This window comes from Dendropsophus ebraccatus, chromosome 1 (assembly GCF_027789765.1).
Source record: "Dendropsophus ebraccatus isolate aDenEbr1 chromosome 1, aDenEbr1.pat, whole genome shotgun sequence".
NCBI lineage: Eukaryota > Metazoa > Chordata > Amphibia > Anura > Hylidae > Dendropsophus > Dendropsophus ebraccatus.
Genome location: NC_091454.1, coordinates 114,538,230 through 115,081,392, shown reverse-complemented (window position 1 = coordinate 115,081,392; position 543,163 = coordinate 114,538,230). Strand labels below are relative to the sequence as shown.

At 41.0% G+C, this 543,163-nt stretch overlaps 1 protein-coding gene and 1 long non-coding RNA gene across 4 annotated transcripts; one reads left to right on the top strand and one right to left on the bottom strand.

The window, feature by feature from the left end:
• The first annotated feature begins 111,555 nt into the window (after window positions 1-111,555).
• On the top strand, window positions 111,556-519,544 carry TBC1D22A (TBC1 domain family member 22A). Of its 2 annotated transcripts, XM_069976977.1 has the most exons (13): window positions 111,560-111,766; window positions 117,722-117,778; window positions 129,055-129,395; window positions 139,891-140,061; window positions 176,728-176,798; window positions 196,661-196,789; window positions 201,859-201,921; window positions 219,102-219,216; window positions 255,919-256,031; window positions 299,911-299,986; window positions 358,855-358,982; window positions 437,135-437,230; window positions 519,000-519,544. In XM_069976977.1, the coding sequence occupies exons 1-13, from the start codon at window positions 111,705-111,707 to the stop codon at window positions 519,126-519,128; spliced, it is 1,551 nt and encodes a 516-aa protein (XP_069833078.1). In that variant the 5' UTR covers window positions 111,560-111,704; the 3' UTR covers window positions 519,129-519,544. The 2 variants fall into 2 exon arrangements, with proteins under 2 accessions (XP_069833087.1, XP_069833078.1); XM_069976986.1 differs by lacking the exons at window positions 358,855-358,982; window positions 437,135-437,230; window positions 519,000-519,544 and adding an exon at window positions 312,347-312,480 and having other exon boundaries at window positions 111,556-111,766.
• LOC138797166 (uncharacterized) lies at window positions 118,472-165,885 on the bottom strand. Of its 2 annotated transcripts, none has more exons than XR_011363896.1 (3): window positions 165,806-165,885; window positions 127,400-127,454; window positions 118,472-118,650 (listed from the first exon to the last, which is right to left on the bottom strand). It is a non-coding gene; the product is annotated as an uncharacterized lncRNA (long non-coding RNA). The 2 variants fall into 2 exon arrangements; XR_011363897.1 differs by lacking the exon at window positions 165,806-165,885 and adding an exon at window positions 127,821-127,893.
• Window positions 519,545-543,163: the final 23,619 nt, after the last annotated feature.

The following is a 543,163-nucleotide window of genomic DNA, read 5'->3' as shown; positions in this document are numbered from 1 at the left end:
TCCACTACCTGGTCCCTAGTCCTTGTTCCTGGTTCCTGCTCCCCTGTCACTTCATTGCTCCTGTGTTCAGCCTGTCACCTGCGGTTACGCCTACAGACCTCTGCCAGCACCATCTCCTGCCTTCTGCTCCTGCCACGCCTCGCCTGCCGTCACTAGCAACCAAGCCAGGGGTAGCGACCTGGGGGTCGCCTGCCGCAGCAAGTCCATCCCGCCTTGCGGTGGGCTCTGGTGAAAACCAGTGGCCCCTTAGACTCCGCTCCCTGGTGAGGTTAGTGCCATCGCTGGTGACGGTCCAGTGGATCCACTACTCCAGGCGTTACACATTTTTGCAGATGACGCATTAGTTTTACATTTTGAATATTTGTGAACACAGAATTACATTTGAGAACTTAAGTATTAACTTTTTCCTACCTCTGGGAATAATGTCACATAAGACATTTTTCTACATTAGGATATTCTATAAAACAGGTCACCCTTGCAGAATTAAAATTTATGAATCTGAGTTGAAGTAATTTATAATGTAGAGATGATTCATTGTAGTATCACTGTCTGTAATTGTCTGCTTTCCAACACTTCATATTGGTCTTCTGCAGTTCCTAAAGGGAATCTAAGAGCATTGCAATGTATAATATGCATGTAGGCATGGACAGCAACGTGAGCTGCCACTGGCTAAATCAGAGACGAATAAGGTAACCCCTTAAAGACCAAACTTATTTTCATTTTTGCATTTTCATTTTTTTCTCCTTACAGACAGAGGGAGCGGGAACATAATATAAAGAATCAATACTTACCGCCCTGATGTTCCAGGAGGGCAGTTTCACAGTCTCCCCGACTGCTGGGGACGGGCTACAGTGACTGCAGTGGTGTACAGTCCCCACTTGTGCAGGCATTCCCGAGCCGGTTCATAATTGGTTGCTTTGGGCAACTATTCTACTGTTCCACTGCACAAGGTTCCATAAATCTCCCCAGTTTTGTCAAGGAGTGACTTTTAGCACCATAAAAGTACACCTTGCCAACTAGAGAACGTAAGCATACCTCTATGCTTTTCTTTGAAAAATAATTCAGGAAGATCTTTTCAGTTTATGGCACAAGGTTATTAAACATACTATACCTTTTATTTCCACGCTCTAGTCAATGACATTAGCCCTTCGATTAGGGGCTCAGTGGGGTCTAAACACACTGTGATCTCTGACTTTATTGTGGCTGTACTCAATCTATAATAGATGAGAAAAATCTATTACAAATGTTTGAGAAGAAAATGTTATTATTTATTAATGGCCTTTCCTTTGATCTCTCACTATTGAGACACGAAGAATGCTAGTGTCTTGACAAAGCTGATTTACCCTACGGTTCCAATACTAAATGCACTAATGCTGCAATATGAGTTCATAAATTAAGCAATCATTATTCAGTGTTTGATTAAATGTTCCAGTATTTCTGGCTTTGCTGTTGTTTATTACAGCAGCCCATAGACATTAGAGATGTTCAGTGGCATTTACCAAAAATCTAATGTCTTTGCAGCTGCCCAACAGCTTATGTCATGGGAAAAATTTACTAAAAGTTGTTCTGTCCAATTCCATTGTACCAGGAGTTTGGCAGCCGCTTCCCACAAGTCTCTAAGCTGACCATTTCAGGGTGTGTATGTTACCCACTTGTACAGTATGTCATACTTTACATCTGGATAAGACACAGTTTCTAGTATTTGAGGCAGATTTCTTTCTATACCGAACTGGGAAATGACTGGACTGTTAATATAGCAAACAGCACAAGTATGATGACATAGCATTTTCCACTGTAAAGTGATATTTGACTTTTATATTTGAGTCACACAGGTGTTTCTCTCTTTGTGTTAACCTTTCACTTGTACAATGAATATTGTATTACCAGCATGCTGACCTGTACAGTTAAATAGATAATCTGTTACATATCTGTAATTTACTGCTTTTAAAAAGGGAAATAGCCATTTTATATTGTCAACATTAGTTCTCACTGTTCTCATAATTTTACAATTAATGGCACACTCGCTAATTTTCATACCATAAAATCAGAATCAGAAAAGTCTTATATACACGTCTAAAACATTAAAAAGTCAAAAAAGACAAAAAAGAAAGTCCATAACCATATAAAAACATACCATACTATTTTGCACAACTTCATGTTTTTATATGGTTATGGACTTTCTTTTTTGTCTTTTTAATGTTTTAGACGTGTATATAAGACTTTTCTGATTGTGATTTTATGGTATGAAAATTAGCGAGTGTGCCATTAATTGTGACATTATGATTAAATTGTTTGTTTATTTGAAGAATAGGACTGTTGTGGTCTAGAGGACTAAATATTATATCCACTATAGAATATCTGACAGATTTTTACAGCCAAAGCCAGAAATGGATTTGAAAAGAGGAGAGATCTCAGTCTTTCCTTTATGACTTCTTCTCTGTTTATAGTCCATTCCTGGCTTTGGTCTGCTCTGTCAGATATCTGTCACATATCTGTTGGTGTAATAGGGCCCTAAGATAGAAAAGTATGCACATCCCAATGTAAAATTGTAGTATACTTTATTGAACTAGCAGACTAAAAACAAACTGTATACAGAATGTGAAAACATCCTGACGAGGTACACCTCACCCCTGATGAAGTCAGGTTCATACTGATGGAATGTATGGGGCAGGGTTGTGCAAGAGCTGTTCTTCCTCCGGTTACTGCTTTTTATTGCTATATAATTAAGTGTATATCTATATCTGCACTTTATGCATTATGGTCAATATGTATTTATGATTTGTTATTTATAATTCCAGTGCGTATAGCATGGTGCACACTTCCTCTGTGACTTTACTATGTGATATTGAGGGGAGGAGGTCGGGGGAGGCAATACGTTGCATGTAAGCATGTCCTTGGCTAGTGCGGTAAGGTGATATTGTGTCCCTCCTCAGGCCTTTTTACATTCTGTATACAGTTTTCAGTCTGCTAGTTTAATAAAATATATAACAATCTTACATTGGGATTTGCATACCCTTTTCTAGTTTAAGCTTTTTTTTTTTTTGTTATGATTATACGAATTATATAAGATAGTGGTATTCCTTGCAATTTATCTAGCCAGTGTGCACCTCCAATATAAGGTGGATTTAAAAAAATATTTGGCAAATACAATGGAACCAGCATCTGGTAGTAAACCCTTATAAAAGAGAGAGCGAGCATATGCACTAGCTTCCTATATTAGTTATTGTTTTATCCTCGCATCACATGTAAGTTGAATCTCAAAGTAGCTTACTGATTAGTTTCACTCGACAAATGGGGGGGGGCTGTTTTGTCCCTATCAACCAATCAGAGCTGAGCTTTCATTTTAACACAATCCATTAAGAAATTAAATCTGAGCTGAGATTGTTTGTTGTGGGCAACAGGATACAGGCCACACACAAGAAACAAGCCATAGTCTGTAATAAAAAGAGGTCAATACTTTAGTATTCACAAAATAGTGCAGACAAGTGTGGTCAATAGTCGTCCAGAGGTTAATACACTTGTCAGTAATAAAGGCTTATATAAAAAGCGATCATTGCTATCCGTCATTGACTGTGAGTACCCAGCTGCTGATAGCAACCGCTCCTCATGTCTATGAAGCGAGCTGAGGAGCTGAGCTCACCTCATAGATGTGAGGACCAGTTGATATCATCAGCTGGGTACTCACAGTCAGTGACACCAATGATCGCATCTAAAGCAATTGTTGAGTTTAAGTGTGTGAGTTACAGGAGAGGCACCTGTCATTGACCTGTCATCTAAACCCCTGCAATGTGGGGATCCCGATTGGTTTCACTGACAGCTGGTGGTCTCATACTTACAGATGAATGATATGTTTACCCGGGTATCCGGGACATCTGTCTGAGCGGGCTCCTCTTATGCCCCTGGTAATTACCACCATACTGTTACTGAATAAAATCCTAAAAATCAGATATTAGTATATTTAATACCAGAAAAAAACAGGGGGGCTATACCACTGAATCAAGCAATTAATACAGAAGGGGTATAACATTTAAAACTTAATTTTTAATATACACATTCTAAAATTTTATCCCCACAATACACAAAAACAACAACAAAGTGGCACCTGGCCACTACACGCCAAACCCTCTTATACAGTCACAGAGGCTCCAACTATAATAGTCTTGTCTCACCAGTCATATGTTCTCGGCCATGACAGATTTCCTCTCATAGTGAATGAGTGGTGGTAGGAGAGATACAACGTCCAGGTAATAGGGACCCTCTGACCTTGTTATGCCCTAATGGAAAAACTACCCCTACTCGCACAGGGACCAGCGAAGCACTCGCCCTAATAAGGGCGACCTCTGCCCTGATCTACCTCTTTGCTGGAGTCCCTACTACTACCCTACCTAGTGTGTTGGCCCCCCACCCTCCGAAGCGTTTCTGCCGGGTGTGCCGGGGTCCTCAAGGAGGTGAGGCACACTAAACACTTTAGGTGACTATTTGGGACAAAAGTGTGAATAAATCAAAATAACAAAGAGAAGGGTGGCAATGGTGTGGTAACCATGCCCACCTGGGTCCAAAGTGACAACCCTGCAGTGGCAAAGGGTTGTCTACCTGGTGTCTGGAGTGACTACCAGCGCCTGTGGGAGCTGTGGCTACCTCATAAATAATAAATAGAATCCTATACTACACTAAGACACACTTCCCCCACAAAGTGATAATATCAGCTGTACAGAAGCCTATAAATGATGACAATGACTCACAGTATCTCCTCTGATCACATTTGTTCATTTTTCTTTTTCTTTTCCAATGTGGCCTGGGTTATAACTATCCTCTGCAGAATCTTCCAAAGAAGCATATTAGTTTTCTTACTCTAGCACATATATTAGGCCTCCTCTATGCCCCCATATAGTATATAGGTAACCCTGTGCCCCGTCTAGTTTTTAGGCCTTTTAAGTGCCCCCATATAGTAGTTAGGTCCTCCCTTAGCCCCATATATTAGCTGCCCTCTGTCCCTCAAAATAGTAGTAAGCCCCCCATGCATTCATATAATAAAGCAATTAGGTCCTCTCTGTGCCTCAATAAAGTAGTTAGGTCACTCTGTGCAACCTTATAGGAGTTAGGTTCCCCTCTGTGTATCCATATAGTCTATGTCTATCCCCCCAGATGGTAGTATCCCGCATGTAGACATCACCCATGTAGGTAATCCTCCTGTAGGTAGCCCTCCTATTAAGTAACCCTACCCTATTTGTAGTCCCCTGGGCCCTGGTAGTCAGTTCTCTCCCGGAAATAGTATCCCCATATTGATAATCCCCCCCTACAGGTAGTTATTCTCCCCGTCTCAGTAATATATATAAAAAAAAAACTCTATACTCTCCTGACTCCCATGCAGTATACTAGCATCTCACTCTCCCCGCTCTGCCAGGAGCACTCAAATGACATTACTCAAGCTCTGAAGTTCAGGGAAGAGAGTGCCTTTTGGGGCCAGAGGCATCAAGTTGCCTGTCACCTCAACAGTGATTAGCAGGACAGGGAGCTAATAGCTCCTCGCTCCATCAGTGCTCTGTATTTAACTATAAGGGCTCATTAGGAGTATTATACAGGGGACAAAGAAGGGTAAATCTACAAAAACTGAATGCCAACAATCTTCTACCTTTCTATGAATCATGGGGAAAACTTGATATTTTATTTTAGCACAAGGCTGCAACATAATATGAAAAAGACTTTCTAGATGCAAATGTAGCTTTAAAAGCACACATTTTGTCATCTTTCCCAGTTAGCTATTAAAAGGTATCAACAACTAAGTACTCTAAATCTGTTATCACTTCTGTCCACTAACTTTAGGCCCAAGTACATGGGAAAAATAGTAACACTGATTAGCCGATGAACGAGCAAGCACTGGTTTGTCAGATGATCTGGTCATTTTGACCCATCAAAAAATCACTGTCCGGCAGCTGGTTGCAGCGAGGGGCTGCATGATCCTGCAATTGTTCATGCATTCCTCCCTGCATGATTACTGAGCCATGTTCTAGGCTCTGTAAATGATTGCTGGTCTACGAGATTGGCACACATTTACACAGTCACCGGGCCATGTAATGGCGCCTTAACACTGTAGCCAGAAGTGTTTTCTTATGACAACCCCTATAATACAAAAGCATAAACTATACTGTGACAGTGACAATTGTGTGGCTGAGAGAAATCAGCTAGTTCCATCTTTGCGTAGGCTACATGAATGTTGAATTACATTGTTCTTTAACTAAATGACATAATAATGCCTCATTTATGAACAATACAGTTTGTTGAAAGATTAGGAATTGTTTAGTGTGACAGCCCTGTAGATGTAACTTATGTTTTTTTTTCCATCTTACAGTGTGTAACTAGTGAAATCTAATGTTTTCTTACACATCATGCTTTCCACTAAAGCAGTAACTCTGAGTTTCTCTAAGCTATATGCTCAATAGGCAAACTCAAGCCAACCAGATACCTACAAGGATTTAATCAGTAACAATTTCATACACAATTGTTAAGCTGACAGCATATTATACTGTGATACTGATACTGTACCTATTGATACTGTGCTGCTCCTATTATACTTACAGATGCCATCAGCTCCATGTCAGGGTTGGCTGCTTTCCTATTTCTCACTGCTTAGCCACAAAAATCCAAGATGTTAGAAGGATTAAACTTGGGGAATACTGTAAATATGTTGATGTGCTGTGAGATCAATTACTTATTCCAAAGAATGATATTCTGTATAAACTGCATTTACAATTGTGAGTATTTAGCAACATGGCGCTGGGGAACTCCAGTCTTGTGCATTAAAATGGGTTGTCCAGCATAATAATGATATTTATTTGTATAGCGCTAACAGAGTCCTTAGCGCTTAAAATGATATCTAGATATGCTGCTGGGGCTTACCTGTCCCAAGTGTCAGATATACATGTACACATTTAGCAAGTACTCTATACCAGTAAAACATTTTTTCTTTATTAAAAATCCATAAAAATCACAAATGACAAATAATGGTAATATGTTTGACGACTAATTTGTTTCCCGACACTCCCACCGTGTTTATTAAATTTTATCTCCTTAAGGCACCTTGACATAGTGGTAAGTCATGGTGTGCACTGTATTAGTGCACCATGTTGTACAGGCAATTCTGTGGACTCAGAAGCTGAGCGCATGGAATCAGTGAAAGGCGCAGGCTGTCAATCACAGCTGCAGCTGCTGGAATGGGTGCTGTTCAGTACTGATCATGGCATCTATAGGGTTCACAGAGGAAGGGAGCTCCCTCCTGTTACCCATCAAGACCCCCGCAAGTGGTTTGGGTCTGCCAGCTATGGAAGCCTATGAGATCCAGCCAGTGTCAGTGTAATACTGACACCATTAAGAACATAGCAGTACTGATGTACTGCTACTGTTGTTTTTTTACAGGGTTTAACAATTTATGACATTTCCACAGGATAGATGACAAGTGATTGGTGGGGGTCTAACCACTGTGACCCTGGCATCCTAATTGATCGTGAAGATATGGGTACTGAGTCCCCTTTGTGAATGGAGCAGCAGCATATGGGATCATGACTTCATTCACACATTATGGGACTGCTCAAGATAGCTCGGCACTTTATTCTGCTATAATATCCTCTATCCTCTTCACATGCCTAGGACTAGAATGGAGTGGCAGTGCTTATGAACAAAAAACACTTTATTCATACATGGGTACTCAGGACCCCCATACTTATGTGTTATCGGTGGGGTTCCAGTAGTCAGATGCCCATTAAACACTTATCACCTATCCTGTGGATTTGTAAAACAATAAAAAAGCAGTAAAAAAATAGTATAAATCTCAAAATAGGCCTAAATTATAAGCTTATAACCACATATGCGCTTCTACTGTACTCACATGACACTGTGCAACACATTTTTGGGTTCTTATTCCCTGTGTTCTATGTAAAAATTAAAATATATAAGCTAAAACCTCAGCCCACCATCTCCCTATATGACATTTTTTGGGGAGCATAGGTTCCCAAAGGGGGTCTTTTTTGGGGGGTGGGACTTGTTATGATTTAGCATTTCACTTCTTTTGCAAACCCAACATGGTGCTTTAAAAATACCCTAGTAAAAGGCCAACAAAATCCACAGGGAGGTCCGTAATTTTTTAGGCCAAGCAGCACACCAGGGCCACACATGGGATATTTCTAAAAGTTGTGGATTCCAGTTAAAAAAATTATATATTTTAATACTTTTTTTTAGAACTTTTCTGGTACCTGCTGTGTTACAAAAGATAGGATTAAAATGTATAATTACCCAAAAAAATAAAATATAAAAAAGTTTACTTTTTTTTTTACTCTTCACCTGAATTGAAGAGTAAAAAATTGTCTAAAGGGATCATAAAGGGGTGCAGTTTTTTTTAAATAGGGCGTAAATGTTAATTATTTGATAATTTACGTGCCATCACTATCTTTTATCAAAAATAAAAAAAACTTTTTTTCCCAGATTTATGCTACATTTTGGAGTTTTTTCTACAAAGATCACTAAAGATATCAATCATTTTTCCATTACTAATATAAAATAAAATGGGGCTCAAAAAATAATCTCAGAATCATTTGGTTAAGTTAAAGCATTGCAAACTTATTGGCACATAAAGTGAGACAGGTCCCATTTGAAAAATGTGGCCAAAATTAGCCAGATCCATGAGGAAGAATATGTATTATCAATATTGATTGCTGGTCAAGTTTGGTCTTGCTCTTGCAAGTTAAGCCTTTATTGGGTTCAGCACTGCAAACTAACTGTGTGTGCATTTCTTGCTGAGCTATCTCCTCCAGCAAAGAGGTCACCATCAGGCCCCTTGTTTAGCCATCACAAGTTCATAGTGTTAACAACTCTCCACCTCTTCTGCACTCTTCTTTCAGAGGTTTAAATTGATGGTGGTGAGTTCCTTATCTTATCATACATACCTTGGGTGATAAAATGCCTTGATAATAATGTCAACCAAGTTGCCATCATAAAGGAGCCAATAATACAACTAGTAATGATCTAGTAATAGAGTATCCAATTATATTCTAACATAACATTTAAAAATGCTGCAATACAGCCTATTTATTATTTGACATTCAACTACAGTATAAAGCATCCAGAGTGCATTTTAGTGACAGTTTTGAGATAAATGGCTGATTTTAAAAGGCTTTCAGTTCATTTAACATAATATAAAGTATTTTCACATTTAAAAAAAACAACAAAAAAAACCAAAACATTTCATATGGATATTTAAGTGTCATTAACAGAATTTAAACCTTTAGATTGTCGATTGGAAAAGGAATGTCAGAGTTGATCATAGCTCTGGATTTATTTTTGTTTCCAGGATGAAAACAGAGAGGCTTAAAAGGTAAGTATTTCCATGTCATATGTATTTGTGTGTTTAGAAAGTAAGGGTTCCAGAACATAGTAGCAAAGTTTCCAGTCATTTCATTTACTTTAAATTGGTAAGCAAACAACATTTCCTTAGACAAGTGCACATTCATCATGTTTTCATTTACCCAGCAATGATGAAAGGCACATGATTTGTTTGCTCACATTATCTGATCAGGTCCTTTTGTACTTGTTTATTGTATTATCTTACATTTATAAGCCCAAAAAATATTCAATCCAAACTTTCACATATTTGGCCTTCAATCTAGATATTTACCGTACTACTTCTATGTTACATTTTTGCTCTCATGGAAAAGCTTCCTAAAGCTATGTGCACACAGATTTTTGGCTGCACTTTCAGGCTGAAGAATATGCATTTTACAGGCAGAAAAAAATCTTAAAGTGATAGTCACCCCCTTACTCTATATGCTGGTCTCCACACATTTCACAAGCTTAGATGTAGCACATTTAGGACAGCTTCACACAGGACAGATCGCAGTAGAAATCTTGCTGCGAGTTTTGCAGTGAGATCCACTGCAATCCAAAGTCCTGGCAATTCCTTGTAAAGAAGAAGTTCTGCCCAGGGTTATTACTAATGGTGAAGAGGGTGGGGAGGAGGGACGGAGAGGATAGGGCAAGGTTAGGGCATAGATACTCTAGGCCACGCCAATTTGTCACAGGACTGCAAGTTTAAAAGTTGTTTTTAGGACAATAACTGCATCACCTGCCGAACGGACCCCAGGACAAATCTTAGATTAAAAGCAGCTATCTGAAGGTACAAGTGGTTTGGGGTGGGCAGATTGAGGGTACAGAGTCGCTTTAACCCACAAGCTGCCGGTGCATACATCACTCGTCCTCAATCTGGCTTGCTGCACGGGATGGGTGATGTACGTGCCAGCAGCGTGTTGGTTAGGGGGACGCGTGATTTATGTATTCAGAAAGAACTGACAGGACCTTGGATCATAAAGTATCTCGCTGGAAAACTCACAGCGAGATTTCTGCTGCGATCCGTCCTGTGTGAAGCTGCCCTTAAATTATATCTGTAGAAAACTTGTCTGTGTCTTCTTTCTGATCTAAAATCGCTTCATTTTGTCAGTTGACACCAAAGTGGGGCTTCTATATAAATAGGATAGGGGGCCCAACAGCCGTGAAGCCCCAACTAGGTGCCACTGTCCATCAATAAAATCAAAGAGACTCTGTCAGCAGGTTTATGCAGCCCTATGTAAGGGTAGCATAAAGTAGTTACAGAGAAACTGATTTAAGACAGCATAAACCTAGTTACAGATTCCCTTAAAAGCGTAACTGTCACGTTTTTTTTATTGCAGAAATCAGTAGTATAAGCGATTTTAAGAAACTCTGTAATAGGTTTCATCAGCCAAAAAAGCCTCCTTCTGTACTCAAGAAGCAATCTCCCAGCCTCCCCCCCTGACTTCTTATCTGTGCATTATCAGGCAAACACGTCTTCATTACAGAGAAGCCAGTGAAGACGGGTTCTGCTCTCTCCATTGTAAGCCTATGAAGGGGGGAGGGGCTGAGGGAGCAGGAAGAGGTGACATGAAGGTCAGCTGTTTGTAGACTCTCTGGGCACCTAAACCACAGGATTCTGGGGTCAGAAAGGTCAGTGCTTATCTATGAACTTACTGAGAGAAGATTGCAAGGTGTTGTGCTTTGCAGGACTGCTCCGTGCTCAGTCCCTCCTAACAGCCCCTCCCCTCTCCATAGACACAAAATGGACAGAGAAATCCTGCTTCATTTGATGTGAGGGGGGAGGCTGGGAGATTGCTTTTTCAGTCCAGAAGGAAACTCTTTTAGTACATAAAACCTATTACAGAGTTTCTTAAAATCGCTTGTACTGTTGATATTTAATGTTTTCAGAAAAATGGCCCTGAAATGACAGTTACGCTTTAAGCAATTTTAGAGCATAAAGAAGACACAGACAAGTGATATACATGTATATATTGAATGTGCAGCATCTAAGCTTGTGGATGGTGTGGAGACTGCACAAAGAGTAAGGGGGAGGGGGTGACAATACATCTTTAAATCTGTTGTGCTTTTGGACCATTTTATATTTGTTAGTTTTTTATTGACATTTTTGGTCTCCAGCTAAAGCTATGAGGCTCTTTGCTAAGCAGGCTTTTTGGGACATTTACATTCTGTAAACATCCCAATGTTCACACAACATTTTTTGGAACAAAAAAACAGCAGTATTTTAATAATTACTGCCATAAATAAAGAACACTATCAACTTTTTTGCCTCAAAAAACATGTGAACATACCCTTAAACGGCCCAAAAGCAGTCCTTTGCATTTAATTTTATGTGAATAAAAACTACAAACATAAAATTAAACTGGATGTGAGCTAACAGATGTCTTAACATTTATTCAGTTGAATTCAGTGATCAACTGAATTTTACAAAATCTATATGTGCACTCTGCCATGCAACCAATCACAGCGCAGGTTTTATTTTACCTGGGCATTTACCATTAAGATATAAAACCTAAGTTGTGATTGGTTGCTGTAGGAAAAAACAGACAGACTATACAGCAATTCCCGGTTGTGCAATTCACAGGTATGAGTGATGCTGTTGTAGGACCAGGCATGGTGATTCCAGGTCTCACGAGTGGGAATTGACTTTTAGCTTAATTTGCCTTTGTTGCCTAAAAATGGATCCAATAAAATCTGTGCTAAATATGTAAAATGTCACTCTGGGCATTCTGAGTCCCGTTGTATGCCCAAACAACAGCTTATAACCACTTATGACGATCGTGGATGCTTATTCGCCTGTATTCTTTGTAAAAATTAGAAAATAGAAACTGAATTATCATTTTACATTTTTATGACCTAATCCTAATAAATTCTTTGAACATATTTTGGAGTCAAAAGCCCACTACACCCTATATAAATTATTTGTAGGAAACTTATGGTTTCCAAAATGTCCTTTATGGGAAAGGGTTTGTTAGGTTTTAGAACTTTAACTCTTTTGCAAGCCCAATATTTTTCTTAAAAAACACTCTAATATAAATAGAAGTCTCAAAATTCACAGGGCGCTCTTAACTGAGAAGTCCGGACATTTAGAAGATCGTCGGCAGAAAAACATAGAAGATTGTTGGCAGAAAAAGACTACTAGTCCATCATTTTTATCTTTTGGCAGCCGGCAGGGGCAGGAGGGAAGTTAGTACAGAACTATAACTTCTCAACATGCCTGCTTGGCTACACCAGCTCCGGAACCCCCGCTGAAAGGCATTTTCCCCCAAGTCCTGATGATGGTGGAGGAGGAAAAGGCCTTCAAGCAGAGGTTCCAGAGCAAGCATGGCCCTTAAAATGAAGGATTGTGGTCAAGAAATGGAGCAGCTACTGTACCTGCAAGGATGTGAGCTGACATGGTTCGTTGGCAGCCAGGAGGGCTTGTGACACATGGAATATTTCTAAAAAGTACAGATTCAGGGTAATAAGTGGTACGGGAGCGGCATGTCATCGGAAGTTTTCAAGGCGCTAACAGTGGTGCAGAGAGGGCGGCCCGCGAACAGGCAGTGGCAGCGGAGCGGGACAGGTATACATTAGTGACATTTCCCCCTGCAGCCCCATTAGCATGGTTAAGTTTTCGTTTTTCCCGGACAACCCCTTTAATTATCATTTTTTCACCAGACAACCACCTCACAGCCCTAGATCATCAGGAATACCTACTGTATATCAACCTCTTCACTACCCCAGACAACCATGGAGTCTGACAATAACCCCTTTATTCCACTAGAACACAATAAATATTTACACTAACCCCTTTTACTGCTATCGACCAGCAGGTATACTGACATTAAAGCAAACCTGGTACCAGTGGTTGGGGGGGTTACAGATTCACTTTAAACCTTTCCCTGTTTTAGATCACCAGGGATGCTGCCACTACCACTACTGCTATAGACCGCTAAGGGTCCTATTCCACGGTACGATTATCGTTCGCATAATCGTTAACAATAAACGATCCAAAAGACCGCTATTGTGAAAGACCTGAAATCGTTCACCCATTTACATGGAACGATAATTGTTACTTATGATCGTTCTTGCGGTCGCCTTGTAGTCGCTATTGCGTTCGTCACTACTGCGAACAACGTCTTATTTAATGCGAATGATTTGTGAACAAGCAACGATAAAAATTGGTCCAGGTCTTATTAAACGATCAACGATTTCTTGTTCAGTCGTTAATCATTAACGGCTATTCAACCGAACGATTATCGCTTAGATTCGAACGACTTAACGATAATCTGAACAATAATCGTCCCGTGGAATAGGGCCCTAAGGATAGAAACATTAACCCTTTTACTGCTCTAGAGCCATAGGCCAACATGTATGCTTCATTGTACTAAACAGGAATTTATATACTGTTAGTATTGATGCTTTGCGGCCCTGTATGCTGTTTTATTAGGGCTCTGTGTTTCCTAGCTTAGAGGGAACGGTAACTAGGTCCGTAATTGCTCTGCTCACTAGCTACAATGTCCTACTGTAAGGAATGTTGGTCACTGATTATGGAACACTAAAAATACATATAATACACTACAAATGTGTGAAATTCCTCATGTTTACCGTTGTTACAGTAGATTTATTGTGACTTATAGTAATCATATAACTTAATCATACTTTGTAGACTGGTAAATTGTAACTTTTCTACTAAGAAATAGGCAGTACATATGTTGTTAGTGTAAAATTATAATTGTATAACTAGCTAAATAAGCAACATCTCAGCTTGGAACCAGATGATCAACTTCTCTAAGTAATAATAAATGTTGATTTTCATAAAACACTAGTTCAGCTTTAGTAACTTGAAACTTAAAAACATCAATAGGCCTTGAATGTCTTTATTACTTATATGTGGACATTTTCATTACATGGGACAAAGTCCATCTACAGTATGTACAAATGTGATCAAGTACAAGTCCTGTAAAAACATAGCCTGTGAAAGCAGAACTTGACGTCTGGTTACAGAGTAATTTTTAAAGAACTTCTAGGCAAATTTCTGTATGAATGGTATAAAGAATATTTAGTTAGCGCTCTAATTATTAACCCCTTAAGGACCGGGGCAATTTTTTGCGTTTTCGTTTTTTCCTCCTTGTGCATAAAAGGCCATAGCACTTGCATTTTTCCACCTAGAAACCCACATGAGCCCTTATTTTTTGCGCCACTAAATGTACTTTGCAATGACAGGCTGAATTTTTGCATAAAGTACACTGCAAAAGCAGGAAAAAATTCAATGTGTGGTGAAATTGAAAAACAAAACCCACATTTTGTGTATTTAGTGGATATGTGTTTTTACCCCGTTTGCCCTGGGGTAAAACTCACTTGTTATATATGTTCCACAAGTTGTTACGATTAAAACGATATATAACATGTATAACTTTTATATTATGTGATGGCCTGTAAAAAATTAAAACCATTGTTCACAAATAAATGTTCCTTAAAATCGCTCCATTCCCAGGCTTATAGCACTTTTATCCTTTGGTCTATGGGGCTGTGTGAGGTGTCATTTTTTGCGCCATGATGTTTACTTTCTATCGGTACCTTGATTGCGCATATATGACTTTTTGATTGCTTTTTATTAACATTTTTCTGGATTTGATGGAAAATGCGCAATTTTGCACTTTGGGATTTTTTTGCGCTTACGCCGTTTACCGTACGAGATCAGGAATGTGATTAATTAATAGTTCGGGCGATTACGCACACGGCGATAGCAAACATGTTTGTTTGTTTATTTATTTATTTATTTACTTTTATTTATAACCTGGGAAAAGGGGGGTGATTCTGACTTTTATTAGGGGAGGGGGCTTTTTATTAATAACAACACTTTTTTTTTAACTTTTACACTTATACTAGAAGCCCCCCTGGGGACTTCTAGTATAAGAGCACTGATCTCTCATAGAGATCTCTGCAGCATAGATATGCTGCAGAGATCCATGAGATAGGCACTCGTTTACTTCCGGCTGCTGCAGCCGGAAGTAAACGAGTGCCGAGTCGGGGACGGCACCATCTTGGAGCGGTCCCCAGCCGGCTTTAGTAACGGAGATAGCTCCTCCGGTACAACGTCCCGAAGGAGCGATCTACCCACTAGACACCCGTGATGGCGCTGCAAACGGTAATTGGATGCAGCTGTCAACTTTCAGCTGCATCTGATTACTGTATTAGCGGGCACAGTGATCGGACCGTGCCTGCTAATACCTGCGGTCCCGGGCTACAAGCGGCACCCGGGACCGCCGCGGTTCAGAGCGCGGCCCCGCTCTGAACGTTGTTAAGGACCGCAGGCCGTAAATATACGCCCGCGGTTGTTAAGGGGTTAAGCAATGAAAACAAAACAAATGTTGATCCACCAAGGGCAATGACACATGTTTGAACATAACAGAAAAAATGTGGCATAACTCATCTAATGTCTCCTTACGGAAGAAGTGTACCCTAAAATGGCACACGTTTAAGAAAGCCCTGGTATCACCCTTAAAGGGTTGTGTAGCATAAACTGAAAATCTACTATAATGCTGTCTGTCACTGTTATCATTTTGACATCTGCTGTTGTGCTGTGCTGGAAATAGCTGCTCAGCATAGGTTGCATTACACTATGCTGAGCAGCCATTTCTGGTGAGAGTGGCATGTCAGCAGAATGCGATAGGTAAGTATACCGCACTATTGTGTGTAGAATAGTACATTTTCAGTTTATGCCAGACAACCTATTTGACCCCCGCAAGAAGATTTGAACTTTTATATCTGGGTTCACACTATGTTTTTGCAATCCGTTTTGGAATTAGTTTTTTGCCAAAAACGGATGAAAAATGGATGGGAAAAACGGATGCATGTGTATGCATCCATTTTGATCCGTTTTTCCATTGATTTTCATTATATAAAAAGGGATCTGTTTTTTTTAACAGACACAAAAATGAGGTCGACTACGTTTTTGTGTTTTTGTGTACATTAAAAAAATATCCGTTTTGATCTGTTTGGTTTTTTTTTTATAATGGTATTCAAAGGAAAAACGTATTGCAAAAACGTAGTGTGAAGCCAGCCTTAGCGCTGTATCCCCACTTTGTGGTCTCCAGCGTAGTCACCAGTTCCTCAGCCGGCAACTGGACAAGATGATGTAGCCAGAACTCCAGAGCCAGAGCCAGTAAACAGGAACAGGATAGTATCAAAACTCCTAAGCAAGGTAACAGAAGGAATAAAAAAAAGTGTAGTCAGAAGTAGGCTAAGTTCTGTATCTGGGTTTAGAGCAACAAGAAACAATTTGTACTCTTTGGGGGAATGTGTGTAATTCGTTTTGCACCGTTATTTTGGCGAAAAAGGTGTTTTTTTTACATGGCATATATGCATTTATTAAACCGTTTGCACTATTTTTGAGCAGTTTATGCCGGCTTTCTTTTTTTTTTCAAAATTTTTGCTTGGAGGGAACATGGTTGGGATATGGTTTATATACATAACTTTTTTAGCCAGATTTATCATGTGCAATTTTTTATTTTGCGCAAAAAATATTGCACAGCAGTACTACAGTATTCTAGCTTGTTAGCCTTTTTTTAGCCAAAAAGAAAAATGCAAATATTGAGCAATATCCATCAAGGCTCTAATGATAATTCTTGTGCATTGGACAAGAGGTGTTTTGCATAGCGCATTAAAAGTAGGCTAGCGCGAAAAAGAAAAATGTGTTAATGATACATACCCCCCTTTATGTTGGCCTGGTAGAAGGATTGCTAAATCCAATAAGTCATGGCACTCCTCACTTTGACAAGGAAAAAAGTGTATATTTTATTAATTTAGGCTACGTTCACACTACCCTAAATCAAGCAGAATTCCAAATCCCATCTGCCTATGTTAGCTATAGCCTGTCTATGGGAGAGCAAGTGCGCCTCCGCTGCGACCTCTCTCTCCTTAAAGAAGCTCTCCGACGTGGAATTTCAACTGATTTACTCAGTGTTAACATACCCTAATACAGATAATACCCTTCTCAAGTGTAATCAGGCTGGGGAACAGACTCGACATGATGCCATCAGAATATTCCTGAAACTTCATACCCCAGCCAAATTAAAAGCAGATCAAAACATTGGGGGTGATTTTTTAAAGGGTATAAAATATAGACTGGTGTAAACTGCCCACATCAACAAATCATAGCATCATTTTACCAGAGCTGAACTGAGCTGTGATTGGTTGCTGTGGGCAGTTTACACCAGTCTATATTTTACACACTGATAAATCTGGGCCATTGTGTATACCTACATTGGCTGCACTGAAAATGATTGCTAACATTGTGTTTGGATGAATATTTCAATATGTTGCTTAAATAAAAATACAGTGGTCCCTCAACATATGAAAATAATTGGTTCCAGGACGACCATTTTATGTTAAAACCATTGTATGTTAAAACCATTGTATGTTAAAACCATTGTATGTTAAGAGCAAAGTTCTATGGAAAACTGGTAATTGGTAGAGATGAGAATGAGAAAAAAAAAAAAGATTTAAAGGAAAATAAGCAGCTAGCTAATATGGATAAAGCAAATCCTTACATTCAACAGTCAGAAAGAGCGACTGAAGACTTTAATTACTATCTAAGTAGAAGATGGGAGCATTTACACAGTCCTGTACAGATCACACAGGATCCCAGAAATATAAAATGAAGCTGCCCTCAGCTGCTGCAAAAAGCAATAGCTCAAGCAGGCCCAGGTAAAGAGCAGTACAGGACACGTAGTATCACACTAAACTCTGGAGAGCAAGACTAATTTTTAGGATGTTAACTCCGCCTAGGGCAGGTTAGAAGAGGGATCCAGAGGTAGGGGCAGATAGACACCCCCAACCTAGCTATCCCTAACATCCCCACATATACGGTGCTATTATCCCCTTTCCTTGTGGACAGGTGTAGGGACGTCCATCATAGGTTCCCTTTACCTTGTCTAATTTTTGTACACTTGGATAATTTATGCTATAAGACCAGACCACTGGCTTCGGCATCTGTAAGACCAGTGACTTGGCTGGCAACTAGGTTTTTATGGTGTATTTTTTGTTTGTTGGTGTAGGTGTACACTATCAGTTTTGTGATTATATGGTGACATTTTTAATTTATAATAAAAGTTAAGTTTTATGATCCCCTAGGTAGTGATTTTTTGATTGAATACTGAAGAGGATAGTTACCGTAATTTGCAGTAGACTACTAGACAGCCAACCAGTGCATGCATTTCAGTAATACTGGGGTTTTACTAGTAAAATGGCCAGTTTCATTAGTTGACCATCTAGTTATTCACATGTGCCGCAGGTCCTGACTGACTGTAGCATTGTATGTTGGTCTTAAGTTACCATGCTCCAGAAAGGACCATTGTATGTTGAAAATATTGTATCACTATACTGTATACTGTACTTTTTATGTAAGTATGGAATGCCATGAATTAATTGTTAAATTGGATATAGCAGTCCTTCCATAAGACCACCTGTGTAGGCTGTGTTTATGTAAAGAGAGAAGGCAGCGAGCTGTACAAGGTGGAGGAGAATTAGAGACTCCTCAGCATCAGTCAGCACCAGAGGGAAAAGTTTCTTAATTGTCTTTAGAAAGGGATATCAGTCCAGGAATGAAGCTGAGCTAATATATGTCGGCTAGTGATGGCACATCCTAAAATCAGTAATTTCATATCAAGCATGCATGAAAAAAGGCTGAAACTAGGATCTGATTGCCAACTGCATAACAGGTAGTCCAAAAATTAATTAGTTCTGCATCCCCTAAAACTAAGAGTACCTTTTAATTCAACATAACAACTCACATGTAAAATCTCATGTCATATATACTATGTGGCTACCCACTGAGTAAGTAACATCCACCGTTTTTCATGGAAAGATGCTCACCACCTTTTTTGCGGCAGTGGAAAAATTATATTTTTAGCATTCGCTTTCCTTCTATCCAAGCCATGCTTGATATACTGTGTAAGCATCAACATCCTTGAAATTCTGGAAACAAATAGAAGGAAGAAAAATAGTTCATGCCACTTCTCTGCTCAAACAAAATAAATTTAAAAACCATGGCATGCTGAATCTTGGCCCAACCCAAGGTTACAGCTGTCCCTGGCTTCTGCATCATAGAAAACTAAATTGAAATATTTTTTTAATTAAGAATTTTTAGGTGTCCATAGACTTGTATGTATACCTATACCTATTAAGAAATACTTTCTTCAGCTAACTGTGAGCAACAGAGCAAAGTGATGCCTGGGTATCACCAGACTGACCAAGAGGATGCCAGTGCCTCACCATCTGTGGTGGAAATCTATACAAAAATAAAAACTATTGCTCAGTCTACCCTTCATTTGTATAATAAACTCTGTATAACATTGTAACAAGTACAAAATGAGTCAGTTATGTTTGTAAACCTTTGTTGTTGCATTTTACCATAACATGTATGATAGAACCCCAAAAATATTATTTATGAAGATATAAATAGGTGAAATCGTAAAAAAGAATGCAATATGGTAACTTTTGAGGGGTTCCTGTGTCTACATAATGCACTATATGGTAAAAGCGACATGATACCATTATTCTATAGGTTAGTCCGAACACAACCATATGCAGGTTCAGGCTATGTTCACACTACGTATATGTCCGACCGCATATTTTCCGCGGCCGGACATATACGTATGAAACTCCGGCCGGGACTTTACGCAAGTTGCGGCCGGATACGTTTGGAACGCAAACTTACGCCCGTAGTGTATTATGCTTCCTGAGCGCTCTTCATAGTGATCTGACAGCGGTCTTTTACTTGGAAATCTTCGCCTAGCCCCGGACACCCCACAGAACCTTTTGGATCGGCACAAAAAGCTTTCAAAATGAAGAAATCACCACTACGTACGGGACCGCATGTAACGCTACGGGCGTAAGTTACGGCATTTCCGTCCCGAAATAATGGTCTGGTTCATTTTTTACGGCGCCACATACGATCCGGGCGTAAGTTCATACGTAGTGTGAACTGTGCGGCCGTAGATCGTATACTTTACATTGTACGCAAACTACGTAAGTTTCCGGCCGCTTATTCACGGAACGCGCTACGGCCGGAAACTTACGTAGTGTGAACCCAGCCTCACACAGATTTACTAATGTTATATATATTTTTTTTATTAAATCCTTTTTTTTTGGAATTATTTATTAATAAAATGGGCCTATTGTGACGCTTATAACGGTTTTAGTTTTTCACCTACAGGGCTGTGTGGGGTGTAATTTTTTGCGCCATGATCTCTAGTTTTAATTAATACCATATTTGTGTAGCTCGGACGTTTTGATAACTTTTTAATACATTTTTTAATCTATTATGTAACAAAAAAACTGTAATTTTGGCGCTTTTTTCCCTCTTTTCGTTTACACCGTTCGCACTGACGATTGTTATACTTTAATAGATTGGACAATTACACACACTACGGTATATAAAAAGTTTAGTTATTTATTTATTTTTATATGTTTTATTTATATAATGGGAAAGGGGGGTGATTTTAACTTTTATTGGGGGAGGGGCTTTGGGGTATTTATAAAAGCATTTTTACTTTTTTTTTTTTTACAAAAGTCCCTGGGGGACTTTTACCTGCAATCATTAGATTGCAGACACTGTACAATGCTATGCCATAGGCATAGCATTATTTAGTGTAATAGGCGTTCTGCTCATTGAGCCTGCCTGTGGCAGACTCAATAAGCAGAAAGCCGGTCAGACCGCACGGAGGAAGGTAAGAGACCTCCGGCCATCCGATACAGCGATCAGGACCCCCGCAGACACACGATAGGTAAGTGACAGGGGACTGCCCCTATCACTTACACTTAAATGCCGCGGTCGCAGCGTTTAAGGGCTTAATGACACGCTGCAGCGCGATCACTGCAGCCTGTCATTAACGGTGAGGGCTGGGCTGTTTACTGCAGCCAGCCCCCACCTCCTATTAAGCGCGCTCCATTCTGGAACACCCTTCATAGCACAGGATGTTCCGGTACGCCCAGGGTCGTCTGGGGTACGTCCTAGGTTGCCTAGGGGTTAAAGGAAGCCATGTCCCAGTCTCAGAGTTAATACGGCCTATTAGGCCAAGAGAGAATCTAACCATGTTCACACCAGTGAAATGCAAACATGAGAACAACTAGCAAGAACATACTTTCTGCTGCAGCGGCCAAAACCAGTAGCTCAAAACCAAGGGTTTATCAGGTACAGTCATGAGTCATGACACACTTTTTTTTTTGTTTATAGCAAAAAAAAAAGGTTGCCCTTTTTGGGGGGCGTAAAATACTGACAAAGAAAATAAGTGTGCACATAGCCTAAGTGTGCTGCAAGGAGCCAGATTGTTTTGCTAATAAACATTATGTATACTTTTACTGCTAAGGCCTTACTGTTGGTAATGAGATTCCTGTCTTTATGGCTGCCCTTCCTTATTTGTAAGATATACCCCTTTGGTCTTGATGCTAGAGGAACATCCAAACAGGTTGTGAATTAAAATGATATATGTACTGAATGTGATATGACCACATTTTGTGTTCAGGGGAATCTCAAATCTGCATAAACCAGAGACATTCTGCTTGAAACCACTATATTAAAAGTCAAACGTAAGCTAAATTTTCACCTAAATGTGTGCGTTTAGCTGCTAGACGCCTTTTCTGTAACTTGATAAATAGCCCCCAAAGTGTCATAATATTTTGCATTATGAATTCACAAGCAGCTCCCGCTCAGCTGCTATATATGACTGGAAATCAGGTGGCAGGCAGTCTCGCGGCTGCACAAGGGACTTTCTCCTGAATACTAAACAACAAGCTATCTCTAAACCCTGCTCAGCCTCACAGGAGCTAGAAAGCACTCAATGATTTTGCTCTGCTTCTTTTAAAATTCTTCATTTCTCCAAAGAATTTAACATTACACAGCCTTGAATATTTGTGAGAAACAATGTGCCATAAATTTGTCTCTTTTAGCAAACTCAGGAATTGATATTACATGCTGTGATAATATTACATCTTCTCAGTTTGTCACTAGAGAAATTAAAGAATTTAAGAAACTATGACTATCTAAATGTTTTGAAATCCATCTCACAAAATCTCCTGTGGCTTTATATCCATATTCCAAATACTTCTTTCTTTTAACATGAATTTCCAGCCTAAAGCAAATGTCAACATCTAACAATGGAAGAATCTAATTATTAATATATAAACAGAGCAGGCGAGAGGATAATGGATGATTAAAAGCAGTTTGGGGTAGGGAAATCTTTAGGGCGAATATACGTCAACGGCAGTGGAGCTTACATAGGTCTGACCGCCATTTTTCTCTTTGATTGATTTTGCCATCCTATACAGCGGAAACTGGAAGTTGCTATTTTGGAACACGATGTAGCCTCTGTGAACTATGGTTAAAGATTCAACTGACAGATGCTTAACTGTATCCTAAGGCTTTGTACACTGTCAGCCAAACTTACTTTCATGTTCTTTTGGACAAAATACTGTACTTCTGAGTAAAATCCTTATTTTTATTCAGCCATGTGAGAAAACAAAGGACAAGAATAGATTGGATTTAGATGAAAGATTGAACTGTAAATCTGAATGCAGCAATATCTAAGGAAATTCCCATTCTAGCTGGACCTAGAGTAGGGAAGTATGGCATAGTTAAACAAAAATAGCAGGAGATTATTTTTATTACATTCATTATTTAATTAATTTAGGAACTTACTGTAACAGTAGGGATGTCCAATGGTAAAGTGACCAGACTCCTTACTGGTCAGTCATTAGCTTTGTAGCTCTGACATCACATCCAAAATTCCTGCCTAAATGTACAGTTACATTAAAGAGGTACTCCGGCCATTTAAATTTTTTCTTTTTTTGGACACGCGCATATATGTGGTATGGTGTTGCTGTCCCTTTAACCATATGACTTCCTCCACATTCAGAAGTTTTTCATGTTTTTATTTCATGTATATTCTTTATTCAGCGACTGCATGTCGATGTTTTTTTTTTAGCATAGATCTCATGTAGGTGTTACAAAGAGACATATTAATCTGCAGCAGCAAGATGTGATGTTATAGTAAATGTGACAGTATTTTTTTAATACAATATAAAGTATCCTGGCAAGTAAATGAGTCAGCAACACCCACAGTGCCACAGTTGGCCTCGCCCCTCCATGACGTCATTGGCACATAGGCCCCTCAACGCATTGGTATGGACCGAGCTAGAGGAGGCGGGGCCTAGACCTTTAGGCAAGCCTGTTCCAATGGTCGATGAGGGGGCGAGGCCTATGTGACTATGGTGTCATGGAGGGGCGAGGCCAACTTTTGCACTTTGGGCGGAGCTAAGTGGCGCTGTTGCCATGAAGCCCCGCCCACTTACGCAGTTGATAACAGATCACTTTTTACTTGAACAAGCACCATGACGTATGATATAAAATAAGGTATGAAAACTGCTAAATTTACCTTTTACACCTGTGTAGAGAAGTCAGAATGCAAAAAGGGGTTGACAGTGTCACTTTAAGAACTGAGCCAATTTTCAATTTTATTCTCTCTTCTTTTCCTCGTGTTAAAAAGGCTATAGCACTTAGCATTTTTTCACCTACAGACCCACGCGAGCCCTTTTTTTTGCACCACTAATTGCAGTTTGCATAAATTATGCTGTAGAAGGGGGGGGGGGGGGTTGGAATTATTGGCGCAGTGAAATATTGGGGGGGGGGTTTAAAACGTACGGGGCAACTTGTATATATTGTATGTATGTATTATAACTTTTTATTTTACTTGACAGTTTTTAAGAAATTAAACCCTTTTTTATTTTTCTCTATTCCTATCCTTATAACGCTTTTACCCTTTGGACTATAGGGCTGTGTGAGGTGTCATTTTTTGGCGCCATGATCTGTAATAACAGCCATGGTTAACTATTTAGCTGCCAAGCCTGTAACAATAACTAACAGCTAATGCTTACATGCCTGCGCTCCCTCCGAGGCACTCCTGCTCGAAGCTCCGCCAATGAGTGCGCTGTCCTGCCACAGCCTCTGATTGGCTGAGTGGGTCATCAGTAAGCGGGGACACAGAGACTCAAGCAGTAGCGCACTGGGGTGAACACCAGCGGGTAAGTATCGTCTGTTTATTATTTTTACCAACACGGCAGATAAATAGTTAAACATGGCTGTTACTACTTTCTTGCTGCAGAATGAAAATCCGCTGCAGAAATGGAGGGCCATAGACTAAAAAGGTACTGGTGAAAATCGCAGCTTGAAATCTACTGCAAATTCACTAAAGGGGTTTTCCGATTAAAACTTACTTGTCCTCTATCCAAAGGATAGGGGACAAATATGAGATTGCGGGGGTCCCACCTCTTTGCCCTTGGTGCTGCCGTTCGGCTCATGACTTGCAGCTCCATTCAGTCTCTATAGAGCCACCAGATAAAGCCAAGCACAGCAATTAACTCTTTTCAGCAGCTCAATAGAGAATGAATAAAGTCTTACAAAAATTATGACCATAGATACTTCAAAATTTCTAAATATTATTCACTGAGGGAATATATAAAAAATACCTTTTATTTAAATCTATTAAACCAGGCCTTACACACAAGCTTCACTTAAATAAACACATAACCCCATATAAACAATATATTAACCCTAATAAGAGAAAATATATATCCACTCTCTTACCCTCTTCTGGGTGTAGATAGCAGACACTGGGGCATGAGGATGGCTTTAGTCATCTTTAAGATTTCTTTTCTTTTTCCTCGATGATGTAATCTGGAGCATGGATACTGTTCTGGAGCTCCAGCTGAAGATAGAGCATAGGTACATAGCACAAAATTGTGTCTACCAGAGAGAGCTCCTGCCCCAAAAAGGTCAACTTTACCACTCTGGCCCTTCTCAATGCCTTAATATATTCTATAACAAAACAGTGGTTGACAAAACTAAGATTTTCAACTCCCTGGGAGATGGAGCGGTAAGGTTTAATCTGAAAACCCCTTTAAACATGTTTGACATAAAACCAGACAAGTGGGCTTCTATGCTCTCCAATGCCAGGGCTGAATTATATTCCCAGTCCGGCCCTGATGGTACGGCAACTCTTATTAATGTCATCACCAAATAATGGTCAGTAAAATTGAATTCGGTATAGTTACATCAAGTGACTTACAGGTAACATCTTCTTTGAGTAGTATTTCACCTCTTGTTTTGCCCCCAATGTCCCTCTTAGTGCCACCCACATAGTAACAGTGTACCCCTTTGTGCCGTACAAAGTAGTAGGTAAGAATTCATAATTTCTGGATGCATTTGTGTGCATCTGTTTTGATAATTTATTTTCATTTGCTGCCAATATTAAAAAAAAAAAAAAACAGATAAAAAATGATCATAGTTACAAAGTTGATATGGTTGAAAAAAGAAACGTCCATCAAGTTCAACAAAGGAGGGGATGGATACAGGGAAGGGGTGATAGGTTCTATACATATGCATTTATGTTATTTTGGTCTAAGAACTTGTCTAGCCCTGTTTTGAAGCCCTCTACTGTTTTTGCTGTGACCAGATCCTGTGGTAGACTATTCCACAGATTCACAGTTCTCATGGTAAAGAAAGCTTGTCACCTCCGGAGATTGAACCTTTTTTTCAGTGCCCCCTTGTCCTTTGAGGGGGTTTTACCTGGAACATCTTTTCCCCATATTTCTTGTAGGGGCCATTTATATATTTAAATAAATTAATCAGGTCTCCCCTTAAACGTCTCTTCTCCACACTAAACACTTTTAATTCTTTTAATCTTTCCTCATAACTAAGATGCTCCATTCCCCTTGTTAGTTTAGTTGCCCGTTCCAGTTCCTGCTGGCCTTAGAAGCCGCTGACTGACATTGTGTGCTGTTCTGTAGTCTATTATCTACAAGTACCCCCAGATCCAGGGCCGCACTGGGACTTAAAATCAGCCCTGGCACTCAAACCTCAGCAGCCCACATATAACATATCTTCCTTAATATATTTCCAGCGGAAGTGTCACCTCCTGCCCCCGCCCCCTTCCTGCTCTGACTGAATGACATACATGGCGGTGCTGTGACACTTCAGCTGGTAATGAAAATAATTATTATAAATGTAGTCATGAAGTGCTATTACATCCAGTGACTCACGTGAGGTGTCTTCTGTCAGCAGTTGATTCCCAAATCAGATCCCTCCATAACAATGTGACTAATCTGTAGGACCCAGAAATAATGCTCAAGTAATGTCAAATAATAATGCTCCCTTCCTCAGTAGCAATGCCCCATGTACTCAGTAATAATGCCACCTGTAGCCAGATATAGTACCTTCTGTAGTGTTAAACAATGCCCCCTGGAGCCATTAAAGAGGACCTGTCACCCCCCGTGCCGGGGTGACAGGCTCCCGACCCCCCGTTACAGCCCCCTATACTCACCTGAGGTGGGCTGTAGCAGACGTGCCTGTGCGCGGCACGTCTGCTACACAAAAGGGAATTTTAAGGGGGCAGAGCGGTCCCTAAGTGCTAGCCACGCATGGGGGGTGGGGGCTGTCTGGGGACTTTGCAGAGCAGCTGAGTGAATAGCACGGCCGGCCGCGCTGTTCACAACAGCTGCAGAGGGCCACCGGTGTAAGTATCCAGTGGAACCAGCGGCCCACGGACTGGTAATCCTGGCGGCCCAGCGTAACTCCCCCTAGGACATATGATGCATGTGGGTTATTAGTTCCCAGGTGCATAACTTTACATTTATCCACATTGAACCTCATTTGCCAAGTGGACGCCCAAACACTCAGTGAGTCTAAGTCAGCCCGTAACATCTGCACATCCTCCATAGACTGTACTGTACTACAAAGCTTGGTGTCATCTGCAAAGATAGAAACATTGCTGTTAATTCCATCCTCAATATCATTAATAAACATGTTAAACAGAAGGGGGCCCAGTACTGACCCTTGGGGTACACCACTTATTACCGGGGACCATTCGAAGTAGGAATCATTGACCACCACTCTCTGGGTACGATTATTAAAGGAGAACTCCAAGTAGAGGTTAAAAAAATGAAACTTCTGCAGAAGCATATAACAATACTTACCTATCTTTTCCAGTTTTGAAACTACCAAAAATCCATTTGTTTTGGGGGGTTTAGTTCTGTTTTGTGTTTCTGCACTTTCAGGTTTATTAGTTGTACACAGTACTACAGGTTCCAGAGTGCAATGCTTTCCCTCAGCTGTTTATCACAGTCCTTCACCCTGCCCATTCCCTGCCCAAAGCTGTTGCAGAACATCTAGGCTGTGTTTACACATTGCAGTTTCATTGTGTTAATGAATTATTTGCAGTAATTTGATTTCATTGTGGTCCCACCCACACAGCACGCTGTATTCTCTACCTGTAACACCACACAGCACGCTGTATTCTCTACCTGTAACACCACACAGCACGCTGTATTCTCTACCTGTGACACCACACAGCACGCTGTATTCTCTACCTGTAACACCACACAGCACGCTGTATTCTCTACCTGTAACACCACACAGCCGCTGTATTCTCTACCTGTAACACCACACAGCACGCTGTATTCTCTACCTGTAACACCACACAGCCGCTGTATTCTCTACTTGTAACACCACACAGCACGCTGTATTCTCTACCTGTAACACCACACAGCACGCTGTATTCTCTACCTGTAACACCAAACAGCACGCTGTATTCTCTACCTGTAACACCACACAGCACGCTGTATTCTCTACCTGTAACACCACACAGCACGCTGTATTCTCTACCTGTAACACCACACAGCCGCTGTATTCTCTACCTGTAACACCACACAGCACGCTGTATTCTCTACCTGTAACACCACACAGCACGCTGTATTCTCTACCTGTAACACCACACAGCACGCTGTATTCTCTACCTGTAACACCAAACAGCACGCTGTATTCTCTACCTGTAACACCACACAGCACGCTGTATTCTCTACCTGTAACACCACACAGCGCGCTGTATTCTCTACCTGTAACACCACACAGCACACTGTATTCTCTACCTGTAAAACCACACAGCACACTATTCTCTACCTGTAACACCACACAGCACGCTGTATTCTCTACCTGTAACACCACACTGTATTCTCTACCTGTAAAACCACACAGCACACTATTCTCTACCTGTAACACCACACAGCACGCTGTATTCTCTACCTGTAACACCACACAGCCGCTGTATTCTCTACCTGTAACACCACACTATCCTCTACCTGTAACACCACACAGCGCGCTGTATTCTCTACCTGTAACACCACACAGTACACTGTATTCTCTACCTGTAACACCACACAGCACTCTGTATTCTCTACCTGTAACACCACACAGCGCGCTGTATTCTCTACCTGTAACACCACACAGTACACTGTATTCTCTACCTGTAACACCACACAGCACACTGTATTCTCTACCTGTAAAACCACACAGCACACTATTCTCTACCTGTAACACCACACAGCACGCTGTATTCTCTACCTGTAACACCACACAGCCGCTGTATTCTCTACCTGTAACACCACACTATCCTCTACCTGTAACACCACACAGCACGCTGTATTCTCTACCTGTAACACCACACAGCACACTGTATTCTCTGCCTGTATCACCACACAGCACGCTGTATTCTCTACCTGTAACACCACACAGCGCACTGTATTCTCTACCTGTAACACCACACAGCACGCTGTATTCTCTACCTGTAACACCACACAGCACGCTGTATTCTCTACCTGTAACACCACACAGCTCTGTATTCTCTACCTGTAACACCACACAGCCGCTGTATTCTCTACCTGTAACACCACACAGCGCACTGTATTCTCTACCTGTAACACCACACATCACGCTGTATTCTCTACCTGTAACACCACACAGCATGCTGTATTCTCTACCTGTAACACCACACAGCCGCTGTATTCTCTACCTGTAACACCACACTATCCTCTACCTGTAACACCACTCAGTACACTGTATTCTCTACCTGTAACACCACACAGCACACTGTATTCTCTACCTGTAACACCACACAGCACGCTGTATTCTCTACCTGTAACACCACTCAGTACACTGTATTCTCTACCTGTAACACCACACAGCACGCTGTATTCTCTACCTGTAACACCACATAGCACGCTGTATTCTCTACCTGTAACACCACACAACACGAACTGTGTCAAACGCTTTTGAAAAATCCAGGTACACGATATCCACAGCCGTGCCCCCAAACGCACCCCCCTTTTTTTTTTAGCTTACACAAAAATTTGGTTGAATGCTCACCCAACCGCTTTTCTAAAATGAGTGACAGGGCAGGGCACTAGAGTAAATGTGAATACAGTAAATGTGGACAGCACCAAAGGCTGTCCATCATCAACGATAAAATCCCAGTTTGTCATGGTGTTACCATTAGCTGCAAGTGTTGGTTTACATTTGTACTTTTTTTTAGTAAGACAAGTGTGGGGGGGGGGTGCTGGGTAACAAGTCACATTTCTACATAGCAGTACAGTTTGTACTCCTAGGCAGTGCCTTGTCTTTGTTATACATTGTCACTAACAGCTGGCAGAGGATGACCAGCAGATAGTTCCTCATCATGATGTGACTGGTCTTTATTTACAAAGAAATACCCATACTATTTCTTGTGGAAAAATAAGCAATGTAGTTGTCACAGTCTGTGTGTCCTCTTAGGTCTACAAGAAGCACAATGCTTGCGCATTATCAAGAATGCCTGATTCCCGCCTCATTGAGCAGATAAAACAGCAGACTTTCATGGTGCTGTTGAAATGTTCATATATTTATGGCTCATTATAAGAATCTGATGTCCTGCTGTTCTTTTTTTTCTGAAAGCCGAGAGTATAATAAATTATTCCTATTTGCAACGCTGTATATCATGTGGAGATGCGAGTACATAGTGCTAGAACAGAAAATAGATCTGTTTAATTAATCTTTCAACTAAGTATAACAATATTTTTTACATAGTGTTTACAATATACCCAGCTGTATGCAAAATGACTCTGGCACAATGCTGACAATGGGATGTAAACAAAACAAATGAGTTCTAACTCTATGTACTGGTATATATTTACAGTATATATCATCCTATTCAAGACATAGCCTGCATCACAGCAAGAACAAATAATCCAAGATATGTTTCATGTGTTGTGAATTCTGTTTCAGCAGAATGCTGCATTATGTATTACCTTGTGTGTAAGATCTATATCTAGCCTCTTTCTTCTCCAGCACTGATAGCACTTGAAAGGTAAAATAAGTGTACCGGTTAATCTATGATGTTTTATATCTGGGCTGCAATTGCTGATCTAAAAACAAATGATAGAAACAGTAGTTAGTTGCTCAGTGTATCTGTACAAATATATGTGTCTCTTTGATTTATTCTGCTGCAGGAAATGTAAAGTGTGGCTCCAGGATCCCTTCCAAGTACCTAGATACAGTGGTATGGTCAGGGGTCTATGGCACTTTTCTGTTGTCCTCGCTGTCCCCTTTCACGCCGCTCCATATAAGACAGAAATAGGAATGAGTGACTGCTAGCTTTATTTGCTTCTACCAGCAGAGTACAGCATAACTCATCTGTACATTGCAAAAGACTCTGTGTTTGGCAGGAATCAAAAGATTAGTGGACTGTGAATATTGTGTGGGCGTTAAAATCCTTTATCTGCGAAAAGTGAGACTCTAATGGTACTGCTTGATGCTTTGTTGTTACAATATTGCCCTATGTGGGCTCTATATAGACAACAGGGCACTGTTTGAAAGGGAAGTGTGTAACACTCCCTGGGAATTATTGGCATTATATAGCACAGTCCCATTTTCAACTATATTAGTGCAATTTTACATTACATTATGTTCACACGACGTAATATTTAAGTAAAGAATGGACGTTGATTGCAATGGAATCAGCGTCCTTTCTTTACTGCAGGGGCAGCATTGCATTAAAGTCACACAGTTCACACAGCTTTATGTTAACGACCGTTCTTTAAAACAGGTGTTAAAATAATGTACCTGCCTATTATTTCTGGACGCTATTTAGTAAAAAGTGTCTGGAAATAATAGCTGTTCACACAATGTAAAGTCGGCCGGGGGCCGCACATTACATTCACGTGTATGGCTAGTTGATTTGCGGGCACATCTGATGTGCCCGCAAATCAAAAGTAACAAAAGAACGTTCCTGCAGTGGATACAGAGGTATCAGCTGCAGGAACATCCTGTATGCAGCCTGGAGGTCGGCAGTTTAACGGCGTCCATTGCTATGCAACAGACGCTGTTAAACAAAGTGTGAACATAGCCTATAGTTTAAGTTTGCACTTCTTGGTCAATATTCATACATCATGAAGTTAGAAACATTTTGCAATAGGGGGCATGGATTTATCATCAAAATATAATAAAAAAATATATATTAAAATATAATAATAATAATAATTATATATATATATATATATATATATATATATATATATATCACTATTTTTTATTTGATCAATTTGCAATAATAGCATACATACTATTTGTGCTATAATTCACATCTTTTAAATGTGGTTTAGGGTTTAAGGGATGTGGCCAACACTTGTCCTGGAGATTTGTTCTGGAGAAAATAGCTGCAGCGATGGGGACTGGGTGCGATTTCTGAATCTGCCCTGTCTGCGGGAGTCAGGAGTGTGTCAGTTCTCTGCACTGTGGGAACACAGGCCAATCGTGTGGCTTGACTCTCCTGCAGATAATTATAGAGGAATATTTAAAGAGGTATCCCGGAAATCTCTTAAAAAAATTCAAGAGAAGCATATAGGTGCGCTGCTCTTGACAATTTTACTGCTTGCCTACGCTACTTCTAGCCCCGGATTTAAACTATTATATGCCATTCCATAACATACAGTCTGTGCACGGACCATATATACAGAACGTGTGAATGTAGCCTGCGTTGGGAGCTTGTCTCATGCAGTCAGATGGAAACGGCAATGGCCAGGGGAGTAAACCACATGCTTTTTTTCCAGCTTTTTACAGCGTTTTACAGATCTGTGGAGTGGGTCAAATTTTAGACATGTCTCTGGGACATGACAAAAATATTTTCTAATGACAGGGAGACTCTAATATTTCAGCACAGATTGGCTAAGTTTCTTGCTGTGCAGCACTCACAGAATGTAAAAGAGACAGACTGCAGGCTCCCTCTCCTAAAATAATGTGTGGCAGAATCCCAAACAAAGTCCCTATTATCATTGAAATTGAAGCTGCAAAGAAAGGTTCCTATACTGTTTGGATCATTTAACAATAGTCAATTGGTCCATAGACAAACAATTATAAATAATAATATGAAAGCAATTCAGCACGCTTAGTTATTGACTGACTTAGTTACGTGACTGAATGAAAAATAGTTACCACCTCCAAATGTTTAGCGGAATGAAACGAAAACAACTAATGATCAATAACAATTTTAAAAGGTTTTTATAGATCTTTCACAACCACTTTATTACCATAGATGTAACTATTATCATTAGAAATTGTCAGCTTTCTTAACTTCTTTTTTTTGCTATCAATGTATTGCCTTCAGATTCAGCATCTGCCTACCAAAACAACATGTAGATTGCATTTTCATCTAGTTTATAAAAAAAAAAAAAACTTTAAAGGGCTTTCTGGGACTTAACTGAAAGTATAAAAAAACAATTACATGTATGCTCCAGGTATATTAGAAGTTAGAAGTGCTCCAGCTATATTACAGGTCTCTTCAGTATGTTTCCATGACCTGAAATGGTTCGCTATATTATATGGGACAATAATAGTTACGATATTAATTACGATAATTTGTATGCATGAGTATACAAACTATGATCAATGTATACTTATAAAGATTTTATGGTCAGCTGAAAAGATGCAATCTACATCACGCAGATTTTAGCCAGTCCTTTAAACATTGCTTGTATACACACAGAAAGATTATTGAATAAGTTCAAATGATATAAATATTTTTAACACGATAACCTTTACATGTAATAGGAAGGACCCTCATTACATGGCTCGATCAGTAATGTAAATGAGCACAGATATGCTAGATCGGTTCAATAATCACACAGCAAGGGCCACACAAACATGATTATTGATGTTTGTGCAGCCCTTGCTTCAAAGGTGTAAAAAAATAAAGTTTATAGATACCTGTCCATGATCTCCAGTCTTATCCTCACTTCTGCCCGCTGACTGCAGCCACCAGTGGCCGGTCTCTGAAGATATAGGCCGCTTAGCCAATCAGTGGCTGCACCAGTGTTCCGTCTTGGCTAGTGATTGCCTGAGCAGCCTGTTACTACAAAGACGGGCTCTGAAGTTCCACCAGTGGCTGCGGACAGTCAATGATGTTAAAAATAAACCCATTTTACTACTTCTGGAAGTAAAGACGGTATATGAAAGATAATGTGTGTCTCCTTGAGCTAACAACTATTTAATCCTTGGAGGACCGGGCCAATTTCAATTTTTGCGTTTTTGTTTTTCCCTTCTTGTGCTTAAAAGGACATAGCACTTTTCACCTAGAAACCCACATGAGCCCTTATTTTTTGCGCCACTAATTGTACTTTGCAATGCCAGGCTGAATTTGTTTAATAAAGTACACTGCAAAATTAGAAAAAAATTCAAAGTGTGGTGAAATTGTAAAAAAAAACAACACACATTTCTTTTATTTGGGTTGTTTTAGTTTTTACGCCATTCGCCCTGGGGTAAAACTCACTTGTTATATATGTTCCTCAAGTCGTTGCGATTATAACGATATGTAACATGTATAACTTTCATTGTTGAAAAAATAGGAATTTCGGTCTCCAGCTTCTTAAAAATATTCAAACTTTATTCTGACATCACATCTAAAATCCAACAGTTAAAAACACGCCGACGCGTTGCAAGGTAAACACCTCTTAATCATGGCTAAATAAGTTCAGTTACACACTAGAATAAATACCTTGTGTATGCAGTGACGCCCCTCCGGACGGAACTCCCACTACTGTGGGTAACACCTGTTCAACACCAACCCCGTGACTTGTCTGCCTGAAGAAAACGTGAACTGGATCAGTAGACATAAAATAAATCATTTCTATAGTTTAAGCCATTTGGAAATCTTGTATTAAATTTTAAAATCCAGTAAGCTTCACGTTTTCTCAGTAGACTTTCCCAATCACCCCCTCTATTTGGTTTATTAACTCGTTCTAGAGCACTAATTTGTAGGGTTTCTACACTGCCGTAGTGGTAGTCTATGAAGTGTTTGGAGAAACCTGATACGGAACTCCGTGGATTGTCAGAAATGCCCTTTCTTATATCACCTAAGTGTTCACTTATACGGATTTTAAGTTTTCTGATGCTCGAGCCTATATATTGTAACCTGCATTCTGTACATTGGGCAACGTAAACCGTATGTGTAGTGGAACAATTCAGAAATGATCTTATTATATGTCTAATGCCCGTACTGTACGATATGACAACCGATTGTTTTTCCACAAACGCACACATGCCGCATCGTGGTTGTGCGCACCTGAAAAAACCTGTAGTAGAAAGCCAGTTGTGTTCAGTATTATGTTTGTTTTCCGAGGTCAGGACACTGGGAGACAGAAGATTTCCTATAGTCCTGCCTCTCCGGGCTACGCACCTCACTCCTGAGGTGAGTACCTGTTCACATTTGTGATCTTGGTAGAGCATGGTTAAATATTTTTGTACGATGTTACATATGTCCTTATATTGAGGGCTGTATGTGGTGGAGAAGGTGAGGGGATGTTTTATTCTATTGTTGTTATTCCGTGTCCCCTCTACATTAGACTCTTCACCACCGTGAGCTCTATCCCTCAGATGGAATGTTCTATTCTGTTTTTCCGCTATTCTCTTAGCTCGTTCTATTACTTCATTTTTGTAACCTCTCGCTTTTAACCTCGCTGTCAGATCTTGTATTCCTCTACTGTAACTTTCAGTAGTTGAACAGTTACGACGTGTCCTAATAAACTCCCCTATAGGGAGATTGCCTGTTACATGTGGGGGATGACTACTTTTTGCATGCAGTAAACCATTCCCTGAACTAGGCTTGCGATATAAACTGGTGTGAATGATGCCATCCACCCAGCTGAGGGTAAGATCCAGAAAAGAAATAGACTCCAAATTAAATTCAAAAGTGAATTTGAGATTTAGTGTGTTGGCATTGATATAGCACAGGAAATCCTGTGCCTGTGTTTCTGTGCCTTGCCATACCAGGAGGAGGTCGTCAATGTACCTCCCGTACCACCCAATAACTCCCAGATATGGGTTGTGGGCGCTATGGAGGACGACCTCCTCCCAGTATGCCATATAGATGTTGGCCCAAGAAGGAGAGAAGCTAGCCCCCATCGGACAACCTACTAACTGTAAATAAAAAGTGTCCAAAAACTGAAAAAAATTATTTGATAATAGAAATTGTGTTATCTCCAATATGTAATCTTGCAAAGTTACATTATAATTACTATATTTACGGAGATCAAATTTCAGAGCTTGTAGGGCTTTGTCATGAGGTATGCTAGGGTACAGGGCTACCACATCACATGATAGCCATGTTCCCCCAACAAACCGGGGTAGCTTTTCTATATTAGCGGCCAAACTTTTGCTGTCTCTAATATAGCCTATTGTTCTCTTGGCTAATGGCTGCAACAAATTATCAAGCCACATACATAACCGTTCTTGCAACGAGCCAATTCCAGAGACAATCGGATGAAAAGGTGGAGGAAAAATATTTTTATGTACCTTTGGCAAAGCGTGAAACACCGGGACCACTGGAAATTCAGGCAATAGGTAGTCCCGCTGTTTCACACTTAAAATACCCAACTCTACTCCCGTGTCCAGAATATTTATCAGTGATGTTCTCACCCCACTGGTAGGGTTGCTCCGCAATATCCTGTAGGTAGAAGTGTCCTCCAGGATATTCAGAACCTCCCGAACATATAGTGTTCTATCCAGAACTACTACTGAACCCCCCTTATCGGACTTACGAATAACTATATTAGGGTTCTCGTGTAGCTCTTTCAACGCTTGTCTTTCCCCTGGTTTTAAATTATCCCTGGTGCTATTCCTGTTTAAACCATTGTTTAGAAGGGTAAGTTCGGCCTCCACTTTCTGCTGAAAGATATCCATGATCGGGGCCCTAGAATTTAATGGATAGAAGCCCGGATTAGGGATATCCATCCTATTGGTTGTAGTGTGTATTTGTCCTGTATCCCCATAGTTAACACTCTGTAGATCTAGATCTAGCAATAACTTTCATTGTATTTGATGGCCTGTAAAAAATTCAAACCATTGTTAACAAATATATGTTCCTTAAAATCTCTGTATTCCCACCTTTATCCTTTGGTCTATGGGGCTGTGTGAGGAGTCATTTTTTTGCGCCATGATGTGTTCTTTCTATCGGTACGTTGATTGCGCATATGCGACTTTTTGATCGCTTTTTATTACAATTTTTCTGGATTTGATGCGACCAAAAATGCGCAATTTTGGACTTTGTTTTTTTTTGCGCTTACGCCATTTACCGTGCGAGATCAGAAATGTGATTAATTAATAGTTCAGGCGATTACGCACTCGGCGATATCAAAGATGTCGCCTAGGGGTTAAAAGTGTCAGTAGTTTGGAACCTAAATCGCAGATGTAAGATTCCTTTTGAGTAGTGTTGAGTGAACTTGACCAAAGTTTGGGCAAGTTTCAGTAAGTTCAGCCATTGTTAAGTAAGAAATACCCTGTAAAGTTAAGGCCCGATGCACTGACTAAGTGAGTACTAATCTGCTGGATTGGCGCTTGCTTACAGAGCCAATTGCACAGTTTAATAATAATGTGACCAGGGCTGCATGGGCACCCTTATCAATACCCATGCAGCCATTGGTTTAACCCCTAGATGACCCTGCACTCATAGCAGGTGGGGGCCAGCTGTAGTCAGCAGCCGGGCCCTCACCGTTAATGACAGGCTGCACCGATCGCACTGCAACCTGTCATTAACCCCTGAAGCGCGATCAAGGCTTTAAATGTAAATGTGACTGTGGGGGTCCCAATCGCCTTCACGGACCTCCGGAGGTCTCTTACCTTCCTCCGTGGAGTCCGATCTGCGCTCTTTTCATTGAGTCTGCCACAGGCAGGCTGAATGAGCAGAATGCCTATGGCATAGCATTGATCAGTGTATGCAGTCTAATGATTGCAATGAAAAAGTTTTTAAAAATACCCCAAAGCCCCTTCCCCCCCAAAAAATTTAAATCACCCCCTATCTCATTTTATAAATAAAACATATAAAAAATATTAAATAAATAAACAAATTATATACCGTAGCGTGCATAATTGTCCTATCTATTACAACATAACAAGCTTCATCGCAAACGGGTGAAACGAAGAGAGGGGGGGAAAAGCCAGGATTGCCGATTTTTTTGTTACATTATACATAAAAAATTTTTATAAATAGTGATCAAAATGTACGATCTACACAAATATGGTATTAATAAAAACTAGAGACCATGGCGCAAGAAATAACACCCCATACAGCCCCGTAGGTGGAAAACTAAAAAACGTTATAAGAGTCACAATAGGGCCATTTTTATTAATAATTAATTGCAAAAAAAAAAAAAAAGGATTTCTGTAAATCTGTAAATCTGCATATGGTGGTGTTCGGACTGACCTATAGAGTAATGGTATCATGTCACTTTTACCATATAGTGCACTACATAGACACAGGAACCCCCCAAAAGTTTGCATTCTTTTTGCATTGCATTCTTTTTTCCAATTTCACCAATTTATATTTTCCTAAATAATATTTTTGGGTTCCATCATAAATGTAATGGTAGAATGAAAGAACACCTATTCCTGGAAAAAAAACAAGGCCTTAGATGGCCCTGTAGATAGAAAAATGAAAGTGCTAGAGCTCTTAGAAGGGGAGGGAAAATGAAAACGCAAAAATGAAAATTGACACGGTCCACTGGGTCATTTTGGGCTTGGTCCTCAAAGGGTTAAAGGGGCTTTCCAGCGTCAGTATATAGAAAATAACAATGTTTTTTGTACCTCTCCATGCTCCACACAACGATGCATGGCCGGCGGGTGATGATGTTTAAACATGTGGAAAGACTACTATTAGCCAATCAGCATACCATTGCTCACTCCTCTGATCATTGTCATTATTACAAGGGACAATATCTGCCTAATTCAGCAGATAATCTCTTCATGTAATCAGGGCCGGGACAAGGAGTTTTGGTGCCCTAGGCAGAGAAGACAAATGGCACCCCCCCCCTCAAAAAAATTATTATATATCTACATATATACACATTTTTAAACACATTTAATACAGGACAATCATAAATTAATGTTATTAACATAAATAGTGTATAGCCCCCACACAGTTTCCCTTACATAGTATAGCTAGTCCCCACATAGTGTATAGCCCCCCGTGTTGACCTTACATATATATATATATATATATATATATATATATATATATATATACAGTATAACCCTCCTGGCTGGATCTCCGGTCTGTAGTTGTCTTTGCACTGGAAGTTTAGTCAGTGTGCAGGCTGTCTGATCCGGAAGCAGCTTACTACACTTGTTCTGCACTTCTCCCCTGTGATATCATGTGATATTGGTCAGAAGCTTAGCTGCAGGTCCAGAACCAAGCAGAAGAGAGGAGTGCAGGTGCCTGCCGCTGCTAGGCTGGAGCTTGTAAGTAAGGATGTTTTACATGCAGAAAATCATACATACTACCATCATACTGTTTCCGAACAAAGTCCATTATACAGAGATCAACATTATATAAACACAAAATAATATCGCCACACAAGGACCGCATATCACTTCCCCATAGTGACTAAATATTACCACTACACAACAGAAAAATAATACTGCCACATCTTGAACATACTACCACTGCTTAATGACTGAACAATACCAGTACTGCTACAAAAAAAAAAACATTGTGCAGAGTCCAGCATTCTCCCCCCCCCCCCCCACACACACACACACACAAACACACAGTGACAGTATAGTGATCAGGGTGCAGTTACATACAGTGACTCGCAAGTGACGTCTTCTCTTGTCAGATTCATTCACTTTCTCTTTTCTGCTCCATTCGGTCCAGGCCATCATGAAGACTTCTGTTAGCCATGACTTGTCCCTTCGGCATCTATCAGACAAACATTTTAGGCTCCACAACTTACCAACACTCTCCTCACCCCTATACAATACCTCATCCATGGTGCCCCAACATGAACAGTTCCCCCTATCTGACATCCACACAGTAACTAGCTCCTTTTTTCCTCCATGCTGTAAGAATTTCCCTTTTGCCCGGACACTTAATGAAATTCCTTCTGCACCTCCACACTATTATAGCCCCCCCCCCTCTGTTTCCCTATGTAATCATAATCCCTGCATCCTGTGCCCCCATGTAGTTATGATACCCATCCTGTGCCCAGTGGTAGTCATAGTTCCCCCATCCTGTGCCCCCATGTAGTCATAATGCCCATCCTGTGCCCAGTGGTAGTTATAACCCCCTATCATGTGCCCAGTGATAGTCATAACCCCCCTATCCTGTGTCCCCATGTAGACATAATACCCCCTGTAGCCCCCCTCCTCTGCCCTCAAAATCCTCCATCCTGTATCCCCATGTAGACATAATCCCTGTGTAGTTCCCCTGCAGCCCCCCTCCTTTGTCCTCATAATTCCCTGTAGTCCCCCTGCTGTGTGCCCCTCCTGTGTGCTCATAATCCCCCTTCTTTGTCCCCCTCCTGTGTCCCCCATCTCCCAGATAAGTAAAAAAAACAAGCCAGCTACTCACCTCACCAATCACTCCCATGCTGCTGTTGCTTCTTGGATGCTTCCTGCTTCAGGCTGCTCACAGATCTCATGGAGCATCTTGACCTGGAAGACATTACTGGCTGCTGCAGATCCCTTCTAGATCGTAGGCCTAATGCAGCCTACCATCTAAAAGTGAATGGCACAGAGGAGAGAGCTGATGTCTCCCTGTTCTGGGCCACCTGTCAGCTGTGTCTGCGCCCTTATAAGGACACAGACATAGCTGACAGCAGCAGCACCCGTACAGTGCAGGAGCAGGGAGTCTGGCATTAGACTGGAGTCCCTGCCTTCTGCACGCATATTCCATCGGGGAGGTAGGCTATAGGACGCCACGGAATATGCATACAGGAGCAGAGACATCACTCTCTGCTCCTATAGCAAATGTCCATGCATTTAGTATAATGTATTGACACTCGCTGTGCGGGGCGGCATGGGGGGGGGGGGTTTGCGCCATGCAAAAATTGCTCCCCCTGTCATTAACCACAAAATGGAGCCCTAGGCCATTACGTACCTATACCTACCCTTTGTACTGGCCCTGCATGTAATAGGGACTTTAGTGCCAGCCAGGCAAGTCTTTAATTTTTTTATTTCTTTGTATGGTGTTGCTAAAGTTTATGTTGAAGTTTGTAAATAAAAAATAAAGTTGAACTTTTTAACCTTAAAGTAGGTTCTGGACTAAGTGATTGTATGCTACTCCCTAATGAAGATAAGACACACATTTTGCACAATATTTGGGCTGGAAAAAAAACCCTGCACAAATAACATTGAAAAACAGTTTTTTTTTCTACAATTTTCTCATTTTTGTGTAAATTGTTAGAAACATTTTATCTCTGCCTATTATCCCCTACATTTTTCTCAATACAAGTCATGTGAGTCCAGTTTTTCTATTGAAGCATTGGGGGGGGGGGGGGGGGGGGGCAGAAAAGATGCCAATACGCATATACAGACATGACATTTTTTTCTGGCGATTTTACCTCCCTATAGAATTCTTTGGGTAAAAACATCAACATTTCTGTACAAAAACACAGATTGCAGGCCCTACTGCAAACAAAACTGCAAATGCACTGGAAAACTGTCCTGATAAAACACCACAGCAAAAAAATGCCCTGTGGATATTGGCTTTATTTTTCTTGATTTACTCTTAGCTAACATCTGGCCACAAAGTTTTTGAGTCCTCAAAAATGCCATGCCCCAATGTTGGCATTTTAGGTGCTTTTTTTCTGAAATTTGCCTATTCTGGAACTAGCATATTACTTGCCATTTGGAGGTGCTATCAGCTAGTCCTCCTGCAATTACAATGAGACTTTTGCCAAATCTCTGGTCATATGGTTATGTTATCCAATTTTCCTGCTTCCAACTCATCAGCTTCAAGAACTTGCTGCCTACTATATTCCATGTTGTGAAATGTCTCTCACAGGATAATCAATGTTATTGATGTTATTAATATCACCTGTCAGTGGTTTTAATGTTATGGCTAATCAGTATGATCCTGATACCTATGAAAGCCATTTCAGTGCATTTAAATAATATCAACAAAACAGTGGTGCATAACTTACTAACATTACTTTATAATGAGCCCACAGCTTGGCAACTTTAATCCTCAAATGATTAATTTTGCAGCAGCCCTTCTTGCATTTCCATTTGCTGGTTCCCATGACTGCAGAACAGAAGCCCTTAGTGATGAGAAAATTGTTACACTCAGAGTTAATGTAAGGCTTTAAAAGCAATATTTATTGCGCTAATCAACATCAAGAATGCCTATTCAGCAAAAAGGGGAAAAAAATGTCAGGTCCCAAAGACAGATAGATATTTACCTACCTGACAGACTGATAACCTAACAATCTGCTCGGAATATTAACTGCTTCAATATTTGCAGGACGTTGCCCCATGAATTTCGCTGGGCTATTTATCAAATTGCTGACTGAAACTGGGGTAAATCATAGCAAAGAAATGGCAAACAATATATCAGGAGGAAAATACCATTGCTCACAAAGAAATCAATTTTCTATGATTAATCTGATCGTTGTCTATTGCTCTAGTTTTGCAGCTGGGGAGCAGTAAACAAGACTTTTGCTATAAAACATCGTCAGGAAGGCATTGACTATGTTTGTGAAGAAATGTATGCCAATGTTTAGGATTTCTATGCAAATTACCTTCTACAATATGTCCTCAATTAAAGATGTTTTATTGTGTGTGAGCTTCTTTATACACTTTATATTTCACTTGATAGGATATATATATAGGATATTACTAAACGTGGTTCTTAGATCCCATCAGTGTGTCCTAAGTTCTTCAATATATAGTGATTCAGAGCAAAAGAATACTTAAAGGAGAAATCTGGTGAAAATTTTTATTAAAGTATTTTATTGCCCCCAAAAAAGTTATACATATCACCAATATACACTTCTTACGGGAAATGCTTATAAAGTGCTTTTTTCCCTGCACTTACTACTGCATCAAGGCTTCACTTCCTGGATAACATAGTGATGTCACTTCCTGGATAAAATGGTGATGTCATGACCCTACTACCAGAGCTGTGCGGGCTGTGGTTGCAGGAGAGGATGATGGCAGAGGGATGCTCAGTGTCCCTCCAGTGCCCTGTGTCCCTCAGTGTCCCTCTGCCATCATCCACACATGATCTCGGTAGTGACAGCCTACTGTCCCTTCTTAGTTAGTGATTGGCTGAACAGACTTGTCTTGAAAGTAATGTTGGCTACAGGCAGCAGAGGTCATCGGCGACTGCATCAGGAGACCGAGGGAGCGCAGAGAGGTAAGCATAAAATGTTTTTTATGTTTTCTTATATGGCAGCAATATGTAAAAAATGTGCTAGCACCGGATAACCCCTTTAAGTTTCTTCAAAAATATATAGAGCCTTCATTTTTTTCTTTGTATTTACATATACAAAGAAGGAGACTTGCTACAAATGCCCCTTTTATGTCCACCAAGTGCTCACCTCTCTGTTCCTAAGAACCAAGCGTCTTGACACAGTCCGAAAGAGGATAGTCAATGTGGTAATGAGGAAGAGTTCAGGGATGTCTGTTTGCAGCATATAAACAACAGCAGAGGTCCACTGAAGTCACTTCGTTCGCATATAACTAGCGCTGGCACGGCACAGTTCAGATGTTCACATATCAAGGAAGATGATGTGAGTCATAGTAAAATAAGAACATTTAATGATTGGATAATGCGTTTCAAGGTATTCTTCTTCGTCAGATCAGTGATGTCTGTTTGGAAAGGGGGGGGGGGCGGTGAGGTTGTAGGTACTATAAGTCTCAAGAGTCTCTAACCCAGCATTCCCCAACCGGGGTTCTTCCAGCACCCCAGTGTGCCGTGGGGATCATGGTGGGAATTGTGACACTGAATGTGTGACACTTGTGGCACCTTCTAGAGATACACTGATCACTTTGATGTTCCGCCCGCTCACTAGGTGAGCAGGCAAAACATTCCATTAAACAGAATGTAGGAGCAGGAACTGTCAGCGTCCTGCTCCTACATTCAATCCCATAGGCCGCCAACACTTTATGCCTCAGGGCACTAAAAAGGAAAAGTGTATCACTTTCTAGCAACAAAATACTGTAGCACTCCCTGGACAGTTTGACAGGGCAGAGGGCAGAGTATGGCTTTATGTTAGTATGTCATTCTGGGCATTTAGTGAATATATCATTTGAGCTCTTTATAATTCTTTTTTTATAAAGTACATTAACCCCTTGGCACAACATATAAGATGAGTGTAAGGTCTGTATTAAACGGCCTGAGCTACATTGGCATAGCAACTTTCTGCCTTCAATTTTACCATAATTTACGTATGCTTACAGGCATTAATCACAGTGGAAATCTACACCAGCCCAGAGCTGCCATATATTTCTGATTTAGATATAGCCCTCTGTATTTTGACAATGTCTCACACTAACTAGGACTTAACACTGTATACAATACATACTGTAAGTGCTTCCTAGTGCATTGTTGGCATGTCATTGCTTTCCAAGACAGATCTGTTTAGCATTCATCAACGGGCTCTAATCCACTATAGTTTTTAGATGCATGCATGAATGTGTTATCTATTAGAGCGCATCTCTCTCCTAGGAACCTGTTAGGTACCGTATACCCCCCTTGAGTATAGACAGCTCTGTGGCTCAGGGAATTGTTGCTTTACCAAGAGGGAACTGGTTGTCATAAGTAAATGCTTGTATTCATGGATGTTTATGCAGGGCTGGGACAGAGCTTTTTGATGCCCTAGACAGATAAGACAAATGGTTAGGTGCTTTATTATAGATAGGTGCCCCAAAGCATGTAATTAGGTGCTTCCTGGTAGTTAGGTTATTCACAGCATGAAGTTAAATGGCTATGGTAGATTGGTGTCCTCTTATAACTTTAACAGGGAACTTTTAGCAGGTCAAATAATTCTAACTTGCTAATAGACCCCTATTGCGCACGGGGCAATGAGGAAAAAGGCATTTAGTCTGCTCCTTCTAATGATAATCAAGTGTGATGGCTAGCGCAATGGGGCAAGGTAGTGCTAACGGTGCTCCAGACTGAGGATTACACTGCTAACAGCATGGAAACGGCATCAAGGAGAAAGGTAAGAGACATACCTTCCTCTTCTGCACCCTGTGGGGGTAGTAGATTTGTCTAACCCGCCGATAGCGCTCCTGTAACTTCCAGCACTCTAGCAACGTCTTCCTCAGCTGGGACGTAGCCCCGACCCTCCAGGATTGTGCTCCGGCTTCATAATAAGCGCTCTGCGGAAGTACACTCCAAGTCTTCTAGTTAGCACTCCCAGATGGGTGATGTCTTGGAGACTCAACAGCATCCCCAGCAACACAAGGGACCATGGGTCAGCGCCACCCAGTGGGGGTTTTGAATGTTGCAATTATGCTACAAGATTCTGTATGAATGGCAGGTCTTCCTGCCAATCTAGTGTTTTATCAGCATGAGTGCTTGGTGAAGATCAGGGGGCCAGTTCAATCAAGTTCTGGACCGGACCCCTGACCTCATACATACATCCCCTGGTTTTTATAGTGTTTTCTATATCCTTCTGCTTTGTTATCTGACTACTATCTGGATCCTAATTTTGTACTTTGCAGCATGCTTGGTTTGACCCGGCTTGTCCAATTCCCTATATTTGTAAGTTCGTCTTGGCTGTGTTTTGTGTTTTCCACATTTCGTAAGTGACCTGTCCTGCAGTTGCTCGCAGTCACCTAGAGCTGTCAGAGGTAAGTAGGCAGGGACAGTGGGCAGGGATGAGTTCAGGGTTCACTGTCTGTGTCCACCCTGTCCTTTCCTTGACTATACTCTACCTGCGGTATTGTAACATGTCCTTGTCAAAGTTCATTCTATGTGTGTGTGAATTCGGCTGGAAGAATTAGTCAATGCCTGGTCTCTCTCTGACCTTATTTACACTCCAGGGAGCTGCCAGGGAGCCAATACCTGGCTTCATGCCTTCTCCTATTCCCCTTCTCTGGTGCTTGTGGGGTTAATCCTTCAGGTGTTGCTAGCTGCTCCTGAGGCTTGCTCCATTCTCATTACAGGGGAGGGCTCCCTGGCTGCTATTGGTGTCTAATACTGCTGTCGAACTCCTTGCTCCTATCAGGGGCTGAGGCGGGAGTTCTGGCAGCATTTAAGCTTGTGTTTTACACCCTGTAGTTGCCAGTGTATGTTTGATCTACATCTACACCAGCGTTATCTTATTGTACTACTTGTTTTTTTTAATCTTGGACCTGGCCTCTACCTTTTCCTTCTGTACTGCGTTACTTCTTGTGCTTGACCTTAGGCCGGACTCTGTTTACCCTTTGTTTCCTGGTTTGGATTTTGACGTTACCTCCTGTTGCTGATTTGGACTGTCTGACCTGTTTACTATTTTACATGTCTAGGTGTTCTGTCTTCCGCCCCGTGTCCCTAGTTGGGCTAGGGACTGCCACCCAATTCCTGCCCTAGGGTTAGGCTAGGGAGGCAAATAGGCGGGACCAGGGGTTGCACGTTGAGAGAAGGGACTGCCATCTTCCTGGACCCTAGGACTCCCTGACAGTCCCCTGGTAAACAAGAGTCTAATACCCTGTTTCCCTGAAAATAAGACAGTGTCTTATATTAATTTTTGCCCCCAAAGATGGGCTAGGTCTAATTTATAGGGGATGTGGAAGAATTCACAATTTATGGAGACGGTATTGCAGCTTCCGGCCACCAGGGGGAGCTTATCACAGCAGACTTGCACAGCAGGGACAAAGTGTACGGTATGCAGGCTTCCGGCCACCAGGGCAAGCCCAGCACAGCAAGTCTTGCCTGCACAATTACAGCTGCTCTGCAAAACACGGTGAATGTAGCGGACAACAGTGGCAAGCTTAAACAAAAACTTTGCTAGGTCCTACTTTCAGGGGAGGCCTTATATTTAGCAATTCAGCAAAACCTCTACTGGGTTTTATTTTTAGGAGATGTCTTATATTTGAGGAAACACAGTACTATTTAGATAGATGCCCCCGGTATGTAGTTAGGTATCCTACATAAACTAGGTACCCAAGTTAGATAGGTGCCCGACAGTATGTAGGAAGGTATACTTAGACAAATATTTGTCCATTGCTGATAGATACCCCAGGTAGGTTCCCCACAGTAGGTACATAGATGTCCGACATTACATAGGTGCTTCCTGGTAGGTGTGACCTCCATAAACAAAATAATTTATGAAACTTACCTTCTCTCTACTTCGAAACCAATATGGTCACTTCTTACCAACTGATGTGCAGGAATGACATTATCATGAGGTAACAACAGAACACACAAGTCCTGAGCTGCTTCCTGAGCCAAAGCCTTGAGAGCAACACAGGCACAACAATGAATACTTATGTCCCTTATCCTGACCCAAGCTCCCAAGAGTAGTCAGTGAGTGATTCCGGGTGGGTTGGAATAAGTGCCACAGTGTTAACACCTGACAGGTCACTGTCCAATACTTTTATATTGCAAGGTTGGTGCGAATAAGCAGATATGGTGCTGCAAGGGCAACAGAGCGTGGCACTGCACCAAACGTTTACAAAACAAAAAATATTTTTCCCCCATTAAAGTTGCAGACCCTCCTGCATGTATAGGGTTGGCATCCATGTATCTACCTACCATTTGTCCTGGCCCTGTCTATATGTCTGTTTGACATATTTCTTTGTCCTGTGTATGCCCCTCTATATATTTGAACTTAACCTCTGATGCAAATGTGGACAAGCCTAACATGTATACTGCTCCTCAAACTCTAAAGTGCTTGGGAATATTTTTGTGCTGTATATCTACACATCAGAGGTGCATTGTCTATGAATCAAGGTGAAAACCTTCCCTGACTTGAGGGTGCAGCTAGATATATAGTTTATACTTTCTATTTCCTTTCCCCAATTTAGGAATTAGGGACACTATTTAACTTTCAGCCTCAGGCAGTGGAGCAAGGATTATCCATGATGCCTTCAGGACTCATAGAGAAACCCTTCACACTCAACCTATACAGAATGATTGAAAGAACTGTCAATTAGACTGTGTGGGCTAAAGAAGAAGAACTCACAATATGTCTGTGGGGCATGGCAAGATTTAAATAGTTTCTTGCATGGAAGTTTTGAATCAATAGCAATCCATGAAACCTGAACTATTATCAGTTTGTTTTTTTAATCATGCAGCAGATGTTAGACATTTCCTGCATTTTCATGGAATTTTTTTTAATTTGAAAGTTATAATTGAAACATGAGTCCCAGTGTGCATTTATGTTTATTTACTCTCTAAATGTATTTTTAACAAAATATATTGTTTTGTGCATACAATTGGCAATTACTTTATGTTTAGTACATGCTAACTTTGAATTCATCCATCAAACTAGAAGTATTGTCAACAAAGTTCTACTTCTCCTTTTTGAATATGCTTTGTTTGTATCAATTTATCAAATATCCTGCTCACTCTTAGCCTTGTTTGTCACTTTTGATTTAGTAGCTCTCAAGCAGAGGTTTTGGGGAGGAGTTATAGAATGTCAAATTATGGTTATATAAATCAAACTCTTTGAGAGTGAAATTAAGGAAAAAATCTAAGAGGCAAGCATTTATAACATTTTAAATAGAGTGTAGCTGATTGAATTTACAAAAATGTATATAATATCTAGTGCAGAAATAGCAATATTGTCAAACTGAAAACAGCTGGTCCATGACAAGGCTTCTTAGGGCTGACCTGTCAAGGGCTCTTTGAAAAGTTATGAAAAACACTTGATATAGAAGATTGTTTATGATTAATAAAGTTCAGGCCTCAAAGAATGCCATTATAAAAGCTTACAAAACGAAACAAAATGTCCTTAAAAAAACAAACAAATTTGCTTTGATTTCTTTGTATTATCCATGGCAGGACTGGTCCTGGCATATCATCTTACCCTACATTTTACCCTACTGTTTAGGCGTCAGCAGGGTTAATTTTTGCTGGAGTAATGGCTAATCCCAGGATTTTGTTGTACCTGATTTTAGGTAATACCTTAGTCTATTTAAAAATGTATTCCAGGAATAATTTACTTTTCCCCTATCTATAGGGAGTATGACCTCTGTACCCCCGCCGATCTCCATATCGGGCCCTCAGCTTCTATATTATGAATAGAGCCGGGAGTACAGCGCATGACCCACGTCTCTTTTTATTCCTATGAAGCGATGGAAAGAGTTGAGTATGTCAGAAGAGCGGCTCTATTCATAATACAGAAGCCAGGGGCCTGATACAGAGATCGACAGAGGATACAGAGGTTGGACCCCCGCGATCTCCTACTTTTCCCCTTTTTTCTGGAATACCTCTTTAAGACTCCAGCTACTAGCCTTACAGTAGGTGCTGCCAATAATGATTGTGTAGGTTATTTGCTGCTGTGTGCTGTGTCTGTCCAGTCTTTGTAGGTTTAAGTATTGGATTTTAGATGTTTCCCTGTTGTATTGCAGAATTCTGCCTATTTATGTTTCTGGTTCTGTTGTTGTCAGATTTTTCCGTCAGTCTTTGTTGTTCTCTTGTGTGTTTTTGTATGCACATTTAAGCCTTCCTTTGGGTATCTGAGTACTGGATCCATTATTAGGACCCAGCAAATGTGACCAGTAAAGTATGATTCTGCATTCAATCAATCCATGTTGCTTACAGTTTCATGAAACCAGAATATTTATGTCAGGTGTAGATAGGAATAGTGTGGCCCTACTCTCACTCACATCCCTGGTCCCTACCTACAAATGCACAAAACACAATTAAAAGGAACCCTTCACCATGAAAATGCTACCTATGTTATCAGCATGATGTTATAGAGCAGAGTAAGCTGAGTGAATTAATATATATTTATGGTTAAAAATTTAGTTTAACTTGTAATTTATGAATTTATGCAGTCCAGTCCATTGAGTAACACTTTCCACTGGACTCCTTGTTTCATCCTGCACCTGATGAAGCGGTCGGTCCGGCCTGGAAACGTGTTGTGCTGTATCCTTGTTTTATTTTTTTTAATATGCTTTTTAAATTAAAGTTTTTTTTATAAGCTATATACTCAAGCATTCTATGGGAGTTGGCCGTGTCTGTTGACACCCTCAAAACAACCCTTGACAAAATGGCACCCCTCACACCTCAATCAGCAAAACGCAGACGACCACAACCTTGGCAGACACCTTCAACTCGTTTTCTTAGACGGTGTTCTAGGTGTGCTGAACGTTCGTGGAGGAAGTCTAAAACTGATGCAAACCTCCTACATTACAAATTTGTGCTTAGAAGCTACTACTCCGCTATTCATTCTGCTAAACAATCTTACTTTACCTCTCTCATCTCTTCTCTATCCCATAACCCAAAACGTCTCTTTGATACCCTCAACTCCCTCCTCAAACCCAAAGTTCAGACACCCGTAACTAATCTCTGTGCTGAAGATTTAGCATCCTACTTCAAGGAAAAGAAAGATACTATCCGTCAGGAGATCACCTCCCAGTCCCAAAGAAGTGTTGATCCCATTCCCTCTTGTATTTCCTCCTCTTCCCTCTCAGTATTTGAACCTGTAACAGAGGAGGAAGTCTCCAGACTCCTCTCCTCCTCTCGTCCCACCACCTGCCCTAGTGACCCTATTCCCTCACACCTTGTCCAATCTCTCCTGTTGTCACTACTTACCTTACTAAAATCTTTAACCTCTCCCTCTCCTCTGGCATCTTCCCCTCGGCTTTCAAACACTCCATTATCACTCCATTACTGAAAAAACCCTCTCTAGACCCATCCTGTGCAGCCAACAATCGACCTGTATCTTATCTTCCTTTTATCTCCAAACTGTTAGAACGTCTGATCTATTCCCGCCTAACCTGCTACCTCTCTGACAACTGTCTCTTGACCCCCTTCAGTCCGGTTTCCGTCCTCACCACTCTACCGAAATTGCTCTTACTAAAGTCTCTAACGATCTCCTCACCGCCAAATCTAAAGGTAACCATTCTCTGCTCATTCTCCTGGATCTATCTGCAGCTTTTGACACTGTAGACCACCAGCTCCTCCTCTGCACGCTCCGCTCTATCGGCCTCAAGGACTCTGCTCTTTCCTGGTTTTCCTCCTATCTCTCTGACAGCTCCTTTAGTGTATCACTTTCTGGCTCCACGTCATCTTCTCTCCCCCTTACAATCAGGGTTCCCCAGGGATCAGTCCTGGGCCCTCTCCTTTTCTCACTTTACACTTTACCCATCGGACAAATCATCAGCAAGTTTGGTTTTCAGTACCATCTCTATGCTGATGATACCCAGCTGTATACCTCCTCCCGTGATATCACCCCCGCACTTTTACAGAACACCAGTAACTGTCTGTCTGCCATCTCTAACGCTATGTCCTCCCTATTCCTAAAACTAAACCTTGCTAAGACTGAGCTGCTTGTATTCCCTCCCTCTGCTAACCACCCTCCACCTGACATCTCCATCTCTGTCTATGGTGCAACCATAACCCCTACTCAGCAAGCCCGCTGCCTTGGGTTATGTTTGATACTAAACATAAATATTGTCATAAACTATGAAGATCCACTATTAAAACATACCTTTTATTGATTAAATTAAATAAACATGCAATATTGTGAGGTTAAAAGTTAATGGTGCAGCCTATATCCACTCATCCACATTAGTCTATTTGGGTGCTGATAGAGACTATATCCAATGTACATCAAGAGTGAAACACTCAGTTGCATGTTCCCATCTAGTAAGTATCAGGTATCCCTATAATCGATCCTGCTACTAAGAGTGTCCATGGGAATGGTATTCCACACTCTCAGCTTAGTAAAACACTGTGTGTAGCTGTCGATGTTTAGTGACCTACTATACGGTAGTAGTCAGTCTAAGGTAATGAGGATAAAGTCCTCTTGTATACCATAGAGTCTAGTTACATAAGTATGATTCTGTATGGGGGTATTCCAGACACTTATTATTCATGCAGAGTGTATTGAAAAGACAAAAGGATATAAATCTCTCCAAAAAGCGATATTAAAGAGGGAAACCCTCATTGTACTGATGGCTCAGCCTTAAGTGGTTGTCTCTGATAGAGTTACATTCCACCAATATTTCAGAATAATACCGCTAGGTTAATAACTGCACTGATTGAAAATATCAGCGAGTCTGACTGCGATCGGCACAGCGGCCGCCTGTGCTCAATGGCGCTATCAGCTCGCTACTAGGATGGATCGGCTACACCATATTATTAAAACATACACACACCCACCACCACCCCAATGTTTCACCACTGTAGCGTGGCTTTATCAAGGGGACATATACTATAGTGACGTTCCGGCGATCCGTAGGAACTTATAAAGGATTGGTGAATTGCACACTTAATTGAGGGCGCCTCCTCAGAGATTCAAATCTAGCCTATAGCTGAGCTAATATGTAAATGTACCAATCATCGCACATATCGGGAATAGTGGGAGGATGCGCTGGGAAAAACGTCTCTCCTCCTATGACGTAGCTCCGACGCATGTCAGTGGACTTAGAGATAATTCATCGCTTTATGCTCTTACTGCGCATATAACAAGACTTAGTATTTTGTGGCGATGATGTGGTTAGTGCGCATGTATCAAGACTTAGTTTTTCAGAGATATTGTAATCACTGCGCATGTATTAGGACTTAGTTTTTCCGTTGATATTATGATAACTGCGCATGTACTAAGACTCATAGTTTTTTGAAAAACAACATATTGACTGCGCAAGAATAGAGACTTAGCTTCTTCGTCATCATACTGGTCAATGTGCATAAATCAAGACTTAATACTTTTAGGTACTCGTATATAAATTAGGCACAGTGTCTATATTTTTAGTATGCTTCGTACTTTAAAGCACTACTATTTAGATTATGCATAGTGAAAACAGACAGTTTTAGGCTAGTATATTAGTTGTATATGAAACTCTGGGCTGTATTTATTTCTCAATAGAAAATCGAGAATCTACAGTGCGGGAGGATGTTACATGTTCACCATCGGATCTTCCTAAGGTAAGTAGATTAATTATTCAGGATAGAAAATTTTTAATTGACAAAATGAAAATACGTTCATTATTTTGGTACAAGATACGTCACTATAGAACTTGTATGAGTATTATCGCTACTAAGTAATATAAACTATATACATATATATATTTCAGAAGTAGTCTTTGCGTATCAAATGTCAGAGGAGAAGAATCCTAGTTGGTTCAATCTTTATATAATACATGTGTATTGATAGAACATATAGAGTTATCTATTCAAATAGATGGTGTAAATGTGAAACCCTCATTGAGACCTTTAGGGTGCAAGGTATTAAGTCTATTAATCCATTTTGCTTCTTCTTTCAGTTATCACCTCGGGGACCCAATGTGAGTTTACGAAGACCACAGAAAGTGATGCATTTTGCATCATTTTTATGGTAGTCTTTTATATGTCTGGCCACTGCAGTTTCTGTACCTGTCCTAATGTTGCTCAGGTGGGAGCCAATTCTATGTTTGAATTCTTGGATGGTTTTCCCGACATATATTTTGGGGCATGTGCATATAGCTACGTAGATAAGCCCCTTGGTTTCACAGTTCAATGCATCAAACAGTTTAATTGTTCTTCCATCTGCCGGATTAATGAATTCAGTTTGTCTCGGGATGTACCTACAGTAAACGCAGTGGCCGCATGGTGTTGTTCCTTTAACCGTTAGGAGTCTCCCGGGGGTAATAGAGGGTGTACTCAGGTGGCTATGTACAAGAATATCTTTCAAATTTCTCCCTCTACGGTAAGTGATATTAGAAAAGTCATTTAACACGTCATCGAGATCTTTATCATTTCTTAAAACCGTCCAGTACTTTTTAATGATCTTTACCACCTCTGGGGCACAGTTATCAAAGGTGCCGATGCACCTGATAATTTTCTTATTACTCCCCTGTACATTGGTCATTGGGCGGGAATTATCCATTAGATCAATTCTTGGAGTTGTTTTTGCCCTCTTATAGGCTTTATTAAGAATGGGTCTCGGGTAACCTCTCGCTCGGAATCTAGATTTCAGGTTCGTGCATTCTTCTTCGAACCTGATGTCGTCAGAGCAATTTCTTCGTGCTCTTAAATACTGACCAATGGGGATTCCAGATTTAGGAGATCTCGGATGGCAACTTTTCCAATGCAATAAGTTGTTTGTGGCGGTCTCCTTCCTGAAGATGTTCGTCTGGATGTTATTATGCCCATCGATATAGATTTCTAGATCTAGAAAGTTAATTTTCCTGCCTCCAACTTCACATGAGAATTTCATCCCTATTTCATTTTGATTCAGACGGTCTACAAAGTCCATCAGGAGGGATAGACTACCCTTCCAAAAAATTAAAATGTCGTCTATGTAACGACCCCAAAAAGAAATGTGTTTGGTGAAGGGGCCGTTACTGTCAGAAAAAACGATTAAATCCTCCCACCACCCTAAAAATAAATTAGCAAATGATGGTGCACACAAGTATAATGGGAGTGTGATAACGAAAGGTCTGAGTATCCTGTCCACATAGACACTGCAGCCTTCCGTTAAATTATTATTACCAGAAACAATTGGACGGCCAGGTATGGGTTTGACTTTTTTATGAACTTTTGGAAGTGTGTAGAAGGTGGCCATGGTAGGATTATTGTCAAAAAGAACTTTATATTCCTCGCTCGTAATCAGATTGTCCTTCTTAGCGTCTGTCAAAAGGGATTTCAATTCACATAAATACATTGCAGTAGGGTCTCTCCTAAGTACTTCATATGTCTGGCGGTCATCTAGAATTCTCATCGTCATAGATACATAATCTTTTCTGTCCATCAGAACGATGTTGCCCCCCTTGTCTGAACTCTAAATAACAAGTTCACTGTTTTTCTTTAGTTCATTTACTGCATCCCATTCGGTATTTGTCAGATTTTTTGGGGTACGTTGTTTTTTCTTATGTTTACCCAAATTTGCCAAATCCAGACTCACCATATTGACAAATGTTTCAATATTATGATATAATGCGATGGTCGGTGTATATTGGCTTTTCGGTTTCAAATCAGTGAAGGGTGCGGAGACAGGTGGGGGTCCAATTCTGTTTTCCTGTTCAAGTGTTTCTAAGACCCTTATTGCTTCTTGTTCTCTTTTCTGAATCACAGATGGATTTCTAGATCTAATCAAATGGTATTTGTGTAGAATTAATTTTCTAGCAAATAAATTAATGTCCTTTACCCAATTAATTCATCAAAATCAGGAGTGGGGGCAAAAGTCAGTCCTTTCTTCAGAATTTCCATCTGTGATTCATTGAGTATAGTTGATGACAGATTTATAATCTGTAACTCATTGGTTAGTTGCCCCTTTTCAGTCCTAAAAAAATCTGAGGGATATTTGGTGTCATAGAAGTTGTATTCGTTGTCTGAATGGGATTGTGAAATGAATTTTCGGTTGACATCGTCTGTAGTGGTGTGGTTGTTTCTTGTGAGTTGTAAACAGGCATAGATAAAGAGGACGCCTGTAAGGTAGGTGATTGTAAAGTATCGCATATCTGAGTCCTATGTTTTGGCTGTACTGCTTTAGTGACTGGTTGGTACTGTTTTGGGTAGCTTTTACGTTTAACCCCTCCTTTACTGGAGGTTTCTGATTCAGATATATCGGACTCCGAATAATCGATGTCTCTCGGTCTCGTTTTGTTTCTTTGTTGTGGTTTAGATGGTAATTTTTTGAGATTATAGATATTAGATAGGATTAGTAGTTGTGAATTGAGTACACCTGGTATGCTCCTTATCATAGTAATGCTATTAAATAATGCAGAGAGGCTGTGGAGCTGCTAGTGATGCTATTAAATGCTGCTGTGAAGCTGTTATGTGTGAACACAACTTTTAAAGCTGCTTGTTATGTACATATAAGGTCTCATGTCTTGCATTGATACTGCTATTTGATGTGGGAATGAAACTGGAGGTGCGGTATGTGAACACGGCCTTAGAATTGCTAGTTGTATATAAGTACACTGAGGAGTCTGTCCTTGATCTATGCAGTGGTTGTTGGCCTTTTTAGCCTGGCACAAGCTTATTATCATTATTATCTCAGATATCGCCGGAATCTGGCGACAGAACTTCCAAGGAGAAGGAAACTTTGAGTAGATCAGTCACTTAACATGCAGATCCTGCGGGATTCCACCTCCAGTTGGCAGTGGAAATAGTTGATTGTGTTGGGTGGAGTAGGCTGATGCTTCTTTAGACCATGGTTAATGGGGTTGAAAGAGGACTGGAGTCAATCGGGTTTAACCTTGGGAAACCCTACTGTGCTGAAGTGAAAACACCTATGAGACAGATAACAATTGCCCCATCACAGGGAGAAATTGCCTTCCTGACTCCAATAGCAATCAACACACATCCTAGAATCACTGCGCTATCAAATGTAATATAACTTGTAATATATTTATAGTGAAGCATCCAGACCTTCCTTACTTATTTATTGAGACAGCCATAACAACATCATGTGGCAGAGAGTTCCATAGTATCACTGCTCTTTAAGTAAAGAATCCGCGTATGTGCTGATGGTGAAATCTTCTTTTCTCTGGATGTAGAGGATGCCCCCTTGTCATGGTTACAAGGCTAGAAGTAAAAAGAGCAGTACAAAGATCTCTGTACTGTCCATTCATATATTTGTACATTGTGATCAAATTGCCTCTAAGACGTCTCTTTTTCTAAACTAACCCCAAGCTTGATAACCCACCCATTCCCTTAATGCCCTTGGTCGCACTCCTCTGCACCTGCTCTAGTTCAGATGTGTCCTTCCTGTATACCGGTGCCCAAAACTGTACAACTGTACCGTGTGTGGTCTAACCAATGAGTTAAGAGGTAGAACTATGTTCTCACCTTTAGCATCTCAACCTCTTTTGATGCATACCATTAATTTATTACCCTCGGCAACTGCTGGCTGGGACTGATCACTATAGATGAATTTACTGTCCACCTGCTTTTCGGAAGCAGGTTTACCCAGTTTTATTATTCAACACATAACGGTGCTTATTATTTCTATGGCCCAAATGCATAACCTTGCATTTAGTCACATTAAACTTCATTTGCATTTATCTGCCCAAGCCTCTAGCTTCTCCAGAGCTCTCTGTAATATTATATTATCCTCCTCTGTCGTAATAACTTTACAAAGTTTTCTGTCATCTACAAAAAATCTACTCTGTAGCCCCTCTACAAGGTCATTAATAAACATATTAAAAATAAATTAACCCAATAATGGGACCTGTGGTACCTTACCTTTAACTGTGACCCAATTAGAGTATGTTTTATCAATGACCACCCTGTTTTCTATCACTCAACCAGTTACTTACCAATTTGCATATATTTCCCCTATTCCCAGCATCCTCTTTTTATAGACCAACCTTTCAAGCGGCGCAGTATCAAATGCCTTTGAAAAGTCCAGGTCCAGTCTATAACTGACCTCCTCATAGATGTCAATCAGATTAGTCTGACAGGACCGATCCCTCATAAACCCATGCGGGTGCTATGTTATAGGATTATTTTCTTTAAGATACTTTATTATAACATTTCTTACAAACCCTTAAATACTTTACCCACATTAGATGTTAGACTTACAGGCTTATAGTTTCCAGAATCACTCTTTGATCCCTTCTTGAATATTGGTACCACATTAGCAAAGTGCCAGTCTTCTGGAACAATCCCTGTCATTACACAATCTTTAAATATTAGAAATAGGGGTTTATCTAACACAATATTTCCTGCAAGACTCTGGGATGGATGCCTTTTGGGCCCGGTGATTTATGAATCTTAATGTTTTACGGCAACGCCGTACTTGTTGTGTTAGGTGGGTGAAATTTATGTGAGAATTTACATCACCCCTTGTCATGTCATATGTTGTAGGATTCTCCTCTGTGAATACAGTAGAGGAAAGAATAGATCTGTAGGACAGCCACACGGTCATCTGCCCTTACCTACCTTCAGCATCGGATGTGGCTATTGAATCCAATACCTGATATGTTAGAGCAAAAGTCCTTTCTGCTGTTGTCCCCCCCACTATGGACTTCTAGTTTAGTCCTCCAGGGGTGCTGTCATAGGGCGTCTGGGTAAAACCAGAATTACTTACAGTAATTTCGTTTCCGTAAGCCCATGACAGCACCCCTCTGTTATTCCCCCCCCCCTTACTATTTTTTTCTTTTTTAACATGTATTTAATTTTATATCTAACCAACTCCGCTGGAGTACTATTACAGAACTGAGGTGTGGAGAGGTGTGTCAGACTTTTATCTTCTCAGGTTTCCTGTCCTGAGGTGGGAGGTCCTCTCCAGGGGTGCTGTCATGGGCTTACGGAAACACAATTACCGTAAGTAATTCTGGTTTCACCCGAGCTGCACCAGTTCTATGGAATGCATTACCCAAGACTGTCAGGCTCACCTCCAATACACAAAGCTTCAAACGTGCCCTCAAAACACATCTGTTCAAGCAGGCTTACCAGGTTCCCTAATTTTGACTGATACCCTCAACCCCCCCCCCACACACACACACACACACACCTCCACCACACACACACACATACACACATACATACACACACGCCTAGCATTTAAGCAATTAGACCTGTGCATGCAGGCACTGGCTGGTGACAGGTTCACCCACCCTTACCTGCACTGCCTTATTTATGAAGATGGCCGTACCATAAGAACAATGAAGCACTTTGCCCCTCTGCCATTTTGTCTCGCACCCCCTCCTGATGTAAGCTGTGTGATGTGTGTAAGCTGATGCATGCGTGCAGGGACCTCACTCCTCATGTATGGATAACTATATGTATATCTCTGTAATGTCTATTTTTTGTCTATGTATGTACCCCCAGAATTGTAAAGTGCTGCGGAATCTGTTTGCGCTATATAAATAAAAAATTATTATTATTATTATTATTAAAACCTAGATAGGGGCAGAATACAAAATCAGAAACTAACAGAGTAGTCAAAACAATCAGATGGCACAAGCAAGGTCACAAAAAAGGCAAATAATCAGGGTTCTGGGAAATCTGAGTACACAGAAGAAACACTAGTGAGATACCACACTGCAGATCTGATGCCTAGCCTAATCAGCGTCTCCACTCACTGATTAGTCCGGTGATGAGGTAAATTTCTAAAAATTTAGCTTACAAAAAAAAAAAAACACTGCTTTGTGTCGTATCTGTGATTTGTTGTTTTTCTTCACATCCATTACACAGGTCAACAAAAAAAATAAAAATTGCTGGTGTCCAAAATATTTTAATGAGTTTGGGGTATTTTTGGGGTGCTGATTCTGAATATGCTATCAGTTTTGCCAGATTGGCTCAAGTTTTTTTTCATGTCTTGTTCATTTTTGAAGATTACTTTCTAAAACTAGTTAAAATAAACTAAAATCAACATTTACTTTGTAAAATTTATTGTATTCATGACAATAGCAATAAAGTTAATGCGTGTGTAGCAAATTACGTCTTTTTTTTTTTACACATTTCACGAAAATTCTCAAAAACTTGAGCCAATCTGGCAAAACTGATGACATATTCAGAATCAGCACCCCAAAGTTACCCTAAATTCGTTGAAATATCTTTGGCCCCAAAAATGCTGTTGACCTGTGTTATGTGTGGTGGTTGCATGATATTTTGCCAATGCTTGTAATACATTATAAATTGGGGAAGTGATTAAAACTAGGGAAGATTAAATCTCACTTTAATCTACCAATTAGTAAAAGTAAAACACAGATAGCTTTGTACAATGTGTAAGAAGAAGTGTTAATTGACTAAAACAGGAAAGCAGTCATTAAGCTAAAGAAGATTGGGAAGATTCCAGACACAATCGTCACTGACCTGCATGGAGATACGCATCGCGGGTAACAAACCTATGTATAGCTGGGGCATGAATTGAGTTGCTCCCGGACGGATCCTTTGTCTTGCGAGTTAACCTTAGACGCTGTAAGGCATATACATGCTTATTATTTTGCTTTGAGGAATATGACTATAACTTTACTCTACTAGCCTCTAACTGTCAGCAGTCTTTATATGACGGACTGTATTAAACCCACTATACTGATAAACTATTTGGACACTTTGAACTAAACCCAGTGGTTCTGTCCATGATCAGATGTTTTTGGATGGACTCATAGTTTACTTTTTTCTATCTGTATACTATATGTCTTATGGCCGGGATACTTTGTATGTATATTTTCCTCTACTTTTTCCCTTTTCTACTCTGTCAAATTCAATTTTACCACTAAAAGAGACATGAAGGGATTATAGAGCTGTATGTGAGTAATAGGACCCTTAGAGGGTCAAGTTCCCATGTGGTGCCTCTCTTTTTAAGAGCAGTAAAACCCACTAGCCAAGAAGGGTTAAATAGGAGCCTTAAGGAGCAACCAACCTAAGGCACATAAAGTAGTAAAGAATTTACTCCACGTGCATTTTCCTGATTTTTAGATGGTGGGATTGCTTTGTTATCTGTGGTGTATTGTAGAGTCCAGGCATTTAAGGCCATGAAGAATATTATAGTAAGTATGGCAAAAAATAAAAATAAAAAACCTTAAATTGGCTTCTGCCACATTATTAAGAGTTTTAGACAGGTTTTTCCAGTATCCAACATGGCCTAAAATGTTAAAATATGTGCCAAAGAGACAAAAAATTGTTGGTCTAAAGATCCACCAGATTTATTAACCCCTTGTCGCAAAATGATGTTCCAGGAACGTCATGTACAGCAAGTGGTTCCTGAAACATGAAGTTTCTGGAACGTCATGTTGTCCCTGCCTCCCCCCATTGTCCATAGTGGCGATCGGGTAGCAGGAGGAGGCTGCCTCACACAGCCTCTTCCTGCTGCCCCTGCTCAGAGGGGAGCTGCGCTCCCCCAGGCAGTTGACCCCATAGGCGCAGTGTCTATGGGGCATCCGGAGGGAGATCCGCTCCCTTCAACCCACCTTCACCAGCCCCCCCCCCCCCCGAGGTGGCGAGCGATCGCACAGCTCTGGGGGGTTACCATAGCAACCCAGACACTGCCCCATTTGTCTGGGCTGCTATGGTATATACCTGATATATCTGATCCTGTGAATGAGCTGACAGCTCATTCACTCTATAATACATTACAGCACAGATCATGTGCTGTAATGTATTATAAAAGTACCTGTAAAAGTTACAATTTAAACACACACACACACAAACACACATAATTAAATAAATGCCTGAAGTGATTGACCCCAAATTTGGCACATAGGTACAGGTAAAAGTTTTTGTATAGGTTGTGACTATGTTGGAAGTATACAGCACTAGCTGACTGTTGTTCTCTGTTGTCTGCCATTGAAACTTTATGACCTTTATAGGCATCTAAACAACAGGACCGTTTGACTGCAAATATTCATAAAGGTCTTATGTAATGAAGGATTCTGAAATAAAAAGTGTGTAACTGCTGGGGTATTTAGGACCAATATGAATTTCCCTGTAAACAAAAATAGGGCATAGGTTGGTCTCCTGGACACCTTTGGAACAAATCTGATAAACACACAAAAATGCAGACACTTTATACTAGGGCATTATTTCACACTTTTCTAGTACTATAATAAAAACCAAATCTAGATTATTGTATTAATCATGCACATTAATTTGACTAGCCCCATAGAGATGACAGGTTTAGTCATAGAACCAGATATTTTGTTGTCATGCTTTGCTATATTCAAAATATTGGCTAAAACTAAGATAAGCAGGGTGAGTGGTGAGGTGGACTTATGTACTTAGGACATGTATGGGTAATGTGCAATATTTTCTTGACTGTATTTATCTTTTGACTTTCCACTGTGAATTTATTATTTTGTCCGTTATATGCCCAGTGCCCAGTACATATGAATGTGGAATACCAGTTAGCATTTATTTACTTATAAGGGTTTGTCTTACCATGTAATGTAATTTACTTCCTTCCACCCTATGTTGGGGATATGAATTAGCTTCTAGCTCTTACTATGTGTATTTTAGTGAAATTTTTTCATTTGCAATATATCTAAATAAAAGACATTATTTTTTGTAAATCTCGGTCTTGCATTTTCTCTATTTTTGGTGTTTGTTTAAGATAAGCAGATAATTAAATAAATCTGTACCCATTAATAGATGTATTATTGTACCCATGTATATCTGTACCCATGTATAGATGTATTAGTAAGAATATTACTAAGAAAGTAAGCCAAAATCTGCTAAATTGGTGCTTGCTTACAGAGCCTATTAAATGGCTCGATGATCATGGGAAAAGTGCTGCACAGACATCATTAGTGATGTCCGTGCAGCCTTTGTTTTAAGGGGGTACTCTAGTGTCGGTATAAAAAAAAAAAAAAAAAAAGATGTTATGCTTACCTCTCCATGCTCCCCTTGTTTCCTCCTGCCACCTCTCTGCGTCCCCCGACCACCATTACCGCCCAAGATAGACCCGTTTCTGCAGTGACAGCCTGCTCAGCCAATCAGTGGCTGAGGTGGGACAGCACCCCGGTCAGTGACTGGCTGAGCAGGCTGTCACTGCAGAGGTGGGTTTGTCTGTGGCGGCTGTGGTCAGCAGAGGATCCAGAGACACAGACAGAGCATGGAGCATGGAGAGGGAAGCATAACATCTTTATTATTTTCTATATACCCACGCCAGTGTACAATTTTAACCAGTCATCAGCTTTGCATCAGCTATTACATGGAGCGATGTGTGACTAATGATTTTTAAACATATTAATGATTAGCCAATGATCAAACAGTTTTTCACTTCTCAACTGATTGTTGCCTTTATTACACAGTGCTATTTCTGTAGTGTCCCATTACATGTCTTCGTTATCTTCACACACCAAGGTTTAAGTGTTTCTGTCAGGTGTCACAGCTAGGTTATGTAGCTGCAGTGCCCTACTCCAACCACTAGGTGTCTCACTCCCCCTGTGCACAGCTGCAGTTATGTAGGAAGGTTTAGCCCGCTTCACACACTCTGAGGACTTCCTTTCTGAGTTCAGTTACTTGTGGTCTATGTAAGAAAAAGTAAACACCTGTTTTCAGCTGTTTAACCAACCCTGGGGTAACCAGAGTTACAGGAGTAATTCCATTGCCTATGCCGTGGATTTCCTTACTTGAGGGCAGTCAGACTCTTTGAGAAGGAGAGGAAAAGAAAAAGGATGATCCACAGTAGAGAACAGATGCAAGTATGCCGCTTTCTACTGATTACGCTCGACTACGTAGGAAAGTTTCTACTAGTTTCTATTACCAGAAACTACTAGGAAGGTTTCTACTAGTCACCATTAACTTTTTTTTATTTATTTATTTGTAGATCTGTGCATCTGTGTTAGCCTTCACTGTCGATGTGCATCATTGAGCCTTGGAGGTGCACATGTCCGCATGGCTGATTCACCAGTTGTTCCACTTTTGGTAGGTAATAAACACTGCATACAGGGAACACCCCCCAAGACTTGATATTTTAGAGGTGCTAATCATCTAGCCATCCCAATTAGGTCCTTGTTAAAATTGCTCACGCTTGCTCATTTTCCTGCTTGCAGCACATTAACGTCAAGAACTGACTGTTAATGTGCTGTATAATTCAACCCTTGACATTGCCACAAGATAATCAATGATATTCACTTTACCTGTCAGTGGTTTCATTGTTATGGCTGATCGGTGTATACTGCAATCCTGTGGGCTAGGCGGCTAAATATAGGAAGACTAATAATATACTATGTCCAGCAAGCGAACTAATATCTTGGCCTGCTAAGACAAAAGAAGATAAAGAGAGGCTGTGTTTAATCTTGATGTTCCATAATACAATTTCATACCCAAAGGGAGATTTGAAAAGTTACATAAGGGAGTGTATTTCATGAGAGAGACAAGTAGCGTGTAGCCAAACTTTCCCCTTGGGAATTATCTGCTATGAAAAAGTCTTTCGTCTTTGACATTGGCATTTCTGCACTACAATGAAACACATTTTTTTTCTATTCCCCAAGCTGGTTGCCGGGATACCTTGCTCTTTTGTGAGATTTTAGCTGAAAGAACTACTGCCGCAACTTAGCAACTTGCTTTTAACTAATTAGATATTGCTCGAGTAAGTTATAACTCTCCTTCTGTCCACTGAAATGTATCTTTTTGAGCTCATAAAAGGTGACATATTAAATTATATCCCAGCAATCTGTCACTCTCCTCTTCCGCCTTAGGCTTATTCTGGAGCTGCTCAGCTGCTTTGTGCCAAATTAGAAGACTATACTTTAACAAAGTCTAAAGCATACTGAAAAGACAAATGTGTATGTATTCTTCAGCTTTTATGTTAGCTCTCTGCAATTTTAGACACATATACCAGAGGCTTTTGCTTCACTACTGCAAAGTCTTTAATGCTAGAAAATCCCACTTATTGATCCACTCTGCATATGTATTGAGTCTGCTAACTTTAAGTTATGTGTAAGGCCAAATCCGTGCTCCTGGGATGCACTATAAATCTCATGAATATGCACTGAGGGGTCTTACATTTTCTTCTGAAAGTCTGGATGTTGTATTAATATATTTTACATACAAAAAAAAAACTAAGTAAGGCCTTTTGATTCATGTTCAGTATACACACCATGCCTGCCATCAATCCATGTCAGAAAGATGCAGTGGGATTCTGATAATGGGGTAGCTGACAACATGTTACCTGGTCCATAAGTGAAGGTCCTTATTCCAAACCATAATATGTATATGAATGCAAATTTCAATTGCTTTTTCTTGGAGTTACATTCTGCTGTACTTTCAGGACATATCCACTAAATAGCGTTCCTTTTGGTACATTTGGAAGATCTGTAATATCCAACTATTGTCAGAAAAACCCTGGAACCTTGGAAAAAAACATTTTGTGCAAAAAAGTACGTTGGGTATGGTTTGGGTTGCCTATGTTGAGCAGATTGTTACTTGCTAAGGGTTAGGACCTCATATGTGCCACCTTGATACACCAGATCTGCCGAGGAGCGGTGAAATGCTCTTAGTAGTTCAGTTCTGTCCGAATAATCCAAGTAACAGACAATTACTTGTCACTGTCTTACATGTTGCTCATCTCACCGCACCCCTCATGTCAAGGCGTAAACGGTGCACCCGTTCCACTTTACATTTACGACTTAGTCCCAGTATACTAAGAATGGTTGACTCATACAGTATCTTTCTGCGCACTGTTTCTGGAACACCCACGATTCTCAAGTTGTTCCGTCTTCCAGATCATGCAGCTTGTTCCAGAGCTTGCGATTCTCTCCCACCAGCTCTCTAATTGTGGATAACCATGAGATCATATTCTCCTCCAATGTGCATATATACGTGACTCTGCTTCCTCTATGTGCCGGCCATGTTGTGTAACCTCTGCCTGAATCTGCTGCACATGGAGGAGACTGTGGAAACCAGCGTCTCTTCAATGTCTAGAACTAGCTTTTTAGTCACTTCTATGGCTAGTTTATTGCAGTCCAACTTTTACCTGGTCCCGGTCTTCATAAGAGTAATTAGTGGTGGAGCAGGTAGGGGAACTTTCCTGTGACTCATGTGCAGTGGCGTCCTCCACCATGTGCCCACGGGAGGCAGCTCCTTTCCCGACTTGCTGAGAGCTTTCCTGTGGGTTTTGGGGCCCATAGTTTGTACAAAGGGGTCCATCAAGTTAGCTTAAAGTGACTGTACCACCAGGCCCAGGCAAAAGCACTGGAGGAGGGCCGACCCACCCTTAGTGGGAGGAAACCCTAGCCCCTTTATGATAGGGTTCCATTGATTCTAATGGAGTCACGTCATGGAGGGGCTGGGGTTTCTTCCCACTAAGGGTGGGTCGGCCCGCGTCCGGTGCTTCAGCCTGGGCCTGGTGGTACAGTCACTTTAAGCAATTGGCAAAAGCTGTTCATCCTCAGAGTCTGTTGTGTGGGTGTTTAAGAGCTATAAGCATGTTCTCATGCAGAGCTGCTGTCCTAAACATCCCTACTGCATGGCGCAGTTACTGTAAGTGTCTGTCCTATTGTTGAAAGCTTGTTGTCCAGGTTACGGATCACCACTCTGCTCTAAAAGCAGAGGTAAGAGTAATAAAAAGTGTATATAAACTGTATATTATATCTAAATATGTATTATCTATCTATCCATCACCTACACAACAAGCTGTGACCAATGGGAGTAAAAGAGCAGGCATATCAGGAAAAAATTATGTAGTTGCAAAAAAATATTTAACTTGACAAGCCCTACAAGTTTAATTATATTTGCTGAGATGGAAACACTGATTTTCCATTTTATAATGTGGGGGAATAAGTAATGTGTGCAAAGTACATTAGGGTAACATAAAGTGCTGCTCTCATGACTAAGGATCTGTTATACTAAAGCTAAAATCCCTGCCATTAGCACATAAAATGGCGGTTGAAACACCTAAAATGGCGGCTGGAGCACACAACATGTCCGCCACATCATCTAAGATGGCGGACTATCTTCTAAGATGGCTGCCGCACTATAAAATGGCGCCAAACCAAGGTGTCATGGCTGCCGCAGTACAAAATGGCGGTCTATTGAGACAGTTCACTTCACCTCATATATCCTTTGTTTCACCCATACTTATTGTGTAATATTTTGGATACAGTAATATCTGCACGTTGTCACATGTGGCATATTCTGGGATGAGAAACGTGGCTTGGATATCTGCCCGAACATTCCTGGCCAGAATGTTTGGGTTGATTTCGAGTTATCTAAGTAATGCCTTACAGATGTGTGAACACGTCTGTAACTGCCTACTTTTAATGACGCAGAAAGGGGTATATAAATGGATACACGCCACCAAGTCCTTGTTAACCTTTGAGTCGGCAGTATAAGGGACGCCTGTGCTGCCTGATGTTTACCTGTTGCGGGCTTGATGACGTAATTCCTGATGATCCCCCTTTCGGAACCTCATCAATGATGTGTAACAGTGTGGTAAGTGCTTTATTATATTTTTAATAAACTATATTTAACTATTGCTGATTTGTCTGACTCTCTTTTCATGTTCTATAACGGAATCCAAAGAACCTAAGCTCTAAGCAAAACAACTGCCCACAGCAACCAATTACTGCTCAGCTTTCTGCTCTAGTAAAACGAAAGCTGAGCTGTGATTGGTTGCTGTGGGCAGTTTACACCAGGTGTATATTTACACCCTTTGATGAATTTCCCCCTATGTGTATACACTCCGGACAGGATTCCCTTCATTGTCAATGCAAAGTATCTTTTGAATAAATCACAGCCGTAGTTGCAAAATGCAACAACGGCTGTGATTAATTCAAAAATACGTTGTGTGAACGTGGCCTTTTTTTTTTTCTTACAAAGTGTGTAGGTAGTGAAGTGTAGGCTTTTAAATTTAACACTGGAAAAAATCATTTAAAAAACATAAAGGAAAAGACACATAAAATAACAAATATAAAAAAAAAAAGAGAAAACAGAAATGCCTGCTTCTGCCTTCATTATTGAAAATAGCAGATATCTTTACTGGATCACTGTGTTAGTAGACACTGATAATTAAATACCAGGCACCCATGCTGTTCATGTATGTTAAATATTGTTTAATTGGTTTTGGTGTCTGTTTAGCAACATTAAAGTTGGGTTCATACTGAGGAATTCTCGCGGATAATATCCGTGGAATTCCGCTGTCTGTCCGCGTGCACGGCTGCGCGCCTTTCCGCTGGCTCCATAGACACCATTCTATGGGCCGGCGTATACTTCTTTCGGCGGATAGCGGAATACACCGGCCCATAGAATGGTGTCTATGGAGCCCGCGGAAAGGCGCGCGGACAGACAGCGGAATTCCGTGGACATTATCCGTGGGAATTCCTCAGTATGAACCCACCCTAAGATGGCATTGAAAACGCAAATATGAGCATTTGGAGTAGTAGCTTACATGTATTTTATTATCATTACTTCTCCATAAATTCCTCTAGTCTTTAAATCAAATAAGAAATTACTATGTTTTATGTATACACAATAGTGGAGATAAAACAGTTTTAACTAAGAGCCGTATTACATGGCCCTACCCTGTACTGTAAGGGTATGTTCACACAGAATGCGGAGGAATCCCGCCATGCTCAGTGTCCCGCTGTGAGTGAATGAGAGGGCGCACGCTCCTCCCCTGACACCGCTCTCTGCTCAAAGAAGTGACATGTCACTTCGAGCAGAGAGCGGTGTCAGGGGAGGAGCGTGCGGCTGCAGAGGAGCGCGCTCTCTAATAGATGGGCTATGGGACACTGAGACAGACGGGATTCCGCTGCGGAATTACGCCTGTTTTACTCTAAGGGATCGCCAGTCTGATAGTCATGCATCGCTATCACACATAGAGATTTGCAGTCAGCAGCTGATGTTTTTTAATCCTGCTGAAGGGCAATGATCAGACGATCAGTTCCTCGCCTGAGCGTTGTCTTTATTACACTGGGCAGTATATGCCTGAATCGGCCTGATTGGGCAGATAATCACCCTGTGTAAGAGGGCCTTAGACTAATGTGGGCATTCACCTTCAATAACTGTTGGCTGAACAATAATTTGGCTGACAGTTTTCTCATCTGTTCTCCTCATGGCTGAACGTTCCTGTGTTCTCTATAAGTAAGGAAGGGGTAAGCCACAGGCAGACAGCTCTGGTGGCAGCTTATCTCTCTGAGAACTGCTTAATGGAATTTCACTGACCTACCCCTATTTCCACCAACTTCATCTTTCGGTGGAGTCTCAGGAGAGCCTCATACAATTTATAGTAATGCCCAAACCCACTAGTGTCACTGGCTGACATAAGTTTGGAGAGTGCAATATGGTCTAAAATGTGAAATTGTATATGATAACAGTACTTATTTATATATTGCTGACTGTACTGTGCAGACCACATGTATTTTATCCCAATTATGGGGTTCACTGGTACACGGATTTGTCGTGTTTTTTATCTTTATGCTATGTTTGCGCACAGTATTTTTGCGTAGTATTTTGGTGAAAACACTCCTTTGTTCACACAGTGTTTAAATTTAGTGGATGTCCATCATTTAATGGCAAATAACGGCCATTATTTCAAAACAGACGTTGTTTTAAAATTGCGGCAATTATTTGCTATTAAATGAAGGACATCCACTAAATTTAAACACTGTGTGAACAAAGGAGTGTTTTTAATCCACTCCTGGTTTTGGTAGAAAAATACGGACCAAAATATTACGCAAAAATACTGTGTGGAAACATAGCCTAAAGATACACTAGCCCTAAATGAGAATAAATACACAGTGGGTCAAAGTGTAAATAAATGAAATGACCTCAGATAACCCAATATATTTATAACATCATTCTGAAATAGGTTGTCTAAGGACATAGAAAAACAGCACTGTGTAATTATGTACTGTGATTTGTTTATTGATATGTACTATAAATCCCATTTTTACAAGATGTCACCTTTGTAAAATTTAGTGACAGAAATATGTCTATTGCTTGTTTTACCCCCACAATATTGACTTAGGCTGACAGTAAAGCGTAAGGAATATGATGGATATGGACAACATTATTCTACACACTGTTATAAATGAGGTCGGGAAACTTCCATAAATACCATTTTGGTCAACAGAATGGAATGACAGCCCTAACAAAGTCAGAGTAATAAGACTACCAGTATTTATGAGTAAAATATCAAGATAAATGGATGTTATAAAGAAGGATTTTCAAAGAAAGAATCTGTTTTTACTCTGCACATGCATTTGATATGGGGTTTACTTTTACTGTTAGCTGCTAAGAATAATCCAGAGATTTTGTTCTCACTGTCTTCCAGTTTTGCTTGAATCTTCCACAACTTCCCATACTGTTCTGTACTTTCTTTAGAATAAATCTCCCATATACAAGACAATATACTTGTCTGCATATGGAACCTAAGAAATTTAGCTTAATGTAGGTAGACAGTAAAGTCAGCGCCAGATAACCCGGAGCCTGGTGAGGCTGGGCCCGCCACTCATCGCGGGCACGGGTGGAGGTAAGTTTGTACTTGTTATCAATGCCCCTCCCCCCACCTCTGCTGGCTGCTGGATTTTAAAAATGTCCGAACTTCTCCTTTAATTAGGTTTTCTATTATATTTCAGGGACTATTATTGTAGTGTAATGTATTATCCCTGCCAGCATTATTTTAACAGCCAAAATCCTGTGATGGTTGCACTGTACACCCATGCGGGGCTATAAGGCTGCCTTTTTTACAGCGTAAGGACTATAGTAAATGCTGGAAAAACATGTAAAGGAAGTCACTAAGGGGTTTTATACTGTACTTTAAGATGTAAAAATTACAAAATGCATTTATGCATTATGAAATATAAAACATAATTTTTCCTGGTGGAATTAACAGGAAAAAATAACATATACCTATACTGAAAAATCAGTCACACACAAGTGTAAAGAAAAAAAAGGCAGCACAGAACTCTTCTTTGAGGTTCTACAAAGCCATAATACATCGTATACGCTCCGCCAGGGATCCTGTGCGGCGCCGAAAAGAACTGACATGGCAGTTTTCTGTGGCCGCAATTCAATGAATTGCAGCCGTAGGAAACCCTGTCAGTTCACACAATGAAGCGAGCGGCTCAGGCCGCTTGCTTCACTGTGTGCTATGGGAAGCTCTGATGTGGACGCGCGCTGATGCGCCCCCATCAGAGCTCTGCGGCCTGAAAGATCATCCAGGTCATGGAACGGCCGGTCTAATACGTTGTATGAACATAGCCTAAATCTCAGTGAGCCGGCGCGCATGCCCTAGAAGGCAGGGACGTGCATCGGCACAGAGGAGACAGGACAGGAGTGGGGGAATTTAAGGTTTCTGTGGTGCCGAAGTGACAGTGGCCTCCTGCATGTGGGCTCCAGCGTCCGCTGGAGCCTGAGTGGGGAGGTAAGCGGTGCGGCAGCCCAGAGAACGGGATGCTGCCATGGCAGTGACATGATAATTATAAGTCAACGCCATCTACATTTAAGAGGAGCAAAGTGAAGATGGGTTTGCTGAGTCCATTATAACCTACGAAGGGGGCCAAAAGGGATGAGTGAGCAGAAAGAGGAGACAAACAGCCCTGCAGTTTGGAGATTGTCTGGACACATAAAATGCTGTATTCATAGGCCAGACTGCTTAATGCTTGACTTGGAATTTTGAGAGGTAAGATTGCAGGATGATGTGTTGTGCAGGGCTGCCTTTCTCCTCTCTGTGCTCACTCATCCCCCTCGCCTCTCCAAATCCATGATAGACACAGAAAAGCCGCATCTTCTGAAGTGAGAGGGGAGCAGGGGCGTAGCTAGGATTCACGGGGCCCCATAGAAAAAAACTATAAGGGCCCCCCTCCTCTATATCTGCTTTACTGCTGGTGCACTGATGACCCCTGACTTCTGCAAATTTTACTACTTAATTGCAGCAGCTGAAGAACAGAGGTCAGGGGTTATCAGTGCAGTGAAACAGAGATCCCTTTGTCTTCTGCATGTTAACCCTTTTTTTGTGTTGCAGCCTGTAAGTAAACATTGGGTCACTTACACACTGCAGTACATAAAGGGTTAAGCAGAAGGACATAGAACAGCTCTTACCTTTTTCACCAGGCCCCCCTCCTGCAGTGCCCCGTAGCAGCTGCATACCCTGCCTCTATGGTAGGTACGCCACTGGAGGGGAGGTAGGAAAACAGGAAACTTTTGCTCAAAATCACTTTTACTATTGATACTTATTGATTTCTTTAAAGTGAAATTTAAACAACAGTTACAGTTAACAATAGGCCATTTTCTTGTTAAAAGCAAATCAAAAGTGAAACCTTACATGTTTTAAATCTGACGGAAAACAGAAAAATACAAAATGTGTATGTTCTCCAGCTCTCTGGCTCTTTCCTCCATTATGTCTGTTAAGAGCATGCTGCCTTCTGCTGAAATATGCAGCAAGTGCTGCAACCTCACTGATTGTGTAACAGTCTGCAGTGAAATTAAATGTTCTGCAACAACTTTGGGCAGGGAACTGGCAGAAGTGCTGGGAAAGGAGAGTAGGCAGGGTGGGAGGATTGTGATAAACAGCTGAGAGAAAACAATGCATTCTGGAAGTTGTAGTACTGAGCAACGGCTTAACCAGGAAACACAACCATGAAATACAGAACAAAGATGTCCAAAACAAATGGATATAATGGTGAGTTCAGAATAGGGGCAGACAGGTAAGCATTGGTATCTGTTTTTGCGGCATGTATATCTTTTTAAATTGTTGTTGGATTACCCTAACAATATGAAATGTAAATTAATCTACAATGAATGTATTAGGACAGACTTATACAGTGTAGTGATGTACATAGAATCATAGTGATAGGTGACTTGAAAAGAGTTACCCAGCATTCAAAAAGCATGCCCGCTTTCTGGAAAAAACTGTGCTTGACGTTGCAACTTAGTTCCACTGAGGTGTGTAGAGCAAAATTGTAATATCACATACAACGTGGGGACAATTTAAAAAAAAAAAGAAAACAGGTATATTCTCCTAATTCTGGATAACCCCTTTAATTATAATCCAGACTGCAATTACAATATGAAGATATTATTGAATAAAAATAGGGAAAGCTAAAAATAAGGAAAGAGAATGTAAATGTGCCAGAAACAATGGATATAAGAGGCTACCGTAGAAGAAAAGTAGTGAAAAAGCAAGCATCAAAAGGAATGGCAGATTAATGGTGTGTTCACACCTACAGGATCTGCAGCTGATTTTCTGCAGCAAATTTCATTTAAATAACTGAACACAGCATCAAATCTGCTGCAGATCCTGTAGGTGTGAACGCACCCATAGGCTAGGTTCACACTATGTAACTGTGCGGCTGTATTTTTTATGCGGCTGTAAATGTGCGGATGAAACTACGGCCGTGGGAAAAAATAGACATGCGGCTCAAAACATACGGTCATTTACTTGGAAATCTGGTTCAACTAAAAATAACAAATAAAATCTTAAGAAAGTGATGCAAACACCTCTGGATGCATCTGGGAAAGCAGGGAACACAGTTTACATGAATTGCTATTACCGGGGTTTGCGATCCTCTGCACTAATGCCGATGTCTCTCATTGTTAATCTATTAAAATAATAAAACACATTTTCGTTGTAATAAAGTGCCTTTCGTTGTTCACTAATTAAATTTAAACTAATCCATCATTTTGCAATTAAATATACTGTTAAAATAAATAGATATATAAATAAATGTATATTTATATATATATTTATTTTTTAACAGTATATTTAATTGCACAATGATGGATTCGTTAGAATTAAATTATTGACCAACGAAACTGAATTTATTTAATCGAAAATGTGTTTTCTTAATTAAATATTAATTAGTACAGGAAGCTCCATAAGCCGTTAATTCATATTGCCGGCAAAAGAGCATTCTGTCCTAATCATCACTTTACTTTAATGAAAACATCAAATGTTTCTTCTAATTATGTTATCACAATAGCATTATTAGGAGAAACATTTAGAATTATATGTGCGCTCAGCTGATTGGCTGATCGGCTGAGCGCACATATAATGAGCCGGTCAGCAGCACAGTGACTTCATTGTGCTTCGGACCAGCGAAGAGGACACATCGGGGTGAGTATAGAGCTCTCCCCACCCCCTCCCCAGCACTGCACCCCTCCCAGCAAGGAAGGGGGGGGTCAGTTAACCCCTTCCTTGCTGGGATGGGTGCAGTCTGACATCAGTCTGGCCCCCAAGGGGTTAAGGGGGATGCAATACATCCTCCCTTAACCCCTTGGGGGCCAGACTGTAAGCAGCGATCTGTAAAGATGCTGCATACTGTAAGGTGCACAACACCGCTCACAATGATGGGTGTTGTGCTCCTGTTTGTGTGTTTTTTGTGTGTTCCTCCCTTTTTGTTTTTCAGATATCGGTATCCTGTGGATTACGTCGGATTCCGTGGACTACGTCGATGACCAGCGTTTTTTTAATGTTTTTTTTTTTAATAAAATGGTCAATGAGGGGTGTGGGGGTGTTTTTATTTGAATAAAAATTTTTTTTAACTTGTGTCTTGTCTTTATTTCTTTACTTTATAGACTTAGTAGTGGAAGCCGTCTAATAGACGGAATCCATTACTAAGTTGGGGCCTAGTGTTAGCCGGTATAAAATGGTTAACACTAACCCCCTATTATTACCCCAGTACCCAATGCCACCAGGGGTACTGGGAAGAGCCGGGTGCCAGTGGTCCCGGAGCGTCAAAATTGGCGCTCCTGGACCGGGCGGCAGCAGGCTGGTAAGATTTAGGCTGGGGAGGGCCTAAACCAATGGCTCTTCCCACCCTGGTGTTACCAGGCTGCTGTCGTTTGGTTTTTAACCCGGCTGGTTATAAAAATAGGGGGGACCCTATGCGTGTTTTTTTTTTAAATAAATAAATAATTTAAAAAAAACGCATAGGGTCCTCCCTATTTTTATAACCAGCCGGGTTAAAAACCAAACGACAGCAGCCTGGTAACACCAGGGTGGGAAGAGCCATTGGTTTAGGCCCTCCCCAGCCTAAATCTTACCAGCCTGCTGCCGCCCGATCCAGGAGCGCCAATTTTGACGCTCCGGGACCACTGGCACCCGGCTCTTCCCAGTACCCCTGGTGGCATTGGGTACTGGGGTAATAATAGGGGGTTAGTGTTAGCCATTTTATACCGGCTAACACTAGGCCCCAACTTAGTAATGGATTCCGTCTATTAGACGGCTTCCACTACTAAGTCTATAAAGTAAAGAAATAAAGACAAGACACAAGTTAAAAATTTTTTTTATTCAAATAAAAACACCCCCACACCCCTCATTGACCATTTTATTAAAAAAAAAACATTAAAAAAACGCTGGTCATCGACGTAGTCCACGTAATCCGACGTAATCCACAGGATACCGATATCTGAAAAACAAAAAGGGAGAAACACACAAAAAACACACAAACAGGAGCACAACACCCATCATTGTGAGCGGTGTTGTGCACCTTACAGTATGCAGCATCTTTACAGATCACTGCTTACAGTCTGGCCCCCAAGGGGTTAAGGGAGGATGTATTGCATCCCCCTTAACCCCTTGGGGGCCAGACTGATGTCAGACTGCACCCATCCCAGCAAGGAAGGGGTTAACTGACCCCCCCTTCCTTGCTGGGAGGGGGGCAGTGCTGGGGAGGGGGTGGGGAGAGCTCTATACTCACCCCGATGTGTCCTCTTCGCTTGTCCGCAGCACAATGAAGTCACTGTGCTGCTGACCGGCTCATTATATGTGCGCTCAGCCGATCAGCCAATCAGCTGAGCGCACATATAATTCTAAATGTTTCTCCTAATAATGCTATTGTGATAACATAATTAGAAGAAACATTTGGGGCCACATGTATCATCCGGCGAACGGATGATTTTTGGCGGAAAGTGCCGATTTGCGTATTATTTTATACGCAAATGGCCGATTTGCGAATAAAATAATCGCAAATCGGCACTTTCCGCCGAGTACGCCAGGGGGCGGAAAGGGGGCGGAAAGTAGGCGGGAAGTGGGCGGAACGGAGGGCGCGGACTCAAAGTCCGCGCGATTTATCATCCGTTCCGCCCAAATGTACGCCGAAAACCTACTCCAGTCCTCAGCTGGCGTAGGTTTTCGGCGGTGCGCACCGGCGCGCACAGGATTTATGTACAGGCAGTCCGCCTCTACATAAATCCCCGTACCGCCGGAGCTGCGGGGGCATTTTTAAGTCCGGCGTAAAAAACGCCGGACTTAATAAATGCCTCCCTTGATGTTTTCATTAAAGTAAAGTGATGATTAGGACAGAATGCTCTTTTGCCGGCAATATGAATTAACGGCTTATGGAGCTTCCTGTACTAATTAATATTTAATTAAGAAAACACATTTTCGATTAAATAAATTCGGTTTCGTTGGTCAATAATTTAATTCTAACGAATCCATCATTGTGCAATTAAATATACTGTCGAAAAATAAATATATATATAAATATACATTTATTTATATATCTATTTATTTTAACAGTATATTTAATTGCAAAATGATGGATTAGTTTAAATTTAATTAGTGAACAACGAAAGGCACTTTATTACAACGAAAATGTGTTTTATTATTTTAATAGATTAACCATGAGAGACATCGGCATTAGTGCAGAGGATCGCAAACCCCGGTAATAGCGATTCATGTAAACTGTGTTCCCTGCTTTCCCAGATGCATCCAGAGGTGTTTCCATCACTTTCTTAAGATTTTATTTGTTATTTTTAGTTGAACCAGATTTCCAAGTAAATGACCGTATGTTTTGAGCCGCATGTCTATTTTTTCCCACGGCCGGAGTTTCATCCGCACATTTACAGCCGCATAAAAAATACAGCCGCACAGTTACATAGTGTGAACCTAGCCCCCACGTGTAAGTGTATCACAGTGGAAATATGGAAATTATAAGATCAGTTGGCAGTAAAATAAAAGGCAACAAAAGGTAGTTTAATCATAAATGACATGAAAATCTCTCCCAAATTAAGAAGACCAAAGGCAATATTTGATATATAGTGAAGGGCTTAATATGGAGAGGAATGTAGATTCAGAATATGAGAGTAAAAGGTAATTACCATATTGCTTCTCCTAAGAGGGGACATGGGGAGCAGGATTTGCTAGTTTGTCTGTTACCAGCAGGGCTTCAGATTTATCGGTGAAATCCACGGCTGATCCATGCAGACCCGAACTTTCAGATCAGCCGTGGATTACCCCCGCAGCCAGGGTCAGCAGTAGGTGTGCGACTGCAGGGTGGCCTGGTCCCACAGGAAGCTGCTGCAGCCCAGTCCCAGGCAGCCTCTCATCGGTGTCCCTGTGTACTGCCGCCCCTGCTCACTGCCAACTGCTCCGCTCATACTGCCGGGCTGCGCCTTCAGGCGTGACGTCACCCGGCAGTCTTCCTGTAATTGGGTGCATGCACTTCGGCCATCCATTGCGGCGCTCTGCTCATGACCTGCCTCCATCCCAGTATGCAGCTATGGGAGGGAAGAACAGGGTGCCGGCTCAGCAATCGAGGTGGATGACGGGATAACTAAAGGGAGAGGTATACGGTATGGGGGCTAGCTGCAGGGGGGAAATATACAGTATGGGAAGAACAACTACAGGGGGGAGGTATACAGTTTGGTGGTCATTGATGGAACATATTCAGATTGGGTTTTAGTTACTAGTGGGGTACCACAGGGGTCAGTGTTGGGTCCACCTCTTTTTAATATTTTTATTAATGATCTTGTAGAGGATAATATCATATTACAGAGGGATTTGGAGAAGCTAGGGGCTTGGGTGGTGAAATGGCAAATTAAGTTTAATGTGGATAAATGTAAGGTTATGCATTTAGGTCATAGAAATAATAAGTACAGTTATGTGCTAAATAATAAAACACTGGGTAAAACTACTTCCAAAAGGACCTGGGGGTATTGGTGGACAGTAAACACAACTTTAGTGATCAGTGCCAGGCAGCAGCTGTCAAGGCTAATAAAATAATGGGATGGATCAAAAGAGGTATAGATGCTAAGGATCCAGATCTAAGTTCCAGATCCCCTGGCCAGAGCGACCTTTAGCTGTGCGTACGCACGCACTGCTAAAGGAAACCGGCAGCCAGGGCAGAGACACAGAGGCTTCCTGTGCAGGCGGCCTCTGTATGACAGGTGGCTGCCTGCATCGGAAGCCAGAAGAGGACGGGACTCACCAAGAAGAGGAACTGGAAGCTGCAGGGGGAGGGGTGAGTATCTGGTGGGGGATTCCTGCACAGAGGGAGCCCCGATATGTCCCGATAATCCCGCCCCCCAGTGATAAGCCCCGCCCCCGTGCCAAAGCTTACATGTCATCCAGCTTTCCCAGCATCCTGTATGTCAGTGTAATGGAGGTCACCCAGTATCCTGTATGTCAGTGTAATGGAGGTCACCCAGCTTTCCCAGTATCTTGTATGTCAGTGTAATGGATGTCACCAGCTTTCCCAGCATCCTGTATGTCAGTGTAATGGAGGTCACTCAGCTCTCCTAGCATCCTGTATGTCAGTGTAATGGAGGTCTCCCAGCTCTCCTAGCATCCTGTATGTCAGTGTAATGGAGGTCACCCAGCTTTCCCAGTATCTTGTATGTCAGTGTATAATGGAGGTCACCAGCTTTCCCAGCATCCTGTATGTCAGTGTAATGGAGGTCACCCAGCTCTCCCAGTATCCTGTATGTCAGTGTAATGGAGGTCACCCAGCTTTCCTAGGATCCTGTATGTCAGTGTAATGGAGGTCACCCAGCCCTCCCAGCATCCTGAATGTCAGTGTATAATGGAGGTCACCAGCTTTCCCAGCATACAGTTTGGGACCTTATAAGTGGGAAAAGGGGAAGTTGCTGGAAATGTGCGGAGCCTAAGATGTCTGTCTGGCAGGTCCTAAAGAGATGAATTATAGCTGCAAGAAACAGTCAATGAGGCCAGGGCCGGATGGAGAGGAAAAGGGACCCGTCAGATCAAAGAATATGTCACCTGTGAGTCCCTGTATAATGATTTTGTATTCAGTGGAACATTATTTGGCAGGGGTGGAACACTGTTCTATGCCGCAATACACAGACTGCTTCTTTCTAATAACCCGAATCTTGATAAAAGCCCCCCTACCTTCCCCTGGGCTAAACTGAGTGAGGGGGGGGGGGGGGTCTTTTATCAAGATCCGCCCTGTTGCCAAAATGACCTAGAAACTGCCCTGGATCCAGAATCCAAAATATTTAATGATTCACCACCCAGCCCAGTTCCGATATTCCAAGAATAAAGGATTCTTTTCTGTATAACTAAACAATATGAACCAGGCACCTTTTTCTTAGGCTATAATGAATGCAGAAAGCTGCAAAGTTGCTTTGACATTCAACTATTAAGCATATTTTGTCTTACATTTATAAGAGATATAAATCTATTCTACGATATCTATTGTATTCGCACAACATATATTATTTCTATTTGCGTACTATATAAATTATGCCTAACTACTACTTTTTGTCAACTTTTGTGTTTATAACAAGTATTTTAGATTATAATTTCTTTATTTACATTTTTTCCCACTTAAATATGGTTTGGAACTTCCCTTCGTGTAAAATATGTGGATGCAGAAAAAAGTCTCATTGAAATGAAGCATGCCAGGCTCATTTCATGCTATGCTATATAGGCAGTGAAATGAAAATTGTTTTTTTTATGAGGCACTAGTTCTCAATTTCTGTTGATGAAACTTGAAAATTGAAACTTCAGAGTATGGCAAGATATTATTATTTTCTTCATACTATGGTGCTCCTTCCATCAAAGTAGCGAGAATGTTAGATACGGGTAAAGACCATTTTCTGGGCAAACAAGCTGACAGTTCTTTTCCATGAGTAGGGACAACCGATTCTTAATACTCTAACCAACCAATAGAAATTGTTCAATCGGTTTACCAAAACACTGTTAAAACATTATATATTCAACAGGAAATATTTTTGAAGCATCTATAAAAAAAGGAATACGATCACAAGAGCAGTGCATACGTACCGTGCGCACTGCTCTGTGATCCTGTGTCTTATCCCTGGGCTAACAGGTAGGTGGAAAGGACTGCAGGTAAGGGTGACAATATTATTTTCATGTTCAGAGATCAATATGTCTGGGAAGATAAAGCAAGGCATTGTCTAAACAAGATGCATAAAGGTTGATTGCTACATCCCATAGGAAACCATATGAAAAAATATATATCCCTAGGTCCATAATTAATTAATTGCCCCCCACCCACCCAGATGCCCTTTTGTGGTAGGCCAGGAATCAGTAATGGGGCAAATTGGTGCCCAGTTAGCATCTGTGGATGTAATAAACCTCTATTTTTGCATACAATGCTTTTTAGGCGATATATCAATTTTTACTCAGCACTGGAAATTATTCTTCATGTATCAACTTCATTTGTAAAGCTTTGGAATTTGTTTTGAATTCAAATATTTGCACTTTGGGGACATGTGGTACAGTCAGTGTATAGGTGTGGTCACTCTGCCAATTTGTTTCTGAGCATTTTGCAGGGAAAATATATCAACTTCAGTGCAAATCTGTTTGTTCACGAAACACTGGTCAAATATAGAACTTATAAGTATATAATACGCATCCAAAAAAACAAAAATGTGGGAAGTGCCTAAAACTTAGCTTTTATTCTGGTTGTTTAAGAAACACTTATTAATAGTGTCCCCATACCAAAACTAACTGGTTAGGTATTTCACCAAACACTGGAGAAGATAAATTAATTACATTAGGGCTCAAAGGAACTGTTGGGCAAGGTGAAGTGGTGACACTGAAATATACACTGTAAATGCCAATGAATGAAGCAACTTGAATTATGGTGAGTGCTTGAATTGTATTGTACATTATGAATGAGCTTGTGATAACCCTGTTAAACAGTATCTTTAAACTACCCATAAAATAACCTAATTTGTACATGGACATTTAATAATGAATCAATGTCATGTTAGAAAATTGGTAATTTGTCATGTTTAAATGAATCATCCAAAACTGACATCTGTAGTGTTAAGCCATATGGATGTAAAAGATGAGGACCTCCTAGCAAAGACCTATGGAAAAATCAGAAAGTATAAGAACAAAGGGGAGATTTATCAAACTGGTGTAAAGTAGAATTGTATTAGTTGCCCCTAGAAACCAATTAGATTCCACCTTTTCTCAACTATTGCAGTACTGCAGTTTAGTATAACAGTGTACAGAGATAGCAATAGCAAAATGTGTTTTAGAAAAATAAAATTAAAAGTGTAAAAAAATTACAATTTTCCAATAAAGCTCTTACTTATCCCCCCCCAAAAAACAAAACAAAAAAAAAAATACATAATAGGTACAAATAAAACATATTATTTATTAATTCCCCCCCCCCCCCAAAAAAAAAGGGTCAGAATTGTTATTTTTTTGGTCACCATGCCTCCACAAAAGTAGAACAAAAATGTTCAAAAATTCCTGTGAAATGCACAAATAGTGCCAATGACAACTACAGCTCATCTAGGAAAAAACAAGCCCTCACACAGCCAACAACAAAAACCCTATGGCTTGCAGAATAATACTTTAAGGCTATGTTCACACACTATATAACAACAGCCATTGCTTAGCAACAGCCGTTATACTGGCTAAACACTGTTTGTATGTTTTAACATGTATTTCCAAACAGCCCATTCAGGTTGTGTCTGAAAATCAATTAAGCATTGATTTCTGTATCCATGTGTGCACAAAAGATTAATATGGGCGCTGTTTGTGGAACAGCGGCCGCTATTAATTGACATGACTTTTTTTTTTGTTCACGGCCGCACAGAACAACGCCCATTGTCATTGCAGCATGTGCATGGAAAAGGCGGCATTGTGTGAACATAGCCTAAAGTTTATTTTTTAGTCCGGGTTCACACTAAGAATAACACCGGCCAATTTGTTACTCATGATCATCCCGGTCGGTACTGTAGTGTGCCCGCATCCCAATTCACAGCTGCACATAATGGAGTGTGCGGCCAGAGACGCACGCTTCATTGTGTGAACTAACAGGTTCTCATTGAATAGCGGCCGCAGAAAACTTACATGTCAGTTTTTCCATTTATTCAAATAGAATGTATGTTTTGTATAAATTTATGCAAAACATACGTTGTGTGAACAAAGCCTTATTGTGCAAAATAAGTAAAGCATAAAAAATGTATAAAATTGGGTATTGTCATAATGACCCGCAGAATAAATGTAACAAATTATTTATACCACATAGTGAAAGCTTTAATAAAATAAAAAATAATGACATAACTATTTTTTCATTTCGCCATCCCAAAATTTAATAAAATCAGACTGAATGTAAATTGCAAACTTGCTTTATATCACATCTACTGTTGATTTAGATTTTAAAAGTTATAACGAAAGTGACACTTTAAGTCACTTTTATGGAGATATACTAAAGGTTCTAAAGGTGTGGTCATTTACTGTCTCAATGCCAAATGCATCCCAAAAAATAAACTCTTCCAGAAATTAATGTTAGTCAAAGGGCACACTACACATCAAATTTAGTGTTAAATTTGCAACATTCCCATGTGACACGTTCTGTTAATAGTTCTGTTTAGTAAATCTTGCCAATTGAATTCAATTGAATTGAATAATCAAGACTGAAAGCTTTTTATACTATATTCGGCTAGTCTTCCAAATATACTTTAGTGAATATTTGCATTTTGTTCAGCCAACAAATAGTTTTAATACATAAAAAGTCATTTCTTAAATGTTAATTAAATTAGACAAATCTAAGTTTAAATACACTCACCAAAAGATAATTGTGGCAAGGTTACTATGCCCTTAATAATGTTTAAGCCCGGGAACATAAAATAGCTGATCTTAACTAAAAACTCTGCAGAGCAAGTAGACTGTATTATGCAGAAAATGCATCTAGCAGGGTGCTGTTAATTACTTATTAAAAAAAGATAAACTATTGCATTTACCATGTTGTAAATGTATGTAATAGATTTCATGAACTCATAAAGTCCACAGACTGCGGAAAAACATAAATAAGCAAGCGAAATGCAAGCCAAAAAGACGACCTTAAAATGTAAAATTGTAGTGTTGACATTCTGCTCGTAGACTAAATTTGAATATTTCTCCTAGTTTGGCATTCAAATGAACTCTGCAACATAAATTAGCAGGAAGTGCCAAGATTTCAGAAATAAAACATAAAATCTACTGCACAGAACAAAATAGGTAAGCAAACTGTAGCCTGTAGCTTTTCATTAAACCTTGCAGGAAAAAAAATTAGATTCAGACCATTAACATTGTATATTGCTATAAATCAGTATATCTAATTAACTGTCTTATTGCCTTTCACTTCAGCATTCATTAACCTGGTATGAAATCAAGATCACACTCAAATTTTTCTGGAGTAAATCCACTCACTGCTGTGTCTTCATTTGGAAGGAAAACAATGAACTTTTTGTTGGGACTGGTGAATTATTTGGTCACTCGTGAGTGATAATTATTTGAAACATTAATTGCATGTAGGGGATTTGGTGCATCATGAGGGAAACACAACTTTAGGCTACGTTCACACTACGTAAGTTTCCGGCCGTAGCGCGTTCCGTGAATAAGCGGCCGGAAACTTACGTAGTTTGCGTACAATGGAAAGTATACGATCTACGGGCGCACAGTTCACACTACGTACGAACTGACGCCCGGATCGTATGCGGCGCCGTAAAAAATGAACCAGACCATTGTTTCCGGACGGAAATGCTGTAACTTACGCCCGTAGCGTAACATGCGGTCCCGTACGTAGTGGTGATTTCTTTATTTTGCCAGCTTTTTGTTCCGATCCAAAAGGTTCTGTGGGGTGTCCGGGGCTAGGCGAAGATTTCCAAGTAAAAGACCGCTGTCAGATCGCTACGAAGAGCGCTCGGGAAGCGTAAGTACGCTACGGGCGTAAGTTCACGGTCCGTACGTATCCGGCCGCAACTTGCGTAAAGTCCCGGCCGGAGTTTCATACGTATATGTCCGGCCGCGAAAAATATGCGGCCGGACATATACGTAGTGTGAACCTAGCCTTAAAGCGTAACTGTCATTTCAGGGTCATTTTTCTGCAAACAATATCTATAGTACAAGCGATTTTAAGAAACTCTGTTATAGGTTTTATTTATCAAAAGAGTTTTCTTCTGTACTGAAAAAGCTGTTTTCCTAGCTCCCCCCCCCCACTTCAGAAGAAGCAGGATTTCTCTGTCCATTATGTGTCAATGGAAAGGGGAGGAGCTGAGAGGAGTGAGTGAGCACGGAGCAGTCCTGCACAGCACAGCACCCTGCAATCTTCTCTCAGCAAGTTCCTATATAAGCACTGACCTTTCTGACCCCTGAATCCAGCGTTTTAGGTGCCCAGACAGTCTCCAAACAGCTGACCTTCATGTCTCCTCTTCCTGCTCCCTCATCTCCCTCCCCCCTTCATAGGGAGCAGTCCTGCACAGCACAGCACCCTGCAATCTTCTCTCAGCAAGTTCCTATATAAGCACTGACCTTTCTGACCCCTGAATCCAGTGTTTTAGGTGCCCAGACAGTCTCCAAACAGCTGACCTTCATGTCTCCTCTTCCTGCTCCCTCATCTCCCTCGGCCCCTCCCCCCCTATAGGGATATAATGGAGACAGCAGACCCCATCTTCACCGGCTTCTCTGTAATGAAGACGGCTTTTCCTGATAATGTACAGATAAGAAATGAGGGGGGGGGGAGGCTGGGAGATTGCTTTTTGAGTACAGAAAGAGGCCTTTTTGCCTAATAAAACCTATTATAGGGTTTCTTAAAATCGCTTATATTTCTGATTTCTGCAAAAAAAAAAAATACAGTTATGCATTAAAACATACATTTGCACATAGCAGTATTTTATAAAAATGTAGTATCAATATTTGTAAAAAAAAAAATAGAATTGGGTCCAAAATATGGAAAAGATGAAAATGTTTTCATTATTTCTGTGTTGCCATTCCACAAAATAATGACCCAAGTACTGATATGAGTAAGTGGCCTAAAGCACAATGATAACTTACACGTAACCCAAAATTTAAGACTGGACCACCTTCATTGTCAGCTTAAAGGGGTTATCCAACGCTACAAAAACATGGCAACTTTCCCCCTACTGTTGTCTCCAGTTTGAGTGGGGTTTTGAAACTCAGTTCCATTGAAGTAAATGGAGCTTAATTGCAAACTGCACCTGAACTGGAGACAACAGTAGGGGGAAAAGTGGCCATGTTTTTGTAGCGCTGGATAACCCCTTTAAAGTGTCACTGTCATTATAATTTTCATAGTCTAAATCAACAGTAGATGTGATATAAAGCAAGTTTGCAATTTACATTCATTTTTTTTTTAAAGTTATGGAAAACATGGCACTTCCTGTTCTCTGACTTTTTTTTTCTCAAAAAACAGAAAACTCAGAAAACAGGAAGTCATGTGTATCCCAGGCCATCTGAGTGCTTACAGAGAAGGCAGTCATGTGATTGATGCACACATTGAGCTGTAACCCTCTGTACTGGCCAGAATTCCTGGGTTTAGTCAGTTTTTTTCCACCAGTCAGAAAATCTGCGTTCAGGAGACTGGACCTGGATTTCTGGTAAGTTCAGCTTTGTTTTACAGCATGAGAACAACAAAAAAAATAAATGTATATAGCAAACTTGCTTTATATCACATCTACTGTCGATTTAGATTTTAAAAGTTATAACGACAGTAACTATTTAAGGCCACTTTGACATGGCAATATTGTGGTCATTATTTATGTTGCTAAAACACAGAAGATGAGTAAATCTCAGTGATGTTTTCTTTGGTAAGGCTCCACTTCTAGTTTCTGCTTACCAGAAAAAAAACTAACTAGAATAGAGAAAGTGGATTTTAGATTATTTGGGATTCAAATGATCTGCTATGTCACTAAAAGAAAACTGTATTAGACGTTCCAAGGGGAAATATCTGGGGAAAAAATTTTTAAATCACATCAAGACTATGACAGATATAAACATCAGAATTGTTCATATTCAGGACTGAACCCTCACCCACAATGTGCAGTTTATAATTATGGTTTCTTTTTATGTAAGAAAAAGGAGCCTTTGGGCCCCCTCAGGCCCCAGTGGCTGGGGCAACTGTTAGTTCTGCTTCTACTACTGCTGACACATGTCATGTTGAAAAAATGATGACAGATTTTCAATAAGTTTAGTTACAGAGCTTACACACTTACAGTTGCGCACTATGATAATGTTGACAGTAAAATTATTTAAAAGTTCATATTTAAGACTCGACTCTCAGCCACAATGTGCACTTTCTAATTTTGGCTTCTATTTATATAAGAAAAGTGCCTTTGGGCCCCCTCAGGCCCCAATGCCTGGAGTAAATGTTAGCTCTGCTTCTACTACTGCTGACAGATGTGATAGAAAAAAGTGACACTTACAGGAGCAGACCATGATAATGTTGACAAGAAAACTATTTAAATGGATTAAAACCACTGACAGGTAAAAGGGTTAACACTGATTATCTTGTGACAATGGTGCCTGGCAATGTGTACAATATCTTAAGCTACAAGTGAACAGTCTGTTAATAAAGTTATTGTTTTAAAATAGGGAAAAATAGGCAACTGTGCAATTTATGAAGCAAACTGTGATTGCTAGATGACTGGGTCAGAGACTCTTCAAAATTACAGGTCTTATGGGATGTTCTTCTAATGCAGTTGTTGGTGCCTACATGCATTTAGATTAACTGTGTAGCACCTTGTCATCTCAGGTGGGCTAACTGAGTTTGATCAAAGTTTGCACTAAGAACCTTACATTGAGATGTATTATAAAGTAAGTATACCATAACACAACTTAGAATAATAAGAAAACGTACATTTCTTTATATAGCTGCAGTATTCTGCTATATCTCTGTGTGTTTGCTTTTGCATTGCAGTTACAGTAGATTTGCCCCTGACTATTTATTTCAATTTGTTAGAAGATTTAAACTAACCTTGTCCTTTGTATTGTGCATGGGGAGACAAAGGGACCTAACTATACTATATTGGATCACAGAGAGGAATAACTACTGTAGGAGTCAGAGGGGTCTAATTACTATATGGAGAGTCAAAGGGGCTTAAAGTGTCACTGTCGTTATAACTTTCAAAATCTAAATCAATATCAGATGTGAAATAAAGCAAGTTTGCAATTTACATTTAATTTTTTTAAGTTATCATGGAAAACACACTTCCTGTTTTCTGACTTTTTTTTCTCAAAAAACAGGAAACAGCCAGAAAACAGGAAGTCCTAGGCCATCTGAGCGCTCACAGAGAGAAGGCAGTCATGTGATTGATGGACACATTGAGCCGGGGCTCTCTGTACTGGCCGGAATTCCTGTGCCTTCCGGAGACCTGACCTGGATTTCTGGTAAGTACAGCTTTGTTTTACAGCATGATAACAAAAAAAATTTATGAATGTATATAGCAAACTTGCTTTAATTTTAATGTTGATTTAGATTTTAAAAGTTATAATGACCGTGACACTTTAACTATTATATGGGGGACAAAAAGGGTCCCCTGCCCTGTCAGTTGGTCTTGTGACACAAGAGACCGCTCTCTCCACCTCAGTTCCAGCACTTGAGCACCTCTTGCAAGCAAAAAAAATAAATAAATGAGATGCCATCGAACTCTGTGGAAGCCAGGTGAGTATGGATGTCTGTTTTGTTTTATTATGGAGGGGTGCTACTTACTGGTGGGTTACTTACTACCAGGGCCCAGGGGGCTAACAACCTACAGAGGGTAATAGCTACCTGTAGAATACCTACATTGAGGGATGACTACAATGGGGATTCTACCTACTATATATATGCACAGAGGGGGCCAACTACCATGTGCGTGCACAAGGGGACTAACTATTATATGGGGGCACAGAAGGGCTTAACTACTATTGTGACTGCACAGAGGGGGTCTTTTTTTAACCCCTCTTGTGCTGCCCCGCTTCAGACAGCAGGTGGTAGTGCCTTTATGACTTAAAACTTAATGAATACATCATCCTTTTAGGAGACATCGAGGAGTTATGGCAGGAATATAAATAAGAACATGGAGTAGTCACAGTATGAAGGTTATTAGTAATACCTTACTTGACTAAAAGGAGAGTAGAGGAAGTTTGGCTAAGACCATTTAAAAATCCATTCCAGACTGTCCCACAGGGTTGGACTTTGTTGAGCTGTCCAAAATCTCATTGGTTCTTTTGCCAATCTATTTATTAAGTGGTCATCTTTATGTTATCCCATTGAATATTTTTTTTTACAGTGTTGCATTTATGTATGTTTTATTAAGTCATCTTTTCTTGCAACTTTAAGCACTGTACTTTTTGCATATTAACCCCTTCCTGTTCAGAGCAGGGCTGCTCGGCAACCTCGCTCTGAACCGCCACAATGCCGAGTGTAATTAATAGCCCGAGACCGTGGCTATTAGCGGGCGTGGTCCGATCGCTGCGCCCGCTAATGAGTGGTTTAGATGCAGCTGTCATGGCTCAACTTTTATGGACTGTGATTGGTTACTATCTATCAGAGACAAAAATGTGTCAGATTTTTGTGTCAGACAGATCAATAAATCAGAGGCATTGTGTACTTTTGAGTAAAAACTTAATTCTTGGATGGTGGGGTGGAAGCAACATCATCACATCACACCTCAAAATGATCCAATATACTTAAAAAGGCTGAACAGCAGGGTGTATGTGAAGGGGGGTGGGGTGACTTATTTAAAAGTACCATATTTTTCGCTTTATAAGACGCACCCCTGATTTGGACCACTGAAAACAGGAAAAAAATATTTTATGCTAATTAAATTTCCCTGGTGGTCTAAAGTAATGAAGAGGATAATGCAGTGAAGGGGTCAAAGTGTATTCAAATGACAGTGCCTTGTACCTACACATATACAGCTGCTGCATGCACAACACACACATTCAGCTCTGCTACACCATACACTCTTAGCTCAGCTACACATTTAGCTCTGCTACACCATACACTCTCAGCTCAGCTACACACTCAGCTCGGCTACACATTCAGCTCTGCTACACCATACACTCTCAGCTCAGCTGTATCACACACACTCAGCTGAACAAACATCCACAAGCACAAGCACACACAATGTTATATCAACACACACACAGGGTAACACACACACACACACACAGGGTAACACACATACCTCTGCTGCTCTGTACTTAGACACAACCATTTAGTGTAGGACCTGCGGGAATGTGAGTTGAAGGACCTTTGCTGATGTCACAGTCATGTGATTAGTCACATGACTGTGACATCACTGAAGGTCTTTCAGCTTCCGAAGGTCCTTCAGCAGGTTGCCGTGTATATCCCCTTCCGATTTCTCTCCTGCTGGGCACTGATCTCACTGATCAGTACCGACAGGAGAAGGGAGAGGACTGCACAGCTGATGCAGCCTTCCGGACCATTAGGGAAGGAGTCAGGGTGGTCTGACAGTGTCGGGCTGCACTGTCTCCTGTATATAAGACACAGACACTTTTTAGCAAGATATTTTCTTGCTAAAAAGTGTGTATTATAAAGCGAAAAATATGGTACATCATGCACTGTGGACAATAAGAGAGTGAGTCAACCATTAGATTCCAAGCATTAGGTCCACTAGACTTAAATAAATAGAATGATGTCAATGCGTTTATTAAATAATTTATTATTTATCAAAGATTTAGGCATCTTAATAGGAGTGCAAAAGTGCCCCCTCCTTGCTGGGGCAGATACAGTGGGATCTCCATGTGTGTGGGAAGGGGGGGGGGGTTGTGGTGGTGCTGTCTTTGTGAGTATATGTGTGTCTCTGAGTGATGTGATTTGCTGGCCACTTACTGGCTGCTGCTACCTCCATAGCTATGGACAGTCCCAGTATGTTGTGGCAAGCCCCGCCTCAAGTGATGGTAAGCCCGGCCCCCTGTTTCCCCTCTCACCTCAGGATCCCAACAGGGGGTGGTCTTACCATCACGGGGGGTGTCTTGCCACTGTCCATAGCTATGGAGGTAGCAGCAGCAGGTAAGCGAACACAACACACACACATTTATACACACACAGACAGATAGGGCCACTACAACCCCACCCCATAGAGATCCCACTGCATCTGCTCCAGCAAGGAAGGGGAGCATTTAACCCCTTTCCTTGCTGGTGCAAGTGCACTGCCAGAACAGTCTGGTCCCCAGGGAGTTAAGGCCCTGGGAGCCAGACTGTAAGAGCCATATTACACCGAGCGATAATCGGGCTATTATGACTCCGTGTAACAGACACAACGATCAGCTGATGAAGCGATCATCAGCCACCAACAGGCCATCGCTACGTGTAATAGCTATGTGTAATAGTGATGTGCAGCCGACAGCTGATGATTGCCCAAACAGTTAATACTTTACCTCCCGGGCTTCTCCTGCGGCTTCAAAAGGCCTGTCAGCTTAGAAGTCCACTCTGAAGCTGCAGCACCTGGTGCTGGAACGCATACAGAGCACAGGAGAAGACCGTGCAGCCTTTGCTAAACAATTTTCAGGCTGTGTAATAGGCCCAGCAAACGAGCGCCAATCTAGCAGATCACTTGATCACTTTTTATTACATTTTTTCTGGATTTGATGTGACAAACTTAGCAGTTTTTCACTTTGGTGGGTTTTTGTGCTTATGCCGTTTACCGAGCAAGATTAGGAATATGATAATTTAATAGTTTAGGCGATTACGCATGCGGTGATACCAAATATGTTTATTTACTTATTTATTTATAAAATGGGGAAAGAGGGTTATTTAAATTTTTATTAGGAGATGGGATTTTTTTATTAATGAAAAAACTTTATTTATTTTTTTTACACAGTAAGTAGAAGTCCCCCTGGGGGACTTCTATATACACAGCACTGATCTCTCATAGAGATCAATGTTGTGTACTGTATGCTGTATTACTCTGGTCTGCTGCAGACCAGATATGTCAATTACCCAGCCGGGATCAGCGCCATTCCGATGCTGCTCGGCTGGCTAAGTTGACCGGATCGCCCCTCCATGAATGAATTGGGGCGATCTGCCCACTAAACCACCATGGATGGGTGAAAATAGCTATTTAAATGCAACTGTCAGCTTTGACAGCTGCATCTTAATGGCTCATTAGTAGGTGCGGCTATTGGACAGTGACAGTTAACTGCCGTGGTTGCGGTCACCGCGCGATCCCTCTCTCATCTCCCCTACCAGATCCAGGGCACACAGTTACGTTCTGGGTCGTGATGGGGTTAATGCTGAGTTTTATACTGACATTAAAAAGAGAATTCAAGTAGTTTAAAAAGATATATTGAAACTTAAAGTGTACCTGTCATGACTCAGCTGCAGCAGTACACAGGGGCCTGCAAAGAAGCGCACATGGGCACTGGCCAATCAGCATTTATCTTCACTGGGTGAGTCTGTGCAGAGCAGAGGGTCGACTGACATCATTTCCTGTATTTGGTCTCTTTTCTACTGTAACTAAAGGCCAATTAGCATTATGGAGCCTTGGCAGCAGTTTTTCAGTAAGAGAGACAGCTATTGGACAAAATTACAGTATTGTTTTTCATATAGAAAACAGGCAGTGACATAAACTAAGTGATTTGCAAAGAAATTAGTGTATCACCTCTCCTGCTGATTTAACACATTTAAAAAAAAAAAAAAAAAAAAAAGATAAAATAAATAAATATATATACATGCATATCTCTCAAGAAAACCCCTGGGTAAAGATGAAAATCAAAATCACATATAGTATATACTGTACATATAGTTGCTGGGTTAGTTTATGTATATAGATGGTATAGATGCTTACTGAAGCTGTGCCATGTTTTACACTTATTGCATCCCCTACGTGACTATGATTTCAGCTAATATGATTTTCTTTCCATAACAGTTTGTTTGACATATTATAGCATCTTTGTTTTCTTTAGGACAAGCTGTTTTGGACTCTCAAGAAACTGTGTTCTCTGAATTATTTATAAGAAAATCTTGGTTTGTGTGTTGTAATGTATTGAAAAATTCAGCTGGCTGTGTTGGTTCAGGAGAAAAGTGGATTACAAACAGCTGTTTTATATTTTTTTCAGCACCCAGACTCATTTTAATATATGCCACAATTTCTGGTTGTTGGTTCAGTTCTGTTTACTCCAAAGGCGCATACTTGATAAAGGTCAAATAAATGTTGGTTAAAAAACCTGAGATGCTAAAATAATGGTTTATACGTATGATCTACGATTTATTTTACTAAGTTTCTTACAAAAATATTGGATAGGCGTCATTGCAAGTTTATAGCTGTTTTTGTGAAATATTCCATTTCACTAATATGTAAATGAAGCAATCTGGTGCACTGAGGGTGGGACTACAGGTGTACCTCCCGCTGCCTTCTTATGAATATTGCCATTCATCACTGCAGAGCGCTGGATGAATATTTATAGGAAGAACAGACAGGCGGGTGGATTGGTGCACTGCGAACTGAAGCAATGAACGACCCAATTTACTTCTTACTTATCGAAACAATTTACATAAATAGTGCTGAGGATGAAGGTAAGAAAGCTACCTTCATTCTCAGTGTCCCAAGCCCTAGGGGAACATACCAGCAGGTTAGATTCTTTTAAGCTGTTATTAGTTTCCCTTGCCATGAGTATTTTTAGACTCCAGTAATGCCTCTGGAATTGTATATGGTAACATATTCACATCAAAAGACTGAAAACTTACATTTTGGAAGAAGAAAGAAGCAAGATACTATACATATAATAGCAAATCTTAACATACGCCAATTAGGTTTCAGACACCAATACTTTGTCCAAATGAAAAGAAGACATGATGTTGTGGTTATAGCCACAGATATGAACTTAGCCAGAAATTTAGGTTTAGCATCAAGGCATAAAGAATTAAAAGTATAAAGAAGGGCAAAAGTACAAAATACCTAAAACAGCAAAAGATATACAGTATAGTTTTTAACCTATGTAAAATAGACACTGGTTTAAACTGACCAATCTGTCCATATTTTATCTTTATAAAGTTAATGTATCTTAGGTCGCTCTAGTAGTTATGGCCTTTACATTTTAATGTTTTTGTTAGTTTTAACATTGCTACTTGGAATGTAAAACTGGCATTCAGAAATCTGTAAGTAAAAATAAGTATATAATTCATAGAGGACTTCTATAGCGATTGGCTGGCCTCTAAGCGGCTGGTTTTAACCAATAACCTTTTCTTACATGTCATTGGTGTATGTCAGAAAAGTTTTTAAGGTGCATATATCCATTAAAGGGAACCAATCACGCTAAAATTGGCCATAAAGCTAGGAAAACGTGCTGGTACATCACCCAGCACGCTTCCCAAACATCCCCCTGTAGCCTGCGTCCCCTGTACATACAGACTGCAAAGTTAGTTTAATAACCTCCCGCGCTCTATGTAAATTATCAGCCAAGTAGTCACGGTGGGCGGGTGGCTCTTTATCTAGTCACGGTCCTGGGCAGGTTCCGGCGCTGTAATCAGGCCCCCCCCCCCCAGTGATGTCAGCATGCGGCGCTTTGATGCGCTTTCGACGCATGATTACAGCGCCGGAACCTGCCCGGGACCGTGACTAGATAACAGCCACACGCTCACCGTGACAACTTGGCTGATAATTTACATAGAGCGCGGGAGGCTATTAAACTAACTTTGCAGTCTGTATGTACAGGGGACGCAGGCTACAGGGGGATGTTTGGGAAGCTTAAAAAAGTTAAGGAAGTTTCCTTAGCTTTATGGCCAATTTTAGCGTGATTGGTTCCCTTTAAAGACTGTGACTTCTTCCTAAACTGGAAAATATACATGCAAATGTAAAGTATATTTTGTGTTTCTACTTTCAATATAAATGCACATCTACTGAATAACTGTGGTTTGCAAATAATGATATGTTTAGCAATACATTTTTCCATCATAATTTTGCCCTAACAACTTTAAATTTTTGCAAGTTAACTCACATCAGCTTCTTTCAAGCACTTTAAAATACTTAAATTGTCTATCCAGGCAATGGTCAAATCTGACACTTCTGACTACAAAACCACTTATTACTAAAAAGTTATACATGTAAGGAAATAGGGAGTTTAAACAGAAACAACCCATCTGCGCTTAGCAATGTCTGCATAATGTGCAGGCATAATGAAATTACTAATGGGTTTTCATATGCAATGTGCCTAGTTTCAAAAAAAGCCTTAACTTTCCCAATTTAAAAAATAAGGCTGAAATGACTGCCTTAGGGTGTCTCATTATGACTCCTGCTCCCTCATTCTAATGAATTTCTCATATGTAATGAATATTTAATCTTAATTTAGATACTAATTGTAAAGAGAGCCACTGAGGTAAAAAACTTTGGCAACGTAATAAACATTATAGGAAAATGATTCGTTATCTACTTGCATAATGTTTAAAACCATTCATAAATCAAATTAATAAAATCAGTTATATTTGCAAATTATCCTACTCAAATTACTTATCCAAGTGGTCCTCTGAGGATATGAAAGCTATGATGCAAAATTTTACACACTTTACACAATTGCTGCACCAGAGTAATCTAAAATCAATCATAATAGCTATAAAGTACAAACTTAGAGGTAAACAATGCTGCACTGCAATAACATGTAGTATATTACTTTTATGAGCATTTAAAGTCTAATAATAAATTATACTGTATACAGGTATATGCATGACCTTCTCTGTATGCTGCAGTCTTGACAAGGTAGGCAGGAATAAGAGGTCTACATTATTGCCATATACGGCATCACTGATTACCTCACCTGTAGCAGCCGTACGAACGTGAAATGACCAGTAACCTTAGGCTACATTCCCACGTCTGTTTTTCTATCTGCAATTGTGGGCACGCAATTGTGGACAGAACATAAGACCAATGTTATTCTATGGCCCCGTTCACACGTCCAAATGTATGTACAACGCCACGACCTGCTGTAAAGTGGACTTCAATTTGGAGCAGGGATTTTTTATGCTAATGATGTGCCAATGTAGTGTTCTGTGAAGCACGGGCATGTCACTGTAGCCTTAGGGTATAAACCCACACACCGTATACACAGCGTATTTACTGCTGCGATACGCAGCGAATACGCAGCAAAAACGCAACAAATACGCAGCAAAAACGCAGCAGATTAGATCTAAATAACTGAACTCAGCATTAAATCTTCACCATCAAACTGCTGCGTATTTGCTGCGTATTTGTTGCGTATACGGTGTGTGGGTTTGTACCCTTACAGTGTATACCTTGCTGATCAGGGGCTCCTGACATTTTCCTCATTTCATAGTTCCTGGGTACTTGATTTTTTGTGTGGCTATTTAAAGCGACTCTGTACCCACAATCTGACCCCCACAAACCGCTTGTAACTTCGGATAGCTGCTTTTAATCCAAGATCTGTCCTGAGGTCCGTTTGGCAGGTGATGCAGTTATTGTCCTAAAAAACTTTTAAACTGGCAGCCCCATGCCCAATGGCCGGGGCTTAGATTGTGTATGCATTAGGCTGGCACAACCTCTCTGTCCCTCTTCCCCACCCTATTCATCATTAGGAATGCACCAGGCAGGTATCCTCCTATTCCTCACCTGTGTCAGCAAGGCACATGGGCTGGATCGTTAAGGCACCTGTGCAATGTTCATACAGGAGAAAATGTTCCAGTGGCATTCCTAATGATGAAGAGGGTGGGGAGGAAGAACAAAGGGGTGGCGCCAAGTTAGGGCACAGATACTCTAAGCCCCGGCCGTTGGGCATGGGGCTGCAAGTTTAACCCCTTAAGGACAGAGCCAATTTCGATTTTTGCGTTTTCGTTTTTTCCTCCTTGTGCTTAAAAGGCCATAGCACTTGCATTTTTCCACCTAGAAACCCGCATGAGCCCTTATTTTTTGCGTCACTAATTGTACTTTGCAATGACAGTCTGAATTTTTGCATAAAGTACACTGCGAAACCAGAAAAAAATTCAAAGTGTGGTGAAATTGAAAAAAAAAAAACGCATTTTGTTTATTTGGGGGAAATGTGTTTTTACGCCATTTGCCCTGGGGTAAAACTGACTTGTTATGCATGTTCCTCAAGTCGTTACGATTAAAACGATATGTAACATGTATAACTTATATTGTATCTGATGGCCTGTAAAAAATTCAAATCATTGTCAACAAATATACATCACTTAAAATCGCTCCATTCCCAGGCTTATAGCGCTTTTATCCTTTGGTCTATGGGGCTGTGTGAGGTGTCAGTTTTTGCGCCATGGTGTGTTCTTTCTATTGGTACCTTGATTGCGCATATGCGACTTTTTGATCGCTTTTTATTACAATTTTTCTGAATTTGATGCGACCACTTTTGCACTTTGGGATTTTTTTGCGCTGACGCAGTTTACCGTGCGAGATCAGGAATGTGATTAATTAATAGTTCAGGCGATTACGCACACGGTAATAGCAAACATGTTTATTTATTTATTTATTTGTTTACTTTTATTAATAACCTGGGAAAAGGGGGGTGATTCAGACTTTTATTAGGGGAGGGGGCTTTTTACTATTAACAACACTTTTTTTTTTAATTTTACACTTATACTAGAAGCCCCCCTAGGGGACTTCTAGTATAAGTGCTTTGATCTCTCATAGAGATCTCTGCAGCATAGATATGCTGCAGAGATCCATGAGATAGGCACTCGTTTACTTCCGGCTGCTGCAGCCGGAAGTAAACGAGTGCCGAGCCGGGGACAGCGCCATCTTGGAGCGGTCCCCGGCCGGCCTCAGAAACGGAGATAACATCCCGGAGGAGCGATCTCCCCACTAGACACCAGGGATGACACTGCGTCCGGTAATCGGATGCAGCTGTCAACTTTGACAGCTGGATCTGATTACTGTATTAGCGGGCACGGCCCGTGCCCGCTAATACCTGCGGTCCTGGGCTACAAGCGGCACCCGGGACCGCCGCGGTTCAGAGCGTGGCCGCCGCGTGGCCCCGCTCTGAACGTCCCTAACGACATCAGGCCGTAAATATACGCCCTATGTCGTTAAGGGGTTAAAAGTTGTTTTTTAGGACAATAACTGCATCACCTGCCAAACGGACCACAGGACAGATCTTGGATTAAAAGCAGCTATCTGAAGATACAAGTGGTTTGGGGGGGTCAGATTGTGGGTACAGAGTCGCCTTAAATTATTAGTCGGCTGAAAAAGTAAACAGGAATGTGAGGTTGACTATAATAAAGTTAATAGGAGTACTGATTTTGCTGATTGGTCCCGGCTTGCGGTGCTGAGTTTGGCCCATGTAAAAGGGCCCCTATACCCTAAGCCAACAAAACTTTTGACATGTCTGACATGAAGAATGGTGGAGTGCAACACCATCCATAGTGCATACAATTCAACCTTTATTTACATAATCTGGTACAGAGGTGCAAAGTTTCAACCCTATAGGTCTTTATTACACATCTTGCTTGAAAAACCCATAGGATCGAAATGTCCTACCTCTGCACCCGGTCATGTAAATGAGATTGGATTGCATGCACTATGGATGCTGTTGGACTTGTTCTTCAAGTCTATCTCTCAGCTGCTATAGGATTGTGAGCCTACCAGCGGGCATCCACACATGCAGCTGTTTGTGAGCCTGTTTGGACCTATTTCCTTGGTGCTGTTGGACCATTTAATGTCATGTTATGTCTGTCTGACATGTCAGAAGTTTATAAGGACACTTTAAAGGGATTTATTGGTCAAGAATTATTTACAGAATGTCATAACCTTAGGATAGGTTATCAATAACAGATTATTTAGCTTCAACCCCCTGATCAGCTATTAGCCAAAACGATGACATCAAGCAGAGTAGGAAGCAGATGGCTCAGAGGCCTTTTTGGGTTGCTGTGACTCAACCCTCATTTACTTCACCAGCAGCTGAAGTCCAGTAATCCAGCTCGGCCACTATATAATGTACTGTTCTGTTTTCTTCTTGCTATGCTTCACTGTGTAATTATAGGATATGTTAACGGGGTACTCCGGGCTTAGCAGTACTTTTAGCCTGTGGCCGGGGAGGGGGTGGATATAGAAGGTGCCGGTCACTTACCTCCCCGGTTCCATCGCCGGGTCCCGGATTGTGCTGCCCCGTTCTCCCGTCCCGTGGCCGCTTCCTGGTCTGAGCTGCGGCTTAAGACGTGAGGTCTCAAGGCAGCTCAGCCATCCAGCGGTCCTAGCGGAGTCCCGGCCCGGCCGCTGAATATCCCCTACCTCCCCGGCCACAGACTAAAAGTACTGCTAGCCCGGAAAAACCCCTTTAACAATAAATTCTGCCCAGAAAACCCCCTTAATTTATATATTTTTTTTTTCTTGAGAAAAAAAAGTATCTCCATCTCAGTTACCAAAATCGGCGCCAAGGATGAAGGTAGGAAAATTACCTTCTTTCTCAGCATCTCCAGGTTGGAGTCTTGTTTCTCAGCAGGTTGGAGTCTTCTTATATTATGAATCTTACTCTGTTTTATTATAGGTCAGGCTGGGTTCACACACAGTATATTTCAGGCAGTATTTGGTACTCATTTCAACCAAAACCAGGAATTGATTGAAAACACAGAAAGGCTATGATCACATAATGTTGAAATTGAGTGGATGGCCGTAATTTAATGGCAAATATCCTATTGAAACTAAGGGATTGTTCCACCCTGCAAAAACTACTGCCGTTGTTGCCATCGGCAACGGCTGTAGTTTTACGTAGTGTGAACATAGCCTAAGTCTGTAAGTAAATGGGACAATGATTAGTAATCATAAGCTTTTTGCAGAGTTTTATACACCACTCCCAAAGATTAACAATACCAGATCTACTTCATTTTTACAACCTGAACAGCCAGTTTGATATAATGTGTACTTTGAAAATCACAGCTTTAGCACGATTGCATCATAGAGTATTATGATCTACTTTTGGAGGTGTGACAAATTTGCTGTCATTTTTTGTAAAATAGTAGTGTTATTCAATTTGTCTGTATGATCTTTTGAGTTGCTATAAATTCAGTGTTACTTAGTGAAAACAAGTACATAAAAATCACATTTTTTGTTTTACTATCTGTGTACAAATTCCATGAAAAAATAAGCATGTGAAATTGAGATATATTATTTTTATGAATGCAAACTGCAGATTTCTTAGTTTGTTAGGCTGGATAAATACAGCATGGTATGGTGCAGTGCTTGAGGCATATTTATTGTGCCAAAACCAAAAGTGTATCCCAAAGAGGGATAAAGCATAAAAAATATATATTTGGGTTACTAGATTGTCTGACTTTCACTGGATCTTTTGTTCCTTTTGTTTGTTTAGGTACGATTTGTCCAAAATTAGATGACAAAATTGATTTGGATTCCGTAGGTCCTTGCTTCTCTACACTGAGCTCTGAGTATTACATTGTATGCTCGGCGGCAAATATAGAGTGCAAAAATGATGCATATAGCATTGGCACTTATGGTGTGTTTACAAAGAGAGACTAGCTGACATATTTTTGAAGCCAAAGTCAGGAATGACTTTGAGAAGAGAAATCTCAGTCTTTCCTTTATGACCTGTTCTATGTTTATAGTCTGTTCCTGGGTTTGGCTTCATAAATCAGTCAAATAATCTGTCTGTGTAAATGCATCATTACTCTGGAGCAATCACTGCACAAAGTAGCTTGGCATATAGCATCGCTACTTACAGGACAAGGAATGCAATTTTTTACAAGATTACCTGCTCCTGCATGTAGCTTCTGTGGGCCCTTGGTATCAACATTCTTGTAGGTACTGAGCAGCTCGGCATTGTCAGGAGAGGCAAAATAGCATACACAAACAAGGACAGTGAGCCCTGACTAGTCCCGCCCACTGTCCCTGCCTACTTGCCTCAATGGCCCTAAACGGCCGGGGACAACCACAAAAGCGTTCCCTACTCTTAATATGTGGAACACAAAACACTGACAGACAAACAAACACAATAAGAGAAGTAAGACAAACCAGGTCAGCAACAGTTGAGCGGCGCAGTACAAAAACAATAAGCAGGTGGATAGTCAGGGTACGACGCAAAAGATCAGGGCTGACGGAAATATGCAAAGTCGAGGCAGGCGATAGAAGTCAGAAACACAGAGAACAGAGAGAAGGGATAGGGAGCTGAGCAGGCGAGTAAACTCTAACAGTCAGCAGGGAAAAGAGGAGTCTGCTGCTATTTACCCAGAATCAGAGACTGGGTCCAGCAGATGATTGGACCAGCTCTGATCCCAGCACCAAGCTCAGCTGAGCAGATCTAGCAGTGCAGTAACCCCTGCACTGCCAGAAATCTGACAGGCAAGGCGGGTAAGGCTGGTAAAGCAGGACACAATTCAGAAAGAGAAAAACAGAAACTAAGCGCTTCCTCAACCGCCCGGCACAGACCTAGAAGCGCAAAGTCACAATTCTAACAGGCATACATTGTATACCTAAATGCACAATTACATTCGTTGGCCAGACTCAGAGCATACACTTGGCATTGTTGTTTATCTTTAGACATCACCCATTTTCCAGCATCTTTGACAGGAGTTCCTTCTTCTCTTCATTACAATTGGCACAACTGGTACAACTGACAAAAACAGAGTCAGGGTCTCTTTAATAGTTTCAGCATTTGCCTATTTTTATAATATATGTAATTTGGTTAAAAATCATGGCAAAATGTGCTATTTAACAGCATTTGTGTATTTTGCTGCAAAATAGCAGGAAAATTGCAGCAAAAATGCAATCCCGGCCCTATTCTTTCAATGGCAGACAAAATTGCAGCAGGGATAACGGGACTCCCCGTCAACCCCCCGGAGAATATACTCTACCTGATTCCGGCTCCGGCTTGCTTCGGCGGTTCCCGCTGTCTTCAGCAAGCCGGGATCAGGTAAAGTATATGCTTGCTCCAGCCGCCGCCCACAGCCCCGGCAGCCCGATTGCCCCCCCCCCGCAGCACCGATCTGGGGGGCTGCGAGGAGGTAGGGCGGCCGGGTCTGCAGGGGGGCGATTGGGGCTGCGAGGAGGTAGGGCGGCCGGGGCTATGGGGGGCCAATTTGGGCTGCGAGGGGGTGATCAGGCGGCCGGGGCTGTGGAGGAGCAATCGGGCGGCTGGGGCTGCGGGGATGGGAGGTGGTAGGGCAGCCGGGGCTGCGGGGGGGGGGGGCGATCGGAGCTGCGGGGGGGAGGGGGTGATCAGGTGGTCGGGGCTGCGGTGGAGGGAGGAGATAGGGCGGCCGGGGCTGCGGGGGGGGGGGGGGTGGGGGTTGCAATCGGGGCTGCAGGGGGGGGTGATCAGGCGCCCGGGCCGCTGGAGCGAGCATATACTTTACCTGATTCCGGCTCCGGCTTGCTGAAGACACCGGGAACCGCCGAAGCAAGCCGGAGCCGGGATCAGGTAAAGTATATGCTCCGGCAGCCGGGGGGTTAACGGGGTGGGCTGGGGACGGACTCGCTGCGGATCCGGCAAGTGGGTTGGTACCCTAAATGTGGGAAGATCATGTCAAGCTAATTGATTATGTCACAAAAGTGGTGGATGAAGGAAGGTTCTGTGGATATTGCCTATGTGGACTTTCAGAAAAGGCTTTGATAACATTCCCTGTAGAGAGCTAGATAGAGAAGATAGTAAAGATAGGACTTAACCCTACATAGTTGTGTCTATAGAATGACTGTATCAGGACAAAATGCACAAAACATTCTATATGATGCAAACCCTTTTTTCATTCAATGCTCAGAAATGTTCAATGGCCCAATAATGAATGGAGCACTGCCCATGCGAGTAATGCTGCGTTTATAGAGAACGATAATCGTTTGAATTTTCGCAATAACGATCGCATTTGAGCGATAATCGTACCGTGTAAACACATCAAACGATCAAGCAACGAGCGAGAAATCGTTTATTTTGATCTTTCAACATGTTCTCAAATTGTCGTTCGATGAAAATTCACAGATCGCTTAGTGTAAACAGTCTTTTACCAATTTACCCCATGTAAAAGATGGGCTTAAGCGATCTTAAAAACTATCGCAATAATGATTTTTCTTATGAAATTTTCAAACGATTTATTCGTCTAAACGCTGATCGTTATAAAAACCAAATCGTTGCTTCAAAATCATTAAACAATCGATTAGGCGAATTATCACTCACACATTATTATCGTGTAAACGTAGCATAAGGCTTTAACCCCTTAGTGACCCATGACGTATCTGATACGTCACGGTGCCGCAATCTGCAGCCGGGCAGTGCCTCTATTAGCCGGCGTGGGTCCCGTTGCCGCACCGGCTAATTAAGCCCTTCAATGCAGCTGTCAAACCTGACAGCTGCATTGAAGTGCTTTCCTTCGTGCATCCCTGGTGTCTAGTGGCACGGATCTCCCCCCCGCGATGCGATCGTGGGGGGGAGATCCGTTCTTCTGCCCTTGCCGGGCCTCAGCGTCGGAATGACGCTGATCCCGGCTCGGCAATAGATTGCTGTGGCCTGCAGCAGGCCATAGCAATCTATGACCGATTTAATGGATCTTTGCTGTGTATATACACAGCATTGATCTCTATGAGAGATCAGTGCTATGTATATACAAGCCCCCCAGGGGGGCTTCTAGTGTATGTAAAAAAAAAAAGTAAAAAAGTGTTTTTATTAATAAAAAAATCCCCTCCCCTAATAAAAGTCCAAATCACCCCCCTTTTCCCATTTTATAAATATAAATTAATAAATAAATAAATTAATAAACATATTTAGTATCACCGCACACGTAATCGCCTGAACTATTAATTAATCACATTCCTGATCTCACACGGTAAACGGCGTAAGCGCAAAAAAATCCCAAAGTGCAAAATTGCGCATTTTTGGTCGCATCAAATCCAGAAAAAATGTAATAAAAAGCGATCAAAAAGTCGTATATGCGCAATCAAGGTACCGGTAGAAAGAACGCATCATGGCGCAAAAACTGACACCTCACACAGCCCCATAGACCAAAGGATAAAAGCGCTATAAGCCTGGGAATGGAGCGATTTTAAGTGACATATATTTGTTAACAATGGTTTGAATTTTTTACAGGCCATCAGATACAATATAAGTTATACATGTTATATATCGTTGTAATCGTAACGACTTGAGGAACATGCATAACAAGTCAGTTTTACCATAGGGCGAACGGCATAAATGCAAAACTCCCCGAAAGCAAAACAAATTTGTTTTTTTTTCAATTTGACAGCGCAAATGATTTTTTTCCGGTTTCACAACATATTTTATGGAAAAATTATGCCTGTAATTGCAAAGTACAATTGGTTTAGCAAAAAATAAGCGCTCATATAAGTCTCTAGGTGAAAAAATGCAAGCGCTATGAACTTTTAAACATAAAATGGAAAAAGCAAAAGCGCAAAAACGAAAATTGGCTTTGACCTTAAGGGGTTAATTATCCCCGTCACAATTTTCTACCTGTTCTCATGATTGGTTAGGGGCCTATTGGTTGGACTCTGCTGATCAGAGGATAACATGCTGAATTGGGAACACCCCTTTAAAATTAATTGACTTAGGAAATGCTACATTTACACAGAAAGATTATCGTTCGAATTTTCGCAATAACGATTGCATTTGAGCAATATTGGTTCCGTGTAAACACAGACAACAATCAAGCGACAAGCGAAAAATCGTTCATTTTGATCTTTCAACTTGTTCTCAAATCGTCGTTCATCGTTCACTAAAAATTCGCAGATTGATTCGTGTAAACAGTCTTTCAAAGATTCACCCTATGTAAAAGATGGGCTTAAGCAATCTTAATAACGATCGCAATAATGATTTTTCCTACAAATTTTCTAACAATTTTTCTAACGATTTATTCGTCTAAACGCTGATCGTTATAAAAACCAAATTGTTGCTTCAAAATCGTTAAACAATTGATTGGGCGAATTATCACTCTGTGTAAACGCAGCAAAAGGCAGCTTCATGTCTGATGGGGCCTGTTATTTCATGAAAAATTTGTTAGAGATTGATTCCAAGTGTTGAAGTTGCAGTTCCCATGTTAGAGACGTCAGAGTCCTTTTGTTGGTGCAATATACAGTACCTCATGTAGCAAGGATATGAGGTGTCCTTTTGTCAAGGGACATTATGGATTTGCTGATTTTTTTATATATTTTAAGTGATCAATACTTCATATCTACACAAATACGGTATTAATAACTAGGGATCAGATGATGCCCCATAAAACCCTGTAGGTAAAAAAATAAAAGTGTTATAAGAGTCACAATAGGGCCATTTTAATCCTACCTATTTGCAAAAAAAGTTTTTGTCAGGGACAGTCAGTCAGATAGAGGACAGGAAAGACAGTGAGCCCTTAACGGGACCCCACCACTGTCCTTACTTGCTTCAAGACAGTCCTAAACAACTGCGGGCAACCACAGTGACGATCTCCATATTACTGAAGTGAATACACACAACGAAGACAGACAGACAACACAATAAGCCAAAGTGAACGGATCAGGTTGATAACAGCGGACAGCAAAGGTACAAAATCGGATAACAGTTGGATGGTCAGAGTCAAGGACGGGCAACTGAAAGAACAATAGAATGAATCAAGCAGAGGTAAAGGACAGTTAGGAACAATAAGAAAAGGCTTAGCCTAGACAAACTAATAGCCAGCGACTTGCTGCTGACCACACAGACTATTTATGAGATGAAGGAGTCCGGTCCAGATTCCCATTGGACCGGTGCTCAGATAGCAAACACCATAAGTGGCAGAGGCACCTGTCTGTCAAGGGAACACAAGACTGCTTAGCTGCAGGAATCAGCTAGAGGCTAAGTGGCAAGGCGGGTGTGGCTGAACAGATAAAACTGAGCCCTGTTCACACCAGGTTCAGTACCTTCTGCGCTGCACGCCACTAACAGAGGAGCGCAAAGGCACATTCCTGACAGTCTTACTGTTAAAAAAAACAGTAAAACATTAGAAAAGCTATATAAACTGCATATCGCTGTATTTAGACTGACCTATAGAACAAAGATAGCATGTCAGTTTTACCATAAAGTGCAATATGTAAACACAGACACCCCCTCCTCACACACAAAATTTACAGAGTTGTATTTTTTAGCCCAATTTAACCCCATAAATAATATTTTAGGGGTTTTGCCATATTTTTATGCTAGATTCAAAGGCGCCATTACAAAGTACACTTATTTCTGGAAAAAAAAGCCCCTACATGGCCCTGTAGAAGGAAAAATAAAAGAGTTATAGCTCTTAAAAGGAGTAGAGGAAGAAGTAACAATTCAAATCTGAAAATTGTCGGGGACCCTAAGGTCATTTTGGGCTCTGTCCTTAAGGGGTTAAGTGTTAATCTTCTGGTATAAATGCAGCAGCAATGACATGGCGAATGAGAAGTTGTTTGCATGTCGTTACACTACAAAGTAAGTCAGCATTTAGGTATTTAAACCCTTAACAACCCATGACGTATCTCATACATCATGGTGCCATTAGGGGAGTTCAGAGAGGGGCCGCGCTGCAAAATTGCACATTTTTGGTCGCACCAAATCCAGAAAAATTGTTATAAAAAGTGATCAAAAAGTCGCCTATACGCAAACAAGGTCACACAACCTCACAAAGCCACATAGACCAAAGGATAACAGCCCTATAAGCATGGTCATAGAGCAATTTTAAGGAACATTTAGGGGAAATTTATGAATTTATGAAAGGGTGTATTTATACACCTGGTGTAAACTGCCCACAGCAACAAATCACAGCTCAGCTTTCAACTCTAGTAACATATAAGATGGGCTGTGATTGGTTGGTGTGGGCAATTTAAACCAGGTGTAACCAAAGCTGTCAAATAAAATAAAAGTTACATATCGTTGTAATCGTAACAACTTGAGTAACATATATAACATGTTAGTTTTACCATTGGGCAAATGGCGTAAACACAAAGAAAACCCAAATAAAAAAAAAATAATAAGTTTTCAATTTCACCACACATATACATTTTTTTTACAGTTTCGCAGCATGTTTTTATACAAAAATTAAGTCTTTCATTGCAAAGTACAATTAGTGGTGCAAAAAATAAGGGCCAAAGTGGGTCTGTAGATTAAAAAATACAAGCACTTTGGCCTTTTAAACACGAGGAGGAAAAAACGAAAGTGCAAGAATGAAAATTGGCTCAGACCTTAAGGGGTTAAAAATATTGTTATTTTTTTCAGTTACTTTTGAGCCTGTGAAAATGTACTATGTAAAAACTGTAATTTTTAATTGGTTAATGTAATACAGTATTTTTGTTAAAGCCCTAAAATTAAAACTGGAGGCCTACCGTTGGGTGTGCCCAAAAATCAATTAGCCATTCACTTTAATGCAATGTACGGCCAATACTGCACATTGCATTGTGTGAACAGCTGATGTTTCCGGACGTTTAGTGAACAGCGTCCGGAAATAATTGACAGGCACATTATTCTAATGCCTGTTTTAAAGAACGGGCGTTAGAATAACAATGTGTTAACACAGCGGGCAGCATTGCATTGACTTGACTTAGTGTGTAAATTTATATATTTTTTTTTTTAGTTCAGTTCATATACAATGCTTTCACTTCCCTCTTCTTTTTTATAAGCTGCACTGTATGTTTTATCAGCCTCTGTCAAATCGTGAAGAGGAACTCTAAAAGTCAGTGAGATCAATGATGCTGAAAAGGCAGCTGACAGTGTGGATGGTGCTCCCAACAAGTACAAGTACATTACATTTCCAACATTTTCATCCACCTTCTTGATGATTTTTTGGTTGAACACAGCATGGTATATAGGTTTGTTCAGGTGCCAATTTGCGAGCGCTGACTGAACGTACAGTATGCATGGAAATGAAAAATAAAATGATTTTAGATGTGTGCAGATCGGTGAGGTTAGTGGCAAAAGATATTAAAAAGAAATCTAAATATTTCAATGGTATACTGAAAGTTAGCAGCAACTTTATATTCCACATACATGTTATGTTTTTAAAAAAAAGATAGTAAGACTGTGTTTATTCTACTGCAATTGGAAATTCCATATGGAATGCTTACTAATAATCCAGAATTTGGCCTCAAAATGTGCAAGCTGTAAAATGTGCCAAACGTAAAAAAAATATGAGGTGGCACACAGGAGATATCTTAAAGTGCCTAATAAACTTAGATTTGGGTTTACAGGTATTTGGACAGTAAGGCTGGGTTCACACAGTATTTTTCAGTCAGTATTTGGTCAGTATTTTTGCAACCTCAACCAGGAGTGGATTGAAGACACAGAAAGGCTCTGTTCAAACAATGATGAAATTGAGCGGATGGCCGCCATATAACAGTAAATAACTGCCATTATTTCAATATAACAGCCGTTGTTTTGAAATAACAGCAAATATTTGCTGTTAAATGGCGGCCATCCATAGTCTTGAAGGGGTATCCCATTTTGGTGCTATTACTGCTGATTCACCCCCACTTCATGAAAAAAAAAAGATCTAAATGCAGTACACTCTAACATGATGCTCCTTCCTGGCCCACACCTTCTGAGAAGGTTCACCTCTCTTCAATGGTATGACAGCTCTGCTCCCTCAGCCAGCTGTCAGCTCCCTACACTGGCTTTCTAGCCGCAACTACACCTTCCCCCCAAAAATCAGCTCCCGGCTGTGGCTCGCTCCCACGCTGCGGCTGCACTCTGCAGCTGTCAGCTCCCCCCGACAGTGACTCCCTTATGCACACAATCCTGTCACTCCCGACACTGCAACTGTCCCCCCCAATTAGCTGCCAGATCCCTACTTTCCTGTCCTGTGGCCGCTTCAGCCCCCTCCATCTGTCAGCTTGAGCCAGCTCTCTCCGTCTCCGTCCGGGAGTCGCTCATGCTGCCTACCTCCAACACCTCCCCTGGTTCTGACCCAACACAACTCCGACCCCTCCTCCCAAATCAGCTCCCAGTTCTGTCTCTCTCTCATGCTGCCCGCACTCTGCAACATAATCAGCTCTGCTACATCATGTGGGTATCAGCTCTGCTACATCTTGTTTGTATCAGCTCTGCTCATTCTGTGGAGATGTACTGCAAGTGTCTGTCCGACAGGGAGATACTCATAGTAGAATATATACTGGGTGATGCGATGCACATCAGTGAAATAGACAGTCCTGTGTATACTGTACAATAGTAATGACAGCAGTGGGCAGGAAAAAAAGATAAGGGGTGGGTGTAAATGGACCAAACAGGGAGAAGTACTGCATGATGGGAAATGTAGTTTCCTGGCCAGCGCAATCTTGGATATAGAAGGCTTTTTAGAAAAACTTGTAACCCAGGAACAGCAGCAGCAAGAAAGACAGGAGACGGCACACAATACTCAGGGAGACATGGTGAGTAAGACCAGTCAGATTTGGGAGCATTTTATTTTTTTATGCACTTCACATAATTCCGTAGACTGCTCATATTAGCAGTATAGTGGAGATAAGGGGGCACATTGCACAAGCTGCTGGGCGCTTCTGTCCCTTCTTTCTAACGATCGGCAGGTTCTCAGCACTTGGACCCCCATGATACACATTTCTAACAGAAGTTTTTAAAAATGATAGTTATTTTTAAGTAGCTAAATATTCTACCTTTGTGAAACATACCTCAAACTAATTCAATATTTTTTAATGGTGCGTTCACACATACAGGATCTGCAGCTGATTTTCTGCAGCAGATTTCAGTTAAATAACTGAACACAGCATCAGATTTGATGCTGTGTTCAGTTATTTAACTGAAATCTGCTGCAGAAAGTCAGCTGCAGATCCTGTATGTGTGAACGCACCCTAATAGGTTATTTTTGTACATAACTTCATAAAATGTATATATTTTTTACATTTATATATGCATTTCTATTGGTGGCAGCAGTGAAAAGTGACTCAACCCCTTCACCAATGTTTGTGTAGGACATTCTAAGGGTCCTATTCCACAAAGCAATTTTTTGATGATTAACGATAAACAATCTCAAACGACCACTATAGTGAATGACCTGAAATTGTTCACCCAATTACATGGAACGATGATCATTCTTGCTGTCGTTGCTACTGTGAGCGACATCTTATTACATCGAATGATGTATGACCAACAATTTCTCGTTGGTCGTTTAATCGTTGTCTGCTATTACACAAAAAGATTATTGTTCAATTGTACACGATCTAACAATTTTTCAAATGATAATTGTCCCGTGGAATAGGGCCCTAAGCCCTGCAGTTCCTGACCCCCGTTCTGATCTAGCACCTCTGAAAAGCGCTTTGCAGAGCAAGGTCCCCATCCCCCTTATCAGTGGGGGGGCTGACTACTAGAAACCCACCAATTCTGAGAATGACAGAGCATCCTGACTGCACCATGTGATTACTGAAGATGGCCCAGTACTGAGCTTGGGATCAGATGGTATAGTCTAGTGTGATGGTTACAAAGTTACATGATATTTTGGGGTCAGTGGCATTATACATTTTTTTTTCTTTTTCTTTTACAAATAGATATGTTTCATAACGGATAATGCATATGCTAAAGGAGAAGTCCACCAAAATTTTTTATTAAAGTATTGTATTGCCTCCCAAAAGTTATATACAAATCCCCAACATACACTTTTTACAGGAAATGTTTATAAAGTGCTTTTTTCCCTGCACTTACTACTGCATCAAGGCTTCACTTCCTGGATAAAATGGTGATGTCACGACTGCTGGAGAGGATAATGGCTGGGTATGCTCAGTGTCCCTCCAGACAAATTTTCTCCAGACTTCTCCTTTAACCCCTAGGCAACCCTGGACGTACCCGTACGTCCAGGGCCGCCTACGCGCGTTTAGAGTGGGGCCGCGCGGCGGCCGCCCTCTAAACCGCCGCGGTTCCGGGTGCCACTCGTAGCCCGGGACCGCGGCTATTAGCTGGCACGGTCCGATCGCCGTGCCCGCTTATACAGTAATCGGATCCGATTACTTACTGCAGCACTTCCCTGGTGTCTAGTGGGGAGGATCGCTCCTCTGGGACGTTGTCCCGGAGAAGCGATCCACATATCTTACTCCGTCCGGAGTCAGCGCCGTAATAGCGCTGATCCCGGCTCGGCACTTGATTGATTGTTTCCGGCTGCTGCAGCCGGAAGCAATGTGCCTATCTCATCGATCTATGCTGCATATCTATGCAGCATATATCTTAATGAGAGATCAGTGTACTTATACTAGAAGTCCCCCTGGGAAGCTTCTAGTATAAGTGTAAAAGTAAAAATAAAGGTGATAAATAACCCCCCCCCCCCCCCCCCCCCCCGCCTAATAAAAGTCAGAATCACCCCCCTTTTCCCATGTTACAAATAAAATTAAACAAATAAATAAATAAACAAACATGTTTGGTATCGCCGTGTGCGTAATCATCCCTGAACTATTAATTAATGACATTCCTGATCTCGCACGGTAAACGGCATAAGCGCAAAAAAATCCCAAAGTGCAAAATTGCACATTTTTGCTCAGATCAAATATAGAAAAATTGTAATAAAAAGCGATCAAAAAGTCACATATGCGCAATCAATGTACTGATAGAAAGAACACTTCATGGCGCAAAAAATGACACCTGACACAGCCCCATAGACCAAAGGATAAAAGCGCTATAAGCCTAGGAATGGAGCGATTTTTAGGAACATATATTTGTTAACAATGGTTTGAATTTTTTACAGGCCATCAGATACAATGAAAGTCATACATGTTACATATCGTTGTAATCGTAACGACTTGAGGAACATGCATAACAAGTTTTACCCCAGGGCAAATGGCGTAAAAACAAATACCCCCCACATAAACAAAATGCGTTTTTTTATTTTCACCACACTTTGAATTTTTTCCTGGTTTCGCAGTGTACTTTATGAAAAAACTCAGCCTGTCATTGCAAAGTACAATTAGTGACGCAAAAAATAAGGGCCCATGTCGGTTTCTAGGTGAAAATTGCAAGTGCTATGGCCTTTTAACCCCTTAATGACATAAGGCGTATATTTACGCCCTGATGCCGTTAAGGACGTTCAGAGTGGGGCTGCGCGGCGACCTCGCTCTGAACCGCGGCGGTCCCGGGTGCCGCTTGTAGCCCCGGACCGCAGGTATTAGCGGGCACGGTCCGATCGCCGTGCCCGCTAATACAGTAATCAGATGCAGCTGTCAAACATGACAGCTGCATCCGATTACCGGACACAGCGTCATCCCTGGTGTCTAGTGGAGAGATCGCTCCTAGTATAAGTGTAAAAGTAAAAGAAAAAAGTATTGTTATTAGTAAAAAGCCCCCTCCCCTAATAAAAGTCTGAATCACCCCCCTTTTCTCAGGTTATACATAAAAGTAAATAAATAAATAAACAAACATGTTTGCTATCGCCGCGTGCGTAATCGCCCGAACTATTAATCACATTCCTGATCTCGCACGGTAAACTGCATCAGCACAAAAAAATCCCAAAGTGCAAAATTGCGCATTTTTGGTCGCATCAAATCCAGAAAAATTGTAATAAAAAGCGATCAAAAAGTCGTATATGCGCAATCAAGGTACTGATAGAAAGATCACATCATGGCGCAAAAAATTACACCTGACACAGCCCCATAGACCAAAGGATAAAACCGCTATAAGCCTGGGAACGGAGAGGTTTTAAGTGACGTATATTTGTTGACAATGGTTTGAATTTTTTACAGGCCATCAGATACAATATAAGTTATACATGTTATATATCGTTTTAATCGTAACGACTTGAGGAACATATATAACAAGTCAGTTCTACCCCAGGGCGAATGGCATAAAAACACATTTCCCCCAAATAAACAAAATGCGTTTTTTTTACAATTTCACATTTATTTTTTTTCTGGATTCGCAGTGTTCTTTATGCAAAAATTCAGCCTGTCATTGCAAAGTACAATTAGTGATGCAAAAAATAAGGGCTCATGTGGGTTTCTAAGTGGAAAAATGCAAGTGCTATGACCTTTTAAGCACAAGGAGGAAAAAACGAAAACGCAAAAATCGAAATTGGCTCTGTCCTTAAGGGGTTAAGCACAAGGAGGAAAAAACGGAAAACGCAAAAATTGAAATTGGCCCCATTCTGTAAGGGTTAAACAGATACTAAAAACTGATGCTGCTGTATGGCATACAATGTCAATACAATTTATTTACACTACAAGTTTTTTTGGGTGAATTTGATGGTGCTGAATACTATAATATGTACACAGGGATATATAGATAGATAGATAGATAGATAGATAGATAGATAGATAGATAGATAGATAGAGAGACATATATATGTTTATAGTTAACGTATATGACAAAGTCTGTTAGGAAAGCAATCTCACTCAGTTCTCCATTCCTCTGTATTCCTATAAGACGAGGATAACTATTTAGCAATACGTAGTGCTCTCTCCGTGGATGTGATCCCTTACAACTAACAACATGGCGCCTCGTCCTATGGCTCAGCCGTTGGCTATGCCTCATCTCCCTCCAGCTGTAGTACAACTACAATTCCCATCATCAGATCGCTTCCATCGCTCTCCCGGGTGATAGTTCTGCATCGGCTGGGCGGCCGCGGGATTTAGAGCAGAGAACGCATCACACGACAATTTGCGGACTGCATAACGTCACAATAAATACATGGACCTTTAAGTGCTGGCAAAACTTTGTTGACTTCCGTAGTGCTAAGTATCGGCACTTATGATTGGTCAGCCATCATCCGCACGTCAAGACGTCCAATGGCGATGCCGTTTGTTGCTGGTTCAAACATGGCGGCACCCATTCACAGTGGATAGGTTTTTCCCCGTACAATAAATCAACCGGTCGCGGTTCGTCTTGTAATCCCTGTGAGCCGGTAATGTGGGGAGAAAATGGCGAGCGATACAGGGAGAAAGCAGTTCTGGAAGAGGAACGTCGCTAAAATGCCGGGAAGGTGCGTATGTGCGATGACATGTCAGTGTGTAGGGCTGCCCGGCTGTAGTGTTGGCATTCTATGACACCCCTTCACTGCCAGCAGCTGGGGGTCATTCGCGTGTGGCTGGTACCGGCGGCTCCTGCAAGCAGCGAGCGGAGGGGACTGGGGACTAGGCTGTGTGTACAGAGCAGGAAGCGGCCACTATGTACACGGGGATGTGGGATGGATCTCACACCTAATGCTCCTGGTACACATGTATGAACGAGGTGTATTACAGCTGTGTGCAGGAGCATGATATGTACGATGACATCCATTGCCTGATCCCTGGATGGTAGCCAGTCCTATGACAGCCCTCATACTGATGGTGTGCTTGGGATCTGCTAAACTCTGCCAATAGGGTCCACTCCATCAGGGGTGTCAAACTGCGGCCCTCCAGCTATAGCAAAACTACAATTCCCATCATGCCTGGACAGCCAAAGCTTTAGCTTTGGCTGTCCAGGCATGATGGGAATTGTAGTTTTGCAACAGCTGAAGGGCCTGAGTTTAACACCCCTCCCTAATATACAGAACTACAACTCCCATCATGCCCTGATAGCTGCAGGCCTGACATAGCCATAGGTAGTAGGTATCCGTCTGAGGACTCTCTAAAATAGAGACAGAGATGCTGAGAGGAACAATATTTTACTTACTTTATGTTCAGCCATTCTGATGTACAGGAGAACAGGTGCCATTCTGTGCCCTCTGCCCAGCGGCCACTGATTGGCAGCTTTCTGTCTGTAGCAAAACAGCTATCAATCAGTAGCTGGTGGGCGGAGATGGTGGCACAGCATGGCATCCATTCTCCTGAATATTGGAAGAACAGCTGCACAGAATTTAAAGGGAAACTTGACAGCAGAGAGATGCATTTATCTGTGCTCCCAGCTTTCCGTTACCTATTACATGAGCATTGTATAGTCCTCTTTAGGGCTGCTCTGTGTTTTGAAAGGCGGGTCACATTGATATCCCACACAGCCGAAGATGAGTGGGTTGTCAGTGATTCTGGAAGGCGGTGGGGGGCAGTCTGAAGACAAAGGTGGTTAGAGAGTGGGCATTACCGGTGTCACAGACCTGCCTCTGTGACACTGTCAGCACGAAGTAAAGATATCTTTTTTTTACCAAGACGCTGGATCACAGAGCAAAGCTAAAAGTAGCTACAGGATGCTCACTCAGCAAGTAACTGGAAACAGGCAGCACAGATATATGCATATCCATGCTCTCGGTTTCCCTTTCAGTAAAACATTGAGGAAGATCCATCAAGCAATCCTAGAGTAAGATTCTCCTTGTTGCCCATAGCAGCAAATCAGAGTTTAGCTTATTTCTCATATTCTTTTAAAATGAAAGCTAAGCTGTGATTGGTTGAATTGTTCTATTCGGCACACACCTACTGACAGTTTTATTCAAAGTGGCACTATCAGCAGGTTCTGCCCAGTGAACCTGCTGATATGCCCCAGCAGCTCTGTACTTTATATAAATCGATTGCCGTTAATAATTCCTTTCTTCTCCTCCGCATTCTGTCCATATTCCCTAATTGCCCCTATGCTGGTGACCTTAGGATCATTTGGGGCATCTCCCAGCTGCCGGGAGCAACACCTCGGCCCGCCCAGCCTGCCCCCTACCAGCCCGCCCACTATGCATATTCATAAATACATAGTGAGGCCTCTATTTACTGCGCTTGCGAAGGGAAGACGTCCCATCAACACCGGCTCAGTCCGCCCTCTCCCTTGCCCCCTCTTGTGCTGCTCACTATGAATATATGAATATATATTGTGGGCAGCCCGGAGAATCCCCCTTGGCCCGTCCAGCATGCCTCCTTGCATGCTGCCCAGCCCTCATAAATCTTTAGAGCCTCCGCACTGTTGGGACATTTTTAAGCCTGGCACAAAAAATTCTAGACCAAATAAGTGTCCCCCATAGTGATTACATCTTTGAAGGAATGTACTGACACTGACACCTCGCTTTATCGGTACAGTCTTGCAAAGATGTAAACACTTCAGGTGCTCCCACATCGTAATGAGACATAATGCCGGGACGTCTGTGATTCCACCGTGCCGTCACCTAGCCCACATCTTACGTGATTCACAGAATGTGTGCATGTGGCCTAAGGTTTCTTGTATTGTAGAGTAGACGGCACTTCTGCGGTGGTGGTGCTTGTGGTGGGATGGCTTCACAAACATAGTAGATAAGAAAATCCCGGCACTCACCTGTTGAAGTTATGCTTGTTTATTTATTTGTAAAACATAATAAAGTATAGAAGGACACGTTTCGGCATAAAGCCTTTATCAGCTCCAGCTGAGCAGATGAAGGCTATATGCTGAAACGCGTCCTCCTATACTTTATTATGTTTTGCAAATAAATAAACAAGCATAACTTCAATAGGCGAGTGCTGGGATTTTCTTATCTACTGTGGCCTAAGGTGGCACTATATATGTAATACATTTTTTGTATTGTAAAGATCTACAGTGGAAGGGCAGTGCTGCCTCTAGCTGTAATATGCAGAAAGGCTGCTTCAGCACAACACTTTTAAATACTACGTGTTGCAATTCCATTAACTGTTAAGGTAAACTTGGCACAGAATCTTGGGTTATTGGCACCACAGCTCTTTGGCACCACAATACACAGTGAGTGGAGTTTGTCTCTGTTCATTGTGTAGCAGTGGCAACGTGTCACTGCGGTTCAGCTCCTGTTCACTTGACTATGTTGCTGAGCTGCAGTTACAAATCACCATCTTATGGATATCTTATCAGTAATCTTGTCAAACCTGCTATAAGGGTGCCTTCACATGTACCATATCGCAGCGGATTTCATGCTGCGAGTTCTGCAGCGAAATCCGCTGCGGTACTGTGTGCTGTCATTCCCTATGGCACTACATTCTTGCAGTGGATTTTCATTCAGTGTGGGCACTTCACACTGTCTGTTTAGGGCTGTAAACAGGGGGCATGATATTGGAGATGGGAACATTCCCTTCTGCCTAAATGTTGGCGCTTGTCGTCTCTCTTTGCCAGGATGTGAGCATGCACGCTCTCCCCTGCTCCTGAGCTTCTCTTCCGAATGAAAGCTGTATACAACAGTAATTGTGAAGAGATGTTTAGGAGCAGGGGAGAGCAGAGAAAAAAGACAGTGGCCTCCTCCTGTCCCTGTTCGACATGTGTTACTGCAGCTTCCGTAATAGTGCTGCCACAGCAGCTGCCAGCAGAGCCCAAATTAAAGGTTTGGGGTTTTTTTGGCAAAAATCTGTAGTCCAGGCGATTTTAAGAAACTTTGTAATTGGATATATTAGGCAAATATGCCATTATCTGCATTCAAAAAGCCTTTTCCCAGCCCCCCCTCCTTCCTCTCTCTCATTCACTGCTCATTATCAGGAAATCTCTACTCTTTTACATCAGTCAAGCCCTTTCTCTTCCATGGAGAGGAGAAGAGGGAGATTAGTCAGCAGCAGAGAGCAGAGAACAAAGGATTACTAAGCGGGACCTGTGTGAAAGCCGGTATTCAGAGTTTAGAGAGGTCAGTGCTGACTTCAGCGTAGATAGCCTTGTGATGTAGCTTAATTAACTCTTTGTTGTCCTGTTTTGGTGCCTCATCTCCCTCAACCCCTCCCCTCTCCATAAGAGAACCATCAAGACAGGGGGGAGAGCTTTAAACTGCTTTTTCATGATAAATATGCATTTTTTTGTCTAATAAACCCAATTACATAGTTTCTTGCAATCGCCTGTACTATTGATTTTTGCAAAAATAATTTAAACAGTGACACTTTAACCCCTTAAGGACAGAGCCTGAAATGACCTTAAGGACCAGGCCAATTGTCACTTTTGCGTTTTTGTTTTTATTTCCTCGCCTTCTAAGACCCATAACTCTTTAATTTTTCCACCTACTGGGCCATGTGAGGTCTTGTTTTTTTCAGGAACAGGTGTACTTTGTAATGGCATCTTTCAATCTGCCAAAAATGAATGACTGAACCCCCAAAAATTTTCCTTTATTCTATAAGTCGGTCTGAACATGGTGATATGCATGTTTACTAGGTTTTCTAACTCTTTACTATTTTTATTAGCAGTAAAACTTTTTTTTTGCAAATAGGTGTATTTAAAATGGCCCTATTGTGAGCTTATAGCGCTTTTATTTTTTCACCTATGGGGTGGTTTGGGGCATAAATTTTTGCGCCATGATTTCTAGTTTTTATTAGTAACATTTTTTTCTAGATTGCTTTTTATAAGCAAATAATTTTTTTTCTTTACATAAAATGTAATTTTTAAAAAGCAATCCCTGTGTTTTTTACCACTTTTTGTTCATGCTGTTCATCGTGCAGGAACAATATTGTTTTATTTTAATAGATCGGACGATTACGCACGCTACGGTTTAATATATGTTAATTAACTATCATTTTTATGTGTTTTATGTATAAAATGGGAAGGGGGGGGTGATTTCACTTTCATTGGGGGAGGGGCTATGGGGCATTTTTTAAAACTTTTATTGATATTTTTTTCTTTACATTTTTTAATCCCCTTAGGGGACTTATACATTAATACATTAGATTTCATACACTGATCACTGCTATGCCATAGCATAGCAGGGATCAGTGTTATTTGTGATCTTATAGAGCCTGCCTGGGGCCTGTGACAGACTGCACAGAGGTAAGAAGTATACCCTAGTCAGTCAGGCAGTGCGATCGGGACCCCCACAGACACGCTGCGGGGTCCTGATCGGTAAGTGACAGGAGTAACGGCGCAATCGCAGCGTTTAAGGGCTTAGTGGCGGGTGGCTGCTAGATTGCGGTCGCCCGCCATTGAGGGTGAGGGCCTGGCTGCAGATAGCAGCCAATTCTCACCCGCTATGGGGCGAGCTCAGCTCCATAGCCCGGGACTGCGGCAGGGCGTACATTTACGTCCTCCTGCCTTAAGGCCTAAGGCAGTTGGGGCGTAAATGTACTCCTTTAGTCCTTAAGGGGTTAAGGAGGGGGAAGGGGGCCGGGTTATCTGGGAGATTGCCCAGGGCCCCAGAACAATACTACAACTAGTAATAACTACACCCACATTACTACAATCTGCCAATTTTGCACAAAACTGTTTCTATCCAAGTGTCGGTTTGAGCCATGTTTGGCAGGTTTCATATTTTAATAGTTTCAATGCTCCACGTTTTTAGTATGTCTTCTTATTGGTAGTGAATGAAAAAACGATTTTTTAAGTTCAGAGGCTGACTGGGTTCCATTTTTAAGAAAGCTGGCAGTTTGTTATAATGTTATAATGTATCTACCATCTTTACTATGTAGGGTTCCAATATGTATTTAAAAAACAGTAGCCTGAAGCACGCATTTACTCGGGTGAGTGTTGTGGTTTTTTTAAATAGCTGATCATCTGTTTCCCATGAGTCGAATTTCAAAGTCGAATCCAAAATATTGCTTACCTATCTTGAAGACAGGCTTTCAATGTTAAAGATTTATTCAGAGTTAAAATAACTTATTCCCTGTGAAAGGGTATGTGTCAGATCTCCAGAATGGAGCCTCAAGTATTTGTCATGTTTGGCAGCTCTATAGACAGTAAATGGAGTGGCAAAGCTATTCCAGACTAAGGCCCTAATCACACGTCCGCAACTGCGTGCAGAAAATAGGATCAATGTATTTCAAGGGCCCCCTTCACAATTGCAGATGAAAAATAGCAGAGTGAAAAATATCATGTGAATAGGCCCTAAGGCCCTGTTCTAAAGATTACAGTGGTATCCCAGCAGTCAGACCCCTGGTGATTGGACAAAGTTTATACCCTATCCCATAGTTCCAGGAGGAGTTGTTTTTTACTCAGAATACCCTTTTAAAAGTCCCCTTTGTATGGGCAGAATGCTAGGTCTTGTGTAAAGGAAACTGTTTTTAAGGCAAGCCTTATTGTTGTTGTTTTTTTTAATTCTGAATTTTTGTGACATCTTTGTTTTTATGTTTTTCCTACATATCAGTATTCAGCATGTGTATGGAGCACAACATCCACCTTTTGATCCACTGCTGCATGGAACGTAAGTAGATTTTTTTTTTCTTCTTAGTCCTTTCATCTTCTCCTCTATTAAAAATAGAATAAAAGGCAATGGGCAAGCTTTTAGCACTGTTCTTATGTATTACGGACAGTTGACCCACTTGTTTGTTTTGTTTTCCATTTGTTTTCTTGCTGTCGATGTAATATTAGAAAAACAAAAAAACTATGGTACAGTTTGGAATGAAGAATCTCTTAGGTTTTCTGCTTACTCTTTGTAGAGGATGTTATTGATCTGTAGAATGCTACAGTATTGTCATGAAATGTGTTAACTGTATAGAAATAAAAGTCCAGTGTCTGAAGCATGCATTTTAGATGATAAAAGCAATGTTCTCTAATTTTTGTTGATTTTATTTTTAAATATGCATTTAGTTACATGGCAGAAATGCACATAAGATTCATATATTGATCCTAAAAGCTTTCTTTAAAAGTGCTATAGGAGGAGCCACAGAGTTGGTAGCACATGAATACAGTAGCTATTGACCCTTTCCCAGCCCCACAAATTTTGATTTTCCATAGCAACCTCCTTCATGACAGAACCATCCATTGGAGTATGCTCCACTTGTCTCTGTGGAACAAGACCCAGAGAGAGATTTAAAAGGCCCTTCCCCAATGCCCCCCCCCCGTGTCCCTACAGAGAGCACACAGACTTTCCTTGTGGGAAACATCTTACCTGGGTCTTGCTGTTTCAGTTGTTTTACAGGCGACGAAAAACATGCCACATTTAAAAAGGTTTCACAAAGGGTTAGCATCCTTAGCATTTCCTCCGTTCAGCTATGAACCAGCCCCAAAGTTCTGATTTGTTGGGTCTAGGGCAGGGATCTTGAATCTCTTGGAGCTGTTGTCTCAGTTTCTTCCCTGGAGGAAGAAGGAGGATTTTACTCAGACCTATTCCATTTAAAAAAAAAAAAAAACTACTCCTTTACGACAATCATCAACTTAATGTGACACTGTCACCCCCTTTTTGCATTGTGACTTCTCTACACAGGTGTAAAGGGTAAATTTTGCAGTTTTCATACCTTATTTTATATTATACTTCATGGTGCTTGTTCCAGTAAAAAGTGATCTTTTATCAACTGCAGATTGTGCTATCTGGGCGGGGCTTCATGGGCGAAGCGCCACTTAGTCCCGCCTACATCACCACCGTAGGTCCGCCACCTTGACATCATTAGCGCACCATCAGCAACCATTGCTATGGGCCGACCTAGAGGGGATGGGACCTAGACCTTTAGGCTGGCCATTGAGGGGGTGGGGCCTATGCGCTGATGACGTCACAAGGTTTTGGGCCTACGGCGGCAATGTGGGTGGGGCTAAGTGGCGCTTTGGCCATGAAGCCCTGCCCAGGTAGCATATTTTGCAGATGATAACATCACTTTTTACTGGAACAAGTACAATGACGTTTGATATAAAATAAGGTATGATAACTACAAAATTTACGTTCTTCTTCCTCCTCCCTGTCCTCTTCACCATTAGGCCCTGTCCCCACTGAGCAAAACTAGCAGAATTCCACGGCGGAATTGTCCGCTGCGGAATGCCGTTAGCCTCCCGCTCGTAATGGGAGTCTATTAGAGTCGTGCGCTCCTACCCTGTCCGCGCTAAAGAATGAACATGTTCATCCTTCAGCGCGGACAGGGCAGGAGCGCATGCCTCCCATAGACTCCCATTATGAGCGGGAGGCTAACGGCATTCCGCAGTGGGAACGGGGCCTTAGGAATGCCACTGGCAGGAATTCTCCTATTCATCACCTGTCTGATGACTGCACATGTGCTGGATCGATAAGGCGCCTGTGCAGTGTTCAGACATGTGCTGAATAGGAAGAAGCCTGCCCAGGGCATTCCTAGTGGGGATGAGGGGGGGAAGGAGGGACGTAGGGGCGGTTCAAGCCTAGGGCACAAACACTCCAGGCCACGCCAGTTTGACACAAAGCTGCGAGTTTAAAAGTTGTTTTTTTAGGACAATAACTGCATCAGTTGCTGAACGGACCCCAGGACAGATCTTGGATTAAAAGCAGCTATCTGAAGGTACAGTTGCTTTAAGGAAACATAGGGTTTTTCACCCCGATTTCGCAGCGGAAAAACTAAGTGTGTTATTACAAAGTGCAATTGGTGTGGCAAACAATAAGACCCTATATGGGTCTTTAGGGGGAAATTGACAACCAAGGAGATGTGCGGGCTGCTATGCACTCCTCCTGGCTGTCTCTTGGGATAAATTAGCTTTTGACATGTCCTCAGAAAAACTGCACTCCAAATGACAGTAATGCTTTAAACTATTTCTCTGGTCATCGGTGAAGGGTCCTACTATAGTGATAGAAAAACAGCTCTGGTAATACAAAATTTGAAGTGAAGGTTCTCAGTTAAAAGAACAGTGATCCCTTTCTCCACCCTTTCTTAATTATACAGTACATTTCCATGTCTTGTCGAGACATAGTCTACGAGAAAATGCCCGACAGTGGCTATTTCTGGGTGATGCCTTTTCACACCTGTCAATTTCAGCTATTTGTTGTCATGATCATCATGTGCTGTCAATTTGAATTACTTGTTTCTGTTTCGTGAAATGTTTGAAAAGGGAAATCTGATTTATATTAACGGCTATTAAATATTTTATGAAAGGGATTGAAAATGTTAGACACCTCGTTGTAAGTGTGAGTGATTTTTATCTCTTAGGAATTGAATATGTGCTGAAGAAACGGCTGCTAAATACATTCTGAATAATAATCTCGTGGTGTCACGGTCATTTTTCATTTTTTTTTTTTTTTATCTTACCACAGTATGTGATCTTGTTAGATATTGAAAATACACTACCCGTCAGCAACATACTCAAGGTGGCTTTGGTATACCACTTTTATGATCATTAAAGGTGACCTGTCGCCATGAATATGTGTTTACTTGGTTCAGCTGAAGATTTATTTTTTTGAATCATAATGATGAATAAGATGTACAGGGCAATTAAATGTGGTGACATTGACAGTGTAATAAAGTAGTGTAAGGAAGTTATACACCGTCATTATTGTACAGTCATACATTATGAGCAGCTAATATTCACTGTAATCAGTGTGTGCAGCACGAGCAGCAGTGAGGACCAGGTATCTGATGCCGTACTGACTGCAGTGCATCCCACAGCTGATATAAGATGCTTGAGGGAGGATCCATACAGTGAACACTGTGTGAGGTCTCAAAGGAGGTCTTTTGGGTTCAAGTCTGAGGTATTAGGAAGCCAGGGTAGTACTTGGAAGTCTTGGTCATGCTCCTCCAACCAATGTCTGACATTTATAGCCATTTGACATATATCAATGTCTTGCTGAAAAATCCCATCCTCCCCAGGGAAGACAGTGAGCTTGTATGTGTGTATGTGATCTTCAAGGATGGATTCCTACCCAAATCAGTTGAGATCCACGTGATGATTGGGCCCAGAGAATGCCACTAAAGCATTCCTCAAACCATAATGCTGCCATCACCATGTTGTTGTTTTTTTTCAGCAATGGCAGCAGGATGTTTGTTCTTTGATGTTTCTTACCTGACATGCCAACCTCCAATTTCCATTTTGCCACATAAACTGAGGCCTTTTCTGCTGATGTGTCTTTGGTGCAGTGACAATCTGTTTGCTTCTGATCCATATACAGAGTAGGGTTCACCAAACTCTTTTGCCAACTACTTCATTTTAGAAGTGAGCCACACTACTGCAATGGTCCATAATGTTAAATAAATAAATAAATGAGATTTTATCTGGCCATGTTGCCCAGCCCTAGTTAAGCCAGATTTCATTTTAATTCTCCTTCAAGTGTTAGGTTCTTATAAGGTCTTTTAGTGACTCTTACCATTTATTGTTTCTGTTTTGGAAACATTTCTTATAATGTGCAGTTATGTCGTATATATTAAAAAGTCCAGACAATTCTCATCCTGTACATAGTTTCCAAAACATTAACACATCACTATTCATTGTAAAGTATCCAGTGGAGCAATAAGTGGTTTGAGTACCCATGTGTGTACAAACGGCATGAAGTTCAATTAGCTTTACAACTCCCTCCAGGTTATTGATTAGAAACCAAAAAATGTAACTCTGTAGAAATGTTAAATTGTCGCCACTTTTATCCAAGTAACAAAGCTTCTATTGACTGGAGTAAAATGTGAACTAGTGGTATGGATTCTGGGACACTCTATGAAGTGGAGGCTAATGTGACTAAAATTGGTAGAGTCTGTGGTGCTTGCATACAGAGTTTGTATACTAAGTGCGTTATTTGGATGATATTGATTTGAGCGTAGATTATATAGACATGTCTACTGGAGTGGAGATTGATTTACATTTTTCCTTGTTTATGCATCTTTTTCACTGGATTACTTTTAAAATAGGAATATGACAAACTGTATTTGCTAATGATTTTTCTATCATTCAATGTTTTTTTTTTTTTTTTTAATCTTTGCTTGTCCCCTCTCTTTCTCAGATATCAGCGACTGAAGCCGTGCGCGCGCGCCGCAGAGAGGAGTCCAACGCCCATAGAGAACGACGGTTCTATTCATTCTCTATGGGCATAGGACTCAACTCGGCGGCGCACGGCTTCGGTCGCTGATATCTTTGTCCCGGTACCGGCTCCAGGAACGGGACTTGTCGGAAAGGGTAAGTATCCGGGCGCTACATCAGGGTGTCGGGCGGGTTTTGTGCCCGTGTCCCCGGTGACAGGTTCCCTATAACAAACATAACTTTTGGCCACTAGGTGCCTTATTTCTCTGCAGTCTGCTGTCCATTTCCTGTTAGGGGGAAGTCTGATGCTCGGAACAGATACAGTAAGGCAAAGCAGTAGGGGGATGCTTACCATGTGCAGGGGAGAAAAAGGCTATGTATCAGCAAGCTTAGCCACTCTGCCTGCTAAAGGTGATCTACACTGTTCCTCAAAGGTAAATCAATGCTTCCCTCTAATCCCTCAACACCCATTAAGCTCAGGACTGTTTCCCTTTATGTAAATACCTGTGTACCTACTGCAGTCTAAAAATTGAAATATGCAAAACAAGAGTCCGTGGAGCCTCGGTTGCAAGTCTGAAAACATGGGATAGCCAGATATCTCTAGCCTGTTGCCACGGGGTGCCTCCATGATGGGGAGAGCACCACACCACCCTGATAGATAGCCCCTTAAGTCCCACTCGGTTGCGAGTATTGGAACATAAATACTGAAACTGGCTGGCCCCTTTTTGTCAATGTCTAACTCAAGGTGCGAGTATTGCGGTCATCACAGGGTCACAGCAGCTCAGAGGATGTCAGGAGAGGAGGGTGTTAATCCTATAGGAGAGGACACAGCAGCACAGAGGATGTCAGGAGAGGAGAGTGCTGATCTATAGGGGAGGTCACAGCAGCACAGAGGATGTCAGGAGAGGAGGGTGCTGATCTATAGGAGAGGTCCGAGCAGCACAGAGGATGTCAGGAGAGGAGGGCGCTGATTTTATAGCTGAGGTCGCAGGGTCCCAGCAGCACAGAGGATGTCAGGAGAGGAGATGGTCCCCCTTTGCCTTCCCTTATAGATGGTCCCCCTCTTCCCTTTGCCTTCCCTTATAGATGGTCCCCCTCTTCCCTTTGCCCCCCCTTATAGATGGTCCCCCTCTGCCTCCCCTTATAGATGGTCCCCCTCTGCCTCCCCTTATAGATGGTCCCCCTCTGCCTCCCCTTATAGTTGGTCCACCTCTGCCCTCCCTTATAGATGGTCCCCCTCTGCCCCCCCTTATAGATGGTCCCCCTCTTCCCTCTGCCCCCCGTGCAGATAACACACTAAAAAACAAAAAACAGAAAACAACTTACCTGCCATCCGTTCCCCCGTCGAGCCTCACGCATCCTGGTCCCCTGGCTGTCTCCGGCTGATGCGCGGCTGCCGGGGATGTCCCGTCCTATCCCCGGCAGCGCGCGCATCAGAGAGCTCCCTGTGCCCCCGGAGCTCTCTGGCGCGCGCTGCCGGGGATAGGACGGGACACCCCCAGCAGCCTCGCATCAGCCGTGCAGTGGCGGATTATAATGTGGGCGGCGTGGCATGGGCCCCCCCCCCCCGGAGCCTCGGGCGGCTGCCCAAACCGCCCATATTATAATCCACCACTGATCTATCTCCTATCTATCCCCAGTCACTGAGTGGCTGCTGGGGTCAGGCATAGGTCGGCACCTCCATGTTCCCCCGGGCACCGCTCTCTCTCTCCTGCACAGGAATCCTCTGCCCCTGTCACTCAGTGATGTAGCACATATACCTGTGTCCCGGACTGAGCGTCACACATGGCTGCTTCCAGCACTGACAAAACATAACTGGGCTCCGAGGATTCCTGTGCGGGGACAGTGTGCGGTGGCCAGTGAAGCATGGAGGTGCCGACCCATACCTGACCCCAACTGTATATGCAGGAGAGAGGGGGCAGGGCTCACCGCGCAGCTTCCAGAGAAGCTAGAAGTGAGCCTCCCGGCAGCAGAAGCGCAAAGCACACACTGGAGGGGACGCTGCCATCTGTGTGCAGCCTGTCACATCTCCAGCCTTCCTCTTCAGCCCCCTGCAGCAGGATCTTCCCTCCCTTGCCCTGCAGCAGTATATGTGCGTCCTGGCTGGGATCGGGAGATAAATCGGAGCATCAGCTTTCCAGCCTTCACCTCTCCACCCGGGACCCCTCTCTCTCCCTGCCCCAGAGCATGCGGCCGCCGGGTGGGGGGGGGGGGGGGGGAAATACCGCAGATACCGTCCTGGCAGAGTTGAGGTTGGTTAAACAACGCCAGTGACGGTATCGGTATTTTTGCGGTATACCGCCCAGCCCTAGAACATACCCTTACACAGTACAGTTTTGTGGTGCACTTTTGAAATCAAAATTACATGCGAGTTATAATGAATTAGATAAAATAAAGAACAGGTCCTACTTTGTATTTTTAATTTTTTAATCCACTTCAGCTATGAATTATATAAATAAAAAGCATCATATTCTCGTTTATCTAATTCATAAAGATCCACATAGGACTTTGGCTTCCAAGCTTCACTGTGTAAGAGCACCATCAGTTGTTCTTATTGTTTGGCGCATAAGAGTGATATTTCATGATTTCTAAGGAGATCCAACCACAAGTAAGGATACTCGGCTTGTGTATTGTGTAAAAATTTGGAAAAAATTCCTAATAAAAATTTTAATAAAAAAAAAACTTTGTAGGCTTTTTCAGTACAGCCTAACCCATTAAAAAGAACCAATCACCTTTCAGGGAGTGAGGCCAGGTCCAAGGTCCATGTTAAAATTTTCTTTCAAGGATGTGAGGCATTATGTACCAAAACCCAAAAGGTGTTTGGAGTCCACCAAAAGGCATATATTCCTATGTATGTGTTAGTTGTAAGGAAGCGAGGAAATTAGAAACCTGTTATAGTTTCTGTGTTGAGGAAGCAAGGTCTGAGGTGTGGAAAGCCAGCAACAGGTCTTAATACCAAGAGTACCCAACAATTAAAAATACATCTCATGTGGTTACTTAAAAATAATTGGAAAAATCAAGGCTCTTTCAGCAGTTTTAGGAATTATTTTCTGCTCATAAAAGGAAACGAAAATATTTTACTGCTTTTCTTACCAGGGGCCGAACATGACCTTTGCTTTAACTTTAAATGCTTTCACAGTTGATTTGTACTGCTAAACTCATCAAAGATTGTAACATTCTTAAATGAGTAAATCTGAAACCAATTTAACATTACATTTTTTGGGGGTTTGGAAGTTTGGTTATCTTTTATTTAGAAAGTCACATTATTACATCTGTGCACCACAATCAAAACATTGCGTTATTGGAAGGAGAAAGTATGAAAGTATGAGAAATTCTCATTCTCACATTGTCAGGAAAAAGAACATTGTAATTGTAATACAATTTTATTTCCCATTCACTTGCAGAGACAGTGTTCAGTGAAAATTACATTAACAGAATTTGTATAGTTGACCAACAATATGTACATGATAGTGAATTATAAGTAATTCTGCTGTTCAAAGTGTGTATCTAGAGGGCACTAAGGTAGCTAGATAAATTGGTTATGGAATTGCATTGTTACAATTCTACTGCAAGCTGGGGTGATGCAAAACTAGAGGTTGCCAGCATAAAGAAAATCAAATACGTATCCTGCATTTTCCCATATTGTCTCGACAAACTTTTGTACCACAACTCCAGTCCTCAAAGGCCAGCAGCAGGTCATACTTTGAGGATTTCCTTAACATTTCACAGGTGATATAATTATAGTCAGTGCATCATGTATTGCCACAGGTGTTCTTTGCATAAGGTATCCTCAAAACATGACCTGTTGGTGGGCCTTGAGAACTGGAGTTGAAGAGCACTGCTCTAATCCATCAGCAACCTTGACTTGTGGTGTTGGCCAGAGTTAAGGACCTATTACACGGGCTGTTATCATAGTAATTTTTTTCAACCTGTTGAAAGACAAGGATCCGCTGACATCATGCTTGTCGGCTGATCGTTGCCTTTTAGCATTAGCTATTACACCAAGTGATTATCGGATGAAAATTGTCCGAGTACGCCTGGTAAACGGTTAGTGTAATAGTGGTATTACACGGGCCGAGCAGGGCCTGATAGTACCTGTAAACGAGCGCCGATCTGCTAGATCATCGCTCGTTTACTGGGCCTATTACACAGCCCGATAATTGTTTAACAAGAGCTGCAAGGACATCGTTACCGATGTCTTTGCAGCCCTTGCTAAACTGGCATACATTACCCATCCACGTTCCAGGGCTGCTCCTGCAGTCCGTTTCTCCCCGGGTCCTGCGCGCTCTAACTTCACAGCGGCCTGTCAGCTGATATGCCACTCAGCCAATCACAGGCGGGGACCGCTGCGGCCTGTGATTGGCTGAGCGGCCTATCAGCTGACAGGCCGCTGTGAAGCTAGAGCGCGCACGGGACCCCGGGAGAAGCAGACAGCAGGAGCAGCCCTGGAACGTGGATGGGTAATGTATATCGTCAGTCGCCGTCCGCGCACCGCTATTACACGCAGCGGTGCGCAGTCGGGCCCGACAAAAATAGGTTCTAACGTATATCAACGATCAGCCGATGATCGTTGTCATCAGCTGATCGTTGCATTTATTACACAGAGCGATAATTGGCCGAATCGGGCCAATTCGGCCGATTATCTTTCCGTGTAATAGTACCCTAACAGGGCCTTTTAGGGTATAAACCCACACACCGTATAAGCAGCATATTTACTGCTGCGATACACAGCAAATACGCAGCAGATTAGATCTAAATAACTGAACATAGCATCAAATCTGTACCAACAAATCTGCTGCGTATTTGTTGCGTATCTGCTGTGTATATGCTGTGTGGGTTTGTACCCTTAGAGTGTTTTTATAGGATGTGTTTGTATGCAGTGCAGATAAGGGTTTTTGCATGAATACAACCAACATCCATGTTAATGAGCATAGATCTTATTGAGAAGTGCCCTTCGCTGGAAACCCTACTCTGTAAACCTGCCTGGACCTAGTGTGCCATCCAGAATCCATTGCTTCTCTTCTAGATAGGTCATAAAATAATTTCAGTTTGGCATATCCCTTTTAACTTACAAGTTGCTGTGCATTTAAAAACGAGAAGTTTAAATACATACATAAATTGTAAAAACAGGTTTCAAAACAATAGAGCTTACTGAGTGACGGGCAGATACAGAAGGAAAAACAGCCTTGTCTGCGATGGCTTACAGTCTGTGAGGTAAAGGGAAAAAATTATTAGGATATCATTATAAATAACATTTGGCATGTTATCTGGCAATTCATATATTATTGATCGCAGATACAGCTAGGGAGATAGCATGGCAGCAGCATGATCCACTCCCTGGCGGCTTGCTAGTCTGTGAGGCTAAAGTGTCAGAATTAGCGAGCAGCTGTGGAGTGGATTGCACTGCTGCCTATCTCTCTCCCCAGTTGTATCTTTGCTATGCAGAGGGTCTCTTCACTGAGGTTCTTTATGGTTTTTAATTACCACCTTTCGGGTATGTAACTAAGACTCCCTTGGACGACTGCTCTGTGACCTAAGTCTCAATGGTCCTTGATCTCAGGACCATTTTGTACCTGGTTGAACACTGAAGAAACACTAAGGCTGCATGAACACGTCTTGTAAATTATGACGTTGATACATCATCCTGGCAGTGGGGAAACTCTTTGAATCACCGCGGCACTATCACTGCAGCTGCATGGCTCTGTCACTACAGTAGCACGACAATTCAAAGAGTTTCCCTGCTTTCGGCATGACAACAATCCATGACAGCGCTTCCCTGTTCATACGGACCGTAATTTACGTGTGCATGCAGCCAGAGACTGGAGTCCATGTCCAATTAAATCTGATGCTGAAACTTTGCATGCAGTTTTTCCTTAAAAAAACAAACAACCAACCCTAGGCTCAACTCACCTGTTCAGGGATTTTTCACTTATGCATATAGGCCCACTATTTTACTCTGCGATCTGTAAACTGTGGTCCCGAACTGTATTTGTAGTGCATTTGCAAAATAGTTGAACTGGTAAAAAAATAAATAAATAAATAGCTTAGATTTTTGTTTAGGGTCCTATTTCACGGGCCGGGCAGGGCCCGATCATCGATGTAAACGAGCGCCGATCTGCGCTCGTTTACAGGGCCTATTCCACGGCCCGACAATCATTAGCGAGGGCTGCAGGGACATCATTACCAATGTCCTTGCAGCATATATTACCTAGCAGGGCTTCTTCTCCGCTCCGTCTTCCTCCCCGGGTCCCACGGCGCAGCATCAACTCCGGAGCCGCCTGACTGAGCTGTCAGACCGCTCAGCCAATCTCTGGCCGTGGCGGTCCCGGCCTGTGATTGGCTGAGCGGTCTGACAGCTCAGTCAGGCCGCACCAAAGCTGATGCTGCGCCGTGGGACCCGGGGAGGAAGACGGAGCGGAGGAAAAGCCCTGCTAGGTAATGTAAGCTGCTTCTCAAATCGTCGGTCGCCTGCCGCGCATCGCTATTCCACAAAGCGATGCGCATTGGGTGACCGATGATTTTAGGTTTGGGCCTAAATAAACGATCAGCCGATGACACTATCATCGGCTGATCGTTTTCTCTATTCCACCGAGCGATAATCGGGCGAATCGGGCCGATTATCGCTCCGTGGAATAGGCCCCTTAGATTTGATCTGTGTTTTTCACAGACATCACTCATGTGCAGATCTGCAATCACAGACAACTGTGCGGGATGTGTGAATAAGGCCTTAGTGCTGCAGTGTTTATTTATGGCAGTTATTTTGGCAGTTCCAGTAGTAGTCACTGTTCCCTTCTTTGTTTTTCATAGTTTAAGTAAAACTGTTCAGAAGACGCCAACGACACCAGTGAAATTGAAAAAAGTCACTACTTTCCAGGAATTTGAAAGCAACACAAGTGATGCCTGGGATGTTGGAGAGGACGATGATGAACTTTTGGCAATGGCAGCGGAAAATTTAAATACTGAAGTGGTTATGGAAACTGCAAACAAAGTGATTCAAAACCATACGAAATTACAAGAACAGAACAAATTCCAAGAGACCCAACCATTGGAAGACAAACCCGTGAAACTTGAAGACCTGCCTTGCTATATTAACAGCGACAGTAAAATAGTAAAATCAGCCAGTGAAAGTCAGATTCCTAATCCGCCTGGTATGTACATTTTTTTGTATTTCTGTGTTTTTAAGAGGTGCCTTGGACCGATTAACACTGGAGAATGTGCAAAGCCTTTGTATTGCTTTGCAGCTATTGTCCCTGTGCTAATAGATGTTGTTACACAGATGGCTTGATTTATCATTTACAATTGTTAAGGTTGGTTAAAATAATCACTGGTACCGCTAGCATCTCCTGTTAACTCTGCATATATGCTTTACGTTACATTCTCCTTGCTAAAAAGACAAAACAATTGTTTTGGATTCTGTTAGGTATACAATGATGAATATTCTCCACCTAATAAAACTAGCAATGACATTTGATATAAACAATGTTGATGAACCTGAAAGCTTCTTCAGCTTTGAGCAATGTAATAGATTTCATGTTCTGGGGTAATAACAGTTTAAAGTCCATTTCATGCACTAATTACTCGCTAGCACCAAGGTAATATAATAGTTCTGTACCACAGACTATAATTACAGACAACTTTTAAAACCACAAGTCTCTAAGGATCACAGCAGAAAAACAAAGCACTTACTGCATTGCATTAAATACTTTCTGTTCTTTGAATGCAGTGGAATGTAACTTGTTATCTAGAAATTAAAGGGGTTGGATGAGATTTAAAAAACACGTCTGCTTTCTTTCCAAAAACCGACCATCACCATAAACTCTTTCTTCTGGTTTTATAGTTTGGCTGTGTTTGGCTCAAACATATATGAGGAAATGTATCATTGTTCTTGCTCTTCTATTTTTGTTCATTAATAATCTCGTTTTGCGCTTGTTTTTTTTTTGTTCCACTGTATTTATGTAGTAAAATTTGCGTGCTAATAGTAGTGTGTGCGTGTGATTTATTATTTATTTATTTATTTAACTGAATGTGTTTTTGAGACTGTTTCATTAGAGAGAGACTCCTTTTACACATCTGTAATCCTGTTTGTAATTGCACTGACCCATTGATTGAAATGGATGATCCATGCTGCAACTATGGACCGCATAATGGCTAGCATGTTTTTTTTTTATTTTTATTCTTGGTGCACGGATCATGACCCCAACACACATCCGTAACAGCTATGGATGTTTATATGTGAACCATAGAAATTATAGGGTCCACGATTCAAAGAGTACTAATTCATTGTTGCCCAGAAAACTTTAAGGCTAGATTTACACGTAAAGGATCCACGTTGGATTTCATGCTGCAAAATCCACTGCAGATCCATTGCCTGTTAATTTCTATGAGAATACATACTCGCAGCAGGATTGACATCCTGCTGCGAGTATGTAAGTGACAGCCCCATTAGCCCCCCGCCGACCAGAGCATACATTACCTGCTCCAGCTTGCTTCGGGGGGTTCCGGCTGGACATCCCACTCAGCCAATCAGTGTGCTGCCCCGCACATAGACATAATCGTACAAGAATTGGTTCCCACAGCATCATATGAGAGTCCTTAACAGACCTGTAGTGGCCAGGTTGTGTAGGTAGGGTGAATGCTGTGGGCAAGTAGACTTTAAGAGAAAAGTCCAGCAGCATCCTTTGATGATGAATTATCCATGCTTAACAAGCAGTCTTGAGAAAAACCATGACCGAACTAAACTTTTGACTGTGACATGTCAAAAGTTTTTTCTAATGACAGGTACTATTTAAGGCTGTATTTCCTCACGTGTGTTAGAAATGCGTTTCAAAGGCTGTAAAAACCATGCCCCTGATCTCTGCCTGGCTTTAGGGCAAAAGCGCAGTACATGGTTTCCATGGTGTTTGGATAGCATTCCCAATGCAAATGTAGAAATCTGACCCCACATTACCCCTACTGGATTCATAAAGAGACGCACGCCTCTTAGTGAGACCGGCCTGACCTGCACCTGCCCTGCTGTAGGCACAGAAATCTAAACAGATTTCTGCCATGATTTAATCGAAAATCATGGTATGTCATGTGTGGGAGGAGGCCACCCCCCCCCCCTCTATGCCCACCTGTCAGGCAAGTGGGGAATATGGCTGTTGTATGCCAGGGAGGAGTGGCAAATCCACTGCGGATCCAGTGTCAGTTCATCCCTATGAAAATACATACCCACAGCAGGATTGACATCCCGCTGCGGTTATGTAAGTTAACCCACCACCGGTCAGAGCATACATTACCTGCTGCCAGCTCCGGCTTGCTTTGGGGGTTCTTGGCTGTACGTCCTGCTCAGCCAATCAGTGGTTGTGGTGGGGCAGCACACTGATTGGCTGAGCGGGACGAGCAGACACTGGGAACCCCCGAAGCAAGCTGGAGCGAAGAAGGTGATGTATGCTTACGTACACGCAGCGAGATGTCAATGTATGTATTCTAATTGGGATAAACTGGCACTGGATCTGCAGAGAATTTTCATGTGAATTCGCAGCAAGACATTCGCTGCGGATCCGGTGTGTGTGAAGGCACCCTTAGAATTTAAAGCTTTAAATAAAGTTAAATGACATAATGTTGCTATGGCAGCTTTATTTATTTTTTTATTTTTTTTATAAGTGGCAAATACATAAATAGATATATCACAGTGGGGAGCACATAGTAAAGTGGTTCTGTTCCTTAAAGCCTTTTACTGGCAGCTTTGTATTTTCAGAGAACATGTACAAATTATGTGTCTAAAATGTTATTTTTCACTGTGGTTAATATTTTTTTTTTTTTTTTTTTTTTTAAAGCTGAAGATGTTGAGCAGACTTGAACCTTATTTTCTGGTATACTCCTTTATAGGAATTTACCACCATAACTTTGACGGTATATTTGTTGAATCACCCCCACCCCCATCCAATTGTGTAATGTGGGGAGGATTAAGCTAAGGATAAGATACTTGATTAACCCTCCTGGCCTCGACAGCCAGCCAGGGACACGGCGGAGGGGGGGGGGGGGGGCTGCCCAGGTGATCGCTAGATCTTTCCGGCATCCCATAGAGGATTTGGGCGGTCTGCTGCCGCCGCTCCTGTTCCACAGAGCAATGGCAGCAGATCGTTGCTATCATTGTCGTTTGTCTTTCAACATGTTAAGAGACAAAACAACCGCAAAGATCAGACATCATTCATGTTGGCTGATCCTTGCCCTCCTATTACACAGAGCGATTATTGGCCGTAATAGGGACTTAAGTGTTTACCTACCTGGCTTTTATGTAAAAATCTGTTTAGCCTAGGGAAAAACCTAAAAAAAAAAAAATACTTGCAGGTTCTGTACATGCGTCAATCAGGCAGGATACCTCTGGCCACCAATTCGGTGAGTGGGCAGTGCGCGCATGCAAGATGTGCCATTATAATTTAATGAATGCACAATCGGTGAAAAGTATTTTCCAAACCTTTTAGGACTGTTTTTTATTCTTGTACATGGGCCAACTGTTATTAAACCAGAAGTCCACCTTCATTTTATTTTGCCACGTGACACTGAAAGTTATGACTACTACACCATAGAATTTAGCTCCATATTCTATCTCACCGCACATAAGAACCAAATTCAGGATATAGAATATCATTACATATTAACAGGATCCAGGCCCCAGTACCATACAGCTGCCAGCACAGCTCTCTGTGCTCGGCAGACTCTGGTGGGGCGGCTGTTTCAAAATAGTGATCTTTAATCCTCTGTCCCGGTGCCTGTTAACTAGGAATGGGGGCAGAGCCGCAGTGGCATGAAGTCATCCTGTTTCTGCCCTCTTCCAAGCCACTCACGCTTCATTGCCATCTTAAGCACTGGCCTTTACATGAAGTTCCCTCCGTTAAGGCTGCCAATCAAGCGTGAGTGGCTGGAAAGGGGATAAAGTCAGCAACTACATGCCACCACTGCTCTGTCATATATACTGTATACAGTGGTGCCTTGGATTACGAGCATATATTGTTCTGGGACTGTGCTTGTAATCCAAATCCACTCTTAAACCAAAGCAAATTTGGAGTACCATTTGATTTTTTTTGTCACTGGTCTCCCTGAGCTCAGCGACAGTTTTGTTGGTCTATTTTTCATTGCCCCTGTTAGCCAGAATCCTACTCGACACTGATGAGGGGCAACTATTCCGAAACGATTGTCTGTGGATGGATGCCTGCCTTGGTAAGCCCTTGTCATGTTGCAATACTCGCCACAGAGTTAGACTTTGACGTAAAAGGGGCCACCCTGGTATTTCCCTATTTATGTTCCATTACTCGCAACCGAGTGGGACTTAAGGGGCTACGTATCAGGGTGGTTTGGTAATCTCCCCACTGGGAGTCACCCCCTTGGCAATAGACTTTCCTCCCCTGGAGGGATATCTGGCTATTCCCGTGTTTTGAGACTCGTAACTGAGGCTCCATGGACCCTTCTTTTGCATATTTAAATTTATAGGGGGCAATGCATCAGTGGAGACTCTTCAGTGAGTACTCAATTTGATTTTTTTTGTCGCTGGTCTCCCTGAGCTCAGCGATTGCTGTGTTTTGCGAAGCAAATTTTACCATAAGAAATAATTCAAATGCGGACAATTGGTTCCACGCCCCAGAAATAATGATTATTTTTTTTAATGCTGAATAACATGTAAAACAAATGAAACAAACATTTAGAAACAGCTGAATATGTCACATTATAAGTTACTGTACAGTAAAAGAAAGGATGTGAAACACAAGGGCGGACAGAGACTGCCGGGAGCATGAAGGAATGAGCAGTACATAAGTGGGCACATAAATGTAGCACTTTTTCCGGAAGAGAGTGGTTACAGCTTACAGTGCTGTAGATCCCGCTATTCAGACCATGTCCCTCCCCCACTACCCTCCCACCCAGTACAGGGAGCTCTTAAACCAAAGCAATGCTCTTAAACCAAGTTACAATTTTGAAAAACTTTGAGCTCTTCTTGAAAAGTGCTCTCCATCCATTACTCTTAAACCAAGTTACCACTGTGTATGGGTGTATATATATATATATATATATATATATATATATGCAGCACAGTAGACAGGTACATAGTGGGTGCCAGCAGTCAGAACTCCAAAATGGTGTGTGTGTGTGTGTGTATTTATGTATATATAATGCCATTCTCTTATGTGGCTGTGGGAATCATCTGATGGCCACAAACAATAGCTGAGGCAAGGACAAATGACACTCATATGCTTAAGTTAATGGTGTGCACTCCTTTATTTTAAGGCCTGTATTGCCCTAGTTTAGAGAATTTTCATTGCAGGAGATGAATAAGCAAAAACATTTGAAAGTTGAGGATGCACATTTGGTAGCGCAGACAAGTTTAAAAAAAAAATAATATATATATATATATATATATATACTCACCGGCCACTCACTTTATTAGGTACACCATGCTAGTAACGGGTTGGACCCCCTTTTGCCTTCAGAACTACCTCAATTCTTCGTGGCATAGATTCAACAAGGTGCTGGAAGGAATCCCTTAGAGATTTTTGTCCATATTGACACAGTTGCCGCAGATTTGTCGGCTGCACATCCATGATGCGTATCTCCCGTTCCACCACATCCCAAAGATGCTCTTTTGGATTGAGATCTGGTGACTGTGGAGGCCATTTGAGTACAGTGAACTCATTGTCATGTTCAAGAAACCAGTCTGAGATGATTCTAGCTTTATGAAATGGCGCATTATCCTGATGAAAGTAGCCATCGGATCTTGGGTACATTGTGGTCATAAAGGGATGGACATGGTCAGCAACAATACTCAGGTTGGCTGTGGCGTTGCAACGATGCTCAATTGGTACCAAGGGGCCCAAAGAGTGCCAAGAAAAATATTCCCCACACCATGACACCACCACCACCAGCCTGAACCGTTGATACAAGGCAGGATGGATCCATGCTTTCATGTTGTTGACGCCAAATTCAGACCCTACCATCCGAATGTCGCAGCAGAAATCGAGACTCGTCAGACCAGGCAACGTTTTTCCAATTTCGATGAGCTTGTGCAAATTGTAGCCTCAGTTTCCTGTTCTTAGCTGAAAGGAGTGGCACCTGTGGTCTTCTGCTGCTGTAGCCCATCTGTCTCAAAGTTCGACGTACTGTGCGTTCAGAGATGCTCTTCTGCCTACTTTGGTTGTAACGGTTGGCTATTTGAGTCACTGTTGCCTTTCTATCAGCTCGAACCAGTCTGCCCATTCTCCTCTGACCTCTGGCATCAACAAGGCATTTCCGCCCACAGAACTGCCGCTCACTGGATGTTTTTTCTTTTTCGGACCATTCTCTGTAAACCCTAGAGATGGTTGTGCGTGAAAATCCCAGTAGATCAGCAGTTTCTGAAATACTCAGACCAGCCCTTCTGGCACCAACAACCATGCCACGTTCAAAGGCACTCAAATCACCTTTCTTCCCCATACTGATGCTTGATTTGAACTGCAGGAGATTGCCTTGACCATGTCTACATGCCTAAATGCACTGAGTTGCCGCCATGTGATTGGCTGATTAGAAATTAAGTGGTAACGTGCAGTTGGACAGGTGTACCTAATAAAGTGGCCGGTGAGTGTAATATATAACGTCCAAAAAAGTAGAAGTGACACATACATGCTCATGAATACAAGAAAACTGTGAGTATGGTACTAGTGAGTGTAGTTAAGGTAACCACTTGTGTGCTGTGGGTCATGACACACACCCACAGTTTGGATTGAACTGTATTACTCAACTGTTCTTTTACAGTGGGTGAGATAAGTATTTAAAGTGACTCTGTAAACACAATCTGACCCCTCCAAACCGTTTGTACCTTCAGATAGCTGCTTTTAATCCAAGATCTGTTCTAGGGTTAGTTCAGCAGGTGATGCAGTTATTGTCCTTAAAAAACAACTTTTAAACTTTCAGCCCTGTGCCAAACTGGCATGGCCTAGAATGACTATGCATTAGACTGGCACACCCTCTCTGTCCCTCCACTCCGCCCTCCTCATAATTAGGAATGCCCCAGGTAGATTGTTTCCTATTCATCACCTGTGTAAGCACGGCACATGGGCTGAATCATTAAGGCACCTGTGTAGTTTTCTCTGCAGAGGAATATGAAAAATCCTGCCAGTGGCATTCCTAATGATGAGGAGGAGGGATGGAGGGGTGGTGCAAAGTTAGGGCACAGATACTGTAGGCCACAGCCGTTTGACAAAGGGCTGCAAGTTTAAAAGTTGTTTCTTTAGGATAATAACTGCATCACCTGCCGAACGGACCCCAGGACAGATCTTGGATTAAAAGCAGCTATCTGACAGTACAAGTGGTTTGGCGGGACAGATTGTGATGCGACCAAAAATGCGCTATTTTGCTTTTTGGGTTTTATTTGCGCTGACGCCGTTTACCGTGTGAGATCAGCGTGTGAGATCGCTCCTCCGGGACAACGTCCCGCCACTAGACACCAGACACCAGGGAAGCACTGGATCCGGTAATAGGATGCAGCTGTGATCTTTGACAGCTGCATCTGATTACCTTATTAGCGGGCACGGCGATCGGACCATGCCCGCTAATAGCCGCGGCCCCGGGCTACATGAGGCACCCGGGACTGCAGCGGTTCAGAGCGGGGTCACCAGCACCCGCGCGAGGACGTACAGTTACGGGTTAAGAAGCTCCTCCTATTCTGCACTCATTATCTGTATTATTTGCACCTGTTTCATTGTAAGGACAGGTGTTTTATACGAGTTCACACCTCTCCACCATGGCCAGGACCAAACAGCTGTTTAGGGACACCAGGGACATAAAGTGTTACTGTCGTTATAACTTTGAAAATCTAAACCAAAAGTGGAAGTGTTATAAAGCAAGTTTGCAGTTTACATTTATGATTTTATTTTATTGTTTTTTATTTATCATGAAGGACATGGCACTTCCTGTTTTCTGGCTCTTTGAGAAAAAACAAAACAGACAGTCCTGTGTTTCCTATGCCATCATAGGTTATACAGAAGAAGGTAATCATGTAATTGATGGGTACATTGAGCCGTGACTCTCTGTACTGGCCGGAATTCCTGTGTCTAGTCTGTTTTTTTTTTTTCAACCAGCACAAGTCAGAAAATCTGCCTTCAGGAAACTGGACCTGGATTTCTAGTAAATTAGCTTTATTTTACAGCATGATAACTAGTAAACAAAAAATGTATACAGCAAACTTGCTTTATTTCACATCTAGTGTTGATTTACATTTTAAAAGTTATAATGACAGGTACACTTTAAGGCTATGTTCCCACACAGTATTTTCACTCAGTGTTTTGGTCAGTGTTTTGCAAGCAAAACCAGGAGTAGTAGTGCCATTAAAGGGATACTCCGGGCCTGGGGTATTTTTGTGGATCGCCGGGGAGGGGGTGGAAATTTAAGCTGGAGGTCCCTTACTTTCCCGGTTCCAGCGCCGGTGCTGGGATCGCGCCGCCCGGTACTCCTGTCCCGCGGCCACTTCCTGGTCAGAGCTGCTGCATGAGACGTGATGTCTCTAAATGAGACGTGATGTCGCTAAATGGCAGAGCTGCCTTGAGACGTCACGTCTCATGCGGTCGCTCTGACCAGGAAGCGGCTGCAGGATGGGAGTACCGGGCGGTGCGATCCGGGCATCGGCACTGGAACGAGGGAGGTAAGTGACCTCCGGCTTTAATTTCCACCCCCTCCCCGGCGATCCTCAAAAATACCCCCCCCCCCAGGCCCGGAGTGCCCCTTTAAATGGTGGCCATCCACTAAATTTACACAGTGTTTGAACATATCCTTTCTGTGTTTTTAATTCACTCTTGGTTTTGGTTGAAAAATACTATGTGGGAACATAGCCTAAGGATGATTCTAGAAAAGATCTGGAAGCATTCCAGAAACTCATGGGGGCACCTGGTCAATGACCTGAAAACAGCTGGAACCACAGTCTCTAAGATTACCTTTAGTAACACAGTATGCCACCGTGGATTAAAGCGCCTCTGTACCCACAATCTGCCTCCCCAAACTGCTTGTACCTTCGGATAGCTGCTTTTAATCCAAAATCTGTCCTGGGATCCGTTCGCTAGATGATTCAGTTATAGTCATAAAAAACAACTTTTGAACTTGCAGTCCTGTGTCAAATTAGCCTTGCCTAGAGTGTGTATGCACTAGGATTGCAATGCCCAGTGTTTATACAGGTGATGAATTAGAGAAATTGTTCTAGGGGCATTCTTAATGATGACGAGGGCGGTGAGGAGGGACGGAGAGGTGTCACAATCCTAGGGCATGGGTTCTCTAGCCCGCGTCAATTTGACACAGGGCTGCAAGTTTAACAGTTATCTTTTTGGGACAATAACTGCATCACCTGCCGAACGGATCTTAGGGCAGATCTTGGATTAAAAGCAGCTATTGGAAGGTCCAATCGGTTTGGGGAGTATACTCCCTGTGGCTCGTGACTGAAAGCAGCCTGGGACCACATGTATTAGCTATTTAAATGCAGCGGTCAAAGCTGACAGCTGCATTTAACCTGCCTTTGTCCACCATCCCTGCTCTTTAGTGGGGGAATCGATTCCCGCCACTGCCCCTTCCGCGATGCAATTGCGTATGGCGACCCCTTTATCTGACCTGACTCGCCCTCAACATCGCACTGACAGTGATCCCGGCTCGGAAATCAGCTCGGTAGATGCACTTCTCTCCCTCCCTGCTCGGTGCCCTCCAAACGTACTGGTTAAACACATTTATGTGTTTAACCAGTACACATTTGTGTATTCAACCTGATGAAGCTCTAGTGAGAGCGAAAGCGCTCGTTGATCTGTGACGCTGCCTGCTGATTCCACCTTCCCCCTCCCCTGCTAATAAAAGCATTGTTTTACCTCCTACGGTCAGTGCTACAGCTGTCTCCTTCAGTATTCACATTTATGGATTACTTTGGGGAGCAAGGACACTTGCTCCCCAAAGTATTTCATAAATGTATTCAATCAAAAACCTACTGTCTATTACATTTACATACATTGTAATTCCAATGGAGTGTCCAGCAGGGGCGCACTATATATAGAAGTCAATGGTACTCATTGACTTCTATATATAGTGCGCCCCCTGCTGGACACTCCATTGTAAGTACACCCCCAGTTCGTGACGTCACGGTATTTCAGAGAATCTGAAGTCTCCCTGATATACTGCTATTTCCCTTCATTTAGTACATGTGCATTTCCCATAATTAATGTACATTAGAAATTTGTCTAACTTTCCATAAGTAATAACATATCAAAAAATACTTTTGGCCGGACTTCTCCTTTAATGTTTTAAATATATACTCTCTCCTTGTTCTTATTTTAGGATTGCCCAATAGTTTACACAGATTCTTCTTATGCAAGCTTCCTATTGTGGACACTTGAGATTTAATAGTAGTGAATAGTTTCTATAATCTGATATGGACATTGAGCATATCACTTATTTCATTTATTAGCATTTTTTATGATTTTACTATGAAGCAATAAAAGTAAATGTTATACTTTTCTGTGTGCTGGAAAAATAAGAATTTTTTCATGTGACTGTTTAATGCATGTTGTACTGTGAATTATCTTTTATGTGATATATCTGTAGCCAAGTGTCCTTCGTCATGTCCACCTTTGATTGACAAAGTATAATTTTCGATATTTGGTGTTACAGGTGAGAAGCATTACTTGCAGAGACAGCAGTCCGTACCTCACCAGCCATCTGCAGCACCCATGGGCAAGTCAATTGACCCGGTCTCTTTGAACACTGCTGGGTTATCAGAGAGAGAAGCTTTCCGTCTAGAAAAGTTTAAACAGCTTCTTGCAGGCCCAAATACTGACCTTGGTAAGTACAATACAAATCTGTTTTATATGTGGACATAGCAACCAAAAAAATTATGGTTCATATTGCTTTGTGATGTGTTTGACAAACAGTTTTCGTAATCCCATTATGAAGAATTCCTTAAATGGGTATTCAACCCTATTTTTTTTTTTACATTATGTAATAGCCCCCCCCATAGCTTTACATATTGGTCAAAGCAAGTAATTATGTATTTTGCGTTCTTTTGGTGCTTTTTCTGCCGTCTCATCCCCTCTGTAAAAAAATTTGCTAAAAGGAGTCCAATCCAACCTGCTTCTTTGGCCTGGCCCCCACCTTTGGAGTTGGGATCATGTGTCATCTCTCTCTTCAGTGGGCTGGGTTAGCAAATAAAATCCTGCCCACTGAAGTGACGGAGGACATGTGTGCCTCCAGTAAGTAATGTGTTTTTTTTTACTATATGTTCTCCATCTCTGCTGCCCCCGCCTTCTCTCTTTCCCTTCCTCTCCTTTCCACTGACCGCTTTGTGTCTCCCTCTGCCTTCCCCCATCCCTTCCTCTCCTTCTGCAGGTGATCACTGTGTGGCTCTCCATCTCTGTGCCCTGTACATTTTCCCCCTCCCCACGCTGCCATTGCTGCTGTTTACTCTGTGGCTCTCAGTCTCCGTTACTGCGTGACACCATTGCCACTTTGAAACTATTAGAAGCATGTGTTATCTCTCCTTTTGCATATCCCGGTTTCTTCCCTTATGGGCTTCCCCTACTTTCCCACAGAGTAGTACTAACAGCCTTTTCAGGTGTTTGAGGTCTCAGAGCATCCACAGGGTAAGTGATCCTTTTGACAGGTCAGTAGGACAAATGCTCTTCTGGCAGATTCTGGCTTCCTGTTGCTCTTTTCCGCCTTTACAAATGTTTCAATACCATCAGATATGCAGCTATAGCTCCTCTCTGGCTAAAGATTTTGCATTAGTGGAGGAAGATAGCTCTTTTTACTCCCTTATTGGCACCTTTGATCAATACAATAGGGTTGACATCTACTATTTGCAAAAATCTCACTTTCTCAAAAAACATTTTCTCATCTTTATTTGCTTCCTTTATTTGCTGTCATCCGAAATAAACAATGAAGGGAGATGAATCTTCACCTAATTCATAGAGCTACCCTGGCCTTAAATCTGACTCTCAGAGACACCCCTGCTCACTATCTTAGGAGCTGCCCCTAATGTGAGTTAGCGAGAGCTGATTTATTTCATTGTATTTGGCAATGTTCTTACATTTAAACCATCATTAAAGGAGAAGTCCGGCAACATTTTTTATTAAAGTATTGTATTGCCCCCAAGATCACCAATATTCACTTATTACAGAAAATGCTTATAAAGTGCTTTTTTCCCTGCACTTACTACTGCATCAAGGCTTCACTTCCTGGATAAAATGGTGATGTCACGACTCGACTCCCAGAGCTGTGCGGGCTGTTGCTGCTGAAGGGAATGATGACAGGGGGATGCTCAGTGTCCCCCCAGTGCCCTTTGCCCTTAGTGTCCCTCTGCCATCATCCTCTCCAGCAGCCACAGCCCGCACAGCTCTGGGAGTCTGGTCGTGACATCGCCATTTTATCCAGGAAGTGAAGCCTTGATGCAGTAGTAAGTGCAGGGAAAAATCACTGTATGTGCATTTCCTGTAATAAGTGTATATTAGTGATTTGTATAACTTTTGGGGGCAATACAACACTTTGATAAAAAATTTTGCTGGACTTTTCCTTTAACTACTTCTGGACCGGGCTAATTTTAGTTTTTGCGATTTTTGTTTTTTCCTCCACGTGTTTAAAAGGCCATAGCGCTTGCTTTTTTTCACATACAGACCCACATGAGCCCTTATTTTTTGCACCACTATCTGTGCTTTGCAATGGCAGGCTTAATTTTTGCATAAAGTACACTGCAAAACCAGAAAAAAAATTTATGTGGGATGAAATAAAAACAAAAAAAACACATCTTTTTAATTTGGGGAGGTTTTGTGTTTACGCACTTTGTCCTAGGGTAAAACTGACTTGTTATGCATGTTCCTCAAGTTGTTACGATTACAAAGATATGTAATTTGTGTAACTTTTGTTTTATTTGATGGCTTTTAAAAAAAATTAAAACTTAAAAAAAAAAAATGCCCCTTAAAATCGCTCTATTACCATGCTTATAGCGCTTTTATCCTTTGGTCTATGGGGCTGTGTGATGTGTCATTTTTTGCGCCATGATCTGTACTTTCCATCAGTCTTTCTATTGGTACCTTAATTGCGCATATGCGACTTTTTGATCGCTTTTATTAAAATTTTTCTGGATTTGATGCGACAAAAAAATGCACAATTTTGCACTTTTAATTTTTTTTGCGCTTACACCATTTACCTTGAGAGATCAGGAATGAAATAAATTAATGGTTCGGGTGACTAGGCATGCGGCGATAGCAAACATGTTTGTTTATTTGTTAATTTATATTTATCTATAAAATGGGGAAAGGGTGTTATTTAAACTTTTATTAGGGGAGGGTGTTTTTTATTTATAAAAATAAAAAAAAAATCCTCCGGGACTTCTAGTATGACTGCTCTGATCTCTCATTGAGATCTATGCAGTATAGATATACTGGTGGGGGGGTTACCCTTAGGACCCCTCCAAAGGCCTTTTACTTTCTCATGATGTGCATTTGCCACTCCTAGCCTTGAAGACATTGCCAGAATTGAGGATCACTTATTGCATTCGGTTAGGCAATTACTAATGACAAAATTCTTAAGTAAACGACTTGGTATTATTCTCAAGATCTTAGTGCTTCTCTAGATAATCTTAAAGTGGTATGAGATGACATCCCTGGCTGGCTGGAATGGCAACCATGGTCCCCTTTACTGGATAGAGATCTTCCAATGATTGCTGCCAAATTTTCTGTTGTCTTTTTGTTACAGCTTCGCTTCTGAACGTCTTTACTGCTCACTGGACTACTCCATCGTGACCTGTGGTATCTCTCTCTCGGGATACTAATTTTCACTTGGAACTCGCTAATGAGTCATAGCTGTGGACTCAAGGCTCATAAATGTCCTTTCTCCTCCATTTTCTTTCTTAGGTTCCCCCCACTGCACCATGCTGGGATTACTTATTATCGACAGGCATGTGTATTTTCACTCTGCTGCAGTCTGTTCATGTAGCTGTAAAATACTATCGTCTTTTACTCTGTATTGTATCATTCTACCCTGGGGAGCATCGAATATGGTTCTTATTTGGCAAACTTTGCTGTTTGTATTTTAATACCTTTTAAAACGAATGAAAACTTTTGTGTAAAAAAAAAAAAAAAAAAAGTTAGCTATCTTTTTTCAGAGCGGTATTATCAGTTATTGACATGTATTGAATCTATGACCAATCAAAACAAAGTTGGAAATAAAACATCAAATCATTTTTTTGCAAAAAAGGATTTTTAAGTAAAGACACAGTTACTTTATAATCAGCTTTTTTCCAAAATGTGTAGATCAATAAAAATAGTTCTTAAGTTACTTGAATGTGTATGAAATATTTGCAGAACCTTTTTCAAAGCGAATCTTTTTTTGATTACCTTATTATAATTTATAGTATTTCCGAAAGCTCTTGACATTAAAATTCCTTCTGACTGATGGAAAGTTTTTCTTCTTTTTTGGATTCTTTTGAATTAAAATATAGCATATACAAGCGATTAGAACTAGTGGTCTATTGAAATGCGCAGAGCCGTCAGGCGCTCATAATGAGTTGAATTGTTAAGGAGAATCCACATTTAAATGTGAAAGAACATCTTGCTTTCACTGTATTGAGATATATGGAAAATGTAAGCTTCAAGATACACTCTTAAAATTATGACTAAAGAAAGCTTATAGGTGACTTACTTTTTGGATTGAAGTATTGTAAGTAAGCTATATATTATTGTAATGTTAGCATTTCTATCCCTGATTTCTAAATTGAATGCAAGATTGCAGCAAAGCATTGCTGGAAAACTACAATTACTTTTGAAAACTCATTCTAACAAATGTTTGTGTAGGTTTGGTTACCCACTAACCTCTAACATTCCATCGTTGTCTTATCATTTTTGGTTTACTTAACTGGCACAGAAAAGACGAAATACCACAATCCACTTTGTAAGAATATGAGGAGTAATGTATGCTATTAGTTGTGTAGGATAAAATATTATTTTGAGTCCTCTGCACCTAGCCTTTAAGTTGACAGGCTTTTTAAAGCATTGGCCAACATTCACATTTTTTAAATTTTTGAGGTCTGTCCTGTTCCTCTTTTCAAACAACTTGGTGATTTGAGAAAATGAGCATTTCTGTTGACTAGCAGTGTTATATGGCAACCTAATAGCTTTCTTATGCAGGCAATGTTTCCTATAGTGGCGGCTAATTACAGGGCTGCTTATCAGCAAACACCGATACAGATTGACTGCAGCCTAGAATATTCACAACATAAACAAGACATTTGCATGAAAATTGGACAGCATGCCAAGTCCCAAAGGGTAATATGGAAACAACAGCCAAACAAGTATTACATTAGACCAAATCGGACAACTTTTAATAACAAGTACTAGCCAAAGCAAAAGAACCTCCTGCAGTTACCAAACTCCTGGCATTACCATTGCCAGTTTTTAACTACCCTTTTGCCTTGCTTTCCTTATGTTGCAATGCTTACACCGACTGTACACTCAGTAGAGTGAAATTTAAATACAGGTAGGGTACATCTTTAAATGAAGTAGAGCTGCCTCTTTTCTTATGCTAGCCTAATTTATTCAACACCAGGTCAGGAAAGTTTAACCACACCAACACCTATTCAGAAAATGCAGCAATGTGAAACACACAATAGCCTTGAAGTAATGACCAAATTAACCTCAATCAAAACACAATTCAAATTGCACAGACATAAACAGTAATAAATTCAGTTAAAATAATAACTTGCTGCAAATATTTACTAAAAAAGGCTTAAGAAAAGATGACAGATCCTCTTCTTTCCAGTGTGCGTATATATTCTAATTTACAGGAGATAATAAAGGAACACTTGGGGTATGTTAACTGCAGATGTTGCTGCCCTTCGAGAGAACATAGTAAACTGCCTATTCTTACCTTTCCGTTCTCCCCTATTGTTTTCAGATGTCTTCTTCCGGTCCCATGCTGAACAACCCTGCCTTAACTTCCGGGATGGACCTGTCTCTGCAGTGGTAGCATGCTCAGCCAATCATTGGACGAGGCTCGGTTCCATCTCATTTACTGATTGGCTGAGTGGGCTGTCACTACCGAGATTAGTCTATCTCGGAATTGAAGGTGGGATCGTTCACCTGGGACCCGAAGATGAAAAAGTACACTGCGGGAGAGTGGAAAGGAAAAAATAGTAAAGGTTTAGTTTGAGCAGAATACCCCTTTAAACTTTGCCGTTTTTAACTCACGTACATTAGAGATGAGCGAACCAGACGGATTTCTGGTTCGTATGAATCAGAATCTCGGCGGCTGACTCCCGCTGTCTGTCCCTCCGTGCAGCAGGTGGATACATTGTAAGGAACGCCTGGAAAACTGGGAAACAGCCATTGGCATGTATCCACCCGCTGCACAGAGGGAACAGACAGGGGGAGTCAGCCGCCGAGATTTCTGATTCATACGAACCAGAAATCCGGCTGGTTCGCTCATCTCTAACGTACATATACGCTTGGTTCTGCTAACGGGCAGCAATCCAGGATGTAAGTGTATGTCAAAAACAAAGACAACACTAAAGCATATCTGTTATTCATACTTGTGAGGTATTTCTCTTAGAGCTTGGCCAGTGGATTGAATACTTTAAAACCAAGAGAATTTGATGCCAGAGGAAATGGAGGCGGTACTCAAGCTAATATTAGCAAGCTAAGGTTGCGGAGGGTCCGAATAATAATCAAGAGAACAATTTCTTTTAAAAATCTAATTAGTGCAAGTTCCTAAGCTGACTATTCCAGATGTGAATACATTAATATGACCTACCAATGGTCTTACTGTTTCCCATTTTTGAAGGTGTCAGAATTAATTCTGTATTACTAATTATGCTACACAGATTAGGCAACGGAGACAGGCTTGCCGTGTGTGCTGTCAGAAACTATAAATTAGCTTGTTCTGATGGACATTAAAAATGACCGCACTGATATGTTAAAATGAGATAATTTAAGTAAAGCTAATTAATGTTCCTACCATACAAGTCATGCAGCTATAGCTACTTTTACCCAGCACTACTTTAAGCTCTTACACATGATGCTTTGTGTCGTGTTGTGAAACTCACAAGGGAATTAACAGTTACAGTCAAATGCACTTTGTGATAGTATCAAATGAAGCCTGACTTATATCTTAAGACAGATAGACTTCAAATATTTATTGCTTAGAAATGTAGCAATTAGACTGGATAAAGTAATCCATATGTGATGCATTGGACAGTCCCCCGTACCCCTGAACAGATATACATTTAGACGTTTCAAAAAGCACACACTTTTATACCTGTATCATTGTTCCACCCAGTCTTTAAAGTGTGCATGGTGTAAGAGCATATTTCTCCATGTCTGTTCTATCTTTCAATCAGTTGTGTAATGTTCTGTAAAATTAAATAGTTGTATTTAATTGCTACTTGTCCCTAGCTTTAATGAACTATAGCTTTAGAACTGGCTAATGCAGTTGGACACAGTGAACCACAGAATTGTCTATTTTTATACTGTTACTAAATGCAGTGATTTAGAACCCTTTAGGCTATAGCGGAGCAGGTTGAGAAGATTAGTTAAGGTGCTTTGATAAGGCTTGGCATCATTTGAGGCTTTTCTGCAGTTTTAGCTTGTAGCCAGCATTCAAAGGCTTTGTTACATGTGTGAAGAGTCCTAGTTTAAACATTTGAGTGCTGAGGGATAAGGTGGACTGAGAGCTGCTGTCTTGTGTTGGTGATCATATGGTTTTGAAGTTCTCCTCAGTGGTTTGAACCTTTTTATTGCTTTAGCACATGGTAAATGTTTTCCGCCACGGTTGTATGGAGTTATTTCCTGATAAAAAATGGAATAAACAGGTTTTTTTTCCCCTTTACTTTTCTGATGCTAGAAATACAAAGCAAAATGACTTGAGTATTCTTGCTGCTGGTTAACTAAAAGATATGAGAAGGTTGGTGTGTTCAGCCAAAGTGCCTGGCATAATGTGAAAAAGAAAAGAATATGTTTTGTTAAGGCAAAATAGCTCTACACATTACTAATGTAAGGTCATGTAGCTTTCCAAGTGTACTGGGCCTGTTTTAAGATTCTATTACTTCCTATCACAGTACTTATTCCTTATAACAATAGTGACTATTGGACTCTATGTATATTAAGCAATTTTAAATAACATTCTTAAATGAGACAAGAAATTGGCAATCAGTTGTACAGGAATTCTTCTGTTACAATTGAATTAGGGTGTGTTTACACAGACAGATTTATCTGACACATTTATTAGTTAGCTTACTTTGCAGCAAAATGATGGCACGTTTTTGGTGCTCGGCGCTGTATTAGGCCGCACACCCTTTTGACACATCCATGTTACTGTTTTCCGTTCCCCTTCTCTCACACCTGATTTTCCACGATTTACGCCTGGTAGCCAAAGTGAAAACTGTAGATTTTGGTCACAACTAGGGATGGTCCGAACCTGCTTCGGTTCGGGTTCGTACGAACCTGAACTCTCTGTAATGATTCCCGATGTCTGCCCACTCCGTGGAGAGGGTGGATACAGCGGGAGGACCGCCTGGAAAACTGGGATACAGCCATAACCATAGGCTGTATCCCAGTTTTCCAGGCGGTCCTCCCGCTGTATCCACCCGCTGCACGGAGTGGGCAGACAGCGGGAATCTGATGCTAAACCGAAGCAGGTTCGGACCATCCCTAGTCACAACACATGCAGAAAAATTTGTCTCAAATAGACCCATAGACAAAAATAAGTGTTATAAGGGTCATGATAGAGCAATTTTTAACACATTCACCACACATATTTTCTTCCATTTTGCAGCATATTTTATAGGGAAAAACACAAGTATGTGATTACAAAATACTATTGCTGTAGCAAAGAGTAAGGGCTCATTGGGGCCTGTAGGTGAACAAATACAACTGCTATGGTCTTTTAAACACAAGGAGAAAAAAACTGAAGTGCATCAAGAAAATTGTCCTCCTCCTTAGGAAGTTAAAGTAACTGTTGCAGATCACATCTGGCCCCTTTTTAGGTGTGTAATGTGGACTTTTAGGTGTGTTGAGCGGACTTTCAAAGATGATCAGTTTTGGCAGTTTCACGTGGCTAGAGAACTTGGATGCCACCCTGGGGCTGACAGAAAAATATGGATACAGCCTATGGGTATATCCATGTTTTCCCAGCCAGGAGTCAAATGCCGAGCATTTAGGTTTGGCGAACATTGCTAAACCCAGTTTGGCAAGTCAGCTCAACAATAAGTGAGGGCATATCGTTTTTTGTTCTTTTAAATATATTTGATGCCAATTATCATAATTAAAGGAGAAGTCCGGCGAAAATTTTTATTAAAGTATTGTATTGCCTCTAAAAGTTATACAAATCACCAATATACACTTATTATGGGAAATGCACATAATGTGCTTTTTTCCCTGCACTTACTACAGCATCAAAGCTTCACTTCCTGAATAACATGGTGATGTCACAACCCGACTCCCAGAGCTGTGCGGGCTGTGGCTGCTGGAGAGGATGATGGCAAGGGGACACTGAGGGACACAGGGCACTGGAGGGACACTGAGCATCCCCCTGCCATCATCCTCTCCAGCAGCCACAGCCCGCACAGCTCTGGGAGTCAGGTTGTAACATCACCATGTTATCCAGGAAGTGAAGCCTTGGCAGGATACGTTCTACAACCTTCAGTATTCCATGGCACTCACCACGCTATGTCTGGTCATCTGTGTGATGTAAAACAGCCACAGGCCTTGTTTGCTGTGTTTGTATTCTGTGTATTTTCCCGCAGTGAAGCAATATAAGAAGTTGTTTATGGCTTTGGTTAATGCTGAGGACCACTTCTACAATGTGGGGCGTTCGATACCACTGTTCCACTGAGTACAACCAACTTGTAGTACATTCTCATTATATCCAGGACATTGAAGTGGTTCTTACAGTGTGGACTGGACACATTTGCTATGTATCTTGAAGAAGGGATTGTTTGCATGCCTAATATATCTGCTGCTGACAGTTTCACCTCATGTGTCAGTGATTTGAATGTTATGGCTGATCATGTTTTTTATGAGCCTTTCACTGTATACGGCATTTTGATTATGAGTGTAAGATGCTTATCAGCCATAAAAAACAGGCGCTGCTCTTGACATTTTTCAAAAGTTTATAACTCTTACATATAGGAAGTATAAAAAGAAATCAAATGTTTTTTTTATGTATTTAAAATGGTATCCAATGAAGCAATATTGTGTTTCTTTTTCTGTGTAATCTTCATGACTTCCATAATAAAAAAACGGATCAAAACACCTTTTTTTTTTTTTTTTTTTTGCGTACACAAAAACCTGTCAACCACGTTTTATCATGTTTTGATCTGTTTTTGTTCCTTTTTTATGATGGAAGTCAATAGAAAAACGTATAAGAATGAATGTAAATAAATACATAAATTGACTGCAAATACACAGTGTGAACCCCGCCTAAATATTCCCTGTCACTTCTGTTTTACAGATGAACTGGGGCAGACTTGAGGGGAAGTGTTTGATTCTGCGCTTCATGGGGGTAGGAACTTGGAAAAGGGCACCTCTAGATTATCTCCACAATAGTATCAGACAGCCAGAATTGATCACTTGCAGATGGTATCTCAAAGCATGGCTCCAGAAGAGGTATGAGTCGGAGCAAGTAGAGATCAGAAGGGAACATAAAATAACACAGTCTTTTGCTTAAAGGAGAAGTCCAGCATGGGGCAAAAAAATATTCCCAGCTGGGGGTGAAGGAACAGAAAAAAAGTTATATTCCCCCATCCCTGTGCATCCCCTCCCCACTGGAATAATGAATGAATGAATAATATAATCCATTACCCAAATATTATTTTTTCTTTTCCTACTGTCTTCTCTTTATGGATGTTGGCAGTTTTATGGTTTAGCTAACGCATTTGTTTCTAATTCCCCATTAAAGGGGTATTCCAATTGTATACAAAAATTCTTTTACTGCTGTAAAAAAAAAAAAAAAAAAAAGCGCTCCTGTTTCACAACACTTCTGTCAGCAACCACTACAAAATCCCACCTCAGCTGGGCTTCTGCATTCACTACTATGATGAGCTGCTGGGGGAGGGGTGAGAACATAATAAAGAAGCTCTACTTACCCATCCCCATGCCTCTGCAGTGCCACATAACAGGCTCACTGACCGCCACTGAGCTCCAGTTTCTTTCCTGTGAGAAAGTGTGACAGACGGAATTTTAAGCAGCGTCCGTGGTGCAGGCACCGCTTGAAATTTCACCCCTTTTGCTCAGTGCGAACATGTCCTTGGTGTCTACTTGTCTTTGATTTTGACCCAGCCTACTGACACATATATGTAACCTGTATGCGTCACGGATGGGTAAGGCTACATAATCAGTAGTGCTTACGTCTTTATGTTCCCTTGTTACTGAGTATTTTGTTGAGAATATTTATTTTTTATTTGAAGTCTGGAAGTCATGGCTGTTTTCCAGCCGAGTTTTATATGTACATATGAATAGTGCCTAGTAAATGATTAGCAGCTCCCAGATGAGTGATCAGAATATGAAATCAAATTTGCTTACTACTATACATAAAACATTTGTTAACATTCCGCAGCCTTTTGTCTTCAGCTTCAAGACCCTATTGTACCAAGGAAGACTAGAATGTGTGTGTAAATGGAAATTATTAATTAGTATTCTTTATTTACCAAGGTCATACAGACTCCTTTGCCAGCCTTCCTAAGCTATTTCTATTCACAGCTGATGGGGGAGCTGCTGTTCTATTCAGTTCCATTTTCCAAGGAATTCTTTTAGGCTTGTGCTGCTAAATTGCTCAAGAAATTTGCTATAAGAACATAAAGCTAAATCTAGTTTATCGTTTCCATCGTTTAATTGTTCATGCAAGCCATCTCCTCATGTAGCGATTTACAGTAATCTTACTGAAATAACAATTTTGTGCCAAAGGATGAATAATGAATGTGATGAAAGTGTTGAGCTCCTTAAAATTTCTTTGCTAGAAATGTTTTGTACTTCTCCAGGAACACTTGTGTGATGGGTAAGACTGTGTGCAGAGCTATACAGTGAATGTTAAATCGTTACCAGTGCAGGTATTCGTATTTGTCTGTCTCAATTTCTCCTACAAATAGTACTATGGTTACATATGAGTAATAGGGGTATCTTATTTAAGAAAACTAATTTTTTATGATCGTTGGTGTAGATTTTAGGGAGGCAAGGAAGTGGACTATTGATCATTTTTGTGATTTAAGAGGGAAAAAAAAAGATGATTGAGAGGTTTAGTGTAGGCTAGGATGATGGTTTTATAATATCTCTACAGCTATAGCTGTAGTGTAATCCACACATGACGGATATGGCTGCAACCTGACTTTTGAAATGCACAATGTTGGCAGTCTTTCCTTTTAAAGCCCCAATCATAGAAGCATATGCCACAGAAATCTCTGTTTTAAACCTTGGCCCAGTATGGTTTTAGCCATGCCTCCAAAGACAAACCAATGTCCCTGAATTATCCCCAAAAGCTGCACTCCACACTGTGGTACCCATACAGGCTTTGGAAGCAAAGAGTAGTTTCAGCATGGTTTTCTTTCTTTGCCAATTTGAGATCAGCACTGACTAAGTCTTTTAGATCAGTGATTCCTAATTGAGGTTTGGAAGTCACATGTGGCTATGATAATATGCTTTGCATTATTGCAGTCATATACTAAAGTGTTTCCATCCTCCTCTTTCCTTTTTAGGACTCCAATTTCTCATGAAAATTCAACACAATACCACAACATATTATCAAATCACTGAAAAGACTTAAAGCAGTTCTCAAAACCTCTTTATTTGACCACCTGCTGTGCACCAGCAATAATAAGTGTCCTGATGCGTGGCTTTGTTCCAGTTCTGCGGCACCGTTCAAGTCCTGCATGTGTTCATGTCACTGTTCCTGTAACCCCTCTTCTGTCCCCTGTTGATTGAAAAACGGAAGTCACGCTCTCTTATGTATTCTCTATGGGAGAGTGTGAGTTCTGGCCTTCAATCAACAGGAGACAGAAGTCACACTCTCTTATGTATTCTCTATGGAAGAGCAGGACTTCTGGCCTTCAATCAGTAGGAGACAGAAGAGGGGTCGCAGGAGCAGTGACGTGAACACACGCAGGATTTGAACGGTGCCACAGGACTGGAACAAAGTCACGCTGCGGGACACCGATCATGGCTGGGGAGTATGCGCACTAGCGCACAGCGGGTGTTTAAATAAAGAAAGATTAACTGCTACATTAAAGGAAATCTGTCACTATGTTAATGCCACCTTTAAATGAGGGCAGCATAAACTAGTGGCAGAAATGCTGAACAGATCGGTGTATTACTTACATCATTCTGGGGATAGGATTCTTGCCACACCCCTCCCCCCGCCTTGACTGCTTATATGCAACATGGATAACTGCCAGTCAACAGCTGGTGGGCGGAGTTTTCTGCTTCTCATGAATATCCAGGACTACTAGGCTCATGCACCTAATGAAGACTACTTATTGTCCATGTTGTTATTCAGGAGGATTTCTCTGGATCCGCTGCACAGAACAGTGTAAGTGATACATCAGTCTGTTCAGCTTCTATGTTACTAGTTTTCGCTACCCTGAGATAGGACACCATAAACCTATTTACAGAGTCTCTTTAATTCACATAACTGTGTGTCCACACATAGGCTAAGGGCCAGTTCACATGGAGCAAAAGCGGCATGTCAACTCTTTGAGCGGAGAGCAGAGGCGCACAAGCCCTCCCATAGACACACTGTGTGAGAATGAGGCAGGCACAATTACTCCGGGTGAACTAGCCCTATCAAAATGCATACACTTAGTGACAGACTATCACAAAATCATGTTGTTGTGAAAAGGTAGTAATCTCACACCATATGCTATATTGAGTACATATAATTGCAGGGCTCCAGACTAAAAAATTTACCTGGGAGCCATTGGCTCCTAACCTGAAAAATTTAGGCGCCAAATAGAATATTTGGTCGCCAACATTTTAAACCATGTAAAATTAATGTTATGTTAAATGGGACTTACTGTGTGCAGAGGCCACGGCAGCATCCTCCTTTAGATCCTTTCTTTTCTTAGTTTGAAAACGTTCAACATGGAAACTTGCAACTTGACAACCATATACAGTCTGACTCAGTACTTCAGCTTAACTTGGCTAGCCTTTTAATGAGGCTTACTCTTCTGAACTTGAACTTAAAAGCTTGCAACAGTCTATACATACTGAGCTAGACTTATGACTGCAGCCATAGTGACCCCCCACAAGATGTGTATATAGATAGATATATCTCTCACCTAGTGACTAATGCAAGTGACACCCTACAATACAGACACCTGGGGGGCCCTGATAATAATAATTGTGCATATATCTATCTCCCAGTGTCTGCAGCCAGTTTGCCCTACACTTATATCACCCAGTGCAGCCATAGTTACCCCCTGGCTCTCTACCCTGACGTGCTGACACTTGATGCTGCAGGGAGGCCATGCTGACATCTGTAGTCCCCCGCAGCTCTGCGCCCTTACCGAGCTCTCCAGTAGTGAGGTCCGAGTCGGGTCCTCCAGGTCCCCCTCTATACGTGTGCTTAATGTCCCGCTTAGCGCTTGGTGCAGCCTTCACGCTAATTGGTTCTTCTTTAATTGCGTCATGAGTTTGGGTAGAAACGCGATTGGCTAAAGAATATGGGCGTAGCTAATGTCTCCTGGGCCCTGGTGCGAGAGGTCAACTTGGGCCCCCCCCTTTCACGACCAAGTGATGCTACTGGTAGGTGTATGTGTGTGTATGTGTGTATATATATATAATATATATATATACACACTCCAAGACATATATTACCAATAACACCAGCATATAGGAAGTGAAAATATTATCACCGCCATACTGTTACTGTATACTGAGACCAATATTGCCTATAATACAAGTATACAAGGGGCAAATATTAACGCCACACCACAACCACTACCATCACCACCACATTGTTACTGACCAAAACCAGTATACTGAGACCAATAAAACACAGTACCGGATAACAAGTAACAAATATTACCACCACATACTGACTAACACCGACACATACTGACTAACACCACCTCTGCTACTGAATAAGATCCACTGTACACAGATCACTATCACCTCATACACTCATATAGAGGTGGAAGCAGCTCCACACAGGTTGTATACACCATATAAATTACAGCGCCGATATATCAGGTGACTCACAGGGGACGTCTTCTCTGATCGGAGTTCTTTCCTTTTCATCTTCTTCTCCATCTGTCCTGGGCCGTTATGAGAACTTCTCCGAGCCACGAATCCACAGAATCTGCCAGACAGACATATTAGTCTCCTCACACTGACACCATGCTCATCTCTCTACACACTGCACATCTGTACTGTCCCCTTTACACCCTCATTTGGTGGGTAGCCCTGACTCTATGTGACCCCCTTATAGTACATATAGATGGCCCCCACTGCATGTTGCACCCCCCCTTCCCTTATAGATGGCCCCCTCCCCTTATAGATGACCCCCTCCCCTTATAGATGACCCCCTCTACCCCTATTATAGATGCCCCCTCTCCCCCCCCATTATAGATGCCCCCCTCCCCTTATAGATGACCCCCTCTACCCCATTATAGATGCCCCCTCTCTCCCCCCCATTATAGATGCCCCCCTCCCCTTATAGATGGCCCCCACTCCCCCCCTTGAAGATGGCCCCCTCTTCTCCCCCCCTTATAGATGCCCCCCTCCCCTTATAGATGGCCCCCACTCCCCCCCTTGAAGATGGCCCCCTCTTCTCCCCCCTTATAGATACCCCCTCCCCTTATAGATGGCCCCCTCTCCCCCCCTTGAAGATGGCCCCTCTTCTCCCCCCATTATAGATGCCCCCCCCTTCTCTTCCCCCCATTATAGATGCCCCCCTTTCCTCTATGCTAAGTAGTATTTAAAAAAAACAAACACACAAACTCACCTGACAACCCACTCCCCCGGCGATCCTCTTCTTCTTCAGGCGCTGTCCCAGGCTGATGCGCGGCTGCCGGGGGTGTCCCATCCTATCCCTGGCAGCGCGGCGCATCAGTGAGCTCCCTGTACGCCAGGGCTGGGACTTCTGACACAGGAAGCGTCTCTGACGTGCGCTTCCTGTGCCGGAAGTCAGGGCCCCAGGCAGTTCACTGATGCGCCGCGCTGCCGGGGATAGGATGGGACACCCCCTGGCAGCCGCGCATCAGCCGGGGGCCCGGACGAGCACGCTCTTGTGACCGCAAGCAAATCAATGCTTGCGGTCACAAGAGTAATTTAAGGGGGGAGCAGTGCAGTGGCCTCGCGGGCCCCCCCTCGTAGCGGGCCGGGTCGCAGCGGCGACCGCTGTGACCCTGGTAGCTACGCCACTGGAGCCAAGGTTGTGTCAGAGGTCAGGGAAGCGCGCGGGAAGGCAGCAGCGCAGCTCATTGTCCTTAAAGAGACAGCGCGCCGCCGCCGGGGCCAGTCGCAAATGGCGCCCAGATTAATAAAGCTGGGCGCCATTTGCAATATGTCAGTCGCATTGGCGACCATTTTGGTCGCCATCTGGAGCCCTGTAATTGTATGTGTGCAAAATGTGGCTGTGGCTCCCAAGCTTCAAAATGTTGAGTATCTCTGCTTAGGCAGAAGGAATTGATAGATTGCTTTCATGTAGTTATATAGGTTGCGTTCTATATTAATATTAGAGAAACTGGACTGTTTTTGTTGAAGTCTTTGCATATTGAAAAATAGGTTGTAGAATTAGGTGCTACATATAAGACATGTGGCATCCATACCACATGGTCACTGCCTTGGTGGTGGATTTTTGGATTAATTTTTTGTATGGCTATGTTCACACACTGTCAAAATGGATGGATACTCTTATTGGACAGCCTTCATTTGATAGCAGTTGTAGAAATAATGCATGTTATAAAATACCAGCCGTTAAATGACAGACATCCAATAAAATGTCTGTCATTTTGGTAGTGTGTGGATATAGCCATACAGTGGACCAGTTGAGTTGGTCCATGTTTACACTTAAGCCATTTACCGGGAAATATAAAACCTAAAACACACAGCTTTTTGTGGCAGTTTTTGTTCTTTTTTTATTTTTTTATTTAAGGCAAAGCAAGAGGTGTATTTAATATGAATAGAAAATATAAATGCAAGTCAAGTAACTAAGACTCACACTGCAGTCTAGTTAACGTATATGTAAAAAAGAAAACAAATGTGTTGCTGTATGGCATACTGCACAATTTGTTTCTCACTGATCTATATTATATAAAAAAAACTGCATTGAAATGGTGTTTGGTAAAAAGTGGTTGACCACATGTTTCTGTATGTTAAAATTAGACGTACAGAAACAGTGAAATGCGTGGAAAACGCAGTATGAACCTAGTCTAATACTACACTCATTTGCTTATTTTCCTCAGTATGTGCTGCTTGTTTTGTTTGTTCTGCTGTACTTACAAAAAGTGTGGGGTAATTTCAAATGAAACCAACAACAGATTAGATTACTCTGTTATGTATCTCTATTTTCATGATGAAAGGCAGATCATTGCACTGCCCCCGGTTCACCAAACCACCTCATTTGTATTTAATAAAGTTAAAGGGGACTTTATCAGCAGGTCAGACGAATCTAACCTGCTGATGGCCCCCTATACATATCTTCCCGGACACTGAGGAGGAAGGTATGTGTCGGCCCTGGTCCTGCTCTGTTATTCGCGGTAAACTCCACTTCAGAGCACTGTTAGGAGCATTAATCAATGGAACAGGTGGGTGGGATGAATTGGCAGTGCTCCTAACACAGTGCACCAGAGCGGAGTTTACCCCGAAAAACAGTGAGTGACCAGCGCTTAAAGGAGACCTGTCACCCCCCGCGCCGGAGTGACATTCTCCCGACCCCCAGCTAGATCCCCTTATAGTTACCTCATGTCGCCGAGTCCCGCTGCCAGAGCCGGTCCGGGGGCGGAGATATCCCGGTGAGAAGCCGGCGCGCTGTGGAGATGGGTCCAGCGCCCATAGAGAATGAATGGAGCTGTGCGCGCGCTGCAGAGATGAGTCTGGCTCCATTCATTCTCTATGGGCGCTGGACCCATCTCCACAGCGCGCGCGCCGGCTTCTCACCAGGATATCTCCGTCCCGGGACCGGCTCCGGCAGCGGGACTCAGCGACATGAGGTAACTATAAGGGGATCTAGCTGGGGGTCAAGAGCCTGTCACCCCGGCGCGGGGGGTGACAAGTCCTCTTTAAGAGGTATGTAAGACACATGCCTTTCTCTTCAATGCCCCCTGCGCTATAGGGATTATAGGGGCTTAGCTGGTGCTGAGAATTGAGACACCTAGTGGCAAAGACTATGGGGCTTTTTTTGTGGTTCTGCGGTTCCACACTAAGAAATCTGCGCTGAGAATTTCCCATGGAGTCCGTCGCTCTTGGCCATGCACATCTCCGCCCTTGCTGTAGACTCCATTCTATGCACAGGCGGATTCTGCTGTCTGCCAATAGAATGGAATTCTTTCTGCGGATGGTGGAATTCACCTAGAATCAAATCTATGGGTTGGGGCGGAGATGTGTGCGGGGTAGAGCGACAGACTCCATGGGAACTTCTCAGCAAAGATTCCTCTGTGTGAACTCCCCCATAAGAAGTAATTTTTATTAATAGAGTAATACACAGATATGTTAGTAATTGTTTGACAGTGGCCATTTTAATCCATTATACTACTTTTTCCAACCATTGGATTGATAGCATTCGATATTAAATCCAATATCCTTTTTAGTTTAGAAGGACTCTCTAATCTCCACCTCTGACAGTCTACTGACCTTTTCAGTGCAAAAGATACAGAATCAGAAAGATCACCTTTGTGGACTATGTGGTATCATCAAATCTCTATTATGAGGTGCCACTTAAATTTACTTTCTGAACAACCAACATAGGTCATTTGACATTTTACAAATCTGGTGCATTCTATCACATGCCTTATCAGGTAAGCATAAAATGTAATTTTATATTTTATCCCCTTTAGCCACATGTTCTGCTTCTTTGGTTGATGGACAGACCTGCAGCAAAGACCTCACTTCCCTCAACATCTAAAAAAAAATCCATGACAGTCTAAACATTTTTGTCCAGGTTTTGAACTAAACTAGGGGGGATTAAGCATTAACCGCAAGGTAGGAATCTTTCCTCAAAAACTGCATCTTTAATTCACACACAGCATTTTCTTCAGTCTTTTGGTCAGTATTTTTTTTAACCAAAACCAGAATTGGGTTTTGGTTGTCGCCTTTCACTTTAAGGCCATGTTCCCACGTAGTAAGACACCGGCTGTTCTGTGACCTGGCCAGGTCACAGAATGGCCGGTGTCAGAGAAGATCATCCCGGCCGTTACTGCAGTCCCGGACGAATAATCCTCACTGTAGCTGAATTCAGATGTGGGCGCATCGGTGTGAGCCCGCATTAGAATTCCCTGCTGTACACAATGGAGCGTGCGGCCGGAGCACTGACAGGTTTTCTGTGGCCTCTATTCAATAAATAGTGGCCGCAGAAAACTGACATGTCAGTTTTTTGCTGTGCCGCTAGGGATTCCGGCTGGAGTGTATACTATGTGTGTACACTCTGGCCGGGATTCCATAGAAGGCAGCAATACACAAGTTCCGTAGTAATCATGGCCGTTGTTGCAAATCGGCAACAACGGCCGTAATTATTACGTAACTTACATAGTGTGAACATAGCCTAATTCTGTACAAATCACTTTACTGCTGCCTCCTGCTTACCACCACAATGAGAGTCTCAGCTTAGTTTTAGTGTCCAGACTGAAAACTGCATTATCTTATAATATAGATAATAAAATGGAAAAGTAGAAAAAAGTCACCAGGAATTATTTGAAAAAATATTTGACATATACCTTGCTTTAAACAATAGGCCATTTTCTGATAACATTCTGATAGCTATATATGTCTTTTATTAAATGAAATGAAGTTTTCTTTGGTTACAAAGGTGCCCAAGGTGTTGTTGCCTGGATACAGCACTTGTACATAAATCCAATGTTCCTGTGAGCTGGCAGAGGATTACTTAAGACAAGCGTGAGAGACGTTGGTCTAAATAAATCCCTTCCGTAGTGTCTAGGTTTATTCTGTTAGTTGAGTGTGGTGGGGACTGATGAAGTATGATGACTGCTCTGCTTGTTGATGTAAATGTAGAGTAGCTGCAGTTTCAACGGTGAATCATTATTTAATTTTTTTACATATTTAGGATGTTGCTCTTCAGTTGCATAGATGGATATGTTGCCATGTTTCCCTTTCCTACTCACGGTGCCTTTTAGGAATAAAGTTTTACAATCTTGAATAACAATGAGGATTGTTTTAGTGGTGGTTGATTTTTCTAATTTCTTGTCTTTTTAGTTTATTAGTTATTGATATGCCATTTTCCAGTTTAAGTGATCTTTTATATACAAAGGGTAAAAAAAAACAACATTTAGAATCATTTGCTGAGCTGGAAAATGAACATCCTTAGTATTTTATCTATTTCACTTTTTTGTTTGAAACAATGAATTGGTTTTTCACACAAAAGAAAGCTTTCCTTAATTAAATCCCACACAGTATTGGCTGCCTAATCAATTCTATTGAAGAAAGCAGAGTGTGTAATTAGACCTTCTGAAGTGTTTTAAGAGAATTGACAGTGGTTCTTGTCTAGTTTTTGTTGTTGGTAGAGATAGGAAAGCTTTTCTTTAAATCTGGTGGTCACCTTTAAGGGACTTTTGCACAGAGTGATTAGTGCGTAAACAATCCTGATGTTCAGCTGGCATTTCCAGTGTAAACTTTTGCAACAATTGCTCGATCACTGAAAATTGTCTAATTTTTCAGAGAGCAAATATTTTATGACCTGCACGTGGTACATGAGGCAATATGGTTTGGCCAAATTATATACTAACTTCTGATGTTGTTCACAGAGCTTGTTCACACTTGTGTTGCTTGGCGTCCACTTTTTCCACCGGTGGCGCCTGCGGGGTTCGGGGGGGGCCCTTTAGGGTCTGGTCCTGTGACAATGGGGTTTCAGGGCCATTCCGTGGCCCCCCTTCTCTGCTTGCGCACGTTTTGCAGGGATTGTGGTCGCTGACCGGCACAGTGATGTTTTTTGGTTAGGGACTCGTGTGTATCAGAAGACCTGCACGTGGTACATGAGGCAATATGGTTTGGCCAAATTATATACTAACTTCTGATGTTGGTTTTAAATGTAGCTGAATAAGCTTTTGTGTCAGCCATGGGTACGATGTGCAGCCATTTCTGTCTTTTTGGCTTGTGCATACTAAACATATATATGAATGTGGAGGAAGAAGGTGACATGGCAAATATGGGATGCACTGTGATATCCAAAATAATACAATATATGCATGGATTACACATTCTTGTGTAACTAACTCTGATAAATATGCATGGTCGGCTTGTACAGTAATTCTGTTCTTATCATCAGCTATATTTAAATTAATAAAAAAAATATTGTCGTCTTTAGGTTCCTTTTATGATCTCTTGCTCAAATACCTTCCAATGTGAGGGATGAACCTAATTATAGTCTATGAACTATAAGTTTAGTTTGTGACAAATCTACTTGAATTTACTTTTAATTTCCTTCATTACTGTCCAAAGATTTTTGAAAACTGTGTTTCTTCAGTCAGTAGGGCTCCTTACATAGCCATGTTATGGAACCTAATAAGGAACCTGACTCCATATCCATGCACATAGTAATATAATTGATTAAAAACTGCACGCTTATAGGAAACAAGAGAACCAGTGACATACTCATTAGTTGAGTATGCCATTTATTTAGCTATAAAGAAATGTTCTATTAGAATAACTGTTCCATCTTCCTATAGTGTGTTCAAATACACAAATGCTTTTGACAATTTCAAATACCAATGATGAAAAGCTACGTCGTCTTCCAGAGTTATATGTTAGCACAGTTTGGTGAAGTCAAAGACACTTCCATCATCTGCTTGCTTCCACTGAAATCAATAAACTACATCAGAACCCAGGGAACAAAACAAGTAGGTTTCATAGTTGGTTTTGATGTGTACAGGCTTTGAAACAAATTAAACAAGCTGTAGCATGTGGTTTGTGCAAAGAAATTAGATTAACCCATTCATTACAAGAACACCAAAGACAAGCGCCTCAATTTATATGTGATGTTTCAGTCTTCAAGGAGTTGAGTCCAAACTATCTATTTTAAGACATACCTGGCCTGAAATTGTGTGATAAGTTAATAGGTGTTGGGATATGTCTAGGAGTATTACAGGATGTCTTATTTGTTGTGCCCTCGGTGCTAAGAATATTAAGCCAACTTTCGCCTGAGTTGTATGGGGTGATGTAACATATAATAGCAAAAGAGAGGTTTGCCTCTAGCTGTCACCTTATTAAAAATAACACAGCCACACTCTATGTTTAGTAAAGTGGAGGAACATTGGATAGGCACAATTGGAAGAGTGATAAACTGTGGTGCCAATTATGAACTTCGTGAGCTCTTAAACACTTATTGGGCTTGTGGGGGGGGGGGGGGGGAATCTACGCCCCCCCTTGCCATGTGGGAATAAAGGGAGCACGGCATTGCAACTAAAGGGATGTATTCTCCTCAGAATCAAAATTTATTACAATTTGTGGCAGGCAGAAATTAAAACTAAAATGCTCCGAATGTATGCTGTCTTCAGATGCAGGCATGCACCTCTTGATAAATATGACAGTGTTTAGTGGGGGGAATACTAATCTTTGCTAACCTAAAAAGTAGTTCCAGTTACCTTATGATTATTTCACTCTAAGCTTGTTCTGCACATCCCGTATCATACGCCATACTACTTGACAGAGTCTACACCTAAAAACCCTCCCACTTGTCCATATAAGAGTGTCTAACCTCTACATCCGGGGACACATTAATATCCCGTATATATCTGATATGAGACCTTTAGTAGAGACCCCTACCTGGCAGAGTCTTTTAAAGGTAGTTGGGAGTCAAGACTGAGGTAAATTGAAATAGAGTGGACATGTAATAACTAAGGTAGTGGTATTGTGCTTGTGGAGGCAAGTTATAGTCAGGGCAGAGAAGGGTTTAAAGCGACTCTGGATCCACAATCTGACCCCCCACCCCCAAACCGCTTGTACCTGCTTTTATCCAAGATCTGTCCTGGGGTCTGTTCGGCAGGTGATGCAGTTATTGTCCTAAAAAACAACGTTTAAACTTGCAGCCCTGTCCCCAACGGTCGTGGCCTAGAATGACTATGCATTAGGCTGGCACACCCTCTCTGTCCCTCCTCCCCGCCCTCCTCATCATTAGGAATACTCCAGGCAGATTTTCTCCTATTCCTCACCTGTGTAAGCACGGCACATGGGCTGGATCGTTAAGGTTCCTGTGTAGTGTTCCCTGCAGAGAAATAGGAAATATCCTGCCAGTGGCATTCCTAATGATGAAGAGGGTGGGGAGGAGGGAAGGAGGGGTGGTGCAAGGTTAGGGCACGGATACTCTAGGCCACGGCCGTTCGGCACAGGGCTGCAAGTTTAAAAGTTGTTTTTTAAGACAATAACTGCATCACCTGCCGAACAGACCCCCGGACAGATCTTAGAGTAAAGTGAAAGAGTTTATTACTAGACCATGGGTTAGCCATCTGACCAGCAAGGCTGTCTGGAATGGAATGCCATAGTTTTAATATCAACTCCAAATAATTAATTAATGTAAACTGTTAGTGCACCACAATATCAGTAATGTACAATTTACCAGTAACTAGTGTAAAGTTTGCTTATTTTCTTTCATGTTAAACTTTAATTTATAAAGATTATTAATGTTCTGCAGTCTCGACACGAAGATAAAACCTTATTGTGCTATCTTCATGCCAGTCAACTGAGTAACAGAGCAACTTTGCATCTGTGCGAGAAATCATTCCCACATGGCTTATACTGAAAGCTTCACCAAATGGCAGAGCAGTTCAGTAAAGAATACAGAGACGACATTGTGCCAACTGCTAGAATGTGTGCCAAAAAAGCCTTATTAGTGGAAATAGTTTTAAGATCATGGTCACAAAGGGAAATGAAGCTCCGGATTCTTGCAAGATAGCTTGCAATGAGAATTGAGCAGGTACTTTAGTTTTACATGCATTTAAGGATGTAATACCTCTTTTAATGCAACTTGCCTAATGGAGCAATGTTATTGGAAAATAGTCAGAACCAATGTAGAGGTCACTGCAAGTTCATCCTAGGCTCATTGTCATTATTTAGCAATTGTCTTTTAGGGTGGTACATGAACAGTGTGTGCACATGTCTTTTTAATTGATTGATTCATTTAACTCCCTTATTTATACTGCACCAATATAATCTGAAGCACACTATACAGAAAAACACAAGCTGAGATGGGTTCCTGTGGGAAAAACAGTGTGGGTTTCAGGGTGTTGAACAAATTGGGGCTGGTGTGTCATATTTCATGTTTTCCAAAGAGCTCCTGGATGCTGAACAATGTCAATGATAAAATGTTCTATGAGCAGTTATGTTACTGTTATGTGTCATATCTTTACCCTTAGACAACCGAGGACGTACCTGTACACCATGGCTGCCTGTCACCATACAACCCTGGGCAGACAGGTACGTCCTGGGCGGAACGTGCTTCATAGAAAGTGGGGGCTGGCTGCATTCAGTAGCCGGGCCCTCACTGTTAATGACAGGCTGCAGCAATCACGCAGCAGCCTGTCATTAACCCCTTAAAAGACGCAACTCCTGTCACTTACCAATCAGGACTCCCGCAATGTAACTGCGAGGGTCCTGATCGGTGTGTTGGACCGCCAGAGGTCTCTTACCTTCCTCCGTGCGATCCGATCAGTGCTCTGCTCATTGAGTCTGCCAATGAGTCTTTTTCCTCCCAAAAGTGAGTGCGTCTTACAAAGTGAAGATGAGTGCCAGCACGGGAGAGAAGGGGGGAGGGGACGCGCTTTATTCTCACCGCTGTCTCTGTGTCTGCCTGTTGCAGGGGCTGACAGCGGGGAGGAAAACTGCGAGCACAGGAGGGAAGAGGGGCCATTACACTCACCATTGTGGACTGTCTCTCCCCTGTCTGTGTCAGTCTGATGCCGGGGGGTGGAGGGGCAGACTCGGTGCTGACAGCACCGCCTCCTCCTCCTCCTTCAGTTATCCAGGCACTTCCTGTTCTGCTCTGGTCAGTGGTCTCTTGGCTGGAGCAAGCCAGGGGACATATTGTAATCAAGGGGGCGGGGAGGAGGACTTCAAGCACAGGAGAGGAGGAGAGGGGGGCTAGGAGGCGAGGAGGAGAACTTCAAGCACGGGAGGGGAGGATAACTGCAACTGCTATAGTCTCATTGAAACAGCGCTTGTGGGCAGGACTACAATTCCCATCATGCCTGGCCAGCCTTTTTCTGTCCAGGCATGATGGGAATTGTAGTTTTGCAACAGCTAGGAGTCCTAAGGTACCCCATCCCTACTGTAACTGTGAACAATGAACAGCCAAAATCCCTGCCTCCCCAATTATTCAAAATCTTTGTCTCCATCAAACCCAGGTAACACACAACACACTGTTGGTGGTGAACAGGGACCACAAGGTCATCAACATGAATGAGTGGTAATCTCTCATTAAGTGATTCTGTGAAGTGACAGTTTTACACATTCACGTAAATGTGGGGTTTCGCCACTTTAGCGTAAGCCCACATACATGTACGAGAATGTGTTAAACTGTCATTGCACAGAATCACTCAGTGACAGATTACCACTCATTCATGTTCATGCCACTTTTTGGTTCAAAATATTTTTTTTTTTCTATTTCGTATTCCGGCGGATAGCGGAATACGTCGGCCCATAGAATGGTGTCTATGGAGCCAGCGGAAAGGCGCGCGGACACACAGCGGAATATTATCCACGAGAATTCCTCAGTATGAACCCACCCTAACACCAACACCAAGGGCAACAGTGGCCAATGCCTAGCACTCTCCTTGTTATCTCCAACAAGGCCCACTAGTCCCTTGTTGAGTTTAGATGCTCTCTGGACCATGCAAGATGATGACACCTGTGTCTGGTTGTGTGGTCAGGTACCCTTGCAGGTCGTGTACCACGCAGACAATGCTGATGTAAACAGTTTTGAATGGTCTGACTTTACACTTGGGTGCCTCTCACCTACCTTAAATTTGCCTGGAATTGTTTGGAATTCATCATCCAGTTCTGCAGGGCATTGTTCACAATAAAGCCATCATCTGTGTGGCATGCGGCCAAAGGAAGTCCACTTCTATGCCTGTGAGATGAGCATGCTCGAGTCCATCTGAACCCGAACTTTCGGCATTTGGTTAGCGGTGGCTGCTGAAGTTGGATAAAGCCCTAAGACTATGTGGAAAACATGGATATAGTCATTGGCTGTATCCATGTTTTCCAGACAACCTTAGAGCTTTATCCAAGTTCAGCAGCCCCAGCTAATCAAATACCGAACGTTCGGGTTCGGGTAGACTCGAACCCGAACCCGGTTCGCTCATCTCTACCTGTGACTCTTCCAGTCTCCGCATCTCTGTTGCAACCTGCTGATGACACTCTGTCACACTCTAAGCTCAATGGCGACTTACGTCTGAGAACATCCTGTTTGAAGCCTTGCAGTGGTGAGGTACTGTTGATCAATTGTTAGGTGTTGTCTTGGTCTCCTCCTGTCAAAATGTAAACAGCCTGATGAGACTGACTAATTCAAGCAGAAAGTTGATCGGGCAATTAGTGGATCAAACAAATGTGGTTAATATTGCCATTAAGTTCCTTGGTAGAGAACAGCTAGTTGTATAAAAAATGTACTGAGACACTGAACAGTTGGTCGTGTGCATTCAAAAGTTTAGAGACAAAGGGCCCTATTACATGGAACGATTATCGTCTGTATCCGTCTGTATTTGGCCGATATTGGCCATGCTTGTCAGCATGGTGCCTTTTTGTAATTTGTCGGTGGAGTGGAATATGCACAATCTCAGGTCTCCTACTGTATTGAAGTGTCAAAGAGGAGTTGTTTGAATTAATCAATGCTGCCCGGTCTCCTGCTCGCTCAGCTGTCAGCCAGTGTCTCTGATTGCAGATCAGTCCTCTGCAGGCAGGTTATGTCTAAAAGAAACACTCAAATATAGTTGAATCTCTAAACCCAATTGTATTGGAGCTTTGGTCTAGGGGTAACTCTCCTGTCTACAGACCTACTTATTTGGATAGTGGATGGCCACTATTTAATGGCAGATAATTGCTATTTTAAAACAACACCCATTGTCTTGAAAAAAAATGGCCAATATTTGCCATTAACCTCTTAAGGACATAGGACGTATGCGTACGTCATATGTCCTCACTTGCACTTCGAAGCGGGGCCGCGCGGCGGCCCCGCTTTGAAGTGCCGCGATCCCGGGTGCCGCGAGTAGCTCGGGACCGCTGCTATTAGCGGGCATGGTCTGATCGCCGTGCCCGCTAATTAGCTAATCGGAGGCAGCTGTCAAAGTTGACAGCTGCCTCCGATTACCGGAGGCAACGTTTCCCTGGGGTCTAGTGGGGGAGATCGCTCCTCCGGGACCTTGTCCCGGAGGAGCGATCTCCGTTACTGATGCCGGCCGGGGACGCGTCCAAGATGGCGCCGTCCTCGGCTCGGCACTCGTTCGTTTTCGGCTGCAGCAGCCGAAAGCAAACGAGTGCCGATCTCATGGATCTCTGCAGCATATCTATGCTGCAGAGATCTCAATGAGAGATCCAAGTGTATATACTAGAAGTCCCCCAGGGGGGCTTCTAGTATATGTGTAAAAAAAAAAAAAAAAAGTGTTGTTAATAGTAAAAACCCTAATAAAAGTCTGAATCACCCCCCTTTTCCCAGGTTTTAAATAAAAGTAAACAAATAAATAAATAAACATGTTTGCTATCGCCGCGTGCGTAATCGCCCGAACTATTAATTAATCACATTCCTGATCTCGTATGGTAAACGGCGTCAGCGCAAAAAAATCCCAAAGTGCAAAATTGCGCATTTTTGGTCGCATCAAATCCAGAAAAAATGTAATATAAAGCGATCAAAAAGTCGTATATGCGCAATCAAGGTACCGATAGAAAGATCACATCATGGTGCAAAAAATGACACCTCGCACAGCCCCATAGACCAAAGGATAAAAGTGCTATAAGCCTGGGAATGGAGCGATTTTTAAGGAACGTATATTGGTTAACAACGGTTTGAATTTTTTACAGGCCATCAGATACAATATAAGTTATACATGTTATATATCGTTTTAATCGTAACGACTTGAGGAACATGCATAACAAGTCAGTTTTACCCCAGGGCGAATGGCGTAAAAACACATTTCCCCCAAATAAAAGAAATGCGGTTTTTTTTTCTATTTCACCACACTTTGAATTTTTTTCTGGTTTCGCAGTGTACTTTATGCAAAAATTCAGCCTGTAATTGCAAAGTACAATTAGTGACGCAAAAAATAAGGGGTCATGTGGGTTTCTAGGTGGAAAAATGCAAGTGCTATGACCTTTTAAACACAAGGAGGAAAAACCGAAAACGTAAAAACGAAAATGGGCCATGTCCTTAAAGGGTTAAATCATGGCCATTAGCTTACTTTCAATAGTGTCTGAACTTAGCCTTTCTGTGTTTTCAATCCACTATTTGTTTTGGTTGCAAAATACTGACCAAAAACCTGAGCAACAATACTGTGTGTGAATATAGCCTTAAAAATTATATAGACCTATATTTAATTCCCATCAGGGGATTTGAACTAAAGGATGAACTGTTGGTGGTCTCTAGAGATGAGCGGACTTTTCGGATTTCTGGTTCGTGAGAATCAGAACAATCGGCGTCGGATTCCCGCTGTCTGCTCGCTCCCTGCAGCGGGTGGATAGCTCCTAAGGAACGCCTGGAAAACTGTGATACAGCCAATGCCAATGGCTGTATCCCAGTTTTCCAGGTGTTCCTTAGGAGGTATCCACCCGCTGTACGGAGCGAGCAGACAGCGGGAATCTGACGCCAATCGTTCTGGTTCTCACGAACCGGAAATCCGAAAAGTCCGCTCATCTCTAGTGGTCTCTAGACAGGTGAGTTACCCATAGACCACAGCTTCAACACATTTGGGTTCAGAGATTCAACTATATTTGAGTGTTTCTTTCAGACATAAACTGCCTACAGAGGACAGATCTGCAATCAGAAACACTGGCTGACAGCTGAGCGAGCAGAAGGCCAGGCAGCATTAATTATTCATGAAGAGGAGGAAGGAGTGGTGAGGTGTGCCAGAGTATGGCACAAACAACTCCTCTTTGACTCTTTACAGTAGGAGACCTGAGATTGTGTATAATCTACTGCATGGACAAGTTACCAAAAGGCACTAGGCTTACAAGGGGACTGCTAGCTGCAGCACACTGTCAGCACTTTAGGTAGGGCCCAGGTGCTGAAAGATTCTCTTCAAGTTCACCTGTAATGTTTAGAGTACATATTGGGCTTCTCCTGAAATCTCACTCACAAGCCAAATTTCCCTAACTTTTCGTGAGTAGTGCGTGCCCCTCTGTCTTTTTAGTTAAAGAAATTCTATTTCTAGATAGGTCTATTTCTGCCCATTTTTTCTCTTGTAATAACTTTTTACTTAGGAACATTCTGACTTAATAATCAAAGACAATTGAGTTTGATTTTTCCAACCGTGTGATTAATATAGCATTAGAGGTTATCATGGATAGTTTAATTAAACTAGAAGAACAAGATTCATTGTCTAATTTTTGTAGCTGACAGCACAGGGGAGGGATCACAAGTGTGAGCTGAACAGATATGGCCACTAATAAATGAGCTAGAACTTCCTGTATTCTCTGAATAGTATAGTTGATTGTGACATTTTAAAACAATGTCATGTTTTATTCTAAAACATTTACAAAGCTACATTGTACAGTGCACTATGTTTGTTATAAGATAGGCGCATGGTTTGTTAAAATCATAAAAGCTGAAATAGCTAAGTAGTACTATATATTATTATTCCCCAGTCATTGCTCACCCACCTGAATACTGATAGAATTTCTTTCTATGGCTCAGTCTAGCCTATTTTTATCTTGTTCTCAGCCTTTATTGAAGTATGAAAGAGAATAGGAAGAGGAAAAGCTGGGATAAGTTTCATTGAGCCTTTTCTCGTTTTTATTTCATAACATGAAACCAAATGCTCACTTACCTGTTTTTAATCCTTGCAATGTTAAAGAGGTATTCCTTTCTAAAGTTTTGTAATATACCTTTATTAGAAGAATTTTTTTTTTTCATGTTTCAATTGATTGGCAGCATTAAGTGGCCAGTCTGCTGCCGTCAGTGGCTGTGTTGGAAACTACCGGGCTTTGGAAGCCAAGGTCCCACCACAGTTACATGTTGCTAAAGCATTTGCACCAGCTCTAGTTATACAGTGCACTGAGCGCGACACCAGTAACCGGAACACCGGGAACCTGGCAAGCAAGGAGGAGAGCGGCAAGGTAATATATTACCTGGGCAGGGTCAGGTTAAGTGGGACGGGGCTTTACATACTTGCAGAAGAATGAAAACTCCGCTGCAAGTATGTAAATCCATAACAAATCACAGGATTGCAGCGGATTTCTCTTGGGAACTCAGATCGTGAAATCCACTATGGATCCTGCTTGTTTAAAGCTACCCCTAGGCTCTATTTGCAGATAACCTGTTCTACAGCATATACCTATTTCTTGACCCAGTTATTTTCCAGTTACTACTTTTTCTTGGCAGTTACTAATTGTACTGCCGTATAATTGAAATCTGTGCATATTGTAAACGGTTTCATTTTGCTCTCCAACAAATAGTATTGAAGCCTATGAGACATAGAGCTGCCTGTGAAGTCTCTAGTTTATTAGCTTTCCTAAAGAAAAAAGTGACCAGATCCACCAGATTTCTACTCATATTCACTAGCTTACATAGCCAGCCAAATAATCTGGGGAATAACATAACAGGAATATTAGAATTTAAGATGAATACAGCTAAGATTACATTCTGATTCATATATTTATGAGAACATAGCTGTAACACTAGTATGTAATTCCCTTGTTTCACCTGAATGCTACTGGTATACATGAGAAAAATGTCACAAAAGATATTTCAGCTTATTGTGAAGGATGTTCTACTACTTACTATGTTTTATGCTGGCGTTACACTTTTATATCCTGTAAATAAAATGTACACTAGCATAATCACAGACTACATTTGGTCTATTGACTCTGTAGCTACACAACAACTTTTTATGTTCTGATCTGTTATGTTTTGCAATGCGGGCCCTTAGTTTTTAAATTTGGCTGTATGTAACTTTTTTGACTTTTGGCGTTTTTTGGGTCAGCGCTTTTACCCGAATATGGACTTCGCTGCTGAAGTCTGTGGTCAGGTCAAAATACCAACCTGAATGCACTCACTCCAGAAAGGAAGGAGTTAAGTGACCCCTTCCTTGCAGGAGCCAGACACAGCACACACAGTTTTCTGTGTGCTGGCGGATTGGGGTTGGCAGAATGTCACAATCTGGGCCCTTGGGGAATTTAACCCCCTGTGGGCCAGACTGTGGTCTGTTTGGGGGTGGGGTGGGGGAATGGTTAACTTATCCCCAGTCTTCTTCCTGTCTTATTCAATCAGTGGCTGAGCTGGGACACTACTTCAGCCACTGATTGGCTTGTTAATCATCATCTCAGCCAATCAGCAGCTGCAGTGATTTCGCAGCTGAAGCTGCTGATTAGCTGTTGACACATTTGAAAAGCCGAAGCCCAGCACACCTTTAGCTCAGTGTGCCAGTCTCTGCTGAAGAATGAAGACATCGGTGATAATTTTCAACACTGTGGCCCCCATTGGGTTAAGTATGGATGCCATGCATCCTCACTTAACCCCTTTTGTGCAAGATTGTAAGCAGTATCGTCCAAGATTCTGCTTTCTTTAAGGTACAGAACACCTGTCAAAATGATGGGTGTTTTTAATTAAAAAATAACACCCCACACCCCTTGCCAGATGCTGCTTACAATCTGGCACACAAGGAGTTAAAAAAGTATGCATGGAATTCACACTTAAACCTTTAGGTGCAGATTGATCTCACACTGTACCCATCCCAGCAAGGAAGTGAGTTGAATACCCCCTGTAACGTGGCACAATCAGGCCCACATAGGGTTAAATTATCCCCTGGGGACCAGACTGTGGTGCTTTCCTCACATAAAAGCAGTAGTAAAAACCGCCGTATGCATAGACTATGGTGTTTTTTTAGTGGAGCAGAAGACTTCCATTAATGTCTATGGGAGAATAACACTACAGTTTGCAGAAAAAAATGCCAAACCCTTAGCCTTCTGCATTTTGATAAAACTGCCACAGACCCAGAAGGAGGAAATAAAAATGCCAAATAAAAAAACGCCATGTGTGTAAGGCATATTATAAACTTCCGTTGACTTCCAGCTAACATTACAAAAGCAAACGTTGTGGCGTTTAAAAATAAGTAAATAAGGCAATGTGTAACCAGCCTTAAGAAAAACAAAAATACAATTACAGTCACTAGATAATTCCTCTTTATTCTCCACTACTTGTTTTGGCTTCAAAAATTGCAACGGCAACTACAGTACATGAAAACTGTGTATGTGAAAGCACCCTCAGTAAGGAAGGTCATCAGAAACACGGCATTTACTGGCTGTCTCCACGAAGGAAAGAAATTTTAATTGTTAGAGCATCAGTGATTTATCTTCATAAAGGTTGTTCAACATATCCAGCAAGTAAGCATTGCATATACACAGCAGTTTGCTCCAAATTCATTCAGTGATTGATTTGGAAAGTATGTCCTTGATGTGGCTGAAGTCATATCATTTTCTCCTGACCTTGCTTTAAAACCACATGTAAAAAAAAAAAGATAAAGTACCATTCTAGCTTTTAGCCATTATCTTATTCAGAAAATGTTTGAGTATAAGGTAAGATGTCTTTAAACCTAGTCATATATATTCATGGTGGTATTTTGTATATTTTTTTAAGTATGCAGAAAAAAATCTGAAGTATTAAAAAGGATTACACTGTAGTGGAACAGGGTGAATTTTCTTTATATAGAGATAAATGGTGTTTAGCCTTTTTCACGGTCTATTACACACCTTTCTTTGTTTAATGTAGTGTGTCGAAAGCCATGAATATTGATGTGAAATATAGTTTTATAGAATGATAATCAGATGGGCTGTCCAGTCTCTGATGCTGACATATTTATAACATTATGTCTTGCTGCATACCTATCAGAATACCTTTTGATTGGCCCAAAAGACATCTGTACGCAAACTTTCTTGATTGACAGATAAAATATGCTAAATATACTTGAAATATTTTCAAACCTTAGATTCAGTGTTCTCTCTAAGGAAACTTGTTAAAGCACAGTTCTAATAGGATTAGTAAGTGGCCATCCCTTTCTTCGAGGAATTACATTTTGGAAGTGTCACTGTCATTTTAGAAAATTGTAATAGTCACAAAAGTCTCCATTGATGGAGGGGATGTCTGGATGGTGGGACCCCCAGTGATCGTTAGAGCCAGCGGGGAGAAGTGCTTTGTGCTGTTTCTCCCTGATGTCTCACATTCACAAAAGACTTCCTGTATAGTTTTTTATTGAGTACATCTTCAATGAGTGCAAAACAATGGGGATAAAAAGTACTGAGCCACTAATTTCTTCCTTTTGGATCTAAAGATTGTTAAGGGTCTTGGCACCCAGACCCCCAACATTGAAAACTTTTCAATGTTCTCTATGATCACAATGATCAACATGATTTCAATGTTCATCTCTATGATCACAGATTCTTTACTGCATTTATGACTGCTTCACTTCCAATGTGCATTACCATCAGCTAATTGTTTCTGTAGTTATTATATATATATTTATGAGCATTTTTAAGGGGTTTTCTGGGATAATATGATATTTTACTATGGGGCTGCGGGGGACATGTCAATGACATATATTTACCCATCCTGTTTAGCTGCTGGGTTTGAGGCCGCTCTCTGCCACTGTCAGTAATTTCAAAACATCTGGTGATGCACCGTTTCCACCAGAAATGGAAGTTCAGTGTAGACAGTATAGTCACCGACATTACATTAGTAATTTTCATAACTTTTGTTGTGCAAAAAACATATCTTAAGATTATTTTGCTCGGACTTCCCATTTCAGGAAAATATCCACAATGTGTTTGTACGCCAGCCTTACCATTTGTATTGGTTGTGATAGTCCTAAAATTCTTTACAGTCATCCTTTAGAACTTATAACATTTTGGCCACTTTCAGAATGGCTGAGCTTTGCAAACTGTGCTTCCCTATCTAAAGACAGTAGAAGCTAGTGACAGATTGTCTCCATGCACAGGTGTAAATAATATGTCCCACAATAATTGTTTTTAGCCAGAATATCTAGCACAGTGCAGTTGTCCACTCAAGGATGTGCAGATGGTAAGTAGGAGCATGGGCTTCCTCTGCCCACCAGCTAATGCTTTGACAACTTAATGCCCTTTTACACTAAACGATTATCGGCCGTATTCGGCCTTTATGGCCTATATTCGTTCTGTGTATTAGAGAGCAACGATCAGCCGACATAACCGATGTTGAAAGACAAACGACTCATATAGCAGCAATTTTCTGTTGTCGCTCCGTGCAATAGGAGGGGCGGTAGCAGAGCGCCGCTTCCCTCTCTGGTCTGCCTGGACGATCTAGCGATCACCCGGGCAGCCCCCCCCTGCACTTACCCGCTAGCTGCCACTGTGTGTAGTAGTGGCGACGGGGCGTGACACAAAGAGCAAACAAGCTTGACAGCACTCGTTTGCTTCTCAAGTCGCCCCGTGTAATAGGGGTTTTACTGTCTATATTCTGTATTGGCAACCAGTGGTGGGCTAGTGGTGATGAACTTATGCCACTGTGTTTTATGCTAATCTATACTTAGATAAGGTTTAACCCTTTAACCCTGCTGTATAATAATGCAAAAGATATTCAAGTAAAACACTAGTTAGTTAAAAATCCAGACCTTATTAGGCCCGGTCAAAAATGACCAAAACATTATATGTGTATAGTAGAACCGAACAGAACAGCAGGGTTAAAAGGGTTGTCCTGGTGTATCGCTAAAGTTTGCTAGGCTGGGCTAAAAAGTAAGTGCCCACTTAGCCAGTCACTGGCCATAATGTTGACTAACCTCGGCTAGTGATTGGCTTTAAGGAATTTTAAAAAAACATAAATACTAATGTAGTAGAACTAAATTTAACAACATGAAGGTAAGAAAACTTACCTTCATTCTCTGCACCCCCTATCAACAGGTTAGGGTCTCTTTTCCCTTTAAATGTAAGTGTGTGTATTGTGTGTGTCACACAGTCTGGGCATAATTGCACTGGAAAACATAGGGGGAGATTTATCAAACATGGTGTAAAGTGAATCTGGCCCAGTTGCCCCGAGCAACCAATCAGATTCCACTTTTCATTCCTCACAGACTCTTTGGAAAATGAAAAGTGAAATCTGATTGGTTGAAACTGAGCCAGTTTCACTTTACACCTTGTTCGATAAATCTCCCCCATTATGTTCAGCATGAATGCCTTGTGAATGAAGATGCCCTGCTCCTTTAACCAACAAAGGCCTTTTTTATTTGTATCAATGAAAGGAGACCCACATGAGTTATGTACTAAAAGTTCTCTGCTACTTTTCGTCTTGGAGTACAAAGTATGTTTGCTATAAACAGTATAGTAAAGTTAGTAGCAGAAGTTATTTTCTTGTGGATGGTATTTTGAAGGTTGAATGCTATTTATATTTTGCACTTTCAGTGTGGTTAATGCTCTATGAACAGCTCTGGCACAATTTATTCTTGTGCTGCGGAAATTGTCATTTAGTAGCGGCAGCATGGGAACAGGGACTGACTGACTTGTTTATTGTAACATTAGAGTGAACTTGAACCTGTGTTCCCTGGTTCAAAACCCATGAGGCGCTGACTAGAGCTGCTCTATCTTTACAATACACCAAAGAAGGGCATATTATTGGGCTATTGTAAAATTTGCCGCCAAACGAAATGCCTGTATAGTTTGTTATTTTACAACATAATGTTCCTTCTTCTTAAGGACTTAAATTCTTGGGGTTAGATAATACGTTTGTTGTCAATGACGAGGACTCATAAGTAATGTAAATATTTTCTGCTGTTAATATAAAGGATTTTTCTATGGGCATGCAGGTGAACATAATAAGAGCTCCAGCTCGGGAAGGAGACGCTTCCACCATAAATAAAAGCGATTTACACAATGCTCTGTAAAATATGTGCACAGTATATAGCAGCTGTGGAAATATAAATAATTCCTGCAAAACCATTTAGAATATAGCAGAGGATAGGACTTTTTTCTATTTAGTGCTAAACAGCCTTTCTAGCATATTGAGCACAGTCATTTTCCTTCTACATCCATCTTACAGAACTTTCATGATATTTACAGTCTTTCTAAACTCTTTACAGAGATAGGATTGCAAATATTTTCTTTCGTAATTGAAGCAATTTTATGTATCTTTGGGCTGTTGTATAAGGATCTTTGTACTTTCGAAATATGTTTGCGGGAAATGAAACCCGTGCATGGAAAATAAGCTTTGCATTGTCATAAACACTTTAGGCTTGGGGTATAAACAGCAGGTAGAATGGTTATTTAAGAGCTAAAGCTGCTCTTAATGTAGTGTTTGCATTATGTATGATTAATGTTAGATTGCTTTACCGCTTCTATCCAGCCAGTGGACTATATTGTATCTGTATAGTTTTGCAATTTTGCAAAAACTTGGTGTTTTTTTTTTTGCACCTAGCAAGATCAGGAATGAGATATATTAATAGTTTGGGCGATTACGCACACAGTGATACCAAATATCTTTATTTTAGTTTTTTATTCCCCCTAGGAAACTATGATCAATACCATGATTTCTTATAGGGAGCAATGCAGTACATAGCTACTGCATTGATCCGTGGAACCCTCACTCGATTGCTTCAGGCTGCTAAAGACATTTAAACACCATATAAATGGTGTGAGTGTGTGTGTACAGTATATATATATATATATATATATATATATATATATATATATATATATATATATATATATTATAAAATATGTTTATTTCATGCATTATTTCTTCATGGTTTACAAGTAGGGATGAGTGAGCTTGCCTGGTTGAGTTTGATGCTTAGGGGGAGTACCTCTTGCTGCTCAGGATGAAAAAAGCTTGTTGAAAGGCTGCTCAGGCTTGTTACCTTTAATGTATGTGCACACTACAGAATTCTCACGGATAACAACCCGCGGATTCTGCTGCTCACCCAGCATGCTCTCGCCTGTCCCATAGACTCCATTCTATGCTCAGGCGGATTCCGCTGTCCACTCAAAGAATTTACAAGTATCATTTTTTCCTTTATGACCTGTTCCCTGTTTATAATCTGTTCCTGGCTTTGGCTTCAACAATCTGTCAGATAAATCTCTCTGTGTAAACACACCATAATAGAACTCAATAAATATCTAGATAATTATCATGCTTTCTGTTTTCTCACAGATGAGCTGAGGAAGTTAAGTTGGTCCGGAATTCCGAAACCTGTCAGATCCATAACCTGGAAGCTGCTTTCTGTAAGTGAATCCTTAGCTGCTATCAGAACCCTTTGTGTATCCATGCAAGACCTTTTTTATGATGACAGAATCTTTTATTTTCATTATTCTTGAGCTTGATTTTGATTTTTTTCTTTTTTAGATAAATTAGTTTATTAGGGGAGATGCTGCAGGAAATGTTGGCGATGTGGAGAAAAATGTATTAGTTGTCAGATTTCATCCTCTTTAATATTAATGGTTTTAACTAGTGTCTGTTATATCTGCCAGTTTCAACAGCTGTAGAATTCTGGATGGATTCACTTTGACTGCTCACTCTAGAGAATGTTAAAGAGACTTTATCACTGGATCTCCATGCACTTAACCTCTGTTTAACATTCTGAGCGGTGCATATGAGTGTTTAGCGCTGCTGCTTTTTTTTCCTCCCTCTCTTAGATAGATGCTTTAGACAGCTATCCTTTTTTGACATAACATCAAGTGCGAAAACAAAGTGTTTACATCAGATCGAGTTTATTTTCCAGTGTTTAAATACTTTTTTTTTCCTCATGCCAATGACAGCTAATATGTTTGCAGTTTTGTGGATTTTTATTTAAAATTTTAACTGTTTTAAATAGGAATTTTTACAAGCAAAAAACGGTTGGCTCAATATTTGGGTGTTTTTTGAGAGACTGTTCACCTCACTATTGTCAGGCAGCTGAATACTGTGGTCTATTAGTCTCAGTATACAATCATTTAAAAGGGTTAGCCACTTTATAGTAAAATTGTTCAGTGTACAGTATTAGTAAGTGTACTCACTGTATATACTGACAGCAGCTCCCTGTGTACCTCATAGAGCTAACATCACACTCCCCTCCTCCAGGCTGTGCTGTCCTGCTCTGTGGTGAGGCTGTCGATAAGATGGCCAATATGGAGGAGCATGTTACCATGCCCAGCCCCCATTGTTCTCCATTGGCAAATACAGGCTCAGTGTTGGATACTGGGGATGGGGCATGGTCACATACTTCTCCATGCTCAACCATTTTATGGACAGACTCACCACAGAGCAGGACAGCACTGCCTGGAGGAGGGGAGTTTGATTTTAGCTCTATGAGGTACAGAGGGAGCTTTTGATATTTACAGTAAATGTAGTGATTAGATGTGAGTTGACATTAATAAACATGTTTAGTAAACTTGTTAGTATGCATCAGATAATACCATTGTTAAAGTTCTTCATAAAGTTAGACAAAATTGTGATGTGTATAGCTTTGGAATCGGCACGTTTGATTTAATAAACATAACCATAACTGGTCGCTGTTTTTTTCCCCCAAAGTTAAAATTTGTTGTACAGTGTAATCCTATGGTGTAATAGCGCATGTTAAAAGATCACGATCAGCCGACATGCACAGTGTTGGCTATTCATGGTCTTTCAACATGTTGAAGTGGCCTGATCATGACAGCAATTGTCTGCTGTCTGGAGCAGCGGCAGCAGACTGCTGCTGACTTCAATGGACAGACCCTCCCACTTCTCCCTGCCTGCTTTCTGTGCATGTAATAGCACAGGCAGGGAGATGCGAACAACAGGGAACTCACTTGCCTCTCAATATCATGCCATTTAATACAGCCTTTAGATTTTGGAAATCATAATGACAGTAAATACTCTGGCTAGGACAATAACAATATGTATTCATCTTCCCTGACTTGGTCCAATCCCGCTATCCCACTATAGTGTTAGTTCCCCTGTACTGGAGGGGAACTTTAAACTTACGTAGGGTAGTAAAGGGAGGTGAAAGAGTTTCAAATATTGAATATAGATTAGATATTAAATAGATAATTTTAATCAAGTTTTTCCAGAATTTTTTTTTTTTACCTGGCAACTTCTTTTCATTAGCTTTTTTTTCAAATGTATAGCAATAGAAGTATAGGCTCAGATTAAGGCTTTAGATTGTGTATAAAATAAAGTACTGTAGTATAAACTACCCATAGCAACCAATGACAGCTCAACTTTCATTTTACTGTAAGCTGAACCTGATTTCCATTCTACACACCTTATTAAATTGAAGCCATAGTATTTAACTTGAATGCAGAAGTCTTTAACATTTGCAATGATCTTGTCAAAGTATACATGTCATGACAATATAGAATGCTCTATGCACAATACATTTAACCAGTATTATTCCAGAAGCATTGCTGCCTTTAGCATTAATATAGATAAAGGGCTTAGGATGTGTTCAAGTCCTTGTGTGAGCACACTAGAAATATTATGCCAGGTAGTTTCCAGAATAAGATGCACTCAGCATGTGTAGAGTGGTTTAATACATAGTTTTAATGGTTGAAGAAAAGCCTTACCTAAGAAATATGTATTTGTTAATGTTCAATACCGTTGCATTGAAGCTTTTATGGTGAGTATAATCAAAGTAATGGGTTACTGATCATTATTAAATGAAGTCATGTGTCAATGTTGAGATATTTAAAATTTTATGACGGAATGCTTATGCAGGTTTTAGTCTGTCCTTAAGTTTATGAGCTACAAGGTTTTCTTGCACTCACTGTGATCTTTTGCTTGTCCAGAAAGCATGAAAGGAGTTGTAATTTAAATGATAGCACATAAAATGACAAGCACTTATTCAAATTAAATCAGCAGCCAGCTAAGGTTTAGAATGGTATTATTAAGGGGGGTGTCATGGATCGCTTACTGCAACAGTTTTGATCCCTTAAAATGTTACAAAATGTCAGAAAAGGACAATTTTATCTGTGAGAGAAAAAAAAAATGTATTTCGCATTAAGTGATTTCTGTATGAGAGTAAAGGAATCAAATCTGCACTTAGGCATGCTAGCTATAAACTTTAAAATCATTTTTTGTACCCCTTTACCAAAGTAATAGAAAATCAGGGACACACTGGTCTATATTTTACACATTTTATCAAATTCCCATAGGCAAATAAAAAGTGGGAGACTGTTTTAAACAAATAAAAATTTTGTATAATAATAAGGATATCTAGCTTTACATTGGTTGTCCGGTGAAGTAATATTAAAAGTAGTTGTGAGGGAACCCGATTTATAAAAAAAAAGAACTGCAGTACTCGCCATAGTTGCCCCCCCCCCCCTCCCACTTCTGTGATCTCTACTTCCTGCTCCTCATTTTAAAAACAGGAAATGCATGCATGCAGTTAGGGGACATTGCCTTGTGCTAAGGCTGTGACCAGAAATGAGGGAATCAGTGGAGGAAGACGTGAGTACAGTTGGAATGGCAATGGCTGTGAGGTAAGTATGTTTTTATCTCTCTTCTACTATGGGCCAGACATATGCAGGAGTAGCTGGCCGAGGAGTAGCTATACTGTACAACAGGAACAGAAGCATGAGAAAAGCATAAAGGACCAAAGAAACTACTAACTACCTAACTACTAGTCAGCAGCCAGGCTACTGATCCCCACTTACTGCCTCTCTATGGCATTACCTACATTAGAAGAATAGAAGCTAAAAGTTGATCAGATGTATAGGATGGAGGAACTTTCACAATGGGAGATAAACACATATTCTAATTTTTATATGGTGCCCCTGGGCAGCCTACAGAGGCTTTTAGGCACATAGGACCATGCTGTGATTCTCAACCTTTAATACAGCGGGAGGGACCACTGTTTCATAATAGTAGGACTGGGAATAGGGAATAGTCCCTTCTGTTCATCCAGTAGTGGTACAGTACCAGCCGGATGATCTTTAGCGCCCCAGAGTTCTGATGCAGGCGCATCTGTGCGCGTCCGCATCAGAACTCCCCACAGCACACTATGGAGCGTGCAGCCGGAGCCGCTCGCTCCATAGTGTGCACTGACAGGGTTTTCTAGTGACCGCAGAAAACTGACATGTCAGTTTTCTATGGCACCGTGAGGGATCAAGCCGGGATCCCATAGAAGACTAAGCAACATATCTTCTCGTAAAAAAAAAGTCAGTCCGTGGTTGCCGATTGCAACAATGGCTGTACTTTTACGAAAAGGTACGTTGTGTGAACATAGTCTTAGCTTGTTTTGCACCTGACACCTATACATCTGTATAGCTTTATTTATCTTGGTAACATAACTGAGCTGAAATATGAATATTTATTGTCCTTATTTATATTTAACATAAAACTTATCTTACTCTGTATTGGCGTCTGTAAAATACATACCATCTGTGCAGTTATCGGATTATGAAACAGTTATAGTGTAGAAGTAGAGGTGCTAAAAAACTTTTATTCTAGAGATTGTTAATGTTTGCTTTTCTTTTATTACAAATATCATTTTGAGATTTAAGTTAAAAGACAAAATATAAAGCTTCTGTTCCTAGGATCTGTATAATAGGATCGTTTGTAATGCACAAGCTCTAGCCTTTATTGCCATGTTATAGATACCCTTATCCTTTGTTTCGTTTAATGTCTTGAATAAGCCATGTGGTATTTTATGGAAGGAGGTCTTGAGAAACCAGCTTTTCCTTAAAAAATAGCAGCTGTATTGTACTACTAGAAGAAATATCAGCCTTCTTGGTTACCTTGGTAAGAACTACTTAGTGTTTACTGCTCCATGCCAGGTGGTTTTGCCTTGTAGTTCAAAACTTTCAGGCAGCGATGTGTTTATTGCATTTGAATGTTTTAAGAGGACCTGGAGCCAATCCCAAAAAATGAGACATTGCTATAATTAAAGGGGAACTATCAGCAGGTTAGACAAATGGCTGAGGAGGAAGGTATGTCTTTTACCTTCCTCTGTGCTGTTCCCGTGCAGTTAGTAGTTAAATTCACTGCCTGCCACACAGCCCTGCCCCCATCACGCTAAGCCAGCCCGCTCCTTCTAATCATAATCAATGGAGAAGGCAGGCCGCTTCGGCATGATGGGGCGGGACAGTGCTCCTAATAGTGCTTTGGGCCCTGGATTTAACTACTAACAGCATGGGAACGGCGCTGAGGAGGAAAGTAAGAGACATACCTTCCTCTCCGGTGCCACGTGCGCATTAGGGGGCTATTGGCATTCCTCTGCTGATCGTTCCCCTTCAAATAGCTGAGGGTGCCTTGACTACACACCTTTTTACAGTTTATTGATATGCCATCTGATTCCCTAGATATGTGGGTTTTAATTTGATAAATTAATAGATTAAAGTCAACTTAATTTTAGTAATGGGTGGTGAGTATGTTCATACAGTCACGGTGTATGAACGTTTTACATTAGAGGGGAAGTCCATCGCTAAACATTTATTTACAAAATAACACATATTACAAAGATACACAGCTTTGTAATGTGTGTTATGTAAGTGAATGCCCCCCTTCTTCGTGTTCCCCCCCACCCCGGAAGTGTGGTGCATTATACTCACCGCATTACTGTCGACCCCCGGCCGCTATCTTGGGACAATGACGACATCTTCGGAAGGCCGGCCAAACCGCTCCAGCAGTCCCTCATGCCGCCCCCCCCCCTCTGCCGCATCATCAGCTGCTCAGCCGCAATTGGCTGAGCACAGTTATTCTCAGCCAATCGCAGCTGATGACGCGGCAAAGGGGGGCTGGCATGAGGGACGGATGGAGCGGTTTGGCCGGCCTCCCGAAGATGACGACGTCGACACAAGATGGCGGCCGGGGGTCGACATTAATGCGGTGAGTAAAATGCACCACACTTCTGAGATGGGGGGAACACATAGCACACATTACAAAGTTGTTATTTTGTGAATAAATGTTTAGCGACGCACTACCCCTTTAAGGGACCTGTATGCCTATCACCGCCAGTGTAATCTGGACTGTAATCTGTAGTCATGTGCAGTTGTGCTGACTCCTTCATATAGGGTGGAAATCTGCATGTTTTTCGCAGGTAAAAGCCTCAACTGAATACTTAGCAGGGTGCAGAAGTTTTCAAAATGGAAATGGAAAATTATTTTAAAATATGCAGCAAGCTTTTTCTTTGCCAGAGCTGCCAAAGTGGGCCGTTAGCCCTCATTTACTACATTATGCTTGGTATTTTTGTTCCATCTTCCCTGACGGAATGTTTTGCCCTACTGCTGGTTATTATCCACATCTTTGCTGGGGCTGTTTGTAATTTATTTGGAAAATTTAATAAAACTCAGAATTAAAAAAAAATGCAGCAAGCTATCTTTGTGCATCATGAATTTCAACACTTTAAAGGGGTTGGCCATTTTTTAGTAAAATATTTCAGTGTACAGTATTAGTAAGTGTACTCACAGCATTTACTGACAGCAGCTCCCTGTCTGCCTCATACAGCTAAAATCAGACTCCCCTCCTCCAAGCTGTGCTGCCCTGCTCTGTGGTGAGTCTGTCCATAAATGGCCGACATGGAGGAGCATGTGACCATGCCCCGCCCCCCAGTGTCCAACATAGACATATACAGACTCAGTGGTGGACACTTGGGGGGGGGGGGGGGGCGCAGGGCATGGTCACATGCTCCTCCATGTTGGCCATTTATGGACAGACTCACCACAGAGCAGGGCAGCACAGCCTGGAGGAGGGGAGTCTGATTTTAGCTCTATGAGGTACACAGGGAGCGGCTATCAGTAAATAATGTGAGTACACTTAATATTACTGTATACAGAACAGTTTCACTATAAAGTTGCCAACACAGGGCCGGGACAAGGAATTTTGGTGCCCTGTAGACTGTACACTGTGGGGGCAGCCAGGACCATGTATACTGTGCCCCTTGAATGTAACAGGACCATGTATACTGTACCCCTTGAATGTAACAGGGTCGTGTACACTGTACCCCCTGAATATAACAGGGTCGTGTATACTGTACCCCCTGAATGTAACAGGACCGTGTATACTGTACCCCCTGAATGTAACACACCGTGCCACCTGAATTTAGTAGTGTCACACATGGCATCCTGAGAATATATTTGTCACACACCAGGCTCCTCGGGTATATTGATGGCACACTTAGTGCTATAGGTATAACAGGAATATACAGCGCTACAGACTTAACAAACAGAGAAAATTATGCAGCACAGGAGCCACTATATACTGATTCTGCCACATACACCTACCCTAACCCTGACAGTCACAGCGTCATATACACATCATATACTGATCCTACCACATACGCCTCCCCAATACCATGACAGCAACAGTCACAGCGCCATATAATGATCCTGCCACATACGCCCCCCGTCACAGTGCCATATACTGATCGTGCCACATACGCCTCCCCTATACCATGACAGCAACAGTCACAGCGCCAGATACATATTATATACTGACATGACCCAGTACAAGGATCCAATATAATAAGGAGGCAAAGCATTGGTGTAATGAGGATTAGCCTGTACATAATCAAAAGCTTATAAGTGTTGACCAACCTGTGGCTCCCGAGCTGTGGCAGGACTACAACTCCCATCATGCCCTGACTTTTGTAGTTTTGGAGCAGCTGGTGACCCTCAGGTTGGGGAACAAAGGCTTATGGGAAGTGCTGTGAATAGAGGAGCAGTGCAGGCATATGGGGCAGTGTTATATGGTTTTTAAAGGGATTGAAAATGCGCCCCCTGCAACTTACCACTAGATGGTGCCCTAGGCCATCGCCTACCCTGGCCTACCCTTTGACCCGACCCTGGGCCAACCCCTTTGAATTTAGCAAGTATTAAATCTCAAGGATCCAAATGGGGTAGCACTCATTATGGTATCAATGCATCTTTGTATTTATGGAGACCCAGACCTCCAGATTAGCAGAGGATCCTGCCGTTGATCCGATAGTGGCCTGTCGTGACAGGTACACTTTAATAACCTTTGACATTATCTATGTAATAATTTTACTCTTTTTCCAGTGTGGGCATTTGTCATCTTTTCAGGATGCAGGCTGTTGTCATATTAAAGTTACCAGGACATATATCAGACAGCAGAAGTTTATACAAATATGTGCGCTGATTCAAGTAGTGTAAATGTACTTGAAACCAGTGCTAATGATTTATTATGAGGCTTTCACACAGGGTGCCATTCTCTAATTTGGAGCTGTAAAGGTCACATGACAATGTAATGAACGGACTCATCGCATATTAGCGCTTCTACCTGTCTGGTGTTATTTATTCTGGAAGTAGTTTTATGCAGCAAACATCTGTTCAACATTTTTAAAGGCTAATTAAGTTGAACATTGAAACAATGTGCCTTAAGTTTCCTCAGTTAGAGTAAATACAAAAAAGCGTTAGTGTATTTGATGCATCCACTTTCTTAGTGAGATGTTGTCTCTTATTGGAGCTCTGCTGCTCTTTATATGAGCCGTGGAGAATGTTCCTTTACAATCTAAACGAGGCAAACTCATAATAAATGACTGCTTCTTAATGCCTAAATAGGAACGCATTGATGTCTGCTTTCTGCAGTATTGCAGAACAATTATTCTCTTAAGAAAATATTGTCTCAAAAAAGATACGTGAACGGAATATGCATCATACCGTCTGGAGAACCCATATCTGCATGCTGCTTGAGCAAACATTTCCTCCTATCTAACTTTTTTTTTTTTTATACCTCTTGCACAATTAATTATGAAGAGATACAAAGCTTGACTGGTTAAGGCATTTAGCCTACCGCTTTCATATTCAAGCCAAACATTTTAACATGTTCCATAAAGTACAAGAGCTGCAACTGTGTGTTGCCTACAAAGTGCTTTTGCTCAATGAAATAGAAAGAACCTTGCAGTTATTGTAATAAAACATGCTGAGCGCCTCTAAATTTTGTATTCTTAAATGGTTAATAATGTAAAGTGCCTGAATAGAAAATGAAAAATTTACACATTCTGCCTGCCGACTGAAAACCCATCAGTTACCAACACTTCTCGTTTTTTTTTTCTGTTTGCTGTTCGGAGTGACAACTGCTTCAGAGATTTGTGTCTTTTAGTTTAGCGTTTTCTTGTTTGGCAGCTTTCACTTAAGCTGCATTCTCTAGCCATATGCTGTCAGTGATCCTTCAACATGGCGTGCCAGATACAAATACTGTATATGTGTGTTGAGTAATTTCTAAGTTTGTTGTCATGCATGCATAGAGTCAAAGTTATTGCAGCCTCGCATGTCTGCTTACTTTACTTTCTTTAGTTAGTACGACTATGGGTAAGGTAGGTGGGGAAGTTTCCTGCAAGCATTCTAAGGAATACATTTTCAGCCCTTTTTGTTGTAAAGGATTATATATCGCTGCTATTTTTTTTACCTTAATAGATTGTCGCCGGTGTTGCAGTACTTTTTTTTAAATTGCTGCCCGGTTCCTACGCCCACCCTGGAGCACTGGAAGAAGGCCTCTAGCCCCCAGTGTGACGAAACTCCCTCCCCTCTGTGAAGCGGCTCTAATAGAATTAGAATCAATGGAGCCGCGTCACAGAGGGGATATCGCCACACTTAAAAATACAGCCCTGAGTACATAAGTACTGCAGTGTAGTATCAGTGATCAGAGATTGCACCCTTTAACTGACAACCGAATGATGATATATCTGTTATTCCCACCACACGACAAACTAGTCGTGACCATTTGAGAGAGCCACATATACCTTAGAATGACGCAAGTGACAGGTATGGCCAACTAAAGTCCAAAATGTATTGGGAACTTTAGTCCCCTTCTGGAGAAAAAAAAATAAATAGAAAAAAAACACCTATTTAATAAAGCACTTTATTATTCCCAGAAAGTCAAAAAACAAACCTAAATGTAGCTTGACAAAGGGGAGGTTCTCCCCCAAACATTGCTTCATGCTGCCTAGCATCGCTTCAGCTCCCCTGAAGTGAGCAATGTACAGCCGATAAACGGCATAACTGTCTTTGCACTTGGAATACAGTTGCAATTCTTTGAACGGCAAGTTTGTGTCCAGAATTTATTAAATGGTATGCGTGGGGGTGGGTATTCCAGCTTGCAGCTTTTCAGGATATACAAAAATAAATACATTTTCAGAAATCTTGGAGGATATGTAACAGGTACCATGTGTCTTCTTGACCTACTGTAACTATCTAACAGCTTCAGTCATTTGGAATGGTAATTACAGCTAACAGATTCCCTTAGTCCTGCACCAGTGTTGCCTGTCAACAATCAATTCAGAATGAAAAGTGATAGTTAAAGCTTTCATCAAATTATTTGATTTTATTATTGTTATTATTATTATTATTATTATTATTATTCTTTCAGGACATTGAACCTTTAAGTCTATGGGCTGTAACGTACATAAACATTCTTGGATAGAATATTCTAGTCTGCAGTTGTTATAGTGAAACATTTATTTTTTAATAATTTAGAGTCTTGTAAGCAATGTTAGTCACTTTGTGAAACTTTTATATAAGGTAAAGTCGATAGTGAATAAATTCCCTAATATATACATAAATGAGTCAAATTGTAATTTTATTTCAATTTTTAAAGCACCTCCATCTAATATGGAACATTCTTAGTATCAAATAGAGCATGTTTATTGAAAAGGTCATATAGATGTAACAACTTGAGACATATTCAAAAGATTATGTCATGTAGAAAGAAAGCATACAAAGTAGGTTACAGAAAACCCTTTGATATTGGAAAGCTAGTACAGATTAGAAATAATGTTATGATAAGGTCAGAGATCCCAGGAGTAGAGGTAAGCGAGGTAATGGCAGTCTGTGTAATGGTCACAGAGACAGAGAAGATTATAGGACATAGGAGGACAGCCAAGTAGCCCAAAGCTTAATAAAATGTTCCATAGCATTCAGTTTTTTACATAGCATAGGAGTGTTGACAGGAGAGATGACTACTGGAATAATAAAATATCTGTTTTCTAGTTAATAGCTATGTGGATATGGGCAGCCAATAGAAGACATTGAGATAGTTTAAAGGGAATCTGTCAGGTTAGGTTTGTACCATGTACAGAGCTGCAGATAAATGATAGCTGAAGTGGCACAAAAGTGGTACAGAGCCACAGCATGCTGCACCCCCTCCCCCCTTGACTAGTGATGAGCGAGTACTAAAATGCTCGGGTGCTCGTTACTCAAGATGAATATCTCCCGATACTCGAGTGCTCACTTTGGGTAACGAACCCCATTGAAGTCAATGGGAAACTTGAGCATTTTTGCAGGGGACCCAAGTTCGGTAGAGGGAAGGTCGTGTGAAAACCTGTCAACCTCAGAAAATGATGGAAACACAACAGAAATGGACAGGAAACAACAGGGGCAGCATGAGACTCCACAGACTCTTGTGGAGACTCTTGATTGAGTACTTCATTGGAGTTTTTTTTCACTGTTCTTCTTGAGTTCAGTGATTACTGTGTTTTGTTGACAGCATGTATGGATGCCTCTGAGGCTGCCAAATGGCACCATTATGCCTAATTCTTGTCAACAGCCTGGTTAAAACAGAGGTAGGTATATGAACCACCCAGGGAACCATTAAAACAGAGGTAGCATATGAACCAACCTTAAAATTTAGCCTGACACAGCATTGCGGTGAGAACACAGGGAACCACTTAAACAGAGGTAGCATATCAACCACCCCAAAATTTAGCCTGACACAGCATGGCGGTGTGGAAAGAGTGACCAAGGTAGAAGTGGTAGCCAGTAAGCCTTCCAAAAAATTAAACCAGGCACAGAATGGCAGTGAGGACACAGAGAACCATTAAAAGTAAGTGAGGAAGCAAGTGAGCCTCCCAAAAAATTGGAGTGAGGCCAGGGGCTGGGATTTATAGTGGACACGAACCTAGGTGCTGACAGCTAACTGGCTAGGCCAACTGTCAGTCACCATCAAGGGTACACCTGATGCCAATCGACCAGGGTGGTGAGGCCCTGGCCACGGCTACACACAAAAAAAGATAAAACAGTTGGCTGATTGCCGGGGACGCGATCAGTGGGCCCCCGGCAACCAGTCCCGCTCCTCCCCAGACGTAGTGACGTCAGAGCATGGCAGTGAGGACACAGAGAACCATTAGAAGTGAGTGAGGAAGCAAGTGAGCCTCCCAAGTGAGCCTTGTTAGGCCAGACACAGCATGGCGGAAGAAGACTTGGCTGTTGGCTGAGAATTGAAGGAGGAGGAGGATATTTATTCACTCTCATACTGTGTTCCTCGGCAGGAATGAGAGTGGAAAAGTTCTGTTTGTACCGAGGGTCCAGGAGGGTGAACACACAGTAATCGTTGTTGTAAAAAAAATAAAAAAAAGTTAACCTGAGGGTCACGGGGAAAGACACCCTAATATTAGGTCAGCCATGTGCGCCAGGGTCCCAACACGCAAGAACTCCCTCTCCTCAATAGGCTCAATTTCCTCCTCCTCCTTCTCCAATTCCTCCTCTTCAGGCCATACACGCTCAACAACTAAGGATTGAGCATGGGTACCCTCTTCAGTGGCGGCACCAGTCTGCTCCTCTTCCTCCTCTTCTTCATCCTCCTCATCCTCTACTCCGTGGTGAGAAACTTACGTCAGGGTGGCCTAGCTATCTAGCAGCAGATGTTGTTCACTCGTCTCCTGAGACGAAGGCAAAGTCTCAGACTTCAGGCTGAGCAGAGAGGTTTGAACCAGACACAGCAGCGATCACCGCTGACCATCTGTATTGACTCCTCAAAGGGGCCCAGTACCCCAGGTTTTCACAGGTCGTGTGAAAACCTGTCAACCTTAGAAAATGATGGAAACACTACGGAAATGGACAGGAAATAGCAGGGGCAGCATGCATGGATGCCTCTGAGGCTGCCTATTCGCACTATTACGCCAAATTATGGGCAACAGTATGGCAGTGATCACACAGTGAAGGTTTAAAACAGAGGTAGCATATAAACCACCCCAAAATTTAGCCTGGCACAACATGGCAGTGAGAACACAGGGAACCATTCAAACGGAGGTAGCATATGATGAACCACCAAAAAACCTTGCCTGACACAATTTAGCAAAATCCAAAGATGGTAGAAGGTACTAGTGAAAGGACATTAGAGGACACCCGTAAGATGACATCCACAGAAAATATGGTTCGAAATTCACAAGACAAGGATGCTAAATTGGATTTGACTTTGAATTTGACTGTAGTAGTTGGGGTAACATTCCCTACACCATGTGACTCCCTACTTCTCCCTCCACCGTTGTTTCGACTTTGAATTTGACTGTAGCAGTTGGGGTAACATTCCCTGAATACTGTGACTCCCCACTTCTCCCCCCCACCGCTGTTTCGACTTTGAATTTGACTGTAGCAGTTGGGGTAACATTTCCTGCATCATGTAACTCACCAACTCTCCCCCTAAATTTTTTTTTATTTTGACTTTGACTGTAGCAGTTGGAGTAACATTCCCTGCATCATGTGACACACCACCTCTCCCCCCACCACTGTTTTGATTTTAAATTTGACTTTGACTGTAGCAGTTGGAGTTCCCTGCATCATGTGATGTTCATGGAGTATGGCTGTCTTAGCACAATACTCAACATAACTGCAGAACTGATGTGGCTCAGGCATCCTGGTTTTAATTCCTTGAGGATCTGGCAATTGTCTCATGCAAAGGGATCATCACTTGAGGTCCTACCTTACTAATTATGTGCTGCCCAACAACTAGAATTGTCATTTGTTTCTTTAGTTTAAGCAAGGTCTGATTTTTTTTTTTTATCCTTTTTCCTCTTTTGTTTTGTTATCATTTTATGCCAGCAGACATGACTAATATCTATGGGGAAGATTACACCAAGGATAGCTAAAAGAATCTCCTGTATGCAAATATATAGAGTAAAGTAGGAACAAACTGTGTTCTGTAAATTAACTTAATTTGTCATGTTCTGATCATAATTGCATAGGGAACAATTGATTTTAACAGGTTACGCAATTTTATACCCATGGATGCATCGATTACTTTAAAGGGAACCTGTCACCATGGACACGAGCCCGCCCGACCCCCCTCAGTGCATCCCCGGAAACTTACCCTTTCCGTCATGTTCTGCTCCTGGAGTCGGTCCCGGGACGAAGATATCAGCGCCCGAAGCGGGGCACGTGTGCTGCAGAGATGAGTCTGATGCCCATAGAGAATGACTGCTCCATTCATTCTCTTTGGGCATCGGACTAATCTCAGGTAATTTGCATACAGCGTGCGCACGGCTTCGAGCGCTGATATATTCGTTCCAGGACCGGCTTCAGGAGCGGGACTTGCCGGAAAGGGTAAGTATCCGGGGGCTGCACCAGGGGGTCGGACAGGCTCTGTGCCCGCGTCTCCGGTGACAGGTTTCTTTTAAAGGATACAAACTCATTAATAAGTGTTTATACTACTGGAGTACCCTATTTCTGCATTGTATAAAACATTGTATATTGATGTAAAGACCACACTTCAATTTTATTTAGGCTTAGAACATAGTATAAATTAAAGCTGAAAATCTTAAAAAGGAAAACCTTTACAAAAGAAAACAATAGGTGATCTAGGTCTCCCTGACACAGAACTATAAAATTGTGCTTTTTATTTGCTATTCTTGATTGACTTATTAATAATGGGGGGTCTCTAGGGTTCGGACCTAGAAATCATTAAAGTCTTGGAGGACTACCTTCATCTGCTATGGCATCCCACCAACTCAGACATTAAATTCTTTACTAATTTACTGCTGAAAGGCACATTACCATCTTAGAGCAAAATATATAAATTCATGATCCAAATCTCTCACTCCCTAAACTTTGTCTCCAGCAGCTCATAGTAATCGAGCTCTGATCTCATAGATCAATGCAGTACATATGTACCGCTTTGATCTCTATGAGAGATCAGTACAGTTATCATAGACTTGCCCCGCACGGTAAACGGCATAATCACAAAGAATACCAAAACGCAAAATTGCTGATTTTTGGTCACTTCAAACCCAGAAAACTTGTAAGAAAAATCTATAAAAAGTTCAGATCATGGTGCAAAATGACACATTACACAGGCTTATAGACTAAAAAATAAAAGCGTTATAAGGATGGTAATAGAGCAGTTTTAAGAACATTTAGGGGGATATTTACTAACAAATCTAAAAACACAATTTTGTCAAAGATGTTTTGGCATAATTTCCAATCTAATGTGTTTAGTCAAATTTATGTAAATTGTCTAAAAGCATAGTAATGTCTCTTAAAAATAATGGTCTTTTAGTTAGTCTTATAAATTCACCTGGTTTGGAGCAGACGTAGCGATGCGCCAATATATGCAACTTTTTAAAAAATTGTGCAGATAATAAATTTAGCTAAAAAAGAATTCTGGCGCACTTTCGATCTAATTAACAACAAAAAATCTAATTCAAAAAGTCGCATCTAATTTGGATAGTCTTGTCTAAAAAAGCTTAATAAATTCATATTAGATTTATTTTGAGCGCAAACTAGATATATTAGACTAAAAACAGGCGCAATTAGTTTGATAAATGTCCCCCTTAGTTAAAAATAAATAAAATAAAATATTTAATAGTCGTCAGATAAAGTAAAAGTTGTATAAATTGCCTATCATTGTAATCGTACTGACTTGAGGAACATTGAAAACATGTCAGTTTTACCATAGGGTGAACGGTGTAAACACGAATCCTCAAAATTAAGAAAATTGTGGGGTTTTTTTCCGAATTTCACCCCACAATTCCCCCCCCGGTTTTGCTGCATATTTTATAGAAAAAAGAATTCTATCATTGCAAAGTATAATTGGTGTCGCAAAAAATAAGGGCTCATATGGGTCTGTAGGTTAAAAAAATGCAAGTGTTATGGCCTTTTAAACACGAGAAGGAAAAAACAAAAGCTCGAAAATTAAACTTGGCTCTGTCCTTAAGGAGTTATCTAGCAATGGCAAGGGCTTAAATTCACTGCTCAAGCACTCTAAATTAAGCATGTAGTTCACAGGTAGATATCCTTTGCGTCCAATATACTTACTAGGAACTGATTCGTATCGTCTAAGGGTGGGTCCACACTGAGGAATCTGAGCTGAGAAGGCAAAATGTGACCCTACTCTTAAAGCGACTCTGTACCCACAATCTGACCCCCCCCCCCCCCAAACCACTTGTACCTTCAGCTGCTTTTAATCTAAGACCTGTCCTGCAGGTAATGCAGTTATTCTCCTAAAAACAACTTTTAATCCTGCAGCGCTGTGTCTAACGGCCGGGGCTTACATTTGTATATGCTTTAGGCTGGAACCACCTCAGTCCTTCCTCCCCACCCTCCTCATCATTAAGAATGATCCAGGAACATTTACTGCTGTTTGAGCTTTGCACAGGTATCTTAACGATCCAGCCCATGTTCATTATGCACACAGGTGGAAAATAGGAAGCAATCTGCCTAGGGTGGGCGGGGAGGAGGGACAGAGAGGTTGTGCCAGCCTAATGCATATACAAATGTAAGCCCCAGCCGTTAGACAAAGCGCTGCAGGATTAAAAGTTGTTTTTAGGACAATAACTGCATAACCTGCCGAACGGACCCCAGGACAGATCCTGGATTAAAAGCAGCTATCTGAAGCTACAAGCAGTTTGGGGGGGGGTCAGATTGTGGGTACAGAGTCGCTTTAAGCATTAAAGTTATCCCAATATATTTACAGCCCTAGCACTTGGGATGGCAATAGCCTTTCGGGATACCATAGCTTTCTCTTTGTAGCATGTTCAGCTGGATACAGGGGGCAGATGCATTTTTATAATATGTTCTCTGATTAAAGGGGTGCTCCGGCGGGAGGGCACTTTTTGGGGGGGACCGAGGAGGAGGTGGCTGAAATAAAAGACGTCCACTTACCTCCCCGGTTCCAGCGGGGGGGCCCGCATCACGGCGCTCCGGTCCCCGGTTCCCAGCCGCTTCCGGGTGTCTGACGCGGGCCCGAGACGTGACGTCTCAGGTCCGCTCAGCCACTCAGTGAAGGAGGCGGGATCCGTTTGAAGTCCGCTCGGATCCGGCTCCTTCACTGATTGGCTGAGCGGCCCTGAGACGTAGCGTCTCGGGCGGCGTCAGACACCCGGAAGCGGCCGGGAACCGGGCACCGGAGCGCCGTGATGCGGGACCCACCGCTGGAACCGGGGAGGTAAGTGGACGTCTTTTATTTCAGCCACCTCCTCCCCGGTCCCTTAAAAAAAGTGCCCCCACGCTGGAGCACCCCTTTAACGTTGTTTATATCCTTATAGGATTGTATGGTCCGAACAAAAAGCAGTGTTTTAAAAGTCCACCTTAAGAAAGGCCAGTAGGCTGGCCAAAGGTTGTTTCATTGCAGTTGGTGACTTAAACTGTACACAGTAGCCTTCTATGGATTTCATTTTTGGTTCTCCTGCTGCAGAACCTATGAGTGCATACTCTATAATAACTAAATTAGGCTTTTTTTTTAATGTGTGGCGCGTATGTCATCCAGCAGAAAAGGACTTCACCTTTTATCCTTTCCTTCATAAAATCTATATGAGAATCGACCATTTCTTAGTAGATAAAAACACATTACCTCTTGTGGAGCATACCAAGATTAGAACCATATAATCTAGTTAAGGAGAACTATCACCATCATCTCTTCCCATTATGGAGGCTGAACAACTGTATACTCCAGCATTCCTATTACCTTTCCAAAATTACCACTTAAATTAAGGACTATTTTTGCCTGAATGGCACTCTTGCCATTTCCAATAGTACCCCGTGGTGGGCCTTAACCTGAATAAATATGATATGGCTCTTAAACGTTTAAAGTTATCATATTATTGTCAGGGAAATAGGGTGAAGTCCCTTCTGCCGAGACAATACAAAGGGCAGCTAAAGCATGAATACTGTTCTTATTGGGTGGGCATGGTGCCAGAATATTTGACCCTCGGGGCATAAATGTAAGTCTCTTAAGGCTAATAAGTCGCCAGGCTTTCATAGCCTGCAGTTGGATACCTTCTCTATTGCTCTCTTTGGGCACAGAGAAGGCGTTTGACCATGTACATCTGGGTTATTTGCAGACCGTGCTGGAGTATTTGGGGTTCTAGACTAATAGAGGCAATAATGGCCCTCTTTAGCTAGAGTCTTTAAAGCTGGCACCTTATCTACATCATTTAACATAACCAATGGCACCTTTCAGGGGTGTTCGTTGTAGCCCCATTTTTCCACACATTTTCCATTTGGACTCTTGTCATGCTTTTACTGAACTCAACTGAATTAGCAAGAACTCTACCAGGACTCCTAGCTTTAGCAGATATCCCCGACCCAGTGAAGGGTATTTTGTAGAAGTGCATTTTATACCTTGCTTTTAACAATAAAGTTGTATGCAGATTGTATATCCATCCACTTTTTTCTTATGGTTGAAGAGGGATTATTTGCATTTATATTATCAACATTTACCAGTGTCTGCTTTAATATGCCTTAATCTTCACTGAACCTTATTTTACTGTTAACAGTTCTTTTAAATAACCATTCCCAGATGAATGCTTTTGAGGAGTCCCAATTCATCTGGGGAGAACCAGATTCATTCTGTTAATAGAATTCTTTAATTTCATTTTGTTTAGTTTCCCACTTAGGGATTAAGACATTGTGGATTAATTTTAAAGTGCCCTTTAAATACTTTGTCTCCAGAAGCCAATTGAATTAAAAGTGGTGAGTGATCAGAGTCCCCTCTAGTCTCATACAATATATTCATAATGAAAGGTAACAAATATATCAATTCAATAAGATTTCTCCAAATGTCTCAACCGTCATATATCACTCCCTCCGTAAACTAGACTAGACTAGAGGAATAATTCCGTTTTTGTTTTTACCCTTTACATTTTTTCTTTTTTGAGTCAAGTTTTCATTCGTTACATTGTTGAAAAAAATATAGGGATATTCACTCTTATAATAAATGGCTGTAATTTCAAGAGGACAGCTAGGCAGCAAGGTGACAAAATAAAAAAACCTTCCCCATGTAAGACAATCTACAGAATATCACCGTGTTCAAGCATACTCCTTCCCTTATGAGTTTAAATACTACAGATTCCCTAACTATTTCCCGATTGCCAAACATTTAATTTATTTGCTTGTGCATTCTTCCTCCTCACCTTCTAGGGTATGGGCGGGAGGTGGTGGGGCATGGTTTTGGGTGGGTTGAAGAAACTGGGAAACAGGACAAGTGTTCATCACAAAAACTACTGGGAAATGTAGTCTGATACCAGAGTAGGGGGAAGAGGGAAAGCAAGAGATAGGGAGCAGGCAGAAAACTACTTCATTACAACTACTGTAAAACCACATAAAGAGTGTTGGTGTAAGGGGGAGCATAGGTAGGGACTTTGCATTGTAATTTTTGTTTGGAAGTTTTTTTTTGTTTTTTTAACAAGGCTACTCAAAGTTCTCCTTTAAAGGGAACCTGTCACCCCCCGTGCCGGGGTGACAGGCTCCCGACCCCCCGTTAGAGCCCCCTATACTCACCTAGTCCTGCCGAGTCCCGCTTCTGGAGGTGGTCGGGTGATGAAGATCTCAGCCGCTGCAGCCCGCGCTGAGAGATGAGTCCAACACCCATAGAGAATGACAGGAGAGTCCAGCGCTCCGTCATTCTCTATGAGCGTTGGACTCATCTCTCATCTCTGCAGCGGCTGAGATCTTCATCACCCGATCACCTCCAGAAAGGTTCCCTTTAATCTCTCTCTGAGCAAACAATCCCCACCCCCAGTGCAATTCGATCGTGGTGGGTAATTGGGTGAGTGAGCCATCATATTTACCTGACGGAGCCTCAGCAACGCTCTGATGCTGTCTGTGACTTGGCAATTGAGCACAGAAAACATTGATCAATGCTGTTCATAGGTAAAAAAAAACACAAACATCCCGAAATAAAATATTAAATCTCTATTATCACGTGATCACTTAAATTGCTATTACCACATGCAGAATCACCTCAACTTATAAATTAAAAAAAGTACAGCTCATGGTACAAAAAAAAAAAAAAAAAGCATCAAATAGCCCCAAAGAATATAAGTGTTAGAAAAGAATATAAGTGTTAGATCATAATAGAGCAATTTTAAACACATTTACGGAAAAAAAACCTTTGTAATTTTTTAAAAGCTTCTGGTTTCTAAACTACATCATTCATTCATTTGTTTTCTTTTATGTGCAAGGGCTATCTTCCAGCAAATGTGGAAAGAAGGGATGGTACGCTAAAAAGAAAGCAGAAGGAATATTTTGCCTTCATAGAGCAATACTACAACTCCAGGAATGATGAAACAAATCAAAGCACATATAGACAGGTAAGTAATGATTGTTACTCAGAAGTTTGCTATATTATCGGAAGTATAAATAAAATGGCATACGTAGTACATGCAACCACCTTTTCCAAGAAACTATATATTTCTTGGTATGTTAAAGCGCAACTATAATTTCAGTAGCCAAAAAATGAAATTCCTCAAATAAAAAGCCCTCGTGTTACCTTTTAAAAAGAGTCCTAAACTGCGTTGATAGCATGTGCGCTCGCTGAGATATACCTATTTGTTTGGCTCAGAGGAATAAATGAATTTTTCTTCTGGCTGCATGAAAGTGGGCATGGCCTATCCCTCATCTCTCTGGCTGGCTCCCTCCAGTCACTGACCAGCACCTTAGCAGATGTATCACACATAGCAGGATCAGATACAGCCCCAGCATACAGTATCACAATGTAAGATTAGATACAGAGCCCCAGCAGATGGTATCACACACAGTGGGATTAGATACAGTCATCTGCTTTCATAACACTGTAGGATAATGTCAGCCAGACAGGGGCAGGACCTGTTGCAGACATCTGACAGTGAATGTTATATGTACTATGGAAGGACTACAGCTGTGTTGTGCTGGGACTTGTAGTCCTCCCCTCAGTGACTCACCCACTCTCCCTCATGCAGTACATTGGAGTGATGGTGGCACTGGAAACACTTGTCTCTCCATCCAGCTCTTCCCTGCTGCTCCTCACACACAACACCCTCAGCTCTGCTTAGTCACCTCTGTGAGGGGAGGGGGGAGAACGTGCTGCTAGGAGGTGAGGGGAGGGGGGGAGGAGGTTTTGTTTATGTGTGTGTCAGGGCTGTTATCTGATCCTCCTGTCAGAGTCGGTACACTCAGGATCTGCAGTGAGGGGGCGTGTCCAGCAGGAATGCAGAAATAAGTCAGAGCCAGACAGAGCTGTAAGGGCATAGTCAGCCTTATGTATTTAAAAAACTGTTCATTTTAGGTTATTAATGTGTATTGCAAAAAGTCTTATCATGACCTAAGCTAACTAAAACTGAATGGTCAAAATATTTTATAGTTGCGCTTTAAGTTAAAGCATTTGGGATATATAGAATATGATTTGCTGCAAATAATTAAGAATTCCTTTAGTCTCTCCTGAGACGCAAAGTGTGTCTAACAGCACATGCTCTGAAAGAGACAAAGTGGCAGTGTCTTGACTGTTGCTGACAGAACCTTAAATATCCATGTGTTAGGTTCTGTATAGACTATGTTCACCAAGAGATTTACTGTCAACATGTGCACATTGCAATTAATAATATTGCAAAATGTTTTTTGTTTTTTTGCAGTGGCTCAAAGTATGGGAAAGTGTAGTCTGATGGGCTCTCCTATACAGTGGGAAAATTGGTGTGCTGATGTATTCTAGCCTGACAAAACCTTGGGGCATTGTTTTTATCTCCTTTTAGGTGAATGGGAGCCTATGGATGGGAGCCTATGGATATGTTTAACATATATACATGGAACTTTTTTCCAGTGTATGCCTTTTTTAATTCATTCATGTTTTTTAATTTAATGCTGGGGCTGCACAGAAAATAGTAAACAATCCCCCAGCATCCTTTTGTCATGTCTTCGGGTCCCCCGCAAAATATCTGGCCACTATCCTCCATGATGGACTTGTTTCATCAGTAACCATTCAGGCAATCACTGACTAAAGTGGGACAACACAGTGGCCAGTAAATGGCTGAGTGGGCTATGACTGCTGAGACAAGTCTGTCTTAAAAGCAGCCAGAATGTTAAGTGGGGGAGCCAAAGCTATCCCTGGCATCTACTTAAAGGGGTATTCCACTCAAGAGCTAAAAAACAAAATGCTCCCAAACCTAGCTGGGCTTATTCACCAAATCCCCCTGAGTAATTTGAGACTCACCCCTTTTATCTAGCTGCCACTGTTCCTAAGCTACAGCTTTTTCTAAAAGCCATTCTATATCCAAGATGACGCCAGTCAGGAAACTACATTTCCCAGCATGCATTACACCTCAGAGTGAACTGTCAAGTATCTCCCCATGACTGGCTCAATCTGCTTCTGTTTTACACTGTAAACAAAATATCTATCAATCTGTCTGTTATGCACAGCCACTCTTATGGTGTGTCAGTGTGGAGTATTGTGAGTTCTTTGAGATTCTGAGGGGATTTTGGGTGTGTGTGTGGGGGACTTGGGCCAGAAGTGTGTCCTCTCTATAACACACCTCATGAAGTTAAGCAGGCTCCATTATAGTGCAGTTGAACAGGATTTATTTAGGTATATACAGTAAACTTCAACAGAAAGAATCAGTGGTGACAGCAATGAATTTCTAGTACCCACATAGTCTGGCTGCTTCTCAGCTTACAGGTATCTGAGTTTCACCAGTCCTATCCTGTAAGCCATCTAATTCCCACTGAGCTAAATTCTCTCCCCTTGTGACAATCTAGCTCCTGAGCTGTGATCACTGGCTGCTGTTTTAACATAAATCTGTCCTCCTCTGTCACTAACTAAACGGAGGGACGCTGGAAAAGTGGCAGAAGGTGGTTTTCTCAGATGAATCTTCAGTTGAATTACACCACAGCCAGTGCAAATAGTGCAGGAGACCTACTGGAGCCGGTATGGATCCAAGATACACCCAGAAAACAGTTAAGTCTTGTGGTGGAAAGATTATGGTCTGGGTTTACATTAAGTATGGCGTCTGCAAAACATTTGCAAGGTGGAAGGCAATATCAATAGCCTAAAATATCAAGAAGTATTAGCTACCTCTTACATTCCCAATCATAAAGGGGTCAAAATTTGCAGCAGAATCGTGCTCCATCTCTTACATCAATCTCTACATCAAAGTTCCTCAAGGCAAAGAAGATCAAGGTGCTCCAGAACTGGCCAGACCAGTCACCAGACATGAAGATCATTGAGATTGTTTGGGGTAGGATGAAAGAGGAATCTTGGAAGACAAAACCAAAGCTATTTCTGATGACTTCATAAATAATTTGTAACAATCATTGTCGAAACACATGGATGCAGTCCATCAAGCTCATGGAAGTCACACAAAATATTAGGCCCCGTTCCCACTGAGCAAAGGTAGCGGAATTCCGCGACGGAATTGTCCGCCGCGGAATGCCGTTAGCCTCCCGCTCATAATGGGAGTCTATGGGAGGCGCTCGCTCCTGCGCTGTCCGCGCTGAAGAATGAAAATGTTCATTCTTCAGCGCGTATAGAGCAGGAGCGCGCGCCTCCCATAGACTCCCATTATGAGCGGGAGGCTAACGGCATTCCGCGGCGGACAATTCCGTTGCGGAATTCCGCTACCTTTGCTCAGTGGGAACGGGGCCTTAAATATGGCTCTAGTAGCACCACAACGTCATTCACTAATATTTTGAAACATATCTTTGTATTTGAAGTGAATTATTTGATTTTCACATTACTTTCAGTGGGCGACAAAGTTTTTGTCTTGCCAAAATCTGTCCTTTCGGTGTTCATTAAATGATCAATATTTCATCAGTGAAGCAAATTTATTTTCGTTAAAAAAGAAACAAAACAAAACAAAAAACCTCATTTGGGGGGGGGGGGGGGGGGGGGTTCAGCTTTCAGCTTTCTATAACCAATGGATGAATTTTAAGTCATGTTATAAGCTTTGGTTTCAACAACATGGGTAAGCGACAGAACTTCTGTCAGGGACTGTAGTTTTATTTACCCTATACTGCTTTGGAGGCTGTCACTGTTCTGTTGCCTCCCTGCCCCTTGGCCAGGTGCTCACTGACTGGTATGATGTTAGCGGTGGGCGGGTAAGAGATGAGGTGTTACAGCTTGCCTGGCAACAGAAAAGACTGAGTTCATGTGACTTTTGTCTCAGCAGGGAGGGGGAGGACAGAGGAGAGGAGACCATGTGAACCAGGAAGTGGGGATTTTCTGCAGCTCCAGGGTGTAAGTCAGGATGTGCTGCAGACAAACAGTCCTATTCATGTAATAGACACTTATTGCAAACAAGCTTAGATTATGTGTTGGGATTGAACAGGGTTAAATTTTATTAAGTGGAGCACCCCTTTAACATGAGCTTGTCATAACGTTTTATAATTTATCCACAATACAGCTGCCATTATAGACTATGGGAAGAAGTATATGTAGAAAGCTTTCTGACGCTACCTTTTAGACTTTACGTTCCCTACAAGCCTTAAATCATGATGTGGAAATACTGTAAGCCAGGATTAGAAAAATCTATCTTCTTTCTTTCAGAAACGGCACCGCTCTGGTCCTAAGCTTAGTTTGTGGGTGGCATTGCATCTCAGTTCAGTTTAAAAGAATAGTTGAGTTGTAGTACTACACCCAACCTGAGAACTGTGAAGCTGTTTTTGGAATCAGGTATTTTTCTTATTGCAGATGGCTCAGCCACTGCTAATCAAATGCTGCACTCTCGGCTTCAGATGAGTTTAGCATGCTCGAGTTGCACTCATCTCTAATATTTGCATCTAAGTATAGACACTAAGGGGCGGGGATGCGGGAGATATATTTCTTTAGTAAATAAGTCAGTTAGGTAGAGGTTTTAATGTAATATATTAAAGGAATCTTGAACAGGAACATTGTAGGTTTTCTGCATGTTTCTCTATTTTTTTCCCTGAATAGTAACTATTTTAGTAGTAGCTATTTTAAATAGTATCATTAGAACATGACATTACAAATAGACTTTTTTGCAACAACAAAAGCCCTTTTATATATGTAAACCTATATGCTAATTGCAGCTCATAAATGATAAAATTCAAGCAATTGAGCCCATTATTATATCCCGTAACTAATGTAGTCATAAGCTGGGTTTACTGTTTCAATTTAAGTATCTTATTCAAAGGACTCCACTTGCCCTTCAAATATTTCTCATCTGTTAGACTCTAGTCAACAGAGGACTTGTAAATATGCAAATATATTACAGCAATATAAATGGAAAGCATGGACATGTCTTGTTGTCTAAATGAATTGTTAATGCAGTGTGCAGTTGAGGGCTTAGTAATGAAACTAAATTGTTAAAGAGAAAGTGCTTATGAAATTTGAAGCATATGTGTTTGAATGCTGGAGCTATTACAATTTAAAATCTGCTGTTTATTCTGCTTGCAGATTCAGATAGATATTCCAAGAATGAGTCCTGAGACATTGATTCTTCAGCCGGTAGTTACAGAGGTGAGTTCTGTAAACTTTCTCTTCTTAACCCTACCACTTTTCATTTTTGCATTTTTTTTTTTTAAATCTTTACTCCTTGCCATAACTATAACATTACTCTATCTGCAGACTCATATGAGGTCTTGTTTTTTACAGGACCATTGCACATTATAAAATGATATAAATCTAAAAAAATGTTTGGGTTGGGATTTGGGCTGGTTCTCTTTACACTGTCTGCCATGTGGTAAAAATGGCACGCTATCTACAATGTTCAGGTCAGTACAATTACATCCATACCAAAACACACCTCCTTACACTATGCAGGTGTATGCTGCCATGGCTGAAATAAAGGTACAAAAATAGGAAAGTGCAACAGATGACTGCAAATGCTAATAGTCGTGGTTACCATAGATATTTAATATTGCAAAACTGCTACAGAAAAAAATATTAAATAAATTAGGTGCTTAGCATATCATTTGATCAAATAGTGTGTACTATCCCACCACGTTAAGGTGACCTCTCCTGGTCTAATACCATTTTTCTCTGAAAATAAAGCCTCACTTTATTTTGCAAGCCCTAGTTAAAGTCAGCTGACCCGATCCCTTGCACTGGGTGGGTGAATATCAGCCAATTAGTGCCAGACGTGTTATACTCCGCCCTACCTGCTAAACACATGCTGCAGGGGAGGCAGGAGTGGTAAGAAGATGCACAGTAGGGGACATTAATTATGGGTAGACAAAACGTAAGTGGGCCAACTATAGAGAAAGGGGGAGGGGAGACATAAAGTATGGGAACTGCCTGCAGAGAGGGGATGTATACTGTATGGGGGAACAACTACAAGAGGGAGTTGTATACGGCATGGTGGAACTACAGAGTTGGGAGGAAGGTAAACAGTATGGGCGGGCTTACTGAAAAGGGGGCATGTATGCAGTATGGAGGAAAACTACAGAGAGGAGAGGGAGGTATACAGTATGGGGACTAAAAGTGAATGTACCAGTAGTACATAGCTTTTTTTTTTGTTTTTTGCATGAACAGATCATCACTTTTTTTTTTTTTTTTTTTGAACCGCTGCCTTGTTCCTATACACGGCGCCGGTCTATTACCGAGCACAGGCTGGGCATGAAGCCCTAGAGGCAGGCCTGCCAACCAACCCCCAGTGTGACAAAACCCTGTCCCCTCTGTGACCAGCGCCAGTCTGTTTATGTAAAAAACAGCAATGTACTAGGGGTACAATCACTATAATGCAGAGGCATAAGAGAAACACATCGCTGATCTTAGGGAGACCAGCCAAATGACAACACCGCCGGCTGCTAGTGAAAGTGCTCAAAGCAGTGAAGTCCTAGGTGCATTGCCCGCTGGGAAACATGAATATGCAAAAAAAAAAATAGCCCATGGAGCGTCATCAAAGAGTCTCAAAACACAGGACTAGCCAGATATCCCTCCGGGAAGGACCCAGCTAAGGGGTGGCTCCTGTATGGAAACCACCAAAACCACCATATTAAGTGGCCCTATAAGTCAATGTAATGACAAGGGAAACACCAAGGCCAGGTAACCATCCACATACAGCTGTTTCGGGGGTGTTGCCCTTCATCAGTGTGGATCAGGATTCTGGCTAGGTGGGAGCAATGTCTAGTAGAGCCATAAGAGAAACACATCCTGATCTCAGGGAGACCAGCCAAACGACAACACTGCCGGCTGCTAGTGAACGCGCTCAATGCACTGAAGTCCTAGGTGCATTGTCCCCTGGGAAACATGAATATGCAAAAGAAGAGCCTGTGGAGCCTCATCAAAAAGTCTCGAAACACAGGACTAGCCAGATATCCTTCCGGGAAGGACCCAGCCAAGGGGTGGCTCCTGTAAGGAAACCACCAAAACCAAGGTTACAGGAGCCACCCCTTGGCTGGGTCCTTCCCGGAGGGATATCTGGCTAGTCCTGTGTTTTGAGACTCTTTGATGAGGCTCCACGGGCTCTTTTTTTGTATAATGCAGAGGGGCTTGTATACATTTTGGGTGAAGAACTACAGTACAAAAGGGAAAGGGAGGTAATACGTTATGGAGCCTTATCTACAGGGGAACTTACAGTATAGGAGTTTAACAACATTGGGACATACACTATGGCAGCTAACTACTGTGGCGCCACAGTGTAAGCGCATTCTCTTACCCCCAAAATAAGTCCTAGTCCATTTTTCAGAGAAAAAAATTTAATATCCTATTTTTTGGAGAGAGACTATATTACGCCTACACACTGGGCATACAAAATCTAACTAATCTGTGTTAAAATCACCCATGATGTAGGATGGTTGGAGTGCACAAGCCAGATAAAGGCGGCAGCACTCATAACAATGTGCAGGTGCATGCTGCCATGGCTAAAATAGGCACAAAAACAGGAAAATGCTATGGCACGCTGCTAATGCGGAGACATGTGTTTATTATAGATCCCCAATTCATGTAGCTTTTAATTTAAAATAGGACCCTTGGCCGTATGGCCTGGAGCTGCCGGATATAAGGAAAACTTGATTCCCATGCCCTCTCTATACATCAACAACTACACTTTGATGTAACTGAAAGCTGTAGGGCAGGTAGGAGTTAGTCCAGGTGGTTTTATTTAACTTGTACAAGAAGGGTAGATGAATTTGATAAAAGCACCTATCCCCTTATTCTTAGTGCATTTCCTTACAGTTTAAATAGCCATTATATTGTCTGTCCCTATCATGTTTATTCCTTTGTGCTGTCCAGAATAAGTGACTACATAGCTTGATGTCTATTTAGTATATGCATCGATTAGATATAATGTTTAAACGACCTGATCAATATTGTTAAGGCCCTCCTCATGCCACCAAATTAACTCTGGCCAGTCGAAGCATGAGCAATGTAAAGCTTCTACGGGTGTCATGTGGAGTCTTGCACCAAGACATTAGTAGGTCCCCTAAAGTTCTCTGAGCTACAAGGTGCCACCTCCATGGATTGCAATTATTTGTGTAGCACATCCCATTCCTGACAACTTTTTGCTTTGTGGCAGGGCACATTATCCTGGTGAAAGAGGTCACTGCCATTAGCAAATACCATTCTTATAAAGAAACTAGAAAATATACCCGGCGCTGTCTAGGTATAAAATGGCAGTGTGTTAATTAGATTTGTTCCAAGAGTGCCCAGGAGGCCAATCTATGCCCCCTTTTTTGTTTAAGGAGAAATCTCCAGGAGCCCTATATGGCCCTAAATACTCCCAACAGTTCTGCACTGCTTATGTAAATTGTAGCTTATGCACATTAGAATTAAACTAAAAACTTTAAACATCCTAAATACCTAAAAGCAAAACTGAGATGTCATATGATGAGACTGTATACAGAGCCTGGTTATATACAACATTGGCAGTTTTATATACAGCCTGGTTATAATAACATTGGCAGTGTAACATACAGCCTGGTTATATACAACATTGGCAGTGTTATACAGAGCCTGGTTATATACAACATTGACAGTGTTATATACAGTCTGGTTATATACAACATTGGCAGTGTTATTGCCAGGTGCATTGACATAAAGATTTTTACCTGATACAACTCTGGAACAGCAACATACAATTGTTCATGTGGAAAACATGCAGAATCCAGATTTATGCTACCACCTGCAGTGATTGGCCTTGGGCCTTGTTTATTGTCATTGCAAATGGTGCTTAACAGGAAACTGCAATCGTCTAAAAGATATTGTTTCTTCGGAGTTAATCAGTGGAATTCGTGTATACCTGTAGTGTATAGTTGAAAGGGTTCTGTATATCTAAAGTGTATAGTTTTTAGGGGTCCTGTATACCTGTAGTGTATAGTTGGGGTGGAGTGGCTTTATCCCTGTAGTGTACAATTGAGGGGGGTCCTGTATACCAGTAGTGTAAAGTTGGGGGGTTGTATACCTGTACTGTATAGTTTGGGAGTCCTGTATACCTGTAGTGTGTAGTTGGTGAAGGTACTATTTACCTGTAGTATATAGTTGGTGGAGGTCCTGTATAACTGTAGTTTATAGTTTGAGCCTCCTGGATACCTGTATTTTATAGTTTGGGGTTCCTGTATACCTGTAGTGTATAGTTTGGGGTCCTGTATACCTGTAGTGTATAGTTTGAGGGGCCCTGTATACCTGAAGTGTATAGCTTGGGAATCCTGTGTACCTGTAGTATATAGTTGGCGAAGGTGCTGCATACCTGTAGTGTAGAGTTGGGGGACCCTGTATACCTGTTGTGTATAGTTTGGGGATACTGTATACCTGTAGTATATAATTGGTGAATGTGTTGTATACCTGTAGTGTAGTGTAGAGTGTGTGTGTGTGGCGGGGGGGGGGGGGTGCCCGTATACCTGCACTGTATAGTTTGGGGGTCCTTTTATACCTGTAGTATATTGTTGGTAAAGGTGCTGTATACTTGTAGTGGAGAGTTGGGGAGTTCAGTATACCTGTAGTGTATAATTGGTGGAGGTGTAGTGTATAGTTTGGGGATCCTGTGTACCTGTAGTATATAGTGGGTGAAGGTGTTGTATACCTGTAGTGTAGAGTGGGGGTCCTGTATACCTGTAGTATATAGTTGGTGAAGGTCCTGTATACATGTAGTATATAGTTTGTGGGGTCCTGTATACCTGTAGTGTATAGTTTTTGGGGTCCTGTATACCTGTAGTGTATAGTTTTTTGGGTCCTGTATTCCTGTAGTGTATAGTTTTTTGGGTCCTGTATACCTGTAGTGTATATTTTTGGGGGTCATGTATACCTGTAGTATACACTTTGGGGGTCATGTATACCTGTAGTGTATAGTTTGGGTGGTCCTGTATACCTGTAGTGTATAGTTGGTGGGGGTCCTGTGTACCTATAGTGTATTGTTTAGGGTCTGGTATACTTGTAGTGTCCTGTATACCTGTACTGTTTAGTTGGAGTAAGGGGTCTACCATATATTTTTGTGGATCTGTTCTCAAGCAGTTGGCCCTAGCAACCAATCAGATTTCAGCTCCCTGTGAAAATGAAAGTAATTATCTTATTAGTTGCTAAGACTTCCAACTACCATTACTGCTGGGGAGCTGCAACACTAATTATGTCACCTGTGTGTGCAGTGCGGAGATTTTCCCATTCCTTTTTATGGGGTGCTCTTCCCTGCATAGCGGGGTCTACAGCAATGTACTCTGACCCAGGAAGTCTCCCTCACCTTCCAAATCATAGCAGATCCACTTCAGGCTGGGGCTTGCATCAGGGGACAGGACTGTGGAGGTAATCTCTGCATAGCTGTAACCCCTCTCTTCCCAGACAGAGAGCTGCTATACTGTGCCCATATCTGCCCTGCTCATTCCTTCCTGCCTCCTGCAGTCTCTGTCAGCCCTGGTGTTTCCCATCTTCTCCATTACTGTACAGTAACTTATAATATGACATAGTCAGCTGTTTCTAAATGTTTGTTTCATTTGTTTTACATGTTATTCAGAATAATAAATCATTATTTTTGGGGTGTGGAACCAATTGTCTGCATTTCCATGATTTCTTATGGGAAAATTTGCTTTGGTTTAAGAGTGGATTTGGATTACAAGCACAGTCCCGGAACGAATTATGCTAGTAATCCAAGGCACCACTATATATATAAATATATATATATATATATATATATATATATATATATATATATATATATATATATATATATATATATATATATAAATATATTATGCATTGAAAATCTTTACAAGTAGTCCCCCTTGTTGATTTATAAATAAATCACAAAAAAATAAATAAATATAATGCTGGCATTATTTGGTTAAGGTCCATTTGTTTTCTTGCATGTTGTAGAGCTTAGCCGTTTAGTAGCAAATGTTTCAGATTTCATGTACAGTAACCACAGCGACGATTAGGTCCAGTAACAGTGACAATAATCGGGTACTTTAACAGGGATAATGAGCAGGGTAGAAAGGGGTTAATTTAATTTTTTTTTTTCTTCTTTTACAATGTGTCATAGGACTGTTCTGTACTCCTGTCTTTAACACAAGACACAAAAAAGACAAGATCAGGGCTGGAAGGACTTGACAGGACAAGACCCCCCCCCCCTACACACACACATTGAATTCTGCAATTGGCCTATCTGTAACAACAGACCAATCACAGTGATCCTCAGCTGACTTTAGCAGTGATTGGCTCCCGGCTGGTTGCTAGGACATGGTACAAGTTGCTGACTGCATTTTTAACTGTCACTGCTTGAATTCACACAGTGACAGTTCCACTCATTCACGTACAGTGAGCCTCTGATATACATGTATGCGAAATGGCAGCAGTCCAGAGCTGAAATCCATACCCCTGGTAACATTGCCAGAGCTTGGACGAACCATCCAGATGCATCACAAGTGCCATCTTCTGTTTCCGTGGCACAGGCGCTGTGAGGTTATGTAAAGAGACAACAACATCACTGCCTCATTGCGCTTAACATCCATGAGACGAAAGGCTGCGCTTGCAGTACATGATGGTTGTCCTCTTCACGAACAATGTTACAAGACAGAAGTGGATCTCAGCACTGGACTCCATCATGGAGAGGGTTAAATGGCCTGTTGTCATCTTCAGATGTAGCTAACAAATTCAACTTTGCTTTATAAGACACACAAACTTCCCCCATTACTCCCACGTTGTGAATTTTGAGAAATTTTTTTTTGATGTAGGATGTAGGGCACATATTAGATTCTCTGTGCCCAGGGGCGGTCTTGGCATTTCTGGGGCCCCAAGCAAAGTTATGTCTGGGCCCCCCCTCGACACGCACTCCACAACAATAGACTGCTGTGTGCTGCCCCCAGTCGTATATACCCCTTGTGTGCTTCCCCCAGTAGTGTATAGACACCTGTGTGTTCCCCTAGTTATATATAGCCCCCTGTGTGCTCCACCAAAAGTATATAGACCCCCTCTGTGCTGTCCCAGTTGTATATAAACCCCCTGTGTGCTGCCCCCAGTCGTATATACCCTGGTTGCTGCCCCCAGTTACATATACCCCCTGTGTGCTCCCCCACTAGTATATAGACCCCCTGTGTGCTCCCCCACTGGTATATAGCTCCCCTGTGTGCTCCATCAGTGGTATATAGCCCCACTTTGTGCTCCCCCACTTGCATATAGACCTCCTGTGTGCTCCCCCACTTGGATAAAGACCCCTGTGTGCTCCTCCAGTAGTATATAAACCCCCTGTGTGGTTCCCCCAGTAGTATATAGACCCCCTTGTGTGCTCCACCAGTATTATATAGATCCCTGTGTGCTCCCCCAGTAGTATATAGACCACTGTGTGCTCCTCCAGCAGTATATAGACCCCTTGTGTGCTGCCCCCAGTTATATATAGACCCCCTGTGTGCTCCCCCAGTTATATATAGACCCCCTGTGTGCTCCCCGTTATACATAGACCCCCTGTGTGCTGCCCCCAGTAGTATATAGACCCCCTGTGTGCCCCACCAGTAGTATATAGACCTCTGTGTGCTTCTCCAGTAGTATATAGACCCCCTGTGTGCTGCCTCAGCACTATATAGACCCCCTGTGTGCCCCACCAGTAGTATATAGACTCCTGTGTGTTCCCCCAGTAGTATATAGACCCCCTGTGTGCCCCACCAGTAGTATATAGACCCCTGTGTGTTCCCCCAGTAGTATATAGACCCCCTGTGTGCCCCACCAGTAGTATATAGACCCCTGTGTGCTACCCCAGTAGTATATAGATCCCCTGTGTGCTACCCCAATAGTATATAGACCCCCTGTGTGCTCCCCCAGTAGTATATAGACCCCCTGTGTGCTGCCTCAGCACTATATAGACCCCCTGTGTGCCCCACCAGTAGTATATAGACTCCTGTGTGTTCCCCCAGTAGTATATAGACCCCCTGTGTGCCCCACCAGTAGTATATAGACCCCTGTGTGTTCCCCCAGTAGTATATAGACCCCCTGTGTGCCCCACCAGTAGTATATAGACCCCTGTGTGCTACCCCAGTAGTATATAGACCCCCTGTGTGCTACCCCAATAGTATATAGCCCCCCTGTGTGCTCCCCCAGTTGTATATATACCCCATTCTGCTGCACCAAGTAGTATATAGACCCCCTGTGTGCTAACCCAAGTAGTATATAGACCCCTCTGTGAAGCCCCAGTAGTCTATAGCCCCCTTCTGTGCTCCCCCAGTTATATATAGCCCCCCTGTCTCTTCCCCGTTATATAGCCCCACTGTGTACTCCCCCCATTTATATAGACCCCCCCTGTGTGCTCCCCCAGTTACACAGGCCCCTGTGTGCTCCCCCTCCCATATAGTATATAACACAATAAAACGATTATACTCACCTGGGTCCGGGCGTCGCCTCTTCTCTTCACTCTTGTGGCCGCAAGGGTTTTCCCTGCGGTCACAAGAGGCTGCGCTTCCCTTGTCCTGGTGCAGATGCTCCAGTGATGTCACTGGAGCACCGACACCACAAGGACAGAGCGGACACTTCCTGCGGCCACAAGAGTGACTGACAGGAAGGGAGCCAATGGCTCCCGCCCTGTCAGTGCTGCTGCTACATGTAACTGTGAGTGCTCATTACGAGTGCTCATAGTTACAGTTCAGATCACAGCAGCGAGCGGGGCAGCGGCCCTGTCTAGCAGTCTTGAGCACAAGAGAAGAGCGGGGCATGGGGGCCCCCTGGATGTTGGGGGCCCCAAGCGATTGCTTGGGGTGCTTGGCGCCAAAGACCGCTACTGTCTGTGCCTAAAGTCCTCTGATCTGTATGGCCAGTTTTAGTATGCCCATTGAAATGGACGTTGAGTCCCATATTATAATTCTACATTAAGATTTAATGGGAAGTCTACATAATATAATGTATAAAGCATATACAGTACATGCCGTTACATTTGTATGAAAAAACGGCAGGACCACCTAGGTGTTGGAGGTAATCTGCAGGTCAGTATAGGAATTGTCAGTATCTATTAATAATCTTGAATTCTAATGTTCTGCCAGGTTTGATATTTTTCACCTCTTGGTCGTCCACTTTGATAGAAACCGCCTAGAATGTTAATAGATGCACAAAGCAAATAATTATCCGCAGTCACACTTCACACAAGAGAGCACTTATTCCAAATTTTTCTCACCGCATAGTAAGATACATTTTATTTATTTCCCTTTGTGATTGACAGATACATCAGCTTTTGTCATGGTTGATCAAAAGCCTAACCAATCTTTTTATTGAAATGTGCGTGTATTATATTATCAAATATTTCTTGTGGTAGAGAAATAATGGGCTTTTTTCATACATAATAGACCAGGATAAGTTCTTCTTGTTACAGACTATTATTTTTGTCATTAATACTGCATCTAATCTGTTATTTATACCAGAAGAGACAAATGAGCCCTTTTATTTATGTCCTCTTACTGGAATGCCGTTTACTGAAAAAAAACTAAATGTTAGATGGTAAATGGTTATCAATATTTATTTCAGGTACAGCCCAGTAATAACTTACTATACAATCGAATGCCATAATGTAAATGGGGTGACTACTAATATATTTCTTTCTTTAAGGGGAACTCCAGGTAGAGGTAAAAAAAATGAAACTTCTGCAGAAGCATATAACAATACTTACCTATCTATCCCAGTTTTGAAACTAACAAAAATCCATTTGTTTTGGTGGGGTTTGTTCTGTTTTGTGCTTCTATATTTCCTGGTTGAGCAGATGTACTCAGGACTACAGGTTCCAGAATGCATTGCTTTCCCTCAGCTGTTCATCACAATCCCCCACCCTGCCCATTCCCCGCCCAAAGCTGTTGCAGAACATCTAGGCTGTTTTCACACGTTGCAGTTTCATTGTGTTACTGAATTATTTGCAGTACTTTATCATTTCATTGTGGTCCCAACCGCACAGCACGCTATATTCTCTGCCTGTAATGCTGATATTGGAATAAAGCTAAGAACTTTTTAAATAATTTTTTCCCCCTTTCCACACACATATTATGATCAAGCATCTTTGATCTTTGAAGTTGATTCCCACAAAAAGGACTTTATCCGATATTATCTTACATGGGATATACTGTTTATGCCTTGTTTTTTGTGCAGGTGGGATTGGCAGTGCTGACTCTAATCCTCTCTGCTGTTCAGCATTATCTATTGTGTTACTGCATCATTTTTGTGCAAATACTGCAGTACTGCAATGACATTCCAACAAGTGTGAACACAGCCCTAATTTCTCTGCGAAAGTTGAAACACCTGCTGAGATGAGCAGACTGAGACTAGCAGACACACAATGTGAGACAGAGGCATGGAAGATTTGTCTCCTAAGGGGGGATAGCAGAAAGAGCAGGAGACAATGTGGATTGGCACAGGGGCCATTTTTCTTCACTTCCTGGATTTCTATCAGCTACCAGTGTGGCAGAACTGTACAGATACAGTAATACATTGTATAGACACATCTATATAACTTTTAATGTACTTTTAATAGAAAACAATTTTTTCTTATCCGGAGTTTCCCTTTAAGGGTACCTATTATTTAACCCCTTCGGGATCAGGCTAATTTTCATTTTTTTTCCTCTCCGGTTTTAAAAGGCCATAGTGCTTGCATTTTTTCACCTACAGACCCACATAAGCCCTTATTTTTTGTGACACCAGTCGTACTTTTCAACAATGGCAGACTTAATTTTTCCATAAAGTATGCTATGAAACCAGAAAAAATTATTTGAGCAGTGAAAGTGAAAGGAAAAAAAAAAAAGAATTTGTTTTCATTTTGGGAGATTCCGTGTTTATGCCATTTGTCCTGAAGTAAAACTGACATGTTATCTATGTTCCTCAAGTCAGTACGATTATAACGATATGTAATTTTATATAACTTTTATTTTATTTGATGGCTTTTAAAAAAATATTCTGGATTTGATGTTCACTGTGCAACATCAGGAATGTGATAATTTAATAGTTCGGGCGATTATGATCGTGGTGATTCCAAATATGTTAATTTATTTGTTGTTTTTTATAAAATGGGAAAGTTGGGGTGATTTTAAACTTTTATTAGGAGAAGGGATTTTTTTTATTAATAAAAAACTTTTTTTTTTTTTTTACTTTTAATCCCCCTGGGGGACCTCTATATACGCAGCACTGATCTCTCATAGAGGTCAATGCTGTTTATAATACACTTCTCTGCTGATCATTGTCTTTATAACATATCTGCAATATCTGCCCAAATCAGCTTAATTGGGCTGATAATTGCCCCGTGTAATATGACCTTTAGGGTGCGTGCAAGACAATTCCTATGGGCGGATGGCGGAATCTGCCTGTGCATAGCAAGCAGTCTATGGCACTGGAGGAGATGCGTACGGGCAGGAGTGGGGGCAAGCGGTGGAATCCATGGCAGGTTATCCACGCAGATTCGGTAGTGTGCTTGCACCTTTACTCTTGAGTCTCCTCTTAACAGATGATGTTGAAGTGTAACCAGTACTTGATCTCTGTGAAGCATTTATGTAGGATCTAATCTGAGGTGCTATAATTTGTTTTTTTTGAGGCTGGAAACTCTCATGATCTTTTGTTCTGCAGCAGAGGTAACCCATCGTCTTCCTTTTATTAAGCAGTCCTAATGAGAGCCAGTTTCATTATATCATTTGATGGTTTTCATAATAAAGACTATTAACTGCCCACAATTTATTAAGTTGTCATATTTTTTTGTGTTTTTTGTTTATGCATTTTAGGTTTAACAGTTATCAACACGGATAATGTAAAGTTCAGAGCATGTTATCAGTATACTATATCACTGATGGATGTTTCGGTCAGAACAAGACTTTTATCAACAGGGTATACTATGTACATGAAACGATAGGTAGACTGTTCTAACCTGCTTAGGGGATGATGATGGTGGCTGGAGAGTGGGGAAGGTGCATGTTGGGAGCATTGTGTGCGGGTGAAACCACACCAGCATGTAATGTTCAATAGCTGTTGGACATTGGATGTGTAATACCACACACTGATGAAAAGAGTGGCGCAGTTTAGAAGAAAGCAGCATTTTTTTTTCTTTTTTAATCCTGCATAAACTCTTTAAGGTAGGGATTTTATTTTATTTTTTATAACATATCACTGGTTTAAAAATGTTAAAAAAACATAAAATATGCATGCAAGGCTTAGTCAGGTATTTTGCAGAAAGACTGATATGTTGCACTCATTCTTCCGGAGCTTGAAACCTTGTGACCATTCAAATGTAATTACGTCTGCATTGCCTCGTGTTCTGTAAATCTTACTGAATTCATGTACCACAGACTGGCTTAATGGGAAATCACATTCTTATTAAATGTATCTAACCTTTTCCCAGACATGCCAATTTGTCTTTGCCTCTATCTACCCTGTTCCTTTTTTTTTCAGCTAGTAGTGCGGCACTTTTTATGTAACATAAGCTTTAGAAGTGAAATGGATTTTTCTCTCTGTTCTGTGTTAAACTTCACTGCTTTGTCCAACTCAGTGGAGCTTGCTGACTATTCGGATGACCTTTGGGTTGCCCTGAGTGTAAAAAAGATATTTTATGTTAAGGCGTCTTTGTTAAATGCTATCTTTCACTCTTTATATCAATCACAGGCACATTGAATGTATTTGAAACATCACATTTCTCTTATGTTTGCTGTCCTCTGAACTCTACACTTGTCCTCCTTTCTCTAGTCCTACTTTCTCATCCTAAAGTCTGCCATCCTTTCCTGCACTAAATTTCTTATCTGTTCAGGACTGTGAAGCAAACAGTAAGTGAGCAGTGCCATAGATAAGTGAACTTTCATTTGGAATTCTTGCTGCAGCCCATTACTTGCAGTGATATTGGGGAAAGCAATTAATCATTTAGGCTGTAATTATATTTACCTGCCAACACGTGTATAAATACTTCTTTTATCTATTTGTATCTTAACCTTAATGTACATAATGCTTCTGAGCGATAATTGCTGGCATAAAATAATGATGAGATACATATGGCGAGAGGTGATTAAGTTTTAAGTATTAAACATTCATTAATATTAGAGAAAGTAATATGTTTTGGAAAGATGCCAAACAAGTTTTCAGCTACGCATTTACAAAATAACAACTTGTGCCAACTTCTCTTATTTTTTTTTACACAAATGTTAAGCTGTTGGACACATTTCTATTTTTGATCACAGCATGTTCGTCTTTGAATTTTGAGTATTTATTAAAATACCTATTTTAGAATGCAAACAAGACTTTTCCTCTCCTTATTGGATTAAATATATAGATTTTCAAAATCCATTAAAATAGAGTAAAAATAGTATTTTACAGTAGAAAAAACTTCTTTACTCAGATGTGAGAGCAATAAAGAAAATTGCCACTACATTCTCGCAGGGGCATTAAAATCCGCTGCAAGAATGCAGGACTATAGGCTCTAATGGTAATGAGTATTGCAGCGTGAAATCTGCTGCGAACTTGTTATGTGTAAATCTACCCTAAAGGGGTTTTCCGATATCAGTATAGCTCATCAGTCAGTGGTGAGTGGGGTTCCCACCTCGGGCACCCCCCTGCCAATCAGCTGTTAAGTGGCCACACTAGACGGTGAACAAGTCAGAAGCAGTTTTTCTCCGTTCACTGTAGTAATCTGTTAGTGCAACTAATCTACCATTAGGCTATGTTCACACTACCTAAAAGTACGGCTGTTGTTTCCATCGGCAACAACGGCCATACTTTGTGCGGTGTGTAACATAGCCTATCTTCTATGTGATTCCGGCCGGAGCGCATACACATCGTATATGATGGGTGGGTGTTGACACTCTATAGAATGGGTCAGCCAAAAAATGTGCTTTGGCATCACCAAAGTTCATCCTGGCACCATATCACCCGTGTGGACAATGATTTATAAAAACTATTTGGCGAAAATATTTTTCTTTCAAATCAACTGGTGCCAAAAAGTTATATAGTGGTGCCTTGTATTACGAGCATAATTTGTTCCAGGACCGGGCTTGTAATCCAAATCACTCTAAAACCAAAGCAAATTTTCCCATAAGGAATCATTGAAATGCAGACAAATGGTTCCACACCCCATAATATAATGATTTTTTATTCTGAATAACAGGTAATTTAGAAAGCTGGATATGTCATATTATAAGTTACTGTAGAGTAAAGCCAAGCAGCATGTGGTTTATAATGTATAGTAAGTGCATAAGATTGAAAAAAATAGCAGCAGTTTGTAGAAACAGGATGTAGATGCAGATTCCCATAATACAGGAACGGAGTACAACAGGCTAGAATAGAGAAGCAGGGCTGCTGCCAGAGGTCTGAGTGGTCACATCACTGCAATGGGGAAGGGGGGGGGTGTTCAGCAGAGTGTGAGTGCAGGCACATTATAGCAGCAGTGTGTATAGCTGAGTATGAGTGCAGGCATATTATAGCAGCAGTGTGTATAGCTGAGTGTGAGTGCAGGCACATTATAGCAGGAATGGAGAGAATGGGAAACACAAGGGTTGACAGACTGCAGGAGCATGAAGAAATGAGCAGGGCAGATGTGGGCACAGTATAGCAGCACTCTCTGTCCGGGGATAGAGGAGTTACAGCTATGGAGAGATTACCTCCACAGTCCTGTCCCCTGATGCAAGCCTCAGCCTGAAGTGGATCTGCTATGATTTGGAAGGTGAGGGGAACTTAGACCCCACTATGCAGACCATGCCTCACTCCCCCTCCCACCCAAGTTAAAATTTTGAAGAACTGTGAGCTCTTGCAAAACGCTCTCAATCCAAGTTATTCCTAAACCAAGGTACCACTATAAAGATTTTTAATTTCTTTTAAAACGTCTATTTAAAAATCTTAAGTCATCTGACACAATGTTCTGTGCTGATTTTTCTGTCCAAGACAGAAACTGTCCAGAGCAGGAGAGGTTTTCTATTTGGATTTGCTACTATTCTGGACAGTTCCTCTCTTGGACAGAGATGTCAGCAGAGAGCACTGTAATAGAAAAAGGTAACAGCATCCAGGCGTAGTAAAGTACAAAAAAAGCAAATGCTTTATTCCATCATGGCAACATTACAGCAGCAGCAGAGAGCACTGTGTCAGACTGAAAAGAAAGCACCATTTCCTTCAGGACATACAGCAGCTAAAAATGACTGGGTAGACTGGAGATTTTTAGATATAAGTAGATCACAAATCAATATTACTTTCTATAACCACTTGATTTGAAAGGGAAAAAAAACGCTGAATAACCCCTTAAATTACAAACTATTTGTCCAGTTTGTTAGTGGATCAGCGTCATACTAATCAGTCATTCCAAACAGAAAACAGTGCAACAGTGGTTCATTACAGTATCATTCATATATAAAATACCCCTGCAAGTCAGGGGACACTTTCAAATATGTAATACAGAAAGAAACTGTTATCTTGTTTTCACACACCACAGAAAACTAGACATAAAAAAACATAAATATAGTTTTATGAATAATGCATAGAAATATGCAGTTTATTTTGAAATCGTTGTGACTTAGCATATTTAGCTCAATATTACATTTGAAGGTGAGAAATCATTTTAGATGCCCATTATAGTTCTTCAAGTGGAAAAAAATAAGTTAAATGATAAAGCTTGAGTGTTGTCTGAGCTCTGGCTGAACTGCACTGTCAGTTTATGTAGAACATAGTCTGAGTCTGCACTGTGGGGTTTATACTTATTATGCAATTTGACTTTTATTCTACTCAGTATGTGCAAAATATATCTACAAGAAACCTGTTACTTTCCACCATTCTGTACAGTTTTGCAGAACAGTTTCCTTCAATATTTTATTTAAAGTTTACCAAAACATTATACCAATAATGACAACAGTTGTTCTACTTTTTTTTAAAAAATAAAGCAGGTTTTTTTGCTTGGTTTTGAATTACTGATAATGCTTACAGTTGAATAGTACCTCTAGTGATCTTATGTTCACCTCGGTGTGTTCCTTCCTAACTTCCTAATCCAGAATTACCCCCCCCCCCCCCAACTTATTTATTTGCTGGTTACATACTCTATTAATTTCAATAATAACAGGAAAAAATGCAGTGTGAGAGGGGCAAAGCAGAAGGTGTAATATGAACTAGAGGGCTTGTAAAAAGGGGCAGCTGTACTAAATCTGTAACATGTCAGACTATAAAAAAACAGCTTGCTATGGCAGTATTAAGAAGAAAGAGAGGTCTGTAATGACTAAACATTAAAAGATGAGAAGATAGCGACCTCCGGTATGAGGCACTGTAGAGGCAGCATGCTTCTTTTTAGGGAGTCTATACAAGGAGAAACTACCTGTTCAGGTCCACAACAAAAGAGCACCTACCTAGACAACCATTTCTTTGCTTTGTAATGGCAGGGGTCAGGAATTTTAAAACTGCTGTCTGCTGATGGTTTCTTTTCCTTTTGAAGAAAATCTTGGTCTGTCTAAAAATCACCAGTCCATGTTTTAAGACTCTTTTAGGTAAGCCAATAGGTCAGTGTGTCAGAAGCATGTCAAAAGTTTTGATTGGTCAGGGTCCAAGTGTTCAGACCTCAACTAATCAGGAGGACGAGGCTGTTATGTGATCTGGGTGGCCACATAATGCAAGTCTCTAAGGCGTCCAGGTCAGATGGACACAGTGGGGAGAGGGACACTTAAAGGAGAAGTCCAGGCCAAACCTATTTTAAATTATATTTTAGCCCAACAAAAATTATACAAGTTCTCAATATACAATAATTAGGGGTAATGCGTGTATAGTGCAGGGTGAGCTCTGGTGCGGAATGGGAGAGAGACCACCAGGTTAGTGTGACATGTGAATCATCATCCCGGTGGTCCATCTCCCCTCCCTGCACCAGAACTGTCATTATCTGGTAAAGGGATACAAGGGGCAGCGTTGAGTCGGGCACATGAGGAGTGCAGCACCTATAGTAATTAAGGACCTCTTTGCCCCTATATGGTTTTAAGATTCCCCCCCGCCGCTCTCACATGATAGGTATGCTCTGAGCCATTATATATTAATAAGGTCCCTATTTAGTATAGGCACCTTTGTGCAGTCCCCATATAGCGTCAAGCCCATCTGTGCCCACAACCATTTGAGTAGCCTAAAAGTGTTATTGTTGAAACATTAAATATTAGAATGTGGTTAGTGTCAAGCTATAGCCTGGCGCAGCAGTGTGCTTTACTCCCTGGTCTACCAGAAGATCTGACACATAGACTCTAATGAAGCATATATGTCTGACAACTATTTTTTTGACATTATTGCTTTAAGTTATTTATGTCTAAATAAAGTAGTTGGTCTTTTATATTTTTCAGATCTTTGAAAGGATTTTATTTATCTGGGCAATTCGACATCCAGCCAGTGGATATGTTCAAGGGATAAACGACCTTGTCACACCCTTCTTTGTTGTATTTATGGGGGACCATGTTGGTAAGTTACTTCAGGAACACAACTGTTTTTGTCTTTTTTTACAAGTTCAATACTCGGCCAAGATAATGGTATAAAATCCTTTCTCATCTTCATAATAATTTGAACACTAATGTCAGAAATGATGATGCATCGTCACTGTAGCCAGGTATTGGTTATCGTGATCATGTCAAGTATTTATCAGTACTGTGTATATGTAAAGTGAAAAAAAAAAAAAGAAAAATGAAAAAAATGTCATGTTACGGCAAAGTGATACATTGTACCTTTTATATATTGGTCTGTGCTTCTGTAATGTAAAAACATGCTTTTATTCTCTAGTGCAGAGTGTCAGAGGCTTTCCCAGTGCTGGGTGCTGTGATGTCTCCTGGCTCCCTCGCCCATCCCTGTCGCTGCTCGATCGACAGTCAGCTAGAAACTCAGCCTGTAGTAAACTAAATAATAAACTTTAGTCCAAATGGCCGAAAAGAAGGAACCTATTCTTTTGCCTGCCTTCATAAATCTTTTCTACGCTTTTATATCTCAAACCATTGGAACTTACACACTCTATTACACATTGTGACAGGAGAATTTTTAGAGGACAGAATTAAATATATGAAACTAAAGATTTTATAATTGCTGAGCTTTAGTTTTATACATTACCATCTTATATTGGTGATTGTCTTCCTATAAGGGGATAAAAGTAATGTGGTTAGGATATACATGATGTAGCATCCTTTGGATGCAAGTACTTTTTAGGTCCCAATATAAACTATTAATAAAAATTTCAAATATGGAATAGTAAATAATAACATAAGATGTTTTAATACCACATTACACTCCTATATATATATATATATATATATATATATATATATATATATATATAAAACATCCAGTGTGAAGTGCACTCTGATCAGACCGGTGAAAAGGGTGCCAGCAACCGAATCCACGTCTCCCCATAAATACTCCCAAGAACTCTGCAGCACAATCGTATAGTGAAAAATCCCAAAACACATTTTGGATTTTTCACTATATGGATGTGCTGCAGAGTTCTTTGAGTGTGTGTGTGTGTGTGTATATATATATATATATATATATATATGACTCTATATACTGTACACACTGTGTATGTGTCTCGCATATGCATCTTGGGTGCTTTGGTGCAGGATAAGACATATCAATATTTTAGTAAATTCCTCTATTCTAGTGGATATAATTCCATCATCATACATCCATTCTATTGCAAGTATTTCACATGGATAAAGCGGCAGCGCGGAGAAACTGGTGCCATGGTCCTTTTTTCTTGAATCTTGGCCTGGTCTCCTCGTACGGCGCTGTTCTATTCCTGGGCACTGGCCCGGGCTGAGGCAGTGGAGGCGGGCCGCCCCCAGCTTAATGTTGAAAGTAGAGATGAGCGAACCTCGAGCATGCTCGAGTCGATCCGAGCCCGAACTTTCGGCATTTGATTAGCGGTGGCTGCTGAAGTTGGATAAAGCCCTAAGGCTATGTGGAAAACATGGATATAGTCATTGGCTGTATCCATGTTTTCCAGACAACCTTAGAGCTTTATCCAACTTCAGTAGCCCCCACTAATCAAATGCCGATCGTTCGGGTTCGGATGGACTCGAACCCGAACCCGGTTCGCACATCTCTAGTTGAAAGCTGTCAGTCAAGCTGGGACATGGATGTGAAGTTAAAACACTCAGAACTTCAGGACATTGGGAAGTGCATCATGGCACTTTTCACCAGTGAAGAAAAGCCTTTTTCTACTTACTGGTAACACAGACAGATATATGAAAGGTACCATATATCTCTTTGCTCTTACAGCTATCTAACAGTGTCAGCACTTTAAAGTGAATCTGTCAGCTGTGATTCCATTTCAAAGTATGCTAACAATGAAAGGTTTGAAGGTACTTTCTATATAATTTTTTTAATACATTACCATTAAAGCAGCATGGCAAATTGTCTTGAATTAATGGCGACAGCAAATATTCCTGTATTTGCATATGCATCTCTTATGTAGATGTATGTAACTAACTTCCCTAGTTACAGTCTAAGTAAAAACTCCATGAAGTCTGATCCTACAGTCATCCTCGCATTCAGTTGTCATCATCTATGTTGTTTGTAGGTTAACAAGACAATGACAGAGAAAGTAGAGCAATAATATGGGTTCTCTTTGTTCTGTGAACGTGAATACCTATAGATCTACATAGGAGCTGTAAACAGCAAACAGTATGGGATTTTGTGCTGTTTTTTAATTTTTTTTTTTTAATTTAGATGCTTTAAAGCAATAAAAATGATTGTAATTGTATGTATACCTTTTATACTTAGTAGCACACTGGGTTCTAGCGGCAGTCATTTCTAAGTGATTCTATACTTTTAACACTGCGTATGTTTTATGAATTATTTTTTTGTATAAAAATGATTCTGCATGTAAAAGCCAGGCTCAATGTGTATGTCCTGTAGTGATATCACTATATTTATTTTCTTAAATCTGCTTGCTCATTTCAACATTGTCATTTAGGGGTACCCCGGAGGGGAAAAAAAAATGTTTTAAATAAATTGGTGCCAGAAAATTATACAGATTTGTAACCTCTATTTAAAACACTCAAACATTCTGATATTTATCAGCTACTGTATGCCCTGCAGGAAGTTGTGTATTCTTTCCAGTCTGACATGATGCTCTCTCTGTGTCAGGAACTATCCAGAGAAGTTTGCTATGGGGATTTGCTGCTGCGCTGGACAGTTCATGACATGGACAGAGGTGTCAGCAGAGAGCAATTGTGTCAGACTGGAAAGAAAGCACCACTCCCTGCAGGGTATACAGCAGCTGATAAATACTTGAAGGCTTGAGTATTTGTTTAAATACAAGTCATTTATCAATCTGTATAACTTCCTGACACCAGTTGATTTAGTTATTTTTTCTGTGGAGTACCCCTTTAAGCTATCCACATTATGAAAGTATCAGATAGCTAATTGCTAGCCAATCTTCCCTTTTTAGGAAACAAGTAGCTTCATGTATATACGGATGATGTAAGGCACAGCTGCTGTTTTTCCCATAAAGTTTATGTTGTCTAGTGATAAATAGGAATTCCCAAGGACGCTTCCGCCAAAGTTTATGCTGGGAGGTATAGAAAATGCCTTTGTGGTTGCCCATTTCACCTTTCCCTGACTTGGGATGATTACACTGTGTGGTAATGTCATGTTTAGTGTTAATAGAAAAGGGCAAGCTGCCCTTGAGTTTGGATTTGCATGGAAACACCTTTTTTCTTTGTTTCCAATTCCTGTTTCATTGGCGGTCTATTCATTGCTAAGCAACTAATGAGAACTACTGCTGCTTACTCCCTAATCATCTCTTAAGTAGGGTAGAGGCCTACTCCTGAGAGTGCTTGCAGTTTTTGCCTTTTACTCCCTCATTTGACAGATAATGAAAATGTTCTTAATGATCCTAGAGCAGTTGGATCTCTGTTGGAAGACTTTAGAGTTGTTAATTGAAATAAGAAGTTCAGCTGAGATGTGATTAGAGAATTGATATTCCATGTTAAATAGACCATTTAATTAATGTGGTAAATAAGTTTGTCTTAACTACTTTGCCAGCAACTTGCATTGTAGGACCCAAGTGACTGTTAATGCAGTAGCATCTGTGTCAAGATCATAGGTGAACACAAATACGTATTTATCTTCTCACCAAATACAAGAGGGATTTCTTTACACTGTTTAATAATTCGTAGTCTTTTCTCCTTTTTTTTCATTCTGGACCATCTACATCCTGAGTACATTGATCACTTAGTGTACTTTGACCCTATCTGTGATTGTAACACCTTTAATTTGTATTGTATTTATGGTTAATGGTATCAGTTTATAGTATAGTTGCAGAAAATGGATTTTAATTGGTTTACATTTGTTTGCGAGGCAACTGATGACCCTGTATAAATACTGCTCAAAAATAAAGGGAGCACTAAAAGACCTTATCCTAGATCCCAATGAATGAAATATTCTGTCTGCTAATCTTTATAGATTACATAATGGAATGTGTTGGGAACAATAAAACATAAAAATGATCAATGCAAATCATAATTAATATCCCATGGAGGTCTGGATTTAGAATAATACTTAAAATCAAAGTGAAAAATCCAATTACAGGCTGATCCAACTTCAGTGGAAATGCCTCAAGACATGGAAATAAGGCTCAGTAGTGTGTTTAGTCTCTACATGCCTGTATGATCTCCCTACAACACCCAGGCATGCTCCTGATAAGGCGGTGGATGGTCTCCTGAGGGATCTCCTCCCAGACCTGGACTAAACCATCAGTCATCTCCTGAACAGTCTGTGGTGCTACATGGCGTTGGTGGATGTAACATGACATAATGTCCCAGTTGGGCTCAATTGGATACCGGGCTGAGAAACGGGCGGGCCAGTCCATAGCATCAATGCCTTCATCATGCTAGAACTACTGCCACACTTCAGCCACATAAAGCCTAGCATTATCATGCATCAGAAGGAACCCAGGGGCCACTGCATCTGGTCTCGCAAGGGGTGTGAGGACCGCATCCCGGTACCTATGGCAGTCAGGCTACCTCTGGCGAGCACATGGAGGGCTGTGTGGCCCTCCAAGGAAATGCCTCTCTACACCATTACTGACCCACTGCCAAACCGGTCATGCTGAAGGATGTTGCAGACAGCAGAAAGTTCTCCATGGCGTCTCCAGACTCTGTCATAGGTAAGGCGCCCTTGCACCTGTGGGTTGTTGTTGCACCTCTTGTTTTTTGTCTGTACTTAAACCACAAGCAGCGTGCAACCTGCAGTGTGAACAGAGTCAGAGATGTGCTGCCAAAATTTCCCTTTTTTTTGGTTGAATGTGGGGGTGTGGCTACCTCCTTTTGGCCTGCCCAGTTGTAGGCTTATTCAGCCCAGGAGAGGCCATTGCTAGTGTGAAAATGCTAGAGTAGGGACCGTGTCTCTGAGGACGCCTTAACGTGGCGACATGGTATGCTCCGATCAAATAGTTTGCTAAGATCCACACTTTTCTAAAAAAATAAATAAATTATATTTTAAATTTTAATATCTACAAAGCAGGTGTTTGCCGTGTTTACGCTGGGAGGAGTATATACGGCAGGCCCTTGCACCTGTGGGTTGCCATTGCACCTTTTGTTTTTTGTCTAGACTCTGTCATGTCTCTCACATGTGTTCAGTGTAAATCTGCTCTCATCCGTGAGGAGCACAGGACGCCAATGTCAAATTTGCCAATCTTGGTGTTCCCTGGCAAATGCCAGTTACCTTTACAATGTTGGGCTGTAAGATTTTTTGGATGTCTGCCCTCATGAAGTCTGTTTCTGACAGTTTGAGCAGGGATATGGATATTAGTGGCCTGCTGGAGATCATTTTTCAGGGCTTTGGAACTGCTTCTGTTCCTTCTTGAACAAAGGAGGAGGCATTATTCCTGCTGCTGGTTTGTTGCTCTCCTATGGCCCCCTCCATGTTTCCTGGTGTACTGGCCTGTCTCCTGGTATCTGCTCCATACCCTTGAAAACAAGCGCTCTATATATATATATATATATATATATATATATATATATACAGCTCACAGGTTATGCAGAGTACTGTGATCTAGATGTCGAGGTGGAGATAGGGCCACAGCTCTTTGTCTGTCAGTGTGCTCTGCAGGGGTGATTAATAGGCCACTTATCATGCCCTTTAAATTTAATGTGGGATAGGAATTTTTTATTCGCCTCCCTAGACACCTAACGTGACAAATTTTGGATCAGTCGGTCTGGGTGTTCAGATGCTGGGCAGGCTGTTATAATTGCTGATAACAGAGAGCAGTGAGAGCAAGTGAACAAACCTCCCAACCCCCCCCCCCCCCCCTTCACACACACACACACACACACACTCACACACACATATATATATATATATATATATATATATATATATATTTATTTTTATTTTTTTTTTATTACATTTAAAATGCACAGTTACAAATTATTATTCACAACAGAATTTCAATATATTTTATAATTTGTAAAGAACTGAAAAGCAACAACATCTCAAAAGTCACATATTAACATAGGACACTTCCTTTAGGGCCCTTTGACAATTTTAAAATCTTTGCATCCACTGAACCTTTCAAGGTGTTAGATATTTTCTGCTTTAATTTTCTTGCACGATGTCAAAATAGGCTCCCAGAGCTCCTGTTTTGGTGTGATTTTTCTCCCACCCTCATATTTCTTGCTTGTGGATACTCCAAGGGTTCTTAATAGCGTTGAGGACATGGGAGGATTGTGGCCATACCATGAATTTCTCTCTTTTTGATACCCATAGCAGCCATTGATGATGCTTTATCATGCATGAAGATAAATTTGCTATTTAAGGCTCTGCTCCTTTTTTTTTGTACCTTGTAAGAAAGTGGTTAGTCAGAAACCCTATATACTTTGCATTTTCACACCTTCAGGGACCCTAAAGGGGCCCACCAGCTCTCTCTCCATGATTTTTGCCAAAACACATCTCTGCCACCTCCTTGTTGACTTTACTGCGTTGTTGAGACGTGGTGGCTCGGTACTCCTCATTAAACAAGACTGTAAATTAAACTTTATGTATGTCAGAGCCCACTGCAACCATTTCTGCTTGTGAGCACTGGTTATCGGTGGCCAGATATTAGATGCACAACTGCAAGCTTCTGGAGTGTCCTACACCTTTAGGTACACGGGACTCCAGAGACACCAGCAACTTTGAATTCCTGTTTGCTGCTTTTTATAGGCATTTTAGCAGTCGCTCTTTTACCTGATACATTTTTCTGGCAGAAACCTTCCTAGTTATGTCTTTATTAGAGATGAGCGAACCTCGAGCATGGCTGCTGAAGTTGGATAAAGCCCTAAGGCTATGTGGGAAACATGGATATAGTCATTGGCTGTATCCTTGTTTTCCAGACAACCTCAGAGCTTTATCCAAGTTCAGCAGCCCCAGCTAATCAAATGCCGAACGTTCGGGTTCAAATCAACTCGAACCCGAACCCGGTTCGCTCATCTCTAGTCTTTATTTATGGGCAACAAAAAGAATCTTGGGATAAAACAGCTTGATAAATCAGCCCCAAACTGTTTGGTATTTGGATGCTTACAAAGACACAAATTTAATATAGCGGTCTATTGTGATGGCATCATAATGCAAGAACATGTTAAATTGTAATGGTTAAATGGCATACAAGTCTAAGAGAAATGGTGTATGGGATTGTTGTTTTTTACAACCATGTCTTACTATGGCTGTTTATTAGACTGAAATCCCCTTAGATGTGCTACAGAAGTTGGCATTTGGGGGTTTAGCCTTATGAAAGAACAGATTGGTCTATTTGCCAACCACGGTGAAATGCCCCTCGGGCACCAGTTTTGAAACTTCCCCATAAAGATTGAGTTATATCTTGTATAACATTTTACATTGCAAAATATTGAAATTTAGGTAAACTTAAAGTGCTTATTTCTTATGGAGTCTGGGGCCAAAGATTCAATTAATAAAAGCACAAACAATATGCTTCTGGTCTCGCATTGTTAACAATAAAAGTAAAAAAAACTCCACAAAACCCTGTCTTAAATGCTGTGTCTGAATCCAGCCCTAGATCTCCAGAGAGAGCAGATGCCTCTTATTCCTCTGAATATAACATTTCTGCTAAGTAATATAAATACTGTATAATGTCTAGAGTTTATTTGCCCACAACTTTGTGATTAGCATACTTAGCGGATAAACTGACCGTCACAATAGGACAGCAAACTAAATTTATTCTCCCTTGTTGTCATAAATGGCGCAACAGTTCTATTCTTCTGAATGATGCAATTAAAAACATATTTGTAAGATTGATAAAGAGTTCATTACTGTAATGTTAATTAGTCAGAGTGTCCTGGTATTAAAATTCAACTTGTTCCTGTTCCTCTGTGCAAGGACAATAGCTTTTGGAAACAACCTTGGCTACAAGTATTTACAGGCTTGGTAGATAAATGCTTCAGGCTCTCTTTCTCTCTTGCCGATGTCAGATAATTTTCAATTTGTGATATTGTTTGTTTAAACTCAGACATATGGTCTTCTGTCTAATGTGTTTGCTTTAAAGCTGGGCATGATTTTTAGCTTATGAAATGAATAGATTTCAGCATTCACTTAATTATTGTTTCATTTTGACACATGATCTTATGAACGCTCTGAATTCTAAGTAGCAAATTAAATGGCTCCAGTCACTGCATCTTCTATTCCCATTATCTTTTAAATTAAGCTGTAAGTAACATTCTTATTTGTGGTAAAACCAGCACATTATTATAATTGTATAGCTGTTTTATAACTTTTCACAGTTAATCTAAAGGACCCATCGTAAGATTTAGACTTTCAATTTGCAATCTATTAACATGTTGGCATAATCTTGAATATGAAATCTAGTAAAAGGCTGCTATTACTATAATACTGAAGTACTGATACAGCACACAAGGTACATATCTTCCTTGTTGTTTCATTGCCTCCTGATCTAAGGCTGTGTTTCCATATATGCTTTCAGAATGCATTCCAAACCCAGTAGAAACCACACTCCTATTTCTTTTGGGTGGTAAATAGGGCCATGTTTCCACTGTGTACTGAACATATTCTGAACACATAGGGGGAGATTTATCTAACATGGTGTAAAGTGAAAAACTCTTAGTTGCCCCTAGCAACCAATTAGATTCCACCTTTCATTCTTTACAGACTCTTTGGAGAATGAAAAGTGGAATCTGATTGGTTGCTAGGGGCAACTGAGCCAGTTTCATTTTACACCATGTTTGATAAATCTCCCCCATAGAGTATGTTGAAATTTGGTCTTTCACCTTTAATAACTGACGGCTGAATGATCCCCTCTGGCCTCCCAATACACAGGAGTGTTTGTCACAGCTGAGCGATCCTGTGTTCTCTATGTGGAGACAATGGTTAAGCCACACCCAAAAAGCTCTTACTGCAGCTTACCTCTGACAGAACCAAAGGGTGTGGTGGTGATTTTCTGTTACTCCTGACCCCCATCTCCACCAAAATATTAATGGGAGTCAGGTGTTGAACACCCAGTAGGGATTCACCTAACTTTTTGTCCCCAAAAATATTTTTATATGTGCCCTTTCATACACACATTTGCCAGTAGTCCTTAGTTCTATTTTCTTCCATACAACATACAAGTAACAATCATATAGTAACACTATAACTAAATTTATATTACAAGTATTACTAGTTTCAAATTATTATCTCATTTGTAAAACTCATAGTTTGTAACCAAACTTTTCCATAGAGGTTCTGTACGGAGCAGTAGACCCACCCCTTGTGGGCGTTTTTTTTACCGTATCTTTTCATAGTGAACCGCCTCTGTATGGACAGGCCCTCAGGTCCACCCTCCATCATCACCCTTCCTTGCTAGGGCAAGCACCAGATCCGGTACTTAACGTTTTCTGTGTGCTGGGTCGCTGAGGGGTGGGGGCTTGCGGAGGGTAGAACTGACAGTCTGGTCCCCAGGGGGTTAACTTAACCTTCTGTTGGCCAGAATGAGCTCAGTTTGGGGGGGGGGGGGGGCAAGGGGGTTGCAGTCTGGTCCCCAGGGGGTTAAATTAACCAATTGGCCATGATTAAGGGGAGGGTTCAACACGTCAACGTGTGTTTTAATTGCTGTTACCACTTTTAAAGATGTTGGAAAATACAACTTAGAATTGTTAAGGAGCTGTAGACTTCACATTTCACATATTGATTAAATTAACCCCCTGTGGGTCAGAATGTGTTCTGTTGGGGGGGAGGGTTTAACTTGCTCTCATGTCTTCTCCTGGTGTTTTCTTCATCAGCCAAGCAGCGGCTTAAGTGGGTCTCTGCTGCAGCCGCTGATTGGCTGAGCTGAGACTATGCAAGTTCCCTTGGCCCCTCCCACCTTCTTACAGACCACAGTCTTGGCCACAGGGAGTCGACTGTGACTTTTCTGCCACAAAAAACACCATACACATAGGCCACTTTTTTAGTGGAGCAGAAGACTTCCATTGAACATGTTTTGTTTTGGAAAAACTGCCCCAGAGCATCAAACACATGAGAGGAGAGGACCCCCCCCCAAAAAAAAAATAAAAAAAATAAATAAATAATAATTTTTTTTTAAGGCAGTGTGAAGCCAGCATTATTTGTATAGCGCACACAGATTCCGCAGCATTTTACCTATCTGTATGTTTTTTTGCATTAGCGATACTTCTTAAACTTTGTTTTACATACATGTGGATCTAATCCTTAGCCCTTATAGGTTGTTCTGGACTGGTTTGCACTCTTGGGATATCACCCTGTACAGAGCTAAATCTTTTTGTTGTCATGTCTACTATAGACTGCATATGGTTAATTTGATGGATAATTTATATAGCTAGATATATTTAAGAAATAATCATGCTCCGTTACTATGATATATCAGCGGCTTAAGTGGGTCCCTGCTGCAGCTTAATTTTTTTTTTTTTTAATTTAGATTGCCACTGAGTTATTTGCAAGCATGTGGTTATGGTAACCTATAGCATATAGCCAAATGTCTCATGAAATCTCAGTCATGCTTTAACAGTTGCTACCATTTGACTTTTGATCTTATTGTGATCATAGCAACTTATTTACATCATCGCAATCTGTACCATATGCATCTTGATATTTACCCTTGTGTGGGACTCCTGGCAGATGGAGTTGGAGGGCCAGGTTTGTTCAAACAGCTATTGTTGTTATGATCTCTATGTATGTCTACTTTCTGTACTAGTACATTGTATAGCAAGATACCAGCCCATTCTGGGCTGGGGTTTTTGGGTAATATATTATTCATTCCTAGTGATTTACAGCACTATATACAGTACATTTGTTTAAGCAGGTATGTACATATATGCATGTATTCTCTCACTTGTTAAGGCGCCAATCCTGCTGTGTTAGGCTGGGTGAACTGGCAGCATGGTATATTGTTGGACGAAAATTGTACTCCTGTATATGAAGAATTGTATACCTATATGTGACATTTTCACTTATTTTTTGGTAGAACTTTTAGACAATTATATGCTAATTAAAGTTAGGTTTTAATTGGGCTTTAATTAGCTTTGCACATTTTTTTTAGTGTTAAGGTATAAATAAATTTCCATCATACAGAATGACCTTAACCCCACAAAGTAATTATTCCAGGCCACTATTTTTTTTTCTTTTGTGCCTTATTTTTGAGTTTCTCAAGAATAAATTAAAGGGTATCTGTAGCAATTCTAAATAAAACTGTCTTGCAGAGGAAAGAAAATAAAATAGCTATATTAAGAATTAAAGGGAGGAATCATTTTTACTCTGCAGCATTTAAAGAGATGAATATTTGCTGTAGGCATCGGGAATCAAAGGGTCGTGAAAGGGTTAAAAGTCCTGGAGGACACACACAATATTTGCCTCATAATACGGCAGGATTTAAAACCCTCTTTAAAAAGTTAAGTGTGCTTGTTTTTCAACTTAATGATGAGCTTATGTAAATATATTTGCACAATATTATTGCCATGAGGGTATTGCATTCTGATATATGTAATTGCAGTGGCAAGGACATAAACTAAAAGAGCACACAGCAGTTTTAAACAAACAAGATCCTGCATGGCTTTAAATTTGTTTTGTTCAAATAAATCTGGAAAAGTCAGAGAATTTTATCTAATGTTAATGGGAATTCCATAATATGTTTTAGCATGCAGATTGAAGTGCTCCAGGAGTCATAATTAGTGTAACATTGGCAAGGGAAGCAAATGCTCAGGGTCTTTAGGGACCTAGAGGAGCAATAATGCATACAATTTACTATTAGATGGATCTCAGTGATGCAGTTCTTCTTTAGCTAGTTCCAATTATCAGCCTGTAAATTAAAGTTTGAATGACAGTAAGGGAAAGAAAAACTATCACAGTTGTTATGTTGATAAATTGGAGTCCTATAAAGCAGTTGTACTCACTTCCCTTGTTAGCATTCAATTTAAATGTGATTTTTTTTTTCTCCTTCAGACTTTCTTAATATGCTTAAAATGAATTGCTTTCTTACGTTCATATCTTTCTTTCCAAAGCGTACTCACCGCACTTACTGACAGTAGTTACCTATGTGCCCTGTAGTTCCGATTACAGATGCCCCTCTTCTAGGATGTGCCCGTCCTGCTCTGTATGCTGAGCGGAAATGCTATCCATATGATGGATGAGCGTTGAGAAGCATATGAGCTTACTCCTCAGTCAGTGTCCTCCACTCAGCCTCTATATGCCTATGGTGGACTCTGATGAAGGAGTTTGATCATGTGCTCATCTATGCTCAGCCATATTCTTGACAGAATGACCACAGAGCAGAAAAGCACAGCTTGGAGGAAGCATATGTCATTATAGACAGTGAGTACAGTTACTAATACTGTACACTGCACTATTTTACTATAAAGTGGCCAGCTGCTTTAAAATAAACATATGCATATGATATGCATTTCCATAGGTTAAGGGAATAGTTTATTGGATTTCTGTGACAATGTTTGGAAGCCAAATATGCAAAACAGGAGTCCGTGGAGCCTCGATTGCGAGTCTCAAAACTCGGGATAGCCAGATATCTCTAGCCTGCTGCCACGGGGTGCCTTCATGATAGGGAGAGCACCACACCACCCTGATAAATAGCCCCTTAAGTCCCACTCGGTTGCGAGTATTGGAACAGAAATAGGGAAACACCAGGGTGGCCCCTTTTTGTCAATGTCTAACTCAAGGTGCGAGTATTGCGATCATGACAAGGGCTTGCCAAGGCAGGCTTCCATCCACAGACAGCCGTTTCGGGGGTTTTGCCCCTCGTCAGTGTGGAGTAGGATTCTGGCTAGTTGGGGCAATAGCAAATCGACAAACAAAACACAGTTATCACTGAACTCAAGGAGAACAGTGAAAAAAAATTCCAAGAGTCTCCACTGATGCCCCCAAAAATTTAAATATGCAAAACAGGAGTCCGTGGAGCCTCGGTTGTGAGTCTCAAAACAAGGGATAGCCAGATATCTCTAGCCTGTTGCCACTGGGTGCCTCCATGATGGGGAGAGGACCACACCACCCTGATAAATAGCCCCTTAACCTCTTAACGACGCATGACGGGTATACCCGTCATGCGGCCGTTATGAGTAAACAGAGAGGGCTCCCGGCGTGAGCCCTCTCTGCAGCGCGCGGTCCCCGGTTGCTATGTGCAGCCAGGGACCGCGTGTATTAGCCGCCGCGACCGGCTAATTATTCAAATGCCGCTGTCAAAGCTGACAGCTGCATTTGAATAGCAGCTGTGCCCCCTCTCCCTGGTGTCCAGTGGGGGATCTCCCCCCCGCGATGCGATCGTGGAGGGGAGATCCGTTCTAATGAGCCGGCCGGGGCTCAGCGTCGGAATGACGCTGATCCCGGCTCAGCAATCTATTCAGATAGTCTGCAGCAGACCATTATAATAGAGCACCGATCTGATGGATCATTGCTCTATTATATACACAGGATTGATCTCAATGGGAGATCAGTTCTGTGTATATAGAAGTCCCCCAGGGGGCTTCATATTACTGTAAGGGAAAGTTAAAAAAAGTGTTTTTATTAATAAAAAATCCCCTCCACTAATAAAAGTCTGAATCACCCCCCTTTTCCCATTTTACAAATAAAAATAAATAAATAAATAAACATGTTTCCTATCGCCACGTGCGTAATCGCCCGAACTATTAATTAATCACATTCCTGATCTCGCACGGTAAACGGTGTAAGCGCAAAAAAATCCCAAAGTGCAAAATTGCGCATTTTTGGTCGCATCAAATCCAGAAAAAATGTAATATAAAGCGATCAAAAAGTCGCATATGCGCAATCAAGGTACCGATAGAAAGAACACATCATGGCGCAAAAAATGACACCTGACACAGCCCCATAGACCAAAGGATAAAAGCGCTATAAGCCTGGGAATAGAGCGGTTTTAAGGAACGTATATTTGTTAACAATGGTTTTAATTTTTTACAGGCCATCAGATACAATAAAAGTTATACATGTTACATATCGTTTTAATCGTAATGACTTGAGGAACATATATAACAACTAAGTTTTTCCATAGGAAACTCGGCGTAAAAATGAAGCCTCCCCAAAGAAAAATAATTGCGTTTTTTTTCAATTTCACTGCGCATATAATTTTTTTCTGGTTTCGCAGCATATTTTATGGAAAAATTCAGCCTGTCATTGCGAAGTACAATTAGTGACGCAAAAAATAAGGGCTCATGTGGGTCTGTAGGTGTAAAATGCAAGTGCTATGGCCTTTTAAGCACATGGAGGAAAAAACGAAAACGCAAAAACGAAAGTTAGCAGGGTCCTTAAAGGGTTAAGTCCCACTCAGTTGCGAGTATTGGAACACAAATAGGGAAACACCAGGGTGGCCCCTTTTTGTCAATGTCTAACTCAAGTTGTGAGTATTGCGATCATGACAAGGGCTTGCCAAGGCAGGCTTCGATCCACAGACAGCTGTTTGGAAGCCATGTTCATTTTATTCTTTCAAGATATATTTAATAAAAAAGCAGCGCCTTTCGAAAGCATTAGGGTTATTTTCTCAAGTGTTCTAGTACAAATGTTGACTGACCATCTTTAAAGTGACTCTGTACCCACAATCTGATCCCCCCAAACCACTTGTACCTTTGGATAGCTGCTTTTAATCCAAGATCTGTCCTGGGGTCTGTTCGGCAGGTGATGCAGGTATTGTCCTAAAAAACAACTTTTAAACTTGCAGAACTGTGCCCAACGGCCATGGCTTGGAGTATATGTGCCCTAACTTTGCACCTCCCCTCCGTTGCTCCCCCCCACCATCTTTCCTATTCCTCTGCAGTGAAAACTACAGAGGTGCCTTTATGACCCAGCCCATGTGCCGTGCTCACACAGGTGATGAATAGGAGACAATCTACCTGGAGCATTCCTAATGATGAGGAGGGGGGGGAGGAACGACGGAGAGGGTCTGCCAGCCTAATGCATACACACTCTAGGCCACGGCCATTGGGCACAGGGCTGCAAGTTTAAAAAAAATACAAATATACATCAATATTAGAAAAATATACAGAAACCAGTATTAGAAAGAGACAGACAGTATACACACTATCTGACATTCTCAATCATTTTGTTTAACCCATTTGGGGTTTAACTACACAGTTAGAAAATCCAATAAGATTCCCGATTAATGAGATGAAATCTATTAACACTATTTTTAGGTATCTGTGCTAAAATTGTAAGTTTAAAAGAATCTGGTTTGTGCCCATGTTTAAAAAAATAATGTTTTGATATTTTTTTTGAGAAATGCAATTTTTAAGTTTGCCCTATGTTTGTTCATACAGGACCTTTCAGTCTGCACAGTGTGGCCCATGTATTGCAACCACCGATCCTCAGTATTGGCTTCTCATTAACAAAGCCAATCTGACCAATAATCATCAGTATAGATTATCTGCCAGTAAGTGCTTATTCCCACATTCCGTGAAACGTAGCACTGACAAGGCCATGTTTAAGGAAAAGGAAGCGAGCGGGCGGGCTAGATGAGAGAAGGTGGAGGGTGGAAGGAGGAGGCGTGGCTGAGCTGAGAGGAGGAAGAAGGAGGGGGAGTAATCATGGCTGCCTACAGTGGCTGATGGGGAGAGAGGGGAGGTGTGTGCCCTCTGTTTAAAGAGGCCACAGGGAGAGAGGGGAGGGTATCCCAGCTGTTTACAGAAGCCACAGGGAGAGAGGGGAGGGTATCCCAGCTGTTCACAGAAGCCACAGGGAGAGAGGGAAGAGGAGTCCTCGCTGCTTACAGAGGATAGGAAGAAAGCAGAGGGCTGGCAGAGTGCACTGCCCAGATTTACCTCTTCCCTGACACTGGCAGCTTATACTAGTAATGTACTGTAATAGATTAGTGTTTTAATCCTGATACCGGTGATGTAATAGAATGGTATATACTGCTGATACCAGTGATGTAATACAATGGTGTAAACAATGGATACCAGTGATGTAATGGTGTATAGAGCTCTTGATACTAGTGATGTAATACAATAGTGTATACAGCTGATACCAGTGATGTAATGGTGTATAGAGCTCCTGATACTAGTGCTGTAACAGAATTGTGTACAGAGCTGATACCAGTGATAGAATAGTATGGTGTATTCAGCTGATACTGTACTTATGTTATTCTGTATTCAGTTCCAAGAATAGTTTTAGGGCTGGGCAATACTTCTTGTATGTAGGGAAGCATTGTGATTTGCTTTTCTATTGGGGCTGTTTTGTATGAGGTTTCCTCTGCACATTTGAGAGCATAATGTTGAAACTTTTTTGTAAAATATGTCAACATTTTTTGTGTACTAGGTTCTCACAGCGTGAAATCAAAACTAGATACGACAGTATTTTGAGTGAAAATAAAAAGTGTGAACAGATAAAAAAGGCTGTATTTCGCAAAAACTGGTTGTAAATAATGAGCATATTCATTATTTGGATGATCATAATCAATTACAGCTGTTCTATGTGGTGCATGCAGTGCTGTTCAATTATCCATTAAACGTAATGGAGCCCGTTAATATATAAAAAAATCATACTTTCACCTTTATTTTAAAAAGTTTCAACATCCCCACAATCTAATCATGGGGGCAGAGATAGGGCCTTAACTAGTCACAGCTCTCTGTCTGTCAGCACGCTCTACGGGGGTGATTGAGAGAAAAACAGGTTTCTATGACCTAACAGTGTGTAATGGAGAAGTCTTGATATTGGGGATTTGCATACCCTGCATGCTAGAATAAAAGACCAATTTCCTGAATCTAGCGTTATCGAAGAAGACCCAGAAAATATGATAGGAAAGAATATTACCGTGTTCCTACAAAAATTAGAAACCCTTACTAATCTACCCTATAGTGTAAAGTAAGGCACCCCCTACCCTAAACTAGGGCACCCCCTGAAAGTAAGGCCACCCACAACTCACCTAATCCCCTCTTAGAGCTTCACTGCTGGTGCCAGAGGCAGCTTGGTCCATGGCCCCCAAAGTCCGCCACGCGTCACAATGCCGCATGCATGTCCCAATGCAAAACGCAGCACAAACGTCCTGATGCACAATGCCTATCGCACGTCCCGACACTCAACGCTACCGCCGCTATGACCCGGGGCTGCGACGACCCGCCTCTGCACCCGTCCGGCAATGATGTGAGTTTTGCGGGGAGGTCCGAGGGGGATGTCTTATTTCTTTCCCCTCAGCCGGGGGAAGAGAAGTAAGAATTACCTCAAAAATAAGACATAGTGGGAGCTTTATCAAACAAGTGTCTGTGAGGAATGAAAGGTGGAATCTGGTTGCTAGGGGCACCTAAGACAATTCTACTTTACACCAGTTTGATAAATCACCCCCCCCCCCAGTGCATATTTTGCCACTGTGTTATTTTTGGGTAAACACGGTAGCACGTCTACTTGGCACTGCAAATACCTTTATCAGTAAAATCCCAGTGATTTGTACCCTTTGAGGGTGTTTATGTATTCCCCCATCAGGTCTTTACAGAGCATCAGTGGAAAAAAGACAGGCATTGACTTAGGCTGGGTTCACACTGCGTTTTTGCATCCGTTTCACTGTATTTTAATGTACAGCAAAATGTGGTGCACCACATTTTTGTATACATTAAAAAAATGTAGTTTGTAATTATTTTTATTACGTTAAACCTTTGGTTTCTGTACCTAGTAATTATGCATCCTAAAATATTTATAAATATAATGTTGCTATGTGGAGTTCATCTTATAGATACATTAATTAATCAGTTTTTTTTTTACACCACAGTAACTTTGCATCAGATTTTAACATAAGCAGAGTTAATTTGTTTCTGAAGATTAGTGGTAGATAGCAGAGTGTAGTGGGAGTTCATCGAAAGGAACATTAACTGAAACAGCAAGTTTGAAAAATGTTGTGTCAGGGGAATGGAAGGAAAATAAGATTTTGAATAATGATGGCAGGAACCAAATGGAGTTGATCTAGAGCCAAAGGATGTCTGTAGGTGTCAAAATTAAAGAATTCTTAAAGAGTGGAAAGCTAATTGCAATTAATGTGTGAAAAGAGGAATGTATTCCAAGGGAGCAGCATAGTTTATTTCTAGGACTTGTGCGTTTTCTGGCTTCTCGGTGGTATCCACTTTAGTTATTTTGTTTTCCATCTACTGATGTTGAACCTAGTAAAAAATAGATTGCTATTTCAAGTTCGAATTATTCTCAAACGTTTTCCTCTTGAGTAGCACAGAAATGCAATTGCCTTTGGCATCTGTACACCATAAAACCCTCAATTCTAATAGGGAAATAAGTTCAAAAGGAAAAAAAAAAAGTCCTTATAGTGAGCTGATGCTCCAAGTAAAAGCATTGTCTATTGCTTTAATTAAATGCATACTGTATATCTAGCCAATTCGTAGGTGTGATTTTCTGGTTTACCTGTGTTACCTTATTACATTAATTTACAAAAGTGTATGTGTGTGTGTGTGTGTGTGTGTGTGTGTGTGTGTGTGTATATATATATATATATATATATATATATATATATATATATAAATAATTTTTTTAAAGAATCTTCTGTGCTATGTATTTACTGAAAATCAATGACAGCTAAAATATTGGGGCAGATTTAATAATGCTATTCTAAATATAGATAGGACATGACTAGACAAAACAGTAGCAAATGTATCATCTCATATCAAGCTCATGCTCACACTTTTTTCTTTAATGTGTACATTTTTTATTTTACAAGTTTGATGTGTTTTGCTTATAAAATCTCCCCTAATGTAATAAGGAATCAGTGAAACACTTTTCTAAAGCCCCTACTCTACGGGATGACTGTGAGGAGCAAACGAGCACTGTCATTGCTCGTTTGCTCCTCTTTCCCCGCTCTCTGCCGCCGTCAGCGAGCTGGTGAGTGCGGAAGGGGTCGCGGTAAGCTGCAGGGGGCTGCCCTAGTGATCGCTAGATTGTCCGGGCAGCCCATAGAGGATAGAGGCGGTCTGCTGCCACCGATCCTATTCCACGGAGCGACGGCAGCAGATTGTTGCTTTCACAGTTGTTTATATTTCAAAGACAAACGACTGCAACGATCAGCCGACATGAACGATGTCGCCTGATCGATGCCTTCTGTTCCACTGAACGACAATCATCCGATATCGTCCTAATACGGCCGATAATTGTTCCGTGAAGTGGATCAGTCAGCAGAAAATCATATAAATAAGCCAATGGTTAGATAGAGCTTTTAATCAGGATTTAGAGCATACTTTTTATATCTCCATAATCATTCCTAGCACTGAGATGTTAGGCTTTTTTGTTAAAATGTAAATGAGGCTCATAAGTTCACATGGTGTTCCCCCTTAAGACAAAAGTCCAGGCAAATCAAGCCCATGTCTTCTTACACACCACCTCTGTTCTCACTTGCATCTGCTTACCTTATTAGAGTGAAGGCCACTAAATAAAAGAGATATGGGCTGAATGCACCTGGGCTTTTACTGTGTTGGAAACACACCCTGGGCATATTAACAAAAAAGCTAATGTCTCAGCACTGGAAAGGACTACACAGATTTTAAAAAAAGCATGCCCAGAATGCTGACAAGCCTATCTAGTTAGGTGCCTGTTCATGCTGACAGGTCCGTTTTAAAGGGGTTATCTGGTATTAGAGAAACATGTCTGCTCTCTTCTAGAAACACGACCACTCTTCTCCTCAGTTTGTATGTAGTTTTGCAGCTCAGTTCTATTGAAGTGAATAGAGCTGAATTGTAATACCATACACAACCTGAGCAAAGGGGGAGTGCATAATTTTTTTCAAGAAAGCAACAGTTTTATTTCTAATCCCTGATAACTCTTGTAATTGCCATTAGGCTTCTGTTTGGTTGACCAAACTCTTATTGACTCTTTTGTTTTTAGAATTGGTTTGGGTCTTAGTGGTCACACCCCCACTGAAGGGAACTTGTCATGTTGAACATGATTTAGGCGCCATGTTAAAGAGCAGATGTTGCTCAGCAGATTAAAATGTTTTGTGAGCAAAGGTTTAGTAGACATTGTAAAAAGTGTTGAGTAGACTTTGTGAACTGTTCAGGTCCGGCAAGACTTGGCATTTGACTCTCAAATGCCCCGCCGCAGCGCAATGATTGGCTGAGCAGGGCGTCCATAGCCTGGAGCCCTCGAAGCAAGCTGGAGCGTAGAGCAGGTAATGTATGCTTTGGCCAGAGGAGGGTTAGCTTGGCTGCCACATACTCACAGCGGGATGTCAATCCCACTGCGAGTATGTCTTCCCATACAAACTAACAGGCAAGGTATCCACAGTGGATTTCGCTGTGAATTCGCAGTGAGAAATCTGCTGCGGATCCGGCCTCTGTATTTGTACCCTAAAGCTTGTTTCTGGCTACTGGCCATCTGGGGGGCTCCTTACAATTTAAGGTTATGTTTCAACATAGTATTTTTGCTCAGTATTTTGGTCAGTATTTTCCAACCAAAACCAGGAGGAGATTGAAAACACAGGCTATATTCACACACTGTTGAGGGTGAAAAATGGCCGTCATGTAATTGCAAATAATGACCGTTATTTCAGAACAGTGGCCCTTGTTTTAAAATAACAGTAATTATTTGGCATTAAATGGCGGCCTTCCACTCAATTTCAACAGTGTGTAAACATAGCCTTTCTGTCTTATCAACCCACTCCTGGTTTTGACCAAAATACTGAGCAAAAATATTGTGTGGGAATATAGCCTAAAACTTGTCGATTAAATTTAACCAAGAATTCCTGATGTGGTTCCCATCTTAGTCCCAGTATAAAAAAATCCTGTTTAGAGACATAGCAAAATTGTAAGCCTTATTTAGGCTGGGTTCACACTACGTAAAAAACATGGCCGTATTTCATAACAGCGGCCGTATTTGCAGAAACAACGGACGTTATTTGTAAAATAACAGCCGTTATTTCCACAAATACAGCCGTTGTTATGAAATACCAACGTGTTTTTACGTAGTGTGAACATAGCCTTATTATGTCTACTGTATATTGATTTTTACTTTTTAAAACTACACAGAACTTTATATATTCTCAATTTTTGTACGATTTATAAGTCAAAAATAGTTGCACTGATTTCATACATTTTGTATTGTAAACAAGCTGTGTTTGTATTAAACTGATGCAAGTTTAACAGCGACCCTCTGTACAGACAGCAGAAATGAGCCGTACCCTTATTACTTATGGCGTAATAATTCAACCTTTTTGTGAGCCATTTGTGTTTTTAAAGCTCTTTTTAGTGAGTCATCATGTATTCTGTGTTCATTCAACCAAGGAGACCTGTAATGTTTGTGATAGATCATGTATAGTGACAGTTTGATGTCATTTTATCAATAAATTTTCTCTCTAGTCTATTATTTGTTATGAATTGTCCAGTAAAAGCAAGAATGTATGAATCCTCAAAGAACTATTAGGAAAATAGATGATATTTCATCTATGATCTATGTCCTATGTTAAAAAACAACTATGAAAATATACAAAATGATCATATAGCTTTGTATAAACTTAAAATAAATAAATAAAAGTGGTAGCACTATACATAGGTTATAGTTAGGGATGGTCCGTACGGAGTTCGTACGAACCCAAACCATCCGCAATGATTACCGCTGTCTGCCTGCTCCGTGCAGCTGGCGGATCCAGTGAAAGGAACGCCTGGAAAACTGGGATATAGCCATAGGCTGTATCCCAGTTTTCCAGGCGATCCTCCCGCTGTATCCGCCCGCTGCACGGAGCGAGCAGACAGCGGTAATCCGATGCCGAGCGTTCGGGTTCAGCCGAACCCAAACCTTGGCGGGTTCGGACCATCCCTAGTTATAGTCTTTGGGGCACATTTATCAATGTGTTTTTTTTTTTTTTGTGCACCTCTAATTTTAAATTTTTCTGGTTCGTTGCCCCTAAATTTATCAAGAAGCGGGCCTGCTGCGCAGGAGGCGATAATATGTATGTCGGCTCTGAATTTTTAAGTCTGTTTTTGGCTTATTCAGGGCAAATAAAATTGATGAATGCCATGCCCCCTCTCCCCCACGTCTCCAACCATATGATAAAAATTTGTGCCCCCCCCTGCCCCTTAAGGGTCCGTTTACACTATGGAATTATCGCAGAATTTCAAGTAGAGTCCGCTTAATGTGTAACTACCATACCTAAGGATGTCTCACACACACTTTGCCATCCGCAAAAATAATTGACATGTGAATTCTTTGGGCAGATGGAGGAGTGCGTGTGAGACATCCTATTGGATCAATGAAACAGATGGAACTTTAAAGTGTAACTACCATTTTAAAAAACTTCTGACATGTCCACATTGCATTTTCATTGTCAATGCATCATTTAATTGCAGTCCTGCATCATATCATTGTGTTAGTGCATCATTTCATTGCAGTAAGCTTTTAATCATGCCCGATTGTGCTGACATAGCTGCCAGAAACCCACAATAGATCTATGTAGCAGCTCCCCTAACATATTAGCGTGTGTACAGCGTTATCTTTATATCGCAGGAAAACATTTAGCAAATGTGTACAGAAATAAAAAAAAGTTATTGTGTTATTGATATTCCTCAAGTCGGTACAATTACAATGATAATCAATTTATAAAACTTCTACTTTTATTTATTTTTTTTACTACTTAAAGGGAACCTGTCACCCCCCGTGCCGGGGTGACAGGCTCCCGACCCCCCGTTAGAGACCCCTATACTTACCTCATCCCGCCGGGTCCCGCTTCTGGAGATGGTCGGGTCCCGGAGATCTCAGCCGCTGCAGCCCGGCGCGCGCGCTGACAGATGAGTCCAACGCTCATAGAGAATGACGGAGCGCTGGACTCTCCTGTCATTCTCTATGAGCGTTGGACTCATCTCTCAGCGCGCGCGCCGGGCTGCAGCGGCTGAGATCTCCGGGACCCGACCACCTCCAGAAGCGGGACCCGGCGGGATGAGGTAAGTATAGGGGTCTCTAACGGGGGGTCGGGAGCCTGTCACCCCGGTACGGGGGGTGACAGGTTCCCTTTAATACAAAAAAAGTTTTTGTTTTTTTTCAATTAATGTGCTCTATATTGTTCTATTCTGATCCTTATAACACTTTAAGTTTTTTGGTCTATTGGGCTGTGTGAGGTGTAATTTTTTTGTGCCATCATCTGTAGTTTTTATCAGTACCACACTTGTACATTTTTTTTTTCCTGGAACGTAGTGTGATTAAAAATTTTTATTTTCCTTTTTTGCTTGCACCATACACTGTGTGAGACCAGGAAGGCAATAATTTAAAAGTTCAGGCGATTCTGCACATTGTGATAGCAAATTGTTTTTATTAGCAACACCATGATTGCTCATAGGGATCAATTTATTACATACTGGGAAAAGGCCCTTTGCAGTAAGTATAACGGATCCCCCACTTGACCACCAGTTAAGGTATGTAAATGCCGTTTTTACAGCAGCATTTAAATGGTTAATTTATCGTCCCAGAGGATTGCTCCAAGGCAACTACTAGTAGCAGCACCCATCTACCAATAGCAGTCAAGGGCCGCCCGGTATAGAGGGGGGGTCATGTCTATAGCTCCTTACTGGCAGCACAACTGGCAGCAATTGTACGTAAGGGTATGGAAAGGGATCATTCAAGATTAGAAAATTAGCACAATTCTTGTCTAACCCCTTTAGGCCAGTTTCACATGTAACGGATCCACAGAGGGATTTTATGCTCTAAATCTGCTGCAGAACCCTTGTCAGTCATTTTCAATGAAAAAACATACTTGCAGCAAGATTGACATCCCACTGCGAGTATGTAAGTGACAGCCCCCTTAACCCCCACCCCTGTCTTAGTTGCCCCTAGCAACCAATCAGCTTCCACTTTTCATCCCTCACAGAATTTTTGAGAAATGAAAGGTGGAATCTGCTAGGAGCAACTAATGCTACGTTTACACAGAACGATTATCAGGCGAATTTTCGCGATAACGATCGCATTGAGCGATAATTGTTCCGTGTAAACGCAGCAAACGATCAATCGATTAGCTAAAAATCGTTCATTTTGATCTTTGAACATGTTAATAAATCATCGTTGATCGTTCGCAAAAAATTCGCAGATCGTTCTGTGTAAACAGTCATTCACTGATTTTTCCTATGTGTGAGATAGGCTTAAGCGATTGCAAAACGAATTTTCTGTACGATATATCGTTCCATCTAAACGCTGATCGTTACTTCGAAATCGTTAATCGTACGATCGGGCAAATTATCGCTCCGTGTAAACTTAGCATAAGGGTCCATTTACACAGAAAGATTATCTGACAGATTATCTGCCAAAGATTTGAAGCCAAAGCCAGGAGTGGATTTGAAAAGAGGAGAAATCTCAGGTCTTCCTTCATGACCTGATCTCTGTTTATTGTCTTTCCTGGCTTTGGCTTCAAATCTTTGGCAGATAATCTGTCAGATAATCTTTCTGTGTAAATGGACCCTTAAGACAATTCTATTTTACACCACTTTGATAAATCTCCTCCTTTGTTTCAAAGTTTATAGCCCCTTTGACAATAGCAATAATTTTCTAAGGGCTCAGCCACACTAGCGTTTTTCTTTGTTTCTAACGGATCCATCTATTTTAATTAAACGGATGAGCATAAACTGATGAGCCGACTGATGCAAACTGATTGCAAAATGTTCATCTTTTTTTAATGGTCCGTTTGTATTTTGGCTTAAAAAAACTGACTTTTGTACATCAGTTTGCATCAGTCAGCATCCGTTTTTCTATCCGTTTATTTTTCTTCTTTGATTTCTTGCTGCTTCTGCGCATGCTCAGTGCAAAAACGGATGAAAAAAAACGGATGTGAACGGAAATACCTTCCGTTTTAGATCCATTGACTACAATGTAAAAAAAACAGAAGTGCACTTTCCGCTCGTGATCCGTTTTTTTATGCGGAAACAATACTGCAAACACAATTTTTTCTTCCGTTCAAGAAAACGGATCTTGAACTTGCATGCAAACGGAGCACAATTATCGCAGAGCACACTAAAATATCATGGGAATCTATGGGGATTTTAACGTATCCGACAGTTTCCGTTTTGCTTACTCCAAAATGGAAAAGGTAGACGGAATGGTGCTGGATGGTCAAACGCTGATGTGAACGTAGCCTAATGCAGTTCTTTAGTGTATACACTGTCATGTTCCAACAGAATTTATAGTATTCCCACTAATTCACAGGTGTCAGTGTGTTACATTAGATAATATGGGAGTTGTCAGTTTGTTCACTCTAGTAACTGTTCAGAAAACCACAGGTGTATTGTCTCTATTACACAAAGATCTAGCACCTGATAAGGTCAAGGATGGTGCAGAAAGACTATTTGTTGCCCAATACAAATGTACAAAAGTACAAAAAGACTCAATTATCCTGCATATAGAAGAAAGAGGGGAAGTATGGTGTCAACAGTAAATATTACCTTGTATGCTATTGCAACACTACCAAGCCCCAATGCACGTTTCACATTTGAAATAAACTCCTGAGACCCATGATTATTTTCACTGTACTTTTGTATATCTCTTCCCCTTGTGACGTGCTGCGAAATGCTTTAGTTTTTGAATAGTAGTTTATTTTTTTTTTCTTAAGTGTCATTTGCCCTTATTTCTTACTTAGTTGCTGTTGTCATCTCATAGCAGTTCTTAGTACCTTTACAATTATGTTACTGCATTATGTGTCAGAAGAAGCAGAGAATGTTTGCTCATGGCTAGTATAATGGAGCCATTTGCTGCAGTCCATTTTCTTTGAGCTGATTGCGCATTGCCCAGTTGCTTTGAAGATCCTAGCAGATAAAAGAAAACATAAAAGGAAAAAAAACACTTCAAGACAGCATCCTTTCTTTGATGCTGACCTAGTTTGCAGTGTTTCAAAAGCATTCATCTGAAAAGAGATACATATCTGATTCATCATAGATCTGGAAAAGAAATGAGTTGCACTTGACGGTAACACAGATGAGTGCATCCGGACATCTGGACATCTGACCATCAAACATTCTAAACTCGGGAGTTCTTCCCCGTTTTCTTCTGTCAGTGTATGACATTATGCCAGTGGGCAATACTTAAACATGTAAAAAAAAAATGAATACTTGGGTTTAAATACCTTTCTGTAAACATATAAAACAGTACCCATTCATATTTCATGCTCTCGTTCTGAAATAATACTAAATGTTAATACTCCAAGGCTTATTTCAGAACAGAAATTATTTATTTAATTATAATTATTATTTATTATATATATTTTATGTGACACTGCAAAATCAAAATACTTTTAGAAACTGCAAAGCAGTATGTAGAGTATATTTACCTACCACATATTAAATAATTTTATATTGAGAAAAGCTGTTAAAAATGGATAAACACAAAAAGTAATATGTCCTTTAGGGTACAAACCCACTTGACGTATTTGCTGCGTGAATCAGTCTTAAAAATAAGCAGGCAAAACGCAGGTTGGCTTTATACGATTGTTCTGCGTTAAAATACGCAATTGCGTATTTTTGAAGCGTGAAGCTTGTTGGTAGCAAAGCATCAGTTGTTAACAACCTGTGCGAAAAACGCATGTAGCTTCACGCTTCAAAAATACGCAATTGCGTATTTTAACGCAGAACAATTGTATAAAGCCAATCTGCCTTTTGCTTGCTTATTTTTAAGACTGATTCACGCAGCAAATACGTCAAGTGGGTTTGTACCCTTAAGGCAGTGCTTCTCAATTCCAGTCCTCAGGCCTCACCAACAGGTCCTGTTTTGAGGATTTCCTTAGTATTTAACAGGTGATATAATTATACCCAGTGCATCAGGTATTAGCATAGGTGTCCTCTGTATGGGAAACCCTCAAAACATGACCTGTTGGTGAGGCCTGAGGACTGGAATTGAGAAGCACTGCTTTAAGGAGTACTATGGTGATTTACTTTTTACACTTAACACACATTACAAAGTTATATGACTTTGTAATGTGTGTCAATAAGCTATCTGGCCCCAGGAAAGAGCGACCTCTTGTGTCTGGGAGGCAAAATGCTGCCTGCCGCTACAAGAGTCAATGGGGTCGGGCAGGGAGCCATTGGCTCCTTGCTTTTTAGGGCACTGTTTTTAACTTATACTGTAGTTAAAAGTATAGGCGCAGCACCTGACAGCCTCATAACAACCACAAAGAGTACACCATGTAGTAATAATACTTTCAGAAATATAAACTTTGTTGAAGCAATTTTTCAATTGACATTAAAATTGTGCCATCAAATAATGAAAATTTTGTTTGCAGATATCCACAGATAATACAGAAATATAAATAAAGTAGCACTTATATGTATAAATAGGTAGACAGAAGGTAGGTAATGCCATGCAAAAATACATGTTAAATAGCTACATATAAATAGAATGCACCCAAATATTTTAGTTATAGTATAAAGTAGATGTTTGACCTGAATCAAGGACCCCCCACCTAGAACCCTGAAACTCATTTTGACTGCATGCAGAGAGGTCCTAACCACATACTCCATAATAACAATCCAGGCACATGTACCCTGCAAAGCACGGCAACAGTCATTGCAAAAAACCTATGCTCTAGTAATTAGTAGCTATAAATAATATTAAAAAATAAATAATTTATACACACACATACATGCATATGTGTGTGCTTATTAGCAATTTTATTAGCAGATTTGGGATTGCCCTTTAATGTGCCGGAGCATTATACAAGTATATCACAGTAGGCTATACATGCCAATGTGAAAAATGCCTGTGGTCATGTTAGTTACATGCAGCTAAGAGCAAACCAAAGTGTGAAATGTGCATCAAAAGTGCAGTGCAAATTAGCTTAAATTGATTAATTAAATATGGTATGGAGTGTAACTACAGTATAGGTGTAAATTATAACTATGAAAAAGTAAAATGAATATGCCAATGTAACAATTGGCCATGCTGACTGAAAATAAATGTCAGTTTTTTTGTTTAGTTTTTGTTTATTTATTTATTTTTTTGTAAATCTAAATTTTTATTAGACTTTTTTATACACAAAGAAAAGTGACAAACACCGGGTACAACCCCGGAAAGAAGTATACAACATATACAAAGAATAACCAAATCGGCGTGCTCCGTGTCGGGAGCTAAGGAATTGTAGAACAGTGTCCTTCACTAGAGTTCATCAGTTATGGAGGGCTGTGGGAGATGGAAACAGTTCAGCAATGGATAGGTAGCCTGGATACACAGGTAGCCTGCAGAAATAGCTATAAACCAAAGTGATTCAGTAAAATGCAAACCGATATATGAGCAGAGGCAATTTAAAGCATGAACCTGATGTGGAGGAAACCCCCAGTAACTACACAGAAAAGAGCTAGTTAGCGAGCCCCTATGAGGGCCACCAAAGAACAGATAGGGGAAAAGCAAATAAAAGAGAGAGAAGAAAAAGTGGTAGTATGCCAGCATCAACAACCGTTAAAAAAGAGGAAAGAGAAAGAAAAACCACCATCAGAAGAGCATCCCGTGAGAAGTAAAGCATAATATCCAGGGAAAGGGCAAGGTACTAATCGGTCCACTGAAATAGACCAGGTCACTCAAGCCATCCAGAAACACGAACTGGAGAGAATGGAACGGCTGCACATCCCATCTATGGCTGATACTAATGCCGCTAGGCCTATATTAAAAATCAACACCAGAGTGTCTGTATATGAATTGATCAAGCCATATTGCCCCGTGTACCACCGCGCAGGTCCTCTGGTCCACACAGATCCCTACGCTAACTCCACACCGTGTCGGTCAGCGACCGCCAACCCCGCAAAGCGTGCAGATGTAGGGAAGGGAGGCCATGGAACGGCCCTGCAACCCCAATGTCACAGGACCAGACCCAAAAAGCCCCACCAAAATTCGCCAGCACCACCGGCGGGGAAGGCTGCCCCCAAACGACACAAGTATGGATATGGTATTACACTTACCATTGCTGCTCTCACAGAATGGGGAAGACATAAGGTCCAGACATGTGAGCACAGGCATATCCTGCTAATCAAGCCATCCAGAGTTTCTCAACCTTGCCTCCCCGGTCATGTTCCACTGCTGTCAAAGTTTCCATCCGATAGAGGAAATTTATTTCAGCGACCCACTCAGAAATGGACGGAGGCGCCGTCGACTTCCAATGTCTAGGAATGACCGCTCGTGCAGCTGTAAGAAAGTGGTGTAACAGACCTTTTTTGACAACGGAGGAAGGCCCGTAGACCAAAGATAGAAGAGCGAGTCCAGGGGAAGGGGTGATAGCCTTGTCTGTAACCTGCGTGTAGATGGTAAAGACAGCGTCCCAAAAAGGTTTCAGGACAGGGCGGCCCCGTCAAATAAAAAGCATCGAACCAACCTTTCTCTCGCAACGCCAGCACAGATCCGAAGCCTCAGGATAACATTGACGTAACAGTTGTGGGCATCTGTACCAACGGGTCAGAATCTTAAAGTTCTTTTCCTGCTCATGGCAAGCCATAGACATTTTATGTGTCAGGGTGTATATTTTTTACTTATCAGCCCGAAAAAGTCACTTCAAGTTCCCTTTCCCATACCTACATGTAAGACGGCTCAGCGTCCACATTTGCCTGTAAAAGTAGGCGGTACAGCTGTGAAATGGTCTTAATAGGAGGAGAGGACTCCATGAGGAGGGACTCTAGGTCAGTCGGGGTGGACACGAGAATACCCTGCGGGAATTTTTTACGTAGGAGAGCTTCCAACTGGCTGTCCTCAAGCCATGACAGGGTCCTTTCCGGGCAGACCGCCTGAAGATCAGCTAAGGGGGGGGGGGGGTGCAGAGTTAGCCCCCAAGATCTTACCCATCCTGACACCTTCGAGGACATGCATCCCAAAAATGACTCCCTCCCACACGTGGGGAGGGGGGGGGGGGAACACAGGGTCGTCGAACAGTGGGCTCATAACTCCCGACCTATGAGAGAGATCATATTGTAGAATCATCCTATCTCACATTCTGAGAAAGTGGCTGGTCAAATACGTAAAAGACTCTATGTGAGGGCAATTAACTGGAAAAATGCAAGGGAGAGACTGCAATGCAATGGGGGAGAGCTTGCTTTCTATCCTGACCCATTGTTTGTTCCTAGAGTTGTGAAGCCAATCCACAAGTCTCAGAAGAACCGAGGCCTTGTAGTACAGGAAAAAGTCAGTAAGACCAGCTCTGCCGCTTAAATTGGGTCTTGTGAGTGTTTTGTATTTAAGGCGAGGCTTTATTGATCTGAAGTTCTTTGAAGAATGTGACCGGAATGGGTATGGAAAGTGCCTGAAATATGTCTAAAAACCGCGGCAGAACGGCCATTTTGATGGGATATACTCTGCCAAACCAGGAAAGGAGCGTCTGTTGTACGTGCTGAGGTCTATTTTTGTGCGGGCCAATAAGGTGAAGTAATTTAGGGAAAACAATGTGGAAAAATCAGCTGAGATCCACACTCCCAAATACTAGATGGCCGGGGATTGCCACCGGAAAGAAAAGGAGGCCTTCAATTCTGAGACCAGGGTGGCCGGTACAGAGATATTCAGCACTTTGGTCTTACTATAGTTAGCTTTAAAATTGCTCACCTGGCCATACCGTTCAAACTTTGTTTAGTTTTTTTAACATGTTGGTCCAAAATGTGCAAAAGGAGTATGTATCTTAAAGCACTTTATTATACGCAGTCCATTCAAGTAGAGACACCAAAAATATACAAGGCCGTTTAACCAAATCCATTCTAGGTTCATAATTGCAGCCAGCAATGACCTTGGATATTTATGAATAATTCATGCTCTTCTGTTTTAATCACATCTCAAAGAGTACTTTTAGAATATTTTTCCTGTAAACCCCCACCCCCCCCAATAAAAAAAAAAAACAACCTAATAAACCCCATTTTGAGTCACCTAATTACCTGTCTGTTTTAGGTAGGATTGTCAGCTGTTGCACTGGTAAAATGTGTAATATTTGGGCATAAGTTAACCATGCTGGAGCTTTAACAATAGCACACTGTTAGACAGCAGAGCATTTATTATTTTATCAATATCATATTATATAAGTAAATGTTATATGCAAATCACATTTCAGCATAAGAGATGTATTCTATATGAAGTACGAATATTTCTAGTAAGTATGTAGGAGGTTGCGATCTTGTCAGAGGACTGACAACATTTTTCTTCAAATTATGTAAGGGTTTTAATTACGACAAAGCCTGTCACTTCACAATGGTGTTTAGTTTCTTCTGCTCAGTATTTTCGCTCCCTTAGAGTGCTTTTTTTTTAACAGTTGAGCGTTTCTCTTTTTTAACTATCTTTTTGATATGTAATTGTTTTTTTTATTTGTGACCGTTCACGTTAGAAGTCTCACCGGAACTACAGGTCACAGGCTTTTTTTCTTGGTCAAGACTAGAGATGAGCGAACCAGACGGATTTCTGGTTTGTATGAATCAGAAATCTTGGCGGCTGACTCCCGCTGTCTGTTCCCTCTGTGAAGCGGGTGGATACATTGTAAGGAACACCTGGAAAACTGGGATACAGCCATTGGCATTGGCTGTAATCCAGTTTTCCAGGCGTTCCTTACGATGTATCCAACCGCTGCACGGTGGGAGCAGGCAGCGGAAGTCAGCTGTTGAGATTTCTGATTCATACGAACCAAAAACCTGGCTGGTTTGCTCATCTCTAGTCAAGACGTGGATACTCACACTTTCGGTGATACAGGTGGTGCTCAGCTCATAAAGTAGTCCATGCAGATAATATAAAGAAGATCGGAGAACGGCACTTCGCCTAAAATCTTCACCTTTATTGCATATAGACAGTATAAGACAGGAACATCACAGAGGAACTCGCTCCCAGCCTGGGAGTGAGTTCCTCCGTGATGTTCCTGTCTTATACTTTCTATGTGCAATAAAGGTGAAGATTTTAAGTGAAGTGCCATTCTCCAATCTTCTTTATATTTTAGTTTTTTTTATTAGTGGTTTAACCCTTTCCCGCATGAGGATGTAACTGTACGTCCTTGTGCGGGTGCGGGCGTTCAGAGCGGGGCCGCGCGGCGACCCCGCTTTGAACCGCCTTGATCCCGGGTGCCTCATGTAGCCCGGGATCGCGCCTATTAGCGGGACGTTGTCCTGGAGGAGCGATCTCCATTACTGAAGACGGCCGGGGACCGCTCCAAGATGGCGCCATCCCTGACTCAGCACTCGTTTGCTTTCGGCTGCAGCAGCCGAAAGCAAACGAGTGCCCATCTCATTGATCTTTGCTGTATAACTTTACAGCAAAGATCTCAATGAGAGATCAAAGTGTATATACTAGAAGTCCCCTAGGTGGGCTTCTAGTATATGTGTAAAAAAAATAAATAGTGTTGTTGTCAATAAAAAGCCCCCTCCCCTAATAAAAGTCTGAATCACCCCCCTTTTCCTAGGTTACAAATAAAAGTAAATAAATGAACGTTTGGTATCGCCGCGTGCGTAATCGCCCGAACTATTAATTAATCACATTCCTGATTTCGCACGGTAAACGGCGTAAGCGCAAAAATATCCCAAAGTGCAAAATTGCGCATTTTTGGTCGCATCAAATCCAGAAAAAATTTAATAAAAAGCGATCAAAAAGTCGCATATGCGCAATCAAGGTACTGTTAGAAAGAACACCTCATGGCGCAAAAAATGACACCTCACACAGCCCCATAGACCAAAGGATAAAAGCGCAATATGTATAGGAATGGAGCGATTTTAAGGAACGTATATTTGTTAACAATGGTTTGAATTTTTTACAGGCCATCAGATAAAAGATAAGTTATACATGTTACATATCTTTTTAATCGTAACGATTAAAACGAACATATAAAACATGTCAGTTTTTCCATAGGAAACACAATCCCCCAAAAGAAAAAGAATTGTGTTTTTTTTTCAATTTCACTGCGCATATAATTTTGTTCTGGTTTCGCAGCATATTTTATGCAAAAGTTCAGCCTGTCATTGCAAAGTACAATTAGTGACGCAAAAAAAAAGGGCTCATGTGGGTCTGTAGGTGTAAAAAGTGCTGTGGCCTTTTAAGCATAAGGAGGAAAAAGCGAAAACGCAAAAACAAAAATTAGCCTGGTCCCGAAGGGGTTAAAGCTATGTTTACATCATGTTTTGTAAGGCTGTGAACGGCCCTATCAGAAGTATACATCGGGTATACAACTGTGCAGCTCATCTTCAGGGATCCCCATACGCACTGGCATCTGCCATCTTATCTGTTCACAACTAGACAACCTCAGCTACTATTTAGCAGGATCTCCATCCCTAAGCCATGCACACATGGACAAAATTGTTGGTACTCTTTTATTAAGCATGAGGCTTGAGAAAGAAGCGCTAGCTTCGAAACGTCGCAGACGTGAACTCTCCATCTGTTCCGTGAGTGTCCTGGTGTCCTACTGTGAACTCGGACCAGTCCGGCTGGGCGGTGGACTTTTTTCATATTATTGCTATAGTCCTCTCTGAAGCGATATTTTGCTTATATCACTCAGTGGTGAAGTGTTGGTAATTTTGAAACCAAGTTTTGCTGAAGATAATAAATTAAGAAAGCATTTGAATTTTGTGTGTATGCCTTTCTCTGAATTGGATTCTGGGAGTGCAGGCTCCTACATACACCGAGAGGACTGAATTAGCACAGTGCACTTTGTTGTGTTGGATTTACTAATTTGTGTCTGCCAGAATTTTTCACAGGGCAAGACTGCACAGGACTCACAAGACTTACCTGTGTTTACATATGTAGTTTATTGTACCTTAATGGTGCGTTTTTGCAGCATGCTTCAGCTCCTTTCACAAATGTTTAATAGGATTTAGATTGGAGCTCATAGAAGACCACGTCAGAATAATCCATTGCTTTACTCTTAAGGTCCTTTTACACACAAAGATATCGGACAAATTTTTGAAGCCTTAGAGTATGTGCACACTACAGAATTTGTGCAGATAATTTCCAGTGGACTCTCTTGCTCGCACCCCCCCCCCACATATGGAGTTTATTTTACGTTAATGGTCAGTTTTTGTAGCAAATAGCACAATTGCCATTAAATAGTGCCATTTTTGTTACAATTTTGTCAAAATTGCTGCAAAAATTGCATTATTTTACATTGTAATGATTGTGCAATTTACGGCAAAACCGATAACACAATCATCAATAACACAAAATAGGCGCATTGTGTGAACCCAGCCTTAATTTTAAAGCGTAACTGTCATATTTTTTTTTTTTATTGCAGAAATCAGTAGTATGTGATTTTAAGAAACTCTGTAATAGGTTTTATCAGACAAAAAAGCCTCCTTCTGTACTCAAGAAGCAATCTCCCAGCCTCCCCCCCTGACTTCTTATCTGTGCATTCTCAGGCAAACACGTCTTCATTACAGAGAAGCCAGTGAAGACGGGCTCTGCTCTCCCATTCTATCCTTATGGAGGGGTGAGGGGCCGAGGGAGATGAGGGAGCAGGAAGACTGTCTGGGCACCTAAAACGCAGGATTCTGGGGTCAGAAAGGTCAGTGCTTATCTATGAACTTACTGAGAGAAGATTGCAGGGTGTTGTGCTGTGCAGGACTGCTCCGTGCTCAGTCACTCCTAACAGCCCCTCCCCTCTCCATAGCCACATAATGGAGACAGAAATCTTGCTGCTTCTGAAGTGAGGGGGGAGGCTGGGAGATTGCTTTTTCAGTCCAGAAGGAAACTCTTTTGGTTTAAAAAACCTATTACAGAGTTTCTTAAAATCGCTTGTACTATTGATATTTAATGTTTTCAAAAAAATGGCCCTGAAATGACAGTTACGCTTCAAATCTCCCTATGAGGAAACTACTCAATTTCTAGGGGTACCGTTATTTTGTCGCAAATTTGAGTAAAAATAAATAAATAAAAGTTTGGGATTCTTTGTGAAGCATGAGGAGACATAAATGTAGCATCCACCTCTTTTACTCTTTCTGTGCTGCAGCATAATAGTACTCTATGAACTCTATGTCTAAGCCCATTGTGTGTGATGCTGTTTATTGAGCCAGTGTATCTAATCCTATTGTGTGTATTAATTTCTAAAGACTCACTCTATACTTGTGTCTAAGTTATCAAGATACTGTCCGCAGTGCTACCTGTGGTGAGGGAGGGGTAGGTGGCAGAGCAATCGGCCACCGGTGGTTGCTGCATGCAGTAATGTAATGGATATTGGTTCTGTATACAGCACTGAGGATATTACATATGGAGGTAAGGGTATTATGTACAGAGGAAAAGGTTATAGAGGGGCCAGCAGCTTGACATGCCAGTATTTGTAGTAAAAAAATGCAGCTTGAGAAGAGAGCATGCTGGGATTTGTAGTGAAGTGCTGGGGATACATAGATTTACTATTGCTATTAGATCAAGATGAATGTACATATGTAGTTGAAAGTACAGTACACTGTGCTAGTCCATAACAATGCCAGCAATGCCAGTATTTCCGTAAAACCATGTCCGCTGTACAGCGGCTGTGATTATTACGGAAATATATGTTCCTTTACTGCCTATGGGATCCCGGCCGGAGCGTATACACATAGTATACGCTCTGGCCGAGATCCCTAGTGGCGCTGCCGCAAACAACTGACATGTCAGTGCACACTATGGAACGAGCGGCTTAGGCCGCTTGCTCCATTGTGTGCTGTGGGGAGTTTTGATGCGGGCGCGCACGGATGCACCCGCATCAGAACTCTGTGCCACAAAAGATAATCAGGCCGGTACTGCAGTACCGGCCGGGATGTTCTTTTCAGAGACCGGCCGTTCCGTGACCCGGCCAGGTCACGGAACGGACGTTTTCTTACGCAGTGTGCACATGGCCTAAAGCAGCACTGTTGCATCCTCAAAGACCAATAAAACACCAATAAAATCCATGTCACAAATCCAATTGGATTTTAAAGTACTGCAATAAAAGAAACTATTTTACTCTTGGAAGTGCCGACCAATGTTCCTTATTATCTAGGCCACGCCAGTTTGACTGCCCGCACCACATTGATAAAAGTCGTTTTTATTCTATATACCGGCACTCGGAGACAGGTTGGCTCCTAAACCGGGCACGGGGCGAGAAGCTTTACAACCTGATAACCCTTTCTTTACTGATACACTTTTTTTTTATGGATACAAAACACCTTACCTACCCTATTTTTGTTGTGGAATAAATCGCCCGCATTGCAATTTTTTCTTATCGGAAACTTGCTTTGATATGCGAGTGATTTGAATTACAAGCATGCTCCAAGAACAAAAAAAACGAACTATACTTAGCATTTCTCTCATGTATATTTATATGTGTGCATGGAAAGTATGTTTAGCCCTGATAATCTTAATTCAATGCATTCCTATGTACACATTGTGCATCTAATATGGATGACAGTGCTGCAGGTATCTGAAGTAGTATGACGCCTCAAACTGTTGTTTGCATCAACTAACACAGTAGATACCTCTGTTTATAACAACAGGCTTGAGATATTATTCTTAGTAACTAGATGAGGAAAAAGCTGGTGTAAATTGGGTATCTTATTAAACTAAGCACACATTTTAGTCATTTTCCTTGTACATTCAAAATATGCTTATGATATGTGTCAAACTAGCTGCTCATGTGGAGACTTCAGTGTTAACTAATAAAAAATGGTCTGATAGAAAGACTGCTTTCTTCTAGCTACCAATGTTATTGATGATTGTCGTAGATCACTTGATTTGTGCCCCCCCCCCCCCCCAAAAAAAAAAAAACCCGGTTGTACATTACCTGGCTTTATGAATTTGCACACTTAACCCACTTCACTGTCTTCTCTCTCTATATTTTAGCTGAAGAAGAAGAAGTGGAAAATGTTGATGTTTCCAGTCTGCCCGAAGAGGTGCTGCGGAACATTGAAGCTGACAGTTACTGGTGCATGAGCAAGTTACTTGATGGCATTCAGGTAAATTGATTCCCCCTGTCTTCGTGCATTCTCTATAACTGATTTATTTCATGAATTTGAGCTACTGCTGGGACTCTGAGAACTAAAAAAATGTGTAAGCTGAGAAATAAGTACATAAGGGAAAACCTGTTCCATTGAGGAAATCTGTCGACATTTTATCATTACTGCTGGCTTATGAAATGACAAATGCGTTCACTTACAAAACCTACTTGCACTGTGTAATACAGGGCTGGGGTTCAAACCCTTGGGATATTGCTTTCAGTCTCAAGGTATTAGTTAAGATGGCATTCAGTTGCTGGTAGATCAGATTGTTTGTTAGAGTTAATTTGCAGATCAGATTTGGAGTATCTGTCCCGTGAAAAAATTACCTGACATCACAGCAAAGTAGCAGATACTTATTTTGTGAGTGGCTTATAAACTGCATGCTCACCTCAAACAGCGTGTCTAGATTTTCCTTTTTCCATAAATTAAATCCTCTGTGCACCTTTGTAACCATTTTATCCATTGTATCTAAAGTAAAGAATTAAACAACTGTGCATCTTGCTTTGATTAGACATATCCCTCTTTTCAGTGTATATATTTTTTAGGCAGTTGCGAACAGAACATTGAACCAATGTTTTTTTGGGGGGTCATGATCAGCCATTTTATTCTGGGAGGTATAAGCAGGCACCAGTGGTATCTGGCTGCGGCCTACCCCTCCCTCCCCCAAAGTCAACACATGAACGTGTGCCAAACGTTCATGCATATGGAGATATTGACAGAGATAACAATGTGCCAAATTAACATTTGGCTTACAGTTACTGAAAGTGTATAGCTTAAAGCGACTCTGTACCCACAATCTGACCCCCTTAAACCACTTGTACCATCGGATAGCTGCTTTTAATCCGATATCTGTCCTGGGGTCCGTTCGGCAGGAGATGCAATTATTATCCTAAAAAACAACTTTTAAACTTGCAGCCCTGTGCCAAACTGCCGTGGCCTAGAGTGTTTATGCATTAGGCTGGCACAACCTTTCTGTCCCTCCTCCCCACCCTTCTCATCATTAGGAATGCTGCAGGCAGATTTTCTCCTATTCATCACCTGTGTGAGCACGGCACATGGGCTGGATTGTTAAGGCACCTGTGCAGTTTTTACTGCAGAGGATTAGGAAAGCGGGTGGTGAGGAGGGACTGAGGGGTGGTGCAAAGTTAGGGCACAGATACTCCAAGCCACGGCCGTTTGGCACAGGGCTGCAAGTTTAAAAGTTGTTTTTTAGGACAATGACTGCATCACCTGCCGAATGGAGCCCAGGACAGATCTTGGATTAAAAGCAGCTCTCCGAAGGTACAAGTGGTTTGGGGGGGACAGATTGTGGGTACAGAGTTGCTTTAAGACTCTGTCCATACCTCCAGTGGAAGGCTGTGATATATCCTATATAGAGGCCTAGGTTAATCATTTGCTGCCACTGTAGAAATAAATTCAAAAAAGTGTCCTTCAGTAAGGCTGTTAGGGCGGCACCATCCAATTTATCCAGCTTTTGGTAATAAATTGATTCAGTTGCGCTCTTTGATAAATTCAGCAGCCATCCATAGTATGTAGTAGAGGAAATGCACGTCACTTACCAAATTAAAATGTTAACCTTTATTTTTAGCTTCACAGCGGGTACAAGTAGGACAATAAGGGCGAACCATCAGGATAGGAAAATGCTTCTATATAATTTTAGGAATAGAAAAATAAAAATGGATGTCTGACATTGTGTCTTTTCATTTCTGTATAGTCCACAAGCTAAACACACATGTATCACAATTAGAAAAAACAGGCACATTTTATGACTTCTTCCATAATCTCATTTAGGAGATGTAAAAATCTGTCAGTTTTCCCCACAAGTCTAATCGGTAACTTAGGTAGTGGCAGCAGAGGTGCCATGTCACCTTTTATTGATGCCACTCAATGTAAAGACAGAAAAAAAAAATATTTAATAGAGTTATAACACAAAGTTAAATAAATTTTATTTACATAAAAAAATATTTAAAATGCCGGTATACCCCTTTAAGTATAATTAATTAATTTTAATATGAAAATAAGCTGTCTGTTTTGGAAGATATATGTATGTGGCAAATGGAATACATGCACAAGCTTTAACAAGTGCATTAACCCTTTCCCGCACGTGGACGTAACTGTACGTCCTCGTGCAGGCGCGGGCATTCAGAGCGGGGCCGTGCGGCCCCGGGTGCCTCATGTAGCCCGGGGCTGCGGCTATTAGCGGGCACGGTCCGATCGCCATGCCCGCTAATAAGGTAATCAGATGCAGCTGTCAAAGATGACAGCACTTCCCTGGTGTCTAGTGGCAAAGATCGCACCCCCGGGAAGTTGTCCTGGAGGAGCGATTTCCGTTACTGCTGCCCGCCGAGGACCGCTCCAAGATGGCGCCGTCCCTGGCTCGGCAATCGTCTGTTTTCGGCTGCAGCAGCCGAAAGCAAACGAGTGCCCATCTCATCGATCTATGCTGTATAACTATATACAGCATGGATCAATGAGTGATCAGTGCACTTATACTAGAAGTCCCCCAGGGGGGCTTCTAGTATAAGTGTAATTTTTTTTTAAAAAAAGTGATGTTATTAATAAAAAGCCCCCTCCCCCTAATAAAAGTTTGAATCACCCCCCTTTTCCCATGTTATAAATAAAAATAAACAAACAAACATGTTTGGTATCACCGCGTATGTAATTGCCCAAACTAATAATGAATCACATTCCTGATTTCGCACGGTAAACGGCTTAAGCGCAAAAAAATTCCAAAGTGCAAAATTGTGCATTTTTGGTCGCATCAAATCCAGAAAAATTGTAATAAAAAGCGATCAAAAAGTCGCATATGCGCAATCAAGGTACCGATAGAAAGAACACATCATGGCGCTAAAAATGACACCTCACACAGCCCCATAGACCAAAGCATAAAAGCGTTATAAGCCTGGGAATGGAGCGATTTTAAGGAACAGTGGGGCCCCTCTATGAACTCCCCTCGGTATAACAATATGGAATGGTGTGTGTTCTGTGTGTTTTACCATGTTGTGGATGACTCTGGACCTTCTTTCTGCACAGGCAATCTAAGCAGGGAACCACTTCCCGGACAGCTGTGACTGTTATTATCTGAGAACTAGCATGACACGCCTCCATTCTAGCTGCGGGGGCGTGTACAAGTGACAGGCAGTAATGTGGGCGGAATAATTAGCATGAGGGGCCGTCGATGTGGGCAAAGAATTCCAGCACTTGGGCGTGACTAACAAGTGCAGAGGATGATGGGTGATGACATGGCCAGACAGGAAGAAGCAAGATTTACAGCCTGGAGGAAAGGGGGGACTGTATGGACAAAACAGTGGTATAGACGGCGATGAATCAGTCTGATACAATGGTATGTTAAGTTCATAGCAAGCTAAGAATTAATAGTTTTTTTTAGCAAACGCTGGATAACCCCTTTAAACTTGAAGCCCGTGCCAAACAGGAGTATCTGTGCCCTAACTTTGCACCACCCCTCCGTGCCCTCCTCCTCACCCTCTTCATCATTAGGAATGCCACTGGAACATTTACTCCATGCTGGACATTGCACAGGTCCTTAACGATCCAGCCCATGTGCCGGGCTGTCACAGGTGGGGAATAGGAGGCAATCTGCCTGGAGCAATCCTAATGATGGAGGAGGGCGGGGAGGAGGGACAGAGATGTTGTGCAAAGTTAGGGCACAGATACTCCCGTTTGGCACGGGGCTTCAAGTTTAAAAGTATTTTTTTAGGACGATACCTGCATCACCTGCCGAACGCACCACAGGACAGATCTTGGATTAAAAGCAGCTATCAGAATATACAAGTGGTTTGGGGGGAGGGTCACATTGTGGGTACAGAGTCGCGTTAAGTCCCCTTAGTTGACTATAACATACATACATACATACATACTTTAGATTTCTCACACTGATCACTGCTATACCATAGCATAGCAGGGATCAGTATTATCTGCGATCTTCTGATAGAGTTTGCCTGTGGCAGAAGACTGAAGACCTGACTGCACAGAGGAGGGTAAGAGACCCCTGGCATTCAGGCAATGCATTTGGAACCCCCGCAGACATGCTGCGGAGGCCCCAATCGGTATATGACAGGAGCTGCTCCTGTCACTTACACTTAAAGCACGGTTGCAGTGTTTAAGGGTTTAATGGCAGGGGGGGGCATTATGGGAAGACTTGAGTTTTTTTTATAGAAGTAAATTACAAATCTATATACCTTTCTGACACCATTGGTTTGAAAGAACCAGATATTCACTGTACAACCCCTTTAAGGGGTTAAAATCTATGAGCATTTGCGTCTATGTGAGTTATTTATATGAAGAAGAAATTGCACTAGAACAGAAGGCAAAGTGATGTAGTAGGCAATGCCCTGCTAGGAAAGCTTGGGTCCTAGCTTTCATGTTAGCGTTTCATCCGGATTATGCTCCCTGCCATGTGCAGTCATGGTTTGAGGACTATGAAAGAGCGTTTGTGCTGCTGCTGTGGCCTCCACTTACTCAGCTCATAGTCTAATAAAGTATTGGTGGGATGCGCTAGAGAAGTAAGTCTCATCCTCAGAAAGCCCACCTTCCAACAGGATCTAAAGAATATGCTAATCATGAACCGTAATCTGGGCAGTACAGAGAGTATGTATCAAAGAGGACAGAGAAGGAAGCCTGTGGGGTTTCTGGCTTTAATGTATCTATCTATCTATCTATCTATCTATCTATCTATCTATCTATCTATCTATCTATCTATCTATCTATCTCCTATCTATCTATATATCTATCTCCTATCTATCTATATATCTATCTCCTATCTATCTATATATCTATCTATATATCTATCTCCTATCTATCTATCTATCTATCTATCTATCTATCTATCTATCTATCTATCTATCTCCTATCTATCTATCTATCTATCTCCTAGGACAGCAAGATATTATAAAAAATGAATAACAGAATACAAATAAAATTATTGACACTTAACGCTTAGAAAAGTAGATATAGCCCTCATTATTGGAAATATTTTTATATTTAGCTTAAAAACCCATTCGCACAATGTCTTTGCTTTCTTATGTATTATAAGTCCAGCCATGTCTTCTCCTGGCTCCTCAATGCTATTCCAATCTCCGAAACATCACACAATGATTAAACTGCAGACATCAAGATTCAGGGTGTAAAGTGTGTGCACATAAAAGTGTGCCTTTGCTTTACATAGATTGCCCTAAAGCTATTGTCGGTTGCAATAAGTGGCTTCTAAAGAGCCAGTAACTCATTCTGTCTGGCTTGCAACCTGCTGCCAGCTCTACAATATAGAAAAAGAGATATCCTTTTTAAGTAATATACAATGTCACGTACTAATGGTATCTTTGATTGAATCTATCACAGGCTGCAGCATAATGGTGACTACACAATGTTTACTTCTTTATTTGAACTGCCACCCTAGAATGGCAGGCTACAGTATACATGCTAGGAGGACCTAATGCTCTGTAAATGAGAGCATAGACTGAGACCCACACATATATTTCTTACTTGTTAGCAATGTCTGTGCTACCTTACATGGATATATTTACATGTACATAATACATTGCTTAGATACATACTTTTCTGAGCTGCTGCTTTGTAAAATTGCAGAAGCTTACTCATCTTTTAGGCAATGAGCTGCTTCTCCCTCATAAATAAATCTTGAAGCAGATATATTAAATATTCACAATTTAACTTGTACGTCAGTTTCCAGTACTTATCAGCGGCTGTATGTCCTGCAGGAAGTGGTGTAGTGGGGGGTATTCTCTCTAGTCTGAGACAGTGCTCTCAGCTGCCATTTCTGTCTGTGGGAAGAAATTTCCAGAGCAGCAGCAAATCCCCATAGAAAACCTCTCCTGCTGTCCAGACTGGAAAGAATACCACTTCCTGCAGGACATACAGCAGCTGATAAGTGCTGAAAGACTTGAGATTCAAATCTCTGGCACTTTCTGGCTTGAGTTGATTTTTTTTTTGTGAAGTACCCCTTTGATATTGTTTCTCCTCTCCTTTTACCCTTCATTTTAAAAATGAAAATTTTAAATTTCCCTTCCAACTTGCTTAAATTTCTGAAAAACAACTAAGAAATTTATGGGGGTAACTAACATACAGGCCACACAAATCCACTTCAGAACTGAACTGGTCCTTAATAAAATCTGAATTTGAAATTTTCCTGAAAATCTGAAAAATCGCTGCAAAATTTCGAAGCCTTCTAATATCCTAAAAAGTAAAAGGACGTTAACCAAATGACATCACAATAAAGTAGACAGTAGATGTTGCAGTAATAATTAGTTCATGTGACATGATTATCTTTCTTAGGAAAAGAGAATTTTGAATATAAAGAAATTTTTCAAAGTTTTGGGCAAATGTGGTGTTTTTAATTAAAAAAACTGCTGCGTGTATCAACCAAAGTATACCACAGACATAAAGAGGAATATGTCACGAAAAAAACAGTCTCAGAATTAGCAATGGTCCGAATCTGCCGAGGTTCGGGTTCGTATGAACCCGACCGCTCGGCATCAGATTCCCGCTGTCTGCCCGCTTCTTGCAGCGGGTGGATACAGCGGGAGGACCGCCTGGAAAACTGGGATACAGCCTATGGTTATGGCTGTATCCCAGTTTTCCAGGCAGTCCTCCCGCTGTATCCACCCTCTCCACGGAGAGGGCTGACAGCGGGAATCATTTCCGAGGGTTCGGGTTCGTACGAACCCGACCCGAACCAGGTTCGGACCATCCCTACGCAGAATAACTGCGATAGTTAAAAGCATTGCAGAGTTATCACTACATACAGAGAGACAGGTCAGATTTAAAAATTAGGCCCTGGGCATTAAGGCCAAAACAGGCTGCGGAGGCAAGGGGTTAAAGGGGTTGTCATGATATGGCAGGCCGTCAATGTCTAATCATAGGGGTGCCAACCCCCTGCTAATAAGCTGTTTGGGGGTGGAGGTGTCACTGTAGTCGCACCCATATTGAACAGGGGCTGAACTGCAGTAACTTGTGCCACCACAACGCTATAGACTCTGCAAGGCTTCCCTGCCTATTAGGCATTTATGTGGATAGGTCAGTGATGGCCAACCTTTTCAGCTTTGTGTGTGAGTACCAGCCAATAGTCTACTGTCTCTATTAGGGACAGTAAACTCTACCCCACCTGACCCCCATCACCACACACATTACCCCACCTGACCCTTGCACACACTACCCCACCTGACCTCCTTCCCTCCCCACACACACTACCCCGCCTGACCCCCTCACACACACACACACACACACACACTACTCCACCTGACCTCCCCACACACACTACCCCACCTGACCCCCATCCCTCCCCACACACAACCCCAACTGAATCATCCCCCAACCCCTCCACACACGCTACCCCACCCGAACCCCATCCCCACACACACAACCCCACCTGACCCCATCCCTCCCCACCAACACACTACCCCACTTGACCCCCATCACTCCCCACACACACTACTGCATCTGACTCTCCCCCCACACACTACCCGCTTGACCCCCATTCCTGGCGCCGGGAGATGACAATGGAGTGCGCGTCATAAGGCAGGAGCAAGGCTGGGCTGGAGCGTGGTGCCGACATCCAATGGGAGTGTGCCGGGTGACGTCCCTGTAGCTCCGTCCAGGTGGTACGTGAGATGGGGAATACGCAATGAGGTTAGGCCACACTGTAAGTGCGACCTGGTCAATGTAATTTCGGAGCCGCAGGGGCTGTTCTGGAGCTGGCATGCGGCCACATACTTTTCTGTATGTGGCCGCATGTCAGTGCTGACACGCATATCATAGGTTCGCCATCACAGGAATAGGCCATCTGTGTTATAAATTATACACCCTGACAACCCCTTTAAGTAAATGCCAATGATGCACATTTTTTATTAGTGGTTAGCACTGTAGCCTTGCAGAGCTGGGGTCATGGGTTCAAATCCCACCAAGGGCAACATCTGCAAAGAGTTTTTATGTTCTCTCCGTGTTTGCGTGGGTTTCCTCCGGGTACTCCGGTTTCCTCCCACACTCAACACATACAGTTAGGTGAATTTAGATTGTGAGCCCTAATGGGGACAGGGAGCATTAGTTGGCATAACTATGTAAAGTGCTGCGGAATCTGTGTGCGCTATACAAATAAAAGCATTATTATTATTATTATTATTATTATTATTATTATTATTATTTTCCAAAGTGGCTCCAAGAGATAATTTCAACCTAATATATGATTACATGACATTACAACAGTTTATAATATTGATATTATATTAATCACTGGAGATGAGTGCATGAGGAAAAACTGGGAGAATTGTCTAAAGCTTAAAACATGGTAAGAAACCCTTAAAAGGAAAATAAAAGAAAGGAAGCAAGAGGAAATATTACCATTGGAATGAGCACACAGAACTGTACATCTGCAGATCAAACTACCCAGAAGCCATAATGGGCATATTGATTTGCTTCCTGGAAGTCCAGCCACACAAACCAATGAGCCTCATTTTCTGCTCTATATCTTCCATTTGTCTTTTACGTATAGAAGCTGCAGAATCACGTTTTCAGGTTCTTTTTACTGATGGTTGTACGAAAAGATATTTTCAGAGTTTTAGCTCTTCTATTGTACACATTAGTGGTGCCTGGAAGGGCTATAGAAGAATAAAAAAAAAAAAAAACCTGAGTAAAGTTCACATTACAATTGTGGCGTCCGTTTATAACAGACCCTTTGAAACTGTGTTGCATTTGTTTTTAAGCACATGCTGTGCAATTTTGCCTTGAATATTAAAGAAATATTAGAATTCCTGAGTAAAAGAATTGTGTATAAAAGTCCAGTGTAAGCAAAGTCTGACTGCTGTTTCTATTCCTGTTAAGTCTGAAATCTGCCATTTCACTGCCTAAATGATTGCAGTAAATACCCTCTTAATCCTGATAAATTGTTAACATACAATACAAAAAGTTAATTTTCTCCTAGTAAGAGAAAGTGGAAACGGTACAGCAAGTGTGTCCCGGCTTTGTTACTCAACCAGTTTGGCTTTAGGCCACACCAGGAGGGGAGTCTTAAGTGTCCTCTAGGTCATTACCACTCCAGGATGTAACAGCTGGACTTCTGCAACTAGGGGGCACCAGGTTGCTCCACAATTTTTGTCCCAGTTTGAGCAGTAGCTGGTTTCCAAAAACCAGACATAGTCCAGGGAACAGGGCGAGTATGCATGGTCAGCAAGCTGGGTTGTCCGCTGGAGAGTCAGGGCATGGTCCTCTTCCCCATGTACCAGTCTGCCATCTGCCTTCATGTAATGTGTTTGATCTTATAATGTTCTTGTTTGTTACCCCTGTCGCCTGTATAGCGCTGTGGAACTAAGGGCGCTTTATAAATAAATAATAATATTAAAAATACCAGAGATGAGACATGTATTGTAGTCAGACCGACAAAGGATCAGGCCAGGGAGCTTCAAAGGAAGGTCAGGCAATCCGAGTCAACAACAGGAGTGGCAGCCATTACAAAATGTGCTACTATCTAATGGTCTGCAGTAGGCGCAGACTTTGATGAAAGCCCCCTCAAATTCTTCAGACAGAAGCTAAAAAGGGGTCTTTCGGCTTTGTTCTGTCAGTACTTGAAAATATGAATTGTGGAATAGTGTCTAATGGAGGTGTAATAAATAAACACACTCAATGGGGATGATTAGCCATCATGTTTCCGGCAGTAAATTGTTTTTTTTTTTTTTTTTTTTTCCACTTTCCCCGTCTGTTTAGTGTTTTTACATTTGCACTAAAGGTGTGTGACACAATTTTTCCAAAAGCCCAACAAACTTGTCATTTTTGTCTAAAAACTCACCAAGTGGGTGTTTCATGGGTGTGTCCTTTAAAGTTCACCACAACCTACAGATTTATTAAGCAATTATTTTTTTTTTATAAGTTTTTCTATTATATAAACCAGCCACTTCTAGTGTGGCGGGATTGTCTGGTTTTAGTTTTGTCCTGTGAAAAACCTTCTAGATTTGCATAGGGCATGCGCGACATTAATCTATTAGAAATTAAATAAATACAGACTAAAACGGTAGCATAGCGACTTGACGCATTGTTAGTAAATGATGCCCAGTGTATCAATTCAAATGATCCCATTTTATTACCCTGTAAGACATCAGTCCCAACTAGGGATGGTACGAACCCGCCGAGGTTCGGGTTCGGCTGAACCCGAACGCTCTGCATCAGATTCTCGCTGTCTGCCTGCTCCGTGCAGCGGGCTGATACAGCGGGAGGACCGCCGGGAAAACTGGGATACAGCATATGGCTATGGCTGTATCCCAGTTTTCCAGGCGTTCCTCCCGCTGGATACGCCCGCTGCATGGAGCGGGCAGACAGCGGTAATCATTGCGGAGGGTTCGGGTTCGTACGAACCCCGTCCGAACCAGGTTCGGACCATCCCTAGTCCCGACCTCTACTTATCATAGGCATCAGATGCTTTTCCAGAATTTATGTTAAAAGGTAAACAAATTTACAGTATGAACCCATACATACCCACAATACTTACTAGCATTCTATTGTTTATTTAAAGAAAAAAAAGTGATGTTTACTGTGGGTAATTAACCCCTTCAGGACCGGACTGATTTTGGACTTCAGTACCAGAGCCCATTTTTTAAAATCCAACCTGTCTCACTTTATGCGGTTAAGGCTACGTGATGCTATAACTTTTCTTACTGATTCTGAGGTTGTTTTTTGTGACATATTGTACTTTAGGTTAGTAGTAAATTTTGGCCGATATGCCAAAAAACTTTTATGAAAAATGCTATTTTTTTCATAAAAAATTTCATGAAAAATAATAATTTCATGAAAAAATGCAAGTGCTATGGCCTATTAAGCACAAGGAGGGAAAAACGAAACCGCAAAAATTAAAGTTGGCCCGGTCCTCTAAAGGTTATGGAGAGGCCATCATAAAGATGTGTGGAGACTTACAGACCATTGCTGCTTCACTGAGAAGTCTGGGAAGAAAGGATATGCAAAATAGCTCTCACACCTCTTGGGCAAAGAGATGTCCCTTCAAGTCAAGTCTCACTGATTGAGACTCTAGTGCACCCTTAGGGAGGGTTTTCCTTAGAATTTTTAGTTTTCTAGCAAAGTAATCTCTTTGGATGCTCGTAAAGTGGGATATATTGTTAAGTTCAGCAGATTGCTCCATGGCGGAGATAACTTAATAACTGACCTATTAAGGAAAGATGGTATGAGACCAATCGGCATGTGTGATGGGGGGTGTTTGTTCTCCAAATTCTTATAAAAGTAATTCTGCCAGATATGTAATGTACCTGTGAGGACAGGGCCCACCCTTGAGTCTCAATCAGAATTCATTAAAACATATCCCACTTATAGAGACAGCTCTTGGCTGGAATGTTACCTTGATATGGAACAATTCCCTAGAGGCCTATTCTCTAAAGTCTACAAAAATCTCCTATACCATGAAGCTATAAGCAAACCTACTTTTATTACGTCATGGGAAAAGGAATTAAACGTAACATTCTCCAAATCTGCAATCCTCCAAATCTTTAAAAATTCCCATGGCCTTTCTAGATGCGTTAAAATCCAGGAAAATTCCTTTAAATTAACTACCAGGTGGTATAGGACACCATTCTTATTAAAAAAGATGAACATCTTGGCAGATGATAACTGCTGGAGATGCAAGGCGCACCCAGGGAAACTTTCACATATCCGGCTCACTTGTCCGAATCTCCAAAATTATTGGTCAGAGATACTTCGCCATATTTATAATATATGTGGAATTACAGTCCCACTGGAACCCTCTCTTATCCTTCTTTGGGTCCCTACCACTTCATTTACTCCCGCTTAAAATCAATTAACGACTCAGCTACTCAGTGCGGCTAAACTACTCATTCCGCTTCACTGGAGAGAGGAGCTTTCACCCACGGTGACGGAATGGATAGATAAAGTTCAACAAATTTCCCGCCTAGAAGAACTCTGTAGCTGGGAAACGGGTGTACATGAGAAATATTTGTTACTCTGGGGACCATGGAATAATTTTTATCAGAAATTTCTATCTACAACCACAAATACGTAAGATTTTAACATGGTGACTGCCACTTGATAAGACTTGTTATCAACCTCTGTAATCTTTTTTCTCTTTTTTGTTTTTCTACACCTCTAACATTCCTATTTTACTGCCTTATATATAAACTCTGTTTAAACCTGATGTCACAGGCTTTATAAAATAGGCACGACCATATTTTTATTATTATTACTAGTTATTAGTTCTTTGTTTAAGCTATATCCAAGGATTTATAAGTATTATTTAACTTACAACTTCTAATTTGGATCTGGATCTCTGTTTATGACATGTCTCTTGTCATTATTAAGTCTTCAGCACAAAAATGTTAAAAAATTTGGAAATTGTTATAACCTCTTTTTCTCTGTTTATATTTTGGAGATCGATGTGCTTAAGTTTACTGTAATCGATTAATGACATTCCTGCTATTCTTATCTTTTCCACAATAAAAATTTGTTTGGAAAAAAAAAAAAAAAAAGTCAAGTCTCACTCAGTCATAGGACAGAAATTCTGTAGAAAGTACATAATGTATATGTATTAGGTATTTTGTTGACTAGACAATACAGAGGTGGCGGTAAAATATAGGATAGGATTGCTGATAGAGTAAATGCTTTCAAAAGGATGCCTGGTGGCTTTACTAAAAACTCTCGCAACACAAGGGAACATTCCAGATCTATAGGGCCTGATGTACTAGACCTTGGTTACAAAGCTGTAATAACAGCATATGAATAGCTTAGTGCTATAATCAACATCTATTCTATACCCAGTGTATATGCTGCATTGTGTTCATAGAACAACCTGATCGTTTTATCTAAGATAATATAACAAAAATCTAGTGACGTTTAACACTGCTGAATGACTTTAATACTCTGAATTGTTCCAGTACTGTAGATTGCAGGCTTATACTATGATACCGAGAAATGTGACTTTCTAGCTTAAATGTTTGATGCTTAGACCTTTCTCCAACAAGCCATTAACATGATGTATGCGGCTTGCTCTTATCTTAGTGACTGGTATAGGATAGTTGCCTGACTCAGTGATCATGGTCTCTTTTAGTTTATGTTGGTTTATGTTGGAAGAAGTAAATGAGTGATTATTGCTGAGAACATCCTTTCAGCATTTTCTCAGCGTTTGCAGTTTGCTACAATTAGTTTGCTGCAGGATTGTTAGTCAAGGTCCTTTGAAAAATAAGATTGGCATTCATCTATATTCTCAACCAATAAACCCCTGGTCTCATCATAAAATGATTGAATGCGTTATTGACAGCACCAACAAAGTAAAATTATAATGACATTGAGATCTTTATTTTGCTACACTTTAAAGAAAAACAGTCATCCATCTTTTACACTGCTCGCATTGATTGAAGATTGTCTTACATGACAAGAGGCTATATAATAAATTAATATTGTCCTTGGCGATATCACGTAACTAATAAACATAACTGTGAAGGCCCTTCTACTGGGTGGGGGCAGAGGGTATATATTTTATGTTTATAATAATGGCTTTCTCTTGTTCTGCTGTTATTTTCCGGGTTGAATCATCTCATTCTTTAACCCCTTTGAGTCTACAATTATATATTTAGTTTTACAGTTTGGTAGCTAATTGCTTTTTACTGCACATTGCAATTCCTTGGGCTAGCATGTTTTAGTGATGATTCAGTTTTACCAATATGATAAAGAGAAATCCTGAAACATTACCACGCTTTCTTATTCCAGGCACACTTTTATGAAACAGTCTCCATAAAACTTGAATACCACAGTTTCATGCCATAGCATGCCCATGATGCCGACTGGAGGTTTCCCCAACACGCACAAAACAATGCACTTTGTGTACCAGGCAGCTTATGTGGACCTGCTGATCTACTGAACCAGATTGGCTTTGGGCCACAGAGGTAGCAGAGTCTAAGTGCCCTCTAAGTCTTTACCCCTTATTCTGCTCGAGGATGTGGAAGCTGAACTTCTACCGTTAGAGGACACCAGGTCGCTACACAAGTGTGGTCCTGGCGTGGGTAGAGGCTGGACCTTCAGACCACAGTGCTGGTGTGAGGCATCAGAGAAAATGATGAATAAGCGTAGTCAGCAAGCCAGGTCATGAATGAGGGAAACAGCATGGTACCAGGGATGAGGCAGCAGTGTAGTCAGTAAGGTGCAAGATCAGGGCAGGCAGCTTCAGATGCAGGTTAGCACCAAGGAAGCATGCTTTAGGCAGACAAGCATAAGCCATGGAACAGGCAGAGATCAGTATATGTGAAATAGCAACATGCTCCTGAATAAGAAACAAAGGGCAAGACAGAAAAGTAGAAAAATATTTGCTGATGAATAGAAGTAGGTTTTATGATAAGGAAAATGATCTTTGCATTGTTTTGCCAGCTTGTTTATGATGGTGCTATGCTTTGTTTACTTTAATTGCTACAAGTATGGCTGAATAATACCGATAATTAGAATCTACCATCTGTGTACCTGTCCTAGCAGAAACAATCATGGTTTTCTCCCCTTTGATCAGGTTAAACAGGGTTCCATGCAGCATCATTACAATCTAGTATTGATTTCTCTTTAGTGCTGTGAATTAACCAAATGCACATTATTAAATGTTCCATTTACTTGGCCTAATGAGCTCAGGACTTAAAAGATCCCCCCCCCCCCCCCCCCCACCGAGGCATTAGTAAATTGGTACAGAATCAGAGTATAAAGCCTTTCTGATGGACTTGTGTAAACTCTTTCTTTTCTACTAGGCATCTTGTACATTCCGTTCAGTACTGTATATAGCTGTACATATGCAATTCTGTTAATTAGTAACCTTTTCAGCTGTAAGGAGGGAATAATGAAATCGGCGCATTTTTAGCTTTGACTTGAAATCTGGACATTCAGAAAGGCATAGAGCTCTAGAGATTTCATAATTGGTCACTGCTAACTGCAGCTGCATTCACCAACTTGCTTGTTAAACTTTGAGAAAAGTATATTAACACTTGAATGAAAAATGCCTGTATTGAAATATCTTACTGTACACTAAAATTTAGTAACTATAAAAAACATATATATTTTCATTTTTCCTGTGTGATCTCTAAAATATCTAGTATATTGCCTTTTTTCCCCAATCAGTTACATCCATTTGTTGATTGGGTGCAACTAACACACTCACAATTTAATGTAGAGTTGACCACACCATGAAATGGCCTTAAAAAGTTTATGATGGTTGGAAAGAGAACTGAAATCTATAGAGACAGTGATCTTACAAAACTACTGACCAAGAGTTGTAAACTTGCTTGGTATCCCAAAGGTGGGACCTTTTACCTTTTTATGCATTTACAACATATGCTGTGGATATGCCCAATCCTTCCTCCCCCCTGAGAGATAAACTGCTGTTATCTTATGTAACACTGGCTCAAGGGCACTTTTAGAAAAGTTTTTTTGGGGGAATTCTTTGTTCTAATAGGATCCTGCTCTCAATGTTAATTGTACTGCTCAATCATGGAGCAATGTTACGCAGGTTTAAAAGCAACCACAAGCTGTTTATCAATTAAAAATGTTACTAGTTTCCAAGAGTGATGTTTATTTGGTCATGTATTTTTTTCCCTGTACATCAATTATACTTGAGACTGCACAAAATTTAAAAGATATTCATATCATGTGCAAATGTTTTTTATAATATCAAATAATATTTAAGAGCCAGATGCACATTTTATATAGTTTTCGGCATGCACTGTTGGAGAAGAAAAACAATGTGGAGGGGTTGCGTTTACGCCACTCTTCGCCCTATGGTAAACAGATGTGTTATCTATGTTCCTCAAGTCAGTACGGTTACAACAATATGCAACTTGTATAACTTTTATGTTATCTTACTGCTTTTAAAAAATTAAAACCTTTAACCTATTTTTTTGTGCCATCATCTGTTCTTTCAGTCGGTAGCTTGCTTGCATATATATGACTTTTTGATCCTTTTTATTTCATATTTTCTATATTTGATGTAACCAAAAATCGACAATTTTGCACTTTGTCATCTTTTTGCGCTTACGCAATTTACTGTGCGAAATCATGAATGCTATAATTTAACCCCTTAGTGACCGCCAATACGGCTTTTTACGGCGGTCACTAAGGGTCCTTATTCTGCTGCCATCAGCTTTTTACGGTATTTTTTTTCTTTTGTTCCTTGTAAAATTAAGAAATTTCAAACTAAACGAACATATTATTGGAAGAATTGGAGTTTTTCACTTTTACTGTCTTCTTTTGAATACTTTCCTGTAATACCTGTGGGGTCAAAATGGTCACCACACACCAAGATGAATTTTTTGAGGGGTGCACTTTCAAAAATGGGGGGACTTATGGGGTTTTTTTCTCTCTGCTGATACTACAGGGGCACTGCAAACGCACTCAGAAACTTATTCAGCAAAATCTGCATTGGAAAAGCTAATTGGCGCTCCCTTCCTTCTGAGCCCGGCTGTGTGCCCATACAGTGGTTTACGCCCACATATGGGGGGCCGTTGTACTCAAGAGAACCTGCGTTACAAATTTTGGGGTGCTTTTTCTCTCATGTTCTTTTTGAAAATGAGAAACTTTAATCTAAACGTATATATTATTGAAAAATTTTAATTTTCCATTTTTTTTTCTGCCTAATTGTGAATACTTTCCTCCAGCCCCTGTAGGGTTAAAATGCTCATTATACCCCTAGATTAATTCTCTAAGGTGTGTAGTTTCCAAAATGGGGTCACTTATGGGGGTTTTCAGGATACCAGACTTCTAAATCCATTTAAAAAAAGAGCTGGTCCCTAAAAAAATCAGTTTTGGAAACTTTCACGAAAATGTGATAATTTGCTGATAAATTTCTAAGCCCCGTAACACCCTAAAAAAGTTAAATATGTTTACCAAATTATGCCAGAATAAAGAAGACATATTGGTAATGTGACTTAGTAACTAATTTATGTGCTACGACGTTCTTTTTTTTAGAAGCAGAGAATTTTAAAGTTCATAAAATGCACACAAAGTAGTGACCAAATTTTGCCACTAACCTAAAGTGCCATATGTGACGAAAAAACAATCTCAGAATCGCTAGCATACGGTAAAGCATCACTGAGCTATAAGAGCATAAAGTGAGACAGGTCAGATTTTGAAAAATTAGCCTGGTCATTAAGGCCCATACTAGCTGCAGCACGAAGGGGTTAAGAGTTTGGGCAATACGAAACATGTTTTTGTTTTGTTTTTTTGAAAATGAGAAAAGGATGGTGTACTGCACTGATCTATGTAATTGCCTCTCGAATACTGTGGGCTGCTTGGGGCCTTAGAAGACAAATGCCGAGCTGGGATCAGCGTCATTGCAGCGCTGACTCCTTGCCCAGAAGGTAGCATGAAAAACCCCCCTCACAATCGCATTGCGGAGGAAAGTGTGTGTGTGTGTGTGGGTGGGGGGGGTATTGTCATCCACCTGCTAGGCACAAGGGAAGGCTTTTTTAGGGGCATTTAATTGCCGCTGTCGGTTTTGACAGTCACATTTAAAAGGCTACCTAGCCTGGCACAGCGATCAGCTATGCCTGTTAATGGCCGGGATTGGCGCTACTCTAAATCTCTGTATCAGTACTCTAGCATGTGAAATCTGGACTTTTGCATATAGAGGGCACCAGGTCGCTCCACAAGTGTGGTCCTGATGTGAACAGCAGCTAGTTCCCAAGAACCATTCATTGTAGGTGCAAGTCACTAGGGAACAAATCGAGTATGCATGGTCAGCAAGCCGGTCGTCAACAGAAAAGTCAGTGCAGCACCAGTGATGAGACAAGTAGTGTATTCAGACAAGGACCAGGGCAGGTGGCTTCAGACGCAGGGTAAGACAGTACGAGTAGAGATAAACAAATTTACAGTACAAATAAAGCCAGCTGCCTTTAAACTTCATGCCACTCCACTCCGGGTGCCTGGAAAATGGGTCCAGTCCTGGGAAACTTCACCCAGTTTTACAGGACTGGATCCAGCTTTTCCAGGCAACCAAACAGAAATGAGCAGCTCAGAGTTCAAAGGCAACTGGGATGATTTAACGAAGTGCTTTGATTTGCTTGTACTATAAATTCGCTCATCTCTAAATACAAATAATAGGAAAAATACACGGTACAGGCAGGGGTCACTCATTAAGCATAAACCAGAGAACTGACACAGGTCACAATTCACATAGAGTCAGCAGAACTTTGTTTGCAATCCAAACGTCCAGTAATGCTTAGGCAGGGAAAGGGCTGCTGTAGCTAGTTTAAATAAGCATACAGTAGGTGGTTCTTGATTGGTAGACCACAGTAGCAGGTAGTGACTCAGGAACAACTTAAAATTAGAGCTGAATTCCTAAAAGCAGATGGTTGGTAAAATGCCATATAGACATTATCTAATGACCAGAAATAGTGCCACTCTTTATGTACGCATAGGTCAGCTTATCCCTGAAAGGCTACCTTAACCCCTTAGTGACCGCCAATATGGCTTTTTACGGCGGTCACTAAGGGTCCTTATTCTGCTGCCATCAGCTTTTTACGGCAATGGCAGAGAATAAGGCTGCGGGGCCGGGACGGCCCCCACCCCATCCCCCCAGCTACCGGAGGTAGCTGAGGGGTTGGGGCAGTGTGTGGGGTCCGTCCCGGGCCCCCCCCCCCTTACCGACGATCGCCGCTATTAACGTTATAGCGGCGGCCGTCGGTAAAGTGGATTACCGGTGCCGCCGCACACCCCAAAATGAATTCTCTGAGGGGTGCACTTTCCAAAATGGAGTGACTTATTGGGAGATTTTACTCTGCTGGCACTACAGGGGCGCTGCAAACGGACCTGGCGCTCAGAAACTTCTTCAGCAAAATCTGCATTGAAAAAGCTAATTGGCGCTCCTTTCCTTCTGAGCCCTCCTGTGTGCCCATGCAGTGGTTTATGCCCACATATGAGGTACCTTTTCACTCAGGAGAACCTGCGTTACAAATTTTGGGGTACTTTTTTTCTCTTGTTCCTCGTGAAATTGAGAAATTTCAAACTAAACGAACATATTATTGGAAGAATTCGAGTTTTTCATTTTTACTGTCTTCTTTTGAATACTTTCCTGTAATACCTGTGGGGTCAAAATGCTCACCTCACACCAAGATGAATTCTTTGAGGGGTGCACTTTCCAAAATGGGGTGACTTATGGGGTTTTTTCTCTCTGCTGACACTACAGGGGCACTGCAAACGCACCTGGCGCTCAGAAACTTCTTCAGCAAAATCTGCATTGGAAAAGCTAATTGGCGCTCCCTTCCTTCTGAGCCCTGCTGTGTGCCCATACAGTGGTTTACGCCCACATATGGGGTACCGTTGTACTCAAGAGAACCTGCGTTACAAATTTTGGGGTGCTTTTTCTCTCATTTTCCTTTTGAAAATGAGAAACTTTAATCTAAACGTATATATTATTGGAAAATTTTAATTTTCCATTTTTTTACTGCCTAATTGTGAATACTTTCCTCCAGCCCCTGTAGGGTTAAAATGCTCATTATACCCCTAGATTAATTCTTTAAGGTATGTAGTTTCCAAAATGGGGTCACTTATGGGGGTTTTCAGGATACCAGACTTCTAAATCCATTTAAAAAAAGAACTGGTCCCTAAAAAAAATCAGCTTTGGAAACTTTCACGAAAATGTGATAATTTGCTGATGAATTTCTAAGCCCCGTAACACCCTAAAAAAGTAAAATATGTTTACCAAATTATGCCAGAATAAAGAAGACATATTGGTAATGTGACTTAGTAACTAATTTATGTGCTATGACTTTCTTTTTTTAGAAGCAGAGAATTTCAAAGTTCATAAAATGCAAATTTTTTAAATTTTTCATGATATTTTGATGTTTTTCACAAAAAACACAAAGTAGTGACCAAATTTTGCCACTAACATAAAGTGCCATATGTGACGAAAAAACAATCTCAGAATCGCTAGCATACGTTAAAGCATCACTGAGCTATAAGAGCATAAAGTGAGACAGGTCAGATTTTGAAAAATTAGCCTGGTCATTAAGGCCCAAACTAGCTGCAGCACGAAGGGGTTAAATAAAAGGTAGACTTTCATTTACATCAAACCTGATGAACATACAAAGGCTGTGTGTGTATACAGCTTTAGTGTGTGTGTGTGTGGGGGGGGGGGGTACTGTCTCATTATTGTTTTCTGGTGTTCCACCAATGTTGGACTTCCTGCTGTGAATTGTGGACAAGCCAGACATGTGACTTATTGTCTCAGACTGCATAACCCATGTAGCCCTTACCTAAGATTTTTGCCATGTAAGGTTGCGTTCACAAGTACAGGATCTGCAGCAGATTTGATGGTGCATATTTGAAGTTGCAGATTCAAAGCATATCAAATCTGCTGCGGATCCTGTACGTGTGAACGCAACCTAAACCAATCATCATCTGTAAATTATGCACAAATAATTCTTCACAAGGGCTGACATCAGACATATGTTTACCAAAAGTGTGATCTTCAGTGCTAGATTTTGTAAGCTGACCATAGCTGAAAGAACATATGTTTCGTATCATTGACCTCATTCATTTATTTCTCATTGTGTGCAAGCTTACTGTTTTTACTGACCGTTTTCTACCAGTTTAGTCCGTCAAATTTATGTCATGCCCATAGGACTTTTGGCGTGTTGTGACTAGTGTTGAGCGATTTTGCTGAGGTTCAACAGTATTAGAACTCTTAGCATTTATCTCCCGGTGGCCATAGAACTTGAATGGCGTCCTAAAGAGTCCTGGAATACATGGATACAACCATAGACATTCAACTTCTCCAGCCACTGGGAGTCAAATGGCTAACATTGGGGTTCTGAGAACATTGCCAAACCTAAAGTTTGGGTGTCCATTAAAATTCCTATGAGTATAGCTAGCCTTAGAGACCTTAGTGATTGATAGCTGTGCTACGACACCCCTTCCCCCCTCCCCCTTGGAAAATTGTTCTTTCTAATGCTACTGAGAGATTTCTCTTTGTTTTCTGAGAAAATTAAAATACCACTAGACATAAGTAAGGGCACTATTCCACAGGACGCATAATCGTTTGCGATAAACGATCCAAACGACCGCGAAAGACCTGAAATCGTTCACCCATTTACATGGAACGATAATCGTTACTTATGATTGTTCTTGCGGTCGTCTTGTCGCTATTGCGTTTGTCACTACTGCGAACGACCGAACGACGTCTTATTCAATGCGAACGATTTGTGAACAAGCATTGATAAAAATAGGTCCAGGTCTTGTTAAACTATCAACGATTTCTCGTTCGGTCGTTAATCGTTAACTGCTATTCAACCGATTGATTATCGCTTAGATTCGAACGATTTAATGATAACCTGATAATCGTCCCGTGGAATAGGGCCCTAACTTTTTGTTGAAGAAACTGAAATAAATTTTCTACTTGTGCATGCCCCAGGCGTCCTTCATCACAGCTGCAGTTTGGACAGCGGGTAGCACCAAGCAGATGGAACATTGTTAAAAGATAGGGGGCGCCATTGCAAAGAAGTGCATTTATTAACCACCAGCATACAGTATATTTCAAATTACATTTTATTTACAAAGCCGTATACAGAAGTATTTTTGGAAAACCTATTTTACTGAGTACATGCAACTTAGTGCTGTTAATCCAGTATATTACACCACCTCTCAAAAGCATCCATGTTTAGTCTGCAGAAAATGTGTGAACCCTGCTGTTAGCATCTGAACAGATTTTTGTCATTCTTGTGGCCTTCATATTACATTGTGTTTACTTTTTATTGCATGTATAAGGTTTTTATAGGAAAAATAAGTGTCAGGTTTATCCATATAGTTATTTTCGGAATATTTAGATGGCATAAGAGAGTGCAGTATTTATATATTGCTCCCTTTGCAAATAGCATGAAATATCATCTGAAGCAGTGTCTTCAACTTAATTCATACAGAGGCAATGAGGTAATAATTCTATAAATATTCAGTGTTGTTCTGTAAAATGAGACCATCTTCACTGTGACACTTGAAATAAAAGATGATGAGTACAGATAATAAAGCTTTGTATGTATTATCAACATGGCGCCAGTAGATTTGGGGCACCCACTGTAAACATTGACAGATTTTGCATTTCTCTCTTGCTGAGAAATCTGGACTAAGGCACTAAGAGCTTAATGATGGGGAAAGGAGTTGATACTCTGCAGGGGGCTAAGTCTGCTGTATTAACTGCAATTAGGTATATGGTCCCTAATGCTTACAGACAGCTGCAGGGCAAGAAATAATGTCCTGCAAGTTGCTTCATTTTATAAACTGCTATAGGGAACAGGACAAATAGAGTGAAAATTAAAAAACAAACAAGTAGTGAAAGCGATTTAGTGTAACAAATAGATGAAGGGTACAAGGGTAGTAGGGAAGCTAAAATAAAGTATTACAGTGTAAATGCTATGGGAGCTATATCGTACAGCTGTAGTATTAACCCCTTAACGACCGCGGGCGTAAATGTCCAAAGTCCGTGCCTTAACGCAAATGGACGTAAATGTACGCCCGCGGTTTCCCCGATCGTTGCGTGTACACAAGCAGCGATCGGGGAAAATTGCCTGCTATAATTTATAGCAGGCCATCCTAGCTTGTCGGCACGGGGGGTGGTTAACCCCCCCGTGCTGACGATCGCCGCTATTGGCTGATCAATTCAGATCAGCCAATAGCGGCGACCTGAAGCTTTCCGGGTCATCGATGACCCGGAAAAAAATGGTGGTCGGTGCTGTCTGAGGACGGCACCGACCGCCATTACTGTTAAAAGTAATGGTGGCCAAGGTGCCACTTCCCGATCGCCGTGATCGGCCCGCCGGGATGGACCTGCCGATCACGGCGGTATAAGTCCCCAAAAAGTGTTAAATACCTACTGGGGACACCTCAGCTAGGTAGCTGAGGTGTCCCCAACAGATATTGGCACATACTCACCTGATCCCTGCGTCTTGATCGCGTCTTCTGGGTCCCGATCGCGTCCTCTTCTTCGTCGCGTGTTCGGGTATTTCTGCTGGTCCCGGCTTCGGCTCCCTTCGGCAATTTCTGGAATTCGGGACCTACTGCCCCCTAGCGGCTGATAAGTGTATATTATACACTTATCAGTTGCTATAGGGTTGAAGAAAGGTTTTTTTTTTTTTTTTGTTTTTTTTTGTTTTGTTTTTTTTTAGTTTCCGCACCCTATCGCCGCTGAGTGCTAATCCGCATCGCACGTAAGTGCGCCGCTGATCAGCAACTCCTCCTTTTTGGCGTAGGGTGTTTTTTTTTATATCCTACAACCACGTTTTGCTGATAAGTACCGCATTTATCAGCAACTCCTTTCTTGTCGTAGTTTTTTTTTTTTTTATACTTAATGTTAAAGACACGTAAAAAACACTATTACACTACACGAAATAAAGTTTTACACTACACCACTACACATTTACATACCCCATATAAAAATGGCCCCCAGGGTGTTTTCGGCGTCGGACGCATACGTTATTATTGCCTCCAAAACAGCCCGTGAGGATGAATGGGGGGATCCTTTTTTCCTCCATTCATCCTCATCCTCATCATCCAGTGACGTGTGTGGGGGTAGCGTAGCGTACGCTGCCCCCCAGACACGTCTTTCCCGCCAGTCCCATCCCAATAAGAGATGACGGTATGGCGTGAAATTCTACAAACTCTGTTAGAGTACCTCAGGGTACACTTACAGATTTAGGATACGTGCACACTGCGGAATGGCGAAGGACAACCCTTTGTGCATTCCGTAGCTGGCACCCGCCGGCGGACTGATGCGGGCGCGCGTCTCCGCTCGTGTCATAAACTCCATTCTATGCACGGGCAGATTCCGTCGTCCGTCCAAAGAATGAACACATTCATTCTTTGGACGGAGGGCGGAATCTGCCCGTGCATAGAATGGAGTGTGACACGAGCGGAGACTCATGCCTCCATCAGTCCGCCGGCGGTTGGTAGCTGCGGAATGCACAAAGGGTTATCCTTCGCCATTCCGCAGTGTGCACGTACGCTTAGAGTGTATGAAGGAAGGGACACCCGAATCAGCCCCCAGATGCCCCCCCCCCCCTCCCATCCTCGGAATTAGTTGGAAGATCGTTTAGGAACTGATCTTCCCACTGCTGGATAAAGGTTACCACCTGTACGGGGATAACTTTTATACCAGCATCCCCCTCTTCCGATCCCTCGCTGCCCGAGCTACTGTAGCTTGTGGCATGATCCGAAAATATCAGAACCAGTAATTAGAGCCCTAATATTTAGCAGCCACAGAGCGGACCCAGCGCTTCTGGATATGAAGGACCCCGTATCGCACCAGGGAAACATTTTCCAGGTGACGTCCCCAGACTGGAAAGCAGGAGACCCCAGAAGAAGTGCAGAGTGTGGGGTAACAGGGGGATCAGGAAGGACACCATTTTCCAGTGTGCCACCTGTCCTGATCACCCCGGGCTCTGTATACTGGATCGCTTCAAGGCGTACTACACCTCATTGCGTTCTACACTTTCTAAATTCTGTCCCTTATTCCTATTTCAGGGGTCACGTTGATCCAGGGATTATTCTGATCGCCATTATGGAGTCGGGAAGGAACTTTCACCCTGTGATGAGGCTACTGTCGTCTGCCTCACAAGGTTTTTTTTTTTGCCTTCCTCTGGATCAACACAGGTTGAATTTGATGAACACCTGTCCCTTTCAACCTTATAAACTAATAATTGGCTTAATACCCCCAAATAAACTAAAATTGTCCCTTTTCCCCAGCTAAATAGATATGGCCGCCATTCCCATTAGAGGCGTGCCATGATGCAATTACAAAGCCTCTGTGCGTCCAGGACAGTAGAAACCCCCCACAAGTGACCCCATTCTGGAAACTACACCCCATAAGGAATCTAACAAGGGGGGCAGCCGGGATATGGCCCCCTGGTGACGGACACATTTGTGCCGTGAAAATGAAAAAAATTGTATTTTTAATTTTCACGGCACATGTTCTACATATGTGCCCGTCGCCAGTGGGGTCCATATGCTCAGTGCACCCCTTGTTAGATTCCTTATGGGGTGTAGTTTCCAGAATGGGGTCTTTTGTGGGGGGTTTCTACTGTCTTGGCAGCACAGGGGCTTTGTAATTGCGACATGGCCTCCATCCTCCATTCCAGCCTCTAAATGGCGCTCTGTCCCTTTGGTGGCTTGCCCTGTGCCCTTATGGCACATTATGTCCAAATGTGGGGTATTTTTCTACTCAGGGGAAATTACCCTACACGTTTTGCGTTCATTTTCTTTTTTAACCCCTTGTGGAAATGGAAAAAAAATCAAGGCTAGACCAACATTTAATGTAAATTTTTTTAACATTTTTACACTAAATGATTGATCTTGTCTTGATTTTTTTCATTTTCACAAGGGGTTAAAAGATAAAATAAACACAATGGGCCACATGTATCATCCGGCGAACGGATGATTTTCGGCGGAAAGTGCCGATTTGCGTATTTTTTTATACGCAAATGGCCAATTTGCGAATAAAATATTCGCAAATCGGCACTTTCCGCCGAGTACGCCAGGGGGCGGAAAGGGGCGGAAAGTGGGCGGAACGGAGGGCGCGGACTCAGAGTCCGCGCGATTTATCATCCGTTCCGCCAAAATGTACGCCGAAAACCTACTCCAGTCCTCAGCTGGCGTAGGTTTTCGGCGGTGCGCAACGGCGCACACGGGATTTATGTAGAGACAGTCCGCCTCTACATAAATCTCCGTAGCGCCGGAGCTGCGGGGGCATTTTTACGTCCGGCGTAAAAAACGCCAGACTTAATAAATGCCTTCCAATGTGTAGAGCAATTTCCCCTGAGTTCAGAAATACCCCACATGTGGACATAAAGCGGCATGCGGGTGCAGGGTAAGCCTCCAAAGGGAAGGAGCGCCATTTGGCTTGAGGCTGGAATGGATTTCGAGGGCCTTGTTGCAGATAAAAGGCCCCGGTGTTGCCAAGACAGTTGAAACCCCCCACAAGTGACCCCATTATGGAAACTACACCCCTCAAAAAACGTAACAAGGGGTGTACTGAGCATATGGACCCCACTGGTGACGGGCTGAAATGTGGAACAATGTGGCGTGAAAATGAAATATAAAATTTTTTACACTATAATGTTGGTCTAGCCTTAAATTTTTCATTTTCACAAGGGGTTAAAAGAGAAAAAAACACACAATGTGTAAAGCAATTTCCCCCGAGTCCGTAAATACCCCACATGTGGACATAAAGCGCCATGTGGGCACAGGGCAAGCCTCCGAAGGGAAGGAGCGCCATTTGGATTTTGGAGGCTGGATTTGGCAAGAATGGATGATGAATGTCATGTCGCATTTACAGAGCCCTCGTGCTGCCAAAACACTGTAAACCCCCACAAGTGACCCCATTCTGGAAACTGCACCCCTCAAGGAATCTAACAAGGGGTGCAGTGAGGATATGGACCCCTTGATGACTGGCACATTTGTGCTGTGAATGTGAAAAAATTAAAATTTTCACTTTCACGTCACATTGTTCCACATTTGTGCCCGTCACCAGTGGGGTCCATATGCTCACTGCACCCCTTGTTAGATTTCTTGAGGGGTGTAGTTTCCAGAATGGGGTCACTTCTGGGGGGTTTCCAGTGTCTTGGCAGCACTAGAGCTCTGTAAATGCGACATGGCCCTTGAAATCCATTCCAGTGAAATCCAGCTTCCAAAAGCCAATTGGTGCTCCTTCCCTTTGGAGGCTCATGTGGGGGTATTTCCGTTCTTGGGAGAAACTGCGCTACACTGCGTTTTTTGGGTTGTTATACCTTTTATCCCTTTGTGAAAATGAAAAATTGAAGGCTAAAACAACGTTTTAGTGTAAAAAATAAATTTTTCTTTTTTCACGCCACATTGTTCAGAAAATCTGTGAAGCACCTGTGGGGTCCAGATGTTCACCACACCCCTTGTTACATTCCTTGAGGGGTGTAGTTTTCTAAATGGTGTCCCTTTAGGGGTGTTTTTTATGTTTTGGTACCCCAGAGCCTCTGCCAACCTGAAGTGGTACAGTCAAAAATGACCAAATATAACTGAGGCATTGAAATTCACTAGGCGCTCCTTTATATCTGAGGCTTGTGGTTGCGTCAAACAATGCAATAGGGCCACATATGGGGTATTTCTAGAAGCTGCAGAAACAGGGCTTACATACTTAGCTTTTATTTCTGTGACTAAAGGGTTAAAAAACGTTCTGGATGTGCGTTTGGGGGGTGCAGTTTCTGAAATGGGGTGCTTTGTGGGGCTTTCTAACATATACAATGTTGAAATTGAGTGGATGGCTGCCATTTAATGGCAAATATTTGCTGTTATTTTAGAACAACAGCTGTTATATTGAAATAATGGCAGTTATTTACTGTTATATGGCGGCCATCCACTCAATTTCAACATTGTCTGAACAGATCCTTTCTGTGTTTATAATCCACTCCTGGTTTTGGTTGCAATACTGACTGAAATATACTGACTGAAATATACGTAGTGTGAACGCAGCCTCAACCTGAACAGGTCCCTAAAAATATCTGATTTTGAAATTTTACTGAAAATTTGGAAATTTGCTGCTAATGTTTTAAGCTTTTATTAAGAGTTTAATAAATGCTGCCAACATAAAGTAGACCTGTTGCTAATGCTATTTCATATATAATTTATGTGGCATAACCATTTTATGTATAAGCACAAAAGTTTCAAAGTTGGAAAAATGCAATTTCTCACAATTTTTCACGTTTCTTTGGATTTTTTCATTAAGATTTGTTATAAGTATCGACTCCATTTTACCAGAAACGCGAAGTACAATATGTCATGAGAAAACAGTCTCAGAATCAACCGGATAGGTAAAAATCCCGAAGTTATTAATGAATAAAGTGACACAGGTCATATTCATAAAATTTGGCTCGGTCCTTAAGGCCATTTTAGGCCCGGTCCTTAAGGGGTTAAAAAAATCTATCTATATATTCTTCATAAATGCCATTTAATTACTTTATTTTTAGAGACTGTGATAAGCTTAAAGTGTCACTGTCGTTAAATTTTTTTTTGAAGAAATTAGTAGTCCAGGCGATTTTAAGAAACTTTGTAATTGGGTTTATTAAGCAAATATTTCATTATCTGCATTCAAAAAGCCTTTCCCCAGCCCACCCACCCCCTCCTTCCTCTCTCTCATCCACTGCTCATTATCTTGAAATCTCGACTAGTTTACATCAGTTGGACTCTGTCTGTTCTATGAAGGGGGGAGGAGGGAGATTAGTTGCCAGCAGAGAGAAGAGAACAAAGATTACAAAGCAGGGAGCTGTGTAAAACTGGTATTCAGAGATCAGTGCTGACGTCAGAGGAGATAGCCCTGTAATGTAGCTGTAAATTAACTCTTTGTTGTCCTTTTTTGGTGCCTCATCTCCCTCACCCCCTCCCCTCTTCATAGGCAATCATGAAGACAGATGTCAGTGGTTTTTATCTTTTTTTATTGAGTTTGATATTGTAGACCCAGGTTCATGTTCCTTCTCCCTGTTGACCTTGTACAGAGCACTTAGCACCACATTACTCACCATCGCCATGGTCTGTCATCAAGAAGCGGAAGCATCATGTATTTTTTAATTCAATAACACCTATAATGCATATATGCATTGATAAGTACCTATAAACCAGTAATTTTTTACCACAAAGCAAGGAATGCACCAACAACACTATTTAGAGTTTTTTTTCCAGTAAAATATACACTCTATTTACATCAATTTTTAAGTGCCGTAGAAATATTAAGTACAGTTATTTGATAAATAATAAAACACTGGGTAGAACTGCTTCTGAAAAGGACCTGGGGCTGTTAGTGGACAGTAAACTCAACTTTAGTGATCTGTGCCAGGCAGCAGCTGCCAAGGCTAGTAAAAAGATGGGGTGCATCAAAAGAGGTATAGATGCTAAAGATGAGAACATAGTTTTGCCTCTTTATAAATCAGTGGTCAGACCACATATGGAATACTGTATACAGTTTTAGGCATCGGTATATAAGAAGGACACAGCTGAACTGGAGCGGGTCCAGAGGAGGGTGACAAAGGTCATTCAGGGAATGGGTGGGTTACAGTACCAGGACAGGTTATCACGCTTGGGGTTATTTACTCTAGAAAATAGACATCTTAGAGGCAATCTGATTACAATGCACAAATATATGAATGGACAGTACAGAGATCTTTGTAGTGATCTTTTTACTCCTGGGTCCGTAACCATGACAAGGGGGCATCCTCTACGTTTAGAGGAAAGAAGGTTTCACCAGCAGCACAGACGCAGATTCTTTACTGTAAGAGCAGTGAGATTGTGTAACTCTCTGCCACATGATGTTGTCATGGCTAATTCATTAAATAAGTTCAATGGTTGATTCAGCCAGGGATTATTCTGATTGCCATTGGAGTCGGGAAAGAATTTTCTCCCTGTGATGGGGCAATTGTCGTTTGCCTCGTGGGGGGTTTTGCCTTCCCCTGGACCAACACAGTAGGGTTTCCCTAGGTTGAACCTGATGGACTCTTGTCTTCTTTCAACCTTATTAACTATGTTACTATGTTAAAATTCCTTTAAAAAATGTAAATTGTAAGTGGGTAGTTGACACTTGGAGGCAGAAGGACCTTGAAGTAAAGGGGCATCACGCCACACTTATAGTTAATTCTTAGTGATAACAGTATTTGTATAAGTAATGACACATGCTGTATCCATCTGTAGCAAAGTTGTATTTTAGCTGATTTCATTAATATGCTACCTATTAATGTAAATATAACTGTTCACACACTGTTTAAATGGCCATTTTTTATGAATGGTTACTATTTCATTATTTGCAGTCGTCAAAAAAGGCTGTCCTTTTGACGGTCGTCTGGAAAGAAAGCCACAAAATCCCGTTGTGGAAACATAGCCATAGAATGTATTGTTCCAAGTAATCTCCCTATTACACAAACCAATGTTAAAGAAAAGATGTGTTCAAACTATTGAGATTACAGGCATAAAAAAAAAATCTTAAATGGAAATACACTTTTGACATTGAGACATAAAGAAAAAAATGTCCAGCACTCAAACACCACTGTTTACATTGTGAAGATTGCATGCTGCTGTGGCTAAAATACTTACAAAAACAGAAAGATGCAACAGCAACCTGTAAGTGCTAGAACTTTGCTTTTGCTTACTTTTTGTTTTGTAGGCTTTATTAGCCCAAGAGAAGCCATTGTTAGTGTAGGAACCATCTATCTGAGGTCACCTTAAGGTGGTGAGATGGTACACTCTATTTGATCAAATGATTTGCTAAGAACCTATTTTTCATCAGTATCTATATTGTGTATACAACGAAGGGAGTGTGTACGGTAAGTCCTAGCACTTGCAGGTTGCTGTTTCATCTTTCTCTTTATATCATTGAGACATGTAAAAGGTTTAGATCATAAAGTAAGATACAACAGTTGGCACAGCAAGTAGAACAAGACATTCAATAGTTGTATGCCAAAATATCAAGACAGCAAAGACTTACTGACTTAAGGTGGCAGAGTTCTGTAAGCAAAGTCCATTTATAAAATCAATAGAAGAAAATAAGGGGATAACACTTGCCAATCTTGTTTTCAACTGTACTTTTATTTCCTCAGTGCAGCTATGATAAAATCATGTATACCATGAATGGGATGATATTGCCTTCTTAAATCAATTACAGCTGTTTCTCACAAACCAAGTACAGTTTCTCATACCTCTTACCCCTCTCCGCATCATCCTATAAGTACACACACATTCATGATGTGCCTATGAAAGCTGAGCTTCTGCCATGATCATGTGTGTACATGTGGCAGAACACATGCAATTTCATGCAGTTTCATAACACATATCTTCCATGATACAGGAACTTCTGTATGGACAATAAGTAGTCCTCTCCATTATTTGCATGAGCCCAGAAGTCCTCATTATTCATGAGAAGCAGAAAACTTTGGCAGTTATCTATCTATGCTGTGTATAGGCAGTCAGCTGTCAATCAGCAGCTGGGGGAGGGGTGCCATAAGAATCCTATTCTCCTGCATATTAGGAGAATGGCTGAACAGAATCATACAAGTAATACACTAATCTGTTCAGCATTTCTGTTACTAGTTTATGCTGCCCTCATTTCAGGTAGCATAAACCTAGTGACAGATTTTCTTTTAAAAGCCCTCTTAGGCAATGAATGATGATGTAGAGGAGTCTTCCAAAGGTTTCAAGGTTATAGTAATATTTTCCCCTTTTAGCCAGTCTTCTTGAAAGGTGGTGAGCAGGGTTAGACATTTAATAAATTTGTTCACTTGGCCTGAGTTGGCCTACAGATTTGCAAAGTTAGAGGTCTGCTTGCCAATTGTGCCCTTCAGGAGTGTCCTGCCAGGTGTGGCCTGAGCTTTGGAAGAGGAAGCTGCTCATTTTCTAAAAATAACAAGCTTTTTTTATTGCAATAATAATTAGGCCTAGCTAGCTGATCAATGTCTTTTTAACACCTTATAAACTTACTATTTTGTGTATTTACTTTGATTTCCTCTTATCAGCATTATGGCAAAGTAAATAAAACAAGCTACATGCTGAAAAGCTATCACTCATATTTCTAGTGCATAGTACTTGATACACATTTATTTTGTGCATGCAACACTTCTCAATGGATGTTTTCCAATAAACACTTTTAAAAGATATTAGATTGACAATAGATTTTTGAAAATGTTAACAGTTACCAAGCATATCATAAATGTATTGAAGAATTTGCTGTCACATACGCAGCTCCAGCATGCCTGGGAGCTGAGGAAATCTTTTAATTTATATTTGGGACAAAGATATATGAAGCTCAGATATTATTTTCTGAAGTTTTTTGACAGCCTACAATTTTTAGTCCACAAGAAAGGTGAAACCCGTACAACTGGAAGAAATTTTTGATCAGCAATTGAATGTTGTTCAGCTTGGCAATTGAATAGATTTTTTGAAAATTGCTTTGGACAAATCCAACAAAAATGTGCCTTATGTTTCTGGCCATTTGCAGCAAAGTAATGTAGCATTCATTTTTCCTTCCTTTTTTGTTATATGGTATTTTAAATGGCTTAAAAGATAGTTTACTATTACCTTAGTTGACTCCTAGGAAACCACTTATGTTGGAATACAGTATTTAACATTTGATTAATTTTAGCAGACATAGACATTCCACGTATTGCTGTCCAAAACTCCGCGTTTTCTTTTTTTTTTTTTTTTTTTTTAAATATATGTAAAGAGTAGAGCGGTCGGCACTACAAGACACCTGGGACACCTAGGACGCGGTTTAGCATACTACAGGGAAACGGATAGTGAACACTGCTTAGGCGGTGCAAACATCTCGGAAATGCAGGTCCATAAAACACTTGAAAATAGAAGAATCTTGAGAGTGCACTCACCATAAAAAGCTTTCTTTATTAGATCCTTAAAATCACAGACTATAGCAGACGACGGCGCGGTACGTCAGCACCCTCCACTGATCGTTCGTGAATCTAATAATCTAATAGGATCTAATAAAGAAAGCTTTTTATGGTGAGTGCACTCTCAAGATTCTTCTATTTTCAAAACTTTTTTTTTTTTTTAATACAGGCAAGAACCAAACATTGTTGTTTTTTTACTTTTTAATTTTAACAATATATTCAGCTGAACAACAATTGTTTTAATAAAAAAAAATGTTCTTGTGATTTAACTCATGCTATTTTACCTTACATTTACTCAATTATAAGTAAATTATGCAAATGACCTTGCAACAATGGTGGATTCTTTGGCGCTCAAACCTCCAGGCACAGTCACTCCACTTCAATCAAGAGGCAGAGATTTCCAGTATTCTTGCCAACCAGATGTGTTCTTTATTGCTACGCGTTTCAAGGGTTAACCACCCTCCTCTTCAGGCATCTTCTTTATTGCTATTTCAGTCTTGATCCCACATCCAGGGATATCGGAAGGTGGAAGGCAGCAGCCCTCCTTATATACCTACAAGCCTACATTAGAGTCGTGCCTAATACGTACAACCTAACCAGGTGAGTGTGCATTTGTGTGAATTTACACATACACATCTCACAGGGTTAATCCGCCTGCACATGCAGCGCCACTGTGTTTCCTTTTTTTCTTTTTATGTACAATAAGTAAATTATGGTATGTTTTACTGTGCATTTAAATATTTTCACATTCAATATCTGTTTTAAAGGGAAGCTGCCAGATTGTTTTATACAGTGTGACTAATTAAATTGTTATGATGGGGCACGTGTACTTTTACAGACATACCTCAAGATTTGTGAGGCGACTCATAAAATTTTTTCAAAATATGGAAATGAGAAACAAGCAAGGCTCATTGTCTAAAGTGACCAGCACTTTTTTATCCTCTAAAGCTGTGCATGTGAAGGTGCTTTTATACCTTTAAAGGGGTGACCATCTGCAGAGAATTCAACGTTATACAGCTGCATCCCTGCTTACTTCCTGGTTCGGCGTGGGAGGAGCAAGTACAGGACACAGCAGTGCTAAAGTGAATTAGCTTGGCATCATTGTGTCTACTACTGAGACAAAAAAAAAAATGAAAAGTGTAAAAAAGAATTAAAGCAATCCAATACTTCTTAAGAGTGTGGAAAGTATCTAAGAGAGGAGAGAAAAAGGGTAGTGGGATTCTGGTTACTCATTATGTCATTAAATGTGTGTTAATTGTATTTAGATACATGCATTACAAGACGGCTAAAATTGCTCAGGGTCCAGAGTTTTAATAATTTGGAATGCTGTCTAGCAAAAGACGTTGCTGCAGTCTGAGGATCTGCAATGCCTGCCGTCAGAAGACCGTGGGTGGTCGCCAAAGGGTTGAAAATGGTGACATGCTTGTTCATAGGTTCTGTGCAATATTTCAGCAATGTTTGCTTCAGTAAAACTCATAATTTGCATTATCACTCACATCCCGTGTACAGATGTGGCGCTGTTTTATATTGAAAGAAGCCATGTAACGCTAAACATGTCTATCGTCTTTAGGCTATATTCACATAGTGTAACAATAAGTAAACTTCAACATTAATAACGGCCATAGTTTTGCAACAATGGCCGTGATTTGCACTTATTTTTGCATTGTCTGAACATAGCCTTAAAGTGGCTGCTGAAAGAAATCTAGGAGACTTACCTGGAAATTCAGAGGAAATGTTTAAGGTGAAAACATTAAATATTTTGTAATGGCAAAAAGTTGACAAATCGATGTTCAAGGATAATCAGATGCACAGTCACTGTCTCTGTAGTTTAATTTCCTGTAAAGATAAAAGGTAAAATACTATTCTATTCCATCTCACTTGTATGTCGTTTTTTTCTGGAAGTTAACATATTGCATTGTCAGTCTTTTACAGTATGTTTCATTTTTCATTTAAACTCAGCTCTGATAGGTGTTTCAATGTCGGACACATATCAGAATATATATATATATATATATATATATATATATATATATATATATATTTATATATATATATATACATATATATACTAATAATTTATTTTTTTCTCCTTTTTTTTTCCTTTTTTTTTCTTTGCGACCTTAGTCCCTCCCCCCCAGAAAATAGATTTAAATACATTATTATTCGCAGAAAATTGTTAGGCTATTATGAAAAATAAACTTATGTTAGAGCTATGAACTGCATTCTGTGTATAATTTTCTGACAAATTGTAATAAACTAATAACATTATGCTGCATGTAACAGGCTGTGTATCATATGTATAATACAGATTTAGACTAGCAAAGGCAAGAGTCAACTCAAAGCAACAATATACTTTGAATTTTATGGGCTAGTGTTGAGGCAGTTGTTGATATTCTAGCTTGTGAGCTATTGAATCATTTTCTAAAAAAAAACACCTAGCTTTTATTTTTAATCTTATAAAATAGTATTACAGTATTACATTCAGCAGTCTATTTTAGTAACACCGCACAATTAAACTCAAATATGTCCTCTGGGCTTCACTATCATAAATAATGTAAATTAGCAGAAATACTCATCATTTACTAAAAACACTGCACTGTCACTCATTAATATGTCTTCCTTAGTGTTTCAAAGGTCAAAATGGGGTGTAATCTGGCCAAGACTTGCATCTAGTTGCTTTATCCACCAGCTACCTAAAATGAAACTGTCAGCACCAGATTCACATATGAACCAAGCACAGTGGTGAATACAATACAAATCAAAGATAAAGGTTGCACCTTTCAATTTCCTGTCTGTGGCTTAAAGGGGTATCCTAGTAAATCCAGAAAATTGTATGTAAATAAAACTATCACCATGAGACATATAACATACTAATAAAGTGTTATCACTAATAGTACTTGCTTCAGCTTACCATTGTGTACTTTACCACTGACAGGAAATGGAAAAAAGAAAAAGTACAAAAATGTGTATTGTCTCCAGTTCTTACCTCTCTTAAGACAGCACATCATGTTCTGATCACAAGAGGCTTTGCTGGATCTTGTCTCTGAACTGTAGACCCGTCCTTGAGTGATGATATCCTCTCTGACCAGCCTTTCCAGCCTACATCACTACCCCCTCTCACACATACAGTTATATATTTATTGGAATATTTAGTGAGAGCAAGGTGTGTACAGCATGATGTTTTGTGATGAATAAAGCCTAAGAGAGCAGACAGGAATGTGCAATAGTCTGCAGTAAAATTAAATGTCCTGCAGCAGTTTTAGGTGGTACATTGGCAGGAGTGTTGTGGTAGAAGAGTAGGCAGGGTGGGATGGCTGTCATGAACGGCTTAGAAAAAGCATTGCATTCTGGGAACTATTGTATTAAGCAACTGCTCAAGCATGAAGTGCTGTCATTAAATACTAACCAAGACACGACCCCTCCCCAAAACAAATGAATGGGATTTTACATTTAGGGTAGGCAGGTAAGACATTTTTTATAGAACAAGTTTACATTTTAAAACCAGGGTGGGGGGTAATGCAACTTTGTTCAGAGAAACAGTGGAGCGGTAACCTACAACAACCAATCGAATGTCGTCTTTTATTTTCCTTGTTTCATTAGTGCCATCTAGACGTGGCTCTGCACTTCATCCTTTAGACAGGTTATATGCTATATTAGAGCTTTACCTTACCCCTCTGCATTTCATTTTCCTCTCTGAATACAACTGAGAAAAATACTCAGTATTTTAGCTTTTTCCTCACCACACATTATAATTCCTCCTTCCTTACTTTAGGAGAATTAATGGAGATGTCTGGACATTTTTATCTTTGGGCAGCTGGCAGGGGGAAACTTTACTACAGAACTCTAACTTACCCTCCACATGCCCATACCGCTACACCTTTTCTTGGAACCCTGCCGGAAGGTATTTTCCTGATGATGTCACAACGAAAATGCCTTCTCAGCTGATGGATTGCCCGCTCAGCCAATCAGTGACTGCATCAGCCTCCCGCCCTAGTCACTGATTGGCTAAGTGAACAGTTAGTCAACTGGGTTGTGACGTCAGCTGGGAGAAGATCCCGGAGGCTGGCAGAGGTCCCAGAGCGACGATCCAATGCTGGATAGGTGAGTTAAAGGGGTACTCCAGCGGGGGGGGGGCACTTTTTCGCTTGGACCGGGGACGAGGTGGCTGAGGGAAGAGACGACCACTCACTTCCCGGTTCCAGCGGCGTGACGTCTCAGGTCCGCTCAGCCAGTCAGTGATGGAGACGGGATCTGAGCGGACTTGAAATGGATCCCGCCTCCTTCACTGACTGGCTAAGCGGATCTGAGACGTCACGCCTCGGGCCCGCGTCAGACACCAGCAAGCAGCCGGGCACTGGAGTACCGCGATGCGAGACCCGCCCCTGGAACCGGGGCGGCGAGTGGACGTCTTTTCCCTCAGCCACCTCGTCCCCGGTCCCAGAGAAAAAGTGCCCCCCCCCCTCCCCGCTGGAGTACCCCTTTAAGCTTGTTTTTTATGTTACCCCTGCATTTTTTTTAAAGTCCCCTTACCTGACTTCTCCTTTTTAATGTTTTTTTTTTAGTTATATTTTGTTAGGGTGCGTTCACACCTACAGGATCTGCAGCTGATTTTCTGCAGCAGATTTCAGTTAAATAACTGAACACAGCATCAAATCTGATGCTGTGTTCAGTTATTTAACTGAAATCTGCTGCAGAAAATCAGCTGCAGATCCTGTAGGTGTGAACGCACCATTAAGCTAATAAATTTGCCATGTGGCGACTCTAATTTCTCTAATTAGTTCATATTAAAATTTGGCTTCCTTCCATCACTTTCAGGGTTAGTCAACCAAGGCGGCTTTGAACTCTGTGGGGCTATGAAAGACCCACCCTGTACACCAATAATGTTCTGTGTACAGGGGGTGGGTCTCAGGCAGCAGGAAAGCCTTCCCTGCTACCATCTGCATAATTGAGGAGAAAAGCCCTGTATGGAGAACTATAGAGGTTCCAATACAGGGCTTCAGTACAGGCTCGCCGCTGTCTAATTTAAATGTGGCCTTCTCTCAGTTTGCAGTCTAGTATAAGCACCATCCTCTGTCAGTCTACAGTCTAGTATAACTGACGCCTCCAGTCTACTGGTCAGTCCACAATGTATTGTAACCAATATCATGCCCCTTCTCTGATAAATGTCTCCCTTAGTGTCTGTACTTTTATTTTTGAACGCCTTCCCAGTCTATAATGTTAAGGGCTTCTCTAACCTTATGGAACTCCACTTACCTGAAGGTCAGAAGAACACTTTTGAAAGGACTAGATAAATTTGTTAATTTTAGATTACTGTTATTATATTGCAAGATAAAATTGTAGTTTTCCATACAAACTTCTGATGAATTACCTGTTCTCCTTCACATAGAATGTATTGTATGAATACATGCTAACTAGTCAGTGTTTTAAGAGAGCCCCATTGGTCTAGAAGTATTTGACAGTCTTTACAATCAGAGTTCTTTAATGCAACTCTTATTTTTCAGTTTTATTTTGAAATGAGAAAAAAGTTGTTATTGAGATGTGTGCAAGAAATAACCATGTGGCCAGCATGATGAACAAGTGTTTTTCCATAGTGAACTCAATAGAGTCCCTTAACCACTGCCATTCCCACCCACTGCAATACCAAATTTCAGAATGATCCGTCACTAAATAATCACCATAACATGCAAACTACTCCTTGTTGAACATTTGCAGGGGTATACACTACCCTTCAGGTCACGAGAGCAGACTAAATTTATAGCCATCCACAGCAATAGCCTGTGGGAGTCCTCATCTACCACTCTGCAAGTCCCCTGTGCACTACATATACCTACAGCTCTCTCCCTCTAACCCTGCTGACTGCATTTAGGGGGTAGATATTAAACACCTAGAGTTACCACTTTCATTCTAAGTGAACTGTCCCTTGTGCATTGCTGCTACTGCATACCGTCCTTTCTATTCACCACCCTACAACTGAAATAAAGCACTACCAAAAGCATACCAACATGCACCTACCCTCGTGTGTTTAGCTTGCCACCACTGAGAATGCAGTGTAGCTAGCCATGGTGACAATTTGCCCTTGTCGTTACTGAAAACCTAACCATTTAGTTATATACACTGTTATGTTCTGGCAGTTCTCTGAATAGAGCTTAACAGAAACATGTATGAAATCTGAATACCGAAAAATTAAATGGTTTAAAGGTTCAGTAGCCAAGATGTAATGTGATGAGATGAGTGGGAACAATTTACTTGTATTTCAAATAATTCTAGCTTCAGCTTTTTCTGCCATGTTATCCATGATATTGTACTCATGTGCCTCTTTAGCAGTAAATATTTGAATTTTGGAAATTAAATTAGTGTTGCTGCAAAAAGTTAGGTTAAGATAATTTTTTAGATAATTACAGTTATCTATTTTGTTGTTTGGTCTAAAATCAAGATATTGCCTGTTTTTTTTTTATTAAAAGGTTTTTTGTTAAAGTACAACAGGTTGTCATATCCTTATACAGGCTAGGTTCACACAACGTCAGAAATAGAGAAAAGGCGCCCGATTTTGATATTTAAAATAACTTCAGTTTTTGCCGCTATTTAACTGACTGCAATGCATTGAAGTCAATGGAAAGACGGACGTCCAATGCACACAATGCATTGAATAACGGACATTTTTACAGCGGACGTCAAAATAATTAACATGATCAAATATTTTTGGACGTCTTTTGCAAACAGTGGAAGTTTTCTTATTAATTGTTCACACACAGTTTTTCCACCGTTCTTTCTCCTTTTTTACTCTTGAATTCAATGGACTTTTCAATTAAGCCAAACCCAAAGGCCAATTAGTAACCCAGAGTAGAATAATGTACAAACACCAGTCATTGCACTAAGGGGAGGCTAGGCAGCTAAATAATGTACGTTATTTTAAACAGAGCTCAAAAGACTGTTAAACCTAATCCGTGCATAGAATGTTGTCTATGGCACGGGCGGAGAGGCGCGCGGCCGTGAGCGCATACAAGCAACAGAATCTGCCAGATTTTATCCGCACAAATTCCATAGTCTGAACCAGCCCTAACAAAGATGTTCATGGCCAAGTGACATTCTCAAAGCTTTGCATTGTTAGAAATAACCAGACCCAACAGGGCATTACTTCTTGTTGGCTCTTACACAAATTGTCCCATAAAATTATCCTGCAATAAATTAACAAATGTTCTTCCCTTTGCAGTTTTAGCTGAACCGTGACCCCAATCTTTATCTGTGTAGTTAAATCTCCCATTATCTGTTTGTGAATAAAGCCTTCCATCAGTCGCATTGGTGTGTTAATAAATGCAGGGGAGGGAGCCAATGGCCCACTGTTCCTCCTCCTCCTCTTGAGGACTCAAATACAGTTACCAGTATCGTTTGCTAAAACACAGGTCACACTAGGCAAGCCAGGTGCCTACTGCAGCATGGGCCATCTTGAGGTTGCAGGCCCTGTAGCAGTCCCCTTGGCTGTTACGCCAATAGATACACTGTGTGGAAATATTCTAAAATGTCTACTGTAAAAAAAGCTTTACATCTGTGTCTTTTTTTCATGAGTCAAGGTTTACTACTCCATTTGATTCTCAGCCATATAAAATATCAGTCTCTTTGTAATAGCATAATAAACAGAGCCCAGTCCATGTTTTCTTTTGTGGCTTCACAGCCTTTATAATTATTAGAGCTTAACATTGATCTGTTTCCTAGTTTTCTGCCGAAGGCATCCAAAGCACCTGTGGAAGGCTTGTAAAGTTCAATACTATCTGTTCATTTGCGTGATTGCTCTCATTTGTAGCAAAACGTGAAATTATTAAATGAACGTTAGCCATACTAAAGCAAAGACAGGCACTGGTTTGGTGTACCATTATCTGCAGTCTACTTTGTTTATTTTCCTTTTGTTGTCTTCTCTCTCTCTCTCTCTTTACTTATAAGCTGCTATTTAGAAGCTTAACTTTTTTGTGCAAAAAAATTTGGCAACTTTTGTAAGTTCACACATTCAAAGAGAAGGGGCATCTGCATGTTCTGCATTTATTACAGTTTACTTCTGAGCTGGTTTAGATTTCTGAAGCTGGTGTATAGGAAGCCTCCAGGTGGAATGTTACATAAGATTGCCTCCTAGTATTCCCTTAGGGTTTATTCCCATGTTCCTTAAAGGGTTTGTCCAGCGAAAATCTTTTTCTTTCAAATCAACTGATATCAGAAAGTTATATAGATTTGTAATTTACTTCTATAAAAAAAAATCTCAAGTCTTTCCATACTTATTAGCTGCTATATATCATTTAGGAAATGTTGTTTTGTTTGAGTGTGACACAGAACTCTCTGCTGACATCTCTGGCTGAGACAAGAGAGGTTTTCTATGGGGATTCATAGAAAACCGAGACAAAGTTCCTGTCTCGGACAGAGATGTCAGCAGAGAGCACTGGACAACCCCTTTAACCCTTTAACCCCTAGACGACCCAGGGCGTATAGTTACGCCATGGAAGTCTGTCCCCAGACGACCTAGGGCGTAACTGTACGCCCTGGGTGTTTTTCCCGCTATGAAGCGTGCTCCGGAGCGGAGCGCGCTTTATAGCAGGTGGGGGCCGGCTGCAATCAGCAGCCGGGACCTCACCGGTAATGAAACGCTGCAGCGATCGCGCTGCCGCGTGTCATTAACTCCTTTAAGTGTAAGTGACGGGGGAGTCCCCTGTCACTTACCGATCGGGACCCCCGCAGTGTGACTGCGGGGGTCCCGATCGGTAAAACGGGCCGCCGGAGGTCTCTTACCTGCCTCCGTGCAGTCCGATCGGCGATCTGCTACACTGAGCCTGCACAGGCAGGCTCAATGAGCAGATCGCCGATAACACTGATCAATGCTATGCCTATGGCAAACTAATCAAATGTAAACTAATCTATGTAAAAGTCCCCCAAAGGGACTTCAAATGTGTAAAAAAAAAAAAGTTAAAAACACTAACACACTACCCCAAAACCCCTCCCCCAATAAAAGTTGAAATCACCCCCCTTTCCCATTATATAAATAAAACATATAAAAATAAATAAATAGATAAACATATAATATACCGTAGCGTGCATAATTGTCCGATCTATTAAAATATAACAAGCGTCATTGCGAACGGTAAACGGCGTACACGAAAAGAGGGAAAAAAGTGCGCAGATTACCGATTTTATGTTACATTATATATAAAAAAAAACGAATAAAAAGTGATCAAAACGTCCGAACTTCACAAATATGGTATTAATAAAAACTAGAGATCATGGCGGAAAAAATGACACCCCATACAGCCCCGTAGGTGAAAAAATAAAACCGTTATAAGCGTCACAATAGTCCCATTTTATTTATAATTAATTGCCAAAGAAAAGGATTTCATTTAAAAAAAATATATAACATTAGAGAATCTGCGTAAACCTGCATATGGTTGTGTTCGGACGACTGACCTATAGAATAATGGTATCATGTCGCTTTTACCATATAGTGCATTACGTAGACACAGGAACCCCCCAAACGTTACCATATTGCATTCTTTTTTGCGATTTCACCAATTTATATCTTCATAAATAATATATTTGGAATTCCATCATACATGTTATGGTAAAATGAAAGAAACCATTACAAAGTACAACTATTCCTGTAACAAATAAGCCCTTACATGGCCTGTAGATAAAAAACTGAAAGTGCTGGAGCTCTTAGAAGGGGAGGAGGGAAAAACGGAAACACTAAGATCAAAATTTGCGCGGTCCACTGGGTCATTTTGGGCCTGGTCCTCAAAGGATTAAGGACGGGGCCCATTTTCGTTTTTGCGTTTTCGGTTTTTCCTCCTTGTGTTTAAAAGGCCATAGCACTTGCATTGTTCCACCTAGAAACCCACATGAGCCCTTATTGTTTGTGTCACTAATTGTACTTTGCAATGACAGGCTGAATTTTTGCATTTGGTACACTACGAAACCAGAAAAAATTTCAATGTGTGGTGAAATTGAAAAAAAAACCCGCATTTCTTTTATTTGGGGGAACTGTGTTTTTACGCCATTCACCCTGGGGTAAAACTGACTTGTTATGCATTGTTAACAAATATGTGTTCCCTAAAATCGCTCCACTCCCAGGCTTATAACGCTTTTATTCTTGGGTCTATGGGGCTGTGTCAGGTGTCATTTTTTGCGCCATGATGTGTTCTTTCTATCGGTACCTTGATTGCGCATATACGCATTTTTTGATTGCTTTTTATTACATTTTTTCTGGATTTGATGCGACCAAAAATGCGCAATTTTGCACTTTGGGATTTTTTTGCGCTTACACCGTTTACCGTGCGAGATCAGGAATGTGATTAATTAATCGGGGGATTACGCACGCGGCAATACCAAACGTGTGTTTATTTATTTATTTGTTTACTTTTATTTAAAACCTGGGAAAAGGGGGGGTGATTCAGACTTTTATTAGGGGAGGGGGCTTTTTACTATAAACAACACTTTTTTTTTACACATATACTAGAAGCCCCCCTAGTATATATACTTTGATCTCTCATTGAGATCTTTGCTGTATAGATATACAGCAAAGATCAATGAGATCGGCACTCGTTTGCTGCAGCCGGAAACAAACGAGTGCCGAGCCGGGGACGGCGCCATCTTGGATGAGTCCCCGGCCGGCATCAGACAGGGAGGAGCGATCTCCCCCACTAGACCCCAGGGAAAGGTTGCCTCCGGTAATCGGAGGCAGCTGTCAACTTTGACAGCTGCCTCCGATTAGCTAATTAGCGGGCACGGCGATCAGACCGCGCCCGCTAATAGCGGCGTTCCCGGGCTACACGCGGCACCCGGGACCGCGGCGCTTCAAAGCGGGGTCGCCGCGCGGCCCCGCTTTGAAGTGCTAATGAGGACATATGACGTACGGGTACGTCATATGTCCTTAAGAGGTTAACCCCTAGACGACCTAGGACGTACCGGTACGTTCTGCAAGTCTGTTCCCAGACGACCCTGGATGTAGCGGTACGTCCTGAGCTATGAAGCGCGCTCCGGGGCTCCGGGTCCTCAGCTGGCGTTGGTTTTCGGCGGTGCGCACCAGAGTGCACGGGATTTATGTAGAGGGAGTCCGCCTATACATAAATCCCCGTAGCGCCGTAAAAAACGCTGGACTTAATAAATGTCCCCCTTAGTGTTGTCGCTCACTTTTAGTAAAAATGTGACTGGCCCAGCTTGACTGCAACAAAGTAGAGGACAGCAGGGACCTAGTGCTGGATTTTGGCTTTGTTGGTAAGTAATTCTCCTATCCCCCTATTAAAATTACTTTTGGTGCAGTTTAGAAGCTAGTTAAGCAGTTGTGAGGAGGAAAAAACGAACATCTTACTGTAACAAGCACAATGTTGTTTTTTTATATAACAGTTTTATATTCTGCAGCACTTTACAATTATGAAAAACAGTGTTTTATTCTTTGGTTTTTTTTTTTTCTTCTCTAGGATAACTACACTTTTGCACAACCAGGAATTCAGAAGAAAGTGAAAATGCTTGAAGAGCTGGTTAGCCGCATTGATGGTGAGTTGCAAAGTATAGTTACAGTATTAAGTGATTGTACTACTATCTTTTCAATTATACGGTGTGCCAGACTTTCCTTAACGTCACATATGGTATGTCATCCTTAATCAGTATGGTGCATGGTGGTGCCTGAATGACTTCTACTATGCATCATTGAAAGGGGAGTTAGTAGACCATAAGCCTTTTCCATTATATGTATTAAGTCACCATAATAAAAATTCAATTGCAATCTCCTAGCAGCAATGGAAAGACTAGGTTTAACGAAAAAAACATCATTCATTTTAAGCAAAGTTTAGTGTTTAATAATTTGAAAGAGTCTCTTCTTCCCTATGGTTCTTGGATTCAATGTTTAGGTGTAAGAATATACATTTTGTACTGCTATGCTTCTAGAGAAACTGACAGTAAAGTTTGAGATAAACTATTGTATGTGCAAACATGATTCGTCTTTAGACCTCCCTTTTCTTAAAAGAATTCCCTTTGTGAGAGGCTGACTGTCATCATGCCATTGCAAAATTTAATTAAAAGAAATTCTTCAGATAATGCTTGGCCATTCTTAACATATTCTCTTGATAGTTTGTTAAATTAATGAACAGGGCATTAACGAAGTGATGCCAAGCAGAACTAAGCTTTTTGTGACACATACTTGTCAATGATGGAACTGGAAAAAAAAAATTCTATCTTCTAAAAATAACTTAAAAGAATTTTGTTAAAAGATTAATTCCATCTGTTTTTTATTTAGTCTAAAATGCCAGATCTCACACTAAAGCACTTGCATATTTTAAAGCTCACATAAATACAAAGGGATTTATATCCTGAGAATGAACAAAAGGGAAGACATCGGAAAACAGTCTTCGCACATCACATAGGAATGTCTGTCCTCTCACCTCTTCAGTTGGCGAATAATCGTGATGAATAATAAAGTAACACAAGGCTGTAGCAACTTCTTTTTGACAAGGTGAAAAGATAATTGTTATTCTTTGTATGTTTAAGAATGGTGAGGGAATATCAACACATTTTCAGTTTTTCTCACACCCCTCATCAATATAACTAATGGAATGACTATAGATGCCGTAGAAAAATAATTAACACTGTTAGAGCTAATAAAGCTGTAACTTATATCTGGATGGATCAGTCGTGTACTTTATTAGACATTATTATATGCATATAGCATACTTTTTTTTTTTTTAAATCAGAATAATTTTTATTGAAAAAAAAAAAAACTTTTTTCACAAAAAACAGATTTTCTCCCCGTACAAACATAAGAACCCTGGAGGGCATACCCTCCACGCCCCCCCCCACCCCCGTGCCTCCCTCCCTTCCCTGAAACCATCCAACTCCACATAACAGTTAACAGAAATCAAGTGCAACTTTCCGAGAACCATATGTGCACCATGAAAGTTCTTGAGCTATAGTTCAAAAAAGAAAATAGTGAGAGAGTACTCTGAACTCAAATGGACAGGATGCCCACTGACAGGTGGTGAACACAGGACAGCGATATATACCATGTCTCTCTTCTACGTGCGGTTCAATGCAACCTACGTGCGGGACCCTGGGGGTGCGAGCTCAGGCACCGCCATCCACCTGCCCCAAAGCTTATCAAACTTTTTGCTAGCTTTTCGCTTTTCATATGCGTACTTTTCTATACCAATTATCCAATTGACCTTTCTCACAAATTCCGACACTGATGGAGGGGCTTCATCAAGCCAGTGTTGGGCAATAAGCTTACGTGCCATAAACAGGATACGGGCCACAGCAGTCTGTTCCCCCACATTCAATGCCAGATCCTCCACGTAGCCCAATATATACACCAACGGGGACTGCTGTAAGTCAACTGAATAGGCTTTATGTATGGCTGACGCCACCCCTCTCCAGTATCGGAACAGTTTGGGGCATCGCCAAAACATGTGTAAAAGACCCCCTTCATGGATATGACACCTGGGACACATGGGCGTATCTCGGACATTAATCCGGAAAAGAAATTGTGGTGTGCGATACACACGGTGTAAGAGGTATAGGTGTGAGAGTCGATGGTGCTCCCCCAGGGACAGCTTGGGTGTCATTTCTAGTATTTCTTTCCACTGCCCTTCTTCTATTGGGCCAATATCCGCCTCCCACTTTTCCCTCAATGTAAGTGGATACCTATCTAAATACTTGGAAATAATGTGGCGGTATAGACAGGATATGAGCCCCTTAGTGGAATCCGAATCCCCAACAATATTCACAGGTGGCAGATATTGTACCCCCGACACAAGAACCTCCCCCTCCGCCTCACATGCATGGCGTAATTGTAGGTATTTATAGAATTGAGTATGAGGCAAAACAAATTGACTCTGTAGTTGGTCAAAACGCTTCAACTGCCCTCCATCATATAACTGCATTATTTTCTGAATCCCGGCATCTCTCCAGGTGGCAAATCCCTCTAGGAAGTGTAAGTCCCCTAACCACGGAGTGTCCCAGATGGAGGTGTACGGTGTATACCCCGTGATACCATATAAATCTCTTAAGTTTCCACCACGTCTTATGAATTAGCAATAATGTGGGTATTTGTGGGGAGAGCAGTAGTATCCTCTTAGCCTCCAGGGTTTCAAACAGGTAGTCAGATTGTAAGTGGTGCCTAATCAGAACTTTATTTTGGTCCCCTCCGTCATCTAGCTCCCATCCCCTCATGTGTTGCAATTGAGCAGCCAGGAAATACATGGCAGCATTCGGGATCGCCAACCCCCCGTCAGTTTTGGACCGCTGTAGCGTATCCAATTTGATGCGTGGATGCTGGGAACCCCATATTAGTGCACGAAAAAGGGCATGTATCTTATGGAAAAGACGAGATGGAAGCCACACAGGAGAGTTATGCAAAATGTATAGCAATTGCGGCATCCAAATCATCTTCACCAAATTCGCCCTACCCACCACTGACAAAGGCAATTTGCGCCAGACAGCTAGCTTTTGCTGAAATTTACATACCAGGGGCGTCATATTCAGTTTTTCATAGGCCCTAACATCCCTAGAGATAATAACTCCCAGGTATTTGAAGGTGTGAACACACCTCAGTGGGATGGCAGGACCCAGCTGCAAACTATCCTCTGAGTCTATGGGCATAATAACTGACTTGTCCCAATTTATAGTAAGGCCGGAATAAGTCCCAAATTCATTTATCGTGGACATCGCATCAGAAAGGGAGGAGGAAGAATCACTAAGGTACAGCAATAAATCATCAGCGTATAACGCCAGTTTATCCTCCCTTGATCCCCTTCTAAAGCCAGTCACCCCCGGGTGCGAGCGCAATAGGGAGGCCAGGGGCTCTATAGCCAGCGCAAACAGTAGTGGGGAGATCGGGCAGCCCTGCCGTGTCCCCCGGTAGAGCGGGAAAGCCGGCGACAGCCCTCCATTTATCCGTCATATAGCATAATTTAAAATGCCACACAAGTTGTGTCTTCATTGAACATGTGAAATGAATGAAATCACAAGCAAGAAGATGACTGATAGGTGAGACACTCTCTGGCATTGAAACAGGTTTCAGTGTCTTAGGCTTAGTTTACACTGCATTTTTGCATTTGTGTGCATCCGTTTTGATCTGTTTTTCTATTGACTTCCATCATAAAAAAAAGGATAAAAACTAGGGATGGTCCTAACTCGAACCCTCCGCAATGATTCCCGCTGTCTGCCCGCTCCGTGGAGCGGGCGGATCCAGCGGGAGGACCGCCTGGAAAACTGGGATACAGCCATAGCCATAGGCTGTATCCCAGTTTTCCACGCGTTCCTCCCGCTGTATCCGCCCGCTCCATGGAGCGGGCAGACAGCGGGAATCTGCTGCCGAGCGTTCGGGTTCATACGAACCTCGAACCTCGGCAGGTTTGGACCATCCCTAATAAAAACTGATTAGTTTTTTTTAACATACACAAAAACAGTCAACCTCATTTTTGTGTCCGTTAAAAAAAAAAAGATCCGTTTTGGTCCCTTTTTTATAATGGAAGTCAATGGAAAAAACGGATCAAAACAGATGCACACAAATGCATCCGTTTTTATTATCCCTTGTTTGGAAAAAAAAAAATGGATTGGAAAAACGCAGTGTGAACCCAGCCTTACTGATTCTTCCCCAAAGCATCGCTACAGTGGTCTGTTAGATGCAGTTCCACATGTAACCAGGAACATGCTGTTGAGTCTGTGTGCATTTTTTATTGCCTTTTCTTCTACATTCCTCGATTTACACTCCATTTAGTGGTTTCTATGTATTGTTTTTGAATAACATCATAAATGTCTTTAAATATTATTGATAATAAATCATCAAATTAAAGGGACATGTTCAGCAAGCATATGCTAATATAGATGCTGACTGTTGCCAGTCACTAATGAAGAGAGCATTCTGGTATTCCTTTTTAGTAGATCCTTTGTTACTTTATCTTTTTGTAAAATGCTTATTTTAGTTCGCAAAAACAGTGCCACAGGGGCATGCTTGTGACATGGCACCCACTCCATTTATCAAATGCCACTATGTCATTGGGCCACCTCACAGAAATTACCGACATATTTATATGCAGTTATACCAACACATTCAAGGAGATAAACAATTTCATTGCAGTGGTACTTCAATTCTTTAAAACTTTTTATATGTTCACCTCACTCCACCGGAGTCCTCCTGCAGTGTCCTTGGGTGCCCTGCTAAATGTTACCACTGTCGCTTTCTAGACGAACACTAGTAGAGTATTGTTGTACCGTGTTAGCCATAGAAATCAGTAGAATAGAGAAGAAATCAGGCGATACCTTTTGGAGGCTGAGTATATTTGAGTGTAAGCTTTCGAGAGTCTAGCTCCCTTCGTCAGACAAGATGTTATACAGAACTGAAAAAATCACAGACTTATATACACACTAAACAGAGCTCATCAAAGGATTTTAGGAAACTTTGGAATTAACAAAATGTAATATATACACAGACGAACACTGGCTAAGACAGTACAATGTGACAGCCAGTGATTGGCTGAGCAGGTTCTCACTGCCAAGAGGAGTCTATGTCTGAATTGGCGACAGTGTTCAACAGTGGACCTGAAGATGCTGCAGGAGGACACCTTGCTTTCTTAGAGAACCGAGTTTCATCCACATACACGTGGTAAGTATTCATTGTGTTTAAATTATCCAAGCAGTATGCTGTCTCTACACTGATTAGCTGATGGGGACCAACAAGAGTCGGGAGCCTCACACACAGCCGCGGCGCCGAGCAGTTAATGTACAGTATGCTTCGGACCACGGGTTGCAGGGGCCGGGTTACATACTTGCAGCGGAATGACGATTCAGCCGGGGGCACTGCAGCTGCAGGAGGAGCAGTAGCACTCAGGGCCCGGAGCTGCAAGCTTCTCCTCCTGCAGGTCACAGTGCCTCCTGCAGGATCGAGGCTATATCTTTTCTACTACTACTACACCCATTATCATTAGCCCTAAAAAATAAATAAATAAAGATTTATATGGATAGTGTTGACCTCCTAAAAATGACAATAGACACAGCTTTGGGTTGCTGCTCAGTGAGCTACTCCCCCCCCCCCCCCTTAACTTTATTGAAACAAAATATTGCCAGTTTGGCACGGGAGACTTTCCTGTTTGCCTGATCTGCTTGTAAAAATTTTTTCTTCAATCTAAGTATATGCAAAAAGTATGACTGAGTTACGAATACAGCTCATATAGATACATTTAATTTTCTTTGTATATTTAGATGAGTATTTTTAAAAAAGAAAGTTGCATATATGTGCAATTTTTTCAGGTAATAGTTTACCTTTATCTTAGGCTATGTGCACACTGAGCAATTCTCGAGGAATTAAAGCAGAAAGTTTTCAGGCAGAATTCCAGCAGAATTTAAGCCCCCCATTGACTACTATAGGATTCCTCTAGCAGATCTACAGCAGAAAATTCTGCTCAGAAATTCTGCAGTGTGAACAACAAAGCAGAAAACCCATTGAACACAATGGTACTTTGCTCTGTACATTTTTTACGGGAGGAATTTCAAGCTGAATTTCAAGCTTAGTTCCTCGCCTTTTCCTCGGTGTGCACATAGCCTTAGATATCAAAAGAAGGCATAAGTATACAAAGAACAAACCTTGTACATGCGTCTTTATAGAAAATGAATTGAGCTTCATTCAGCAGTGATTTTTTTGGTCTCTGTACCCAAGATTATGGGGGGACCCCAGCAACCAGACTGTCCTCAGTCTGTTAGCTATGCTATATCATGTATTGGAGATTGTGGATGGGGCATAACTTGTCAAGATGGGAATACCCCTTTAAAGCATTTCTCTGGACTGGGGTTTTCAGCATGTTCAGGTACTCTCTTGATCTTATTTTACTTAGGGTAAATCCGTTTCTCTCCCTCGACAGCACTAACTTCTTTACTTTTTTTTTTTTTTTTTTTTTTTTTTTTTACTCATGTCTGTTAAGTAACAGCCTTCTTGAGCTTGTCTATATGTTCGTCGAAACCCTAGTGACAGAAAAGTATCCTTAATTATGGATACCCCCATATCTGTGAAGGTAATGACTATCCCACTGTACATGTACATTTTATACCAGCAAGTGAGAGTGAGTCCATCAGCTCTGGTGCATAGCTCTGAGGTGTTGGAAAAATTCCCACACCACTCTTTCTCCCTCTCTTATGGATTCTGACCTGCCTTGGCATAAATGAATGTCCCAAAGAGTTTTGGTGAATGCACTTCATGTTTATATATGGCATTTTTAGTTCTAGAATGAACAGACTGAGATTTTTAGAAGCCTTGGACTAAGCCCCCTCCCACCTTTTTGAAAAGGATGACATTGTGGTAGAATTTACTGTTTTTAAATGCTGCAGTCATTTGCTATGTTTCTGTCATTGCACACACCTGATTAACTCTCATTCCCATTGCCAACTGTTTCATGTTTTGGAATTAAACTACTGGACAGCTGCTAGCAAAAAAAAGAAATAAAATAATACCTTTTTTGCATTTGCCAGTGAATAAAAATATAAAGATCTACGGTCTGTTCAGAAAGTAGAAAACTTACTATTATGTGGACTGATTTGATGTTACTTAAGTTTAAAAATGTTAAATACGGTAAACTCAGACAGAAGTTGTCTCAGCTTTTTCACACACGTCTGTTATTTTTGTGAGGCCTTGGAAGATTTTGACATTTTTTAAATTTTATTCTCTTTGTATATCTTTATTTCTCAATTTAGTGTACTCTGATTTAGAGCCCAGAAAGAGCACTAGAGCTGTTTGTATTTATGTGACACCCAGCTGAACCAGTCAAATAAAACGTTGCCAGTCAGATATTCCATTAACTAGGAAACAAGCAATTCAATCAAGTATTTAAAGCGCTTGTTAGCAGTGAACAACTGTTTTTAGTCTTGAAATGTTCAGTAGTATCTTTATTTACATTGATAGCTGAATGCCTTTTTCTCATTTACCAAAGCATTCTGGCTTTAAATAATTTCTTATAGTCAGCATTGGGACTGATGCATCAAGGACAAATGAGTTGGTTAGTTTGCATGCCGTAAGTGATTATTTCCTTCTGTTGCTGTTCTTTATAACCATTGGCATGCCTGTGGATTTCTTGTGTATCTAGCACAAAAAGGTTAAGTTATGTTTTAACCTTCATGTCTCCGTCCTTTACTCTTTCAAATATGTTGCACTTTGCACAAGCTCAGTGTAGCAAATTGGCTCTTGTAAAAATTGGAATTCATCGAGGACTCTTGTATCCAAGTTCTGCAGATGTTAGACATTTGGCGATGTTCTTGTTTGGCTCCATCTGTACATTTGTCAGCTGATTGAAGCGTATCTGGTAATTATGTTAGCATTCCAACTCTACAACACAAATATTTTGGGCATGAGTCTTTTTTTTTTAGGTTATATATGTAAAATTAAAGTCATACTTCTAATTTTACTTGTTTATTTGAAATCATTTGTTGAAGTATTATTTTAAAGTAAGTCATTAACCAATCATTTCAATTACCCCCTCCCCCCTTCCCCCCTTTACCCCGCAATGAAGTGATGCTTGCAAATATAAATCCCTGGTCAGGTGTCCTGGATTAGGGAAATGAAGAACACACAATTTTCTGTTATATTTTTTATATCAATTCTAAATATATATATATATATATATATATATATATATATATTATTTTTTTTTACATATCTAATTGCTGCTAGTGTTTGTGAATATTTATTGTTTTCTGCATTGGTTAAAAATATATTCTAATAAAGTGATGATAACAGATGTGCTTAAATGATCCCTGTTGGTTTAAAAAACTTCTCTCCTTTTGATGTGATCCCTAATATCTCTGTAACTTTGACTAATTACAGTGGTGCCTTGGTTTAAGAGTAACTTGGTTTAAGAGCGTTTTGGTTTAAGAGCTCACAGTTTTTCAAAATTGTGACTTGGTTTAAGAGCTCCCTGTACTAGGTGGGAGGGCGAGTGGAGGAGGGGCATGGTCTGCATATCGGGGTCTACAGCCCTGTACTCTGACCCAGGAAGTCTCCCTCACCTTCCAATCATGGCAGATCCACTTCAGGCTGGGGCTTACATCAGGGGACAGGACTGTGCAGGTAATCTATCCATAGCTGTAACCCCTCTCTCCCCGGACAGAGAGTGCTGTATGTATGTGCCCACATCTGCCCTGCTCATTCCTTCCTGCTCCCTGCAGTCTCTGTCAGCCCTTGTGTTTCCCATCCTCTCCATTACTGTACAGTAACTTATAATATCACAGATTCTGCTGTTTCTGAATGTTTGTTTCATCTGTTTTACATGTTATTCAGAATAATAAATCACTATTTTTGGGGTGTGGAACCAATTGTCTGCATTTCTATAATTTCTTATGGGAAAATTTGCTTTGGTTTAAGAGTGGATTTGGATTACAAGCACGGTCCCGGAACTAATTATGCTCGTAATCCAAGGCACCACTGTACCCCAAAAAACAGATCTAAGGCCGTGTTACACCAAGCAATTATCGGCTATATCTGGCCAATAATCGCTTGATGTAATATGAAAGGTCACTTGGTGAAAGACTATGATCCAGCTAGCGAAGGTCTGCAGGCTGTCACTCCGTGTAATAGGAGTGGTGAAGCAGACCACCACTATCTTCTATAAACTACCCGGATGATCTAAAGATCTTCCGGGCAGCCCGTCCCGCAGCTTCCTATGGTTCCCCCACTCTCTGTTGCCGTGTGTAATAGCATCGGCAGTGAGCGGGGAACGAGGAGCAGGACCTGACAGGTCAGCACTCACTTGCTCCTCAGCATCGGCACGTGTAATAAGGCCTTAACGCTTAACCACTAGGGGTGTCTCTGCCCTGTAGTCTGCTGTTCAGGCTTGTTGTTAGGTTCAGATGTCTCTGATGTCAAGAGAAATGGTACTGCATTCCTTTTCAAAGGGTTATAGATGCTTTAATGGAAATGGTTCTTAAACCATATAGCAATAATGCAGTAAGCCATAGCACTCCACAAGATTTTGGTGTAAAATTGTGTGTTCGACTTTTATTTTTAGGCCAATGTGAAAAAAAAACATCACAACAGTCACAAAGTAGACATTATGGGGTCCATTCTGCAGGTGATACAGTTATTGTCCTAAAAAAATACTTTTAAACTTGAAGCCTGTGCCAAACGCGAGTATCTTTGCCCTAACATTGCACCACCCCTCCGTCCCTCCTCTCCACCCTTTTCATTAGGAATGCCACTGAAACATTTTCTCCATGCTGAACATTGCACAGGTCCTTAACGATCCAGCCCATGCGCTGGGCTGCAACAGGTGGGGAATAGGAGGCAATCTTCCTGGAGAATTCCTAATGATGAAGAGGGTGGGGAGGAGGGACAGAGAGGTTGTGCAAAGTTAGGGCACAGATACTCCCGTTTGGCACGGGCTTCAAGTAGGGCTGGGCGGTATACCGTGAAAATACCGATACCGTCCCTGGCGTCAGTAAACCGACCTCAACTTTGCCAGGGCGGTATTTGCGGTATTTCTCCTCCGCCCCCTCAGCTCCCCAGTGTCCCCGCCCCCAACCTGCCTGGGATTCCAGCCAGGGCGCACATTTACTATTGAGGCAGGTGACCTCCCATCCCCTGCCCTGCAGCAGTGTGACATTTGGCAGCAGCCCGTCGCCCCCCATCTCCTCTCACCCCGAACAGTGGCTGACCCGCTCCTCAAACCTGGCAGACACGCGGCATTCCCGGCCGCCCCCGCCACTCACTCCGGAAGAGCCGACCAGCTCTTCATAACCAGCACTGAGTACACACGCGGCCCTCCTGGCCGCACGCACCCGCAGGTTCCCGGTCTCTGGAGAAGGAGGTTGCAGGGACCGGGGGATCGTGTGATGGACGGGGTCACTGTGGATGGTGAAGCTGTATAGCGGGATCGGGGGTCTGGTCTCCCCCGGTCCCTGCAACCTCCTTCTCCAGAGACCGGGAACCTGTGGGTGTGTGCAGCCAGGAGGGCTGCGTGTGAACTCAGTGCTGGTTATGAAGAGCGGGTCGGCGACTGCCGCATGTGTGTCGGGTATGAGGAGCAGGTCAGCGACGGGGGGGGGGGGTGAGAGGAGGTGGCAGCCGTGAGGGCCAAGTGTGTGCCAGTGCTGTATCTTCTCCCTAGTGACAAGGGAGAAGATACAGTTTATATCACCCCCAGTTTCTGCCCCCCCTTCTGCCTAGATCTCCCCCAGCTTCTACCCCCTCCCTTCTGCCTAGATCTCCCCCAGCTTCTACCCCCTCCCTTCTGCCTAGATCTCCCCCAGCTTCTACCCCCCCCTTCTGCCTAGATCTCCCCCAGCTTCTGCCCCCCCCTTCTGCCTAGATCTCCCCCAGCTTCTACCCCCCTTTCTGCCCAGATCACCCCCAGCTTCTGCCCCCCTTTCTGCCCAGATCACCCCCAGCTTCTGCCCCCCCCCTTTCTGCCCAGATCACCCCCAGCTTCTGTCCCCCCTTCTGCCCAGATCACCCCCAGCTGCTGCCACCCTGCCCCAGTTCTAATTGCAGTCCCCCTTGCCCCCGCTTCAGCTGCCCCCTCTTCTATTTGATGTGCTGCCAGAGGTTGGGGGGCTCATACAAAATTCATGGGGCCCCATGTATTTTTTTTTTTTTTTTTTTTGCTATGGGGTGTCATGAATCCTAGCTATGCCCCTGCTCCACCCCCAGCTGTCTTTTGTGATCCTCTAAGCGTGCATTTACACAGAGATTTATCTGACAGATTTTGGAAGCCAAAGCGAGGAATGGATTTAAAAAGAGGAGAAATCTCAGGCTTTGCTTTATGACCTGATCCTTGTTTATAGTCTGTTCCTGGCTTTGGCTTCAAAGATCTGTCAGTTAAATTTGCCTGTGTAAACGCACCATTAGACACATGAATGCTCAGCTTAGCTGAGTGTGCATGTGTTTTTAATGTAGAACCTGCATAGCTGTATACCTGTGTATACACGTCTTGTATTGTGGACATACATATATAATACTGCCACTACAGGACGTGTATATACGGGTATACAGCTATATACACTACAGGATGTGTATATACTGGTATACAGCTATGTACGCACTACAGGACATGCATACACAGGTATACAGCTATGTAGTACATAGCGCTATACCTGTATATACACGTCCTGTACTTTGTACATTGCTGTATACCCGTATATACATGTCCTATTGTAGCTGTATACCTGTATATACATGTCCAGGTTCTCTGAGACCCCCTAATTATAATAACAAATAATGACAATAGACTAAATGGCTCATCCTTGTGTTGCTGCTCAGTGAGTTACTTTTTTTTTACTCTATTAAAACAAAATATCCCCAGGTTGGCACGGTTAAGTGGGTGTGGCTTGCAGAAGGGTGTGGCTTACCTAAGGGGCGTGTCATAATTATCATTCAGTTATCGTTACCGCGGCTACATGTACGATTAACCGCGATAATGATTTAGGTCAATATCGCCCAGCCCTAGCTTCAAGTATTTTTAGGACAATAACTGCATCACCTGTGAAACGGACCGCAGGACAGATCTTGGATTAAAAGTAGCTATCAGAAGGTACAAGTGGTTTGGGAGGGTCAGATTATGGGTACAGAGTCGCTTTAAATATATCCTAGGCAGCACTAAATCACACAGCCTATAAATGGAGATCTTCAGATATATCTTTGGTTTTATGTACACTATGTAAATTTGTTTCCTTGACATATTAATTTCTTACTCCTTCAATATGTACCTTTGAAACAAACAAGAAATGGGTCTTTCCAATATTCCTTTTCCTTTGAACTAGAGAACAATATGTTATCAACCTGCTTTCTTCTAATGCAACAAAGAAAATAAGTTTAAAACGCACATTCCTGTTCATTCGAACAGGATCAGCATCATGTAGATTTCAATTTGTGTTTTTTCTTTCCAGGTTTCTGCTTTGTTCTAGAGAATTTTACGGCTGTCACTCTTTCAGTTTTTACAGGCACTTACAATAACATATCCCATGTCATTCTGTTGGATCTGTCACCTTTTCCATGTTTTAAATGACGAGCACAATGCATTTATTTGCAGATCTCACTTTGTTCAGCAGTTGATTTCAAGATATATCAGAGTTTAACAGCTTTATGTTGTCTCTGTTTTGTGCACTTAAAATGCAATTAAATATATGTTGCTGCTTGTAAAAACTGTGATAGGGATTTTCTTTGGTTAAATAAGACAATAACAGTACATGAGATGTATTTTGGTGCTCCACACTTAACAAATTTTTGCAAACTTGCTGTTTGTAATGAGTTTTGGGCCTGCTAAAGACATTTTCACTGTTTGTAAGGGATTGGCAGACTAGGAATTTTTAAGTTCACCGCTTGGCACAAAATAGAAATACTTTGGCACTACTACGGACTTCGGTATTGCTGCAGCATGACTGGGAACACGTGTTGACTATATTGCGGGGAGCTCACTTATACGGATAGGTGGTGCTCAACGTTAATAGACAGAATTCTTGATCCAAATCCAACATGTAGGAAATTGCTTGCAGTAAAAAACTTTTAATCCAAAAAAAAATAATAATTCCTCCTCATCTTTCTGACCTGTGCTTATAACTGGATCATCCATTGTGAGAGCTCACTCCACAGATGCAGCCAGTTCCATTTCCATATGTGATGATGCAAGTCATATTCAGAAAGTTCACCACTTGGCACAAAACATAATAAACAATTAGGGGAAAACATAATAAACAATTATTACTTACCTGTCTGCCCACAAAATGCCGGCTCCTGAACCCCCGCCAGAAGGCATTTATCTCCGAGTTCAGATGATGTCACAGCAACAGAAAATACCGCTCCTGGCTGATGGATTGTGTCCCACCCTAGTCACTGACTGGCCAACAGCATTGTGACAACGGCTGTGCAGGAGATCCTGGAGCCCGATGGGAGGTCCCAGAATATAAATCCAGTGCTGCAAGGGCACAAAGAGTAGTGATTGTTATATACCCCCTACTGCCTCTGCTGGATAAAAAAGTTTTCAAACCACAGGACTTCTTTTTTAAATTAAACAGAACATACTTAGTAATACATTTCAAATGGATAAAAAATAGTAAAGTTCCAAACTTGTGACCATATGTACATACAGACTTAGATTTATTAAGGGAAGATTTACACTGACCGTTTGCAGCTAAATCCGCTGGGAATCTTTGTATTGTAAAGTTAATTGGGGTTACATACCCACAGCAGCATGCGATTCCTGTTTGGCCCTGTGGCTGCCCGTGAGGCTACCAGCTTCCATCAGTCCCACTCAGCCAATCAATGCACGGCCCCGCTGCAGTCACTGATTGGCTGAGCGGGACTGACAGAAGCCTCACATGCAGCTGCGGGGCCGAGATGCGGGGGGATATTTAAAGGTGCCGGTGTTACATACTCGCAGAAGAATAAAAATGCAACCCCATTGAACTTCACAGTAAAAGATTTTATTATAATTAACTAGCTCAGGGTGCCCTGATTCCACATCTATTTACATTTTTTTTCCTATTCCCTTTTGAAATATGTAGGTTTATATTTTGATGATTTAATAAATAGTCAGATGAGTGTTAGCTTGATATGAATCTGTCAGCAGGTTAGGGCATCCTTTGATACACTTATAGGCGACTGTACCACCCTCGATGACCGTTAAGGTCAATTAACATATCAATAAAATAGCTCAGCAGAGCTCCGTAATAAAGATACTGTACCATGTACAGTACCTGCTTTGTAACATCCACTATAAGAATCTGTCAGCGAGTTAGGGTGCCCTAACATGCTAATATATTACCATTAATTTTAGCAATGTAAATTTCCAGTTACACAATGGTCTCCAAAATGTTTCACTGGAAGAAGTTGTGAACAGTCATAACTCTTATTTTAACTGGCTGCCCCACCAAATGAAATAATCAAAAAAGAAGGACTTGGGTAGGAGAGGTGACCAGGAAACCAATGGTCACTCTGAACCTCAAATATGCTGTTTGCAGATGGGAGATCATTGCAGCACTCCACTGCAGTAAGAGACATGACAATCTGCATGGAGGTTGAAGAAGTGCATGTAAAGGACTCTCCAACTGTAAGACTGGTCAGATTAAACAAAAAAAAAAGGTTCAGATTCAGTTCTAAGCATGACATCTGGAGGAAAGGAGACACTGCTCTTCACTTGCTCAGTACGATTTCTACAGTAAAGCTTAGTGGTGGTAGCTTTATGGTGTTGGTGTTTTTTTATTTAGCAGCTGGAACAGAGAGACTGGCCAGAGTTGAGGAAAATTCAGTGGAGGAAAGCAGATATTCTTAATAAAAACCTGATCCTGAGAGCTCAGAACCTCACAAAACCACCATAGATTCACTACCCCCAATCAACCTGAAAATGGCTGTCCACTGATGCCCCTAACCTGACAGAGTTTGGAATGATTTGAAGAGAAATATGGCAGAAAATCCCCAATTCCAAGTGTCCAAACCTTATGACGTCATGGCAAAGAAGACACAAGGTCACACTTACTGCCAAAGGGTGCTTTTAAGTATTAATTAAAGGGTCTGAATACCTGTCAGACATACATTTTAGTAAGTTAAAAAAGATTTCTGATATTCTGTTTCCACTTTGTCATTATAGGACATTGAGTGCAGAATGATATAGGAAAAACAGGATTTTTTAAAAATTATTATTTTAGCACAGAGCCACATAAAATGTGAAAATAGTTAAATGATCTAAATACTTTTTAAAGGCATTATATATACGGTATTTCATTTTTTTTCCCAAACCAAATCAGTTCATGGTTCAAAATATTTTTATTGAAAGATTTTTTTTCATATAAAACAGTAAGTACAGACAGACACATCAGTGTTGTACCAGCATACATAAGGAAATGTATGATGCAAAGTCCAAGAATAACTGCATTTGAAACGTCCATAGATAATTAGGAAACAAGAATCTTGAACCCGCTCCGTCTCCAATATTTGTCACCTTACAATAAAGTGCAAGAAACCAACACAGAACCGTGCATGTAAGAGCATAAGGTGCTCATTCTACTTGTCGCACATCACCAGTCCAACAAGAAAATAAGCTACATAACCTGAAAAGACACAAACATATTGTAACAGAGATACATACAAAGACAAGGAAGGGGAAGCACATAAGGGAGTGGAAGCAATAGAAATAGAATGCTCACCCGATGAACCACTAGAAAAACACTCCATTTAAGAGTTGCAGACTATCCTGTAGAGACTGCTGGCCCCGCCAACCACTCAGCTAGTCCCAGCGGGACACTGAAAGTCAGGCCATGGTCTCCATTTGCTGGTAAATTTGACCCCAGTATTATGCTTGTCCGCCCTTTACTCTTCCATCCTTATAATCAAGTTAAAGGCTTCGACCCATTGCCCTCTGGGAGAGGGGCTCTGTGACTTCCACAACCGCTGAATAATCCGCCACGTAGCAAACAGTAAAAAAAATATCCCAGTAGGCCTTTCTTTATTTTGGAGAGGGGGCCAGGCAACACCGATAGAAGGGCCATCTCAGGTGTAAACGTGACCTCCATTCCAGTAACCTTGCAGTATAGCTCCTGGACCCCTTTCCAGAGAGAGGCAATAGGTGGGCAGGTGCACCATCCACCATCAGTTTAATGTTTTGTTTTTGGTTTCTAGCATTCTAGGGGCCTTCTGGACAAGGTTTCTTTCTTTCAGAGAGTAAAAAAAATAAAGAATTAAATACATTCTAGCTTGGTGTCCCCATGGCTGATCACCTTGGTTTGAATAGTTGACAGATGTATCCTTTTGGTGTTGATTGTTCAAGCTGTGGTTTAAATTAAATGATTTAGGGATGTTTAGGGATTTCTGTAAGCTCTTCCTGGTTTACATTAGGTGTTCAAAGTTTTCAGTAGTTCTTGTACAGGGAGCATTTAAATAAGTTTTGTACCTAGTGAAATCTTGAATGTGTAATTATGTATTTAAGATATACACAGTTCATTGATGCAGAGAAACAGTTTAAGATGCTGTAATCAAAAGTTAAATCCCTTCAATAGAAGTAGAAAAGCTTCTAATGCATGGGTGCTTTGATTGTCATTTACTGATATAGTGATTTCCAAGGAACTCTCTATTTATCTACTTTACACAGGGGAAAGGGAATTTATCAGTAGCATTTAGTTCATTTTAAGTTTTGTGATTAAGATATTCTCTTTAAAATTACATGATTTCCTATTTGTTTTATTTTCATCCTTGTGCCGCTTAATAAGAGAATGTTCTTGGCATAAAAATCATGATTACCCTCCATTACAACTTGCACCTCCAGCGGTTTCTGGTCCGCCTTCACTTGTTATTATCTGTCCCTTTAGCTAAATATTGTGACTGATGCAAGACACCTCTGGGGCTAATGATTGGCTTTAAAATGCTGCATGTATATATGTCCAGGTCACACTGAAGCAGTGCTCTACATTTATTTTTCCTAAAAGCCATAACACTTATTTTTCTACCTATGGGGCTGTTTGGGGGCTCGTTGTTTGCACCATCATCTATCTCTAGTTTTTATTGGTAACATATTGATGAAGATAGGAATTAATTTATTGATGTTTAAAAAAAAAAAATTCTGATGTATAATGTGATAAAAATGCAGATTTTTTTTCTTTTCGATTACTTGCAGGAACAATCTCATTGTACTTGAATAGTTTTGACAATTCTGCATACTACAATGCCAAATATGTGCTACTTTTTTGTGATATCAACTTTTATTGGGGAGGGGTTTGTAGTATTTTATAAAAACATTTAAACATATATATATATATATATATATATATATATATATTTATTTATTATTTATCTATTTATTTTTTACTTTTTAGGAGCCCCTATATAGTATAGTATTGATCAGTGAGATAGGCTCTCTACTACTAGATCCAAGCCCTAGAAACAGATTGCTGATCGGACAGCAACGAGATTGGCTACTGGCACTTGTGCGGTGCAGCACTACACACCAGGGGCATAACTAGAAATAGCTGGGCCCCATAGCTAGCTTTTCACTGGGCCCCCCTACTCACCCAGTTAGCCCTCCGCCCAGTAGATAGCATATGTATCTCTCCTGTGATCCTCCCGTAGATAGTGCCCCCATGTTTCCCCCATAGTAGGCATTTCCCCCTAGTGGCCCTATGGTAGGCATCTCCCATAGTGTCCCCCATGGTAGGCATCTCCCCTAGTATCCTACCCCCCATCACGTAGTATCCCCCATAGTAGGCATCTTCCCTAGTATCCTACCCCCCAGTACGTATTATCCCCCATGGTAGGCATCTGCCTTGGTCGTATGATGACAGTTTAGGAGGCCCAGTGTATTGCAGAGATGGGCTCCATAGCAGGCGCTATGACTGCTATGATGGTAGTTACGCCTCTGCTACACACATTAAAGCCCCCTCTATTCTGCTGACATTTACCGTATGTACTGTACATTTCAACTGCTCGGGGCATCAGCAGTGTTGTGAAGGTGTTAAAATCCCCGAGCATCGCTTTGTAGCACAGTTGTAATGTTAATTTGTTATTTTCCTTTTCACATTAAACAGGAATGGTTAGTTCTGGTGAACCTCCTACGTTAAAACACTATAGTCAATGTCAGCATGACAAAACAATAGAAAATGTTTTTATTCAAGACGATTTTAATAATAGGTACACTATAAATTATTCTATCTCGCATATTGTTCTCCCTTGAAGGTGCCTGACACTAATCTCACATCTTTTCCTTGTATTTGTCATTTTATGAAAATTAAAAAGGTGTGATTTTAAAATTACTAAGATAGCATAACTAAAACGCTAAAGCTATCAGAATCAGTCCACCATTTCAACATTGCAAAACACATTTAGAAGTATCTCTTTTTTTTTTTTTTTTTTTTTTTTTTAATAAAATCTACAGCATGTACAGTACATATGAATATACCAATATGGTGCTGGGTTGTTTCTACCACAGGGATCAGGGATGTTTCTACCACAAGGCAGAGAATGTGGCCCCTGGGCATCGATCACCTACAGTCTGTGGGCCCTATTACACTCACAGATATCTGACAGATTTTTACAGCCAAAGCTAGAAATTGATTTGAAAAGAGGAGAAATCTCAGTCTTTCCTTTATGACCTGATCTCTATTTGTCTGCTCCTCGCTTTGGTTGCAAAAATCTGTCAGATAATCTGTCACATATCTGTTGGTGTAATAGGGCCCTATGTGAGGGAGTTAGTAATGAGCGAATAGTGAGATATTCGAATATTCAATATTCGTACGAATATCCCACGAATATTTGAATATTCGATCCCATTAAAGTCTATGGGAACAAGTATTCGATTAGTGAAAAACATCTATTTGACCTTTTGGAGGGTGAAACCGGAAGCTGGGGGATTTGAACGCTTATCGAATATTTATCGAATATTCGCATGAATATCGAATATTCGAATATCTCACTATTCGATCGAATATCTATTCGATCGAACAGTATTCGCTCATCACTAGTGGGAGTGCCACCCCTTTTATACAGACCTTATTTAACTTTTAGAGTTAGGACATCCTTACAGTTAAAGGGGTAGTGCGGCGCTAAGAAATTATTCACAAAATAACACACATTACAAAGTTATACAACTTTGTAATGTATGTTATGTATGTGAATAGCCCCCTTCCCCGTGTTCCCCGACCCCCGCCCGTGGACCCGGAAGTGTGATGCACTATACATACCTGATTCGTGTCCACCCCCGTCCGCCGTCTTCTGACAACTGTGCTCAGCCGCGATTGGCTGAGCATAACTGCGGGGGACACGGGGAAGGGGGCCATTCACATACATTACAAAGTTGTATAACTTTGTAATGTTTGTTATTTTGTGAATAATTTCTTAGCGACGCACTACCCCTTTAAAGATGGTTTTCTGTTTCTCAGCAGAAACTTGTGAATTGCGAAATTTCGGTAACTCCCATCAGCTTTTATGGGAGTTGTGCAAACGGCATAGCCCAGCAAGCTATGCTGTTTACATAGCATCTTGGTTTTCCTATTATCAAATTGTTGCAAACAAAATTTCTTGCTTTGTTTTATTCACTTACAGTAGTGTAGTTCACTAAATACATGGAAGACTAACTAGTTATTTATGTCGGTTTCACAAAAAATGAAAATGTTTTATTTTGATGTTACTATACGCAGTGGGGAAAAAGTTTTAGACCTTGTTCACAATCACAAAAAGAGAAAGAGTAACTGCAGCTCACTATATACTGGATGGTTCATTGTGCTATTACCCTAGTCCTGCCCTAGTCATAAAATACCAAAATAAAACCATGAAATAAAGGTGCTTAGATGTCAAGGCTCCTTTCAAAAGGAAATAATATATTTCAAAATATTATATTGTCAGGCTTGTATCAGTATTATACTAGGGGAAAATCTGTATATGCAAACCGATGAAACTTATTCTGAGAAATGTATCTGTTAAGATTAATCAAATTAAAAAGTAATAAAGATCAAAAATCTTGATAAATCAAGATCAAAAAGCTCCAAAAGGTGATCATAGACAGTGTAAAAACGGCCCTTGGGGTAAAACTATTATAATTTAAAAACTCCTTCGTTTCTGTATATCAGCCCACAATGCAAGATACTTATGATGACATTAACTGTAAGGGTATGTGCACGGAATATGGGTAGAAATTTCAAGCGTCAAGCGTCAATTCTTTGGGCGCGGACAGCAGATAGAGTTTCAGAATATCATTGAGTCTATGGGACAGACGTAACTTCAAGCAGAGACCGCTGCGCAAACTCTGCTTGAAACTTCTGCCCCAATTTTATAGTGTTTACATATCCTCAGACTTATCTCTTTAGTCTGCATTAGATGCACATAGCCCAACAAAAAGATAAATATATCAGCTAGTTACCTATTTGTACAAAGGGAGAACACACATCAAATGGTCCCTCCAAGTTTCAGTCAGATTTCTGAGTTCTCCAGTCGGTGTCTCTACCGCCTGTCCTGTGTGCTTAACTCATGATTGTCGGTATGGAGAAAGCGGCTTTGTTTTGGTTGTGCCATTTGCATAGTGGCACCAGCATAGATTGTGTGTGTGTGTATAGGAGCACTCCTGATTTACTCAAACTCCGCTGCTGGAATGGTTAGCGTGGTGGCGGTAATTCTAGTAATTTGAAAATGGGATTAATGCAATGCAGATGGCACAATCAAGTTCTGTACATGCAGTGGATGGCCCAGCGCATTTTAAAGTAATCTTTTACAACAGCATTTCTAAAAGTTTGTCTTTTATTGATGCAAACAGAACTAAAACAAAAATGCCATTTACTGAGTAAAATACAAAAACTTGAGAGGGATCAAAATAAATCCTACCCTCTAACCGGGGACCATGACCTGGGCAGGATTTTGGATCCACAAAAAGATTGTGTCAGATTGTGGGTACGGAGTCGCTTTAATTGAAATCAGTGAGCCCTAAATTTATTCAGAATGTGTGACTGTGTTGTACAGTTTTTCAGGTTAGCCAGTAAATCTATCCCTTCTGTAATATGCCTTTTTATTCAAAAGTATTTAATATGACATAATTGTGTGTACAGAGTTAGACATTTCTTTTTACCTTATGTATATGTTGCCATTCATAATTTAGACTCACAAATATCATTTGACTCCACATATTGTCATTTTTACAGTTTACTTTAGTATTATTTTGTTTTATTTTAAAGAAAATGCTAATTTGAAAGGCTCCTTTTAGAGTTGTACCCTAGAGTATAAATTATGAACAGAACGATCACAATAAAAGTAATAGAACACGCGGTGTATCCATTTTTTTTCCCCCTCTGCTTTGATCATAATAAATGTGTCAGCCAATAAGTGGGGGCTGAGAAGCCTTCAGCAAGAATAACAGATTAGCTGAATATATATGTACATTTCAAAATAAAACTCTTGCATATTGCATAGGATTAAGCACCCTTCTTGTGTCGGCATATTCTTGTATATAACAGGTTCACATGGGCATTAACTGTGTGGTTTTTGACAGACAAAACACACTGTTTTCAGCTTCAAATATGGTAGTAAATCCACTGGTGTCAGAAAGTTATATAGATTTGTAATTTACTTCTGTTAAAAAATATTAAGTGTTCCCATACTTACCAGCTGCTGTATGTCCTGCATGAAGTGGTGTTTTATTTTCAGTCTGACACAGTGCTCTCTGCTGCCACCCTGTCCAAGACCGGAACTGTCCAGAGCAACAGAGGTTTTCTATGGGGATTTGCTGCTGCTCTGGACAGTTTCTGTCTCTGACAGAAATGTCAGCAGAGATTACTATATAATACTGTACAGTACTGTACAATAATATCTAAGAACATGCAATAATATAGAGCTCTAAGTGCGGAGCTCTATGGAGCTGTAAGTGTGAACTTTGTACTAAGAGGATGTGGAAATGTAACCTAATTTGATAATACACATATGGTAAAGGTTTTATGGTTAAGGTTTATCATATGTCATATGGTCTGTCAAGTATTTACACCTTTTCTGAAAGATCCCAGAGACTGCAACACAATTAAGCAAGAAGCACCACTAAGGGTGACTTCCCCTACCTTGTGCCAAAAAAGACAAGACAGACAAACAAACAACAAGGGATGGTCATACAGGCTGGGGTCAAGAGGTAGCACTAGAGTCTGGGTTAGTAAAGTGTTTATGGGATGCCATGAACCCACCCCAGCCATGACTGGACAGGATTAGAGATGATCGAACAGGGCCAATGTTCAGGTTTGTACGAACCTGAACCATCGGCATTTGACTCCCGCTGCCTTCTCGTTCCATGTGGAAGGTGGAGACAGCCTGAGTACCGCCTGGAAAACAGGGATACAGCCTAGGTAATTGTCAAAGCCCATAACTTAATCCAAAGCCCATACCTTAATCCAATTGAGAATTTGTGGTTAGACTGGCTAGGATTGCTGGTCACCAGTGGAAACCCTCTAACTTTAAGTAGCTGAAGCAGTTTTGCCTTGAGGAATGAGCAAAAATCCCAATTGCAAGATGTGACAATGTTGTGGACACTTATCCGAATGACTTGCAGCTGTAATAGTAATTGCAAAGGAGGCTCTGCAAAGTACTGACTTCAGGGAGGGAAAAGTTATGCACACTAAAGTTTTCTGTTGTTTTGTCCTATTTTAATTCCAGGTTGTGAGGTAGCAAAACACTAAAAGGCCAGGGAATGGGAGTTGCAATACTTTTGCAAGCCAATGTACCTTAAAATTTAGAAAATCGTATGTATATACTGTATGCAGAGATCTGCTTGAAGTTACAAGGCTGTTACCTGATGCTGTAGTATTGAGGGAGCAGATTTCTGCTAGGTACATTGTTGTCATTTAGACCTTGGGTTGATCAAACTCCTGATCCACACGTATACACTTATTATCAACTTTTCCAGCATAGTAGGATATACGTATTGATTTGGTAAGAGATTTGAATATATAGAAGTTTCCATGACATCTGTGCAATTGGCAAAGTCTCAAACAGAACATGACCCCCCAAATACCCGATCAAGGGTTAATAATGGAGAAGGGTCAGCAAAAAACGACCTAAACCCCGCCGGGCGGGGAGAAAACATCACCCGAAAAGAACGGGGGGGCAACCAAGGGAGGTAACTAATGATACCACTCTAGATGTATATAACCTTTCAGCTTGCATTTTGTCTGTTGATCAGCTTAAGGTACTCTCCAAAGGACTAACTTTTGTTCCCTGTAAGATCTTTGATTTATACAACACATTGCAGGATGTGAATCGGTTTATGCGTTTGATTACAGTGAAGAGACATTTTCTCAGTGCCAATGATGAAATTGTAGATGCTGACCCTACTGTATTACCTGTAACTAATATAAGTGATTTGAATACAATTGGTGGTGATAGAGTGCCCTTAAATATGTCATTTTCAGAACAGATGTCTATCCAAACCATGCTAGATTTACAATGTGATACCCATTTGGGTTCTGGCCAAGTACTGAGTACAGCGGATAGAGGGAATTTACCTAATCCTGGTTTTTACCCCATTAATTCCAGAGCTCCAATCATGGATACTTTCCAGCAAAAAATTGAGGAGGAACTGACAGCTCTGAATAATGGGGTAAAAAACGGGAAAATTAGAGACAATCTGTCAAAAGGCGAAAGACAGGGGTTGAAAGAGCTACGTGAAAATCATAATATAGTGGTCCGCAAATCAGACAAAGGGGGTTCGGTGGTTATTTTGGACAGAGGTTTATACATAAGGGAGGTACAAAAGATTCTGGATGATACAGTTACATACAGGAAATTGCAGTCTGACCCTACCAATAGAATAAAAGAAATTATGATGGATATCCTGGACACGGGCGTGGAGCAGGGGGTTATTAGTGTGAAACAGCGGGATTACTTGATGCCGATTTCTCCGGTTGTCCCGGTGTTTCATGCTTTGCCAAAAACACACAAGAATATATTTCCCCCTCCTCTCCGCCCTATAGTCTCGGGGATAGGATCTATCTAAGAACGCCTCTGCGTTTGGTTAGATAACCTGCTGCAGCCACTCGCTAAAAGAACAACAGGCTATATCAGAGATAGCAAAAGTTTACTTGCTACTATAGAGAAACTGCCCCGGTTTAAAGGTGGAGCTTGGCTATCCTGTGATGTAGTAGCCCTCTACCCCAGCATACCACATGATTGTGCCCTGCAGGCACTAAAATATCATTTACGTAAATACAGTAATTACAACAACATACTACAGGACTTCATTCTACATGTTACACGGTTTCTGTTATCTCACAATTTTTTTCAGTTTCAGGACACATTTTATTTGCAGATGGTTGGCTGTCCGATGGGTGCAAGTTTTTCCCCGTCACTAGCTAATATTTTTATGGCATACTGGGAGGAGGTCGTCCTGTACAGCACCCATAACCCCTATTTGGGGGTTATTGGGTGGTACGGGAGGTACATAGACGACCTCCTCCTGGTCTGGCTGGGCACGGAGATGCAAGCACAAGATTTTTTACGTTATATTAATGCAAACACGTTAAATCTTAAGTTTACTTATCAATTCGAACCACACACCATCTCTTTTCTGGATTTATCTCTTAGCCTAGTTGAGGGCCACATTCACACCAGCCTGTTCAGAAAGCCTAGTGCAGGCAGCCACCCCACGCATGTAACACGTAATCTCCCCATTGGGGAATTTATCCGTTTACGACGGAATTGCTCGGATATGGACACCTATCTAAATATGGCACACAATCTGGAGGAGAGATTTAAGGCCAGAGGGTATGTGAAACATGTAATCAACCGAGCCAGAAAAATAGCGGAAAGGAAAAATCGCACTTACCACCTTACTGATAGAGAGAGTCGGAGTAGTGAACAAGACACAAAAGTGACACGTAAACATGAACTGCCTCCTACTTTTTCCACCACATATAGTCCCCAGTACAATAGCATCTGTGGTATCCTGAGGAAATACCTACCTATGTTATATCAGGACCACAAGTGTGAACATATACTTGAGCAAGGGATTAGATGTGTGGCGCGTAGGGGACAAACCATAGGTAATTTAATATCTCCTAGTGTATTACAAAAGGAACAGGACCATAGTAATCAATACAATTGGCTCTCTGTTTCCGGGATGTTCAAATGTGCACAACCAAGATGCGGTTTGTGCGCGTTTGTGAAAAAACAGTCAGTGGTTTGTTCTTGCAGTACAGGTTTGAGTCACAGGGTCAAATCTTTCATTAACTGTACATCCACTCATATCATCTATTTAGTGCAGTGCACAGCATGCAATGTACAGTACATTGGATCCAGCATCAGAAAATTAAGAAAACGCATAGGAGAACACCTTTTGGATATAAGGAATTCTAGTCAGGGTGATCAACGTAGATCCGTGTCAGGTCTTTCAAAACACTTTATAGACTGTCATAATGGGATCACGGACACCCTACAGGTTAGTGCTTTGGAACGTGTAAATAGACCTCACAGGGGAGGCGATTGGGAAGGTCTTTTAAGGAAACGGGAAGCTTACTGGATCTTGAAGTTTGGAACTAGGTACCCAAAGGGACTAAATTATAAGAGTGATTTATTCTATATATACTAATAATGTACTAGTCTGATCCGGTACGCATTTTTCCCTTAGCCTTGTGTGAGCAGGTCATGTGGCCTCTGGGAGTCAGGTGTTGTCCACAGGTGGGGTTAGCTCCCACAGGTTACGTCACATCATGCTAAAGGTATTTATATCCTTGTATACTTGTATTATGTGCCATGATTAAGAGGGTCTACCTCGCAACGCGTCGGCGTGTTTTTAATGTTTGCATTTTTATGATGTTGCCGAAATAAATAAATAGTACGTTTTATGAAGCTGGAGATCATCTACTCTCTCTTTGCAATTGGCAAAGACCTTGCAGTAGGGCTGCCTCGGGCTTTGAGTGTTTTACGTCAAGCAATGTCTCATTAGAAAAGTAAGTTATTGGGAAATAGTTTTGACATTTTTAATATACTATAAAAGGTCTTCACATTACATAATGGATCAGAGAAAGAAGTTCCCTCTTCTAGATTCTTAAAACCATCGTTCAAGGTTCACATTTTGAAAATTGCTTTAAAAGATGTAAAAATGAACTCTGCTTAGTTGAGATGGTCAAGAATGACCGTAAGGCAGTGTCCGAGGTTGTGACTCCCAATACTCAATGATATTACTGTCACATTGAAAAGCAGGTAAAAGCTAAAGCAAGGTAATATCAGTATTGATGAAGCCCTTCAGTTCCATCTCAGATGCTAATAAATGTGTTGATCCACTTATTAAATGGAATTTTGTAAACTTCTTTATTAATAAAAACATTAACTGAATTGCCTGCTGAATGTGCATTGTGATTGATCAAAAGAGACTACTGTCGAGATGTGCCGCTGCTGACAAGGAGATTAATGTGAAGCATTCATTTCACTTTAATTGGATGCTTAATAAATGAGCATCTTTAGTAAAGCATACTTTTTCTTGAGGTTATAAGCTGCCTGACCAAAATATTAAGATTGTGTCATAGCATTTGATTTCTTGAATTTGTTTAATGAAGAGTAAATGGCTGAGAAGTGATAGCTATTGTTGCCCAATTAAGAACTGATTTGTATATTGCATTCATTTAATATTAATGTATGTAGGCTTGTTAATTATATTCATTTGTATATAAATGAGCAGCACAAGACATGCTTTAGCAAGACCTAAAGTTTTGTTTAAACTATGTTATGCTTAGGCCGAGGGGCCCCGCATGACCATGGCATTGAAAGCACATCAAAGAGATAATCCCTATTTAATACACCACCCCCAGGCCCTGCAATTCACACAGCCTGTGTCACTTTTGCTTGACTGTTACTTTATTTCTTGCTAGTTTTGATGATACTTGTGCCAAAATCCCATCCTTCACGTCAGCTATTCTGAAAGCTTGTTTTCTGCAAGGTGACCATGACATAATGCCCCGTCTGAAATATTAACACAGAATAGACTTTTCTATTAACCAATAGAAAAAGGAACCTAGTAAACATGCCCTACAAGGTGCGGCTGTCCACAGTGTCATGGCATAACCACTTTATGGGGTTGTCTGGGTTCAGAAAGTAACAATCTGTTTTATTACAGGAAGGTTACACAGAAATATGTTGCTTTGGCATTTTTAGGCTAAAAGTATTAGAAGGTCCATAACACAGATGTAAGGCATATAATTCCATTATGCTTTTTATCATCCTCATTTGCATAAATGAGGATTTGCTACAATACGAGCCACAGCTGTCTATATCTGTACTAGTTTAAAGGCGCTATTACAAGGGACGATTATCGTGCAAAAATTGTTATATCGTTCAAACTTAAATGATAATCGTTCTGTGTAATTTCAGGCAACAATCGAAAAATTGTTTGTGTGTCGTTGATCGTTGATTTAGATCTGACCCTAAAATAATTTTTAATCTTTTGCTAATCGTTCAATGTAATTCCGCATTTGTTTGCCAATCATTCAGTGTAATTCCAAATTGTTCCCTCTTTTGCTGGGATGAGATGGAGCAAACAATCATAGTAACGATCATTGTAATGATCATAACTAACGACTATCTTTCTGTGTAATATGTTGAACGATTTCAGGTTTATCATAAACAATCGTGTTTACGATAGTTAATCGCTAATCGTTAAAAATTGCTTCGTCTAATAGGACCCTAAAGGCCCTATTATGTTTCAATAGTACTATTTTAAATTTCCCCCCCAAAAAGTAGTTTACAACCGTGAGATAAGTACAACAACATAGTCACACAGTAGTCAACAATGTACATACTAAACACAGCATTGCCAATGATAAAGAACATGGGGTGGGGTACCTACGGAGAACAGTATATATATATGTATATATATATATATATAATATATTACAAAATACCTCTCTATGTCATATATATATATATATATATATATATATATATTGCGCTAACTTCGGGCATTCCCATAGCACATATAGCAGAGTACCTGGCTGTCCACATAACCACCAATAACCCAGGTCAACGGTGGGAAACATTAAATGGAGTCTATGGGGGGTATAGTACAAATTCATCTGTACTTTTAATACCTGCTAATTACCAACTTTAGTGACCACACACGCCTTAACCCAAGCCTTATCAGAGTATGTAATACAGCTTTTCAATGCTCCAGTGCTGCTCTCTTACTAAAGGTCTTCACACCGCCCACCAAGAAATAGAAAGGTCTCAACCCTTTTAGTCGACTGTTATAAAGCACCAATGTTTGGTTACACCACTGCACTTGTCGTTTATCATGGCCTTGTAGGCAATGCCGAATTTGCAAGTAAAAATAAAAGTTGCGGTTTTGTAGCTCATATCTTGATGCTAAAGGCTGAAAATTGCTTAACTACCTTTCTCAAATAGGTCCGATATATAAAGAATGCTAAAGGCACGGGCCGATTTAGAGGAGCAAGTGAACGCCGACCTGCTAGGTCAGCACTTGCTTGCTCCCCATTCCCCGCTCGCTGCCAGTGGCTGAAAAAGTTGTATGCAGCCCGAGAAAATGTGGATACAGCCTACAGCCGAGCGATATGGGCTCATCTCTACTTCTTACCCCTAAAAAAGAAACTTCTGGAGTCTTGTCGACAAGAGGGGAGATTTATCAGACTGGTATAAAGTAGAATTGTCTTAATTGCCCCTAGCAACCAATCAGATTCCACTTTAATTCCTTTCATATTCAATTTCATTAATTGAAAACTGAAAGGTGGAATCTTATTGTTGCTTCAGCCAACTAGAACTAATTCTTTACACTAGTTTGATAAATCTCCTCTTAGGTGTCTCACTGCAATCTGCTGTCAACTGCCTGTTAGAGGAGTTCTGCATCTAGTAACAGATCCGGATAAAACACAGGACGCATGGGTGGGGTTTAGCTACATCTGTGTGCAGGAGAAAAGAAGAATGAGCCAGTGCTGTAAGCTTGTCTATCACGTTAAAGCGTCAAAGCTCACACTTAAAAAAAAAAAATCAAGGCTTCCCTCTCATCTCAACGGCAATAAGTCAGGGTTTAGTTTAACCCCTCCCTTGCTCCGCTGGTTTCTTTAATTTCTTCTCACACAGCAACCTGCAAAGCTAGTACATCAGTAACCCCTTCCCCTCCACAGGTAATCTATGGTAATGTACTGTGTAAACCATTCCCTTGATGCCAGCCTCTTCAGTGCACTTTCACCTGCTCTCTATCATGACATAGCAGGGAGCAGCAGGTGCTGTGCTGTGATACTCTATAGATCTTAATCAAAAGACGACTGTGTTTACCATAGGCAAAGCTCCCAGCTCTGTTTTTACCCCCTTAACGACATTGGGCGTAAACTTACGCCCTCGCACCCTGGTACTTGGCGCATCAGGGCGTAAATTTACGCCCGATGTTTCCCCGATCGCTGCGTTTTCGCACACAGCGATCGGGGAAGATGGCCTGCTATAAATCATAGCAGGCCATCTTAGCTTCTCGGCACGGGGGGTGGTTAACACCCCCCGTGCTTACGATCGCCGCTATAGGCTGATCAATTCAGATCAGCCAATAGCGGCGATCGGAACCTTACCGGGTAGCTGAGGGGTCCAGAGCAGGTATTTGTACATTACTCACCTGTCCCGGGGTCCTGATCGGCGTCTTCCGGGTTCGCGGCGTCCTCCGCCTTTCCGGCGCGTCTTCGGATCTTTCCGGCGGTCCCCGTCGTCTTCTTTCGGCTATTTTCGGCTCCAGCCTCGTTATTTTCCGGATTTTGCGCTCTGCTGCCCTCTAGCGGCTGATATGTGTAATACACTTATCAGCAGCTACAGGGATGTTCAGAATGTAGAAAAAGTTTTTTTTTTTTTTTTCCAAATTTTTTTTCTTTCTATTTTCCGCACCCTATCGCCGCTGAGTGTTGATCAGCATCGCACGAAAGTGCGCTGCTAATCAGCAACTCCTCCTTTTTGGCGTAGGGTGTTTTTTTTCTATATTCTACTGCCACGGTCTGCTGATAAGTGCCGCGCATAAGTGCGGCATTTATCAGCAACTCCTTTGTTGGTGTAGGTTTTTTTTTTATACTTACTGTAAAAAAAAATGTAAAAAACACTACATTACACCACACTACATTGAATAAAGTTTGACACTACACCACTACATACCCCATATACCAATCCCCATATAAAGATGGCCCCCAGGGTGTTTTCGGCGTCAGAGGGATATGTTATTATTGCCTCCGACACCGAAACAGCCAGTGAGGATGAATGGGGGGGATCCTTCTTTCCTCCATTCATCCTCATCATCCAGTGACATGTCTGGGGGGTAGCGTAGTGTACGCTGCCCCCCAGACACGTCTTTTCCGCCAGTACCGTCCCAATAAGAGATCACGGTATGGTGTGAAATTCTCCAAACTCTGTGAGCGTACCTCAGGGTACACTTACAGATTTAGGGTACGTGCACACTGCGGAATGGCGAAGGATAACCCTTCGTGCATTCCGCAGCTGGCACCCGCCGGTGGACTGATGCGGGCGCATGTCTCTACCCGTGTCATAGACTTCATTCTATGCACGGGCGGATTCCGTCGTCCATCCAAAGAATGAATACGTTGGACGGAGAGCGGAATCCGCCCGTGCATAGAATGGAGTCTATGACACGGACGGAGACGTGCGCCTGCATCAGTCAGCCGGCGGGTGCCAACTGCGGAATGCACGAAGGGTTATCTGTCGCGATTCCGCAGTGTGCACGTACCCTTAGAGTGTATGTAGGAAGGGACATCCGAATCCAGCCCCCAGAGGCCCCCTCCCCCCCCCCATCCTCGGAACAAGTGGAAAGATCGTCCGGGAACTGATCTTCCCACTGCTGGATAAAGGTTACCACCTGTACGGGGATAACTTTTATACCAGCACCCCCTCTTCCGGTCCCTCGCTGCCCGAGCTACTGTAGCTTGCGGCACAATCCGAAAATATCAGAAGCAGTAATAGAGCCCTAATATTTAGCAGCCATGGAGCGGACCCAGCGCTTCTGGATATAAAGGGGTCACGTTGATCCAGGGATTATTCTGATCGCCATTATGGAGTCGGGAAGGAATTTTTCTACTGTGATGAGGCTACTGTCGTCTGCCTCACGAGGGTTTTTTGCCTTCCTCTGGATCAACACAGATTGAATTTGATGGACACCTGTCATTTCCAACCTTATAAACTAATAATTGCCCTAATACCCCCAAAATAAATTAGAATTGTCCCTTTTCCCCAGCTAAGTAGGTATGGCCGCCATTCCCATTAGAGGATGCCATGATGCAATTACAAAGCCTCTGTGCGGCCAGGACAGTAGAAACCCCCCACAAGTGACCCCATTCTGGAAACTACACCCGATAAGGAATCTAACAAGGGGGGCAGCGGGTATATGGCCCCCTGGTGAGGGGCACATTTGGGACGTGAAAATGAAAAAAATGGTATTTTTTATTTTCTCGGCACATGTTCTACGTAAGTGACTGTCACCAGTGGGGTCCATATCCTCACTGCACCCCTTGTTAGATTCCTTATGGGGTGTCGTTTCCAGAATGGGGTCACTTGTCGGGGGTTTCTACTGACCTGGCAGCACAGGAGCTTTGTAATTGCGACATGGCCTCCATCCTCCATTCCAGCCTCTAAATGGCGCTCTGTCCCTTTGGTGGCTTGCCCTGTGCCCATATGGCACATTATGCCCACATGTGGGGTATTTTCGTACTCAGGGGAAACTACCCTACACGTTTTGTGTTCATTTTCTTTTTTAACCCCTTGTGGAAATGGAAAAAATAAAGGCTAGACCAACATTTAGTGTAATTTTTGTAAAATTTTTACTCTAAATCATTAATCTTGTCATGATTTTTTCATTTTCACAAGGGGCTAAAAGATAAAAAAAAACAATAAATGTGTAGAGCAATTTCCCCTGAGTACGGAAATACCCCACATGTGGACATAAAGCACCATGCGGGTGCAGGGTAAGCCTCCGAAGGGAAGGAGCGCCATTTGGTTTTTGAAGGCTGGATTTGGATGGAATGGATTTCGAGGGGCCATGTTGCATTCAAAAGGCCTCTGTGTTGCCAAGACAGTTGAAACCCCCCACAAGTGACCCCATTATGGAAACTACACCCCTCAAGGAATGTAACAAGGGGTGTAGTGAGCATATGGACCCCACTGGTGACGGGCACAAATGTGGAACAATGTGGCGTGAAAATGAAATATTACATTTTTTACACTATAATGTTGGTTTAGCTTTGAATTTATCATTTTCACAAGGGGTTAAAAGAGAAAAAAACACACAATATGTGTAGAGCAATTTCCCCCGAGTCCGTAAATACCCCACATGTGGACATAAAGCACCATGTGGGCGCGGGGCAAGCCTCCGAATGTCGCATTTACAGAGCCCTTGTGCTGCCAAAACACTGGAAACCCCCCACAAGTGACCCCATTCTGGAAACTGTACCCCTCAAGGAATCTAACAAGGGGTGCAGTGAGGATATGGACCCCTTGATGACGGGCACATTTGTGCCATGAAAGTGAAAAAATGACATTTTTTACTTTTACGTCACATTGTTCCACATTTGTGCCCGTCACCAGTGGGGTCCATATGCTCACTGTGCCCCTTGTTAGATTCCTTGAGGGGTGTAGTTTCCAGAATGGGGTCACTTGTGGGGGGTTTCCAGTGTCTTGGCAGCACGAGGGCTCTGTAAATGCGACATGGCCCTTGAAATCCTTTCCAGTGAAATTCAGCTTCCAAAAGCCAATTGGCGCTCCTTCCCTTTGGAGGCTCGTCCTGCGCCCCCTTGGCACTTTATCGCCACATGTGGGGTATTTCCGTACTCGGGAGAAACTGCGCTACACATTTTGTGTCTTTTTTTTCCTCTTATCCCTTTAAGAAAATGAAAAATTGAAGGCTAGAACGTTTTAGTGTAAAAAATAAATTTTTCTTTTTTCACGCCATATTGTTCGGAAAATCTGTGAAGCACCTGTGAGGTCCAAATGCTCACCGCACCCCTTGTTACATTCCTTGAGGGGTGTAGTTTTCTAAATGATGTCCCTTTAGGGGTGTTTTTTAGGTTTTGGCACCCCAGAGCTTCTGCCAACCTGAAGTGGTACAGTCAGAAATGACCAAATATAACGGAGGCGTTGAAATTCACTAGGCGCTCCTTTGTATCTGAAGCTTGTGGTTGCGTCAAATAGCGCGATAGGGCCACATATGGGGTATTTCTATAAACTGCAGAAACGGGGCAATAATTATTGGGGTGCATTTCTCTGGTAATAGGTTTATAATTATGAAAAATATTGGATTACAATAAAATCTCTGCACAGAAAATTAAAATTTTCAAATTTCCTACACACTTAGCTTTTATTTCTGTGACTCCCCTAAAGGGTTAAAACACTTTCTGGATATGCTTTTGCAGAGTGTGGGGGGTGCAGTTTCTGAAATGGGGTGCTTTGTGGGGCTTTCTAACATACAGGCCCCTCAAATACACTTTAAACCTGAACAGGTCCCTAAAAATATCTGATTTAGAAATTTTACTGAAAATTTGGAAATTTGCTGCTAATGTTTTAAGCCTCCTATTGTCTAAAAAAAATGAAAGATCGTTTAATAAATGCCGCCAACATAAAGTAGACATGTTGCTAATGCTATTTAATATATAATTTATGTGGTATAACCACTTTCTGTATACGCAAAAAAGTTTCAAAGTTGGAAAAAGTTGGAACATTTTTTCACATTATTTGGGGTTTTTTCATAAAGATTTGTTATGAGTATCGACTCCAATTTACCAGAAATGTAAAGTACAATATGTCACGAGAAAACAATCTCAGAATCAGCCGGATAGGTAAAAGCATTCCGAAGTTATTAATGAATAAAGTGACACTGGTCATATTCATAAAATTTGTCTCTGTCATTAAGGCCATTTCAGGCTCTGTCCTTAAGGGGTTAAATGAGATTCAGAAGTAGCTCTGGATTTTATACAGATGAGTGCCAGAGACACTTATCGCATACTTAACCCCTCAATAACTGGGCCCTTTTTTCAAAACTGACCTTTCTCACTTGTGCAAATAACTTTGTGATGGTTTAAGATACTTTAATTAGCATGTGGCTTCCTCCTAATGAGCCCTGATCCAGTAGATCTAAATCTGTGTGTCTGTGTGTGTGTGTGTGTGTGTGTTTGCAGAGGGGTTTCTTGGGTTTGAGTTGATATTGTATAACTGAGTTACTTTATAATGATATACACTGCTTAGATTTGAAATGTAGTTCTGTACTTCAAAGCAAAAATGTATGCTTCAGATGCCAATTAAATGTCGATTTGTTTGTCTACCAGCAATGTATGCAAGAGCAATATCGACAAGCCTTGAGGCTATTTATTTTATATCCACCGTCTGCAGCAAGATTAGCTGATTGTCTAATATGTATATATATATATATGTATATATATATATATATATATATATATATATATATATATATATATATATATATATATAATTGTGTTTGTGTTTTTTAGACAATTTAGAACACTTCTACAGTAAATTACAGGATCATCATTTCCATTGTAAAATGTTATGAGTAAAAGTAGAGTAACCTTAAAATGTCAGTGAAACAAACACCTTTGCTGCTATTTACCCATTTCATTACATTCTCTTAAGACAGCCTGATTATGGAGATGTCAAAACAATTCACAGAACAGGGAAGCCTAAGCCTAGTTTAACACCTTCTTTTTTATAGACTGACAATTCAAGACAGGCTACAGGAAGGCGCTTGGGTGGTTCTTTTTGTAAAGATAGTCTGCTGTGTGTTATGTTATGCAAACACTATAGCAAAGGTACATATTACAAAATGAGCAGTTCTGCCTGAGTATATCCTGTATTATTTTTTGTCATCATCTGTATCCAAAACCAAAGAGAAATTCGTGTTGATGTATTGATTATCTCACAGAGGATTGTCAATAGAAATTTATTCTACATTGATATAATATATATTATATATTGATATTGGTATTAATATAACAGTGCAGAACCTTATATGAGGGTTGGTATAACAGTGCAGAATTTTCCCATGAGATAGTAAACAAAGGCTTTCTTGTGTACGCTAAAAAAATAAATCCGATTATTATCCCTTTTTTTTTATAAAGTGAGTGGAAAATGGATCTTGCAGCATAGCATACAACAGTATACAGCAGAGACAAGCGAGGCCTCCCATTAAAAGAGATAGCAGGCGGGATTTGGGGCAGAGTCCGCATACAGAGGTTCAGAGCGGAATTGCGGTGTTGATTCCGTAGTGTGAACGGCATGTAATTGCGCCGTTTAAGGAAGTTAGTGGTGCGATAACCACTACACGCCCCTCACTATACACAGAGTATAGTGATGTGCACAGGGACTGTGCCATAAAGATTACAGGGAAATTTAGTCTGAAAGTGCCACGTGTGAAGATCAATAGGAAGAAAGGACAGAACAGGACTGGAAGAGAGGAGCCAGGACGAGAGGATCAAGGGGGATCAGTGGTTAGCATGTACCACTCTTTAAACTTTTTTTTCCTTGTCTGGCTGAAATACCAAAGCAGTAATCTTGATAAGAAAGTCAAGACACCTGTCATTTTCAACTAATGAATGACGTGTTGCAGTGCAGTATTTGCAGCCAATTTCAGATTTGTATGTTTGGTCTGAAATAGTCAGATTTGATGACATGGAGTTGTCATCTTTACTTATTCTGTTGTAAAAGGCAAGTACAGTTTTTGCCCCCCTCTAAAGGTGGCCCCCTCTAAAGCTTTGACTGCGGCTTATCTCTCCCAGAACAATTGTCAATTTTCATCACACTCGAGTCTTCACACCTACTATAGGCCACAGAGGCACAACTTTATCTGTAAATGGTAACCGCTAAGAACCATAGTTCAGGACAGGCCAGGACAGGCAAGGACTGCATGTATCTCAATTGCCCTTGGAAATTGCATTGAAAAGGACTTATATAGGATATTATTTATTAAACATATTTGGGTAAAGCCACTGATCACTTGGTCATGCATAGTGTAGCAACAGCTAAAAGTTCATCTTAAAAAAAAAAAAAGAATCTAAAGTCTCGTAGAAATTGTATGTATCTTGAATATACTGTAATTGTCTGCATCACCTAGTAATAGATTGACACCTAGTAGATCTGATTCTACCCTTCTTTGCCAGGTGTTGTCATTTGATATACATTTGTAAAACTGTGCTGATAGCATGCTTGGGTACACACAAATGAACAGTACCTGCAGATGTAATTTGTATTTCTACACTACCAGTGACAGTATGACAACTAGCACAGAATATACTTTTTAGTTAAATATTAGATGACAAATAATATCCAGATTCAAACTGAAGAAATCCAACATCTAATTCAGAAAATACCACATCCTGAGCTATAATTTTGACATAAATATATCATTAATAAATTATAAAAAAATATATATATCTTGTTACGTTTTGGAAATGACATGTTATCTGTGTACTTTCTGTTTTATGACATTGTCTTTATACATTTTTCCACCATACGTGATTAATAATTATATGTTGTAGCTGTACATTATCTGTTTACACAGTAGCTGATCACAGTGTATGGCTTGCATGTTTGCAAGATATTATCTAGGGGTGTATTGCTTGGTTTGAGTTAAACGTGTTACATTGAAATTCCTTTTTTCCACTAAAACATCTCTTCTCTCCCCCCCCCCCCCCTTTTTAGGACAGAAAAAGAAGTGCTTTTAAATACACCTGTACCTGTTAGTGCATTTGATACAGTAGAAAAACTGAACTTAATATTTGGTACAAAAAACTTTGTTTACAATTTCAGAGATCAAATGTTTCCTGAAATTTCTGACCAAGTTTGCACACACACTGTAGCAGGAATTTTGTGCCACTTCTCCATACAGATCTTCTCCAGATTTTTCAGCTTTTACGGCTGTCGCTGGGCAACATTAAGATTCAGCTCCTCCAAAGATTTTCTATTGGGTTCAGGTCTGAAGACTGGTTAGGCCACTCCAGGACCTTGAAATGTTTCTTACACTTAGTTGCCCTGGCTTTGTTTTCCGGGTCATTGTCATACTGGAAAACCCAGCCACGACCCATCTTCAATTCAGTGCGATGTTGACCAAGATCTCGTGATACATGGCCTCATCCATCCTCCCTTCAATACGGTGCAGTTGACCTGTCACTTTTGCAGAAAAGCACCCCCAAAGTATGATGTCTCCACCCCAATGCTTTACGGTTGGGACTGTGTTCTCAAAGGTTCTACTTATCCTTCTTCTCCCTCCAAACACAGCGAGTGGAGTTTTTACCAGAAAGTTCGATTGCGGTCTTCTCTGACCTCACGACCACCTCCAGTGCCTCCTCTGGATCATCCAGATGGTTATTAGATAACATTAAACGGGCCTTGACATGTGCTGGCATGAGCAGTGGGGCTTTGCACACCCTGCAGAGTTTTAATCCATGACTGCATAGTGTGTTACTAATGGTAATCTAACAGACTGTTGTCACAGCAATCTCTTCAGGTCATTGACGCTATCCTCCTTTGTAGGTCTGGGCTGATTCCTGATCTTTTTCTAAATAACCCTTAGGGTAGTTTCACACATAGCGAATCACAGCGGTTTTGACGTTGCGAGTTCTGCAGCGAAATACGCTGTGATTCCTGCTACTGTTAGTTTGAATGAGGTTACATACCTTACATACATTATTCTGCTGCAAGTATGTAAATGTTGTCCCCCTTAACCAGCCGCCCAGAGCATAATTGTACCTGGTCTGTGCTCCAGCTGCATCTGAGGCACCCGTAGGTCCTGCCCAGCCATCAGTGACTGCAGTGGGGCCATGCACTGGTTGGCTGAGCGGGACCTATGTGAACCGGGATCCTCAGATGCCACAGGAGTGTGGACCAGGTAAAGGATACTCTGGGCGGTGGCTGGTTAAGGGGGCCAGCATATACATATTTTTATTCCGCTGTAAGTATGTAACCCCATTTAAACTCAGAGGGAATCGCAGGGGTTAGGGGGATAGCTGGGAAGTCCCTCAACTCCCTTACCAACCCTCCCCCTGTAGCCATGTGACCCTGTTAGTTTAACAGTTTGCAGCCCTTTACCACATTGCAAACCACCTGGGGAAAAAAAATAAATAAAAAATAACTGCCTGGCCTCTAGTTTTGTTAAGTTCTAAACACCAGGCATTTCTGGTCAGCAAGAGAAGAGGAAGCGGAGCATCAGCGCACAGATATTGGTGAAGACAAATGTTAACTGAAGCAGCAGTTGCAGAGAGATCTCTGCAGCAGCTACAGGAACGGGTGAGCTCTGCTTCCCCCCCCCCCCCCCCCCCTCTCTCTCTCTCTTCCTGGTGACCGGAGGTGCAGCTTCTAATTTTTATTTTATTTTATTTTTTCCACTCAAAAGATGTGGTACAGCACTGTGGAATCCCCCTCCTCCCCTCCCACCTCCACCTTCCAGCAAGCTACCCAGCACAAGTGCCCCTCTTTATCAGTTTGTTCTGGTAGCATTGTTGCCATGGATTTCTACAGCCCCATAATAACATCCCAAAATGAGAAAAAATTAAGACTTAAAGACAAATAAGAAAATAACTAATATGAATAAAGCAAGTCCTTATATACAACAGTCAGAAATAGCTAGTAAAAACTGTTACTTTCTATGCAGAGAACTGGAGTGTTTTCAGGGACCTGTACAGTTGACACAGGGTCCCAGAATAAAATGAAGCTGCCCTTTCCTGGTGCCCGGAGGAATAACTTATCCTGGCACGAGTAAAGAGAGGTACAGAACATGTAGTATCACACTGTACTATAGATAGGTGCTACTACTAGACAACCAATCAGTGCATGCACTCCAGTAATACTGGGGTTTTACTAGTAAAATGGCGCTCTTTTTTGGTCGTTCATCTAAATGTTCATATTTACCACAGGTCCTGACTCTCTGTAGCATTGTATGTTTAGTCTGGTCTCAAGGTACAAAGGTCCAGAAAATATTGTAATTTAAGGCAAATGTAAGTTGAGGAACCACTGAATGTTTATCCCAGGCATGTTTAAATTCAGTTACTGTACATTTACCAACCACATCTGATTTAAAGTGGCACTATCAGCAGTTTCAGCCCAATGAACCTGCTAAAATGCTGCAGAAGATCTTTCTCCCCCACATTTGTAACATAGTCTCTAACTGCCCCTATGCTAATAAGGGGCTTAGGAGCATTTGGGGTGTCACCCTAAGCATGGAGCACCACTATGCTCACTATGCATACATGAATATCTATAGTAGGCGGCCCTGAGCAACCCTCTCCCGTGCCTCTCACTATGCGGCACGAGAGGAGGCGGGCTGGGCAGCATGGGAGGGGGCGGGGCAAGGTGGTTATTCCAGGCTGCCCACTTTGCATATTCGTATATGCAGAATGAGTGACACGGGAGGGGATGAAGTGGGTGGGCTGAGCTAGTGCTTCGGGCTTAGGGTGATGCCCCAAATGCTCCTAAGCCCCTCATTAGCATAGAGGCAATTAGCGACTATCCTATGAATGTGGGGGAGAAAAGAGGATTCATTACCAGCCCTGCTGTCATCAGGTGATGTTCTTCTGTGGCATATCAGCAGGTTCATTGGGCTGAACTGCTGATAGTGCCGCTTTAGGTTTGTTCCATGTATCTACTATTTTCAGTAAAGTCATGTTTTCTCATTGCCTCTCATCTTTCCCCCAACTAACCTCTGATTGTGTCCCCTTGTTCTTGTGTTCAGTTTCTAATTAAAAACACTTTTGGCCTGAGCATTATTTAGCCCTTTAAAATATTACAACGTTTCGATTGTGTCCCCCCTTTCCTCCAAACTATACAGATTAGATCCTTAATGTGTAACTATCATTTCATGCTGGCGACAGGATTTTAGCAGCATAACCTGCCAACAGCATGAAATGAAAGTTCCTCTTTAGTCTTTCCTGATATGGTTTATGCCTGACACCCTCCACCATTTTTGTAGCCCGTCTTTGCACCTGTTCTATTTTATCAATATCTTTTTGTAAGAGATGTCTCCAGAACTGGACATTCCAGAAGTGGTCTCGCTAGAGCTCTATACAGCTGGTTCACAATCTCCCTCTTTTTACTGTTTATACCTCTAGCTATATAGTCCAGAAATTTGCTTTCCCTACTACCTGGCTGCACTGGTGACTTATTTAAAGGCTGTCAGAAATCACTACCTCTAAATCCTTCTCTTCTGAACAGGGGCGTAGCTAGGATTCATGGGGCCCCATAGCAAAAAACTGTACGGGGCCCCATGAATCCTGTATTGCTCCCCTACCCCCACCCCCTCTCGCCAAACACAGACAATGACGCACATATATACACACACAGAGGCACCATTAACATATATACAGATACGCCACTGACATACACACATTTACACTAGAATGTGATTACACTAGTGCTGATGTATACACCATGGGGGAGATTTATCAAACATGGTGTAAAGTGAAACTGGCTCAGTCGCCCCCGGCAACCAATCAGATTCCACCTCTCATTCCTCACAGACTCTTTGGAAAATGTAAGGTGGAGTCTGATTGGTTGCTAGGGGTAACTGAGCCAGTTTCACTTTACACCATGTTTGATAAATCTCCCACATGAGTAGACTGTATACAGGGAAATCATCTCAGCGTAATAAGAAATACTCAACTAGAAATAAAAGAAAATGCAGCAGGTATCAATGGTGGGTTCTTTTATTAGAGCCCAGCATTAATAGAAGCTGCTGCAGAACATCTTTGGGAGCAAACCTGTTAATCACTTGAGACACTACTGACATACACAAACACACACATGTACACCAGTGCTACAGACATTGCTGACATACACACACACATACATATAGCCACAGATACATACACATACTGACAAATAAATATATACACAGATACATATATACACACACACTGACATATACATATACCCACAGATACATATATACACTCACTGACACACATACACAGCACTTACTGCTCCCAGGCTTCCCCCTCCTCCTCCTGTAGTCCGGGCTGATCTTCACATAGAAGTATTCAGGACCTTTGGGTCATGTGACCCAAAGGTCCTTCATCCCTCTCATGTGCCACAGGACCTGGCAGGTCCTGCTCCTCTGTTCAGCCCGCTCACTTGGCACTACAGTGAGGGGGCTGAACAGTGCAGTGGGGGTCCCTCTTCCTCTCTAGACCCCTGGGGGTACAGTGGTCGGTACCTAGCATGAAGGCAGGGCAGGCTTCCTCGGGCCCCCTTCCTGCAGGGGCCCCATAGCAGTCACCTTCCCTGCCTTTATGGTAGCTACGCCACTGCTTCTGAAGTCTTTGCAAACACAGAACTGCAAATATGATACTTAGAGGATTTTTTCTCCCTAAGTGCATTATTTTACATTTTGAAACACTGAACTGCGTTTTCTATCATTCGGACCACTTATCTCACAAAGCTAATTCATTTTCTATATTATACACACCTCCAGAAATATCTACTATATTGCAAACAGACAAACCTTGTCCCTCATACCTCCTATGTCACAAAAAAACATTTATGGTGCGTTCACACCTACAGGATCTGCAGCTGATTTTCTGCAGCAGATTTCATTTAAATAACTGAACACAGCATCAAATCTGCTGCAGATCTGCTGCAGATCCTGTAGGTGTGAACGCACCCTAAAAGAATAGAACCTAGAACAGACCCTTGTGGCTCTCCACTTGTAACTAGTCTCGGTTCAGAATACACTCCATTAACAATAACACAACCCTCTGATATCTATCCTTCAGCCAACAACAAATCCACTGAACTATCCAGGAGTTATCTTGGCATAAGTTTTTTTTTTTTTTTTACTTTTTCCTGAAGAGAGAGAAAAATTGTATCATCCGCACACCCTTGTCGCCACCAATATCAAGGAGCCTTGTACTTACTACACAAGGCCTCAGGGTTTGGGGAGGTGATGACATATGTCCGATCAGTGACCGCAGCGGCATCCTGCCTCAGTGACTTATTGACTGGAGTGGGCTTGTGCAGTTACATGCCTTGAACCTGGAATCATCTCACAGCAGGGACTGGAGCTCTGTGAAACTGACAAATAGATAAAAGCATCATCAGATGTTTAGCATGTGTATAAAGAAAGTGTCTTATGTTGAGATACAATGTAATTATTCACAGTAAAGTTACTTTTGGTAACTTGATGGCCAAGTAAACCTAGCAAGTGCAAATGATGCAGAACTGGGCAGGCTTCCTTTGCAAGAGCTGTCAGAAATGATATGTCTTAGGATGTATGTTACAATAGTGCACATGAATGTTTTACTACATGCGCAGCAAAGCTGTGATGGGAAATAAGGCTGTGGAAGATACCTTAAACATAGACCTGCTTAGTGCAAAAGCTAATTGAGGATCAGCTGTAGCTTGTGTTTTTAATGAAAAAATGAGAATTTACCCAAGTAGAACGATGTCATTTCTACTACCACAAAATGAAATCATGAGATGAGTTAAATAGTGGACAAGACTATATATACAGAGAGACAGACCGAAAAAGAGAGAGACACACAGTCCTTAGCGTAAATGAGTAAACTTCAACAAATATAGTTTTCTTTCAGAATCAACATTTAATATTAGTATACGCCCCCCGCAGGGTGGGCTTTAACGCAAACGGGCGTATACTTACGCCCGATGTTTCCCCGATCGCTGTGTGTTCACACACAGCGGTCGGGGAAGATGGCCTGCTATAATGTATAGCAGGCCATCTCTGCTGGTCGGCACGGGGGGTGATTAACCCCTCCCGTGCCGACGATCGCTGCTATATGCTGATCAATACAGATCAGCATATAGCAGCTGAAAACAGCTTTCCGGGTCATCGGTGACCCGGAAAGCAATGGCGATTGGTGCTGTCCAAGATAGCACCAATTGCCATTAGTGTACTGGGGAAAGATAGCGCCGATGCCACCCCCACGATCGCCGTGATAGGCCGGCCAGTACCGGCCGGCCCATCATGGCGATCAAACTGTAAAAAAACTGTTTTGTCAGGTTCTGCACCCCTCAGCTAGGTAGCTGAGGGATGCAGAACAGGTGTTTGTGGTGCAGGTGTACCATACTCACCTGATCTGGGCATCCGGAGCGACGATCTATGGTCCGCACCGTCCTCACGTCTTCTTCGCTTCACTTCCAAGTTCGGTCGTCCAGCGTCGGAAATCTTCGGAAACGCTCGGGTTCGGCGGGTCTCAGCAATCTCCGGCAGCATCGCTCTAATGCCCCCTAGCGGCTGATCAGTGAATATCATTCACTGATCAGTTGCTTTGGGTTAAGAAGATTTTTTAAAAAAAAAAAAATTTCCCAATTTTTTTTTTTTTTTTTTGCGCCCAAACAACGCTGAGTGCTCATCAGCATCGCACGTGAGTGCGTTGCTGATCAGCAACTCCTCCTTTTTGGCGTAGGGGTGTTTTTCCCCCCTATATCCTACCGCCACTGTCTGCTGATAAGTGCCACACATATGTGCGGCATTTATCAGCAGCCCCTTTCTTGGCGAAGGGATATTTTTTCTTACTGTCAAAAAAACACGTAAAAAACACTACACTACACCACACTACATGGAATAAAGTTTTACACTACACCACTACACATTTACATACCCCATATACCAATCCCCGTATAACGATTGCCCCCAGGGTGTTTTCGGTGTCGGACGCATACGTTATTATTGCCTCCGACACTGAAACAGCCAGTGAGGATGAATGGGGGGATCCTTCTTTCCTCCATTCATCCTCATCATCCAGTGACATGTCTGGGGGTAGCGTAGCGTACGCTGCCCCCCAGACACGTCTTTTCCGCCAGTACCGTCCCAATAAGAGATCACGGTATGGTGTGAAATTCTACAAACTCTGTGAGAGTACCTCAGGGTACACTTACAGATCCAGGGTACGTGCACACTGCGGAATGGTGAAGGATAACCCTTTGTGCATTCCGCAGCTGGCACCCACCGGCGGACTGATGGAGGCGCGCGTCTCCGCTCGTGTCATAGACTCCATTCTATGCACAGGCGGATTCCGTCGTCCGTCCAAAGAATGAACACGTTCATTCTTTGGACAGAGGGCAGAATCCGCCCGTGCATATAATGGAGTGTGACACGAGCGGAGACGCGCGCCTGCATCAGTCCGCCGGCGGGTGCCAGCTGCGGAATGCACAAAGGGTTATCCTTCGCCATTCCGCAGTGTGCACGTACCCTTAGAGTGTATGAAGAATCCAGCCCCCAGATGCTCCCCCCCCCCCCCAATCCTCGGAGTTAGTGGGGAGATTGTTCGTGAACTGATCTTCCCACTGCTGGATAAAGATTACAACCTGTACGGGGATAACTTTTATACCAGCACCCCCTCCTCTGGTCTGTCGCTGCCCGAGCTACTGTAGCTTGCGGCACGATCCGTAAATATCAGAAGTAATAATACAGCCCTAATATTTAGCAGCCATGGAGCGGACCCAGCGCTTCTGGATATGTGGGACCCCATATCGCACCAGGGCAACATTTTCCAGGTGACGTCCCACACACAGGAGAACGGGAGATCCCAGAAGAAGTGCAGACTGTGGCGTAACAGGGGGATCAGGAAGGACACAATTTTCCAGTGTGACGCCTGTCCTGATCACCCCGGCCTCTGCATAAAGGATCGCTTCAAGGCGTACCACACATCATTGGGGTTCTACATTATCTAAATTCTGTCCCTTATTCCTATTTCAGGGGTCACGTTGATCCAGGGATTATTCTGATTGCCATTATGGAGTCGGGAAGGAATTTTTCCCCTGTGAGGAGGCTACTTGTTGTCTGCCTCACAAGGGTTTTTTGCCTTCCTCTGGATCAACACAGGTTGAATTTGATGGACACCTGTCATTTTCAACCTTATAAACTAATAATTGGCCTAATATCCCCAAATAAATTAGAAAGGTCCCTTTTCCCCAGCTAAATAGTTATGGCCGCCATGCCCATTAGAGGATGCCATGATGCAATTACAAAGCCTCTGTGCGGCCAGGACAGTAGAAACCCCCCACAAGTGATCCCATTCTGGAAACTACACCCCATAAGGAATCTAATGGGGGGGGCAGTGGGGATATAGCCCCCTGGTGACGGCCACATTTGGGCCGTGAAAATGAAAAAATTGTATTTTTTATTTTCATGGCACATGTTCCACTTATGTGCCTGTCACCAGTGGGGTCCATATGCTCACTGTACCCCTTGTTGGATTCCTTATGGGGTGTAGTTTCCAGAATGGGGTCACTTGTGGGGGGTTTCTACTGTCCTGGCAGCACAGGAGCTTTTTAATTGCGACATGGCCTCCATCCTGCATTCCAGCCTCTAAATGGCGCTCTGTCCCTTTGGTGGCTTGCCCTCTGCACATATGGCACATTATATCCACATGTGGGGTATTTCCGTACTCAGGGGAAATTACCCTACACGTTTTGTGTTCACTTTCTTTTTTAACCCTTTGTGGAAAAGGAAAAAATCAAGGCTAGACCAACATTTAGTGTAAAAAATTTTAATTTTCACACTATCATTGATCTTGTCTTGATTTTTTCATTTTCACAAGGGGTTAAAAGATAAAAAAAAACACTAATTGTGTAGAGCAATTTCCCCTAAGTACGGAAATACCCGACATGTGGACATAAAGCGCCATGCGGGTGCAGGGTAAGCCTCCAAAGGGAAGGAGCGCCATTTGGCTTTTTAAAGGCTGGATTTGGCTGGAATGGATTTCGAGGGGCCATGTTGCATTTAAAAGGCCCCTGTGTTGCCAAGACAGTTGAACCCCCCCCCACAAGTGACCCCATTATGGAAACTACACCCCTCAGGGAATGTAACAAGACGTGTAGTGAGCATATGGACCCCACTGGTGACGGGCACAAATGTGGAACAATATGATGTGAAAATGAAATATTACATTTTTTACACTATAATGTTGGTTTAGCCTTAAATTTTTCATTTTCACAAGGGGTTAAAAAAGGAAAAAAAACACACAAAATGTGTAGAGCAATTCCCCCTGAGTCCGTAAATACCCTACATGTGGACATAAAGCGCCATGTGGGCGCAGGGCAAGCCTCTGAAGGGAAAGAGCGCCATTTGGATTTTGCAGGCTGGATGTGGCCAGAATGGATGATGAACGCCATGTCGCATTTACAGAGCCCTCGTGCTGCCAAAACACTGGAAACCCCCCACAAGTGACCCCATTCTGGAAACTACACCCCTCAAGGAATCTAACAAGGGGTGCAGTGAGGATATGGACCCCTTGATGACGGCCACATTTGTGCCATGAAAGTGAAAAAATGAAATTTTTCCCTTTCACGTCACATTGTTCCACATTTGTGCCCGTCACCAGTGGAGTCCATATGCTTACTGAACCCCTTGTTAGAATCCTTGAGGGGTGTAGTTTCCAGAATGGGGTCACTTGTGGGGGGTTTTCAGTGTTTTGGCAGCACGAGGGCTCTGTAAATGCAACATGGCCCTTGAAATCTATTCCAGTAAAATCCAGCTTGCAAAGGCCAATTGGCGCTCCTTCCCTTTGGAGGCTCGTCCTGCGCCCGCTTGGCACTTTATGTCCACATGTGGGGTATTTCTGTACTCTGGAGAAACTGCGCTACATGTTTGGTGTTTTTTTTTTCTTTTATCCCCTTGTAAAAATGAAAAATGAATGCTAGAACAACGTTTTAGTGTAAAAAATAGAATTTTTCCTTTTTTACACCACATTGTTCTGAAAATCTGCGAAGCACCTGTGGGGTCCAGATGCTCACCGCACCCCATGTTACATTCCTTGAGGGGTGTAGTTTTCTAAATGTTGTCCCTTTAGGGCTGTTTTTAGATTTTGTCACCCCAGAGCCTCAGCCAACCTGAAGAGGCGTTGAAATTCACTAGGCGCTCCCTTATATCTGAGGCTTGTGGTTGCGTCAAATAGCGCAATAGGGCCACATATGGGGTATTTCTATAAACTGCAGAAACGGTGCAATCAATATTGGGGTGCATTTCTCTGGTAATAGGTTTATCATTATGAAAGATATTGGATTACAATAAAATCTCTGCACAGAAAATAAAAATTTTCAAATTTCTTACACACTTCGCTTTTATTTCTGTGACTCCCCTAAAGGGTTAAAAAACTTTCTGGATGTGCTTTTGCTGAGTTTGGGGGGTGCAGTTTCTGAAATGGGCTGCTTTGTGGGGCTTTCTAACATACAGGCCCCTCAAATACACTTTGAACCTGAACAGGTCCCTAAAAATATCTGATTTTGAAATTTTACAGAAAATTTGGAAATTTGCTGCTAATGTTTTAAGCTTCCTATTGTCTAAAAAAATGAAATATAGTTTAGTAAATGCCGCCAACATAAAGTAGACATGTTGCTAATGCTATTTAATATATAATTTTTGTGGCATAACCATTTTCTCTATAAGCAGAAAGGTTTCAAAATTTGAAAAATGCATTTTTTCACAATTTTTCACGTTATTTTGGTGTTTTTCATAAATATTCGTTATGAGTAACGACTCCATTTTACCAGAAATGTAAAGTACAATATGTCACGAGAAAACAATCTCAGAATCGTCCGGATAGGCCAAAGCATCACGAAGTTATTAATGAATAAAGTGACACTGGTCATATTCATAAAATTTGTCACTGTCCTTAAGGCCATTTCAGGCTCTGTCCTTAAGGGGTTAAAATGGGCTACCACAAAAACTTTCACAAATGTTGACCATTAATTACAGACAAGAGCTGGAGTAGATTTAACTGATGGAGCAGCGTGCATATCTTCCACCCTTGGTGTTAAGATTTACTGTAGTTATTACCAGGCATTAAAGAGAACCAATCACCTAGTTTTTTTACTAGGTAATATTATTCTAACTGGCTGCCATAATGCTTTTCTATAGATACAGACTACTTCTGCAGTCTGTATCTAAGAAGTTACCGTATTCCGCTGCTCTGGTTGGGTCCCGTCGGGCGCCGCCATCTTGTCCGCCATCTTTGTTTCCCTCCATGCGGGTCATCAGTGCGTTCCACTGATGTCCCGCCTCTTCTGGATCTTCCGGCGCATGCGCAGTCGCAGTGGCTGGCCGGAACACAGCGGAGTGCATAGCAAAGGACTAGGGAGATAGAAGAGCAGAAGATAGAAGAGCAGAAGATAGAAGAGCAGAAGATAGAAGAGCAGAAGATAGAAGAGCAGAAGATAGAAGAGCAGAAGATAGAAGAGCAGAAGATAGAAGAGCAGAAGATAGAAGAGCAGAAGATAGAAGAGCAGAAGATAGAAGAGCAGAAGATAGAAGAGCAGAAGATAGAAGAGCAGAAGATAGAAGAATAAAGAAGAAGAGCCTCATTTGGTGATTATGAAATGTATTTATATGTCTGTTTTGTGAGGGGTGGGTGCCGGATATTTTGGGGCCCCCGACACCCGGGATGGGGGGGAAGGAGGCTGGAGATCGGGGGAAGGAGGCTGGCAATGGGGCTGGGGGGGGGGAGGCTGGAGATGGGGGGGAGGAGGCTGGAGATGGGGCTGGGGCGGAGGCTTGAGATGGGGAAAGGAGGCTGGAGATGGGGCTGGGGGGGAGGCTGGAGATGGGGCTGGGGGGGAGGCTGGAGATGGGGAAAGGAGGCTGGAGATGGGGAAAGGAGGCTGGAGATGGGGAAAGGAGGCTGGAGATGGGGCTGGGGGGGAGGCTGGAGATGGGGAAAGGAGGCTGGAGATGGGGCTGGGGGGGAGGCTGGAGATGGGGCTGGGGGGGAGGCTGGCTAGGTGCTGCCGGCTGGTGTCGGCCTCCGGCACTCCCGCTCCGCCGGGAGCACGTTCTCTCTCCACCCCCCTCCCCGCCGGGAACCCACTCCTCCTCCTCCTTCTGGGAACCGCCAGACAGGGGGAAAAAATAAAAAATAAAATAAAAAAATAATACTGAAAAGTACTGTTTGTGTTGCTGCTCACTCTCCGCTGGCTGCACGATTTGTTGTATTACTGTTTAGATAACATGCCGAGAAACTTGAATACAGCGCCTTTTATATTAGCGTGATCTCGCGAGATCACGCTAATATAAGCAATGCAAAGCACTGGCATCGCGCGCATAGCGCGATTTCAGTGATTGGCAGCGGAGCGGCTAAAGGATCATATGACCCTAAACCGCCGCTCTGCATGTCGGGAGCTTCCTGTCTCGCGCCGGCTCTTTTGAAAAGAGCCGGCTCGAGACAGGAAAATGACAGTGTGTATAGTGAAAAAACGAAACAATAAAAATAATTAATTATATTTACAAATATTAATAAAATCACATTTTACATCTAATTGGCTAAAAAAAATGTTTTATTTTTCGCCCATTATTGGTTCTCTTTAACTTGTTAATTGGATTTCTTGGACAGCCCATGCCTAGACAAATCCTAGAAAATGTGTTTGTATGTCATTAATGGCATTGAAATGCATCATTAATCGTTTGCAAATCTTTCAGTGTATGTACACAATGTTCATTCATAATTGTACGCAATAACGATCGTAACAATTATCCTTCTGTGTTTTATGGTGAATGATTTCAGGTTGTTCCCAAAAGCACTCGTTTGCAATTGTTTTTTAAAAATGGCTTAATCTAATAGGACCCAAAAACTTAGAGATGATGTTTGCGGGATCCTTGGAATTTTGCCAGCCACGTTGTAGATGGAACCTTCATAGATGCCCTTCCATCAGTGTGCAGCATTAATTTTAATGTACACCTGCAATACTCTATAACAAGAAACACAGGTCTCAGTTTTGCCTCTCAACGTGCTTAATAAAACATATATTTTTGGGTTTGATGCAGTCAAGTTTCTTTTTTTTTTTGCAAAACTCTGACAGTAGAGTAAGTGGGTAAGTGGGTATGCGGGATGCAAAAAGTACAGTGGCCTGGCTGGTCAGATAGAACTGTTAAGTTAGGTCATGCCAGAGCTGTGATTCCAATCATGTGTTTGAAAACTGGAATGACCGGACATTATCCTCTTTATAGTTTTATGAACACAGAGTTACTTCTCAGATGTATGAAAACTTAATAGTGAACATTTTGCAATCCACCTTTATAAATCACACGTACATGTATTACAGCTTGGTGGTAATTAAAATAAGAACTTTCTATTTTTTTTCTGTGAATGTGTAATGCCTTTTATTGCCTTAGTCAACAACTTGTTTGTCATGCAAATTATGCAAATCAAATTATTGGCAGTCTGCCGACTCATAATCACACCAATGTTTGAAATATTAGTTTAAAAGGATGTTTTTCATTGGCATTGAATATTCATGTGTGCACTTATAATCCTTTAGATTTATTTCAAAATAATGACACTCCTTTTTTCATTTCTTTCTTTATATATATATATATATATATATATATATATTTTTTTTTTTTTTTTAATACGGTATCAGTAATGTACTGAAATAAGTTCTTATTTAAATGTTTGGCTTTCCGTTTTAAGTATAGAAGCAACTCCCAACAATGGGTCAATGAAAAAGTGGCTTTATGTAAAAATTTTTAAAAACAATCTTGTAGAGCAAATAGTTAAAAACAACACTACCGCCAACAGCTGCTGGAAGAGGCACCAAGAGGCTCTTGTATACTAGGACCAGCGCTGCAATGGGAGGACCGGGGGGGAGGGGGTTGTTGTGTGTAAGTGAACACACCAGAGGGGGGGGGGGGGATCAGTGACTATAGACCTAGTTTCCTTTGTGACACCATCCCTTTAAAGGTGTCAGAGATGATATGAAGCTAATGAAGAAATACCATATTTACCACTAGGCACTGGTGTTTTTTCAGAGGTCTGTATTACATTATAGCGGTCTATCTGGGGTCTATATTTTATTGGAGAGGGGTCTGTTATTGGGGTCTGTATTACATCATTGGGGGTTTGTCTGGTGATTGTATTACCTTTTGTGAAGTCATCACAAATTGAGATCTTTGTTACATGGTTAGTCAATCTGGGTCCTGTATTACATAGGTGCTCTATATTACATTGCTGGGGGGTGCTTCATCTCTCAGAGACATATTTGCCTTTCACGTAGCAGTAGTGTATAAAGAGACTCTTTCAAGGCAAACTATCAGCAGGTTAGAAGCATTGACACGACTCTGGTGCTGTTTTGGCTCTGCAGAATCCAGACCTCTTGAGCAGTCTTATGGTTCTCCTCTCTTTCGGGCTGTCCATCCATCACATGATCTGCATGTTGTTATGCTGGCTCCAAAGTACATGATTTTACTGTCTTCTTCCCTGCCTGTCCGCTGGCCTTTTCATACAGTGCATGCCCTGTTATAAAACTGACAGTGATGCGGGATGTCCAAGCTGTGCTTGCGCTGCAGTGAATACCTGCCCCCATCTGTCTGCATAACAACAAATACTGTGTTTAGGTACTAACTATGCTCACAAGGCACTGTGAGCTGGACTAATGTAGAGATTAACTTTTAAGCTAGTGTCACTCTCATTATAACTTTCAGGCCATGTTCACATGGCGTAAGACACCAGCCGTTCGGTGTCAGAGAAGATCATCAACCTGGTCAGTACTGCACTACTGGCCGGGATCTTCACTTCTGCTGAATTCGGATGCGGTCGCACCGTGTGCGTCCGCATTTGAATTCCCCACTGCACACATGTCAGATTTTTGTGTGGCTGCTAGCGATCCCGGCCAGAGTGTATACTATGTGTATACACTCCAGCCGGTATTCCCTCTAGCTGCAGCACAATGTACTGTAAGTTCAGTATTAATCAGGGCCGTTGTTTAAAATCAGCAACAACGGCCGTGATTAATACTGAAATTACGTTGTGTGAACATAGCATCAAAATGTAAGTCGGTAGATGATATAATGATATATAACACGTTTGCAATATACATTCATTATTTTTTTTGTTTAGTTATCAAGCTGTAAAACAAAGCTGAACTTACCAGAAATCCAGGTCCAGTCTCCTGAAGGCAGATTTTTAGTTGTATGCTGATTTAAAAAAAAAAAAACAGACTAAACACTTTAAGTCCTATCCAGTACAGAGAGTCACAGCTCAATGCGTCCACTAATCACATGACCGCCTTCTCTATGAGCGCTCAGATGACCTGGAAAATATAGGACTTAAAGACTTGAAAGTCTAAAGACTAAACACAGGAAGTGCGGTGTTTTCCATGATAACTTAAAAAATAATGAATGTATATTGCAAACTTGCTTTATAACACATCTACTGTTTATTTAGATTTTGAAAGTTATAACGACAGTGACACTTTAAATTCTTGAAGTTTAATTATCTTCAAAAGTTAAGTTTGTGTGTTATTAGGTACAGTAATTTGTGTCTTACTGCTAGGATTTGTTGCAATACAACAATGATTCTTACTTTCAGGAGCGCCTCAGAATTTTAATGCTCAGTTTCCAGCTGGATGCTCTAGGTTATTTTGTTTATTATGTTTTGTCCTATAACTTTCTAAACACACATCGATTAAGACCCTTTGTACACTACATATTTAATATAAATCAATAAAGGAATGATATTCAGTAATCCCTTTGTGTTAGCATTTCATTTATATAAGCCAGAAGCCTCAGTAATCACATTACTTAGGAATTAATATATACGCATTTCAAATTGTCTGCATAGGAAAAAGACAGCTATTTATTCAGACGTAATAACAAGTTTCTGTCTAAAATGAATTAGGAACACTATTATCAATGGCTTTAAAGTGCACTGACTGTACTGTGTTTTTTTCATCCTGAATTTCATGATAAACACAGTTGTGTTTGCCTGCACAGCAGGAAAACTCAGTCCTTTCATCATCCTTATTGGTTGGGATGCCAAAGGTCGGTCCCCTGCCAACATAATGTTTTTAGCATGGCGTTGAGATGGGAATTTCCATTTCATGTACACATAACCATGGCAAGCAGCAAAAAATCTGGTGCTATTTTTCATGGACTGGTCAGCACTTCATCATAATTGGTATTTGAAAGTAGCGCCTTTTAGCATTGAGAATATATGGGGCTCAACTGTATCTCCTTCATGCTGCCGTTTTCATAAAGTTACTTCACTTCCCAGATTCCATGTAAATTAATGAGAAATGTAAAAAAAATTACCATATCATGTGTCTAACCAATTCATGCCATATTATGAAGGCATATCTTCTAGGGCAGTGCTAGGGTGAGGCGCCCCCTAGTTGTTGGTGAGGCCCAGCTGGGGAGCTAGGTTTAACAAAGTAACTATGATTTGCACAGTCCATTTGCTTTTTGCAGAAATCTCTATTTTAACAACATTATTAATTTATTTTGTACTTAATTTATCAGTATCTAGAGCTTGGGAGACAGGTGAAAGGTAGCCCTAGCATTATTTTCAGCTTATAAATAGACCTCACCGCAGATGGTGAGGCCCAGGCAGCCTCTTGGTCAGTCTGGTGAGGCCCAGGCATTGTCTTGGTCTGTTGGGTGAGGCTTCAAGAAGTTATTCTATTATTCCATTTCTATCTCTTGGGTAGAGATGCGACCAAGATTAAAAGCTGCCGGAATCTATCATGATCGCTATTGAATAAGGAATTTTTGACGCAAAACAATATAAGGCTATGTTCACACTACGTAAGCAACGTAATAATCACGTCCATTGTTGCCGATTTGCAACAATGGCCGTGATTACTACGTAGCTTACGTAGTGCTGCCTTCAATGGAACCACGGATGGAGTGTATACACATAGTATACCATCCGGCCGGGATCCCTAGCAGCGCAGCGAGAAAACCGCAGAAGACCCTGTCAGTGCACACAATGGAGGCTCCGGCCACACACTTCATTGTGAGCAGTGGGGAATTCAGGGGCGCTAAAGGTTGTCCGGCCGGTACTGCAGTACCAGCCGGGATTATCTTCTTGGACACCGGGCTTTCTGTGACCCGGCCAGGTCACGGAACGGCCGGTGTCTTACAAAATGTGAACATACCCTAAAATTGTATTCATTCCAATAGTGACTTAAGACAGTAATATATTTCCTTATTATTTCTTTAATGTATGACTTTACCATTAAATCATCAGTTTTTCGAAAAATCTGTTACACTGGTAATTTGCTGTGCTAACATCTATAGATTGTCACTGGACCCAGTTTCTCGCTTGGCGCTAATAAATGACCAAAACAAACTTTTATGCCAGATAAAACATTTCAGTTCTTCTCACCAGTTCTTGGAGGAATACTACAAATTAAGTTGGAGGACGAATTTTAGAATGAATGCCCAAGTGCCACCAGATCCACCATACATACAGTATGTCCATGGCAGTCAATTGTGTATGCCATCTTTGTCTTTGAGGATAAACCCAAATGAATGTTGTTTGCACATCTGTCTGTAGAATATTCCCCTATTACTTAGGAAATGAAGCAATGCAGATGCAATCACAGGGTTGATTGTGTATGCTGGTTTCTTAAGAACAGATGGTAGGTTTAGATCTGAAAAGTATTTATTTCCTCGACTGACAACATGGTTGTAAATGAAGTGGTGTTCACTCCACACTATGAGGATTTCCAAGATTTTAATGGTGGAGGTTAAAAGCTACACGAAGGACATTGTGCAGTGCTGCTCATGACAATTCATGCAAAGGAAGAATGATTTGTCCTCTTGAGTGTAAGAGTGATTCAAGTACTTTGGAATACACTAACTAGGAAAGAGGTGTTGAAAGGGAGACATAATTAACATTTAAGAGTACCTAAGAGACTTCCACATGCTTTGACATCATTATTTATTTTACAAAGAAAGTCATATTAGAGGGTATAGCATGCAAATAATTAAGTACAAGATAGTCATAAATCAAGACAATTATATTTCCTAGTGAAATGTGCTAAGCTATGGAAAAGGCTTCAAAGGGCAATGAAATGTATATCTTGCGTATGGTTCACAAGAATATGGCATTACTTGAAATATATGTGAAGAGGATTGCGGTGTCCTTTACCCCACCAAAGAAACGAAGCATTAAATAATGGTGACAAATTGAAACCAAGTGCTAAAAAATGAGCTTAGTGTCTGTGTGCTGCTGTACCTAGTAAAGCTGAGTGTAATATGTATCTTATAACTAAATGTGTTGAGATGTTTCCAGTGATAAATCATTAAATTGTATGGAACTGCCAGAGCTATAAAAGGTGATTAAAAAGTCAAAACCTCCACTCCCACTGACTATGTGTACCTAGCAGGAGCCAGGCCACCACCATCAGTGGTCAAATCCTATGGGAAGTTCGGATAGCTAAGGAGACGGAACATGGCAGTGTGCATAGCCTCTGTTGGATCAGAATGGGAGTCATGCGCATTACTCTGTTTGTTCTGTCTCCATAGCTTCCTGACAGGTACACTTTAAATGAGCCCATTCAAAAAAGAAGTGACATGTCACTTCCTTCTATACTCTGAAACTCCATATGAAGTCAATGGGAGCTTCAGTGCTGAACCCTGACACTGTGCCAGCAGCTCAGTAAATGCCATGGCAAAACACTTCACACGCTTGTGTATTTTTCTTGTGCTCTTTTGTGGGCTGTAAAACCTCCTCTCCTCTCATCCCTTACCCGCTGCCTGTCAATCAAGCAGAGTCAGCCATGGGAGGGGTAGTTTGGAGGTATTCCAGCTTGCATGATCAGGAGCTTGGGAAATCCTCTCTGACACTTTTGACTGGAGAATAAAAACATTTTTCTGTGTTCTGGAAGCACAGACGGATATATGAAAGGTACCATGTGTCTCCTTGTCCTAACTGGTATCCAACAGTGTCAGCAGTTTGTAATGGGATCTGCTTCTTACAGTTTCACTTTAACCATCTATCTTATTAACATGAAACACAGTTACAAGAAGCTGTCTTACTTATGGAATTGCTTTGTTTGATATACAGTTATTAGTCGTCTTAACAGTCTTAGTAGGCATAATTTATCTCTTAGGAAAGCTTGTGGCTTATTATGGAGAGAAAATATGACTATGAATGCTAAAAGTGCTGAGAAATGTGTTTAACAGCACTTGCTGAAGCCTTGTAGGTTTTAATATTAGAGCTATCATTTCCTCTCACTCTTGTTTAATGTTATTATCATAAACTGCTGCTTAAGTATTTTATGAAAAATATTTTTTGGTTGATAGATGACAATAATTACATTTTCCCGTTCATTCATTATGTGCAAACGCTTATTTCTAGTGAGTTGGAAAATTTAAATTTAGAATTATTGCTAACCAAATTACCTTTATCTGCAAAAGTGCATCTGCTCACAATTACTTAGAAGAAGGAAGAATGAATTCATTCAGCGTTTGCCATTGCTTTTCTTTTGATCAATATAACTGCCGAGCAATGCTCATAATTTATTGTACCATTATTCATCATTGTTTAAATGCTAGTGAATCTCAATCGCTTACAGGGCTTATTAAAGCTTGAAGTTGGAATCATGATATGTAAATCCAATTATCAGATTTCATTATGACTGTCTCTCTACATGTTTGTAAGCTGCCCTCTTTGAGAGAGAAGTTATCCAAACTGATCATGTGATTTACATGGCCACATTTGAATCCTGTTCACCCAGTAAAGCTTTGGTAGCAAAAACAACCAGTCTGTATGTAATTCAGGCCTACATTACTGTGTTCAGAGAGACAATTATTTCCATAATTGTACAACCTTGTTTTAACATCTGCCTAATGACAGTCCACCAATACTTTAGGCTATGTTCACACTACGTAAAACTACGGCCGTAGTTTTGCGGAGTTGAACATAGCCTTGTGTGCAATTGGATCCCGGCCGGAGCGTACGCATATCGTATACACTCCGGCCAGGATCTGTGCGGCGCCGGAAAAAAACGACAGGTCAGTTTTCTGCGGCCGGAATTCAGTGAATTCCGGCCACAGAAAGACCTGTCAGTTCACACAGTGAAGCAAGCAGCTCTGGCTGCTTGCTTCACTGTGTGCTATGAGTAGCTCTGATGCGGGCGGACGCTGATGCGCCCACATCAGAGCTCCGCGGCCAAAAAGATCACCCGGCCGGTACTTAAGTACCAGCCGAGATGATCCGGCAAGAGACCGGCTGTTCCGTGACCCGGCCGGGGTCACGGAACGGCCGGTCTCATACGTAGTTTGCACATAACCTTAAAGTGTACCTGTCAGAGAGACATGTTATACGTTTTGTTTTGTTTTTCCCATGACAGTGCCTCTTCAAATTTTAAATCTAATTGTAGAGATTTATTAAGCTCCTAAAAATGCATGAAAATAGTGTGTGTGTGTTAATGAAATTGGTAGAGATGAATGAACTTCAGGTACTTTCAAGTTTGTCCAAAGCCAAACGCTCTGCATTTGATTACTGGTGGCTGAAGAAGTTGGATGCAGCCCTAGAGAGTCCTGGAAAAAGTGGATACAGCCTAGGGCTGTGTCCATGTTGTCCAGGCAGCCTTAGGGCTGCATCCAACTTCTTCAGCCACTGGTATTCACCAGGAAAAATCTGCACGTTTACTGTGGCATATGCCAGGGGCGCCAATTGATTAAAGGGATTTTCCACTTTATAGTAAAATAGTTCAACGTACAGTATTAGTAAGTGTACTCACATTACTTACTGACAGCAGCTTCCTGTGTACCTCATAGAGCTCCTCTCCTTCAGGCTGTGCTGTCCTGCTCTGTGGTGATTCGGTCCATAAGATGACCGACATGGAGAAGCATGTGACCATGCACACTAGGGGCAGAGCATGGTCACATGCTTCTCCATGTCGGCCATCTTATGGACCGAATCACCACAGAGCAGGACAGCACAGCCTTGAGGAGGGGAGTCTGATTTTAGCTCTATGAGGTACACAGGGAGCTGCTGTCAGTAAGTGCAGTCAGTACACTTACTAATACAGTACACTGAACTATTTAATGTGCTTCACTGTGAATAGAGTCTAATAAAAGTATAGACCATCCATTTTTGTTGACTGGAGGGTTTGTTTACGGCTGGTGGTCGTGGGCCACCTGGTCAATCATTACATGGTTTTATCAGGAATTGATGTGTTTCTTAGTAGCACATGTTATAACAGATGAAATACATTAATAATACATTTTTTGTCTATAAAAATCATGTGGGAGACATGGTAAAGATTAGTGTATTTTCCCCACATGGGGCACACTACTCCTAGATGTGTAAGCACTTTAAAACTAGAGATAAGCAAATTTACTTGAACTTGAAGGTTGAACTTGAACCCTATTGCTTATCTGTTAAATCCTGCTGCCTGGAAAATATGAATACAGCCATAGGTCTCCTAGGGCTGTATCCATGTTTTCCAGGAAACCCTATGCATCCATCTTTTCAAGGCAGTGGGATTTAATGGCTGAGCATTCCGGCTTGGGTTTTATGCAAACTGACAGTACATTTGCTCATCTCTAATTATAAAGTGCTTGCACATTCAGAATGGTGTGCCCCAATACTCCTCACTATTTATAACATACTATAATGTCAGTGTTTATAGAAGACAGTAAGATAGATGTCACAATATGGATGTAGAAAAATGTTCATGTCTTTTATATGTTAAATCATTGCACATGATCATTAGAAGAATTGTTAGTCTATTGTCACATTGTATTGAAAGTTTCAGATTAAAGCCTCTGCTGCAGATTATGTTGCAGAATTTAGTCATCCCTACACTATGGTTTTGTTTTATAGCAAACTGTGATAGAGATGTGAACAGAACCTTATCAAATGCAGCCACAGAATACCTGTGAACTGTCAAGTAGTCTAAGGAGTCACTGTGGAAACAGACCTAAATCTGGAGCTATATGTTGTAAATTTATCCTATTTAACATGCCTGCTGGTTACGTAGAATAATTTAGGTTTTGTTTTCCATTGGAGACGACTTAAGCAAAGAGTATTTTACATGTACCTAAATTTGGTCATTTTAGGACCAGCTGCAGTTCACATTTGCTCCCTGTTGATTAAGTAAATTGACACATAAATATTTACGTTCATGAAAGTAAAATATTGTGGTTTAATTGTCATTATGTTATTAGTGTGCAATATTGGCAGGCATCTGAAGATGTAACAAGTAATTTTATTCTTTCTTTCAGAACAAGTACACAGACACTTACATCAGTACGAGGTTGAATACTTACAATTTGCTTTCCGTTGGATGAATAATCTTCTGATGAGAGAGGTTCCCCTGCGGTGCACCATCAGACTGTGGGATACATACCAGGTGAGTCCTAACAGCAGGTCACCCACTTGCATTTGCTTTCAGGTGTGCAAACACCTGCTTCGGATATTTACATACATACCTGAAACAGTCTGTGGATTTCATTATCTTCTCAAGTGGTTTGCAGAATATTTTGCGATAAGAGTTATTTGAACCACAAGTCTGTAGTTTGATGCGAGCTGCATCTCAGTGTGGTATAACAGATATATAGTTTTTTGTAAACATTTATCTTCAGAGGAAAGTTATAACTTTGTTGTAAAATGGTTTCGCTCTTTTCTCTGCTCATGCACAGTGTGTACTATAGACATATCCACCTGCTATGGCCTCAAATGGGCTTCCTTACACTTCTTCCATCTCATTCTCCTGATCGGTCGGGGTCTCTGCTTAGCGTTGACAAATTAAAACTTTTGACATATCCCTGTGACATGTCAAAAGTTGAAAACCAAGATGCCTTACTTGTAAATTTCCAGACAAAAAGTTTCCAGGAGATGTGGTTGCTATATCCGCAGTAGGTACTGTACATTGAAACTTGCCTGGGATAAACATGTCTCGATCTTAAGATGAAAATAAGATATGGATCAGAGTAGGTGGATAAGGCTGCCTTTTTTTCTGCTGACAATCATCTATGTTTCTATCTGTCAGGGATAGTTGGGAGGCCATCAAAAACTTTACAGAGTCGGACAAATTTGCTGAAGTTGTCAGGTTCGGAAAACCTTTGTCTAAAGACACCTTTACATATTCTCTGCAGATGCTAAATGGTTGGCAATTGTTAAAAAAAAAAAAAAAAAAAAAAGAGTAGAGCACTTAGGTGTTCATAACATTTTCCTTTATATTCAGTGTATTCTGCTGTCTGTGTACAGTTCTGAGTATATGGTTTTACGGACCTGATTGTCTGCTGTGTGTATTGCTATAATATAGAAGGTGTTTGCGGAGTGCTATAGTACAGAAATTAGTTGTCTCTCTATAATCACAGAGTGTAATGTTTTCTTTGTATTTTATTTCCAGTTACGCCGTGCTTATAGTTTATATCTTGTAAGTTTTTAAATGAACAGAGCCAACAGACTCTCTGAGGAGCAATTTGGAGAAATACACTGGACAAACAAGATAACATAGCTTGCTAAATCGCATAGTAAATAGAATGTGTCCCAAGGAAATTATTATCAAATTTAATCTGTTATTCACCGTGGTATACTTATAATTTCATGGATAATCATTGAACTTGTCCTAGAACCTGCATTGGAAAAAAACCGCACATGCCTTCTAGCTGTTGTGTGCAGTCTTTCATTTATTTCCTCATAAAGTAGCATTTTTCCAATTTTTAAATTTCATTATTTTAAAAGTAACTATTACTATTGTTCTGTACCGTTAGGTAAACAGCATAATCTACAAACAGTTTTTTTTTTCCAGGTGAATATGAAAAAAAGTCTTTTGTATCTTTTCTAAATTTGTACAACATTAGAGAACCTGTTAAACTAATTCTTTGGGTAATTGTGGACCTGCAGTTACCCAATATGTGATGTTTTTTTTTTACCAAATCGCCAGGAACACAGAGAGGTTAAAAAGCCCCTCCCCCACGTCCACCTCAGTGTTTTTCTGTTTCCTGGCAGGATCACTACACAGAGAGCTCTCTGGTCCTTGCTGTCAGGGGGATCTGGGGAGTAGAATATATGTACCTGGCAGTCAGTGCGGCTCGGTCCCCTCAGGTCCCACTGTGTAGCTGTGGCTGGTTGCATCCTCCTGAGGCTGCCTCCCGCTGATGTCCTTCCTGTTGTTGAATATATGTGATATAAAATGTTTTTAACATTGAAATCATATTTATTTCGACTTATTTTATTAAATTTTTTTAAACTTAATGTTTTTTTTATGTTTTGTTTTCCTTTTTCCCAGTAAGGGATGACTATTTTATAACTTTATTTCTCATAGTTATAATAAAATTGCATTCTCCTGTGGCACTCAAAGGGTTAGACGAGCAGGATCAGAGGCTCCTCCTATCCTGCTGATGTTCCAAAGGATGACTAAGAACCTGAGCTGTATGTGACCACTTCCCATTTTAGTGCTGAAGCAGCTCCGGAGCTTTAAACCCCCCACCAACTCCACCACTGCAGCTAAGTCAAAAGACATCATGTGCAGGCTGAGGACCCGCACCGTCTGCGGTAAAAAGTGGGTGGTCAGTTAGGGTTAATAATTTAAACCTGGAGATAGGGCTGGGCGATATGGGCAAAAAATAAAATCTCGATTTTTTTAAAATTTTTTTTACGATTCTCGATTTAAATCTCGATTTTTTTCCTTTTTTGCTAAATAAACAGAACATTTTCTCCCTGCAGCATCAGATACTATTTTAATATTTTAGACAACAACTGTATTGATTTCCAGTGTAACAGAGGCCCCATATAGTATAGGAAATCATGTTTGTGCCTCCATCTACGTAGGGTGTAGTAGTGGAGGTATAGTGGATAGGGGGTGTAGGAGTGGAGGTATAGTGGATAGGGGGTGTAGGAGTGGAGGTATAGTGGATAGGGGGTGTAGGAGTGGAGGTATAGTGGATAGGGGGTGTAGGAGTGGAGGTATAGTGGATAAGGGGTGTAGGAGTGGAGGTATAGTAGATAGGGGGTGTAGGAGTGGAGGTATAGTGGATAGGGGGTGTAGGAGTGGAGGTATAGTGGATAGGGGGTGTAGGAGTGGAGGTATAGTGGATAGGGGGTGTAGGAGTGGAGGTATAGTGGATAGGGGGTGTAGTAGTACAGGTATAGATGAGGGGTGACTGGGGTAAAACTGAAGGGGACTGGGGTGACACTAAAGGGGACTGGGGTGACACTAAAGGGGACTGGGGTGACACTGGGGGACACTAAAGGGGACTGGGGTGACACTAAAGGGGACTGGGGTGACACTAAAGGGGACTGGGGTGACACTAAAGGGGACTGGGGTGACACTAAAGGGGACTGGGGTGACACTGGGGGACTGGAGGGACAATGGGGGACACTAAAGGGGACTGGGGGGACACTGAGGGGACTGGGGGGACACTGAGGGGACTGGGGGGACACTGAGGGGACTGGGGGGGACACTGAGGGGACTGGGGGGAACACTGAGGGGACTGGGGTGACACTAAAGGGGACTGGGGTGACACTAAAGGGGACTGGGGTGACACTGGGGGACTGGAGGGACAATGGGGGACACTAAAGGGGACTGGGGTGACACTAAAGGGGACTGGGGTGACACTAAAGGGGCCTGGGGTGACACTAAAGGGGACTGGGGTGACACTAAAGGGGACTGGGGTGACACTAAAGGGGACTGGGGTGACACTGGGGGACTGGAGGGACAATGGGGGACACTAAAGGGGACTGGGGGGACACTGAGGGGACTGGGGGGACACTGAGGGGACTGGGGGGACACTGAGGGGACTGGGGGGGACACTGAGGGGACTGGGGTGACACTAAAGGGGACTGGGGTGACACTAAAGGGGACTGGGGTGACACTGGGGGACTGGAGGGACAATGGGGGACACTAAAGGGGACTGGGGTGACACTAAAGGGGACTGGGGTGACACTAAAGGGGCCTGGGGTGACACTAAAGGGGACTGGGGTGACACTAAAGGGGACTGGGGTGACACTAAAGGGGACTGGGGTGACACTAAAGGGGACTGGGGTGACACTGGGGGACTGGAGGGACAATGGGGGACACTAAAGGGGACTGGGGGGACACTGAGGGGACTGGGGGGACTGGGGGGGACACTGAGGGAACAATGAGGGGACTGGGGGGGACACACTGAAGGGGACTGGGGGGGGACACTGAAGGGGACTGGGGGGGACACACTGAAGGGGACGGGGGGGGGACACTGAGGGAACAATGAGGGGATGGGGGGGACACTGAAGGGGACTGGGGGGGACACTGAAGGGGACTGGGGGGGGACACTGAAGGGGACTGGGGGGGGACACTGAAGGGGACTGGGGGGGGACACTGAAGGGGACTGGGGGGGGACACTGAAGGGGACTGGGGGGGACACTGAAGGGGACTGGGGGTGACACTGAGGGAACAATGAGGGGATTGGGGGGACACTGAGGGGACTGGGGGGGGGGGACACTGAGGGAACAATGAGGGGACGGGGGGGGACACTGAAGGGGACTGGGGGGGCACTGAAGGGGACTGGGGGGGGATACTGAAGGGGACTGGGGGGGGACACTGAGGGAACAATGAGAGGATTGGGGGGACACTGAGGGGACTGGGGGGGGACACTGAGGGAACAATAAGGGGACGGGGGGGACACTGAAGGGGACTGGGGGGGACACTGAAGGGGACTGGGGGGGGACACTGAGGGAACAATGAGGGGATTGGGGGGACACTGAAGGGGACTGGGGGGGGACACTGAAGGGGACTGGGGGGGGACACTGAAGGGGACTGGGGGGGGACACTGAGGGAACAATAAGGGGATTGGGGGGACACTGAGGGGACTGGGGGGTGACTGGTGCAGCTGGAGGTGATTGGAGCAGGAGGGCACATACATCTCCTCCTCCTCTCACCTCCACACACACGCTCCCCTCCCGGCCAGATATGGAGGTCCCGGGTCTGTGGAGGAGGAGGCCGCAGGGACTACAGTAGGTGGTGATCGCATAGCTGTGGGTCACGGAGCTATACAGCGGGAACGGGGGTCTGCACCGAGCCCCCCGATCCCGCTGTATAGCTCCAGGACGAGCAGCGCCGCGATCACCACCTACTGTAGTCCCTGCGGCCGCCTCCTCCACAGACCCGGGACCTCCATATCTGGCCGGGAGGGGAGTAGGACGCTCAGTGGAAGGGGCGGGGGCAGGTCAGCGGCGGCGCTGTCAGTGGCTGGAGGCCGCCGGCACTGCACCGCCCCTCTCCAGCATCTTCTCCCCGCTCACCCACACCGCCCCTCCACAGCTCTCCCGCCGGCCCGCACCGCAACCCCCCTTCTCTCAGCTTCTCCCCGGCACCGCAGCCCGAAATGATTTTTTGTGAAAATCGAATTTACGATTTTCACAAAAAATCTAATCGATTTCAACGTTCTGGACGATTAATCGAATTAATTCGATTAATCGCCCAGCCCTACCTGGAGACCTTCAAATGTGTAAATTTGGTACATCCCGCTTAGTAAATTTGGCCTCACATTACTGACTAAGACACTGTATTCAAAAATTTTAAAAAGTTAAGTATTTTGATAAATGGTGTGATAATTTTTATGTTTTTATAGACACCTTTTATTAGCTTTTTTATAGACACAAAAATATAGGTAAAAAAATATATAAAAAATACATATTACATTTGGTGCATACCACATGTTTACTTTTTTCTTGTTTAACCCCTTAACGACATCGGGCGTACGTATACGCCCCCACAGGGTGGGCTTTAACGCAAACGGGCGTATACATACGCCCGATGTTTCCCCGATCGCTGTGTGTTCACACACAGCGGTCGGGGAAGATGGCCTGCTATAATGTATAGCAGGCCATCTCTGCTCGTCGGCACGGGGGGTGATTAACCCCTCCCGTGCCGACGATCGCTGCTATATGCTGATCGATACAGATCAGCATATAGCAGCTGAAAACAGCTTTCCGGGTCATCGGTGACCCGGTGGCCCGGAAAGCAATGGCGATTGGTGCTGTCCGAGATAGCACCAATCGCCATTAGTGTCCCCAACAAAGATGGCGCCGATGCCACCCCCACGATTGCCGTGATAGGCCGGCCAGTACCGGCCGGCCCATCACGGCGATCATACTGTAAAAAAACAGTATTGCCGAGTTCTGCACCCCTCAGCTAGGTAGCTGAGAGGTGCAGAACAGGTGTGTGTGGTGCAGGTGTACCATACTCACCTGATCTGGCCGTCCGGAGCGAAGATCTGCGGTCCGCGTCGTCCTCGCGTCTTCTTCGCGTCGCTTCCGGGTTCGTTCGTCCAGCGTCGGAAATCTTCGGAAACACTCGGGTCTGCGGGTTCGGCAATCTCCGGCAATCTTCTCTCTACTGCCCCCTAGCGGCTGATCAGTGAATATCATTCACTGATCAGTTGCTTTGGGTTAAAAAGATTTTTTTTTTTCAAATTTTTTTCTTTTCTTTTTTGCGCTCTAACGCCGCTGAGTACTGATCACGTTAGTGCGCCTCTGATCAGCAACTCCTCCTTTTTGGCGTAGAAGCGTTTTTCCCCCCCTATATCCTACCGCCACTGTCTGCTGATAAGTGCCGCACATAAGTGCGGCATTTATCAGCAGCTCCTTTCTTGGCGTAGGGATATTATTTTCTTACTGTCAAAAAAACTTAAAAAACACTACATTACACTACACTACATGAAATAAAGTTTTACAATAAACATTTACATACCCCATATACTAGTCCCCGTATAAAGATGGCCCCCAGGGTGTTTTTGGCGTCGGACGCCTATGTTATTATTGCCTCCGACACCGAAACAGCCAGTGAGGATGAATGGGGGGGTTCGTTTTTTCCTCCATTCATCCTCATCGTCCTCATCATCCAGTGACGTGTCTGGGTGGTAGCGTAGCGTACGCTGCCCCCCAGACACGTCTTTTCCGCAGTACCGTCCCATCAAGAGATGACTGTATGGCGTGAAATTCTACAAACTCTGTGACAGTACCTCAGGGTACTCTTACAGATTTAGGGTAGGTGCATACTGCGGAATGGCGAAGGATAACCCTTTGTGCATTCCGCAGCTGGCACCCGCCGGCGGACTGATGCAGGCGTGCGTCTCCGCCCGTGTCATAGACTCCATTCTATGCACGGGCAGATTCCGTTGTCCATCCAAAGAATGAACACGTTCATTCTTTGGACAGAGGGCGGAATCCGCCTGTGCATAGAATGGAGTGTGACACGAGCGGAGACACATTCCTGCATCAGTCCACCGGCGGGTGCCAGCTGCGGAATGCACAAAGGGTTATCCTTCGCCATTCCGCAGTGTGCAGGTTCCATTACAGTGTATGAAGGAAGGGACACCCGAATCCAGCCCCAGATGCCCCCAGATGAACCCACTCCCCCCCTTCCGTCCTCAGAGTTAGTGTTAAGATCGTCCGGGAACTGATCTTCCCACTGCTGGATAAAGGTTACCACCTGTACAGGGATAACTTTTATACCAGCACCCCCTCTTCCGGTCCCTCGCTGCCCGAGCTACGGTAGCTTGCGGCACAATCCGAAAATATCAGAAGCAGTAATAGAGCCCTAATATTTAGCAGCCATGGAGTGGACCCAGCGCTTCTGGATATGAAGGACCCCGTATCGCACCAGGGCAACATTTTCCAGGTGACGTCCCCCACACTGGAAAACAGGAGACCCCAGAAGAAGTGCAGAGTGTGGCATAACAAGGGGATCAGGAAGGACACCATTTTCCCGTGTGACACCTGTTCTTATCCCCCCGGCCTTTGCATACTGGATCGCTCCAAGGCGTACCACACGTCATTGGGGTTCCACATTTTCTAAATTCTGTCCCTTATTCCTATTTCAGGGGTCACGTTGATCCGGCGATTATTCTGATCGCCATTATGGAGTCGGGAAGGAATTTTTCCCCTGTGATGAGGCTACTGTCGTCTGCCTCACAAGGGTTTTTTGCCTTCCTCTGGATCAACACAGGTTGAATTTGATGGACACCTGTCATTTTCAAGGACACCTGTCCTTTCTCTAAGCTCTCCCCTCTCCAGTCTATCCTGAACGCAGCAGCCAGACCTATCTTCCTCTCCAGCCATTATACTGATGTCTCCTTCCTGTGCCAGTCACTCCACTGGTTACCCATTAAACACAGAATACAGTACAAACTCCTCACCCATAAAGCTCTCCACAACTCTGCCCCTCCATACATATCCTCCCTCATCTCCACCTACCATCCTTCCCGTGCTCTGCGTTCCGCTAACGACATTACACTAACATCTTCTATAATTAGAACCTCTCACTCCTGCCTCCAAGACTTCTGTCGTGCTGCACCAGTTCTCTGGAATGCCCTACCCAAAGAGCTCAGACTAATCTCCAACACCCCCAGTTTCAAGCATGCCCTGAAGACTCATCTTCAGGCGCGCTTAAAAAATTCCCTAATCTTGTCTCCCTCTCTGCTATCCCTTCTCCATCCTCTCTATAACCTCTTCGGTGCCATCTACATTGTACTTGCTACCTGAGCTCAGAGAATGGTGTGTGACTGGCTCGCCCAATCAGCTATTGGCACTTTGAGACTTTATGTACAATGACTGGAACATTGACAAATAAAACATTTGTTGCCTGTCGTGTCACTCCCAGTCATCTTAGGCTGTACGATCTCGCAAGCAGCTCTCTAATTCTGTAATTTTATTTCAATTTATTTATTGTGTAATTTAATATAAACATAACCTGTATTGTACTTATTGAATCAGTTTTTTTCCATCAGTTGCAAAAAACAGCTGTAAAAAACTGATTGCAAAAACGCAGTGTGAACCGAGCCTAACTTGTTAATGCTAAGTAAATATCTATGCTGTACGCTAACCTAAACCTTTAAATAACATTTTCAACTGTTCTACTGTGAACGGTTGTCTATGAAGATTTCATGCTTATATACAGGAGCTCAGCCTAACTTTATAACCAGTTTAACCCTTTCACGACCATGGGTCATTGATTCAACTATGCCCAGGTCGTTTTAGGACATTAGCTTATCATAATGATCCCATAAGCTGATGTCCCTTTGTCTACCCCCTCTCCTCTGTCCCCTGCCGCTGTTACAATCTTGTAAAAGCGGCAGGGGAGAGAGGGGAGGGGCAGAGCTCATGGGCGAGCGCCCTGTGTGCCCAGCCTTCCCTCTCTCCCTTCCGTAGCCAGGAAACTGGAAGCATGATGCTTCTAGTTTCCATGGCTACCATCGGGGCTCTGCGATCACTTGGAAGAGCCCAGATGGTCAGAGGACAGAGAATTCTCCCTCTGTAGAGGGAGAATTCTCTGTCAGAAGCCCTATAGATGCTGCGGTCGGGCTGAACGCAGTATCTATAAGGTTAACTCCCAGCACCGGAGCGCGGCGCGTCTCCAGCTATCACTGACAGCTGGGACCCGCCGCAAATGACACAGACGCAGCTCCTGCGCCTGTGTCATCCTGCAGTGTAAATAAACGTCGCTGCTGCAACGTTCATTTACAGTGCAGAGGCTGGAGGGGGTTAAATAAATATTAAGATCCTAATGTTAAAGATAGCGGACATGTTCTTCCTCCTAAGAAGGCATTTCACACTATACCGTATTATTAGAATATATATATTCTAAAAAGAATAGGCTCTCTGACCTAGTCAACCTGATCTGTGGCAGCTAACCCTGGTCAAGTCTTCTGAGAATTGTAGTGTAAGCAGTGATAATGCATTGTGTTGCAAAAACCTTTTTGTGAAATATATCTCGTAATGCTGCAGTCCTGGCGTGTTAGCTTACATTTCTCTATATCCACTTCATCATCTTTACCAGTATTTAATCATTTGTTAAAGATATAAAAAAATGTTTTTAAATGTTATTGCATGGATGCGCATACAATATACAGCTTAAAAGAAAGACATGCCTTTCTCCTATGTCCTATTTGTCCGTAAAATTTGTAGTAAAGTGAGTGTTTTGCTTTGTACAATTTGTTAGACTTGTAATATTGGTCTGCACTAGCTGAATATAGGATAAAGTACTATCTTTAGTTTTTTCCCCTCATTATTAGTTTAATAGTATTAACTGGTTCCAGGGTTACCATTGTAAGTTAAAAATCTTGGAAAACTATATGAAAAACGGTATTTGGTTGTGATGCCTCACAATCCCAACCCAAAATATGAAATATTAATGATTAACCCCTTCATGATCAAACCTAAATGACCGCACCAGTTTAAATTTTTAAATTTTAGTTTTTTTTCTCTTTGCCTTTTAAGATCTACAGTATATGGGGTGAAGTTGTAAAAGAAATGAAATTTTGTTAACATTTGGGCGGTAATGGACGTTAGTAAAACTGACACGATATCTTTATTCTGTACGTCAGTCCGAACCTGACGATATAGTGTAACGTTCAGCATTGCACAACAGGTGGTTTGACAGGTGCTATTCAGAAGGACGTCAGTCCATAAACATCGAAAACAGAAAGTCCTAAGCACACTGATTTGATGCAAAGTGAGTTTAAAGTTTATTAACAGTATAATTCAATGCCAGGACAGGTGATTATTTACAATGGCACCTGTCTGGTGCATAATAAGGCATTGACATGTAAATTGCAACAAGGACATTTTTTACAGTAAAACTTTTTTTTTGCATTTATTTAAATTGCCATATTATGACTTTTTTTTTTAACCTACGGGACTGTATGGGATTTAATTTTTTTGCGCCTTGGGTGACTATTACCTGCAATCACTAGATTGCATACACTTGTCAATGATATGCCATAGCATAGGTCACTGTTATCAGTGATCTTCTCATAAAGGCTCTATGACAAGATTGCTGATTGTATTGAATGAAGGTAAGTAGTATACCTCCAGCAGTCCGGGAAAGTGACCGGGACCCCCACAATCACACTGTGGGTGTCCTACTTGGTAAGTGACAGAAGCTGCATCAATTAATTGACTGCCTTCTCTGAGGACGAGGAGATGATCGAGATCTCCTGCATTAGGTCTCTTTTTTTCCAACCGGAACAAGACCTAAAAGCTGGACTGGACCTGAATACAAGTATACAGTAGCTTTGTTTTTAATGAAAGATAACTATAAAAATAATAGTAATAATAACAATAATAATTATTTAATTTGTAAACTTGCTTTATTTCACATGTACTGTTGATTTAGATTTTCCAATTTGTACTAGTTGGATGTTTACCATACTTTTTTCAACTAATTTTCAGCTAGTTATATATTTTTTTTATCTTGGTCCTGAACAGATTTTTATTTTGATAAAGCCATACCTGCCTCCCAGCCTCTCCTTCGGTGTATTGGGGAGCAATGGTAAGCAGTAAAGCCTGCATAACTAACTTGTATGCAGGATGGATGTCCGCATTGATCCTGGATCCGATAAAGACATATCTGCACTGAGCTAATGTTGTGAAGCCATACTGAGAATGCCAGCTTTGGGTCTATGGTTACACTCATTAAATGACAACTGCGGCCAAAATGTATTTTTAATATGTTATTACATAAGGAAAGTTAGACAAATTCCTAATGTAAAATAATTATGGAAAATGCACATATTGCTATTTCCCTCAATTTAGTAGATCAGGCAGGCTTCAATTTCACTAAAAATCCATGTTGTTACGAATCGGGTGTAATTCTCATAGAACTGTCCAGCAGGGGACGCGGTATATGTAGAAATTACATTAATAAAAATAACCAGGGCCTTTCCTTTGCTTTATTAACAAAATTCAGCTGTTGAACCGGACCATGAACAGGATCATCACTTCCTGTTTGTGGCGTATTTCCCCCTCTGTCTCTCTCCTGTTGCAGTAAATGACTATGTTCGGCAGGAAAGAGACAGTGGGGACCGTAATATAGCATCGTTCAATACTGTACTTTGGTGCGGTAGGTTCACAGGGGGCTGCTGGTGCAGGGGGGGTGTGGGCTGAAAGGGGGGCCGCAGCCCCGTCCTATGTGCTGTGTTAGTGGCTGCTGGCACTGATGTAGATGGGGTGGCCAGGATGGGGGGAGTTTGGGTGTCCTTGGGGGGTGTTTTCACTGAGGGCTGCTGGCATGGGAGGGCGGGTGATCTGAAGGTGGTGCAGCGCACCACAAGTGCCATCAGCACTTGTGATGCGGTTGGGGTGGCCCAGAGGTGGGGTTTGGGGCTTCTTGGGGGGGAGGGATTTTTACACTACAGGACGGGGAGAGGTTGGGGAGAGCCACAATAGCTGAATTTTGTGAATAAAGCATAGGAAAGGCCCTTGATTTCTTAAAATGTAATTTCTACATATACTGATCCCCCTGCTCGACACTTCACACACTGTGAATTATACCCGATTTGTGACATTACGGTTTTATAGAGAAATACTTTGAGTACTGTAAAGTCTTGAGAGCTGTACGGCTAACCTCTGCTTTGAGCCCTCAGTGAATGGCTTCCATGAGAAAGAGTCCCTCTCTCCATGTTAGGACTTAAAGCTACTCTGTACCCACAATCTGCCCACCCCAAACCGCTTGTACCTTCAGATAGCTGCTTTTAATATAAGATTTGTCCTGTGGTCCATTTGGCAGGTGAGGCAGTTATAAAAAACAACTTTTAAAATGGCAGCCCCGTGCCCTTTGGCCGTGGCTTAGTTTGTGTATGCATTAGGCTAGCACGTCTCTCCTCCTCACCCCCTTCACCATTTTTCCTATTTCTCTTCAGTGAAAACTACACAGGTGCCTTAACGATCCAGCCCATGTGTCGTCCTCTCACAGCTGATGAATAGGAGGCAATCTGCCTGAAGCATTCCTAATGATGAGGAGGGCGGGGAGGAGGGACAGAGAGGTGGTGCCAGCCTAATGCATACACAATGTAAGCCACAGCAGTTGGGCACAGGGCAGCCACTTTAAAAGTACTTTTTTAGGACAATAACTGCTTCACCTACCGAACGGACCCCAGGACAGAACTTGGATTAAAAGCAGCTATCCGAAGCTACAAGCGGTTTGGGGGGTCAGATTGTGGGTACAGAGTCTCTTTAAGCATTGGTTTGAACTATGCCTCAAGTTTGAAAATAATCGGCAGCCGACCGTGCATCGCTCCTTGTAATAGGAGGTATGTGGTTGGCAGCTGATGAAAGAGTATAGAAAATAACAAAGTTATACTTGCCTCTTCAGGCTCCCCCGGTGTCCTCCTGCCTATTCCTCACTCACCGTAGCCGTACTGACACTTTATAATCCACTTGTGCAGTGACAGCCTGCTCATCCAATTACTGTCCGTGGCACTGGCCCATCTCAGCCAGTGACTGGCTTAGCGGCCTTTCGCTGCAGAGACAGGTTCAGCAGTGTTGGCTGTGGTGAGTGGGAAAAAGGCAGGTGGACACCAGGGAAGCCTGGAGAGAGGTATTTTGTATATATGCCGGTATTCCAGCAAATGCTGCATGATCATCAAGCCTTGCAATAGGCTCAGTAATCGATTGTCAAACTAGCAAATTGGCGCTCACTATACGGCCCTTACTAAAACTATATCTGCAGAGATGGACTTTATTCCTTGTAGACAGTAAAGGGAAAATGGGAATAGAAAATGATCCTGACAAAGTAAGGAGATAAGAAATAGCTGGAGAGGGGGGAATTGCTTTGGAGGAGGAAACTGACAATAATAAGGATCAAGAAAATAGCATGACAAAAGAAATAGCAAACATAAGACGATAAGGGGACATTTATTGCTGGAGGAAAGGCATAAGACAGTTCAAAGATTAGGTTTTGATTTTTCTGGACTTTTGACACAGACAGGCATCAAAATTCTCTGGTTAAAAATTGTCTAACAAAAATAAGAGAGAAAATGAGGGAGATTTATCAAAGTGTGTAAAATTTAGACTGGTGCAAACTGCCCACAGCAGCCAATTACAGCTCCTCTTTCCTTTCAGCATTGCCTAAAGCTGAGCTGTGATTGGTTGCTGTGGCCAGTTTACACCTGTCTAAATTTTACACCCTTTGATAAATCTCCCCCAATGAGTTCGAGAAGCGAATATCTGCCCTAGTACATAGACATGGCCAGTGATTTAAAACATTCCTGTTGTTTAATGTGAGTTTTTAGGATAATCTGTCCTGTGTGTGAACATGAGAAACCGCACTATACCTGGCAATTATTTATCTTACATATTGCATTTTCCAGAAGATTTTTGCTCAGCAAGTTGTTTTTACAAAGTTTCTTATATTTTTCTGAAAATAAGAGAAAATTACAAAGAGCAGGAGTAGAGTACTCACTTTATTTACCTACTAATCTCAAAATTATGTAGGGGAAACACACTTCCTGAAACCTCAAAAGAGGGGAAGAGTAAAACCTGTTGCCATTGAATTTAGATAACATAGAATGATAATAACTTTCATTAAATTTCATGTTGTTTAGTATCTGTATTATTAATGTATATATCAGGAAAGCATGATCGGAATGACAAAGATATTATCTACAACTCTCATGTTCTGAGTTTGCTGTTCTTTCTGTTCCTGCTCTTCTCCCTTTCCAGAGGTATTATTTAATTCTTTTTTTTTTTTGTCGAGGAGGGGGCAGATTTAACACTTTCCCTTCGCAGGACGTACCGGCACGTCCTGCGGGGGGTGGTGAGGTTCAGAGAGGGGCCACGCGGTGACCCAGCTCTGAACCACCGCGATCCTGGCTGCTTTTTTGCAGCACAGGACTGCGGCTATTAGCGTGTGTTGCTGATCGCGGCACCCGCTAATTAGGACAATTAAATGCAGCTGTCAAATATGACAGCTGCATTTAAATGTGTTTTGCAGCCTTATCCCTGGTGTCTAGTGGCTGGATCTCCCACCCGCGATGACATCGCAGGGGGTAGTCCGGTATATTGAATGACACTAATCCCAGCTTGGCAATCCGTGTATCTGGTCTGCAGCAGACCAGTATAATAAAGCACTGATCTGATGGATCAGTGCTCTATTATATATAGCATTCATCTCAATGGGAGATTAGTGCTGTGTATATTTAAGTCCCCCAGGGGGCTTCTAATTAGTGTATGTTAATATAAAAAAAAGTGTTTTTATTAATAAAAAATCCCCTTCCATAATAAAAGTCAGAATCATCCCCCCCACACACACTTTTAAATAAAAATAAACAAACATATTTGGTATCGCCGTGTGTGTAGTGGCCCGAAGTATTTATTACTAAATTATAACATTCCTGATCTTGCACAGTAAATGGCGTAAGCGCATAAAAATTTTCAAAGTGCAAAATTGAGCATTATGGGTCGCCTCAAATCCAGAAAAATTGTGATAAAAAGCGATCAAAAAGTTGCATACAGGTAAGTAAGGTACCAATAAAAAGTACATATCTTGGCACAAAAAATGACACCTCGCTCCTCATTAGTCCCATAGACCAAAGGATAAAAGCGTTATAAGCATGGGAATAGAGCAATTTTAAGGTACATTAATTCTTTAAAAGGTTTTAATTTTTTAAAAGCTGTCAAATAAAATAAAATAAAAGTTATGGAAGTTACATATGGTTGTAATCGTATTGACTTGTGGAACAAAGATAACATGTCAGTTTTAACCTAGGGCCCATGGCGTAAACACAAAACCACCCCAAATAAGAAATAATGCATTTTATTTTCCATTTCACTGCCATGTAATTTATTTTCTGGTTCCACACCATATTTTATGCAAAAATTAAGTATGCCATAGCAAAGTACAATTAGTGGCGCTAAAACTAAGGGCTCATGTGGGTCTGTAAGTGAAACAATGCAAGTGCTGTGGCCTTTTAAACGAGGAAAAAACTAAAAGAAAAAAAACAAAAATTGGCCCAGGAGGGAAGGGGTTAAAGGGGTTAGTAAAATAGTTCAGTGTACAGTATTATTACACTCACAGCATTCACTGACAGCAGCTCCCTGTGTTCCTTATAGAGCTAAAATCAGACTCCCCTCCTACAGGCTTTGCTTCTGTGAGTGCACTTACTAATAGTTTACACTAGACAATTTTATTATAATGTGTCAAACCCCTTTACGATCTTCTGGAATTTGAGAGGTTTTGCAAGTAGATGTAAGAGAAACGCTATGCTTGACTAAATCATCTTCCTGTCATTGTTTGCATACAGGAGTCCCATATGACTATTATAGTATTTTGGATTACGGAGAGTTACTATAATAATATTTATTTATATAGCTCCAACAGATTCTGTTGTGTTTATATACATTTCCTTAAAGGATTTAGTATTTTAATTCATCACAGTGTTAAAGGGGTTATCCAGCGTGAAGGCACTTTTTTAGGGGGACCTGAAATAAGGTGGCTGAAATAAAAGACGCCCACTTACCTCCCCGGTTCCAACGGCGGGTCCCGCATCACGGCGCTCCGGTGCCCGGTTCCCAGCCGCTTCCGGGTGTCTGACACCGCCCGAGACACTACGTCTCAGGGCCGCTCAGCCACTCAGTGAAGGAGGCGGGATCCGAGCGGACTTCAAACGGATCCCGCCTCCTTCACTGAGTGGCCCTGAGACGTAGCGTCTCGGGCGGCGTCAGACACCAGAAGGCGGCCGGGAACCGGGCACTGGAGCGCCTTGGTGCGGGACCCGCCGCTGGAACCGGGGAGGTAAGTGGACGTCTTTTATTTCAGCCACCTCCTCCCTGGTCCCCCCAAACAGTGCCCCCACGCTGGAGCACCTCTTTAATGTTAGCATTAGTGATTACTTGGGAGATAAATAAGGTAGATTTTTCATCCTTTATGGAACGTAGGAGAGCTTTGAGATGGTCTTCATTACGGTCCGAAGTCGAGAACTTATTTAAAGCATCTTCTTGTAGACCGAATACAAAAACAAGAGAGTTCTTACAGTTCTTTTCTTAGGTATATTAAATTGTGCTTACACACTTTTGTTTAGCTCGGTAGTGCATATGGATATATGAATTTTTTCAGTGTTTCTTATTATGGGCAAGTGGTCTCTTCCCCATCTCTTCCTGCAAGTTCTTTGTTTGGGCTACAAGTTTATGTGCTGTAAATTTGTTACAGAAATTTCTGTAACATGAAAATTTGTTTAATTTTCTGCAGCAATTCTTTGGATTTAGGTGTAGATTTCTCATCTGCTGTATTGGAAGGGGATGAAATCCATGTTAACATGTCATGCATTAGTCTTGTAGTGAATCTTAAGGTCCAGGTTCAATTCTTTTTTGAACGGTTTTTCAGCATGTGGAAGTTTTTTGTTAAAAATTTTTTTAGAAAAAATGGTCTGCTGCTATGTTGTCTTGCAAATTTTACCAGTGCACTCCACAGTGAACGAGATTGGTGTATTACTCCTAATATGCAGGAGAATAGGACACCCCTCCCCTGCCCTCCAGCTGCTGGTTGACAGGTGACTGCCTATATACATCATGGATAACTGCCAATCAGCAGCTAGTGGGCGGAGTTTTCTGCTTCTCATGAATATCCAGGACTACTGGGCTCATGCACATAATAGAAAGGACTACTTATTGTTCATGTTATTTAGGAGGATATCTCAATCAGCTGCACAAAACAATGTAGGTGATACATAATTTAGTTCAGCTTTTCTGTCACTATTTTATGCTACCCTTTGATTGGATACATACACCTACTGACAAAAGCTCTTTAAAGTCCTGGTGCATAGTCTCGGGTGGACGGGTGCATTCTCCCCCCGGGGATCCACCGCCTCCTCCTGGGGCCTGGCTCATCTGAATTCCCTTTCACCTCAAACCCAAATACATAGGGATCTTACCTTCTTTGAAACATTATGTACACAATCTGATCCACCTACTCACACGATTTCCTCAGTCTACGTCGCGCTCAGAGCTACAGTCGGGGAGGAGGATGCTAAGCCTGGGTTTATTCTATCCTGGGAACGGGACTTTAACTGCTCATTTACAGAGGAGGAGATGACCAAGATTTTCCTTTTGACCCATAAGGCCTCCATTTCTTCCAGGATCCAGGAAAGGAATTACAAATTGCTCAGTAGATGGTATAGATGTCCTGACCGGTTGCACTCAATATTCCCTTCTGTGCCCTCTACATGCTGGAGATGTGGGGGAACGGTGGGAACCTATCTCCACATTTGGTGGAGTTGTCCTAAGATTGCTCCGTTTTGGGCCGCAATATTCCAGTTGCATAATGAGGTCAGCTCCTCCTCTGTGATACTGAGCCCTGAAATGGCACTCCTCTCCTTGCTACCTGGGCCTTCTCGCCTGGCACGGAGGGGACTGCTCCGACATTTTGTGGGCGCTGCCAGAGCTGTCATCCCTCGGCTTTGGAGGCAAACTCGTCCACCCTCAAGGGTGGAATTTGTAGAAACCCTGAATACTGTTCGTAGAATGGAGGAGATGGTTTCTGATGACACTGATAAGCAGGTTCCATTTAAGCGAACCTGGCTGCAATGGGATATGTACAGGGACACAGTGGCATTTAGGGCATGGCTTCAACAGTAGTTTTGATATTGTTTCTTAATGATCCTTTTGTTCTCCATAGGCGGTCATTTCTTCCTATACCCGACCCCTTTTTCCTCTCCTCCCCCTTGTTTCCCTTCCCACCCTTACCCTCCATTCTCCCCTTCCCAACCTTCCTTCCTTCTTTTTTTTTTTTTTTTTCTCTTTTTCTTTCTTTCTCTTTCTTTCTTTTTCTCTTTCCTCATGTTTACTGACCTTTATGTTTCTTCTTCTGGACATTTGTTATTTAAACCAGATATATCGCTATTTATGGCATACTTTAAATTGTTTCCTACCAAGTCGTGGCGACAAGGACACCGACCGTTCAGGCTATTTTGTTCTGAGACTCTCTTATGTCTCTGGGAACTGCAGTAACTTTGATGTTGGACATTTTTCTGTTCTTCACCATCCTGTTTGCCTTATACTGATTAATAGCCTACTGTTTTACTCTGCATTTTTATACGCTGATCTAAGTATTTCTGTTACTTCCTTGACTCCTTGTCATCCGAAAGTGCCTATATGCAATTGCCATTTGTATCGATTATTTTATCTTTGATACCTGGTTCAATAAATACGATTTAACCATAAAGTCCTGGTGCACACAATATCTGAAGAGGAACTAGTCTTGATGCTTCTCTCTAACTAATTCTCCCCACTGCATTTCCTGACAGCAGCACTAGTCTTTATTACTAATATTGGCATATTGTTTAAAATTAGACCAGGTTGCAATTTTATACGCACCCTTGGATGTAATATAATGTAAAATTCTGCTGGATAGAAGATAGGAAAGCCCCCTAGACCCATTACCACTGTCCACCACCCCACCCCCCACGTGCAAGATTGAATGCTTTGCTTATCTCGTTGCAACAATGTTGTTTTAGTATTATAGTGTTATAGCACCTTTACTGTCCATTGTCCAGTGCATTTTTTTTCTGCTTACCATTTTATCCCCCCTCATAAGGTACCAATGTTAAACTTCTTACTTTTTTGCAATTCCTAAGTTTAATACAATCAAACAATTAGTACATATTGATCATATCACATAATAGTTTGGTTGTCATACAGTACCTTCCTACCAACCATGTAGTGTATGATTACTTAATGTAACAAAAAAAAGGTTCTTCTTCGAATACAATGTAGTGGAGCAAATATTCTGTCAAAGTGTTTTCTTATGTGCAGTTATAGTTACTAAATGCTTTCTGCAGCAGGATGTAGGAAACATCCACAATATGCCAAATCAACCTCAGTTCAGTATAGCTTTTTCCCCTCTAGCTCTTCTTTAGTCTAAACCAGTGTAGCCTCCACTGCTGTAGTTTGCTTCCCCTTCCTGCTGCTCAGCACATGTAGGAAGTCAGGAGTCTTTGCAGCCCGTGAGTTGTAACCTAGTCCAGTGTAGGATATGGGATAGATGATGTGCCATACGTTAGAGGAGTTACTCTACGGCACATGGGATGCTTGTACATGACATCATTATCACTAGAACAAGGCAGGATAATTACAATCAAGTGACCCCAGCTTGACAAGATTTAGGCTGCGTTCACACTATGTATATTTCAGTCAGTATATTTCAGTCAGTATTGCAACCAAAACCAGGAGTGGATTAAAAACACAGAAAGGCTCTGTTCACACAATGTTGAAATTGAGTGGATGGCCGCCATATAACAGTAAATAACGGCCATTATTTCAATACAACAGCCGTTGTTTTAAAATAACAGCAAATATTTGCCATTATATGTCGGCCATCCACTCAATTACAACATTGTGTGAACAGATCCTTTCTGTGTTTTTAATCCACTCCTGGTTTTGGTTGCAATACTGACTGAAATATACTGACTGAAATATACATATACTGACTGAAATATACGTAGTGTGAACCCAGCTTTAAGATGTAAGATGTATGTAAATATAAAAGTTTTATACCTGCTGTAAGAACATTAAAAGAAAATGAACAACCCCAAATTTGTGTCAATTTGTGATAGGAGCTAGAACACACATTAAAGTTTAACTACTTTAGCTAATTTTCACTTTTTTCTATTCACATTTTTTTTGCAACTTCCTCAGCCTTCACATTGCAGAAATCAAGGTTACCAATATTCCATATGATTAGATCAGAGAGGATGAAAATGATTGTCATGCTTTAGTAAATTCCTTTATGCTTCTTAGTGCAGCTTATCTGATCTAATAACACTAAATCCCAGGTGGCTAGAACCAAAATGCTTGTCGAGCTTTTGTATCTCACATTGTGAATTTTAATCTACTTCATGTATTTTATTGTGATGCTGGGCTGGGCTTAATCTCAATATGTCTGCATCTCTACTTTGAGCAAAATGTTGTAAAGGTAAATGTAGTAGTAGTAGACTATAATCTATTTTCTTGTGCTTGAGATTCAAATAAAGTTCATTTCTTCACATACTATTGGTAGCTTGTCATACAGAACTATAATGATTTAAGGTACTAATGTTTTCTACTATACAATACACCTTAAGGCTGTTCACACTATGTAAGTTTTCGCAAAACAACATTCATTGTTGAAAGTTCCAACAATAGCCGTTGTTTCCTAACTGCGATCGCTTACATTCAAGTGAATGCAAACAACGCTGTTCGTCCACACACTGTAACAAACAGTGGCTGTTGTTCAGCAAAAATAATTACACGCCGTCCGCTGTTTCTCAAACAACAACTAAAAATATTTGACAGTTCAGCGTGTGGCTGTTTTGCCGCCGTAGTGTGACTGAGAACCAATGCTGTACAGTTCAATGTACTTAAATAATGTTCCTGCGGCTGATAATACAGTAGCGGCCACAGAAACATGTAAAACAGCGTCCATTGTTTGACATGGCAAACAATGGCCATGTCAAGCAACGGCCACTGTTTTAACAGTGTGTGAACATAGCCTAAACCACAATTTTATGTGAACTGCATGAAACATACAGTAACAATTGCTTCTATAGCTGAGATTTGATTTGCATAAGTCACGAAGATGTTTATGTATAGTAACATAATTTTAAAGGGAACCAATCAATATGGTTCCCTGCTGCACAGTATAGATCTACTGTGCAGCTCTCCAAGGCTACAAGCCGTGTCTGCAGCGGTAGCTTTATGTGGGGGGAAATTAATACAATTAATTTTACAAGAAGGAAAATGTCCATTGTCATCATGTGCTGTTCCTAATGGTACTTAGTAGAGATACATAAGCACAATGAACAGCTCCAGATGGTACTGTGCTTTGTATGAGGCAGGCTTGCAATCATGCTCTAACTTGTGCAAAATTCATTTTACTCAGGGAGAGGAGACAGAGAGCTGTTATGTACTGGTGTACAATGCTGTACAAATAACTTTCCTACTTAAGATTACAGACAGAACAGGAAACTTAGTTTTACAGTTAGTGGTCAGAACGAAAACTGCAGGATTTGAAAACTTTTTAAAAAAACAGCAGGGAGAATTGAGAATCGAAAATAAGACAAATTGAAAAGGGCATAGAAGTAATAGGGGTTTTTATTCTCCAATTCTGACTCTGAAGGGGGGGGGGGACGACTTTTAAAAATTATGCCAGGCCTCAGGTAGGGAGTCATCTCCCCCTTTTCACTTAAGAATGTGGTAAAAATTGTCTGTGGGTTATGTCAAATTAACTTTGTGTCTCCTCCAGGAGAAAAAAAGTTAACGTATTTTCACACACATCCACACAGACTGTTGGTCTTAGTAAATGAGCTAAATTCATTCATCTAAAAAAAAAACTTTGTGAGGAAGGAAAGAGTAAGAGGATTCTTTTCCTTACTGTTTCTGGTGAGAAAACCAAATGGTTCATTTAAACAATCCCAAGCAGCTGAACCACTCACTAGCATGCGAAAAGTTCAGGATGGAATTCATTTAGTCAGCAGTAAACCATCGTGCAATTTTTTTTTTCTGGCCTCCTGCTAGAAGGGTAGGAGTGACTACTGCTCCTTTTGATTAACCGGTCTTACATGGCCATCTTGGATGATAAGGTTGTGCTGTCTCCAGATTCCACCTTTCTGCTTAACAGGTGACAGATTTTCAATCCCAGAAAGTTCTCACTATTCTCACAAGAATTAGTGCTAATGCCTAGCTGATAGTAGATGTCTACGGCAGTACCTTCAGGTCACAAGAAGTTCAAGGAAATCCTATGAATTCCTGGTCCTCTTTCTCAAGATTAATAAGGGGAGGTCGGCTGCTATGAAATCTCTAAATGGATCAGGATTTACCTGTTCTCTGTCAGGTAGATTTGGTGCACATTCTACTTGGTCAGTATTTACATTATGGGCAGAGAGGGCTTATGCTACTCTTGAACAGATATGCAGAGCAGCTAGTTGGAGCTCCATGCACACAAGTTTTCTAGACATTTTCGGCTCCGACTATTCATTTGAAAGAGAGGTTCCACAGGCATTGGTTCCTTCCTAAGTCTTTTTTTTTTAGTCTACTCTACAAAGGTGCTGTGTTAGGAAGAGAGGAAAAAGTGAGATTACGCTTTACCAGTATTTGCTTTTCCTTGAGCATGTGACAGGACCTATTATGCATTAGCCACTGTTGCCTTTGGTGGGTGTGGTGTTACAGTGTGGGCAGGTGTGTTTAGTCAATACAAAAATGCCCTACACTTTATGAATGGTACATTGATAAGCCCTTACTACTTTAATAACATAATTAATCCAGTCTTTGTGCCTATGCATGAACAACACAGGTGTAATTTAGATGACAATGCCCCAGCTCATCACGAACCCATTATTAGGGAATGGCTGCTGGAGACTGGGGGACCTCATATAGGGTGGCCTGCCGATTTCCCAGACCTGAATCCCATAGAAAACCTATGAGATGCCATGTCTCAGACAATGACTTGTGAACAGCATGAGATGATGTTGCTGAGCTGTAATTGATGTTCAAGGGCACATGACAACTTTATTGAGACATTGACATTTTTTGTTTGGGTGTACCCACTTATGATGTTTGCTTTTGTTTCAATAATTTGTTTGAGATGAGGAAATCACCTAGTGTAACTATCATCTTTAATGGGCCGCAGGATATGCTGTCAAAATCCTGCTGTCATGCTCCTAATGCCGATGCACGCAAGAAATTGAATTGTTCTGGTGCCCCACTGTTCTATGCATTGCATAGAATGGTGCTGCTGGAAAAAAATCATCTCCAGTGCACACCTGCATTGGGTGCATGCCGACAGGATTTAGACAGCATATCCTACTGCCCGCTAAAGATGAGAGTTAAATGAACTACTGATAATTCTTTAAAATTTTCGTTAAATTTCCCCTGCAAGCCAAATATTCCTATTAGTAGTGTATATACAAACACAAACATCAAGCTGACAGGCTTAATATGGTCATATTTATTACTGTTGGTCACTTTGAAATATCTGTGTCATATTTTGAGGTTTATTTGCTCTATTTTCGATAGCTTGAGTACTCTGCCTTTAGGAGTTATAATTAACAATGTATCTTGTGTTGCAAGAGGATTAAACTAATTCCAGGAGCTGACCGATACATGCAGGTTTTTGTGGTGCTTTAGATATGTGGATTTAAGCTTTACTGGCATTAGGTTTCGCATTGATTTTGCACAGAATTTGTTTGATGGATATTTTTTTTTCCTTTTTCTTTAAGCATGTTGTTATGGACAAATGCCTGATGAGGCTCACATTGGTAATCCAAAGGTATTCCTTAATTCCTGAATATTGATTCCCTTTTGTGAGCCACACAAGAAGAGATGGGGAAAAAAACATACAAAAAGTATCAGCTATGATAAAAGGTCCTAAGCCTAAGCCATGTTCAAAATAGGCAATAAATTAATTTAGGAATTGAAATTACTAGAGAAATTCCTTCCCATTTATGTTTATAGTTCAACAAAAAAGCATGTTTAGTTATTGTCATTAAACATGTCATCAGCTAAATCAAGTTAGTCTTCTAAATTGCCAAAATATTTTTTGGCACTGTGTTTTTGACAGATTGGAACAGATGGATGTCGATGAATGGAAACCGATCTCCTGCCAGTTTTTTTTTTTTTTTTTTTATTACTTTTTAGTCTGATATCCTTTTTATGTTCTCAATTCTTTAACTCCTTACCATAGTCTTGTCTCTTTTTTTAGTGTACATGAAAACAGGTGCAGCTGTTGAACAATACACGTACATTTTCTTTTAAAAGATCGATTAAACATAATCCATTGAATTATTGCATAACTCTGTGAGTATTAAGGTTCTGCAATTTACAAAATCTGGTACACATTAGCCAACTGTGCACCTCTACATATGTGTCATTTCGGATAATGCTATGGCCAAACTACGTTTTTAAATCTGTTTCACTGTATCCACTTTAGACATACATACTTTAGACATCCATTTTAACATACAGAAAAAGTTTTTGTGTACTTTATTTTTTTTACTTTTTTTAAATTTTTTTAAATAATGTAAGTTAATGAAAAACAGATGCTTCAGGATGGCATACAACTGCATCTGTATTTACCATTCATTTTTGCATCTTTTTTTTTTTTGTTAAACGGACAGTAAAGACGGAGTGTGGCCCTAGCCTAAGCCATTTTTGGAATTGTGATGACCCATACATGCACATACTTGGAAGCTGTCAGTGTGTAAACCATTGAAGTCAGACAAATAGACAAATAATGTTAAGTTTTTCTTGTTTTTTTCCCCATGTAAGGTCACCATTCTATATTATAAAATTATAATATCCATAACAATTGATTAAAAATCTTTTTCTGTTTTTAGATATCTTAGGCTGGGTTCACACTGCGTTTTCAGCATACGTTTAACGGATCAGTTTTTTTTAACGGACTAAAAAAATTGTGTCAGCAACGTTTTTGTGTCCGTAAAAAAAAAAAAAACGGATCCGTTTTGATCCGATTTTTTATAATGGAAGTGAATGGAAAAACAGATGCATACAAATGCATCATTTTTTTTGCTATCCGTTTTTCATCCGTTTTTTTTTTTTGCAAAAAACGGATTGCAAAAACACAGTGTGAACACCAGCCTTACATTGGTGTCAGTGATAGTGATTTAATTTCTGTGTCCATCTTCAGTGGTCTCCAGTAGTGGTCACAGAAGTTTTCTTCAGGAAAAAAGTTGTATGCTATCATTACATTTCCATTTGATTTGGAAATTGCGTGTTGTTTACTATTCCTTTGCCCACTGGTGATTATACCGCTGCAGTGTTTTTAGGTACAAGTACACATGTGAGAGAGGGAGGTTTGAAACAATTGTGATTCAAAATCTTTTTTTAGCGTTCTCCAGATAAACTTACAATGTGGAAGGTTCACAGTTTATAATCACACTGGGAGACATAAAAGCTTGCCAAAAGACCTTGTGTAAATGAGTAAAGCTGGTATGTGTATTTCTTCTAGAAGTTACAGAGAAGAAAGATGAATCCAGCCTTTCTCTGATTTATGAGCCTTTTCATCACCACTGCTTCCCTGTGCAGAGTGGCACTCTGGAGCATGGCCATGCATTCACAAATAAGCTATTAGATTGGCTTTGTTTCATTCCAGAATAAAATTTCATTTTTACTATGAGTATTAATTAAGAATCATCTATTTGATCATGTGTATTATAAACAGGTCAGTAAAAGTGCTTGTGTATTTCAATTCAGTAGTCAGTTACATAGTAAGGCCTAAATACTTGTCAGAAAACTACCCCACAGTATCACTAAATTTAAATCAATATACTCACAGAAGAACCAGAAGAGTGCAGATGTGCAGTTATTCATTTTTTTCTATATAGTGATCACCCATAACTCCAGTGACAGGTTAACTGAATAACATGAAATAGCTTGTTAACTAAGCAGCAATTGATGTCAGTTATTTAAAGGACAACTCCGGCGAAATTTTTTTTTGGCTTATTTAACACACATTACAAAGTTATATAACTTTGTAATGTGGTTAAATACCCGGTCTGGCCCCCTTCCCCCACTTTCCGACCCCCCACCCCGGAAGTTAAAGAATATATACATTACCTATTACGGTCGTCACGGTCCTCTTCTCTGGTGTCGGGTGATGTCAGAGCTGGGGGCGGTCCGGGTCGTCTTCCTCCTCGGCGTCTTCATTGAGAGTGAATGGGAGAGAAAAGGCCTGATTGGCTGAGCTTGCTGGAAGCCATGTGATGCGCTCCAGCCAATGAAAAGGCTGCCGGTGCGCAAGCGCACTGGCAGCCTTTTCTCTCTCATGGACCCGGAAGCAAGAGACATCGCTGGACGGCGGAGGCAGGTGAGGCGGACGGCGGGCGAATGGAGTGGCGATCGTCACCGGAGGGATGGTGAGTATGGTGTCTGTGTGTGTCTGTGTTTTTTTTTTTTTTGGGGGGGGGGGGGGGGCCCGCCGGAGTTGTCCTTTAAATTGAGATTTTGGAGGCAGAAACATTAGGTTCATAGAGACTTTAGCAAGAGCCAAATTATGATGGCTAGAGCAAATCCTTGAAGTCTTATGATGTGCCTCCATTATGCACTGGTCACTGGTTAAAAGTAAAGAAGTGGAAATGCTCTAATACCAGGAGCAAAGTCCACACAAAGCGATATATACAATATCCAAAGGATGCTGCTAGGTCACTGGATAGGACCTTGTATCCCCAAATACAAGAAAAAAAATTCACAAAAGTAATCTTCAATGCACCTAGCACAATTAGTAATAACAAAGCGTGGTTCTACCATATGCTTTCAATGTATGCAATAAATGCCATGTATTGAAGGGGTTGTCCAGCAAAAATCTTTTTATTTCAAATCAACTGGTGTCAGAAAGTTATATAGATTTGTAATTTACTTCTATTAAAAAATCTCACGTTTTCCCATAGGTATCAGCTGCAGTATGTCCTACAGGAAATGTTGTTTTATGTTCAGTCTGACACAGTGCTCTCTGCTGACATCTCTGGCCGAGACAGGAACTTTGTCTCCGTTTTCTATGAATCCCCATAGAAAACCTCTCCTGCTCTGGACAGTTCTTGCCTTGGCCAGAGATGTCAGCAGAGAGCACTGTGTCAGACTGAATATAAAACAACTGCAAATTTCCTGCAGTACATACCGCAGCTAATAAGCAACTTTCTGACACCAGTTGATTTGAAAGAAAAAGATTTTCGCTGTACAACCCCTTTAATGATAAAAGATCTTTAATACATGTCAATGAGTGTCCAATAGAAACTAATATATGCAGGATGCAGGGGCGACCAAACAACAATTTCCTTAAAGTGACTTTGTACCCACAATCGGCCTCCCCAAAACCGCTTGTACCTTCGGATAGCTGCTTTTAATCCAAGATCTGTCCTGGGATCCGTTTGACAGTTAATGCAGTTATTGTTCTAAAAAACTACTTTTAAACTTGCAGCCCTGTGTCAAAGGCCTAGGGTGTCTATGTCCTAGGCTTGCACTGCCTCTCCCTCCTCCCCACCCTCTTTATCATTAGGAATGCCACTGGGCAGAACTTCTCCTATTCTTCACTTGTCTGAACACTGCACAGGTGCCTTAACGATCCAGCACATGTGCAGTGTTCAGACAGGTAATGAATAGGATAAAACCTGCTTGGAGCATTCCTAATGGTGAAGAGGGCGGGGAGGAGCGACAGAGAGGCAGTGCCAGCCTAATGCACATACACTCAAAGCCACGCCAGTTTGATACAGGGCTGCAAGTCTAAAAGTGGCTTTTTAGGACAAACTGTATCACCTGCCGAACGGACCCCAGGACAGATCTGAGATTAAAAGCAGCTATGGTGTTTAGCAAGCTTTTCTGGCGCAGTTTTTATGCATTTTTGATGGGGGACAGGGTGTTATGCCATTCTTTTTAGGTAAATGTCATTTCGCTACAATGGGCCTCATTCACTAAGGTGTTCCCACCGGCAACTTTTTAGTTTTTTGTCCATTTTTAGTGTACCAACACATTTACTAAAGGCGTGCGACACAGATTATCTAAAAATCTAACAAACCCATAATTTTTATTCAAAAACCCACAGAGTGGGTGTGTCATTGGTGGGTCATTTAAAACACGCCACTTCTAGTGTGGCAGGAATGTTGAGTTTTAGTTTTGTCGTTAATTTTAGATTTGTGCGAAAAAAACTGGCATAACCAACAGCATAATGGCTTAAAGTGTCACTGTTGTAAAAATTTTTATTGCAGAAATCAATAGTACAGGCGATTTTAAGAAACTTCTAAGAAATCTGGTTTATTAGCCGAAAAATGAATTTTTATCATGAAAAAGCAGTTTGAAGCTCTCCCCCCCCCCCCCCGTCTTCATGGTTTTCCTACGGAGAGAGAAAGTAAAAGCATCAAAACAGGACAACAAGGTGTTAATTTACATTCACATAGCGGGCTCTCTCTTCTGACAGGCACCATGGACCTCTCTGACCTCTAATTAGGGCTCTGAATAGCTCCCCCGCTAAGCAATCCTTTGTTCTCGGCTCTCAGCTGCCTGCTAATTTCGCTCCTTCCCCCTCCCCTCTTCATAGACCAGACTAGGGATGCACGATGCACCGAAATATCGATACTACTATCGATATTTCGGGCAAAAAAACGGTTCGGTACCAGGATTTCCTGGTATCGAATTGTTTATGTTAACCGGCGCATGGAATATACCGCGGAAAACATTGTGGGCGGCAAGATGAAGTCTTGCTGTGTGTTCATTCAGTGACCGGCTTCCCCCCTGCTGCGGTTTGCTATTGTCTGCCGCCCCCGCTGCTAAAAAATCACCTGATTCGCCGAACTTGTACTCCTACTGCCGCCTCTCCTACTCCATTGGATGCTCCATTTGCCTAGTCCTAGTTACTTCCGTGGTCACAACCTTCATCATTTTAGGCTGCTGCTCCAGCTTCTCCCTGTTCCGGAACGTGCATACAGGATCTGGAGAACCGAATGCAGCACAACTTTACGGCAGCTCTATTCATCCTCTCTGCACGCTCTGGAAGTTGTGCTGTATTCGGCTCTCCAGATCCTGTATACACGTTCTGATCTATGATCTCTTACAAGTAAAGTTCAATAGGAAAACCCCTGTAACCATTTAGATGCCGATTTCCAAAACGAACAGTGGTGTCAGAATCCTGCCAGTGCGGACATCGGGGGGATCGGCTCTGGCTATAGGGGGGATGTAACCTGCAGATTACCCACTCACACAGGAGCGGGCTGTGCTGCTTCATTGTATTAGAAGAAACTGCATTCCAGTGTAGACAGCATCTGGGGAGAAATCACACTTCGTCACACTGACCGGGAAGCTGGTTGTCTGAAGAGAACGCTGCAACCGCCCGACAGCTGCTGCTGGACGCTCTGCCAGACTGGTCATCATGACATAAATCATTGGCCTGTATGTGTGTATGTCAGCTGTGGCAGCGTTCTCCGTAGCACAGGCCGTGCTTCCCGGGCAGTGTGGTGACCTGTGACCTCTGCCCGCCTGTGTGCGTCCTCCCTCCTCCTCAGTCTCTGGTGCAGCGTCCAGGATCCCGTGCTGTAAGCCTGAGGATTATTTTCTCCACTCTTATCTATCTATCTATCTATCTATCTATCTATCTATCTATCTATCTATCTATCTCTCTATCTCTAATCTCAATATTCTGTGGAAGTCTACCCCATGTACATTGTGCCAACCCTGGTGCTGTGCCACAGTATATACAGACACTGGGGGATTGGGGGGGGGGGGGTGGTGATAGGAACATGGAAAATTGAGCTAAAACAAAATATCGCTAGTGTGGCTTACAAAAAATGCCGTGTCAATTAGCATTACCGCAACTACATGTGTATGAATAACCGCGATATTGATTTTGGCCAATATCGCCCAGCCCTATGTACATGATATATATAATTTGTTACACTTGCAGTGCAGTAGAGATCAATCCATTTAATAATATGGGTCTCTTCCCCTTTTCCCACCTTAGGATATCGCAGCAGAGTTTATGGTTCCCATTCTAGCAGTCAAATCCACAGCGATACTGATGTAACTGATGATCCAAATCAGTTAAATTACTCAGTATTGCAGTGGATTTTACTGTGAGACTCAGTATGAACTCTGCTGCAATACGCTATGTCTGAAGGCGCCCAAATGGTCCCTACCATTCACACATACTGGATCTGCTGCACATTTAATGCTGCAGATATTAATGTAATTAAACGAAGGAATCACATCATGTATGTGTGAATGGATCCTAAGGGAAACAGAAACCCCCTCACTGGCCAAGGCCTTTAAATGGAATCTAACCTGCTGATAACCCCCTAGTGGGCGTAGGGGGTATGTCCCCAGTTGTGCCCAGTAAGAAGATAAGAGCACTGTGGTGTGGCTACCACCATTGATAATCACTAGAAGGGGCTGGTTGGCCAGGTGGTGCATCCCTGCTCCCCAAGTGGCAATCTGCCTCCGGCGGCCTGTCCCCCTGATTATCATCAATGGAGTGGGCCATCCCAGAACGGTGCTTGGAGGGGCAGTAGGCACAACCCCAGTGCTTACAGGGCACAATTAACAGCACAGGAACATAGAGACATCCTCATCCTCAGTCCCTTGTGCCCACTAGGGAGCTATCAGCAGGTTAGATTTGTCTAACCTGCTGATAGTTCCCCTTTAGAATATCATAAAGGATTAGAAAAGTAAAAGAAATATTTTGTGTAAAACTCCAGATCAACCATTGCCAATGCAAGACTGTGGTGTTCAAGCCAATAAAAATTTGGTGTTGAAAAATTTGCCAATTTTTCATTGTGTTTTTTTAAAAAAATGCTTTTAAAAGTATCGAATTAGTATCGGGTATTGAAATTTGATAGTTGGTATCGGTATCGAAATTAAAATTCTGGTATCGTGACATCACTAGACCAGACAGATCCGACTGATGAAAAAACAGTCGAGATTTTCTGGTTCTGAGGCGTGGATGACAGAAAGGAGAGGAGGGGGGGACCTGGGAAAAGGCTTTTTACATGCAGATAATGGCACATTTGGCTAATAAACCCAATTACAAAGTTTCTCAAAAAAGCCTGGACTATTGATTTCTGTAAAAAAAAAAAATTAACGACAGTGACACTTTAAAATTCATGCATTGCTAGGAAATGAGGCCCAATGTATTCCTTTATATCTTGGAAACCACAAGAACGCTAAAGGTTGCAAGTCAACCTTTAGAGTATTAGTGACGAGTATTTAGATTGAATTTCCATCTTGTTTTCGCCCTTGCTAGTTGTTTTATATAGTCTACCCCATGGGTCTCCAAACTGCGTCCCTCCAGCTGTTGCAAAACTACATTTCCCATCATGCCTGGACAGCCAAATTCAAAGCTTTAGCTGTCCAGGCATGATGGGAGTTGTAGTTTTGCAACAGCTGGAGGGCCGTAGTTTGGAGACCCATGGTCTACCCTCTCCAGTGAACCATTTCCCCCCCACCCCCAAACCATGAATTATTAAAAAATCCTGACAATGGGAACCTTTAGTTTGTCAGAGTCCTCCTTTATCTTTTTTCTACCCTCTTTAAATGCTTTTCTCTCAGTATTTCCCCTATTTCCTTCCGACTTTGTATCCTTTTCCATGTGTTGTATTCCTTAGTGCTCAATTGTCTGGTTACTTCTGAATGTGTTAGTTTTTATTGGTTACTCATTTCTTAAAGTGTCACTGTTCTTAGAAACTTATAAGTCTATATCAACAGGTGATGTGAAATAATTTTTCAGTTCTCATGCTATAAAACAAAGCTTACTTAACTTTACTTAACTTAAAATCCAGGTCCAGTCCCCTAAAGGTAGGTTCACAAGTCACGGTTATCTGTGCCCCACATTTGGTCTTTTTTTCTTTTTTTTCTTTTAATCGGCATAAGAATAAAAAGCTGCCTTCAGGAGACTGAACCTGGATACAAGTAAGTATAGCTTTTTTAAAAGTATGATAACAAAAAGAAAACATAAATTGTAAACATGCTTTATATCACATTCCCTATTGATTTAAGTTAGATAACGTCAGGTTCGCTTTAAAGATCTTGTTGTTTTTATCATTAATACATGGCATTTATTGCATATGTTCATAGCCTATGATAGAACCACCTTTTACTTTTACTAATTGTGCTGGGTGCATTGGAGATCATTTTTGTGACTTATGGTGCGTTTACACAGGCAGATTTATTTGACAGATTTTGGAAGCCAAATCCTGGCTTTGGCTTAAAAAATCTGTCAGGTAAATCTGCCTGTGTAAACGCACCATTACCGAAAATAATTTAAGGAAGGGCCACTTGTCAAACACTGTGGTTTCCAAAAATCAGCCACAATGGTTTAACCCCTTAAGGACAGAGCCTGAAATGGCCTTAATGACAGAGACAAATTTTATGAATTTGACCAGTGTCACTTTAGTCATTAATAACTTCGGGATGCTTTTACCTATCCGGCTGATTCTGAGATTGTTTTCTCGTGACATATTGTACTTTACATTTCTGGTAAATTGGAGTCGATAATCATAACAAATCTTTATGAAAAAAACCCAAATAATGTGAAAAAATGTGAAAAACGGCATTTTTCCAACTTTGAAACTTTTTTGCGTATACAGAAAGCGGTTATACCACATAAATTATATATTAAATAGCATTAGCAACATGTCTACTTTATGTTGGCGGCATTTATTAAACGATCTTTAATTTTTTTTAGACAATAGGAAGCTTAAAACATTAGCAGCAAATTTCCAAATTTTCAGTAAAATTTCAAAATCAGATATTTTTAGGGACCTGTTCAGGTTTAAAGTGTATTTGAGGGGCCTGTATGTTAGAAAGCCCCACAAAGCACCCCATTTCAGAAACTGCACCCCCCACACTCTGCAAAAGCATATCCATAAAGTGTTTTAACCCTTTAGGGGAGTCACAGAAATAAAAGCTAAGTGTGTAAGAAATTTGAAAATTTTAATTTTCTGTGCAGAGATTTTATTGTAATCCAATATTTTTCATAATTATAAACCTATTACCAGAGAAATGCACCCAAATAATTATTGCCCCGTTTCTGCAGTTTATAGAAATACCCCATATGTGGCCCTATTGCGCTATTTGACGCAACCACAAGCCTCAGATACAAAGGAGCGCCTAGTGAATTTCAACGCCTCCGTTATATTTGGTCATTTCTGACTGTACCACTTCAGGTTGGCAGAGGCTCTGGGGTGCCAAAACCTAAAAAACACCCCTAAAGGGACACCATTTAGAAAACTACACCCCTCAAGGAATGTAACAAGGGGTGCGGTGAGCATTTGGACCCCACAGGTGCTTCACAGATTTTCCGAACAATATGGCGTGAAAAAAGAAAAATTTATTTTTTACACTAAAACGTTGTTCTAGCCTTCAATTTTTCATTTTCTTAAAGGGATAAGAGGAAAAAAAAGACACAAAATGTGTAGCGCAGTTTCTCCCGAGTACGGAAATACCCCACATGTGGCGATAAAGTGCCAAGGGGGCGCAGGACGAGCCTCCAAAGGGAAGGAGCGCCAATTGGCTTTTGGAAGCTGAATTTCACTGGAAAGGATTTCAAGGGCCATGTCGCATTTACAGAGCCCTCGTGCTGCCAAGACACTGGAAACCCCCCACAAGTGACCCCATTCTGGAAACTACACCCCTCAAGGAACCTAACAAGGGGTGCAGTGAGCATATGGACCCCACCGGTGACGGGCACAAATGTGGAAAAATGTGACGTAAAAGTAAAAAATTTCATTTTTTCACTTTCATGGCACAAATGTGCCCGTCATCAAGGGGTCCATATCCTCACTGCACCCCTTGTTAGATTCCTTGAGGGGTGCAGTTTCCAGAATGAGGTCACTTGTGGGGGGTTTCCAGTGTTTTGGCAGCACGAGGGCTCTGTAAATGCGACATGGCGTTCATCATCCATTCTAGCCAAATCCAACCTCCAAAATCCAAATGGCGCTCCTTCCCTTTGGAGGCTTGCCCTGCGCCCACATGGCGCTTTATGTCCACATGTGGGGTATTTACGGACTCGGGGGAAATTGCTCTACACATATTGTGTGTTTTTTTCTCTTTTAACCCCTTGTGAAAATGATAAATTCAAGGCTAAACCAACATTATAGTGTAAAAAATGTAATATTTCATTTTCACGCCACATTGTTCCACATTTGTGCCCGTCACCAGTGGGGTCCATATGCTCACTACACCCCTTGTTACATTCCTTGAGGGGTGTAGTTTCCATAATGGGGTCACTTGTGGGGGGGTTCAACTGTCTTGGCAACACAGAGGCCTTTTGAATGCAACATGGCCCCTTAAAATCCATTCCATCCAAATCCAGCCTTCAAAAACGAAATGGCGCTCCTTCCCTTCGGAGGCTTACCCTGCACCCGAATGGCGCTTTATGTACACAAGTGGGGTATTTCCGTACTCAGGGGAAATTGCTCTACACATTTAGTGTTTTTTTTTTTATCTTTTAGCCCCTTGTGAAAATGAAAAAATCATGACAAGATTAATGATTTAGAGTAAAAATTTTACAAAAATTACACTAAATGTTGGTCTAGCCTTGATTTTTTCCATTTCCACAAGGGGTTAAAAAAGAAAATTAACACAAAACGTGTAGGGTAGTTTCCCCTGATTACGAAAATACCCCATATGTGGGCATAATGTGCCATATGGGCACAGGGCAAGCCACCAAAGGGACAGAGCGCCATTTAGAGGCTGGAATGGAGGATGGAGACCATGTCGCAATTACAAAGCTCCTGTGCTGCCAGGTCAGTAGATACCCCCGACAAGTGACCCCATTCTGGAAACTACACCCCATAAGGAATCTAACAAGGGGTGCAGTGAGCATATGGACCCCACTGGTGACAGGCACTTACGTAGAACATGTGCCGAGAAAATAAAAAATACCATTTTTTTCATTTTCACGTCCCAAATGTGGCCGTCACTTGGGGGCCATATCCCCGCTGCCCCCCTTGTTAGATTCCTTATCGGGTGTAGTTTCCAGAATGGGGTCACTTGTGGGGGGTTTCTACTGTCCTGGCCACACAGAGGCTTTGTAATTGCATCATGGCATCCTCTAATGGGAATGGCGGCCATACCTATTTAGCTGGGAAAAAGGGACAATTCTAATTTATTTGGGGGTATTAGGCCAATTATTAGTTTATAAGGTTGGAAATGACAGGTGTCCATCAAATTCAACCTGTGTTGATCCAGAGGAAGGCAAAAAACCCTCGTGAGGCAGACGACAGTAGCCTCATCAATGGGAAAAATTCCTTCCCGACTCCATAATGGCGATCAGAATAATCCCTGGATCAACGTGACCCCTGAAATAGGAATAAGGGACAGAATTTAGATAATGTAGAACCCCAATGACATGTGGTACGCCTTGAAGCAATCCAGTATGCAGAGGCCGGGGGGATCAGGACAGGCGTCACACTGGAAATGGTGTCCTTCCTGATCCCCCTGTTACGCCACACTCTGCACTTCTTCTGGGGTCTCCTGTTCTCCAGTGTGGGGGACGTCACCTGGAAAATGTTGCCCTGGTGCGATACGGGGTCCTTCATATCCAGAAGCGCTGGGTCCGCTCCATGGCTGCTAAATATTAGGGCGCTATTACTACTTTTGATATGTTCGGATCGTGCCGCAAGCTACAGTAGCTCGGGTAGCGACGGACCGGAAGAGGGGGTGCTGGTATAAAAGTTATCCCGTACAGGTGGTGGTAACCTTTATCCAGCAGTGGGTAGATCAGTTCCCGGACAATCTTCCCACTTGTTCCGAGGATGGGAGGGGAGGGGGCATCTGGGGCTGGATTCGGGTGTTCCTTCCTACATACACTCTAAGGGTACAGGCACACTGCGGAATCGCGACAGATAACCCTTCGTGCATTCCGCAGTTGGCACCCGCCGGCGGACTGATGCAGGCGCACGTCTCCGTCCGTGTCATAGACTCCATTCTATGCACGGGCGGATTCCGCTCTCCGTCCAACGTGTTCATTCTTTGGATGGACGACGGAATCCGCCCGTGCATAACATGGAGTCTATGACACGGATGGAGACGCGCGCCTCCATCAGTCCGCCGGCGGGTGCCAGCTGCGGAATGCACAAAGGGTTATCTGTCGCGATTCCGCAGTGTGCACGTACCCGGGAATCTGTAAGTGTACCCAGAGGTACTCTCACAGAGTTTGTAGAATTTCACACCATACCGTCATCTCTTATTGGGACGGTACTGGCGGAAAAGACGTGTCTGGGGGGCAGCGTACGCTACGCTACCCCCAGACACGTCACTGGATGATGAGGATGAATGGAGGAAAGAAGGATCCCCCCCATTCATCCTCACTGGCTGTTTCGGTGTCGGAGGCAATAATAACGTATACCTCTGACACCGAAAACACCCTGGGGGCCATCTTTATATGGGGACTAGTATATGGGGTATGTAGTGGTGTAGTGTCAAACTTTATTCAATGTAGTGTGGTGTAATGTAGTGTTTTTTACGTGTTTTTTTTACAGTAAGTATAAAAAAAATCTACGCCAACAAAGGAGTTGCTGATAAATGCCGCACTTATGTGCGGCACTTATAAGCAGACCGTGGCAGTAGAATATAGAAAAAAAACACCCTACGCCAAAAAGGAGGAGTTGCTGATTAGCAGCGCACTTTCGTGCGATGCTAATCAACACTCAGCGGCGATAGGGTGCGGAAAATAGAAAAAAAAAAATTGGGGAAAAAAAATAAACACTTTTTCTATATTCTGAATATCCCTGTAGCTGCTGATAAGTGTATTACACATATCAGCCGCTAGGGGGCAGCAGAGCGCAAAATCCGGAAAATGACGAGGCTGGAGCCGAAAATAGCCGAAAGAAGACGACGAGGACCGCCGGAAAGACCCGAAGACCGAACGGAATGACGGAGGACGCCGCGAACCCGGAAGCCGCCGATCAGGAGCCCGGGACAGGTGAGTAATGTACAAATACCTGCTCTGGACCCCTCGGCTACCTAACTGAGGGGTCCAGGGCAGGTATTTACTATTTTGTGGGACTCTGATCGCCGTGCCACCGGCCCGATCGCCGTGAACGGCCGGCCGGCCGTTCACGGCGATCGGGCCGGTGGCACGGCGATCAACATTACTTTTTACAGTAATGGCGGTCGGTGCCGTCCTCGGACAGCACCGACCGCCATTTTTTTTCCGGGTCATCGGGTCACCGATGACCCGGAAAGGTTCCGATCGCCGCTATTGGCTGATCTGAATTGATCAGCCTATAGCAGCGATCGTAAGCACGGGGGGTGTTAACCACCCCCCGTGCCGAGAAGCTAAGATGGCCTGCTATGATTTATAGCAGGCCATCTTCCCCGACCGCTGTGTGTGAACACGCAGCGATCGGGGAAACATCGGGCGTAAATTTACGCCCTGATGCGCTAAGTACCAGGGTGCCAGGGCGTAAGTTTACGCCCGATGTCGTTAAGGGGTTAAAGAATAGTTCAGTATGTTGACTTGTAAACCAAATTCCTTAGATCTCAGTCTAATTGAGAGTCTTAGAAATATGTGAGAAAAAAAAAAAAAAAGTCTGATCAAAAAGGCTCCACCCTGCAAGTTACAGGGCCGATATAATCTGCTGCTACTGTCTTGGTGCCAGTTACTACCAGACAGCTTCAGAGGCTTTGTGGAGTCCATACAAAGGGTCAGGGTCCTTCCTTTACCTTGCACCCCTTTTAGTAGGCAATAAGCACAAGGCCTGATATCTAGGCATCTTAATTTAGCTTAATCAGAAGTTGCTAAGATGTTGACTTTTTTGATTGTTCACTTGATATACAGTATATCACCCCTTGACAAATGCTATTGTAATGAGATAATAAATATTATTTACTTCAATGTCCCACCAGTCTCTCACTATATTGATGAGACTGATAAAGGAAAACAACTTGCAGTCCCTCGAATCTAGTGACAATTTTAGCAATCTCATTATACAACTCACATAGTGTTATTACAGTTTTAACTTTGATTTTATTTTTTTTATTTTTGCCAGATGGTCACCGCATAGACTAATATAAACTCAGGGAAAATTAGCTTTACATATTTATTTTGTTCATCCTTTTCTAACAGCTTGCAAATGAACAACATAAATCGACTATATTTTTTCTTACTTATAGCTATAGCTATTATACAGCTGCTGATGTCAAGTATCACAGCCAGGCTTTAGAGCTCTAACTGGAAATAATAGTTAAAAAATTACCAGAGATTAATGAAATGTAACATTTGTGACAATTCCATGTGATGACTTAAGTAAGTTGTCCCTGGTATATTGGAGAAGGTTGTTGAGACATCAGAGGAATGCAATATTTACTGGTGTGTGCAAAGTAAGTTCCACTCTATGCAAAACTTTCTCAATAAAGGCAACATATTGCTATTCACAAGTATTATATGTAGAGATGAGCGAACCTCGAGCATGCTCGAGTCCATCCGAACCCGAACTTTTGGCATTTGATTAGCGGTGGCTGCTGAAGTTGGATAAAGCCCTAAGGCTATGTGGAAAACTTGGATATAGTCATTGGCTGTATCCATGTTTTCCAGACAACCTTAGAGCTTTATCCAAGTTCAGCAGCCCCCGCTAATCGGATGGACTCGATCCCGAACTCGGTTCGCTCATCTCTACTTATATGATAATCCACTAGTTGTTCAGTCCTAGCAATTGTTTTTTAAGTAGATATGCTACTGTTGTAATAGAAATAGAAATACTGTGTCTGACAACATGTAATAGAAATACTGTGTCTGACAACTGCTGAGCTTTCAGTGAAACAAATTTGGTAACAAATGGTTGTAAACCTCCTGTAGCAGAAAACTGATGGCTAGTGGCATTCTGACTATTGATTGGCATAATATTTGTTTAAATGGGAGCTGTCATTAAAAAAAAAACAAAGTTTGACATGTCACATGGACTACAATCCTCGGCTCACAGAGATCTCAGTCTAGACAGCTCCATTATAAGGGCCTGTGCACACTACGGAATTTGACTCTGCTTGAAGTTTCCACCCATATTCCATAGTGCTCACTTCTTTTTTTCCTTCTTTTTTATGTTGGATGAGCTTTAAAGTGTACATTCTGAACTTACATAATAATTTTGAACTTTGCAAATATATGACTTTGCGTATCCTGTCCTGATTTGGAGTCACAGTTCCTGCAATCACGCATTCTAAATGAATTTCTATTTTTCCAGGCTTTTGACTTTAAATTTGCTAATATTCCCCACTGGTTTAACTTCTGCTTATGTCTTGACTTGGTCATTTTACATTTTCTCAAATAGAGTATTCATTTTGTATATATCACATTACTGTATGCTGCATTGTTTAGATGCTGTCCTAATATACAGTATGTTACAGAGCATTTCATTATTAGGGCTCAACAGAGCTCAAAGGGTGTGAGTTATTCCAACCAGTTTAACTGTAGCTATCTGCCTATAATACATACTGGAACAGTTGCATATAAAAGGTAATATATTTCATTTGTAATACATTTAAATGGCTGTAATTGCAATTTTTATGTTCATCTTTGGGTGCTTTAAAGCGACTCTGTACCCACAATCTGTCCCCCCACCCACCCTCACAAAACACCTGTACCTTCAGATAGCTGCTTTTACTCCAAGATTTGTCCTGGGGTCCATTCGGCAGGTGATGCAGTTATTGTCCTAAAAAAAACTTTTAAACTTGCAGCCCTGTGTAAAACTGTTGTGGCATAGAGTATCTGTGCCCTAACCTTGCACCACCCCTCCATCCCTCCTCCCCACCCTCTTCATCATTAGGAATGCCACTGGCAGGATTTTTCCTATTCCTCTGCAGTGAACACTGCACAGGTGCCTTAACAATCCAGCCCATGTGCCGTGCTTACACAGCTGATGAATAGGAAAATACTTGCCTGGGGCATTCCTAATGATGAAGAGGGCAGGGAGGAGGGACAGAGAGGTTGTGCCAGCCTAATGCATGGACACTCTAGGCCACGCCAGTTTGACACAGGGCTGCAAGTTTAAAAGTTGTTTTTTAGGACAATAACTGCATCACCTGCCGTATGGACCCCAGGACAGATCTTCGATTAAAAGCTGCTATCTGAAGGTACAAGTGGTTTGGGTTGGGCAGATTGTGGGTACAGAGTCACTTTTAAAATAAAAAAGCAACAATGTTCACTTGCCACTGGTGTTCCATCAATTCCCAGCCATTGCCTGGTCTGTGGATCTTCCTGCTTCTGGTGACATGTCCATGCAAGAACTGCCAACTCACCCAATTACTTCCTGCAGTGATGACCCATGAAGACAACATATCACGGAGGCAGGAGCAGAGCAGCAGAGACTGGGAACCATTGGAACTGCAGCATCGAGGGACTGAGTTGCTTTTTTTAAGGGATGTTCACATATGGCATATCTGGTGCAGATTTGAAGCTGTATAAAGCGGTATAAAGAAATAGCCAAACACATCATCATAACTGCAACAAATTTGCTACATGTGTTCTGTATATACCCTTAGGCAAAAAAAAGTACATTTAGGCTGGGTTCACACTATGTATATTTGAGGCTGTATTTGGTCCTCATGTCAGGTCCTCATAGCAACCAAAACCAGGAGTGGATTGAAAACACAGAAAGGATCTGTTCACACAATGTTGAAATTGAGTGGATGGCCGCCATATAACAGTAAATAACAGCCATTATTTCAATACCACAGCCGTTGTTTTAAAATAACAGCAAATATTTGCCATTAAATGATGGCCATCCACTCAATTACAACATTATGTGAACAGAGCCTTTCTGTGTTTTCAATCCACTCCTGGTTTTGGTTGCTATACAGCCTCACAAATACAGCCTCAAATATACATAGTGTGAACCCAGCCATAAATTGTAAAATTATCTCTAAAGGGTTACCAGAAGACCAGAACTGTGGCAGTCTAAGCTTAGAGTCGATTATAGAATGTAAATGTTACTTCTAACAACTCTAGAGACCATTGCACTAAATAACCTTTTTTGAGGTATCCATTGTATATTGTGTATTCAATATATTGTTGAATTGTTCTATTTCCAGATATTTACAAATTTAGTATATGAAAAAGCAGCTCTATTTTTTGGTTTGTAGAAAGCATTTTCATTCTATATTATTCAGACAAATATGTAACAAATAAGTGTACACTTTTTTTTTTTTTTTTTTTAAGTGCTATTGATGACTAGATCATTTGTCTGCTGGTGTAACTTTAATGTGTAGTGTATCCTTGATATGACATATGACATCACTGTTCTGTTTGAAGTACAATGTTGAGTGCTTGATGAGAGGCATACTTTTTCTCTACTCCAGCAGTAAAATAGAATAAAGAAATAAAGTAAAAAAAAAAATCTTGCATATAGCAGCTCTATTCTGAAACTGGAATATGTGGAGTATAATTAGGTAAAGGGTTATGAGGGTTTGCTGGCTTAGTTGTAACTATTTTCACTGTTATAAAATAGCCTAGCTATGCCTCTGCATATTCAATTGATATTGCTTCCTAGGAAACCTGACTGCTGGTATTTACTGCTCAAGACACAAATTATTTCACTTCCCAAATATGTACATATTTTTTTCATTGATCTGTGCAAAACCTCATCTGTTACCGGCTCAGGCTCCCAATCTGTCCTAATCCTTTTCCAGAGAATATACACGCTGATCTGACTTTACTGGCCTACATAATTTATATTCACTGGCAAACAGACTTCTCTGTAAATTCATACTACCATTTAAAATGGCAACAGCACCAATTAAAGTGATGGGACATATTAGGTTAGGTTACATTACATTGATTTTGTAGTCTACCTCAGTCTCACTGTTCTCTCACTGCACTCTCTGATAAAAAAAGGATATTATTATTTTTATTATTATTATTATTATTATTATTATTATTATTATTATTAGTAGTAGTAGTAGTAGTAGTAGTAGTAGTAGTAGTAGTAGTATATACCAGCCTTTTCAAAAATCATATATTGCTGGGGCTGTATAAAGCTTAAAAAAAAAAAAAGATATACTTTTTCAACCCCTTGTCCACTTCTTGTACCACTGAATATGGCCTATGTTCAGATGGCCCCAGCGATATTTCATTTTTGAAATTGTTTTTAAACACCTGAATACCCATTTGAATGGTTTGTCCAATGTACGAAAAAGCACTCCAGTCACTTCAATGGAACTGAGTTGCAAACTGAGGATAAGAGTGATCATGTTTCTGGAACAAAGCGACCATGTCTTTTTTTACAGTCTGGATAACCCCTTTATCTAAGAGTACATTCTTGTACCATAGAAAACGTTTATTTGCAAGGAGTCCTATTTGCATAGGACCCTATGATATGCTATAAATACAGGGTCACCTCTCTGTACTTGTCTTTATTTCTGTATTTGTGCTGGAAGATGGTAAGTGTGAAATGGTGCCAATTAGTACTCTTATATACTGGTATTAATACCATCTGTCCTACTGAGCAGCAGCTGCTAATGATTGTGGTTCCCCTCTTCTCCCCCCTTCATTTACTAATAAAACGTATTTTTCAGATGGCCAAAGTTCATTGTTATTGTACATGTGAACATATTCCTTTTATACTTATGAGCATTTTGGTTTATTATTTTTTGGGTTATTTTGGCTGCTGACCATAAAGCATTTACCTTTTATTGTACTATATTTAGGGCCATATTACACCAACAGATTATCTGAATGTTTTTTTTTTTCTGCCAAAGCCAGGAAAGGATTTGAAAAGAGGAGAGATCTCAGTCTTTCCTTTATGTCCTGTTCTCTGTTTATAGTCCATTCCTGGCTTTGGCTGAAAAAAAAAATGTGTCAGACATCTGTTGGTGTAATAGGGCCTGTGATATTAAAGGCAACCTGTCTCCCCATTTATGCACTGCTGTCTGAGGGCAGCAAATAGTAGTGACAGGCTGATTTCAGTGGCATGTCTGTTATCTGTGAATATGTGTTAAATTCATGGATTTAAAGCTGCACAATGCTGTGAGGCAGAAGTCCCCTATATTCATGAACTGCAGTCTTCTCCTTCTGCTGATTGACAGCTTTCAAGGAGAAAACTGTCAGTTCAGTTACTAGCTAAAAGGCGGGCGGAGCCTGTATGTAATGAATACATTAGACTCCAGCATCAAGGCATGCTGTGGAACTGTGAGGTAAAAAAACCCCAAAAAAACAGATAACTACTAGAGATGAGTGAACCTGGAGCATGCTCGAGTCCATCCGAACCCGATCGTTTGAGATTTGATTAGCTGGGGCTACTGACGTTGGATAAAGCTCTAAGGTTGTCTGGAAAACATGGATACAGCCAATGACTATATCCATGTTTTCCACATAGCCTTAGGGCTTTATCCAACTTCAGCAGCCACCGCTAATCAAATGCCGAACGATCGGGTTCAGATGGACTCGAGCATGCTCCAGGTTCGCTCATTTCTAATAACTACCCATCTGAAATCTACCCATCTGTCACTTCCGTTACACTAACATAGGACAGGATGAATGGTGATATTGATTAGTGAAGTGTATCACGTTCACTGTTGTTTAATCTGACTTAGATTTTGAGCAAAATAACCCAGTTTGTATTAATATAACTATAGTGATGTGTAAAGCACTGCAGTTCTACCAGAAACCATGCCCTGGTTACTGAACAGCAAGCATGGACAATAGATACATGATATCAGGAGAACCAAGCCCCATACAGTTGAAATTGAGAGATGGCTTTATTTTACTATTTTAATATCATATCCAGCTAATTGCCATTTCACTATTTGGCCTCTGTGGCTCTTTGGTTAAGGCCATGTTCCCACATTTGGGATCATGTGCGAGTGAAGCCACGCACCCTTACTTTACAATGTTGCTGATAATCGGTTCTGCTGGAAAACATTGGGCCCTGGTGTTCATCTGGATGTTACTGTACCACCTACCCAGACATTGTTGCAGACTAAGTAGAGTTATACCCTTTAGGGCAATGGAATTATGTGGTAGCAGTGGCTTTCAGCACAATCATGTCCCCTGCTACACTGCAGAATTTGTTCAGGAATGGTTTTATGAAAATATTAAAGAGTAAATCTGATCCTTGGAGGTGCCATCTCACAACTTAGGCCTCAATCACACGTTCAATGATTTTTCAGGTCCGCATGTTGGTAGGCTATATTTTGATCTGTGAAAAATGATCTGTAATTGCATCTGTAGTACATTCACTAAAATATTGAACTAGTTTAAAAAATAAAAAAAAAGTTTGCTTAGATTTGATCCATGTTTTTTTTACATACACCACAAATGTCTAGACTTCTATTGGCTAATCCATACGGCACTAGGACATGTCCTATTTTTTACGGAACTGATTGCGGATCCATGAAAAAGCGGAATGTATGAAAAGCACAATAGAAATCACTAATTTGATCCATGATTACAGATCCACAATCACGGATAACTTTGCGGGATATATTAATAAGGCCTTACAGGAAGGTTTTACAAGGCTTTTGTCCAGACACAAATTAGTCAACTCCTGTTGCCATACACTAAAGCATTACTATACTGTGAAATGTATGTCATGCCACCTTATGTAAAATGTAGGATCCCATTAATACACATTAACAAATTATAGATGCTTCAGAGACTTTTTATTTTTGTGGTATTGACCTATAAAATAGATTGAAGCTTGGCGTACACTTAAAATTGCTCTTTAACAGTGATATAACTATAGCAGTCCACAAGCCTTTGAATTGATGTCCGCCCATTGACACTGATTGCAGTTTTGTTTCGCCCCTTTACAGAAGTTTTGTAACAGGGAAAAAGAAAGCAGTATTGTTACTACAGTACTGTACATACAGTGAGCTGACTGCTTTTTACACAATGAATACAAAGCCTAATTTGAATGTCTTGTTGCCTGGCAGTTCAGATTTACATAGTCATAAGTCAAATTACTTCTCAGCCGGTACCAAAATTTTGTTTGTGGAGAGGACTGAAAAAAAATGGCTTTAATAACATCCCTTTAAGTACACTTCCTGCTGTGGTGGGTCATTTTGTGCTTTTAATGCTACTCTTGTTCTGTTGTGGATGTCCATTAGATTTGGCAATGCTAAAGCTCCAATTTCCATCCTATTCACTAAATTTGTTTCCATTCAGTACTTTATATGAGGCATAAAGCTGTTTTTCAGGAAGGTTTCAGTCACTCTCTATTATGCAGTCTGGATATCTGTGAATTGGTGTCGCTATTAAACATTCTCCTTCTAAGACAGAAAATGAGTCTTGTTAAAGAGTCTTCGGGTCATTAAATATATGCTGGGACCTTCTTTAAATATCTGCTGTAAATCCTTAGTAAACCAGAAGGTCAGAGCTGCTGCTGAGCGACCAATTATTGCGGTGTTTTCCTGCACCATTTACAAAGCTATGCATCTTTCCAGTACTCCTCTTATAAATCCTCTTCATTTTGATGGTAATTCAAGCCTTGTATAGGGTTAAAGCTTAACAGGCTTTACTATCACAAATCTTTGCGATTATAAAAATGTTGGAAGAAAGACTGCTTTTTTAGTTTATTATAACCCAGTAATCCATCAGTTTTCAGTCTTTTAAGGCATTTTGGAGCTTGCAAGCTATAATCTTGTTTCTACTCTTAAACTGCATAAAAGCTCTTTATCTCTTATGGTGGCAAGGTTCTAAACCTTTTCATTTTCTTGCTTTTTGCTGTCACATCGGTGTGTGGCGATGAGCTACAGTTTAACACCAAGCTCAATCAGTGTAAAAGCAGTGTCTAAAAGTAATAACTAGAAGCAGGTTACCTAAGGTAAACCAACCAGTTGTGGATCACTGTAGTGGCAACTCCATTTACTTGTATCATTCTGACTGCTGGAGATCAACAGGATCTGTTACCATCTTATTTTGTAGGTGCTTAACGATGATTGTCGCCAGTTGTGACAGCCTCAAAAACCTACGCAGTATTAGGGCTGGAATAGATTTTACCTACAATTTACGCTTGCTAGCAGGCAGAAATTGTAGTAAATTTGGCGGAAAGGGTGATCACAACCCTTCATATGAAACCACATACTCTCTCTGCCAAGCTTGGCAAAAATTCCCCAAATTTTTGCAGCATTTTGTTGATCTATACTTACATAGATAATAAGGTTGAAGAAGAGTCCATCAAGTCCAACTTACAGTATAACCCTACTGTGTTGGTCCAGAGGAAAGCAAAAACTCTTATAAGGCACATGCCAATGGCCCCATCATATTCAGAAAAATTCCTTCCCGACTCCAAAATGGCAACCAGAATAATTCCCTTGATCAACATCCGATCACATGAAATTTAATGCTCATAACTGCTCCAGATAGCTTTTCTAAAAGAGTCCACGGGGCACTTGCAGACAGTGGTGTACCTGCCCCTTTAAGCAATCAGCGGTGCTCAGCATTCATAAACAACAAGACTTCTCTGAAGCATGACAAGCAGTTATGAAAAGCAGAAGGAACGCGGCACTCACCACTTTGCTGTATAGTCCAGGGGTATAGGATACAGGTAAGGGAGGACATGTGAAAATCCCGTGTGCTGACACACGATTTACACTTGACCTCCCTAACCTGTATCCTGTACTGCTGGACTATGGAATAAAGTAACTACTCTATACAGCAAAGTGTTGAGTGCTGCGTTCCCTCTGCTAGTTATGACTCACATTATTTGGGAAGCTTAGAATATTTCCTTTCTTTTCTGGTGAACTAATCTGATGTATGGGATGACAAAGTATAATTTTGTGTTATTGTGTATATATATATATATATATATATATATATATATATATATATATATAAATATATATATATATATATATATATATATATATATATAAATAATAATATATTCTCAGCTAACATCTGGATTCAGCTATTCTGACCCATTTTTTCAGAAAAATGTTTAGTCTGATTCAACCTGATAAATCTGGGTCAATATGTGTCCATTGTAGTTTTAGTAAGCTAAAAGATTTAATGTCTTTGTGCCTTTAGAAGAGTGGGCATCTCCCTTAATGTAAGGACAGCATAGTCTGATGACAAAGTAAACTGCTTATTACATGTAATTATAGAAAACAGAATGGTTACTGTGATGTTTGTGGTGTTTTTCTGTTTAGCCTACAGACAACACTCTAAAGACATGTTTATTTTCCACATGCCCAGCTGGTACCATTTCCAACAGTCAGACATATTTCATTTTCCAGGCACCATTTCCATGATCTCAGTAGGAATAAATAATCTACCATGTGTTCCATGGGAATTATATGAAAAAAAATTTTGGGTGCACATAATTGTATTTGAGCTCAATTCACTCTTATGGAACCGATGGAAGGCCAAGTATATCGCTCTTTCTGTCGATCCATAGGAATAAATAGAGCCAAGGGGCACGTGCCGTACCCGCGGCTCTGTTCGTAATACAGAAGACTGGGGCACCTGCGATCTCCTACTTTTCCTACTTGTATAGGGAAAAAGTTGATTTTTTTGGAATACCCCTTTAAGAAAAAAAATATATATGACATAAAAAATAAAAAAAGTCAATGTAAGCATTGCCTTGTAGTGCTTCAATCCTGGTTTCAAACTTGACCATGGACAAATTCTGCATGGTACTCTAGTTTCCTCCCACATTCCAGAGATATATGATGGGATAATTAGCTTCCTATGAAAATTGACCCTCTAGTGTGTGTGTGTGTGTGTGTGTGTGTGTGTGTGTGTGTGTGTGTGTACAGTATGTTGGAAATAGGAGAATTACATTCTGAGCCCCATTGGTGACAACCTGTTTAGTACTACATAAGTAATATAAATAGATGTGAGATTCCCAATGTTTATTTTTCTATGGAATATCCCTATTAATACTAATAGAGATGATGTTTGTCCTAGGAAGTTTTAATGTTTTATTTATTTGGTTTCTGCTTGCATCTTGTATGCTGTAGATGATTATTAAATGCATTTGTAGCCCCAACCACTTCATTGTAATTGCTTTGCAAACAAATTGAGATCAAAGCTAGCAATCTGCTGTGAGCCCTATGAACCCTCACACAGTAGGACAGCGAGTAGTGAAGACAAGAAAGCACTATTGAAGCCAGCTTCCAAACACTTTCTTTCTAAATCCTTAATTAACTTGACAGTCAGCAGAATTTACTCTAAGCACACCACCGGTGCCAACTTACAACCTGGTTACTCAGATGTTGCTATTAAAATAAATTAATATGTTTACTGTATGCAGGGTACTTGCTACAGATCAATTGCCAGGTGCCAACCATTATCTTTGTCCAACAGCTGCAGGAATGCTGGAGTGTATAGATCTACAATTATGCAAAATGTATCAGAGAACTGGAATATTCTCATCAGCAAGAGCTTTGCTTTAGTTTGAACTATAATAGTTTGCTTGGAATCTTTTGGAAACATGTTTAATTGACTCCATCGCAGGAGTATGTTGTCACCCAAAAACTATAATGGATGAATACCTTATGTTCCAGCTTACTGAAGAGTAAATAAGTAATAAGAAACGCAAGTCAAGAGTGCCCCAGTGAGGATTGGATTCTTCTTTAATTGGTACCTGTGTACCATAGGATAAGTAGGTCATAGTATAGCTATCAATAGACATTTGTCTGTGTAGGCGTGATCTATTATATAGAGAAAGGTATGGAGGTGATGGGAGAAGAATGAATCGCTGTGAACTCTATAGGGAGGTTTTGATTCTGTTCAGTTTTGCTGTGGACTAAAACACATTTACACATAACTTAAACAGAAAATTTTCAAAGGAAACCTACATATTTTTGCAGTGAGTAGATTTTATTACTATAAAATGCAGATTAAGAACATCAGGTATCAAGTAAGCTTCATAAACATTAGATAACAATACTAACGTTTAAATTGTTGTATGATGTGTGTGTGTATGTGTGTGTTAGACAATGAGACATAAATCACTCAGCTTTGGGGTAAGGTGTCATATAAAAAATGTAAGGAAATCCAATGTTTTACTATATATGCTTCCCCTTGCATTAAAGTAATAAAAGTCAACATGCTTACCTCCCCCACCCCTGCCACTGTCAGATTTTATGGTACCCACTGCAGTCCTGTTCTTTCACCTTTTTATTAAATCTTCTTTCTGCTTAACCAGAGAGCTGAGTGGGCAGTGTGGACACTAGCAAAGAAGGGGAAAGAACAGGACCACAATATGGACCAAAGGATCTGTGACAGGAGTAAGGAAGATAACTATGCCGGATGTTATTATTTTATGCAGTAGACATATAGTAGAGTGTTGGATTTCCTTGGAAAAACCCTTTAAGGGTGGCTTCACACGTACCATATCGCAACGGATTTTCTGCTGCAGATCCGCGGCATGTTTGACTAAATGAATGAACACAGCATTAGGGTACAAACCCACTTGACGTATTTGCTGCGTGAATCAGTCTTAAAAATAAGCAGGCAAAACGCAGGTTGGCTTTATACAATTGTTCTGCTTTAAAATACGCAATTGCGTATTTTTGAAGCGTGAAGCTTGTTGTTAGCAAAGCATCAGTTGTTAACAACCTGTGCGAAAAACGCATGTAGCTTCATGCTTCAAAAATATGCAATTGCGTATTTTAAAGCAGAACAATTGTATAAAGCCAACCTGCGTTTTGCCTGCTTATTTTTAAGACTGATTCACGCAGCAAATACGTCAAGTGGGTTTGTACCCTTAAATCTGCTCTGTCAGATTTGGTGCGGATCCACAGCAGATTTGACAGTGCGGATTTAATGCTGTGTTCATCTGCTGCGATGTGGTACGTGTAAAGCTACCATAAGGGTGCGTTCACACGTACAGGATGTGCAGCAGATGTGGACAGAGCCTAAATATCTTTTTTGAGGTATGCTCACACATAGAGCATGCACTGTTATGTTATTATCCTTTGTTCAATTATTTCTTTCAATTGCTTTATTCTAACAGTATAAGTAAGCACATCCTAAAATCTGCAGCTTATATACTATGTGTGGACACAACCTTATCGTGCAGCCTATTGCTGCGTTTACACGGAACGATTTTGAACGATAATCGTATGTGTAAACACAGCGAACGATCAAGCGACGAGCGAGAAATCGTTTATTTTGATCTTACAACATGTTCTTAAATCGTTGTTTGCAAAAAATTCGCAGATCGTTCAGTGTAAACAGTTGTTCACCGATTTTACCTATGTGCGAGATAGGCTTAAGCGATCGCAAAATGATTTTTCCTTCCGATATATCGTTCTGTCTAAACGATGAACGTTCTAAAAAACCATTGTTCTTTCGATATTGTTAATCGTGCGATCAGGCCAATTATCGCACCTTGTAAACGCAGCATAACTGATAGACATAAAGTGTTATGAGGTTTATTATCTCCTGGCAGGCAATAAAGATGACACTTATCGAACATAACTAGTTTATTAGATGTTTTCAGGGTATAGGGGCCTGAAGTTTGTTACACAGTAGCCAACAAGAAACTTTAAAGAATTTGGCCCAGATTTATCACTATGCAAAATGGAGACTGTTGTAAACTGCCCCTAGCAACCAATCACAGCTCAAAAATAGTTATTATCTTTGTCCATTTTTCCAGTCAATCTGTTATATAACTTTTACATCTCCACTATACTGTTGGTCACACCAGGCTCTGAACAAAGTAAAATACTCTCAGCCTTTGCATAATACAGATCCATTCAGGATGATTATCTTCTCCGCTTTGCGGAAACGTTATATTTCTATTCATTTGTGCACAGATCAGAATGCCCTTGGAAGTGCTGTGGTATTTTTCCACTTCAGTTATTATGTATGTCCCTCACACCTATCTACAATTTACCTTCCCTTGTTGTATTTATTTTTTGTCATGCATACATTCATCTACAAGAATGAAAGTATGTGAGCAGAGAGGATGGAGGCTCATTGCTATTCTAATAGTGTGACAGCACTTCCTCAGGAAGACTATTGAATCTTTGGCATTCGTTCCCAATGCTGATGTGATAACAGAATAAAAGAAGCTTTGCAGCTGATTGAAGTCAAGTAGCTTGGCCATTGTGGAAGCTCACTTAAAAATCACTCCTGAATACTGTTTTTGTTGGAAGGTTGGGTCAGTAATCTGTATGCACAGAACTTTCCCTACAGAAAGCTAGAAAGAGTGTGCACTGTGTGCCTTCTATGTTAGATATTGCTGCCAGGATTATTGACCTGCAGAAAGTATGTTATTTCATCTTATACTGCAAAGTTGTCAAAACTGCTTGGTTTTAGGGTCTGTTCGCACTGTATTTGCAATACACATTAAAAGTATATGCAGGGAAAATTTCCTGACAGATGCCATTACTGTATAGATCTGTAGTTTCCTGGGTTAAAAAACATATACTCTGTTACCTTTCCACACTCCCCGGGTGTCCTCTGACATCATCCTAGGGTCTCTGCTAAACAATCGTGCTTCCTTTGACAGCCCCCCTTAGCCAATCACTGACTAAGGGTCCTATAAGTGATTTTCTCTGATTAATAAATGATTGTTAAATCATAGTCATTACTATCTTAATTATGATCGTTCGTAAACTCTAGTACATGAATGATCGTAATGAAGGATGTGTACATACACCAAACAATTAACAATGATTTTATGGTCAGCTCCGACATACAACCACATTTTCGTTAGTCGGTTGATACTTGATCAGTGCTTGCATAAATATGGAAAGGTTAACACTTAAATTCGAACAATATAATGACTTTTTTGCACAATAATCTTTTTGGACAGTACCGCGGCCAGTGCTTGGCTTAAGGGGCTGTCACTGCCAAGACGAGTCTATATCGTAAGTGAAGGGGGGGATCATTTAGCCTGGACCCGAAAATTACATAGAAGGACATTGGAGGAGCATGGAAAGGTAAGAATAGCCTGTTTATGTTCTCCTCAAGGCACCAAAATATTAAAAGTTTTGTTTGAGCAGAATACCCCTTTAATTACGGTACTTAAAAGAGTTCCCAAGATAATATCCACTATTCACAGCTAAGGGACTGCCACCAATCAAGAGAACAGGAGTTCCTTTTCCACCGAATGGAGTGGCAGTATGCACTCTTGATTGCCAATACATTTTTTCACTTTAGGACTTTCGAAAATGGACAAGCACTGTACTTTGCTATCTTTGGCAGTCCCTTAGTGACTGAATGGAGCATCACCACTCTGTTAAGTCTGTTAAGGGACCTTGTTCATATGATTGGTGGGGGTCACAGGTACAGTTATTCTGTGGGTAGATGATAAAGTATAATCCTGGGATAACCGATTTGATGCTATGTAATGGTATGTTCATTTAGGATTTGCTGCACATCAGCCACAGAAAATGTGCAGTGATTCTGCACTAAAAAAAAGGTCAAAGTATATTTAATAAGTTGCTGCATCTGCATATGTGAACTTACCCTATCTCAGTATCAATAAATATCTGAAAACAGCATCAGATCTGCAGCCGATACACTATACACTATGTAAATATATCCTAATAGTACATTAGGATGTACTTGTAACAATATCCATTGATATTGTGTTATGCGTTATTGCGTTATGTTACCTTGTTGACATCCCTGGCTATTCTTCTTTCATATGACTTCATAGCTTTACATGGTAACAAGCATGACTAGCATAAGAATGTATTATAAAATAATAAAGACATTACATGATCTTTTAACAAGTTCCATAATATGAAAGCTGCCAGTAGTATTTTTCTGTCACTCTCAATACATGGCCCCTGTGTTAGTGATTGATGTGCCTTTGGGGAGACTGTGCAGACATACATGGATCCTTTTTAAAGTGTCTGCAAGAACAGTAAGAGATGATATCACTGGAAATTACTCTCAGGTGTATTTACAGGTTAAAGGGTTTCCAGCGGAGCAGAGCTGAATTCTTTACAGTGTCACTACTTAGCAACTTAGCTAATAATTTAAAGTTAAAGTTTATAGGGTTATTACAGTCTGGGATAGTTATGCCCTATCGACAGTATACACAGGGCACAACTAAGTGATCACAGGGGTCTGAGTGCTGGGTTCACCCTCGATCTCGAAAATGGGGTCTCTGAAATCCCAGCTGATTTGAGCTCTAGGCCACAGCTCCATTCATTCTCTATGGAGCCGCCTAAGTGAACCGAATGCAGCTTTTGGCTCTCTTCAACTGTTTCATATTAAATTAATGGAGCTGCGACGTGCACACACAGCCTGCTGTTCTATTTAGCAGGGATTTTGAGGTCCCCATACTTAGGATCGCAGGGGCTCCGATTGCTTGAGCCACAGAGCACTTTACAATAAAACTGACAAATCTTTATTCGATGGGTTAATATATTTACAATGATACCCAAATTACATAGCCTTTTTATTTTACTATTTTGAAAAAAATATTTATTTATTTTTGTCCTATAAACATGCCTAAAATTACCGTATTCTGACCCCTGTAACTTTTCTTTCTGTCTGTGGAGCTATGTAAGAGCTTGTTTTTTGCACCATGTAGTTTTTATCAGTACCATTTTGAGGTACGTAGGGCTTTTTGATTGCTTTTTATTTCATTTTTTAATGAGAGTAAAAATCTGCAACATTTTTATGTCTTAATAGAAAGCCTATGTTTTAATAGGTTGTGCATTTCTGCACATATACTACAGCAATGCCAGAGATTTTTTTGTGTAATTGACTTTATTTGGGAAAAGCAGGAAATAAAATTTTTTGTAGGTTTAGTAGATTTTTTTTTTTTAATTACTTAAAAAAACAAACAAACATTTTTTTTACACTTTTTTTTAAGGTTCTCCTAGAGGACTTTACAAGCAATCATCTGATTTGTTATACAGCTAAATGTAATGCACCCTACTGTAACCTAAACATCAGCACCCTCCTAGCTGTCTATCAGAGGCAGACCTATTAGTACCTTTAACACAACAGACGCAAAAACCTTCCGAAGGCCTCTGGCTTCCACGGTACCCAATTGTGACTGCATTGTCGAGGTCTTACTGGATGAGCGTTCACTACTGATAATAACATTTCGAGGGTGAAATAACTGGCATCAGTGTGACCACTGCCATTAACAAAACTAAGGACTGTATAAGATGGCACAACATTTCCCTGTAAGCGAGCACTGATCTGCTAGAACAGATTTCCCTTACCAAGTCTATACATGGTTCAATAATGGTGCATGCGGGCTGTACGGATATTGTTAGCGATGTCCATGCAGCCCTATTCTTCTCTGTTGTCCTGCAGGCTTTTTAACTGGGTTGTCTGCTGATCAACTGGCCTGAAAAAATGATTTATGGGAAAAATAGAATAAACTTAGTTGTGTGTGTTTCTATGTACGGAATGTAATAATCTGTGTGTGTAAGTGAAGAATTACATGATTGGCAGAAGGAGAGGAACATGAACTAAGAAAAGTCAATGAAAGTTCTAGAACTAAAATTAAAGCCCCATTTACAATCTACAGAATGTTCTACTGTTTTTAGTTTCTCACAGAATTTTGCATTAAATTTACTCTTTTTTTTATTGTTGGGTAAAAGCCAGAACAAAATCTATACAATTAGCCAGCCTCCTTGTGCTTTTATATGTTGTTACACAACTTCATTGAATATATATATATATATATATATATATATATATATATATATATATATGACCCTACACCCCCACATAATCCCATGTGCCCTTTTTCTCTTCCCGCTTTCTGAAACAGAGTTAATTTTTCTTTCTCTATCTTATGCTGAACAACACCCCATGTTGTCAATCAGTGGGGTGGGGTAAATGCCTCCACACACTCCACAGTCCACAGTTTTGCTCCGTCTTTCAAACCACACATCTTGCCACCTCCTGCCATCACAGGACCTCTGTTTGTCCCTCCCCCTTGTCTTGTCCATCCTTATAAAACCATCTTTAAGATTTCTCTGATCCTGGAACTCTGAAACTATTGTGACAATTCCGACTTAGGGTGCGTTCACACCTACAGGATCTGCAGCAGATCTGCAGCAGATTTGATGCTGTGTTCAGTTATTTAAATGAAATCTGCTGCAGAAAATCTGCTGCAGATCCTGTAGGTGTGCATGCACCATTAAGGGGCGTTTTGTGGCATTAGCAAGCTTATGCTACATTTCTAGTGTCCACTAATGACAGCAGCCATAGAGCCAAGGTTTGCTAACACCAGATAATCCCTTTTAACCCCTGCAACTGTACCATACTGTGAACAACTGCCCCCTCACCTTCTGTCTCCTGTTACTTAGTGGGTTGTAAGCCCTTGTGGGCAAGGTCCTCTTTCCCTCTGTCTCTCATTTCTTTTATGCATATGCATTGTACTTTGGTTTGTAATGTTATGTATTTTAAGGCTGCGTTCACACTACGTATATTTCAGTCAGTATATGTATATTTCAGTCAGTATATTTCAGTCAGTATTGCAACCAAAACCAGGAGTGGATTAAAAACATAGAAAGGCTCTGTTCACACAATGTTGAAATTGAGTGGATGGCCGCCATTTAATGGCAAATATTTGCTGTTATTTTAGAACAATGGCTGTTATATTGAAATAATGGCCGTTATTTACTGCTATATGGCGGCCATCCACTCAATTTCAACATTGTGTGAACAGATCCTTTCTGTGTTTTTAATCCACTCCTGGTTTTGGTTGCAATACTGACTGAAATATACTGACTGAAATATACGTAGTGTGAACGCAGCCTAACCCTGTATCATTTTAATACCTCCCTTGGACGAATGAAGTTCTAAAACATTAATAATAAAAGTATATGGTGAAACCCCACTTGTTAGCAGTTACTAATATATTATTACAGAATTGTTATGCAATAAAGACTTTGTCTTCAATAAATATAACAGCGACATAGCTGCACTAATAGGATGAATAGCTATAGTTCCTCACCTTCATACAGTTTATTTCTGGAGGGGAAAAAAAAAGGAAAACAAATGAATGCCTTAATAATGATTTAATTATAAGTGGCAATTTATTGACAATAAAAGATGAATAGAGGAGATTGTCTTCTAAAGCATTTCATTATGTTAAAGAGCTGGATTGATTGATATAATCACTGGTGATTACACAAAGTACTAGTTATTAGTATACTATGAAGGGGTATTTTCTTCAGATAAATTAGCATTTTCTCTATAATGTCATTGTTTGCCCTTCTGCTTGATTGCTGTCTGTGTGAAGTATACTTGATATGTAAATATCTCCCGGTAACTAGGCTGTTAGACATCTATAGCCTATCTGAATCTTCTGGTGATACTGTAATATCATCAGGCCAGATGCATCCTGAAGAAAATGGCAGGCCATTAGCTAATAAGTCTTTCACATTTTCCACATCTATGTACCTGTTTAGAAACATCTCAATTCATACGAATCTAAACACAGTTGATTTGATCCAAGCCATGGAAATGAAAAGGGACATATTAAGTGACGTGGTTCTTGCGACATTGGAAGGTGTCAGCAATGACATTTTTAATATAATCTTTCACTATTATCATTTTTTCGGTTTTGTTCAAAATGGCATAACATTTGAAGGAGGAATATACAAATGCACAAGTATTTAGGTTCATACATAATTCTTGACTGGAATGAGTAGCCGTTGTACATGTAAAACTTAGAATCAAATATATTTTACATCTGACGAATCATACACAGTCCTAAACTTATATACAGTATGTTAAAGTAATGTTTTCCAGATCTATTTCCTAGAAAATTAATTCTATGCCTGCTGAGAGCAGACTTAAATTTCAGTGCTCCTTGTGTCATATTTTTTTGTCTTAAAACATATTAGATTTACCAGATAAAACACCATCCACTTTTTTTGACCACTTTTGAAAATTTTTGAGAAGAGAAAAAAGTTGCAAATTATAGCACAAATATGGTGTTTACCATAAAAAGGTGGAACACTGTGAAAGTGGTGCAAATGATATAATAAATTGCCCCCTTGCATGCAATAACAAATATAACAAAAAATATTATTCTGGATCAGTTTTAACATTATTACTACTGACCTGAAAAAAGAAGTGGTAGTTGAATCTTACACTGAAGGTAAGAGACCAGATTTCCACTTCATACAGAAAAGGTGTCGCACAACAGCTGAGATTTCAGCTAAAATATCAAAGTGTTTGTCTGCCAAGATGATAATTGCCATCCTTACATTTACGGTAGAGTCACATATATTCGGTTTTTTAACTGCAATTTATTTATACGGAGAAAACTGTATTCATGCCTAAAAGAAATATGCTCTGTTTACATTTTCCAGGTGCTTTAAAATCTGGATCTTCTATCCGTGATAAAGACAGTGCCTTAAACCATAGAACTAACTGAAACATGTTCCTTAGTAAATAATAATAAAAATAATTGCTGTCAAAACTTTGAATCTAATTCTTGAAGTTGAAATAAACTTGAGGTAATGCTAATTATTGAGTATCTTACAAGCTGAACAGATTTAAGACTGATAGATCTTCTCTGACTTATTTAATTAGCTTCATTGAGGTTCTTAGTAGGGACATGATAACAGCAATAGTATGACTAATATCCAGCACAGGCTGCACTCATCTGGTATAGCTTTGTCTTTTGGCAGGAATAATCAAGACACAGTGCTTCTTTTATTGGGTTTCTAAATTGAGACAGGTAATTTGTCTATCCAAAAGACTGATGTCTGTTCTCCCTTCAAATCTGCGCTGATCCTTATCCCAATACATTAAAGTGTATTAAATGCGTCTCACAACAGTTTACATTTAATAAAGCTGGAGCTTGGAGTAAGAAAGTCTAACTGTAAGGGCAGCAGTTAAAACTGACTTTAAATAATATTAAAGCTATGGGTGTAGGTGAACTGTTTGCCGAAACCATCCATCTCCAGGCAAACGCTAAAGCAAATTTACCAGAAAAACTAAAATGTTAAATGATAGGATAGATGACTGACTAATGGTACTTTTACATGGAGCGATAATTCGCCCGATCGCACGATTAACGATTTTAAATGAACAACGTTTTTTTTAATAACGATCAGCGTTTAGACAGAACGATATATCGTACAGAAAAATCGTTTTGCGATCGCTTAAGCCTGTCTCACACATAGGTGAAATCGTTGAAAGAATGTTTACACGGAACGATCTGCGAATTTTTTGCGAATGGCCAACGATAATTTGAGAACATGTTGAAAGATCAAAATGAACGATTTCTCGCTCGTCGTTTGATCGTTCGATGCGTTTACACGTACGATTATCGTTCAAATTCGATCGTTATCTTGCAAATTCGAACGATAAATCGTTCCGTGTAAAAGGACCATAACAGTTAGGGCCCTTTTACACAGAAAGATTATCTGACAGATTATCAGCCAAAGATTTGAAGCCAAGGCCAGGACTGGATTTGAAAAGAGGAGAAATCTCAGGCTTTCCTGTATGACCTGATCTCTGTTTATAGTCTGTTCCTGGTTTGGCTTTAACCCCTTAACGACATCGGGCGTAAACTTACGCCCTGGCGCCATGGTACTTAGCGCATCAGGGCGTAAATTTACGCCCGATGTTTCCCCGATCGCTGCGTGTTCACACACAGCGGTCGGGGAAGATGGCCTGCTATAAATCATAGCAGGCCATCATAGCTTCTCGGCACGGGGGGTGGTTAACACCCCCCGTGCTTACGATCGCCGCTATAGGCTGATCAATTCAGATCAGCCAATAGCGGCGATCGGAACCTTTCCGGGTCATCGGTGACCCGATGACCCGGAAAAAAATGGCGGTCAGTGCTGTCCGTGGACGGCACCGACCGCCATTACTGTAAAAAGTAATGTTGATCGCCGTGCCACCGGCCCGATCGCCGTGAACGGCCGGCCGGCCGTTCACGGCGATCGGGCCGGTGGCACGGCGATCAGAGTCCCACAAAATAGTAAATACCTGCCCTGGACCCCTCAGCTAGGTAGCCGAGGGGTCCAGAGCAGGTATTTGTACATTACTCACCTGTCCCGGGCTCCTGATCGGCGTCTTCCGGGTTCGCGGCGTCCTCCGTCATTCCGTTCGGTCTTCGGGTCTTTCCGGCGGTCCTCGTCGTCTTCTTTCGGCTATTTTCGGCTCCAGCCTCGTCATTTTCCGGATTTTGCGCTCTGCTGCCCCCTAGCGGCTGATATGTGTAATACACTTATCAGCAGCTACAGGGATATTCAGAATATAAAAAAAAATTATTTTTTTTTCCCAAAATTTTTTTTTTCTATTTTCCGCACCCTATCGCCGCTGAGTGTTGATCAGCATCGCACGAAAGTGCGCTGCTAATCAGCAACTCCTCCTTTTTGGCGTAGGGTGTTTTTTTTCTATATTCTACTGCCACGGTCTGCTTATAAGTGCCGCACATTGCGGCATTTATCAGCAACTCCTTTGTTGGCGTAGGTTTTTTTTTTATACTTACTGTAAAAAAACACGTAAAAAACACTACATTACACCACACTACATTGAATAAAGTTTGACACTACACCACTACATACCCCATATACTAGTCCCCATATAAAGATGACCCCCAGGGTGTTTTCGGTGTCAGAGGGATACGTTATTATTGCCTCCGACACCAAAACAGCCAGTGAGGATGAATGGGGGGGATCCTTCTTTCCTCCATTCATCCTCATCATCCAGTGACGTGTCTGGGGGTAGCGTAGCGTACGCTGCCCCCCAGACACGTCTTTTCCGCCAGTACCGTCCCAATAAGAGATGACGGTATGGTGTGAAATTCTCCAAACTCTGTGACAGTACCTCAGGGTACCCTTACAGATTTCGGGTACGTGCAAACTGCGGAATGGCGAAGGATAACCCTTTGTGCATTCCGCAGCTGGCACCCACCGGCGGACTGATGCGGGCGCATGTCTCCACCCGTGTCATAGACTCCATTCTATGCACGGGCGGAATCCGTCGTCCATCCAAAGAATGAACACGTTGGACGGAGAGCGGAATCCGCCCGTGCATAGAATGGAGTCTATGACACGTGTGGAGACGTGCGCCTGCATCAGTCCGCCGGTGGGTGCCAGCTGTGGAATGCACGAAGGGTTATCTGTCGCGATTCCGCAGTGTGCATGTACCCTTAGAGTGTATGTAGGAAGGGACACCCGAATCCAGCCCCCAGATGCCCCCTTCCCCCCCATCCTTGGAGTTAGTGGGGAGATCGTCCGGGAACTGATCTTCCCACTGCTGGATAAAGGTTACCACCTGTACGGGGATAACTTTTATACCAGCACCCCCCTCTTCCAGTCCCTCGCTGCCCTGTAGCTTGCGGCACGATCCGAAAATATCAGAAGTAGTAATAGCGCCCTAATATTTAGCAGCCATGGAGCGGACCCAGCGCTTCTGGATATGAAGTACCCCGTATCGCACCAGGACAACATTTTCCAGGTGACGTCCCCCACACTGGAGAAAGGGAGACCCCAGAAGAAGGGCAGAGTGTGGGGTAACAGGGGGATCAGGAAGGACACTATTTTCCAGTGTGATACCTGTCCTGATCCCCCCGGCCTCTGCATACTGGATCGCTCCAAGGTGCACCACACGTCACTGGGGTTCTACATTATCTAAATTCTGTCCCTTATTCCTATTTCAGGGGTCACGTTGATCCGGGGATTATTCTGATCGCCATTATGGAGTCGGGAAGGAATTTTTCCCTGTGATGAGGCTACTGTCGTCTGCCTCACGAGGGTTTTTTGCCTTCCTCTGGATCAACACAGGTTGAGTTTGATGGACACCTGTCATTTCCAACCTTATAAACTAATAATTGGCCTAATACCACCAAATAAATTAGAATGGTCCCTTTTCCCCAGCTAAATAGGTATGGCCGCAATTCCCATTAGAGGAAGCCATGATGCAATTACAAAGCCTCTGTGCGGCCAGGACAGTAGAAACCCCCCACAAGTGACCCCATTCTGGAAACTACACCCCATAAGGAATCTAACAAGTGGGGCAGCGGGTATATGGCCCCCTGGTGACGGCCACATTTGGGACGTGAAAATGAAAAAAATTGTATTTTTTATTTTCTCGGCACATGTTCTACGTAAGTGCCCGTCACCAGTGGGGTCCATATGCTCACTGTACCCCTTGTTGGATTCCTTATGGGGTGTAGTTTCCAGAATAGGGTCACTTGTTGGGGGTTTCTACTGTCCTGGCAGCACAGGAGCTTTGTAATTGCGACATGGCCTCCATCCTCCATTCCAGCCTCTAAATGGCGCTCTGTCCCTTTGGTGACTTGCCCTGTGCCCATATGGCACATTATGCCCACATGTGGGGTATTTTCGTACTCAGGGGACACTACCCTACACGTTTTGTGTTCATTTTCTTTTTTAACCCCTTGTGGAAATGGAAAAAAATCAAGGCTAGACCAACATTTAGTGTAATTTTTGTAAAATTTTTACTCTAAATTATTAATCTTGTCATGTTTTTTCATTTTCACAAGGGGTTAAAAGATAAAAAAAAACATTTAATGTGTAGAGCAATTTCCCCTGAGTATGGAAATACCCCACATGTGGACATAAAGCGCCATGCGGGTGCAGGGTGAGCCTCCGAAGGGAAGAAGCGCCATTTGGTTTTTGAAGGCTGGATTTGGATGGAATGGATTCCGAGGGGCCATGTTGCATTCAAAAGGCCCCTGTGTTGCCAAGACAGTTGAAATCCCCCACAAGTGACCCCATTATGGAAACTGCACCCCTCAAGGAATGTAACAAGGGGTGTAGTGAGCATATGGACCCCACTGGTGACGGACACAAATGTAAAACAATGTGGCGTGAAAATGAAATATTACATTTTTTACACTATAATGTTGGTTTAGCCTTGAATATATCATTTTCACAAGGGGTTAAAAGAGGAGAAAAAAAACAAAATGTGTAGCGCAATTTCCCCCGAGTCCGTAAATACCCCACATGTGGACATAAAGCGCCATGTGGGCGCAGGGCAAGCCTCCGAAGGGAAGGAGCGCCATTTCGTTTTTGAAGGCTGGATTTGGATGGAATGGATTTTGAGGGGCCATGTTGCATTCAAAAGGCCTCTGTGTTGCCAAGACAGTTGAAACCCCCCACAAGTGACCCCATTATGGAAACTACACCCCTCAAGGAATGTAACAAGGGGTGTAGTGAGCATATGGACCCCACTGGTGACGGGCACAAATGTGGAACAATGTGGCGTGAAAATGAAATATTACATTTTTTACACTATAATGTTGGTTTAGCCTTGAATTTATCATTTTCACAAGGGGTTAAAAGAGAAAAAAACACACAATATATGTAGAGCAATTTCCCCCGAGTCCGTAAATACCCCACATGTAGACATAAAGCGTCATGTGGGCGCAGGGCAAGCCTCCGAAGGGAAGGAGCGCCATTTGGATTTTGGAGGTTGGATTTGGCTAGAATGGATGATGAACGCCATGTCGCATTTACAGAGCCAGGACAGTAGAAACCCCCCACAAGTGACCCCATTCTGGAAACTGCACCCCTCAAGGAATCTAACAAGGGGTGCAGTGAGGATATGAACCCCTTGATGACGGGCACATTTGTGCCATGAAAGTGAAAAAATGAAATTTTTCCCTTTCACGTCACATTGTTCCACATTTGTGCCCGTCACCAGTGGGGTCCATATGCTCACTGCACCCCCTGTTAGATTCCTTGAGGGGTGTAGTTTCCAGAATGGAATCACTTGTGGGGGGTTTCCAGTGTCTTGGCAGCACGAGGGCTCTGTAAATGCGACATGGCCCTTGAAATCCTTTCCAGTGAAATTCAGCTTCCAAAAGCCAATTGGCGCTCCTTCCCTTTGGAGGCTTGTCCTGCGCCCCCTTGGCACTTTATCGCCACATGTGGGGTATTTCTGTACTCGGGAGAAACTGCGCTACACATTTTTTGTCTTTTTTTGCCTCTTATCCCTTTAAGAAAATGAAAAATTGAAGGCTAGAACAACGTTTTAGTGTAAAAAATAAATTTTTCTTTTTTCACGCCATATTGTTCGGAAAATCTGTGAAGCACCTGTGGGGTCCAGATGCTCACCGCACCCCTTGTTACATTCCTTGAGGGGTGTAGTTTTCTAAATCGTGTCCCTTTAGGGGTGTTTTTTAGGTTTTGACACCCCAGAGCCTCTGCCAACCTGAAGTGGTACAGTCAAAAATGACCAAATATAACGGAGGCGTTGAAATTCACTAGGCGCTCCCTTATATCTGAGGCTTGTGGTTGCGTCAAATAGCGCAATAGGGTCACATATGGGGTATTTCTATAAACTGCAGAAACGGGGCAATAATTATTGGGGTGCATTTCTCTGGTAATAGGTTTATAATTATGAAAAATATTGGATTACAATAAAATCTCTGCACAGAAAATTAAAATTTTCAAATTCCTTACACACTTAGCTTTTATTTCTGTGACTCCCCTAAAGGGTTAAAACACTTTCTGGATGTGCTTTTGCAGAGTTTGGGGGGTGCAGTTTCTGAAATGGGGTGCTTTGTGGGGCTTTCTAACATACAGGCCCCTCAAATACACTTTAAACCTGAACAGGTCCCTAAAAATATCTGATTTTGAAATTTTACTGAAAATTTGGAAATTTGCTGCTAATGTTTTAAGCTTCCTATCGTCTAAAAAAAATGAAAGATAGTTTAATAAATGCCGCCAACATAAAGTAGACATGTTGCTAATGCTATTTAATATATAATTTATGTGGTATAACCACTTTCTGTATACGCAAAAAAGTTTCAAAGTTGGAAAAATGCATTTTTTCACATTTTTTCACATTATTTGGTTTTTTTTCATAAAGATTTGTTATGAGTATCGACTCCAATTTACCAGAAATGTAAAGTACAATATGTCACGAGAAAACAATCTCAGAATCAGCCGGATAGGTAAAAGCATCCCGAAGGTATTAATGACTAAAGTGACACTGGTCATATTCATAAAATTTGTCTCTGTCATTAAGGCCATTTCAGGCTCTGTCCTTAAGGGGTTAAAGAGTCACTGTCGTATTTTTTTTTTTGCAGAAATCAATAGTCCAGACGATTTTAAGAAACTTTGTAATTGGGTTTATTAGCCAAATCTGCCATTATCTGCATGTAAAAAGCCTTTTCCCAGGTCCCCCCTCCTTCCTCTTTTTCATCCACTCTGAAAAATCTGAAAATTGTGACTTGTTGCAGGAGACGTACCCTGTCTGTTCTAGGGAGAGGGGAGGGGGGAGGAGGAAGGAGGGAGTTAGCCGGCAGCAGAAAGCAGATAACAGAGGATTACAGGCAGGGAGCTGGGTGACAGCTGTAATCCCAGCTCAGACAGGTCACTGGTGATGGTCAGAACAGATAATGAGTGAGGGATTTGTAGATTAACTCTTTGTTGTCCTGTTTTGGTCTTTTCTTTAGCTCTCTCCATAGGAGAACAATGAAGACGGGGGGAGAGCTTCAAACTGCTTTTTCATGATAAAAATGCATTTTTCGGATAATAAACCCAATTACAAAGTTTCTTAAAATCGCCTGGACTATTGATTTCTGCAAAAAAAAAATTCACGACAGTGACACTTTAAATCTTTGGCAGATAACCTGTCAGATAATCTTTCTGTGTAAAAGGGCCCTTAGTATGTGTGTATTTGAGGTTGGAGAAATGACATTTTACAACCTGTCAGGGAATGGAGTTGATTTGAATAATAACAATCTGTGTGGAGCATGATGCAGTATATTGCTGCTGTATAAGTAATGGGATCTAACATTTTTTTAGAACTCCCATATAAAAGTTCAGAGGTCAGACCTTTTTTTTTTTTTTTTTTAATATTTACTACTATGTCAAGACTATGTACACTTTTGTTAACCAAACCAAGTTTAATTTAGTCTGATCCTGAAGGTGTGTATTAGTCTTCCCACTGCCTCTTCTTTTTGAACTACAGACAGTAAAAGAGCAACAGAAATGCTGGATCAATAATATTACATAATTGTTATTTATATAGCAACAACATATCCCGCAGCACTTAACGATTTTAACATATACAGCAAAAAATCTGATTTTACAACTATCAAGTCCAATCATGAGGAGTGGGGGCCCTGCTCACAGCTCACAAAGCTTAGGGTAGGCTCACATCTAATCATGCCTAGTTAATAAATGCATCCATCTATATTAATTGTACAAATTGGCATTAACAAATGTCATTGTCATCCATTTGCAGATCCGTTAACATCCGTTTTTTTTTGTTTGTTTTTTTTATTTTTATTTATTTAACTCCTCTACCTGCTTCTAGCTGCAACTAACTATACAGAAACCAGGAAAACATGTAAAAAATACCAAGATTATAACAGAACACTTCCCAAAAGATGATCACTGATGATTTTCTGCACTTTTCTTTTTTGTATGGTCTGGCAGCTATTTTGGATGGACTGGGCTGATCATGTGACTTGGCTCTATCTCCTGTTTTCACACTCTCTCTCTACCGTGCATGCTCAGTGTAGATAATTGACAATTACACCTAAGTTGCAGACAGAAGGCAATGGAAACACCTTCAGCTTTGATCCGTCACCATTGACGTTAATGGAAGAAAATAGTGCAAAAAAAATTTGTGCACAAGCAAATTTTGTGTCTGTTCAAAAAAACACAACACTGACGGATTTGATGCGAATGGAGTACAACTAGGTCAAATGGAGCACAAAAAAGAGACATTATAATTAGAGATGAGCGAACCGGGTTCGGGTTCGAGTCGATCCGAACCCGAACGATCGGCATTTGATTAGTGGGGGCTGCTGAAGTTGGATAAAGCTCTAAGGTTGTCTGGAAAACATGGATACAGCCAATGACTATATCCATGTTTTCCACATAGCCTTAGGGTTTTATCCAACTTCAGCAGCCACCGCTAATCAAATGCTGAAAGTTTGGGTTCGGATGGACTCGAGCATGCTCGAGGATTGCTCATCTCTAATTATAATAAATAGCGAGTATGACGTATCCGCTGATTTCTATTTTTCAGTGATCAGAACAGAAAAGAGAAACAGAAATGTGCCAGGGGGTTGAACACTGGTGTGAACCTAGCCTTACAATATTTTAGAAAATAGGTTTGAAACAAAAGGCATTATGATTTTTACAATATTTCAGTCATCTTTTAAAAGAAAGTGGTAGTGTACTTAAAGGGTTTATCCATTGCTACAAAAATATGGCCACTTTCTTTCAGAGACCACACGATTCTTGTCTCCAGTTCAGGTGCGGTTTGCAATTAAGCTCCATTCACTTCAAAGGAACTGAGCAGCAAGACCCCGCCTAAGCTGGAGACAAGAGTGCTGTCTCTGGAAGAAAGTGGCCATGTTTTTGTAGTGCTGGATAACCCCTTTAAAGTTGGATGAGCCAGTCACCAGTTAGTATTATGTGTGTACAGGTATAAAGTGTATGGAGTGTTAGTGGATACAATTGAATGCAGTGGAATTGAAAATAGGGTGCATGACTAGTTAGAAAATGTGATAGCCTGTGTTTTCAGGGCACATTAACCCCTTAACGACAAAGGGCGTATAGGTACGCCCTATTGCCGGTAAGGGCGTTCAGAGCGGGGCCGCGCGGCGACCCCGCTCTGAACCGCAGCGGTCCCGGGTGCCGCGTGTAGCCCGGGACCGTAGGTATTAGCGGGCACGGTCCGATCGCCGTGCCCGCTAATACAGTAATCAGATGCAGCTGTCAAACATGACAGCTGCATCCGATTACCGGATCCAGCATCTCCCTGGTGTCTAGTGGCGGAGATCGCTCCTCCGGGATGTTATCCTGGAGAAGCGATCTCCGTTTCTGAAGCCGGCCGGGGACCGCTCCAAGATGGCGCCGTCCCCGACTCGGCACTTGTTTGTTTCCGGCTGCAGCAGCCGAAAGCAAACGAGTGCCGATCTCATGGATCTCTGCAGCATATCTATGCTGCAGAGATCTCAATGAGAGATCACAGTGTATATACTAGAAGTCCCCCAGGGGGGCTTCTAGTATATGTGTAAGAAAAATAAGAAAAGTGTTGTTGTGAATAAAAAGCCCCCTCCCCTAATAAAAGTCTGAATCACCCCCCTTTTCCCAGGTTATAAATAAAAGTAAATAAATAAATAAACAAACATGTTTGCTATCGCCGCGTGCGTAATCGCCCGAACTATTAATTAATCACTTTCCTGATCTCGTACGGTAAACGGCGTAAGCGCCAAAAAATCCCAAAGTGCAAAATTGCGCATTTTTGGTCGCATCAAATCCAGAAAAATTGTAATAAAAAGCGATCAAAAAGTCGTATATGCGCAATCAAGGTACCGATAGAAAGAACACATCATGGTGCAAAAAATGACACCTGACACAGCCCCATAGACCAAAGGATAAAAGCGCTATAAGCCTGTGAATGGAGCCGTTTTAAGTGACGTATATTTGTTGACAATGGTTTGAATTTTTTACAGGCCATCCGATACAATATAAATTATACATGTTACATATCGTTTTAATCGTAACTACTTGAGGGACGTGCATAACAAGTCAGTTTTACCCCAGGGCGAATGGCGTAAAAACACATTTCCCCCAAATAAACAAAATGCGTTTTTTTTTTCAATTTCACAACACTTTGAATTTTTTTCTGGTTTCGCAGTGTACTTTATGCAAAAATTCAGCCTGTCATTGCAAAGTACAATTAGTGACGCAAAAAATAAGGGCTCATGTGGGTTTCTAGGTGGAAAAATGCAAGTGCTATGGCCTTTTATGCACAAGGAGGAAAAAACGAAAACGCAAAAATCGAAATTGGCTCTGTCCTTAAGGGGTTAAACATGGTAAATGTTCAGAATGAGTGTGATTGTTCTGGGTATTACACTTAAGTGAGCCTGTGCAGCAGTACAGTAGTCCTGGAGACTATAATTAGGGTCCCTTTACACGCACAGATAAATATTTTAATCGCTTAATCTGCAATGAAAAGTCGTTAATGCGATTGTCTATAAGATAGTAATTACGTTTGTGTATATTCTGTGAATATTCATAATTGCATTCATATCTATAAACTGTGTATATATGAGTGTTTACACTGAAATACTTAAACGATTAGCAATGATTTTAAGGTCAGTTCAAAAGATCCAATCAATGACATACAAACACATTTTTGCGGTTTCCGCATTTACACCAGATGATTAAAATTTAAATTCAAACAATTAAATGATTTTTTGCACGATAATTGGCCATTTAGAGGACCAGATCATGGGCCATGTTAGTGTTAGGGCATTAGCAGAAAGACAGCTAGTGAGATGCTAGAGAAGAGGGAGCAGATGTAGCGAGTTGCAAAATGACATACTTGCTTTTTTTTGTAGTCTGTTACTATGTAAACACAGGTGTATTTGTAAAAAGAAAAACTGTACAATATTTGTTACTCGCAATGTCATCATAAAAATGTACATATCTTTGATTATTTAAATATGCAACTTCCTTTGTAAATGATACTTTCTCCCTACCTTTTAGCAGTTATATTTTCCTGTTATCTTTATCAGTCTCTTACTTTGTATTCATTTAACTTGCCATACATTTATTATGTAATGCAATAACCTCAAATCCTATTATCATGCACAATGCATACTATAATTTACAAATCTGACCCCATAGCTCATCACCCAAGAGACAATATAATAAAAAAGTACTCGTTGTTGTAAAATATGGTAATAGATGAATATCTGTAGGAATGGATATGATTGTGTTTTGTTTAATGGACTTACAATTTAATGCAGAAATCTCAGTGGTGCTATTGTTAAATATAAAAGGTAGGGAAAAACAGACATGCAAATGAGCCTGGTTCACAAAAAGAATGGAAACAATACTGGCAGTTTCTTTATTGTGTCCATTAATTAATGCCATATTACTCAGCTTCTCTGGGAAACAAGTAGAAAAGTAATTAAGATGATACATGAGGTAAGTAGTTTAGACATCAAAATGTAAAATATGTAATAATTATATTGTTAGATTGGGGTATAAGTTGTTTGTGATGGTGATAATTAATCTTCTCCTGCACAGGACTGCGTATTATTCAACCAGCTGGACTACCCTTCCAAGTAAATGGGACTAAGACACCCATTAATGTCTGTTAGCACCAAATAGAAAAGACTTGGATTCATACAAAGGCCCCATTATCACACTGCATTTAGGTGATAAAACCTAGTCTAGCCGTGTTTTAATGGAATTTGCCAAAATCTACAATTGTTAATGGATCTGAGCACTCAGTTGTGCTATCTTTCTACCCTTCTGGGTATAACAATTCATTCTACACAGTGCAGTTAAATCTGTAGTTATAAGCAGTACAATTATTTATTAACATTCCTACTGAGTTGTCGCTCTACCGCATGATTTCTGCTTCAGATTTTCCAAATAGTACACAGGGAAGTATATCTCTTGCATTTGATGCTTCTTTTGTTTCTTGCAAAGATATTGTAAAATCTGAGTCTTTATTTTCTAACTACGTTAAAATTTTCCCACCAACTCTCCTCCCCAAGCTCCTTGTATACTTCCTCCACTGACCAGCAGCTACGTGCCAAAGCCACAACTAGCTAGCTGTGTTTTTTAAAATCTATACTGTATGGGCAAAAGTATTGTGACACCTACACTTTACTTTAGGGCGTTTCAGTCTAAAACCATAGACATTATCATCGAGTTTTTAATGCCTTTATTAAGGCATTTGCACTTTTAATGGTCTTCATTTTTCAGGGAAGAATTTATGCAAAAGGTTTGAGTGTGTTTGTTGGAATCTTTTCCCATTTCTAGAAAAGATAGCCTTGCTCATCATCTCTGTTCTAATCTTAAAGGTGTTTGATAGGGTTAAGGTCGGGGCTTTGTGCAGGCAAGTCACCAAGGTCGCCCAGCTACTGTATGTCTTTATGGACCTTGCTTTGTGTGCTTGGGCATAGTCATACTGGAACAGAAAAGGACTGAACCCAAACTGTCCCCACCAACCTTACACTTGTCCAAAGTGTCTTGGTATTACTGAAGCATTAAGATTTTAGGAATACTTCTATGTAAATATCGGGGGGGGGGGGGGTATAAAGACCAGCTGGCCCCTCCCTTTTACATGGGCACACAGGATTTATTGAGTGGCACGTGCCTCTACATAAACTATATGCAAAGGAGCTCCCCATGCACTGGAAGTGTAATCTGTGGTAAATTTGGCGCACGCAAAGGCCTCAACCACTGTCCGAATGTCTGAATACATGGATTTTTTTTTTTTTACTTCCGCCAACTATTTGGATTAAAGATTTTTGCTGTTTTTCCTGAATTGTGGTTGTAGCTCATATTTGCTTTTCTCTGCTTCATTTTTTCTCAGAGCTTTTCACATAAATCTTAAGATTTTTTTCATAGCGACTTGTTTATAATTGTAAAATACAAATGATCTTTATCGATGCTGACAGATGGCTCTGTAAAAACGCACTCGTAGTCATATGAAATAAGTTCTGTAATAAGTCTTCTGGAAGGCTATACATCTGTCTAGTGAAATAGTTTAAACAAACTAAAGTGAGGTTCACCTTGGAGTTTCTGTTTGCTTATAACCGCTCTGTTGGTCAGTTTTTCTATAGGGTTTACATGTACCAGGAGTGGAAAAAGTTGTGTTCTTTGCAGCGTAATATGAATGTGCTGAATTAAAGTAAAGTAAAACATCAACATGTGAACACAGCCATAATGGGATGTATATGTAATAAAAAGTTTTGTGTAGATAATAGCAATATTACTTAAAGGGAATCTGTTAGCTGCAGTTTACTTTCCAAACAACACACTGTCATAAAGCTGTTAGGTCATGGAAACACATGGTACTGTACCTTTCATATATCTGTCTAGGCTTCCAGAATGTAGAAAAACGTTTTTTATTTTCTGGTCAACAAGGCTTTCCCAAGCTCCCGAATAGCTGCAAGCTAAAATGCCTCTTCCTCACCCCCCCCGGTTTGATTGATATCTGAAAGCTGAGTCTCATGCAGGCTCAGGTATAGGCAGGGGAGTAAGGAGGTGTTACAGCTTGCTGCACCTCAGGCGCTCGGGAAAGCCTCTTTGACTCTTTATAGTACATTCTCAAAAATAGAATAAAAGCATTTTTCTATGATCTGGAAGCACAATAGGATATATGAAAATGTACCATGTGTGCTAACAGTGTCAGTAAGTTGGAAGTGAATTACAGCTGACAGATTCCATTTAACAAATATCAAATGTGCGTTAAGCTGAAGCATGCCTGGTAAACTAAGTTTGATTGAAAGGCCTGAGAATTAAAGATTTTGTTTGGGGAAAATCAATACTTGGCTGGGCTGCAGGGGACATGTCGGTAATGCGTATTTACTTTTTCTATTCCCCCTGCTCCTATTGGATCCTAGGTCACCAGCCCTGCACCACTTCCTGTGTTTTTATAGCATAAGATGACGTTGCGCTCCCACCAGAAATGGTCACTCAACATATACTCTATATCGAGCACCTGTATCCTATGGAAGCGCAATGTCATCGGATGTTCTGAAAACAGAGGAAGTGGTGCAGAGCTGGAGGCCCAAAATCCAGCTGCGGCAGGGGAACAGGACAGATAAGTATGCTTTACTGACATGCCCCCCGCCGGACAACCTCTTTAAGTTATTTTTATTGCGCTGGCTTACAGTACCTTAAAATGGGGAAATTGTTAAAGCGACTCTGTACCCACAATCTGACCCCCCCAAAACCACTTGTACCTTCGGATAGCTGCTTTTAATCCAAGATCTCTCCTGGGGTCCGTTCGGCAGGTGATGCAGTTATTGTCCTAAAAAATACTTTTAAACTTGAAGCCCATGCCAAACGGGAGTATCTGTGCCCTAACTTTGCACCACCCCTCCGTCCCTCCTCCCCACCCTCTTCATCATTAGGAATGCCACCAGAACATTCTCTCCATGCTGAACACTGCACAGGTCCTTAACGATCCAGCCCATGTCCTGGGCTAAACAGGTGGGGAATAGGAGGCAATCTGCCTGGAGCATTCCTAATGATGAGGAGGGTGGGGAGGAGGGACAGAGAGGTGGTGCAAAGTTAGGGCACAGATACTCCAGTTTGGCACAGGCTTCAAGTTTAAAAGTATTTTTTTTAAGACAATAACTGCATCACCTGCCAAACGGACGGCAGGACAGATCTTTGATTAAAAGCAGCTATCCGAAGGTACAAGTAGTTTGGGGGGGTCAGATTGTGGGTACAGAGTCGCTTTAAAAATGTTTGGGGCAGATGCAATCCTAAAAATACTTTGTGGGTGGAGTTCTCAAGACCCTCATCTATATGTCTGGGAAAGAATAGCATACAATTTAGGACATACTAAAAATGTTAAGATCTGTAGAAATGTCACAAATTAGTAACACACAGAGTTCTTGCTGCAAAAATATCTGCCAGTTCTGTCCTTGACCTCATGCCATACTTGCCCATAAATATCCAGTAATCCTTCAACACTATATTCCCCATTATTTAAACTTGCTATACCATACTAAAATGGTAAGAAAAAAATCTTATTATCCATTTAACACTTCCAAAAGTGCTACAATGAAAGGTTGTATTTTGTACAGGTCCCACATAATTTTGCAGAGAAAGATCCAATAAAATACAGAATGTTCAGCTCACTAGAAATCATCGCTTCTATTTTTAACAGATAAGATATATCTAAACATCCAGTGGATATCATAGCTTGAAAAATCCAGCATTATATGTAATTGCGGGGTGATGCGCTCTAAATGACATACTAGATGTCTCAGTGTTTTGTACTGTCAGTGGTCGAACAATCTTGGTGTAGACAATAAGACTATATGTCCTGGAAGGTGTACAAATAATAAAATGTTAGCATTTGTAATGGTGGATTAAATATGTATTGTTAAAAAAACAAACCTCAGATTAACATTAATCTCTTTAATTCAAAGAATAATAATATACCATGAAAAAACACAGGGAAGAACTTTCCACCTGACACTATATTATTACAAATGATGAAATATACAGCCTGGGATGGTCATGAGAAGAAAATAGTAATGTAATAATCTGCTGTAATAATCCACATACATTCTTCTCATATTATTGACTCTGGTGTCTTCTTATAATAAGTAAGGCGCATCAGGCTCCGAATATCATAGAGAAGAAGTGGGAAGCCTCTAGATAGAACCGTTACTTTTATTAGTGGAGATAATAGCTTTATCCGATGGGATATTGTAAGGCGGTGTTTACTTTAATAACAGAGGTTTTATGGAATACAAACAACCTTAATAGCTTCATTAATTTCTTGGCATGTTTAAGTTCCACAACATTACCCAACAAGCTTATTTCAGGGGTGCAGACTCTTGAAAAGCCGGGATGGGAGTTATACAACTGTATACTTATTCCCAGAATCTCTGTATGGAGTAGCACAAACAGGACATGTATATGCATTCTCTTGGGATGGCCCCACAGTAGATTGTTATATTGTAGATGCTTCAAGTGTCAATTCATGTTGCTCCAAAAATCTAAGGATTGTCTGCTTTACAATTCTGAAAACTAGAAATTCTGCATCACTTTACAATACTGAGTAGGGATGGTCCGAACCCTCTGAGGTTCGGGTTCGTATGAACCCGAACGCTCGGCATCAGATTCCCGCTGCCTGCCCGCTCCGTGGAGCGGGTGGATACAGCGGGAGGACCGCCTGGAAAACTGGGATACAGCCTATGGCTATGGCTGTATCCCAGTTTTCCAGGCTGTCCTCCCGCTGGATCCGCCCGCTGCACGGAGCAGGCAGACAGTGGGAATCATTACTGAGAGTTCGGGTTTGTACGAACCCGAACCGAACTCTGTTCGGACCATCCCTAATACTGAGGGTACATACATAGACAATGGGACATTACAGAATTACACACTAGTTACTGAAACAAGAGGGATGAGGACCCTGCTAGGAAAAGCTTACAATCTATGAACAAAAAAGTATAATCTATGAAACTATTATAAAGTAAGTCTACGTTTAGGTAGGTCATCTAGACAGCACCAAGATATAGATTATCATAGTCATATGTAAATAAGCTGGAAGATCCCAGGAAGGTGTTCCCTGGGCCACAAGCCCAGCGCAGTACAGCCCATCCGTCCCCATACACCCCTCTTCCAGGCTTGTAACTACCCACCTTTGTTCTTGCCTAAGGAAGTCTCATGTAAGCATTGTAAGCTGCATGCGTATGGAAGCTGTTGTCTTCTGCAAATGGCAAACAAGCTCTGAGGCTTCCTGGAGAAGACAGCGTCTTTGCACATGTAGCACTCCATCTGGAGACAGCGCTTACATGAGACTTTCTAACACACTAAAAAGGATGTTTGGGGACAGATGGGCCGTACTGGGCAGGGCCCTTGGGGCCCGAGGAATGCCTTCCCATGCACTTCAATCACATTTGCCTGTGAATGAAAAAGGCTATCTTGTCATCAGAGTTGACAGTCAATAAAAAGGGTAATTTAGTGGGCAGATCTGTGCTGACAGGTCTTCTTTAAAATGTATTAAAGTGCATTTTACTGAATGGAAAGAACATGCAGCTGGGCTAATAAGTTTATAACATGTAATTATCTCTGTGTCCGCTTTATTTTATTACCCTTATTTAACATTTATAATGTTGCTGTGGTCGCTCTAGCACAAGATACAAGCCTGTTACAATGATTTCATTGACTGATGGGCCATTCTCAGTGGAACGTAAGAGATATAAACATCGCTAGACTACATTACAGGAGGTTTTGATATCACATTGTATTATGTTCTTGTTACGACTTTCATCCTTGTTCAGTATAACAAGAATAATGAACCCTGTGGACCATTTTTTTTCCTAACCATTCAGATACAGTCTAGCACATTCCAGGTGTAATACACGGAGGTCACTGTGTGTCAGTGTTTGTAGCAGCCAGAGAAATGAAGCTACTGATCCTGCAGCATCCTAAAGACAAGCATTATTAGAGCTATGCTTCTGTGTCTGTGCATGGTATAAAAGAACATTTAAATGGAACACTCTGGTTACAGTTTGCATGTTATATCAGGCAGTGGTCTCAATGATAACACCTTTCCTGCCCTATAGAGGCTGTCAGCAGCAGTCACCTAGACAAGTTGCTGATACCTAATGGAGGGGAAGCATCAAAGTATGTGTTAGAGAGGCACTGAGACATGAAGGTTTGTAGGTTTGCCCTCAGTTAGCCAAATATATTTTAACAGCAGCTTCTGTTCTATTAATGGAGTGTTCAGGGAGGATTTCAAAAAGCTACTACAACATTGGATTGCTCTATGATAAAGAATACAGGTTATCAATTTTTATTCACTATTAATTGTTCTTGACCTCAAACACACCAAGAGAGCTCTCTAACTTCAGAAACACTGTACTGTGTAGAAGTGACTGTCGTTTAGATATGCTCATATGCATGTCATGTAGTTTGACTGTTTTGTTTCAGAGAACATTTTCAGATATTTGCAGGAAGTCATTTTCCAGTTGCTGCTAACATTTTTTGAGACGTTCAAAACAGCATGTATTTCTTGAAACTGTAAAGCCATCTGCTTACATTTATTAGATAAGAGGAGACTAGAAGCTGCACAACGAGAACCTGCAATTTGCTATGCAGCAAGCGAGAGGGACTATGTTAGAAAAATAGAAAATAATGATACTTGTCTACGGCATTGCTTATTTGTGAGAACACCACTTCAACCAAATGTCTTAAAATAGTTTATAGTTGTTTCATGGGGTAGTGAGAAAAATAAATAATACTTTGCTGCAGTGGAATATAGCGCAGGGCTGTGCTGCATATTCTGCCCTAATGCTTATTGTGTTTAGGTTTTAGCTGTGCTTTAAGGTCCTATTTACTGTCTAGTGCGCACTTTAGGACACCACTTAAGGAGAAGGATTTATGTAAGCTGTAAAATTAATTTATTCCAGTAAATGCAGATGTGTGCGATTTATGGCGATCTACACAGTACTAATGTTTCTGAAAACAAAAAGGCTCTTGTATAGACTCTGAATTTTAAATGTGTTACATAGAAAAAATAAAGGACCAATAAGTTCATGCTGTTGATACTAAATGGGTTATAGTGACCCAGCAGAAAACAAGACTAAAACCGCAAGGACCAGTTTGTACAGTTTTCTTAGTTGGGAGAAATCTTTGCCAAGTCCATTAATGGGAATCGGATTCTATAGCTTGGCTCTATTAATGTGCTTATGGTTTCAGGATAAAGCCGCTATATATGTAAGAAAATTGCATCATTTCACAACTACTATATCAACAGCATTCTTGTAAAAAGAGTCTGTGTTCTGTTAAAGCCACTTGCAGAGCAACTGCAGCAAATTAGAAATTCATCATATTGCAGGATTAACCTTTGCAGAAATAGACTCTATATGGCCATGTTCAGACATTGAGGATTCTGTCAGGACTTTGGCTCTGATTCCATGGGATTAAAACTGTATAGCATGATAATTATTGCAGTGGGTTTTACATTGAAAATAAATCCGAAACTGAACCCAACTGAAATTCAGCTACCCTGCACCGTGCAGCTCACCGTTAGCTCTGCTGTATCTCTGTTAGATCCAGTTTCAGATTTCTGCCCCAGATTTTCTGAAAAATCTTCTAGGGATTTTGCCTATAACAAATCTAGACCATGTTACATTATATGATAAGGAATTCTTTGTTATACATCTCTCTTGTTGTATGGTTCCAACAAATTCTGTGCTACTGTACAAAGACTGCCATCATACACATCACTGTTCTCAGTAATGTTCACAAACTAATTTATCTATGATGTACATACATGCATACATACAGCACTAGAAGCCAGTAGAGCTATCGGTACCTTATGGTGTATGGAGGGAGCAACGTAGAGGATAAGCCTGGGTTCACTCTGCGTTTTTCCTATCCGTTCAACGTATCCGTTTTTAATTGGTTGCTTTTAACGGACAGAAAAACGTCAACACTATTTTTGTGTATGTCCTTTTCGACCTTTTTTAAAAAAAAATAAATAATGGAAGTCAATAGAAAACCGGACACAAACGGTGGCACACAATTATATCCATTTTGCATCTGTATTTTCCATAAAACGTATTCATTAAACGGATAGGAAAAATGCAGTGTGAACTTAGCCTAACAGAAATTGTCTGCAAATGTGTCATTGAACAGAATAAATTCCGATCCCAGTACAAAAACAGCGCTACACTTATCAGCTGGTTGTGTGTGGTAATACTATCCAGCTCCATTCACCTCAGTTAAGCTAACTTCCATAGATAGATAGCAAGCATAGTATTTTTCCTAAAGCATCCCATTTTCGTCATCTTGGATAACCCCTTCAACAGTACTAACCAATAAAATAAAGTGCTCAGACTAATACAATAAGTCACCAACTTCTCGTGCTTAAATGAAGAAGACTGTTATATTATATACTAGCCCAGTACAATGACTCATAATATATCACTGAAAATGAGGAGCTGCAGAAAGAAACAAGTGAATACCTTATTGCCATCATCTGTAGATTGATGGTGCTGGTGCCAAGGACCATGGACAGCTGCCATACTTTTACACTGCAGTCTAAGGAGCTGAGCCCATGCTGTCTGCCAGGGCAGACTACTGTATTACATAGCAAGGCTTCTGTTGGAGGGGGCTCCCTCTCTCACCCCATTGTTCTCCCACAACATAATAGCAGGGTATTGATATGTTTCTATGACAGGAGGGGTATTAGCCAGTTCTCCTATCTTACTATATCTATTAGACCTTCCAATAGGTTGTCCCTAACAGAATTTTTGCTGACAGGGAGCTCCTCTAACTGCCGCGGCTTTTTTGCTTCCAGTGATGATCAGCATCACAGCCTGCACAGCTCACAGACCACGCTGAATTGTGTTCTGAGGAAACCAGCGTCAGTATCACAGGCTGCATGTTAACCCTACCTACACTGAATTGCTGGCTGTAACGCCATGATGGCCAGTCAGTGGCTCATTTACATATCTGGTGCACAGGCCCAATCCCAGGAACATGGGAAGCTACAATGGTGGGACAAGCCTTGCTGGAAACCAGGAGTCAGCCGCACTTAGCGGAGTTTCCTGTTTTCCAGCAGTTAGTGTAGTGACCGGTCCACTTTACTATAGAATATTCTTTATCCTTAGTGAAGTCCATGCCTCTAATAATTTAGGCCATCATGAAAGCCTAGGGAGAACCATCACATTTTTAATTTTTAATTTTTTAATTTTTTTTTTCATAATTTTCCATCACCTCTGAGCAGCCTATATATTTTAATATATATAGGCCATTAATAAAATATGTTACTTTCATTTGTTTGTTGTATATTAGTGTCAGGGTGTTTCTAGTCTTCAAAGTAATTTTGCATTTATAGCCGTTAAAGCCATACTATATTGTGTAATTTATTGTTTTGTTTCTGTAAACCATTATATATAAAATATTTTTTTTTTTTCATCTTTTTAGTCTGAACCGGAAGGATTTTCCCACTTCCATTTATATGTATGTGCTGCCTTTCTAGTGAGATGGAGAAAAGAAATTCTGGAAGAAAAAGATTTTCATGTAAGTGATTCTGTTTTACTTGCTGTAACATACAAATGAAGCCACCGGTGGCTGTGCAGTCATTCCGCTCAACAAAGGGGCGTATGTCCAAATTGTAAAATATCTGGCCATTTGTAAACTTAACAATGTCACCTTTGGCATCACAGACTTTTCACATACAGGTGATTTGTTGTCAGCAGCAGCAGCGTTCCAAACCACAATTTACATCTGACGGTAATAGCCCTGTTAGATTACTTTAGTGAGAATTGTGTTAAATAGAGGTGATTTACTTGGCTCTCCTGTATATATGGCTGTACAGAATTATCCAATAGTGCTGGATATAATCTAATAAAGCTGCTTTTACGAGTTAATAAAGGAGATAGATAGATAGATAAAACAATTGTGTGCCTGTTGGTATTTTACAAAGTTAAAATTGAGTAACCAAGAAGAGAATTTAACAATAGTGAATACTATTTATTCTGTAAAATCTTACCTAATAGAGCCTAAATAAAGCTCCCTGGACTATCGTTTGTCACCCCCACCAATGAAAGTAAGCCATTTACACCTATATGTGAAGTATAAGATTTGTAGGTCTAGATTTGTGACTTTGTAGGTCATTTATGTCTGAGGATGTAGCACTCTAGGGTAATACATGGGATATTTGTAAAAAGTAGATTTAAGAGAATTGGATTAAAATTAAATATCTTTCTATTCTATGAAAAAAATCTGCTTCAATTATGTATTAATTTCTTTAATTTCTGTAAAACCATTAAAAAAGTGTTAAACTTTTTGAATACTTTGAGGGTGGCAAACCACAGCAATTTAAAAAAAAGGTTAAGGGAGACCCACCTATGCTTTGTGTTTATGTGAGAGAAATGGCCCCATAGACTTACAGTATGCATCTGTCTTGGTTACCTGACACAAAGCAGGGGGAAAAAAACTTAAGCACTGGCTTTTTCCACCTCGTTCTTATCGTTCATGGTCTAAACACTCAGACCCTGAGAGATAAAAACATATAATGTGTGTCTATCACACATCAAAAGTTTTCATTTATTTGTGAGGTAGTGCCCATTTAAAGGGATTCTGTTACCTTAACTGAAAGAGTTGTTCAGAGTTAGCAAATAGCTACGGTCATATAGAAAACATTAAACATCCTATGCATCCTGTGCGTTCCAATGGTGTCCTGCTGACTGCAGGCGCTACACTTCTGAGACGGACTCACCTAAGAAGTGACAGCTCACTCAGACACCAATTACAGACATCAATGCTGTCCAGTCTGTGATTGGCTGATGTCGGGATGTCCCTCCCAAGATGAGTCCGTCTCAGAAGTGAAGCATCTGTAGTCACCAGCAGGAGGACAACAGGAGACACCATCAGCAGGAGACAACAGGAGCACGGACAGGATGTTTATTATTTTCCATATGACCACAGCTATATAGGAATTATTTGCTAATGCCGGACAACCCCTTTGAGTGAGTTAGTAGAAAGATTAAACAACGCCAGTTCTAAAACAGCAATTTTATCTTTGTACCGTGCTTGCATTTTTTTGCTATAAGCCCACAAATGAAGGAGTCTAATGGTCTGTTTACACAGAGAGATTTATTTTACAAATTTTGGAAGCCAAAGCCAGAAATGGATTTGAAAACAGGAGAAATTTCAGTCTTTCCTTTATGATCTGATCCCTCTTTATAGTCTGTTCCTGGCTTTGGCTTCAAAAATCTGCCAGATAAATTTCTCTGTGTAAACGCACTATAAGTAGTCCTCTCCATTATGTTCCAGAGCTAAGTAGTCCTCTCCGTTATATTATAGAGCTATGTAATCCTCTCTATGCAGCAACATGCCCAGTTTGTAGGCTTACAACGGTGAAATGCAAAAGAGTAGAATGCTTCAAATTACAGATTTAGAATTCGCTTCCTTTATCCAATTTACAGATGACTTTGGTTCAAGGATGGGTGGTGGATTGGAGGTGACAGTCTTTTTAAGGCCAAAATTGTCTGAGAGGGTTAAAGAGAATGTATCACCACCACTGATGTGTCAGGCTTTGTAAATTATTATATCTTATAAAAAAAAAATATATACTATGTGTTGCCTTCCTTCTGTTATTCCTCTTAAAGGTTTATGAATAAATAAAAGGATTCAGGGTGCCCTCACACAAACAGGATCCGCAGCGGATTTCGTGCTGCAAATTCCTCAGTGAAATCTGCTGCAATCCTCTGTCCTGTTTACATACGCGCAGCCCCTTTCCACATAACCCAGCAGCTGCCAGGATAATACGTTACTTGCCCATGCTCCTGCTTGCTGTCTGCTGCGAGTATGTAAAGTCATAGATAGTGATAGGACACAGGATTGCACAGGATTTCGCTGCAGAACTTGCAACGTGAAATCCAGTGCGGATCCTGTACGTGTAAAGGCACCCTAAAAAAAGAATAATACAGTGATCTAGGATAAGGTGCTTCAGATTTGTTATTTTATGGGGAATGCAATGATTTAGTAACACAGACATATCAGGAGTTTATTAAGATTGGTGAAAGCTGTTCTATGCAGACTATCAAGCTTACATTAGGAAGGGATATGAAATGATATAGCACCAGCACCTGGCATGCTTGTGTATATGGTCACCTTGAGGCTTACATTCAAACAAATGCAGTACATTTTCAGCCAGTTAACTGCACTACTTCCTATGAATCATGACTCTAGGATAGGCAGAAAGATATCCTATATATCCATCATTGACTCCTAGCACTCTGTGTTAGACTGCCATAATGTTTATAGTTTCAGTGTTCACAGTAGCAGCAGACAACCATCTCTGAACTCCAGGAGCACTCTAGTCACTATCTATGTGTGGAAAATTATAATAGGAAAGTCATAAAAATCTTTGATGAAAGAGAATAGCTTTTAGGAGATAGATGAAATACTTCTGCAGAGTTTGCTGAATAATATTCACCATTTTCTAGGAGCTTGCTGTAGTCATTGCTTACTTTGCATGTCTCCTATAGGTTATAAAATTGTATGCCAAATCTAAATTTATTTCAAGAGTAGTTGTACTTTAGAGCATCGCTTAACTATATAGCCAGTGTAGTAAGTTACTTTTTATTGCGCTTAGAGCAGCATCTGCTGTACCTATCAGAACAGGTTTGTGATAACGCTGAACATTTATGTGTCTATGCAACTTTATCCTTACAGTACTTCTAAATAGTGGCTTGTGTGTTCTTCTTTGTTCTTGCACTAATATGGTTACTGCAAGTGTATTTGGTGCACTGAAGCCAAGGTTTTACGAGAGGCTCTGACTTTATGTTCTAGAAATTGAGATGCAGAAAGTAGCTGCGGCCAAAAACTGTGTTTTGGTTTAATTAGTATTTAAATCATATGCCATTTCACCTTTCACTGTTTTATGTGTGTATTAGCAATATTCGGGTATCTGTTAGCAAAATCACGGTAATAAAGTGCCTTTCATTTAATTGCCGACCTCAATCAAGGGAACATGTTCATTTTAAAGCCTTATTCACATAATAAATGGTAAAGATGTAGTATAAAATTTAGGTTTTGCTGTAAATTGTAACCATGCATAATAATTGTATTATTGAAAGATACCGCACAAAAGACTTGCATTACCAGTGTGGTGGAGCTTACATAACTAATAGAAAATGCATTTTAAGTGCTTAAATAAAAAGTTTCTTTTCTTAAAGGGTTTGCGAGTTATTTTACTTGTCTCCCCCCCCCCATAGGCTCCTAGAAAAATAACTTTTTGATATATTAGGGCTGCACAGAAAATAATAAACAGCCTATTTTCACCTACCTGGCTTCCTTGGTGGTCCTTTTGTCATGTCTTCTGGTCCCCCACTGAAAGCTCTTGCCACTACTTCCAAGATGAACTTATCTCGGCAGGGAAAATCTGCTCAGCCAATCACTGGCTATAGAGCTGTCCTGCTTCAGTCAGTGATTGGCTGAGCGGGCTCTTACTGCCAAGACAAGTCTGTTTCAGGAGTAGCCAGAGCATTCAGCAGGGGACTCGAAGACATGGCAGGAGGACTTTTGGGAGCATAATAGGTAAGAATAGGCTGCTTATTTTCTTTGCAGCCCCAGCAACATATCAAAAATACGGATTAGTTACCAGACCGCCAATGAGTACCTGACCTTTTGTAAAATAAATCATCGCCTCTCTGGCCCTCCATTGTGATGTAATGAGCAGCAATTTGCTGTGACCAGCCATTTTAACAGTGTTAGTCAGCTACAGCTGTGGTGTTTGGGATATTGTATGTTGAAATAGTTTATTGAAGGTTAAAAGTAATGTGTCTTCTAGACTTTTATTTTTTTAATCTGAGCATTTAGCGATATGCTTTACAGCAAGACCCATAGACTATAGGTACAATACACAAGGCCTGTCCCACTCAGATTAGTTGCCTTTCTAGAAGTCATTGTACAGGGATATGGATGCTGAATTGTGAGCAACAGCTATTGTGTGTATGTCTGTTATGTGTATACTTATATCACCTGTCACTAAACTCCTGTGTTGATAAGAAGGATACTGGGAGATCATCTCTCCAGAATAGGAAGTCTCAGCTTAGTTTTAAGCCTAATAGTGAGAATGAAAACTGAAAGATTTCAGTTTTTTTTTAATATATAGATAGTTTGATGGAAAATTAGAAAAGAAAATCACCAAAAAATATTGACATAGGAACTTGGTTTTAACAATAGCTTATGTTCTGATGTCACATTCCCTTTGAAAATCCATAGACTGAGAATATTGTAACCTGGCACCACTGACTAATAACCATAGTCATAAATATATTTCTGTGTCATTGGAATCAAACAACTATGTGTAAGCCCCCAGACAAAAAGATCATCAAATTATTATTTTGCCTATATTCATTGCTGAATTGTACCATCTGATGCATTAAAAATTTTGGGAAAACAGAACTCTTTTGTCCTTAAAATTAGAGATTACCCAAGATTAACATAGCTGCGTTCTTCCAAAAATAGGGCCACTTGCCCCCATTTCCTTTAATGGGATTTGGCTGCTTTACCAACCACAAACTAAGGATAAGAGTGGTGCTGTTTCTGGAAGAAATCAGCTTTGTTTGTTTAATCCTGGATAACCCCTTTAAAGCAATCCATGCTTGTCACATTTACCACAGCCATACCAGAACTGACCAATACCGCCATACTGTGACTGGATAACACTGTTATATCAGACCTGACCAGTACTGCCATACTGTGACTGGATAACACCGCCATACCAGACTTGACCATACTGCCATACTGTGACTGGATAACACCGCCATATCAGACCTGACCAAGACCACCATACCCCCCCCCCCCCCCCCCCCCCAAAAAAAAAAAAAAGACCAGATGCACCAAAAAAAAGGTAGGTGTCACCTGAAGCAGCCCTGAGATAATTACCCAATTGATTCCTCACCGTTCCAGTTGCAATGCGTTGTAGGTCCAGTGCTTGTGTCTACTTTCTGGTTCCTCACAACACAGTATATGCGACCTCTGCAAACAATCACTGTGTGTCACTTTCAAGGATAATATATAATTTTGCACTATGATAAATGTAACCTTTATTAAGAAGAAATGATGTCCCTGAAAAGGACTTAGTAAAACCAAACAATCGTATGGAGTACTACACCCTGGGCTACCAAATATTTTGCATGAAGGAGTTAAGCTTTTTGAACATGAACTTTTTAGACTCTCTGAACCTTGAACTCTTTTAGAGTAGAATAATACAAAACCTGCCATTAAATAATACAATTGTACTTACTGCAATGCCATGTTTTTTTCTGTCTTTAACATTTTCACGATGAAAGAAAGAAAAAAATATATATATTGCTCAGTATTCATCTGCATGGACAGCTGCTCTCTCTCTCTCACATTAGCTGCCAAGGTACCTAAACACTTTATCATAGTTATTACGTTCTTGAAATACCTGATGTTTCAGATTCCCATTTTCCTTGGCCTTCTTGTCTCAGCTAGGCCAGCTTGCCACTATTAATAGTTGTTTTTGTTTGATGTGCTTGTCTGTAGAATTGTTAAGTTGACAGTGATCCTTCCATGATTTGTGTCAGAGCATTAATAAAATAGCTTTGGTGCTGTCCTTACATTGCAAACATTGTTGCGTTTTAACGTGGTTCTTTATCGTAGTAGTGACTGGTAGATTCTCACATCTGTAGGTGTTAAAGACATTATGATAGAACATTTTTTTATTATTAAGAAAAAAAACTACTGATTACCTTTTTCCAAGGGCAGAATGTTTTGAACTAAACCATACCTACTCTACAAGTGGGAGGAATTTAGGCAATATAGGTAAAAAAAGTAAATGGGATGTTGTGTACAATGAAAAACATTCTCCCCTAGAAGCATTGTTTGGATGACTAGATCCCTTTATAATGTGCCGCCCACAATCTGACCCCCCTAAACTGACTCTGTACCCACAATCTGACCCCCCCCCCCCACCCAAACTGCTCGTACCTTCAGATAGCTGCTTTTAATCCAAGATCTGTCCTGGGTCCATTTGGCAGGTGATGCAGTTATTGTCCTAAAAAAAAACTTTTATACTTGTAGCCCTGTGTCGAATTGGCGTGGCCTAGAGTGTGTATGCCCTAGGATTGTGACACCCCTCCTCCCCACCCTCCTCATCATTAGGAATTCCCCTAGAACAATTTCTCCTAATCATCACCTGTGTGAACACTGCATGTGTGCTGGATTGTTAAGGCACCTGTGCAGTGTTTAGACAGGTAATGAATAGCAGAAATCCTGCCTGGTGCCTTTCTAATGATGAGTAGGAGGGATGGAGAGGCGGTGCAAACCTAATGCACAGACACTCTAGGTCACGCCAATTTGAAACAGGGCTGCAAGTTTAAAAGTTGTTTTTAGGGCAATAACTGCATCACCTGCTGAACAGACGCCAGGACAAATCTTAGATTTAAAGCAGCTATCTGAAGGTACAAGTGCTTTGTGGGGGTCAGATTGTGGGTACAGAGTCGCTTTAATATATGCTCGAAAAAGACCCTAGCGGACCCTGGAAATGTTGCTTTTATGTATCTTTTCATGTATCTTTTCAATTTTTCACATTTGGGCTTTGCTTCCATTCATCTGGCGTATTTACTATCCAGCCTGCAGGTCAAAGATCCGTTTTTTTGATCCACCAAATCCACATTGGATGGCCCATAAGTTTGCCGCTGTGCCCCATTTCAACCTCTGTACCAATCGATAGTACGTGAATGTAAAAGGTCCAGCTTGTGGCATCCAATGTTTCCATCCAAGACTGTACTGGGTCACCAAGATGCATGAACCAAGCCTTAAAATGAATCATTGCCATTGATTAATGAACTGTTACCATACACGGGCAAAAGAAAACTGCCTCTAACAAATTATAATTCTGTGTGAAATTAACTCTTCTTGGCTTGCTATTTCCTTTGAAATGTTCTTGCTTTAGGCAAATTTTTGCATACTCTTTGCAGAAACATACCTTTTGTAAAATGTGGTTGGACTGTCATTTAACTCGCTTAATAAGCTTTCTCCTTTTATATGCCCAGGATATTTAAATTCTCATTTGGTATTCAGGACTAACTGGTGTTCAGTGACTTTATTGCTAGTAGAATATTGGGAAAAGTGTGTTGTAAAAACTGTCCCATAAATCCATTCCAGTAGACTAATTATTTAAGTTCTAGCAGACCTTAAGTATGTCTATAATAATTGCAATAATGAAGTTATCCTGGCAGCTACAGGTAGGTGTCAAAGCAGATAAACTTCTGTAAGTTTATGCTTTAAATCATTAAGGAGATGTAATTACATGTATGGTCTTATTTAAATGACTCAGCTAAGTTCTATCCTTTGCATATACTTCAATTTGGCACAGCACTTAGAGGAGGCCCAGTACAAATGTAGTGTAAAATTAAATTATCTCTCACCCTTGAGAAAGTGGGACTGCAGTCCTGTGCTAAATGCATTTGCTAGGGATTTGATCAGAAATTATATGGCAGTCCTGTGTAGAGTGAGAGACGAGTTGCAACTAGAATCCCTAGTCAGTATACATTCTTCTTGCAATCTGTAAAATATAATTAAGATGAAACATGGAGATACAACTAATGATTGTAATTAGTGTAATTTAGCTTTTAGCACTAATTGTAAAAACAGTTCTTTACAAAAGTGTACAAAGCTAAGACAATTTAGGCTTTGCATATCACTTGTTCAAAAATTCTCTGAACTGACTGTATTTGCACATGAATGCAAGCGACCCAAGACACTTTTGTTCTGCCAGTACCCTGGGGAAGTCTAATGTTCTCTCTTTGTGACTACTTATTATTTTTCTTTCTACGTGCTGACTGAATTTTTCCATTTTGCATTAGCCTGAAAGATATTAATTTACATGTAAACTAACTTAGGGCCTCATGGTAAAAATCTTTGTTTCAGCTGTGAAATTGTTCATATTTAATATGTCCAGATGTGTTCATTTAGAGTTAATGCACTCTGTAATAAAAGGTTACGGAGAAGTGTTTAAAGATCATAGCCTTTTCTGTTAGCAACCGATCTGTCCATTAGATTTGTGAAACATAGTTCACGAATACCGCAAAGTATTTTCATCATGAAAATCCTACTTACCTCATTGAAAACATTTAAATATATCTTATGAGTCATGTTGTGCAATATACTTTTAATGGAATCTGCTGCTAAGATCTGCAGACACTGTTGCTAAGCTGTTTGGGTATAAAAGAAAATTGTAACTTTTCGGGAGATGATAGTGGTTGCTAAATGCATTGCCTTGTTATTTTTCTACAAGCTGTCAAGGTGCCACAGCCTAACACACCTACTTACTTGCCTTCATCTTACAACTGCTTCTGGACTGGCGGATGGAGCCCTCTACATTAGTCAGAGAGGGATGGGAAGGTGAGGAAAAGTAAGGAGACTTTCCACACAGCTTGGCTCTGCCCCCTTGACACATGACTGTAAAATAAAAGAGCGATTTTATAATTTTGGCAACCTCCATCAGCTCCAGAAAAGGTACAGTTTGCTTTCATACTGTAACACCTACCCAATGGCTTCTGCTGCTCTTAAAAACTTAACGGGAATCTGTCAGCCCTATTTGCTTCTACCTTTGTTTACCCCACTAGAATTGTAACTACACTTCATAATTCCTGGAAAGTTTGAAGATAAATATTTAGGTGTCTACTCCACCAAGCGATTTCTTGTTTGTTGGCTTGATCCCTAGGGTTGTGAGGCCCTAAAAATCATTGTTAGCCAACTGCACTTCTCATTGTGTAAATAAGTGATGTGTGGTTGATACTGACGTAAGTGGGGTTCTGCACAATAATTGAGCTGTGTGAAAGGCTCATTAAAAGAGTTCTGATCTGCTAGGTCAGCGCTTGTGTTGAGCATGGCTCTGGCCTTCAAAAGGGACCTTTACTGTGACATTGTATAGTAACATTTTCCATCATTTTTCAGCAGTTTGCATTCAACTGGTTGGGAAATCCATTTAATCACTTGACTGCAGATTGGATTTTTCCTCCATTCCTAACTGTAGAGAGAGAGAGAGAGGTCTGCTTTTGGTCTTTCATATCACATGAACCTGTCACTTATCGTGTACATTATCATGTAACAATGTACCAACAACCTTACTCCCCTTTTGAGAAACATAATCAATGGATAAGTTTTCATGATTAGATGCATTTGGCTACTCAGAAAAACATTTTCCTTGTTATTTTCACCAATCAATAAAAGGCTTTATTCTCCGATTAACAATTTTATCTTTCCTTCCTCTGCGGGCTCATCAATAATTTCATCTTTTTTGGAGGCAAATCTCTGTCTCACCTTGACAAGATGTGATTGAATGGATTTCATTGATTTGCTGAAAATGTTACAATTACTATTCAGTTCATACATCAAGCAATTAGGTAATGACTGATATGTTCTTTCTCTTAAAGGTAAAAATACACCATTCACTCTATTCTTAATCTCAATTATGGCATCTTCAGGGAAAAAGGTTTTTAGGGGAAAAATATATTTTAATTTAGTCATTTAATGTTGCAAAATAAAACAAGAAATATAGTTACATAATAGGGTTGAAAAGAGACACGTGTGAAGGTGTATTGGTGGCTAAAGGGAGGGGTGGTTGATTGGATATATCATCATATTTTGTTTAAAGAACTTGTTTTGAAGCCCTCCACTTTTTTTTGCTGGGACCAGCTCCCTAGGTGACCAATTACATTTAATATTTTTCTAAATGTGAGTGTTAGAGTCATGTCACATAAATATGTTGATAATTCACATTTGCAAGATGTTGTCTTTATGCTGGCATAATTGCGGAGATGTCCTTTTACATTTGTGGAAAGTAAACTTATAAGTTTAGCAGAAATTTTGGAAACTATTTGGAAAATTCCAAAAACTGATTTTTGTTGAAATGGTTCAGTCTTTAAGTGGGTTTGAGGAGACTTATTGTTTTTCCCCAATTTTAAAAAAGTTGTATTTGCTAAATTAGACGTGGCACTGAAAATATATGTTCAAATAGAAGTATTCTGAGAACAGATGTGAGTTGTATGAATTTTAGAAAAGTCCCTAATTTTTGTCACTTTTCTACGACAAAAGACAAAATTAAAAAAATGATAAATTCATCTTGACAGGATGTTGACAGGGAAGTGCAACTGAATGTTTGTTTCCACAATTCTAGTATAACTCCAGGATTTTTCAATTTTACAATGAATACAGAAAAATAACCATATCAAAATAAGTAAGACAATACCCTATGTGGTTAGAAACTACTTTTTAGATACTCGATAGGGCTCAGGAGGGAAGGTGCTCCAGTCCACTGAGACCCAATATAGTTAGTAACTTTTGACTGATGGCATGTCAGATGTTCTCTAAATGACAGTAAAACTTAAATGCCAAAATTTTCTCAGTCTTTATGTGATATGGGCCCAGGGTTGGCTATTCCATTGTTCTGGACATCAGCAGCTTCTTTGTTTGATAAGTCTTGATCTTCCAAAACATCTCCTCACAGCCACTGTCTTACTATCAAAAGGATGGTAGAGTAAGAGGCATTGCATGAGATATTAAAAAATAACATGGCGTTTCGGCAAAATAAAAGCTGAGCTCTGATTGCTTGCTATGGGCATTAAATACGATCTTACTGTAAGATTGCCTGATCTCCCAGACAGTATAATTTCTCCTAAGTACCACACTGAGTATATTCCCCTGGCACTGCCCCAATACAGTATAATGTTTCTATAGTGATCCTCACATACAGTATAATGCCTTCTATACTGCTCCCACAAAGTTAAACCCCCCAAGGGTCCTTTACACAAAATAATGTCCACCCAGTGTTTGCACACAATATAATACTCCATTTATTACCCCAGTGCAACATAATGTCTCTTTTAGAGACCCCATATAGTTTAATGTCCACTTGTGACCCCCCACAGTGACCGCCACTGTCTTCACACAGTATAAATATGCCCCTCCGGACAGTATACAGGCCCCTTATTCCTATGCCACTCTGCCACATAGCAATTATTTTTTACAATGCATGAGACTGTAGGCCTAGGGACCAAGCATTGTCATTTTCTTTGTAGATTAGTGGTGCCAGGTATGCCTGGCAACTACTTATCTCCCCTAGTTTATTGAAACACTCAGTATTGCTATAATTACTGCCTGGAGGTGAAGAACTTTGAACATTTAATTCTCTTTTAGATTACTGTGAAAATATTAAATATCTGTTTTAAGATGCAAACTAAATGTATTCATTGCTTTCAGTACAGCACATAGAGCCTACTATGCTGCCTACAACTATGCCTAAAGACAGATGTAGTTAACGCTGTCTTGCATATATTATTAATTGGCATATTTTACATTAATTATATATTTTTCTTATAAGTGTGAAAGAGTTTGCATTTGTTCTGTTGTGTTTATAGTGGTAATTAATCCTGATCTTGTGCGCCATCTCATTATATTCTGCACTCTTTTGTTATGATCTAAACTTAATCCTGTTAGTTTCTATTTTCTTAGGAATACTAAAGATATTCAGCCTACTGCAGTCTGACAATGACATAGATATTCTTTGCTTTCCAACATATTGTGTGTGACAGAGATTAATTTGATTGAACTACAATCACTCTCTGACATATTGTCGGTGACAAACAGTAGCTTATTTGATTATCCACTATACCAGCTGTCTATCCTGCAAATTAGTCACAAGAAGACGGAACTTAGGATTTATTTACTTACATATGTAAAGTACTTTCTCTTAAGCGTTATTTAACACTGGTGGACCATCCGCCAAAGTCCTCGTTTATTTTTTATAAGGTCTAAACAATCATAGAACTTTATTCTGTGGCAAAGTAGTCATGGTAAACACAGTTGATAGTACACTGTTTATAGGAATTATTTATAGGCTTAAAGGGGTTTTGAGGGCAAAATACACTGATGAGCTATCCACAGTGTAGGTTATCAATCATTGATCAGTGGGGTGCTGACACCGGACACCCGACACCCGTGCTGATCAGCTATTCAGCCTCTGCCGGATACATTGAATGGGACTGGAAGCACTTGCTGCTGTTGACTGTGTAGCGGAGCCAACTTGTAGCTTTAGCTCAGCTTTCATTCAGGTACGGAAAATCCCCTTAAAAATAACTTGTATAAAAAGTTTCATGCTAAAGATTATTTAAACCATTTTTTGTTGCAACAATGGACTGGGATTCTATTTTATTTTATGTAAACCAGTTGTTTTACTCTTTACTCATTGTTTTTTTGCTTACTTCACTTTTTAGAAAATGACATTATTATATTTTTTAATACTCTGAAAAGTCTCTGATTTTCCCATCATAATAAAAAAATAGAGAATGGGAAAGTTACATGAAGCATAATAATTTCATTTTAAGTCTTAATTTCTATTTTTTTTATTTTTTTTTTGCAACTCTTGTTTTACTATTTATTGCAGGAGACTCTTACCGAACACCTCCAATAACTCCTATGGTAGAATCTCACTGCAGTATTTTATAGAATGATGACATGCCCTGTTGTTTGACTCTAATTTAGTAATGCCTTATCATTTTATAAGGAGAAAACTGTAGGTTCATTCTCAGTGGATAAAATTATTGCTTTATTGTTGGATTAATTATAAAAATCCTAAATAGCCTTGTCCTGTGTTATATGGACACCTTTGTGAGACAATTCAAAGTGTCACTGTTATACCTTTCAAAATCTAAATCAACAGTTGATGTGATATGAAGCAAGTTTGCAATATACATTCATAATTTTTTTGTTATCATGCTGTAAAACAAAGAACTTACCAGAAATCCAGGTCCAGTCTCCTGAAGGCAGATCTTCTGACTTGTGCTGGTTAAAAAAAAAACTGACTGAGGGTACATTCACACGTACTTGATCCGCAGCGGATTTTCTGCGGATCCGCAGCAGACTTAATCTAAATAACTGAACACAGCATCAAATCTGCACCATCAAATCTGCTACAGATCTGCTGCGGATCCTGTACGTGCGAACGCACCCTAAACACAGGAATTCTGGCCAGTACAGAGAGTCACAGCTCTGTGTTTCCATCAGTCACATAACTGCCTTCTCTGTGTGAGCGCTCAGATGGCCTGGGATACACAGGACTTTCTGTTTTCTGACTGTTGCCTTTTTTATGAAAAAGAGTATTAAGAGTCAGAAAACAGGAAGTGCCGTGTTTTCAATGATAATTAAAAAAAAAAAAAATAATGAATGTAAATTGTAAACTCGCTTTATATCACATCTACTGTTAATTTAGACTTTGAAAGTTATAACGACAGTGACACTTTAAAGACATTGGCATAGATTTACTAAACCTGTATAGTCCTTTGTGTAAGCTTAGCAATGTCACAGGCAGTCTGAGAACACTGATGCTAAATACCCTCCCCTCTTCACACAGAGTAAAACTGGTGGAACTCTCAGAGTTTTAATCCACGTGAAGTGGCCCTTGCTGTAACTTAAAGCGACTTTGTACCCACAATCTGACCACCCCAAACCACTTGTACCTTCTGATAGCTGCTTTTAATCCAAGATCTGTCCTGCGGTCCGTTCGGCAGGTGATGCAGTTATTGTCCTATTGTCCTACTTTTAAACTTGAAGCCCCGTGCCAAACGGGAGTATCTGTGCCCTAACTTTGCACAACCTCTCTGTCCCTCCTCCCCACCCTCCTCATCATTAGGAATGCTCCAGGCAGATTGCCTCCTATTCCCCACTTATATCAGCCTGGCACATGGGCTGGATCGTTAAGGACCTGTGCAATGTTCAGCATGGAGAAAATGTTTCAGTGGCACTCTGAAGAGGGTGGGGAGAAGGGATGGGAGGGGTGGTGCAAAGTTAGGGCACGGGCTTCAAATTTAAAAGTATTTTTTTAGGACAATAACTGTATCACCTGCCGAACGGGCCACAGATCAGATCTTGGATTAAAAGCAGCTATCCGAAGGTACAAGTGGTTTGGGGGGGGGGAAGATTGTGGGTACAGAGTCGCTTTAAGCCCCTTTATTCCTAGGCTTGTGTAGTCAGGACTTAAAAACTGAGCTGGCATTCAGACACAGTAGTATATTGTATTGCAGCAAATGCACTGTAGTGGTGTGAACTTCTGTTGGTGCGCAGCACATGCTCATAGCTAAAACTAGACTTCTGAGCCCATGTTTTATGTGTAAATGGTTGGTGGTAAAAGCCAGGTTAAAGTCCTCATAGTCTTGCGAGCAGGGCCCTCACTCCTCATGTATGGTTTGATAATTACATGTGTATCTCTGTAATGTCAGATTTTTGACTATGTATGTACCCCCAGAATTCTAAAGTGCTTGAGAATCTGTTGGCGTTATATAAATAACAATTAGCCCTACAGGCTGGCAGTCAGTTAAGCCTGACTAGCAGATTCAAGGCATGACAAGCATGGCAGGAATAAAAGGAAAATCAACAATAAAAAAGTCACATTTTGGGGAGGGTTTTTCCATTAAATGTAACTGATAGAGGGTTAATAAGCAACTAACTTCCCAAAATCCACTGTAGCTTTAAAGGCAATTTCTCGCTATACAAATACATTTAAGATCTTTTCATTTATGGTTATTAGCATCCACTTAGGACAGAATATTTAAAAACTAGGTACTTCTAGTCTTTCTGACCCTATAGCTGGGATGTATGTTTAAATATCCACTATATCACTTTTCCTAAAGATTTTGTGGGTGTAAAAGTGATACTTTTACATGGCAGTAATTTCATATGTTATTTCTAATGTCATGTTGTTTGATAGCATGCAAAAAATGTATTGAGTTTTAAAGAAAGCAAATAGAGGTTTTACACTAGGGAAAATAGGTAATGGAGAAGGAAGTAATAAGCATATAAAATTGTTCCTCTCTTGGGATGCTGAAAATTGAAATGCATAAACTTATAAAATATTTTACATGCCTCTCTAAGTACTGGTTAAAGCTAAAGGCTTTTATGAGACACCTAAGCTGTATCTCATTGAATAAAGCTCGGCAGATAAAACAGGCTTTGCTTCTTAGGAATTAGATTGGAAAAAAAGAACATGCAGGACTTTTTCTTTGGTCCTTTAATGCATGTTACCAAGAGGAAGAATGAAAGCTTATGTTATTACCAAACAAGTTTACTTTTGAGAACTTTAATCCCCATCCCACATTGTGGACCTCATTTTTATTTTATTCATTTTTTTTTTCCATGGTTGCCTCCCAAGTTGTATACCTTTTTTTATTTATTTTTCAATCGGCATAGCCATATGAGGGTTTTCAGTTTTTTTTTTACCGCATTACTGTGCAGGATAAATAATAAAATAATTGAGATACGAAGAATGAAGATGGCACTCACCAGCTGGGTGTAATCATCCAGCTTTATTGAGCATCTGAGAATCGGGGAGGCAGGATTCGGGTGACAGCAGTTTCGCGGGAGAACGCTGCTTTGTCTAACACACTGGCCAAAAGGGTGGTTCATGGTTGGATTTAAAAGCAGCTAAAGGGAATCATAAGTGTGGTCACTACTGTAAATACTCATTTGGTAGAGGATTTTATTACCTGCAAAAGTAGATTTATTGTGTATGCCTTAATTTGCTTGTGCCACAAGTATTACATAGGAAAAACCATCAGCCGATGTGGAAAAGTTTTTCTGAACACATCAGGTCTTCAAGAACTGGCACATGTGTATGTGTTTTGTTTGCTTTTTTATGTTTTATGTAGAAGAAAAGAAAGGAAAATGTATTGTGGGATTTTTTTCTATTTATTTTATGTAAATTCCCCCCCACACTTTTTTTGTCCCATAAGTGAATGTGGTGATCAATATTCCCTGTGAGCTCAACATTATGAACAGAGGTCACTCATCCAGCCCCTCTAGCATTCCTGATTCCAAAGGTGATGATTATCTAGTGTCCAGACCTGAGACCAGGAACTAAGTGGGTCATAAACACCAGGGCCCATAAAACTTGTTTACAGAAACAATACACATCCTGGTCTGTCACAAACCAGAGACCCAGAGAGGTTAGGTAAGGGACACTGGAGGTCACCCATAGAACACCATTCTGGCATCTGACCCCTCCAGAAATATGGAATTCACACATATTCTAGAGGTACGCTTTTGCACACATACCCAGGACACTGTTACCAACCGACAGTATGAAAACTGAACTTATCGTCCAGGAAGCATTTGGGTAACTCCCACTGTATTGCGCCGACCGTCGCCATGTTTGGTATGTACGTGTGCGGGAGGGGATTACAGAGGGAATGGTATAACTGAGACGTTGCTAGGATAAACACCTGCAGAAATATTGGAATATGAACACCTTGAGGCAAGTGGTGCAATACCATGGGTGTCATAAACCCCGGGTTGTAAAAGGCCATTACCATATTCCCTGGCCTCCTCTGACATCAGAGAAAGGAGGGTGGGTAGAGGGTCTCTCACAGTCCTTTTAAGACAGATATGGCTGATAGGAAATGGTCATTCTTTGGGGATCCCTTGTTGGATGGACTGGCCTATATTTTGCTTCCCCAGGCAACTGGACTAAAACGTCGCGTAACGTATTAAGTTCTTTTTTTTCTCCCTTTTATTTTAAGAACTGTATTTCACTGTATATCTTGTCTTTTTTATGATATTAAAGGGGTTGTCCGGCGATAAAAAATTATTCACAGAATAACACACATTACAAAGTTATACAACTTTGTAATGTATGTTATGTCTGTGAATGGCCCCCTTCCCCGTGTTTCCCCCCACCCACGCTAGACCCGGAAGTGTGGTGCATTATACTCACCGCATGTCGTGTCGTCCACGGTCTCCGATCGTCAGCAGTGACGTCTTCTTCGGGAGCTTGGCGGATCTTCCCGAGTGCCGGCCACCCTCTGCAGCGTCATCCGAAGCTCAGCCGCGATTGGCTGAGCATAACTGTGCTCAGCCAATCGCGGCTGAGGGGCTGATGACGCGGCCACGTCATCAGCTGCTCAGCCGCGATTGGCTGAGCACAGTTATGCTCAGCCAATCGCGGCTGAGCTTCGGATGACGCTGCAGAGGGCGGCCGGCACTCGGGAAGATCCGCCAAGCTCCCGAAGAAGACGTCACTGCTGACGATCGGAGACCGTGGTCGGCACGCGACAGGTAATGTATAGCGCACCACACTTCCGGGTACACGGGTGGGGGTGGTGGGACACGGGGAAGGGGGCCATTCACAGACATAACATACATTACAAAGTTGTATAACTTTGTAATGTGTGTTATTCTGTGAATAATTTTTTATCGCCGGACAACCCCTTTAAATTTCACTTTAATAAGAGTCTTCTTGTGTTCTAGCGATCTTATGACCCTAGGAAGAGCGTTACCAAGAGTTGTTAATCTGTTAAGGCTATATTGTAAAGTTTGTTGTAATTGTGTTAGGTGGGTTTAAGGTGAGATGTCATGTCAGCCTTATATGATGTGTGGTGGCAGCGACAAGATTTGAGGAGGTTCTGGTTGGCAGCTGACGGAGGGGGGTCCAGCATGACCCTGTAGGCTATCATCCAGAACCTAAGTCACGGGGATCGTGACAGTGAACTTTACAGTGGTCATCAAATTACTACTATAATACACGGAACTTGTCATGTAGTGCAGTGTATTCAGCCTATCAGTGTAACCTGCCATATGCAGAAGTGGCTGGTTAATCAGTCATTCATAGCCTTCTCAAGGCCGCCAACTGCTATGGAGATCCATCGGAGATCTTGTCACCCAGATACTGATAGGTAAGTATACAGCCACAGACTCTTTACATGACATGTAAAGAGTTAATCTGCCAAGAATGGAGAATTCTCCATTCCTGGTAAATACAGTTCGGGCCTAGTTGTCTTACTGAAAGCTAAGCTACTGGGATCCCTTCTCAGGAGACCAGTGATACTTCATTCTAGGCCAACTGTGAAAAAGCGCCAACTTAGTGACCGCTGTAAAAAGGCATATTCACTGTCATTAAGAGGTTACATTTTACCTCTCAACAGGTTACTTACTATTTAACTATCAAATAGCACTTATTGTGTTACAGAACCAATTGAGAGAGTAGAAACTGTAGTGCTTTATCTGCTTTTAGCTGCTAATGACTAATGGTACAGGGTCTAAAGGACCCACAAAGAGGTATGGGTTTATAGTGTCAGATTCCAGGATGGTAGTCCCAGATATGCTGAAGTACCTGGGATGATCCAAACAAATTGGCAGAAAATGAAACTAAGGTTAGTATAAGTCTAGATTCACACACACAAGAATTGCAGCAGATTTCTTGCTGTAAATTTTTAAGCCATTTTCAGTCATTTTAAATGAGAAGACATACTCGCACCGGAATTAACATCCCTCTGCGAGTATGTAAGTGACACCCCCTTAACCCCCCGCTGGTTGGTACATGCATTAATTGCTCTACGCTCCAGCTTGCTTCGGGCGTTCCTGGCTGGACATCCCGGTCAGCCAGTCTGTGCACTGCCCTGCGGCAGCCACTGATTGGCTAAGTGGGACGTCCAGGCACCGGGAGCCCCTGAAGCAAGCTGGAGCATGGAGAGGTAATGCATGTACCAGCCAGTGGGGGGTTAAGGGGGTGTCACTTACATACTTGCAGAGGGATGTTAATTCCGGTGTGAGTATGTCTTCTCATTCAAAATGACAGGCAAGGGATTCGCATTGGATTTCACTGCAAATTTACAGCATAAAATCCTTTGCGGATCTGTTACGTGTGAAACTCATCTAAACCTATATTCCCACTTCAGTAATATAGTGGGGAAAGGGGGCCGCCTTGTAATATTGACGACTGCAAATAATGATTATGATTTGCTGCTGTCAGTGTTACAGGATGGCTTCCTTTCCCCTGTGTGTTCCCCATTACCAGCTTTCTTTTCGTACATACACTGCAGAGTCAGTGTGAAGTGATTCTGTGATTCATTTATTATTATTTTATTTGAGGAATAAGAATTTTTTTTTTTTTTTACATATATCTAGCATATATGGGCTTTTGCTTTATACACATGACTGTTTAGTTAATGTAATCAGTGCACCAAATGGCTGAATTCTCATCATTAATGTAACTATGTATGAGTTGGTAAATTCATGCTGTGTCTGTACTTTGTGAAATGATGGGAGATATTTCCTCCATTAGATTGTTGCCCACAGTTTGCCTCTTAAACATGCTGCCTGACATTTGTATTTTTCAGCTTTTTATCTTTTAACCCTTAGGGGACACAGCCAGTTTTCATTTTTGCGTTTTTGTTTTTCCCTCCTCGTGTATATAAGGCCATAGCGCCTGCATTTTTCCACCTAGAGACCCAAGTGAGCCCTTATTTTTTGCGCAACTAATTGTACTTTGCTATGGCAGATGTAATTTTTGCCTAAAATGTGCCGGGAAACCAGAAAAAAATTCAAAGTGTGGTGAAATTGAAAAAAAAAACGCATTTCTTTTATTTGGGGGAAATGTGTTTTTACGCCATTCACCCTGGGGTAAAACTGACTTGTTATGCATGTTCCTCAAGTTGTTACGATTAAAACGATATGTAACATGTATAACTTATATTGTATCTGATGGCCTGTAAAAAATTCAAACCGTTGTTAACAAATATACGTCACTTAAAATGGCTCCATTCCCAGGCTTATAGCGCTTTTATCCTTTGGTCTATGGGTCTGTGTGAGGTGTCATTTTTTGCGCCATGATGTGATCTTTCTATCGGTACCTTGATTGCGCATATATGACTTTTTGATCGCTTTTTATTACAATTATTCTGGATTTGATGCGACAGAAATTGCGCAATTTTGCACTTTGGGATTTTTTTGCGCTGACGCCGTTTACCGTGTGAGATCAGGAATGTGATTAATTAATAGTTTGGGCGATTACGTACGCGGCGATAGCAAACATGTTTGTTTATTAATTAATTAATTTATTTTTATTTATAAAATGGGGAAAGGGGGGTGATTCAGACTTTTATTAGGGGAGGGGGTTTTGTGTTATTAAAAATACATTTTTCTTTTACTTTACACATATACTAGAAGCCCCCCTGGGGGGCTTCTAGTATATGCACTCTGATCTCTCATAGAGATCCATGCAGTATAGTTATACTGCATGAATCCATGAGATCGGTGTTCTATTACTTTTGGCTGCTGCAGCCAAAAGCAATAGAATGCCGAGCCGGGATCAGCGCCATTACGGAGCAGACCCCGGCCCGGGATGGATGCAGGGATCGCCCCCCCGCAATCGCGCCGCAGGGGGGCGATCCCCCCACTAGACCACCAGGTATGAATAAAAGCAAGTATTTAGAAGCAGCTGTCAACTTTGACAGCTGCTTCTAAGTACTTAATTAGCGGGCGCGGCGATCGGACCGTGCCCGCTAATAGCCGCGAGCCCGGGCTACACGCGGCACCCGGGATCGCGGCAGTTCAGAGGGTGGTCGCCGCGCGACCCCCCTCTGAACTCCCATAGCGCCACAAGGACGTTCAATAACGTCCTGGTGCAGCTATGGGTTAAAGATTAAAAAAGAGCTATATTAATAAGTCTGTATAGTATTTACTTTGCACTTTGCTTTCTCGAGAATAAATGATAAACTTTTTTTCCCCATGATTTCCAAATAAATTGGTAATGAATGCATGTTGCTGTCAGCAAAGAAAGTAGCTTGTATTCTTTATCATTTCCCAGTCTCTTGTCAGTGAGTTTATTGGGATTACCTTTGAATATTGTAATAATACAAGCACACAGCTTGTGGGTGGCTCTTGATACTTAATGTGAACATTTGTCTTAAATGTAGACCATATTGCAATTTCACAGTTGCTTAGCTGTTTTGTTTTCAGGGAAAGCGATCTTCCTGTTGTCGTGATTATAATCTGAATTGTTGTGCTGCCATATTCTAGTTGTAAGAATAAACATGGTCGAGATAATTATTTCCCAATCAGCATTTTTCATGAAAAAAATTAACACCTTTAATAAAGAGCCAGTTACAGAGTACAGTGACAGAACAATGTTCATAAGTAAAGATTAAACATAACGGAAAGGGATGTGAATTACAGACAGTGGGGAAAAATATATTGATTTTTATAAATTCTTAGAGCCATAAATAAGAGATGCCTTCTAAAAGTAAAGTATTCTAACAAATATTCTACACAAGAAATACTTGATAGGAACCCCCCTGTCTATATGAGATTACACTCTCCTAGGAATTAGGTTAGGTTCACACACAATAAAAATAAAAGCTAAATACGACCATACTTTTAAATGAAAAATCTAATAGTGTGTGAACAGATGAAAAGAAAAAATATATAATGCGCATGTTCATTATTTGGACAGTCGTAATCAATTATCACTGTTATTCTATATGGTTTATGCTGTGCCAATTTCTCAATAACTTCAATGGAGCATATTTATATATAGAAAATGTGGGCATATTTTTTACTTATTTAACTGTGAACATAGCCTAAGGAATGTATATGAGAAACCAGAGGTTGTGAGTAGGTGACATCAGTAGTGTGCATGCATGCTGAAGGCCGGGTTAGAATGATTATTCAAAGGGAAGAGGTAGAAGCAAGCAGTGGTGAAGCGTGCCAGAGTGCAGCCACAACTCTTCTTATAATATTCTCTCCTAAAAATTGTGCTAAATCTCCTCCAGAGAACACGAACACAAAGATATAATGTCTACTAGGGCACTGTCATCACCTTGGATCGAGTCTAAATGTGGAGAGATTCTCTCTAAGACTGGTAGAGGCTGAGGTTGACAGTGTGGTGATTACAAGTGGTACAGTACCTGTACCAAGAAAATTACGTTGGAAAAGAATTTACTTAGTGTCACTGTCATTCTAACTTTGAAAATCTAAATCAACAGTACATGTGATATAAAGGAAGATTGCAGTTTACATTAATTCTTTTCGTTATCAGCAATGCGATCATGGAGGGGCGATCCGTTTTTCTGGCCAGTCCTTAGTGTCGCAATGACGTTGATCCCGGCTCCCCAAAAAGAAAAAAGCATAAGAAAAAAAAAGGTAGCACATCACAAAAAATACTTTATTATAACAATATAGAAAATATCATGACAAAAACTATGCAGGAGTAAAGCAATAAGGAAGACAAACCCCAAACACTACCCTACATTAAAAACACTTAAAATGTCAACATAGGACCTGCCGGCGTACCAGCCAGATCTATAAAACCACACTGACCCCGGACCATATGAATAATATTGGAGTATAACAAAGCTGTCCAAGCAGAGTCCCTGTAGCATATAACATCACACACACTGTGGTATAGATATTTGGACAGAGAAATCAAAGCGATCACCATATGCAGTCCTACAATATAGAGAGCGGGTCAGATAGGCAAGAGTCACCCGATCCCGGCTCGGCAATCCACCGTTCTGGGTTTCAGCAGCCCAGAGCAATGAATCATTGACCTTATGGATCTATGCTGTATGTATATACTGCATTGATCTTTAGGAGAGATCAGTGCAGTTGTATTAGAAGTCCCCCAGGGGGACTTTAAATTACCGTGCAAAAAAAAAAAAAAAAAAAAAGTACATTATTTTCATTATTAAAAAATCAGCTCCCCTAATAAAAGTTTAAATCACCCCCCATTTTATAATTAAAAAATAAATAAAATAAACATATTTCATATAGCTCCATCTGTAATTGCACAAATTATTATATTGTTGCATTACTGATTTCGCACGGTAATTGCTGATTTTTGGTCAAATCTCATTGAAAAATAGTGGATGTTATTTGGCCTAAAAATGACTGACATCCAAAAAGTTGGCCGGCGAATACCAAAAAAAAAAACCTAGCCATACAAAGAAGTACAGTACAGTACAAAAACTCATATTCAGTTCAGGCTTGCCAAAGAAGAACATAATTTGTAGGTAGAACATTTTTACAATGCTTGTAGATTGCGACAGCAACCCCCAATCCTATTTTGTTGATTCTGCAGTACTCTCCACTTGTCAACCTGAGATAATGAGTACAACTTTTTAAGTTATACAATGTTGATAAATGAGGCCATTGTGACTTAAAGGGGTTATCCAGCACTACAGAAACATGGCCACTTTTTTCCAGAGACAGTCCCACTCTTGTCTCCAGCTTGGGCGGGTTTTTGCTGCTCAGTTTTATTGAAGTGAATGGAGCTTAACTGCAAACCGCAGTTGAACTGGAGACAAGAGTCGTGTTGTTTCTGAAAGAGAGTGGACATGTTTTTGTAGCACTGTAACCCCTTTAAAGCAATGTTGGGTCAGACCAGGCGTTATTTTCTTATTTTTCATTTAAAATGAGTCAGACATGTCTTCTAAATAAGTAGCACTACTTTTGCAGACACATTCCTATATGTTTAGGAATATTTTAAAAGTACTACGTAAATAAGGCTTCCTGCCTAAATGCTTGATTTTCCTAAGTATTTATGTCTAGAAAATTAGATTGCAACAAATCTGCCCCAATATTTCCATCTTAACTGTAAAAGTGAAATGAGTAAACTTTTAAGATTATATATCTTTAACCCCTTAAGGTCAAAGCCAATTTTCATTTTTGCACTTTTGCTTTTTCCACTTTATGTTTAAAAGGCCATAGCGCTTGCATTTTTTCACCTAGAGACCCACATGAACACTTATTTTTTGCGAAACCAATTGTACTTTGCAATGACAGGCATTATTTTTCCATAACATATGCTGCGAAACTGGAAATAAATCATTTGCGCTGTTAAATGGAAAAAAAAAAAGTAATTTGTTTTGATTTTGGGGAGTTTTGCATTTACGCCGTTCGCTCTATGGTAAAATTGACTTGTTATGCTTGTTTCTCGAGTCGTTACGATTACAACGATATGTAACATGTATAACTTTTCTTGTATCTGATGGCTTGTAAAAAATTCAAACAATTGTTAACAAATATATGTTCCTTAAAATCGCTCTATTCCCAGGCTTATAACGCTTTTATCCTTTGGTCTATGGGGCTGTGTGAGGTGTCATTTTTTGCGCCATGACATGTACTTTCTATCGGTACCTTGATTGCGCATATGCAACTTTTTGATCACTTTTTATTAAATTTTTTTCTGGATTTGATGCAACCAAAAATGCGCAATTTTGCACTTTGGAATTTTTTTGCGCTGACGCCGTTTACCGTGCGAGATCAGTAATGGGATTAATTAATAGTTTGGGCGATTACGCGCACGACGATACTAAATATGTTTATTTATTTGTTTATTTATTAACCCCTAGACGACCCTGGACGTAGGGTTACGTCATGGAAGTCTGTCCCCAGACGACCCATGACGTAACCTTACGTCATGGGTGTTATTCCCGCTATGAAGCGCGCTCCGGAGCGGAGCGCGCTTCATAGGAGGTGGGGGCCGGCTACAGTGAGCAGCCGGGACCTCACCGGAAATGACACGCTGCAGCGATCGCGCTGCCGCGTGTCATTAACCCCTTAAACGCCGCGATCGCGGCGCGACCGCAGCGTTTAAGTGTAAGTGACAGGGGGAGTCCCCTGTCACTTACCGATCGGGACCCCCGCAGTGTGACTGCGGGGGTCCCGATCGTTGAAACGGACTGCTGGAGGTCTCTTACCTGCCTCCATGCGTCCGATCGGCGATCTGCTACACTGAGCCTGCACAGGCAGGCTCAATGAGCAGAGCGCCGATAACACTGATCAATGCTATGCCTATGGCATAGCATTCATCAGTGTATAAATCAAAGTAATGTATGTACAAGTCCCCCAAAGGGACTTCAAAAGTGTAAAAAAAAAAAAGTTCAAAACACTAACACACTACCCCAAAACCCCTCCCCCAATAAAAGTCAAAATCACCCCCCTTTCCCATTATATAAATAAAACATATAAAAATGAATAAATAGATAAACATATAATATACCATAGCGTGCGTAATTGTCCGATCTATTAAAATATAACAAGCGTCATTGCGACCGGTAAACGGCGTACACGAAAAGAGGGGAAAAAGTGCGCAGATTACCGATTTTATGTTACATTATATATTTAAAAAAATCTATAAAAAGTGATCAAAACGTCCGATCTTCACAAATATGGTATTAATAAAAACTAGAGATCATGGCGGAAAAAATGACACCCCATACAGCCCCATAGGTGAAAAAATAAAACCGTTATAAGCGTCACAATAGGCCCATTTTATTAATATTTAATTGCCAAAAAAAAGGATTTCATTAAAAAAAATATATATAACATTAGAGAATCTGTGTAACCTGCATATGGTTGTGTTCGGACTGACCTATAGAATAATAGTGTCATGTCGCTTTTACCATATAGTGCATTACGTAGACACAGGAACCCCCCAAACGTTACCATATTGCATTCTTTCTTACGATTTCACCTATTTATATCTTCATAAATAATATATTTGGAATTCCATCATACATGTTATGGTAAAATGAATGACGCCATTACAAAGTACAACTATTCCTGTAAAAAACAAGCACTTACATGGCTTGTAGATAGAAAACTGAGAGTGCTAGAGCTCTTAGAAGGGGAGGAGGGAAAAACGAAAGCACTAAGATCAAAATTTGCGCGGTCCACTGGGTCATTTTGGGCCTGGTCCTCAAAGGGTTAATATTTATAAAATGGGAAAAGGGGGGTGATTTGGACTTAATGAAGGAGGGGATTTTTTTTATTAATAAAAAAACATTTTTACTTTTATTTTTACTTTAACTAGAAGTTCCCCTGGGGGACTTGTATATAGACAGCACTGATCTCTCATAGAGATCAATGCTGTGTATATACACAGCAAAGATCGATCAGATCGGTCATAGATTGCTATGGCCTGCTGCAGGCCATAGCAATCTATTGCCGAGCCGGGATCAGCGTCATTCCGAGGCACGGGCAGAAGAAATGATCTCCTCCCCGCGATGTGACCCATTAGACACCAGGGACATTTGGATCAAAGCCTCCAAGTGCAGCTGTCAGGTTTGACAGCTGCACTTAGAGGCTTAATTAACCGGCGCGGCAACGGGACCCGCGACGTTCAGAGCGGGGTCCCGGCGGAACCCCGCTCTGAACACCCCCCACGGCACCATGACGTATCAGATACGTCATGGGTCGCTAAGGGGTTAAAGTATATTTTAGGGTTTGTTACTTTGGTTTGTTTGCATCAGTGTTCACAATGTTGATGGCATGTATCTTCTTTGTTCATTGTCTTTGACCTATGTCTATGTGTGTTAATAAATATCTGCGTGCAGTGATAACAGCAGCCGGACTGCTGGAAAATAAAATGGTTTTCATTTATCACTAGAGATTTCTAGTCAACCTAAATAGTCCCATTCACATATGATTTACATAGAAATGATTTAAATTATATGTGCTTTGCAAAAATCACATTTCGGCTATGTTCACACAGTTTATTTTATTTTTTTTATTTTTTTACAAGGACCGCTGCTGTTAGCGATTTCAACAATGGAAGTTAACATAAAAAAAGAATTCACTGTGTGGAATTTTTGACTACCTGCCACACATTTCTTTTAGGGCTAAAGTGGGAATCTCCTCTCTTTGCTCTTCTTCACCTGCAGATTCTTTTGCAAAGATTTCTTGCTGATCCTTCTCTAGATCCTGTAGTCTCTGTTGTGAACTCATCTCAGTGCTCCTCCACCAACTCTTGGTGGCATGATGATGGTATGCAGAGCCGCTTCTGCCCTAAGGAAAAATTACCTGCAGATTATAGCTGGACACAGACGTAAAATAGAAGGAAGTCAGGACTGCAAATACTCTGTGGGTATTATTATATGCTTTAGAGTTGACTACACTACAAGTAATCACTACCCCTTTATATGGAGCACAAGGTGTAATGGTAGTATGACCATGAATAAGATCACCATGAGTAGTCACAATGCACTGACTCCTGTATATGTCAGGGGCTTTTATTCTTGGAGAAATTACACACTCATGGAATTGGAAACTTTAAAAAAATTTCTGTCTTGTCCTCCCCAAGGATCGAAAGTAGTGCTTGTACAGGGTGATTTATGGTGGAGCTGGATTGTGTGTGCACTTATTATCTGCACACATGCCTTTCTTATGATTTTAGAGGGGAGTGATGGGGCAGTGTGGGCATGGGGTGGGGCATAATTTTAGGAAATCCTCAAATTATGACCTGTTGGTGAGGCCTGAGGACTGGAATTGAGAAGCACTGCTCTAGAGGGATATTTGTTTGTGCTTCTATCTATCATCTATTGTTATTTGGCACAACTTTTATGATACAGATACTAGTTGGGTTTGGGTGGTTGTAATTTAAAGGGGTTGTGTCACTAAGAAAGCGAGGTCTATACTGATGCATTATGTTAAATGAAACATATTTCCAATGTACAACCATTTCTTAAAATGTATGATTTTAGAGAGATGGACTTACTAATCCTCCATTTGCTGCTTTGTTTTGATAACCTGTTATGACCCGCCAGGTGTCCACTAGGTTGGGTCACTCATGCTTAGTTCAACTGCTGTCACCTGATCTGTCCCATTAGTACTGTAGGTTGGTTTTCATTTTACATGCAGCAAGGGGGATTGGGGAAAAGTGTCTGCACTGATGCATGGCAACAGCAGGGTCACAGGTGAGAGAGGAAACCAGGAAGTAATCAGATGTATAGGGAAGAAAATTGTGTAGTGATGTAAGTTACAAAATAATTTGTCTAATTTACATAGATGTATGTGGTAAACATTGGGTTTTATCTTTTGTTGCTTCATAACACCACCCCTTTATTGTGAATATGATACAAATGTGATTCATTGTCTGTGGTTAACATAGAACTTCAGGAAACCTACTACATTATCCAAACTCAGCTGATAAGAAGAAACTGTTACGTGACAGATTCTGCTTTCTTGTATGTTGTATACTGTATATTTCTAAATTTAGTGTATAGAGCCTTTTAGTACAAGGTAGAATGCTATTAAGGTTTACCTGGTGGCCTGAAAGTATTATGAATATGAATTCCAAAAGAATAACTGCATCACCTGCCGAACAGACCCCAGGACAGGTCTTGTATTAAAAGCAGCTATCCAACGGTACAATCGGTCTGAGGGGAAGGGGGAGCAGATTGTAGTTACAGAGTCACTTTAAAGGCTTGCAGATTTTTTGTTTATGAATCTTCAATACAATGTGTGCGTTCATATAAAATCTGTTATCTCCACAACCCTTTTGCATTCAACATTACTACTAGGGATGGTCCGAACCTGCCGAGGTTTGGATTTGTATGAACCCGGCTCGGCAGCAGATTCCGTGGAGCGGGCGGATACAGCGGGAGGAACACCTGGAAAACTGGGATACAGCCTATGGCTATGGCTTTATCCCAGTTTTCCAGGCGGCCCTCCCGCTGGATCCGCCCGCTCCACAGAGCTGGCAGACAGCGGAAATCATTACCGAGGGTTCGGAACCATCCCTAATTACTACTATCATCCAGACACAGACCCATTATGTGTGAGTATTACGGGTTACTTTCCTCTTTAGGTCCAGTTAACACTGAGCAAAAATTGTGGAATTGACATGTCAGTTCTTTGGGCGGTGAGGGGAGGAAGCGGAGACGCACGTTGTATACTGTATATTTCTAAATGAAGTGTATAGAGCCTTTTAGTACAAGGTAGAATGCTATTAAGGTTTACATGGACTATCCTTTTATACCTGGTGGCCTGAAAGTATTATGAATATAATTCTAAAAGATGAAAAGACCACCAGGCCCTTTATCTAATGTCTGTTCTAAGGCTTTATGTGAATAGAACTAACTTTTACACTGTTTCAATTTTTTGGTGTTGTCAGTTTTACCTAGACCAGAGGAAAGTCTATTCTTCCAGAATATCTGTCCAGAAAAGCTTTGAGGCTGTATTTTTAAATTTATGAATGAAGACCTGTCAAAAGTAATAGCAATCACAGCATCCAATACGGCTGACTGGCGGCGCATGCAGCATAACTATAAACCAAAGGTGCTGGTATGAAGATTGAAATTATAGTATGCGTTTTATGGTGGCTTCAGCCTTTCTGTGGCACCCAGCAATAATGTATAAATATGTTTGCTTTTGTATTTGTGAACTGTGAAGATATGGTCACTGTAATATAATTTTAAATCACAGAAAAAACAATGTGAATGTTGCTAATAAAACTGTTTCATTATCTAGTTTTACTTTCTGTCTGCATGACAGAAAGTGACTGTAAAGATGAAAGGAAGCCATATCGGGCTTCAGCTTTTACAGCATAAAGAAAAATGGAGTGACTGGTCGGCCAAGTGCTTATCTGCCATCACATTGTGTTTAAGGCTGTGCAGAATACTGTTACATTTTATCAGTTGCTTAATGATTTGAATCTCTAGCTTTGTTGTACGTTTAGTTCAGTATTTGCTTAAATATAATTTCCTCTTAAGACAGAACATTGGCTAAAGCAGTGGAGCTAGATTGTAAGCTTTTAGAACTAAACAAATTTATATAAGTGTTTGAAGGTTTTAAGAAATTGAATTCTAATGTTTTACAAACCACTTGTACCTTCAGATAGCTGCTTTTAATCCAAGATCTGTCCTGGGGTCCGTTGGGCAGCAATAGTTATTATCCTAAAAACAACTTTTAAACTTGCAGCCCTATGTCAAATTGGTGTGGCCTAGAGTGTCTGTGCCCTAGGCCAGGGCCGGCTCCAGCTTTTTGTGGGCCCTTGGGCGACAGAGCCTCGGCGGGCCCCTTTGAGGAGCAAATCATGGAGAGACAGGCGAGGAAAGATTTGCAGCAGAAGAAACATGCGGCTGCTGCATATCTTTCTCCTCCTGTATCTCCTGATCTCTGCAGTAGTCAGGACTCTGGAGGAGTCAGACCCCGTCACAGGATTATATATATATATCATGCTGGTGCTGCTAGTTCTCTAGTATACAGCTCCTTCTGTGTGTGTGTGTGTGTGTGTGTGTGTATATACATACACACACACAGAGCAGGAGCTGTATACTAGAGAACTAGCAGCACCAGCATTATATATATATATATATATATATATATATATATATATATATATATTTATAATATGAACATGGTGAGACCTCTAGTTCTCCTATATACAGGCCCTGCAGTGATATACAGTTTGTGTATATATATATATATATATATATATATATATATATATATATATATATATACACACACACACACACACTGTATATCACTGCAGGGCCTGAATATAGGAGAACTAGAGGTCTCACCATGTTCATATGATAGATAGGAGATAGGGAAATAGATAGATAGATAGATAGATAGGAGATAGGGAAATAGATAGATAGATAGATAGATAGATAGATACAGAAATCTAGTTGTTTTGTGTATAGAGGTCCTGCTGTAATATATCTATATCTATTACAGCAGGATATATATATATATATATATATATATATATATATCCTGCTGTAATAGATATAGATATATTACAGCAGGACCTCTATACACAAAACAAGTAGAAGAACCAGCACATACAGGACACTTAGTTTGCAGAGCCTACCTGCTGCCCTCTATCAGGTCATGTGTCCGATCACATGACCCGTGACATCATCAAAGGTCCTTCAGACTCAAAGGTCCTCTTTCCTATTCGGCTGTAGGGAAGATTTGTGATGGAAGAAAGGTGCTCGGGGGCCCCAGTATGGATCGGCGGGCCCCTAACTGTCACATGCGGCCTCTAGGGGCCCAGTCCCCTTTGTTACTACACTTTTTTTTCTTTTTTTACTAACAAAAAAAATGTAGTAACAAACGGGAGTGGGCCCCTAGAGGAGCTGGGGGCCCCGGCATTTGCCCTACTTAGCCGGGTGCTGACGCCGGCCCTGCCCTAGGCTTGCACCAGCTCTGCATCCCTCCTCCCCACCACTTTATCATTAGGAATGCCCCTCCGCAGGATTTCTCCTAATCATCACCTGTCTGAACACTGCATAGGTGCCTTAACGATCCAACACATGTGCAGTGTTAAGGCAGGTGATGAATAGCAGAAATCCTGCTTGGGGCATTCCTAATGTTAATAGGGCAGGGAGGAGGGATGGAAAGGCGGTGCAGGCCTAGGGCACGGACACTCTAGGCCAGTGCTTCTCAAACTGTGAGGCGGGCCTCACCAGTGAGGCGCCCCCTAGTTGTTGGTGAGGACCAGCTGAGGAGCCAGTTTTCACAAAGTAACTATAATCTACACAGTCCTTTTGCTGTTTGCAGAAATCTTGATTTTAGCAACATTATTAATTTATTTTGTACTTAATTTATTACTATATAGAGCTTGGGAGATGGGTGAAAGGTTGCCCTAGTATTATTTTCAGCTTTTAAATGGACTTTTACCACAGATGGTGAGGCCCAGGAACCCTCTTGTTCACTCTGGTGAGGCCCAGGCATTGCCTTGGTCTGTTGGGTGAGGCTCCAGTAGAAAAATTTTGAGAAGCACTGCTCTAGGCCAAAACAATTTGCAACAGGGCGGAAGTTTAAAAGTAGTTTTTTAGGAGAATAACTGCATCACCTGCCGAACAGACCCCAGGACAGGTCTTGTATTAAAAGCAGCTATCCGATGGTACAATCGGTCTGAGGGGAAGGGGGGGCAGATTGTAGTTACAGAGTGACTTTAACGGCTTGCAGATTTTTTGTTTATAAATCTTCAATACAATGTGTGTGTTCATATAAAATCTGTTATCTCCACAACCCTTTTGCATTCAACATTACTTCTAGGGATGGTCCGAACCTGCCGAGGTTCGGGTTCGTAGGAACCCGGACGCTCGGCAGCAGATTCCCGCTGTCTGCCCCGCTCTGTGGAGCGGACGGATACAGCGGGAGGAACGTCTGGAAAACTGGGATACAGCCTCAGGCTATAGCTTTATCCCAGTTTTCCAGGCGGCCCTTCCAGACAGCGGAAATCATTACCGAGGGTTCGGGTTCGTACGAACCCGAACCGAACTCTGTTCGGACCATCCCTACTTACTACTATCATCCAGACACACACCCATTATGTGTGAGTATTACGGGTTATTTCTACCTTCCCTCTTTAGGGTCAGTTAACACTGAGCAAAAATTGTGGAATTGACATGTCAGTTCTTTGAGCGGAGACGCACGCCCCCTCCCATTCAGACACTGCAGGAGACCGAGCACGGTGGGATTCCACGGCGGAGAGCTCCACAACGGAATTCCACCATTTTTGCTCGGTGTGAACTGGCCCTTACCTTGCACATTACTTAAAGATTGCTCCACTTCCTGGCTTCTTCTGTGGGTAAACTCCTTCACTGTGATTGGTCCTCTTCACCAGCAGCACTAGCGCTGGCATCATGGCTGCTGACCTGTGCTCTGCTATCCTATGCTGAGCATAGCTACACCAACTCTGACAGCTCCATGACAGCTTTTCATTGAAAAGTTCAAAAGGCTTTCCCAAGCCCCTGATCTGCTGCAAGTTGCCCCTAGCAACCAATCAGATTTCACCTTTCATTTCTCAAAGAATCTGTGAGGAATGAAAAATGGAATCTGATTGGTTGCTAGAGGCAACTGAGACAATTCTACTTTACACCAGTTTGATAAAGCTCCTCCTAAATGTTGAGTCTTATCAAATCCCCTGTCTATCATAGAGGTACATAGAAGATGCCGTATAGAATACAATCAGAGACACGGCCCCTGAAACAGGAGGCCGCAATCAGCCTGGCTGAGTAAGTGTGCTATCTTCCCCCCTGGGTAGTGAATAAAAAAAGAAGGGGGTGGAGAGCTTCTGCAATGACTTTAATGTTTTCCTTTGACAAATAAAAATGCTATATCCTTTCAAACTACATAAAATGTCTTATATACATTTTGGTATTTTACTGCAACTCGCTGGCAATCAAACTCACTACCCTAAAGCTAATCCCAATTTCAAATGTGATTAAATATTTCTAGCTTAAATATTACTTAACAGATTCTTTTTTTAAACCTTTGATTTCTTACATTATATCCAGTTACCACTAAGTGTACCTCACCTTTGGAGTGAATATGGGCCTCCTTAGTTTCTGGGTCCCATAGCCACCCTGATAATTACACCAATGCACGTCTGACTGTGACATTAACTTGTGTTTTGCCAGTATGTTTTTTTTTTTTCTTTTTAATGGAGGCTTTAAGTGTCTTGTGTATCTTGACAATGTATTCTGTAGTTTTTCCATCCATCACTCATTTTTTTTTTTTTTTTGATGGATGTGTTGGATTTAAGTAATCCTCTTTGTAAGTGGTTTTATATCAACCATACACTTTACAGATTCGCAGATCTGCTTTTGATATTGATTGGCATTACTGAGCGCTGCCAGAGTGTAAGAAAATAAATGCATAAATAAAAACCATGAAATGACGGGGCTTATTTTAATTCATTTGAAGAATCCTGTGATTAACAAGGTTGAAGGTCAGCAAGGTTAAAACGCGTAGCACGTAAACATTTTTTTACAGTCTGTGAATTACATAATCCATATGTATTTATTTTCTTTGTTATGTCCTTTAACAGATTTTACAGTTTGAGGCTGAACACTTAACATCTTAGTATAATATTCACATCACAGAACACGTGCTTACAGGGGTGTCCCCTCCTTGACCTTGTAATGTCTCTTTGCTATTTCTGCGGCTTGTAACCAAAACGTAGTCTCCTAAATAAAAAAAACAAGTGCAACAAAAAGGAGGGGCAATTGTTTATAGTAACTGTCAGATTCCAATCATCTGATTGTTTGCTATTAACTATTTTACCTTCTTGTCTGTGATGGGCAATAATTTGCCCAATCGATCGTTTAACGGTTTTGAAGCAATGATTTGTTTTTTATAATGTTTAGCGTTTAGACTAGGGATGAGCGAACCGAACCGTTAAGAACGGAAATACCTTGCATTATGTTTCACACAGACACATAGCCTAAGGGTACAAACACACACACACCGTATACACAGCCTATTTAATGCTGCGACACGCAGCAAATACGCAGCAGATTAGATCTAAATAACTGAACACAGCATCAAATCTGCACCACCAATGTATTTGCTGCGTATTTGCTGCGTATACGGTGTGTGTGTGTGTTTGTACCCTAACAAATATAAATGTATAGTGCGATTTAGAGCTAACGCTTATGGGCAAGCTATAGGAATTACACACATTTGTAGGGACGTGAACTACTATCAGCAATGTATGGTGACCAAAGTAGTCACACAGGGCAATAGGTGGGGGCAAAAATCCATAATAAACATTTAGCTTCGTCATAAATAAAGACAGAATGTAAGCATTATTGAGAACAGATATCTGATATATTCGAAGACCAGACCTGTACATTTAATTTTAACACTAACTCTAAAAAATACATCAAGTGACTGTCACACACATCGCTTCTCAGACTCACAATGATAAGCCAAAAAGCGGTAAGCTGTTAGAACTCCACCTATGTCAACATTTATTAACTCATTAATGGCAAGGCGTTATCAAATACTTACTTGTAAGATGAGTCCATAAACGTTGATGAGTGATTTATCGATAACCATATCTGCCTCCATAGATTTGCCTTCACAGTTCTAAATAAGCTAATTGAGTGAATTGCTTTCACTCTTCAGATGTGAAAATACAGAAAATGGCGAAATAACCTTGGCATATACACACAGGAACAAAAAAATGATACATTTGTTATTTTGTTTCTCAAAACAATCACGTGACCCCCTAGATGCAATTGTATCATGGCCAGTGAACCTGCTTCGTAGGAGTAAGTAGATTTAGTTTGGCAGAACTTTGTAAGCAGAGGAACAAAAATAGAAATATAATCATCACTACTAGTAGTCTGTTTTTAATTATACTGGCCTGTAATCGATTAGCTGCTGCCTCCTCCTCAAGTAGCCTCTCCTCAATAATACTGGACTGGAATCAATCAACTGCTGCCTCCTCCTGCTGCTCAACTTGTCTCTTCTCAACAATACTGGCCTGGGTGCAATCAAGTGCTGCCACATCCTCCTTGTAAACTTTTTTTCCAATATTTTTTTTCACTATTTTGGCACTTTTATTCACTATATTTTATTAATTTTATTCATATTATTATTATTATTATTATTTTTTTTTATTTTTTTTTTCTCATTATTTTTGGAATTTTTTCCCCCCACTTTTTTCATTGTAATAGCAACTGCAACTAAACGAAACTATACCCTATCACACTCCCACTATTGTAGCTGCAATTATTCAGCCGTTAGAGCAAGGTTCGTTTTCGGTTTGGTTCAGACCGATCCGAAATTCACAAAAGTTCGCCGGATCGAACCGAACTTTTCAAAAGTTCGCTCATCCCTAGTTTAGACGAATAAACCGTTTGAAAAATCGTTATTGTGATTGTTTTTAAGATTGCTTAAGCCCATCTCACACACAGGGTGAATCTGTGAAAGACTGTTTACAGGAACGACCAACGATGATTTGAGAACATGTTCACAAGATCACAATGAACGATTTTTGGCACGTCATTTGTGGTGTTCGCTGTGTTTACACGAGCCAATTATCGCTCAAATACGATTGTTATAGCGAAAATATGAACAATAATCGTTCCGTGTAAAAACGAACCATAGGATGGATAGATATACACTCACCGGCCACTTTATTAGGTACACCTGTCCAACTGCACGTTACCACTTAATTTCTAATCAGCCAATCACATGGCGGCAACTCAGTGCATTTAGGCATGTAGACATGGTCAAGACAATCTCCTGCAGTTCAAACCGAGCATCAGTATGGGGAAGAAAGGTGATTTGAGTGCCTTTGAACGTGGCATGGTTGTTGGTGCCAGAAGGGCTGGTCTGAGTATTTCAGAAACTGCTGATCTACTGGGATTTTCACGCACAACCATCTCTAGGGTTTACAGAGAATGGTCCGAAAAAGAAAAAACATCCAGTGAGCGGCAGTTCTGTGGGCGGAAATGCCTTGTTGATGCCAGAGGTCAGAGGAGAATGGGCAGACTGGTTCGAGCTGATAGAAAGGCAACAGTGACTCAAATAGCCAACCGTTACAACCAAGGTAGGCAGAAGAGCATCTCTGAACGCACAGTACGTCGAACTTTGAGGCAGATGGGCTACAGCAGCAGAAGACCCCCCGTTACTAGCATGGTGTACCTAATAAAGTGGCCGGTGAGTGTAGTTTAGTGCTTCGGCCTTATGTTTATCTATTATCCTAATATGATAATAGATCATGCACTTTGTTAGTGAGCAGGGAAACAGCAAAAGGTAGACTACCCCTTAAAAAGTCATCACTCACTATTAATGGCTCCACCATCTCATTATGGATTTGAGCTTTTTAGGAGGGTTTAAGATATGTTACAAAGTTTCTTATATTTATTTATAATATTGATTTAGGCGACATGATGAAACAACAGTGAAGCCTCAAGTTAATCTGGTATACACCTGTGTTTTTAGAATCAATTTATTCATTAGGAAAAGAAGAAATGGTGCTAATTTGAACACATAATTAACTAACCATTGCCATACACGATAAGTGTTGGTTGAACCTGCTTACTTTGGTGGGACCAGCTGACCATCTAAAGTGTTTGGGGCCTCCTGACTACTTGTTCTTTGGCAGAAGAGCTGCCACCAGAGGTGTCTGATACTTGCTTTATCCCAACTTATCACAAAAATTAGGGATAAGCAGTGACAACTGTTGGCAGAACACCTGTCATATATTATGTGTTAAAGGGAATTTGTTGGGCCCATGCTATGTATTGAGCTGCAGACACAGGCAGATAGGAGACAGGAAGATAAAACACATGAGGCCTTTGTGATGGCCATTTGCAAAGTTATTAAATTACATTTTTACTTGGAAGCTGAAGTGCCACAGAAGTGGTGCTGAGTCATAGCATGCACGCCTCCTCCCCCACCTCTCCCTGCCTTGACTATTTGATGTACAGGACTGGAAGCTCAACCCTGTAAGTCAATCAGTGAAGACATGGAGGGTGTAGAAGGAAAGAGGTGTGCATACTATGAGACTTCAGTTTCCATGTAAAAATGTAATTTAATAGCTCTGAAAATGGCCATGAGCAAAAACAAAGGCATTATGTGTTTTATCTCTTATCTGCCTGTGTCTTAAGCTCTGTACATGGTATGGACCTGACAAATACCCTTTAAAGCTGGCTTTTAGTCTTAAAGACTAAAGTAATACGGTCATCCGCCTTACTTTATTTGAGGGTCTCCGCACCATGCACAAGCTTAGATACTGCACAATCAATATATACCTTTGTAAAACATGTCCGTGTCTTCTTTCTTCTGTAAAATCAGTTTTAATTTGGTGGGACTTTGCAGTTGTTGGGCCATCTCTCTCTCTCCACCTAGGTCCGTGCCATAGACAATTCCCTCCAAGTGATGTATCATTCAGGGCCTTAGGGCCACTCCTACTGCAGCATCATGTGTCATATATCTGTGCTATATCTAAGCTTTTGCATGGTGCTAAGAATCACACATGGAGTAAGGGAGGTTACAGTATTTTTGTGTCCCACCACGGGTGTTGCTACCAGTTACACCTTTCGCAAAAGCCTGTACTTTCTGTATGGCATACACAGCACACCTTACAGGGGCTGTATATAGGAAGTCACATGGGTAGAGGAAGTGTAGTGGTTTTTTGTCATTGGACTTTGTAAAGCAAGGACACAAGCCAGAACGTGCTCTACAGCGGTCCAGTTGGGCCTTGACCCTCCACCAGGTCCCCAGTTGCAGTGTGCAGTCTAGAAGCAGTTCCAGGTACATGCAACTTACCTTTTCTTTTCCAGTAACTTCACTCAACACTATGCAGTGCTAAACCCTTCACTAGAGAGGACAAGTAAGAGATCATCTCAACCCACGCTGTGGATAATGAGAGTCACAGTGCAGGACAGTATCCATCAAGGAAAGTAAAAAAACTGATCCGGATAGAGCATAGTTGCTAGAAGCCTATGAACTTTATCTTGCAGCGCGGGTGTGGACAGGGAACCCTTAGCATTCCGCTCATCCCAGGTAACAAGGTCTGTGGCTTGTGTCACCCACTAGTACGGGTCCCCCGACACTGGTAGGGCAATAGGTGTTGCGAACACCAAAAGAGTCAAAATACGGGCCCAAGTATTCTCTCTTTCTCTTCTCAAGTATTCTATTTCTACCTCTGACCTCCTGGCAGAGCACAGTACTTCTTGGGTTGGGACTCTCATGACATCCTCCTCTCTCCTTTTCTGATCTTCTACTCTCAGCACGCAACTCAGTCGGCACAACTGTCTTACCTTCTCTATTCTCATTACAGATCTGGATCCTAAACTATCAAGTGTCGTATTAAGTGTAAAGTCTTATGTCAATGCAAAGCTGTATGACCTGCTGCATACAAGTACCTCCAGAGTAAAGAAGATTTTATTTATGATAAAGAAACTCTGTGATTCCTCGTTAAGCACCTATACAGTACACATATATTCCTTGGGTCATCTCCCCTTTCTGTGGGTTGCAGTGCCAATAGTCCAGGTGGGTCACTATTCCACTCCAGACCACCGTGACTACAGCCCAAGGGACCCTGCAACAACCCGGCAGGTCACTGACCACAGGGGAACAAGGTACAACGGTCCCTTTAAACTATAAGCAAGTGTGTCACCATACCTGTGTGCCCAACCGGCACTGGCGTCACAACATAACATCTCTGGGCCCGGCTATATCTCGGCCAACCAGTGGCGTCATGCTCTACCATTTGGCAAGTGACCGTCCGTCCTACCTCCATACTACCAGGTGTTGGCACCACAGTATCACTTTATGGTGGCCATACACCTCCATTAGCTGTCGGCAGACATTTCTCTTCTGTCCTTCCCATACATATAACTGTTCAGTGCAGCTGATCATTTCTTTGTGATTCATGGAGGGGAAGGGGTAAGCCACAGTGAGACAGCAGGGGTTTATCTCTCAGAGAGCTAAAGGGTTGAACAGTGATATTGCATCACCCAACCCCTATTTCAGGAGAGCCCTATACACCTTATCCTGCTTCTATTAGAAGTATAAAGTGTATGGGAACCTTTGAAGAGGTTTTTTTTTTTTAAAGAGATTTGATAGTATTACAGATAACTTCTAGTCTGTGATCAGTTGATTGATTCTCATGGAATTTTATCTTCCATTCCTCAGCAGCTCTGGGTGTAAGTGATCAATCCCACGCATCATGAGAAATTTTCTACTGATAATTTAAACAAAATTTTTATAACAAATTTTATTTTGCGCAATATCTCTCAATTTGTATTGCAAAGTAGGGTCAAAGTGAAATTAGACCTTAATAAAGATATTATTTTCAAGTAGGAATATGCTTTAAAATTACAGACATTAACTGATTAAAAAATAAGGATTGTGTTTATTTGTCCCATGTTTTGCAACTCTGTAAAATAAGTGGAGTCTATAAATAAATAACAGTGGCAGAATGTTATTCTAATGCTATTGTAATATTAATATTCTTTGTCCATTTGCTTTGATACCAGCACAGTCAACCAAAATTGAAACAAATTTTGTGCATAGCATTAAAAAAAAGTCAGCAAGGAAGTTGCTAAATGTTTTAAGAACACTGAGATAAATAAATGAATTGCTGATCATATAGAAAGATGTTGCTGGCCGTGTCTAAGCTTTCATTGCATATTTCTGTTTTGATGCATAAGAAAGCTTCCAGCTTAAAACAAGTTTAAAAAAAACACATAAATATATGAGTGTAACAGCATGACCCAACAGTGTGAACTTCCAGATGTATAGTTTTAATTGATGCCTTTCATTGATTTGCCTTTTAGACCTGCTGTCTCATCAAAACAACTGTACAGAAGCAGAGCTGTCATATTAGTACAAATAGAAATATAGTATAGTAAGTCTTGATGTGGTTTTGAAGTATACATGTACTTTAGCATAAGGGCATAAGGAGTATATGTTTCACATTGAATGTATGTACAGTCTTAAAGGGATATTCTGCACCTAGTGTAAAAAAATAAATAAATAAACCGCAGATTGGTGTAAATAGAAAAATTGGGCAATTTACACCAGTGTATATTTTACATGATTGTGTATTCCTTAATCATGGTATTTACATATTGTTAGGGTAGCTCCATTTGGGAAAGTTTTAAAATAGTTTTAATCATTTTGGTGTTTATTTCTCTAATAAAGTGACTCTATGTATCAAAGATGAAAGAGAAGGCACAAAAAAGATTCCTGTCTCAGACGGGGACCCCCTTTTGGCTATGAGGTAGAGCCACCTCCTATTTTGAATATTGTAATTTAGGTATAACCCCTTTATCACCTCAGACGTTCCAGAAACGATGTAGTTTTCAGTCTTCACTTTTTAAATAACTCTTTGTAAAAGTTAAAAGGAACTGGGTTAAATGTATAAAAGAGCCCTTTTTTTGTTTCATTTTGTTTTTGCGATATATATTGGTTCTAGAGGTGGGTTCTACATCTATGAGACATTGATATCCTTTGGATATACCATATATATCGGAGAAAGGAATACTCTTTTACCATGCGTAGATTTACTAATTTCAAAGACTTGCTAATAAAAGAAGCAAACACCTTCTTTATTTCCATTGTATGGTTTGCATACCCTGAAAGCTTTTCTTACTTGAGGAGTTCTTGTTGTGTGAAGTGATCATACCTTTGAATGGCACACATAAAGGAAGAGCGAGGACACTTTTGCTTCCATTTCTGTATTGGTGTATGTTTGCCAAGCTGCTCTACTAATCTTAATGAGACATGTTTTATTCCTTACACCGAGCTATAATAGCCACTCATGGTCTACAGTAACCTTCACTGTAGTAAATAAATAAAGTTCTTGTGATTCTGAGCAGTACTTCTAAACAAAGAATCATCACTCTCTGAAAATGGGCCAACTGCATTTAAGAGCAACTTCCGCTGCCTGTTGAGTTACTGAGCTGCCCTGTCACCTTCCATCAACATTGTGTATCTCCACAGGTTCACATTGCATTTTTGAGGCATATTTTTTTTTTCCAAAGTTCTGCTTTTATTACTCTTATGACATTGAAAACAGCTGGTCACTCTATAAAAATTCAAATACACCCAGAGGGATGCAAACCTACAATCTGTTGGCATCTTGTAAGATAATGTATATTTTCATATTGCCATATTTGCACTAAAACGTATGTCATGCTGTCCACTCTGTTCTGACAAGATAAAACAAATTTCGTATGACCTTGAAGGTCTAGAGTGATTTTTGTCTTGTACATGTTTTTAATGTGACCTTTGACACTGTTTAGGCTAGTTTCAGGTTTTTTTTATTTTTCCCTGCAGTCTTTGATTTCAGTAATATGCACACATCAAGGTGATTAAATGCTGTTTACACTTTTACAACCAATCTCCATCTACAAGAAAATACAAAAAAATTGGCAAATAGTCTTAATAAGAATATTCCACCATTTTGGGATGCAAATATGTTTCCATGGCAATAGACAGCAAACAAACCCTGTGGAATTTTTTCCTGCAGTAAAAATATTTTGCTATTTACAAAGTTGCTACCAGATAAAATGGTGCAATAAAAAAATTGTTGCAAAAGTGTACTTACTATGAATCTTGTTACTTTTATTTGGGAGTTGTCCATGCTTCCATTTAACCCTTTGAGGACCAGGCCCTAAATGACCCAGTGGACTGCGCAAATTTTGATCTTGGCGCTTTCGTTTTTTCCTCCTCCCCTTCTAAGAGCTCTAGTACTTTCAGTTTTCTATCCACAAGGCCATGTAAGGGCTTGTTTTTTACAGAAATAGTTGTACTTTGTAATGGCGCCTTTCATTTTACCATAACATGTATGACGGAATCCCAAATATATTATTTATGAAGATATAAATAGGTGAAATCGTAAAAAAGAATGCAATATGGTAACTTTTCTGCCTAGTGCATCCCTAAAGAGAATAGCCAATGGTCTGATAATAAGCACAAATGAAAAGTAACCATGAAGATAAACTTAACTGTTGGCCAAATGAAAGTATACACTGTGTCGTAACATCCCTATTAACCAGGATGAGATTGTGTGAAGACCAGCCAGATCTGGAATTATTTAAAGGGGTTATCCAGTGCTAGAAAAACATGGCCACTTTCTTTCAGAGACAACACGACTCTTGTCTCCAGTTCAGCTGCGTTTTGCAATTAAACTCCATTCACTTCAATGGAACTGAGCAGCAAAACCCCACACAAGCTGGAGACAAGAGTGGTGCTGTCTCTGGAGCAAAGTGGCCATTTTTTTTAATAGCACTGGATAACCCCTTTAACTTCTGAGAGACACAGAAGACTAGATTTCCATTAGTGCAGTGGAGGTGCTGCTTGGCCCAAGCAGCACCTTATTATTATTTTTTATTTTGAAGTCTTAGCAGTGGCTTTCTTCTTGATACTCAACCTGTCTAGCCTGCAGATAGAAGTCTTCTCTTCTCAGTTGAAATGGAAGCTTGTTTATTTTTGCTGCAAAATGGATACGTGTCTGATGCATATACAGTATAACAAATCCATCTTAAGGCCCTATTACACGGAATGATTATTGTCCGTTACGGCCGATAATCGTCCTGTGTAATAGAACACAACATGAACAATGTTGGTTTATCCTTGTAGTCGTTTGTCTTTCAACATGTTGAAAGACAGACGACTCATATAGCAGCAATCTGCTGCTGGCGCTCCGTGTAATAGGAGCAGCGGCAGCAGACCGCTGCTATGGGCTGCCTGGACAATCTAGCGATCATCCACACAGCCCCCCTCACACCTCTCTGCACCCCTTTACCCGGCTCTCACCAGCTCACTGCCACCGCGTGTAGTAGCGGTGGCAGCGAGTGGGGAACAAGGAGCAAACGAGCACTGACAGTGCTCGTTTGCTCCTCACAGTCGCCCCGTATAATAGGGGCTTTAGGCTAGGGACAAAAAGTTGTTGTGACAGTGCCTTTCTTTCTTTGTTTATTTAACCCTTAGACGACCCAGGGCGTATAGTTACGCCATGGAAGTCTGTCCCCAGACGACCTAGGGCGTAACTGTACGCCCTGGGTGTTTCTCCCGCTATGAAGCGTGCTCCGGAGCGGAGCGCGCTTCATAGCAGGTGGGGGCCGGCTGCAATCAGCAGCCGGGACCTCACCGGCAATGACACACTGCAGCGATCGCGCTGCCGCGTGTCATTAACTCCTTAAACGCCGCGGCGACCGCGGCGTTTAAGTGTGAGTGACAGGGGGAGTCCCCTGTCACTTACCGATCGGGACCCCCGCAGTGTGACTGCGGGGGTCCCGATCGGTAAAACGGGCCGCCGGAGCTCTCTCACCTGCCTCCGTGCGGTCCGATCGGCGATCTGCTACACTGAGCCTGCACAGGCAGGCTCAATAAGCAGAGCGCCGATAACACTGATCAATGCTATGCCTATGGCATAGCATTCATCAGTGTAAAAATCCAAGTACTGTATGTACAAGTCCCCCAAAGGGACTTCAAATGTGTAAAAAAAAAAAAAGTTAAAAACACTAACACACTACCCCAAAACCCCTCCCCCAATAAAAGTCTAAATCACCCCCCTTTCCCATTATATAAATAAAACATATAAAAATAAATAAATAGATAAACATATAATATACCGTAGCGTGCGTAATTGTCCGATCTATTAAAATATAACAAGCGTCATTGTGACCGGTAAACGGCGTACACGAAAAGAGGGAAAAAAGTGCGCGGATTACCGATTTTATGTTACATTATATATATAAAAAAATTAATAAAAAGTGATCAAAACGTCCGATCTTCACAAATATGGTATTAATAAAAACTAGAGATCATGGCGGAAAAAATGACACCCCATACAGCCCCGTAGGTGAAAAAATAAAACCTTTATAAGCGTCACAATAGTCCCATTTTATTTATAATTAATTGCCAAAAAAAAGGATTTCATTTAAAAAAATATATATAACATTAGAGAATCTGTGTAACCTGCATATGGTTGTGTTCGTACTGACCTATAGAGTAATGGTATCATGTCGCTTTTACCATATAGTGCATTACGTAGACACAGGAACCCCCCAAACGTTACCATATTGCATTCTTTTTTGCGATTTCACCAATTTATATCTTCATAAATAATATATTTGGAATTCCATCATACATGTTATGGTAAAATGAATGACGCCATTACAAAGTACAACTATTCCTGTAACAAATAAGCCCTTACATGGCCTGTAGATAAAAAACTGAAAGTGCTGGAGCTCTTAGAAGGGGAGGAGGGAAAAACGGAAACACTAAGATCAAAATTTGCGCGGTCCACTGGGTCATTTTGGGCCTGGTCCTCAAAGGGTTAAATGAAGTATTTGACTGTCTGTTAGGTATAATTCAAATACGAAGTATAAATAAATAAATATATATATATATATATATATATATATATATATATATATATATATATATATTTATATTTACACTACCGTTCAAAAGTTTGGGGTCACCCAAACAATTTGGTGTTTTCCGTGAAAAGTCACACTTATTCACCACCATACTTTGTGAAATGAATAGAAAATAGAGTCAAGACATTGACAAGGTTAGAAATAATGATTTGTATTTGAAATAACATTGTTTTTACATCAAACTTTGCTTTCGTCAAAGAATCCTCCTTTTGCAGCAATTACAGCATTGCACACCTAGCTATTAATCTGTTGAGGTAAGCTGGAGAAATTGCACCCCACGCTTCTAGAAGCAGTACCCACAAGTTGGATTGGTTGGATGAGCACTTCTGGCGTACCATACGGTCAAGCTGCTCCCACAACAGCTCAATGGGGTTCAGATCTGGTGACTGCGCTGGCCACCCCATTACCGATAGAATACCAGCTGCCTGCTTCTGCTGTAAATAGTTCTTGCACAATTTGGAGATGTGTTTAGGGTCATTGTCCTGTTGTAGGATGAAATTGGCTCCAATCAAGCGCTGTCCACTGGGTATGGCATGGCGTTGCAAAATTGAGTGATAGCCTTCCTTATTCAGAATCCCTTTTACCCTGTACAAATCTCCCACCTTACCAGCACCAAAGCAACTCCAGACCATCACATTACCTCCACCATGCTTAACAGATGGCGTCAGGCATTCTTCCAGCATCTTTTCATTTGTTCTGCGTCTCACAAACGTTCTTCTTTGTGATCCAAACACCTCAAACTTGGATTCATCCGTCCACAACACTTTTTTCCAGTCTTCTAATGTCCAATGTCTGTGTTGTTTTGCCCATCTTAATCTTTTTCTTTTATTGGCCAGTCTCAGATATGGCTTTTTCTTTGCCACTCTGCCCTGAAGCCCAAAATCCCGCAGCCGCCTCTTCACTGTAGATGTTGACACTGGTGTTTTGCGGGTACTATTTAATGAAGATGCCAGTTGGGGACCTGTGAGGCGTCTGTTTCTCAAACTAGAGACTCTAATGTGCTTATCTTCTTGCTTAGTTGTGCAACGCGGCCTCCCACTTCTTTTTCTACTCTGGTTAGAGCCTGTTTGTGCTGTCCTCTGAAGGGAGTAGTACACACCGTTGTAGGAAATCTTCAATTTCTTAGCAATTTCTCGCATGAAATAACCTTCATTTCTAAGAACAAGAATAGACTGTCGAGTTTCAGATGAAAGTTCTCTTTTTCTGGCCATTTTGAGCGTTTAATTGACCCCACTAATGTGATGCTCCAGAAACACAATCTGCTCAAAGGAAGGTCAGTTTTGTAGTTTCTGTAACGAGCTAGACTGTTTTCAGATGTGTGAACATGATTGCACAAGGGTTTTCTAATCATCAATTAGCCTTCTGAACCAATAAGCAAATACATTGTACCATTAGAACACTGGAGTGATAGTTGCGGGAAATGGTCCTCTATACACCTATGTAGATATTGCACCAAAAACCAGACATTTGCAGCTAGAATAGTCATTTACCACATTAGCAATGTATAGAGTGTATTTGTTTAAAGTTATGACTAGTTTAAAGTTATCTTCATTGAAAAGTACAGTGCTTTTCCTTCAAAAATAAGAACATTTCAATGTGACCCCAAACTTTTGAACGGTAGTGTGTGTGTGTGTATGTATATATATATATATATATATATATATATATATATATATATATCATATCACATTTTAAGGCTTTATTTTGTACAGCATTGTGACGCTGGACCCTTTGTGCCTTTATTGGTGTTTTGCCCCTCAAGAAACTCTCATAGAATTTGTCATCCCCTTGTCTGTTTAGATTGATATATTTATTTCTGTTGAAATGTATTTGGTGAATACGGAAAGAGCATCATATGTTTTCCAGTGATTGCAGTAGAATGATGAAGGTCAATCTGAAGGAGCACAGTAGACTTGCAGCTTGGCTTTGGGCATTTCTTAGAAAACAAGTACTGTGGAATAGTGTCATTCAAACTAAAGCTTATCTTATCCTGTTGTGTTTTATTCGAGGGATGCTTTGGGAAATGTTTGTGACCTTTTTGTCAGTTTTCTATTATTTTTAATTTGATGCATATGTTTAATTAAGGAGAGTGAGATGATAAGCACATAGTTTGGTGTGATTTGACATATTCAGCTACCAGCTACTCTGTTCCTGTTTTGTTTTTTTGTAAAACATATGGAAAATGTTGCCTGATTGTTATGATGTGAACACTTATTATGTAATTACAGGGGTGACTATTTTAAAGGCATTTAGACAAGCTGGCACTGCATTGGATTGCAGACATAAAGGTCAGTGTGTAATTTGTGCCTACACATCTTTATCTCTGTTAGGGCTAAAGGCTCATTAATAATAGTAGACCTTCTGAGCTGGACTCCATATAACATGCACTACATGAACAGGCAATAGATTATTCCTTTTTACAGATCTTCTAGGACTATAATTATAAGATTGTACCTTTCTGTTTTAAATTTTTTTAAAATATTCATGCATTTTGCTACCCATTCATGCACGATAGATTATTTTACATTGTCATGCTTGTATAAACCAAAGTGGGCCTGGCTTTTTTTATCAGCATTTTATATGGATCATTTCCATTTTGCCATTAAAATTTTTATGATTTATTTGTTATTATTTAACAGAATGTTTGAATATTTGCATATTGTTGCAGTTAAAAATAGCAGACTCACAATATGCCACACAAGGAACTAAAAGTGTTATTTTATTTTAAGTTCCTAATTTTTAAGCTGAAAAACAAGGTGTTTTTTTATTAAATCAGAGAAAAACATATTCTAATTTAGCATGCAAAATTACAAATTTAATAAATACATGTCCTCAGAAAGCTTCATAAATACCCACTACATATACCATAATAGACAGAGACATAAAGTATGATTACAGTTAGAACATTACAGTGGGAGGAGGGTGCACCTTCACTGTTGGGCTTGACCATGCTGGTGGTCATTAATTTCAACAGGCAACATGTAACACCATATTTCTCACATAAGTATTGGTGAAAGCTGCAAATGTTTTGGTAATTCTGTCTATCTGTAGGAATCCTGTGCCAGGTTTCTCTTATTTAAAGGGGTGTTTCACACTTAACCAACATAATTAGTCTGGTAGGGATCATCAAGGTAAATATTTCAACTTTTAATATTTAGAAAACTTGTTTCCTCCTCCTGATATGCTGTTCTTTCCCTCCCATTGTTGACAGCTTCTTGTCTAGATTATAACAGTATGTATGCACTATATTTCAATACATGTCCATTTTAGCTATATATACACCAGCCAGGCCACTGTTTTTAGAGCAGAATGGGTGGTCTGTAACCTTAACAACAAGCTGTCATCAGTGGGAGGGAAGGAACAGGATATTAGGAGAATAAGGCAGGTTTGCTAAACGAATGTATTTGCAGAAATACTTGAGTCCTACAAGTTTACCTACGTTGTTTAAGATGAGAATACCCCTTTAATATTTAGTTAATGCTCTATTTTACTCTACAGCACATGATTCAGCCCTCTCCCCCCCCCCCCCCCCTTACTTTTTTTCCCCTCCTCGCTTAAAGCCATAACTTTTATAATTCTGTAGATAGGCTTGTTTTTTGCATCACCATTTCTACTTCTACATAGGTTATACAATGCATTATCTCGTTCCCACTCTCCCACTCTATAAAACCGCTTTCTGCTTCCTGTAATGTAGACTTATCTTCATCAAGGGTACGCTGCAAGTTTCGCACTTTGATTCTGATTAGCATTCTTGAAGCAAATGTATCTGCACATGTGCTGATATAAGCTTTTCATACTGACGGATCAGCTCCACCACGCTGATTCCAGCTGTGCCATCTATTCTGAGATCTTGTTCTTCTGCAGAGCTGGTCATTTACATATTCAGAAAAAACTGAGATATCAGAAGAATGGGGCGACAGATCTTAGAATGGATGGCAAAGCTGAAACCAGTGCACTCACAGTGTTCAATTTGCTGCAATATGCTACCTGTGAGTGTACCCTAAATGAATTTTAAAAACATTTAAACGACTCAAAGTTCCTGCAGATGTATTGACTGCAGCATCTAGGGGGCTAAATGACCAACTCTGATCTGCTCTCTATGTAGTGGGCTCACCTTCTGCACGTGCGTCCACCATGCAAATATGGTGAATGGCACCAAGCTATTAATGAGTAATTCATCTTTATTTTTTTCAGCAAATCAATAGTATTAGGAAAAATAAGGAACATTTGGCCATAGAAGTATATGGTAAAAGACGGTGGGGGAGAAAGCCGAGCAAGCTGCTGGAGAAAGACAACACAGTGCCAGATTCATAGAAGCACTGCTCAGTACTTTTGATAAATCCTAGCTAAATCCCACAAGCCCTGGATTCATTTTGGAGGCCTGATCCCAAGAAAGCTAAATTTATGTATGGTTTATCCTACAGAGGTCTCCTTATCATGGAAAGATGGTTCACACAATGTGATTAAAATGTGTGGTAAGAACCGCAGTTTTATATGTACAGTAAATGTAGCAGTGCATATGCAATTAGTTATATATATAAGCAACCATAGCAGTGTTCACCTGCACATTTCTACCATTTGTTAAAGGGGGCACAGACCAGTTGTGTTGGTGTCTTTATAATAAAGGTGTTACAGTTAATCCTCCTTGTGCTGATAATGAGAAGTGATCTCTGCAGGATTCGAGGTGTCAGTCTATTGTTGAGGCTCAATGACCAGAATAAAAACTTGAATTTATTTTTTGATATAATGTTAAAAATATTACCATTAACTGTTTAAGAATATATTTATTGTAAACCATAGGTATTTTCTGCTGCTAAGAAATGTGTGGAAATTCTTCATATGTTTGAAATAGTTTGATTTGGACTCAGTGGATAAATAGAATGTAGTAGAACATGTATCTTACAAAAGACAATGTACAGGGATTACTAGGATGCCACGTCCTGAGGTTGGAAAACACTGGCCGGTGTTCTAGTTGCATAGATAGAGCTGTGGATGTTTGCCACTTTGCATTCTTGGCAACATCTTGTTGATCATTCTGTTGAACAATGCTGTACAATCTACAGTAAGTTCTGCACAGCACACTGTTAACCTCAGAGTTACATAGATCCAATCTGATGTGTGTTTCCTGGAGTATATTCTTACATTGCTCTGTTTTCATCCAGGGAAAATTAGAATAGACTATTCTGTACTTGATAAGATGTCAAGGATATTACTTCACGCCAACAGAGATGTCTACTCTGTGTTTAGAATGAAGGTTGTTATTCAGATGTCAGCCTTACTAAATCCGTTCCTCTCAGATGGAACAAATATATTGTATAGAGCAAGGTATAGGTGGCTGATCTGGTTTACCTATGTTTGTTATTTATTGTATTTTGTATTAATTTATCACGTTCAAGCTCTGCTGCACATCTAAGTTTTAAGAAACACAGCCATGTTTAAATACACCCATGCTTCTTAAGCAATTTATTTGCCCCATTCAATAAAATATAACAGCAGAACCTTCATTTACTTAGTAATTCTCTACTGTCACTGGAGAGATTTCTCTCTAAAGAAAACCATTTTCTTGGAGTGTTTATTTCTCAGGTAGAATATGCTGAATAACAATGTCAGTTATTGGCCTTATCAGTGTATAACCCCAGAGATGATGGAAATCACAGGAGCTTGCACACTTGACTACCAAATTCAATCAGAATGGCTGATAAGGAAACTAATAGAAACTAGAAATGTTTGGAGTATGATCACCATAATAGAATGAAGTGACACATGCCGCACATTGAGGGGAGCAGATTTAGGATTAGCTTTTCTTTACATTTTATCTAATTCTTTTTTGCTACTTACTTGGTGCCCGATTTATCCTGAATTTAATTTGCTATACGGTTTACTTATCAATTGGTTTTACTGCGATACTCTTTTTTTTCCCTCGCATTGCAGATACCTGGTATGTTTGCATATTTATTGAATGGGTGTATCAAATTAGAAGAAGGGGTCTGTTTATTTCCTCAGAAATTGCACCACTGTTGTCAGTGAGCTATGTTTGCTACTGTAATTCAACCTCAGTTATTTGAAAGGGGAATATGCTTTAATACAAGATTTAATATTAGGCTTAGTCTAAAAAAAAGAAACTGATCTTTTCTTTTAAGCGTACCAGTTCTTTCAAGTGACTTTTTAGGATAAGCTGTCTGATGTGTGTACATGAGGAGTAGCACTATATGTGGCCATTATTATCTTGTATATGGCTGCTTTGCGAGTTGTCTTTTAGCTATCTTTCTCTCACTCACTACAGCATTTGTGTACCCCCCTCCACAGACTTGTATTCTTATCCCTGAGCTTCATTAACTGTAAGTTGTAACTATGAAAGTTTTGCTGGGCTGGGGGAGAAGGTTAGATAACAGGAGAAAAAAAGCACATTTTTCTGATAAGATATATTACAAAGTTTCTCATTCTCTTGTATAATTGGTACATGTAAAGTTTGTTGGTGCCTATTTAAGGACATCCTCTTTGTTTTTGATGCTGTATGTATGATTAATTATTATTGGTTGTACTGTGTAAAGAATCAGATGATCACTCTTTATAATAATGCTGTTGCCATATTTAGCATTGTTAGGCTCCGTTCAAACTATAAAAAGCTGCTATAGGGTTAAAGGTAATCATGCTGCGTAAACACCTAGCAATTAGGATGGTCCCCAGGGCTTTCTCCTCACCCCACCAGCCTGAATAGATAACTTCTTTCTGGATATAGGAAGAGATCTGTCAACCAAAGCTAGATGGGCAGACAGACGCCACCTGGGCCGCATGAATGATACAGTGATCGTTTGTGTGGCCCGGCCGCAAGATTGATCGTGTCTTGTAAAGCCACAGCAAGCGAGTGCCAATCTTGCTGATCGTCGCTCATTTTTGACCTCTCGCGTATCGACACATCTAAGAACACCCTTACACTTGTCTAGAAAAAAAATCTATATAATTGTACTGTTACTACTCATGTTGATAGTTCTGCTTTACATCACTTGTCTTATGTGCTTTTGTGTATACATATATGAGATTTAGACATAACATAGGCATTTTGCTACAAAACTGGTTCAAAGACATGCAAAAAATGTATATACTGACAAATGATGCAAGATTATCTCTTGTTTTATCATAAATTTTTAGCTTTAGTGTTCCTTAAACTGTGTCAGCTACTCTGGAATATATCAGTAACTATATGGCATGTATGATTGTAAAGCTTCTTATTTGTAAATGATGAATTGAGCATGCATTTATTCTAAACAGAGGCAAAAGACGCTTTCAGAATTAAGCCTGGCCTGCATTTTAAGTGCCTTTTTTGTTAAACAGATCTGTTAAAATCCACATTTTTTATTTTTTCAGACGTGAAGTGACATTCCTTTTATTATAGCTGAATATTGCAAATGTGTTTTATTTAAATGATTTATTCCTTGATTATTGCAATAAGGATTCCAATTCACAAAAGCAATTTATTGTGACAATTTAATGGAATAGTTATACCCCTGACTTGTCTTTATTCTCTTGAAATGAACCTTAGATTTATTAAATTATAGATATCCCAGACATGACATTATTGTGAAATTAGGCATCAAAGAAATTATTAAAAGTAGATGACAACTTATCCTAACGTTATCAGCTGGCTATGCGTTTTCTAGATTAACTCATTTGTGTGACACCTCCAAGCCTTTCTTTTTCCTTGAGGGGCTCTGTATAGGACACTGAATTGTTTTGCCCAATAAAGCAATATTGCATGCTCATTTTATTGACTGTGACTGCTGTTATGTTTCTTGCTGACCAGACTACAGTTTTTCAAGACCGATAACTAAATGTTGATCATAAAGGGACCTGCAGTTGACTGAATCTAAGTAATCAACTGGGGGCAGTAAATATCGATGAGCAAATGTGTCAGAGGTCACTGAATGACCAGATGTCCACATTTGAAGCATCAACACATGTAACTGTAAAGCAGCCATAAAAGAAGATGTAGTACAGTGTTGCCATAACTATACGTAGCTATGACTTTAGGCGTAAAAGCATGCTGCCATTGTATGAATTTTGTTTTCATGATCATACTGCTATTAATATTTATGCAACTTGCAGAGCTGTATGGCAGCATCCAAAACCTCTGTGGCTCCGTGCTGTGAAGCTTTTGGCATCATTCTGTAGGTACTTCAATTTGGTATTTGCCAATGTTTCTGGAGGAAAATACCTACATATTACGAATAGAAAGACACACTGTTTTCTCTCTTAATAAAATCTGGCAATACAGTAGGGTCACATAGATTCTCTATTACTAATTTGTGCAATGGTAATGTGTGGCCTTAAAGAGGTAGTGTCAACAAGCTAAAAAGGTAACATCTGATGACTACTGGATACATATACGTAAATGAGAACAAATATGCTGCTTTTAGTAAAGTAGCTTACATCTGCAGACACTTTCCCACAATCCCCCTTGCTTGCATGTGAAGTGAAAACAAACTGCCGGTACTTATGGGATAGATCATGGGACTGAAGTGAGCATGAGTGACCCAACTAAGTGGATGCCTCAAACAAAGCAGCACATGGGGGAGTTTTAGTAAATTTATAGCTTTCAAACAATACATTTTAAGAAATGCTTGTACTTTGGAAATATGTTATATATTTTTTTAAACATAACGCATCAGTATACACTTAGTTTTCTTAACAACACAACTGCTTTAAGGTAAGTATATTTCCAGTAAAATTTCAGGACTCCATTATAGACAATATAATTTGCCCAATCTGAAAGTACTGTGATTTTTTTTTTTTTTGTCCCTATGACAGAACAGAAAAACTAAAATGCTGACCCTGGTAAAAAACTAGTGTAACGTCTCCTTAACTGATAAAAGTATTCATAATAATGTGGAAATGTGGAGTAAAAGATCTGCAACTGAAAATCAAGCAAGCTAATGTTTCTGCCACCACATATAATGTTTAAAAAAATGATAGAAATATTTAAAAATGTAAAAAATAAAATTATATATAATGAGAATGTAGTGCAGCACTCCTTTAGGCAAAAGTGGTTTGGTGCTTGCCGGTGAGCGACCCTGCGACCACAGGTGCTTGTGTATATAACCAAGAAAAGACCTTGGCACTCAAAAATAGTGAAGAAAAACTAGTGGTTAATTAGCCCAAACCGCGGTTTGGGCTAATAAACCACTAGTCTTTCTTTACTATTTTTGAGTGCCATGGACTCTTCTTGGTTATATATATCACCAACTGGAGCTTCAGCGACCTGCAAAAGCGGGAAATTCAAACGGAGACAGACTCCAGAGGGATAGTAAATGATAGTAAATTAACTATGTTAATATGATATATAATTTATATATATATATATATATATATATATATCATATATAAAATATATAAAGGCTTTCTTCCTTCACACACAAGTGCATTGTAATTAATATTGGGTAATGTCGGCCAGCACAGTAATTGTTCATGGGAATATCTTCTGTTAATGAAAAAGCATTGGCCCCAACATTGTTAGTCTAGCATAGTCTATATATAGTTTATCTGCTTAGGTTGATTATAAAGAGTAGCTTGTGAGGCCCATAAAGATTTTACCTGGACCCCCACCTATAGGTGATGACTTGGCGTGCCATGGTATTGATGATGTTAAGTAATTTAGGTTTTCAAACAGTAATCTAAGTTATATTTCAACATTACAGGCATATATACAGCAGCTGTTGTAATTTTTTGGACTAGGGCCATTAGGTCTCTGCACCTCCTAAAACTATGCCACTGATCAGTTTTGTATCATAGTAACATTATTCCAACAGTTTTTCAGAAAAACATAGTATTTTTCTTTTACCCTCAAACCTCTTTGTGGCTGAATTTATGACTACAACAGGTGCTGTGATTTATTTTAGCTTGCCAGGTTACATTATATATTACATAGCTGTACGCAGGAGAATGGCAATTATATGGTTTTAGTATGCTTCTGCCAAGGCAGCCTTCAGCAATGTTCATAAACACTAGCTTTACAAAGGGAGTTAAATTAGGGAGCAATTTAAAATCCGTTTAGGGAAGTTGAACAGTAACTATTTTTCAATTTAAAGAATTAACCATATGCATATTTGTTAACCCCCTCCTGCCGCTGCACTGTAAATGAACATCAATTTACGATGCAGGGTGGCACAGTCACAGAAGCTGCACCTGTGTCATCTGCAGCCGGACCTGCCGCAGCTGTCAGCACCGGTGCCGCACTCTGGTACTGACAGCTAACCCTATAGTCGCCATGACCGTAGCATCTAAGGGGCTTCAGACAAAGAATTCTCCCTTTTTAGAGATCACATCAGAACATGGTTCCACAGATATATATATATTTTTTAATGTATTGATGTATCTATATAGGTGTGTATATATTTTTTTTTAACTTGTAAAACAAAAACTACCCAGGTTTGATATAGTTGGTTTTATACTGACATCTAGAATAAGTTAAGCACGTAAATTTTTCCATAAAGTGAAAAAAAACCTATACGGTTCATCAGGTGCTAATAGGATCAATCAACAATTCATCCAGCGTCTGTCATGAAGTAAGCTAATTATAAGCAAGTTCTATAGGGGCCATATATTTGTTTGCTAAGCCTATCCAAGGCTTTATTGGTATATAGGGCAAATAATATCATATTTTTGGCTATATGATTATTATTAAGCAGACATTGTTTGGCATAAGATAAAGGATTGCTTTGAGAGAACACAATTAATAATGGAGAGAATGTTCATACTGTATGTGGAAATCCGATCCATCACTTGGCAATATGCAGCAGCAATTCTATCTAGGCTGTCTCGGTAATTTCTGATATTGAAAATGAATAGATGCATTTGCAGAACTTGTAGTGGCTGTTGAAGTTTCATCAAGTTTATTAGGTAACTTGAATCTAAAAAATAACTCCAAGCTGATGCTGAAGATGGGAAATGAGATTTCATATTTTTAAATAACCAAACAGTAACACCATATATCCTGCATATGAAAGATCATATGGTAGCATTTCCCATTTATTGGGGCATGGTAACAAACTTGGCGTAATATGTTTCTTGAGGAGAAAGTAAACACTATTTTTCGCTTGACTTCCTTTATGACTTTAATCTTGCCCGTCTCCCCTTCCTAATTCTGTTTACCTTTATACCAGCTTTTGGATTTGCCAAGTATTAAATCTTTCTTATACATCAGAGACAGGATTTACAAAAGTCTGAATTGTGAAACATTCAGGATCGATAAATGACGCACGCTGGTTATAAAATATGTATTAGCACTGTAATATCTAGTTGAATATTGAGTTCTGATTTCATTGTCATCTCACTGATATTAACATTATCATCTTAGTAGGTTAACCTGCATTTTAGGTTCCTCTAAATCAACCAAATCTCAGGATTTCTCATTTTGCAAAAAATGTTCCCCACACTAGGTATGAATATGCTTATGTATGTATAAAAATACTACTATGTTACCAGGAAAAATGCTGCCATATAGTGTCCACAGTGTTCACTCATTGCCAGAGAGGGTTTTACTGCACCCATTACTGTACATTGCCTACAACACCTTAGGGCCCTATTCCACAGTAACGCTAATCGGCCGGATCTGCCCTATTTGGCCCGATTTGGCAGATTATTATTTGGTGAAATAGAGAGAACGATCAGACGATGATCGCTTCATCGGCTGATCGTTCATTTAGGGCCAGACCTAAAATCATCGTTCCCTCACCGCGCATCGCTACGGTTGAATAGCGGTGCGTGGCGGGCGACCGACGATTTTACAAGCAGCAGCATCATACATTACCTGTCAGGTCTTCTCCGCGCTGTCTTTATCCCCGGGTCCCGCGCGCTCTATCTTCAGAATGGCCGGTCAGCTGACAGAGCGCTCAGCCAATCACAGGCCGGGACCGGCCATTCTGAAGATAGAGCGCGCAGGACCCGGGGATGAAGACAGCGCGGAGAAGATCTGACAGGTAATGTATGATGCTGCAAGGACATCGGTAACGATGTCTTTGCAGCCCTCGCTCAACGATCATTGGGCCATGGAGTAGGCCCAGTAAACGAGCGGCGATCTAGCAGATCACCGCTCGTTTACATCGTTGATCGGGCCCTCCTCGGCCCGTGGAATAGGACCCTTAGTGTCATACTGTATCAGCAGAGCCATATAGTGCCAAAGAATGTCCAGAGAGTAGCATTTCCAGATTAGTAGTTCTAATGAGCCGGCCGGGGCTCTTGCTCCCCAAAGTATTCCATAAATGTATTCAATCGCAAAGTACAGTACATAACATTACATTACATACACACATCCATTGTAATTCCAATGGAGTGTTCAGCAGGGGCGCACTATATATAGAAGTCAATGGTACTCATTGACTTCTATATATATAGAGCGCCCCCTGCTGGACACTCCATGGGAATTACACCGTTCGTCGTGACGTCACTGGTTCTGAGAGAATTCTAACACTTCCTGATACACTAAATTAAGGGAAATAGCAGTATATGAACATTTCCCATAATTAATGTACATTAGAAAATTGTATAACTTTCCATAAGTAATAACATATAAAAAATAAATTTTGGCCGGACTTCTCCTTTAAAAGCAGCGTCAATGAAAAGAGTTCCCTGCAGGAAAAAAAAAATATTTTTCACATCAGCTGGTGTCAGAAAGTTATCCAAATTTGTAAATTACTTCATATAAGAATATAAGGTCTTCCAGTACTTATCAACTGCTATATGCTGTACAGGACATTTTGTGTTCTTTCCAACCTAACACGCTGCTTTCTGCTGCCACCTCTTTCTGACAGGAACTGTGCAATTCAGAAGAGGTTTTCTATGAGGATTTGCCACTGTTCTAGACTGGGGTGGCAGCAAAGAGCACTGTGTCAGACTGGAAAGAATGCACCACTTCCTGTAGGGCATACAGCAGCTGATAAGTACTGGAAGACTTGAGATTTTTACATTTAAATTTTATTTTACCTGTACCTGTCTTTCTAGATCAGGGGTCCCACACTTTTCACACAAGGGGCCAGTTCACTGCCCCTAAGACCGTCGGAGGGCCGTACTATAAATAAAAAAAAACTATAATCAAATCACACCCTCATCCCCCCAAAGTAAAAGCATCCCTCTTTCTTTTCACCCCTCACCCAGCCCCCACTCAACCCCTCACTCCCCCCTCAAGCAGCCTCCCCTCACTCCCCCTTCATTCCCTCAACCAGCCCCCCAACTCCACCTTCCTCCTCTCAACCAGCCCCCCCCCCTAACTCCCCCTTCACACCCTCAACCAGCCCCCGACCCCACTTTCAACTCCCCCCACTTCACCTTCACCCCCTCAAGCAGCTTCTCACTCAGTTCAGCCCTGGAGAAGGGGGGGGCTTTTATCAGGATTTGGGTTACTAGGAAGAAGCAGTGTGTGAATTACGGCATAGAGTGGTGTTGCACCCCTACCAAATAATGTTCTACTGAGTACAAAAACATCATACAGTAACTCACAGGTGACGTCTTCTTTGATCTGAGGGGTCACTTTCCTTTTCCTCTCCATCTGGCCCGGACCACCATGATGATTTTTTGCATCTACAATTCATCTCTTCCGAACTTGCCAGACAAACATTTTAGGCTCCGCACATTTCTAGCAACTTCCTTCCTTTTTCCCACCTATAGGCTCCCAACTGTAGTAATTCTGCAGTTTGGTGCAGTAAAGTCACTAGGTATGTGGGTTACCGCCTGTATGTAGGATCCCCTGCTGTGCCACCATATAGTAATAATGCCCCCTGCATTGTCCTCCATATACTAATAATGTGTCCCTGCATTGTCCCCCATGTAGTATTAATGCTCCCTGTTGTGCACTCTATCTAGTAATAATGTCCCCCATATAGTAATAATGTTCCCCCCGCAATGTCCCCCATATAGGTATATTGTCCCCCATATAGATATATTGTCCCCCTGCAATGTCCCCTATATAGTTATATTGTCCCCCTGCAATGTCCCCCATATAGTTATATTGTAACCCCTGCAATGTCCCTATATAGTTATATTGTCCCACTGCAATGTCCCCATATAGTTATATTGTCCCCCTGCAATGTCTCCATATAGTTATATTGTCCCCCTGCAATGTCACCCATATAGTTACAATGTCCCCCTGCAATGTCCCCCATATAGTTATAATGTCCACTGCATTGCTACAAAAAAAAAAAAATTATAGTCACCTAATACTGTCTTCATCTCTCCTGGCCTCTTCTCTCCTCTTCAGCCGGTCAGTCGCCGGAGGGATCCCCCAGCAGGTGCATCGACGTCATAACTGCCCCTGCCGGAGGATCCCTCAGAGATCATTTCCAGGTTACATCCGGGGCGGGGGGTAGGTGGTGCGTGCGGCGCCGAGGAGGTAGGCGGCAGGGCAGACGTCTCACACTGCTCCGGGATCTGCAGTCCGTTGCACATCCCCCCTCGGAGGGCCGCCGATCTCGGACCAGTGTGAGATGTCTGCCCTGCCGCCTGCCTCCTTGGCGCCACACGGACCACCAACCCACCGCCCCGGATGTAACTTGGAAAGGATCTCTGAGGGATCCTATGGCAGGGGCAGTGATGACGTCGCTGCACCTGCTGGGGGATCCCTCCGGCGATTGACTGGAGGGATTCCAAGAGTGCGAGGGGCCTGACCCGCCTGGGGATGACGACGTCGGGGGCGTGGATGCGGGGCAGGGATAGGCAGCGGTGGAGTTTGGCTGCAGCTGGCGTGATCCGGAAGGGGTAGCTCTTTTATTGGTGGTCAGTGAGAGCAGTCCGGATAAATGGCCTGGGGGGGGGGCCACATGCGGCCGGCGGGCCGTAGTTTTGGGACCTCTGTTCTAGATGCTCCTATTAATTACAAGTTACAAATTAGTTAGTTACAAGTTTTTCTAAAAGCCAATCTATATCCAAGATGGCTCCAGCCAGGAAGCTTCCCATCATGCATCTCCCTGATTGGTCTTTTTGCATACCCGCCCCCTTAGCTTTTGTTCCTGTCCACTGCTGTCATTACTATTGCACAGTAAACACACGACTGTTTTTTTCTCTGATTTAGCTTCACATCACCCCAGTATGTATTCCATACTAGCTCATGATGTGGCAGATCTGACGCATGCATGGTGTAGCAGAGCAGGTGTGCACATGGTGTAGCTAAGTGCTGCCTAACGAGAATCTGTTTATTCGGGATGGGGGGGGGGGGGCGTGGGCATGTAGTGTAGGTTTAGATCTCTGCTTGCTGACTGTGAATGAAAACTTTCTAGTTCCATCCAGACTCTAAGAACATACATAACACTTACATTATATAGAGCTGTGACACAAAGACAGGTACATATGCCTCCATTCACTATTAATGCTGCGAGTCGGTACGTGTGAAGCTACCCTAAAACAGATCTGTGACCTTTTTTTGACTGTAAATAGTGTGAAGGAGGCAGAGCCTATTGTTCCCCAGGCCCTAGCACCAGTACATATCAGTGAGGACAGTGCAAAGAGATGTGCATAGAGCATAGTGAGGCCAGATGATGCTAGGGCCCAGGAAACAATAGGCATAACAACAGACACAGGCAACAAAGGTACTGTATGTTCTGAATGCTGTATTATTATCTATCCAGCTGTGCTGCTTGCTTCGTGTAGACAGTTAGGGGATGACAGGTCCACCTTAAAGTGACACTGTCACCCCCTTTTTGCATTCTTACTTCTCTACACAGGTGTAAAGAGTAAATTTAGCAGTTTTCATACCTTATTTTATATCATATGTCATGGTGCTTGTTCTAGTAAAAAGTGATCTTTTATCTGCGGATTGTGGTACCTGGATGGGGCTTTGCGGACGCAGCACCACTTAGCCCTGCCCACATCGACACTGAAGCCCCGCCCCTCAGTGATAACATCAGTGCATAGGCCATGCCCCCTCGGTGGCCATTGGTGTGGGTTTAACATAGTGGGGTTGGGGCATAGACCTTTAGGCTCGCCATTCCAATGGCCTCTGAAGAGGCCTTTGCAACGATGATGTCACAGAGGGGTGGGGCTACAGTGGTGATGTGGGGCTAAGTGGCGCTGCATCTGCGAAGCCCCGCCCAGGTAGCACAACCTACAGGTGATAAAAGATCACTATTTACTAGAACAAGCACCATGACGTATGATATAAAATAAGGTATGAAAACTGCACAATTTACCCTTTACACTTGTCATAATGCAAAAAGGGGGTGACAGGGTCACTTTAACATCAGCCAGACCCTTTCCCTGCTTTTCCCAATTTCAGACCCATGCATGCTTGTGGGAGGAAACCAAAGGGTATTGACACAAACACGCAAACATGAGGAGAATATACAAACTCCATACAAATGTTGCCCTTGGTTATATTAATTTCCATGCTGCATATAAACCTCAACCATGAAGTAGCTGTGTCCTCTGAAAATGTTTCTAGCTCTTACCAATGCTAAAGAATAAACACTATAAATCCTGCCTCACCTCATGATAATTCCTGCACTGTATTTTTCTGTCTGAGAACATTTATCTGTTGTAAGTCTTAAATAACATTAATTGCACATTAATATGTAAAAGGAGTTGTGTACAATTAACAACCTGCCGCTGTCTCTACTGTTAATATAATCAGACTCTAGTTATGTTGCCCATTAATGTTTAAATTGATATAGTTTTATGCCCTCGGCAGATACTCTGATGACTTCAATTACCTCTAGACATAATGCCACAAATCTTATGTGTTTGGGTAAGATTTATAATTATTGTTAGATGTGTAAATGCTTACGTCATAAGGACAAACTTTCTGTAAATTTATGTGGTATTCCGGTATCAGGCAAAAAAATATATACAGTATACTACAGAAGCATACAGCATTGCCTTCTCTATGCCCCAGTTCCAAAAACATCAAAATCTAGTTGTCTGGTTTCTATGTCAAATAATCCCTGTGCCTCCTGGTTGAGCAGTTGCTCTGTACCACAGTTCCCAGAATTGATTTCCGTCAGCTGTTCCTCACAGCCCTCCCACACCAGTCCTGCCACTCACCCACCCAGAGCTGTTACAGAACGTTGCTCCACACAGCATACTGTGTCTCTACATGCAGCAAGTCTGCAATAGCTGCTGTATTCACTGCCTGCTCTTCTGCCTTTGGCATTGTTCAATGCAAGGGAGCATACTATAAACACACCTCATTTTTTGCTAAATGTCTCAAAAGGATGTATATGTATATGAGAGGAGATGGTAATGTAGGCAGGGGCTTACCAAAGGAGATATTGTAGGTTTTTTGGGGCAATGATATCACTCAGTGGGTGGGACTTGAGCTCAGAGACCAGATCCAGGCAAGCATCTTAAGTCAAGCAGAGGTTGATGTATGCTTTTAAGAGAGAGGGAGGAGCCAGGAGCTAGGTACAATACCACATTTAAAATGAAAGTACTACACCGCTTCCTGTTAGGGGTAAATCCAGAAAAAAAAACATACAAACTATTGGTTAAAATACTATATTAATAACGTATGTGTCTTGGGGTGATACTTTATTTAAAATCTAGTACCATAAAACCCTTTTTTAAAGTTTTAAACCCCTATTGACCACCCATTCAAATTTGTATGGTGGTCCTTATGGGGCTTTATGTTAGGCTGACACCTTTTCATGACTGCAGCCTGATGTGGGTCTCCTGTGCCAGAAGCGCGCTAATAGCCAGATAGCCGTGACTAGTCACAGCATGGACACCTCCCAGCTGTGCTAGTTTACGGCTCTCCCCCTGCACTGCGTGTCAGATCAAACAACATTTTACTGGGATATAAAGCTACCAAGCGAGGAACCCCCAACATGGTAGGAGACTGCTTACAACATCTCTGCGGGGTCACTGGCAGCTTAGTCAGAACACTTGCTGATTGGTTACCTTTAAGGCTGCATTCACATGTACCGTAAATTACGGGCCCTACAGATGGAGAATCACTTACGTGTGAATGCAGCCTTGGGCTTTAAAAAAAGCCCAGGCAAAACTAAAAATATACGGCTGTTATTTCAGCCATTTTTTTATTAAATAAAGAGACTATTTTGCACCATAAAATGACAGCCAAAAACATATTGTGAACATAGCCAAATAAATTATGGAATTGCTGTACTGCTAGGGAGATTACTTGGAAATTAATTTGAATAATTATAATTAAACCTAATACAATACAAAAATTGTAACCTATACGGAGCACTAATAGAGGTAATATGAGCGCTACATATTCAGACAAACAGATGAGATCCTCCACAGGCCTGTCAGGTACATGATATTCACACCACTGGCTCATGTCTCATGTTCACTGCTTCAAATAAAAACACTACAGAGACTTGAAACTTGCTTCAATGCTGGACAACTAGCTGATTCTATATTTATGAAGGGAAAATTGTAAGAAAAATGTATGAGGGATTTAATTGCTGTCTTAAGTGGGTCATGTAGTGATCACATAATAGATGCCCCAGTGTATGATAAAAGAAATATGAACAGCAGAGACCATCAATATGTCATAAGCTTTTATATTCAGAATATAAAGGTACATTTCTCCATGGAATTTCTCCTTCTCAAAAATATGAAATTAATTACACAAGCAATATACCTCCCTATGTTATCAGAAGATTAACAGAAGATTGCTCTGTCAAAGTGTCACCTTCTATTTTTCACTTTGTTGAGAGCTGTCAGCCCGAGTTGTTGACCAATTTCAGAAGCTGGCAGTTGTGTCCTATTGAGCTATCAATGTCTCTCTATTTTTAGCAGAGGATTCTTCCTCAACTTGACAAGATATTCAAACTAATAACAAGCTGTCAAAGCAATAAACTTTGAAAAGCTGCATCTACTGATGCTTAGAGATTACTACTGGGGAGATTTCGCCCCATGTTTAGAAGATCAGGGTTTGTTTGGAGGTAGGGCGGGTGAAAAGTCAAACTGTAGGTTGCTCATTTTAGAATATAAAATGGGCTGTAAAGCAAATGCTGCACATCGACTGTAGCTGCTTCTTATTGGGTTTGATAACGTGGCCGTTAAGATTGACTTTCTCCTATTTAGAATCAGGAATGAGTGTCCACCGTCAGATCCGAGTCAGCGCTGAATGACCTTTTTTGTCTGTAGTTAGTTTCATCTTTTCAGTGTATCAGGTTGTGTTCTCTGTTTTTTGATCCGTTGACGAAAAGGTCATAGAGTGTTGTTAAAGGTTAAAAAAAAAAGATAAATAAGGATGATCTTTTCATAGGCAATTTTCTTACAAGAAATATTGAGACAATGGAACGCTTAGCTGTTATTTCAAATACAGATCTTAAAGTGAAACATTGGCCCACAGGCAGCAGGAATTTAATGGCTTGTTTTATTTAGATGACTGTTTAATATGTAAAGAGTGCACAGACATAATGTAAAAGTTTAACACTGTTAACTCTTGAGAAGCATCTGAAGCTTGTGTAATTCACTAAATGCCATGATGTGTAGAAAACATTTCTGCAAGCAAAGGAATTGCATATATATATATATATATATATATATATATATATGCTGCACATATGCAAAAATAAACTTTATTGATAATCATCCTATACTAAAAGGGAGATGGTGGAAAAACCACAAACAATTAAAATCACTTAACCCCTTAAGGACAGAGCCTAAAATGGCTTTAAGGACCGCACCAATTTCCATTTTTGCATTATCATTTTTCCTCCTCACCTTCTAAGAGCTATAACTCTTGTTTTTCCATCTACAGGGCCGTGTTTGGTCTTGTTTTCTCAAGAACAGGTGTACTTTGTAATGGTGCCTTTAAATCTACCATACAATATATGACAGAACCCCGAAAATATCATTTATGGGGTAAATTAGAGACAGCAACTTTTAGGGGATTTCTTTGTTTACGTAATGCATTTTATGGTAAAACTAACATATCTTTATTCTATAGGTCAGTCTATATACAGTGATACCCATGTTTATAAAGCTTTTTTTAACCCCTTAACAACCAAGGGTGTAAATTTATGCCCTGGCGTCGTTAGGGCCATTCAGAGGGGGGCCGTGCGGTGACCCCGCTCTGAACTGCTGCGATCCCAGGTGTTATCTGCAATTGAAAGTACAGATCATGCCGCAAAAAATGCACTGCTCCATACACCGAAAAATAAAAGCATTATAAGCATAGTCATAGAGCAATTTTAAGGAACATAAATTTTTTAAAAAAGGTTTTAATTTTTTAAAAGCAGCCAAATAAAATAAAAGTTATATAAGTTACATATCGTTGTAATCGTATGACTTGAGGAACATATATAACAAGTCAGTTTTACCCTTGGGCGAATGGCGTAAACACAAACCTCCCCAAATAAAAATTAAAAAAAATTGTGTTTTATTTTCAATTTCACCAGACACATAATTTTTTTCTGGTTTGGCATTATACTTTATGCAAAAATTAAGCCTGTCATTGCAAAGTACAAATAGTGGCACAAAAAATAAGGGCTCATGTGGGTTTCTAGGTGAAAAAATGCAAGTACTATGGCCTTTTAAGCACAAGGAGGAAAAAACTAAAGTGCAAAAATGGAAATTGGCAGGTCCTTAACGTCCTCCCGCCGCTGCTTAGTAAATTCACGTCACTGCAGCCTATGCGTGGTGACGTGAATTTACTGCAAAGGATGACACAGGCACTCCGGTGCTGAGACTTAACCCTATAGATACTGCGGTCAGCAAGACCGCAGTATCTATAGGGCTCTGGAGAGACAATTCTCCCTCTACGGAGGGAGAACTGTCTCTCCTGTGTCCATCAGGGCTCTGCGAACTGATCGTAGAGTCCCGATGGTAGTCACAGAAACCGGAAGCCTCAGGCCCGCAGGGGGAAGGTGGGAGGGCAGAATGCGTGCCAGGCGCGCGCCTGTCAGCTCTCCCGCCTCCCCTCTCTCCCCTGCTGCTGATACAAGATTGTAACAGCGGAAGGGGACATAGGAGAGGCGGCAGAGCTAGTATATATCAGCTTATGGGATCTTTATGATCCCATAAGCGGATGTAAAATCACGACCTGGGCATTGAGGCATCAATGATCCCAGGTCGTGAAAGGGTTAAGGGGCTAGTGTTTTATTAACAGTGAAACTTTTTTTTACAAATGGGTATATTTACCCTATTGTGACTTTTATAGCGTTTTTATTTTTTCACCTACGGGGCTATATGGGGTGTCATTTTATGCAGCATGGTCTCTAGTTATTAATATCACATTTGTGTAGATCAGACGTATTGATACACAGACGTATGCTTTTTATTACATTTTTTATATATAAAATGTACTAAAAAATCAACAATCCTTATGGGTTTTTTTTTACCGCTTTTTGTTTTACCTTTTAAGTCCCCCTAGAAGACTTATACATACATACATTACATTACATATACTGATCACTGCCATGGCATAGCATAGCAATGATCAGTGTTCTCTGCGATCTTCTGATAGAGCCTGCCTGTAGCAGACTTTACCAGAAGACTTAAGTCCTGCCTGCAGGGAGGAAGGTAAGAGACCTCCGGCAGTCAGGCAATGTGATCGGGACCCCCACAGACACACTGTGGGGGTCCTGATCAGTAAGTAACGCAAGCTGCTCCTGTCACTTAAACAATTGCAGCATTTAAGGGGTAATGGCAGACCTCAATGAGAGACCAGAGGACTTTAAAATGGCCATGTGCATGAACTTTAACTGAAAGTTTCTATATAAATTTTGGGATTACTAATGATGTGCTAGTATACTGATGTCACAATGTTGCTGAAAAAAGCAAAAAAGGGCAGCACCTCTCTGCTTCTGTTCACACTGCAGGAAACTTGGCACACTGTTTCACCAAACAGAGCTTACCATATCACCAAGTTAAGGTGTCCTCTCTGCTTTTTTGTTGTTTGTGGGGGATGTGGCTGCCTCCTGTTGGCTTGCACACCACCCATGTCTTGTGGGTGCTATAAATAGAGATTTGGCTCCTATCTGCCCGGTGTAGGCTTATTGTTAGCCCAGGAGTGTGAGAATGCTAGCGTAGGACCGCGTCTCTGGTGACACCTTAACATGGTGACATGGTTCACTCTATTTGTTCAAATAGTTTGCTAAGGTCCTCATTTTTTAATATCTATAGAGCAGGTTTTTAATTGTGTGTACGCTGTGGGGAGTAAATACGTTAAGCACTTGCACCTGTGGGTTGCTGTTGCTTTTTCAGTTTTTTGTTGACACAATGTTCCTGTAGGTCATATTTTACCTCCTGCTAAGTGTCATCATAACTAATTTCTTGTTTATGGGATTATACACAAATGTAAAACGTTTACATTGAATGTGGGTTTATTTATAATCTGTGGTGAACAGTTGTGGTAGAATATGATAAATATATTACTGTAGACTGTACAAGCCATTTAAGAAAATGACAAAATCACACAGTTTTGTCAGGACTTGCCATGGCTTTGTGTTTTGGCAGCATACTTGTACAGGTGAAGCACAGCATTTTGTGATACAAGGGTGTGCTTTTCTGCATGTTTTTTTCCTTCATGGTATGGAGCTACCTTATTACCAAAAGCTGCATTATGATTTGGCGGCCTCTTATTATAAGAGCATATTTGTAGAAACCAATATATGGACTATCTGTGTTTTATTTATGATTGTTTAAATAAAATGCCAATATATTTAACATTAGTACCCCTTTAAATCTTTTCTTCGAGTAGAAATGTTAAAGTCTATGAGATTAAAGTCAACATTGAAGTTGTAACAATCTGTAAAAATATAAACAAAATTTGAATATTTTATGTACTGCAGCTGTCATGAATAAATTAATTACATGGTTATTCATGACTCAGTAGACCAGGGTATTGAGACTTGCCGCTGCTTGATTTGGGGAATAATATTTAGTTCAGGAACAAAATCCGTTAAAAAATGTATTTACTCCTTACTAGATGGCTGCTTAAGTGCTCAGTGGGGATGTGCAAACTAGATGAGTACAAATGTGGTTTGAAAGTAGTGAGGATGTAATTTTTCTTTACAAGCACCTCTGCAGCAATGTAGATCAGACGGTCAGTATTTATCAAGATGTTTATGCTAATTAGCTAACATAGTTGTTTTTCATCTGTAGCTACAGCTGCAAAGTGATAGTTTTCACCTCATCTGCACAGTCCATTAGTAAATGATGCCAGTTTCTTAAAGACTCTTTGAGCTGTGTTTCCACATTCACGTTCGGAATGCATTATGGACGTGGGTGAAACCAAGCTAATGTTTCTTGTCCAGTAGCCGTACAATGTTGCTGACAGTCTTGTTAACATTTTCTGCTATTAGGGCATAGTTTCAAGCTCAGTCTTAATTTTACCACAGCAATATGAGAAATATGAGAAAAAAAGCTGAGCTGTGATTGGATTATATGGGCAGTAAAGAGAATCCTACTATAGGACAACTTGATGGATATCTCTCTTCATTTAGAGGCTGAGCTTCATTGCTCTCCTGGCTTAGGTTGAGACCTGTCAAACAAGCTAAGCCAGGTGGGGAGAAGCTTGGGAGACCACCTCCTGGACACTGTTCTGGTACCTTTTAAACAAAGTTATTCTCTTAGCTGGTTACTGTCATGGTTTCATGCTGCCTGTGGTGGAGGTAAATTAGATCAGGAGTAGGAACTTAACCCCTCTCCAGTCACTGGTTGACTGAGTGTCCAGCCCATTAGCCAGGACAGGCATTTTCCTCCGAGCCGTGACATCATCACGCCTTTTGTTGGAGGTCCCTAGGCCGGTCCTGCTGCTCACCGCAGGCACGCGGAGAGGTAAGTTCCTACTACTGATTAAATTTGCCCCTGCTGGCTGCCAGACTTTAAAATTGGCCAAACTTCTCCTTTAAAGCAACTCTGTACCCAAAATCTGACCTCCCCAAACCGCTTGTACCTTTGGATAGCTGCTTTTAATTCCAAGATCTGTCCTGGGGTCCATTCGGCAGGTGATGCAGTTATTGTCCTAAAAAACAACTCTTAAACTTGCAGCCCTGTGTCAAATTGGCGTAGCCTAGAGTACCCGTGCCCTAGGCTTGCATTGCTTCTCCGTCCCTCCTTCCCGCCCTCTTCACCATTAGGAATGCTCCAGGCAGGTTTTCTCCTATTCATCACCTGTCTAAACACTACACATGGGCCTTAACGATCCAGCGCATGTGCGGTGTTCACACTGGTGATGAATTGGAAAATTCTGACCGGGGCATTTCTAATGATGAAGAGGGTGGGAAGGAGGGACAGAGAGGTGATGCAAGCCTAGGGCATACACACTCTAGGCCACACCAATTTGACACAGGGCTGAAAGTTTAAAAGTTGTTTTTAGGAAATAACTGCATCACCTGCCGAACGGACCCCAGGACAGATCTTATCTTAAAAGCAGCTATCCGAAGGTACAAGCGTTTTGGAGGGGGCAGATTGTGGGTACAGAGTCGCTTTAAGGGACTTCTAATTGATATAGATTGGTGGATGGTAATAGGTTTGTATGTAAAATGAGGTTTAGGCTGCTCATACATGTAACTTTTTCAGCTAGAAAGTCCCAGTACACTGGCAGTTAGCAGTAAATTGTAAATGCTACCCAACGCAGCCAATGCTATGTGTAGTATGCTGATAATATGGCTACTGGGGAAAATCTTAATTTTTAAGATTTTCCTTATTACTATTTTATCCAATAACGTTTGTAATGAATATCTAGCCAGGATCACATGTACAAGCTGTTCCTGCTATGTATACATTTGCATTCAGATACCTAAAGCTCACTAATGACATAGATAAGAGTCTCATTTGCTCACAATTATTCATTATTCTCTCATAACTGCATAGAGAAGAGATAAAACAATAGCCGTTAAGTTGTACATGCAAACAAGGGAGATTCAGGTTAATTGGTCTAATACACTTTCCAATCACATCTGCACAAATTAGTTTGTGTCTTCACGTTTAGCAGTGTAATGAGTCATGATGGCAATCAAGTGAGAAGGATGTTATAGTAATGAATAGGTTTTTGATGGTAAGCCGTCAAAGGACACATTTCAGAGGATTTGGACTTGGAGTTGAAGAGTCTTAGTAACTGTTTTTTTATGCTGATTCTTTTAATGTGATTTATTTTTCTTTTGTCAAGATTTATATATGTTGCACAGCAGGGGATTTTCTTGTAAGGACATAGGGATTGTGCTTCTCATCTTCTATTGTAGCTTAGCAACATAAATTGAGTATAAATTGCAGTAGCTTCTATTAGATATGAAATGCTCACTGTAGGACATGATTTATTTGTTTCCTGTTATATCACCTGTTTTCAGTAGGCCATTGTAAGCAGGAATTTTTCAGCATGTTTGCACATATTTCATAAAGCTTTTTTACTTACATAGCTGGACTTTCCTGTCCTCATGTATAAATGAATGAATATAGTTCGATATATATGATGCCACTATAGTTTTATGATGGCTCCTTTTTTAACATGGCCATCCATCTCCTGAAATCTCTCTTTTTGATGCATACAGCACTGATGGAGGAAATGTACTTTTTGCCATACCGTATTCATTTTCTAGAATACAGGTACTTTGAACATTCAAAACAGAGTTAGGGCCTTGTTTTGGACATTGCGGAGGATCCCAGTCGTCAGACCCCCACAGTCTGGCACTTGCGCGACATGCATGTGTTTTACTGGGAAGAGAGTGAAAAACTGCTTTCAGACTGTTCCTGTGTTTACGTAATGCACTTTATAGTAAAACTGACATATGTTTATTCTATACGTCAGTCCGAACACAACGATATGCATGTTGACATAGCTTTTCTAATGTTTTATTTATTTATTTATGCAGTAAAACTTTTTTGGGGCAAATAATTATGATAAAAAAATGGCCCTATTGTGACGCTTATAATGGTTTTATTTTTTCACCTTTGGGACAGTATGGGGCTTAATTTTTTGTGGCTTTATGGGGCTTTATTTTTAACCCTTTCAAGACAGAGCCCTTTGATGCACAAAAGTCCAGGTCAGATTAAAGCAATGTTCCTCCCCGCCTTCTAAGAGCCATAGCGCTTTTATTTTTCCACCTACAGGGCTGGTTGGGGTGTAATTTTTTGCGCCATGATCTCTAGTTTTTATTAATGTCATATTGGTGTAACAGAAAATTGCTTTTTATAAATTTTTTGTGATATATAATTTAATAATGGGCAGCACTGGGGTCCTGGGTTCAAATCCCACCAAGGGCAACATCTGCAAAGAGTTTGTATGTTCTCTCTGTGTTTGCTTGGGTTTCCTCCGTGCACTCCAGTTTCCTCCCACACCCCAAAAAAAACCATAAAGATAGGTGAAGCGCTGCGGAATCTGTGTGCGCTATACAAATAAAAACATTATTATTATTATTATAAAATCAGCAATCCTAGTGCATTTTTTCTGTTAAATTCTGTTTACGCCATTCATCGTGCGGGAACAGTAATGTTATATTTTAATAGATTGGACAATTCCACACTCTACGGTATGTAATATGTTTATTTATTGATATTTTTATTTTTTATAATGGGCAAGGGGGTCTTTGAAACTTTTATTGGGAAGGGGTTTATAAGGGTTTTTATAATACTTTTATAAAACTTTTTTTTTTACTCTTTTATCACTGTAAAATATGCAATCATTAGATTGCATATTCTGATCTGTGCTATGCCATAGCATAGCATAGATCAGTGTTATCGGCTATCTATGTATAAAGCCTGCCTGAGAGCAGACTCTATACATGGATCGCTGATCTGACAGGACAGAGGTAAGGAGCTTACCCCCACCTGTCTGCACATCCGATCAGGACCCCCACAGCTTGATCTGTTACTGAGCACCTTAAACGCTGTGACCGCTGTAGATCATGGCGTTTAAGGGGTTAATGAGAGTTGGCTGCGGGATTGCAGCTGACTCTCATTACCTCCAGGCCCCGGACATTGATGTGGGCGGGATCGCTCTCTCTGCAGCGCTCCCACTCACATCAGGAACCCCCTGTAGTCAGGAACGTATATATACATTCTACTGCACGGGGTATGTGCAGTAGAAACGTATATACAGTATACATGTTACTGACGGGAAGGGGTTAATATAATTTTTGTGTAGATCAGACATTTTGATAACGTGTATATATATATATATATATTTTTTTTTTTTTTTTTTTTTTTTTTTTTTTTCAGAAATCAGCAGTCCTGCAGCATTCCCTGTTTTCATTTACGCCATTCACTGTACAGGAAAACTATTGTTAGATTTTAATAGATTGAATAATTATGCATGCAACATTTATATTATGAGCTTATTTAATTATTTTTTACATGTTTTATGTATATAAAGGGAAATGGAGGATGATTTGAACATTTTTTGGGGGTCAGGATCTGTGTCATGATTTAAAAAACTTTTACATGCAATTAATTATTGCATGCACTGTTCAATTCTGGGCCATAGCATAGCATTGATTAGTGTAATCTGTGACTCTATGAGAAGACCGAAGATCCGACTGCACAGAGGTAAGGTGAATACCTCCGGAAGTCTCGGGAAGCGGTTAGGACCCCGCAATCACGCTGTGATAGCAACTCAGAACATACGGGTACGTCCAAGGTCGTCTGGTGAAAGGAATTATTAAAAGGGCAGACTAGATGGACACATTTCTTAAAGTGTCATTGTACTGTGTACAAATTATCAGGCAGGGTTTTAGAACATACGCTAAATAAGGCTGTATAATCACAAGATATAGGTTCAAAATTATCTAATCAAGCAATTGAGTACAAATGAAATAATTGTTTGCTTAGTAGTTTGTGGTAACTAGTACTAAGCATAGTAAAAGTAATGATGGGTTTATGATTTAGGCTATATTCCACAGCTTTTTTCCTTTCCTTTTTTTAAAACAGCCACCCATCAGTGCAATGACTTTTATTCTAGGTCTTTAATTGAAAAATCCATTGAATTTAATAGTCAAAATGGTGAAAAGACAGTGAAAAAGAAAAACTGTATGTGAACGACTAAAATAATAATTGTCATGATCATTATTTTGCTGTCTGCGCAGACAACGTCTGTCATTTTATACACTGTGTGCATTAGGTAGGTGTCATTCCATTGACTTCAATGCGTTACATTGAGGTCAATTTTAAAATGCGGCAATAACAGACATCTTTTTAAAAGAAAGTGTACGCCTTTTCTGTTTTTTTTTCTTTTATTAGTGTGAACAAAGCCATCTATTGTAACCCTTTAGCAATGTTATGAGTATTTTATCAGCAGATACATTTGTGGTAGTTGGTAGGCATGGAGGTTCTTCGGTGAATCTTAGAAGAGACGTGACTGCAGAACGAAACTGATATTTACTACTATTACTAGAATGTGACATTGTGCTGGTAAGTTTTATCAAGGAGAGGGAGCCCAATTTGAAATATTCAGGGAATTGAAACTTTTTGGGAAATCTCCAGTAATGACGTATAGTAGGTTTGTTCTAGATTCACAGCTGATAATCATTTTCCATTGCTGTTACTATGAGGTACTTTCCATGCATATTAATTCAGCACAGTATACATTCTTCCATTGCCATTGGCTAGTGATATTCTAATCTTTATCCATCTGGGTAGATTGCTGGGTCCACCACATTAATCTCAGTATGTTATAAGGCCTGTGGTTTTCACAGATGTTTGTGGGGATCTCTCATGTACTGAATTTCTTTGAGTTTAGTGAACATTGACAGCACATGAAATAATATATAAGGTTTGTAGCTTAGTAGTATCTTGAATTTTAAAATGTGTATGTGAGAGTGATAATCCTGTGTAGATAGAATACATGTTCAGGTGGGAGGTGTGTGTGTCAGGCGTCTTGTGAAGAATAATACCTTTTTTATGCGTGGCTTTAATGCAATATTCAACTAATGTATGCTTGTGGGACTTTATTCAACTCTATAGGGAACTTTTGCCACTATCTTTGGTGTAATAGATGTGGAGCCAGCTACAGTAAATGTCAATAAGTACTCAGCTATAGTAATGTGGGACAATATAGATGACATAGTCTGTATATTCAAAGATGTACATCTCGCGCCTGATTCATTCCTGCATCATTATCAGTCACCGCTGGAGGTTTTCGGCACCTGCATCACTTGTTTCACAGCCAAAGCTGTTTCCAAGCTCCTGCTGTTAATAAAGACATAAAGCTGACATAAAGTGGCATGGCTGTTAAAATTTGATAGGAAACAGAATCATGGACAGTCTACTATAGTTTTCATTTTCCCAAGAAAAATGTATTTTTTCTTCTTTTAAAGACATGCACAATTTTGTGTGTTTAAATGTTGATGGGGAGGGACTACTAAGTTGTTAGGACTGGCCGTCATGTACTAAAGCCAGAGGTTAGCAACGATCAACAGTTTAAGATGGTGGATAACTTAGAGCATAGCTAAAGCATGTTTTTTAAATGTTAAATTTGGAAAAAAATTAATGGTGCACATTTGTTACAGCCGTAATATAGCAGTATGCAATATCAGCACCAGGCAAATCTAGAAAGGTATTAATTCTAGTGTAACATTGTGGGCCCTTGGTGATAATAATGTTAAACATGTTATATACTTGAGGTTTATTGAGGGCCCACGGTTAAAGTGGTAATAAACAACGTGAATCTGACCCAAAAATATGTATTAGTTGGGGGGTGACAGATGGCAAGGGGACAGGCCAGATGCAAGACCAGGTGCTGGTCACGGTCTATGGGTACCTTTACACAGAGAGATTTATCTGACTGATTTTTGAAGCCAAAGCCAGGAATGGATTTGAGAAATCTTTCCTTTATGACCTGTTCATAGTCCGCTCCTGGCTTTGGCTTCAAAAATCTGTCAGATAAATCTCTCTGTGTAAAGACACCCTTAGGCAAGACTGGATATTGGCCAAGGTCCTGCGTTGGCAGCATATGTGTGTAATCTGAAACAGTCAAGCGAGCAAGGTCATGCACAAGAACGTTCAACATAGTGCAAGAGAAATCGCAGGAAAAAAGTTCGAAAACAGGCTAAAGCCATCCACTATAGCAGAAACACATGCAAAAACTACTTTGCACAAGCAAGGTGAGTTACCTAATGCTGCGTTTACACGAAGCGATAATTCGCCCAATCGATCGTTTAACGATTTTGAAGCAATGATTTGGTTTTTATAACGATCAGTGTTTAGACGAATAAATCGAAAAGAAAAATCATTATTGCGATCGTTTTTAAGATCGCTTAGGCCCATCTTTCACATAGGGTGAATCTTTGAAAGACTGTTTACACAAAGCAATCTGCGAATTTTTAGCGAATGATGAACGACGATTTGTGAACATGTTGAAAGATCAAAATGAACGATTGTTTGCTGTGTTTACACGGAACAATTATCGCTCAAATGGGATCGTTATAGCGAAAATTCGAACGATAATCGTTCCGTGCAAACGCAGCATAATACGATCTAATTCTTGTGAAATCCTTTTTGCTATTGGCACATTGAAGAATACATCAGCTAAGTAGGGGGATGGATCCCATAGGGAAAAACTGCCATAGATTTTGTTTGGAGTTTGGATCCAGGCTGTGTGCTTTCATGTTGCGGATGTGATGGCCTCAATCCAATTATCCAATTAGTTGTTTTTTTTTTGTTTTTTTTTTGCATTTGCATGGTATTTTCAATACCATACTCCTCTTTGCCCCTACCCAAATGGTAATAATGCCTCCCCTAGGTGCTGCCAGTAGATGTATAGGTGACCCTCAATAAGTAGAATGTTTTCCCCAGTATAGTTGCCACCCATTAGGTATAGTAGCCCCCCAAAATATAACCCCTCCAATTAGGTAGAGGTGCCCTCAGTTAAAAAAACAAAAACATGAACCCTAGTATACACCTAGCATTCAGCTGCCCCTTATGAAAAATAATAATAATGAACTCACCTCCGCTCCCACCCTGACACAGTGCTCTGCTCCTTTGCTGTACATATTGACTGACACCATCTTACAAGCCTGCACAGCTTCTGGCTGGAACACAGTTAGAATGTCAGCAACTGACAGTCTGATACAGCAGTTTTCCCCGTTGCAACTGATTTCTTATTCAGGTAGGACAGCAGTGGTGCAGTTATACTCACAGCTGACAGTCTGTGTAACTGAGTAAGTGCAGGCTGCAGGAATAAGTGGGGCAGTTTCAACTTTGTAAGAACTGCTCCTTTCATCTTGACTGGTGGATGACCTATACTCCTCTGTCCTTCACAGACCACCTGCTTTTATTCTGTTCGGGCAACATTTTTCTGCATAACATCACATGTGCAGTAGGACCCCTTAGCTTTTAGGCCCAGTTGGAATTGTGACTATTACTACTACTACTGTGCATGCAGGCATTGGTTGGTGACCGGTTCACCCACCCTTACCTGCACTGCCCTATTTATGAAGATGGCAGGACCACAGTAACAATGAAGCACTTTGCCTTTCTGCCATTTTGTCTCGCACCCCCTCCTAATAATCTGTAAGCTGATGCATGCGAGCAGGGCCCTCACTCCTCATGTATGGATAATTATATGTATACCTCTGTAATGTCTATTTTTGTCTATGTATGTACCCCCAGAATTGTAAAGTGCTGCAGAATCTGTTGGTCCTATATAAATTATTATTATTACTACAATTTCTAGAGCTATTCAGCTTTCTCAGACATCCTTTTATGCCCGGTTGGTAGGATTGGAGATTTATCCAACAAAAAAAGTAAAACTTTTTGGTTTCAAGGCCATTTACCCCATTCTGGCGGTTCCCTGCCATTGCTGCATTACTCGCCATATCTCCAGCTCTGTACATACAGATCATCACCCCATCATCTGGTGTGGTTAGTGCAAATGGTGCTCTCACTAGCGTCAATAAAGTGTAAGGCAGCAGTACATGGAATCACCTACTACTCACAGCTTGTAGTAGAATCATGGACATACAATGGCATATATTTATCAGCTTCTAGAGTAGATACATTGTAGACATAAACTGTGCAGTTACCCTATCCTTTTCCCAGCATGATCGATCACTTGATGTTTAGGGTGGGACCTGCCTTCTTCAACTGCTTCCTCAAGTTTTACAATGATGGAATTGTAGCTGTTGCTTGTTGGTGGATTTCCTGCCAGGTTATTGCTGTAAGTTATGGTGTGTTTACACAGAGAGATTTATCTGACACATTTTTAAAGCCAAAGCCAGGAATGGATTTGAGAAGAGGATAAATCTCATTCTTTCCTTTGTGACCCCTGTTTATAGTCTGTTCCTGGCTTTGGCTTCAAAAAAACATTCATCCGTCAGAGGGCTCTCTACAGAGGAGAAACCATTCCAAGCTTTCCCCACCAACCGACATGTGCATATTTTCCCATGTCTATACTCCCAGCATGAGTGAAAAATTAAGTGGGAACAGAGCCTAACTTGTACTGCAACTCTTTATAAATCCACAAACAAACCAGTGCCATGTAGAAGCCTGAAGTTTTAAAAAGTAACAATTAGGCAGCTGGGACACACAACAGTGGTTGTTTTCTATAAAAAAAACACTGTGTAGCAGCAGCCTCCCCATCTAAAGAAATGTTCCTAATCATGGCTACATAGCACTTTCAAAGAGAGATAGATAGATAGATAGATAGATAGATAGATAGATAGATAGAGATATATAACATTTGGTAGAACGTACTTTCCTGCTTATTTGTAGAGTTGGTGTTTAATTGAAATCCCATTTTTCAGCATACATGACCTGGCATGGCGTTGTATCAGCTGCACACCATCATGTACTTGCTGGAACAGTATGAGGCAATGTAGTTATTAATTAAGCGATGGTACTAAAGTGTCTTTTGACTAAATTAAGAAGCTTGTGTCAACAAGAGGCATGCAATTATTGTGTTCTGTAAGAAAGAGGCAGAACAGGATATGACAGATGAACTATGCAGTTGTCAGGGTGTGATTCTCAGTTTCTAAACAAACTCAGATATAGAATGATTGTCTCAGACAATGTATGTTACTTTGTTGGACATTACTTTTTTTAGTTATATAGCTCTGAAATATTTAAAATTGGGTTCTCTTATATAAATATAAAACATAGGGCCTGCTAGGATTGTAAAATGATATAAATATTATTTAAATTATTTCATCCCTGTATCCATCCCCTCCTTGGTTGAACTTGATGGACATGTGTCTTTTTTCAACCGTATTAACTATGTAACTATGTAACCAATGAGCTCGATTGTGCTGATATGGTTCCCAGCATCACAGCTTACATCCACTGTGCAGCTCATGGAGCATACCGGCCCTGTCTGCAGCAGTAGCTTTACATAGGGGGAAAAAGTGTTCTATTATGCCCCACAAGGGGCGGCAAATAGTCATCTGGGAGGGGAGCTGCCTGAGAGTAGTCATGGCTCCTCTGCCTTTCAGCGCAAAGTGCGGGAATGATTGACAGGCAGAAAGACCACTAATGGGTCTCTCTGCCAGTCAATCATTCCTGCACTGTGCACTGACAGGCAGAGAATTGTGACTAGGCAGAGACAGTTGACTAGTTGCCAACTCTTCCCTGGCCTTGTGTGCCATAATAGAACCTCTTTTTCCCCTTTGTAAAGCTACTGCTGCAGCCACAGCCGGTATGCTCTGAGAGCTGCACAGTATATCTAAACTGTGCTGCTGGGAACAATATAAGCACAGTCATGCTGGTGCGTTCCCTTAACAGCCAGATCTCCAGTACACCATGTTTAATTACACTCATGATGTGTCGTTCTTGCTCATCTAATGACATTCTGTACCCACTACACCCTTAGTGATTGGCCTTATTGATTGGCTTTGTGTTCAAAACATCCTCAGCATTAGGATGCTGACCGATCAATAGAGCAAGCAAAGTGCTGTATGTTCCTCTCTCCTCTGTCTGCGACCTAGATGGACCACATAGACTTACACTTAGGCCCCCTTCACACATCCGTAGCCATTGAAACGACCAGGAAACACAGATCAGGAAGCCTTTTAGGAGGCTTCAGGAAGCCATCAGTGTTTTCTGGCTGTGAAAACTTAACAAGTAGAAACATCAACAACTGTCCTCTTCTAGTTTCCCCTTCCCTCTGTGTGTGCACGAGTGATGTCACTTATACACAGCAACACTGGGGTGAGCTAGCGGCCAGAGGTATAATACTGCCTCTGGCCATAAGAGTGATTGACAGGGTCAAGGGATAATGGCCTGGTCGATCACAATGCCGCTAACATTATTATTAGAAGTGCTTACAGTTGAAGGGCCAGCATCAGCACTTGCTCAGGTGCTGGCCCTACCCCATTCTGCTATACAGAGGATCCTGAAATTTACCCAGATTTCCTGATAAGAAATCCAGGTACATTTCCCAGATGTGTGGTGGGAAGGGAGCCTTGAAGTCCATCTCATGTCATGTGACAAGGAGCTGGAAGTAAATACTCTTTTCCTGGAATTCTCCCGGCCTGTTCTCTTGAATAGTCACAGTCTGAACTCTGACATGTCAAAGGTTTTTTTCTTGAAGGGACTCTGTCACCTACTAAACACCCACTAAACTGAAGTTATCAGTCGATTATTCATCAGTAGAGTATACAACGCTGATTCTATATCTGCAATTTTTATCTTTCTATGTTCTTGCATTCCTTTGCTATAGGCCACAAATGAAGGAGACTAAGTAGTCCTCTCCATTATACTACAGAGCTAAATATTCATCTCTATGCATAAACATGCCAAGTTTGTAGGATTTAAAATCAGCATTAGAGATGAGCGAACCTGGAGCATGCTCGAGTCGATCCGAACCCGAACGTTCGCCATTTGATTAGCGGTGGCTGCTGAAGTTGGATAAAGCCCTAAGGCTATGTGGAAATCATGGATATAGTCATTGGCTGTATCCATGTTTTCCGGACAACCTTAGAGCTTTATCCAAGTTCAGCAGCCCCAGCTAATCAAATACCCAACGTTCGGGTTCGGATCGACTCGAACCCGAACCCGAAACCGGTTCACTCATCTCTAATCAGCATCCTTTCTTACTTACAGATGACTATAGTTTAGGGTTTTGAGGAGGGGGAGTTGGATGTGACAGAGTCCCTTTAAGGACTGTGCCCATTTAATTCAGAGAACCACTTTAACATCTATTCAGTAATGAACTAAAGCATAATTGATGTATTGAAACAATACCTATGTCTATCTAGATCAGCCTTAAGTACTTACAAACCCTTGTTGGGTGGGTTTGTATTGTTTTGCTATTGTATTGTTATCGTCACAGTAAATCCAAGTGACAATAATAATTAATTATGAAATGTTGGAGCATATTCCATCCACTTTGTCAGAGACATTAGGTGGCCCTGGCAATGTGGTATATGCATTCATTCATGTGGTGTGGGCATGAAGAGGGCCCAGAATAGAGTATCCAAAAACAGATGGATATTTCACATCATCAGGGAACTTTTCCCTGGCCAACTTGATGTTCATATCAGTGAGATTGTGTTTAAAGAGTTGTTTCAATTTTTTTATTTGTTTATGGAAATCATACACTTTACTACTATTTGTTTTTGAGGAAGTGGTGTACTCTTTCTAGTCTGACAGAGTGCTCTCTGCTGCCACCTCTGTCCGGGACAAGAACTGTTCAAAGCAGAAGCAAATCCTCATAGAAAACCTTTCCTTTCCTGTCACAGACAGAGGTGGCAGCAGAGAGCAAGGCAGGAAATAATACATCACTTCCTGTAAGACATACAGCAGCTGATAAGTACTGGAAAGACTTGAGAGTTTTAAATAGAAGTAAATTACAAATCTATATAACTTTCCCACAAAAATTGCTGCTGTATTAGAATGATCCTTTTTTTTTTTTTTACCGCTTAAAGCAGTGTGCATGAGAAACAGAATAATAGAAAGCGTTGTCATTTGGATCATTGATCCGATCACCTAGAAGTCTCTTTAGTGCTTTTGTTTCTGAAATTACAAGTAAGCAACGCCTGGACCCAGCTAACATATCAATCTGATTGTTGCTTTACAAAGGTTACTAGGTCCTGCCAAAGAGATTTCTTTGTCTTTTGTCCTGCTTATAATTGAGGTGACCATAAAAGCAGGCCTAAATGTAGTTAGCAGATTTTATTTTCAGACTCCTGCCGTACCATCTTCAAAGGTCAAACAAATAGAATTTTCATCTCTTTAACATTTTATAAGACAGAGGTCTGGACAGTTTCATTCACCCTTTATCTACTGAACTTGGAACCCTAAATTAGATTTTGAAATTGAGTGTGTAGCTTAGTCAGTAAGTTACCATAATGCCGGAGCACTGCATTCAACCCTAGAACTATAGAGGTCATAGTAATATAAAGTGAAATGGATTGAAAACGAAAGTCTGAAAAAAAAGAGAAAAGTTATTTCTTATCTGGTTTTAGCAAAGTGAGCATAGATTTAAGAAATCATTCAATTGTGGGCTAAAATTATAGCGGAAATGGGAACTGTGAGGCATACAATATAGAAGTTCACCTCCTATCTCTGCTGCTGTAGGGACATGAGAACAATGTTTTGGATTTTTTAATAAAAATTTTGTTAATTTAAATTGCAATCCCAGCACTGGATCACCTTTAGAGGACTTTATAATACCCAGAACTCTGGGGATCTCCAGTGCTTGCCTAGCAGATCCTATAGCACACACAGGGCGTTGTTTAACAACTGCTAATCTGGAAGATTCTAGTCACTGGGGAATGTTGTACCATACAGATATGTTCTGTATGTCGCCACGTGTGTCTGACAGCCCTGTTTGTCCCCCCTGGGATCTTGTTGCTGTCCATTTAAACCTAATTTCCTAATTCATTTATATTTAGTTTTTTTTTTAATGGGCACCAACTCTACTGTTTATTTTAGAATACATTTTTACTCTTACAGTATTACATTTGTATAGTATTATGCTCTTAACTTTTCTTGCTTAAAATAACCAATTATTTGTATGACCTTTATGTACTGCACATATTGTAATAGGTAATGTTTATTTAGCAATAGTACAGGATAAACAATGAGCAATACTGGATCTTCTTATCTAATGTCAAGTACTTGGTATGAATACTCTATTTGTAATCATGTGCACCAAAATCTCGACATACATATATGTTTCTTTTACTAAAAAGTTCTCTCTTTATATTTTTCAGGGGTTGTTGATTCTTCTGCAGAATCTGCCAACAGTCCAATGGGAAAATGAAGATATCAGCGTCCTGTTAGCTGAAGCCTACAGATTAAAATTTGCATTTGCAGATGCCCCGAATCACTACAAGAAATAACATTATTCAACATGTGCAACTTCCAAGAGTCTCCCTCCTTATTAATGATTTATATGAATATATATAAATATTATAAATACTTTTTTATCACTGTGCTAAAATTTACAGGTATCAACCATTACTGACTAGGCTTAGGTGTCAATTTTTATGTAGGTGATCCTATGACATGAACATACCATATACCAAAGAAGCATATTTTTAATTGTATTTACAGGGTAGAAGTAGGAATAATGACATCATCCCGCTTGTGATTCAAATCATCATGACAGATGTGATGAGAATTGTTTTGAAAGGTGTGTCAAATTTGAATTAGACCTGCACAACATCAATTCTTTGTATTTCTGAAAATAACTATTTGGAACATGTGAAATGTACAGTACAGTAAGCATTAAAATTCTTATAATATATTAACCAAATCATGGCTTGAATCTTCATTTACCATATTTTGGACTATAGGACACATCAGACTACTTAATTTTTTTTCTGAACATTTTATGAGTAGTACTCGAGTGATATGGTGCAGATACAATACTACAGAGCCCAAACACATTGGGGGAGTTAAATAAAGTGTGAAATATATTTGGTGAAAACAAGGTGATTTAATGTCTTCACAATTCACTGATCGTTATCTTAAAGTGACTCTGTACCTGCAATCTGTCCCCCCCAAACCACTTGTACCTTCAGATAGCTGCTTTTAATCCAAGATCTGTCCTGGGGTCCATTTGGCAGGGGATGCAGTTATTGTCATAAAAACAACTTTTAATCCGGCAGTGCTGTGTCTAACGGCTGGGCTTACATTTGTATATGCATTAGGCTGGCACACCCTCTCTGTCCTTCCTCCCCGCCCTCCTCATCATTAGGAATGATCCAGGAACATTTACTGCTGTTTGAGCTTTGCACAGGTGTATTAACGACCCAGCCCATGTTCATTATACACACAGGTGGGGAATAGGAAGCAATCTGCCTGGAGCATTCCTAATGATGAGGAGGGCGGGGAGGAGGGACAGAGAGGTTGTGCCAGCCTAATGCATATACAAATGTAAGCCCCGGCCGTTAGACACAGCGCTGCAGGATTAAAATTTGTTTTTAGGACAATAACTGCACCCCCTGCCGAACGGACCCCAGGGCAGATCTTGGATTAAAAGCAGCTATCTGAAGGTACAAGTGGTTTGGGGGGTCAGATTGTGGGTACAGAGTCGCTTTAAGCATAATAAAAAATGAGAAATCTCTTTATTGAAAACTTTATTATTCACTGTAGTAAATTAAGGGAAACTGTTTTCACATGAATTTTTGGTGCACATGTTGCACCTGTACCACTTTTTAACACATGTACTGTACAGTACTTTAATATGCTCACCAATTTTTAAAGAAGTCTGTGTGTAAGGCCCTCTTACACAGCCCAGTGCATTGCTGCAAATGAGCACTGATCATCAAGGTCGGACTGAGACTAAAAAGCAGCGCTGGCACATAAAGCACCCTTTCAGCCCACCTAAAATACCCCCCACCCCATCCGTCTGGAAACTAAAAAAAAAAATCAGTCCATGAACGCAACAAGCAGAGACATTTCAGACCTCTCATTGAGAGGTCTGAAACATTGCTGCTTGTTGTGTTCATGTATTGAATAAATCAGGCAGCATAAGGACTGTGATCTAAATGTTGGTGTCAGCAGTAATCAGCGGTGTAAGTAGGGCCCCTGAGCAAATTTTAGGAGACATAAAAAAAATGAATACACATAAATTGTATTAACATATGCATGATAATTGAACATGTCTAAATAGCAGTCATAGCTACCAAATCTCCAATATACAAGAAGCAAATATTATCACCATAGATGTTGCCATAGATACTGTTACTGAGCAAATCCAGTAAACGGAAACCAATAATACCAGTATATAATCAACAGATTATGCCTCCACACCATTACCTCTGCCAACATCCCCATGCAGGGACTGGATAATACTACCATACTCTTAGTGAACAAAATTCACTATATAAAGACAGATATTACCAATAATACCAGTATACAAAGCACACATAATACCATCATGCCATGATCACTACCTGCCTCATACAGTGACTGGATAATACCAATGTACTCTCAATAAATAAAATACACTGTGTAAAAGGCCAGCATTGTCCCTAAGCAGTCATCATATAGAGGGAGATTTAGTGGTATTCAGGTGTTGCAGACCCTATAATTCATTCTAGTGCAGTTACATGCAGTTACTCATGGAGTGTCTTCTGTAGGTGAATTGCAGTTGATGTTTTTAATCGTTGAGGTTCTTTACTTTTTCTTTTCTTCTGCATCTGGCTCAGCCATCACAAAGGCTTCTTCAGTTCATGAATTGTCCCTGCAGAGTCTGCCAGACTCATTTTAGGGAATAAAAGAAAAGGAAAAAGGCCCGGCGCCTCGTGTAATACTGACAAATATATGCACTTTATTTTTGAGAAAGGAGACCTAATAGTCTCCGAAACGCGTCATAGTTGTGCTTTTAAGAATAAACCTATTGTCTTACTACATCCGGCTATCTTTGGATAATTTTGGCAGCGCTGGTAATATATACCCCTGCGTTTTTATTTTTATCTCTTACCTAGACTCATTTTAGGCTCCCAATCTATGTAACTTACACCAAGTACCTCTGTCCCCTCTCTGAAGCAGTTATGCATGCCAAATAAGTGCCTCTAAATAGTAGTCGGGTCACTCTGTGCCCCCCATATACTATAGGTCCTCTTTGTACCTGGATAGTGGTAGTTCGCATCCCCCCCCCCCCCCCCAAGTAAATTGTATGACCCATGTAGTAACCACAATGTAGGCAATCCTCTCCATGTGGGTAATCACCCTGAAGCAAACCCCCTCACCAGTGGGTGATTCCCATTAGTAAGTAATCCCTCTGTGGGGAATCAACTCCTCCACCTGGAAGTAACTTACCTGTAGAAAAAGCCCCTGTTAAGCATTTCCCCTTTATAAAATGCCTCCTCCTCTAGGCTCGTACAAGTAAAGTCACTTGTGCTCTGTGGAAGTTGAGGGAGTCTCCTGTGGCCAGAGGCATAATTTAGAGATGAGCAAACCGGGTTCAAGTCGATCCGAATCCGAACGTTCGGTATTTGATTAGCTGGGGCTGCTGAACTTGGATAAAGCTCTAAGGTTGTCTGGAAAACATGGATACAGCCAATGACTATATCCATGTTTTCCACATAGCCTTAGGGCTTTATCCAAGCTCAGCAGCCACCGCTAATCAAATGCGGAAAGTTCGGGTTCGGATCGACTCGAGCATGCTCCAGGTTCGCTCATCTCTAATAACGATGCCTGCAGCCGAAAGAGTCACTGCTTTTAACTATATTCCCTTAACGGGAGCACATATAATGAAAGCACAGACGCCAGCATCTACTAGGAGGCAAATGCTGCCCAGCCCTAGGGTCAGTCCGCTCCTGGTGAGGTGCAAAAAAAACAGCAAATCACCAGGAAGCAGACCCAGAATGCCTAATGGCCAGTCCGGCCCTGCCGATCATCAGGATTGGCACTGCTTTGCAGAGCTTTTACAAGCCTTGCTCAACAATGATTTAAATGCCTGCACAAAAGATGCTGATTATCGCGTGAGCGCTCCTATCTGTCTATAATCGGCTTTTTTTTTAAGAGGACCCTAAGATGTGACTGTTGGTTGAGTAGATAACAGACATTCTGTACACCCAGTACATGTATCCTCCAGAGCACTGTACTGCCAAGACCTTTACCTTGCATAGAGCTCAGAGGCTCCTGCTCCTGTATACTGTCAATTGTCTGCATTAAGGCTTTTAGACGCACTATAGTATATAACTTGCCTTATTATTTATGATGATTAAACATACATGTTGGCTAATTACTTAAGCCCTTACCCTATTACTTTAATAGGATTTTCCTTTATCATGGGTTATCTGATGTATTAGAAGTAGATCAGTTTTAGTGGAACAGCAAAGCAAACACTGAGATATTTTTAGCTATGTTACTGTACAGACAGCAGAATACTACATGGAACAGTCCTCTAAAGACCTGTCCAATATGACGTGGAGTATTATTCTGCTGCATTTACACTTTTGTAATGTGTTCATTTCCCGTTTCAGAATTACAGTATTCCTATTGTAAGTGGTTAGTGGCTATTTAGTGTGTGCTTCATCTAGGTCATCTAAGACTTCCTTTTTTATGCTTCTAAGATCGGACATTAGGTTTATTTATGGGGCTGTGTTTGGCTTAAAGCATCTAATCCATGGGAAAGTGTCCTTTTATGCAACACATATCCCTTTCTGGTAAATCCAGCATTGGGAGGTATGTATATTGTTATATTAAATTTAATAGATTTTTCCTTGCAGCTATCACGCACAGCAGATTTCTTGCTCTGACAGCTCTAAATGCCGCAAACAACTTATTAAGTGATGTCACTCAAGAAGACACATAGGAATGGCTTGTTATCTCTTGGCTGTCTTCTCTGCCAAATTTGCCCTTAGACCATTATTTGCCCAGAAATTTCTCCTGAGCTTACCTGTCATTGGTGCTCAGCAGTATTTTGGTCTTGAAAACAATATGATCAAATATTTATTTATATTGGTGCTCAGCAGGGGCGTAGCTAGGGGTTCAGCCTAGGGGGGGCGAGTGAGTCTGAGTGGGCCCCCAACCAACCTTACCCATAGGGAACCTCAACAGGTGACAAGGCTTTCTGAATAATAAAGGGAATATTCTTCTACATTACTCATAGTGGATAAGGATAAAGAGCAGTGTAAGAAGCTTCTGTACATTTCACATATAGAACCCCCAAAAAATTTAAAGTGCTTAAGATTAGAAAAATATAGCTGCCTTCTTCCACAGACAGCACCACTCTTGTCCTCAGTTTGTGTGTGGTATTCGACTGAAGTGCATAGTGCCAAGTTGTAATACCACACACAACCTAAGAGCAGGGGTGGCGCTGTTTTGGAAGAAAGCAACTATGTTTTTTTTCCTTAATTCTCGAGAACTCTTTTAACCAGATTATCTTTGCCTTGAAATAATAGTGGTATAGGTAATATGTTTTTAGACATTAAGGCTATGTTTACACTGCGTATGAGTCCGGACGCATTTCTGTACTACACCCCCACCCACAGTAAACAGATGCCCGTTATGCAGTACCTAGCTACACCATGCGCGTGTCAGCTCTGCTAGATAAACAGCTAGTATGGAGTACATATTGGGGTGATGTGATGCAAAATCAGTGAAAAAAAAAGCAGTGGGCAGGAAAGAAAACTAAGGGGGCAAGCATACAAATAGACCAATCAGGGAGATGAACGATGGGAAATGTAGTTTCCTATGTTGGTTATAGACCGGCTTTTAGAAAAACTTGTATTTCAGGAACGGCAGCAGCTACAAAGACAGGAGATGGCTCAAAATACTCGGGTAGGGGGGCTTGGGAAGAGCAGCTAGCATTTAAATTTTTTGCTCTTGGTTGGATAACCCCTTTTACACTATCTGCAGCCCAAATGAATGAACATGTTTATTAATTGCGGCCACAAATGGCACTAACCACGGCTATTTGCTGTGGAATGGCCCTGTTACACTGTGTGAACATAGCCTAAATGTGCCCATACACCTTCAATAACTGATGGACAACAGTTATCTCTCCGGTCCTCTCAGTCCTCCCTATAAACAGGAATTTTCATCACGGCTGAGTATTTCTGTTTTCTCTATGGGGAGGTGTAAGCCACAGCTGTACTGCACTGACTGCAGCTTATCTCTCTGAGAACAAAGGGGTTGAGCAGTATGACTGCATGGAAACTGTAACTTTGCAGGATGCCTATTAAAATTAATTATTTTAATTAGTTTCCAGCACAGTAGTGCCATACAACCCTTAAATTAAAAAAGTAAACTTTTCAGCACACTATTTCAGCTTGCTAATTCTACCTTGCATCATTCAAGTAATTTCAGTGCTGTTAAAAATGATACTCACTTTATATCATGCTGGGCAAATAAAGGAGTCTTCCTACAATGGTTTTTCCTCTCCTTGCAAAATGAGAGTTGCGTACAACATGGCTTTTGAATTCGAAGAGCTGCAGGGTTATAGAAATGATACTAATATACTAATGCTAAGTAATTTTAATAAAATAATAGGAACAAAAGTGTAAGCAACACTGAAAGGATGCATGCCCTTCCACGCCCAGTTCCAGATCCAAATATTCAAGCATTTTAGTACTTGCTCATCTCTAATAATTTGCATCACAAAAGTGTGTATAAAATTCACAATACAGTATATGGTGAATAGCTAGAGATGATCGAACTTTTCATTGAAGATGCTTCAGTGCTCACACAAGCAATGTTACCTCTTTAAAACAATTGCTGAGTATACCCCTTTACTAATCTAATATTAAGGACTTGTCCTAAGGATAGGCCATACATTTTGTAAGGTTGGATATTTCATTTAACGTCAATGACCAGTGTCTCAAAAGTAAGTAAAAAAATATTAAATGGGATATTAATATTTGTAAGCAGTACGTATCTTGGAAATAAAATGGTTATAAACTATAAACAATTGTAAACAGAATAAAACTAGTCCATATAAAAATGTAAAGAGGGCAATAAATAAGAGCAAGCATTTAAAGTACTAACATAGGAAGGCATTGAAGAATCACTAAAATGCTAAAGGAAAAAAACAATGGCAGCAAAGCTTGAAAAAGAGACCCACTGCCAAAGAGAGTAAAACCCTAAAATGTCATCCAATTACATAAATAGTGATAAGGTTAAAACTGAAAGTGCTGACCCTTAGAAGGTAACGAGAGAGAAGACGGTGGAGGGTGGTGAGTAAAAAGCAAATATATTAAACTTATTTTTCTCTATTGTGTTCACAAAGGAAAATTAAATGTTGAGTTAAATGTCATTGTTAAAAAAAAAAGGAGTAAAATCTGTTAACCTGTTAATGTAACCTGTTAATGCTAATTTTTTTTTTTTTTATAGAGATGGTACCCAGGAGGATCTCAATGAAACTATAGCTCCATATCAGCGACATCATGACCTGTGAACAAAACTGCATCACATTGGGAAAAAAATTGCACTAAGAGGCAGTAATTTACACATTTTTAGAACTCTTACAATTAATATTTAAGTAAAAAAAATATTCTCTCCATATTAGAGAACAGCCTCTACAGGGAATTTAAAAAAATAAAATAAAAATAAAGATACTCATGACCTTTTCACAATATAGTCACATTGTGGGCTGGGTGTCGGCACACGTACCACCCAGCGCCCCTCCACTACACAGTGAATGGGGTAGGAAGAAGTTGTCTCCGTTCATAGTGTACTCGGCCCACCTGGTCACTGCAGTTCAGCTCCTGTTCACTTAAATAGGTGCCAAGCTGTTGTGATGCATTGCCACTGTCATTGCCCTGATCAGCAGGGCTTCTTTGTGTAAGGGTAAAACACACAGACTGGATCTACAGCTGATTTCTCAGTGCGAATTTGCAGTGAAATCTGCTGCAGATTCCTTCCTGTTTGTTTCTATTAGAGGACATACTGGCAGTGGGATTCAAGTATATAAGTGACAGCCCTGTTAACCCCTCATTGGCCGGAGTATAAGTTACCTGCTCCACGCTCCGACTTGCTTCGGGGGTTCCTAGCTGGATGTCCCGCTCAGCCAATCACTGCGCAGGGACGGGGGGTTAACGGTGCTGTCACTTACATACTCACAGAGGGATGTCAATCCTGCTGCAAGTATGTCCTCTCATAGAAACCAACAGGAAGGGATCCGCAGCGGATTTTGCTGCGAATTTGCAGCGAGAAATCCTCTGCAGATCCGGCCTGTGTGTTTGTACTCTGTTTTTTTATTTTAAAGTTGTTGCAGTTTTATTTTTTTCTGCATTCCAGTCCTACAGCCTGCATATTGTTTTTGTTGGGGAGAATTAGTCCAGGGTTTTACGTAGAGATATTCCTAGGGACAATGAGGATTAATCTGTCTGATGTTAGGTTACAGTTCAGTTACATGTATATTTGTTGTTGTTATCATCATCATCGTCATCATTCATTTGTGCCATCATCTATTTCACCTCATCTCTAGTTTCTGCGATCTATTGGTAAGTTGTTATTCTTTTACATGACAGTATTGATACACACTTTGTACCTATGTTTTTATTTACTTTTGACTAATTTGTATGTGGTTTTTACACAATCTACAAAACCCTGAGGGTATTTTCACACTTTTTTAAAGCAATAATACTGCTGTAAATAATGAGCATAATCATTATTTATAGCCATAATTATCAAAATACTGACATTTTTACCTTAAAAAAACATTATGTGAACATACCCTGAATGTGTGTTAATGTTTCCAGGCCTTGTTACTGGTAAGGTATCCAGTGCAACCTGAGATCTTTGTGGTAAAACTGACTTTTTACTGATTATCCTAAAGTTTCGCATGTGCTAATGATATATAAAATTTAGCATACTTTTCTTGTTTGAAGAACACCCCATATGGAATATTTACTCTTTGGCACAATAGAGATTAAACAGTGTGAAACAACTTGATTTAGTTCTAAGGATAAACAGAAATAAAAGTGACAGATTATTCCTATAGATTATTATCCAATTACTAGGTTATACACAATTCACGTCTGAGGCCAATATAACTAGATTGCTTCCACATTAACTCATATTGAATTCTATTGATTCATGAAAAAGAATATGCTGACTCATCACTTTCGATATGGATAAAAGAACATACAGTTTAATGTATATTTCTTTTAAAAGGAAAAGAGCCAAATCTTCTTCTATTGATTTGTTTTTTTATGTTTCCGTTTTCAGCATGTAAAATGTATACAATGATTGTATTACACACTGTAGTTACATGGTTAGCAAGAATAAGAAAAAAAAAAAGCCAAGCTAAAAGGCATTTAAAGAGTACCACATGCTATCTATAGGCACTCATTTTGATATTTACTTATTGTGTTTGCTGCAACTACATTTTAGTTTTAACCAATTTCGTAGCTTAATTGCCATTACACTGAGCACCCCTACCCTGGGCTATCTGATGAGGTCTGCAGTTTTGTGAATGCACAAGCTTTGTCTTTACATTGAACTTTTAGCATTGTTATGTTTCAGTAAGGTCACCTCTAATACATTGTTCCAAAATAAAGAAGCCTTATTTTACTGCCTGGTCTTGGTAAAGGTTTCATTCCGCTGAAATTATTATAAAGAGGTTTCCAATATTATACTCCTGAGTTAATAATTACAATTGTGTCAGCATTGTGCACACTTATCTCTCTCTTGTATTTTGTATTTGCATTTGTGAAGCATGGACGGTGAATCCCTGTACTGGAGTGTTTCCCCGCACAGCATGATGTATTAATATCATGCCAAGAACGGGGAAACTGTTTGAATGATCGCACCACTGTAATGATAAAGCAGTGTGATCATTCCAACAGTGTGAATCTTGTCTTAGTCGAAACTTCTTGAAATAGACTGAAAATTTGTTGCAAACATTTATATGTGAATAAATGTAAATAAAAAGTATCACCATAAACCAAAGATCCTTCTAATGTAATTTGTCACTGCAAGATTCTGTTTTGCAAATCTAAACAGTGAATAAAAAAGTATTTGTTATTTTGGTCATCACGCTGTTCTTTAAGTCCTAAAGTATACACAACTTAATTTGATACTGCTTTTCTACCTGCTGAGCGAATAAAATGCAGTTCTTGGAAATAAGTTGATTTTGCCAATTATATATGTGCATAAACAATAAGCTCTGAATGGGATTCTATCTGCAGGCTTCTGCCTCATTTATATAGAATATCACAGCTCTGACACAAAGCTAAACATCTTGGATTTGGAGAACAAACTTTATGGATTATGTAAGACTTTAAAATGACTTAGTTAGAATTTGCTGCAATATACAAGGAAATTAATACATAAATATGTGCAGCAAGTCGGGTTGTTCTGATACCATTCTATAGCTTGGAGTTCAGCTTGGAAGTTTGGAAACACAGTCGGACTATTCACTACATTTCTACTCTCTTTGTGAAACGTGAAATAAATAAATGAAAATTTGCAAAAGAAGGCAAAGTGTTATTTAATACCCTGGTTAGCTTTAAGGGTACGTTCACACAGTTCCATAGTGAAATCCGCTGCGATCCTCCAGCCATTTTCTAAGGCTTTACAGACTCACAGCAGACTTGTCATTCCGCTGCAAGAATGTAAATCCCCTTCTCACTTAACCCTCCACTGCTGGACTATTACATTACCTGACTACACTCCCGCTTGTTGTTTAGGCTCCCGGCTGCTTTGTTTCCCGCTCAGCGAATGAGTAGCTTCAGCGGGGCAGCACACTGATTGGCTGAGCATGACGTCAGGGAGCCAGGAGCCTGAGAAGCAAGCAGGAGCGCGGCCAGGTAACGTATTAGTCAGGCCACAATGGGTTAAGTGGGAATGGGCTTTGCATTCTTACAGCGGAATAAAAAATCTGCTGCTGAGTATGTACGGCCATAGAAAATGACAAGACAGAGGGTCGCAGCAGAGTTTGCAGCGGAACTCTTAGACTCTTAGCATGAAATCTGCTGCAGATCCTGTACATGTGACCGCACCCTTATATAATGGCCAGCATTAACTTTTTCAGGAGATTGTGCTATAATAGCTCTTCTGTGGGATTACAACAGACAGACCTATGGCCCTGTAACCATTTCACCAGTTGGCCTTCTTTGGATCACTTTTTAGGTACTACTGTAAGTACTTCATGTGAGGAACACCGTACATACAAGATGTAATTTCACAGATGTTATGAGCTAGTTGTCTTGTCTCTCGGATCCTTATGTCCCATCCCCCAAATTTTTATGCTTGTTCATTATTCCTGCTTCCAATACATCAATATGGGACTGTTCACTTGCTTCCACCCTTTAGGGTATGTGTACACTGCGGAAACCCCATCACGGATTCCGCAGCTTGCTTCCGCTCGCGTTTCCGCCTGTGCAATAAACTCCATTCTATGGTTGGGCGGATTCTGTCATCCGTCCACAGAATGAACCTGTTTATTCCTCATGGATAGAATGGAGTTTATGGCACGGGCAGAAATGCGCGCGGCCACCAGTTTATGAGCAGGTGCGAGCTGCGGAATCCGCGACAGGTTTTCCTTTGAGATTCCGTAGTGTGCACATACCCTTAGGGAATTAGATAATATAAAGAACAGATGTTACTTTTTTCTATTTTCCAAATTCAGTCCCCACCAGGAGTTGATTAAAAAGACCAGAAGCATCACCCATTCTTTACATTATCTAATTCATTGTAAGGGTGATGGATCACAGGTAAAGGGTCTGGCGCAGCACCTACTCATATCCGCCAGGTACTGACCATGCTGCCAGTCAATTTTTGCCTAGAAAAAATTGTCACCTGTTGCATTAGATTTATTCATCTAATCCCCATACCTAGTACTGCTTTGCTTTGCATTCTCTGCAACACATTCATCCTATACAAATGTCCAAAAACAAGGAAGCAGTCAGCTAACCTGTGCAGGTTCCTGGAAATGAGGAGGTATATTCACTCTGAGCAGGTTCTGGAAATGGTGCATGGTAAACAGCAAGTATCCGACTGACCCCCAGTGTTGGTGAACAGCTGTGCAGGAAAAGGTAGTCTCCAGCTCCAAAGTATAAAATTCTTCAATGCTTTATTCCATTGTGTTAAAATATGTGGGAGATATGTGTCATGTGTGGTAGGTAAAGTAAACGTAGGAGACAGCACTTCTTGTGAAAAACATGATTTTTTATTCACATCAGACGCGACGTTTTGGCTGGTACTGCAGCCTTTCTCAAGCATGGCTACATGGTGGCCATTCAGTGCCTTATATGTGCTACACAGCAAAATCACAGCAAATTACACAGCAAGCATATCCAATCAGTAATTGCTGTGTAATTTGCTGTGATTTTGCTGTGTAGCACATCTAAGGCACTGAATGGCCACCATGTAGTGACGCTTAAGAAAGGCTGAAGTACCAGCCGAAACGTTGCATCTGATGGGAATAAAAAAAATCACGTTTTTTCACAAGAAGTGCTGTCTCCTACGTTTACTATTGGATTGAAGCCGAACGGAAGGGTCCTGTGCGGTGAGACGTGCACTCCATCTTAATATTCTTATTTTTTTCTAGTGCTGTCCCAGTTTGATTTTTTTATGTGTGTGATAGGTATGTCTTAGCTGTGCCGTTACTTTATCCACCTGTTTTAGGGTAGAGGTAAGTTTTAAACTTTGAAGCTGGAGACTTCCTTTTCTAGCACACACATACACCTTATGCACATTTCCCCTAAAGATCCTCTGTCACTTAATGGGAACTGACTTGTCAGTGACATTTACCTTGAGGCTATGTTCACACATCATATGGGTAATGGCCATCGTTTGGCACTCAATAAAACGGCTGTTGTATTGGGTGTCAAACAACGGCCGTTGTTGCATTGAAATCAATTCATATAAGCCAGAAATAATTGACATGTTAAATATTTCAAATATTTCAATACCCTGTGTGAACAACGGCTGTTGTTTGCATTGACTTCAACGTAACACATTTCATGATGAAAGGAATGGCCGTTGTTTTAATTGAAAACAATGCCTTTTATTTTCATAAAATGAACGTTCTGTGAACGTAGCCTGAAAGTGAACATCCACTTTTTAACACCTTGTAAATTTTAGGTCCAAAATTCTGTGCTGATGAATCTCTTACTATATTGTTAAAAAAGTTTGAGTACAGTGTATAAGATACAGAGCTCCAAGTCCCCTGCTTAGATATGATATTGTGTCTAGGTAACATTTCTGCAGCCACAACTAGGGATCGCCTTAAGATTATACCGACCCCTATAAAGTTTTATAAAAGTGAACCAGCACTTAATGAAATGAAACAAAAGCAATATGGTGCTCATGGGTAAGCATACACTCAGATCTCATTCTTCTTCCATGCCATTGGTCAGCAATACTGATATTAGGTCCCAGAACATCAAAGCATGTACTTTTACTATATATATATTTTTAGACCATATGTTGCCCAAACTACTGATATGTTAATATCCACTAAACTCTTGAGACAATGTAAGTATTGTTGTAAAAAGGCATTATTTATCTGTGAAAAATTATATCAGAAGCCGCAAATCTCTCAAATGTATGTATAACACAAACCTTTCCTGTATGATACACCAGCTGATCTTTTAGTGACACAGCCTGTACTAATAATACTGATATGACTTTGCTTACATCAGTGTCATTCTTTCTCTTATTCTGTTCCTTGCATGCTTGACACCGTCACTTCTTGACAGACCCCACTGACTTTAATATGGTCCGTCAGGTTTGCATCATGGTGTCAGACATTTTGCCAAACTAGTGGGAAATGCTGTGCTATTTCGTTAGGATTTTTGAGATACATAACTTTATTAACTCCTTCCTCCATATGACGTTTATGTATAGTAGTAATGGCTGACAGAAATGACAGAACATTGTAATACAGTGAGTGGTAGTAATAGTAGAAAATAAAATATACAAATATCCCTATATAAAAATAAACAGAATTAGCAGTAATAAAAATGTCCAAACTATTACATTAATAGTTATTTATCCTGCACACAGGGAATAATGCTTAGTTTCATTGTGGTTTACATTTTTTTTTTTTTTGCAGAAACCAATAGTACAGGTGATTTTAAGAAACTTTGTAATAGGTTTATTAGCCGAAAAATGCATTTTTATCATGAGAAAGCAGTTTGAAGCTCTCCCCCCTGTCTTTATTGTTCTCTATGGAGAGGGGACGGATGGAGGGAGATGAGGCACTAAAACAGGACAACAAAGAGTTAATTTACAGCTACATCACTGGCTATCTCCTCTGAATAGACCTCTCTGAATAGAGGCTTTCGCTGTGTAATCCTTTGTTCTCTGCTGTCTGCTACTGACTAATCTCACTCCTTCCTCCTCCTCCCTCCACTCTCCATAGAACAGATAGGGGCATGTCTGATGCAACAAGAGATAATTTCCTGATAATAAACAGTGAATGGAAGAGGAGGGAGGGGGACCTGGGAAAAGTCTCTTTTTGAATGCAGATAATGGCATATTTGCCTAATAAACCTAATTACAAGGTTTATTAAAATTGCCTGTACTATTGATTTCTGAAAAAAAAAAAATGAATAAATAAATAAAAAATAATAATAATAATAATTATATATATATATATATATATATATATATGACAGTGTCACTTTGAAGTATGCAAAGTAAAAATAATGAAATGCCTGAATTAAGATAAAATTGCACAAATACATTTTATATCATATAGTAGGAATAAAAGATGCCATTTAAAAGTGCAACTTTTCAGATTAAAAAATAAAAACATTAAAAAATGTAGAGAGTGAGCTGCAAAAAAAACAAGGGAAAAAATGCTGTGGCAAGAAGGGGTTAAAGAATATGTTACAGTGTAAATAGAACTGTTGTTTGTTTGAGGCTTAGAGTTGAATGTAATATGCAATTATTCTATGTTTAATCCTTTTTTTGACAATGAAGGAAAATACAAATTATCATATTGAATTGGGGTTTGTTGTACATATTGTGTTTGAGCACCTTAGTGTGTAATTTCTAAATTGTGGGAAGAACATGATGAAAATACTAATTATAGAAGTGAAGTGAGGCCGATGTGTGTTTTGTGTGTCTGCTCTTCTCTGATTTTTTTTTTTCCGCTTAATTGCAAAGTGAAATTACTTTGAATATATCAGGTAATGTAAAGTTCAGGAATAATGATGCAGTGTCAAGTCCTTGCAATGCATATAAAAACATTGGATAATGGCAGATATGCCAATAGATCCTGTTTAGTGACATGTCAGAAGTTGTGTATAGGGGTTCGGACTTCTGAGACCCCACCACTAGAATGATGGGACAGAAGTGCTTACCTAAGCACCTTGGGAAAGTTCCCCAGACATCCACTGCATCCGCATCAGCTTTCCAAGTTCATGCTTTCCTCTCGCTAGGAATAAGGCCATAACTTACTGGCAATAGGTATGCCTTTGCGGAAATACCATGCATCAAAATGCACTGAATGAGATAAGCAAATAAAGGCAGCAAAATATAGGGATGTGATCGGACCAAAGGATATTGTCTATGGAGGAAGAAGTCAACCAGGGGAAGACATATGGTGCACAAAGTAAAGGCAGCTGTATTTGCCATTTGGGGAGGAGTAGGAGCTATGTAGAGGCTGCAACATCCTAAAGATGATGTAATGGGCCTTGCTGTCAATGGTAGTCTGTAGTATGTTGGGTGCTAAAGATTTGTGGATAGCAATAGCTACCCCTTTTGATATAGCCCTTTGTTGACTGAGACAATTTTCATTTTTGCGCTTTAATTTTTCCTCGTGTTTAAAAGGCCATAGCGCTTGCATTTTTCACCTACAGACCCACATGTGCCCAGGAGCTCAGGCTCTGTGTGTCTGTAGCTACCCAAACAAAACTTTTCACCTGTCCCTTAATGATAGGAATGCCCATTTTAAGTAGGAAAATTCCTATTAATTTGTGTTCTTTGTGTTTGTAGTTTTATGTTTTTTTTGTAGTTTTTTTTTTTTTTTGTAATAAAAATATGTTTGAATTCCTTCCCCCCCCTCATAATTGGTTTAAGTAATGACACATATGTGATAGTAATGGGCCCAAAGTTTGATATGCAGTGTCATAGATCCATAATGATAAAAATATATATGGTTTTGAGGCTGGCACATGGAGAACTTTCCCTTAGGCGTGCAGCTTTTGTTCTATTCATGACTTTTTCCAAATCAAAATCAGTGATGTTCTAAACTGTCAAACAGCAAAATAGTAATACTAATAATGGTAGTTCCTGCTCTATAGCATTAACAAACTCTCCTAAACTTTATTTTACTTCAACTGACAATAAATTCCAGGCAGTCTATCCAAATTTTATAGCAACGTCTTGTATCTGTCCCTCAAAAGACAGTGTCAGCTTGCATATTTCATGAGCTACGGATCCAGGGCATCATAAAGATGTAGATATCAGGCTTTGGGCAATATAATATGAAGTAATGAAGCAATGAATCTTGTTGCAGCCAGAGATGAAATATAATGTAATATAAGAAACATAATACGGTGCCTGCAATTAAAATGCTGTTCATTTTTTGTTGGAGATATATGTCACCAAAACTTACATTGCCTCAGTTAAATAGTGAACACTGGTAAAATAAGTAGATGATTATACAGTTGATTAAAATGATGATTTATAAGCTGTAACATTATGCCGGGGTATATTTGCCTTGTTTACTTTTTATAGGATGGTCCTTCTTTTCTATACATTCATGTATCTCTAGTGCTTGTGTGCATCTACAGTAGGAAGAGGATAACTTCTACAAAATTGTCTTTGTTTTTTGTTAATTTAAAAGTTATTATTTTTATATGACTTGTACCTATTAGTATAAACATTTTCCTTTCACAGCAATACCTTAATTTATAGTTTATTAGATGTGTTTCAGTGATGGTATAATATTATGTTATTGGCCAATATACTATGTCTGTGTTTAGTGTACAGGTCATTATGTAGCTTAGCTTTTCTCCCCTAGTACCTGGCAGCGACTAAAGGCCCCTTTGCCATGTAAATAGACGCCAGTGCACTTAGTATGTAGGAACACTGTTTTCACACACAATATTTTGGACTGAAAAATCAGTGGGCAAACATAGCCTTACAGATGCTTCAGCTATGTTAACAGAAAATCATGCACAAGTATTTGTACGCATGTCACCACAACCACTAAATTGGAGCACAGAATTCCTTTGCTAAAACTAATTTATTAGTATAATATATATAAAATAATCCAACAAGTACTGAAACCTCTTGGCACAAGTCTGAATACTATCTGGCTCCCTTTGGCCCCCAAAGCAAACAATATTATATTTTTGCTTATTCAGATACATAACTTAGTTTAGACCACACAGTGAGGACCCTCATGAGGTGATCACCCCTATATAGAGAAATATGACACAATCCCGTCATATGATGACAATGTCATCTGTACCGTCTCCAGATAAGTAAGCATTAAAAGTCACTATACGTTTCACTAACAAGCGTGGGATCCTGTTTAGACAGAGAAACAAGGGGGGTATTTTCAATAAGATGTCGATGCATTAGTCAGTAAAGCTGGGTTCACATTACGTTTTTTTCACCCGTTTTTGCTAAAAACTGATGCATTTGTGTGCATCTATTTTGATCAATTTTTCCATTGACTTCCATGCTAAAAAAAAGGATGAAGATGCATCCTTTTTTTAATGCTCAAATTTTTTTGTGCACTCGACCCCCCCCCATAAAAAAACAACAAAAAAAGGATGCATTTTCTTTTTTTTTTTTAAAGTAATGGAAAATCAGATCAAAGTGGATGCACACTAATTCATCCATTTTTTTTTCCATCTGTTTTTTTTTTTTTTTTTTGCTACAGCTGATGAAAGAAACTTAGTGTGAACCCAGCCTAACAGAAAAAGAAATTTTAAGTAAGACAACAAAAACACCAATGCAATAGTTGATACATAGAATTCATACTGCAAAGGAGGATAACCTTTGTTGTAATCGTGACAATATACCCCTAATTCAGTAAACAGCAAAAAATCCACAAAATAGCCTGATAAGGACTTGGATACGGGTGAATAATTCATGAACCCCCAAGGGGTCTCACATAGCCTAGTGCCAAGAGAATAGTGGTTCTGACTGAATTCTGAGATAGAATCATCCCACTATCCTATTGGCATGATCAGGTTTAATGAAGTTCCAGTAACTTTATAAAGTTCAAGAATTTCTACACCTAGTAAGGTTATTGAAACATCAGACCTGTTGGAATCTTTATCCAGAGGTGAATATTCCTGCTTGTAATCTCCCAGATTGCATGTATACAGAGCAGAGTGATCAGAGAAGGAAGACTGCAGCAGCTGATATACTATATGTCTTCTCAGTTGTGCCCTGACTACTACACAAAAAGGTGAACTGGTCCATTTGTGGGGGAGCGGCACAGAATCCTACTCTCTGGGGTTGGGTTTCACAAAGAAGTTGCGACGGTAGGCAGATAGGCACTCTTTCTTTATTATTCAGTACAATTGTTGCTAAAATGTGTTACAACTTGAGACACGAGTATGAAGAAAGTGATTTCAGCATGAGAGTTCTCTGATAAAACCCATATGCAGCTTCTTTACTCATTCATTTAAAAAGCTGAAATACAACATTGAACAAAGTTAATTGGGGGGGGGGGAATTATCAAGACCGGCGTACTTGTACACTGTTTTTAAATAAGGCTCCACCCTGTTCCCCACTGCCGAATTCACTAATCCGGCTGGCGGGACACCCGAACCTGTGGCTGGCATTCCAAATCTACACCTGCTTTCAGCAGGTGTAGATTTGGATCCTGATTTATGCCTGTGAGCTCCCCTCCCCCGAGCTTCCCCTGCCAACCCAACAGGCAAGCAGGGCATACAGCAGCCGTACGCCATGACATGTTTTGAACCTCACTCATAGCTCTAAAGATAACACACTGGAACTATCCTTGGTTTCTATCCTTAGTAAATTAGTAGTTGGTCAGACTGTGACCGATATAGCGATCGTAGATGTCTACAGTATTATTTATAATCAACAAAAATGTATAACAAGAAACACTGTATGACTATGTTTCACGGGTGTAGAAACTAATTTTTATTATTATTACAAAAAAATGTGAAAAACACATATATAGACATACAAGAATTAATGATAGGCTATTATGTCCCTGCCTATGCTAGTAAGGAGTCCTCTGGTATGGGCGTCCCCAAATGCCAGGTGCAGAGAAACTATCCCTGCACTCTAGTAATAGAAGATAGTATAAGAATTTATGTATACATTGTAATAATACCACAACACATCAGTGATAGTAAAAGCGACATATCATATAATAAGCGTACTATAATGCAATAATGTCTTATGGCAGAGACACAAATAACTATATCATAAAATGCACTGAATCAATAAGATGCAAAAAACTGGATGGCGTCTGTGGCTCAAGTCATTTGGCCAATCTGTGCCTATCCATAAATGTTAGAGTCATCTATGATTCGCATTGGGCCAATCATAGGTAGATACAGTAACCTGACGTCACATTTCTTCCAACGCGTTTCCCCCTGCTGTTTTAAGAATAAAGCGGGTTCATCAGGGAAATGTGTGGGTCACGTGTAAGGCAACAGTAGTGCTGTAAAATAAATAAATATACGAGAAGTCAGTGCTGTTCTGTCAAAGATAGGGGTCCAGTGTTAGGAATGCGTATAGGAAGGGTGGGGGGGGAGGGGGAAGGGGACGTTTACCTTAATTTAGTCGTCAAAAAAGATGTCTTTATGGGGTGATGACCCTGATATAAAGTATCTAGTAGAGATACAGAATAATTAGATACCTACGAGAGCGGCTATGCACACCACTGCCTAAATAGAAAAACGTAGTTACCTAGTCTGTCGAGCCTTGGAGCCCACGTAGATGGGGGTATTCCGAAGACTGTAAGCAGCTTGAAGGTACACTAGGGAGATAAGGTCATATGGCTAAGCTTAGTGTGTGACAGAGATGGCTTAGTGTATAGGTTTGGATGTGCTTACGTTAGAGACTTACAGGTCAGCGTCCAGGTTATGTTGGATTGCTGTGTTGAGTTCTTGATATTGTTACCCTGGGGTTCCAAGGTGAACCAGATTATGCCCGTTTCTGATGATTCGGTATACGTGGTATATGCCCGTTAGTAATGATTCGGCATACGTGGTATATGCCCGTTAATAATGATTCGGCATACGTGGCGTATAACCCAGACCTGTGTTAGCTGTAGAGATAGTGTAGAGTAAGTAAACTAACCTTCTAAGATGCGAAGATGAGAGTTGCTCTAGTGTAAAACTTACATGTCAGCGTCCGTGATACCCGTCAGCCGTCCTGTGCATGTCCATGATGAGGAAAAAGCACGTGTCCTGTGGCGTCTGACGTCCTATAAGTGTCAGTGGGGCAATACCGGGGTGGAGAAATGGGCGGGTTTTCTTGTCAGTCTCGGCCGTGTGTGCGTCGGATACTGACGTCATGACGCCAGTTCTCGAGCGCATCTAGTTCAATTGTTAAGGGGCTGGGTGCTGATCGTGTGATCATGATAGGTGCAATGCGTCAGTGAAAGGACGTCATTGCGTTGGTCCCCGACGGCGTCCTGTTCAGTTGCCAAGGGGATAGATCACGTGAGCGCCAGATCCCGGTCATGTGACAGTAAGTGATATCATGACGTTGCTCGATAGTAGTATTGAGCGCTTAGTCATGTATATCACTACCCAAAAAGGGCAAAGCAAGTTTATTTTCTTGACGGGTAAGGTTTATGTTTGTATGTAAACACATGATGTAGTGTGACTAGAGGGATGTAGTCAATTAAACAAGAGGGAGGGGGAGGGGGGGGCGGGATTTACGGGTGGACAGACCAGATAGTGGTACTGATCTGGTTGTCCCCAATAGCAGCCTAACTCAGGTAATATAGGGTAGTGGACTATAGCTTCCTAGTATATCATAGATCCAAACAATGATGGAGTGATACTGCCCTCATAGAAAATGTATGTATGGGCATAAGAATGGAGGGGAGGACAAGGAAAGTTGGTAGTGGGTTGGCGTAGAGCTCACATAGAGAAGAGATAATCATCAGGTCGAGCATGACCCCATTTTAGATGAAACAGGTAAAGGAAAGTTGATCATTCAGGCCGTTCGGTTCTAAAGTTTTGAGATGGAATATCCATTTTGCTTCTTTTTGTAAAAGGATGGTATCCGTGTCTCCTTTTCTGGCGTTCATCTTTACCGTTTCCAGAACTTGGAATTTAATCTGGTATGGATCTGATTCATGTCTTATGCGCATGTGGGTAGCCAGTGGTTTGGGCCGACTGTGTCTGATGTCCCCAATATGTTCCAGTATGCGGCGTCTTAGTTCTCTGTTGGTCTTGCCCACATATGAAAGGGGGCACGGGCAGGTAGCCATATATACAACAGCAGTAGTCTTACAGTTGGCGAACGTCCTATTTTGAAAGGTACGGGGGATGTGGACCACCTTAAATGAGTTGGATACATCTATGTAAGGGCAAGCCTTGCATTCTCCACATCTGTATGTCCCGGCATATTTACGTTTATCCAGCCATGTGCGTGTGGCCGACGGGGGAGGCACATAATGACTCTTGGTAAGGTCATCTCCTAAATTTCTGCCTCGGCGATATGTGATCTGAGGCTTATCCGGTAGGAAATCTTTGATCTCCTTATCCATTTTGAGGACTGGCCAATATTTTTCCAGAATCCCCCGAATGTGTGGGGCTGCGCTATCATATGTCCCTATAATTCTGGAGGTGGTATCTTCTGTTGCCTCAATAGGTTGCGGGGCGAGTAGGTGTCTTCTGTCTTGCTGGAGTGCAAAACGATATGCTTCCTTAAGTGTTTTATTGGGATAGCCCCTGTCTTTGAAACGATGTTGGAGTCTCTTGGCTTCTTCATGGAAGGTGTCTAAGGTGGAACAATTCCTGCGTATACGTAAATATTGGCCCTTCGGGATTCCTCGTTTTAAGGCCTGTGGGTGGTGACTTTCCCATCTTAGTAGGTTGTTCCCTGCAGTAGGTTTTCGATAAGCTTCGGTGGAGAGGCGTCCATTGCTTTCCCTTTTTATAAGAATATCCAGAAAGCAAAGTTGGTTGTTGTGTGATTCAGAGGTGAATCTGAGACCGACATTGTTGTTGTTTAGTGTTCTAACGAACTCCGTAAAACGCTGCTGAGGTCCTGACCAGATGATCAGGACGTCATCTATGTATCTGCCCCAGTATGTGATGTGTTCCAAATATGCAGCATGTTTCTCACTGAAGACAATGGTGTCCTCCCACCAGCCCAGGAACAGGTTGGCATATGTGGGAGCCACAGGGCTCCCCATCGCCATGCCCCTGAGCTGGTGGTATATTTTACTGTTAAAGAGGAAAAAGTTGTGAGTCAGAACATATTCCAGGGCCTCCAGGACAAATTCATTATGCTCTTTATGATGTATGCTTCGTGATCCCAAATAGTGTTTCACTGCTCGTAAGCCAAATTCGTGGGGGATCGAACTGCATAGGAAAGCCTCTTCCTCAATAGGGATGTCCTCTAATTTCAGCAGGAGATCCATGGTATCACGTAGGTAGGAGGGGAGGCTCGTGACAAAGGGTCTTAGTACCTTATCTAGGTAGACACTCAGATTTTGCGTAATGTTATCAACATCGGTCTACATTTAAGGGGATTCGTCCCCTTGTGAATTTTTGGGAGACCATAGAATGTGGCTATTTTGGGGTTTTTTGGTAGCACGAATGCATATTCTTTTTGGTCCAATAGATGTTTACTATGCGCACGATCTAGTATTGTTTTAAGACCTTTCAAAAAAGTTGGAGTAGGGTCCATTGCCAGAATCCCTCCCGTTTAGGGCTTCTGAAATTAAATTATTGAATTCTGATTACAATAGCTCCCTCATACATAAGTGATCCTACCTTTCCTACTTTGTTTCTAGGAGTTTTATACATACTGTACGGCCATTGTATAAATGTATACAACTTTGTTTACAGCATTATTCACATTACCACAGATCAGTTAATATTTCAAGATGTCTGGTAGCAGAAATGAGCCAACCAGATTGAATTCATAACCTTTTACAGCCCATCTGCTGTTCTATTATTCTGTGCTATGATGTGCAAACATATGCTTATAAGGTGAAATTTTCTGCCTATTCACGACTTGGTACCTAAACTAAATGATACACCATACACAGAGATTCTGAAATAAAATGATGTGCCTTATAAAAGTGTTGCATTATCATGTCAGCTTTCATAGTCAAATAAAGTCAACGGCTCTCAGGTCACCTTTGGTGACTTCACTGGCATTTAGTAATACTATAAAATGGGGGATTATACATTGACACATACAAAATTGCTTTCAGGATATTTCTGCAGTCCACAAATAATTTCACTTCTAATTTGGTCCATGGTAACCCATTAAGAAGTGCGGGCAACTTATTACATTTTCTATTTTATAGCAACTCGGCTTTATTCAGTTCTTAACACATGGTTTAGTGTTTCCTTGTGTTTTTAAAGATAAAGAATATAAAACAGAATACATTGCTAGAACTTAATTATCGCCAAGCAGGCACCATTTACAACCACTAACCTTATAAAGTTTGGATAGCTAATGCCAAGTTACCGTGACTGCGATTTTAAAGAATCATGTTATTTAACCACACTTTGGAGGGAGGTTGTGTTTTTTATAAAGACCGGCATCTCTGGCGCTGGTCTTAACAATCCCTCTGCAGAGCACAGGCAGGAAGGACTTATGTAGAAATGTGCCACAAAATATAAGGTACATCACTAAATAATACATGTAAATAGGTTTGTACCAAAACATGGGATGGTCAGGGTCAGCAGACAGTTCACATCCCCATTCTCTCAGTAAGAAAGTGAGTCATATTCAAATCCATATGGAAATGAGAGATCCCATCACAAATAAGGGACATGCCACTTATACTATATCACATGATGTTTTCTTTGTACATTCAGGGTACATCAGCCTCTTGTCAAAAATAATGCTGACATAGACTGTTCAATAGACTGTAAGTAATCTGCTAGTGATCATGTTAGGACCATGCTGTATGTATAAAACATCCCAGCTCAGTGCTGAACACTGGTAGGGTGAAATACTCTGCAATGCCAAACTGAGATGTTTTATTGACACTTGACACACTGATGTTTCCTCACTCTGCCATTTTTTTGTGAGTAGAGAGGATTTACATGCAGCTTATGGACCTGTAAGGGAAACGCCAGAAAAGGCCAAGGAGATGGCAGTTTCATGCTAGTGTAGTGCTTCTTTGGTCCAAAGAACCCAGTACCCCAGTGATGTAAGCCAACAAGTCTAACCTATGAGCCAATACTGCCCATTATTTGTGTGCAGATTTCAGTAATACATTTGTGTCCTGGATGTCTGACATCATAAGAAAGAAAGTGCCAGCAGTGGCCTACATAGAGAGAGGACCCCAATGATTCAGCTCTATCATCTACTG

What these genes read in the sequence shown, in the direction of transcription:
- TBC1D22A (XM_069976977.1), top strand. Translation starts at nt 111,705, where the DNA reads ATGGCGAGCGATACAGGGAGAAAGCAGTTCTGGAAGAGGAACGTCGCT. An exon ending in GTCGCTAAAATGCCGGGAAG is followed by an intron (nt 111,767 to 117,721) that starts GTGCGTATGTGC and finishes CCTACATATCAG; the next exon opens with TATTCAGCATGTGTATGGAG. An exon ending in TAACCTGGAAGCTGCTTTCT is followed by an intron (nt 176,799 to 196,660) that starts GTAAGTGAATCC and finishes TTTATGTGCAAG; the next exon opens with GGCTATCTTCCAGCAAATGT.